This window comes from Embiotoca jacksoni, unplaced genomic scaffold, assembly GCF_022577435.1.
Source record: "Embiotoca jacksoni isolate LCO1_2020_lvr unplaced genomic scaffold, fEmbJac1.0.p SCAF_9, whole genome shotgun sequence".
NCBI lineage: Eukaryota > Metazoa > Chordata > Actinopteri > Embiotocidae > Embiotoca > Embiotoca jacksoni.
In genome coordinates this window covers 7,783,166-8,282,674 of record NW_027185447.1, presented here as the reverse complement: position 1 = coordinate 8,282,674, position 499,509 = coordinate 7,783,166, and the positions used below count along the sequence as shown (strand labels likewise).

The 499,509-nt window shown below is 40.1% G+C and overlaps 16 protein-coding genes across 25 annotated transcripts; 6 read left to right on the top strand and 10 right to left on the bottom strand.

Annotated features, from left to right (window-relative positions):
• Positions 1-14,182: 14,182 nt before the first annotated feature.
• Positions 14,183-59,720, bottom strand: pex14 (peroxisomal biogenesis factor 14). The gene is made up of 9 exons (XM_069140073.1): positions 59,639-59,720; positions 58,496-58,546; positions 39,870-39,954; positions 33,492-33,617; positions 31,165-31,250; positions 29,260-29,362; positions 24,854-24,951; positions 18,969-19,060; positions 14,183-17,064 (listed from the first exon to the last, which is right to left on the bottom strand). The coding sequence occupies exons 1-9, from the start codon at positions 59,672-59,674 to the stop codon at positions 16,560-16,562; spliced, it is 1,182 nt and encodes a 393-aa protein (XP_068996174.1). The 5' UTR covers positions 59,675-59,720; the 3' UTR covers positions 14,183-16,559.
• On the top strand, positions 48,463-334,091 carry cntn3a.1 (contactin 3a, tandem duplicate 1). Of its 3 annotated transcripts, XM_069140071.1 has the most exons (24): positions 48,463-48,512; positions 262,661-262,797; positions 270,819-270,962; positions 279,197-279,329; positions 282,199-282,374; positions 290,204-290,299; positions 300,684-300,887; positions 301,404-301,506; positions 301,854-302,038; positions 304,737-304,876; positions 310,387-310,519; positions 312,133-312,283; positions 318,319-318,446; positions 321,575-321,750; positions 324,670-324,787; positions 326,008-326,166; positions 326,355-326,504; positions 327,339-327,409; positions 327,951-328,185; positions 328,988-329,103; positions 329,373-329,559; positions 330,689-330,801; positions 331,780-331,948; positions 332,639-334,091. In XM_069140071.1, the coding sequence occupies exons 3-24, from the start codon at positions 270,908-270,910 to the stop codon at positions 332,728-332,730; spliced, it is 3,090 nt and encodes a 1,029-aa protein (XP_068996172.1). In that variant the 5' UTR covers positions 48,463-48,512; positions 262,661-262,797; positions 270,819-270,907; the 3' UTR covers positions 332,731-334,091. The 3 variants fall into 3 exon arrangements, with proteins under 3 accessions (XP_068996172.1, XP_068996173.1, XP_068996171.1); XM_069140072.1 differs by lacking the exon at positions 48,463-48,512 and having other exon boundaries at positions 262,235-262,797; positions 310,390-310,519; XM_069140070.1 differs by lacking the exon at positions 48,463-48,512 and having other exon boundaries at positions 262,236-262,797.
• On the top strand, positions 60,398-67,970 carry dffa (DNA fragmentation factor, alpha polypeptide). The gene is made up of 6 exons (XM_069141255.1): positions 60,398-60,581; positions 61,724-61,882; positions 61,972-62,126; positions 62,561-62,765; positions 64,076-64,203; positions 65,390-67,970. Exons 1-6 carry the CDS (start codon positions 60,488-60,490, stop codon positions 65,612-65,614), a joined length of 966 nt encoding a protein of 321 aa, XP_068997356.1. The 5' UTR covers positions 60,398-60,487; the 3' UTR covers positions 65,615-67,970.
• On the bottom strand, positions 68,051-72,602 carry masp2 (MBL associated serine protease 2). The gene is made up of 6 exons (XM_069141256.1): positions 72,581-72,602; positions 72,288-72,510; positions 72,026-72,203; positions 71,113-71,244; positions 69,714-69,910; positions 68,051-69,489 (listed from the first exon to the last, which is right to left on the bottom strand). Exons 1-6 carry the CDS (start codon positions 72,586-72,588, stop codon positions 69,316-69,318), a joined length of 912 nt encoding a protein of 303 aa, XP_068997357.1. The 5' UTR covers positions 72,589-72,602; the 3' UTR covers positions 68,051-69,315.
• Positions 89,472-90,720, bottom strand: LOC138193429 (somatostatin-1B-like). The gene is made up of 2 exons (XM_069141459.1): positions 90,429-90,720; positions 89,472-90,054 (listed from the first exon to the last, which is right to left on the bottom strand). Exons 1-2 carry the CDS (start codon positions 90,531-90,533, stop codon positions 89,827-89,829), a joined length of 333 nt encoding a protein of 110 aa, XP_068997560.1. The 5' UTR covers positions 90,534-90,720; the 3' UTR covers positions 89,472-89,826.
• Positions 93,649-96,912, bottom strand: srm (spermidine synthase). The gene is made up of 8 exons (XM_069141289.1): positions 96,672-96,912; positions 96,201-96,321; positions 95,981-96,073; positions 95,729-95,882; positions 95,542-95,625; positions 95,112-95,257; positions 94,808-94,930; positions 93,649-94,707 (listed from the first exon to the last, which is right to left on the bottom strand). Exons 1-8 carry the CDS (start codon positions 96,800-96,802, stop codon positions 94,690-94,692), a joined length of 870 nt encoding a protein of 289 aa, XP_068997390.1. The 5' UTR covers positions 96,803-96,912; the 3' UTR covers positions 93,649-94,689.
• exosc10 (exosome component 10) lies at positions 104,166-114,741 on the bottom strand. Its single transcript, XM_069141154.1, has 25 exons — positions 114,573-114,741; positions 113,337-113,473; positions 112,896-113,019; positions 112,707-112,811; positions 112,345-112,504; positions 112,135-112,243; positions 111,975-112,050; positions 111,776-111,886; positions 111,488-111,631; positions 110,339-110,529; positions 110,002-110,158; positions 109,669-109,817; positions 109,451-109,501; positions 109,210-109,321; positions 109,040-109,087; positions 108,863-108,938; positions 108,659-108,768; positions 108,476-108,568; positions 108,316-108,384; positions 108,124-108,229; positions 107,975-108,048; positions 104,869-105,040; positions 104,681-104,745; positions 104,489-104,565; positions 104,166-104,397 (listed from the first exon to the last, which is right to left on the bottom strand). Exons 1-25 carry the CDS (start codon positions 114,693-114,695, stop codon positions 104,367-104,369), a joined length of 2,670 nt encoding a protein of 889 aa, XP_068997255.1. The 5' UTR covers positions 114,696-114,741; the 3' UTR covers positions 104,166-104,366.
• cntn3a.2 (contactin 3a, tandem duplicate 2) lies at positions 116,049-151,385 on the bottom strand. Of its 4 annotated transcripts, none has more exons than XM_069140387.1 (23): positions 150,929-151,385; positions 148,148-148,285; positions 147,257-147,392; positions 143,925-144,100; positions 142,412-142,507; positions 142,012-142,215; positions 141,050-141,152; positions 140,538-140,722; positions 139,556-139,692; positions 136,793-136,922; positions 136,145-136,295; positions 135,736-135,863; positions 134,254-134,423; positions 132,843-132,963; positions 128,134-128,292; positions 126,469-126,618; positions 126,307-126,377; positions 125,454-125,706; positions 124,870-124,979; positions 123,405-123,591; positions 122,481-122,593; positions 121,592-121,760; positions 116,049-120,455 (listed from the first exon to the last, which is right to left on the bottom strand). In XM_069140387.1, the coding sequence occupies exons 2-23, from the start codon at positions 148,200-148,202 to the stop codon at positions 120,358-120,360; spliced, it is 3,102 nt and encodes a 1,033-aa protein (XP_068996488.1). In that variant the 5' UTR covers positions 148,203-148,285; positions 150,929-151,385; the 3' UTR covers positions 116,049-120,357. The 4 variants fall into 4 exon arrangements, with proteins under 4 accessions (XP_068996488.1, XP_068996490.1, XP_068996489.1 ...); XM_069140389.1 differs by having other exon boundaries at positions 125,454-125,688; XM_069140388.1 differs by having other exon boundaries at positions 132,843-132,960.
• Positions 179,076-211,248, top strand: chl1a (cell adhesion molecule L1-like a). 2 transcript variants are annotated; one of them, XM_069141038.1, is made up of 30 exons: positions 179,076-179,204; positions 181,223-181,392; positions 181,871-181,979; positions 182,077-182,264; positions 183,887-184,009; positions 185,815-185,985; positions 186,305-186,343; positions 186,539-186,650; positions 186,745-186,926; positions 187,054-187,188; positions 187,983-188,123; positions 189,910-190,021; positions 190,736-190,899; positions 191,656-191,821; positions 192,350-192,474; positions 192,684-192,788; positions 193,223-193,420; positions 193,825-193,895; positions 194,027-194,249; positions 194,422-194,457; positions 195,163-195,278; positions 196,595-196,799; positions 197,224-197,346; positions 199,010-199,192; positions 202,849-202,911; positions 203,356-203,469; positions 203,782-203,943; positions 204,325-204,456; positions 205,558-205,627; positions 209,934-211,248. In XM_069141038.1, the coding sequence occupies exons 2-30, from the start codon at positions 181,311-181,313 to the stop codon at positions 210,136-210,138; spliced, it is 3,855 nt and encodes a 1,284-aa protein (XP_068997139.1). In that variant the 5' UTR covers positions 179,076-179,204; positions 181,223-181,310; the 3' UTR covers positions 210,139-211,248. The 2 variants fall into 2 exon arrangements, with proteins under 2 accessions (XP_068997139.1, XP_068997141.1); XM_069141040.1 differs by lacking the exons at positions 194,422-194,457; positions 202,849-202,911; positions 203,356-203,469; positions 203,782-203,943 and having other exon boundaries at positions 204,325-204,504.
• Positions 334,092-336,946: 2,855 nt separating the features above from the next.
• On the bottom strand, positions 336,947-386,518 carry LOC138192585 (band 4.1-like protein 1). Its single transcript, XM_069140069.1, has 24 exons — positions 386,269-386,518; positions 369,961-370,049; positions 369,493-369,642; positions 361,344-361,448; positions 359,303-359,345; positions 359,112-359,187; positions 356,241-356,459; positions 356,025-356,112; positions 355,782-355,934; positions 354,518-354,615; positions 353,118-353,293; positions 352,542-352,786; positions 351,927-351,965; positions 350,837-350,866; positions 350,026-350,181; positions 348,686-349,750; positions 347,524-347,574; positions 346,705-347,103; positions 340,948-341,169; positions 340,777-340,836; positions 340,456-340,545; positions 340,276-340,356; positions 338,842-338,958; positions 336,947-338,729 (listed from the first exon to the last, which is right to left on the bottom strand). Exons 2-24 carry the CDS (start codon positions 370,030-370,032, stop codon positions 338,724-338,726), a joined length of 3,741 nt encoding a protein of 1,246 aa, XP_068996170.1. The 5' UTR covers positions 370,033-370,049; positions 386,269-386,518; the 3' UTR covers positions 336,947-338,723.
• Positions 386,519-411,003: 24,485 nt separating this feature from the next.
• On the bottom strand, positions 411,004-419,768 carry edn3b (endothelin 3b). Its single transcript, XM_069141382.1, has 4 exons — positions 419,468-419,768; positions 419,156-419,369; positions 414,129-414,287; positions 411,004-413,175 (listed from the first exon to the last, which is right to left on the bottom strand). The coding sequence occupies exons 1-4, from the start codon at positions 419,535-419,537 to the stop codon at positions 413,121-413,123; spliced, it is 498 nt and encodes a 165-aa protein (XP_068997483.1). The 5' UTR covers positions 419,538-419,768; the 3' UTR covers positions 411,004-413,120.
• Positions 419,769-427,190: 7,422 nt separating this feature from the next.
• On the top strand, positions 427,191-432,948 carry ttll9 (tubulin tyrosine ligase-like family, member 9). The gene is made up of 13 exons (XM_069140324.1): positions 427,191-427,692; positions 427,783-427,866; positions 428,046-428,157; positions 428,242-428,427; positions 428,564-428,632; positions 428,734-428,824; positions 428,995-429,035; positions 429,121-429,208; positions 429,485-429,543; positions 429,669-429,865; positions 430,307-430,420; positions 430,740-430,864; positions 431,076-432,948. Exons 1-13 carry the CDS (start codon positions 427,640-427,642, stop codon positions 431,135-431,137), a joined length of 1,281 nt encoding a protein of 426 aa, XP_068996425.1. The 5' UTR covers positions 427,191-427,639; the 3' UTR covers positions 431,138-432,948.
• Positions 432,949-433,025: 77 nt separating this feature from the next.
• On the bottom strand, positions 433,026-436,922 carry fam217ba (family with sequence similarity 217 member Ba). Its single transcript, XM_069140323.1, has 4 exons — positions 436,405-436,922; positions 436,207-436,306; positions 435,986-436,050; positions 433,026-435,877 (listed from the first exon to the last, which is right to left on the bottom strand). The coding sequence occupies exons 1-4, from the start codon at positions 436,509-436,511 to the stop codon at positions 434,440-434,442; spliced, it is 1,710 nt and encodes a 569-aa protein (XP_068996424.1). The 5' UTR covers positions 436,512-436,922; the 3' UTR covers positions 433,026-434,439.
• Positions 436,923-436,939: 17 nt separating this feature from the next.
• ppp1r3da (protein phosphatase 1, regulatory subunit 3Da) lies at positions 436,940-439,194 on the top strand. 2 transcript variants are annotated; one of them, XM_069140326.1, is made up of 2 exons: positions 436,940-437,092; positions 437,708-439,194. In XM_069140326.1, exon 2 carries the CDS (start codon positions 437,736-437,738, stop codon positions 438,654-438,656), a length of 921 nt encoding a protein of 306 aa, XP_068996427.1. In that variant the 5' UTR covers positions 436,940-437,092; positions 437,708-437,735; the 3' UTR covers positions 438,657-439,194. The 2 variants fall into 2 exon arrangements, with proteins under 2 accessions (XP_068996427.1, XP_068996426.1); XM_069140325.1 differs by lacking the exon at positions 436,940-437,092 and adding an exon at positions 437,168-437,399 and having other exon boundaries at positions 437,713-439,194.
• A 1,300-nt stretch (positions 439,195-440,494) lies between these two features.
• sycp2 (synaptonemal complex protein 2) lies at positions 440,495-462,362 on the top strand. Its single transcript, XM_069140567.1, has 46 exons — positions 440,495-440,518; positions 440,627-440,776; positions 440,862-440,993; positions 441,076-441,180; positions 441,262-441,286; positions 441,691-441,776; positions 441,881-441,975; positions 442,066-442,100; positions 442,214-442,356; positions 442,483-442,535; positions 442,850-442,895; positions 443,117-443,221; positions 443,354-443,414; positions 443,720-443,868; positions 444,114-444,170; positions 444,428-444,514; positions 445,385-445,490; positions 446,244-446,368; positions 446,561-446,611; positions 447,360-447,420; positions 447,532-447,577; positions 448,866-448,945; positions 449,037-449,470; positions 449,579-449,706; positions 449,813-449,849; positions 449,957-450,027; positions 450,118-450,163; positions 450,264-450,307; positions 450,390-450,450; positions 450,627-450,792; positions 450,897-450,961; positions 451,055-451,231; positions 451,934-452,065; positions 452,542-452,676; positions 453,255-453,408; positions 454,109-454,410; positions 455,655-455,924; positions 456,085-456,136; positions 456,293-456,421; positions 457,322-457,512; positions 457,788-457,882; positions 458,540-458,639; positions 458,828-458,886; positions 460,023-460,101; positions 460,377-460,433; positions 460,654-462,362. The coding sequence occupies exons 1-46, from the start codon at positions 440,495-440,497 to the stop codon at positions 460,708-460,710; spliced, it is 4,863 nt and encodes a 1,620-aa protein (XP_068996668.1). The 3' UTR covers positions 460,711-462,362.
• Positions 461,165-499,194, bottom strand: phactr3a (phosphatase and actin regulator 3a). Of its 3 annotated transcripts, none has more exons than XM_069140430.1 (12): positions 498,903-499,194; positions 476,670-476,834; positions 475,071-475,238; positions 474,100-474,312; positions 472,667-472,895; positions 468,426-468,676; positions 467,769-467,922; positions 463,374-463,429; positions 463,018-463,079; positions 462,712-462,852; positions 462,259-462,335; positions 461,165-461,795 (listed from the first exon to the last, which is right to left on the bottom strand). In XM_069140430.1, exons 1-12 carry the CDS (start codon positions 499,003-499,005, stop codon positions 461,780-461,782), a joined length of 1,635 nt encoding a protein of 544 aa, XP_068996531.1. In that variant the 5' UTR covers positions 499,006-499,194; the 3' UTR covers positions 461,165-461,779. The 3 variants fall into 3 exon arrangements, with proteins under 3 accessions (XP_068996531.1, XP_068996532.1, XP_068996529.1); XM_069140431.1 differs by having other exon boundaries at positions 474,100-474,315; positions 476,670-476,831; XM_069140428.1 differs by having other exon boundaries at positions 474,100-474,315; positions 498,903-499,193.
• Between the last annotated feature and the right edge of the window lie 315 nt (positions 499,195-499,509).

Sequence of the window (499,509 nt, the reverse complement as noted above, 5' to 3'; positions counted from 1 at the left end):
TCCTGGAAAAAATGTAATATGAAAGCTGCCTGCTTACTGCAGAGTAGTGAATAAACAGAGCAGCATTTTAGACTTTGTAAAATATATTGCACTTTTGGACTAAAAGCCATCTCCCGTTAGCGTTCAATTTGGCTAGATTTATGAGACATTTTATATGAAACGTAGACAATGAAGCAATTTTTTAAAAAGTCTCTACTTGAATTTGTTGCCCTCAGCACTGCTATTCATTCTAGTCCTTATTGCTTATTTCCATTTGGATACAGTGCTGTTCATCTTCATTGTGCTATATTTATGTTTTTCTTCTGTTTCTGCATGTCTTATGCAAAGATTGAGCTTTTCACTCAGTGAAATAAAAGCATACTGAATAACTTTAGGCCTGTTTTCAGTGTCAATGTGTTTTTAAATAAATAATAACAATAAAAAAAGAGTGCAACATCATCCACCAGATGCACCTTCTGTCTTTTCACAAAACACCTTCACGTCCTACATATTATGAGCACCAACTGTGCGTGTGGTGGGTATGCGTGTGTGCCGGCCAACTCTGACATGCAGTTGGTTGATGTGCCAGGAACAGGTTGAGTGAGAGAGTGAGCAGTGTGGAGAGGCAACAGTTGAGGCTTGGAACATACACGACAGGTGTGCACTGCATATGTGGTCACATGATGCCTATAAGGCAGATTAGGGCCCAAACAGATGAAGCACTGCTTAATGGCAGCTTTTATTAAGTTCACAAAGCGTGGAGGGAGGGGGTGAATAGAGGAAAAGCAGGTGGCCGGGCCTGTGCACTCTTAGATGAAGACAGATATTGTACAGTGGAGTCTGAAGAGGGTAGCCACTGTGGAAGGATTTATGGAGATTTGCCTGCCCTGGACTCACCGCCTGCCTGTTCCCGAATCCTGCAGTAATGGACAGAGGGAGAGCTGGAGGAGAAAAATGTGTGAGCCATGAAACCAGAGAGGGTGATCACATGAGATGAGATTAAACTATAATAATACCTGTGTGTATGGTCAGTCACTGCAACAACAAAAAGTAAAAGAATGACAGAAGTGAAGACAAACTGAAAACAATTCTGGAACAATTCAGCACGGATTAAAGAATGAAAATGCAAAAATCATGCATTGTGAATTCAGTGAACATTTAAGATCCATGGTGTATGAGCAACATCGTCACATATATATCCTGTAAAAAACATTGAGATATCAACAATTAAAGGTTCAAAGAAACTTTTGACAGATGCAGATGTGCACTATAAAAATAAATGATATACTTAAGGATGGTATGTTACACTACAGATGTCTGAACAAAACTAAAATGTGAAGTTCTAGATAGCTACAATGTTTCATATCCATTTTATAAAGGGCTATTCATTTAGGTGCAACAAGAAACCAACGGAAAATAAAAGGTGTTGATGTGTGTATTTGCGCCCGCTCTCACTGTGAACAATGTGAACCTAAAGGTGTAAAACTGATCTGCATCAGATCAGGGGAGTCATTTGGGGCTCAGGTTGGCTGTCTGAGTGTGTTTGGACTGCGTGTACTCTACAGTGTGATGACATGAAGGAGCACCCACAGCGCCACGCGTTCAGGCCCCAGACACAGATACTGAACGTCAGTGAAATGTGTCTACAGTACTCTTCACTTTAGTCCACATCTCTCTGCAAAAACTGCCTCCAGGCACACACCACTGAGACAAACATACTGTTCCTGGTTTGTTGATCTGTCTATCTCCCCCTCTGTCTCTCTAATTCTTCCCGGCACATATAAGCTCACGCGAGGCCATTGCTGACAGGTTTTTTTTTTTTTTTTAGACCTAACTGGCAATGGGGAAGAAAAATAGAGAAAAAAAAAAATGCCATTATAATTAATAGTTTCATGTTAACATTCTTCCTCATTTATGCTGGCTATTTGAACCTTTTTCAGCTTCCTGTTCCAGGCACATCGTTCAGTTGTAGTTGAATCTCACCGCGTCATTTTTGGGTGACATTTTTTTATTTTAAGTTAAAGAAATATGATAAACTCAACTGAACGCCACCTGCTCAGCGCCAAATGGCAAACAGACACAGCGATGGATTAGCTGACACCATCAGGCATTTACAAAGTGGGTGGAGACCAAAGCAGGGGCTAAAGCAGTGTGAATATTGGATTTAAATTCATCAAGGGGACAGAAAAGCGACTCAGAATGAACGCTAATGTTGCCTCGTGTCAGCTGAAGGTACTGAATAATCAGGCACATTTTCGTCAAACAAAATCTTATGTTTCCCAGCTAGTTAGTACACTCATTTCCAAGGTTGGTATAGCTGGCGCTGCTTTAGTGAGACACTCCTTTTGCGTTTGTAACACAGTAGCTTCCGTGTTGTTGGGGTTTTCTGTGCATAGATCTGGCTAAATGTGTATCTGAAATTATAATTTGACAGTAAAATTAGAAAATTAAAGGTAGGCTACTCTAATATTTTTTGTTAAAAAAAATGAAAACATGAACTAAAATAATTAACAAAATGTGAAGTCACTAACTTCACAATAATAGCAATGATAGTTTTCACATGAAGTCAAAGGAAACTTTGTTTTGTTTTGCCCAGATACATGATGATGGCCTCTCCAGTCTTGTAATACCACTCCACACCTCAAGGGGCCACAGTGAGTCTCTCTAGGAACAGTCAGATCCCAGTCCAGCATCAGAGGAAGAAGAAGTGGCAAAAAGCAAAACGAGAGTTAACTTCGGCGTTGCTTTCCAGTGCTGGAAACAGCTATCGTTCAGTAAAGTCATGAAGTTCGATGCTGAACTCGCAACAGAGACTGATAAGTAAACAGCTAATGCTGGCGATGTAGCAATAGCTTGTGAAGATAACTAACTTTATCACATTGCTGACAGTGTTAATACGTTACATTAGCCTTTTTTTGATATGCGGTTCAGATAAGTTAGACAAGTTAGCGAGCTATGTACCGAACTAAAAACAAATCATGTAGCGAACAAACTGGACGTACCGACCTTGTCTGGACAATTCAAAATGTATTTTTGCTCCAGTTAATAAATAACACAAAATGTACCGAAAACTGTTCCAAAAGAAGTCGAGTTAGGGTCTTGCTTGTCGCTGTGTTCTTGATGCCGCAGTCTGGTGTTAAAATGAGATAAGTAAGCTGTAATGTAAAGCACAGGCTTACCCGATCATTGTTTTTCTTTAGCTGATGAACGACTGGGTCAATACAACACAATCAGTGACTCTACTCTACATCGCAAACAGTCAAAGTTTACTCGTTCAAAAAAAAAACTTTTGCAAGTTAACTCGCGTGCATTTTTAAGTGGCGTCGCGACCGGCTCAACGCTCGTGACGAAGAGGAGGGGAGACGGGAAAGGTTGACGTGCCAGTCGAGAGTTTTGTTTTCAATGAACAAAGTTAAACTGTAAAAGAAACACGAGGTTTGAAGATGAGTTGCAGACAGCGGTGAACGTAAACGCACGGACGGGTGAGAAACGTGGACGCGAAGTGTTGAGGGTGAAAGGTAAAGTCAACCCAACCGAACCGGGAGACGTGGAGCCGAGGAGACGGAGACACGCCGGAAGGAGGCTGGTATTTGCGGCACTGGCGGAGGCCGACACAGGCGCCACCGCGGCGCCTCGACGACCCTCCCTGGCGGCGAGCAGGAAGAGAGGCCATTTGAGCCTCAGCAGGTAGAAAGGGAGGGCTCGTCACGGCAGCATTACTTCCCCCCCACCCCACCCCCCCCCTCCCCAAGTCAGTAACGGCCTACTGAACCCATCGGGTTAGGTGGAACCCTGCTGGCCTATTTGGGAGAGATTTGTGATGACCGCCGACTCTTCAGTAAAGCTGACAACAGTCCAACTTGATGCGGCGACAATTAGCGGTCTACACCTTGGTTACCGTTAGCGAATAGGTACAAGGAACTCCTGAAGCGCAAACACGCGCCCCTGAAACACACAAATGAATGAAACGCTCAGTATACGACAGGCGTCTCGTGAGAGCTTAACAACAGACTGATTTAGACCGAGAACATTGAGTCTCCGCCAGTTGACGTCCAACTCGTCCAGTGAGATGATGTCCGCCTTAAATGTGGAAAGAAGCGTTTTTGTAACCAATCCTTGAATGAGCACTGCAGAATGAGGCGCTGGCTCCGAGTACAGAAATGTTTTGCATAAAATGACTGATCTCGCTTGTGTCATATCTTTGTCATAAGAGTAGTTTGTTGCTGATAGGCCCCACTGGCATACAGTATATCATCTATCATGTATATATGACATGCATGCACCCCTCATTTTACTGCTTCATTGGCCCTTTTATAGTTCACGTTTTTGGATGAGATGCTTCCCTCGTCTCTTTCAGCACTCTGCCCCGGTGAGACCTCTCTTTAAATCCGGTGCCCTTTGCAATAGATGTTCATTTATCTATTTTTGCATGTGTATGAGCTTATTTTGGAAAGACCGCGGTCACACTGCAGAAAAGGGGGCTGTGTGAAAAAAGCTGCTTTGCCATTGGTAGCAGCTGTTGCTGCTGAGACACCTCTGAGGAAATGGAGAATTGGACACACACTCATCCAATTTACCATTAACAAGACCTTATTGGATGCAGGGCCTTAGAAACATGTGGCTTTGCCTTATGTGGCTCTGTTTAGATATTACGTTGTTCCTTTTGAACGTGTGTGACCGGGGTTCGTGATACTCTATATCAAAGTTTGATATTCACAGTAATCGCGAGTCTGTCATTCAGCAGCAAGTAAAAAAATACTACACAAAAAAACAAAAAAAAACAACAAAGCAGCTATTACAATAAGGCGTTTAAGACTTAAAGTACCGAACAGAGTTCAAAATAACAAGAATTTCCAAGTCTATGGGAGAATCAGTGTTAAAGCCGTCCATAGGAAAATGTGAGTTGTAACATGAGATAGTTTCAAACATCAAACACCGAAACTGGTCCACAAAGATCTGCAAAAAATGAGGGATTTCCATCAGTTTTATATTTTCCACATTTATATCCAACCACACCAAGAGAACTAGGTTGGATGTTAAGCTTTTCAACATACCAACCGCTGGTCAGACGAACATTGACTTCATCCGCCTCCACGGCTTAATGCATTAACAAATATATAATTATCTTTTACAGATCCTATCCTGTATAAGGCTCAGATCTACGCCTCTATACCCTCAGCAGATTTGAATAACTGTCCTACTCTTGTGCAACACCTGCTTATGTTTCTGGTATGGTAAAAAAAAAAAAAAAAAAAAAAAAATGTTCTTCTCTCTATTTTTTCCATAAACACATCTCACATTCTTTAGAGGGCAGCGTATCTAGAAATCTCTGTCTTTCAACACGTTTTTTTTTCTGTAAGGTCACACAGCTAACAAAGCATTCTTTTCTCACAGTTTTGTTGGAACATTCAGTTCGTGAAAACAAACAACGGTGGCGTGGTATTAACCTCAAAAACCAGAAATACTGGATTAAACTCGGGCCGGTTCACACGGACTGTTGAGCAAACGGAAACTCTCGATCAAATCATCGTAGCAACGAATCAGATAAAACACGTGGTTTTTTTTAATGTTTTTTAGCTTCATTCCTCTCTGTTTTCTTTATCTGCACCGTGAGGTCAGGGTCTGTTGAAGGGCAGCGGTTCACTCAGAGCGACACAGGAAAGAAAATAAGTAAAACTGTGAATCTATATGACTTTTCTTTAAGACATTTGAGTCATTATGGGTTTGACCTTCAGAAGATGAGAAAGTACATCAGGTCCTTAACAGCGATACATTTTAAACGCTGATGAATGTTGGATTTAAAAAAAAAATAAAAAAAAAATAATAATTTATGAGGGGCGGGTGTGTTCGTGTCATTAAACCACGAGTTAACATGTGGCCGTCGTGCACAAAATGAAACGCGGCTACTGTGCTGAGCTGGGAACAAACACAGTTCCCATATTTCTGTGAGCTGTGTTTGAAGTGGACACATTTTCACGACAGGTGGGGGAGGGTAGGGGGGGGGGGGGCTGTAATGTTACACGGGAGATGTTATTTGGTAAACATGCAGTTGTCATCGTACAAACACAAACAGAATCCAGAGGAAAGATTAGCGTGGAGGCCCTTTTAAACTGCTTGTGAAAAATGAGCCTCCCGTCAGCCCTGTTACATAAATGTTTGCTGAGAAATACCAAACATTGTGTTCTAATTGTTTTACTTTGCCTCAAGTTTGTCCAATGCCACAGATTAGTCATCCCCCGAGATCAACACAACTTTGCCAGCAGAAAAAACAACAACCAGTAGCAGACGGCAACCAGAACCAAGTGCACGAAACGGCTGAATCGTGCTGGCTCGTAGCCACATGGTCATTACCCTTCAAGTACTTTGCTTCAAATTTGGACCAGAGGTCTCCAGAGTTGAGTGGGAGTGTTTCATCACTCTATAAGTCTGATCCAAAAGGAGAGAGCTTGCAGCAAAAAAAAGTCAAATGGGCCGGCGCTCTGTCAGAAGCCAGAGTAATTCTCATTCCACTTCAGTTGCCACAGCGCAGCACCGCTAACTGGCAACCGAGGCCCGCTGCTGCCGCTTTCTTGGCAAACGGAGAAGTTCTTAAGTGCTAAGCTGTAAATTTGCTTAATTTGACGTGAGTCCGAGGGGAAAGGGATCATTTTCTTTCAGGGGAAAAAGCCCGGCATATTGGCTGACAATAAGCTGGAATGGTCCAACATGGTGTTTCTGCTCCGCGATGACGGCTGGAACACAAAACAGACAGCGTTCGACAGAGCTGTAAAACCGCTCGACTCTGGCAGCGGCGCCCTGTGACTCATTTTTATGTTAATAACATGAAAGCCTCTCAACAGCCATTTTCTGTGCAAAAAACGTAATGATGAAGCAGCTTCGCGTGGTTTGTCAGTTTGTACATACAAGACCAGTTTGAATCCGCCTTCATAAATTCCTCTTATTCTGCGCCACAACGGCGCAGTTACATAAAGAAATGGACACATTCATGGTTGCAGGAAGTGTCACTCATTTCTCCCTTCAGTCACCATGTCAAACTAAAACAAAAAGATGAAGTTTTAGTCACTAATGTGGAAGAAAAACTGAAAATGTTTCCTATACATGGGAACAGGTCAATGCTGCAGTAATCTCTGACTCATGAGAGCAGAACAGCTCTGTAATAAAGACGATTTGAGAAGAAAATGCTGTAAAAGTTACAATCATCGCTAAATATCATTATACGTATCTATGGAAGAAATGTCAGTAAATGAATAGAATGTATTGTCATTTTTTTCTATACAATCTAGTTCATTATTAGCTCTGATTTATCTTTTTTAAGATAAGAGAGTGTTTAACTTTCCCACATTCATTGTAAATCGAAAATAGACGGTGAATGATTGCCAAAAGATGTATTAATGTAATTAGCGGTGGTTAATGAATAATGAATACTTCTTTGACACAGAACTGGACGTTGTTTTTTTTCCCCTTTACCTTATAATGCGGTTACAAATAACTTAAGAACGTTTTTTTCTTTCTTTTTTTGAGGTTCTTTTAGGGCTTACTAAGTATATCTACTATGGAGAAATGGGAAATATGCTCTTAATTGTGCCATTAATGTCACTTCTCTCATGTAGTTGACATTGGCTGGTTGGGGATCAGAGATAAACTTAAAATAGACTGGTTGGCCAGAAATGTGACAACTGTGGCATTTAAAGGACAGCATGTGTTGGGGTCTGTCTTTAAGATTTAAAAGAACACTTTTTCTATTTTCCCTGGTTTGACAGACATCGTAGCACAACTGTTGGGACACATTTAAATTTAAAGTGTTACAATCAGCTTTATTTCTGTTGAATGACTCTTGAATCTGAGCAGCCCAACATGAACATCATGAGAGCCTTTAAAAAGACCGGTTTCAGTATCACAGCTGTGACCTTCATAAAACAGAGCTGGGCAACAGGTGGGCATCATGTGTGCTAATCTTCCACATTATGGTTGTTGATAACAGACACTGCACAGCACCGCTCGGTTAAAACTCAGTAATTTAATATGGAATACATCAGCAATGTGATATTTGCAGCATGGAAGAAGCAAAGGTTGGGAAGATTCTGCTGATGCTAATAATAGAAAATGTCCATCATTCATTTCGGGTTTCTGTTACCAGAAGAATTCTGAGTACTGCAGACCCTCCAAAACAAGACATTGGGCGTCCACTGAGGGATTTTGGGGATTATTTTTTTTCACTCGCTCTCCTAACCTCAAAGGGCATGAAAATGTGGATTGTATTTCGTGTTGACAATCCTTGCCAATTTTGGAGGAGAAGGGTGGGTGAATGTACAGCCTTGCCCCTTTTTCACAAGACATTCAACGCCTACAGTTAAAAAACTTCAGGGCCCAACTGCGACAAAGTTGAATATAAAGGAAAAAAGTATTTTAAGCTTTGCCAGAGTTTTCAAAAGTGACAGGAGTCATGTCAACATTGTTATTCAGACCTAACAGGATTTTGTAGTTTTTTGATTGTTGCATTTAAAATGCTTTTGAGATAAAAAAAAAAAAAAGAAAAGAAAAGAAAAAACAGGCACTGAGCAGTAGGAGGATGGAAAATAATCAGAGAAATTTTTTTAGCGACTACAAAATCACAAATCTGCAAGAAAAAAATTCAGAAGGTTAAAGTTACAAATTTACAACAAAAACCCTCCAACTTGTGGAAATATTATGTTTTTTGTTTTTTTTTTTCACAAGGAACACTGCTTCAAGGTTGGATCAGCTTATCAAACCACAAACACCACCACTTGAAATGTATTATTCCTGCAGTAGCTGACCTAGTTTAACAAAAATACAATAGTGATCTAAATATTTGCTCAAGAAATGGCGGTGGGGTTGGGTCAGTTGAATTTTTCCAGGGTGTACTTCCTGTTTCGTGCTAATTAGCAAAAATTTGCTTTCTAAATAGTTAATGCTGCGTTCAAATGGAACCTGTGAGCTTGTGATTACAACATGGGAAGTTGTCCTCACCGTATGCTTGTTGTTCAAATGGTTAAGTTGTAAGAACACCACCGCTAAGCAACAGTAAAATGGAGGGTGTCTAGAAGCCACAGAGGCTAACAATTTTGCAAACTGGCAGGCGGGTAACGGAATGCAGGAAGTGCAAAGACATAGTTATGGCGGGAAAAGAACATTTTCCACGCATGCATTATTGAAGGTAAGAAGCAATATTTAGCTCAACTTTTTAAGAAAATTGAACTTCTATAGGCTCCGCCATTTCTGTAAACGTCAGCAAACACATCACAACTCGTGAACTCGGGGCTTAAAGGCAATTTTTAGTTCCAACATCACAACTTCCACAAGACGGGGGCCTTCAAATGGACTCTTCTCTTTAGGAAACATTCTAACTGCTAAACATCTGCATATTAGCATTGTCAATTGCTGTGTTCAAATGGAACTCGTGAGCTCGTGGTTACAACGTGGGAAGTCGTCTGCTTGGCGTTCAGGTGGTCAAGTCGGAAAAAAAAACACGGATGCGGTCTAGAAGCCACACAGGCTTACAATCGAGCAAGCTAACAGGGGGCTAACGTAATGCAGGAAATGCAAAGGCACAAAGGGAAAAGATGAGGCCGTTGGGAAGATCAACATTTTCCTCAGATGAAGGCTGTAATCTAAGTTACGAAGACAAACTCTACACGGCTAAAATTACAATATATTAGCTTAACATCCAACGAAAAATGAAGGTCCGCGTCCTCTGTCATTCCCGTAAACGCCAGCAAACACGGCAGAACTCATGAACGTGTGACCTACAGAAAATTCTGAGTTCCACGACGTGGTGAATAGCACCTGATGGGCAGTTCACATGGACTCCTTCTCGTATACACGGTAAATACAACCTCATTTGAACGCAGCACCAGTCAACATGCACTCAACTCGACCGCCACCGTGTCGAGCGCCGCCAGTCGTCGCGAGCGCGACTGTAGACGAGTTTAGTTTATTTAGATAGCAAAGACAAATATTGTATGAAGTTGAATGACTGTGCTAACAGAACAGGAACTCCATTGTGAATGTAAAAAAAAAAAGCTGTAAAGGAGACAGGGGACGGACTCAGACCCTTTATTTCCTTCTCTTTTCCTCATCTCCCTTCTCTGCTACCTGCCTGCTACCAGCATGCTTCAGGTGTTCCACAGTCAGGCCCTGTGATTAGTCTAATTTGCACAAACGCTGGCAAGTGGCGCACCTGTTGCCCCTGCGCCGCCTGCAGCCGCGGTCCCTCAGCAGGCTGACAGGCCTTCCCTTGGATAATCCAATCTCTCCACCAGTGCAGGACAAGGGCATTTTTTTTTTTTTTTTCTACGTCTTGCGTCCCTGCGTGTTCTCACGGCCACCACGCTCCCGATGGCTCATTATGGACCATTCATAAATATTGCCAGGCACTTCCCTGTTTGTTTTTTTTTTTTTTTTTACAGCTTGCTGCTCTTTTCCCTCATTGCTCCTTAACAGTGCCTTCTGTTACCTGTCAGTATAAGGTGAGTAAAGCTTTCCTTCAGGTTCCAAGGAGGCCCCCACAGCCTTTCTTTCACATGACAGCCTTCCAGTATCCACGTACTCCATTTGGATTTGAAACAGCGCCAGGAGAAAATCAAGTGACACAGGCCACACAGAGTGGGAGGGCGGGAGGGAGGGAATGTGATCCCACTTGATTGTTGAGAGTTTATATAGCGAGTGATGACAAAGTGCTTTATGACTTTGCAGTGTTCGCTGGGCCCTGCGATTGAAGCCTTATACAGGCAAAGCCCCCTGGTGACCTTGGCTTGTCAAATGTTCTCATTTTCACCAGGAAGGAGCCGGTGTTCAGCGGCTGCTCAGAGCTGGTAAGCTGCTTTTAGAGCGACAGCCGCAGAGAGCTTTTGGAGGTGACCCGTGCTTCCTTACTTTCACTGCTGAAACACTGTTGAGGAAATGCATCAGTCAAAGAAAAACCATTCAATCATAAGCCTGTATAGAATAAGTCCATTAATATTTTAAACAACACTAAGCATCTGCAGCCATGCTAACATGGCACATGATATTAACGAGGTAAAAAAACGTTAGATTTTCTCTAAAAGGGGGTCTTTAAAAACAAGCTGAGGATGACGTCATTTGGTGATTCATTAATCAGAGTTCATTCTGAGTGGAACATGAACGTTTGACACGAATTTAACATCAATCTAACCAACAGTTGTAGCGGTTGTTGAGGCCTTTGCCTAAAAACAGATCATGTCCACTTCATGGTTGCCCAATGAAGAGAAACAGTGAGGGCATCACAAAAGGATACATCCTCTGGAAACCATGAACATCGGTTCAAAATTTTCTTCCCATCCATCAGTAGGTTTGACTGAAAACTTTTGATGGGATAAAATATCAGCGGTCATTGGGATTCATCCTCTTGGGAAAATGAATTTCATGCCAGTCCATCAAATCGTTGGACTTCAGTCTGGATTAAAGCAGTTGAACAACACATTGACCTTTACAGACTGACACTAACCTCTCCTACAGCCACTCTCCTTGTGTGGATAAAAAGTGCAGAGAAACGTTGAAACACACAAAAGAAACTAAACTGAACAACATTGATGAAACCATCTTGAAAGAAGGTTAAGAGATCCTCACTGCAGATGGCGATAACATCAGCAGAAAGTGGAGAAAAGGGATTTTTTCCAGAGGGATAACGCAACCGGTGGCGTTTCCACAGACCTGGTCACACATCAGGTATTACATCAGATGGCTCTAGATACATACTACATGCCTCTTATCTCACAGGGAAGTGGAAGGGTAAGCTTTTCACCCTCAGGCCTCCTCTCTGTGCTTTGTCCGTAACCTTTCCTATGCAAATTCCAGGGCTCTTTCCCCTGGAGGTAGACGTGTGGAAGCTTGATGCTTCAAGAACAGGACCTTCGTTGCTGGGATGTAAATGAACCCAAATCAGTGTGATGGGAAAACAAAAAAAAACTGGACCGGGATCAACACTCAAGGACTTAAGGAGGAGTTTTAAATGAGAAGAGATGATGTGTGCACGGCGGAGACAGAGCCACGGTCGCCCTCTGACTGCTGCTGCTGCTGCTGCTGTGGGCTAACAACTCTTGCATTGATCCAAGAAGACACTCAGCCCTCTAACCTGCTGAGTGCTCAGTTCCAGTGAACAATGGAGTTCAGAGCGCGTCGATACACTATCCTATTGAGTGCTCTCCGTTTAGCAGCAAGATTGATGAGGTTAAGGCTCCCAACTGGGGAGCCAAATGGTGTCAAAACCAAGGTGTTGCTTTGGACAAACAATCCCATGCTGCACTGCCACACACCGAGGGGCACTGGTTACCGGCTAATACGCCACCTCTAACCAGGAAATATATTTAAATAGGCACAAGGTTTCAGACTGCAGAGGATGGTGGGGAGAGTTGGAAAAAAAAATGTAGATGATAATATGAAGGAAGGATGGATTGCGCTTTCTGGAAAGAAATGCACTGCAAATCCCCCAAGACACTAAATGATGTACAAGTGGATTTATTACTGTAGGTGCTTATAAATCTACGGTTGGCCTGAACTCCTGGGAGAGGTTAATGGATTACAAAGGGATGTGGTATCGAACCCGAGAAGTTTATACACCTCATCAATACGTGAAATGCTATTGATCATTTGGACCGTGATAAATGAAATTCATACATTTGATAACGCATGGCAATATTCAGAATGCCTCGTATGAGGAAAAATGGGCAAAACTGGACATTAGGAAAACAAACTGTGGCAATGATTTGATCTGTGATGTCGATGCTGAGAACCTCATCAGCGACCCAACCTGTACATATAAAGTACAGTAAACGTCTCAAGACACAAGGATCCATGAACTTTATTTGGGGACCAAATGTTTCCACATTAATATTTTCTATGAATGCCTTGCTAAATCTGTGGAAAAGTTGTAAAAATTAGACATGCATACACATCACATTAACATGTTATATTTTTGCATGTTCATTTCTTATACGAGTTATTAAAATTGATGCAACTATACTGAACCACATGTAACATTAGTAAAGTGCTTGGTATGCTTAAGATTTATTTTAAAGTAATTGTTTTGCATATTAACGGTACAACAAAGTTTAGCCCAGAAATGACAATGGACTGCTCAAAGTCTGACAATGTAAAGCTGAGCCTCACCAGCTGACTTGGATATACTAAAATAAACCTTGATGTTTTAAGTAACAACACTGCTCTCCTCCGGTGCCACCTCTTGCCAACCAAGACTTTAAGCAGAGCAAAGCCCTCTCTACATTTTCCAACAATTTAGCAATTCTATTGTTTTGGTCCGCGCAGAAAAGCCTCACAAGGCTACTGGTGTGACAACAAACTTTTAAGTCCATAAATGACACATTTTATGTAGGACTCAGAAGATACAACCTTTTCTCTCCGCACTTATTGTTCTACCTTTCTTATATTTGCCTGTCTCACCCCTTAACAGTTTCCATGACGCAAAACGTATTGAAAATGTAATTTAAGTCTATGAAGGCTTTCTTTAACATCTTCACTCTATTGAAAATGTTACGATAAATCCCATTCTAGAAGCCAGTACTCACTACAGAAACCAAAAGACAGGCACTGATAATGCACCCACAGAGATAAACAAAGAAATCACACATTTCATGTTTAACCATGTCACTTACTCATTTGTGGAGAACGCTGAAAAGAAGCGTCTGAAAGTCCCTGCACAGTCATGCTTTCTGACAATTAAGCAGAGGGTGATTCATGACTATACGTACAGTAGACACACACACCACTTTGTTACAGTTAGTCTTACAGATAACATGACAGCTGGTTACCAGAGGAGACACAAAAACTTTAAAAAAAAACTCACAGATCATACAGATTAAAGATTAACCTGAAAATCTCCCCTAAAAATGATTTCCGTATCAACAGGCCTTTAAATTAATTTCATATTCAGACATGCTTTTGTCTTTATAAACTTCAAATTTGCAAATGCATTTCAAAATATTTTTTTAAAATAAGAAAATAAATGTCAACCCGATTAAGGTCTCCTATTTTCTGATTGTATTCTTACAAAACCCTTTTTAGCCAAACAAAAAACAATACTAGATATAACCAACCTAATATAACAGATATAATCCAAATGTTTTAGAAAACCTTCCTGCACCTGAACATGCACAACCGCATTCACACAGTTGACAGATTAAAAATAACAAAAACTCCACAACCCATGTAAAGGAAAAGTTGATGTGGGTTTAATAACAGTTTTATAATATAAGCTTGACAATAGCAGTAATACTCAGATTGTCCTGAAATATTAACACACAATAGAGCAATGACTCTTTACTGGTATGCCGGGGAATTTTGAGGAATCCAATGTATTTTAATACAGGATAATAAAAAAAAATAGTATTTAAAAAAAAACAATAAATGCCAGTGATTTTTTTTTTTTAAATTAAAAATATTTGTTGGTTGTCACTTACTGTATTTACAATAGTTACAATTATTTTTTATCCACTCTAATTGTTGTGAGTTGTCACGGGACCGTTAATGTTTGCTACTATGTCTCATATCACAGTCGCCAACTTTTACATTTTTAACTGACAGAATGGGGAGATTTCTTTCACAGTCACCCCAACCCATGCACTTGAATGCATTATTAATACATTTAAAATACAGTTGCCTATTTAAACATTATTTGACAGTCTGTTAAAGTGCAATACAGGGTCAAATTTTGCTTATGACATCACTGCCTTTCATAATGTATTTGACATTCTTCATAATCGATAAACAACTTTTATTTGGTGTGCCTGGATATTCTGGTTTAACCATGAAAACCTCTGCAGTAGAATGTATTTCTTTTGGCTAGATGTCTGTAAAATAAATATAGCGGTGATTCTTCTTGGGATAATTACAGTTTATTACAGTTGTGGCTGAAAATCGGAGTGTTCAGCAAATTACAGAGGACCAATCACTGAAACTACAGTGGTTACAAAGCATATCGATTCTGTAATCCTTTCATCAAAAGTTATTTATCCTCAAACATTTATTTCTAATACATCAAAAAAATATACTTTACAGCATCGTTGTCTCATCGTTCAGTACTTTAAATCAACACAAATATGTAGGTCAGGACCTTTGTGTCAGAGCTCTGCAGAGTCCCTCGGTACCTTCTCTGTGCTCCTACAAAGGCCATGTGATGGAGGTGAAAATTGGCTTTTATTCCTTCTTCTCACTCATGGACTCGTTAGCTACAGACACAATGAGTAATTCAATGAGTCAGGTATTCATTTATGACTTTCCTTTTCAATCATGGGGTAATTCTGTTTTTGACTTCCCCAATCCACCTCCACACTGAGAAAACAAAAAAAACAACAAAAAAAAAAAACACCGAAGTTCTGCAACTTCCATCTGTGGCAGTGCTCGTTGTCTTACTGCTGCTTAATTACAAAATATTGGCGCCGTTTTCTGTAAAGATTACTCACTGTAGGAGGCCCTACATAATTTGGACCGGAGGGTTTGTCACGGAAAATAATACAATGCAACTGGGCTTTCTGTATTAGATTTCCGCTTTTAGCCTCCTTGACATTTCAAGCTGCATGAACTAATACATCTGTTATTTGTTGATCATTTGATTATTAACATACTTCACAAACCAAATCAGCTGCCCTGCTGGAGACACAGACACAGCTCAGCAGACAGCCTGGGTTTTTCTCGCCTGCCACGCACAAACACACTCGCAAAGATGCACAATTCTGCCCTCAGTCAAAAAGGAAAGCGGGGGGAAAAAACATTTATCTTCCCCTCCTTTGAGCGTACGAGCACTCCGACACCGGCACGGAACAAAGCCCGTCATCACATTCTAATCTCAAATTTCAGGGCTTTTATTTCACCCAAATGCCACCGTGCTGGCCTTGTGAATTATTGACAGACTGACACCAATGCGAAAGGACACATAAAAGAGGCTAAAAGCTCCGGCCCTGGAAGAGCTTGTCCTCTCCTATTGCCATCAACAGCGAGACAAACTCTGCTAATGCTCCACTGGAAGCTCACGGTAACTTTGACACTAAAGCACCAACATATGATTCCTGACCCACAGCTGCACCGTACGGCAGAGATAACCTGGGCAGCGCTGCCTCTTTGGTCTGAATAAGAGCCTCGGCACATTACGAGGACACCAAGGCAGAGCTGTGAATTATCTGATCCAATCATGAAAATTAAAAGCAGCAAGTCACACGCGGTTAGTACTGCATACAGGCTTTTCAAGTCGTTCTGATTTGACTCCTGCTAATCATTTCTCCTTTCAAAGACACGTCACACCGTGGTTCCTGGCTCGACGTGAAGTCATCTAAGTTGCATGATCAAAAGTGAGTCGTGGTAAACCATGTGTCACTAGACGCGCCAATATTTGTCAGTTTTGCATCTTCCGACACCCACACCTATTGCTCATTCTGCTCAGCGTTAACGATGTTAGAGGAACCAGTGGAGACAGACAGTAAAGACAGATTAGAAAAATAAAAGAAACAAACAGAATGTGTGTGAGCAGAGAGAAACAAAGCCATCAGCAGAGATGAGAAGTGGTGTTTTGGAGAGTGTTTTTGTGCTCTTGTCTAATCAACCTCGCTCTCATTGCTGGCACCCTCAGGCCTCCTCAGTTTGTCCACCTGTTCGTTAATCTGTCCATCCCCACCTCGCCGGTCCTCTGTCTGCATGCTTAGACCCTGTTCCTGCTCCTCCTCCTCCTCCTCCTCCTCTTCCTCTTCCTCCTGCACCTCCACATGGCTGACATCATCCTCCTCTTCCTCCTTTTTCTCCTCCTCCCCCTGCACCTCCATGCGGACCTGGTCCAGGGGCAGCGTTGCACCCAGCCCAGCGGCGCAGGTATCTCCATTGATATCGTGGGCTCCATCGGGCCCTCCCAGTGCATCCTGGGGGCTGTGGTCTCCGTCTTTGATGGGGGAGGAGTAGGTGGACCCATTACTGACAGGGGAGATGTCACTGCTGCTGCTGCTGTTGGTGTGGTTAACGGATGTCGAGGTGGATGGTGAAGGCGGCTTCAGGGGAATTTGCCACGAGGGGATCTTAGGAATAGCGGGAGTGGAAGGGAATTGTCTCCTGTGGAAGAAAAAAAAAAAAATTAGGCCTGATCACAACCTCATCAAAACCCTCACCGTAATCAAAATGTGTGAAAAGCACTTTCCCACAATGTAATCAACCATAATTGGGCATACTGTGACCACAAAACTACATATAGCTGTCTGAGTCAGGTGTTAACACACAATTTAAACACCGGTTTACATTTTAACACGCAGCCACACATACTATGTAATTCTCATAATCACAGCAAAGAAAATGGGTTTTCTCCCCAAAACAGCCAGATGTTCATCACACCTGGTAAGGATGCTCGAAGATTTTTTTTTAATTACACCCACTGCAGCTTTTAAGATCAAAAAGACCACGTTGAATAGGTTCAGCAATTCTTGGTGCTTTAAAAAAAAAAAAAAAAAAAAAAAAACAGTTTGGAGATGATTTGGATCATTTGAAGAGGATGGGAACAAGTTTGAAGACAGATGGTGATACAGAGCCTTTATTTTGTGATTCAAGGCTTTGCCAGAAAACTCACTGTGAGAGTCAGGATGAAGTCAAGAAAGCAAATGACAAAGGGATTATTACTGATTAGGATGTATGAGGGGAACAAAACATGATCAACTAGACAGTTCTGAGGCAATTTTCATCCTTGCCGGTTTTCTGATGTTCACTTTTACTTCAGGCTTCATTATAGACACTGATACATAATCATGCATGCTAATGGGCCTGACTGAGCCGGGCTGTGCCTGACTAGATTGAGGAACAAAGCTGGAGAGAATGAGGGGACGTCTGGCGGTATATGGTGAGACCTTACCTCAACAATAATGCAATATGCCTTATATCTTGTTATCAACGTTGTCAGAACAATCTGATTTTACACTGAAAGTATCTATAAAGAGTAATTTCTCTCTTTCTTTTTTTTTTACAGCCATCCTTCTTTTTGAACACATACAATTGCAGTGGAGCAATTGTGCACATATGTGATTATCTTATATACCAATGAAATCATTAAAACACCAGCTGATGCTTGCAGTATGCTAATTGGCTGAGCCAAGCCAAGAAGTAAAAAAAATAAATAAATAAAAAAAAATGGCGCAATCAGGAGTGCAATTTGCAAGCGCCGTGTGACATTATGTGTTTTTTTGTTTTATGTATTCATACACAAACTTTTAGGCCATCGTCAGCAGTACAATAGGAAGCGAGTGTGAGCCTTGTCCAAACATACGTTTCTCAGATTTAAACTCACCTCCAGGGACAGTATACGCATTCAGAGCTAAGGTCAGCATACTTGCTTTTTTTTTTTTTAAGGCTTTCATCCTGTGCATGTGCTTTCAACCACATATCATCGGCTTCCTCTGCAGATGGAAGTGTACTCAGTTTTGTCAATTTGTCAAAGTCATTAACTCGGTATCAGTTCGGATTATTCCCTTCACATACACACAGGACTACATCCCAGTCATGTGTTTACAACGGAGCACTGAAAGATCCAGAATAGTAAGTGTTCCCTTGAATCAAGATTGGTCAAACTAGCTCCAAAAGTTAAAAAATAAACTTTCATATTGAATACAGTGTATGTGCGTCCTCTTCAAGGGTGAGCTGCAGACAACTGCTGCTTGGCTTCTTCTTGGCTTTTCCAACACATGTATTATAATTACATGAACCTTTGTTTGTATTTTAATTTGTCCATATTTTGTTTTTTGTTTTTATATTTGGTGTAGATGAAATGTGGCCATCTCCTCTGGATAAGAAGTCACCAAGTAGTGAATTACATATCAAGCTGGTGGTGCTGTGCTCCTGTTTAATACCATCAAATAGTTCAAATAAATGGCATCAAGGAACTCCAAAGTGCACAAAAACAGTGAGTCCCAGGGCTTTCAACGCACGCACACCCGGACTGTTTCATGTGACTGGGGTCAAGATAACTTTGTTACCTGCTGAGCAGTAAGCCCTTCAAAGAGGCGATCTCAGCCTTTAGCTCTCCAACTGTTTGGTTGTCCACGATGCGGTTGGTCGAGGACGAGGCCTGTGGGAAAAACAAGAGTGAGAGACACACAAAACAACCTTCACACACACACACACACACACACACACACTCACACACGCACGCACGCGCAGTGGTCGGGTCACATGCAGCGTCGCAGCACAGAGTCAGTGGAGTGTCGGCCCTTTAACAGTCCCTCCATGCTCTGTCTCAACAATATGAAATAAAAAAATAAAAAAAAATGTTTTAAACGAAAAGGACCGGCTGGGTAAACAAATATGGCAAATGCAAATGCTAAAAGCCACACTTTTTTGTTTAGCCAGGTCATCCGTCTCCATAACAACCTCAAAACAACCTGCTGCTGGTAATGACAGACAGAAGGACAAACAATCTCACTACAGCCGTCCTTCATGGCGTCAGAAAGTCCAGTGAGTGTGAATCATGCTGTTTTTACATAATTTTCCATACTATCTAGAAAAGATTAGGCCAGTGTGCAGTGGTTTGGATAATGACTATCTTGAACAATGGCCACATTCATGAAGGCAGACCAAAGCTTTGCAGTTTGTTTTGTTCTTTTTGTCTTTTATCAAAGGCGTGTGTTATCACACACACTGCTGCAGCATGAAATGCTACAGGGTATAATGGAAGTATTTGAATGGCAAATTGCTGCCGAAAATCTGCCTCTGCAGCACTTTTTTAGGGATAGGCTGGACTTTGGCAGAGGGAAGTATAAAATGACAAGTTTTGATAAAGTCCAAGAGAAAATATAAGCATCACAAGTCAAAAGATGCAATGATAACACCGATGCAAAATTTGCAGAATTCATGACAATCATTGCAACTCGAACGAGGAAGAACTGTAAGACCTGGCCCGCAAACACCTGAAACGGATGCTCTATGTCAGAAAAGCTGAGGTCAGAGGACTTGAAGGGTTGCATAAAGACTAATCACACAGATTTACGCTTATTGACAGTTTTTAAGACATGACTCGATAAATTATTTTCTCATAGCTTTGCCTTTGACGAGGCACAATGAGTAGGTATTGTCTGTTGAAGCCCAAGTGTTTGGGAACCAGTGAGGTAGAAAACTGCCTCCCATTCTTTTCCCGAATAAAACGCACAAACATGTGCGAGAGCAGGAGGATAGACTGACGAGACCAAAGGGAGTAGAAGGAGCAGACAAGGGAAAAAGTGGGATAAAAGAAAAGTAAAAACTGTAATTAAGACTCTCCTGACTCACCAGAGGAAGCTTGTTAGGAAGCGTGGACCCCCTATCGAGGGGAGAGGGATAACTTGGAGTCTTTCGCTTGTAATTAAATCTAAGAGAAATTAATTGAATCACATCTGAAAGGGATCAGACTCATTTACAGTGGATGGAGGGAGGCAGAGGAGGAGAAATGAAGGGAGACAGAGAAGGAGGCGAGGGGGAAGGAGTTTTTTTTTTTGGGCTCTTATCGGCTCCTAAACCTTGCTGATAAGGAGCCGTGTTTTAGAGGTGGTGCATCGGAGGCCTGCTGAAGACACTCTTATTACAGCCGTCACCTCATTAGAACCATCTTAATCCCTCGCCTCCCCAAGGCACCCGTATAATAAGGCTGGATTCTGCTTCTCTCTCATTTTGCGTTGAAAAAAAAAATTAATTGCTGTAGAGGCTGAGCTAAAAGATTTCCAAGGCACAGAATCATCTTAAGAAAAAAGCAGATCTCTCCAAGTAACTGAAATGTGATGATTTCTATATACTTATGCCACAGCTTGAGAATAGAAGGGTTTAGAGCCGACTTGTTAACCACCAGCTACATACATAACATGCATTATCTACAGAGCAGCACCATATAATATCTCACATCAAGCCTTGTCACACAACACTAACTCTGACATATGTCTTATTAAGTCTGAAGAAACCTAATTAAATGTTGGGCCAGGACTGAATTTCAGCTCTGAGATACATTATGTCAGTGTATGTACACACACACAGTGTAAGAATGGTGTGTTAAGTGCAGGCGGTGTTTGGATGGAGGCTGAGTGGTGGGGGTATCAGTGACTGCAGAGAATTAAAGTACGCCGACTTTAAAAGCCCCACCTGAAGTACTGACACATATCCAATAGACCGCACCAGTGTGTAAGTCGTGATGTTTTAACAAACTGCTGATCAAAATATTTCACCTCTGCAATTATTTAGCAGATTTCATAACAGAAGCACCTTTTAAAAAACCCTGCCAGCTCTGTGGCTGATACAACACTGAATCCGACCTCCACACATTATTCTTACTATTATTTTACCAGTAATAGTGGACGATACCAGTTGGCTTTTTTTTGCCATTGTAATTAACTTGAAATGTTTTTTCTTAATGTATGCCATTTGCATTGGTACGTGTCAGTGTGTTTTCTTACACGTTCACTTTTCCTATATAAATATGCTCATTAATGTTGGGGGCTTTATATGTATTTATTTCCATTCATCTTCTATACTCGCTTAATCCTGGACATAATCACAGGTGGGCTAAAGCCTGTCCTAGCTGACTTTGGGAAAAGGCGGGGTACGTTCCTGGCAGGTCACCAGTTATATATAACATTTCATGTTTTGAGACCTAAATAGTGCACTTTGCTTTCTCTGGCAGACTTTAAATGAAACCAAGCATGTTTCAATCTGTAAGTCTCTGTTTTGTATTTTGGTCACCGGGATGTGGGTGTATAGAGTCAGATGCAAAACTTCGGGCAACCCCAAGCAAAAAAAAAAATGTTTTCCAGGTGTTGCATTTACTTCTTGTCACTTGAACTCAACAAAATATGCAGCTTGCAAAACTTCTGTGTCTTCAAGAGTATGATAACCGCATTTGTTGAATCACTGCAAAAATATGTTTGCATATACTCTATATACAGTTTATATATATATATATGAAAAACATCGGTTGATGTATCGATATTAATATCAGCATCCCAAGAATCCAGTATTGTTCCGGCTCTTAATGATCGCATCTGTTTGGCGGCCTTATCTGACCTCTAAACTCCTGCCTGTTCCTGTTTCCTGAAATAAATCATTTTAAAAACAAACATTCAGAGTTAGGACTGTTGTTTCACTCTTCTCCGTTTCACTTATAGTACACTTCCTGGTGTACAGGTGGAGGGCTCTAAGGGCTCTACGTGGCCTAAAGAGTAAAGAACTTGGCGCTGCACATTGCAAAAAGCATTAGACATGAACAAACAACCAACAAACAGATAAACCAACCAACACAAACCAAAATAACACAAACTCAGCCTATCAGAGGAGACCCTCCTATTGAATCATCAACCACCACTGAGCTGGCTCAGTGTGTTTTTTTTTTTACTCTGTAAATACTGTTCGCAGTAAAGATTTCCTCTAACTGGTTTAAAAGCCTTGTAACTAATATGTCTCGGGTGGGTGCCTGGGTGCGATAGGGGTCGGCCTATTTCTGCTGGTTAACTGAGTGCTTGAGAGAAAAAAAGGAAAAAAAAAAGACAAATATATATTACAAGGAAAGAAAAAAAAAAAGACCATCAACTCCAGCAGCACCCAAGGACGGCAGCGCATCTGGCTAAATGAAGATAAATGCCTGTGGACCATTAGCAACAAGATAAGATCTTTAACAAGCCTTGTTTAAGAGTGTCTGAAGGCAAATTAATTCACAGTTATTCCGCCAGCAGACTGTGTGTTTTCTTGTAACACATGTATATTTATGATGGAATTAGTTTCAAAAGGAAGTCCCCAGAGGAGTGTTTTTGAGTGGAAACACTGGTTCAGTGCAATTGATTTCACTCTATTTATGCACTTTCCCACTGGCAGCTCGTCTCACGCAAGCTAGGAGGCGGTTTCTAATCTTCTATGTAGTATCCACTAATAAAGAGAACGATCAGCGAGTTGAGACAGCGGGGCAAACACAGTTAACAGGCAGATTTGTAATGATAATGGTGCAGAAATAGACTTGGCTGTTTAACATCGAGGATGAATCATCCTGAGGCAAATCTATCCTCCACACCAGTGGGAAAATACAGTAGCATGTCTTTACAGAGTCATGATAACAAGACCATGGAGAAAAAGAGAGGAACTGTCCCATGCTCTGAAGTCTGGAAATGTGCGGCATCAGCCTGTGTGCGCGTGTGGACATGAGTCAGTCTGTCTAAACTCACTTCCATAATGAGGTCCCCAGTTTAGGGACAGCACACGCACTCCGCAATTGAGCGGTTTCAAACTACGAGAAATGTTTACTTAGCCGCTGAGGAAACAGAAGTCTCCATGTGTTTTGGGTTAAAGGCACATTTCCGCGTTGAGAGGTATAATTGCGAAGCGTGGCGCGCTTCGAGCAGCGTGGTGAAGCAAACCCTGAAAGCCGCAAACGGTGAATGATAAGTAGCTCCCCAGCTCCAACATGTGTTTCTCATCAAACATCCCGGACCTGAAAACAATTTCCCAATTTCCCCTCATGGCCTGAGACAACAGAGGGCCCGGTGCCGACTCACTGGGAAAATTTAAGATCAACACATAACTATAAAGCAGAGTTTATGATTTGTTTAATGGGTGTTTTGATGGGAAATATACTTTTTATACACTACTGCTATCCAACAATGCACTCACGGCAAATGAAGTCGACACTTTTTAATCCAATCTGTGATTTAGAGATGATGTATGAAACCAAATAACATCCCTTGTCCCTTTATGCTGGAGGGAGCTCATTGTTAAAATTGTACCACCTGTCTGGCTGACAGAAAACCTTAGATAGTTACAGACCTGCATGAGGTCAAATCAGATCATCGCTCCCATGTAACCACTGTTTTCTACAGTGCACAGAGGCAATCTGTGGCTCAGAACCTGTAGCAGCACAAAATGAGCTATTACGATTACATTTATGATGAACCTTGTCCAGGGAAGAGATCCATATTTTTCTTCCTCGTTTGTGCTGAAGCAGATGTGTCCGCATATGTTTTCCTGCGGTATCCAGATGCCACAGTTACACACCCATGTGCTTAACAAGCTGTGGACATAAAACATTGTCTAAGATCGTCTCTTCCAAGGCAATTCTTGAAGCCTGGAGATCATAAAGTGATTTATGAGCAGTTATAAAAAGCAAGCAACAATTCATCGCTGCACATAAGTTTTTAGAACAATGCATTTCACCTAAACACTTACAATTCTGAGTAGATTATGGACACTGTCTATAAAAATCAAGGCGAAGAGGAATGATATGGTTAAAGATTATGGTCCCATGATGAGATGCACCATACTTTTTTGTAGCTTGTGTTCTGATGATATACAGGATAATAAGGCTGTCTGTCTTAAGTAGTTATGACTCGGGCTTTGCAAAATATTTTAGTGCACGGAGGCCTCGAGAAACCTTGTCTCTCTGCTCATCAATCTGGAGATTTCAACCTGCAACTTTACAGAGCTCTTTTGTAATTTCGAAGTTACTGCCTGTCCAGGTCTCCTCAAAAACATCAATCACAAAATAACTGACCTTAAAAGGTGCAATCCGTAACTTTCATGTCCAGACTACAGCAAAGCTTCACTGATTGCCGGCTTTTTAAAGTTGTTTCAATTTGAGGTGAAGATAAAAAAAACAAAAATAGGTAATTTAGTGAAATTATAAAATGTAGATGGTCAAATTAGAATTTCCAACCATAACAAACGTGCCACTGTCTGCTTTAACTAAATTGTTAAAGTTTACCAGTAAAGCCAGTGAAGGGAGAAGGTCATGTTAAAAAAAAAAAAAAAAAAAAAAAAAGTAATTAGGTCATATCTCATTTTAAATTCAGTATAGATGATCTTCTAACAAATCACTGGTGATGCTAAACAAAGGATGCTGGGTTTCTGAGGTGGCAGCTACCTCTGCTGTAGCCAGCTCCTGAGAGAGCTCCTGGATTTTCTGCTGCTGCTGGATAAGGAGGTCCTGGACAGCAACCAGGGTCTGTTGCAGCTGGCTGACTGTAAAAATTAAGCAGAATAACAGACAGTAAGTTCATTAATAAAAAAAAAAAAAAATAAAAAAAAAATAAAAAAAAAGGAGGCAAGACTTTATGATACGGTTATTTTGATTAAACAAAAACTGAACATTTTCTTTCCGGAGACAATGACAGAACTGATGAGACTCAAATTGTGTCGCTGATCAAAAGCTGTTGTCTTAAGAATTGTAATCAAAGCTAATACCCGGTAACTTTAGTCGCAGATTTTTGGTCCGAGGCATTGGGGGTAGATGGTGGGAAGGAGGGGGCACATAGGATGGAGGTATTAATCTCTAGTGTCTGAACTTAAATCAAATAACAGTCTCTAACCTTCCATTATCCACCCAGACACTGCCTTCTAATGCATCTTAAATCCTCAAACGATCAACAAAGGAAAAAACAAGGCTCTCATTTGGGAGGAGGCTGCCAGACAAAATGTCCCCCCTAATCCTAATAAATATTGTTCTTTTTCCATTGACTTTGAAGATTGAATTAGTTCAAGTGTTGGTGTTGGACGAAGGTGTATGATTTCAAATAACACCGGGCACAGTTTGTTGCCCCCTGCTTCCAGTCACGCGTGTATTACCAAACAATGCATTAAGTTTCCCTGAGCTGATTATATTACAGAAAACCAATAAACATTCATATAAATCATGGGCGTGTAAAGTGTTAAATCAAGCCTAATAGGATTAACATCAACAAATATTGTGGCGGTCCACTGCTGAGGTTGTCAGGCCAGTGGTTAAAAGCCTGAGCTGCAGCCGGCTGGACGGGATGTAAAGAACCTTCCTCTCACATTAGCTCCAGCCAGGACAAAAGACAGAGCCCTGCTTGGGCGCTGCGTTTCTTTTGGAAAAACAAACAGACAAAATATTTGATCTTTCAAAGACGATAATATCTTTTAGTGACACCTGTGTTTAAATGGGTGGAGTTGTATCAATATAGGTGGGGTGCTGAAGCGTTTGATCTTTTAATGCGCGCAGGAATCATGCGTTCGAACAGAATCGCTGGTTGGGGCCAAAGACCATTGCGCAAACAATTTGAGTTTGTTACTCAGTTTGTGATCCAGAGTGCGACCAACCTTTCTGAAGACGGTAATAAAACTAAAATACGGTGGCTATCCCTGCTTAAAAAGGTGTTACTATGACAGGGTGTGCACTCTAAACTGAGAGCTGCCCTATTAGTGTTTGATTCCACCTCACCACAGAACAACTTATCCAGATGTGTGGGTCACTCTGCCAGCCTGTAATGCTATGCCTCCTGAATTACCGTTGGCACCACTTTTTCAGCCACTTCAGCCAAACAGCCCACAGCCCAACTCTTTTCATGTCTCTCCACAAAGTTGACTCCTTTGTACTGCTCAGACATTTGACAAAAAATGCATAACTTCTTATTCCCAGTTATCACAGATATGAAGCCAAGAATAATAATAAAGTCAATGACTTTGGCCGGGCATGAATCAGAAGGAGGCTGTAGCGGCGATGTGTGTGTGTGTGTGTGTGTGAGAGAGAGAGAGAGAGAGAGAGAGAGAGAGAGAGAGAGAGAGAGAGAGAGAGAGAGAGAGAGAGAGAGAGAGAGAGTGTGTAAAAGAGAGAATCAGAGACAAGATGATGTGTGAGGCTTGCAGCTGCTGTGAGGAGGGTGCACATTGTGTATTCAGTAAATTATTCAGTAAATACCTCGATATAATGTACACTACATATGTCCGGGCCTGTCTCTGTCTTTAATGGCCAGCTGGTCACCAATATGGCTCCCACCAACAAAGAGTGCCCAAACAGCCGCACAATTCCATTACAGCCTGGGCGCGCTGAAGTAGTTCCAAGATCCATTCATTAATTGTCTGTGTGAAGTTGTAGGCAAATCATAATGGGAGTCAAGGCCCTTACTCTTGAGCTGGGGCTGGCGAGAGAGACTAATGTAGTCCCCATTCAAAAGGATACATCACCTCATTGCGCCTGGCACTAGAGAAATACATGAACTTTAACAAAAGGGGGTTCAAGCAATTGGCAGCAGCGAGGCAGTCGGTCGCTATTACTCAGTGCAGCGAGGAGAGAAGGAGCGAGAGGGAGAGGGAGACAAAGGAAAAGCAGTGGGAGAAAACTCTCAGTGTAATTGCAACCCCTCTCCCCAACTGTTAACTACAACAGTCATTAACTACAATAGCAGCTTGGCTACTGCAGTCATAGCAAATTAGTTCCCCACATTGGCTGAAGAAAAGACCTGTGTTTTTTTTTTTTTTTTATCCACTGGAGTCTCACCTACTCACTGAAAAAAAACTTACTGAGGACTCTTACTGTGGAATTCTGTCTTTGCTGACAAACAAAACAGGTTGTGCAAGCTGGCAAATCTCCAAAAACTGATAGGTGGAGACAGAATGGGCAGTGAAATAGCCACAGGAAATGTGTTTGCATAGTTGGGAGAAAATGACCATAAAAGAGCATATATTTGTTAATCAGATTTAGGGTGGCACACCTAGCACGCCATCTCGCAAAATTGCTGCATACAACCTGCCAGAGCCAGCCAGAAAACAATGGCATGGGTGTAACTGGATAAAATGATAACAGACATATTTTTATCTACACAGTTTGAGTCCGTGACAGGAGCTGTAAACTCAACTTCTTAATTTGTTTCAGTTTGGAGATGAAGGAAAAATTAAACAAAGGACGCTTGTACGGACAAGATCGTATTTATGATTTGAGTTTGGATCCTCTTTGTCTCTGTTGCTAAAAGTCCACCTGAAAACTATTACTACCGCAGGGACAGCGGAGCCCTTTCTCAACAGGCTCATTCAGCTCTGCTGTCACAAGGACCGATACAGGAGATCATTCCTGCCCACTGCAATAAGACTTTACAATAGCTCATCTCTGGCCAAATCTGTTTTACATCACTGACAATAGATTCAATAGACTCTACTAGAATCACCATTACATCACCGTGTTCAGTTAATTTGCACTTAACTGCTGACCATTGCACTGTTGTTGTTTAAGTGTATTCTATTATATTTGTATGCACTGTTAATTTTTCCTAGATTTTTATTCTGTCATTTGTATTGCTTACCCTGTATCTTTGCATGCTGCTGTAGCAGAAACATTTCCCCTTGTGGGAATTATACTATATAGAAGCAAAGTAATGAAAAGCAAGTCACTGTGAAGATATATATATATATGTATATATAATATCTGTTCTGTCTGTCTAAAACAGGTCTCGTGCTAGTTTAGACAGTTTGTCTTCAGAACCTGAAAATGCAGAGAATAATTTGGGAAATAGGTAAGTGCTTTACTAATTTTAGGAATAAAAAAAAAAAACCTGAAATCTCAGAGACGGAGGCAAACAGCAAATGAGTGTGGCCTCATGACATTTTTAAAGGAATTGATTTGATAAAAAATAAACACTTTGATTCAACAAACCTAAATTAAGTGTGTATAATCTTATGAGAGTATCTCTGATTATCTTAAAAAGCACTCTTTAAATAAAACCTATTATCACTATTACTAAAATACTAAACCACCTCAGTTTGCCTGAGCCTGTTTTTCCATGTCAAACTGAGATTAGTACTTTTCAGGTGAAAACACACTCCAGTTCAACACTACCGCTAACAAGACCAAAGTTTCTCGGAGTGCCTCTCTCATTTACGCCTCCCTGGATTTTTAATTATACTGACGAAGAGCTAGGAACGCATCTCTCTCCCCGCTTCTCTCTCTCCACGTCTGACAGCCAGGTTGAGATTCCTCACCTGTCCAACATGGGAGCCGCACCTGTCACCGTGCACTTAATCACACTAGGGCCAGTGCTGAGCCCAGACGCCACACAGCGCCATGCCGCGCGCGCACGCGCACACACACACACACACACACACACACACACACACACACACACACACACACACACACACACACACACACACAAAATTAAAATGAACTTTCTGCCCACCTACGGGGAAGAGGGTGGATGATGATGATGGCGATGGAGGGTTTGGATGGGGGTGAGGTTGGTGCAGGAGGGGAGACGGATGAAAGGGGGGAGCGAGAGGGGATGAATGTGTGTGTGTGGGGGGGAGGGGGGGAGAAAAGTTGTCATTTCCCAACTCCTCATTAATATTCCGAGGTTAAGAGCTTTTCAGCGAAACGTAATTAATTGAGCCCGAGCCTGACAGTAAACAAGCAATTTCAAATTAAAGCGAAATGACAGCGGCGTCATTTGTTAAAAACGTGCGGGGCCCCCCGATTTTGGCGACAGATAAATGAGGGAAAATGTTAAGGAGGGAGAAAGTGATGAAGATATTAATCTTCACCTGTCTGTGTCAGCGTGCCACTCATTGCCGCAATGTTGCTTTCCATCCTCTGCAGATGCTTCTTGTCCTCTCGGCTTCTCATAATGAGGGGAAGGATGTATTTCTGCAATTAAAAGCATGGAACAATATTACACTTCTCTCTGGTGGAAAGGGGCAGAAGGACAAGGAAAAGACAGGACCACCTAGACCTGGCAGTTTAGGGTCAAAGGCATTGTTTTATTACACTTGTGCTTCACTGTCTAAACTGCCTGATTAGGTACATGCAGGTACATCTAGTGTCAAAATCCTTATTAGGTTAGAAAAGTAATCTACGATTTTGATAACTGATTAGTAATTTCAGTTAATCATCAAGCAGAAGTGTCAAATATTTTCTGCTTTTCAAAATGCTGTCACTGTAAATTAATTTAATATCATAGACTAGGTAATTGTTTCGACAAATGTAAAGGGAAGTAACTGTCAGCAGCAGACCTGAACACATATTTCCAGCAGTATAAATGAATGAAACCTATAAAAAGGACAGTGAAAGCAAGAGACAGGCCTTCAGGGAAAAACATGGTGGTGAACACTGAAAATAGTCTTCCAAAACGAAAAACAATGTCATATCGTGAATCATCTCCCTGCCACTGGATAAACAGAACTCCACCAAATGATATGCAGATCTGACAGCCAAATGAGGATGTTTGTTATCCTGTGTGAGTGTTAGCCAGATGAGCATCTCACTCAGTCCTTTGCATGTGTGCGTTGGAGCACAGTTTGCCAAATCAAATAAATGTCCGAGTATCCTTGAAGACACCCACTGAACTGGTTTCAAATATTTATTTTTTCCGTTTTGGGTTTTAAGGCTGAACAACTTAATCCCTTGCTGCCAGTTTCCAGCTCTCTGCCGGGTTTTCTCTCCAGCTCAGGTGGCAAACAGCCACACCAGCGCAAGTAATAAACACTTTTTAGTGAAAAAGATTAAATGGGTGTCAACACGTGGTAATTAATAAGTGGGTTGCTGGGAGTGTGGTGTTTACAAGGTGCACCATAACATAAATAAAGTATGGGCAGAAGCCTGGACATATGGTGCGACTGGCGCTACGCTCTAGTGACATGACAGCAACCTGTGCCGTCCCACCAGGGAATCCCACCTCCCAGGTGACTGGTGGCTGGCAAACAGTGGACGGGTACAGCGTGTATTTTTGTCTTTAGAGACAGAGGAAGGAGAGTCTGAATGTGCATGTGCAGCCTGAAAGACTGTAAAGAAGAACGAAATAATACGACATAACAGGATCTAAAGAGAAGCGAGTAAGTCTGACAGGGTCAGGAAGGCATATGTAGGTACACGATATGTGCTCCCTTTCTCTCTCTTACACACACAAAAGGAAAACGGCCTGTCATCTAGGCCAAGAGCTACTGCTGGAGCTCCTGTCCTCCTCTAAAATGAGAGTAATGGCTTCCACATGCCACTCAGACTACTACTAACAACCACTATGGGATTAATGTCACCGGGGACAAGGGGCCTCATGAGCTCATGTTCAAGGGCTGCTAAGCCCGATAAAAAGCGGGGTGATTATTTTTAGGTTGTAGGACGTGAAAAAAAATGGTTGTGTGCTGTGTTAGCAAATTTAGTTTTTTAAAGGAAAAAAAGACCTATTCGAAAGGAGGAAAGAATGAGAAGTTAAAAAGACGGTGCTCAAATGAGATCATGCTCTGACGTAAAGCAGGGTAGCTTTAATAACAAGAGCAGGGTGATGTTACATACTGCAAAGGCGCCTTCTATTCCAGCGCTAGAATTCATCATGAACTGATGCCAAGTGATGAGGCAGTACTGACAGATAAGACGCAGTGTACAATATGTATAACAAACATTTACTGTGCAAACAAAGTCAGTACGGAAACAGAAAAGAGCACGGAGTAACTTACCTTGTAAAGCTGATGAAAGCCAAACGCGATGCCCACCATGATGATGGTGAGAGCGCCATAGTCTCTCCATCTGTAGCCTGCTGGACCTGGAAGAAGCACAGGAGTAAAATACTGATCTCTGGAAACTACAAATCTACATTACATTATCTCACGTGGCTATTGCAAAATGTAGCTGAACTAATTATGTGGATGTGTTTTTGTGATGGACTAAAACCACCACGAGAAAGTTTCACAAGCCAATGTCAGCTGTTTTATTTTTACACTGTACGGAACTGAAATCAATGGATGCCAACAGATGCCAAAAATTATATGAAAAAATACAATTAAAATCCCCAGCACAGTGTGTGTGATGTTAGGTGTACACAATTTATAATAAATGAATTTTTTTTTTTTTTAAATTGCTGGCATAGTCCTTTAAATATATCCTATATCCTATAAATTACACAATATTCCCACAATGTACTCAGTGAACAAAATGCAGTGCAATTTACATCTGTGGGACGTAATAATCATCTATGTTTATGCAGAACATTTAAACTCTTTTTAAGGGTTAAGCCAGAGCAAACAGAAATTCTATCCTACTCTTTCATAAAGGACGCCATTGTCTTCCACTCATTTTTTTTGGAAGGCTTTACATACAGTGTTTGTCTATAAACCTTCTAAAATGAACAGAAAGGTAAGAGAGTGTGCATTTGTGCGTTCAGAAGTTGACTGTCTTGCTGAGTGACAGATAATGCGAAAGTGTGTCATTGTGCAAGCTGTCATCCGGGTAGGCCAACTGTCTGTCAAGGTGGAAATTCCCCACTTAGGAGAGGCATTCAACTGAAAATGTCACTAAACAACAAACAGGTCTGGAGGAAAATATGAGTTTTTCTTTTTCTTTTATTTACTCTGGTCGGGTTAAAATGAATAGGAAATTATTAGAGGCTAGGCCACTAAAGTACACCATTGATATTCTATTACAGGTCTGATTTCACCTAATGGGTTATGTGGTACATGTTTACTGGCCTGAAGTAAGTAAACCAGATTGATCTTGTGCCTTAGCACTTGTGTGATTTTACATGCAAATAAAATGAGAGCCCCACTGTCATAGTGGAGTAGATGGTACATTTTCAAGGTGAATGCTATTTTATTCTCCATACTCAAGGGCATGTTTCATTGCTGCTGCAGCATTCTGCGATGAACCTGTAACCTTTCCTATCGAAAAATTTGAATCATTTTCCAACATCCATATGGTAACCACATAAATTTGGGGCTTCATCAACATTATAGCTGCGATAGACTGTCACCTATCCCAGAATACCATGCATCTGAAAGGCCTGGGAGTCCTTGGGATAGGTGGTTGACCCTGAACAAGCCTCACTGCATCACTAGGGGTCTTCACTTGCTCTTTCCCCCTCCTATAGGACCTTTCATTCTTTCCCTGTCTCTCCCTTTTTCTATACCACTTCCACTCTGCCATCTTCCTTTTTTTATTTGGTCACTTAAGCTGTGGAACTGTGGTCTCCATCCCCCGTTTTTCCAATCTCCTCTCAAATTTATTGGGTTCAGTGGAGGCCTTCCTGTCCTTCTACCGTGTGGAAATAGAGATCAGAGTATCCATTACTTCGACAGAGATGGATGCGGGTCCCTGTGCACCGTCCCCATAAGAAGGACATCAAAGGGAGGTAGCCCCCTCTTTTCGGCATGACCCCCCATACAAGACTCCCCGCTCTCACCTCATTATGCAGCTCCCTTATAGCCGTTTTGATATAAAACCCCCCACTATGGACAGAGAGCTGCGAGTCTCCCTAACTACATGGCCATCCCATCAACATCACTTTCATTACAAAACATGAGATGCCGGGGGAGTCAAGGACAGTGTGGTAATAAATGAGGGTGGAATACATCTGGAATCATTGTCATATGGGTTAAGCATTACGCGGACTTCATTCTGCATTGGTAAATCAGTGGACAGCACTCGTAACCTCCTGAGGTAATAAAGATACAGGTTGCGGTGTGGGGTCTTGCCAGGGTGGAACCCCTTGAAACAGAATGGCAAGAGACTTCATAAGCTTGTGCTCTGCAATGTCATAAGCTCTGTGTCTGAATTCACAATCAAGGCAACTGCTGTGTGGTTTACATGACAGTAATACTTGTAAAGATTCAGGTATGTGTTGACCTATGAATAATCCCGTTAAGTGTGATTAAATCAACAGCAAACCTGCAATGGACCAGGAGTTTAGGTTTTGAATTAGACTCAACTACAAACTGTTTTTGAGGCGAGTAAACACACATAAACATAAAATGTTATGCATATGCACAGGTGCAAAAAAGAAACTACTCACTGAGTGGAGCAGGAGCTAGTTGAGTTGCATGCAGCGCATACGGGGGCCCCACAGGGCTCAGAGGCAGGACTTCTTCTGTGCTGGCGGAGCGCTGGATGGCCAACTCTACCTCTTCATCTGTCAGTCCTGCAATCAAGACACACACACACACCTATAAGACATTCGAAGGATGTGCAGTGACTGCGCGTTAATGGAAAAAAACTAAATGGGTCCTTGGCTCTCATAATGTATACTTAAATACTTCCCAAGCTCCCCACAAATCTTTTAAGTACAATTTAGAGAAAGTATGTCAAATCTCATTCAATTTCACCAACACCTCTTCTCAAAAATTTATTTTCATTTCATAATTTAGAAATTCCATTGAGGGTTTCTGTTTCAGGGACATCCATCAAAGGAAGATAGTGCAGAAAGGTCCGCACAGTGAAATTTGAAACTCTGCTAGCCTATTAACTGCCACCAAAGGCAAAGAAAATAAGAGTCTGTCCACTTCTCCAGTTATATTTCCCATGTGGAGATTTCATACACCCCAGACAGCGAAAATGCATTATTTTAATTTCTTCATTGTAATGTAAATGTATTACATAATTTTGCAAATGCCAATATAATTTAATCTTCAGATCTTTTTAATGATTTTAGTGATGATTAAATTGCAAAGAGCTCCCTGATGGAGAATCAGAGGGGAGGAGGAAAAAAAATCTAATATGAACATCTCCTTTTGTGGCAAGAAAGGATTTTATTTCAGGCGCCATATGCTGCGATTGCTGTGGTTCTGATCTTTTAATAAGCGATTTAGTCTAAACAAAGGAAAATAATTACAACTTCTGATGAACTACATTAAAAAGCAACATTAACCCATGTATAGCAAAACAATTAAAAGAAAGCCAAAAGCCCAAAAAACTGAACTGGAAGATACTGTAGTTCTCAGATATTGAGGAACATGGTTTACCACAGTATTACAAAAATCATCACATTTCACATTATAATGTTGTTCTCACTGTAGCTGAACAGGGTGTCTCTCATAACATTTCACCATTACCTCCTTTAGGTCAATTCCCTGCTTAATGACAGAAAATCCCTTTTAGAGTCTTTTACTTGAAGTATTCCTCCCATGAGAAAATGTACACATGCCCTGGGTAAACCTTCCTCCATCCTCTGACAGATATTGAGGAATTGACTGCAGTTAGATCATAATATTTCTGGCAATAACCTCTAGAGTGGCCCTTAAAAGACAGGAATACAGCAACACCCCACATGGATCGATACCAATATGCACTGTGTGAATGCAGAAATCTTCATTTATTAAATATTGTAACAAAAGTATTTTAATCAAATGATTCCTCCCATTTGAATGTATGTTTAAGTGGCTTCATTGTAAGTCATATCTCACTCGCAAGTTTAACCTTCATCAGAAATCACACTTTAACCTATCCTGTATCAGCAGCCCAAAAGCAGAAACAAAATCTCTGATGATCTACCACACAGCTTTACGCCAAGAGGAGGTGGTCCCTGCAGTCACCTATTTAAATGCTCCGAGGACTGGCCATGAAAATTGTTGAATAATTGAAGGAAAATATTGGCCAGCCTGAAGTCAACAGCAGGTACTGAGTGCCAGGAAGTGGTGAGCGCCATGTGCTGAGTTGGTGCAGTCAGACTGCACCGTCAAATAAGCAATAATGTGTCCCTGGACTCCTGATTCATCTGACCACGGCAGACTGCATGGTGACAGACTATTGAGTGAGACACGCAACGATCTCAGTTTCACCAAATCAGACAAGAAATAATAACATTTCACCTTGAAATCCAGTCCTTTAAAAAAAAAAAAAAAAAAAAAAAAAAAAATCTGCATTAAGGCCGTTATTGACATTAATATGTACATCTTAATAGCGGTGCACATCTTTGATGTTGTTTATGTTGCAAATAAAAGGTTTTCTTTTACCTGGTGTCAAAATAAATACATGGAAATTCCTAAAGCTGTTTTCTAGTCAAATTACAGCTTGCTAAGTTGTGTTGCAGGCTCTGATCTGTTATTGTTGAGGGGAAGACAACAGCAAATGAAAGGGCCCTTAGATCCAAAAGAAAAAGGAACAAGGTGAAAATGAGTTTTACATATAAAAGGAAAAGACAAAAAAGGGATTGTGAAATTTATTATGGGTTCCAAAACCTGTGGAATGACCCCTGGACCCCCATTTCAGATCGACCTGTGGGGAGATGAATTTTTTAAGACATAAATTACACCTAATGACGACACCATAAAAAAGAACAATAATGGAAAGCTATTCTGTATTTCATTATACTGTATTATTTGGTGCACCTGATACACGCAGTGCCTGTTTATGAGTCACCGTATTAGCAGATGCTCTGCCAAAGCATTTGCTTTGACCTTGCCATTCTCATTGGGGCATGAAATTACGGTGCTGGCACCTCGATATTACAGCTATAAATACTGTAAACTGCATATCCGGGCTACGTTTTCTATTGTCTTTCAACATAAACCTGATCGGTATTTATTTAAAGGAAAACCCATTGCTCGTCAGGTTATTTACAGCTCTATTTTCACCGGCTCATATTCTCTGGGTATTTTTTAAGGGCAGAGGGGCAGCAAGGCTCTTGCATGAAATCCACTTCTCCAATTCTGGCACTTCTGGACTTTATGGGTCAGGACCTTGCCCAGACAGCCAATTATAAAAATTGCTTACTAAAATATTTTGGGTGGTAAAAGGTGAATGCCTTTTTCGTTGTCCTCCAAGGTCTGAATTATGAAGTTGCCCTTGAGTGAAAATTACTTACATTTTGAATATCATATTTAGAAAAAGGAATGTATGGCAGGGGTCATAAATAGATGGAGGTCAATGGGTTATCAAGAAGAAGTTCAACCTGATTCTCCAGCTGTACACGCGAGGGAGATTCTACATGTCATTTGGTTCAACTGCTTGAAAATGGCATGCCCTAAATAATGACCACTCTCATAGAGTATTCATTTATGTATTAAAAAAGGGGACTCTGTTCTCATTTCCCTGCTTTATCGCCTTGTACTGATGACAAAGTAGGCAAGGCCTCGGCTAGGTGGCGCCGTGGAGTAATTTATAACCACATCAATCCCTTTACCTTCTACGCAGGCCTTGGTCATTGTCATTTTTGTCCGAGAGGTGAGTCACATAACCCCACTTACAAACAGCATCCTATTAATATCTGGGATGATGAACCTTAGCCTTACCTTCATACCAGGTATGGTAATAGACCAAAAGCCTACCTGTGTTCCCCGTGACCCTCGATCACCGGGCCTCCACTCAGGGTGAAATCTATTAGCATTATTTATTCAACTCAATAACAACTGGGACGGTATAAAAAATAAATAAGTCACGCCATCATTTATGTCTCCCTGACAGAGAATGTACTGTGCCTGTTTCACATGCTGAATTTACCTGTATTGCATTAATGTGTGTGTACTCTCTGCGCTTTATTTCCCATACAAACTGCAGTCAGTTTGGTAATCTAGGACCGGCTGAGTGATGTCAGCTCAGAGGCCACGGTCAAAGTGACATGTTGAAAGCTGGAAAATGTTGTTGACTCGACCCTGAGAATTAGATTTTTTTTTTGGTAATTATGTGTGCAACTGCTAATTGTCTGGGCTAAATGGTGGTGCCAAAATGGGCCCCGATGCTCTTTTGTTGTTACATCTGTTAATTGTAGAAGACATAGATGGCCCAATTCACTAGATGAGACTCTAGCACATTATATTTCACTCAAACACAATAAAATTTACTTGATCTTGGCAAGGAACAAGTGAAGCAAAATTGCTTCAAGATTGCCGTATGACGGTTTAAAATGCAATTCATTTCCTCACTCCTCAGTAAAAGAAAGAAAAAGCATCTCTGGGTTTAAATCTTGATTTATATTACATCAAAGTGACAAAGTTTCAATATTACAGCCAGTTTATTCAACTTCAAGGACTCAAGAAGGGCAGCTAGAAATATTGGACTGCATAATTTCCAATTCATAGCCTGAAATTGACAGTTGAAGGAAAACAGAAAATTATTTTTTTTTCAATGAATATTGAAATAAACCACACTTTTAGGATCTCTTTGGAAAAAAAGGAGATGTCCTTCAGTGCAGATTAGGGCACAAATGCGCAAGGAAATAATATGCACGACTGAGATTATTGTGTAAAGATTCTGCAACATGCAATCAAAGTGGGCCCTATTTTCCCCTTCATCAGCTGTCCAGCGTAAGTACTGGCAGCAAGAGGAATCCAATTTAAATTCCACTCTACTGGGAGATGGTATTGTTTCATTTTATGTGTGCTTTGACATTTCTGGCTGTTAATATAGAGTAAAATCAAAAAGTATTTACATAAATATGACATTAAACTGTATTAGAAATTAAGACGGACACATTTGCTGTGGTGACTGTGGGAAGAGGAGGATGATTGAGTTTCTCTGTCAAAAGGTTGAGAGGACAATACACGCTGGGCACAGAAACATGGAAAGTATGAGTCTTGGCCTGTTGCTGGCAGCACAAAAGCCCACTGAAACTCAAGGGAGGCATAAAACGAAGCCAGCAGTCCAAACTAATCATATTCTACATATTACTGATTCAACATATGAGCATTTTTATAGAGGGAAAGTGGTCAATTCAAAAGGGAACTCCTGTCAACATACAAACTTAGACTAGACATACTTTTGATACCATAAACTAGCAATGTCATGCATCTTGTACTGATGTTTCGACATATATTTGACTCGGAAAGTAACCAAGAAGTAAAACTCATGATGCAACACCACAAATAAAGGCAGAGGAAACTTATTTCAATCTTTTCATCATGACAGAGAAAGGTTTTAATTGTATAAGTGACTGTATAATGACATCAATTTGTCCAATGATTTATCTTTAAGATATTGATTTTTACCCTTAACTTTCAACTTATATGACTTTTTTTTTTACTAAATTACTAAATCAGCAACTTAATTGAAGTGTTCAAGGAATTTCAAGGAAGGATGACTGTAAAATATTTCCAGGTTCAGTGCTGTATGACTGTACACTTACAAGTCAAGAGTTATCCTGAGAATACTGCAGAGTGCTACTCAAACATACTTTGTGCTTAGTGTTTCATTGCTCATATCTACCGTCTCTTTCTCTCCCTGAGATCAATGCCCTCATGTAAATCAAGAGTTCTTGTTTAGATCCACAGAGGAACCGATTTTCCAAAATAAATCTGCATTAAAGCGTCATACATATTTCATGGACTTAAAGTGCAGTGAGAGCAAACCATTTTGGATAGTGGAGCTCCATGGAGTTTGCAGCAAAGCTGAAAGTAAGAGGAAAAGGAGGTGCAGCATGACATCATGTAGTGAGGATGAGGCCTTATTATATTTGAAATAACCAGCGGCAGATTCTGCCTTAGTTGTCAATAATGACACAAAAAGACCGAAATTTCAAGAGATATCAAGAATCACTAGAGCCATATGAGATGTGTGTAGTAGCAGCCGGCTACCATGGATTTGGTTTCAGGTTTCCTTTCCCAGTCACAGAGCTTTTAGGCTCACTTTTCACTGTTTGGCTAGTCTAATGCTGGAAGCAAAGTCAATCAGCACTGCAGAGGTACAGTCCCCCAAGTACTGAACTGCCTTGCAACAAAATAAAAATACTCACCATGAAGAGTTTATTTGAGGTAAAGCTGAAACAGTCTCTGCTCAGCCATGAGCCGACTGTAAGAAACACATGGCATCACACTGCACAATTGCACCGCCGCATCATATTGAACCAACTTAAATGAGTTCAGAGTAATAAAGCTTTTTGCAAGTTTTATTGCACAAACAATATTCTACCATGTGTTGGAAATATCCCGATGAATTGCAAAGAAAGTGAATCGCCAGCAAACATTTCCGCCCACCCTGCTTAGAAAAGCTCCCTGTGTCATGCCTCAAATTTACAATAACAGTTAAATTAAGTAAAAGGGTTAAAATGCTGGAGGCAATATTGATAATTCCATTGAAAATGCAGAGGGAGTTTGTCAATATTAATTTTCCTGAACCCAAAGGAGCATCCCAACTGGTGTGTCATTTATTCACTGGGCCTGAATCATGTTCTCTGAAGCTAAATCGACCCCTATTTGATCCCCCAGGGCAAAGCGCTATGGCCACGACCTTTGACCCCGACAGATCTATCTTGCAAAAAAAAAAGGACACTATCTGTATCTCAGGCCAACCACAGTTTGTAATTAAACACATAATAATTGTAATCTTAATATAATACCTCAACAAATATCGCTCTCTGTGTGTGTGTGTGTGTGTGTGTGTGTGTGTGTGTGTGTGTGTGTGTGTGTGTGTGTGTGTGTGTGTTTATATCAAAATATAATCAAGTAAATCAAAAGTCTCTCACCTTTTCTCTTCAAGAAGGCTTTTCTGGTGGCCAAGGGGCTCTGACGTACTTTTGGATTCTGTAGAAATTTTACAGCAGTGGTAATCTGGGAAGAGACAAATGCAATTTAATTCCTCATAATGAGATAATGTGAGAGGAAGGCGGCAAGCTCTGCAGGAAACTGAGGCTTTTAACACTACAAACAACAGTCTAGACCTTCCTTCCTTCCTTAAAGAAAGAAAAAGGTTCATTATAAATCCAACCACAAAAAAAAAAGTCCTTAAATGGATTCCATTTGATAGTTGCTTTTACGCCCCCCACACTCAGCAGTGAGGAAAAAGACCACCTGACCACTTTCCAGCTAAATGTGGGGAATGACCAAATCAGCAGTTATAAAATTAGCCCATCAAGAGTGCTGGACAAATGGAGTATGGAGCTTAATTTGCTATTACGCTCTTAAAGACAAACTTCCATTCTTAAGTGCGCAGTGGAAGAAAATCTATACTTAATGCAGAGGTGATCATTTGTATCTAATAACTTGAGAATCCTAGGCTGAAAACTTCTGTAATTCTTCCAGTTAAAAACCTGCCATGATCAAATCACCCAGCCTGAATGTTGTAATGACTTGAAACGTTAATGCACTAGAACGTTAAATAGCATCAGAACATCAGTAGTTTTAAGTGCACTGCGTTCATCGATTCTATTATGTTTTCCTTCGAGATGCACCTTAATTTTCCACCCCAGTATGCATTTCCAAGAATTGGAGGAAGAAAAAAAAATCCTCCTCAAATGGCATTAAAACATAAATTTGAAGTGGGCGCCATGAAGTGGCGCCTCCTAAAATAGATAAATATGTAAGAACACAGAGAAAGGGGAAACACACTGGAGGGGAGGTTTCGATGACTTATTATCGCACCTGTGGTCCCCGTGATTCAATTGTAAAAGTCATCCCTCTAATAGGTTGAAAGGTTTTGATTACTCTTCTTTTCTCTTAGTGTTGAAAGATACAAAGTGATTGAGCGCCCTGCCAGTGGTAATTCATTTTGGGTAATGCATTGCATATACTATGAACCTGTTTCAATCCAAAAGCAGTTTAAACTTGTCCAAGGGGTAGGAGTGGCAGGGAGGCTGCTTAAAAAGCTGGGTTTCTGTGACAAACACGGTACAGTTGAGAACCATTGCACAGGCATCTTTATGAAACTTATGAAAATGTATTAAGCTTTTCTTTAGTCTGCTATGAAGAAGCCTTGAAGCAAGTGAAGAAGTACACTTCATTGTAAATCTTCTGGAATATTCATGCAGTAATAAAATTTCAACAGTGAATTTTATCAAAACGTACCAGATTCATCCCATGAGATGTTGCCACAATTTATTTAGACACTAATCTACCGTTTCACTGGGACACAACCGTGACCTTGATGTACACAAAGGTTGCGCAAGAGGTATGGAATTTCCTGGATCTCTATATGCTGAGGGCATATTAAAGTCAGTCACCCGGAACCTTCATTGTGACAACCAGATTACACCATTTGCATGGTGAACTTGCAACGGATGTTCTGGGCCAAAAGATGCAGTCAAAACACAGAGAAAATATCCTTTTGATAACAAGACAAAATCATTCTGCTCTTGGGGAAGCTCTCACTTTTCAAGTCCGAGAGCCAAAAGCCCAACTTGCGGTAAAGGCAGAAACCAGAGATAATAAACACCCTAAAATCTAATATTCAATATTTATGCCAGTAAATAACAGAGTGCTGTTGGCCCTGGGAGAGGTAATGACCTAATAGAGAAAGAATATGCTGAACGAGCAGTCCTTGTTTAAGTTCGCTCCAAATTTCAGTAGCACAATATTGACAAGAAAATTGTATCAATGTTAACACGCATAAGTATGACATCTTAGCTCAGCGGCATACTAATGAGGCAAATGTCCATTTGGTTAAAACTGTAGTGGTAGATCTTCAGGGAGAGGAAAAGTGCACTTCTTAGCAGATGACATAGATGCTTTGCACAAGTTCCATCCAGACATCTCAATCAATTATAACCACATTGCACAGATTTCAGTCTTGTTATTGACTTATGGATCACCCAGTTATAGTGTTGGGTAGCACACAACTGGGCTTTTAGGGGGGTAAGATGGATAACGGTACAAGGCACATTTGGATTGGCAGCATAAATTACTAAAACAGAAAGTAGGTAAATTTCTCTGCTGCAGAAAACTGGCAAATCATTTTTTGGGTTTAAAAATTAATTAGGCTCTTTTGTAGAGCGTTTTGTAAAGCTAATGCACCAAAGTGCTCCATGTTAGGAGCAATATTCTTTGCAAACCAGATAACCAATAAAGTGTCAGGTAAAGCTGAAAAAGAGGTGAAAACTCAATCATAGGAAGAGAAGACATTAACCAACACACTTAAAGAGAGTGAACTTGATGAACGGACAAGATTACAGAAATGTTATTGAGTTTGAATTGGACAAGACTTTGCACTGCACTTGTCTGAAAATTACAATTGTGATACCTCAAATTGTGAGAAATGAGGACCAAATTCAATTATGTTCGAACCACATGAATGGACGTCTGAGAGAATCCATGTAACCAGCTGTATATTTGTGCTCAAACTAGTATTAATACTTAACTACAATATATCATAAGACCTATGGATGTTTTGCAGGTGACCATGATTGAGATTCAGGATCAGGAGGTGCGAGCAGCTAGGAAACCCAGAAGATCTAAACTAAAAGGATGAATTCTCTATCTTACATTTGTTTGTTTTGGCTGGTTTCTGTATTCAAAGTTAGTTAAACCTTTTGAAATAAACTCAACTTGAGCCAAAACAAATTAAACAGATGCCTCAGAAGAGAAAGTCTAAAGAGTCGTGTTTTCAGTCTGAATTACTCAGGACAAATTAAACTAGTAGTGAGCAACTTGAAGGTAAAAATCATAGACTGCACATAAAAGTGAACGCAGTTTTCCAGTTCTTAACAGAGGCTCATGCAGAAGTGCCTTAAACTGCAATGCCTCCGAGGGCCACTAGGTGTTGGCTCCAAAATGGCTCTGGCTCCACAGACTCCCATTCAAATGTTCTAAAATAATGGTGCTGAACTCGAGGCTTCAGAATAGTAGCACAAAACTAGCTGGTGACCTCTAAGCTAGTTGTGCTTGGTAAAAAAAAAATACAATACTTACAACTGTTACTATTCTTTTGTTAAACTGCAATTTCAAAGATGTTTATTTTGCTCTCTCTGGCGGCACCTGTGGCGATAAGCAGTAACTGCAGCTGTGGCAATAGCGGCTTTTGGAGGTCACTTTTCAGAGATCAAACAGCACCGACTGTGTGACGTCAGTCAACTTATGGTGGTTAAAGAGAGGTCTGTTACATTGGCTCCACCTATCCTCTCTGGGGGAACAACCACTGCTAAGGGATGGAAAACAAGTCACTGAACTGTTCGCCACTTATGATTTTACCCGGGAATGTAGCCACAGAGATTCAGCTCGTCCAGTTAATAATACCGCAAATAAAACGGCTTTAATCGGCAGTCCACGCACTCAGTCACAACTGTTTTACCTCATTTGGTTAGAGACAGCGATTTAGCAGACTTTTGTTCAAACAAAAAAAAAAAATCTTTTAAAGATTATTACTTTAAAAGTTAACAACATGTTTATAATCTCCTCACCTCTTAAATAAATCAACAAATATTTTGAAAAAGTCAGCCTACAGTATGTCATATCAGACCAAGTTTCTCAAAACTTTAATTTTTCATCTTAACTATCCCAGCATCACAGACTAAAAACATAATTCAAGTGTCACATGTACTTTTGAAAAAAATTTCTGACACCCTTAGCAACAATTTTCTCAATGTCATCTACTTTATGGACACATTTTGTCTGCTACAATGAAGATATTCGGAGGGCATGATGGTAGAAGTTGGGTGGGGGATGCAATGAAGGGGCTAAAAGGAAATCATTAGCAAGTATAGGATTCTGTCTCAGTGTGAATCAATTCATTCCAAATTGCCCCGGCCTGTACATATGTGGAGAAGTGCCCCTGATATGATAACACACTGATAGACATGAACAAAAATTGTGTTAGGCTAGTCTCAAATTTCTCCCCCCAAACACATGTTTGGAGGACCAAAAGCGAGAGAAAGTGAGAGGCGGTGAAAAATGAAGCTCTATATTAATTTGGTGCTTTCATGGATGATTTGCTATCAGGGGCAGCTGTCTTAAATGACTTAACCCAATACCTTTCTGATATCAGAGCCCTGCCAGAAAGGAATTAAGTTTTAATGCAATTATTGTATTTCCTTTAGTCGCCTGACAGCTTGATGTGGCCAACAGTGCTTTTTAATCTTTTTAAAAGAGCAGCTTTAAATGCCCTTCTAATTGTGACATCTTTCCCGCCTTAATGTGACCTTTAGTGGAGGAAGCAAGGCCTCATGGGAGCAGCTACAGGGAATTATTGACCCTGAGAGACATCAGGAAGTGAGGTGCAGACCCGACCATTTAGCTCACATCCACACTTGTTCAGGCACTGCAGGAGCTCGAGGGCCCTGCTGGAGATGAACCACTATGACAATGACTGTAAAAAAAAAAACAACCTTTTGTTTCTGATCTCATTGTTTCCTGTCTTTCTTTTTGTGCACTTTTTTTTCAGCGAAGCTTCAATGTGAGAAAATCAAAAGAACGGCTATTACTGCAAAAATCTAATTCAGCATCAGAAAAAAAAATTATAAATAAAAAGAGGAAAGTTCTTATTTATTTTTCTGGCAAAGTACAATCTAGTCGAGGCCTACTTTTACAGTATATCTGGTAAAACAGTACAGTAAGTACAAGCGTAAAAACACTGGTGTTGTTTGCATACTCGTCAAGTGGTCAATCTTTATTGCAACTCTTGAAATTCAAAGGTCAGAGTCAAAATTTCAGCAGATGAAAAAGGGTCATGGAAAACTTCATTGACATTTGCTATGCAAAGGTTTAAAAATAACATACAGCCTGTGTATCAGTGTCAGTGCCACAGCCATGGGCAAGGCTACAATCATGACATCAAAAGCTCATTATGCAATTTTTGTAAAGGGGGGGGTGGTGGACGGAAATCAGGTTTTTTTTTTTTTAAGACCACCACACGTACACAGCAAAACTTTCCATTCAGCAGCATTTACCTATCAGAGTGCTGTCAACACAAACATGGAAAAATTGAGTCAGTTCGGCAACACTGAGGGCTGAACGACATTTGATCCAGCGAGGACATTTTTTTAAGTGTAAAAACAGTGCAGAGTAAAGATAAATGCACATACTACAGCTTTCGATATTATTCGAAGGCTGTCCAAAAAAAAATAAAAGAAGTTGCTTCATTCGTATGGAGATATAAGCAAGTTTAACGATGGTGTAAAATTCTATTTCAAAACCGTAACCTCATATTTTATGGTCCAATTTGCCACATATGTGTGATGACGTCATGTGATTGCTTCACTTCCTTTATATTGTAAATTCAAATTATGATATGTCTTAACAAGGAACAACCAAAAAATAGATGTGGTGTGTTTTTTTTTTTTACTGGTTCTACATTAGAAAAAAAAAATAATACAACTTCTTTCCAAAGTGGATATACAAGATAAAAAATTTAAATACTTTAGTGCAGCATGAGGAAACAGCAGTTTATGCTTACAAGCGTTTTAAGAATAATGTGATGTTAACAACAAAGAGATGCATCTCTTTTATTCCTGTAAGATCTAAACCGGAAGACAATCATGTGGCATTCAGCCAGTTCAAAACTAGCTTGAGAGATTTGGTATAAAGCCGAGTCTGACATTTCTTAATGTGCATCTGTCAGTGGTGCTGCCTGGGGTTGCCCTTGCTAAACTAGCGAGACAGATGACTGTTTAGATAAGGACATCCCCAGCGGGGCCCTGAGAACCCCGAGAGCCCTGGTGACTAAAGAGGAGCGACTCCGTCAGTGACACCTCACTTTCACCCACTTTGGACAAAAAAAATACTTCTATAGCCCACACATTCCTTTTAATTCAGGTAAAAGGCCCAAACCATGAGTCGGGAGCTGCTCTGAGAGATGAGGGTCATCAGAGATTAACCCATGGCACTTTAGCAGTGGGGGCGCAAGTGGGGAGTCGCAGTGAAGCACAACAAACTACTTAGCTACCACAAAACATTCCAGCCCTTTCTCAGCTGCAATCCAGTAATGGATACTTCCTCAGCTCCTCGATTGGTCAAAATGTTTTCATACAATAATTTAATTCAGAAACACATTTACAAAGCAGGAGTAATCAATTTTAATTAGTTGATTTTTTTTTTTCCATTCGCATAAAATTTAATGTACTGCCATCGATCTCCTTTGTTCTTTAATGCAGTGCCTCTTTCCTGTAATTCGAAGCTTTTCTTTTTTTTCTTCTTCTTCTTTTGCAGTCAGTGATGACATTCTGTGACATGCAGCTTTTCAGTGTGGAAAAGGAGCCTTTCCACACAGGAGAGTGCTCAACTTGATATCAGTCGAATGTACTAGAGTGTAGTGACAATGTGGTAAGTGTGAAAAGTTTTGTTCAAAAATGAGACGTCAAATATATAAGAATTGGTTTAAAAACACAAAAAATATAGAACAATACATAAACTTTTATCTGCAGGGAGGTGATGACCTTTACAAACAGTGGGGAGCTCAATGCAAATTTAGATGAATGGGAAGTGCTACAAATGTGGTTATAAAGTGATCTATACTCTTGCCATGAAAAGTTTTGTAAAAAAAAAAAACACAATACAAATATACTTTCTCATTGAATTTCAAAAAAGATAAGCTGTATTTATTAAATTCTAAAATAGATAAATAAAACTGCACTGAGATCAACATAAATTGTCATGCAAATACATTTTTGAAATATACGTTTTTAGCCTCAATGAACAGATCTGCATAAATTAGTTGAAAGTTATTTTGTGAACAGAAATAATAGAGAAAACTGTCTACTGTCACACAAAGAAACACAAAATCTTTTCTTAAAACTGCCTCTGCTCTGTGTGTTGTCCTTCATATCATCAAGGCCCGCCGGCCTTTCACATTCAATTAGTTGATTGAGGCAAAATGCAAGCGGCACCGGCAGCAAACAACGAGAAGCTTGTGTCCAAGCGACACACCACAGAAGTTGTGTTGTGGTGTCAGGAGAAGAGCTGCCTCCGTCACGAGCAACTTACAGTGACAAGCCTATCCTCCTCTGTTGATCCAAACTGCTCCTCTCACTGAGGAAGCACCCACACGCACACAGACACGTACACTCGCTGCAACACACACAAGAGCAAGTCGAATTGAACCACTACAATAGGCAAATAAAGCAGCGAGCTGGGCTGAAGATGTAGTGAGTTGGCACCAGTTTTGTGTGTGGCTTTGCCAGCCTGCCAAATTGACTAATAAAACTAGAATAGAGAGGCCGGTGACAATACAGAGAGAGGTGTCTTTTTATTGATCAAATTATTCCTTCTTGAGTACACCGTGCCGCCGAATGAGAGTATGCACACAAAGACAGCTAGACGGATTGTGACATTCTAGTGACATTGTAATTGTGTGTCAACTCTTCTCCAGTCAATAGGCTGAATGCACTAATCATGTGTCTTGGATCAGCAATTTCATGGTGTTCAAAAGGGGCCAGGAATTGGTGGCATGACCCTCCACACAGGGTGAGACCCCTCTTTCCTCAGCGAGTGCCACAGAGAGAGGAGAGGGGACGGATGGTGTAAAGGGAGACGCATCGAGGCCAGAGCAGAGCCAGAGAAGATGAACATCGCCATCTACTGGCCAGGGGTGGTATGGGTGGCGTCTAGCGGAAGGGTGGGGGTGTGGGGGGTGGTCTGGCAGTTTACCCTTGCGGCCTGTCTTTCACTGAGACCTGTCAGAAACATTTAGACACACTTGCCAAGACAATGGGCCACACATCTACAGTGGCAGACAAGTCAGACTGAAATCACCATCAAACGAGGGAGGAAACTTAAGGCAGCATGCCTTCGTTTGGTTTTGGAGGAAGAGAGCAAGCAGAGTCTGTTCCTGATCACACTAAGTGACAAGGAAAAATGTTGGCTAATTCTCTTTTTCTGGAGGCGTCCAACTTCCACTAAGAGTTTAACCTCGAGAGTCGGATAAGCGAAAAAAAGAGAGTGGTGCTGACGGCATCAAAAACCAACAATCATCAGAGTCTGAGAAGCAGCTCGTGTCTTTCTTCTCATTCAACCCAGTGTCAGAGAATGCAAACAAGACAGCTCATCAGATCAAATAATATTTCTTCAGTTCAACTTTTGTAAAGCAGTTAGGCTACACACTGGAGATTTCATCGGTTATAAAATGGCATAAGGTGACTAAAGCATGTGCCACATTTGGTTGATACAAGCCCCAGCTAAACGTATTTCCCCTTTTCTGAGGCGTTTACACAGAAGTTTCAGGTTTTCCAAGATGGTTTCCTAATGTAGATTGTTGGTAACTGTACATGACAGTGATGCAAAGTCAACACAACTCCACCCAGCTGCCTCAAGTCACACATAACATTCATGTTCTGTCTTTAGATCTCAAATTGTTGATTTTTTTTTTAAAGACTGTACTTGAACTTGCTCCTACAGTGTTTTCTAAAAAAAAAAAAAAAAAAAAAAAAAAAAAAAAAAAAAAAAAAAAAAAAAAAAAAAAAAAAAAGGCATTTATTGTACTGCATGTTTCCCAAAAGTCTCATGACTAATAATTTAAAGAAAAGGGCATCCCCTTTCAAGAAGATCATTTCTTCAAAAATGGCGAGATTTAATAAATAGAAGGAGTAATCAGAGAGGAATGTTGCACGTCTCTGCTGCGCAGCACCAACACTTTTTGTGACTACGTGACAATCAGAGGCAGTGGTCAAAGTTTAGGCGTCGACACCCATCTCAGAGCACGTCATGTGGGGAAAGGGGAAAATGCATGTTTTGCCAGCCTCCTCCAAAAGAATGAGGAGACGAGACAACCCACAGTGAACCACTATAATGTCACACAGGGTGGCGTGTTACAGCAAAGGGGCTGAGTTGGCAAGCAGCTCAGCAGCAGACGCACACCTGTTCTGACATTTTCTGTCGACCTTGACACAGAAAACACATGACAATGCCACTCTCTGCATTTCAAAAGTGCAGGCTGTTTGACGAAGCCCCTTCACTTCTCCTTTTCTCATCCCCATGATACCTAAAACCACTTTCCACACACTTTTGGAACCATGACGTAGCGCCGTCGACATAAGAGGGTCAGACGGGAGGCAAGTCTCGTAGTAGCAGTAAATACAAAGAAAATAAATAAATAGAGGAGACATACAAAAATCTGATAGCAAGTCATCTTTGGGGACAACCAAAGACCGTTGGCAACTGTCAGTGCCGGCTGGCTGACTCTTCCCACAGGATTGCATGCCACCAATACCTCCTTTAAAATCCCAAAGTCCACAGTAAACACAATCTGGGGAGGACAGAGCGGCCTCAGCCTCTCCTCTATTCATTCTGTCTCGCCCCTTCTTTTGAAGGTCATGACGGAGGTACAATGCTTCCATCCATCCACTATTTTAATCAAAGAGAAAGCAGAGTACTGCTGCCAGGAGAGCTGCACAGGAAAACAAATGCAATCTTCCTGTTAATCACTGCATTAACAAGAAGTCGACAGTCTTCATGCACACGCTCGGGAGGGGAGCCAGTCCAGGTGTTGGATAATTGTCAGTTGTGCCAGTGGTTATAGTTACCTTTTTAACTCTGCCAACCTCTGTTTCACTGCTGGTCCACACTTGTACTCTACCTTAATGATAGCTTCAAAAAGGCCCTCTTTTTATTGAAGACTGCATGCAGACACAAAGAAGTCTTGGTGAAGATTTCTGCATGCTGACTAGTGGACTTTGGATGAAGGCATGGACATCCAGCTTATCATCAGTGCCAAGTGACGTGTCGCTCAATTTGAAAGATGTTTGGGCACGGTCTAATTTAAATGAAAGGCAAACAAAACCTGAAAAAGACATCAGAGGTATGTAACAAGTCTGAAAAACAAGTCCATACAATGACTTTCTGGCAATCAACTATATAGAAGAAACGCATAACAGTATCCGGAAAAACAACCTGCCAAGACAGCACCTTGACAGAAATGATTCACGTGTTCCTTTCATTCAGAAAAAAGAACAAAAAACGACCTCAACTGCAGATGAGGATGATATAATTTTGAGATGAGGAATTGAATAGCAAGCAAGGCTCAAGTTTTTATTGGAATACACTACAAAAAAAACTTTATCGTTTACTGGCAATGCCCTTCTGGATCCTTCTTCTAAACTTAGGCTAATTAGAGTGCGATATTTTCACTCAAGTGCTCTATTTTGGCTGGTTTTGAGATAATTTATCTCCGTTTTTATATTCTGTCACTTTCATTTTAGCCTAGAGAGTAGCACATTATCTCCCTTTTTTCAGATTCTCCTGATAAAGCCACAATCTCAGGGCCCCACACACAGAGAAAAGCCGAAAATCCCATTAGCATTTTACTTTCATTATTTTTAATCAAACCCAGAAAACTGACACATATTAATTAATATCCATTAGCAGTTTTTTTTTTGCCCCTCTCCCAGAGAAGACGTTCGGGAGGAAAAGAAGCAATTAACTTAACAAAATAATCAAAAAAATTGTTACAGAAATCTCTGATAAATGTCATGTGAGGTCCCGTCTAAATGTAAGAAGTGTAATACATTCTTGCTGTCATATTCCATTAAACTGCTATTACAGTCTTGATAGAACTATTAGTCACTACATTATTAATAACATTAATGTATTTACATTTTTGGTGTACAAGCCTGCTTTCATGCAATAATTTATGAAGGCGACTTCAGATATGTTATAACGCTCCCCATCTAGGCTCTTTTGTGTTTATTATTGATTGTGAAAACAGTCAAAATTCCAAATCTAATACCCTTCTGCCCTCCCCCCCTACCCCTTAATGTATTGGAGTGGGCTGTTTACATTAAAGGACTGGAATAAAGTGCATTTACATCTGAAGCATAAGTTCATAATTTACATTCCAACATTTATTAGAGGTGACAAACGAGCGTTTGGTCCACTCGTGCTTTTCCACAATGCAGCACTCATTCAATCCATATAAATTACAGCTGGGCTTGGGAGTGCAAAAGCAAATTATTTTATTATATGTATGCATGTATGACTCTATAGGGGGTTACTAAGACAAACAGGGAATTACTTGATTAGGCCAACTGTGGTTAACAAAGAACGAAATATGAGATTGAGGGTTAGACCAATAAAATTTCCGCATAAATGTTTGGCCCTTATTTAAATATCTAAAATACACAGATCTTAGTGTAAAAGCTTCAAACTGTTGTATTACTGTAGTTCACTGTACTTCTGTGTATTTTAGGTAGTGTATATATATATATATATCTCTCTCTTTTAGGTGGAGCTGCTCCAATAGTTTACTCTTAGCTAGCGCTAATGTTATTCAATGAAAAGAAACTTGCCTAAAAGGCAGTATTATATTACATAATTAGACAGGGCAGCATTTTCAGAAGGGGATTTACAAATGCGCTGAGGGGATCCCAGCATTTGAACAAATATCTAGCGCTGTAGGGGAGCTTGCCGACAAATTAACCGCTTATAATTTACCAAGCCAGATAAAAGGAGAAAAAAAATGTTCCCCAAAGTGTCAATTACAAATAATTTTTCCTCTGATTTCTACAGTTGTGAAAGAATGATACCCTAAAAGGCTTTTGGGTGCCAAAATTGCATGTTGTTCATCTATATCTTTTCTCTTCTTTTTTTTTTACACAATGGATTCACTCAGAGAAAAATAATTTAGCATCAGCAGCAGGACTGTTTAGGATAGCTCTGAAAGCATAAGTGTATGGCTCCCCTGTGAGAACACTGGCTGGTCGGAGAGGAGAGCGACCGACAGACAGACAGGTGCAGGGACCGGGGGAAATGAAGGGGGATTCAATCAGATTCATGTTCATTAAAATCAGAGGACATCACAAAAATTAGAAAGATGCTGACAAATCAAAGGGTCTCAGTACCTGAATTACCATAGTCATTTACTTATTAAAGCCAGGATGCTTCCTGTCAATCAAGAGCCATCACATTCTCCATTTGCAGCGGAAAGCCACCGTAATTGCTTCTCATACTAATCAACACAACTTGTGTAATTATGCCTTGAAAGTGACATTGGAGGCTGAGAGCGATGTGAGCAGTCTTGACAGCAGAGACATCTCAGATTCATCGGGAGATTTCCAGTCTCGCTGCAAGGAGACAAGCCACTCTCAGACCAAGTTACTCACTCGAGCAGTTTACAACCATAAACACAAAGAAAAGACAATAAATCAAGCTGAAGTAATTACAAAGCAGAATAGAGAGTATAAAGGAAGCTCAGCTCAATAAGGCCACTTTCCCAAGTATATTGAGGCAAAATGACTACGCTGTAATTAAACTGGTGTCGTATTTCTATCATTTCTTAAGTAAACACATTGTGACAGTTCACTAAATTGTGGGAGAATAGGAAATTACAGCTCTGTTACCATGCTGTTTACATTAATATACTTGCTGAGACAAAAACCCTACAAATAAAGCCCTAAGTATTCATTAAAGTTTATTGAATTCAGCTTAATCACAGACTTTACACATGTCTCCGAAATGAACTTTGCGTAAAACTAGCTTCAACATTCCTCAGAGCATCGGAACACTTTCCAAACCATATTCCCAGGCTGCATCTGTCACCAGTCACACTGCGGCCCAGCCAGGAAGGTCACAGTGAGGTCAAAATACTGCAACAAATCAAGAGCCAGGGGTTATGGCATGAAACTCTACATACATAAACTACGTGTATTATTGACACTCTGTGACAACAGCTTCTTCTTCATTTACTGTGAACTTTACAGGGAACTAAAAAATGGTCCTTGGATGCTCTCGTAAAAAACTAAAACAAAAGATCAAATAAAAATAAAAATGCTATTGTCTGAGCTGGCAATGCAGATCCAGTCCGGCTCAGCACACGAGGCAGAAACCACTAAAAAATAATTCATAAAAATGGGTTGGACTCATCTGTGCTCATCCTTTTCAAAGAGGTGGGTGGATCCATTGGGGGGGGGAAAAAAAAAGTCACCAACATCAAAAAGAAGTCAACTGATAATTCTGGCATACTATGAGGGGAATGAGCGCAATGATTTAATCTGTGAACAGAAACGAAGATGAGAGATTTATGGCTCATAAAAAGTTCAAACGACAGAAAAACCCAAATCCTTCTGTGTCATTCCTTGCTCATAACCTCCAAACTTTAGCACATGTTGAAGACAAAGTAAGAAAATGTTTTTTTTTGTGGCTAAATATGAGAAAAACACGCACAGTTACTGACATAGAAAACACAGGCTTTTACAGGAAAAGCCTGTGTGATTCACCCCCTGCGTTCGACTCTAATGAGTCAAAAAGTGTGACCTGCACTTAAACAAGAAGTCACAGCCAGAAGCTGTAAACTCATTTCCCCGTCCAAGCCAGCAACGTCGGCAGGACCTGGAAGATGTGCTCCGAGCATGCACGATAAATCTGACGTGAAATCATAATCATAAAAGCAATTAGCTGACCCTGCGCCACTCGTCCTTGGACATGACAGTGAGAATTCATACAGAGTCCTCTAAGGAGGCTGGCTGCCGGGTTGGGCGAGGAGGAGAAAAAGTGCAACACAGCAACAATAAAATGGAGGGCCCTTCCTGTGTCATTAACCACGGAAACAAACAGCGCATGATGCACAAAGAGAGCTGCGAAACAGAGAATTGAGCTTTTATGTTTTTTAAAGAGAAAACTTCACCACGACCACCGAAACAAACTTTGCTGCGCAGATGTTTCTTCAGTAAAACTGTGGCTAAAGGTAACATAATGGCATCATATCCTCCCCATATATCACAACACTCGGCGTTATCTCACACTGTAATACAGTTTTCAGACTGCATTCAAAATGTATTTACTCTGAATCATTTGAATTAAGCCACAAAAATGTAAAGATGGAGGATTTCAACACGTCTTTAATCTGTGCTGCTGCAGAGGCTGAAGCAGGTTTACAGTCAACATGACAGTTTACAGAAATTATTGACGAGGAGACGGCAGGTGATCAGATTCATCCCACGTTTCTCTTTCAAGAAGTGCACAAGAATTTGAGAAACCTCTCTTCTACCCTTGTGCACACACGCATGCCCACGCACGCACGCACACGCGCCCACGCGCGCACACACACACACACACACACACACACACAGTCAGAGTTTCTTGCTTTCACTTCCCACTCAGTAATTACAGCGAGGCCGAACTAGTGGCTGCCACCTAGTGACCGTCTTCCCCAATAATCATGAAATATCTCTATGGCTCGCGCCCCCACTCGGACCATAACTCTCCTTTACTGCAGACAGCTCCAATAAAGGATTACAATTACAATTAAAGTAATGAGCAAAGAGGAAAAAAGGAAAATCTCAGAGAAGGTTCCCTTGACTAACTAAATGGTAGCCTAGTTTCTTGACAGAATGGAGTTACCATACCAGACTCATTACCGGCTCCCATTTCTTATTCTGCCCCAATAATTAATTTGGAACGTGTTGAAACCTGGAGGTCTCAAAACTTAAAGTAATGGTTTTAAAAGTGATGAATGTGAAATGAATTGAAATATGAATTATCAAATAAGAGATTAACTTCTTGTTATTTTTGGTTTATGGGAGCTGTATTGTAAAAAAGTGTGATCACTTAAAATGTATTGTATCTTCAGGGAGGTGGAGAGGGGGCGGAGGGGGTGGAGGGGCGGCATGTGTGGGGAGGTGATTGTGTAAATTGTACAGTCCTGTGAGGAAAAAATATCCACACATGCACAGAGAATAGACTGGTGTTAAAAAGGATATATCTTCCCATGTTCCATGTGGAAAGTCATTAAGGAAAAAAAATAAAAAAAATAACTCAAGTCAAGACCTGAGAGTAACCCCTGACTTCCTGCCATCACCACTGTTACATTTGTGTTACACCCACGCGCAAGTGAAGGAAAAAAAAATGAAATCTCTTTTCAGAGCTAACATATGAGCAACATCTGTCTGCCTGTGACTTGCGGGGCTCGGCAAAAGAGCCGTCGGGGAGGAAGAGGTGAAATTGAGGAGGAAAAAGAGCCAGAGACTGACAAAAGGGAGACAGTAGCAGTGCCTCCGTGTCTTTGGCTGGACCAATTACTGTTGGCATGTCCTCTGCCAACCAGCCAGGTCGCCCACACCTCCTGCACCTAACACACTGCTCCTTTATTCCCCCTCTATAGTAAGATGGCTATTGCAAAGGGGCTACGGAAATTTGGAGACTGCTGAGCCAAAACAGATCACTTCAAAGCGGCTTATTTAACGCTTGCTAAATTTTTCATCACAGTCGCTTAATATCCTGGGGAAGGAGAGCTTTTGAAGTTGCTGTGAGACCGGGGATGTTCTTCTTACAATTCTTTTTTTCCCCCTCCCTCTGCTGTATTAAAATCCCCAAACCTAAACACATAACACACAACCGGTTTACAATGCCTACATGCACGCGAAGCGTTGGTACAGATGCACCGTTTGCACACATAAACCGCACGCTTGCATTCCCCACAAACTCACACACATTGTTATTCATTTGGGGCCTGTGAATTACTTTTCAGGAGTATAGAGAGTAACAGGATTAATACTGCCCTGGATAACCAAAAGTATTAGAATTATTTTCAGTGAGGGGTCAACTCGCCCGAAGATCATCTGCACATCCACATGACCCCACAACAAAAAGTTTCTCATCAGAGGCAGAATTTATCCACTTTCATCCGGTGACTCTAGACACTTAGCGATAGGTTTGTCTGATGTCAGCACCTTTACACTTATCGTGTGCTTGATGAGAAATACAAAAAAAATCTGATTATTACAACAGTTTGACTCCGCATTTCCACGATGCAAAAATAATTGAAAATAAATCTGCAACAATTTTGAAAATAAATTAATCATTTTAGATTTTTTTATTATTTTTTTTTTTCCAAAAAACCCAACCGTTCTGTGGGTTTAGCTTCTTAATTGTGATGTCTTGTTGATGCTTCATGTTCGTATACAGAAATATAAAGATTTTGTTTTTTGGAAAAGGTAAGGACTCTGAAGACATCACTTGGACTCTGGTAAAATTTTGAAGCGGGTTTTTCCAATAGTCTTTTGAAATTTTATCGACAAAATAATTAACTGATAAATCCGGGAGCAATAAACAGAATAATTGATAATTAAAATAATTGTTTGTTGCAGCCCTAAAATTCATAACATTGTAAAAAGGTAATAAGATTCCGTTGGTCATAATTGTTGTTTCATTTCTTCTTATTATTTTAACTACAGTTCTGAGAGAAAAAAAAATTAAAAAAAAATCACTCTGTTAAATAAGTTAAATAAAAAAATAAAATTACAAGAAAATGAAGCACTTAAACTATTAAGCATCTTTTACGATGATAAAATTGCAATATTTCAAATTAATCCCAATACATCTAGTCCCACATCACAATATACTCCTATGCTACTGGATAATAAGTAGACATATTTCCCGTTTTCTCCTGTTATCAAAAGTATTTTTCCTCATGCAGATATCGTTGACATTTGTTTGGGTGAATTCAAAGGCAGTGAGAACACAGTGATGAAAGGAGATGCGGGTGAGCGCAGGGTGTCACAGTAGAAAGAGGGCACAATGACTAAGGAAGCACCAGCAAAGGACTGGCAGGGGTAATGGCCATGGCAGGGATGAGCTGAAGGTGGGAGGGGGTGGGGGATGTAGATGCAAAGAGCCGGGGTGAGAGCGAGCAAACAGCAGCGCCGGAGGCAACAGCAGCGGCTGGCAGCGACTGGCATACCAGTCAACCACGGAGCACACACACTCACATATAGGCTCTCCCACCCTTTCTTCTCTCTCTCTCTCTCTCTCTCTCTCTCTCTCTCTCTCTCTCTCTCTCTGACTGCAGGTCCAGATCTGCCCCTCTGGCCTGTGTGGTGGCAGAGGCTGTGAGACCGGCCCCTGAGCTGGGCCCTCTTGCCACTGAGGAGGAGAGCCCATGCAGTGCAGTGTGCCAGGGCCTGCTGATCTGGGCGAGGTGAGTCAGAACCTGTTAACATGACTGGTGTCCCCAGCCTGACACACTGGCTTGTCTGACATGCACATGTGCACATAAATGTTATACAAACGTGTGTGTGTGTGTGTGTGTGTGTGTGTGTGTGTGTGTTCTCTCTCTCTCTCTGTCTGTCCTCCCAACCCTGCCAGCACTCCCTTTCCTCTCATCCAGATAAAATCCTTTCAGACACAAATTTCAATTATTCACCTCATCCAAATAATGCCATGTGACAAGAATTATCCCTACTGTAATAATCCACTTAACTGGGAAAGAGCAGCTCATCAAAAAGAGAAAGGAGGAAAGGGGTTGGAAGTGAGGGTGGCGGTGGTGGGACTTGTCAACCAGTCTCGAATCAGGACCCTCATAACAAGAATTTCTTCCCTTTTTGAGGAGGCAGTCTTGAAGCGCAGTGGGATGATGAAATTGAAGTAAATTGAAAGAAAGCCTGGGAGAATGCTCCCACAATCAATAACCCCAGGATTAAATTAGCCTTGGCATGAAAGGATGATGGGGGGAAGATGAAGAGTGAATGGTGGTGAATGACATTGAGACATGTAGGCTGAACAATACAGCACTCCTCTAACCTGGATGCCGTGCCCATACAAGGACAGTGAAAGTACCTGGGACGTATTCCATCCCACTTAGCAATAACACAACATTCCTGGTTATAATCAGCACTTGGACCAGGCATGTCTTATAAACATGTCCCTTTACACGTTATTGAAAAAAACCTGATGTTTATTCTTGTTAAATGTTGCCTTTTGATGGTATTAATGACTTGAACTACTTATTTAGTAACATGAGTAGCCACCTAAGTAAGAAACCACTGCGTTTAACAGGCATTTTTCTTTAAAAACAAAAAAAGATATTATTCAGACTAATTATTAACAAACCAATTGAAAAATCTACCTGGCCATAAATGCAAGTACCGACACAGACTGAAAAACAGTGGGCTAAAAAAAAAAAGACAACAAAAATATGTAGTCTTAGTTTTAAGCAACACATGATTAAAGCTGCTGTTAAAATAAACCTTTCTCAATCCTTTTTCCTATCCAAAGACAAGGAACACAAAGTCCACTCTCATTGCGGCTTAGGGACACCAGTGTGATGCTAAAGTGACTGTCTGCTAATTAGAAGCCTTTAACACTGCATCTCCCTGGGGAATGTGTAATATCATCCGATTAGCCTATAAAAGTATTTAAGGAAATATTAAAAGAAACAATCTTAGTGTTCCTAAACTACAAATCATCAGTCGCCAAGACTTTTTTGCAAGGTTTCATACTTTTCAAAATGCTGCAGCTGCTTATTTCCCTGGTAAACACACAATCAGATCAGCATCAGCTGCCTTAGTGTTTAAAAACTGACCAAAAAAAACAAACATTTAAACCACTTATGAGGACTTAATCTGACCTGCCATCTCTGTCTAATTTGCAGTTACATTAAACAGACCCTCATAAATGATTTTCTGATTACGGTCCATATTGACTCATCAATCAAGTAATCTGTATTAAAGAAGGAGTCCTTTACCAGCGTTTCTCTGGGACCAGCCGCTCCAACATCTCCAGGTGGAAGTCCAGGCTAAAAAAAAAAAAAAAAAAGACAAGCAAACACTTGTATTAGAGCGCCATCTAGTGGAGGACAGTGGCAAACAAAAAAAACAAAAAAAACAAAAACAAAAAAGGTACAAACAAGAACTTTTTAACGTCACATATTTGAAGGTAACAACGAACCCAGCCTGGCAGCAGAGTAAACAATGATACCATCCCTCACATTTTTATTGTCGCTGTCAACAATTTCTTAACCACACGGAATGCACTCAAAATGTAGTTCTTTAAATGGGAGAAAACATTTGAAACCAGTCTGTTGAATCACATTTGCTCAGCTTTCTTCCAAACCATGCGATACCGAGTAAATCTGCCAGAACCTAAACGTACGTTTAAGCATATATCTTTGCAACAACAAACTTCCCGAGAAATTGTTTGCAAATGTTGTTTACATGACAACATTCTTTATTTTATTTTTTTCTCTCCCCAGGATGATTGTGTTTTTTTTTTTTTCTGGATTAAGTCAACACACGCCACATTTCGGCGCTTCAGCTCTCGACTATGCACGTTTAATTCTGGGAGACGTTTCCTCTCTGTTAACCAACAGTATTGTAATTGCACCTGCAAAGTTTAACAGTCTAAAGCAGTCACTGGTGAGATACCACTTTCAGTCATATTCCTGGAATGATTAGTGCTTGTTAATAATTCAAGCAAACACTAATGAACGGAGTACAAACCACTGCTGACTGTGACCTTTCCTCAAGTCATGAACTGATCAGAATAAGACACACACACACGCAAAGCTACATCTGGTCAGGGTGAGTGGTTAGCCAACGAGTTGAGAAAGCCACATTATTTTTTTGTTTTTGGTAACACACGGTAAGCCTCGAGAAGCATCGGTGCCCACATGTCAACACAAGCATGTGAAACTTTTGAAACGTAACCTAGCACGCATGCTAACTAGCACGCATGCTAACCCTCGTTCGCTGAGCAGTTTAAAAAGTAACAAAGAAGAATGACGACACGTAAAAGCCACCAAATGTGAACGCATTAAAGAAGGGTTCACGGTTAAATGTGGGAACCACGGGGTAAATGTTTCAGCTTGCAGAGAGAGAGAGAGAGAGACCTGTGCTGGAGGATCGAGTTGGTCGGTGGATGCCATCTTCCTGCGGGCTTCGGAAGGCTGCTCGAGTTATCTGCGCTCGATTGCTTTTCCTGAAACGTGTTCATTCAGCTCATTAAAAACACAGCCAGGTTCACACGAAAACGGACTGTGGTTTTTACCTGGAGACCATTCAGAAGCAAAACACAACAGCAACTGAAACGATAAAAGCCGGAACAATAAAAAAAAAAAAAAAACTTCTTTTTTTTTTTTCTTTTTTTTTTTTTTTAATACAGCAAAAAAATGAATACATCATTAAGACTTTTTTGTTTGGCGTTCATTTTGTCATGAATCTTAATAATGTGCTTCGAAAAGGTGCATTTTCCTACATCACTTTGTCCATTTAATACCAACAGTATCCATCTGCGGGCAGTCTGACTGCTTTCAGTCAATCAAGGCTGATGTGACTGATTTATCCCAGAGTATGATGTCATAACTTGCAAAGAGAACATCACTTTTCATAATCGCCACCAAGCTACACATCAAAAGAAGATACATTTGCTGGCGAGACATCCTAATGTCTTCTGGGATCCAAACATTGCCTTGTTTCTCGAGATAAGGGGACACACACTCTATGGCCACATTCATTTTTTATTTTTTTTTATTTTTTAAATCGCCCTCCAGCAGCCACTGGCGGATATTGTATACGCGGTTTAATATGTTGTACGTAAAACTACATATCCCAGAGTCCTTAGCGCCACCACGGCGGTTCCGTGTTCGAACAGATTGTTGTCGGACAGCTGTTGTTGGCGTTTGTCAGAGTTAAAAGATAAAAGGAAGGAGAAGAAAAGCGGTTTCCTCGCAGATCTTAGGATGACGGATAGCAGACCGTGTAAGGTGTGCAATTTCACACGTCAAAAGTCATATGGGTTGGTAGTTCCCACCCTGAATGAGATGAAGATAAAAGGTGAGTTGTCGTGGCTTTTAAAACGTGTTTTTAGAGAACTGTATAACTGCCAGGCTCCATTTGCTGATAAAACTATGCATTATATAGTACACAGTTCTGTAAACATAACATAACATTAAAGTGAAACTAAATCTCGTACTATATTGTTGTTACTGCATTCACCACTCATTTTAGTTTGCATTGGTACTAAAGGGACTGTATTATATGGACGTGAAAGAAATGTTATGATGGACAATGATCAGCCACTCAACACTACAATAATGGGGATTATTGCTGCACAGCATACTTTATCCGTCATGATCACGACCGAGCTGTGTGTAGCAACGCTTCCATTTCCGTCGTGTTCAAACATGCAGGAGCAAAACATGAAAAGTCCGTCGTCTTCTGCTCCTCATTCCTAGAATACTAGTCACCAGGCGTTGCCTTATCACTGCACTCTGTCCATTAGAGGTGCTTATACAGGCTATTTTATAGAAATATCAATGGGATGAACGCCATCACTGTGTCACTGTTTTTTGAACCCACCGACATGTCCAAAATTTAGATGTACTTTTAATCTTGATAAACTTAACTTTTCATGACACTATGTCTTGAATGTTGTCTTTTGAGAATCTTTCATTATTTTTTTTGACCTTTTTGTAAAGTTATAGATTGCGGCCTCATGTCATTATACATACTCCTATTTATGCAGATTCAGTCAATATCCAAATAACATAACTACATTAAACTACAAAGGAAATTACCCAAAAGATTCAGTGGGCAGCACAAGCAAACCAGAGGGATGGGTTTATCATTGACATAAAATATGAAAAATACATATAATATGTTTAGGATGGCAGAGGGAGTGAGCAGTGCAAACACTCAACAGTATGGAGAATAGGAGCAGCTTTGATGAAAGAGCAGCTGACAGCTTTAATAAATTGACTTGTTGAAAGTGCATACGTATTTGCTTAAATCGGCTGGTGGTCACATGGTGTGTGAGCTATTAGTGCTTAGAATATGTAGCTTTTATCTCGGTGCAACTGATTGTTTTACTATGACTATATGGCTGAAGGCGTTATGAGTAAAAGTTCCCCCAGGAACTCAAGAAAAAGTATATTAACATGAGATCTGTAAAGTAATTTCTCTGTTTTCTCCAACAGGGTGTGAGTTTCTTGGGTTCAGCCCCAGTCACCCGGTCACAGTGGTCCTCGAGAATGATGGGACGATAGTAGAGGATCAAGCCTACTTTTTGTGTCTGCCAGCAAACACAAAGTTCATGCTGCTGCATGAAAAAGAGACGTGGTCTCCAGTTCGCAGGGGTAAGAAGGTTCACTCCGAATGGAGATTTGTTTACAGGACCAAATCCTGTCGTTGAAATGAAAATGAACCTCCTTGTGTTGTTTACTAGTTGACGGAGGCACAGCTTGGATGGCAAGAGACTCTGTGATACTGGAGAGTGATACTGTGGACACCTCTAGTACTGCAGCACCCTGGTGGGACCTGGCTCAGCAGCTGAAGCAGGACCTGACCAGCATTATTTTCATGTCCGAGGCAGACCTACAGGTACCAACATCAGTCCTCTGTGTCACTAAAATGTTCTGTTGTCCATATTGCAGCATAGTCTGATAAGAAAACTATACAGAAGTAGCACTGCTTGGAAAACACACTTTCCACAGTTGTCACCATTGACGTCTTAACTTATGTCATGTTAAATGATGACGGTGGTAATAATATGCAATTTTAAAATCTCATGGAAAGACAAAATATAGCAATAGATTCATCCAACTAACAGGAATTGTTTGTGTAGTGAAAGCCTGATGTGGCCGATTCCTTTTTGCAATCAACCTCCACTGTTGTCCAGGAATGATTAAAAACATAAGTGAGCCACAGTCACACAGGATGACCCTTCATTATGTGGGACTTGAACTGTGTTAACCTAGAGCTAAAATAGTCTCCTAAAATAGTATATTACTGCTTTATGTCACCTGCTGCTGCAGACCCTGGTGGATGCCCCGTGCCCTGAACTAGCCTCTGCTCTGGGCTTCCAAGAGAAGAAGGCTGAGGTCCTCCAGGAGACGCTGCAGAGGGTTTTGGATCGGAGGGAGGAGGAGAGGCAGTCCAAGGAGTTGCTCCAGCTCTACCTCAAAGCTGTGGAGAAAGAGGACAGACAACAGGAGGAACCAAGCCAGCCTAGTGTGGGAGGTACGGCTGCGTCATTATGTGGTTTTCAGTATTACATTTTATTTTTGCCCTACCCTCTGCATAGGTTTTATTATTTATTTAGTGTGGCCTTCTGACACTATCACCTCTGTGATAACTTACTTGGTTAGAAAGTCGTTTTTGTTTTCAGATTTCAGTTGTGATAAAGACCCTCGACAGACAGAGAGACATGACAGCAATACTAGTTCTTAAGGAAAATGAAATGAAATTTTTTGCGATACCTCCGCCTCTGGATTCATTGTCTCTGCAAATATATTACAGCATCTTTTGAAGAGCCATTAATGTGCTAAATAGAAATTTCCAAGTATCCCTAATGGCTGATGCTGTTAATAACATCAAAATGTTACATTATCAGGCAGTGCTTATACTTTTTTGTACGTAATAACCTCTGTTCTTTAATTTGTTTTTAATTTTCGTCGCAGTGTTTATTTTCTCGCCCAAAATTATATCATAATGTAAAATATTTTTGTCCAGATGTTTGCTGTGAGTCTATGACTCTTAAGGCCTTTAAACACCGGCGGCGTGACGAATAAACGACACAAAAAAGTGATATACTCAGACAAATAGTTTGCATCTAAATTAATCGGCTGTTCAAAAGATTATGTTGTGAATGTGAAAAACAGCCCCGATGGGTGAAAACCTTTAAAATGTCAGAGGTGCTCGTACAGTGTATCTACTACTCATAAATACAAAATATCCAATCAATAAGCATAAGTACAACACCCAGCATAATAATGAATACTATCCTATGTTTGTGTAGCCCAGGAGGAAGGTAATGACCCCAAAAAATGGTTCGCTGGTCGCTGATGTATTAACCAGCATGTAGGAGTGATAAAATCAGAAAATTCGAGGAAACATTAATTTTAAAAATAATGATTGATCTATTTGTGCTTAAGAAGTATTTTATTGACTAGATCTATATTTTAAGACAGGCTCATGTTGTTTAGTTCATGTCCGTGCAGAATATCAAAACAAATATTAACAACAAAATGATTCAATCATAAGAATGGAAACAGTAACTTTTTAGGTTGCAAAATTAATAAGGTGGGAAAAAAACTGATGATATTATTGATTCTGACACATTTCAATGCTTAGAGATATATCAGTTTTCAGTCTATTCTGCCTCTTACATTGTGTATTATCATCAATAGAAGAAGAGCTGTATTTGTACCTTTTGGTCACTAGGTGGAGCCAGTGTTGCTCCTTAATAATCCCACCTCTTCCAGTGATTCTCACAAAATTGAAGCTTTTTTACACAACAATTATTGAGAAAACCTGTTTGAATGTGTCAGGTGCTGGAGACATGGATATGACCGATGGGATGGAGGTGGACGCTGCGTCTGGATTCATTTCCAGGACATTGATGGTACTGAAAGGCAAAACATCCCCAGAGACCAGGCTCTCCACTGAGGATCTGCAGGTAGTCAACTCACACCACTGATCCTGTCAGCCTCAAAACCTCCGCAAATAGAAATTTGACTCTTACACTTTTACTGTGTGCAGCCGCTTCAGAGGATTCAGTCTTTCTTCAAACCTCCAAAAAGATTCTACAAAAGATTTAGAGATATCTGAGGAGCCACTCTTATGTCCTTTTCTTCATCATATTACATCCTTTCTTCTGACCCAAGGCCCTTGCTGTAACAATAGATAGATAGATAGATAGATAGATAGATAGATAGATAGATAGATAGACGTAGCAAGTGATGACGTCATCCACCGATTTACACTGATCCAAATCGACGCCTAGAGAATGGCTCGACGGGGGATGCCATCTTTTCCGGTGGGAGTCAGGACCTTCCAAATATGGGGTGCATGGTGAAGCTAGCATCATCATGTATTGCCTACTCCACTGGTGAATGGAAATGAAATGACAACCGAATAACAGTCATTGTTTCACAACTAACTCCGATGACATTCGAGTTCACCAGTGATTGACCCTTCTGGTCTGCCTTGTTCAGGCGGCTTGTCAATTGCTCCAGAACAGCCATGTTAATCAAGCCAGTCACACCTTCAAACATACTTGTCTTTGAGATCGATTACCAAAACATGACCAGCAGCACACTGATTATAAAAAGTTGACGCTTTCTGGGAGCTCATGGGAGATTTATTTGGAACCAGCACTCAGTGAGGTTCAGTGGTATTACACTTACAGGTACTTCTGCACTGATTTCAATTTCAAGGCGGGGTTGTTGCTGCTTTGTTGTACCATGGCCCATCATCTCATCTTGAAGCAGCTGTAAAAATGAAAAAGCAAGTGTGTAAAGCTGAAATTCCTCACGCACTTAAAACACATCCGTACTGTCACGGTTCTGATGTACAATGGGAATTTACTTTAGGTAAAATGCAAGCAAAAGTTTCTGTCCACTCTCGTGTGCATAAATAAGGAAAGTCAAATATTAGAGAACCTTTCAATATATTTCAGGTCACTATACCAACAACACAAACTACAGCCCCAAATCAACATTTTTCTTGCGCAGTATCAACAATTTTGAGCATCAACTGAATTATTGTACACGCATAGATTTAAAACGATAAACGCCAGAATAAAGTCTTGCATGTTCGCCTTTACAGTATCTGAGATGGAGCTCTTTTCCATGTGTCTTCAGATGGTGGTGACCAGAGGGGTGGAAGGTATGGAGCAGGTGCTGGGCTTCAACAGAACGAAGACATCGGCGCTGCTTGAGGCCTGCGAAGTTGAACTGACCGCACGTCTCCAGCAGATTCAGGCCCTGCAATCCATCAGGAGCAGCACACAGCCGTACGGCAGCCAGCAGTCCAGTGAGAGGAGCCCGGAGGAGGGCGCAGAAACACCAGCCCAAGACAGCAACTAGGCCGAGGCTTTACCTGAGCAGAGACTGATAAGAATTCCCGCTGCCTGCCTCGGGTCAGTAGAATGGGATTTGCGATTTGTCACTGATGATATCTACTGTGCTGGAATACATGAATGTTAAGAATTTGTATATTTGCATCATGTTGGTAAACATGCAAACCACTTGAATGCTTTTGCCCCAAGAGGAAGCAGGGTGATTTGCACAAGTCATGTTTATCAAAGACATGATGACATTAACCACTTGCATATACTTTCAATGGGCTTCTTCTTTCGATGAGTGCCATGCTGTGAAAATAACTACAGACAAACAAATCCCTGAGAAACTTAAAGCCATCATTCAATATTTTGGGAAATGCCCTTATTCACATACTTGCTAATATGAAAAAAAGGATAACACTCACATGTCTGTCCTTTGAATATGAAGCTAAAATCAGCAGCTAGTTACTTTCGCTTAGCATTTAGACTGGAAATGGAAAAACTGTCCAAAGGTAACAAAATCTGCATCTTGGCACCTCTTAAGCTCACAAATTTCATCATTTGGAGGTCGGAGGTTTACTGGTTACCCATCTAAATTACTAGATCACAAGACAAGTCACTGCACCTGCCCAGGAAACAGTCCAGCAATGTTGTTCCCTAGTAGCCTATTAGTTAGAGCACATACCTCAATACAGTCCAAGGTTAAAAAAAAAAAACAGGCAAAAATACACCCCAAAAAAGCGAATCTTAAAGAAATGAAACCATACAAAAGAACAACTTGTCAATTTTGTACTTCTTCACCTTTGTATATTTACTTAAATGAGATATATTAACTTTTCTTTACCTTCGGACAGAACCAGGCTCGGCGTTTCTGCTAGTTATTTTGGCTTTACTTTAAGCCAAGCTTGCTGTCTCAAGCGTTATATTTACCAACCAGATATGAGAATGATATCAATATTCTCATCTAACCTTCAGCGATAAAGCCAATAAGCATTTTTCCAAAGATATGTAGGTCGTGCTTCAAGGATTAACAATAAACTGTCACTTTTAAATCAGCTTTCCAATGTTGTTGTTTTGCCTTCTGCTGCCTATTAAACACTGCTAGTTCGGTCAGAAGGTGTGCACTACCGTTTATTTTACATCCTTGGTTTAAATATACACTTTGAAGTAGCCAGCGAAACACTATGGATGTTCAGCAAAGAAAGTCATTTTGTTTCTGTTGGAAATGATTTACCTGTGCTATCGCTGAAATGATATTTGTATCTTGAGTTCAGGGGAACTTTTGGAAAGTTTCGAGTGGTAATCAATTTGTAACCAATCCTGTGCCTCCTAACTTTCTTGTTACTTCCCCATCTTTATACCTTTTTCAGTTAACTCGTAGTTTAACGACAGTAAACTTCTTCAAATATCAAGCAGTTTTCTAACTTGAGAAAATGTTTGGAAAACAAGTTTTCATATACTGAAAATCAACCCCAAAAAAACGTTTGGATTTTTTTATTTTGGATTTTTGTTTTGTAAAGGTACACTGCAGTGTCAAATGTCATTATCAACTGATGTGTGACAACTTAGGGAATCTTAACATGGAAAAGTAAATGGTAGAGATACTTCTAAACAATGCAGAGTACCTGTACAATACTGACAGAAATGGCAGACAGGATCATGAGGCAAGCAGTTTTTTTTAGTTTCTTTTTTTTAGATATGCATAAGTGCTATCATTGAGCGAATATATTTGTGTAAAATCTTATGTTACATAACAAGCAAGTGTATTTGATTGGGGCTCACAGGCTAATTCATCATTCTAATAATAAAGAGATAGACAAGATATGATGCATGTCACTTCGTACATGCAAGCCTCACTGAACACGCTATGGCTGACATTATGGGTGAGAAGGACATACAGTATGATGTAAGATGGTGTGAACAATGTGTGCAGGTCTCTGTGACTCATCTATAAGAAGGCGTGTCATCTCATCTGTCTCTTGAACAATGAACACAAGTGATGGATTTAAATGTGCGGAAATATCTCCTCTTTGTGTTGTGGTGAGATTGAAATGTCACTCCCGGCTTGAACTTTATTATTACTCACAGGGAGAAGTGCACCATTCATAATGTTCTCCTGATTACTCACTATTGTGTCTATTTATGCTAAAAAAAGAAAGAAAAAGTTGAGTCTCAGCATGTCACGTGTATACCAACAGTAACTGTGAAACACGTAGTAACCCGACACATTCCATGTTATGTATTTATTTTAAACACGCATGGCAAATGTTGCAAAGGGCAGTTGTAAATGACTGTACAATATGTGATATATGGTACCTTTTATATTCACTGAACGGTGGAGAAGGGATTCCTTTTTTCAATAAATTAGCCTTCAGTCTCTATGAGCGTGCCGTTGTCCCACATTTTTGTGACTAATAAAAGTATTTAGAATTATGCACAATCTAATTGAAAGGTGTTGTATTGTTGAGATTTCAACAACAAAAAAATCTTGGGGAAAATACAATGAATACTGATTAGGGAAGGCTCCTCCATGGTTAACAATAAACATTTTTTTAAAAAAGAGTCTCCTTTATATTATTTTCTGCACTGAGTTCATGCATGAATGAGGTAGTGATGGGTATATTAGCAACAAGCCTATTGGTAGCGTGCTGCTGCTACATATTTTCCATCAGCTGGTTAATAGGTTGCATGGGGTGTGTAATTCCTGTGGAATTGGCTCCAACTAGGCTGAACAGTTCGGAGCGAGTTTGATACATGTTACACAATGTGCATCAGATTGTGACTCAACAGTGCTCAGGTAAGAACTGCAGGTTTGCTCTGTAAGCACCCAGGTGCCCTGAGGACTGTTTGGGCATTTCATGCTGGAAACAAACCTTTTTTTAACATGTAGTTAGATGACTTTCAGAGAAACTATGCCCACCTAAGACCTTATGAGTCTGCAGGGTTGTAAATGCCAAGGTGATATATGGGTCAGTACGTACCTTGCCTTGCTAAGTTGTGGTGGCCTTCAAACTGTAGTGGTATGTGGTACAACAGTTCAGTCAAAGTTAAAATACAATGGTTAGACAAAAACAAAAAGTCATAACGTCACATGTGGTTTACCTCAATCTAAGAGACAAGAAATAAAAGAAACAAAATCAAACACGGGAGCAACCGAAACGGTAAAAGTAAATCAGCACAAGTGGTTTTCCTTCATACATTAACACACTCAGGCGTGCTCTTGTGCACCAATTGTGGGGCACACAGATGGAGGAAATGTTCCTAAGTGAATGCAAAAGTGTCAGATGAGGGGCAATTGGGTCTGAAGAACCTTATAATGAATGTTTTGATAGAGGAGAGGAGCCGCGATTGCTAAGAACAAGCTGCATAATGTATGAAGGTTAAACAACTGGCATTTATTGTTTCTCAGACCAGACAAACTGACTTTCTCATGAATTAATTTATTATTTCTGTGTTCAAAAGAGTCGGTCTTCAACTAGAATAGAGCAGAATAAATGCTCGCATTTTGAGGAATACCTATTTATCAAAATGCTTGATTACACACAGCCTTAGATTATTTTCATGGTCACAATGTACAGATTTGAATGGAGAAATAATACTTCTCTAAATTGGGAAAAGTGTCCTTAAAATCTTATATTAGTTGCACAAGTAACAAATAATAAAGTACCATATAAAAGACAATTGAAACACAATTCAGTCAATTCTCTTGCCAAAAAGCCATCAGTCTTAAGTTAAAGGGAGAGATTCAGCCTTGGCTCTGGTGTACTTGATCTTCCATCCCTTATTGTTCCCGCTGCTGTCGGATCTGAATGTAACATGCACTTGGTAACTTCCTGTGTCGATGGGGCCTGGTGGCTTCGAGCCACAGAAGGGCCCATACTCTTGTCCAGCTGTGGAAATCTTTTAAAGGGAAACATCAACAAAGAAAAAATAGGATGGTGTTTTATTACTTCCCTGACTGATTAATGTGTAGCCAAACTTAAATATGCAGGAAACCGCATGGCCATACAGTATATCACCCAATAAAGACAAGTCAGTGACAGACTACCTCCACGGGCATGAGGAGGAATACATTGCTTATTCATCATCTTGTGTGTGTTAGATTCTAAAGTCACATTACTGACCTTCAATATGTCGTACGGACAGGGGGCATCTGGGTGTCCCTCTATGTCAAAGGGCTCCAGGAATTCTAGGATTATTCTGGAGCCCTCAGGCAGCTGAATGGTGTGGTCGCACTGACTCATGGGTGGGTAGGGGCTCGGGTAACCTGGGCTAGTCAGAACCCCCGACAGCGACGTCAACATCTGGCTACGGCACGGTACTGTAGAGACACATTAAATAAAGTCTTAAACTGTGGTCACTTTGGGATGTGTTTCAGTCATGACTTCACAAAATGGAACTTCTATCTGCACCTTAAACTGCTGGGTCACGAAGTAATGGCTTTAAAAAGTTTCTTGATTACAAGAAAATGTTTTTTTCTAATGAAACATTTCCTGGCATCATAAATGATGGGATTCATTTAGGTTTGCGTTATGCCCGGGCAAATGTGCAGATGTTGTCGCAGACAAAAACAAATGAGAATTGCAAAGAGGCAGAGTTGCTGTAATTCATATAATTAGTGCAATCTGTAGGCAGATAATAATTTTTGCCTATTCATTGCATGATTTGTTTTGTCACCCTTTTTCCTCTGGCAAAGACTAATAATTCAAGGCAGATCAGCTGGTAATTGTGATTAATTACCAAGTGTCAGTGCACTATTAGCGCTCCACACAGGTATCAATTTTTAATGCCATTTTGAAGTTGCTTTTCCCTTAGGAGTTGACAGTAATTAACCTCGCCCTACACCAGCTGGCAGAGATCAACTACTTTCTGCATCAGTATGCCTTTTCAGTCTGAAATTAGTAAGCACAGGCCAGCTATGACAGAACAAAATCAAATATGTAACACGACTAACTGTGTGGAATGTCACAGAATTTTTTTTGGAGGACTTTTCTCTGTAGTACTTTGAAATATGTGAAAGATAAATGGCTTTTTTGCGCAATAATTAGGTGGAGTTAGGAGTTTACAACACAGCAATATTATAACATTTTCCTGTCCCTTCTCAAAAAATCTGAAATCAGAAACATTTTGTGTTTTACCGTAATTATCTTATAAACACTTCAATATCACCTCAGTAAATAGTGCCAACGGAAAGATTTGGCAATCATCATATCCTTAACAATCACTGGAATTAAATGTGTTGTCGTCAAATGTGTCAAACAGAGGTCAATGCACACTAATGAAAATTGCTTTGCTTTATTGCCGTCAATATCTGCGGTGTCTGGTAGTGAGCAGCAGTGTATTTAGCTCGAGAAACACTACATACCCTATTTACAAAGATCAATACACAGTAAAACGCTGTATGCCAAGCTCTTAACACTGCACCTCAGTACACAGCCTCCGACTCACTTTGATTGAGCTCAGATGGACCTCAGTAAATAGTGCCAACGGAAAGATTTGAGCTTTAGTCAGTATTGCTCTTACCTGTGCAGGATCTGTTGTTGTCATGGAGAAGGTATCCTTGTCTGCAGGTGCAGTAATAGCCACCGATGTAATTGTGGCAAAAATGATCGCACACTCTTTCCCCATCTACCTTGGACAGGCACTCATTGATGTCTATGAGAGACAGACACAGGAGAGAGTGAAACACAACATGGTAAAAATGCACTTTTCAATCTGTGAATCAGAATGTGGGATTGTCTTTTTGTGGATACTTTGTAAATTGTAAGTGTGTCTGAACCCACGTCAGAAAATCTGAGATTATTTATTTGGGTTGCATTGTCCTGCAGTGTAGAAGTCACCATTGCCTTTGTAAGTAAAGCAGAAACTTCATGAGACTAGTTTGTCTTAACTCTGACTCATACAAAAACGTGGTGTCAACTGGTTGAACATAAACAAACTGTTTATGCAACGGAGCTGCAGCAGGCTGCGAGGTGTGATTGTTACTGGAAAATATAATAGGTTTAGATTAGAAACTTAAAAATGTAGTAATTCTATATAAAAACTGAAATTGCAGGGAGACTTTTTAAAAAAAATTATTACAAAAGAAAAAAAAAATGGGCCCTGTACTGGCACATTTTGTTTGTATGTATTGTTGCTAGCACCTTAAAATAGGAACTCATAGTTTGTCAAATTTAAAATATATGTAAAATTGGAATCTCCTTGAATTGTGTCTAACCTGTTTCCTGTTGCGTTTTGCCTCTATTATATTGTATAGTCTTTCTTTTTTTCTAAATCTGGAATATTATTTAAAAACTTGACTGTTTATACCTGTGATGATAATCCAGCTATTATTTCTGTCAACTTCACTGCACTCTGCTAAGCTTTGCTCAGTGTAATTACAGGAGGCCAACAATGTATCTGCCCTCTGGCATCACTTGTCACTATCCTGTTTCACCTTCAGAGGTGTAAAATGCTTGGAAGCCAGTGAATCGGCCCTCGTTAGAGTAGTCACTCCTAAAGACCACTGACATGAGGTTCCCGGCTGACAGGATGATGGTGTTCCTGGGGGTGCTTTCATAGTTCTTCTCTTCCTCACCACAGAACCGCAAGGTTTCGTTCCCCTGTGCCAAAACCTGGTTTGACAAGGTCAGAGGCCTTTTAGTGAGCAATAAACCACTGACTCCAGTTCAGACGGAGGGAGCTGGGATCTCTCCTACCTGGATGTAGTCGTATTCACATCGGTTGGACGGCTCCATGCTGAAGTGGGTGAAGTAGAGTTTGACCCTGTGGCCGTCTGGTACAGTAATGTTCCACACTATGTGTTGGTTGTCTGGGTACGGCTGGGGGAAGTCGGGGGAGGTGAAGCTGCCGTGTAATCCTGTCATTTCCACACTCAGGGAGACATGGAGGAAGGAAAACAAGACAAATACACAGAAGCCACTGGGAAGAATTAGGTGTGATGGCAGCAGTTTCAAGGATTATTTCACAGAAATGAGTAACTGAAACTCACCTGCTCATGGTGGCTTTGCAGATACTGCGTGTTTTGGAGTGCTTCACTCTTCCTGATCCGAGGGTGAATGAACTCTGTCCTGCCTGGAGGACATTAAGGTAAACAAAGTGAAACAGGCACATGATCAGTTTGTCATCACACCCGACCTTCTTCAGTCAGAGAAACCTATCAAACTAATGTACGTTAGAACAACTTTGATTCATTGTTGTTCTGTTAAACTCTTTCTCATTGTTTCATCACCTCATGTTTCTAAGAGGAAATGACAGTTTGGATGACTGTGACTTTTCCCTTAACATTGATTGCTTTATATTGTTGAATTTGAATGTTAAAACTGAACAAATGTGAATGTAAAAAGGCAAATATACTTATAGAATTGAAAATCACCAATCACCTGTGTCACACCTCAGTGCCCTGTGACTGTTGTTTAGACAGTGAAGCTGATCAGAACAGACCTTGAGCTGCTAATTATTTCAGGCCCTGCTCTGATAATGGCCGAGCTGAGAGGCTGTCAAATAAAAGCCTCAGAAAAATAAATACACTATAGCCACAACATTTACCAGCACGGCCCTTTTGTTTGCACCTAATCTCTTTATCATGGATGAAAACAGTCAACATTACATCAACACAGTGAATGAAACCAGATTGAATTTTTGTTCTTTTTTAGACGGCTGCATTTGCACTCTGCCAAATGCTTTAGTTTCAACCTTCATTGTAAAAGCTTTAATAACAGAGGAATCACAATGTATTCATGCTGTCGGCTTTGATGGAATACGGATATTGATGTTATTCAAAAGTGACCGGGGTCTTTCAGCCAGCAACAGATGCATGATAAGTAGCTTATAATAACCAAACCCCTGTTTTCCCCAACGCTAAAGCACTAATAGCTAGTATCTGAGGTGAATTACAATGATTATCCATATAAACATTGATGTTAATTGCCCTCTGTAAATTACCTTTTTGATTGCATTCTTTGTCGGCCTCGACCTTTTCGTTTTCCTCCTTCCTGATGTTGAGCTGGTGGGATGTTGAACCCCGATGGAGTCTGTACTGATGGCAGATGCTGTCCTCTTGGATATCATCCATGACACCCTCGGACTCTAAACATAGCATTCCTGGAACAATAACTATTGTGCCATTCAGGCTTTATGCATCATCCCAACCAGGGGTCTCCTTTTCATTGCCTCTGGGAGTGTAAATTGGTTTCAAGACACAGAGCCTTTGTTTCCAGAGAACTCAGAGGGATCTTAAAGGTGAAAATAGAGAAAGATCCTGGACTATTTCCACTTACACATAACCCTCCACAGAGCTGCATCACTGTCATAAAACTGTAAACATCCTGACAACTTTCTTATATTTGGCATTTTGCAGTCTTGGTTTAAAGATATTCCCCCCAATTTGAATTAACACTGCAGCCTCCAGGGGCTGCTAGTGGTTCTTTAGACACTCATACCTTTTTTTTCCCTTTTGCCTTAAGGGTGATTTGTTTTACTAATTTTGAAATCTCTTCTGCTCTGCTCATGTTTGCATGTTGTTTTGTATTCTTTCATTGTTATTTTCTAGATATCATATTTGTATGTATGTATCTATTATATTTTTTTTTAAACTAAACTACTAAAACACTTTAAATTCAACAGGAAACATCACTCTTATTGGATCTGTACAATTTTCTTTATATTTTAGGTGGTTGGTATTCATTTACATAATCACATATTGAAGTATGTGGTAAATACAGTTAACATAAGTGAACTAAATCATATTAGAACTCCAAAACAAAAGAAACAAAGATGTCTTTGAGACCACTTCTATCCATTTTAATATACATTACATGATGTACATTCATTTTAACGTAACACAAACACATTCTGCAACTTTGTTCATAGTTAATCATTTTAAAGCCCTACACATTGAGTTGAAGTAGGTTTTATTTATTGTGAATTTAAATATGTGCCAAATTTGAAATGTTTAGTAGAATAATTGAAAGTATTTGTTGTTATGAAGTGGATTTTGAAATATTTTGAAGACTTAGTTATAATCTATAAAATATAGCTTGACAGAAAAAAGAAAAATTAACTGAACACTCGCTGTAAATGTTGTCAAGTTTAAATTTATATCCCTATTTCATTCAGACAACTCACATTTGAAATGTTTGTTTCAACAGCAGAACATAGTTTCAGTTTGGCGTCTAGGCTCAGGACTCATCACTCCCCGTAGATGGCATTACACAGATATATCTGGGGTGTGATAAGCAAATATCATAACCCCCCCGGAGCCTGCAGGTGGATGCTGGGGTGGTGGTGGGGCTGAGCAAACAGGCAGCAGAACTGACGCAGACAGCAGTGTTGTTCACGGGTAGAAAGGGGGAGATGGGAAATTTCCCAGCTTAAATAGATCGCCAAATTTGGAGGGTCTGTATAGCAGATGATTATGGAGTATGTGGCATGTCACATGATGCAGAGCGGAGCAGCTCGAGTTGACGGGCTGAACTACCTCGCAGGCGTCACTCCATTTATTTTTTGCTGAAAGCCATTTTTACGTTTTGCCTTTGCTACGAATAAGTGTACATTGTAAATGTCATTGCAGTTATTGGTACTGAAATGCCACAGCTGTAGTAATTAGAAGTTACATGACACCCAATCCTTCATAATGTACCCCTGTCTGTCTTATTGATTGAACACGAAAGATTTTTTTTTTTCTTGGTAGGTCCAGTCAATCAGCCTGTTCTGAAATACAAAAAGGGACATCATCCCTCGAAAATGCCCACAGCTACTCAGACCCACACTTATTTTTGTTTTTATCTTTCCCCTCCAATGCCCATCTAGGTTCTCAGCTTTATCGCCGTTTCACACCCTGAGGTCGAATCTTTCACATCTTTAGGTCATACCTTAAGTTGTGAAAAACCTTTCCTTTTATTGTGGGTGGATGTAGCTTGGTAGTATTCAGTAGAAGAGAACATCCAGTACAGATGGTACCAAAGAGGAATAGCACAATTAAAGCCTAAGACTGAATTCTGAATCTTTGGCAACAGAAAAAATGCTCGAGGTATGCCAAAGTTAAATATATATATATATATATATATATATATATATGTATATCCTGAAAAAACAAAAACATAAAATCAAACACTATAATAAAAAAAATTATGTAGAGAACAACAATATTTTTGCAATAGTGTATTTAAGTTGGAATTTTTAAAGTAGTCTCTCTCTAAGTCAGGTAGATATGAGACAGTCAGTGAACTGACTGAAGTGATGATGTCATCTGAAGACAAAAACGGAATCAACCAGGGCAGTGTACAATGGAAGAGCTCACGCCATGACAGCAGCCTTTGTGGTTGATACGGGGACATTTTCTGATTCGCGACTTGAATCCTCACATTTCTATCAATTTCACTGGGATGGGTATAATAACTTCAAATAATAAATGGCACTAATTCTTTGGAAAGGGACTGATTCCTTCAGGCAAAGATCCCATTAATTCATGATATTTACAATTTCGTGAACTACAAAAATGAAAAAACAAAACAAAAATTATTCAACATGGAGGCCTCCTGAGTCACCCGAAGAGCTGACATAAATCAAGCGACTTTGAATCCCATCCTCAAAGCACAAATATTTATCATAAAGGCTTCGAGGACACATATGAATATTAGGGCAAGTAATTGTACATGTGCGTCACGAAAAAAGGCCATTTGCCAAACACTGACTAGATTCAGTGTTGCGGTTGTGCAGGTACCATAGATAATGGGCTTACACACAGAGATGAGCATGCACTGAAAATGTGCAGGGACACAAAGCTCCGGCTGTTTTGATTTCAGCATGATCAAATCCTGAATGTTCATGTGTGCACCGCAGACAGCGTGCCCACAGCACTGTTCCATCAGCTTGTTGTGCCATGCAGTAATGAAGTGCTTCTTTATAGGAAGTCAGCCAGTCATTAAATAAAGAATAGGCCACTTCAGATCAATTGAAATGACAAAAGGACAGTGACTGTTTGTATCTGGCGACTCAACAGAAGGCAGTGAACAAGATGTATGGAGACAATTTTAGATAGGTTCCATATCAGATGCCGGGAGAAGGAAGAGAGGGAAAAGTGAATTTATTATTTCAGATTTTGCATCATTTACACATCTCTCTGCTGCTCCTCCATTGACCTGAACAAGCTGCTTCCACAGTTTTTACGAGCTACAGTATCTCTTTGAACATCTTGTGCGAACAAATTATACTATCAGACATGCTAGTGTGAGTGTATCTCCCCTCACAATGACATCCCTCTGCCATCTTCATCCTCACTCTCATCCTTGTTCTCCTTTCCACCGACTGCAATCACTGCAGTTCCAGACACCCACAGGCTGTAAACTGTAATTAAGGACTTGAATGTGTCAGTTGAGTTAAACACCAAGGAACAATGTAGAGTTAATCCACTGTAATTTGCTTGTCCACTGTAGTTATACAGAAGTTTTGGCTTTCACAGCACAGTACCTGCTGCAAATGACGGACAGGCCAACATGTCTCTATTGTGTCACACACTGAATACTAGACAGGTTAACAACTTTTTAATGCAGAGATGTACAATGTTTCTGTTAAGATCATGCGCATTTATTCAGAGAATAGAGAGAAAAAAAAGCTTTTAAATGCCATCGCCTCGAGCAATTCCTGAGTCTCACTCAGTTTCCACACCACAAACAGGTGCCTCGACTGGAGCCCCGGCACCAGATGTTCACTGGCTAAAGCAGAAGAATTGATTGTGTGTCGTTAATATATATTAACATTTCTCTTTGTTCTGAAGAGAGCAGCAGGTTCAGTTTAATGTTTCCATTAACGCTGCCATTGTACTTGTACATTGTGCGTGGGCGCAGAGATTACAGTAAATGGCATGAAATAAAAATACACGTGGAACTGTTTCACTTTGATTTCTTGTTTAAGTGTTACTTAAATTTTTTCTCCTCCACGAGCTTTTGTTAGGGATGGTTTCAGATGGAAATACATTAAGTAAGAATGGAGGAACATGTAAATGACTGCAAGGAATAAATGGGAATAATCAGGGATATAAGAGGAAAAATAAGGCCAAAGGATCTCACATAATGATAATAAAAGATTTTAGGAATCTAAAGATTGTCTTTCTTTTAAGAAACAAATCTTAAAATCTTGACCAGAGCTTGCTTTGTTTGTATCAGTTGAGAGCAGTAGCCAAAGCTTATTCTGCGATACATTTTGTGGATGTGGAAAGTTTCCAAGTGGTTCTCAGATTTTTAATAATCTGATATTTAAGTTAACAATTGAACAATTTGAACACATTGTTGTAAAATAGTTCCCCTTGGTTTTGGCTTGTTTTATTATTTAAACTGTCTTGTTCCAATAAGGAATTTGTTCATCACCTTCATTTATTGACAAACTACACTTGGATTTCCTGCTTATTTTTGTGGATCTAAGAGATGTACCAAGACAAAATTAGCATTCTGATCTGTCTAATGGTGGTGATTCATGCTGGGGAACGATGCATATTTCAGGTTTTTGAAAAGATAAGTGTATGTTCTGTGTCCTTAATTATGCTGGAGTTTTTGTTCAAATTAAGTGTCTTTGCTCAAAAAAACCCTGAAGCTCAGTGTTACTATGAATAGGCAACATCTGAGTTAACAAATATTGAGGTGAAATATTCTTACGGCTGAGAGATTACAGGTTTTGAAGTAATAATTAGTCTTCTTTCATGATAAAATACACAAAATGTGTTAACAAGGGATGCGTTTGCCTTGGTGCATTTACTGCTAAGTTTCCCAAATGCCAAACCCACATGTTCAGGGCGTAATTTATTGTTCACCGTAGGTTCCCAGCATCCCCAGATGCTAATCACCAAGAATGCATCCTGATGAATTGATGCTGAGCCTTTTGTGCTGGATTTCATTCCTGGCGTCAGGCCCATTACTCTTTCAATTTGGCCTGGCATGGCTCTTTTTCACAGATAACAAATATGGTCATTTCCTTGCTAATTCAAACAGGCTCTAGCTTGAGCAATTCAGTGGACTGCCATGAGGCAGTAAAGCAGTCAGTGACGTCGGTGTGAGAAAGCAATGATGAGAAATGGCACACAGGTGCTGCTCTCGCCCCCGAATGCTTTCCTTCATTATGGCGCCTCACTGCCACCCTGAGTTTTCCTTCATTATGTTTCAAACAGATCTTGCTTTTTACAAACCTACTGAATTACAATTTAAGGGCAACTGAGGATTTTCAACTTAAAAGAAGAAACACGACTGTCACAATTCAGAAAATGCTTCAAAATCAAGAAACTACAAACCTCAACTAACTTTTTGGTAAGCCTGCAAGTGATCAGTGGTAAATATTTCATTTCTTGAAACATACCCTTATCACTGATATGAAGTTATATAACAGTGCCGACAGGCCATGACTTAAAAACTCGGATAGTGATATTAATGGGGGGTTATTTCTTGTATAATTGATTAAACATTTTCAGGTCTGTTAGGCTTGAGAAAAATGATGGTTGGCCTGTACAGTAAACATGGATTTCCAATAAGAGTAATGGCACGACCTCTCAGACTTCACATGCCATTAATACCTGAAAACTATCACTGTCACCCGTAATGCATGGTGACATTTAGGTTCTCAATGGCTTACACCACCCTTTTTTTTTCTCTGCATTGTGGCCTGACCATTTGACATGAGGGGATTTCATGTTGTTAGAGCAACTGCAATCAGGTGTATTGCCATCCCACAAGGGCCCAATTGTCCTGAAAATAGTCAAAAGCAGCACTACATACTGGGAGAAAATAACATTACTTGAGCTTCTCATCTGCTGCTGTGGCAACAAATCTATTACAGGTGCAAAGGCTGAGCTAAACAAGGACAGTTTTGGTAGCTAATCACAGGAGTGTCATCCTTGTGATTAAATCCCTTTATTGTACACATAGCAGTGCTTGAAGAAGACAGTCAATATCATCTTGTGATGCTTTTCCCTTCTCTGCGGTCCTATTCTTCTGATGATACAATCAACATGATTGGCCCCTGGTCATGACACTCAGTATGAAAAATAAACTAATGAACTATGATAGTAACTCGGACCATTTTTGTCTTTCTTGAAACACAGTTTGTACTTTACATCCAATTACCTTCCTCATCATGTGATCTACGTTGTATAATTGCTGAAAATAACTCGTGTGATGTTCTAACTTTGACAGTTTTTCATCTCCTTTGACCCCAGTGGAAATTAGTCTTGAGCCTCACAGCAGGTGAAGGGTTTAAAATTTGTTTTTCAAAAGACACATTTTTACAGACAAAGTCTAGACAAATAATGATGAGATTAGTTGTTAGTGTAGGGAATCAGTCAGTTGATCAATGAAGCACAATTGAAGCAATTAATCTTTACATGTTTTGCATTGTCACCCAGTTTCCACTCCACCTCCGCACCGCAATGCCTCTGATTCACTGAATATAAAGTACTCAACTGCCTTGCTGCCTAACTTAACTAAAATGTAACAGTTTGTGTGGAAATACTTAATGGAAAAGCTTTTTAAAAATTAAGAAATGATTTATTTACTCAATAGTTGCTTCAGAAAATACTCAGGCTTCTTCACATTTTGCATACATCAAATCTACCCACTAACCCACAATAACAAGTGAAAACACATTTTTAGAAATATTTGCAAAAATCAAAAGCTGAAATCTCTCTAGCAAGGTTGGTGCTACCGGGGTCTCTCCTGGACACAGATAACACGCTCAGTCGTACTTTCAGGTATAAAATGCCTTTATTTGCCCGGTCCATACACCAATGTCTATATGCAACCCCTTCTCCCTTCCTCCTTCTCCCTGCTCCCCTTTATAGGGGAGAGCTCATCAGTTCACATCCAGCTCAGCTGTGCTCATCAGTTCATATTCGGCTCAGCTGTGCTCATTACACCTTCCCTCTCTACCCCCTGCAGCTGAGCTAACCACACCCCGCCACCACACTCTCATTTACAAGTTTTAAGACCTCAAGTTCAATACAGTTCTGAGTTTTCTTCGAGTCTCTACAGCAGGGGTGTCAAACTTATTTTAGTTAAGGGGCCACATACAGCCCACTTTGATCTCAAGTGGGCCAGACCAGTAAAATCATAGCATAATAACTGATGGAGAAAAAAAAAAAAAGATTTGTCCCTTCCTCTCGTTTGCATTGTGGCTCCGGAAAGTCTCTTCTGTTTTCTCTCTTATTTGCAAGTGATTCCTTTTTGTTTTACTTTCCGCATCTAATTGACTCCCCTGTGTCCTTATCTTGTGAATTACCATACGAAAGCAGATACAAAGGGAATAAGGGGGTGACTGTCAACTGTTTTGTCACACTGTATGAAAGCTGCCCTACGGAGGAGATCTGGGAGCGTTGCTGCACACCTCTCTTTGAGGGTGCATGTAGTTGCTCCTTCTTGCAAGAATAAAATGTCCGATGTGTTTTGATTTTGAACCAAGCCTCATGAGTAATTTCTCTTCACAATAACGCATACATAACGACAATATTTCTCTATGTTTAAATCATTGGTGAAGGTTTTTGGATGATAAACCCTATTTTAAGGTACTTTCTACAATAAACTAGAAACCTAAAGAGCAAAAGACATCAGCCCACTGTTTATCTGCCTGGGATCTCTTTGTGACGCGTTTGACGTGAAACGCGTCACAAAGCGAGCAGCGAGCGCTGCTGCCTCTGGAGCAGACGTCGCATTTACGCTGTTTTTGAAGCAATTACTGGATCGATTTTTAAAAAAAAAAAAAAAAAAAAAAAATTACAAAACGTTTGTACTCATAAACCTCCATATTCTCATAGAAATGCAATTTCATGTCTTTCTGTAATTTTCACACTTAGCAAAGTCATTCGGCGGGCCGAGCTTGTCCCCCTGGGAGGCCGCAACCGGCCCGCGGGCCGCATGTTTGACACCCCTGCTCTACAGGCTTTGCAAACCTGGATTCATCAGTTTATCCTGTCCCTCCAGAAGATCCAGTTAAGCTTCGTCACATTGGTTCAAAACTGCTATCTTTAGATCTGTTGTGGACTTTGGCTGTGTCACTGACGGGCAGTTAGAGACTTGTACAGAAGCTACTTCAGTGTTGTCTTGTCTGTATGCATTGGGTCATTATTGTGCTGGAAGTTGACCCGCCACCCCAGTGTCAGGACACTTGCCCTCTGCACAGATTTTCTTTAAGGACAATCTGTATTTGGCTGCATTGGCTCTTGTGTTGTTTCAACATAGTCAGTAGTGTTGGACTTGGGCTCCTGCTAGTAACCAAAATGTGTCAGCCCCCAGTCCTGCGTGTTCTTTAATGAGGCAATAGGAGAATATGTCAGGCTCCAAGATATTTATTTAACAGCAGCAGAATAACCAGTTTACAGAGCCCTGGGTCCAGACTATGTTTCCCTGACCGCAACAGAGTATGTGTCAGTTCACAAAGTCTGAGCTCCTGACTTTCCCTCACCCAGTCTTCTTATAGTACAGACACCAAAAAGTCATGTGTATTGATGTATCCTTTGTTGGTTGGAGGAGGTGGTGGTTGTCTTCCTTCACATCCTGGAGTCCTCCAGACAGCCGTCTGTTCCTGTTTATGCCTCAAAGAACAACAGTATGTGACCCCACAGGTTGCAGACCCCCTCCTGTGACCTTTTGGTTTGGCACAGTACTCTCACTCTCATTTACAAACACAGCCTTTTGTCTACACCTTCATTCACAACCACACCCTGTTGTCTACACCTTCATTCACAACCTTTCGTCTACACCTTCATTCACAACCACACCCTGTTGTCTACACCTTCATTCACAAACACAGCCTTTCGTCTACCCCTTAGGATTAATAGTTGATAATACGACCTATATATAATTAATATGATATGGCATATATATATGTTGTATTATTGTAAACATAACCTAGCACAGAATCGCACAGTAGTGAACTTTTTTTGTGTATATTTGTATGCCATTGCAACAGTGATAGCCATAACCGGATGCAGAATGTTTTTTGGTAGTCTCGTGAATGTGATATATCGAGAACACATTGAGGGAATTCCTTCAAAGTTGGCACAAACGTTCACTTGGTCCCAAGGATGAATTGATTCATTTTTGGGGGTTAAAGTTCAAAGTTCACTCTAAACCTCACATCGGCCAATTCTGGTGAACATGATATCTTAGGAAAGCCTTGAGGGAATTTCTTATATTTCGGCACAAAAATGTTCTTGGCATCACACATAAATTGACTTGATTTTTGTGGTAAAACGCACAGGTGATTGGGACCTCACTTCCCCCACATCCATCCATACCATTCTTGTGGATGCATTATCTCATGAACCCTTTGAGGGAATATCTTTAAAGTTGGCACTCACTTGGTATCAAGGATGAACTGATTAGATGTTGAAGGGGTCAAGGTTCTAAGGTCAGGGCCTCTGTTACCCCACATCTGTCCCATTCTTGTGAAGTCGATATCTCAGAAATGCCTTGAACGTCTTTAAATTTGGCACGAACGTTCATTTAAACTCAAGCATGAACTAAAAAAGATAGGCAAAACACTTTCCATTTTTCGAAGCCATAACTCAAGAAATGAGGGGAATACTGTGACCATCTTTTAGATTTTGTCATATTGAATTGCTGACACCAATCTTGTCCCTCTGCAAACTGTGGTCATTGTATAGCTCTTCTATGCTGATGGGTTGAAGAGGTGTGTGAAGCATCCACGTTTTAGAATTGGTAACTTCTTTGCAGGACCATCCATATTTGTAGCATTGTCCATTGTCAATCAGATTTTACATATGAGTCTGGACAAACATGGATGTAAACTACAATTTGATTGGTTACCGTAGGAAGACAACCACAATAATTCCAGTTATTCTAGTCATTCATATTGCTATATTACAGTAATTCTAGTTATGTATTTTAGACTGGTAAGCTTTCTCATGCTAAACTGATGAGATTGCTACTTTTCGCAAAACAAAAAAACAAAAGTAACCTGCAGTTTACTTGCATTGTCACCTAAAAGCCTCGTGACCCTGTGTCTTTACTTTCATGCCACAGACCTGACCAGCTACACATAGTAGTGGCATCCGAAGTGAACAGGGTCACTGTTGTGACCAGCTTGCTGTATCTCCTCCTCAAGCTGGTGACAGCTCATTTTCTGAGCCACAGCTTTAGCACTCAAAGAGCAGAGGGCCCTATAATGATCAGCTTTTAGTGCTGGCACTGGGCGGCTGAATAAGCCATCAGGCATCATTACGCCTTGCTGGGGAAAACAATCTCTTCATTCCCACTGGTGCTCCCAAACAGGGGAACTCTTTAGGAGAAATGAGACACTTCAGTGTGTGTTGTATGTGAGCTAGAATGCTTTGCTCAGTTGCAACTAGTATCATTCAGCAGTCAAAGAGCCCATATTCCCGAATATGCATATATATATATATATATATATTATTATCTGTTTACACATAAAAATCTTTACGATACGGAAATCTTCATTCAAAACAGAAAGCAGTGACTGATCAACAACAGGATCACGGAACGTTCCCCTGAAAAGAAAGCAGTCCCTTCTAAAAAGGCACTAATGATCTCACAACACTGAGATGCAAAGCTGCGCATACTACACAGACAGACAGGTCCATTATTTCTTCTGGGCATATTCTGTCCCCCAGGACGGCATTTTTAAAATGGTTATTTATATATTTATTTGACTTTATAATGCCTCAGCTCGTCAACCATACTGCATTTGTTCAGTGCTCTAGATATGACCTAAACCTCAAATGTCACAACTAAACAAATTGAGTCTGGCTGACAAGGATGAATAAGGCTGCTGCAGGCACTGACTTCAGAGTAGCCGGGTTAATAAAGTACAAGTACGCCTCTATGGACGGTACAGAACTTCCATTCTTGCTTTCAAACAAAACACGTATACAATTTGATGTAAAATGAATGCATAATGCTGTTTTATATTTCCAATTTACTCTGATACACACTGAATCAGCTCATATTTTGGATATATAACAGTATGTTCACACAAATCAGTAAAACAAATCTGTGAAATATTTCATTTCAAAAGAACAATCCCCTTCTTTCTATGTAAATCATTTATTTCAGCATATCTCTTGGTGAACATTGTTTGTTGTACGCAGGAGAGGACACAGCTTTCCTTTTCAGCTGGAAATTGCCACACAACTTGCCTGCTCACACCTTTCCTCAGAAGCATTCAGCCGAGCGCTGGATGTTAATTTGGCCCGTCTTGTCAAATGGGGGCAGGTTAGGGAGCCGTTTGATGTTAACAGTTTCAAAATTTTCACTAGTGCAGGATAGAAATTCATACTGACACATTTGTGAAATGCTGAGACAAACACTGCGATCACGTAGCTAGCTGTAAGGCTGACACAGCCTACAATGAAAGTAAAATTTTATAAAAGTATAAATATGTTTTTGTGGGTCACGTGTATCTGAACACATTTACAGAATACAGTAAATTATTTCAAGATAAAGCGTAGTATTAATTATTCACATTTGTTCTCAAAATAATCAACTTGGTGGACCCAAAACAGTTAAAACATCAAAATGCTTAAACTTCATGACATCGTGACTCCTGCACAATGACATGCCTTTTTTTTTTTTAAACACATCTTTGGTTTTGTTTATACTTGAAAATGATATGGCGAAATGATTCTGCACATCTAGGTTAAATAATTGGTTTAAGAGTATCGGTGAATTAGTTTGCTATGCTAGTGCTATGACAAGTAGCTCCTGAAACTTTTTTCTATTTGCTCTTCACTATTCAGTACAATCAGTCCTTTGTTCACCACTACATACGAGTTATTTAGCAGGAAAATCTCTTCAGTTTAGGTCGATTGCTAATAGGACAATAAGCTCAGAGGTTTATTGAAAACATGTAGCCCACTATCGCTATAAACTATGACTTTTTTTTGTGGAGCAGTTCATACTCTTGCTGCATTCAAATGGGACTCGTGAGCTCCTAAAAACACTGTTGCTATTCAACAGCAATGTGGATGGTGTCTAGAAGCTACACAGGTAAACAATTTAGCTAACGGGCGGGTGATGTATTGCAGGAAATGCAAAGTTACGGAGCAAAACAATGAGGACTTTGGGAAGACAAACATTTTCCTGTGACATAGGCTATTATTTAAAATTATGAAGAAAAATTCTGCACAACTAAAATGACAAAATATTAGCTTAGCATCTAACGAAATATGAATTTCCATGGCTTCTGCCTTTTCCGTAAATGCCGGCAAACACGTCACATTTCGTGAACTCTGGGCTTATAGAAAGATTTGAGTTACAACATTGTGAAAACCACATGATAGGGCTGGGACTCTTTTCTTGTAAATACGACCCCTTTGACACAATATATCTGATACTGGACTCTGCAACATAGGTCTTCCTAGTAAATAAAAGCTTCATCCATTTTGGACTTTTATTTTTGTTGACCGTTGTCAGATAAAATTCAGATAATAAAGTCATTTAACAAGGTTTGTGACGCTCAGAAACTGTGTGCGGGAAAAATGTAGTTTATATCGTGCAGACCATGAAAGTTTCCAGCACACGCTCCTGGAAAACTTTGGCATGCATCTGTTTTGGCAACATCTGGGAATGACTTGATGATGGTCTCAAAGTCTGTGGGATCCTCATGGAGGTTAATCCAGCCATGACTGAACGGAAGGCAACCTGAATCAGTGCTGAACATTGGGCCATGTGACACATTTACTTACTGTTTGACGTATTAAAGAGCCTTTTAACAGTCAAATTACTTTTGTACCTATACTGATGTGTTTTATGACCCTGGGTCAGAAACATGTTTACTACCCCCTCACACAATTGACTTTCAGCATTAAAAACTGCAGGACACAAGGCGGATGAACTGTTGGGAACAAACCACACAGAAAATTCATACACCATAAAACCAAAACAATGAGCTAAAATATGCTAAAAAGCGCCTTATAACTGCTCATTTTAATGGTAATTGTTCTACAACGGAATTACACATAATAATTAGATCAGTTATTGCTATGAAAATATGAATTAATGGAGCTCAACACAAACATCCATCTGGAGAGCTTTTGTGTAATGATGAGAATATTATTCTTTGCTAAATGTCCCAGTTGTTTTAATACATTATGTGCATATGCATTTTGGGTTGTGTATAGTTATCTATGGTCACTGCAGTAAGATATAGATATCCTCTAACAATGAAACAGCCATAACCAGATACCATTTACCAATCATACAACATATAGTCACATACCATAAAGTTGACAACTGCATATGTAACCATGGTGGGTTCACTTTGAAGTTGTTTTTCCTCCTATAAAGTGCATCAACAATACCTAAGTCTTTGTTATTTTTAAACACCGGCTCATATGAAGTCACATTTAAATTTGAATTACACAGTTAAGTCTGAGCTCTCCTTTTCCTTTTCCTTAAGATCAAAAGGAAAGCCAATAAAATGCTTCGCTTGCAGGCATCAGCTTTGATGTTGCTCCTCTGCATGCTCATTTGAGCCCAGGGGCAGAAAGTCAGGAGTGGACAGCACCTCTACTGACATCAAATTGTATTGTGTTTATAATCTCAAGCCCAGGAAATACTGATTGGTGTCAGATGATGCTTTTTTTTTTTTTTAGGAGAATCAGATATTTGTGTCTTCCCCCTTTTTTCTTTATTCTAAAAAAAAAAAAAAAAAAAAAAAAAAAAGTTTCATACTAGCATCAGGCAGTGTAGTTATTCTCATGTACACAAATGTGTAATTTTGATGATTTTTTTTTTCTCTGATTAAATCACGTAAGAATGACAAATGCTGTGGGATGAACTGTAATCAAGGAGCCCACAGGAGGCTTTGTCTGTTCAGCATCGTTCAAGGGAGCGACAGAACAGAGTTCCTGGCAGTTGTGAGTACCATGTAATTACACAGCTTTGAAATTCAAGAGCTTGGACAATTGAAGAGCTTTTCTTTTCAACTGCCTCAAAGACTTACACAACAACAATAGAAGGGGGTGGGGGGGACGGGGGGGGGGGGGAATGTCATCACCATAGCTTTTAATGTTCTACCTGAAATTCAATCAAAACTGAAAATATTCATTCGTGTCTTTGCACCTGTGAAACATGTAAGAGTCATTAACACAGTTGAGAGCAGTTCATGTAAACTACTCCAAAGCTTTGTTTTGCCTCTGGTTGTTTAGTCTTCCTATAGACTCTAGAAGTACATTAATGAAGGTTATTTAAGAATTCATACATTTCAATGTGAGTCTTTCATTGATTGGCCATTTCCAAGCTTCAGCAAAGCATTGGGCATTAAGTGCAGCTGGAAGAAAACTTTAAATACTTGTGGTTAATTGTATGTATTTAGTTTGAACTTTTCTACACTACACTATTTTCTACTCGCAGACATTAACAAGAACACAAAAAAAGTACAAAAATTATATTAATCTTCCTCATATTTAGACAGAGCTTTGCTACATATGAATGAACGTTTTTTGTTCTCCATCTAACTTAAGCTTTTTATTGACAGTTTAGTCATTCACACAAAAAACGGCTTCGACGTGATCAACCAGCCCATAGCAAGAAGACAAAATGAAAAAGAGACGTCACAATAAAGTCAGTAAAGGAGTTATTGTACAAGAAAGTTGTTCCAAAAAGTTTTGCGACATTAATTCACTGCAGAGACTGTAAATAATGTTCTGAAATTACCCTCATGAGTATTAGACATTAGCTTCCATTATTCAACAGTCCTCCGCTAAATGCAAAACATTTGTTATTTTTTTGCTCAGTTGTATGATTGGTCATTTACTCACAACTACAAAAAAAACAACCACTATTTATTCTGGAACAGCAGGACATTTCACCTGCATGTAATTTACCACAGGAAATTCATCAGTTCAGTAATAGAGGCTGTGGGCCCAGGTTGAACTCAATATTTGATGGTGGCCGGCACCCGCTCCACTTTCTCTCTCACAAGTGGTTAACAGACACACACATAACACAGCAGTCATACATGCCAGAAGGGCTCTGAGAGTGTGGAGTAATTGTAATGAGACTGAATGAGGAGCGAGAAGCCAGTAGCCAAACTCAGGCTCTTGTTGTCTGCAAGAATTATAAGTCGTGTTGATTTTGGCACACAGGGAACACTTTGTTATCTCAACTTGCAATAGAAGCCCAGTCTGTGCTTTCTTTATCAAACAGTGAGGTCAGATTAATATCAACAAAAGAAATCCCCCCCCTCCCCTGATCTTTATGTTAAAATCTTCTCACTGTTTTATTCTACAGCAGTTTTCCACTTTCCAGGCTGCTTGTACTGAAACTGCTACCGACTTCAAATAACAGCACTGAGTGGATATGGGGGGAAAGCTTCTGATTTATTTACTTTCCTATTTTACTGACATGTTTAACGACCTGCAGTAAGTCACTGAAGCTACTCCCTAACCAGGAATTAGTAAGGATCACTGACTGGCAACTAATACAAAATACATGTACAATTCATTTTCATTACAGACCTATATTTTTATATGTATTTATATTTGTAAAGCATAAAGGCACAACATTATTATTTTTGACTTAGTTCCGTTACTGTGTAGTTTTTAAATTCAGCTGATAATTTAAGAATCAAATTGTGGCACTTTTATTCTACTTTTTTGTTTCTTTTTTAGAATGTAGGAGCAGATTTTTTTTCTTCTTACTTGCGTATTATTATATTTTAGCCCATAAACTAGAAGGACTAGAAAGAGCCTGTGATTTTAACATTAAAAAAAAAACCTGATTGTTTTGGCTCTTAATGAAGAAGGTAAAGAATTGCGTGTCCACTGTTTGCTGTTTACGAGGATAAAAATATATTCTCAAACCCTCAAACATTTTTCACAATTTTAGTCAGCATTGTAAGTCACAATAAAAAAAATACAGCCATGGATTTTGCAAGAAATCTGACTTTGCATTTATATTGTAGAAGCAGGTGAAAAATATGACCTTTTTTTTTTTTTTAACAATTTGCAAAAGCAATTGACTGTTACCATGTCAAACATTATATCCATGCTTTATTGTCAAACCTAAAAGAAACTGTTACATACATAAATACATACATTGTATACATAAATAATTAATAGTTAAACAGACTCTCTGGAAGTCTCTGTGAAGTCCATCGATGCTGCATGTCTGACAGGTGTGGATGACAGTACAGCTGAAGAGTACTACAGTTCATGTAGAGCTGGGAGGGAAGGAGTGCAGGAGGCAGGCAGAGCCAGGTGGTGTGTTTGGGGCACTGTTAGCAGGAGGTGAAAGTTTTCCAGAAGAAGTTTTTACAGGGGGCTTTGCGGTCACGCTGAGGCAGTGATAGCCTGTTATAGACAGCCCTCTCCTCCAGGCGAGACTCCAGCGGCTCCTCGAGATCCACAGGTGCCGCTTCCCCCGGCAGCATGTTGGTGTCCAGAGCTCCGTCCAACAAGCCCGACACCAGCTTTAGAATCAGCTCCTTGCGCTCTTTGTTCAGCTCCTGACCAAGAAACAAAGAGAAGAGAAAATATTATTCAAGGGACAGCAGATCATGGAAAATGTGAATTTTTAACATCTTACTGAGAAGTCCTCTGGAATTATCATGTGTTAGTGTTTTGATTAAGATTGTAGGTACTGACAAGACTAATTAAAAACTAAATCAACTTCCTTTAAGATATTTTCAAATGCGTATTAGAAATATCACACTACATAATTGTGTAACCAAAAGCAATTTATATTGTAAGTTCAATCATTCTTTTAAAAAAAAAAAAAAAAAAAAAACCAACACATTATTCAAACTGTTTTCCTACAATAAAATTGCAGAAATGTAGCAATAATAACAGTTGAAATCCAGAAAACATATTATCTACTCACCCTGTTCAAATGGATGGGGCTCCTATCCTCCATAGGAATCACGGCAGCTGCTCTAACACTGAGCACGACCCCCATCAGAGCTGCTAACACCACCAGGAGCTGCATGCTGTGACAGGAGTGCAGGTGACAGACCAGGGCTGCAGTCACAGGAGCAGAAGGTTCACAGATAGCAGTGTGTGACTGAGTGAGTGTGAGAGACTCTGAGCAGCTCAGACTACAGCCAGAGATCCAGAAGGAGAGTGGTGGAGAAAGTGGTGGCAGCTGCTCACAAGATTTGGAGACCACAGATGTTTCTTCTGCTCTACCTCCAAAGTCCCTCACTGTTTTATACACCTCTCTCCCACCCCCCACCCCCACCCCTTCGTCTCCCACTGACGTAGAGGGTGGTGGGTGTGTGACGGAGGGTGAGGGGTGTACGTGTGAATGTTGTTGGGGGTGTGTGTGCGTGAGCAAGAAAGAGGAGGGGGAGATGAAGGGGTCAGGATTCAACAAATGGAGCCATTTCAAAGTTAACCTCTTTGACAAATTGTGAGGTGTTTGCATTCATGTGATTCACGAGGAGCGAACATGTGCAACGCACGGTGACGTCAGAGAGCCACAACCGGGTTTTGACATCAACTAAAGTGGCGGTAGTTATGATAGACAGTCTCAAATAACACCTTTTAGACAGGTGGATGGAAAATTGAGCAATTAATCAACTGTGTGATATCAGCAGATGTACTCTAACCGTACTTAAACGTTCAAAATAAAATGGTCACATTTCCCTTTAGCAGCAATCAAAAAAGTCGAAAAGAAATTCAAATTGAACACCAGCTGGCTCATCTTATACTACCAACACAGGTCAGTGTTTGACACGCCACTCCATGCAACATCTGACTCCTGTCACAGTGCTTTAGTGTGCCTCTTTGACACCTGCAGATTACAATTGAACGGTCTGACACTCCTGTAGACTCAAGGAAGTGTCTCCAGGAAATGCACATCACCAATCTAAAGGAGTAAATACAGTTGTTAAAAAAAACATAAAGGGAGTTAGAGCTTTGATGTGAAATGGAGCGGAGGGTTAACTTTGATTGACATTTAAAATGTTTTTTTTTTTGGTAGATTTTAAAAAAGTTACCTACTTTTATCATTTAAAAACTAAATTATGTCCTTACGTTCAGAATAATAGATACTAAAGGCAGGTTTGGAGAAAAAAAAACTGATAAATGAGTTTACTAGCACTGCTCGTCAAATAAAGATGTTTGTAAAAGCGGTTTAATTGTATTTTGACTTGATTTATTCATAGAAAAATTTTATTAATGTCTTGAATCTCATCTTGTAAGTAACAATGACAGAGTATGATTTACCCTAAGATATATTGTAGGCTGTAGCTGCCTTACAATATCGACTATAGTTTATATAGTTTAGTCAATAGTTTGGATTCAGCCTGTGAGAAAATGTTTCCAGCTGTGCATTCAAAATGAGAAAAAAAAGGGAATTACACCCTTTTTTTTTCTCAGCCAAAACTTTCCTATAGAGTTGTTTGGATATTGCTCTGGAGAGTGTTATATGTTAAGAGATAAACTGTCAAGATAAACTACAAATTATTACAGTTTGGTCAACACGTGTCAACTTACATTGAGACCCTTCTTTAAATTTGACACATTAACATCATATAAATAGCATCACTAACTATAGTTTATGTGTTATAAAGTTCTCACCAAAACTGACTATGGAGAGCTGATTACAGCATAAAATATATGTTCTTGTCTGAGAATAAATTGTTTAAAGTGTTTCAGGAGCTGCAGCTAAACATCAGAGACACATCGCTGAAATAGCACAATTAACAGTTTACTGGTTTCACTGTTGTGCAACTGGCAGGGAACATACAGTACTTATGTTCCAATGTGCCTCGTTTGATATGTGCAAATGGATTCGTCATGCTTTCAGAACAGTTTTTGGGGTATTTTCTTCTGATCTGAAGAAGGCCCAAAGCCAATCCAAAGATTAGCTGAGCGTTGAAGCGGTTATATTGGCAATTCAGTGTGTTTGAAGAATCTACGACAACTGGCCGCCTTAAAGGTATCTGCAGTCAATACTGCAAGAGACTTCAAACAGTAAAAAACGTCAGCATGACGACTGATATTTGTGCTCCCAGATTGTACTAATGTGCGTGGAAGTCTCCATTTTCACTACACTCACTGTAGTATGGTCCAGCTCCACCTCATTGACCATCTGAGAGGGATCAATGAGGAACACTGACTCACAGATCATCTGAAGACTGGATTACTGTTATCTAATCAACAGATGAGTCTGAACATCTGGGCATATCTGTCTATTTCACGACACAGGAAACATTTTAAACGTTGTGCACCAAGTTCTCTTTCTGCAGTACTCCTTTTATCATTAAAATACACAAACATCTTATTAAATATGAATGGATAATTGTTTAATGTGACAGTTATGCTTCATTTCCTATAATACAGAATGAACTCCAGCAACCTTCTAGTGCAGCTAAAAGTCCAGCCACCATAACGCACTGTGAAGCAAGTATGACAATAAGGCACGGCCCTGTTGTATGCACGTCAGTTCAGTAGAAAACCAGTGAGGACAGAGGTCTTGCGCAACAATAATTTGGGTTGATGCAACTGAACAGCAACAGTGCTGCACACACTTGAAACCGCAAAAAAAAACGAAACAATTTATTGCCACCAAGGGGCTTTTAGTTCAAATAATCCGAACTGTATAATTTAAATGGAGTAATTCTTTTTGCATTAAAAGGGCCGAGACTGACCTAAATATAACACATTCAAGACTGCCACCTTGTGCCTGAATATTGAAACTACGCTCAGATCAGACCACACCATTGCTCACACCAGCCCCTACAAGACTGTATTTAATCATTTGCAGTGAGCAGGAGCTGAAAAACAACATTAAAAGGTGCATTTGGTTGGAAAGTGATACTAAAACAAGGTGACGATTAGCTCCAAATTTTCAGACAGGTTTTGGACTGTTGAATAGAGACCTTGGAAAAGCTGCCACTTTTTTCATTATCCAGCAGCAAGAGAGAAACAAGCACAGAATAATTTTTCATGCTATCAAATAACCACTCCCTCAGAAAAAAAAAAAAAAAAAAAAAAAAAAACCAACTGCAAAAAGACATAAAGCAAAGTCTTGTGTCTTGGTTTCATTGCGTGTCTTTGTGTAAAGTAAAGAAACGTATGCACACAGATTACAAATATCCATTTTGTGTTACCAATTTATTACAGCTCATAATTCTTATAAAAACACAAATTCATTGCTCGGGTATGATCCTACGTCTCAACAAAGATTCAATGTGGATTGAACTAACAAATAAGTCAAACTTCCGATATTTGACTTTAGATCGACAAAAAAAATAAACCACACTGAAACATCAGATCTTCATTGGGAGAAAAATCAACAGCATCCTGTAGTTCAAACTTACTACCAGTGGTCAGTACCCAATACTAAGAGTTATGATTGCATAATGAATTCACATCTTAAAAAGACATTTCTTGCGTTGCAAAGCTCGATTACAACTTCATTTGTACTTATTCTAAGACCCTAACATGTCTTTCATATCAAATTGGCAGTGAAACATCAGTTAGATTTATTTAATTGTAAGTTGGTGATATTTTAAAGGGATAATTTGCCTGGTTCATTATGATAGATGCAGAACAACTTTTCTTTTTTCAACAACACACAACCAATTTCAGGCACTATAGGGTTCATGTCGCAGAAACATCTGCATTATGAATACACAGTCATGACTGATGGCAGCTGCGTATTTTCCTATGATCACAAACTGATATTGAACATTATGAATAAATGTGCAGCAATACATTACATATATACAGTATACACTCTATATGGTATGTAATATATTGCAAATTGTGAGGATACAGTGAATCAAATAAACAGTATACTGTTTGAGAATGAGGTCAGGTTTGATGACAATGCTCTTCCCGCTCAGCCCGGCCCATCAAACTGCTCTTCACAAAACGCTGATAAGACAATTACAGAGTAGAAATGCAGTACTGTGTACGTCAGACAAATAAATAAAACACCAAGAGCGTGTAAGACTGAAGGAAGGAAACACTGAATTGAACGAACATTTTCTCTGAATAACTCAGCAAGTTCCTACCGCTTGGTTACTCTCTTGGGTGATGCTGAACTAAGTCGAGGAGGTGGAGAACAAGATGGTGTATCTGTGGTCTGAGGGCCAGGTACAGGGATGAACATGGCGGTCTGTTGTTGCAGGTCATGCTTCACTGAGAACCTGTCAATAGTCCAGCAGAAAGAGCGAAACGTTTTAAAATGCTCTCACCTGTGTGATGTATGCGAATCAAATATCAAAAATGAATTACACACAACTTTACCTTTCTTGCAAACTCGGGGAGGACAAACGATGCTTTGTGAATTTCAGGGTTGTAATATTTAAGGTTCATACTTTCCATTTCCTCTTTTGACAGTGCTTTCACTGGTTCCTTGAAATTTGTTTCCTAATCAGAAAGTGAAGAGGAACTTGAGTAACTTGACATACATTACTGATCACAGAGGAAAAGTGGACAAGTTATTTTGCTGTGAGGAACGGTTTTACAACAAGCTGGTGCAGTTTATAGGCAATCGAACAACAATCAAGTGTTCGGTGGATGACAAATGGAGAATGACAAGTGCGCTTACAGGGTTTTTACTGCAGAGCATGAATCCAATTTGGCCGCTGGGATAAGTGGGGATGGTGCTGTAGGCATAGTCCACCACAGGGAATAGGGTCTTGCAGAAGGTTCGCATCTCCTTTATCAACTCCAAATGGAGCCACTGACACTCTCCTGTCAAATTGACACAAGAGCATGTTCATCTCCTGACTACTTTTTGTTGCAACTGTTCCATCCTAAAGAAGCTGGAGGACTGAGTATATAAATGGGAACATAACATTTCCAAAAGGAGTACATAAATGACGCAAAAATAACAATCAGTGTTTGAAATTCATGTGGAAATTATCATTTAGTAGCACAGTTATGACTTTGACTTAAATCTGCATTTTATTCATTTTACTCATCAGCATTTTTTTTTTTTTTTTTTTTTTACTTTTATTGCAAAACCATAGGCTCACCCTGGGAACAAAGAATTCCACCGCTTGTCAACGCTGCCTTCATCAGCTGGTAGTAAGACTCCTTGAACAAACTCTCAGCAGGTCCTGCAACAAAAGCAGATTTCAGAATGGGATTGCCTCCAAACAAATGGAGCCAAGGCAACTGTAACAATTAAAAAAAAAAAAAAAAAAAAAAGAAGAAACCTACCAACTGGGTCTGAGGAATCTGTTATGATGATGTCAAAGGCATCCTGGTTCTGCTTCATGAATTCAAAGCCGTCTCCAATATGGAGGGTGAGCTTGGGACTGAAAAAGCCTTGGGCCATCCCCGGGAGGTACTTCTTCGATACGTTAATGACGTCCTACAAAGCAGACAACATCGACACCGACGTGAGCTGGCGTTACTTGGAAAAACATTGATACGAGAAGCTAAAAGCATAATCGGCATCGCTGTTCCGACCTCATCTATCTCACACAGAATCACAGACTCCACCAGCTGATTCTTCGCCACCTCCCTGAGCACACCGCCGTCTCCACCTCCAATAATCAGGACCTGTAAAACAAAAAGAAGAAAAAAAAAAAAAGAAACCCAATGCTGACTGTCAAGACAGGAAACACGACTCATCCTGGATGTGTTCATACTGCAGCTTCCCAGAAACTTCCCAGGATGTCAGTGATACCTTCTTAGGGCAGGGATGGCTGCACAGGGGCAGGTTGGCGATCATCTCCTGATAGGCAAACTCATCTCTCTCCGTGCACTGGATCACTCCATCCAGCACCAGGACGTTCCCGTAGGTTTTACTGAAAGGGGGTGTCACAGCAAAATATGAGGCACAATTGAAAGCGAATACACCCTGAAGCTACTGTTTACATAACCCGAAAAAGAGGCAGATGTGTGGCACATGTTTGCTACCATTCATAAAAAAATAAATAAATAATAATAATAAAAAAAAAAAATAAAAAACAAACAAACAGCCATTCATGTTTATGTTATTCTTACTTACGTCGCCTACTGATCTGAGGCAAAATGGGAAAACTCACGTGTTCCTCTGCAGCTGAAGAAACGAGCCTCGAGTTGCTCATTCAGTGCTAATACACTGGAGCTAATAGCGAAGCAACATTAGCCAAGTTATGGAACTGAAAGTACTCACCTCTTGAAAACCATAACATCCTGAAATTGGGACTTCTTGTGGTACAGGACCTCTTCCACCTGGAGGCTCATGGCTTGCCCCGGCCATAGCGTGCACGACTCCGTAAACCATCCATCCTTAATGTGGTCCATCGCAGCTGCCTTTCAGCCACAAGTAACAAACTAACGTGTTTGTAAGTGTGGCAATGTGAGTAAGTTACGACAAAGCCGTAGCGCCGACAGCTCAACGTGCTGCCTCGTGTTATAGCGAATGGGACGCTGCTGACGTAGCCGAGTCGCCGCTCCGCGGACCAATGAGCGCGGCGGGACGCGCTGGCTCGTACGTAAGTTTGTTTGACTTCGCACTGGCGTCGCCGCCCTGAAAGCGAGAGCGGAGGAGCCCACGTGAAACTACACTACGGTCGCTGCGCTTGTGCGGGCTAGAAAACATGGGAGAGGTGATGACAACGTGTTGTAAAGTTATTCTTTAAACTGAATCGTAGTTTCCTGGGTACCACCCCCCTCCCCACACACACACACACACACACACACACACACACACACACACACACACACACACTCCCCCTAAATTGGAAACAAATGTTTATTATCATTATATTAATCCCACTGTGGGGAAATTTTAAGTCGTCCCAGCAGCATAAAAACAAAGTTGGGGGAAAAAAAGGTGCACACAATGAGAAAAAAAAATATTTTACAAACACGTATACAATAAAAAATTAGATAGATAAAAAAAATAATTTCAAGTTCTGTGTCCCCTATTTTAAGTGCAGTTACTAACAGATTTGATTTTTCTTACGTGGCTGCTGTTTGCTATATTTAAAAAGTGCAGCAGATGCAACGAGTGAAAAAGTAAGTGAATCCCACGGGAATTGTCGGCTGTTTTAACATTTTAATAAGAAAAGATATGATCCTTTTAAAAAAAAAAAAAAAAAAAAAAAGGTTCTGGGTTCGAATCCGGGCCTTTCTGTGCGGGGTTTTGCATGTTCTCCATGTGCCTGCCTGGGTTCTCTCCGGGTGCTCCGGCTTCCCCCCACCACCCAAAGACATGTTAATCAGTGCTTCTACAAATTGCCCTTAGGTGTGAATGAGAGCGTGAATGGTCTTTGTTTCTGTCTGTCTCTCTGTGTGATGGATGGGTGGGTGGATGGTGGAAAAAAGCTAAAACAACTCATGTTTGTGATTAGACAGAACCTGAGTCAATCTGCCTTTTAGGTTGTAAAGTACATATATCAATTCAACACATACGTATAACATACACATATTTAGTGGATCATGGAAAATCCATTGAGAATAAGTGCCTCAACACTCTCTTACTTTCCCATTCCAAGTGCCACAAGGCTGCACACTCAAACTGCTGAAGAAGACCACGTGATTTGATTGAACACTTCTGCAACACGCCCTGGTCACCTAAATCAACTGTTCAGCTCATTATGGCGCTCTATATGACAAGCCAACACAGCATTAACAGAGCTTCACATGGGCAGTTCTGAAGAGCGTTTCCCCTGGGGACAGATCCTATCTAGACCACTCCGTAAGGTGAAAGTGTGCTTATGTCCGTTTACAGAAGGCTGCCTCCATACTTTATATAACAGAGCGTTATATCCAGAGGATAAAGTAAGCCAAAAGGTAAGAAAACTAATCAAACTTGTCGGGTAAGTGTGCTATTCTGTGCTAGGCTATGTTCACAATAATACAACATGTAGGTATGCCATATCATATTACTTATATATAAAGTCGTATTATCAACTATTAATCCTAAGGTGTAGACAAAAGGCTGTGTTTGTGAATGAGAATGACACTGCTGGGCCAAACCAAAAGGTCACAGGGGGAGGTCTGTGACTTTTGGGGTCACATACTGTTGTTCTTTGAGTCATAAACAGGAACAAACTGCTGTCGCAAGAACTCCAGGGTGTGAAGGAAGACAACCACCACCTCGACCAAACAACAAAGGACACGTCACCACACGTTACTTTTTGGTTCCTGTACTATAAGAAGACTGGGTCAGGGAGAGTCAGGAGGTCAGACTTCGTGAACTGACACATACTCTGTTGCGGTCAGGGAAACATAGTCTGGACCCAGAGCTCTGCAACACTGATTATTCTGCGGCTGTTAAATAAACATCTTGAAGACTGACATCTTCTGCTATTGCCTCATTAAAAGAACACGCAGGACTGGGGGCTTACACATATTGGCTTTGTACTAGCAGGAGCCCGAGTCCAACATAAGTCAAGCAGAGTTTCATCAAAGATCACAAACTGGGTGCAGTTTAGTGTAACAGTATTTAAATGCCACCTAAATGGGCAGTGCTCGACTAATCAGTCTATCACAGAATAGTGGAAGTTTGGTCCAAAAGATGATCAGTATTGTTGCGGATGTGGGACTAGATTAGGTTCCAATTGTTGCAGTGATGCTGTTTAAAGACAGGTACCTGACCAAGCCATCAACCATCCAGGAGGCCTAATCAAACTGTTACAGTCCAAAAATTTAAAAGGGTAAATCGAAACTCATCAACAGCAGTTAATTCGTTTCGAAGAGTTGATTTTCACAGGGATTTTTCTGTCCACTTAAATTTAACAGAGAACTTTGAGTCTTTCTACATCTACAATCACATTTCAGAAATGGGACATAAACAAGCTTTATACACAATAACAGCAATGTGACCATATAGTTATCAAAGTGGTTTAATACTTTTGATTATTTGATTAAAAATTAAACAAACTCAAAACTTCTATTCTCTGACCAAATAAAATAGGGTGTACGCTGAGGTCTGAGCTCACTGCCAATCTTCAATACAACACCTTGACAAAGCAACTCAACCACAACCAAACCAAAAATACACATGGGCTGAATGTTGTATTGAATTGAATTCTGAATGTTGTTTTACTGAGGTCAGATCCTATTTAGATTGTTAATTTCGGTAACATACGTGATTATACAGGTTTTGTGCAGAGGTGTTTACTTAGTTTCCTTCTGTTTGTGTGTTTACACCTGATGCTTACATTGGAGAGAGCGTTATATCCATGGGGATAAAGCAGGCCAAGAGGTAAACAAACAAGTCGAACTCGTGAGTGTCGGCAAAGAAGAATTTTTACCAAAGATCACAAAACCTTGTTGGCGTGACGGTAAAGAAATGTGATCTTGGGAGGTAATCACCAGACTGATCAATATTTCACAGATTTGTAGATGTAAAAGGAATAGTGTTTGCTTTCGAGCCCGAAACACGATCAGTGTGCACAAGACCTGGTGCTAGTGACTGTAGCCCAAGTCAAACTAATACGCTCTTCAGGTTTACTGTGCTGAAAAAGCTCGGCAGGACAGATCCTATTTTGGCTGATATCACAATGTACATACAGTTTTAGACCTCTACCTTCCGCGTGTGCTCAACATAGTTTCCTGTAAATATTTGCTTTTGTTTGTCGGTTTACACGAGGCTGGCCCAGAAACTTAAATAACACAAACGTTATTTCCTGGGGATAACGCGAGTCCTCGGTTGCGCAAGCACCCACAGTGCATAAGTACAGAAATTGAGAACACATTTACAGGTCAAGGAAGTTACTTGCAAATTTATACATTACTGATGTAAATGAAGTAACAATGCCACAGAACATGAATCTAAGCAACTGTTAACAGCTGTATTAAAAAAAAAAAAAACCTGTCAATGATAACAGCAAAGCCTTAAGTATGGCCGCCTGCTGTGGAGCTGTTGAGCTGCATGCGTGCCTGTGGCTGGTTTTCTATCCAACAATAATCTGAGGAATCCTGCGTAATACTCAGAAACTCTGTTGCTGATTGAAGTAAGAAGAGTCTCACCAACTATTTGCAGCTAAATTGTGGACATTATTGGGATAATGTGGAGGTTTCTGGCCCTATACTACTAAACTTTGGGCCTAAAAGGCCTTGAAGATCAAACCACGCCACCCAAAGCTTCTAACAACACCACTGAGGAATCTGTCACAATGGCTCAAAGTGTGTGAATTGTTGGACCAGAAAAAGGATTTCTACAAAACTTTGCTTGAACAACAGGAAAAAAGCTTCAAGACTTGTGTACAGATCATAGTTGATTCCTCAAACAGGAGGATTGATGATCTGTCAAAGCAAGTCTATGATCTCAAAGTGAGTCTAGAAATGACTCAAAAGGATTTTGATGATTTTAAATTCTCATGTAAAACTTGGTCCAAGAACTGCAGTGGGAACTAAGGCAGATTTGGACACAATTTGCAAAAGCTTGACCTCAATCTCAGACAAGTCAGAATGTCTGGAGGACCAGTCAAGACGTCATAATATTGTTGTGGAGGGCATTATGGATTCTGGAAAAGAAAAGGTGTCTGAATCTGAAGAAAAAAATGAGGCAACTATTCAGTGAAAAACTACAACTGGATCACTTGAAAATAGAACTGGACTGGAAAGTCAACAACAGCATCAGAAAAGCCCCGAGCCATTGTAGTCAGATTTCTGCGGTTGAAGGACAAACTTTATGTTCTTATATAAAGCTAAAAACCTGAGGGGGGGGGTCTGACAAAAGCAGAAGGAACTGCTCCCAGCGATGAAGGCCGCTCGTGAGAGAGGTGACATCGCATATTTGAGATACAACAAAACTTATTGTTCATCCACCCACCCAAAACCCACCACGACAAAAGGAAGACCAATGCTCAATTTGACCAAATAACCTCCAGCATTAGCAATTTAGACAGTTCAGACAGTTCACTCATCAGTTTTACATTTTTTTACACACACTATGGATCACACACAAAAAAAAAAAATCCGATTTTATGGACCAGACCTTTAACCCCTTTGATCCTTCCATAATTTTCTTTCATCATTTGATGCATCTAATCTCTGTGGTTATTAGAATGAATCTCAGTTTAATGACCTTTGTGTTTTTATACCTCCTAATATATCTTCCACCTTCGTCTGAATACAAGAAGTCTTCCTAGCAACTACAATAGATTTATCCATTATTTATCTTCACTGAAACACACATTTTCTTTTACTGCTTTATCAGAAACATGGCTAACAGAGGTCTCTAAAGAAATCTTTGAATTACCTAAATACAATTCGGTAACACTGTGGAAGACAGAATAGATCTGGAGGCGGAGTATCTCGGTTTATATATGATGACTATGAATTTAAAATAAGGGATGATCTCTCTGAAACCATTTTGATTGATCTTGATTTGATAAGCGATGAGGGTATTTTAGGATCAATTTCAATATAAACCTCTTTAATAATAAATTAGATTCCCTCACTGGGGATTTTCTCAATACTCTTTACTGTAGTTACTTTTTTACACATATATAAATCTACATATAACATAATTGATGAACTAAAACTATCTTTGGCTGGTCATGACAATATTTCTCCATTCCTTGTTAAACAGGTTAAACAGTCAATACTGAAACCACTTCTCTATATCTTTTCTCTGTCTTTGTCTCAGGCATTGTACCAGAGGATTTAAAAGTTGCCAAAGTTATTACTCTGTTTAAAGCAGATGATCCATGTTGTTTTAATAACTATAGACCCATATCTATCTTGCTATGTTTTTCAAAAATATTAGAAAAATTATATACAAAAGGATTCTTTTTCATCTAAATTCCAATTCAATTCTTTATAAATACCAGTATGGTTTCTGGAAAAATCACTCTACTTACATGGTCTTAGTTCACCTGATTGACAAAGTTACCTGTGCACTCTAAAAAATTAATTTGCCTGCAGTATTTTCATTAACTTCTCAAAAAGGCTTTTGATACCGCTAACCATCATATATGACTGGAAAAACTGCACAAATATGATTTTCATGATACTTCATACAAATGGTTAAAAAATGATCACAGATGGAAGAGTTTGTTTGCATAAATGGTTGCTATTCCAACAAAGCTAGACTACTGTGTGGGGTTCCACAGGCGTCTATTCTTGGACCATTATTATTATTCCTCATCTATATTAATGACCTGTCAAATGTCTCAAATATCCTTTCTCCCAATAATGTTTGCCGATGACAAAACCCTGGTTCTCTCTCATTCAAATTTCAGTTCACTGATTAAGGATGCTAATGTTGGTTTAACTGCTAAGTTGCATGGTTTAGATTAAATAAACTATCTTTAAGTATTAAAAAAAAAAAAAAAAAAAAAAAAAAAAAAAAAATCTAATTTTGTCATCTTCAGTATATTCTAAGGATTCATCTAAAATTATAATAGAGTCTGTGGAGATGACTTGAGTGCCGTCTGCAAGATTTTTGGGAATCCTTGTTGATGAGAATTTGAATTGGAGATCATACGGACTGGGTTATTAGCAAAAAAAATAAAAATAAATAAATCTATTGGTATAATAAAGAAGGCTAATGATCTAGTCAGCACAAACCGTCTTCAAACTCTATATTATAATCTAATTTGTCCTTATCTTATCCTTTCTCACCCGCAGAGGTCAATTTTCAATTCGATACGGTGGTACCAAATTATGGAACAGCCTCTCCCATCTGACAAAAAAACTGTTCCTCTATTAAATGCTTGAAAAGGTGGTTAAAAAAATATTTAACTTTTGTTTCATAACTGCAATATATGCATATACACTCTCATCCATCACCATACTCATATCCTTTTGCTTTTATATTGACTTTAATGTTTTTGCTGTGATTGTTGTAACCTGTTATTTGTTTCCATTATTTTTATGTAGCGATATTATTTTGTAAACTTTGTATTTCCTATAACTACATTTTTAGCATTATCGGGTGGAGGCTTCAAATAAGCCCACTTGTTTTTTTTGCCTCTCCCTTCACTGTACTGATTTTTTTTTTAAATTCGTTTTTAATTTATGCAAACTAAATCAAATCAAAATCAAATCAAAGACACACAAAAAGCCAAACAGAATGCAAAAAGTGTTCAGTGTATACTTAAAAAAAAAAGAAAAAAAAGCACAAAACACCAACACATGAACATGAGTCTGAATGTGCCTAAGAGATAAAGTTATGGAGTTTTAATACACTTCTGAGATGAATGGGAGGAACTCCCTGCAGCCACGTTTCCAAACCTCGTTGATTCTCCCCTGAAGAGTGGAGGCTGTTAAATCAACAAAATGATGCACATGGTTTTGGATGTGATACTCTACAATCACAAGGTTTGCACACACTTTAGGCAATATAGTGCAATTTTCTTTGGTTTGGTAACTTTTGTAATTATATCGGTGCCATGGACTGAGCTTATATTCTGTCATACTCTTCAAACAGGCGTTTAACTCTACTTGTGCTGTCTCACTTTGGAAAATTATTTTCACTTTACAGCAAACATCCATCTCAGTGAGATGCATTTACAGAAACACCTTATAGAGCCAGGTTATGAATCCAAATATGCTTTGTTTGAGTTTTTATGTTTTAAGTTAATGGTATTACCCGACATCTTAATACGAGTGGTGATAGTCATAGTACTGCATGACACCGTTTCACCTGTTTGATACCGTTTTCTGGTTTGATTAAAAAAAAAAGAAAAAAAAAAGATACAAGGTCTTCCTCTAAAATTATCTTTAATAAAGAGGTCTGTGCTTCCACATATTTACAGGATAAACTGTTCCACAGATGGAAAAAAATACACTTTGAAATTCATTAAATTCTGAATAGTGAAGTTCACTTGCAAAAAGGGAAAAAAGGGAAACATTGTTTCTGCTAGATGACAAAGATTTAAAACAAGAGAGAATAGCGCGAAAGAGTCTATCTTTTGGGCCAGTTGTGTCTGAATCCTCTGTAAGAAACAAAACGACAAAATAGTTCAACGATAGGGACGTCTGATTTGCAGAGGGAAAGAAACATCTGTATAATAAATATATATTTACCTTTCTGACTTTCCAGCCAGGTACGACATACTTCTGTTTCCTGCTGCGAAGCTGTTATTTTGTCCCTTTGGAAATTTCTGTTGGATAAAAATGTTAATTCATCAAGCATTAATAATACACGTTGCTAACAATATATGTCACACAGTATTTATAAACACTATTCAATAAACAAATTACTCAACAAACATATACCTTTTTTTTATTATCATGGCCTTGTCTGTTTGGATCAAACTGCGTGTTGTCTTTTGATTTGGTACCTGTAAAAGAAAAGGAGGTTCACAGCGTAATCTTTATTAAGCACAACAACTGCAGCTCAATGAAAAGTAAGAAGTGGTTTGTCGTGTGATTAAAAAAAAAAAAAAAAAGTCAAATATGCATACCAGCAAAGACTTTGAGGTCTGACTGACTGTAGTCAAAGGGCTTGAAACTGTCTTGAGGAGGCGTCTCTGTCTTCTCGGCAGACTTCATCAGCTTCTTGCTTGGTTTGGGAGTCAACTCTCCAACCTCACTGGCAACCCTCTCTCTTTTCTTTCCTCCACCTTTTGCAGATTCCTAATAAAATTGGTCATTAATATATAATGTGTCATCATTCAAGAACTAATATTTTAATGAATATATTTGTAAATGTAGCCATTTTGTTGAACTAACAAGATAGTCCACAGTGTTGGATGACAGTTCCCAGCAACAGGACGAGTCACATGCATTATCAGACAGCTTTCCTTCTGTGATTGTTTTTATAGTTTAATATTCTGTTAAAACAGTTTTTTTTACGGTGCTTCATTAAATGGCATGATGGAAAAAGAAATCAAGGAAGTCTTTACATTAAAAAAAAAAAAAAAAAATTAAAAAAATGATAAAGACACTGACTAGACACCTTTGATTTGAAACAATATGTTGCATTTTAAAACAAGTATCTAAAAATGTTGTACAGTGCTTGAATAAATTTACTAAGTAATGTTGCACCACTGCTCAAGTCAACATTACATTGACGGAGTGGCAATGAAACGGTCAGATGCTGAAAACAAAGACTTTGCTGCCACCTATAGTTGAACTTTTAATTTTGCTCCACTTTCTGCAACATGACTGAATCCAACAGGCCACACACTGTTTGGTGTCATGGGACAAAAGGAAACGATATCATTTGTTAACCTGGATGCAACAGTGCAACAATACCAAAGTGTATTCATTTCACAAAAGAAAAAACAATGTGTGTTGTAGTTATAACTAAAGTACGAGAAAAGAACTTAAAATTATGAGATAATTACAAGATATAAATCTCATGATCAGAATTTCACAATTTATATCTGAAAATGACAAGAATTACTGCCTGCTGTCTGCCTCCATCAACCAGGCGAGTTACAGTTTACATCCATGCCCGTCTAGACTCGTATATGCAGAAAGGATTTTGAAAAAAAATTGTCCAATAAAGTTGTTACCATGACAACAGCCGATGTTTCAAATGCAGATATTGCTGAAAAGAAGCAACAAATTCTAAAACACGGATGCTTCACACACCTTCAACCTGACGGCACAGGAGATCTCTACAATCAGCACAGTTTCAAGGTGGCCACATGAGATTAGTGTCACTAATTCAGCATCCGACCATATGTGAAATATGATGACAATCCTATGCGACCATATGAGTTATGGTGTTGAATAAAGTTATAAACACCTAGAAAAGTGTTTTTTCAGAATATTTTGATGTTACAGTGAAGTTGACCTTTTGGATATAAGGCACCGTCACTCCATCCTTTTGTCCTATTAGACACGCGTGTAAAATTCTGTCATACTCGGTGTATGGATTCTTGACTTATAAAGTTATAAACATGGTTTGTGAGGTGACAGTGACCTCTGACCTCCCTAATCTAATCACTTCATTCCAGAGTCCGAGTGAATTTTTGACATATCACATTCACGCTCATTGGATGAACGTACAAACATAATGCCTCCCGCACTTAGATGTCAGCACTTAGTCATAAGGACATCAATAAAAGATCTCCACTCAGGTAAAAAGGTTAAAGTGGTTATGAGTCATCACTATATTGGAAAGGACAAGCCTGGTGGCCAAACCAAATATTGGCTTCAATATGAGTTTTTTTTCCAACAAAGTATTTTGGAATTATTTTTATATTAAAAGTCTTCACTTATGTAAACAGATGTAAACGTTTACAGTAACAGGACGGCTACCAATGTCGTGGCTAAAGTGAGTTGGACTGTGGGCTGCCGTACGAGATTCATTTTCAGCCCACAACACATACATTTACATTGTAACTCAAAATATTTGAATTTCATTTTTTTTTTTTCACATTTCAAATGTTTTTTTATGTGCCAAGTTAAAATGTGGAGTCCTACATTTCTATCCTCAGCCAACACATTCGCTTTATTTGACTCGATGACAAATAATCCGTTTTTTCAGGCAACTGTTGGTGAACAAGACACAGAGAAAAGAGAAAACCAGAGCTGGTGGAGCCCAGTCAGAGCACACCACTCATAATATCAGTGCAGTGGGAGCTTTGGAAGACCACAAAGCTTTCTTTTAATCTGTAATTAGACAAGAAGCCCTCGCTGCCAAAGCGCCGGCTGAAACTGACAGTTAGCCGGAACAGCCATTCTGTTGGCAGGTTGACGACCGTTACCTTCAAGTGCTGCTGCCAACATTTCTGACTGTGATGCATGTGACCAGACGGTGCCAGCGTGATTATTTGAAGGCGCCATTTCAGCAGGGGAACCAAGTTCTCGCTGAAGCAATCATCACACAATGGATTACTGTGGTGCACGCCATTACTGTGTACTCTAGCGAATGATGGCTCGAGCCTCAGACAGAGAAAGGCAGAGGGGAAGTGGTCCTACTGGCAGAGACGGCAGCGAGAGTCAAAGAGTGGTGGACCAGTGTTTCTATTGTCCCGCCTCGTGGACAAGACTAAACGCTGAGACTTTTGTCAGAGTATTTAAAACACCATGCGGTGGATAGAGTTTGTACGAGAAAACTAATCGGGTCCCCAGTGAAGCCCACCCCCGGAGACGGATACAACAGGAAGTGAGTTTTTGGGCAGAAAGTAGCTGTCGTTGCTCCCCAGGAGGAAAGAAAAGCGTTTGATGAGTACAGGACATGTCTCCAATGCTCCAGTCCCACGCTGTGCCCCCTGCTTCCCCAGGCGCATCATGTGACAGATATAAATATGAAAAGGCCACTATCGGGCCGGCGCAGGGGACTGACACAACAGTTCACTCGCTTGTGAGTCACCGTATTTATGTGCAGTGAAACCAACTTGCATCTTCAGAAAATGGGGGGCACTGCAGAGGTTTAAACTGGCTATTAATGTGCTATCTTTAGTATGCTGTGCCAGGCTCTTAGGTGAATATATTCCCGCTTTTCATGAAATCTGTACTTCCCGACAGGGACATCAACAGTGAAGTTGACAAGAGTTCAAAGCCTACCTGAGGTGGAAAAGAGGAAATTAAGGAACGCGAGAGCAAATGACTCACCGCTGCTTGTTGGCGAACAGTGGCGACGTTCTGGAGAGACTCTTGGTAGCTCTGTTTAGCCTTGTTTCTTTCCTCTGTGGAAATCAACATCAAAAGTGAGGAACGTTACTTAAAAGAGTGTTAATGTAGAGCAAATGAAACCGCACTACCTGACACTTTTTTCGCCTGTTCCTTAGCTTCGTGCTTGGCTTTCTTCTTGGCCTCCAACTCCTTCTGTTGCTGTTCAATACTCTGCAGTTTCCATCTTTTACTAATCTGTCACAGGGAGGAAGATATAAACGGAGAGGTCACATCAAATAAGTCTGAATACAGATCAGTGAATCAGTGAGCTCTATAATTACCTCAAATATTTTTGAAAACGGGTCAAACTTGGCATTCTTGTTGACGTGAACATCGCTGGAGGGTAAGTACTGAAATACCAAAGGAAGATGAATGTATAAAGTCTATCAAGGTTAGGAAATCGCAAACAGTGCTGAGGGTTAATTGCTGGTCACCTCTTACCATTCTGAAAGGATTTTCAAAAGATTCATTGATACGTCTGGCTTTCATCAGAGCCACGGAGACGGACTCTTGGTCAATCTTTGTTTCCACCTCCTTCAAAAAGTTAAGCAGAGCTCACATTGTGAATCACACTTGCACACAAATTGTCTGGTGGAATCGAGGCAACTGAATGTCAATATCTACCTGAAACACGGTGATTTTAGCTGGCGCTGTGAGGCCGCTTGTTTTCTGTACATCAATGTCCATCTCGTGCTCATCCTCGGTGAAGAGCACCCCTTGTTTCACCGGTACTTCTGGGAATGATTAAATACATCAACATGAGGCCTGATTGGCAAAATCTTTTGTCACCTGTTAAGATGCACCACGTAAATGAGTATCAAAGCTTACCATCGGGGGATAAGAGGGGGAGGTCGCTCTCGGAGACTCTGGATGTATCATGAGGACCAAACAATGCAACATCTGGCTGAAAAAATGATACAAGATCACATTAGTTTGACATCTGTCGTGGTTTCTTCCGCTCTTAAAATAAAAAACTGTTCCATATTACATTTGGTTTAAACAAACCTTTTTAATGGGCGTGAGTCCTTTCTTCTTCTGAGCTGCAATCTCAGCCTACATGAAGAGGAGAAAACATTGTAGTATTTGACTAACTTGGATAACAACTGAAAAACACAAACACAGTGAATAAACTGTAGACACCCCCCCCCCCCCCGCTGCAGTCCATCTCTCCTCACCTTCAGGAGAGGCATTTCCCTGGCCTGCTGCACTAACAAGTGGAGCTCATTGACCTGCTGCCTCACCAGTGGGGGCACAGGGTTACAGCAGGCAATGATGCCCTGAGGCTCTCTGAGAAGGTAAAGGCAAAAACATGGTACTGAAGGTCATGAATAAAAACACCACATTCATGTGCACCAAGTGAGAAAGAACACACACCGAAAATGCATTAAAATTCAGCGGGAAATCTAAGCAACTTACTTGGGCAGCTCCTCAGATATTTTGCTCATCATATGGGTGGGGAGGACAAATCTAAAAGCACACGAGTAAAACTATATTAAATAGTGTATAGGAACATGTCAAATGACCTTGAAAAATCACGTCAGTTGCAAAAATTAGGCTGGACAGGAACTATAAATATGAACACGGCGGTAGCAGATTTAACAAGTAGCAAGTCCATCCATTTCCAAGCAGCCTACCCAGTGCTTTCATCTTCCTGCCTGGCCAGCTTGTCCCTCCAGGCAAACAGCAGTCTGAAGGCAGTGAGCTGCTGGGTGTTAAAAGACTTTTTCTGCTTCCTCTGCAGCTCCAAATACGACTCCTCTGTGAATATAGGCTTCGCGTATTTCTGTTTGGAAAGGGTGGGAGGCACATGGCGAGTCGTGACAAATGTCAGAAAATGGTGTGGAAATGTACAAAGTTCAGTGAAGTAAAGAACCTATGGTACTATTTGAATTGAGGGGGACCATTAAGGCTGATTTTTAAGTGTCACTTTAATCTTCACGATGTGTGAAAGTGAGACTCGGGCACACCTTTAGGGAAATGTCCTTGCTCTTGTTCCAGACGGTCTGCAGCAGGCCCGTCTGCCCATGGTTGAAGTCCATCAGCTGCGCCCTCACACAGTCGTAGATGTAAAGGAGGTAGTGGGTGTCTGTACGGGCATACTGCACCATCTCGTCCGGTAAGGGGCTACAACGCACGGGAAGGAGGAATAGTGTTTATTTCAGCTCCGTTTTTTAAAAGCAATGTAACAAAACAAAACAAAAAACTGAAAACCATGTCTGATTCTCCAGTTAAAGAGATTAAAAGAAACCACCACCCAACTAACACGATCAAATTAAGCATCCAAAGAGCCTGTTATCAACATACCGAATCCTCCAGTCAGCCAGCTGGTAACGTTTGTCTGAGTCCACGTTGCAGAAGTGTTTGAGCAAGTGGTCGAGGGAATGTCTGGCCAGGTTGAGAGCTCTGCTTGCCTGATGCGTGTCAAACAGGTTGACAACATACAAGCCCAAGTCCCTCTGGAGCCACTCAATGTCAGAATCAGCACCGTGAAATACCTGAGAACAAGGAATAAAGCACATTCAGCTGAAAACCTCTCGGCAGAGGGACCAGCTTATTTCATAAAAAAACAAAAACAAACTGTAATTTGACTCATTTGGACCACAAATATGAAAAACTGGGGGAGGAGGAGGGTGGGGGGGCACCATGTGACATTTTACCATTTGGATCATTTATGCATGCCCACGCACCACACTTTTTCACAGGGTGTGAGTCATGGCGGCTCCCACACACACCACAGGACGCCCGCCAACTTTATCAAACATGTTTGAAAATTAAAGGACTTTGAGAAACCTCGAAGAAATTCAGGCTCAGAGGTTTTTATCTTAAACTTAAATTGCTACGTTAGTGGGGACTTTCTTCTTTATGCTGCAGTCTAATTTCAATAGGAGAACATCATATGAAGAATTAACCACATCCCTTCACTTGAGATTAATTTAAGTCTTGATTCATTACTGAGATTTGGGAATGTGACACAGCTTTACAACACAGACAAGTGGTTTGACAGCTTCTCTTTAAATATTCTCAGTTTAATTATCTAAGCCACTAATTTGGAAGTAAAACCCAAAGCAAATGAACTGTGCACACAACTACTTTATGTCAAGTGGGTAAAATTTGAAACGGGAAGCAAGATTTTTTTAGAACTGACAGTCGTAACTAACATTCATTTTAATGTCTTGTTTTGCACAGGTAACTTAGTATGATGTATGCTTATGCAAAATATGTGGTGTGGTTGCTGTTTGCATTCAGTTACAAAGCTGCATCTTGACATCATCATGAAGGTTTTGATGAAAAACATGGCTACACGATGTTAAAAAAAAAAAAATTCTGACTGTGCGGTTACCCGGCACCCAAGAAACAAAATCAGATCAGACGTGTAATCTTCTCGTTCCTTTTGACAACCGGAGTCATAGAAGATGACACAGCTAGAAATGATGTGTGGAGCAGGTCCATTACCTTGACAATAGCCGGGTCAGTGAATGCCTCGTTCAGGATGTACATCTCGTTGCGGAGCTCCAAGGTGTCCATGATGAAGTCCTCGTCTCTGGTGGAGATCTGCATCAGGCAGGTGAGGCCGAGGAAACTCCTGTAGGAATGGTGCTGCGGTGGAGAACAAAGAGTTAACAAACCAGCTAAACAACAGCCTCAAAAATGATCAAAGCATCACATTAATACATTTCTGATAGAGGCCTCTTGTATTTGCACTGTTTTTATTGGATCAAATTACATATTTGATCTTTGTACCTCAAGGTCCACTGCAAACTCAGACAGTTTGCACAGCTTCTCATTGAGAGCCACCAGATCCTCCAGTGTGTCGATGAAGGTGAACTTTGTCTCATCCATTGGTTTGTACAGCTGAAATTAATTAAGACTAACAGATCAGACAGGAGCCTAACAAACAATGACAGGATGATATCATAGTATCATTATATCACTATATTACCTGAGGCTCACACTTAGACAGGAGGTTTTCTGCTATTGAGAGATGGTCCAGTTCATATTGGTATGGATGTGCGAACCTACATGGATCAAAATCCTTTAAGTTTTGATGGAAAATGAATATTACAAAAATATGTCAATATTATACAAGAGACAAGTCTTACATGTCTTCCACATGTTCCTGAGTTCTTTGCTGGTGAATGAAGTCAGCGAGGGCGGCTGGGACATCGAGATCCTCAGGCCTCTCTTTACGTATTTGTTTGTTGGTGAAATCTGGAGAGCGAGAGAGCAAATGAGTTAAACATGTTACAGAGTTCAGACAGAATTAATGTAATAATTTTCTTTTTTAAAAAACAGAGAAAAATCTGTCTTACAAGATGGAAGTGGTTTTGTTGCATTGGGCTTGATGAAGATCTTGGGAATAAAAGGTGTGTTGCTGTTGTCAACTTTTTCCCTGAATTTCAGCTGAGGCCTCGCAACATTCTTGGCGTGGAGCAGTCGGAATGTCTCGGAGCGACTGCCAGAACCAGAACCCTGATCAATTAAAAGAAAAAAAAAACATTTTTAACCCAAAAGTGTGAAGCACTGATATGAATATTTATCAGGTGCTTCAAAAACTTTTTTAGTGCTTTAAGAAATTGAATTCCAAGATTGGCAGATCATGTTTCAGCTTGAATGCGGTCCATAACAGATGCTGGCATCTGCAGTGTAAGAGCTGCGAGGTTAATTAACCGACCTTGCGATTCCAGCTAGAAACGACAATTTTTGGAGGCTGAAACCCTGCAGGCATGACAGGCTGCTGGCTCCTGTTCACCCCATCAGCTTCATCAAGAAGAATCCCCTGTAAATCAGAAAGGAGGGCTTGGTTGGTTTGCAAAGACTTGTCGTGAAGGAACTTGTTTGACACCAAAGCTGCAGGTCATACCGCTCTTTCGAGGATAACATCATTGGAGTCAACGACCAAGTCGAACCTCTCCTCGAGCCCTGTCAGCTTGTTCCGGTCTCTCATGTGAGATCTGCAGCCGTGGTGCTGCATTATCTGACTCATGCTGACACAGAGACGCAAAGAAAATAATTGATTTCTTTTATTGATACACAGCAAGGAACCAGGTACTCAGCGAACCAACATCTGTTTGCGTGGCAAAGGCTCAGACAAACTTGACTTTATTCCTGCAAAATTGCAATGCACTCACTGAGTATCAAACAGATTATAGGAGCAATGTTGCAGTGTACATTCGGCTGGTGTCTTGTCTACATTCAACAAACGTGAACTTTACAGGGTGGTGGAAATATTTGCAAAGATGATAAAAGCCTGGCTGAGCCTTAACCCAAGAGAAACAAAAAACATACATACTACAGGACTCACCAGAGCAACAGCTTATCTCCTTGACTTTCGCAGAACTCCTGGAAGCCCGGGAAGCTCCGATAGAAGTCATAATCATCTCCAGTTTGAGGTAAGCCAGCGGATGCTTTGGTGGCTGATAATACAGCACCCAGTCCATACTGCAGGGGAGAGACAGGCCGAGTCGTTAGTCAAACCTTTTACAATCAGATCAAATGGGAGTACAATTAAAAGTTTAGGGCAGGGAAACACTGATATACTTATCTTAGTTTATGTCATATTTGAGTTTTGTCTTGTTGATTTCACATACATGTAATGCTTAAATGATTAGCTTATATTTTTCAAAAGAATAACTGAATATGTGCAAATAACATGTTTGATAATGACTTAATCATACAAAACAGCATCCCATTATGCTGAAGACAAATTCTAATATATACACATGTATATATAAATAAATGTAAATATATATATATTATATACACACACACATATATATAGATATGTGTGTATATGCACACACACATACACACATATACACATATACACATATACACACATATATATATATATGTGGACATTGGCTAACTTTGTCACATTCCCACATCCTTACATCTCAGCCCGCTCCCTCCACTCGGCTTGTTTCTCCTCACTGATCTAAACGCTCAACAAAATCACGACTGTTTGCTGTCCTGACTCCTAAATGGTGTAATGAGTTCCCCACCGACATCAGAAACTCTGTACATTTTCCGCCGCAAACTAAAAACACACCTCTTCAGACTTTACCTTGAACAGGAGAACTTAAAACGCATCTTACTGATAACACCTTGTAGTTTGGCTTTCTTGAAGAAATTGTATTTTCTTGATTCCTGTTGTTCTGGGTTTTGTACCCTCGTGGTTGAAATGCACTGATTGTAAGTCGCTTTGGATAAAAGCGTCAGCTAAATGAAATGAAATGTAATTTGATGGCTCACTTATGGAGCTAAGTTAAGTAGCTTCGCGCTAGGTCAGCTATTCAAATCAGCCCAACAAGAAATAAACATCCAGCTGCAGACTGCCACATCCTTAAGCTAGCTACCTTTACACTTTAAAAAAAAAAATACACGTTAAATAAAATCTTGTCTCAACAGTTAAGAGTAATTTCTACCAACAACAAAAAAAAAACCGATCTCAGGGTGGCGAAGTTACAGCTAGTGGCCAACAGGCTAATCCACGTTGCCCACCTGAGTGCTCGCGTCAACTGTGTCGAGCTTCACTTACTTTGACGAAGGCGTCCACGTCTTTAAAACCGGGACACAGCTCGTTTTGTTCCTCGTCGTTGGTTTCTGAACTGCTGTCTTGACGGCCACTGTTGGTGGAGTCGCTTCTCTTCGCAGACTTCATCTTCTAGCTCGGTGATATGTACATGTGTGCGACAGGAAATAGCTCAATGTTTTCTTCGCAGCCGCTGAGAAGGAAGCGCAGGCGCAGACAGCGCCATCTAACGCCGCGGAGTGGAAAGGCCGCAGAAGGGCGGCAGATATTTACGGAGTTTGTTTTGGATATATTTCTTATTGACCATTGGTGAGATATTATAATTTATACCTTTAGCTTGCTACAGTTTGTTCCTGAAATGCATCACTTTTGTTTGAAATACCTGCAGTATTTTCGGTTGCCTTTATATTAACGTTGACTAATATCAGATATATATCAATATCATTATATCTGAATCAACACTGGCTATGAATTCTGTCATCTTAATACTGCATTACCAAGCTATGGTCGTCTGTGTACCCACTCAATGCACTGACACTGCAGACACAGTCCTATGTTCTGCCTCACCCCATCCAGCCTGACCACAGTGATGCACCAGCATGTTGGTACCATCAGGGGGCAGTGTTGACATTTGCAATCTGCAGCAGCAACCGTACAGCATCTGCTGCGTTGGGAGAAGTAATGTACACCAATCATGTCTTAGCCAACAAGAGATGTCTATATCCTATCTGAATCCAAAGCAATATGCAGTATTGAGGTAAAGATGCATCAGCTGTGGGTATACTGATCATAATACATTTCCTTTGGTGTCTGGTGCAGAAAGACTTTACAAAGGCCCAGTTTTGTGATTCGGTGGTCAATAGCATGTGAAGTGCAATGGTCAAAGTATTGACACACCAGCTCATTATGGATGATCTGTGGTGTGTCGGAAGAAACCTCTCTTTTCTTCACTTCCCTTTCCTATTGATCTCTTCACAGGGTCCTCTCCCTCTTATTATCTTAAAAGCATCTCTGCAACACTGGTTCAATCAATATTTCACAGTAGCTTTCCGTGTCATTCGCTTGTTTTAGAGGAAGGCATCCGAACTTCAGCAGATACACGCTCTAAAAATCCAAACAAGATGAATCCGTATTCTTTGGAAAAGCTACAGAACAAAGCTTGTGTATCTCATGTGATGTTAGTATTCAAAACATTTTAACATCAATGATGATAAGGCTTATTATATTATATAATACAATTAGTATATGCTGCAAAACCCTTTTTGGATGTGTTCTTTATCCACTGAACAGGACATTACTGCTGCCATTTACTCCCATTTATATGCTTTTTCATAATATTATGCATTTTATAGCTTTGATGGTGCCCCAAGGCACCACTCAAATTCTTCCTGCAGTAAAAGACACTAAAACTGCTGATGCTGAAAATGACACCATCCCACACATAATTCAAAAAAAAGAGGAAAAAAACTCCAAGACAAAATCCTCAGTGAATTGTTTTTATTAACTCCCTCATTTAGAAAACACAGATGCACCAAACGATATCATACATGCACGGCTTCAGCATATCAAGATCAGCTGATGACTTTTCAATGTGAAAACATTACTGCCACGATCTCACGGAGATCACCTGGACATTAAAATACTGAGGAGTCACAACAGAAAGGCCAAGCGTTGTCACCCAGAGCTCCAATTGTCAACCTTTACGGAATTACAAATTGAAGGAAACCTATTTATTTTCTGATCAATTTTGCCTTTTCTGAAAATTGTGAAGCTGTATTGGTATAAAAAAAAAAGAAGACAAAAAGTAGTGATAGATGGCACTTTTTGTATTATCCACTGTGCACTGGCCAACTACCTTGTAACAGGTAGTGTTTGTGTCACTGCACCAAAAAGGCTGTGTGTGATAGCAGCTGCTTGGAAATGTTTCTCTCTGCTCATGTATTTTTCAGACTCTGGGCTTGACTGAGAATCACAATTGGAAGTAGGACACCACAGTTTGGTCTCCCAACAGGGGGTTGTTGCTTCAAGTCACAACAAAATACATACAGTATGTAGTTATACTGTATGAAATAGATACGAGATTTCAGTGAACTGGCTTTACAATTACAATGGCTCTTCATTGTTATTTCAAAACAACACTTGACCTTTGTGCAGAATTTTTGGAAGAAAAAAAACCCAGGAACCATATCAACATTAAAAAAGAGAAAATCAAAGTCAAAACATCTCCACAGTACTGATACATTACAAAACAAAGAGGCTGGCAATGCTTTCTGTGTAGCCAAAAACACAAGTTCATGAACTGTGTAATCCTGTCTTTTCTTTTTTTCTTAGTTCATGTAATCAATAAATCAGCCAGAAAGATGCATTTCCTGTGTAAACATCTGATAACCATGACGATCTGTGATGAAAGAATGAATACAGATTAACCACACAAAAAGCCACAAAAACAAGAAAACAGGATTCAAAGACAGCTCTCAGTTAGTTATCAACACTTGTCGGGGGAAGAAGAAAACCCTTTTTGTCTTCGTGTTTATTACGAGCTTTTCTCCAGCAAGATGCACCTGTCGTGGCTTTGGATTCAGGAGCTTATTTTTTCTCCAAACTGTTCCTTTGCTCAAGTAATCCACGGTACAAAAAAAAAACCCCAGACATTTGTACTCCTCCCTTGGTCAAACTCATTTTTTTCTACCTCCCATATTGACCTTGTACTAATATATTTTAATGTCCGCAATGCTTCAGCTGGCTGGAGTCTTGGACCACAGTTAAGTACAAAAAATGACTTTAAAGTATTTCTTCTCCAAATAGCAGAATGGTCTTCTTGAGAACACTTGTCCATGACACCGTAGGCTAAGGTAATAACCATCCCGTGCACACACACCCTTCCTAGTGTCATCTTGATGGGATTGTCCTAATTTAGACTTCCCTAAATCCTGATATATTAGTCTTGTGTGGGTGTCATTAGTGCCATTACTCCTATGCCCTTTTCCCACAGAAACCCCTCAGGCCTGCTCTAATTTATTAAGATGTTTTAATGTCTGCTAAATCATGGCACATATCAGGTTTTCCATTCATCAAGTCAGACGGTTAAATAGACCCTTGTGTTCTGTGCTGACACATTTCTGATCTATCCTCTCCTGCCATTTCAGAGCAGTTGAAAGATAGAGTGAAGCAGGTCTGAATACCTGAGCAGCGGGGGTTTGCAGAAATACATAAATAAACAATGACAACACATAGCACATAAAAAAAAGCCAATACAACTGACAACAAAGGACAGATTCACAATGTATTAAAACCCAGCTGACCATACAATTAGCCAAATAATGTCTAAGCTGGTGGGTAGATTTCAATTATTATCAGACTGGCACAATTGGCAGCGCTTTAAACCTCCTGTCCCAACTGTAATGGCTGATGATGCACATTGACTGGCACTGGCTGTGCGTTGCACAGATGGATGTACACTGGGGATGCAAGTACTGATTAGTTTCACTACTGATGAATCAGTCAGTTGTATTTCCTATTTGTCGCATAGAAAGCAGTGAAAAATGCACATGACTATTTCCCCGAGCTCGAGGTGACATTTTCAGATTGTTATTTTGTCTGATTTACAGTTGCAACACCCAAACATTTTGAGGTTTTTTTAATTGTAGATTCTGATTAGTTAGCAGGTATCCCTTTGTTTGTTATTTGTGTTTGTTTAAACTGGTTTGACAAAATAAGCTTAACTCAAGCGGTATTCTGGAGCTTCTAACCACAACACTTAATTAAAGAGCAGTTGGGAAATCCCCTTTTTAATTTTGTTATTGATAGATCAAAGAATCTATACCACCCTCCTCTGTACATTAACTATGGAGCCACTGCCAGGTTACACGGTAAAAAAAACACATTTTGTACGACATGTGCACCCTGGTTGAAAGGCAAAAATGTTTAAAGCCGTCAAGAGTGTGGGGTGAAATATTGTTTAAATATGGCACATATTGTCAGTCTTTCACTGAAGACATTGTTTCACTCGGTTGTAAACAAAGAAAAGAGTTTGAGGAAAAAATTCAAACCAGGTTTACTTTCTCACCTCCACATGCCCGGCAAGTCACAGTGCGAAGTGGGTGTGAAGTGTGTGTTGAATTGTCAGCTTCGGATAATTTAGAGAAAGTGGTGGGAACAGCACCCCTAATACTGATGCTGGAAAGGTCTTACAACCACTTCTAGTACACAACCAAGTTAGAAGCTGCTGGAAGTTGTATTTGTGAATTTTGGACAAAGTCAAGCGAGCTGTTTCTCCCCACGTTTAATGTTAATGCTAAGCTAAGCTAATTGACTCCCCGCTCCGGCCCCATTAACATGCAGACATTAGAGTTGCATCAATCTTCTCTTTGAACTCGGCAAGAGAGTGCGTTACTCCCAAAAACGTGGACTCATCCTTTAAAATGGGATTTTAGAACTGGGAAGGATCTGAACTCTCCTGTAGCCTGATAATCAGACTGAATAGCGTTTTGTTTTCACTTCATGCACTGGAAGGTCAGTAACAAGCCTAAAACATTCAGCCCAGCCTTGTGAAAGGCACCCATCCCTCAGATCAGCTGTTTGGTGCCACGTTGCCTAGCAACGCAAGCAGCAGGGATTTCAAGATACAGAAAGTTTGTCATGATATTACTCTAAAAACTGGAAAGTGAGATAAAAACGATATATCCGACCTTATTTTGATTTCCTATATTCGATTGTTGGCAAAGCGGGATAAGAGTTGGATTTAATGAAGGTTAACAGATTGTAATGCAGCGTACACCTTGTTATGTATTACACTTTAAAATTTAAAACGGAGAGAAGCAACAAATTGTCCCATTGAGATGCTGGAACCAGTGAATATTTGGCATTTTTTTTCCTTGATACGTGACTTAAATGATTTCTGTTAATAATAAATCATTTTTTAGTTGATTATTTCGGCGCTAGAGTTGGGAAAATGAAATACAGTGGCAGCTGTACACCTCTGCCACTACTACCGTATGCAGGCAAATGTAATCTCGGTGAATGCAGTGGAAATCCAATCCACCAATCAGCGGGCTATTACAATAACTAGTCTGAGGCATTAAAACCTTTAGGAGCCTTCATGGTACATTCAGCTCTACACAATCAAATGATAAAAAGTAAATGGCTATGAGGTGTTTTATGAGTTTCATCTGGGACACAACCACCTTTTAATGGCGCACGTAAAGACGGAAATGGCTGCAGTATGTTCCGAAACACAAAGTATCTCTGACCAGTGTCTATAAGCGACGCCGTTACAAGAATCTCCAAAGGCACGGGCGAGGGTGAATGAACGCGTTCCTACTCTATAATTTTGTTGTGAAGAGGAAAACTGAAAATTCAGAAATAATAATAATAATAATTTCATCAGGGCCCTACCCAAGGTACACTGAGACCTTAAAAATAAGAAACAGTGAGGAAAGCATTAGGCTATCTTAGCAACAACAACAAGAAGGCTGAAACCACTTTGGCACATGAATGGAAGTAAGGCATCAGTATCATTCTAGAGTCAAAAAAAGAGTTGAAATGGTGCATTGTTCACAACCGGCAAAAATGCCAAAATAGACCCATGTTTACAAAATAAAATAATGCAAGCGTTTACTGATAACAACTGTCTGACAGCACGCTCCACTCTTGCGCTGCATAATAAAATAACACAAAACAATATGTGGTAATTTCTTTAAAAAAAGAGAGAGACAAAACTCGGCCACTTTCACAAATTAAAGGAAATAAAATACCAATACTGAATGTTGAAAAACAGAAGTTTGTCATTTTGTCACAACGTTGACCTGAATGTAGATATTGCGATGGTGAGGAGCAGGGAGAGAGGAGGGATGTCAACACTCTGGGCCCTGGAGCCGCGGGCACTCATACCTGCAACACACACACACACACACACACACACACACACACACACACACACACACACACACACACACACACACAAAACACATTAAAGCACCAACACTTCAGCTGACATCCTTCGAAAATACAGAGTTGTAATTTTAACTTAAAGCTCTTTGCGGTATAAACTGTGTACTCAACCAAAAACAGATAAGTAAATAATGTTTTGGCTGAAAATAAGATACTTTTTAAAACATTAAATATGCATATTGATATTTCACAGGGGAACTGAAACTGTAGTAAAAACTAATTTACGTCTTGACTTTTCACTGCGCTTGGAAGTAATAAATGTATTCAGGGAATTGGGTGGTAAGAAACCAGGACCGTGATGCTGCTTGCGCTCACTGCTGGTTTCTCATGACATGATATACGTGAGCCAATAAGCTCTTACAGACTGTTTCCCTCTAATATACACATAAAACCTTGTACTGGATGAAAATATACTTATTACTGATGAAAAAGAAATTATGTGAACCACTTTTGATATTTCAGAGATACTAGTTTCTATAAACACCATGTTCTGTTTTGCCCACATAGTTTGAGCTATTGACAGACTTTCAGGGAAAATGTAACTCATTTTTCAAGTGAAATTTAAAAGAAAAGCCAGCATGGAGTTCTATCTCTCTCAGCTGCTGTTTTCAGAGATTCAAAACAGAGCTTCCACAATGCAAAGTAGCTTTTAGAGCTGAAGACGAGCCCCCCTGAAGTCCCACAGCACAGTAATAGAATCTAGTAAAAGAGCGAGACAGCGACAGAGATGGATTGCGCTGCATATTTCAGCAAAATATAAACCCAGAAGAGCCCAATGGAGGTGGCTGGGGACGTGAGTAATGGTGAGTCAATGGAGGACAAAATGTCCCTGTCAGATTTAAGAATTGTTAAGTGACTTTATTTACAAAAGTAGGTAAATATAACCAAAAAAGGGCTGAGATATTGAGTTCTCAGTGAATGTATATGTCAAATGTCATTCTTCTGTGTTTCTCTGGCGCATGAAGGCATCAGCACATTTCAAAAGCACAAGAGCAAGCCAAACTCACGTTATTCCTCTAACTTTCTATTTTTAACCATATAACCAAAACTTGATAAAACTTCAACACCGAGCTTACTTAGTTGGTGGATTCGTACGGGGTCCGATGCCGGGCCCAGTCCTCCTTCGCTCACTGTCTGAATGCGGATGATGTAGTCGTCGTCCTCCTCAATGAGGGTCAGCTCTGCTGTTGAATTGGCTGTTGTGAGTGTGTTTACCTCTTTGTGTCTCTGTCTCCTGTATGACAGCTGAATGGAGGAGAGAAACAAGGTGGGTGAGACATTGTAAATATGTATTCTAACAGCCTGACAGCTTGGAGGTAAGGTCCACGCTTTCACCCAGTCTGATACATAATAAGGAGAGCGCAGACCTCCCCCAAGGCCAATAGTCCACTCTACTATGAAATACAAATCTGCAACTGCTATATATATATCTGAATATATTTCCAAAACTATTAGAATGATGTCAAAATGAGTTTCTGCTGACACCTCAGCTGTTGTACCTTCTTCTCCGGTTCTCCCTTATGAAACCAGTGTCCCTGAGTGCTCCATAACGACTGCATGCTGTATTCAGTTTGAGAATGTATATGTGTATCCCAGAGGATTACTGGTACCCGTGAATGTGGATTATGATATGGAGTCATGGTATTTCTAGAATAGCCTTTGTTTTGTCACCATTTAACTTCACTACAATCTACTGGGTTTAAAGATGTATGGCTTTTAGTAGGCCAAATGCAAGCAATATTAAGAAAAGTGACAAAAAAATGTGTGGATCCGCCCTGTGATTCAGATCCAAACTATGAGTTATAGGTTTACATAAATATGTTAACCAAGTTTCAGGAAAATTAGGACAGTACTTTTTAATCCTGCTGACAAAAAAACAAATAAAAGAAAAAAATGAACTCATATCCTCCATGGCGGAGGTAATAAACATGATACTGTGAAGCATATTGAAAGAGTAAAACTCACTTGATAGCCTGTAACTTCGGACTCTGAATCCATCGCCACCACAGGTTCCCAGTAAAGAGACAGTTGAGGGCCAATTAGGGTCCATTCAACATTCAACGGTGGCTGGGCTGGCGCTGCATGATATAAAAATAATTAATTTCTATATGTCAGTGCAGAAACATATTACTGTCACATCAATATATTACAGTTATATTATTTCTCCTTTGGGATAAGGTTACTTCCAAGAATGAGATTAGAAGATATTGTTATTGTCATTTGATTTGTGTGATATGATAATGCAAATATGCCTCAACACATATTATTTATTTTAATTTTGTATTAATTGCAACACAAAAAGACAATCCACTAAGGGAATAACACAAAAACAACAAGAGCAGTCGATACAGGGCAGTTACAAGTTGTGTTAGGTGTTGTGTGAGTTGATGTTAATATGCTGTTGGTGTTAGTGTAGGCTTTGTCTGTGTGTGTGTGTGTGTGTGTGTGTGTGTGTGTGTGTGTGTGTGTGTGTGTGTGTGTGTGTGTGTGTGTGTGTGTGTGTGTTTACTACGCACGTCCGTCTTAATTCCAATTTACTGTGTAGCTCTGAATACTGGTATGAGTGTGCTTAAATTATGATTGCGGCTAGGCAAAGAAAACAAAAGTAAGATAACAGGTTAGATGGGATCAAGTTTGTGAGAAATGAACGAGATGACCAAACGGAGTGAGGTTCTGTTGCATAATTTTTGATGGAGGAGGATATATTTTTCAGAGAGAAGTAATCTATTAGAAGGTTTTTCCAGTGTGTAATGTGCATGTCTCAACACATATTAACCTTCTCCTGCATTGCAGAGAAACCCAAGAAGTCTTTATCAAAACCCCAACAGGCATTAGTGTGGTTACAAAACCCAAAAATCCGGAAGAGCGGTCTGGTGTGCTGCAACTTACGTGGCTTCTTGGTGGTGACATTGATGGCAGGAAGGAATGGGCCGGTGCCTGCTGTGTTAAAGGCGCTGACTGTTAGGAAATACTGCGTGTTTCCCGCCAAGCCGCTCACTGTGACTGAGGTTTGGTTCCAAGGCACGCGAACCTTCCCCATGGTCTCTGGTTTAGTGTCGTCTTCCCAGTATACCACCTGTGTGACACGGAGAGCAAGTCATTTGGAATATAACGGTGATGTATAGCATTTAGATTAGAGCCACATCAGTACTTTGTATCACATGAAGCACAAAATAAGTCTTTGAGAGAAATGATGAACACCTCTAACTGTAACCTCTGAAGAGAGATCATAGTTTTCTTCCACCTTTTCATTTAATAGTACTGGTCATTTTTGTGTATTATTCAGATACCAGTTACAGAATGGTACAACAATTTAGGGCAATTAATTATAATTTCCTTTATTCCAGATTAATCTACTGATATGTTTTATGAATTTGTTAATGATTTAATTCATAAAAATTAAACAATAATAAAAAATGTCAAGCCCAAGGTGACACCATCAAAATTCTTATTTTCTCTAAACACTTTAAAGTGGAAAAGTAGTAAATACTTACTGGCTAGAAGCAAAGACCAGTAAAACACATTTGATTGATCAATTATTGAAATTAACAATCAAGTTTTTTTCTTTAGTTGCTTGACAATTTTTTTTTTATTATTGTCTGATTGTTGTAACAATACGATACATCAGTGTTGGGTAATATGGTATGAAATATTTATTTCTCCACTAATGAAAATCTGTCTGAATCTGATGTTGACTTCACAGATATGAAATAGCACAAAAGCTCAATTTCCTGCACGGAAAATATTGAAACTACTTTGGCTTCATTGAGGAGAAGAATAACAACAACATCTTACATTAAAGCCCTTTGATCATTTTGATTATTCCGTCAGAGGCATGCAGACGAGGCAATCAGGCTGCCCCAGTTTTTGAAGGTAACATAGAATTGCAATCAACTAATTTTGGTTTAAAATGTAACGTTTTAATATTCCTATTTTATTTAGAAAACAATACCACGAACACAGATCGATCCCCTGCTTTGTTCTACCGTACATTTTTACCGTTTTCAGCATTTTCTGTGTGGTGTGATTGCATTTGTTGGAATTCTGACATGAGCCCTGGTGTAGCTATCATGAAGCTTTGTATCATGATATCCCACAAATGTAAGCAACATGAAAAGGCACACGGACAGGCAATTTTCTTTTGTTCTCTTGAAAACGCTCTGACATGTTTTCCTGTCGTGTTGGTACAAATAACTGTATAATTTTGGCCTGAACATTCGCCCAACTGAAACACCCATTTCCATGGCGACACCGAGTTTGGAAGTGATGTCTTTGAGGTACAACAGGGGTGATGACAAGCATTTGGATCGTGCTACGTGTGATTTCTATTTCCATTTAAAAGAGTAAAATGTACCTCATAGCCCAGAACCCTTTCAGGGGTGAAGGAGAGAGCCTGCCAATTCACCTCAATCTCAGAGGCTGAGACACTTCTGGCCCAAACTCCCGCTGGCATCCCACTTGGCTCTGAAAACAGACAACAGGAGACTGAGCAGTGCCGCTGTCTCCCAACAGCACAGAGACAAGCAGAACAAATCTCTTCAATTTTTACATTTATAACTGTGCGGCATTCTCGTTGATCTCTGCTCAGATTAATCATCGCACACAGGTGCTACACTACACACTGGCCCCCTCTCAGCACGCTGAGAGTTAGCATAGATCTAAATGCCAAGCGTTTTTTACTTTGGCACAGCCATTCAAACGAGTGGTGATATTTGGAGGCAGGCTGCCTATTCTTACATAAATGTGTTGCAATCGTCTGCCGTTTTTTTTTTTTCCAACTTGTAAAACGATTTTAACAGATGTATTTTCCTGCACGTCTCATCAATCTCAGCCCCATTCAGTAGATGAAATAAAACCACTTTCATGATCCTTGTCCCTTTTAAAAGCAGAAAAAGCTGGGCAGCTTTGCAGAGATCCCGCTCGCGTCCATTCCTTTACCTGTCTCTGCAGAGTAGATGGTGATCACGGCGCTGAAGGGACCTTGTCCTTTGCTGTTGTAAGTGCCAACCTTGACATGAAATGGAGAGAAGGGAGCGATGCTGTCGTTGCGGTACACGTAGCGTGAGGCTCCGGGGGCAGAGGTGGCCACGTGAGTCCAGGTAACTTCTCCGAAGGCGCGGAAAGCAATGATGTAACCAAAGCTCTCACCATTCTGTAGTTCTTCGGGAACAGGCTGAGAGTGAACACAAAACTATAGTGATATTAAAACATATACAAACCACTCACGTTCACACCACCGCTGGGCTCACACAATCACCACCGATTCTCACGGTGCCAAACGAAGTGCATGACCCACAAATTGGTTTTGTGACCCACCTGATAATATGAAATAAGCAGCAAAATGCCATTTAAAAAAAAATCTATGCTCATTACAGAAATCCGTGGACCTTTTAAAAGGTAACGTTATTCTTCATTTAATGAAATGAGAAAACTCAAACAAAGATAGCTTCGCACCTTTTGACTTCTGAAAGATCAACATTATTTTTCATCTACCTAACTGGTTTACTTCCTTTAATTCATCACACACACCAAACCTCATAAATGACAACTGTCAAATTCCATGTTATGTATACTTTGCGGGTGCCTTATATGCAGACTCTTTAACTGAGAAATTACAAGAACGGCAGCGCCAGACATCAATTGACCCCAAATTTATGACACCCACCCACGAGCCAAACAGAGCAAGGGCTTTGATTTAGCGAGAAATATTACACACCTCACTCAAGGATAAAAAAAAGTCTGACTACAGTTAGTGTGAATAACAGACTAGAACATAAGACTGATGACTTACCTCCCACGTGATGACCAGTTCAGATCTGCTCCCACCTCCTCCACCCACATCCCCTGGTGCTGCATCTGGAACTACAAAACAGAGACATCTCGCTATAAAAACAAGTAATAAGACTGTATGAAAAGAAATTCTAGTGTAAAAAGTTAAACGCATTAACTGTACCTGCATCCTCTGTCCTGGTCTTGACAGACACGGGGCTGGGTTCTCCAATCCCAACACTGTTTTTGGCCAATACCCGAAACTCATACTCGACCCAGGCATTGAGGTCGACCACAGTGGCTGTCAGTGTGTTCCCGTCGATTACCTCGGGGACTGGAAAAAAAAAATTATACACACAAGTTATACACAGTTATTTGATTTTGTGTCTTCACCGCCAAAGGTGTTGCTCCTAAATGCTAAGGAAAGGTGAAATGCAAAGTACAATGTGAAGGTGAGGTAAGACCGTAAAGGAGTTACCTGTCTTCAACACACAGGGTCATAAAGAAATGTTCACGGTAGGGATGTCCTGACCCGATCTCAAAGATCACAATCAGGGCCAATCAAAGCCTTTTGTAAGTGATCAGCACGGGCTGTACTGAGATACATTTAGTCACGATCCTTTGCTTTACTGTCGCATGGTGTCATAAACGGAGAGCACATTTGTGTTAGGATGCACATGTGCACTCTGACATGTGGCATACGTGAGGCTGTAATGTGTGCAGTGTGTTAAAAAACGAAAGCAACACAGCGGCCACTTGTAATGTCTGTGACACCAAAGTAACAGAGTGGTGTTAAATACTACTAATTTGATAAGGCACCTAAAATAATAATAAACACTCAACGAAAACAGCAAGTTTACTCGGGTAACTGTGGATGTTAAAATTAAGCTATAATAACGTTTCCAAAAAAGTTGGGACACTGTGAAAAATGTAAACAAAATCTTAAATAAAAAATAGACAACATATCAGATGATGAAACTGAGAATTTTGTTTGTTTTATGAAAAATAAATGCTCATTTTGAGTTTCCAAAAATGGGGTTGCATTACACTAATCTAAAGTGGTATTGTGATTATGACACCCAACACCCATTTATAATGACATCTTTTAGTTTGTTTACTTGGTTATTTTGTTTTTAGATAACATTAAAACCAGTGCTTCTGAAAATATTTTTGTTTGTTAAGATCGTTATTTTATAAAAAAAAAAAAAATCAAAGAACAGCTTGGGTGCAGGCAATTTTTTTCATAATGCACTGAAGTGCTACTTCACTGTCAAGCATATACATTGGATTAATTTTGATCATTTTAAGTGCGCCCTGTGCAGCTGTATTATCCAGGAAAATACAAGTACCAGATTGAGACTTGTTATCAGCAGATATTCAGCAAAAAAACAACAACCAAAGTCATAGGGACATCATTCAAACCCTACCCACATCATCTTGAAACTTGTATCAACATTTTTGTTTGCTACGTCGGGGCAACATTGACTGTTAGTGATATCCCCTATCACCTTTTCAGTTTGTATGGGTAAATTGTTAGCAAACAGTTACCATGAATACATGCATTCAACCTTTGCAGAACCAGATGTCAGCAGAACAGACCTGACTTTAACAGATCAAAAGGGTAGCGGTTTTGACTGTGGTATGTGTAAAAATGACCTCTAGATCTCTTGAGTAAGACCCCGAATTCCTCCCATCTCCAGAGCCCTGGCTCTGAAGCTGACCCTACGCTCTGACCTCCCTGCCAAAGGGGCTGGAGAAATAACACAACTTCCCTGTGGGGGATCTGTGAATTATCTCGATATCTTCGCATGTGCTATAAGATGAAAGTTCATCTTCAAGTGCTGTGTACCTGTGTTAACCCTCTGCCAGCCCACAGTGAAGGGAGTTCTGGTCTGGATGAGGTAATTGCTGATGGGGCTGCCGTTGTCCCTGCCGGGGCTCCACGCCAGCTGGGCTGTGCTGTCTGTCACCTCCTCCACCGTCACCGAGTCTGGGGGGCTGGGGGGGCCTGGATCAATCACAGGAACAGACACTGTGAGGTATTCGCACATGCAGAGGCGGAGAAGACGCGACAGCACATTCTGCAAGGCAAACATGAGCACCACATATATTTGCATAAAAGAAGACAGCGGCCTAAATGATACTGCTGTAAAGCCTATATATCTTGAAATCACCATTAGCAAGAGAACATTTTGAAAGAGCTTTCAGTTGAGAAAAAGTAATGTCCTTCACAAGGAATTAAAAAAAAGTTAATTTAAGATTTATCCTCCAATATTCACCCAACTTGTAATCCTTCCCTATCATGGTCCTACTGGTAATTGATCGATGAAACAGCAGACGTTAGTAGATGCAGAGAGTAAAATTAAAAGGTAAAAGATGAAAAAGGGCCTCACAGCCCAGAAGAACCAGTTTTATCATTTATTTTCATTATCCCACCAATTAAGCGGTGTGATGTTTTACTTTAGCCTCATCCACTGTTTCCTGTTCTAATGAACGTGTCGGCTCATCAGAAATAATAGACCACTAGAGAGCTGTGAGACAGGCCGCAGGATAATAATGCCCCTAGCTCGGCTCACACTCCTCACCAGCTCTGAAGTGGCTTCTGATCTGAAGCCAAATACTCTAATTATCTAAGTGTTAAATGATTACTTTTATATACAATCAATGTTCTGCGAACACAAACAGATGATTTTGTGCTTATAATTGTGCTTTGTTCAATATGTATAAAGATTTATCAAACTACAATCATGGTGCATTCCCAACAAAGTGCTGAGGTACTTTTTGTTTTGTTTACAAAAGCCTTGAATGTACTGCCCTTATATATTTGGCCTTAAAGCCATGGCTTTAAAGATATTGATCTTTGTAAAACTCATTAGCAGCTCTTGATAACCCAAAAAACAACAACTTTAATACACTGGCCTCATTAATACATATTAACGGTGCACACGATCAAGGATCAATTCCTTATCCTCTTAATTATATTTCATTGGCTGAGGCAAGAGGGTGCCGTCAGTGTCTCGAGGGTGTTCAAGTAATCTGTTATTAATATGGACAGACTATCTGGGCTTTTATTTTGAACTTGGCAGAAGGTAAAATTAATATCTGGCTGTATTTACAGACACAGCAATATTAATTTGATCAGAGTTTAATATTGTAAAAATTGTTTGAAATTATTGTAAAATGTGCAGTCACTCATGTCACGTTTATTATTATATCATAAAAGAGATTAAATAACACTGATAAAACACCTAGTAGTGCAGTGTTGTATTGACTGTTGTGAGGTGTATCTCTCTTTATACCGGATTGACACTGATGCTGCAACTGTCAAATGATGACAAGTGCTCACCAAGTGGTCCGAATGCTAATAACCATGATGTTATCCTTACACGCTGACCTTCTCTATAACCACCATCACCACCCGGTGGAGTGTTTGTGACGCATCATGGAGGGGCATCTAAAACATTTTCCACTGCCATTGTAGAAAACAAGAACCCAAATTATCACTCAAGAGTCTTTGTGGCAGGAGTGATTATCATTGACCTTCAGTGCTGCGAGAGGAGAGAAGCGAAACAGCATTGGAAATAACACCTTGCAAAATTATTGAGCAAGCTAATATACATGATTAAAATATGTCTATTGCCAGTAACAGCAATAATCATATTGACTGTGTGTGTGATCGTAAATTTCCGTATGTGCAGCTGCAGTCGTAGTGACATAATCACCGTATAGAGAGACCTGCATTATTCCCATTGTTGTTTTAGCATTAAAGTGGCATTTCTGAGTATATGTAACTGCAGCCGGAGAGGGAAGGGACATTCTGCCTTCATGTTTTCTCACCAGTCTCTCACAGCACACAGCCATGCAGATAGTTTGGATTTAATTTGTCAAGGTTTTGAGATATTCTCAAAGATTTCTGCCTCCTCAATAGAAAAAGAGGTAAATGGGATTAAAAAAATAAAAATAATTACATCTTGAGAAATGAAAAAAAAACAAAAAAAACAAAGAAAACCATCTCTTTCTGGATTCAGTATTCTCATTGCTTTGAATAACCCACACAACCTGAGACAATTTCTTGAGAAAAAGTAGTTTCAATGAAAACAGCGTGTTCCACCGAGTTTGCAGACAAGGATGTACAGTATTTCTGAATTTTTTTTTTTGATTTTTTTTTTTTTTTGATTTTATACACTTTATTAATACCCGAGGGGAAATTTCTTCGCTACAGCAGGGGGACTCTCAGGGGGGAGATGCTGCAGCAGGCTGCCACTAGCGCGGCGCCAGGTAACCTGACCTGAGGTGCATGTTTTTGGATGATGGGAGGAAGCCGGAGAACCCGGAGAGAACCCACGCAAGCACAGGGAGAACATGCAAACTCCGCACAGAAAGGCCCAGGACCGGATTCGAACCCGGAACCTTTTTTGCTGTGAGGTGACAGTGCTAACCACTGCACCACCGTGCCGCCCATAAATGAGATGAGAGTTGGTGGAGAGGAACTAAATGCATTTACACAAGCACTGTATTTACATTTTGAGGTTACTTGTACTATACTTGACTATTTCCATTTTATTCTAGTTTTCGTTGACTTCAACTTTACCACATTTCAGAGGGAAATAGTGTAATTTTTAGTCCACCACGTGTACGTCAAGTACAGCTACTTCTAACTTTACTGTTTAGAGAACAAAGCTAAAGAGATAAAAGATATTTTCATCATGTTCTTTCATCGTGTGTTTAAAGTGTGAATTATCCAATATGCCACAAATTTGAGAAAAATAATTTTAAGAAAAAAATAATTTCTGTAGGATGAATCATTTCACGATGACTCCCACAAATGATTTCACAACCAAATGGTTCCCAGTCATGAGTTTGCGAACTCATCTACCTACAATAATAAAATGCTGCTTACACACTGATGCATCAGTGTAAAAATTCTCATCATGTCTCCCATAATAATATACAAGTCAGAACGCCATTTTTCTGACATTACACGAGTAGGATTACATATACAGGGATTTTCCTGTCATGAAGTATCTTTTACTTCAGTAAAGGATAGCTTCAGTAACTGGATATTGTTCATCGTGTCAGGGTGGCGGCTCAGAAAAAGATCATAACCAGAACTATGTACATGGCTTGGTCCCACGAAAGGAAAGTATGAAAACATGTTTTCTAGTAATTTGGGTGACCACAGTTTGTTTGCTGGGTTGTCCACATTTTGTACACTTAATGTGGCGCTACACACTGTTTCAATGTGCTAACTGTGTCCTTCATGGGTCACAGGTAATAAAGACAGTGTGGGTTTCTAAATAGGAAAATGACTGCCCTACTGCTCACATTGAATGTTTTAATCGATATACGGCCAGTATTTGTTAAAGGTCTGCAGTAATCAAATAATGGCTTTTTTTTTTGCCCTCCAAACACCGGTTTCCTATACAGCTTCATGCTTTGCCGGCCAACATCTGAAGCCTTTCGATCCAAACAATGAGACATCCATGACAGCTGCCGTGAGCAGGAAGTGTAAATAATGTACCATCTGAGTCAGTCAAGTTTGTCTCCAGTCAGTATGAGGCCAATCCATTTCCCTGGCCTTGATATTGTTCCGACATGAAAAACAGCATTATTTCTACTTAATCCTCAGCCGTTTAGAAACAGGTATAACAATGCCATTTGCCTTGAAGATCTTCAACATGCCAAGCTGAATCAGTGGTGGGTATCCTTACAAGATAAATATATGGATTCAACCATTTCAAAACTTGACACCAAAATCATCCCTCACCTCATCTGACATTTAACATATTTGCGTAGTGTCAATTTGCTGGACTATTTGGCGCATTGATTTAAGCGAGAAACATCCCTCCCCTCACTCTACATGCAATACACTCCCTGAAAAACACAACAAAAGTTATTTTGCTCTGCCCAGTGTTGCTCTCAACAATCATATCTCTCTGGAGCTATACATACTGCATGAGTGAGCACAGACAGGCATCTAAACATGCCACTGTCAAGTACATTGCAGCAATATTGAAAATTGGTTATTAAGAAGAGAGCGAGAGGGGAAGAAAAACACATCCAAAAAACAGAAAAAAAAAAATCCTAGCTGGTGTTTTTTGAAGTTTTTTACTTCATACTTCCTACAAACATCCTTGAATGCAATATAAAGGAAAAGAAGCTTTCTCAGTTTAATGCAATCAAGCCACTGTTAAAGAAATAAACAGGACATAAAAACTGTGGATATGATTTTCACGAGGATATGGGTATTTTGGTCGCACTGCAATCACCGCCTGCAACAAATCCATTTGAGTTTAAAGCCCTAAGTGAACATTACACGCCCTCAGCATTCTTTGTATTCTCAGTAAAGCACATCCACAGACAGTAATGCCTTCAAAATATCTCAAACACAGCTTACAGACTACAGATATTTTTTGATTGCAGCTGCATCCATCAACTACCTTATAGTTAAGTCTAGATTTTTTAATTTCTCCCTTTTAAAAGAAGAGCCCATTAAACAACCCTGGCTGTAAGCCCTGTTTAATTAGTGACTGCAGTGCAGAGAGGAGGTTTTCTTACCTTTCACGATCAATACCGCCACGGCTGACAGGCTCTCCACGTCCGTGTCTACCACACAAATATATTTGCCAGCATGGTAAAGCTGAATGTTCCTGATCATCAGATCTCCTGCTGTTCTCTGCTGAGGAGGAAAGAAAGCTTTATGTAGCATGAAAGATAACGGACCTTGTGACAGCTTATTAAAGAATGTAGTGAAGCATAGCTAAAGTGCAGTAAATAGCGGTTCCAAAAGCGACTGCAGATACTGTAGTTATTTTGTGAAGACTTTGCAGGTGAAAAATCAACAAAAAGTTCAGTGGAATTTTTTTAATATACCAGGTCACAAACAGCTGTTCAACATGACCACAAATGAAAAGGATCACGGCCAGAATTCACAAAAATTGAATTCAGCAAATGGAGTTTTTGTGTCGGGCAAGGTCTCGGCTATTTCACTGTGACCTTCAAGACATGTTGCACAAAACTATACAAATAAGCTATTACTACCGAGTTCAGCAGGCAGTTTTTGCTCAATTGAAGAGGGGGAAAAAAAGCCCGTTTGAGTTCTCATCTGAGAGGACACCCGTAAGCAGCGAATGGTAAATTAGTAGTGAAATCGTTCTCTTGGCATTGGCAGGGAAACGTGGCAGCAGAGCCAATGTGGTTTAATTATGGAAATTAAATTCCCTGAAGCAGCAAAGTTAAGTTGATAATCTCTTTGGACTGGGGACATTCTAGCATTTCTGGGGAAGAAGTCTCTTTTCAGATAAGAACATTGTCAGTCAAACACACACAAGAATAATGGTTAATCTCAAAGGGTGTGAGGATGTTCCGAGAGTGTTTTGTCATTTGGGTCTCTGCCATGCTTTGATTCCTTTAAAAGACACCTCTAATAGTGTGTATCCCCTCCCTTTTACGAGGGGCTGTGCAGAGGGCCACGTCAAAGCAGAATTTGAAGAGAATTCAGACCAGCCAAAGTATTAAAAATTGGATTACTTCAGAAGGTTGAGCTCGAGCAGAAGTGTTCTCAAAAAGCTGACAACCTGTCACAATGGCTGAGCAACTAGCGCATTACCTACATGATGACTTTTATGTAGGAAGTGTATTCTCACATACCGACTGCTATGTTTCCATTCACAAAAATACAATTGGAAGCTTAGAGGGTCTGAATGATCTAATAGGACTTCTTTCCAAGGAGTTTCACATTCCCACAGTTTATTGTGCCTCTGAGGAGACTTTTAGAATTGCAAAAAGGATGGTATCACACCAACTGCAGCAAAACTAACCACAGTAAATCTCTCCAAGAAATACCATGATGTCAAACCACAAGCTGTCCCCTTTTAACTAATGGCAGGACATGGAGTGAAGCAAGATGGGAGGAGGTGCCAACTGCCCATTCGCACGTTCTGAAAAAGTATGACTGCGGGTCACTCACCCCACCCACTAGCTCAAAGTGACCATCTTCCTTGGCGATGAGCTGTCCATTGAATGCCCAGGAGAAAGAAACGTCAAGGACGGGGTCACTGGCGACCTGGCAGGGTAACACAATGCTCTCGCCCACAATGATCTCCATGTCCACGGGCCCCTGGATGATTCGGGTTGGATCTGCCCCAGACAAAAAACACATTGGGGTCATTTCTGAAGAGGAGGGTGACAATCTTGTGCAGAACATGAGGCATTTCATTGCATGTAGACGAGCAGGACTTTGTTGATTTTCTGAAACAAAGTCCCTTGATCGAACACGAAAACATGCTGTGTAATACAGTGACTCACAGGCAGAGCAGTGTTGTGTATATAAAGGACAGGTCTCATGAAAGTCTCCATCAAATAATGTGTGATAACATGCAGCCTGCCACCGCTAAAATGACACAATACTCTAGGATGACACAGCTCGCATAAGCTTCTGAAATCCTGATATTACAATATTAATTACAATTGCAATTATAATACACTGTGGATCAGATAAAACTTCATGTAATAGGCTGCTCTGTGCATCCAGTACAAGAAGCAGGAGCACTGCTTTAAAGTCTACTATAGAAATCATTTGGCTAAGCCTTGTGTGCTTCAAAAGTCAAGATAATGAACCTGCAGGAATCAAATAAAGAAGGTGCAACACAAAAGAAGAGGATTTGCACTCTTACATCTTACCTCAGGGATTAAAAAAAAAAAAAAAATCACACGTGAAAAGTGTCCCCTCAACCCTTAAGCTGGTAATAATCAATGTCTGGGTCACGTCTCTGTGTCCGTGACTGCATTACGGCTTTGAAAAATACACTAATGTAGAAAAATAACTGGCCTCGTCAGTTAGAGCGGCAGACAATATTGTTCAGCACATTCATAAAACCAATAAGAAACTCAGCGAACACTCAACTATTACTCTGCTGGAAACACATGCTTAACAATAACAGCCTTTGTAACAGCACCTCGCTAATGCTTTCATTGCTTCCACTCAGGGCACTATTATTTGTTGCAGTAAATTGTTTGTTTCAGCTGCTTTGAGAAAAAGAATGATCGAGTATTTTGTCAAAGTGCATTATTGCAGCCGATGCAAAAATGCAGCCGGACAAAGCAACTCAATGAAGATTAAACTGAGAGACAAGATTTTCAGGCTGCATGCAATAAGCTTTTCATTGCAATTATTAAGTCTTTTTAAACAAATACAAAATAATTATCTAAAACTCCAATGACTTAATGACTTACTTAATTATGCTTTGTCCCTCCTGAACAGAGACTTACCAAAGTTTTGATACACTTCTCAGAGCAAAACTTTAAGCCTGTTTATGTTTTCTACCCACCAGTTATTGACCCAAGTCCTTGCGGTACAGTAGCTCTCCCCTGCCTTAATCCATACAGAGCAATAATTTCTGCTTACTAAGTGGAGTGCACAAACAGTCTGCTATTTAACAGTGGAGCTTACCGGTAACAAGGAGCCTTCCAGTTGTACTTGACATGCCAAATCTATTCCTAGCGAAGCATGTATAGCTGCCTGCATCAGACTTGCTCACGTTGACGAGTCTCAGTGTTCCATCTGGGGAAAGTGTGATCCTATAGCAGTGCACAAACAGAGACAGCAGTTTACATCCAGTAAGAACAAAGACTGATTTTAGGCTCAGAAAACAGTGATTTCTGGATTTTGTTAGTGTTCTACGAAATCATGGACGTCTTGCAGTTAAGCATTGTGTGTGTGTGGACTGAATATTGATAAGACTAAACAAGGCTTAAAAAAAGCCGAGCTTGGATGAATGATTCACCTATCCTGATTGCATTTAAAATATTTTATATTTTTGTACATTAACTCACGCAGCAACTGCGTGATATGTCACTACCTGTCATTGGTGTGGATAGGCAGGTTTCCTTTCTTCCATAAGATGCTAGCGATGGGATAGGCCTGGGGTTTGCACTCTAAAGTCACTGTAGTTCCTGCCTTGGCTTTGAGCAAAGCTCTGAGGACGTTCCCTGTGAAGTCTGGAGGAGAGGCTGATGGGAAAACAGTAAACTGACTTTAGTACAAGACTGAAATCTCACAAAGCATTTGAAGCATGCTTCAGTTTGATCTGTGAAACTCATCAAATCTTAAAGTGATGGAGACAGACACTTTAAACATTTGTAATGTCAATAAAATAAATATAGGATTGAAGCAGTACTGTTGATTTTTAGTCTGTTTTCTATTTATAAAAAGAATGTGAAATGCAAACCTGAGCATATAATTCTGTAACTCTCAATCAGTTTAACTGTAAAATATCAAGTTTATTGTTCAATTCCGTATCTATCACGCCATCTTCATCCTAACATCAAAGTAAAGGATAAAATGAAGGAAGAAATACATTTAAATGTGTTTGACCCCACAAAATCATCCCCACTGACCCCATTATCCGCTAATCCAGACAACCTTTAAGAATGACAGTAAGATAACCTTTAAGATTATGTGGCAACAATGATTTGAGGATTTAAGAGAGATATAAATGCCATCCTACCTAAAACCATTAGTTCAGCAGCAAAATATATGACGCCGTGTTTATTCTCAGCCACACACTGGTACATGCCAGCATCAGATAGTGTCAGCACCGACACTGACAGGACTCCGTCCTCCACATGGATCCTGTCCTGTGAAGAAAAGGATGAAAGAAAGCAATTATTGCTCAAGACTTAAAGGTAGGTTTTGCTTTGGCAGCATGCTCCAGCAAAGCTCAATAAACATTGGATCAGGTTAGAGGCAACTCAATGGGCAAAGATCAAATCAGGATTATGGGGTACATAATTAATCAGTTAGAGCACAAACCATGGTTTTGTTTTCCAAATATGGCCATGCTCATTTTCTTCCCATGAACCTGTTTTAGCTTGCTGGTTGGTCCTGCTTCTACAGCGGTGATTGCATTTTTTTTTATATTTCCGCATAAATATGACGATAAACATCAGCATGGTTTCACACAAGTCCTAAAAGTAGATAAAGATTGAACTGATGAAACAAATCAGCTAAAAATAATTTACATGGTAATTTATTTATTGAAGAAAATAATCCAATATTACACATCTGAGTGTAAAAAGCATGTGAACCTCCCAGATTAGCAATTAGAGTAATATGAAAATGAAATTCAGTCAAATGATTCCAGTTAATGGGGTGATAATCAGGTGTGAATGAGCGTCCTGTTTTATTTAAAGAACAGGGAGATATCAAAGTCTGAGCTTCACAATGTGTTTGTGGAAGCGTATCATGGCAATAACAAAGGAGATTTACGAGGATGTTAGAGAAGGAGTTGTTAATGCTCATGAAACTGGAAGAGGTACAAAACCATCTCTACAGTGTTTAGACTCCCCTGTGAGACAGTCTGTGTTCAAAGGGAGGAAATTCAAGACCATTTTTTACCCTCCCCAGGAGTGATCGACCAACAAAGATCACTCCAGGAACAAGTGGTAAAAAAAAAGTCCACAAGGTCAATGAGATAGCCGGGGTAACTTCGAAGCCACTAAAGGCTTCTCTCACATTGGGTAATGTTAGTGTTCAAGAGGAGAACAGGGGCCACTGCTGCTTGTCTACAGTTTGCTCCAGATCAGGTGGACAAACCGGAAGGCTATCGGAAAAATGTTTTGTAGACGGATGAGACAAATGTACAAAAGAACTTTTTTACTTAAATGAGAAGAATTATGTATTGATAAAAGGGAACACTACATTCCATCATTAGAATCTTATCTCATCTGTGAAAAATGGTGGTGGTAGTATCATGGTTTGGGCCTGTTTTGCTCCATCTGTGCCTGGATGGTTTGCCATCATTAATGAAACAAATTAATTCTGACCTATGGCGGTGAACTTTTAAGGAAAATATCAGAAAATCTGTCTGTGCGTCATGCAGTCAGACAAGGACCCATAAATTATTCTCCCAAAAATAGTTTCAGTAGAATAAAGTCAATGTTTTGGAATCGCCAATTCAAAGTCCTGACCTGAATCTATACAATACAACACAGTTATCATTGTAAGGGAAAAATAGGGCCTCCTATAGTGTCGGCGTGTAAACCAGATGCATACTTGTGATTGAATGGTCACTATATCATCGTATGTGTGAAATTACAATTATATTAATGTCATTTTTTTAACATCACGTTTACATCATTACCGGATTATTGTGACACCTCTTTCACAGATAAGTAAGATCGGATAATTTTCCAATATATATTAATAACTTAGTTTTATATTTTTATCTCATTTGTTTAATTGGGTTCTTTTTGTATCTGTTTCTAAAACTTGTTTAAAATGTGATGATGTTTTAGGTCATATTTATGCAGTAATATAGAACATTGTAAAGGGTTTACAAACTTTCGAGGACCACCGTAGCTGTTTCCAAATCGAAGATCCCTCATTGAAAACTGAAATTGCAAGATTTGTGTCTGTTTAATTTAAGGTGTCCTGTTATATAATATATTTTGTTTCTAATGTTACATGTAAGGTTTTTGCAATATACTTGTACTGTTTCATTTTCAATATCATTTTAATTTAAACCTACACAATACAGTATGCTACAATATTTTTTTTTCATTATCAATGTTGGACATGTCAAAATGAAACTAGATAGTTTGAAAACTTTCATTGTAAATATCAGATATCTTACAACAGTAAAAATGTTCCTAAAATCAAAATAAAGAATGGCATTTAAAAGTGTGTTTTTAATAATAATAATACACTGGTTGTAGTTGGAGTCCAAATAAAAAAATGTACAGGCTGCCTCACCCTGCACATTATTAAGTATTGCCCAGAAAATAAATCTCAGCAGGCCATGTTAATGTCAGCCAAGTTAAGTTAAGTTTAACAAAATAAGACTGTATTTATTTCTCTGGTGGTCTTGAGTAAGATGTGCTGTTATATACAGTATATTTCACAGTAGATTAGGCCCATTGTCCCTAAATCTGAAGGAGTTTAAATATGCACCATGAATAATGAAAAACAACCACTGACTCCATTCAGGTGAAATGGAGCTATTCTCTCAGGAAGTACACTGATCCACTCCCTAAGACTGTGTAATCTGCCAAGGTAAAGCAGAATAAGAGACAGTTACGCCCATGTGTCATCACTGGCACACCTCAGCAAAGCTATTTACACACTCCTCTCATCTCACTCTGAATTACACTTTGAAAAACAGCAATGTGTTTTGCGCCATGCTCTCTCAAATGAAAGGATGAGCCGAAGCTGGAGATTAAGTCTTTAAAATGAAACACTTGTAGGTGGCAGAAGACAGGCAGTAATTCACCTCTGAGAGAAGCTGTTGGCCATTCTTCAGCCACGTGTAGGAGGGTTTGGGCTTGCCATTAGCTCGACACTCCCAGTGCAGTCTCTCCTCTATGGCCAGGGCCGTGTCTTTCATGGTCTGGATCCACTGAGGCTTGGCTGAGGACACAGAAATATCCTCCAGTGAAATAAATCCAACAAGAACCAGAGGACACATTTCAAGGCATTATCTCATTAAATATGATGCATCCAAAATAATTCAAAGGAGAGCATGTGTCGATCGGCAGCCGAAGTCAGCGGAAAACATAAAACGTTGGGAGAATAGTTTTGTCTTTTAAAGGCTAGAGGAGAAAAGATTGAGTGTCAGCAATGAGTTTCATCACTTAAATGTGTCAGCCGCCCGTGGCAACTCAAGATTAACAATAAACACCGAACCACAAAGCAAGAAGCTCTCGTGGCTGGTGAGGAGCAGCCGGCATCACCGCTCACCCCAAGCTGTCACCTTAATTCTGTGTATAATAAACATCACCCGTGTCTATTTCCCATCCAGTACACAGCACCCTGCATCTCCTACATATTTACAGCTTTTCAGGAAATTTTGTGGCTAGAGTGCTGTGCTCATAATAAGCACGGCTCACTTCGCAGCCACTGTACATATACTGTCACTTCCAATTTCACAAGTGTCATTTTCCCCTCTTTCACAAAATTCGCAGGGAAACGCAGCAGCTGAAGCGAGCCAAGAACCCAAAATGTAACAACTCCAGTAAAATTACAACCCACTGTTTATTATCAGGAAAGATGTTACTGTCTAAAATTCTAATGATAATTAAATTAGCAAATTACAGTATTTACATGGTACCACTTAAACAATAAAAATAATGTCAGCATTAAATAAAATAGAAAATACTGCTTGATGAATGGAGTGGAATTCTTTATATCCTAATAATTGTACAGCTAGTAACAGTTTTGTGTTGTCTTAGCAAGAAAAGAAAAAGTCTGATTACCATAAAAAGCCAGGCGACCAGTGGCTGTGTTCCTCCCCATCTTGTTCTCAGCCACACACTCATATCCTCCTGTATCGTCCTGCTGGAAGCTGGGGATCTCCAGCACGGCATTGGAGTACTTCATTTTGACTTTGCTGGGGAAGGGAACACCGTTCGCCCTCCTCCACGTGATTTCTGGGACAGGGCTGGAAGAGACAAAGGACGTCAGCGAGGACTCTTGATTCAAGTTTCTTAACCTTACCTGAGAATCTCTGCTCGTCAGGTTGCAAGTGTCTGTAACAATTCGTAGCCTACTCAGTGCAGTTTTTTGCACATGAATGGTTTAGCCTTAACCCAATCCAACAACAACAAAAACCCCGTCTCACACGGCTTTCAGACCTATCACGGCTTGATGTTACACTCTAAGAAATATAATTGCCACTGTAACTTCACTGTATAGAAATCCTGAGGTTCCTCATATCCAATGAAAGACTGCGGAAGATTGAAAACATGCTTCAAGGAATCCAGCTTACTTCCCAAGGGCGAAACACTCCAGCGTAACTGTTGATCCTTTCGCGGCTGGTACATTGTCTGGGAAATTAACTTCTATTTTCGGCTCGTATTCACCCATCACTCCTATGAAGAGGAAGCACAAGAACTTGTTCAGTCTTCCATTATTCATGACTTACAAGCAATATGGCTGGCATTATGGACCAAACAATAGCACAGTAAAACTAACAGAGGAGAAATAAAAGACACATGAGCAAACATTCTCTCATGGGTAAACTCATAGTAGTAGCCTGCGTCTCTTAAGTGTGCATTCACCAGGGTGTAGTGAAACACCAGCAAGGAATAATTTAAAACTCGTCTTGGTGGAATACGCTGAGTGTTTGTGAAACCTTGTTTTTCTCAGCTCGTGACTTTTTATCTATTATTTCAAAGCTTGAGTGGGTAGTTCCCCTACCCCTGGTGTTTCATTGTTTATATCAGCATTCAGGGAAGACAGTCGAGATCCGGATCAGAAAGTGATGCGGTGGGATTTAAATTTATGCAGCTACATGTACAGTACACTGAGTGGAAACTAACTGGTTGAGCCGCCAGAACACTCAATGTAATGGTCCAGTGACGTATGACTTATGTTTAATTCATTCTGAAGGCAATCTTTATTCACTCGTTCTATGAAAGCATAACAGAGAATAAAACAACAGACCACAGGAAATTCATGTGAAAGCATAGGGGAAGGCTTTTAAAGGGAATGTGAATTATAAGAAAGCAAAGTCAGCAAAGAGGAGATTCAGGGTGCTTTGTTTGCTGGCCTACATTGAGGAGAAACTATTTACTTACAGGCATTAGCACTAAGTGACTCAACTACAGTGGCAAGACAGGACAATGCACTCATGCTAGTACGATGATTAAAGCCACCTTAAAATGGAAGTTCCATAATACAAGGCTGACAGGCACACTTGTCACGTCACGTCCGTGCACTGCGCCTTACCGTCTGTCCTCAGGATCAGAGACGTAGGTGAGCTTTGAACCTTGCCCTTCGTGATGCTGTTCATCACTACACAGGTGTAGTTCCCCACGTCAGAGGACTCCACTTTGGCGATGTAAAGGTTTCCCGTCTGCTGGGAGACGAAACGCCGATTGTCTTGCTGAACAAAGTACGGGTACTCGTTGAAGAGCCATGCATAAGTAAGGTCTAGAAGACAAACAAGCACGCACATGAGCCGTTAATGGATACTGTATGATATTAAATGCGATTAAGGGAATTAAATATGATTATATAAAGGCTAATCAGTGGCAGCCAGATTATGTTTTAATCTTGTCAGAGCCCCTCGCTAGAACTCCAAAAAACTGCAGAGTCTCAGGTTCAGACGAAAGGCCGGACAGTTTACCTCCTGAGGAAGTGGGCGTTCCACACAGTAACACCACTCCTTGCCCCTCTCGGACTGACACAGCGCTTCTTGTGTGAACTTTGAAATGATCTAAGTCTGAGAGGGGAAAAAAGAAAAAGAAAAGACGGATCACTGCAGGATCTCACATATCAAGGGAGTGTAGCAGAGCTGAGTAAAAGCTTTCAGCAAGACACTGACACACAGGCCCATAAGAAAACTGTAATGAGAATTGCACTTCTGCAATGCCTCAGAGCGAGAAAGAAAGCAGAGAAGAGAGTGTGTGCAGAAATGTCAACCCAGAGCCTAAATGAGATATCAGGTATACATTTTATGTCGTTGGAATTAGGCTGTAAAGAACAGGCTATAACTCCAGTCATGTACATGTTTATGAAAGCTGTGTATAATACAGTATGGCATGATGGGATCGGCTGCAAGGGCTCTTAACACTAACAGAAAATATTGAAATGCTCTAATCCAACTTAGGAGGTAAATAAGTAGACAATGCTTTATAATATTCTGTAGCATTACATAAAAATAATGCTGGGGGATAAAAAAACAAAAAACAAAAAAAAAACAACACTTGTTATTATTATAATTAATACATTTGTTTTCAGGGTCATCATCACAAAAAGTATTCGCCATACAGATATCTTCCAGTTAGTTTGTATAATCAACGGACTTTACTGCACACATTGGAAAATATCTTCATTTGAAGGTGAAAATGGCTAAAACTCTCATCAGTGCTGTTTAAAGATGATCCAGTGAAACCAGGACATTAATTCTGACTCATTGTTCCTGAGTTTTTTGTAAATGTGATTATTCAATTTTTTGGAGCACCGCAAATCTCAGCGGTGCATATCTTAAAAGCTTGTCAAATAAATCCAAAAATATCCGCATGGCCAGAGACCAACACTGAGCGAAGGTGTGAAAAGATGTTTTGTTGTGATGTGCATGAAGAGAAGCCTTAGTGACTGATGCATAAATAATACGTATTCATTTGGTTATTCATTTGAAATGTTTATTGGTTTCACCTCCCAATACGTGATGTCAAAGAAATTCTATATACTGTCTAAGTTATTATTTGGCCACGCAGTTGTGTACACAGGTATGTTTGCATTGCAGCTTTTATTTATTTGCATTATTCTTACTTTCTTTTTCTAAACGTATGTTATATTCCAGTTTTCTCTTCAGGCTTCAATCCATTTAAGGATATTTTTCAAACGCTTCTTGCACTATATTTGGCTAACTGCTGTAACCCAAAGTGCATCCAATGAAATAGCAATGACTTTTGATTGAAGTAAACAACACAAACTGAAGTCCTCAGTGTTGGTTTGTTATTCCCATGTTCCCATGTTACTTTAAGATTTAATGAAGCTTCACACCGAAGTTGCAGTACACTGTTAAATACTGCAAGCTGTGGCCGTTCCACTTTTTTGTTGCGTCTGCATTATTTGCAGTTAAGTGCGGTTACACTTCAATGGCTTTTCTTTGGAAAAAAGTGACTACAACTTACAGGCAAACAGCAGACTTGCTCTCCTGCTGAGAATAGCTCCTACAGTGTTGTAGGCCATACACTGGTACATCCCGACATCCTGGTAGCGGTCCAGACTGCTTATAATGAGGTTGCCCCCAGACAGACGCCGCCGCCGATCCAGGCCCAGATTTATGAGAGTCCCATTCAACGACCATCTGCGAGGCCAAAGACACCATCAGTCCCTGGCAAAATGCGCAGTCCATTTCTTTCTACCAACCAAGGTGGTCTGACAGGAGGTGAGTGGAGAACACAACTCACTGTGGTCACTCACTTGGAGTAAGAATAATATACTGTGATTTGGGCTGGTGTCGAGGTATTTGAAGTGTTGCAGGCTGAATTGAACATTTTTGGTTAGGATTTTTGTCTGTAGTTCTTTTCCTGCCTTGCTTCAACTTTCCTGACAAACAAACAAATCTACAAAGAAGAGCATCTTCTGAATTTATACAGGGTATCATATGTGCATGCCAGGCAAAAGTACATTTCCTGTAAAGTATTTGAATGGTCACATTATTTACTGACAGTTTCATGCATCTGCCTATATTTACACATTCATGACGGCTGGATATTATTTTCTCCCTGTACCTTAACAGAAAAAACACATGTGTTTACTGTGTTTTTCACATGGGACATGTGCTCACATGTTTACCACATTTTGCTACATATGGTAACATGGGTAAAATATGTGGACAGGTTTTTTTTTTCTCAAGGGAATCTACTTGGGCTTCACACATCACACCATGAAAACATTAGAAAACCACATTTCCCATACATGCTTCACATGTGTATGTGGTCACCTGTGATCACATGAGTTTTTGCACATGTGAAACTCACTAGGTTTTTCCGTAAGGGCAATCTGTCATAGAAATTCCATAATGCTACAATATTTATACATCAGTTATTTGTGTATTTAACAGATGCTTTTTAGAGTTGTTGATTGTGTGTTTGTATGAACCTTGAAATGCAAATTTCTTACTTGTGTTGTGTTTTTCTGTTTTTATTCTACTTTTCTTTATTTAGCTCTGGCACTACATGCTGCTGCAGTTAACTCATTTCCCCCAATGGGATCATTAAATTTTAATCTTAAGAGTATCATACACAAAGCTGCCCTCTGCTATTGAAGGGGAGCAGAAGCAAAAGGTTTTAGAAGCCATCCTAGATATTATCATCAGTCTAACCATAATCACCTCTTCTCTGTCACATTATATTTACATAATGTGACATTATTCCACCTTTGACTTTTCATTAGGACAAAACATTAGCACTTGGCAAGAGGTAACAATGAATGCCTTTTAAACTCTTTTTCACCCTCTATTACATCCTCGCTACACTTACCAAGCGAGGGAATTTGAAAAATTACACATCGCACAGCAGGTTCAGATTGCGCGATCAAATAAATGAAGCACCTAAAAGAACTCTTAAAAACATGAGGTTAATTCATAAATTTAAACAAGTGCCATTATTCAGTGGGAAAATACTTATTTTTTTTCATTCTTTGCCACTGCAACACTCCATCTCTTTTCAAATGCTATTCAAAAACTGAGCATTGATGGGTTCAAGGACGGAGCACTTTTCAAGAATGTTCCATCATTTTTCTCTCAACACAGAAAATAACTCTTTCTTTCTTTCAGACATATTCTTCTATTCTGCTTTCCTTAAGTGGAAATGAAAGATGTGGAGGTCGTAATGGCTGACTTGTCAAAAGCTTTCAAGTCTAACCTTCAAAATAATTTCTTAAAAAATATATCCAAGCCATTGAAAGTTAATGAGTGTTTGCTGCCACGTTCTAGACACTTGACAGCTGTGTCACAGGATGTATTGAGAATAATGCCTACTACTTCTTGTACCATAAATACCAAAAAGGTTGGATCGACTGGCTATACATCCTTGCTTATGCCTTGATGTCTTTGTCCACTCACTTGCATTCAATGGTCACCATTTTTACCTCTTTTTGACCTCCTGTGAAGTGCCTTTGCTGTTCAGTGGTGCCATGAACATAGAGCAGCTGATTGAATAGCAACTGGGATACTGAATTACTGTGCTTGAAACTCATTCTGTGAACACATGTTGCTTGGCCATCTGACCGCAGAGAAACTTGAGTATTCTGCATGATCCTGCTGTCCAGAGTGTCCAGGATTCAAACGTCAGGTCAAGTAAAGGTTAGTCAAGTAACCTTCTATTTAGGTTTTAAGAAACTCATACAGCTTCACTTTTATGGCCTGCTGTGGAGAAGATGCTTCTCTATGTAAGATATGTTTTGTTCTCTCCCATGAGTTATTATGCTGCTACTGTGTGCATACTATGAAAGTCTCATATTTCTGTGAGTGACAGGAGTGGCAGAAGAAGGGAAAAAAGGGGAAAAAGAATAAGGGGGAAGGAGAAGTGTGAGCCCATTTACACTTCAAGAGAGAAGCCAGAGAGGTGCTGAAGGCATGCAGAGCCTAGCACAGCCCGCTTGACAAGACACCACGTTAAACATGCTCATCTTCGCCTTTAATCAGTACATGGAAATACCTGGTCTTAGGTGGGGAATGTGAAAAGCCTGAAATAATGAGTATACGCACTCCACAATGCTATCATTCAGCTCATCTGCGCTGGCTGTGCTGCCGTAATTCCAACGTTGAAATCCTAAAACACTTATAATCAATGCCTGCTGGAACCCAACTGGTGTCTAGCAACCTGCATTGGTCTCATGGCGTTTTATAAGAGGAGACGATCATTAAGATGCTACACGCATGTCCCTAAGATACTATCTGGTGAGACTAGAGGCAGATTGGTGGTGTGCGAGTCAATATGAATTAGTAGAGCCAAAATGACACCACAGCTTAGAGTGTTTCTATCCATTACGGTCTAATTTGGAGGAAATAAATAGAAGAGTAAGCAGCCTCCTTTTCCTTTGTTTACAGTATTCTGAAGGCAGAACCTGCAAGCATATATACATATATATATATATATATATTGCCAACAATATCCCTATTTTTTAAAAGAAGTACATCACTTAGGTTGCCTCCATTGATCCCACTGATTTACATTAAACAAAGTCTTTTTATGATGGTGACAGCTCTGAAAACACTTTCAGTGATGAAAGTGGAAAGAGAGAAAGTGCAAATGAGTTGCCGAGTCCCTCTATGTTCATTCAAAACATGATAAATGGTGATAATTATACACTTACTAATCTACACTTTTGTGCAGTAAGTTTTTATAACCCACTATTCAGACAGATTATGCGATTATTGATTTGTAATTTTTTTTTTTTTTTATCATTTTAATTATCAAACCTTAATGCTTACACATTAATTTGAACGTGTCCTTACCTGTACTGAGGAGACGGTGTTCCTTTAGCGTCACAGGTCAGAGTAGCTTCTTCTTCTATGGAGTCGACAGGAATGAACAAGTCACCTGGCTCCATCCTCCATCTTGGACCATGGAATGATCCACTGTCCAGACAATCTGTCAGAGAAACAGTCACAGCCTGAGTTTGGAGACAGAAAAAGGGCCATTTTGATAGCAGTAGGCCTCCATTATTCACTGCTTTTCTGGTGGAAATAGTTTACACAGTGTCAAAGGGAGGATTGCTCAAAAAAAGGAGTCTGGACATAACCAAACACAGAAAGGGATTCAATATTTCTCATATGATCTAGAGGTGTTGCAGAGTTCATATTCTGTCAAACAAATAAACTGAATATAATGGACACCTGAGAATGCAGCACTGTATCTGGATACCGATTATATCACGTTAAAATAGAGGAACTGTCGTTCCAGCAGTAAAAGATAATTATATTTTCATATGATTCAACAGAAAAACTGTAATTTTTCAAACATTTACAGGCAATCTGTTGCACATTAGAGAAGCAATTATTGTTGCCTGCTTCTGTGAGTATAAACATTATGAAAAGAATGTTTCTTTAATAGAAGGGAAAGCCTTTTGCTCTGGTTTTGTGTTACATTTTCTACTAAATGTCAAGGAAAACTGTGTAAAAGAAAAGGAGAATGTCTCTCCAGGTTGCAATCACAGTGAAATGAAGAAGAAGATTGAGAGTATTGTGTTTCTGCTGTGAATGGAAGTCAATACTGAGGAGTGTTCCTTTAAACCAGGGCTGTCCTCTCACCTCGGACATGATTTTTGTCTCTTCACACATCATTCCGCAACTGTAAATGTCCAAGCGTGAAAAAAAATCATTACCCCATATAAAAAGATGGTTTACCTGTCAGACAGTCGATGATTGATAACAGTAGAAGCTGTTTCCATGGCAACGTCATCTTTGGCAGCCAAGGGTAAATGAGACTTTCATCCAATACGCTTTGAAATGGCACTTATGTTCTCTGGGAGAGAGGAGCTTGACCTGTTGATAGGGGATTTTGGTGGTAAAATACCAAATAAAATAAAAATATTTTTTATCCTTCTTTTAATATCAAACCTTTTAATCATCTATCACAAGAAGACAGAGGAAGTGTTAGAATGTCTGGAAGAGAAAATATATTTAGAAAAAAAATTTGGAAGCGCAGTTTGCTTCTGGATGTTTTTCCTTTCTTGTGTCCATTCTCACATTTCATATCAGCGAAGATCCAGGCAATGTCACTTTGTGCCCTGTGGTGTGGGCAACTTACACCCAGAGATGTCTGAGGGTGATACCACAGGCATATGGGAGGAAATCCATGCCAATCTATTAGGGGAGCGACCGACGCCTAAGCTCATCCTTTACTTGGACGGATTCACTCTGCTGTCTGAGGAGACTTGGACCTGGGAATTGGGTGCCATCCAATCAATTAGATTCACCCACAGCAGCATGTGTCTTCCCACATGCTGGGGTGAATCAAGACAGCCTGATCAGGAAGCCATTCCACCCAGGTCCATAATCAAGGGCAAGAGTCTGTCTGCTTGTAGCATGTGTTGCAAATTGCGATGCTCCCGCTTCTTGCAGGAGGAGACTGAGCGAGTAATGATGCAATTATGAAATGTCAAACATATACACAACGGAGAACCGACAATAACACAGCAGTAAAGTGAGCAGTCACACACACATACAGAGTATGCAGAGTATATGCAGATTTGTGTACATCAGTCTACACCTGCATGAAGGCATGCCCATGAAGGCATGCCCCACCCCCCCACACACACACAATACAAATTTCTTCAAGAGGTGTTCAAGATATATTAAGGGCAGGGACAGATAATAACATCAATCTGCTAAATGTCACACAACCCACACACACACCTACGCACCAAACTTGCTCTCTCACAATGTAAAACACATATAACAGCCAGCCAGCCTCCACACACACACACACATACACTCACTTTCCATTTAGAAGACATAAGCCATGATGTGCGGCTCATTTATGGCCTAATCCCGAGGCGAGCCTGGTTCAGAGCGCTACTTATGGAGGGTCTAATTGTTTGTCAGCTGCCTGGATGTCAAATCAGACACATGGGGTCTCAGCCAGGATTTTCTTCTCAACCTTTCATGTTTGCTCGGCCCTTTTTCTTCCTCCAAAGTCTGCAAAATTGGATTGGTACGGTACCTCTGGAGAAGAGTCCTGCATGCCATACCTCAGTCATAGGCCCAGAGTGTACAAACTGCTGCCACCTCAGGACTGAGGATTGGTGTGTGTGTGTGTGTGTGTGTGTGTGTGTGTGTGTGTGTGTGTGAAAGGTACAGTGGGTATTACACTACTGTCGACTTTGCATATTATGGTTTGCATTTGTAATTGGGTTTTGTCGGGGATGGCTCCATGTGACAGCTGAGGCCATGTGCTGCTTTTCTTTCCACACAGATCTAATAAATCATTCATATATGCAAACTACTGAGTTACAGCATTATGTCAGTGTAACATATGTTCACATAGTATTGTTCACGCACATGCACATACACACACAGATACAAGCCCAAAGGCGCACACACACGCACTTTCAGCAATGACGGTGATGAAGCGTGGTGACTGTGTGAATCACTCTTAATCAAAGAGGGCATCTTCCAAAGCCAACAAACCACAGAGTTAACTGACACGAACAACAATTAAAAAAAAAAAGTATAAACATGATATCTACCACCTCCATCACACTCCGCCTGCATCCAAGTAACACGCTGCTTGAACAAATTGCCCAGCTGAAAGAGTGGCAGTGTACTTATAGTTTGAAGGCCTGAGCTGCATTCATCACAGATATTCCAGTTGACATTGTATCATACAAGTATGCAATTACTGAATTGCTGAATGTTGCACAGTAGAAATGAAGTGTGTACGTGTGTGTCTGCACCTTTTTCACTCACTGTATGTCAGGGGACGTAAAGCCCATCAGCGCTGAGATACTGCTCAAGGTTCACTGAAGATATTTTTTTGCCTTAAAACACTTTTGGAAAAGAGCGTTCTTGATGACACATGAATACATGTTTGGTTTCTCTTTCATCACCCACTGTAATGTAATGTAAAGCACCACTCGTGCAAGTCCACCCAAGACAGATTAAACCCCTAAAATATATTGGTCTTGGCCTGTGGGTTGGCTATCAGAGGGTGAGGTGCCAGGCTGCAGTGTGGCATCACATCAGGTAGGAACCAAAGGAGCAGGCAGTGACTAAAACACCAGTATGTGTTTGACTGCATCCCTACATCACTTTGACAAAGAAACGCATGGTTGAGACACAAAACAACTCCCTAGAAAAGAAAGTGCCTGTATCTAGCTGCATGCCTCTCCAAAATCAGATATCAGTGTGGAGGAATTGGCTGCAGTTGGTAGGGCACGTCACGTTGCTCCAGTCTAAAACAAACAATCATTATCAAATACATGGCTTTAAGAATTGATGGGCCAGTTCAGACCAGCAAGACAGGCCGACGTGAGCCTGATAGAGTGCACAAATATTTAAGCAAATACATTTCAGTGTGAATATTTTAGCTGATATGAGCACGTTAACAATTGCAAAGCGCCCATGCGCTGTATGTATATAAATATATATATATGCATGTATATATAAATATATATTTAGTCTCACCTCTTATCCTGAAATATCTTGACACCAGTAGGAACCAAATTTAGCCCTCACGGAAAAAACGGCAGGCTGATCCTCCATGGAAACCTCGTTAGGAAAATTTCGGTCACAATTGCAAGGTCGTTCACACAGGTGAAATTGAGCCGGTGGTCAGTCACAGATAACGGGTAACGCAGGAGCCATAAACACACGCGTTTCATATCGCTGCTCTTCCCCTTCTCCTCCACTCCCCCCACAAAAAAATAAAAAATAAAACCATACACGCGCACGCACACAACACCCACGTTGTTTGCTGTGCTGAATCACATTTGCAACATTCCCAGTTACGAGGCTCGACTCTCGCCTGGTGTTTATGCTTTCAAATCCAACACGCGGTGTAGGTCTGAAATTGGGCTTGAAAAGGAATCTTGCAGAGATGATTTATTATGCGCATCAAGTCAGCTCTCCCTGCGAGGAAGGAGTGGGCTGCACGGCGGCGAGGAGGCGACGGAGCGGCCAGAAGCAGCAGCGCTGGGATGGGAAGGTGCGGGAGGGAGGAAGACGCACCTGGCGGAGAACTGCGCCCCCATGCGTCACACCGGGATAGTGCTTCCAAACTAGGAGCCAACCACGGTTATCACCGCCTACTATAGTGAGCACGATACAATTCTATTTTCTTTTTAGTTGTTTGTCTGCCAAAAGTTCATTTCTATAAACATGAAGATATCTTTGGTCAGTTCTTCCTGGCCCACATGTAGCCGATGATTACAAAAGAATGGTGCACAGTCAGCCAGGACTGCATGTCTATGACCAAAACAGTCAGAATATTACTTTAATTCAATCCCACATCATGAAGTGTAACAACAATTGACTCATTAGTCTCCAAGTTGTAAACTGGAGCTAATTCAGGTGTGCAGGATTTCTGAAGTTAAAGCACCCACATGCTTGAATGAGCTAAATCATCAGCACAATATCAGAAAAGATCTGGCTCTTTGATTAAAATGTAAAAATGTACAGGCCTGTGTACATCAAATATAAGAGGTACTGCTTTCACAAGAAATGTTCAATGACAGATCTTAAAAGTGCTCTACTAACCCGGTCAGAATGAGATCTATAGAAAGCTGTTTAATTCCCACTCGAAGCAACAGTGACTGTGTATGGAAGTGAAAGAAGAAAATATAATTTCTTAGATGCAAAGTTAGAATAATCTTTAGCATTGTTAAATTCTATAGGAGACTGTTTTCATGTCAATTAACATCAAACATATTATTTCACAGGCTCAAAAAACCCTATTTCTTCTAATAAATCTCTTACTATGAGCGATAAGGTCTTGAACACATGTCACAGTTGAAACAGTATTGGAGAGATTTATGTCGCAGTTCTTCTTACTGATTTGAAAGGGAAGGGGCTCAGAAAACGGTAACGTCACTTTTTTCTATGCACAAATCAGGATCCATAGCAACGTTAGAATAAAAATCTCGTGACATTATTTCAAATGCAAATAATCTGAAACTTTCACTCTAAAATAAATGATTTCAGCTACAGCCAGGAGGTCACAGCACTGTTGTCACCATAAGCCAGGTGGAAACAGCGACTTGTAATTTTTACAGTTTTTCTGCAGGTGATAACAAAGTCCAAATTAGTGAGCTTTAAAGTTGCCAGATCAGTGTTTGTGCCAAACTAAGATAAAAGGCCAGAGGCTCCATTTTCATAGAATTAACACGAGAGCTATCAGTCTTTTTACTTGACTCTCAGCAAGAAAGTTGATGAATAAAAAAAATAAAAAAAGTAGGGTAAACACAATATTACTGTTTAATTAATATCAATGTAAGTACAGTATAATACATCAGAGACTCCCTGAAAAGAGAATATGTGACTTAGTCATCAACAGTGATCGGCTATTTTGCTATTTTGGTCTATGCTGTACGCAATGCTGCATAACATAAGAGGAATAACTTCTCTGTTGGCCTTTTTGAGTTTGCTCCATTTTTTTTTTTTTTCCTGGGTGGAGCTTTTACATTTACAAATCAAGGGTCTACATAGAAGATGCTGAATAAAAGCCCTTTGGGGCAATTTTGGGATTTTGGCTGTGTAAATAAACCGACTTGACTCAAAATATTCAAAGCCCTTAAAAAGATGCCGTTTTATTATGTTAACTATCTATCACTTAACCTTTTTTTTTTTTTTTTAATCTTTCTATGGATCATTTTTGAGGCAGCATCAATAGATGTCTTACCACCCATGTGCACAAAGTCCCCAAACAAACCACTGAGAAAATTGGGTGTGGTTTGCCTTGGTTTGACTTTCTTGCCCAGTTGTTTGTTTAATTCAACAAGCCTTCATTTCACACTGTATAGGCAGCATAAAATTGGCGGGACTTGGACAAGTTTATGGAGGTAGGGGTGGCTGCCAGATAGAATATGGGGGTGGGTGGGTTGGTGAGAGCCATTAGGACTCAAGTATACATGTACCAGAAAACCAATATAATGACCTGTGAGTGGCTGCAAACATCGAGCTCCAGAGTGGGGTGTTAAAATGACTCAAAAATATGTGAATGTGGCTTTTTCTTTGTGTGCAGCCGGGGCATAGAGGCTGAGTGACATCCCTCAAAACTAGTTTCTGACTGGATGAGACTGAAGTGGTGTGGGTATAACGGAACGTGTGTGCTACTCACAGTGCAGAAATAGCACCTGGTTGTCATGGAAATGTAACGGAGCAGGTAACCTGCAGTTGAATCTATTAAAAGGTGTTTGATGTGTCACCTGAGCTCATGTCAAGTCACAGTACGGACAATGAGGATAACATATGTAAACTTACAGTGTAAGACGAACATGGATGCCAGAGAACGTTGGGGAACTTCCAGGCACTGCTAGACACATAAGACCTGAGCCACACAACGTCCTCTCCACCCAAAAGACCTGGAGGGAGGACAGACTCCACAAACACACTCAAGCACACCATTCATAACTGAGGGAGAAAGGACAAACACACAAAATAAAGGGAAAAACAAAAACAACATGCACACAGGGGAGAGAAGGACACAAAAGGAGAGGCTGAGCCCTATTGATTGATCCACAGTATACCAAATACTTTCACTTTTTGCCTGACTCTTAAACATGTATATTTACTTTTTATTCTATATTTTTACTTCATATTGTCATTGGTTCTATTAGTTTCAAGTTCACTGCCATTGTCATATTAAGTATAAGAGCAGTGAATTCTAGTAAAAAGAAAACCTAATTTCCTGAAATTCTCACACGCACACACACACACACACACACACACACACACACACACACACACACACACACACACACACACACATTCATGTCACAATCTCATTTGCATATATTCATTAAATATAATAAAATACAATAAAACAGAGATCACCCCTGGTACAAAATACAATATTCAAAAGCTGAAGCACTTATTGCATTGAATCTTCAATCTAGTTCAATGGCGCTAAAGAACAAGTTAATTCCCAGCTGCCTTTGCTACTAACTCTAAAACTGCTTTTTCTCTGCACTCTATGTAAACATCAGCTATCACAAGTCTGATGCTTCCAGGTCTGAGGATGAAAAGTGGGTGTTGTACATTGTAAAGGTTATAAAGCCCTCTGAGAGAAATGTGTGATTTTGGGTTGTACGAAGAAAACTTACTTGACGTGACCATAATTCAAGGCTGCATTCACCAACTGAAAGAAATTGGGTTGCTCTGGTCCTGAGCTGCAGAGGGCTGACGTTTCACTGTTTTTGATAAGCATCCGCTGACAGCTTTGGTTCATTGTGAAAAGATGTATTTCCCATGACAAGACTCAAGAGAAACTGCTTTCTCTTCCAATTCTCTGCTCCTCCTTCTAGTCAGACTCTTCCACTCTCTCAGGTAAACAACTTCCCTTCATTACTCTGACTGTCTCTCTCTCTCTCAGACACAAGCACCAACCGCTCATCTTTACCACCATAATCACGTTACCGTTTTGAACATTAACAAACACACAGGTCAATGCTGGGCCTCACTGTGTAAGTATCGTAGGCCCTGTAGTCCCCCAGTCTAACAGGTACCCCATTAAACCTGCATTGATCGTCCTCATTTTGGGCCCAGGTTTCTTTAACATGGCAAGAACATTGTTAATAATGCTCCATACAGCAGCCATTTGACATTTCCTTTAATTATGTCTGTAATTTATTCATGCACTTGATCCTCAGAGCTTGTTGTGAAAAGCTTCCTCGAGGAATATTTTATCCTGCTTCTCTCGAGGCCCACGGATTAACCATCTTAATAGCAAGCCCCTAAAGGTATTACTGCTTTCTGTGTGTGTGAGTGCATCTGTGTGAGTGTGTGTGTGTGTGTGTACTTGTGGTATGTGTGTGTACGGTGGCAATGAGCATTGTGTCTTGGATGCACATGTTAAGCTGCAAAAGTCATTAGGTCTTATTTCTCAACCATTCAGAGGACTTACAGTAAATGCTCCTGTATTACTTCTGTCTTGTCTAATTTTGGGAGAGCATAAAGAAAAGAGCAAACGGTTGCAAGATGTGCGCTTATCGCACAATGCAGCGACCCCCATGTTTAACCCAGTTTTGCAGGCGAAAACATCACCGCTTAATTTGCTCACTCTGCAGGTTGGTTAACAGACAGCGAAACACAGCAATTTCCCTCAAAGTAGGTGAGGAAATCTCTAGCGCACACACTTCAAATGGGATTTAAGATGTTAATTATGATGTTTCTTGATCACAGAACATTGCTCAAATCCTGACTGCACACCTGACAGAAATTCTTCAGGCTGTGTGGGGAAAAACGCATGATTTTGAAGACTGGGAAGTGGAGGTTCTTCTATGGAAGACACACACACACACACACACACACACACACACACACACACACACACACACACACACACACACACACACAGAGGTAGAAATGGAAGGCAATTTGTTACTTGTAAATGGATTATAATTTGACAATTTTTCAGTTTGTCAGGACTGGAAGAAACACTACATAACTTACTTTATTACTTCATGAAAATTTTAACTACTATTGTTGCAAATAATAGTAAACCTGTGAGCCTTCAGATTTGTTGAAATTATTTTAGCAAAATCATACAGTAAATCCTGCTTTTTTCATACCCCTGCTAAATAATACATTTGAATATAAAAACATTTCTCACCTACACAGTTGTCAATCTAAATTGTGTGGTGTTTTGTGCACTTCACATTAAAAGCATAATGCACAATAAGAGATTCTCTCTTTTTCTCTCAAATCAACTAACTGAGGAAGTTTTCCCTGTTTCTTTTTTTAACCTCTTGCTCATTAACTAAACTCCTTTCAACAGCCTTGCAAAGAAGACTAATGGGCCAGCATACCTTTTATTGCATACTGCGGTTCCATGGCTGTGGGAGGATGAAGAATTCACTCTCTATTGCTGCTGATTAGGAGGCCTTGCTGGGGGCTACTAAAAGGAGAGATCCACTCCGAGATAAATCCTCCTTTTGGTCAATGAGAAATTTACTTGGCTGCAGAGGAGACCTGCAATTAGAAACCAACTTGTGAGGTCCGACCTGAGGTGAATCCAGTAAGTTCAGCAGGGAAATGCAATGCATCAATACGTCTGTGTACCTGTGGAAATGCATATTGAAGGAAATACATTCATAAACATAAAAAAAATAAAATCTGAAAAGCAGCAACACAAAGCAAAACAGTTTATTGAAAATAATATTGATCCTAATTGACCAGCTCTGACAATATCTCTACTATTTAACATCAGCTCCATCAGGGTAACACACATCACTTACTGTAATAACTATTTATACTGAATTGTATTTAAAAATGTCACGGTCCAGTATCAGCTCCAAATAAAACATCTTTTTTCTGTTAACACACAACAGGCAACAAACAAAAGACAAATTTGGTGAAGCTCATAATGGTCAGTGGTGGTGTTTCAGCTCGATGGTCATTCAGAGACTATAGTTTGTAGTGCTATCAAGCAACTGTCCTGTTGAGTGTTTTTCAGTCTGTGTTGGTAAGGGTCTACTTGTGACCACTGGTGCTCTTTGCTGAAGCCTGTGTGAAATAAGTTTATTGAGACGCTCCCTTTACTGCATTTATACAGTTTTACAGTGGGACTGATGCACCACAAATTTTAGCAGTGACACCTGCTAAAAAGGCAACTTCACACAAGTGAGTCATTTCTACATTGAATACCAACCAGCAGAATGTGCCAGCTGTACTGTAGCAGCAATCTGAAAATTTGAATTTTCAAATCAACATAAGGGAATTTAAAGAGGCACAAAGAGGCCAGAAAGTCTCTTAAGCGGTACATTACCCTTGCAGTAATTTGGAGTTTATAGCCTTATTCAAGGGTCCTTTAACAGTGTTTGTGGTCTGTAACAACAGACACCTTGCAGTTGATAGTGTGTGGTTTTAATAGCCTACACTTCTCACCTAATGCCAGGAATCAACCCAGCAGAGTATCTTCCATTAGTTTGTTGGTGGTCAGTATCTCTGCCTAGGCCAGCCTTGAAGTTTTGAAAAGATTAAATTGCACTGACATCATCATCTCTAGGTGCCTTTACGGCTCTGGTAAAAGGTCCCTAAATCCTAAACTCGCAGTGCAGACAGAATTAGACTTACCGCCTGAAGCCCTGCACTGCTGAGCAGAAAACATTGTGAGAAGAGCAGGTGGCAGCAGACATTACTGCCCACGTCCTCATGCCAGTCTGAACAGACATTTCCAGTGCAGCTGATTTTGGATATAAATTTTGCCAATGGCGACACATAAAGTGATAACCGAATCAAAATTGTTTTAATGCTTTCGTTTCAGTCAGGAGAAGGGGGGGAGGGGAGGTGTTAAGTGCGGTAAAGGGTGGGAAGAGGAGACTGTTAAAAGAAACAACTTGCTCTGTGTTGTGAATTTTCAGACAGGGAGTCTGTGTTGCTCTCATAGTCACGTACTTTATTTGACATCATGATTGAGACGTACAGATTTACATCAAGCTTTTAGCCAACTCTTTGTATCCATAAAGACTGGCAAGCGTTATGTATTGGGTGTTAATATTTATGTATACATACCCAATGTTTAGGTTGTATCGCAGTTCCCTTTATTTAAGCAGCTATAAATATTGAAATCTGTAAAACTGTTGTGGGGGAATGACATAAAAGTGCTGTCAGCTGAATATTCATTACCTATAAATATTTTAGCTCTCATTTCACCAGCTTTCCATTCACTCATCTTATGTGTGTGTGTGCATACATGTGATATGCTGTTTTCAGCATGAAAATTTGCCGTGCAACATTAGGGTTGTCTGGCATCCGCAATCAATGAAGCTACTGAACGCACACAGTCAGCCTATAATTCACGTGTGATTGTCAATTTATAAAAAGCTGCAAAATCCACACAATCGCACATGATTTTAGGCTCTTCTTGTGTTTCTGGAGACTAGATATATACAGGAAATGTACCAAGCAAACTAACTTATCAATATTTATTGTTTAATATCAACGTACATGCATCTATGGAAATATTTTTGAAAACCATGACAAGGGTCACTGCTTATTTAAATGAAGTAAAGGATATTAAAAACCTTTCTGCATCATTAGTAGAACAATTTTACAGCTTCGCCCAACTTGCTTAACCCAACAAGTGCTGCCTGGCCCTGTAGGATACCTCCTTAAATGAATTGTTTGCCTGCTTCACGAGAAAACGACGCAGTTGGGAGTTGTGTTTGCTTTCATTTTGAGAGCATTAGAGGCTCATATGTATGGGAACCATGCAGTATAATGAAACCCAAGTGGGATATATCCCATAACTTTCTTCCCTTGAGAAATCTCCTACATATAAACACACATCATGGATGTTCCGCTAACATACACCCAAATGTTACTGGCATTTGTTTTTATGCATTGCTTTTAAGTGTTTGATGAGAAGATCTATGCTAGGGGGTCGGGATTCAGATATGTATTGGTCTAAGGTCCAGACTGTTTTATGGATTTTCAATAGTCTCTTCCTAATGAATGTTTTCATTCTCTGCTTGTCAATGACACAACGATCTATTGCATTTAGTATACATTAAAAGCAGCAAGCATATTAACTCGAAATAAATACAAAAATGACCTTAGCTGAACTTAAAAGATAGTTGCAATTAGACACTAACATCGACACACAACCTGCAGCACACAAAACAGTCTCTTCAGCCCGCTCAAGAAAATGCACAAACACAATTAACCTCAAACAGCTGGTAACAAGTGACTACTCTGCAGTTCTCAACTGTTTACTTGCACATTTTTTGGTGACAAATGATGCAGAAATAGAGCGAAAAAGGCAAAGTTTTATCATTAAGGCCCCCGTGAACAGCAGCGGATCTGCTTGGCTCTCTGATTTGTATGGAGGATCATTAGCTGGTTTGGCGTGAACACATCTGTTTTCCGATGCCTTTGCCTAGCTTAGCATCAGGATGTCAAACTCATGAATTATTCAAACTGAATGATTAACATAAATGATCCCTTAATGGTCAACATGCTGACCTAAGAGTGTACAAAAAACAGAAAATCTATATAACAACTGTATGAAGATAAAACTTTGCTGCACTGTAAAACTACTCGTGGCTTGGATTGTGTCATTATCATGTACTGCTTTCATTTACAATAGTACCACATACAGAATATCCTGTAGAGGTTTTTCCTCACTATTACCCTCTAAATATATACTAAAGCAAACCAAACTAAACTGGAATAATTTGGCATTTTCAATAATATTTCTCAGATATGAAATGTTGATTTAAATGTACAAGTAATCCCAGTGCTCTACATTTGTTGGATATTTACACATTTCTGTCTCGATAACTAATATTTAATTCTGTAACACTCAGGGCAGTTCTTGTAAATGGTTTTAGATCTAAAGCAGTTCACACGGTTCTGTTTCCATCACTCCAGACGGCATTAAATTGCCTTACAGTGACCTAACCATAACCACTACGAGCCTAACTCAAACCTTCACCCGAGCTTAAACCTAACCTCATCCTCACCACAAACCATGTCATTAAACTAAAATTGTAATGATTTAAATCATGAAGACTGGCTTTTTGTCCCCTAAATATATAAAACACACACTCGCACAAACACACGCAAATCCAGAACAGAACGACGTAACAAAGCATAAATGCAACCCTTAGTTTCATATTCCCAATGTGCACTTGTATTAAAGTCATTTAACATTTAAATTTAATTTTTTTCCCCTGGGCACCAATAGTCTAGCGAGCTGCCTGTAATACTGTTAAGTGGTGATGATGTAACTCTTCATATTCTACTGCAATATTACACACATTCTTGCATAGATTCCCACCACTGGGTCTTGAGTCAATAAATGAACGCAGCTAGCTTTGATTGCACTTATCAGTCAACAGCTATTCCCAGTCCATCTCCATTTAACACCCATCGCAAGGCTGTTATCTTGTTGGGCAGTTAATATGAGATAATCCATTGCCAATACAACAGCATTTTTGAACGGGGCTTGATGTTTTTGGTGTAGTCTACACAATAAAAGCGCTCATTATAATCACATACAGTATGATTTTTCTCACATACGAGACGAGTCGTGTATTCTTTGAAACGTTCTTCTTCAGAAAAAAGTATTGCTCTGCACAGTGCCATCGTCTTTTCTTTCCACATCCTTGTCCTCCGTTGCAGCTCTCTTTTATCAATCTGACTCCTAAAGAGTTTAGTTGAATCAGATGCTGCACCCGAGAACACCTGAGTTCTATATCGCAAAGGCACAGCCCTTTCAGAGCTGTCGCTATTAGGTAGAAGCGACAGCTCTTAAAGGGCTATACCTATACTCATAGGCAGGCAGGTAATGAAAACCACACTGAAAGGAATGGACACACAGAAAGATCCCCGACATCCTTTGGTCAGTGTAATAAATACAACCCGAAGAAGTTCACAATAGGATGATTTAACACAATGTGCAAGAGTTCAGCTTGTGCTGCTGACATACCATGAAGCTCTGCTGTATTCATAGTTTGAATGATAGCCTTGCAGGGGCAGGAGGACAATCAGAAGCAGATGGCAGCATTGAAGACGACTGAAATTTTGGTTAGTTATGTGAGCTATTATTTAAACTTCATCTGCACAAAACGTAAAGGGTACTTTGTTGCGTTTAGTATATAATTCAGCCACAATTATGTAACATCATTACAGCACACAAACGATGCCAATAGTAAGTGTCCAACTATTTTCAAACACTATCAAAAATGTTTTAAAACGACACAACCCCCCAAAGCATCCCTCTAACCATTAAAACTCCGTATATTCCTCACCTACAGACTCATTTACCCTACTAAAAAAATTATCCTAAGGGTGGAGTCAAATTAAAATGCATTTTGGACAAGAAAGTTTGCTAAAGATTTCAACCAAGAAGTTATTTACTTACTATATTTCTAGTTCATTTTAGTGATGTTTACTATTTATAACTTTATAACGATGTACTCACCAGTAGGCTCTTCTCCGTCCTCTCCATATAAGTTTAGCTTGGCAATTCTTGATGAGCGAACATACACTACATCACCCAGGCAGCCCTTCGCGTGGCGCTTATCCATTTCCGGTTTTGCCCAACGTGTTGCGCTCCATCGGCAGCTAGTCCCATTACATGACCTTTACACAAATGTTGTCCTGGCTCCAAAATGCCACAACGAGAACAGGATCAGAGCTTCGAAAATCAAATCTGACGGAAACAGTAGTAAATGCCTGGCGGGATAAGCGAGCCAAGTATGCACCATCAAAAACACCTGTAGTCCATTTTTTTTAATTTTTTTTTTTTAATTTTTTTTTTTTATCCCTGAACATACTGGTGCCATTTCTGTGAGTACATATTATTCATAATGGATAACAGTGTGTTTGTCCTCCCAGAAGTTTTTTTTGTGTGCTGAATTTATGCTGCTATCAAGTATTCAGTTAACAAATATAACTTTATTGTCCAGAGTTAATTTGAGTAAACAACTGAAGTTACGGCCAGACGCTGCGACTTCCTGCATTCATTCCAAAATAAAATCCCTTTTATGTTTCGTACACAGTCCAGACACGAAAATAATTGTTTAGTTTTGTACAATATGTACATGAATTGACCCTGGACGACTATGTAACTATCTCTGAACTTTATTTACAAACCGGTGACATACAGCAAGCTGTGTTGGCAGGAAGGCGAAATTCACACACTGCATCTGTATATACACTCTGGACCAACCACAGTTAAGCATAGGTCCTCAACCAATAGGAATAGTTGTAGCCATGTCATTACTGTAACTGTTATCAACACATCTCATCAGTATATTCTATGCGAATATTACAATGACTACACGGACAATTGCAATGAAAAGGGAAGAGGACGTAGACACTCTGGTGCGCAACTCTAATATATATATCCATGACAGACCAATGAAGCAGAAGTACAATAGAATACTTCTTGCTTAACCCATCTAAACTCGCATTCATGTTTATCAAAGGATAACCACAGGGAGAAGCAGTTGTTTTTCTGCAGCAGGTAGAAGTTAGGTTTGATGCTCAAATTAAGTCCACTCACTGCATGTGACTTACACTGTAATAGAGCACAAGCCATCTTCCTTAAAATCTAAATTTATCCCTAGTTGCTCCTAAAATTATAATTCAACTTAAATTATTTCAAAGCTTTCTGAATTGACCAAACAAAGGCTGTGAAAATACTATTTCCAGATTGTGTTCCTGCTTCCCTGGTGTGCACAGCCATCTAAGATATCACTAGGGGGCATTGTTACACCACAGGAGGAAAGGCTGCCAATAAACTATACATCCATTACCATGGCAACTACATCTTGCACCATGTCCTCTGTGGAATTTATTCAGCCTTTTTTTTTTTTTGCTCTGTGGCTTAAAAACATAAGACAAAGGTCAGTGAACTACCATTGGGCCTGTATTGATACGAATAAATTGCTGTGAGGTGTCAGATTCAACACTTGAATAAAGAATTTTCAATTTAGGTAGACATTGTATTTCCATACCTCTGCTAATACATACCGAGACTCAAACATGAGCAGGAATCGACAGATCTCACTTATCAGCAGTGAAGTGCTTCGAGTCAGAGAGAGAAACACAACTCAAGGTCAAGATTACAGGTCAGTGCAGCACAATGGCCTCTTAATGGGTGGACATGTGTGAGCTCCTGGTAGTGCTCTGGTCTCTCCCTCAACGGGGGATGATGTCAAAGTTCACGACTCAGTGATGGTTCGAGTGGTAATTGGAACGTAAGCTTCTACTCTATAGCTCAAACAATTATGTTTGGCCCTTGTGGGAACAGAGCATGGCACGGACAACTTGGCAGTGAAGAGCTTTATTTTATGGTATGCCATCTTGTTAATGGAAATGTATGCGTTTTAGTGTATTTTCAATTCATAAAAAGCATCAAAGTTTTTTAGGATTATTAAACAGAAGGAAATATTTGTCCTCCAGTCAAAACTGTATGTGCAGTTGTATTGCAGGTCCTTGACACAAGAACACAAGCCGAACCTTAATTGCCAAGTCAGCCCTCTAAATTCAAATCTCAACTATATCGCACAACTAAGAGTGTTTGTCAACAGAAAGCTATTTTTACACAAGTGTTTATAGGTGAGAGATGAGCCTTTACTATATGATTTGATCCTTTGATTACACAGTGTGGATCCACTTATCCATACACTACACAGTATAATTAACAAAGCTTTGTGAGACTAATGTGTTTTTAACATGTGCATGGAAAAATAAGTTACTTTTAAATACAAAAGGTTATGTTTGATTTGTCTAATCTTGAAGAAAGTTTAATTGACATGCCATGCACTTTGATCTCATGTGATTGAAATCAAAGGCGTGTAACAAGATGTTTTGGTATTCCTTTAAAGTGATTGATAGATGGTCTGAATTGTTGCTGATTCATTTTCAGTTAACTGACTGATCAATTTAGGGTTGATATTTCAGCTCTCTTGAAAGCCCTTCTACATGTGGTGTTATGTCTTAGTCTAGTCTACAGATAATTAAAGCTGTCACTATGTTCAAATGCTCTGAATTTGAATAATGACATATAAATCGTCTGGACATTTTTTTACAATTGTGTTGAGAAAAACACCTGAACAAAGTGTGACATGTTGTTTGTTTGTACTCATCTCCAAGAATGCTCCACCTATCCACACTTCACATTCCTATAAAAAAGTGCTTCAGATGACTGGATGTTTCAACTCTCACGCAGTAAGATACACAACACATTTTTCAACCATTGTATGTGCTAATAGTATTTATTTACTCCTCGAGCTGAAATGGCTCTTTGCAACTGAAGTACTGCGTGAACTCCAATGGGTGCGGACTAATAGGTACTGTGCAAACAATGGCAGTTGTGTTTTTCACCTTCAATGGTCTGCACAACCTGAGAGCAGAATATAAGCAGCACTTGTCCATTGCAATTATAACTACATTATTCTCCAGGAACTTTAAATTCCAGCAGCTAAATGATAGATATATATCAGCATGGGAAAAAGAAAGTCCACTCAGTAGCCATTCATCTTCTTCAGATATGTGGAAAGGGCAATTACGTGCATGAATGAACAGTGATTGTACTTTAAAATCACCAATAACAGATGTAACTGGAGGCTCCGATGCATATTAGAAGTAGCCTGTGCGCAGGTACAGTACGCACAGGCGTGAAATAGGTGATGACGCCCCTCGCGCGCGTCTTTGTCCCAATTGATTGACGTTCCGTAGACGCGCGCGCACGCGGACTGAAATATTTCCCCACGTTTTGTGTACGCACATATTTAACTCAAAGACACGCCGGTTATAGTACATGACAGCAGTCATTCCACACACACACACAGAGTTGGTGCCTGTCCTTTGACCTCTTGTTGCTTCTAAAATAGAGAGACGACCTTGTGGAGACTTGAGTCATAGTTGCGGTTGGTGACTCCGTAGTTTTAGCCGTCACTCAAAGAGTTTCACACGATGGGCGGCTGAGGTAGAAAAAAAAAGTGCGCGACTAACTTGTGAGAGAGAGAGAGAGATTCACGTTTGCCTCATAACGTCAGCACCTAAATTATGCGGACTAAAAGTTCTGATCCCGGTTAAATTGTGAACAAGAGGAGCCTCTCCTGCAGGGGACTGAAGGCGAATCCTCGAAAGACTCTGCTCATCCCCTCCAGTTGCTTTTCTCTGTGGGTGAGTTGTTAACAAAATATAAACTGCCTAATGCCCGGCATTTTGTTGTTGTTGCAAAAAGAGACTTTCAGCAATGTCATTAAGGCGTTTTATGAGCATGACGTCGGCATACAGTTGCAATCTATATCAAACCACTACAAGCTCCTGAACGTGTTATTTATCTGCTGAAATCCGAGGCTGCTCACAGGTAAAAAAAGACTTTTCAGCTGTATGATCTTCATGGAGCTCAGACACAAAACAGTCTTGAACTATTCTGTTGTCTAGCCACGCAGGTTATTGGAGTCAAAGTGCAAACTCCTACTGTGAGTGATATCAGAAAGCCAGAAAAGTCTTGATGAAGTTTTGATAATAGTATTTATCTTGGTTGTTTGACAATAAACATTGTCATGTTCTGGTGATTTATATGTGCTTTATTCTTATCCCACATGGGAGGGGACTTTATTGATATACATTTCCTTATCAGTAGAGTTAGCGTTCTCTTTGATAGTTATGTAGATTTGTGTGGGTGGTGTGGCTTCTCTCACAGCTGATGTGATGAATGTAAAGATGGGTGATTCTGCTTGGCGTTCATGTTAAACGCACTTGCTCACTTTCTTTATACATCTTTCGAAAGTTGGAAGTCTTTGCATGTGTAAATTGCTTGTAGTAAGATTACATCGCTCTGTCTCTGTTGCTCCGTCTGGCCACTCAGAGAGTGAAGAGGAGTACCGGTGTGAGTTGCCCAGAGAATTGGCCACGCTCAGTCCTGTGAAACCGGCCTATTCAGAACTCTGCAGCTATAGCGAAATGGGTCGAGTCGCTCTCTTTGTATGACCCAACTTGACTGAAATGTGGTAATTGGGGAATCCTCACTCCCTGTGGTGATGTGTGGGCCAAGCTTTTTATAAATTAATTTACAGTAGAGCAAGTTGCTAGATGAGAACAGGGTCAGCTTTTAATTTCATCCTTGAAAAACACCCTGTGCTGTCTTTGATGTAAGCTCCCTCTCTCTTTGATATTCTCTTTGGTCCAGAATAAATTATTAGTGTTGACCAACGTGAATTTATGACTGTAACACCGACTAAATGGTACTAAAGCTTTCGATGACAACATTTTCCAAAGAATACATTTTGATTTTGGTGCCTCATAAGACAAACTTTTCTGAAGTCTAAAACTTCATGACTGGATACCTTGAAGACTAAGAACAGAATTCCAATCAGCCTCAGGTGTTCAGTTAAACGCTTGCTAACTTCACACAGCGTTATATTCTGCAGACTCAGGCGAGGATGCAGATTTTCATCTTGAAATCAAATTTGCATGCAAATTGACAAAACTTTGGTGGTCAACCTGCCCAAATTTGTAAATTTGATTGTTTTATCCTTTTAAAATAATATTTGTCAATCAAACAAAACAAGACTTCAAGGTTTCACCCTTGAAATCAGAAATCAGTGATGGGCAGTCGCTGTGCCCACCACAGTTTTCGCTGAATGCAAACGGATGCGTTCAAGTGTTATGTTCGTCCAGCTAATTGTCCAAAACTCAAAGCCTGTCAGTTCACTGTCTTTTATGTCAAAGAGAAACCTGCGTATGCAACTCCTCACATGTGAGATGCTGGAAGTGAAAAAAATTGACGACAAACAACTTGTTGATTTAAAATTGTTTTCAATTCATCCTCTGTTGGTCGTCAGTCATTGCCATACTACAGGATGAAACACTCAGCAATTTCTGGCTGTGCCTTATTCACTGTAAAATGTAAATCCTTTTTTCTAGGAAACTTTAAGGCAGGTTGTTGTGACTAAAGGGTTCCCTACATATGTGAATTCCACGTCCATGGCTCACCAGCATTTTCCAGTTTATTAGACACAGAAAGGATGATAAATTCTAACTGTCATATGGCGAGTGGTTTGTCTGAGTGCACTTCTTATGAAGCCAGCGATTGAATACAAACTGACACACGGGAAATGTCATCATGGTTGACACTGTGAGATGGAAAACAGAACTTTCAAAGCAAATAGCTCCCCAAATGCAACAATGAGAGAACAAAACTGCAACGGGGGCCCCAATAAATCATCCTCCTCCGGCCTTTTCAGAGGTTGTACGCACAATCAACCAGGGACATGTATATCCAGCATATGTTGTGACATGCTAGGCATGCTGTCTCCACCTATCTAATCTGCCTTTCAGAGAAAAACAAAAGATCATTGCTTCTCAGCAACCCTTGTAATTGTATAATTGGAGCTCGTTGCAGTAGTAGGTCAAACCCTGGCTTTCCAGAACTAGAAAACTGACAAAGACACCTCCATAACTCCATAATATAGACATTAAATGGACTCACTATTATATGATAATGCATTATTTTGGAATATTGGCAGGAGTGTATATTTATCAAACAATCTGTTGTTGTTTAATGCTTTGGGAGGATTTAAAATGCTGCCAAATGTGTTGTGACAGAACTTAATATATTTAGCTGCTGTCAGCATCTGAGCGGCTCATTGTTATCCATTAGGGGCAGCTAGTGCAAAGTAAGAGCCTTACGAGGCAGGGGGTGAATTTCTCAGCCACTTAATCAGCGGCGCGCTGGGAAGAGTAAAACTCTGTGCCACTCACTTATATCCAACTAAATTATGCTATCAACACGAAGCCACTGCATGAAAGAATATAACATAACCTAATAATCTAATTTAGTGGCTGAGTAAACCTGATTGCAAATAGCTTTGCTCTTCTGTCGCTTCCAGACGCCTTTCAGGGGGTTTAATGTGTGCGTTTGTTGTTTTCACTCGGAATTGATTTCTGTGTTGAGACTTTGTTGATGAGGCCGACACAGTTGGAGATTCCTTTAGTTAGAAAGTGTGAGAGTCAAGACTAAAATCGACTCATGAAATAAGACCAGCAGTAAGCTGCTTAGCATTGTGAAATTAAAGGTTTTTCATCACTGCGTAGAATTTATGTTGGAAACAGGCATGAAATGCTAAATTATGGAATGCGCAAAGCTCTCTAGGAACAACAACAAAATGTAAACTAATATATTCTGAATTACACACTACAATTTAACAGACATATCATTCACAAAACACTACAAACAATCAGTGGGCTGAGGGAAACAAAATGCAGGGAGTGCTTTAATGTTAATGGAAAGAGCTGTAAAATAAGTCCCACTCCTGCAGAAAAGAAGGGATCTGAGAAAGAAATTCTGTTTACATTTCCAGAGAAGCACAGTATTCACATATTTTACATATCATTTGTCTCAAAGAAAGCAGCCATGTGGATTAACAGTTTATACCGTTTAAGGTGATAATCTGAGAATACCGCACACATTAATAAATTAAGAAGTCTGCGTGCTGCTGAATGTGCTCTTGAGAATGAAGATACCAGCTGTCAGAAAACATAGGGTCATAATTGATATTTACATGCTCAAATGTTTTTCTGCGCAAACTGGATTTGGTCCAGTATCCATTACCACAGTGCCCAGCCACGATCCGCACACAGCCCATTGTAGAAAACAAATGAATGAACAGAATCTAAAGGAGAATTTTTACTTTTGATAAAGAATGGCAGGTGGTTCTGATGTGTCGTTCCCATGGTCTTTACTGCTGTGAGTGTTAGTTTGTGTTGTGACTCCCCTGCTTTTGGGCCGTAAAAGGACATACCCTCCAAACTCTCTCGCTCAATAATTTAATGATGCTTGGTTGGCTTTGATCACAAGATGACCATGAAAAGAGAAGCTGAAGCATCACCGTGTGTATTTGGTGGAGGGAATTTATTGCTCTGCTCCGAGGACAGCCAGTCCACTTTTGGAATGCTCGTGAAATATTTACAGGAGTCACTGACACAGGAACTCGCCCCCGCTAAACACTGTGGTTTAAAATAGAGGGACTTACGCCAGAAAACAATTGCGTCTTCAGCCGGTACATCCTTGGGTGCCTTTTTACACATTTGTTGAAAGCTTCGTTAAGCATCAAACTTTCACAAGTGAAGGGAATAGGATTTTACTCAGTGGAGATGTCTTAAACATTCTCAGTACATTTTTCCAGGATAGATACCAGCATTCTTGTTTCCATGGTGTCTGGCTTTCTGCCCCTTAGCTCCGTCGGTCCCTAACTACCAAGAGCAAAGGTCGTGACCGCTCCCGCCGACAAATGTTCGGTGAAATCAACGCCTCACACAGGGGGCACAAATAACTTTGCCCCGTCTGAGCACATGAAGAGCGGGATGATCTGGCTTTGAGGGCGGTCACGTATGCTGCCCTCAGCCTGCATCCACCCCCTGCGCTGCACTTTCAGGAGCTTTTTGGGCAAATCCAATTGACGATACGTTGCATTCCGCCTCGTGAGTGAGGAACATGGTTTGTTGGCACTTGTAATGCTCTTCACAGCATTCATCTGGGCTCTTGCCTTTGAACAGTGCTCTCACTGTTAAGCTCCCTCTTTCAGGACAAACACTCACATTGAGACAGAAGTACAGAAATAACTTCTGACATCTACAGCGCATCGCCTTGTTGCCTGTGACAGCATGTCCCAGTTGCCAGACTATGAGGTAAACATCCTCTCTATGTGTGGTCACCTCCTGCAGCTTTGTCACTGGATCACTGCAAACTCTGTTTTGTGTTGGTCCTGGAACCTGCAGAGAGGTGTGCGAATTCAGATAGACTTCACCAAAATCAGGGCATGTCCCATAATCACAGCTGAATCTGACTGTGCAGCAGGCACGTGTTTGTCGAAACATAAAGGTGAGATATTTTCTGTCGGACAGGAGTGAAGAATTTGACTATGACGCATTACTTCCATGCTCATACATGTTCCCCGTTTCAAAGCAGTACAGGTTCCCACCACTAATGAAAGACTAAAGCAGGCTCCAAACATGTCTCTGTGTAGAGTTTGTTTTTCTCTGCTTTCTAAATTTTCTAAAATTTATAAAGTGGACATTTGTGGAAGAACTCTTTAGATTGTTTACTTAAGTGGAACTTGCAATGCAATTTTGAGGAAAATACTGAATTACAAACTAAATATCTTGAACTCATGTTTTTATTTAAATAAAAGTTGATGAGTTTCATCATCAAAGTGTACTCAAAGTGTATACCAGTGGATTACATACATAATTTGATTACCATTTACATTATTTAGCATATGTAAGCAGCATTGTACTATTGTAGTGGAAACTTAAGGTTTTTTTTTTTTCCCATTGCTGATTAATATGTTTTTTGTTTTGGGATACATATATATTTTTTATTAAATGCAATAAATTAAGTGAAAATGCCTGTTATTAGAGCATCATCTTCAAATATCTTGTCTAAACTAATAATATAAGCTGGATCCATCAAAGGTTTAAATTCTTGCTTGAAAATGACTAAAACAATTATTCAACTATCTGAGCAGGTGCCAATACATTTTCTTTTCAGTTAACTAATTGAGGAATTTGCTATGCATTGCAATTAAATGATCAAACTGATGAGCACAAAGAGAAGTCATGCAAAGATGGGATTCAATTAGCTCACCTGTTGGAAATATAACCTTAAAGCAGATTTTATTTTAAAGCATCATTTAACCATGAGAAGCTGAAGCCTCTCTAATGATCAGAGTTTCACTCCCATGATGGACTCATTATAAAAGGGCTCAAGCTTGTTTGATTTCCACAGTGCGTCCTGGTAAAATATGTTGATTTATTATATTTTCCCCGGGTCTCTGAAATCCTCAGCTCTACATTTGTGGTACACCATGCGAGGATTAACTTTGACCGTAACGCTCACTGCAATAATTTTACTCATCTACTGCTGGTATTCCTAACAACAGGCTCTGAACTCGGTGTCTGTCTTTTCCCGCTGATGGAATTTTATTCATATGCTAATGAGCCAAATTCCCATGGAATTCTCTCTCCTGTGCCATAGATATCACCCACAAAACTCTCTCCTCGCCTAGCCCCCCCACACCCCCCACAACCCCCCACGCCACCCGTGCTTTTTGTCTGTTTTTGTCTCTCGCTCTCACTAACTTCATTCTTTGTCAGGGTCACAACCTTGCTCACAGTAATCTTCCACAAAACTTTGTATGTGGTAGTATCCAAGGCTACCTTTTCAGCAGGTGTTGATATGCATCTTTGTATTACCATCAGACCATGAGGAGGTTTTGGAAAATCAGCTGGTATCTCACTGCTTGTCTGAAATGCTTACTTCCAGTGAGTAGATAAATACAAGACAGGCAGATAAATATTGTTTTTAGGTGACTGAATTTATTACTTTATTGTGGAGAAATTTCTTCCAACAAACTTTTAAAAAAAATTTAGGAACCCCCTGGTCACAGAAAATACCTTCATCTTTTAGGCCCGCGGTTCTGTTTAAACTGTATGGGGACATGGCTAACATGTAAATAGGGTTGTCAAACTTGGTAACCATAGCAACAATTCTTCCGCTCTATTTGAGGTCTCCGGTCAAATTAACTGAATGATGTATGAATAAAATGAACTTCAAACTTTTTCTGTGGCGCATGACCGTGGCATAATGGTGACAGTGCACTCATAGATACATTTAAAAAAATATTGGACGGAGGAGAAGCCTCGTGGCATTCTTTTGCAGTTTTGTGTTTTTTGGACACCTCATTTTCGTCTTAATACTCTAACTACAACTCTGTCTTTAGCTCAGTGGCAACGAGTTATTTACTGTTTTCCTAAATTTAACAGGTTTTTTTTCTACCTGAAGTGAACACATCTTGAAAAAAAACCATGTAACATGTGCAGTAGTAACATCATTTTCAAAGCTTGTTTGTTGCTGGTGTGGTTAGTGGAAATAGAGAAGATTCATTCTGTAGAACTTTTAAAAACAAAACGTTTTAGTATTATTACATTTCTCTCTTTCTTTACAGTAACAGACGTGTTCTGTTATTTTGAAAGTCTTAAGAAAGTGTTGCAATACTTAAATATCGTTCTTATGCCCGGTCACACCATTGTGTGAGAAATTTTTGTTTTTGAGAATTGTGAGTCAGAAGAGTTGCCAGGAGGCATGTTGCAATAGATAGATACTTGGTAGATACTTGGCTCTGAATCTAAGACCAGACACTCTGAGTTTAATCACAGCCTGCCAATATGCTTTGCGTCTGTCTTGAAACATTTATTAACCTGTTTGAAGTTGTCACTTCTTATGTGACGCACCTGTCCACATTCTCAAAATTATTAAGCAGTCTATCATCGGCATATGGATTGATCCGGGCCACTGTGTTGCTCAGAACATTTTTCTTTCTTTCCTCCAAACACCAGCTCCAAAACTTCCGACCTAACACAGAGGAGCCCATAAAACATTCTTTAATGGACCCTTCCAATTGGGCGCACAGACCAGAACAAACACTTTAATTCATGGTGTTCCAAAAATGCTAATGAAGCAAGGGCCTGACACTTTCACAGGGGTACCGCTGTCATGGGCCTGTGTTAGACAGCAGTGACGCTAATGGTCACACAGGGTGATGCAAGGTACATCTCCTATGGTACTTGTCCTAAGAGTAATTTAGACCTACCAGGGCGATGAATCTCCTTAAGTGCCACTGGCTCTGAACCAGAGCATTTATGTAACAGATTAAGTGCAAACCAGGTGAAAACAACGAAGAAATAGTCACTTTTCTGAAACAGTCCATCAAATTATTCAGCTGCCTCTAATGCTGTCAACGTAGCGCAGTTTATCCGCCATCACTCTTTGGCTGAACTTGATAATTAAATATAAAGTAGGAGATGAGGATGATAACACGACTTGAAGTGTCCTTGGTCTCTTTTATTCATTACACACTGCAGTTTTAAAAGTCAGGGCTCCATTCATATCTGTTTTTCAATGTAACACAAAAAGTTGCATTCATCTGACTCATGTTGTGAGCCCTTGTCAAAGCATGCTGCAAATATAATCGTTTGAGGAAAAGTTTCATGGGAGCACTCTGATGTGAGTCACGAGCCTTCTTCTCTTGACATGTTGCGGCGGATGCTTCAAAACCAATTTACCAGCTCATCAAGAGGAGGCGGACCAGTAAATGATGTCCACATGCCACAGACATTATTTTTGTAGATTTATTTGCTGGTGGTGGGGGTGTTAATGTACAGCGAGGAAATCTAAAAGATTATGCATGATTCCTTTCAGTAACTGAAGTCCTCTCAGACTCTTTTCATCCGGACAAACTGATGTTATAGAGGAAAGATTACTCTTCCTCCTTTTCATGCATTGACTAAGAAGGCTGGAGGTGAAAGCCATTTTAAGAGAGACTCAAATTAGTTTTTTTACATGCGACAGGGTAATCGCTCTTTTTGACAACCGCCAACTATGTTTTTGGTGTTTAAAAGGCAGGGTGGGTGACCACAGTGTTTACAATAGTGGGTGCACACTACAAGACCAGGCAGATTTAGCTTTGAGGTGATGCGTCAGTACTTTTTCTGTTGGAGCTCTTCCAAGCTGCTGTTGATTAGATTAATGAATCCTTAAGTATTTCTGTGTGTACTCCATCAGTAGACCAATCACAACCCACTTTATCAACTAAACAAAACAATCTAAAGAATAAGCGATGACAATACGTGTATTGCAAATTGTGGACACACAAACCCCAAAACGCTCCAAGAAGAATGCATTTTGATTAAAAACGTGATTGTCACGAGTGTCGTCTTACTGGAGCTAATCCTGCACAGAAATAGACACACACACAGTGCCGGTGATGTATTTATAGGTCCTCTGCCCTGAGCAGCTACATAACGAACACGCAGAAATCATAGTTTTAAATGAAATGGCAAAACATAGTTTGGGATGCGAGTGTAAACAATGCGGTCTTTCCATCACCAAAATTTTAAAGAAAATGTGTGGAACTCCCGGACACCCAAAATTAGTTCACATTTCTTAATACAGTACATGGATTAAGAGAAGTTGACAAAAACATACTGATGTTAGTATTATTATAACTTTTATTAATTACAGTAGTACTTGTAAACCGAGCTGTTATCCGACAGATATTAAAAGCTGTTATCCTACAAAATGTTGAAGCTTCAATTTAGGAGTTGTGCAAATTAAGTGAAAAAACTGAAGGACTGCATCTTTAAAAACACCTTTGAAACCAAAATTCTTCCATTCGTTGGCGTCTTAAAAAAAGACTTTACCAACCCAACTAAATGGCACTTAAGGCCTTCAAGATTATCCCGTAAACTAATTACCAGCTTAGTTCAGACCAGAGAGCACAGCATTGCTCCCTTATCTGCCACTCTGCAACAGTGATGAACAATGTGTCAGGGTGAAGGAAGGTGTGAAGAGGTCCTCTCGTGCCCTCGGTGTTTGTAGGGAGGAAGCTGAGTGTGACTGCTTGTCTCCAAACTCTCTTTCTCTGTGCTGCTGACTGTGGAAAACCGATTAAGCTCCTGAATGCCACTCTTTGTTACTCCACAACAGAGAGGGACATATTTCAATAGTGATTCATGTTGTTTTGTAGCCTCTGTGAGTAAGAGGACTTTGACTTTTTTACTCATTGAAATTTAGGTTGTGTAATAATTTATTATCTTAACCCCACATTCCTATTATGGATGAAATATTTTTAAAATAGCCTGAAGGACTGGTGTAGGATAGAAACTGCACAGGAAATCCCCAATCCCCAATCTGTGTCATGTGTATTTGGAATTTGTGGTTGACATAGCGTGCCACGCATTTGCGTGCCAGGCTAGCTCCTGTAAGTGAGGCATCTCTTCGCATGTCAATCACTGTGTTCCAATGAAAGAAGCGTTTAACCCTAACCAAACAAGCTTCACGGCGCTTTGATGAATGACACGTCCACAAACTGCCACACAGAACATGTGGTCTTAAGTTAAATTAACATTCGATGATGGAGGAATGAAACTGCATGTGTTAATCACCTAAAAACCCATGTGGAGCTTAAATTTAAAACCAAATCAGTTGTAAATATCGATGACAGGCAAAATAAACTGTCTGTGTGAATAAAAAAAAACTGGAACAGGACATGTATTGAAACACTGATATTAGTTACCTCTCACTAACCACGTGCCTGTGTATGCTTTACAGGTTTCTTAAGGCTTTGTAATGTCAGCTGCTACACACTTTTGATTTAAACCTGTTATGCCTGTACACATTGTAGAAGCGTAAAGACCCTGCCTCTTTACATAATACTGGAAGCGCAGGTTAGATGTAGCTGCGACTGGTGTGTGTCACAGAGCTGTTTGGGTGAATTCCAGGCACACATGATGAGTAGCTTGTCAAAGCGCTCGAGGGCATGTAACAGAAACAACGCACACGTTAAGGCACCGACAAGTCATGACGGAAAAGATATGCAGGCCGTAGAGGTAAGGGCAGGAGTAGAGGGTTGTTTGAAGGGAAAACATGCAGTTGGTGTTTTAACCCATGTTAGACATCACTCATGTTTACATTGTGTCATAGCCTGGTGCAAATGATGTCGTCTTGTGTTTTTCCACGATAGTTGTTTTTTGAATTCCTTAATCTGAACATTACTGAAAATATCTCTCATTGGTATAGATTATAAAGATGGGTTGTGTTTTTGTAGTTTGTTTTTACGAACGGATACAAATTCAATACTGTCCTGAATGAGTTGGCTACTGACACTTATCTCTGTATTTGGTTTAATCAGTAAGATATAGATAGGAGTCCAGCAAACAATAAAAGTAAAAGTAATCAGCGGGCATTTACAGAGTAAAAATGATGAGCTAAATTTGTGCACAATAACAGCATCAGTAAGTTCAAACACAAATTGCAGTTGTCTCAGGCACACATTCAAACACATTACCATTATTGTTTATTATTGTGTGACGTTTTTGCTTCTCTCTCCCCATTTCTGTAGACCAGTATGAAATTAATGACACCTGGATTATGTAGCAGTTGTAATACATTTTACTGCATACTCATCAGCCTGAACACACGGATGGGAGGTTTTCTGGAGCAGCCAATAAAACTGACTTAATTATACATTTGTGTACGGAATTTTAGGAATGAGACTTGTAGTACTAGCCCAACTCATTGCGTTTCAATTGGTTTGTGTACTTTGTTTATACGAAGTCATCATGTGAAAAGTTATATTTGCAAAAATGCTGTATTATTTGTTCATGAGTAGAGTTTGTCTGGGGTTAGTTTACTTCCTCTCAGATGATTGTGGACAATCAGAGAGACCTCTGTCATAGCTGTCATTGTCTCTGTTGACAGCAAAGCTTGTCATTCTTTTATATGTGCACTTGTATGTCTACTTCTGTTAATAGACTATTGATAGTCTTGCTTATTATAACACTCACTGAAATCTGTTCCATTGCGATTTTGATTGTCCAATAGAGTCGTGAGGTTACCACTTCAGATGTTGTTGTGATTTTTACATTTATTTCAACCTAGTCTTCTCATGTTTCAGTATGTCAAGCTTTATGCAAGTTTGTTTGGAAAATATTTTTTAATTACTATATATTTTTTAGCCCAACATAATGTCGGAAGCAAAGGACTTGTAATTATCAGACTGGAGGCAAGGACTATTGTGTAGAAAGTGCATCATTACAAAATGATAGGGTGGGGCAAGCCATTGAGAATACCCACAGGGGATTGAGATTCTAGTGAAGACACAAAGTTGGAATTCACAAACACAATGAAACTGGTCATGAGATCCTAAAACCATTTCCTGTCCATTCTCTTGGAATATTGTTTGATTTCATTTCAATGTGAGCTAAGGTGTCCTCAGCCATCTGAATCATTTGTAGTGGGTCAATTTAGATTGCTGAAAGTTTGAAGCTGAAATATGCCCATTTTTTATATTTCTATTTGTTATGTTTTCTTAGTTTACAACATTAAATGGTACATTTTTGGTCCTGTCCAGTCTAGTATGAGTTTTAGTGGAAGCAGCAAGCTACTGTGACATGACCCATTGGTTTGTGAACTGCATGAGTCTGGCCTTTTGGTTGTTGCCAACATGTTTTTTTTGCGCCAGAAGTGATCATATGTGCGCAAGCTGGGAAGGAGCGAGCGGTGCATCTGACTGGAAACCCAAGGACATGCCCTTCTATAGCAGAAATCTAACTGCACCCTAGACATGTTACTCAAAGCAGACACACCCCAAATGAATCTCTTGTTAATGCCTAATATTACATTTGTTATGTGATTTTTTTTTTTTTTTCAAATAGGCCGCCAGACAAGTAATCAGGTGGAGCAACTTTAGAAAATGACACTAAAACTAAAAAAAAAAATTATTGACTTTGTGTTTCATGATGAAGTGGTATTGCACTTTATGGCACTTCCATTGGCTTCACTTTTCAGACCCAAAATGCTTCATCTATTTTTATATACAGTCTATGGTTTGGGCTTTTTCAATGGCAAAAGCTGAAATACTTAGCATACAGTATATCTAAGGCAAAGAGAAAATTCGAAATTCCACACAAAAGTCTGACGAATAGAACTGTCATATTCTGTATTTCCCAAACACACGCACAGAACAATGAAATATGTAATCTGTGGTTGGATATTTCAGGTCAGAAGCATATTAAGTAGCATATGCTATTATAAAATGTGCGTTAGATTAATTTAGTGTGTTATGTTGCATTTCTAGACAAATTTTTCTTATTTTCTTTGGGCTCTGTCCCAGTTCCTACCTAGCATAGCGAGGTAACTCTTGATATATTTACTTGACTGGACAATGTATGTTTGGCCATGCTGCTTTTGTATTTCTCTTAATCGTTTCTGCACATGTTTGCATTGCATGTGAAGGTTTGAGTGAACGTGCAAGTCTGTTGGAGGTTTTGCCTCTAAGGCTTTACAGGATGTTTACAGGAACCGTGCTCTCTTAAACATGGAACAGGTCCAATTGAGGTGATTACAAGTGTTTTAAATGAAGTGCATAATTATGTGCCATTCTGCACCAACAGTGACTGAATTGTAGACACGTCTGAAACGTTCACTGATTTAAAAGTAAAAAGTAGAATAGTACAAAGTAGTTCTGGTCTATGTCACTGTTTATCTACAAATAACCACAAAAATAAGATCAAATTTGAGCAGACTTAAGCTTAAGCTTGTTTTCTCTCTTGAACATTTCACTCGATCTGACATTATAAATGTCCTAGATATGACTAAGGAGCTTTTGCTAGCTAATTTCAGACTGTAATATACTACAGTGAACATCAGTTCTTCTTCTTCAACCTATTGGTGGGATCATTATTTCTCCATTAGCCTCAAGGAATTATGTTGTAGGTAGAGTCTCCATTACTCCTAATGCAGTGCAGATCTGGAAACAAACTCAGGACAGTCTGTTATTCTATCCACATTGCAAATCCCTGCTTTGCTCCTTTGAATATAAACAAGGCCTATTGAGAGCAATGGAGATAGATAACATCTGAGACCTCCACATAAAAGGGATATTTAAGTTGTTTGAGTAGCTGAACAAGAAATGCAGACTGAACTGAATCATTCTTTATTTTGCTCCAGATAAGACACTATGCTTGCTTAATAAGGATAAAAAAACAAAAACAAAAAAAGATGGAAAGGGAAAGCCAAATCATTTCTTTTATCAACACCATCATGTCTATTTCAAGCCTTCATGAATCAATACCCTGGAGAAGTGCATGGAAATGAAAGTACACTTCCACAAAAGATCTGACCTCCTGACAGAAGATGACTCCGTTCCCTTTTCAATGGGGCAAAGACGCATTGCATTAAAATCATTGAGACGGAGCTGGGTGTAAATGGGCGTGCATAGTTTGTGCAAGGCAAGGATGGAAGGATCAAGGAAAAAGGGCGAGGGAGAGAGTGAGACAGAGAGAAGGAGAGACATGCCTGTACTTCCTCTGCACCCATTCTTTAATGCTCGCTGAGAAGCTCCCGCAGTGCGGCCTTTGTCCCAGTCATTGTCACAAGCTTAGAGAGCCTCTTTGCCAAGTGAGAGGCTTTGGCGACATATGTCACTTCAGTGAGTCTGCTGTCGCTCCTTTGGCCGCTTGAGTGGAGGGGCGGGCAGGGAGGCGTGTCTGTGCAGCAGGAGGGGAGCAACGTGAGGTGGAGGAGCAAGGACGTGTCAGAGATGTTGATTCAGAGAGAGTTGTTGGAATGATCCCCTGACCGTCCTGTACTTTTATACGGATTTTTAGTGCAGCTGACTTGGGCCTCTGCTAGCGATGTAAAATGACTCAAAAAACTGTGAGTATTGGTAACTTCGTGAAAAGTTTGTTTTATTAGTCCCTGAGACATCGTTTCTTTCTGTTCTTAGTCTGAATGTATTTAAGATGAATGACGTGTATACGAGATCATTCCTGCCTTTCTTTGCAGTCTATTCTTTGCAGCTACACACACAGGTGGTTAATTTGTGTAAGGGGGGGGGGGTACTAAGTTTGATACTAAAGAAGGGAGAAGGGGTGGAGTGAGTGTATGGGGTCATTGTATACAGTGTGTGTTGGCAAGGATTAGTCGCGTAGTAGTCACACTCTTCGAACCCTGGCCAACTATTGGCTTAGCACAATCCCTGCAGATTTGTGGCTATGATCTGCCATGTGTTCAGGTAATATATCCCTTGGCTCCAAAAAGACATGCTTTGTTATCTGTTTACATCGGGACTCCACCCCTTCTTACGCTCTGAGGATTTTGCCTTCAAAACGGACAGAGTCAGCTTTGTTTGAGTTATCATTAAAGTGGCAGGTTTGCAGATCCCCACGTGCACATAAAGCTCAGTAATTTGCCTAACCCACTAAGTTCCTTGGGTGTACAGCAGGGCGGTTGATTCGCTGCACATGAATGAAAGTTGCTTGTTTGATCATGTCTGTGTTGTCAGGATCAGCACAAGTCTTGATAAAAGGTCCCATTTATCATGTCACTGGAGGACTGTGGACCTCCTGCCTGACAAGGACTTTGCAGGCTCTGCTGGGCTGATGTTGGGTTTTCTTCCTGTGATGTAAATCTCAACACTGTCACTAAAGTTTTTACTTATGCTATACAAGAGTACTACAGGTGGTCACTAATTCAAAGCTTTATCTGTGTGCGCAGGCATGTGTGTTCCTCTGTGTGAGACACAGCAGAAAAACTAGCACCAGCCTAGATTGAGAGTGGCTTACAGCTTTAACATGAAAGCATATGCTTACTCCACTGGAACAAGCATCAAAACAGCTTTGTTTACAATTCAAACCCGCCGAAGATAATCACAAAGTCCCTATTGTAAATAATACTCTGCCATAATCTCCCAATTTGTTTAATTGATTCTAAATTCAAGCGGCTTAATCCTGAATGTAGTCCATAACAATTACCACATTAACCTTTCTTACGAAGAAGGGAGAACACATGCAGACTTGTGTCCTGAGAAGACCTCGGAGGAGCACTCAGCCATTGTTAAGCAGCGTACTGTATGACGGCTGGAGCTCCCCGCCTTCATTCTCCTGATAGCATGATTAGCTGGAGGGTGAACCCGTTTGGCATTGCCAGTGCTGCCACCGCAGTCTCAGCAATGTGAGAACTAAGCTGTGAAACACTGACGGGCTTAGACCAATTTATAGTCTGCCATCTTGGATCTAGCGATCGTAGCAGACAGCAGCTTAGCCTTTGTGCCAGTCGGGTTTACTGTAAGCATCCCATGCGATGCCACCAGCCAGGCTTTACAGTTCAAAGGGTAATCTCCAGACAAGTGCTCTGCTGTGTTGTGCTACAACATCAGAACAATGAGGGACAACTGATGTTAAATGGCTGGAGTCTTCAAAAGGATATCCTGCATGAATTAGGCACAAGTTCTTTAAATGGGCCTCAATACAGAACTTTAAAAGTGTTTTTCTTTTTCGCAATTGAGAAAATAAATATATTTCATGGTTGCAATTTTAAAGAGATAAACATCTTGATCAAAACAGAACAGAAAGGAAATTTAACTGGGATTGTTGTAGAGAAACACTGTGAAGTATTTGCAGTATTTAACAGGTTCTTATGTTGTCAGATCTTGATTTTCACTTAGCTGTCAGCCATGTTGTATAAAGTGTGTGTTTTCAACATTATGTGTTATCATTTACGACCCATTTAGCGCAAAGCAACTGCCTGTGAGATGTTCATTCAGTGCTGTTTTTCTGTCATTAGAACAGATGCATGTAAGACCCTTATCGGACCACTGTTGGAAGTCACTGTTTTTTGTTTCAGAGTTAAATTGTTAAATGTATTACATGTTCCCAATGTTGTTCTCACTCCAGGTCCTCTGTGCCTTACAAATTCCCCGTGACAGCAGTTGAGCCACACAACCTCCTGATCTCAAGTGGCTCCATTAACTAGTGGAGGGTGATGAGGTTGGCGGGGAGCCTGCAGCTCGTTCTGCTTTTGGCTTTGACCTCCAGGGCCACAGGCCTCAATATCCCTCTGGAAGGTAGGAGTGATGTGAAACTGCTTAAGATAGTGCTCACTTGTGCTTAGCTAAACATAAAAAGTCAGTGTACCAGGTTTAATTGACATGGAAGGCAGTGTAATGTGTAATTTCCTCTCACTTTGTTTTAAGTAACATAAGATTTGTTAAATTGTGTGCTCGTATTTTTAGCTGTTCACTCTGCCTAAGCATGAACGTTAGCAGCTTTTAAAACAACTTAAAGTAAATTGTTTAAGTGACAAGCCTTACAGCAAAGGTTTTATTTGTTTAGGCCTAAGAATGCTGTTCAAGTCCTGGTATGCTATTTTAGGTCAACGCCTTTCCAGGGCACCATACTTGTTCATATTCTGTCACACAACTTTACCATTTAGCTTCATATAGAGTATAAAGAAAGAATTGGAAACGGTAAAGGAAAAACACAAAACAAAATGTGTTAAAATTTTACATTTCCGTGCTGATTTTGTGTGTCTTCATATTATAGTGGAGCAGCTTCCAACCATAATAACTCACACACCAAGTCCCATTATTGCACTTCCTTTTGACAACACCATTACCGTCAGGTGTGACGCCGAGGGCAACCCACCACCAGAGTAAGTGACATCAAGTGACATGAATCTGACCAAATGTCAAAGCTTTGCACAAAAATGATTCAGTGATGGAAACCTGCCACCTATTTTACTCCAACAGATACAGATGGACAAAGGATGGCCAAGACTTTTTCCCCTCAAACTTCACAACAATTAAAACAGACTACACAAATGGCACTTTTGTGCTTCACAACAAGAACCTCAGGCAGTTCGAGGGTAAATATCGATGCTACGCGTCGAACAAGCTGGGGACTGCCATGACAGAGGACATTAAGATCATAGTTCCCAGTAAGTAAACTTTCCATAATAACATTAAATTAAAACTGTTGTTAAAATGTGTGCTCGTATTTTTAGCTGTTCACTCTGCCTAAGCATGAACGTTAGCAGCTTTTAAAACAACTTAAAGTAAATTGTTTGATATGCGGACCCTCGCACGCTGCACGTCGTGGATCCAGCGGGTCGGGGCCACCGACGTGCAGCACGTGATGGTTCGTATATTCCCCTTGCAGTTATAATATTTTTCTTGATCTCGTTCCTTATTCTTCTTTAAAAATAAATGCCTTTTTTTGGCAGCTTTAACATCTTCAAAACTCATGAAAGTTGGTGCCTGATGCAAGTTTTATGAGGTTTGGAGCGTCATTTGAGCTTAAACATCAACTTCCTGTGTCACGGTGAATTATCAAATTTAGCCGTATCACCCTGGCTATGCTACCTTTTTCTGAACTGACATGCATGCCTCAAGTTGGCTTAGCCTTACAGTGATTCGCTCTCCACGAACCGTGTGGCTTATTAAGGGGACTCACCCTCCGTAAATCATGAAACGTGTGATACCTGAGCGGGGCTCAAACCCGTGTCTTCATGAGGTTGTTTCCAGCTCAGAGTCGGCGTTGTAGACCGCTGGACTATCTTTGGTGCCGGAGAAAGAGTCATGGCAGAAGAAAGTGTTTCACGGAGTTCACTCAGAGCTTTAGGGTTAGGGTTAACTGACAGTCTGGTTAACTCAACAGGTAAAAGATTCTACTTCACCAAGGTTGCTATTAATGGTTCAGATCTCACCTTGGCCTGTTGATGGTGATTCAACTTTTAGTGAAGTTGAAACGTTTGGAGAAATTAGGAGTTTGGAGTTATAGGTTGCAGTGAGCCAAAGATTTGTCACAATGCTGTCTAACTCCTGGGAACATTGGTGGCACAGTGGTTAGCACTGCTGCCTCTCAACTAGAAGGTTTGGTTTTCAATTCACCCCTTTTCTTATGACTTAAAAAAGTCATTTTTGACTTTGAAAATCTGGTCATTTTTTTGAACAACATGCAATAACATTACTTTTGGGTCATTTTATGGCCGCCATGCTACGGGCACACCGATCGACGAAAAACTAATTATTTTCATAACTTTTAATTCCAAACATGTTCAGAGTGCACAGACAAAATTTCAAGTCAGTTCGGCAAAATCTGAAGGAGTTTGTTAAAGTACAACATGTGCGAATCGCCAAAAATGGCAACTAAATTCAAAATGGCGGACTTCCTGTTGAGTTGACGTAATGGTGCGTTGGAACTTTTGTGTACGTCGAGGTGTGATAGACATGTCGACTGAATTTCGTGCATGTAGGTAAATGGTGCCGCCGGGGCATCTGTTTAGGGGGCGCTAGCGAGCCATTTGGCCACGACCACTCACGACTCCACTAAAATACAAAATTTTTCGCCGGGAGAGACGCGTTTACCAACTTTCAGGAGTTTTTCAATATGATAAAGCCACCAAAAATGCAGTTGTTTACAGAGAATCATAATAATCGCTTGGATAACAATAGGCCTTTCGCACTAGCGGTGCTTGTGCCCTAATTACTGACTTATGCTTTTGAAAGTCATCGCATCCTGATAATGTTTAATTTTGTTCAATGTCTGTCTGTTGATTAGGTGCCCCTAAATTTCCAAAGGAAATACTAAATCCTATTGTTGTGAAGGAGGGAGAGCCCATCATCCTGCAGTGTAACCCTCCAGAAGGTGTAGCCCCTCGTCAGCTCTACTGGATGTCTCTCAGTAAGCCATAAAATTGTTAAATTTTTGTAATTTATATGTTGGGTATGCCTGTCTGTTGGCTGGTCAAAAAAAAAAAGAAATCCTTATATTAGTTAATGTTTTGCAACTTTAAAGACATAAGCCCAACATCACTTTTTTGTTTCACTTTTGTCTTGATGCATGGATGGAAGGGCAAAAAACTCGCTGACCAATGCAGTCTTGCCTGTCCAATCCCTGATTTGTGTTGCACTTGGTCATGTGTTCCCATGAACACTATTGCAATGGCTTCAGCCAGCTTTGAATTTATGAAGGCATACAACGTGTTGCCTGGCCATGTCTACACACAGAAGTGCTCATATTTCAAATAGACACTCTTGGAGATGGGGCGAAAAGCCTGCAGTCATAGTGAGAGTTTGGACACATACATCATATCATTTTTTAAAGTCTCTGCTCAAACACATTCATGGTATTACACTTGAGTGCATGAGATGAAAAAAAGGAATAGTTGCTTCTTTTACCTCTCTTTACACCTGGCCAATTGTAGCACAAGATTGGTCTGATCAACTGTTCCAGCAAATTACAAAACATCCCTGACAACAACATAGAGTATTTCAGGTGTTATTTCACTTTGTTTAAAACATAATGGTGCATTCACTGCTCATAAGTGAGACATCTATAAGGGATTCATTTATTTGTCACTGGACTGTGCAGCGTATTAGCATGGGACGGTGTAGATAGTGTGAAGTTGTGTCTGCACCACAACTTCCAGAAGATCCTCACAGATTATATTGAAGTACAGTGGCTGATGACACCTTGGATTTTGAGGAGGCACATGGCAGTGACAGTAAGAACAGTTTCAGAAATATATACACACGAGGCCCACGTGTTACCTCACATCAGGGCCCGTTTTTCCACTGCTGCCAGAGAAAGTGATTCACTGTGGTTACCTCAGTTCTGTCTGAAGTGCTTTGTCAATGGGGGATGAGTTTTCTGTACAACCCCTTGAAGGTCCTTAACCGCCTCCAACAAACATGACTGATGTCAGAAAGAAAACATTAGAGCCTATAGGTGTTTAGGAGGATGGGCCCACGGGAACAGGGCAGAATGAATGAAAACACACTTGTGCACAGCTCTTGGTTTAAATTCTATTGAAGTCTATTTTGAGTCTTAGTTTTGCACCTTTATCTTTCCAGGATTTGTCACAACAATAAATACATCCAACATGAAACAAGATACTATCTTGACTAAATGACATGGCATGTGTCTTCACTCTCAGCAGAACATTGAGCTCTCTGCATCCACTCCACAACAAAAAATATAGCCCTCTTTGTAGTAGTGACCCATCTTTTGTCATGTGACATAAATCAGAATCAAATATGTTTTTTGTTTGTTTTATATAACTTTGCCTTCAACATTGACAGATGTCTTAAGGCTGGTTCTTAAATAAACCTGTTCAATACAATGCATGCTCTGTTCACCGAGTGACACAGAGCGTCACTGACCCGTTACTGAAATAATGGCTCTATATAAACCAACTATGCTGGCATAGTGCACTTATGAGTTCACCAAGTCTATACAACGAAACCCTTGAGGGCATTCCTATTAACATCTATCAGATATTAGGCTACTCATCATGTAACCTGAGTTTTGTTGATGTCAGCTGAAAGGACCTTTACTGTTGTTCTACTGATGCACTCTATATATTGAAGAAGTTCTGTTCAATTTGTGCTTTCTGACCAGCTAAAATATATTTTGGAAACTTGTGTTATAATTAGACATGTTTGACTCTGATAACACCTTGTTGATACCAATATGTTGTTTTCCAGGTCTCCAGCACATTGAGCAGGATGAGAGGGTTTCCATGGGAACTGATGGCAACCTGTACTTCTCTAATGCCTTACAGAAAGACAATCGTCAGGATTACTGTTGCTTTGCTGCCTTCCCCAGAATTCGCACCATTGTCCAGAAAACTGCCATGGCTGTCGTGGTCAAGAGCTGTAGGTTTCTTACATAATCTGTGTGGCTTTAACCTAAATACCAAAAACTGAAGCTAACTTGTTCAGCATGTCATAAATAAGAAAACCACCTGAGAAGCTGATGCAGACAGAAACGGCTCACTTCACTTTTGCAAATTACATTTGGATGTTTTTCCAGGTAAATTCAGGATATTCCCTGACTACATACCAAGAAGCAGGGCTTGCCTTGTCATGTTTGTGCGCTAGAAAATGACAGTATAATGAGAAATACATGTTGGTGAAAACAAACGATCACTATCACTACCCATATTATGTTTGCTGTACTTTGCTTTTGTTCCAGTAAAACCCGACAATGACTCATCTGACAGTGGCGAAATCCGTGAGTGTTCTTCAAAGCCTTCACAGTATAAATCAAAACATGCTTCATTTTATGTGAACAAGCAATGCAGTTGATTTGCACGTTGATAAAACCTGCTGATAACCGACTGACTAAAAAGTTTGTGTGTAGTTTAAATGGTCATTCATTAAAATAATGCATATCAATGAGAAAGACTATTCTCTATGTTCAATGCAGCTGAAGCCCCCCTGGTGAGAAAACCCAGCCTGCTGCTGCCCTCTGGTGTCCAGACGGTGAAGGTGTTGTTGAAGGGAGAGGCTCTGAAACTCGAATGTATACCAGAAGGATCGTATGTGCACACTCTGTATTCTCACTACTCCAACCGTATTACCACTGTGTATTATTTATTACAGGTATTAATATGTTATTGTCTGATGTCGTAGTCCGACTCCAAACGTAACATGGATAAAAATGGGAGATGACTGGACTGATCGGATCAAACTGAAGAACTTTCAGAAGCTGTTGACCATACCCGCTGTGGAAGAGAGGGATCAGGGGAAATACATGTGTACGGCGGAAAACGCTGGCGGAAAGGCTGTCCACTACTTTGATGTAATTGTGGAAGGTTAGTAAACACAAGGAGTCAATTATGCATGTATTTGTGGGTGGATTTGCATCACAAGCAAAGCTGTTGACACAGGGATGGCATTTGTTCTGACTGCGACCAACAAGCTCTTCTTAACATCTCCCAGAGCCACCAAAGTGGCTGACAGGGCCTCCTCAGAGCCAGCTGACTGTGACTGGGTCTGATGTTCACATCAAGTGCTTGGTTAGTGGAAACCCACCGCCAGACATAACATGGAGGAGGAATGGAGACATTTTCAGCGGTGAGTGAGAATAAACTGGAGCTGTAGTTTAATTCAGCTTTTGTCATTGGGCAGCAGGACAGCACAATGAGCAGCAATACCAAACTTCAACCACAGAAGCTGGAGTTCAGTGTTACAAGCAAGTGTCTGCAAGGTGTTGTTCAGAGCTCATGAGGCCAACTTCATTTCACAATTTAAAACACAATGTGTGCTGTATCAAAGTATATACCGATCCCTTTAAAAACCCTAATCTTCTTTTCTTATCCATGTATGAAAACAAGTTTTATGATGTCAGGGTAAGAATGATTTATTTCTAATATTATTAAATTTCTCAGCAGGAAAAGCAACATCATAGTGTAAATTTGGTGTAGTCAAAAGGTTGACTGACATATCAGAGGGTTTATTATACGAGCTGATGTTTCCTGATTATGTATATACTGGATTAAAGTATATAGTAGTGTATTAATATTGATATTGGACCATATTTATGGATTTTTTTTTTTTTACAATTATTTTAATTAGTAACTCATCTGCAGGCCATTTTTCTCCGTGTTATTAATTTGTTTGGTTTATAAAATGTCAGAAAATGTCCATCATAACTTACCTGAAGTGACTGTTTCAAATGTGTGGATTTCTCTGAGCAACATTTCAAAACCAAAAGACATTCAGCAAACAGTTCTCTAAAACATACAACAGTGGCAACTCTTAACATTACAGAAGCTGGAACCAGACAATTTTTGTCATTCTCCAAAACTTACTTTAAAAACATATTTGTTGTGCTGTTCTGATGATTTTAATGTCTTTGTTGCTGTCAGATGAACCACTGAATAACAGGCGAGTGATTGATGACGTTGTGGTGCTCCATAAGGCCAGACCAGAGGACAGTGCCGTCTACCAGTGTGAAGCCTCCAACAGTCATGGCAGTATTCTGACCAACGTTAACATCATGATCTTGAGTAAGTACTACGACAAAACATTCTCCCTACACAGCCAGCCAGGACACGTTTTACAACAGACACACTGTGGACACTCTTCACTTATGCCTGCGTCTGTTAAGTGTTTGTTGAGACGTAGACATCTTGCAGTGGCTTCAGATGCTGAGGTTCATCCATCTTTGTCATCCAGCTACAATTTGCCTAAATTAGCTTTAACCCTGTCAAGACAATGCCTGTAAACAACCGTATCTAAGTAATGGATGACAAATTTCACTCAGGTCCTTTTTCTTATTGACTGATAGTGATAGAGACTTTTCTTCTGGCACTATAAATAAGAAGAAAACGCTTACACGAGCAGCTGAATAGCCTTAGGATTTCATGCTGTTCCTACTGTTTTCCATCATTTTTGCAACTTAGATACACTTAGACGTTAACTGCCTACTCATAATTTGCCTGTTAGCATGAATGAGGAGTTTTCTCCTTCAGCTGAAGTCTGACTTGATCTTCTACTTGTTGTAATATTCTTTAGAAAGTATACTGGAGCTTATCGTCAAAGCAGTTAAATTCTTTATAGCTTCTCATTCACACAATGATGGCAGAGAGCTGCAATACAAGACAAAGCCTGACCATGAGGAGCAATTTCAGGGTTCAGTATCTTCGCTAACTAACTTGACGTGGACATGGGATCACACAGCTAAGACTGTGATTGGTGAACGACTTGGTCTACCTCCAGAGCCACGAGAGCCGCTTTTATCATAATACCTTGAACAAAAATCCCTCTCTGAGATTATGTCGCTCAAGTATCTCCTACCAGCATTCAAATAATATTCAAGATTGATTGCATCCCCTATTTCCATTAGACCACTTAATATTACATGTTGATATATTACCTACAGCATGTGAGTCACTACCTGAATGGAGTCATAGGTAATTGTAAGTGGATTATTACCAAATAAAGACACCCACGCAGAGATGCTGTCACCTGGCGGCCTGCTTTTGTTCCAATTGCTTTTGTAACTCATCATGTCTTTTCATCTGCACAGCTAAAAAAATTAGGGGGTTCATTATCCATATTATTTATAGTCATAGATAAATGTGTATCTATTACATTAATTAATTAACGTTAATTGTATGACAAGCTGAAACCTTGTGATCTTAACAATGTTGAATAACTATTAATTTTGTGACATGCAAAACAACACAGCAGTGCACATAATCATGATGCTGTCTGAACATACCATACTGTGTTCAGCCCTCTGTGGCCATCTGTCATTATAGCTAAGCATTATTATAATTGTCATGATCAATTTATGTATTATTTGACTGTTTTCATTGATTTTATTTTTTATTGTTTATTAATCATTAATTAATGCCAGAGAAAGTCACATAAACCTGCTTGGCATTTTAATTTCACTTTTGTTTTTCTGTAATTTGTTCAAACTAATTTAATACTAAAAGAAAAAGGAAAAGTTAGTTTTCTGTCAATTATCTAAATGATTAAATGAGGAATTGTTTCAGCTCTACAGCCTCGTTGGACTGAGCTGCAGCCACTTTACATAACTCGGTTAACTCGTATTTTTCTGTGAACCACTCAATTTAATGGTGACAAAATGTATCTGCCGGGTTTTTAATAAGTTTTACATTTGTAACAATCATTGCAAATGTTATTATGATTTTGTAGTGTTACAAGAGGCTGTGCTGCTCATGTCTGTGTCTGAATTATAGCTGTATTTTCACTGATCTGTTCTGCTTGACATACCTTGACATTTGAGCTAGTGTAATCTCTGCTTTATCCCCTTGCCTTCAGATATGGCTCCTCTTATACTGACAAGGGACTACCATGAGTACGTTGTGGTATTAGGACAGGATATCATCTTGAACTGCAGTGTTTTCAGCTCCCCACCATCCAACATATATTGGTGAGTAGAAACTATATGTAAACAAACAAAAAATATCAGTAGTTAATTTATACATGGTGCTAATTCTGATCTTGCTTTCTTATTTTAAACACAAGAAAATAATGATTTTACAATATCCATTTTAAACAGCCTAAACTGAACATTTTACGGAATGAACCAGAGCACATACAGATTTCACAGCAGTGAGTCCAGTGAGTCATGCTAAATCCCCACTGCTTCAGGTGTCTGTATGACTCTGACTGATGTTGACACTTACTGTATGTCTGTTTAATGTGATAATCCTCTTCTGCTCCTTGAAATTGGGCTAATTAAATCCTATTAACTACCACTGCTGCTCCGTTACAGTTCCACAAAAGCGAAATAGGATTTCCAACAGTCCATGATAAAATACTCTGAATGCTACAAAAACACTGAATATTAAGATTACACTTCTGATTCTATTAAATGATATATCACTTCAATCTAATCAACAACGCTTACCATGTTTGGCTTTGACTTAGTTACTCCAACTCACCACATTCAGAAGATGATATACTGCACACAAGAGAGATCTTCACCTGAAATGACGGTGAAAATGAACTCGGCTCAAATCTTATACTCACCATATACTTTAAAAAAAAGTTCAGGTTGAAATTGTAGCAAAGGACACCTTTTGATTTGCACTTATGATGTTGGATCAGTTCTCTTAAAGATTATGAAAACTTTATCTTCCAGGACCAAAGAGGAGACAGTCATCAAGGGGGAACGATTTTTTGCTCTTGAGAACGGACAATCATTGAAAATCATGAGCACAGAGAAAGGTGACAGTGGGGAATATGTGTGCGTTGCCAGTAACATGGAAGGCATGTCATCTCTCAACGCTGTGCTGGTTGTAAAAGGTAACTCGGCAACATAATGTCTCCTTTATTTAAGCAACAGTAGTTGTACTCATTGCACACAAAGGCCACTTCACTGACATGAACACTTCCACTGTTTTATCAGTTTAGCTAGACTAGGGTTAGAGAAAATTATCTTTTTTATTCAGGTGAACTCACTCTTTACATTTAAAGTAGTCAATACAAGTGAGGTTACTTTACAACCACTCGGCCAAGTACCTTTAAAACTGAGGGGTAGGTTTGAGTTTTGCAGGTCATTTGTCAAGCAGAAGGCTCCAGCTTGTAAAACAACTCACCAAAAACAGCATTTAATGGTCTCCATAAAACGTTAAAGCTATAATTTAGTTCTTTTCAACACACTCTGCTGTCATTAATTAAGTCGCTAAAACTAGTTGGTCTTTCTTTGTGAGGTCCTTTGAGACACACTTATGCTGAAAAGAAAATTAATCTTTCATTGATGTTATAATAAAATGCTTCATAAATAATAATGTGATGGAACATATTTAGAAATATATTTTTGTGGTCATTTCATGAATGCAGATCGGCATTAAAATTTCAGTTACTCATTTCCCTTCAGAGGCAGTTACAGCAGAAAAAACTAATTTATGAAGTAAAGAAGTTGCCTCAACTCAAGAGATTCACATCTTATATAAGGCATGAAGGAATTATGAATGTTGGCTTCAGCCTGACAAAACATTATCATCATCCTTTCTGTTTAATGTATGTGGTTTTATCCCTGGCTTTGTGTTTTATCTCCAGACCCTACGAAAATAGTGGGTCCACCTCAGGACGTGCAGATCATCAGTGGGACCTCAGCTCAGTTGATGTGCCAGGCAGAGTATGATAAAAGTCTGCAGGGCAGCTTTGAGGTGGTGTGGAGGAAGGATGGGGAGGAGATTGCGCTCTCCTTTGAGGAAGATTCCAGGTAACTGGCTGCGCTTTGATAGTGTTTCCGTTAGTTTACAGGGGTGTTTGTGTTTAAAGCGGCTTTGTTCACTGTCTCAATCTGTATGCTAATGCTGTGCTAGATAAACAGGATGAAAAGTCCCAAAAGCTTTGTTCTGTATCCTGATCAGAGGAGGGTCAAAGACAAGTGATTTTGTTGGTCTTTTGTCCACTTGATAAATTGATTGATTACTTCTGCCAAGGAGCCTATAAAGCATTTTGTTTGATTGGTTATAGGTTATTTTGAGATGAATAAATGCTAATTAATAGTTAGGTATTAATAGCACTTGTTTGGATAGTTCGGCCTTGGCATGAACTACTGCACTTACTGAATAAAAAAAAGTCTGGGCTGTTTAAACTACAATTGTTTAAAACTTTTCTGTTATTAAGATCATTAAACTTGTCGAGGAGTTTTGTCTCTCTGGTGAAGGTATTTTATATACTCACTGAATACTTTGTACTTTATTAAAGTGACTTTCCAACTGACAACTGTTCTCGTACGATTCAGATACTTTGAGCAGAGTGGCACGCTGCAGATCATGAACGTGAACCTGAGTGATCAGGGAACATATACATGCACTGCTAAAACAATCTTGGATGAGGACGCTGCCTCTGCACTGCTCACAGTACTGGGTAAGATTGTTTTATGAATAATGTATTTTCTAGTATTGATGACACTTTGTTGGAAATGATTTAGAATGTAGACAGATATAAATAATGAAAAACAGAACATTACACTGTGGTTCAGATGTTGTGTAAGGCCTGTAATTTATTCATTATCGTATCTAAATTCTCTAGATGTTCTGAGTATCTCATGTTGTTGTATATATTTTGTGTTGCAGATGTTCCTGATGCTCCAAAGAATTTAGAAATATCTGAACTTCAGAATCCGAGGAATGTCCAGCTGTCTTGGATGCCCGGGAGTGATCACAACAGCTCTGTAATAGGTATACGTTCATGTAGAAGAAGTAGTAGAGCTGAAGATTAAAAGGGGGGTGAGGGGTGATATTGGAACTAAATAATATATAAAGAAACAACATTTATCCAGAGACTTGTACATTCAGATGTTACGCTTTACACTAGATAATGCTGCAATTTCTGGTTAATTGTAGTACAATTACAAAACAACTGTAAACTGTATTACAGTGTAGTTACATCAGGTTCAGACTCACAGACATGAGAGTGTTAAAAATAGTCTCATTTAACACTGAAAAAACAATAACACATTTTCAACTGAATGTTGAAACATTTAATTTATCAGTCCTGGAAGTGTAATCTTTCAATCAACACTTACAACAAAACACAGGAGTCTAATTTATGTTTTATCAGCAGTTGTGATTATCAAGTGTGTGATAACTAAATGTGCCACCTCCCCACACAGAATTTGTAGTGGAGTATGAAGAGAGCCGATGGGAGCCTGGGAAGTGGAAGGAGCTACAGAAAGTCGTCGGTAACCAGGCAACAGCAGAGCTGGCATTACACGGACACCTTAACTACCAGTTCAGAGTGTATGCAGTAAATGCTGTTGGACCTGGACCCCCCAGTATGCCCACCGGGAGACACGAAACACCCCCTGCTGGTGAGACTTACTCCCCCTTTTATTAGCATTGTCTGCTGCAGTTATCTGTCCATTGTGAAAGTATGCAAGTTTTAACAATTCTTTTGAAATGTGCAGAGGGGTGCCATGACATAAAGACAGACCTTTGCAATATGACTTTGTAGCAGCAGGCGGTGCGGATATTTTGGATTCTCAAAAGCCCATAAAGTCCCCAAGTATTATCTCAGGATGCTGCCTAATATTCTAAGAATATGCACCTTGTGAGATCAGGATACTTTTTCTACAATTACAGAAGTGTCTGTTTTAGCTAAGCAGCAGGGAAACATATTTTCTGTTTAGCAGTAAATTATTGTAGGCAAAAAAAAAAACAACGTTTTTTTCATTTGTTATTGTATGTTCATACAACTACATACATCCCTCCAAAGCGCCAGAAAGGAACCCAGAAAACATCCAAATTCAAGGACATCTTCCTCATCAAATGGACATTAGCTGGGAGGTAGGAGTTGTTTTTTTGTTTTTGTTTTAAAAAAAAACCATCTCCATCTATCACATTGTAAACCAGAAAACATGATAGCATAGAAACTTTTTCACCAGTTTCTAAGTAATCAGCACACTTTCATGTTGTAGCCGCTGTTGCCTATTGAACACAATGGCCCAGGCCTTGAGTACAAGGTGAGCTACCGGAAGCTGGGGGTGGAAGATGTCTGGACGGAGCACCTGGTCAAAAGACACTCTTTTGTCTTAAGGAACACACCCACTTTTGTTCCCTACGAGATCAAAATTCAGAGCAGGAACAGCGACGGCTGGGGACCGGAGCCTAAAGTTGTGACGGGTTACTCCGGAGAAGATGGTGAGTTGTGTTATTTATGTCATTTCCACATATAATATGTTTATGTGCAACTCACTTGGGTTATGCTGTTTCATTGCGACATAGCTCAAAGCTAAACTAGCACATTTGGCTGTTGTTTTGCTTGTGACTCACTCTGAACTTCTTGTGTTATCGTTTCCCACCGTGTCTTCAGTTGTCTTTTGGCATTGTCTGCGGGAAAATGTGTCAGGTTAAGTTCTTTTCTCTTTTCCTTTTACCCAAGGTTTTAACCCCGTGCAGGTGTGCAGTAGTGACTTTTCCTCCCCTCTGAAAACGAAGAAAATCACTATTGCTGAATCTAGCAGGTGGCAGATAACCTTTGTAGAAGAGAGGGATGTCAAATTTCCACCTGCGTCTCAGAAGCTGTTGGAGATTTGACAGATCACAACACACTCTGCGCTATAGGCCTACTGAGGCACAGTGGCTGCTTCTCTCTCTATCATCTGCTGTGTTTCTATTTTCTACTGCTACCAATATAGTAACATAATAGTGCTGAAAACATTTACTGCAATTTCATTTCATGTTTGCTGTTGTATGTTCCCCTGCTTTGCCTCATTTTGTGTCTAGCTGAGTATATTTTTTGTGCACTTTCATGCTGCTTCTCTCGTGTTTGTGTTATCTTTTACCACCTTAACCAGCAACAGATCAATACTGCATCACATAAACCCCAAAAAACGACCTCTTCCGCCTTTAAAAGATCTTCTAATTGGGCAATATTTATCTAACAGGGCTTTTTTTCTTTTTTTTTTTTTTTAGTTACTGTATGTCCAAAGATTTTTTTTCACTTTATATTGTGTCTGTATGTATGTCTTGTGCTAGTGTTAAAAAGTCTTGACAGAGGTGGTCTGTTGTTCACAGTATGTCTGTATTCCTGACCTTTGTCCTCCCTCTATAGTTCCTACTGCAGCTCCACAGGACATTGCAGTGGAGGTGATCAACACCACTGTTCTGAGAGTTAGCTGGACCCCGGTTCCACCTGCTACAGTGAGAGGTCATCTAGGGGGCTATGATGTAAGTTTTCATGGTCGTGATGCATGAAGTGTTTTCAGGCAGCCTTGTAACTTTGGATAGTAACAAAAGAACTCTAAACAGTCACACTTAATAGTGTGAACACTTGCTATAACTTGTGCAGTATCTGGCCTACACACAAGTTACGGGTACAAAGGTATCAGTTAGCAAAATATAGGCTAAGAAAAAAAACCTCATACTAAGTAATATACCAAGTAGTTATTGAATATAGTTGTTAGTGCCATCTAAAATGAATAGTATTTTTTTTTTTTTTTTAATAATGGTCATTAATTTCATAATTTTGCAAGAACATGAGGCAAGAAGAATAGCTTTGATAAGGAGGGTCTACTTTGAAAGTGAAAATCCTACACTTGAATTACCTGGAACAATTCGATCTTTAGACTAGCACAGTTTCTGAGGCTCTTTATGTTCGCTACTTCATTTTTAAACCCTCATTCACTCACCTGTATTCACTGTCTTAAGCAATGGCAACTCCCAAAGAAATGGACAGTCTTCTACTTCAGTCTTTTGTCTTTTTTTCCCTTTTTCAACCAATCTTTTAAAGGGACAGGATACAGCTGAGATACAGAAATGTTCATTATGTGACTGTACATCTTCTTTTTTAGGTGCTACATCCAAATATTCTCAGGCTCCAGGCCATCTGATCTCAGCCCTAAATATTTTAACAGCAATCCTTCCAATGTAATCTGAGTGTATAATGCTGATTATAATTATAGTACAGTTGAACAGAACAGAATCGGCAATTTAAAGCATAAAACCTACAGTATTTTTTTTTTAAAGAATAAAATTATACGTCGCTTGAATTTGACAAACACCTGCCTTTGATTTAGTGAAATAGTAGTGCGCTCACAGAGAAAGATTATTCCTTGAAATGATAATGGTCCACTTTCTCGGGTGGACTTATTTTGTCCAGAAACAGCAATGTAAAAACTCAAAAATGTGATTTCTGCAGGTGTTCTCATTGAGGTGTCTCTATTTTGAGAGAAGTAGTAGTTATTATCTCATGAATCAGGCAAAAAATAAGTTCACAATTACATTTTTACAGACATGCAAAATGTGTCTAGTTATCTTTCAGGTATTTATTTCCTTGATATATAATTTTATCAAATACTTTGTATATCTATAATTCAATTATAAAGTATGTGTTCTCGCTGTCATCTGTACAGGTGTTATCATTAAAAGTAGGCACAATGCTGTAGTAAAAGGGTGACAGTAACAAAGAAATGTGTGTAAAATAACTATTTTATTGTTTCCGTCCTTGTTTTTCTTTACCATTTTCTATTACTTTCCTCCCACAGGTTCACTGGGTGAGGAAGATAAGTCTGCTGAATCCTAACAAGATTTTAGACGATCACCACTCGATGGCTTTCCCTGGAAAGCGGAGGCACGTCATCGTGCCTGGCCTTGAACCTTTCTCCAAGTACAAACTCACCGTCCATGTTTTCAACAAGAAGGGCAACGGGCCCAAGAGTGATCCGGTCACCTTCAATACTTCAGAGGGAGGTGAGGTGACACACATACACTGATCAACTGCTCTTTATGCACTTTTACGCAAATGTTGGCAAAGTACACAAGGACTAAAATCACACCACTCAAGCTTTAAACAGAATAAGGCAACAGAACCAAGACTTTTAACCTTGTGAAATGACAAAGCTGTTTAAACGTGTTTCTTTTGTTTGTTGTATGTTTACATCAGTGTATTTTTCATCAGTTTAATAAATAAGAAAAGGTTAAAAAAAAAAGATTTGAAACATGTGTTGGGTGAAACATAATTAATTAATACAAGCATCCTAAAAATAATTCAACACTAAAACAGACTGGGACTCTGATGTAACCACCTCTAAATACACAGCAAGCTACCAGAGAATCATGCACAGGCTACAGTATACTGTACAGGAGAGCATTAACATTACTGTCTTATGTGTAGTTCCAGAGCAAGTGCCCATCCTGACCATCTCCAACATCCAGAGAGACTCCGTTCTGCTGGTATGGGGACCACCGCCAAAGGCAAATGGCATCCTCTCTGGTTATTTCCTGCAGTACCACCTCAGTATGTACACACGACATGTTGAACGCTTTGTTAATAATTGACTTACACAGTGCAGACCTTTGGCCCTATGCAAAGTTTTTCAATAATAGATTTCTCTTTGCTGCAACTCAGTGCTTTATAGTGTGAGGCGTTGTGGGCGACGTGCTAGCAGGAGTGTATCTGCAGCGTTAGTGGAGGGAAAGTGAGGAGAGAAAAGATCAGGTCAGAGGGGAGGAAGTGTGGCAGGGGTGGATATGTGATACTATACTTTATGTTTATTGCATAGAGGACTATAAAAACCTGAAAACATGCTGCACACACTATCATCTAACCCTTCTTCTTCTCCTATCTGTTCTCATAGCAGACAGTAGGTGGCACTGTTTAACACTGAACACCTCACCCTGGTCTGCAACAGCCTGACTGTGTAGGCTACTTTAGGTTGTGGTTGGACAATTGCTTCAGTGTTTCTTATCTCATTTCCACCTGAGCTCCAGGTTTTCTTCCAAGGGGATCATTTAAGCCAGCGCTGTTTGTACCCTTTTGGCCAGTTTCTTCTCTTCATCTCTGAGAAACATTTCTCCCTGCAATAAAGCACCTTTATGCCTGAGTGCAGTCAGGGCGAGCATGCGAGTGAGGGGCTTTCACTACGCTCTCTCTGTTTTCAAAGCCTGCACTCTCGCTGGCTTACATTTCTCAAGTTTGTTGTGTAAAATGTGAAGGCAGATCCACCCGCACCCACGGAGTTTGGCCAGCTCTTCAATACACTCTGCCCCTCCCTCCTTTCTGCTTTTTCTTCCTCCCGTATCAGATGTCAGACTTTACTCAATCATTCCCATACAGTAACATCCGTGGGTGTTGCAGGTTTTTCAGTGGCATCGATTCACCATGTAACTGAAGAGTATTTCAAATTTTGTTTACCATCAAGTCTATGAATAAAATATTATATGTTGCACTTACATGTGCAGTCTGAATATCCAGCTGGTTTCATGACAGCGCTGCAGTCTGTTGTCACCAAAAAAGTAAAATATCCACCAATAGTTTACCGAAATTGACACAACAGGCGCACATGAGCTCTCACCTGCAGTTGAACATTGGTACAGTAAGGACATCACTGAGGGAGGTTTCAGAATAAGCGTGTCGCTTTTGACAGTCTGCACACATACTGTACTTTGATCTATAATGCATGTTTGGTGATATGTTATGCTACTTGTGATTGGTCCTCTTCTGATTTCCTCCTACTGCTTTCTCATGTTTTCTTTTTCCTCTGTGTCTTCCCTCATATCACCTGCTCCTGCATCCCTTTCCCTTTCTTCTTAATGGCTCCTCACTTCTTCCTGCTTTTCTTTTTCCTCATCTCCTCCTCCGCCTCTTTTTATCCATTGCCTCTTGTTTACACCCCCGGACCTCTTGAGCTCTCTTATTTCCCCCTTTCATCTTCTCTCAGCTTTCTTCATAATGTATTCCTCCTCAGCTCACCTGTCATGACATGTATCTGCTGTATTCACTTTCTGCATGAGCTAGCATGACATCTCTTCATCTTCCACCTGCCTCCATCATTGACCCTCATTATAGTTGTGTTCCATTAACGTGCAACACGACCCAACTGTGAGGACGGATTCTTCGGTTGTAGGCTCACTCACGACACATGAACTGACCTGACATCTTTCCTCTTCTTGTTCTATAGTTAATGACACTTCACTGGAGGTGATTAGTTCCCAGGAGCAGAACATCACCAGGGCTGACACCACCCAGTGGAAAGTTTTGGGATTAGAGGAGGTCAGCCTCTACTGTTTCCACCTGAGCGCCTGCACTCGAGCAGGTTGTGGACCTCCACTGGCCCGGGAGAGCTGGACTGTGGCTCTAACAAGTGAGTAGAAAAAAAAAATCAATGTACCTGCATTATATGAAGCGCACGCTTCATCCTGTCCGCTGTGGCCTCTCTGCTCCACGTGGATGAGCCATTCTCGTGAACGGCTCCCAGAAAGGAACAGAGCCAGAAGAACCCTTCAAAGAGCCGTTATTCCCATCCCTATATTAGATCCGAAGCGAATGCAAATAGAAGTATCTTCCGTCTCCGACTGTAAATTATACATAATACATGAAAGAACTAACTGGAACAGGTATATTATGTTTCCAGCTGCTGCTTTATTATGCTCAATGGAAATGTCTCCCTGATATCCTTGTGCGACAGTTTGCATATAAAAAGGTGCATCTCCAGTTTTTGTGACAGTGGTTGTGAATATTTAGCAAACCTGCCGGGAGGAATGTAAGTGAACCTGAAGACACATAAAACACAGGGAGCCTGCAGTTTAGTCCAAATCCTGAGCTATTTAGAGTTTTATTATAAAGAAAAATACTTTTTGAAATTTTCTAAAGGACGCAGGGAGCGGATTGAGCTCATCTAAAACTGGAGTGCTGTGCTTCCTCTTTTTAATTTTGTTTTGAAGTGTAGCAGCAGAATTGTCAATTATTTAATTATTTAAATGCTCTTTCAAATGAAGCCAAAGAGAAATACAATAGTGTGATGAAATAGTCTGCAGATGAAAGCATAGATTAGCTTTCTGGCGTCTTGCCAGCTACCTGTACCCGAGCAATATTTCTCACATTGTCTGACATATTGGCCTTCACATAAACTTAATTAGATGAAAGAATGCTATTCTGGGCACTCCGCTGATGTTCAAATCCAAAAACTAGTTTGGATTCAGAGACACAGGTATAACTTCTGACTAGATCTGGGGAACCACAGATCCAAGACTTTTGGATACTTCATCGTCTTGATCTGGAGGTCAGAAGCACAATTTAACAATCCTCATCCAAAATGGGGCTATCTATCTCTTGTTTTTCAACCTAAACACTCAACCAAACTGAATTTTTTTTTTTTTTTATTCCGATTAAAAAAAAAAAAAAAGCAAAAAAAAAAAGATTAATTTTGGTAATTGAATTTAATTACCATCTGCATAGTGGCTTAAATTTGTATCATCAAACCCCTCTCGCTATTACTTTGCAGGCCAAAAAAGAGGAATGGATGAGAAAATAGATGCTTGCTCTCTCTGAATGTTTAATTAAAAGTTAGTCTTTCTTCCCGAGCTTTTATGTTTCTTTTGAGAGGTTCTGCATCTTGGAGGTGGATGTCCAGCCTGAGAGCTATTTGAAGCATTGTTTGTAAATATGGCTGAGTAGAGGCTGGACGGGGAGATGCCCTCGGGGTATGTTAGTCACAATGCAGTGGAGTAGATTCATGGATGCCAATAGCACAGAGCAGGGGCAACGTGAATTTAATAGGGAGTGACAGAGAAAAAGAAAGAACGCATGTGTGTTAGTGAGCTTCGGCTGTTAAGTGTTCTTTTTAGATTTCACCTTTGTGTCCGAATGAGCTTTTAATGCTCTTCATCGTTTAGCTCGGATGAACAGTTGTCGAGCTTAAAAATGGTCTGGACGAATTACAGACTGACATGCTGAATTAATACAACCACACAGATATCAAGCAGATATGTGTGCGTGTGTGTGTATGTATGTGTGTGTGTCCACATGTCTTTGTTTGAGAGGCTTGTGAGTGGCTGCAGTGCGAAACCGAAAAAAACACACACACAGAAAGATGGGTTGAAAAACCAAAACCAAGAGAGAGAACAGCGAACAGCCATAGCAGAAGAGGGTGGCAGACAGGAAAAATATATATTTTTCTCCATCAAGTCTCATGAGATAACAAAGCAGCAAAGAAAAAGCAGACTGCAACCTAGACAAAAAGCACAGAGGAGCATATACCTCTAAAGTCACACAAAAAGAACCACTCCTCCGGAGATTAAATTATTTGCTCCCTGGCACAGCGTTTGAACACCCAAGTTGTTTGCTATCTGCTCGAACTTAATGTTTTAAGCCAGTTTAGTCAGAAAGATAATAATTACAGTCTGACTTCATCTTCACTGTCATCAGCCCAGGATTCAAGTCAGAACCGAACAAGCTGTACTGTAGACAGCATTAATGTTGTTGTTTTTTATGTTTATTCAGATTAAGGCACACAATATTCACACCAGACAATGTGAGAAATATTACAGGCCACATCACGTGGAAGTTCAATGATATGAAAATAAATAATGACACATCACTGTTTTTCAGACCTCTACCAACATATTTAAAACAAAACAAATCAATCTATGTGACAACTTTTCTATAACTTAACACAAAAAACAATAATACAGTGATCTAACATTCACATATTAAATTTAGTTTAATCAGATCCTGATCAGTTTCACTTGTCTTCATATGTTAAAGTACCAATCCTCATCGCTGTTAAATAATACAAAATAATACATAGTGACCACGTAAGCTACTAGCTACAATGATATGGCTTATTATCACATTAATTACATATTTTTCATCCCGCATTGAATCTCCCTGCAAGGGCAAGGAGCACCATGATGAAAAACTTAAGCTGTGTTTAGGTTCAAACCACATCTGAGCACTATAAACAATATAAATAAGACTATTACTGCTCTGTCTAGCAGTTATTAGGCTAAATATTAATTGAAGAAATAATGCACGCTGCATGTTGACGAATTTGAGTTATAGTGAAGTTGGAACTGCCAGTTTTCAATATGGAAACTTGACACAGAAAAAGGAAAGGAGTCTGTGGTCAAATTTGGCTTTACTTACTGGAAAGAATATGTTTTTGATTTCAGCTATTATTATCTATTAAATCCCCAGCATGTGTACTTTTGCTACATACTGAGTTCCTGGTTAGTGTAAGTGTACGATCTTTTTGCTGCACAGTGCACTCTAGTGGTGCCCCTCTCCACCCTGCTCCTAATCCAAAGCATCACTTACAAACATGCACTTCTCTACGTGCACATGTTGGTGCTTGCGAGAACGCGCCACCCGTCCTCCACCATCCCTACAAGTGTGTGTGTGTGTGTGTGTGTGTGTGTGTGTGTGTGTGTGTGTGTGTGTGTTTGTGTGCCTGTTCTATAAACCTTAAAGCTGGCTTTCCATATATCTGCAATCTTCTGCTGTATTTCATTTTCTTTTTATCCTTCTGAAGATTTGTCTCAGACTCCAGCTGTGGCCCCTGTTCAGAGCAGTCTGTATTGCCGCCCGCAGCTGCTAGTGAACATAGAGGAGGTGGTAGTGGCAGACGAGGTTGCGGGCATGTTGGTGTAGTGAGTAGCTGGCCATAGCCTTGGCAAAAAGTTTGTCCTTTGTAGTTGTACAAATATAATTCGGGTGATTACTCAACACCAGTTCAGGCGAGGCACAGAGTTTCTGTGTGAAAATACCTTGTCATGTAGTTGCGGTTTAAATTTGCAATTCAGATTTATTGAGCAATCCCTGCTACTGTTACAGTTTGTCGACGGCAGCATAAGTTGCAATGCAGTTGAACAGTTACTGCCATTAATACAGATTCCCCACTTGCCCTAACAATCCTGTCTTTATGCAGTCTATAGAGCTCGCTTGTTGCACAATATAGAGTATTAAACCTGACAGCATTGCAGCAGAAATCTAACATCTGAGGCTTCTCTTTCATTCCAGGCCACAACTGCTCTCTCTCTGTTCCCAGCTCTATCCCAGGCAATTCTACTCATCTTCCTTTAGGTATATAGCTCTCACTCACACATGCACAGTCAATGGTATCCCTGTGATCCCATCTTGATGTACCTGAACTTTCAAGTCACAATAGGAATCAAGACATTGCGTTGTTTCAATCTATTCTGATATCCGCTCATGGTGGGGGGGCGTCAGGAAATGCCAGCTTTGCTTAACATAGAGTGAAGACTAGATGTCACTCCCGCCCACAATCTCTATCTACCCTTTATGAGCCAAAATCCAGCTCCTCTCAATTAAGTCTGGGGCCCGGGATTGCCTTTTGAACTGTCGTCTTGAAGGGTTTCTGCTCGATGCACTGTTCTCAAGCTGCAGGGGATCCTATTTGCCTCTACTAATCCTCTTTCCCTGGCTTCTTTCTCCTTTTCTCTGTGCCTGTCTGTGTTTTCCTTTTCCTCCTTATTTTCCTCCTCCTATTTCTTCTCTCTTTATCAGTTCCAGCCCTGTTCAACATAAGCTTGCATGTGAGTGACACCTTTGCCAAAATCAGCTGGACTGCCAGAGAAGAGCAGCGGGACTTGCAGCTTTATGTGGCTTATAAAAATAACCGTAAGCTACTTTTCCTCTCTCCGCCTCGCTAAACACCGATAGGACATTTTAGGTGGCATCATGTTTAGGTACACCTAGGAATGTCTAATATTAACATCTAAAAATACATCATAAGCCCACATGCCTGCTTCTATCATTTCCATGATTACCTTGAAATGCATTAAGATGTATTTAAAGTCACATATAGTACAACAAATATGTTTAACTGAAGAACCATTTATTACTTGGCAACAGCACATCCTCATCTTCTTTGATAGCATAAGTTGTAATACAGACTTGCTGCTTGTGCACTTCTTGTGCTTGGCTGTGTAGGTGATGGTAGCTGGTGGATTTCAGAGGCTGTAAACTCTTCTCAAAGTTTCTACGTAATTGATGGGCTCAAACCCGGGACGGTGTACACTGTGCGCCTCATGGCCAGGCGGCTGCTCGATAATGCTAGTATTTTCGAAGAGGTTATCCAGACGCGAGTCACAGGTGAGAGGAGAGAAAGGAGTCAGTAAAGTAGAGTAATTTGAGTTCCCACATGCCCTAACAATAGCCGCGTATCATTGACAAACTGAATGAATGACTGTGGTGAATGTATCAATAAATTTTTCAGTTTTTCTTGATTCTCTGTGCGTTTGTTTTGCTTTACCCTCCATCTAATATTCTTTCAGACGAGATGCAGTGTTGTAGCTGAAGGGAGTGTGAGTCAAATGCAATATGCGAACATCCTCTCCAACCGTAATCCATCGTGGATTTTTTTTTTCCCTGTTTTCATCCAGAGATAAAGTTGTATTTAGAATGCTTGAGGGGATTGTCATGCTCAAATAGACGGTGTGTGTAAACACGAGTCTTTTCTGTTTTTGTTCTCAGGTGCGGAAAGTCGGGGGAGCAACTTTCCAACTCAGGGCTGGTTCATTGGAACCATGTGTGCCGTGGCACTGCTCACCCTTGTCGCGCTTATGGCCTGCTTTGTGCGGAAAAACAAAGGTGGCAAGTATGCAGGTACGGCGCCGCCGCCCCAGCAACAAGACATGTTCTCCATGGAAAAAGGTCAGTTAGTCCGGGTCACCCTGTCATTTTGCTTGGGGAAGTGAACCAAAATTCAACTCATAACATGGCTGATGATTTTTATTTGAAGCCTAACCCCAGCTCGCTTAATGAATGTGCAATGCATGGGGAGCACCTATGCATGCCGACCCCTCCCAAGCCCAAGTTCATCCATGAGACGCTTGCAGCTACTGTACTTTTATTGCATATGGCATCATTTGTCTGTTAGCTCTGCTTGGTGCCTCTGATTACATATCTTGTAAGCCAGACGAGTGGGAATCAGCTGGCTTTGTTCCGCTCCTCATCACCTCTCGCCTCTGCAGACATTGCTGGCTCTTCCTTTGCACCTTTGTGCTGCTCTTTATCAGAGCCAAATTCAGTCTCACATTGTCCGTGCCTGCAAAGTGTCTCTTCAGTCTGGTTCTTTCCTCTCACCCTGCTCTCCCGTCTTCTCCCCACCATACTCCACTTCTTCGCCTGCAGTAGCTTTTGACATGAAGCCCTGAATATTTCATCAGCTCTTTTGGATTCCCCTGTTTGCCCATCCAGCTCTTTTCATGAAACCCCTCTTTTGTCTCTCTCAAAAGCAACTGTTGTTTTTTTTTTTAAAGCATATTTACACGGAGAGCTAACATCCAGCTCTTTGCGCAGGCACACGGAGGAAAGGCTTTCCATGTAAAAATGTTATGTAATGTTTACACAGTCCTATTTAGTTTTTGACTATACCTTTTGAATTTCAAGTCTCATTTACACTCAGGAGAAGTAAAAGTTAAGACCTTTTATTGCTTTACTCTTCCTTATCTTGAATTTTCAGTTTTGGCTTTGCTCTGGTTTCCTGGAATTACAGAATTGCTGAAATTGATTAAAACTAACAAAAGGCAGATGCCAGTGTTTGAGTTATTTCCCTTTGTAAAACATTAAAGACAGAAACTATTACCATTATCTGAATTTGAAGCATTTACAGGTGCATACAGAAGTAATATGTAAATGCTTCTATGTATGAAATTTATGCCCTGAAACAGTGGTGCTGAACTATGTGTCCTGCCTTATCTGCAGTGAAAGAGAAGGAGGATCTCCACCCTAACATCGAGTCACAAGGAATGAATGATGACACCTATGAATACAGGTGAGCTGCCAGCGCGTGAAAAGGAACTGACATTTTTTTTTTTTTATCCTTGAAATGTATTATGCTGTAGCAAAACTAATACAATAATCTTTATGTTTAACATTTTCTGTCATGTATCACTAATGTTTTTCCCTCCCATCTCAAAAAGCAAACCGCACATTCATGAGCTTTACCAGGATCCACCTAGAAGCCTATGTTCTCGTCATTTAATGGGCTAGGTAATCACACAGTGTAGTTAAGAGTTGTGAGTAACTCTCAGCTTAAGCTTTGTTCCCTTTTAGTTGGTATTATGTGCTTTTACTTTGTTGTCAGATGCTGATGTTGTATGCGTAGCAGAGTTTGTCACCTTGTTCCTGCAGGCATCAGTAGGCCATTTTGCATGTTAGTGTGTTTGTATGTGCATATTTGTGCACTGCCCACCTTCTGTTATGAGTGTTTTATTGAGCGTACATCGTTTTTCCACTACTATCCAAAATTACAATTTTTTTATACTGCACTTATTGTTTGCACATTTTTACATTTCTGAGACCTCACCTGTGGGACACTACTGACTAGAGCATGTCATAGTCATGTAGATCCTATCAAAAACCTTTTACCCCTTTTAAATAAGCCCCACGTAGCGTAACACATCTGCCCTTTTATAGCATTTCTTTCATTTTGAAAGTGGAACTCCTTAATTTAGCTCCCTAATGTGATCAAACTGTTACTGATTCCCGCATTTCGTTGCTTTTTATTTGTTATTTCAACATTTGTTGACTGATGGGCTTCGGCAAACTCGGTTGTATGTCTGTGACCAGAAAAACAAATTGAAGGATACATACATAAATTTTGTCACAAAAGTGAATTTTGATTTGACTTGAAGCTCTTAGATCAGCTGCCTGCTGAACCTGTCCTACTTACAGTTTAGGCTCCTCTAATGCAGAAATATATTTTACTATAACATTAAAGATCATATATAGTGTAAATTCATATCTCTATTTATGAAGCAGGTCTAGATACTGTATAAATACAGTGAAAATGCTTACCGGTCAGATAAATGGGCACAGTCCGTGTTTAGCAACTGTGCCGTTTGGACCTCAGTAAGTTTGTGATGTCACAAACACATGCTTATGTGACCCATGTCCACCCTCAGCACGGCCCACTGTCCAATCTTTTATGTGGAAGAAAGCATCGTCAATCTGCCTCGAAGCCAGAAAAGTACAAGACTGAAGAAAACCTGTGATCAGCTTGAGCAGGCAACACTCAGTTAAGAGTCAGCCAATCAGAAGAGAGGCTCATTAATACCAATATACCTTAAAGACACAGCCTCAAAATAGTTTGTTCTTGGTAGAGCTCCAGAAAAAAACTGAAGACGGGAGATATAAAACTGTATTGAGATGTTTTTGGTTCTTAAAACCTCAAAAATATCTTCTTATAGACACCAAGACTGAAAATAAAACACTAGAAAAGTGTCAGTGTTGCTGGCTGCAGTGCCTCCGCTTACCTGGGAACATGACAGATGCAGATTTACGTTTAAGCAGTTATTCACATTGTGAATAGCAAAGGCCACACTTTTACAATCTGGAACTTCCTACTGCAGATTTTCAGGGTACAGTAATTGCTGATGGAAAATATATTACATTCAATGAAGCAGGCATAAACTAAGCATGGCAAATGGGTGAAAAACTGGGCCTTTGAGCCTGAAGCAGACAGCTGTTGTACTTTATAATAGCTGTTGAAATTCCATTGTTTGCATTGTTTCGCTGCCCTGGTGACAGTTTAGGGAAATCAACTGAATCCTATTTTGCTTGACAGCGCTGCAGCAACTGTGTGACAATGGCGAGTTTGTTTGTGCAGAAATCACCTAAAATAGCCTCTTCTGTCTGCTTTGATTCTGCTCATCATCATATTATTCAGAACATGATTACTCATGATTGTGTGGTCGCTGCCAGTTGCAGTCCTGGGGTTCTTGCCAAGACTGTAATTCTGTTTAACAGGAAGGAAGGAATTGTCTACAGTGTCTATGACCATATTCATAGAGTGTGCGGCTCATAGATGTATTAAGAAAGTTTGTACCGTCCCGCAGCTCAAAATGACTATTTGTGGGTTGTTGATAAACATCAATGATTCAGTAATATGATGTAATGACCTTCCAACACTATGTGTGCAGCATATAACACTGATAAAACTCGGAAAAACAAAGAGTGTCGAAGTTTTGGATTCACGTGGGAAGAAAGAACAAGACGAGGCGAGGCGACAAAGAAAACATTAATATTGAGACACTCAATTTAGCTCTGACACCAAGTTCACTCTGCTTTGTTTTGTGTTTGTGAGTCAGCACAGATGTTGGGCTGCTGCTATCTGTTTAAAATGCCTCTCATGGCCGGTTTCACGAGGCTGCTCTGAGTACTGTCCCCCCAGAGTGCCGTTAGCCTTACTATGATGTTGTTTTCCTGGCTTTTTAAAGTTGGATTCAGGACTCTCTTGTGCCCTTTGAATCTCTCAAGGCAATAGACCACCCACTAGTATGCTACGTTTCTGGGGAGCTGACAAGTGGTAATTATGCTTCAGATGATTTCTCTTTGGAGACAGTCCTCTTCTACTTTTGCCCCTGCTAGAACAGCAGGTGTCATAGCAGTAGCAGGCTGTTAGCCAACAGTATGATAAAAAAAATTTCCTCGGCTAGATTATGTTGTTGGTTTTTTACCCTTGTTTCTTTTTTTTTTTTTTCTTTTTTTTTTTTAACTATCTTAGCCCTCGTCTTCTCATATTTTTTTATGTGCAATTAGGGAGACAGCAGCAGATGTGGGGAAGTTTTCCTCCAGACGCCTTAAAACTCAAATAAATATAACTTCAGGTGCAAAGTGGAAAAAATTCCAACATCCACCTGAAATTTCGGTGCTGCCCCAGAACCAAGTCAGCATGGGTCAATGGCAAAACAAATGTAATTACTTTCAGCCCGGTGATGTGCCTCCATCTCTCACCTGTTTACGAGGCTGAAGGAAAGTATTTTCTCGGGGACAGCTGAGACTGAGCTGGATCTCGACCAAGGTCTGGAGTGAGCTGGGGCTCAAAAGCACTCAGCCCCATTTTATCAATGCATTCAAAGTCACTGTGGGCGGGCTGCAGCGGCTGTGGCATTCCGCTGCTCTTAGATAACAGCCACTTATCTTCAGCGCTTTGGAGTTGTCAGAGAAAGAAGGTTTGATAACAGCTGAAATGCGGACCTTATGTGGCTTGCATCGTAAACGGTCCCACGAAATAGGATAGATAAGATTGGTTATTAAAAATCCCAGTGAAGGAGACCCAATTTGTAATCTTAGCTCGAACCGCGTCTCTGCATAGAAATCCTGCTCAAAATGTGGAGCTTGTATTTGACACAGGTGTCAACTACAATACGCCTCAAATGGCGCTATCATACATGAGCCACCTGAGCGCTTGTGAACGCAGACGCTCTGTGTTATGAATACAAAACCAAAGGAGAGGGAGGCGCTACAAAACATGGGATAGTTCAGGGAATTAGAAAAAGAGGACAGGGAGGAAAAATCTCCTCAGTGCTTCGAGGTGACCCCGCGTCTTGTACCGAGACACCTGCAAGTTGGCCACTTGCCCGGCCTCAAATTGGCATCTAATCTCCTCGGCCCGCGTGTGGGCCCCCGGGAATACCGGGAATGACAGGCTGTTTGTCTGGGATTGCATATGCCCCACCTCTTCCTCCCTCTCCTTTCTCCCTTTTCTCAATCTCAGCCTTCAACCTCCAACACCCCCCCCCCCCCCCCTCCCCTCCCCGACACACACAAACGCACGCGCACACGCACACGCCTCCCACACGGCTTCTTTCTCACTGCACTCTGGCAATTTCCATCGCTGGCTCTAAAGAGATTTGAAATTGCCTTTGGTCCTGAAGCCTTAGCAATTAGCAATTAGTGAAGTGATTGTAGCAAGCCCCCCCCCACCCCCCCGCCTCCCTTGTGCTCCCTTTTCCTGCTGTGCAGCCGCTGCATCCACCCCAGCCTACCGCCTGTAAGTGATGTATTGAAACCATAACAACTTTCCTAGTGAGTGGAAGCCTGTGTGTGTTAATGTAGCCAAGCATTTAACAGTCTATATGTACTGAACATTGTCTGTTTGCTGGTGTGTCTGTGTGTAGGTTTTGATTATATGGGAAATAATGTATATATGTGTGCGTGTGTGTGTGTGTGCTTGTGCGTCAAAGATGGGCCGTATATGCTGCCTCCAAACATCTGCTTGATGTGCTATACAATGTGTTTGCTTATGCACTGCACCACTGACCTCGGCCCTCCTTCTCTGTTGTTGTTGATGGCAGTGACAGCGATGAAAAGCCACTGAAGGGCAGTAGCTTGTGTTCCCTGAACGCAGCCGGGGACAGTGTCAGCAGAGACAGCTCGGTTGACTACGCAGACGGCGGAGGGGAATTCGACGAGGACGGTTCATTTATCGGAGAATATTCCATACGCAAGCACAGAGGCTCTGCGAGCGAGCCCAGCGGACCCAGCCCTGTCACTGCATAAAGCCGGGCTCCAATTGAAATGGTCTACTCCCAATCCTTTCAAGATGCATTTTAAATTCAGCTTCCCCGGCATTAAATATAGCTTGAATGGCCAAAATATGGAGCTATAAAAAATGACTCAGATATGAAGAAAGTTTTACAGCAGGCAGAAGTTAAAGAAGGAACACACCTGTCATACCCATCAGTGTGAAAAACGTGAGTCTGTGGACATACTGTAAGAAAATGAACGACGTCGTTTTAGTGATTGATGATTTTTTTTGTGTGTTTTTGTACCCATCAGCCACAATAGTACATTGATTTTAGACAAAGTAAAAAACACACAAAACATCATGTATGTATTTTGTTTTACACAGGAAATAAAAATAACACAGAGTAGACATTCATGTGTCCACTGATGATATACAGAGCCAGATGTCCTATTTATTGACGACAGAATCACTCTCATGATTGCCAATATCTAGTTATAAATGCTTCCATGTCTTTTACTGTAATTTTTCATTTTTTTGTGTTAATATGCAAGTGTGTGGAAGATCGTTTGTAATGTTTTTATAATCAAATTGCTGATGTCCTTTTATATCAATATATCAAACATGCTTTTCTTTTTTACTCTTTTTATTTTTATTTTTATTTTTTCAGGAGACAGAAATGTAAAGGCAACATGAACTGAAAAACAAATTCAAGTGTCTAGTTTTCCTCAAACATACATCTGGTTGGTCTGAGAAATTACAGCAGGAGTATATCAGTTTTATATTGCTGGAGTGTAATCATGAATATATTTATTTAAGGAACTTGTCAAAACTGTAACTGGTGAATAAAACTTTCACCTAAGGGCCTCGGCAGCACTGAAGTGAAAGTTTTTAAAGTACAGCAATTTGTCATACTCCTATTTATAAGGTTTTGGACTTTAATCATGTGCCTTTATTCTGCCAGATATCACAGGATGAATCACTCTCAGGCAACCAGGCGTTCTATTATCTTGAAATTCTTAATGTCGGGTACTTTCCTCACAGTTTTTTTTTTCTTTTTTCTTTACTTGGTGCAGTGATTCATCAGTTTCTATTTGCTGCTCATTTTCTGTCAAATAAAAGCACCCACTTCTATGGTAAGATCACTTTCGAGTTGAGGAGTCCTTCCACAGAATGTGGATACATTGAGGAAAAACGTCTTCTTTTTTTTTTTTTTTGGTGCTTGGCTCTTTCAAAAAAAATTGTGAAGCAGATTTGGTTCACAAACTAAGCAGAAAGCAATACTGAAATGATACAAATACAGATGAATTAAGCGCGACTTTCACAAAGGTCAAACAGAAATATTTTCCTGTTATATGTGCAATACATGCAGTGAGTCTTTGCATGCATAATGCATGTTGCTAAAATATTCATCAAGCATATAACTCAAATAAAGTTGCGATTTGACCTATTCAATAATCTTACTTAAACAGATGTAATAAGACAGGATGTAGCAGTGGGGCTGGCTTCAAAGTGCTAAATGTTTCATTAGCAAGAAACTTGATTTTTTTTTTAATGTTTACCATTCAACAGTGAGCTTTTTTAAGATACAAGGAACACTTTAAAACTGAAGAAGATTCTTGTAAAACTCATAACATACTGTATTTTATTCTGAAGTAAAAGAGGATTTGGTCCATAGAAATGCAAACCAGAGAAACTTTAGTAAGCAAACAACATGTTGAAGTGTTTTTTCTGAAGATGATAAAGACAAGAATCCTCAGTATACAACATGAGAAAACAATAAACAGAGACGTCACTTCAAAACGAAAAAACAACAGAACTGGTCATATGGAAGAAAGTTTAGCTATGAAATATAGTCAACTTTGTAGTCAATCTTTCCCATTACTGTACCAGTTCCCGTGGCTCCAATTATCTGAACCAAACCAGCGCTTGCTCTCCCCTTCAAGTTCTGAGGGGAAAATGTAGCACCTTTGATGAGGCAGAAATCCCGACTAACGAAGATGGGAGATGATCGGCTCATCCGTCATTTGGCGGGAGCCTCTTTAAATCCCTCTTAAAACAGCCAGACGATCCCGCTGACTCGCTCCATTATGTTTTGAGCCTTTCAATAAAACGGCTCAGAGCTTTTCTTCTTCATTTACGATATTTGTTAGTTTCAAATAAATACAAAAACAAAATGAAGAGATGAGAAGCTAGAATTCAAAATGTAAACTTATCGCGCATTCAAAGACAGAAAGACGCACAGAGTTGCAAACTATCAGGGGTCACAATCTGGGCATTTATTAAAGGGCAAACAACTTATTTTTTTGGCTTTAGTTCAGCTTTCCACCGAACCTCTTGCGTATCTCTATAATGCCTTGGAGGCCCTTATCTTTTATTTTGAAAGTTTCCACGCTGCTGTTTAGCCTGTCTGTAGCCGGGTGATTATAAATAGGCATTCGTTGTAATCAAACCAGACTTGGGACGGTGAAGTTGAAAAGCACTCCATGCCTCATGGCAAGATAAAGGTCATTTAGAGAGATAATCCCTGTATTGTCAGGGATTACACCCTCATCCGTTTTAAAATTGCTTTCTCCGTGGAACATTAATACCTCTAAACAACAACAAAAGATTACCCCGGTCAAAACGTCCCCTGAGTGTCACACAAGCAGCTTTTTTTTTTTGCCCTACTTAATTTATTTTGAGGTCATGCAGGTGACCTTTAGAAAAGTCATAATAGCGCTGTTTTAGAACGATTACACGTCAGGATATTAACATTACCTGAATCCGTGCCGAATTGAATGACCCTGCTTGTTGCATAGCACTTCGCTCATGTTATCAGTGATGGAAGACGAACACTCGCACACAAACTCATAGATCCGAGCTCAAAGCAGTTCACTCCCTTTCAGTCGATGTGATCGGAGCTGATATTTAGGCCGAGCACCCTGGAAATTGCCTGGTGGGAGGAAATCGATAGCACGCTCACGCTCGCTGTGAGTTGGAGTCGACGTTGTATCAACTTTAAACCAAGTGAAGCTGCAAGGAGAGGACACTACACAAAAACAGGTGCTACATAGTGCATTTACGCTACAACTGCCCTCGCCCCCTCCGCCCCCGCCCCCGCCTCCGCCACCTAGCATGAAGGCCACGAAAGATCTCATCAATATTAAACACCGTCGAGTTCACAGAGAGGGGAACTGTGACAGGTATTTCTGGCGATGCTCTTAAGGAAGACCTTCTTTTCTTTGGCGGCTTTTGAAGGAATGCAGTTAAACCATTTGCAGGGGGAATCAATGTCGGGAGTCAAACCAGCTCCGGATTTTTAAAAGGGACCAACAGCCAGTCAAGGCCATTTAGAGCAACACACAGATGCTCTCATGTTCAATCTGCGAGCTGCCTTACCAGAGAAAGAGGTTACAGGGTGGGCTGAGTATTGAAGGTTATTTGACAGCACCGCTGTTCAGTGAAACATGTTTCAGCAACATCACAGATGGAGAAAAGCGAATAAGAAAGACAGCTCATGACCTTGATACCCAATCGGAGTGACTGTTTCACGATAGTCTTCCGGTGGCCTTCCCTCTCGGCATGTTTTAAGTGGATGTGGGACCAATGCTGCCTTTGTATTGAAATGCAAAGCAAACTAACATGAAAATAGTCACAGCCAGAGCATTCAAAAGACTGTGATGGGAACAGGCTAAAAAAAACAAAAAAACATTCTGTCTGTTTCATTAAAACTTTCTAATATATTGATTCCACTTTTGAGAAAATCCCCCCCAAAAAATCTGCATCAATACTTCAAATTAAATAAAAGCTGTTTCAGTCACAATAACAGCCGGAAGAGCTCCCATTTAATTCAGGTGTTCCTCCCCTGTTTCTGTTGATCCCTTTGTCATCCCAATGAGATGCTACACTCACCTCCTGCTAAAATTTAATTTGTCTCGCTAGAATTCAAATGGAAAGGAATAATTCTGCATTCAGAGAATCCTTTTAGAGGGCTATTATTTCCCCAGTAAACTGCTTTAGATGCAAGCCCAGACACTCTCAAATGCCAGCCAGCAATTGAGTGGATGTTTGTGCATGTGTGTGTGTGTGTGTGTGTGTGTGTGTGTGTGTGTGTGTGTGTGTGTGTGTGTGTGTGTGTGTGTGAGAGCGAGGGGACGAGAGCGGGAGGAAGCAGGGACACTCAGCCGTGGCAGAAACTAATGAGACATGCATTGGTAATATGATTACAAAGTCCGCCTGGATGTATCATGGAGCAGAGGGGCGCTTTAGACATCTGGATAAAGTGGACACTGGGATGTTCAACTGCTACTGTGTCTGCATTACTTGAAAGTGATTGGCAGCAGGCGGAGATGGTTGAAAGCGATGCTCTCGCCGGCTGTCATTTAGAAAATGACAACACTTACGTCAACAAAATGGCGCTTGATCAATGATGATTTGAAACTACTCAGGTGTTCGCATCATTAAAGAATGCAGTCTGGGCTCGTTCGGGTCAACAGTTTGATCCAACAAAGGGTTTCATCTCGACGACTGCCGCAGGATTAGATAAGAGACTTGTAAGTGCTGTGTGGGTGGAGAATAATTCTCACCTTCCTTGCTTAGCTCAGGGCTGTCAAAAGCAAGAACTTGGCACAAACCACAATCCGTGCACAATGGTCTCCTCAAACTCGGCGACAGAGCCGTGTGAAAAATGGCAGCCGTAATTCGCACAGTGGAATCGAAAATGACTTTTTTATTTGTTCACGTTCGAACACTGCACCTGCTCACCCGCAGTGATGTTTTTAATGATATTTTTAGTGCATCAAAATGCTTGTTTATAATGATTCATTTGGCCTGGAGTGTGTTCCTTTTAACTTTGCTTTGTAGGCAGTAATCAGATTCTAGTATTGTACACAACCTCTTAAAAAAGACAAATTGAGTTTGAAATCTCTGCGTGATACTCAGTTTTATTGAAGTTCAAAAGGTTGGCAGCAGCATGAGGAGTCGAGTGGACGCAGAGAGCGCATCTCCTGTACTCCACTGTACTAATTAATTGGGTTATTTCAGTTTGCTGATGTTTGTTAATGATCAAGTGATGAGCAGTTTCTGGATATCAAACAGAAGGCAGAGACACATCAACATCACTTTTTATTTTACCAGAGCAATTCTTTTCCTCTGAATTTTGCTCCTGCGGTGTGTTTGCTGTGGAACACCACTCCTGAATTATTCATGACTCCCTTCATTAAAACACCTACATTTGCATAACACACAGGGGCCGCACAAGATGCATTAGGGCTTTTGATCCTGGTGTACATGTCAAATAATTTAACACAGAACCGGACCACCAAAGGGCTCAGCAACATGGAAGGCTCGTCTCAAAGAAAACTAAAAACCTAATAATAAACCTTACTTGGCTTAAAGTTTGAAATGAGGAATCACCATGCGGAGATGGAAGTGGGTCAGTGAGGATCCCTTTGGTGTAATAACCCATGTGAAGATGTAAATAAAGTATGATAAAGGAGTCGTGATATGTGTGGAAATTAGTGTTTCTGTGAAGAAGTAGCTATTTATCATGATTATTATTTTTGATGGAGGCGATGACAGCTGTTTATCAAATGTACTTTTCCAGATGTATCAATAATAATAGAGCAAATTTGGTGACATTTCTATTTCAATTACACCACTTTGCAGTCATACACCTATCTAACCTCACTCGCACTGCGCACTCCATCTGCACATCCATCATATTTTAAATGCTTTGCTGGCTGTTCCTGTTCCTGGTTGCAGCAGTCAGGCCAATGAGCACCAATTGGTAAAAAGCTACAGGAAAGGCAGATGTAACCACCGGTGTTTGTGTGCAAAGCCTAGTTAGAGCTGAACTTCATCCATACTTTTAGCTCCAGCTGGAGAAATGACCAACATGAATTCAGTTGCCACCTGTTGCACACACACATGTGACGGGTAATATTCTGAGGCCAGGCCTTGTTTTATCAAAGTGTGTCTGTATAAAGTCGTGTGTGATACAGATTCTTTTTGCCATGTGTCCATTAGTGCAGGCTGTGGTTGATGGGCACCATCTCTGTGTTGGCAAATGCTGCTGGTCACTGTGTAACAAGTGGATGTATTTCATTTTACAGGCTAATTTGGTCATTTAGAGAGATATGAAATAGTTTTCCTGTAAAACTAAAAAAAATAGCTATAGCCATCAGGCTGAACTGACACGTTGACGGTGTGCTGTATCTCAGCTGAGCATGACTTGACTGACGAGTACTCTGTTCCCATTGTTCAGATCTGATTTGTTTGTGTGCAAAATAATACAAACAACACTAAATAGATAGTCTGAAACATTGCTGTCCTCCATCAAGAATCACCACAGAGGCATGAAAGTCTTAAAATCTGCACAAATTCTAACATAAATGACGTTCCATTATTAAAAATTCTGCATTTCATGACTGAAAATTAAAGTTGCCCAAATCTCAAGGGAAAATTTCAGCTCTGATTCGATCCACTTTCACCTGCAGGGATAACCTCTGTATGCACAGATGTCCTTATTTGAATCCAGATTCAGTACCAAAAGCGTTCTGGTTTTGGTTTGTAGTCTGTTTATAGTATGAGTAAGTTTGAATAATCATTTCTCAATGAGCTTTGATTGCAAGATGGAGGTAAAGAGTTCCTGTGGAGGTGGAAAACATTGGCTCTCACCTAATCATCTCCTGATTAGATTTCTTTAGCTTTGTTGTAGTGGTTTCAAACTGTTTAGTGAGTGTAAACTGGCGAGTGGGGGGACAAGAGTAACATGGGATTAAAGTAACACTGTGATTTTCTCAGAGCCCTCACAAGTCACATATACATGCAGCAGTGGCCAGAACCATGAAACATTTTGTACATATTTCTTACTTGCTCTGAGCTCTACCTGAAAAATCTGATTTCAAACAGGGTAAGTAAATATAATAATTGGAAAATGTTTCTGAATGACAATGTTTTTCTTGTGTGTGTGTGTCAAAGTAATTATCATTTAACATAATATTTAGTACTTTAACACATGCTAACGTTTGCACAGAGAAGGCCAGTAAAGAGATCCCTGATATTTTGATGGTCCACCGTCTCACCAGTGCAGTGGCACACAGGATTTTTCCCAATATGCCCTTTACACCAGTTTGGAGAAGTCGGGGACAGTGGTTTCATGGGGCAGTACTGGAACCCTTTAAATTGGGGACACAACTAAAAATATCTTCAGACATATATCGAAGTTGCGGTTGCAGATTTGCACGCTATAGACGAGTGGATGATTGGTCTTGACTGAGATCTGCTCTATGAGTGCTTATCTAGTTATGATTCTTCCTCAAGCTGTCGAGTTCTGACTTTTGCAAAGCAGAATTGTGACATTTCATGGATGATACCCAGTATGCTTAAATACGGTTTCAATGTTATTCCCCCAGTTTTGTTGATTTTACATCTCAATTTGTTGTAAAAAGGCGAGAGAGCGTAATGAACCAAAAACTGTCAAATAAAACTGGTGCAAACGGCATCATTTGGTCAAACATAATCACACAATCGACTCTGACATCCTGGTGGAACACCAATATCAAAATATATTCGGTTCTTTCTATTCTGCTCCACACACATTGATTACTTTATTGGCTTTGTCCTAATGTGCTGCACCATGAAAACACTTGATCCTTTTCTATGCTGTGTACCATTACTGCTGAACATTTAGACACACACAACAACAACAAACACACACACATACACAACATGCACATGCTGGAGAAATGAGAACAGATGGGTAATATGTGTTTAGTGGGATTTTCTATCCCTCACAGTCTTTCTTTATTACGATGTTTATTCAAATGATATGATGTCCCTTCAAGGCACAGTTCAAACTTTTCTATCTGATAAAAGCTCAGGCTGATGGTACCAGCAGCAAACAGTGGTGCATTGTGTTATAGTACTAAAGCGTGGGTATTATTGCTCAGACAAACTTTGTGTCTTCTTCTGTTCCTCCTGCTGCTGCTACTTGTGGATAATTTGTAATGTTTTGGAACTAACTGAACTAACAAAGATCTAACTAAATGGCAGCAACATGCAGGCAATAGTTGACTGGTGGTTAGAACAAAGACACCATCTGATGTCTCCAATGATTCAGAGAGGATTTATTGTTCAGCGAAACACTTTGGGATCCGGGGGACACAAGTGAGGCGTCAACATGCTCTGTTACAATCATGGATCATGCATTCACTTTGAGTCAGCCTGCAATTAGCAGAGAGTAGTTAGCAAAACCCATTTTATATTACACTGTAGATGAAAGAACCTCTGTAGATAACAGAGGCAGGAACATAAATAACTAGAATTACTGCCTCATGGTTGAATGCCTCCGCTAACCATTACAGCTGCAGTTTACATCTGTTCAATATATGTAGTGAAGACTTTAAAGGTATTTCATTGAAATAATTAAGTGTATTTAAGGGATATTCAAATAGGATTGATTTGACTTGACTGTGACTTGACTTGGCTTACTTGCTCTGCTGTATGTCCACTGTATTAGTGTTTAAATTCATTTATGAAGAGAAACAAAAAATTGGGTCAATCTCCTTGCGCGTGTTCACATGTTTGGCCAATAAAACTGACTCTGATAGAACACAAAGTTGGTGCAATGACAGCAGACAATGCTTAAAATATGGGTGTTGCTGCAAAGGAGCTACAACAAATTCTAAAAGGTGGATGCTTCACACTCATCTTCAACCTGACAGCTTAGAAGATCTTTACAATCTGCACAGTTGGAAGGTGGACACACAAGATTACTGTCACCAATTCAGTCTTTGAACAAATGTGAAATACATTCACACATTTTCCTTCTGTTCCTCAGTTACGGTGTTGAATAATGGCCCGAAAAGTGTTTGTGCAGAAGTGTTTGTGAAGCTGACCTTTGACCTCCTACTCATCCTTGAATCCAATTGAATTTCGACTGTCATTCTTTTGATTACACCATCTTGTTACATGCTCTCCTTTTGCAAGGATTTCACACTGTGTCAGAGTTGCAACTTTTACAAGTTCAAACATCAGTGAACAGAACACTTTTTTATTCAGATGATCAGAAGAGTCTGGTAGAGATGATTTTTAGGTTGAGGATTGTGGGGATACTTCAAAAAAGGTGCTTTTTTTTAAGAGCCTTCTGGGTTTTTCAAACATTGCCAGTTAATTTACTTCTGGAGAAACTAGTGGTAAGCTCTGTGACCTGAATGTATGCTAATACACGGGGGGCACAAACTGGGGCTGGCTGCTCACTTCTCAACATATTCTAGAGACCACAGGACTGTTTTTATTTTTATAGCAGTTTTAAAGAGCACAGACAAAAAAAAGCCACATTTTGCTGTTTAATTTGGAGGACTGTTCGCCATGACACATTCTCCAGGCAGTCCCCAAACCTGTCAACTACACTGCCTGCTCCTTTAGATGAGAAGGGTTCAAGGTGAGGTCTGTCTTTGAATTTCATTCCCCAACATTTCTTTCTCTGTGCGTGAGAGAGCTTTTTCTATTGTGGGTCACAATCTATTTATTTTTCCTTTTTGTGAAGCCCAGTGAGACATTTTTTCAGGAGGCAAAAGAAATAAAACTGACTTAACATACACTGTACACCCATGCAAACACACACACATACATTTGATGACATATTCATGGCTCAGCCTCTTGTATTCACATTGCGCGAACTGGGTGAAACCGGCCTCCATGTAAAACTGTACCTGCAATGTTGGATTTGACATCTCTACTGTCCATGATAAGAAGTTAGCGACACAGAGTTTGACTTATCTGGGCTCATAATACCTAAGTTCTTATAACTTTTCACACTCCAGTGGCTGCAAGCTCCCCTAAGGACCTGTGTCCTCTGCATCTTTCAGTCTAAATCACCTCATTTCATTTGGCTCCATTATACTCCATCACACCTTATATCCCCTGTATGACTTCGAGAAACCTAATTTGCCCTCCATTGTCTCGGCGACATGCGGAGAGACACAACAGGGGCGCCTCTTCCTCAATTAGTGGTCAGTCATCCTCCTCTGGAATCCATCAAGCCCTGCCTACCTCATTTATCCGCACTTCACTCTTCTTCTTAACTCCACATTTTCTGCCTGAGAGAAATCTTCCCTGACATGCACGATTACTAGAAAGCCTCTCACTGTCCTTTCCCATCATACTTATTCAGCTCTGATGGAGCCTAATTCTGCTCTATAGAAAGCAGAGTGTGAAATTCGGTCTTTTCTATATGTCATTTGCAGTATGTGGATGGATATGTGCTTGTTGAGACAGCAATTTTCAGTCAGTCAGTCAGTTAGTCAGTCAGTCAGTCTCTTTTTTTCCTCTCTATTCATTGTTGCATATAAAAAAAGAGCTCTGATGTGACATATGAATAGAAATTTAATGCATATGCTTTTTTTGGTGGCTCTGCATTGATTGCAGCATACAAAGCAATTATGCCGAGCCCACAGAGCTCAACAAGACAGTGCAGCATGAAAAAAATAAGAGGCATCATCAGGATCATTTTAACCTCACTGCTGTCTGAGCTCCTCCGGCTCCAGTAAAGAGCCCTACTCACACTTAGGGTGGTGTAATCATTCATTTCTGATGATTCTTGGATAGAGGCTATATGTTCAGACATCAAAGCCTCAGGAGAAGGCAATCGCTTGACATTAATGTGACTACTAACACCTCAACAACGTCATGTCTCCAAGAAAGTGACTTCACTGTACTCTACGCCTTTTTTTAATTCATAGTGCCTTAATGCTGCTTTTGTCCTCAGAGACCAATTTCCTCCTGTCTGCTGCTGAGTTCTGTAGGAGAGAAGATGGCCTGCTGTGGCAATGCTGCTCTCTGGCACCCCTCACAGAAATAGAAAAATAAGTTCTGTTTGCAGAATATATGTATGTGTTTTTATTTTATTGTGTAAGCAGTATATTGGATTTATTGTACATCTGGTACATTTTTCATAGAACAGTTCTTTTTTCATGTGGGTCCTTCGGAGATTTTGCTGCCTAATTTTTACACAAAGGAACTCATAAGTAGTAGATTTTATAACTCTTTTCAAAGACTGAATAAGTAGTAGCCCTGAAGCACAACTGCAGTGTAGCATCCTATTAAATGTAATGAATTACCAGCTGCCTTGAAAATAAGCAGTATTCCAGAAGACCTGGTGGGCTTTGAGGCTTGCGGGTTGGCTTATTCCCAGGATCTTGAAGACAGTAATGAAGAAGATGAATGAAGATGGTAAATCTTATTGTCATTTCTATTATCTTTTATTGAAGGACCATGTGTTTCCCTCTCCCCAGACAGTAGGTAGCTCAGTGGTATATACAGTTTTTTGGAAAGCATACCTGCCACCGAGTGGGGTATAATCAGAGAACAACACAGCAGATCATAAAGCCACATTCCTATCAGAGAGAAATGTGTTGTCGGTACTGTTGTGCTGTCTTCTGTTCTGTACAGTGGAGGGAAAACCTTTCTGAGCCTGCAACACAATTATAAACACACTACTGCACGACAGCTGAGTTTGAAATAGTTTGGCTTGGTCACAGTAAACGCAAAGCAAAATGTTTTAAAATTATACACAGGGAATTTTTATCGTTTTAATGGCTGAAATCAAAAACCTTTCCTATTTGCTTTTAATTATAACCACGAACATGTCTAAGAGGAATGACAATTAGGATGTTTTTTTTTATATATGTAAAGTCTTAGATTTCAAATCCAAAAGCTGTCAGTATTGATTGGTTTGGCAACACGTGGTTGCTCAGGGTTACTGTAAAAGCAATTTAATACTTCAGGTTCAAGTAATTCTTAAGCAAATACTTGTAGAGCAGCTACTTTGCCAGAAATACAACAGAAGAACAACAGGTGTATCTGTTCACAGGGCAGCCAAACAAACTCCCATAGTAGTGGTAAAAAAGACGATCAATAATTGGCATGCAGTGCAAACAGATTTTCACACAACAGCAGAACACAGTGAAAGGAGCTGCTTACCTTGTGTAGAAGTTGAAAGTCTTTCCATTCATCACCTTGTGCAATTATTTAAAAATGATTTCCTGTACAAAAAAATGTCCTTTGTCTTTCTTTGTTGAAGCCCTCTGATGAATGACTGCAGTCGATGCTAAACTTTGTGAAATATACATTCTATTTCCAGTATTTCACAATAAAAGTCACTCAGTGCTTACCCACTTCCTTTTACTGTGAGGGAGCAGCAGTAGCAAACATCAGGTTCCAAAATTCCTTGTGTGGAGGTACATATTTTAACAGGTGGGAATCGCGCACTTACTCACCAACTCACAATTAAAACTAAAGAGAGCAACCTACAGGATGTAAAGTCACTAAATAGCTATTGATGAAAAAATGCAACCACAAGTACTATCAAAACAGGACTGGACTTCATGAAAATCTAAAGTATTTCTCCTTTATCTTTAACTGTATCTGTAAACCAATGGGCTCTCCAAAATGTCGGGATTCTACTGCTAATATAAAGCTGCTTCCTAAAACTGAAGTAGAAGACAGTGCTGTTATTGTCTTGTCTGATAATATCAAAGGGAAGGAGTTCTCATTATTGGTTGTTTGGAAAGCAGTAAATATAATAGTAGGAGACATCTTTTTGTAGCTAAAATATTCTGTTTCACTTTTGAAGTGTTGATAAAAAAATTGAAGTGAGTAAGAAATAAAAGTGACTTTATTTATTTCATTTCATGACGTGTGTCAGAAGAATCGACACCACTTTACAGTTTTGGTTAGTTTCAAGAGACAGTATAACGTCATCTTTTTATTCTTCTTACAGTAAATTATGATGCACAACTAAAGCTGGCCTTTAGCCTCCAGTTCATTTCAAATGGTGATGAGCTGCTACAGTCATAAATGATAGGTTTGCTTCTGGACTGTATCCTTCAGGAAGTTGTGTGAGTTGCCTGGAAAAGTCTTTGATTATGAAGCAGGGCAAAAGTGGTTGAATAGAAATGAAATTGCCTGCTGTAACAATGTGTATGTATGCTGAGTGGTTGTTTCAGGCGTTTACAAAGGCATTATTACTAAAGCTGGTGCTCTTGGATTGGTGGAGTGTGCAATTTTCTCTCGCAGTGCAACTTCAGACTGAAGGACCTTTTTTTTTTTTCCAAGGATGACAAAGCAGAATATACTGTTAGGGCCCAAGGCTGTGGGAAGTATGGTTGTGCAGGGTGCTGCAGCACCCACTGACAGATGGTAGTGGACCTGCACGTCCACAACAATACGGAAAATAAAATAATTAACAAACAAAAAAGTTGAATAAAATAAAACAAATTAAAATAAATCAGTTTATTTATTTATTTGGTTATGTTCATATTCTAATGATATTTTGATTTCAGCAGGCTAAGTGGTAAATCTTGGATCGCAGGTTCCCGAAAGGTCGGTCCAACCGGAAATGACGTTTAAGGCCAAACCGTCGGGTCAAAGGTAATACTCGTGATGTAACCACAAACAAGCATGACAGCAGAACAAAATTGCGGCGCAAGAGCGAATTATGGATTTCATGATGAAACAATGAAAAAGAGCGAAAACTGGCGGACCGGAACTGGCTGTCGTGAACAGTTTTAAAATTAAAATGAATACATCCACTAATACTAACCAGGTCCTGCTAGCGTGTTATGCAAAAACGCGGCTAAATAACTTGATGTCTTTGCTTTGCCTGTGTATACTAACTGTATCAGCGGTCGATGCTCGTATCATCAAGATAGTGTGCAGATCTGTCTTTCAGAACAGCCAGTGCTGAGCTGCTTTTATTATGGGTGTGCCTTATTTTATTATTAACAACATAATTTTGAATATGATAAAAAAAAAAGTCATTCATGGCGGGATAATGGCAATATTCCAACCTGGTGACACAATGGCATCATAGCAGAGACTGCACAACAGTATGACATATGTTGCGTGTGTAACTAATGCATAGCAACAAGCATGGCTGAAACCGTTGTGTTTATGTTGATATATAATCCATAATACTTTGAATTGAATATTGTTCAGTATTTTGTCATATTCTCCAGAATATCGTCAATGCAGAAATGCCTGGAGTATCATAATATTATTTAACGGCCATATTACCTAGCAGCCCTACTAGCTATCAGATTATCGCCTGCTGTGCAAGTAAATAACATAGTTGCTGGGCACTGTTTTGCCATCAGTGTTTATTGTGTAAATCTGTCTCTGCTACGAGCCAGCGCCAGCCACGGTCTCTCTGTGACTACCCGATATTAACATGTATTCTTACATTATTTTCTTTCCTTTCATAGACAAATATTGTATGTTCATGAAAGTGTAAAACCTTCCTCAAAGGGCCATAATCATGTATGAACAAAACATTTAACAGCAGTACACCCAGGCCTAAATCATTTTTTACAGATATTTTTCACAAGAGCGTTTAACGTGCTACCACCACCCTTCCCTCCTCCCCCGGGCCCAAAACACACATATTGCATCATCCCCACAGCCCAGCCCAGCCCAGCGCCCCACCCACCCACCCCAACCCCCTTACTTACACACACACACACACACACACACACACACACACACACACACACACACACACACACACACACACACACACACACACACACTTGAAACACGTTCCCACGGCTCTGTGACATCCCACTTTTTAGTCGGACAGAATTATGTGCTGTGATCAATAGGAGAGAGATGGAGGATGCGCTGATACAACAGAGGCGCTGCTATCACAGCAACTGTAATTTAGAGCATGCATTATTCAACAGTGCTGTAAAATCTGTGAAGCTTCAGGATTATTTACACTTTGAAAAGGCATCGGCAGGGCAATTGCAGACATGTCCTATAGAGCACAAAGGTAATATCTCAGCATCTGAGAAGAAATACAAGTTTTGTAAATTTGAGCCAACACAATATATATGATGCTGTAAACCTCTTCCATCATCATTAGTTATGACTGCTGACCATGAATAATGTACAGAATGCCAATAAGATGACAGAATCAGTGTGAAGGAATCTTCTTTTGCCACACATCAAAACCTGACTCATCTAATGGAGATTTTCAAGAAGACAGCAGTCCGTGGTGTTGTGTTGCATTTTCTTGTGAGCTGTTTTTTTTTTGTTGTTTTTTTTGCAGTAGTGTCTGTATGTCTGAGTCTTTACAATCATTATGGTAATTATCCATGGCAGCCAGCGATGACTCCTGCACGCTGTTTGTCCACTGAGCTGGCGTCACGGGAGGGGCACGGCCCACGCACTGTGGCCTGCATTAACACGCACTGAGCTCTCTGCACATGCGTGTGCACTATTCGTGTCTGCGTGTCCCTGCAAATATAACGCGAGCTCTCTGTAACTTCTATTCCTAAGCCTTCCTCTCGCTCTCTTTATCCGGCCTGCCTCTGAATGTGTTGGGGCGATGCTCGGACTCTGTGGCTGCAAGCGTAAACGTCTCTGCATCTCCACGTGAAGACAAACAGGGGGGCATTGTCAGGAGGGATAGACCCTGCATTCAATCTTTGACTATAAATAACCTCCGACCACCTCCTCATTGACATTCATGGGGTGAAATAGCTCCATGGAAAAGAACGACCGCTTTGTTTGCAGTTTTATTCGTCTCATTTGTTTAATCAAACATCGCTGCTTTGAATTGATCACATGCTGGTCATTTTCCTCGTCCTGCTTCACATGAGCTTTTTCACACTGGACAGTAAAGGTGCGCCTGTGGATGTCTTTACATGTTTGTTTTTTTTCCATTGATGCGATTCCACAAAATAACAAAATATAAAAAGAATTTTGTCCACAAACTGAAATAGATGGATGTTATAGTACTTTTTTTTTTTTTTTTTTTTTTGCTGAATTTAAATCTTCACCTTCATTTTTTACCTATATTTGTTAGGGATGGGTCATTATTTTCCATTTTTCAAATAGTCCTTAAAAAGTGAATTTCGAATAGTTTAGGGAATTATCGTCTTTTTCCCTTGTTTTTACCGCCGCCTGGTAGTAATGCCAGAAGGTTGCATTAATGTGCCTAAATCTTTGAGTCATTTCAGGCTCTTTGAATACTCTAATAGTTTCCAGCAAACAACAATCACATTTCTTTTTGTTGTTGCTTAAAATGGCCATCCCTAATATTTAGCTTTAGGAAGCTTCCTCTTTAGAGTACAGTTATAGTCTGTCTTCATGGAGGGGCTTCACTTACCATGGTACTTCTTTTCCATGTTCATTTGAATATAATGCTTCAAAAATCCATGGGCGATAGAGAAATTCTGAAAATAATTCGGATTTAGCATGAAAACATGCAAAAGAAACATTTAATTTTGTGCATGGGAAAACATATTTGTTAATTACTGTTATTTGTGGTATTTTTGAGATTTAGAAGAGAAGATAGAAATCACTCTCGTGTGTGTACGTTTAATGGGAAGCTATTGACAGCAGCCAGTTAGCTTAGCATAGCACAAAGTCAAGAAATGGAGGAACAGCCAGTCTATCCAAAGGTGACAAAATTCACCTAAAAGCACCTTTAAATCTCTTTAAACATCTCATAACTTCGTCACTCTTTATACTCTGTCACCTCCCTGCTCCCGTCATAATCTATGCAGGCACAGGAGGGCACATCAGTGGCTTCAGAAGAGCACTACGAGTTCATATCTAAGGGACGGATGTGTGATGATAACCACCTACTCAACAAAACCAATCATAGCGCCATGAAACCAGTGTGAGTTTCTCCTTTGAATATTTGATACGATCTGTCTACATCTATATACATTTTTTTTTTTTTTTTTTTTTTTTTTTTTTTACAAATATAAGCAATGTAAAGAAAGCTGAAGTGGAAGGGTCAACCATTGAGCTAATTGAGGAGATAATACTGTTTCAGTGTAATGCAGTTGACGTTGACAGTTGCTGTCAGCCTTCACTCAAATATGTATTTGTGCAGTGCATAAAGAGCAGTGCAGTAGCCGCTGAGGAGGAACATATGCAGAGCCAGAGCTTGTGTGTGTGTTTATGTTAGAGCTCCCATAAACCAGGTGGCGTGGTAGAAGCCACACTGTGGATATAGGCTTTCTCTCTTTTGTTCCAGCTGAACTGTGGTCTCACAACGTCTTTGGTGGTGTTCTCTTTTATTACTACACCAGCTACACATCTCAATCATGATCTCCAGTCATGTACACTAATGGGTTCAGTTCACCTCCTGTTAAATATCAACTGTTAGAGTCCTCACAAGTGGAAAATGTATTTATTAAACCCAGGAGTACAGGAGAAAATATTATCAATTCATATGTAGAAAGAAGCTGCCTAGATGTGTACATGTATGTACATGCTGCATAACGGAATCTCGTTCATATCTGTAGTGTGATGTGATGTGATGCAGGTTTAGTCATTCTGCACCACATGCACCAAAAAAACAACAACACACACACACACACACACACACGCACACACACACACACACACACAACCACCAAGTAATACATCTGGGAAATACATCTGAAGTTAGGCACTTTGTCAAATGCAAGAAAAGATTTAAAAAAAGGAAGTTAGTGCAATCTCTCCTCTTTAACATTCACACAGTTAAAATTTTAACCATCCTTCCCATTGACTGAAGCTTTACGTTTTTCATTTTATCTGCCAAGAAAAATAACAAAATTCTACCACAAAAAAAAAAAAAAAAAAAAAAATCAAAGATGTGTCGCTATGGAAACTGTGAATTATCAGTGTGTGAGTGAAAGTCTGTCTTGCAGGCGCGGTGGCTCAAACATCATTCCGGAGTCACATCTTATCACGCTCCTCGCTTGTTAAAAGTTTGTGGTACTTTTGTGCCTGATCTCCATTCTTCTTCTTCTCACTTCCAATCAGTGGGTTTTGACATTTTTTTGGTAGTCAGAGTGAAATTTCTGTAGACACATGCACATTTTACAATGCAGGACAAAATGTGCCAATTAACACCTTCTTCATGCCGTCGATTATTGTTTTTACTTAACACTACGTGTTTTACTGTTGCACATATTGGACTGCTAACAGCCTAAACTCGAAATCGATGATCAGTATTCTGGAGATTTTAGCTTATTCCTGTAATGCAGACTAGTTGTAAATCAGATGCACAAGTGCTTCCACTACTCAGGTTAAGCTGCTGTACATGCTCTCATTATGTTGAGACTATTAATGGCATCTAACGCTGCAGGAGTAATGTTGATATTTCAGAGATAACAGCGTCTTATATTAATATGTTGTGGAGTTTTCTGCTCACTGCAAACCGCACCAAAGCGTCCTTGACTGTCAAAGCTTGAGGATTTGTTTGACATTGAATCAAGCCAGCTGCATCAGAGTGAAAAATCATCAAGAGCTCTTACATATTGCCCATTTGCTCCCAGGATGTTGTCATCTGTCTGCAAATCAAGCTTTTTGTGTAGCAGCATACGATCCCCGGCCACAGGAGACTTATTGGCTATATGCCCGCATAAATCACTCAATATTCATCTGGCTCCCTGAATCTGTTTAGCGGAACCACACCGATGTGAGAACACAAAGTCTGACCCCAAGACCCAAAAAAGCCACTGCGTGTTATCATTATTAACCTCGGTTTACCCCAGAGGAGATCACATCTCCTCAGAGCTATTGTGTTTCCAGCTAACTCCTGCTTGAAACTCAATCTTTGCAATGATGAGCTGTGAAATTTGCTACCTGTGAATCATTGGTCATGAAAAATTAATAGGTGAGTCGAGTATAGACTTCTGTAGACGCTGACTTTGTAACAGGAAGAAATTATACTGCGTGTATATCTGTCCGCTAACAGGCCACTTTATTAGGTACACCTTGCTTGTACCTTGTTGGACCCTCTTTTACCTTCAGAACTGATTCTATTCTTCGCGGCACAGATTCAATAAAGTGCTGGAAACATTCCCCAGAGATTTGATTCATATTGACTTGATTGCATCGCACAGTTGCTGCAGATTTGTTGGCAGCACCTTAATAATGAGAATCTCCTGTTGCACCACATCCCAAAGGTGCTCTATTGGATTGAGATCTGGTGACTTTGGAGGCCTTTTTAGTCCAGTGAACTCATAGTCATGTACCAGAACCTATTCTGAGATTGTATGAGGTTTGTGCCATGACATGCTATCCTGCTGAAAGAAGACGCTAAAAGATGGGTACCTTGTCGCCATTAGGGAATGGACATTGCCAGCAACAGTAGCCAGTGGTGTTTAAATGATGCTCTGTTGCTACAAGATGCACAAAGTGTGCGAAGAAAATGTCTCTCACATTATTACACCGTAGATCCATGCTTTCATGGTTTTTTTTAATGTCAAATTCTGATGTCGCAGCAGAAATTGAGACTCATCAGACCAGACGATGTTTTTCCCAATCTTCAATTGTCCAATTTTGGAGAGCTCGTGTCCTCTGTGGCCTCGGTTTCCTGTTCTTAGCTGCCAGGAGTGGCACCTGGTGTGGTTTTCTGCTGCTACAGCCCATCTGCTTCAAGGTTTCACGTGTTGTGCGTTCAGAGATACTCCTCTGGATAGCTCGGTTTTAACATGTGGTTATTAGAGCTGCAGTTGTTTCTCATCAGCTCGAAGCAGTCCGGCTATTCTACTCCGACCTGTGCTTTCAAAAAGGTATTTTTTCCCAGAGAAACACTGCTCACTGGATGTTTATTCTATTTCATATCAGTCTGTGTAAAACCTGCGTGAAAATCAGCAGTTTCTGAACTACTCAAATGTTAAAAGTCTGTTAAATTAGAAGATTCTGCTTATTGATTGGCTGATTACCTAATGCAGGGGTGTCAAACATACGGCCCGCGGGCCAGATCTGGTCCGCCAGGGGGTCCAGCTCAGCCCGCCGGATGACTTTGCTAAGTGTGAAAATTACAGAAAGACATAAATTGCATTTCTATGAGAATATGGAGGTTTATGAGTACAAACGTTTTGTTATTTTTTTTTTTAATCGATCCAGTAATTGCTTCAAAAACAGCGTAAATGCGACGTCTGCTCCGGAGGCAGCAGCGCTCGCTGCTCGCTTTGTGAAGCGTTTGACGTCAAACGCATCACAAAGCAAGGGAATCTGCAGAGGAGAGCCGGGGCAGATAAACAGTGGGCTGATGTCTGAGTTTTTGGTCTTTATGTTTCTCGTTTATTGTAGAAAGACCTTAAAACAGGGTTTATCATCCAAAAACCTTCACCAATGATTTAAACAAAGAGAAATATTGTCGTTATGTATGCGTTATTATGCTATGATTTTACTGGTCTGGCCCACTTGAGATCAAAGTGGGCAGTATGTGGCCCCTTAACTAAAATGAGTTTGACACCCCTGACCTAATGCAATGTCCGGTGTGTGTGTGTGTGTGTGTGTGTGTAAGTGAGTGAGTGTGTGTGTGTGTGTGTGTGTGTGTGTGTGTGTGTGTGTGTGTAGTGTTATTCTGTAGTAGTTTTCAATGTTTAACATTTGTAGGGCAAGATTACTTTTTGCTGTTTTTCTTTCATAGAAATAGAATTCGCTCATTAATATGACAAACTTTTTTTTTATTGACTACACACTGCACTGTAGTCATTACGAGTGCCCCATTTTTTTCTCTGCAGTTTTGAAATAATTGAACAAAAATATTTTCTTGAGGTCTGAAAGACAAAACTAGTGTGAGGGTTTGAGCAAAAACGACTTTGCTCTGTCTGCTTTTGAATCTAAGTCACTTTGTTTGTTTGATTTTTCTGAGAAGCAAGGTCAGAACTGCTGCCAGAGATTTCAGTCTCCTCTATTTATGCGTTTGTATTTGTGTCAGGTCTTTGAGAGTGAATGACTAACGACATAGAAGGATCGACAAGCTGCAGCCTCGAGCTGTGAGAAAGATATGATTTATCCCTGTTATTAACCTGTGCCATTTCCCTCCACACTTATTCAAATTCATGACTAAATCTATCTATTTCCCCACGCCATTTTTTCATCATGCTTTTTGCGTTTTTGATCCATATTCCAGGATAAAGATTTGCTGTTTATACAAAGGAGCCATTTAGATTGCACCCGGTAGTGAGGGACGGGAATGGGTATAAATCTTATACGACAATGTATTCGATTAAAAGCAGCATGAGGCGTGCGCTAGAGAAATGGCTGTGCACAAAAATGCACCTACACATCTAAAGAGGCAAGTCGAGACAAGTTGGGCAACCCACGCAACACAAATAATGAATTTCCATGAACAAAAACCTACAGTTTGGTTTAAATTTAATTTCCCATCATTTATAGCCATGATGTCAGTGGAAAGAAAAGACAGCAGGCCAGGATTTATTGTGTCTGATGCTGGAAGGTATGTCAATACCTCTAACTGTCTTGTCACTCCCCACCACTGTTTTCCTCATATTTCCTGTTACTCTAAATGATAAACTATCTGTACAGCGAGGCCAGTTTATTTGTAGAGCACCTTTCAAACAGAGGAGCAAATTTAAGTGTTTTACATGGGTAAAGTAAAACGTCAAACTAAATACAATAAGTATGTAGATTAATGGTCAAGAAATATAACCCTATAGAAGAATATATAAGATAAATGAATCACTTAAAGGCATTTTAGTATTAAAAATGTAGCTTTGCATTTCTCAAAAACTACAATTTGGATTAAATATACATAAATGTTAAATCATATTCATGTTATAGTGACTTGTCAAGCCCATATAAAAAGGACAAAGCATTACAATTTATTGTGGGAAAGAATGATGTTATCGCGATGCAGTTGATGAATTATTAGTGACATTAAAATGTACTGATGAGCATATTTTTGGTGAATATAAAACTGATAATGAGCCCATTGAAGTTACACTATCAATAGTCTCCTTAGTAATATACAGAATAATGGTAGACTGATAAGGATTGTTGAAGAATATATAGTCTTTTATCTGTGTCCATCTCCGACTATGGAGAATCTGACAGTGCATTGTGTTTTTACAATGTCTGAGCTTCAGACAGCGCTGCGTTTTGGAGAGACAGGTTAAAAGAATCATAAATCCAGCCATGAAACTGGTGGTGATATAAATAGTTGTTTTATGCTGTTGTAGGTCTAACAGCTCCATTTCTCATCCACCTCTTGGCAGCTAAGGCATGTTCTTAGTGACTGTAACCGCCAGAAAAATCCATTGCAAGCATGACCTGAAACCCAAAGCAGCCATTCGTGGCCCTTAAAAGATGTGCGAAGGAACTTTACTTGCTTTTGGAGTTTATTATTTGACTTTCACCTCTGTGGTTGGGTTTGTTTTTTACACCTTTCCCCCCCTCCCCCTGCTGCCTGTTTTTTTTCTCCCCATCACCGCAGGCTTCTTACACAAGCTGTTCGGATTGTTTTTCATCTGACCACTAATTACATAGAAGTCCTTTGAGTCCAATGGGTACAAGTCATCTCATGATTCTGACCTCGTCGGAGCCAGTGAATACTCCCATAAATGAAATAAAAAGTCACCCACAAAGGAAACATGCCCTTGTCATATAATAAATATAAATGATGCCATCTTTCGCTGGAAACCTTTTCAAAGAGAGTTTTTGAAGTCACTGTATACATGCAGCATGAATCGTATTCGGCAGAAAAACAAAAATCCCCCAAAAGAGCTCTCTGTTTTTCTTTTTTTTTTTTAGTAGCAGCAGAGAAATTGGGTATTGCTGTGCTCCTTCTTTAATATGAGCGCCTAAGGACAGAGTCGGACACCGGAGATGGAGTCCCCCCTGAGTGAAAGTTCAATGTAGGAGAAGCTGCACGATGAAATGCAGTTCACAGCAGTCGTTTTCTCCACACCCGTGCATGCATATCAAAATATGAGGCTCCATCTTACATGCATCACCATGCGGACCACCACCACAACTGTGAGTAATAAAGCACTCGTTCTCATGCTCTGTTTGGCATGTTGTTATAGTGGGGCGAGGGGAGAATTTTAAGGGGATTGTGCACCAAAATATCGCCTGCAGAATAACTGCAAGCACAACGGTCTCACCCTGACCCATTAAAATTCTATTCAAAGGCATTAAACAGTATTTGATTTGGTGTCGATTCATTAAGGTCTAGCAACGAGTAAATGCTTTAATTTGTATTTATTGTGTGCTGAATTAACAGCTTCAAACAAATCTAAGTTTTAAAAGTAATTATTTGAAACTCTTTGCAGTTTCGAGGTTTGACGGGTGTTTTTAACATTGCCGAGGAGGCTAATTGACTCGCTGCAACTAATTAATTCAAAGGTTGCAAGTTCGTGATAACAGTGTAATGAGAGAAGGGAATGTCAACACCAGTTGATATTAGCCCTGCTAAATATAGACGAGATAATATTCGACAGCTTTTCTGTGGGGAACGGATGTAACAGATGTAAAAACAGATGGTGATGACACAATATGGAGACAACAGAGACCTACAACCAGAGCGTGAGGTGGAAAAATAAATAAGCGCTAGTTATTCACATGTTGCGTTTGTGTCAACCGGCATCAGCAGATCATGAAGTTTTACATTCTGAATTTTTACACGAGTAAAAGATACAAGGAGATATTGCTAAGATATTGCCGATGTTTTCTCATATCAACTCCAGAGTTTATAAGAAACAATTAACAGGTTGTATCATGTGACTAAAAATTTGATTGTAGCATTAATTCAGCACTAGAGATTTTGAGGAGGGCAAAAAAAACATGGTTACTGATTATGGATAAGATGTTCACACTTATAGAAATGACACCAGTATGATCTGAGGTTAACCTGAATTGTGGCATTAACGTTAACTTGTTGCTCCCAGCCTGCATTTAGTGCTGCTTGGGAAGGATTTGACTTTTGCAGCCCGGACAATATTATTTGATGGTACTGAGACTAGCCGCCGACAAAGAAGAGCAGGTACGTGAGAACTGGAGCAGGTAAACAGCACCTCGTGCCCCCTGGGTAATTTAGTTTATTTAGGGTCGTTATGAATCGCCTAGATAACCTGATATGGACGAGCAAAAGAGAGTACCGGCCGCTTGTGAGAAGAGTCAGTAAAAGATACTGTGTACTGGTGAGTGTCGGCCCACTCTGAGCACAGGTGGATGTTGACATGTTGGAACAGACCCACAAAATCCAGCTTCATGAGACCATAGTTTAACAACTTAGGAACAGTTCATTTTTGAATTTATAGGCACAAGAATTGTGGAATATCGATATTAACTGTTGTTTGTTGCCTGTTCAGATAATAACAATAAACCTTCATTAGTTCAGCACTTTTTAAAACATTTCCACAAAGTGCTGTGCAACAATAAAAACAAACAGTTGCATTATTCTATTCTATTCATGGAATCAAAGTTGTCTCATTATCGACAATAAAAACATTTAGAAAACTCTTGTTTACTATTTGAAGATTTGTAAATTTAAGTGACTAAAGCTGAAAGTAGTGAGGCTTCTTTGCCTCAACAAACTTTATCTGTGCTCTAAATGAAAAAGCAGACGCCTGCCATCTGGACTGATGCTATTGTCAGCATGACTTGACATGCAGTGGGTGGATGTGGCTCCAATTTTGCTTGTAATAACACCTCTGTACGTGGACTACACCTACCTGTTGAATTCCCAACTGTCAAATGTCCCGCTGCCGGAGTGTCCGTGTCAAGAACAGCATTTCTACCTGAAAGGCAGCGAACCTTTTAATAAGCTCTTCTGCTCAAACCTGCCTGTTCAAGCATTCAACTTCTGTGAGAAAAGTTAGCAGGTCGAGAAAAATTCACCAAGTTAGACAATGACAAAACAAAACTGTGACACAAGTTGCCGCATTATTAACTGTTGCATATCTAATATAACAGCTGTCATTTTTCTCCCTATTTGAACATGTTAAAAAGATAGAAATACACATCTATAGCTGCTTTCCACAATATTGTCAGAATCTGTAAAAAAAAAAAAAAAAGAAAAGAAAAAGAAAGCAGATTGAACATCCAAACATCAGCTGACAGCCGCATTAGGCTTTTTAAATACAGTTTGACTCAAAAATTGGTTTTGACAAGTGGTTGATATCTTACAGGGATCACTGCTTTTGGAGTCTGAAAACAACACCAACAAACTGTTAAAGCTCATTTGGTCTATCTACTCATCCAAACCAGGAATCAATCTGGTTTAATAGTGACATTTAGGGTTCATTTGGTTGACCACGCAGTGAGGCTGGCCTTATTTGCATGTCGATGTCTCTTATCAGGAAAACCACTGTTTGTCTCCCATTACACAGACTCAAAACTACGAAATGTTGGCATGTTTTTGTTTTTCAACAGAAAAGCTTGAAATAAACCTGATGATGTACCAGTGCATGCTCTGAAAATTAAAACACAATGTTCGTCACGTGTCTCGGAAAACAAGCGATGCTGAAAACCTCAAGAGGCATCTTAGCTCAGTCATGTTTTCCTGGGCTTGAACATGTTTTCTAATTATGCACTGTCCCCTTTGGCTGACAGAAATGTTCTGTGAGCAATAAAGTTGTGACATTTTCAAATGAGGGAGGCCAGACAATTAAGGCTTACAGTGGGATTACCTCCTCATATATGACCCAAACTTGGATGTTGGGATGGAATCCAAGTAATATGCTTTTTATTCACGTCTCATTTCCCTTTTTTTTTTTTTTTTTTTTTTGCTTGTCCAAATGTCACATAAAATGGGGGAATATTAATATTATCCCTATGTTTTCTTTTTTGGTCACAGAGTGCTGGCGTGAAAGCAGCATTGAGTAAGACACTAAGGCTGCTGACATCAGTTTAACTCCAGGGTCTGCCGACAAAATGTCAAGTTTCTTAGCGATTTGAAGATTAACCCTTAAAACTGTGTGATAGAATGACATTAGCCAAAGATTTGCACATTTCACAGTAGTTCCACTATTGCACACCACAGCCTGTATTTCAATGTGAAGAGTAAGTACAATCTTATCTTTCCTGATGTCAAAATCTCTTACAAGAACCATTTCTAAGTGAAGAGGATCTGTAGACAAAAAGAGAGACAATCTACCATGCCATCTTAGCCGTCCACCGCCTCCTCCTCAGCGGCTGCATAAATAGCTGCTGAGATCGCTGATTGATAATTATCCTTATCTCCAAATGTCTCCTGTTACGAGGAAACAAATAAGGGGAGAGGGAAGCGGGAGCTGGCAGGCAGAGGTCAACGCGAGGACTTCTACATTTCATCCGGCACACAGTGAGAGATGGAGGTGCCACCGTGTGACAGTCTCCGACCCCTAGGTGAGATCTGAAAGGGATGATAAAGGCAACTGACGGGGAGAAAATTGGCAGATAATTACAAAGGCTAGCGGGGCACATTTTGTCTACCCTTGTCTCTTTCTCTCTGTCATATAACAACACACACACGCACACACACACACCAACACACACATAATGCAACAGTGACATGTCAGTGGGATCCACAGGTAGGGACTTAAATTACCTGTAACTCCAGTTCCACCATTAGACCTGCTTGTTGTCATTTGCTTTAGCTTGCTTTCAGGAGGCTTTAGTAAAAATATGCAATTTCATGGTACTTAGAAGAAATATCCTTCATAAAAGCTCATCTATTGTGTCTGTGCTGCAGATGCAGATGAATGGGCTCTATTTCTTTGCAAGGTGAAACCCAGCTGTTTGAAATCACATGAAAGATCATTTAATGTCATTTTTGTGAAGTTGTTTCACCTCCTCAAAATGTCATCTACTGATACCTTATATTTACTGGAGCAATGGAGTCAGGTGGCAGCAGCACTGTGAAACAGACAGGTGCAACCCAAAAATGCATCCAATTTTTTTTTCAATAGCAGAGAACATCCCAAAACCAGTCCTGTAGCACGTGGACACTCGGCAGACACTCAGTGCCAGCACAGCAGGTAGTGTTCCCTGTACACTGTACAAAAGTGGGAAGTAATGGGGAAGTGGTCAGGCTGGTGTGTGAGAGTGTAGCATGTAGTTATGGGCATTTCAAGCGAAAATACTATTTGAATTTCACTTTGAACTGTTGGATTATTATTTGAAAAGAGGGACTCGCTCAGGCTGAAACAAATGCCATCAAACTTGGAAAACTCTCGACTTTGATAAAGCTGATGAGAAGCATGTCTTCTCGCTTTCATCTTTGTGATGAGGGCTGGGCTTTGCTCTGCACGTCTTCACATAAAACGTACTTCTTCCGGTGACAAAGCTAGATTGTTGATTTGTGGACGGGCCATTTGCTCTGTGTTTTGCTCTCCAATGACTGTGCATATCTGTGGCAGACTCATGATATAGCTTTACCTGGCAGAGTTTGTACTGACCCTCGTTTTGATTTACTTTTTTGAAAGAGTTCTACACAAAATCTTTTTGACGGTTATCGTCGTATTTGCATGTTTCTCCCGTTTGTACCGCAGCATCTAATCTCACAGAGCTGCACATGTTTTACCGGAGCCTGATATGAACCTGTTCTTTTCCTCGTTTTGTTGTTAAATCGCAGTTTGCAAACAGCTTCGAGGTGCATTACTGCCACCCTCTGACAGTAGTGAAACAACCAAGTACTGGTAAAAATAAGCAAAATAAGACAATAGTCGCATTAAACTATTTTATTTTTCAGAAGACTCTTGAAATTGATTTTAAACATGACCCATCCCTTGTAGCATGTCGGATTTTTCTTTTCCCTACCTCAATCTCAATTGTTTCTGCTGTCCAGCCCTAATCATACCTTGAAAGAGCTTTCTACTTTACAGACAAACAATAGACACACAAACAAAAGTTAAAAAAAAAAATCCATGCAGTAGAACCAGAGATTGTCACATCTCGTCCTGTCCGGTAAGTTTTTTTCTCTCTTGTTTTTGGAATTTTCTGGTTTTATTTCCTACTTCCCTCTTGTGTCATTTCAGGTCACTTCACTTCTGGTCCCTCGTGTTTTCCCACCCGCCCTGATTGTTTCCACCTGTGTCCTATTGTCTCGCTGGCCTCTTTGTCAGTTTGTTGCAGTTCGTAGCTCTCCGTTCCAGCGGTCTTATCCGTGAGTTTCTTAGTGTATGAGTTTTGGTCTTTTTGGATCTGTCATCGCCGGCCCCTTGCTGGTATTTCTCCCTGAGTGAATTGATTACTGGTTATGACTTGTGGATCGTTTTCTTGACACTGCCTTCTGGATTATGCCCTGGACACTGTTGTCTGTCATTTTTTTCTGAACTGTTCTCAGTCAAATCTGTCAACCAAAACTGTGTTTCTAAGTCCTGTTGAGTCCTATACTTCCTGCCCTGTTAGAGATTATTATTTTTTATTCTTAATACCTGCCTCCCACAATGCCGACAATACAACTCCAATGCAGACGGGTCAGTTGGAGGTTTGAGCATGTTACGCTGGTAGAGGTAAATGTAGCCTTAAACTGTAACTGTTTTCAAGTAATCATACCAAATGCAATGAGAGATTCTCTTCACCTGTACTGACTGCTCATTTACTTCACACACTCATTTACCATTTTTTGCTAATGCTTGTGGACCCCCCTCCCTTTTTTCCCATCAGCCACCTCTGTTGCCCATTAATCATGTCATTCGTCCCTCAGTGGACAAACCCCAGGGAGTGCTGAGGGGATCAGAGGACTGAACTGCACTTGAACCAGGAAAAAAAGCCACTAAAGCAGCTCGGGCAGCTGAACCAAATCATGTCTTAAGAAAATTGTGCATACGCGTTTTTGTTTTTGTTTTGTTTTTTTGCATACAGTATGTGAAAAAAAAAAGAAGAGGGAGAGCTTAGACTAAAGTGCTGTGGTGCTGCCTCACCTGGAAATACTGTCCAAAAGGATATGCTTTCCTTTTAGTAATATTATTCCCTCTGAAGTGTATTCCTAATCCCAAACATTGTTTTCTTTATTATTTCCTTCTCGGCAGCCACCCTCACTGATTCCACTTGACAGAGGCAAGGTGGGCGCAGATATATCCCATTCGGTTTGCTGGTCTTCCACAGAAAAGTGAGAAAAATCACACAAGACATTGTTCTTTTTTTTTTTTTTTTTTTTAGCTGAGTGACATGTCGCAGAATGAGTCGGCGGCATGTGATCTGTCGGTGCCCGAGCTGTAAATCTAACATGACTCAAGAGCTGAGTCCTCTTGGATTGCTGAGAGGGAGCTTGTGCAGTTGATTTGTTTCATTTTAGCTTTTTTTGGAGGGAAGCAAATTCCCTCCAAAAATAATAACTTGGTTACTTCATCAATTTAAGAAATACAATTTTGAGGTCCATCTCCCAGTCAGATTCATAACTTAGACTTGAACAGACTACTTTAATATTTTGGAAAATACACATCGGTCTGTTAAACATAAAGCATACAGCTTAGATGTGAACATTTAGATGTGATTATGAATTTGTGGTTTTAGAGGAATTTTGTTTCCTTTCAGAAAGAGCCAAAGCTACCTGTTTGACTTTGAAGATAAGAGGCTGCTGCCTGTAACTTTGTATTTAGCAGATAGACAGATCAGAGTCGGTTAACTTTGTTCAGTTCAAAGATCTGTGGTCTTTGATATGTAGTTCATTCACGTTCTGCTAAGCTAAGGGATGGCATCACCTGTGTAATGCACTTTTATATGTTTAATGGTATCACTCTCAGACAGCAGACACAGGTTTGACCATCCATTGCAATCTCTGTGTAGTTCACTACGTGCATTTCACTGGTAAACCTGAGAATTATTGAATTACAGAAAACAATTTACTCGGTTAAAATGAGTCTTTGGTTTCACCTCTCTCTCTATGCTTCTACACTCCAGTGATGTGTTGTTTGTGTGTTTGTTAAAACAACAGCCCCTCCGGATCCAGAAGCAGAGGATTGGTTAGCAAGTGTTTTAGTTCAATTGGGGGACAATGTGCTCCGGTCAAGCACTGAACATTTCGAGGCGATTCCTTTAAACCAATCATTTTATTGAACTGAGTCGAGACGCTGAGAACATCTTTGCACACCAGTTGCCCACTTGTGCTTTTTATAGCTCTAGCTCTGTCTTTTTTTCAGTGAGCCAGTTACGTTAAATTCAAACGTCAATGTAATTTTATTTATTTACATTTCTAGTTGCTATTCTAGTTTGCCAAAGCAGGGGAGTATGAACTCCATGTCCTGCCCTGGTTGAGAGAAGGGCCATGAAGGAGGGCACTGGTTAAACCACAAGTTGTCATTTAACTTCAATCACCAGTGAGGGTGGCTCCACTGCTTAAAACAGTCAGTGACAATGATTCAGTTTAGTCAGTCCATTATGGAGATTAATTTCTACATGTACTGAACACCTCTTACAGTTTGAGAATGTGAGGTTCTGGTAAAAAGCAGTAAACTACTGTAATCCACACTTTTCTGTCATACATCACTGTTGATGAAACATGAAAGAATAAAGAGCGTCTTGGTTTGTTGATAAGAAGCTTAAGTTTGATTGCTCAATTTCACCGGCAATACATTTTCAGATTTTAGAAAATCCAATTTAGTACATTTTCCATCATTCTCCCAACGATTTTACCTAGACTACGGGATGTGAAATACCGGAGTTATAATTCAGTGCAACAAGACAATGATTTGACGTGGATCCAATGCCAGATCAATAGTTCTGTTGACAGAGAATCCAGATGAGCCAGCATTGCTTAGGCAATAGAGGGCGTGCTCCTTTATGCAGAACCCAAGATGAGGGCAGCCAAATTATCTAAACAACACGCATTCCTCAGTTGATGCAGCAATGACATCGAACATATTGGATTCCATGCTGGAGCAATCAGGCCAGGACTGCAGTGTTGGGGCATTCTGAGACGCGACCAGGAGCCAGGATAATTAACATTTATTGATACATGACTGCTGTAAGCCTGTTTGCCCAGTGAATTAAACCAGCTCATTACAGGCTTAATGGTGGGTAGGGGAGATAAATAATAGATGCCAGTCCACTCACCGCCACTTTAGCATGCATCAGGAGACTGCACCACCTCCCCGCTGCTCCTGACATCAATTTGCCCTACACAAAGTCAGGACATCCTCCCTTGAAACCAAAACTGACATCACCACTTCAGTCCAATCCAAGTGGTCTCATGTGGGCTTGGTTGGAGGTCTTAATGACTGTAGTTGTGGATAAAGGTTGTTTTGAGCTGGATACTAAATCACAATTATGCACGTGCTGACATATTTTCAATACAGTGAGGATGTGATTATCAGCAGCATAAATAATGTTTATGTTGAAGCCCGCAGAGATTTCTTTGCACTCCTGGGAAAGTTTAATGATGAAAACACAGATGTCAAGACCGAGGGAAAAAGTTATTTTTCGGTGTCAACATCACAAAAGTGTTTTCTCTCGCTCTGTTCTGCCCTCGCTCCCTCCACCCTCACCTCTGCTCGCAGAAATGAAAAACCAATACATTTTAGTGGAGTGCTACAACAAGGCATCCTGACAAACAGATGATGGTCTTTGTTGTGCTTCTTATCTCCTGTGCCTTCCCTGTCCTTTCCAATTGTTCTCCTCTCTGACAACATAAGTTTCACACCGCTGCTCCCCCCAACTCCCTCCTGTAACCCCTCATGAAATGCTGCTTTACTGAGCTTTAACCCGCTCCGTCTTGTACAATGCACTCAGTTCAAAAGCTCATGAACATGCTGCGAGCAGTGCTATAAGTTTGAAAGGAACTAGTCATAGTTTGGATGAGTGTTTTATTTTTCTATTGACACACACCACTGCTATATTTAGCCTCGTATATTTTTTTGTTTTTTGCTATTGTCCAGATTTATTTCTGAACATTTATTGGCCCTACAGTACATCATTAAGAACATTTCAGGTTACGTTTTTGATGAGGCAACACAAATAAATTGGATATAAGCTCTTTTATCCTCAAACAATAAAACCTTTGCTTTTTTTATTTTTAGTATATTTTTATTACAGTATATGCAGTAAATTGAGCAGGATTTTCTCATTAGCCACTTTGCATGTGAGTATATTCTGTTGCTGTGAGTAGATAGTAAACAGACTTCCTGTTTCAATCTAGGAATATTTTTTAAATGATCTGAAAATGTTATTTCTTGGAATTTATGTTTTTTGTTGGTAGTGAGCATATTTACATTAAACCAAACAGAAGAAAAGATAAGAAGAAAAAAACTATGCAATATGTAATATATTGTTATTAATGGCATTTCCAATAAGAGTGGGCAGATGAGAGGAGTTTGGAGTTGGATTTGTTTTACATAAATTTTTAACAGAAATGGTCCTCTTTCAGATTGGAGTCACGTATTGCATTTTTTGTTCGTTTTTCTTCCTTTATGTTGTCAGGCCATATTGCCTTGAATGAATAATAACTGATCTGCCATTTCAATCTTTAATAACTCACCTTTAAGAATAACTTAACAAAAGGCTCAGAGGCACTGCTTTACTGCCTTTATATGGTCAAAGGTTTGAACTAGGGCTGGACTAGATATCAAGATATCATCTTCGATTTTGTGTCATATAATATCAAGACATGGCATAATTGTTGTCTTTTGCTGGATTCAAAGGCTGTATTATAGTAAATTTATGTAATATTCAGACCTTACCAGACTCTTGTAGGTGTTCTATTATTTGTCTTTACTCACGTCACCATTATATCCATGTCATTGATGATTATTTATGAGAAGTATCATTGTGTAAATATACTGTGGACGCACCGATTCTCATCCTTACTGTTGCATTATAAATATCAAGATGTTTGGTCAAAAAACTTTGTCCATGTCTCCAAGGCCTAGTTGTGTTCTGATTGTGATTGAGACATGTATGGAGCACATTTCTGCTTTGGCAAACACTGGAGGTCAACAAAAAGATGGTATTAAGTTGCACTTCTGTTTAATACAACTTGAAACTAATATATTTTTGGTTCTAACAGTTAAGATAGTGTTGAACTCAGCACAGTTGTTTCTGAAACATTGGAAAGCAACAGTATTGCTAAAAAATAAAAAGCAAGACTCATGAGCTGCCAAACAATCATACTGATACAAAATCACAGTTTACCCAAACTCTGTTGGGAGATAAAGGCAGATGGTTTCAGAGTTTATGATTCAGCAGAAAACCTGGCTAAAGTGTATGGTAATTTAACTACATTGTTTTCAATATATCTTCATTATAACTATATAAAGGCTGAAATGTGGATAATTTGTTTAATTTCCATTTCAACAAAGGAGCAACCTCAGGTCAGCTGATTTTGAATTTCAACACTTCATCTATGTTTCATGGCTGCTGACAGCATTCAGTGGTTCAGTTGTAAGAGAAGTGCTCTCATTGTCCTCATTATGTCACTTCTGACATTTGTGATGCATTTGCCGGTTTGTTTGTTTTGGTTTGTAGAAGGACTCCTCCGGTGCCACCGATGAGGGTCTATCGGTATCAAAGCAGCACGTCAGAAACCCGACACACATCACGAGTCTTTCTCCGAAACTGCCAAGGCTGTGCTAGGAACTACACTGAAGTCTATGTGAGGCAATCCCTCGTGAATCAATCAGAGAGATCTGAGAAACTTCTGTAACTTACACAGTAATACCGTACATGTGATCCAATACACGCGAATATATGGTATCAGTTTAATGCATGTTTTCAGTAAAGGATTAAACATAAAGAGGCTGGAAATGAGTATTTTAACTTTTCTATCCGGAGTTAAAACATTACTCAGATATTGTGGCTGGACCTTTTACTGATACATCCTTCCTGTCAACACAGAACAAACAATGATTTCACCACCTTACTTGAAATTTTGTACACTACAATTGATTGCAGTTACAATTGAAATTTTTTTGAAAGCAGGATTGCCATGCTTTCCAGTTTCTACACAGAGTTCTGCTAAAACTTTAGCTTTACAGATATAGACTAAAAAATGTTAGTAACAGTTCTTTATGCTCCTGAACAAAAGATTGCTGCATGGACGAAAAGGTAGAACAAACTTATACCATCCATTTTAAAGGCAGGCCATGTTCTTAACCAAGGTTGGCCAGGCTAACATTAGCTTGGCTCTGCACTGGTGGAGCTAAAAGGTATCAGCTTAACGTTAGGTAAAAGTTATTTTCTGTAGCTACAAATCACAGATGTCCACTAAATGTCTCACGAGCAAGATGTTAGTCAATGCTATTTAATGTGAAAGCCGGTGTTTCCCCAAACATTGAGATCACCGCAAAAAAAAGAAAAGAAAGAAAAGATTAGGTCAAAACCCAGTGTATGGATTGCTGGACTGTGGATGAAACACGAGAGGGCTTTTAAATTGAAATGAGGGCTTTGAAAGGGACGGCACAGCATTCGGACGACCAATGTAACTTTGATCCCTCAGCCTCTCAGTGACAGTAATTTGCATTATAGAGCTGGCCTGGCTGTTGCTGTTAATGTACCTGAGCTGCCCGCCCAAGTAAAGTCTGTGTCTGGGAAACGGTGAGATATGAAATTATTTACTTTCTGATTCATGTTACCGAGTCAGCAAGGTGGTCACAAAATGCTCTGTTATCTTTGTTGACCTCTTAACATTGTGGAAAATAATAATGTTGCTCCGCATGTAAGTCTCGACCAAAATGATCATTGTATAGCATCATAAAATTGTACTGGGTTCAGACACTTGGTTTCCATGAGGAGGTTTTTCAAGGTCTTCTATGAGGCTTTTCAGACCCATCGCTATTATGGCTAGGGTTAGAAGCAGTCTTGACTGCTAACTGAATATTTCTCACACAGCTACTGGGAGAATTACAGAACAGGTGTCTCTCCAGTTGTTTTGACTTTGACGATTCTTAACACTGACAGGCCAAAATGACTTTTAGCGAAGTGGTATTACGGCTGCATTTTGAACAATTTAGCCATTCCAAGCTCTGCTGGAATCATCACTGCTGAGTATATGTAATATTGCCTGTGGGTGCATCCCTGACTAATGCTTCGTTCCTTTTTATATTTCTGTCAGAGCCTCTTTTTTTTTTGTGACCCGAAACAGATTTTTTTTTTTCCCCTATCATTTTTCCATACCATCTGCCCCAGTAATCTATGAGGCAAAATAAGCTGCTGCACTATTTCCACATTAGCTTTTTCAAAGGAATAGAGGGAGTTATTTTCATGTGCAAGGCCCCCATCCACATGCAAGATCCCCCACTCCCTCCAAATAGATTTGAAATTGACAGCAGCAATAAACTAAGATTATTTCCTTGCAGAAATATCACTTATTTAGAGGAAATATTTGCCTTTCAACAATGGATTTTGTCTTATTGTTTGCTTGTCAATTTATTTGCTCGAAAGAGTCCCCCCCCCCCCTTCCAATACTGTAAATAAAACAAAAACAAAAAAATGACAAGCAACGTTTACTTCGGAAAGAAAGCACTTGCACACACTACAAATATGCAGCTTTTCTCCGTTAGTGATTCATGTTTGGCGGCAACTGTCAAATCCAATGTAAGAAGTACGGTGACATTTGTAGTGCAAGTAAGGGTGTGAAGGACAGTGTGATGGAGAGCCTATGAGCATTTGCTGTCAGGATAGGCAGCCCACTTCTATGTTTCATCTCACAATTGCTGTCAGTGTTTACATTTTTGTACTTAACCTTGACCACTATCTCCCCTTAACCTTAACTAATTAGTTGTAGGTGCTTCACATTACACGTTATCTCCACATATTGTATGCATTAAAAAATGCTCAGAGGGAACATTTTGCATTTAGAAATACATATGTAGAAGGAAAAGCACAATCCAGTCAAACTCTTGTTTCCCCCAAAGACCTGTAGATTCTACCGTGTAGAATATAACCCACTTTCAAAAGCTTTCACCTTGTAGAGTAACAAAATGTCCTGTCGTTCCCACAATCCCACACAGCAGGCAGCTTGACTTCAGATTGACTAGGAACCATTTATTCAGGTGACTGAAAACAGAGCTGGAAGTTTGAGTTTGGATAACTTCAGAGACTGTCACACTGTCTTGAAAATTGATATTATTTTCCATGGAGAGCTTTTAGTTTTCTGTGACCTAAAACATTGTAGGAGAAGCTGCACCAATCTATCCTTCAGTCATGAAATAAGAGTTATATAGTGGTTTGTTAAGTCTTACAGTAATTTTTGTGCCTGTGCCTACTGTTTAAGATTTATCTGAGAATTGTGAATCCTTTGTTTAATCACATAATTATAGTGTGTTGCTCTGTTTTCCACTTAGCTTTATTGGTGTTTTTCTCTTGAATTAGGAAGCAATTAACACTTCAATGTTAATTTACAAAACCACATGTGCAGCAAATCAAGACAGCCTCATAAAAACTGGGTGAAGATTATGCATTCATTTAGTACTAGCCATTATCAGTACATAATGCTACAATATGTTGTAATCCTGCTATTTGATTGTATTGTAATTGCATTGAATTACAAACGAAAGCCATAAAAAAAAAAATCCTAGAGACCATCTCCAGTGCCACCGTTTGGTTTGCGCGTACTTGGCAACTATAGAAACATGGCAGTCTCCGAGCAAAAGGACCCACTCCCCATGTAGTTACAACCCGGTATCATGCCAAAGCATGTATTCCTCTGTCAGTGTCACGTTTCACCTCACCTCGCCTAGATGTGAAAGGTAAGGTGCCTTAGGTTTAGCCACCAAAAACCACGTGGATAGGTTTAGGAAAAAATTGTGGTCTGGGTTAAATGTGACATGGTCACAATTTGGTTAAGTTTAGATTGCAAAACTACTTTGGGTAAGAATTAGGATTTTCACACATCAAAGGTGAAAAGTTTCCATCTTCCATCCTTAATTTTTTTTTTATAGTTTGGAGTAAACCATCCCGGTACTCAAATTGTACAGCATGTTGCCATGCTTGACAGAGTGAGCGCACATATACACTCAAACGTAAGTGTAAATACTTAATGATGCGGTTGTCACTTCGTCACATGAACTTGATCTTTGTCACATCACCGCCCTCTTCGACCCTGGCCATATATGCATGTACTTTTCATGGCTAGGTGACGTTAAATGTACGAAAACACAGAGATTCTTAGTTTCAGGTGATTATACAGTAATAAAAACTCAATTACAAAGATTATATTCCATTTCTGCCAGTAAATTTCCCTAAGTCCTACACACTTGTCTCTTAACAAGTGAGCTTCACCTCATTTAGTCAATGTTAACACTCGTAATTATTGCAGGGAGGAAAACAAATTACAGATTATATATCAGCCACGCCTCACTGATTTTGACTGCACAAAAGAACAGACGGAAACTGGTGGCCACACTGAATTGCACTGCTGCAACTGCTGCAAAGTAATTTTCAAGAGGAATGCTGGTCAATCTTCACTGAACAGCAAAACAACATGTGTCCAACAGCTTTCCATTTGGACACTAATAGAGCTGACGGGTTGAGACATTTGAGACAAGTAAACCTAAATGACACCGCAACAGCTGGTGACGTGTGATGGTGACTAACTTCTGCACCGTGGGTTATATAAAACAAGGACAACACGACATACGTACGAGTGCACACACAGAGACGTAGCACACTTTGACGTGCACACACACACACACACATATAATCCCCCCATCCCCTCAAAGGAACACCTCCACCACCTTCTCTCGTGCTTTTATCATTCAGTGTTTGATCCCACTTTCTTTCTCTGTGTGTCTACCCTAAAGCCTGGCCTATTCGAGAAGCCAGGTGCAGCCTCTTCAGAGCAGTTAACACAACAAACCTCCACTTGCTGTGTTCGCACCAACACCACAATCATATGCAACAAATCATTCTGCTTTTTCACACTCTGGGACAGAAAACATCAAATCAGCTGGCCGATTTTTCTTCACTAAAATGTTGTGACTGACTACAGCCAGTTACATCCAAGAGACTTTTACTCTTCCTCCTCTCTCAGAATCTTTATCAATAAGCTGTTGTCCATATAAATGGAGAAGACGGGGGAATATGGAGCAGCGAGAGGCAGCTGTATCCTTTAGGAAGCGGTAGAGACCAAAACCAGACCTAAAAAAGTGAAAATGAGACTTAAATTCATCGCATGGCCAATATCACAACTCAAGTTCATACAGGTAGGGTGCGTTTAAAAAATGCTGATATTTTGGTCTGATTTTCAGCTGTTTAGGGTCAATGTTTTTCTATTGATAGTTTAACTCTGGGCTTTTATTGCACCTTGTTTTGCCCTTTCTGAAACACAGATAGCGCACTGCAGAGCAGAGAAACAGGACAGAAATTAGCCCGACCTTCTGTGACAGGAAAATGCATGAGCGACTCCCACACTGAGCTTAAATGAAACGGGTGTACAAGAACTAAATATATAGTAGTTACTGGACGTAACTCCAGTTCTATGAGTACATGCATATTTTGTTTCTTTCAAAAGGGCCGGGAGGTCCGCCCACTCACAGCAATGGTAGAGGAAACACTGACATTGATATGTCACTGTTGGGTTTACAACTTGTCTCATCTACCATCAAATGGCCAAAAAAACAAGTTATTGGAGGTTCAAGTTTTAAGTCCAATCCCTGGTCAGAAGATTTTCAGTGGTTCAGAAAAAGTATTGTTCACTGTGATGTTCTTGCGAGGTCAAACCACTGATCTCACAAGAGTGCCTTGGGGTTATCCCACCCCAAGTCTGGTTTATCCAGCAGTTGATTGGACTGAATGGGGTCAAATAGTAAGGTTATTGAGATAAACACCAAATCTATGTCTTTTGCTTGCACTGTAGCGTGACCCCTGGATGCAGCTGAGCAGGAAAGCGAACAGGATGCATCTGGTATTTCCTACAGCTAGACAGTGATACTATGAATCTGTGCCAGTAACAACCAGTTACCACCACAGTTTAATCTGCTAATGCATTGCTGGCCAATGCATTTCATAGTCGCAGACAACATCTGTTTAATTACGTCCCATTAAATCATTAGCTGATGTTGACATAATGAGGTCATCAGCAGGGATGCTACCGCCCAACACACACCTTTTCCCACTACACACTGACTCCACAGTACAGTCAGTGATGACTGGCTCAGCATAGCAACCCATCTCTTCAAGTCTGTCTCTCGCACCCCCCGTCTCCCCCGTCCCCCACCACCACCATCTCTGTCAGCCATTCTTCTGCTCTATTGAGTACGAAGCCACTCGTGCCCTTCTTGTTCTCAACTCAAGCAGAATCATTGGCAGCGACAAACATCATTATGAGGCTCCTCAACGAGCGCTCCACCTTTAGCTGAATGTTGTAGCCCGCAGGGGGCTCTTCTCCTGAGTGGGATCTTTGTGCTGACCCGTGTTTGCGTGCTTGCAGTTTGACTGTCCACTCCAGTGAATCAAGTGAAGTCACTTCCATTATATTTGGTCTGAGAACACAAATGAAAAAACATGTTAATAAAACACTCCCATTATTGTTTATTTATTTCCTTTCACATTTCTGGAAAGGCGCTGTAGGTTTTTTTTAAACGGTAAACATAGTTCTATCTATTAAATAGTTGACATTTTATGACCAACAGAACCTTTTTTTAGTGACGCAGTGAGGCCAGAATGAGAGGATTTCTTTCTGTAAATTATAACCATTGAGGCAAACATATAGTTGAAAATCCTGAGGTAAAGTTGAAAACAATGTAACAATTATGCTAAACATTTTAATGAAAACAAATATTTTTCTATTAAGTATTATTATTTGTCTATAGAGAATGTATGATCTCAGGTTTCAATGTTTGACTTTGGCATTTTTTGCTAACTTAACTGGTAAAAGACATAAATAAATAAAGACGTGTCTTGATGAACTACAACTTGTCATTAAGCTGCTGCAAATTTGGTCTCAGCAGTTTTGTGACACAGTAAACTATGAATGAACACCGTCCTTTTTATTTTTAAAATCAAATGAAAAATGTTAAACATGTTTCTAATACTTTAATACAGAGGCGAGATACATACTTTAGTCTGGAGTGTGTGACTATGTGTGCCGCTATAATGACAGTGAACCCATCAACAAAAAAGTCCTGAAAGTTTTACTTGTACTGGTGTTCTGCTGAATGTAAATTAGTTACTTTAAAATTTAGGCAGTTAATATGTGTGAAATATTAATCCGCGGACTATTAAAGACACTCTGTCACAGAGTCTGTTGGGGGCTTAAGTGTTCATGCTGCAGTGCTCCGAGAAAGTCTCCTGCAGACTTCAAGTATTAACACTTTGGGTCTTCTGTGAATCTGTCATAATACTGATTTTCCCAGAATAGTCAGGCATGTCCCTGGGCTGCCTTTTTTTTTTTGTATATCTAAAAATTATTTCACCCATGATTTACAACGTGACTTTACACATGCAGTTCTCCTGTGACCATTTTGACAGCACCATTAATGTGAAATCCAGGACACGAATTTCATTTTGGGTCACAACAACAAACAACACACACTGTCCTGCTTCTTTTTGTTTTTGCATAATGTGGTATTTTTGGAGGCACATCAGTGATATGGCTCTGGTTAGGAAGCATGTGGTGACTTTGACCTTTTCTAACCTTGGCAAGAGGATGCTACGGCCAACTGTGAGGCCGGCTGTCTTGTCTCTCACTGGGTGCTTTTCTTTAAGTGACAGTGCTGGAAATGTTGCCAACACATTCCTTTATTCCAATAAAGTATATCTAAAAGTATTTAACAATGCAGGCTGCAAATTTGTCAAGACAACATCTTTGCTGCCAAATTAAACCAACTGTTTTAATAAATAGGAAAATTAGGACCACACTGCGACTGCATGGTAACATAATCTTGTTTATGCTGACGTTGCTCCCTGTAAATACCTTACACGTTGTTTGTGCCATTGAATAAGCTTCTGTTGGTCTTTTTGTGGAACAAATCATGAGGAGCAGATGTACTTGTTAGAAATGGAAGCCCCTGCAGGGAGTCGGTAGCTCAGGGCTCTGGGATCATGTGTTCACTCTGTTGCCGAGTCCAAGAGGTGTGTGACACAATTGTGACAGGTGGATTGCCAGGTGTCCCGGTCCGGTGGCCAGACTTTCATGTGCTCAGGCCGAAATGTCACATATTTTTTGCTGCCTGTGTAGATCTGAATGGGCCAAACAGAGATGTGGTAACCAGTAAAGCTCCATTTGTGCAACATGTTTAATAATAATGTTTATACATGCAGTTTGTTAATTTTTTTTTTTTTTTTTTTTTTAATTTTTTTTAATCAAATTTTGCTTATTCATTTAACAAAACATGTATTAGTACACTAAAGTATTTAAAATTTGACTTCTAGAAGCCAAGTAAAAGTGTAAACAAAATGGTTTTTATTGCCATAGCTCCTGAAAAGTATCTGTATTTCAAAATAAAGTTCTCTTTTTGATGTGGAAACAACTTCACGTTAGAGGCAGGGACAACGTGCCATGCAAATTAGAAAGGTGAGATGACTCCTGCAATCTAATGTGACTCTGTGTGTGTGTGTGTGTGTGTGTGTGTGTGTGTGTGTGTGTGTGTGTGTGTGTGTGTGTGTGTGTTGTCCATCCATCTGTCTGTGTGGGCCCGTGTGTGTATATAGGAGGCAATACACCTGTAAGCCCTGCACTCACTGGAGCAAAGCCTATTAGAACAAGCATAAGACATATCCCACAGACTGTGAACTGTGAACAAACACACAAACACACTCACACACAAATACACACAAACCCATCACAGGCAGACAAGGCATTGTACAGTGCAGGCATGAATTACCATCTTGATAGTACCCACAGCAGCCACAATGTCATGCAAACGTATTGTTCTGTCTGATGCTGAGGTCACCTTCAGTGAGACAAGTCAGGGGTGTGGTGCTGGGCTTTGTTCTGGCTGCAGAACGTATTTCATATCACGAACACATTCTTCATCATCCAATGACAGGAAAGAGTCTGGTGACTTTCAATGGCGGACCTACTGTTCTGCCCACTGCAGAGGTTGCTGGGCTCAGGAGATCTGAGTTACTGTAAACACAAATTGTGGTGTTCCAAAATCCACTTAATGCAGCAGTGATGCTTTTCTAGGCACAAAGTTTATTTCTAATCCTTTCTAAAAGCTTAGCCATTCCACTGACAGCAAACCACTGCAACTGTCGAGCATTTAGTATCTCAGGCTCTTTTGTGCATTGTCCAATATTTGGTGCAGATTAAATATTGATTTCTATACATTTTGGAACACAGTGAAAAATGTTCCCTGCAGCTGCTCTATATGGGGCGTTACTGGAGGCCACTCATCATTTCTTCGGATTCCCACAATTTGACTCAAGGTGTGAAATTATACCATAGGCTCTGTTCCTCTGGCCTTCCGATATTTAAGTTATTTGAGTATTCAGAAAGCCTTTCTCAAGTGGATTGTCCCTTGCAGTAATCAAATTCCACTAAACTCAACTTTCCAAAGTGCTAAGTCCTTAAAGCAATCAAGGATGAGGAGAAAATAGACAATCTCAGAGAGAGTATCTCTTGCTGATTTGCTCGGCACGCTTATCCAAATAGTCTGGCTCCTTATCAAATTGGACCGGTTTATTTGAATGGGACTGAAGTCCCTTTTGGTCAGCAGAAGATTAATATTGATTTAATCTGAAATTGTTAAATATGGGACAGATGGTGACGGTGGAAAGACAGAATTCTGAACGCGTTGTCTACAATACACTGGTGTCTGTCTTTCTTTTCTGCATAGAGACCAATCATGTGCATACTATTAAAGTGTGTGCAACGTTGGGAGAAGCAGCAGCAGCAGTAGCGGGCAAAAGGCATAATTGTGCACTTCTGTGTCCTCGTTACAATGTCAGACCAATAATTTCTCACACAATATTGACATTTATGAAAACATTTAGCATCCTACTGCAAAATATTTTGGGAATGAAAATGTTGGCACTCAGCGAACACAGTAAAAGGTGATCTTAAACCAAATGTCAACCTTTTTGTTGCTCTATTATCTTGCAAATAAGTGCTCTCATTCTCACTCATATGGTGCTCTGATGACAATAGATGTTTCATATAATCCTTGCTCTTTGGTGAGCGTTGTTACTGATTGTGAAAAATGAGAGTCGGTTTTCAACTTGAGGCTGTCTCAGCATCATTGTCCAAAGCTCATTAAAATCTCTCTTCATGTGCCAGTAGATCGTTAAAAAAGGAGTTACAGCGAACCTTCACCTTAAAATATGGTGAGCCTCATCGGGGCCAAGTGTCAGCTCCCTGTTTTTAAGATGATCGCAGCAAAATTGACACGCAGGCACCATAGATCAGTCCAGCTGAATTTCTAATTATACATATCACGAGCATTGTAATGACGTGGCCTCAGCTTTCATCTGAGCAGCAGGTAATAAACTCCAGAGTATCTATGAGTGCACTACAAGCTCAATGCTCACCTTGTTGTTGTTCTTTTATTCCCCTATCCCACACACAGAGGCAGCCTTTGAGCCTCTGCAGATGCTGGTGAGAGCTAGGAAATCAATGCACTCAAACAGGGATAAGAGGGACTTGGTTTTGGATAACTCAGGGTGTTTTAGTGTGCATTATTCATTAGACAGGAGAGACACAGACACAATCGCTGCCACTGCAGAGGTTTACTGGAGACAAAGAATATGAAAGCTTAACTATATCGTTACCCAAATCAGCATGCCAGAGCAGTTCCTGATGTTCAGTTTTCTGTTGCTCACTCAGTGGCAGAACATGTGCCACACAGCTTCTGAGGAGGTTGTAAACTTATTTTAAGAATAAGTGGAAACAAAGTCAAGGAATTCTGTGTAGCACCTCTGCATATTTTTGGCGTGATGGGGTAAAGATAATTCAAACAGACACACAAAATTCACAATTAATATTTCTGGGAAGAATACCTGAAAGAACCAACTACTTCTAAAGATCTTAACTGAGGTGTTACTTGATGGACTTTCATTACAACATGACATAACGAGAAAGTGGGCAGGCAATCATTTGCATTCAGCCTCGCCAAAGCCACCAGATGATAACGTGCCAGTGTCACGTTTTGCCTCGTTTACCTATATTTTATGAAAAATAGGGTGCCATAAGTTAGCCACCAAAACTACGTGATTAGGTTTTAAAGCGGCCATGGTTTTGGTTCAAATAAGTATTTTTACGTAACAATATGCACGTCATCTAAGTTACTTAACATACGTCAAATAAGTTAAATACTCTAAATGTTAGAAATTTTCTTCAGTTACTTCACATCGATTTTTGCATTCTCACGAATTTGAACACCAGTTGTCCTGATGAAAGTCCTGTGTACTTTGTCTCAAGACCTTCATCACATGATCTTCCTCCACCCTGGTCATACATGCGTATACCTTTCACACCTGAGCAAGGCAAAACATGACACTGACATGATATCCTCCAGTGGCTGACGGGTGTATTACACACTCTTTTGTGATTTTGAGAAGTAAAAAAGCTACTCTCATTAGAGTATAAATCTCATGAAATTGAATATTGAATGTCCCAATGTCATAGCTGACACAATTTCTTATTGAGTATTGGTGTATATTTATGTAGATGTAAATCACTCATGGAATAACTTCCTTAAATTTGAGAGATGAGAGTAAGGAATCCTACCAAAAGTATTGTGTAAATAACAAATTCATCACAACAGTACAGGCATTTATTTTTTATTTATTTATATTCACCTCAGCTCATTAAGTTCAGCCTCAACATGTGAACATATTAATCATGTCTCTCCTACACAAATGTTCCAACAAGTGGGTGGTCTTTGCTCCAGGAGCTTGGCAGAGCCACACAAATATACAGAGTAGCACACATGTGAATACACTTTTACGCACGCATTTGCACAACTCTACCGCACACAAGCTTTTTGTTGTTGTCACTTTGTCACTGTCAGTTTGTTCTTTGAAGTGATATCTGTCACAAATCTGGAATATTTATTTTCTTAACTACCATAGTGATGAAATACTCAAGGGCATTGAATAATTTCATGTAACTCTTTCAGATTTTCTTTGAGAAGTTCGACATGTTCAAGCAAATATTACAAACACTCATACATATCAAAATTCAGAGAAAATTTCTGCACTCAGGTTTTGCTTTGATTGTGTGACATTTAGTGATTATTACATTGCTCCCTGTTTGCGTTGAGACAGCAAGGAACTTTTATGAATAAACTTTGCAGAACTGGAAACACAAACTCTTTGGCTCAGGTTGAGTTTATAAATGAATTTTGCTCATGTGTCATTGCAGGACAGTCAGGTGTTTTTTTTTTTTTTTAAATAAGGAAACAATTGTGAAAGTAACCATTAACGAAAGAAAAAACACAATGAAAATGCAAAGTTGTGATTCCAGCCAACGATTTTATGACATATGTAATGGCAAGAATTGGTTAATCCTGAAGTGGTCTGGGTTGTTAACCTCTTTTCATGGTTCAAGAACTCAGCTTCTCAAATTGAGAAGACATATTGACTCAAGGTTAAATGCTTTGGCAAGACAGTCATTAGTGTGCAGCAAGAGAAGGTTGGCGATAAGAGAGAAAGACTTTTGATTTTCTGTGAGATATCTCCCACACAGACAATTTAGCCCATGGAACCAGAAGTCACAAGTCAATAGTAAAGCCCTTAAATCATTTCAAACTAAGAGGACTGATTAGAAAAGAAGAGTTGAGTTGAAGGTACATTAAGATTCTCACCAACCGAGAAATTCTGCAGTAGCAGCCGATCCATATTTATAAGCCTGTCTCCTGAAAATAATTTTCATAACCAGTACAACAAACTTGCAAACGTGACTTATAGGAAATGAACTACTGCCCCAGTTAGGCTGAATGAAGGAGCATTTGCAGTATATTGAATATGCACTGCAATCCTGTTTCATGTTCATAATGAATGTATCTGCAAATGGTCACTATCAGCATATTTAATTATAGTCACTTTAAGACACTTCTATAACATTAATGGACTGACAATTTGACAGTTTGAAAAAAGGGGTCAAAAATCAGTGCAGCCTAAAGAATTATTCTTTCTTCCTCAAAACCTGTAAACAGACTTTGATGTGTTTGTTTTTATAGTTTTTGTTGTTGCTTAAAGGGCAATTCCATTCCCCTTTAAGCAACTCTAAGCATACTGAAAAAAAAAGTATTGTGTAACATCAAAGTGAAAATCCTGTGACCCCACTCATCCTCATTATGACTTCCGCTTTGAAAAAAAAAACTGGAAGCCAGACAGAAATTGGGTTTCTTCCAGAATATATTTAATGGTGGCAGAATCTATGTTTTTATTTTTAATTGGAGCCTTATGCTCTTAGATTATTAATTTGAAATTAAATGTGTTTATTTCTATGGCTTTGCACAGGTGAAGGAGACTCTTTCTAAACCTCTGTGATTTGCAGACAGCCGGCATTCACCTTTGTCAGAATGAAACTTACATCTGTGCTTTCAAACTCTCCCACGCCTGCTGTGCCTTGTGGAATATATACAGTCAACACATGACTGCAGTCGTTGCTCCTTGTTTCTCTGCCAGAATCCTATTTGGGGACTTCACCTGAGCTTTCAACAGTATAACCATGGACGTGCTTCACAGGAACTTGTTGCAGCGATACATTGCTCCCCCGATGAGTGGGAGGTTATTGGATTTACTGACAGACTGAAGGCAGCTACCTGTCAAATTGCAGGCTATGAGCACAGATGTACAGGCATGTATGTTTTTTCCTCTCCAACATTCATTGTACATCAGTGATTGTATTTCTCATCTTGTCCATCCAGCTTCTTCACTATATGAGCAATAGTTGTCTTATGAGCTTCAGAATAAAAGCCATGAAAAATAAGTTTGAAAAGCCTTGATGTGTACATCATACTGTTTCACTTTGATATTAACTAACTGTAGAGATGAGCATTCTTCTTCTGCAACAAACGACTACTGAATATTCATTGTTGATAAATTTTCTTTTGGTGGACCTATCATCAGCTTTTAGAGCTCAAGAACATGCCTGTAATTTGTTTATGTTGTTCAATCATCCGCAGCATGGGTTCAGTCAAAAGTCTAGAACCAATTTAGCTCAATTTACAGGTCTCCAAAACAATGAAAAGTAGACAATCTTCTCATCTAAGAGGTAATTTCTTGGCTTTAGAAATTATAAGATAGCGACAGCTTTTCCCTCACCGAAATGAAACATCGTGACCTAGACCTTAATTTTAAACCCTTCAGACACACCTGCCTCACTTTTATAATAAACGTTGCAATGTAAACATATCACTCCTACACTCATCCGTAGGGACAAGTTTTATTTTGCCATAAAACATGACAGAAAATGTGTTTTAGTGCAATTAGTTTTGGAATTATTACTTATTTCTCTTTTATTATTCTCTTGGGAGAACAGCAATCGATCAATATCTATTCAGTTTACTGGTGGGCAACAGGGAATCTCAATCACACAGAATAGAACAGCTTAAATCAAGTGAAGCCTAAACCAAGGATGTGGACTATCATTGTGTTACTCCATGCATGACAATATAGCAGGTTGTGTAGCTTATTAGGCTCTTAAAGGCTCTGCTGTCATCAGCTGCAATAAATGAGCATGACAACATATACAGATCAAGTCGGATGTTCACACAACCATTGCTGGACCAGTTTTGTCAGTAAAAGAGTATCTCCACAACAGACATACTGTATGTCTCAGGTTTAGCTTCATATCCTTCTGTCCTAAGAATAAACTCCAGTGTGTTGTCTGCATTATTGAGCAGCTGACTGAGATGCTGACTCTCCTTCATTTGATTCAGACTGAATGACATCATGCAGAGACAAGGGCAAGAATGAATGCCCTAAGTCAGTCAATGCACACCAAGGCTACCATCTGTCCCTGAAGCTTTGTTCTAACAGACAGCACAGGTCAATCTGCTTTCACCTCAATCACTTCCCACCAAAGAAAGTCTCACAAAAACAGACTGTAGAGATAATGGAAACATCAAGAAAGCTACAATTATTTTATTATAATATTTTGTTATCATATTATATTATACGATTATTTTCTCAAAACTGATGTATGCTGTTATTGTTGTTCTTTTTTGCTAATTTTATTGAAAAGCAGTAGCATTTCACAAAATGGGCATTCAGAACCTTGTTTTTTAGCCTAATGCTGAGTTTCTGCCTCCAAATTAGTCTCCACAAGACACTACCTATTGACAAATAAGCAATAAATAAGTAGACTGTTTGTTCATTTCATCAAACTGAACATTGAGAGAGGGGTTGAAAAGATAAGAAATGATACAAGTTTACCTGAAAGGTTGGTCAAATTACAGATTTCGTTGATTTTTAAAGTGGAAAAAAAGTAAATACTGCAGCAAACCGGTGAGTTATAGAGCCTTTCCTCAAACATTATTCAAATGATGAATGCACTGTTACTTTTCATATCCTTTCAGCCTAAAAATGTGGCATGTGCAAAATAACATAGGTGCCAAAAACTTTTGCATTCAACAATCGTACCTATACCCGTACCTATAACAGTATGTTACACACAAGTCAGTGAAAGTGTTTGTGATTAACGACATATGTGCTTTAAGATCCTTATTTTGTATGTACCTAGAAAAGTGTGTGGTGATGTGAAACTTCTGCAGAGAATAATCTGCCTTTTCTTGCTCTCAGCGAGATGGCCGTGAAAAGGCTTGTCTTTCTGGCTCCTGGCAGTGTTGACAAGTTGCTCATTTCAGCATCCCATTTAACGGCCTCGGGGCAGACGTAATTCATGTATTTAAATGACATCTTCCGAACAGCAACAGAAAGTTCATTGTCACATGGGGATGGTTGCATGCAGTATCTCGCCCGTTCGAGAGCAGAGGGAAATGAGTAAAACTGCATGAGGTAAAATTCAGTTAGCTTTTCTTTGGAAGAAATTATCGCAGTAAAACGATAAGGAAATTTCCCTCCAGTCTGGGGCATTAAAGAATTCATGAAATATTCAAGTCTAGTTGCAGATATTTGTGTTTAAGGTGGCTATAATATTAAGGATTCCTTGGAGCTTTGATGTGCCATTATTAGCTGTGTGCATGGGTGACTAAGGAATACTAAATGTTCATTCAGCAGCTTAATCCAAATATTCTTTTTTCCTTTTTTCCTTTCCAAGGCTTAGTTGGGAATTCATTAATTTCTTCTGTAATTATCACTCTACCATTGGCTCTAACAGAGCTAGATTCTCTTAAATCCCACTCAACATTATGAGTGGATTATGAGCCATGGGACTCGTGCATAAAACAACGTCTGACTGTTTAAACTTTATGAGCTGGCAATCTGTGTTGTATACTACAAGTAATGATGAAAATCACTGTGCATGATTAACTGACAAAGATTTGTTAGCCTTGACACAACTCCGTTTCTTGTTTGGTTTTCCACCCATCGATTATCTATACCTGTTTTAGCCTATACAGGGTCACGGGGGGAGAAGGGGGGGGAGAGAGACAGAGAGAGAGAGAGAGAGAGAGAGCTGGAGCCTGTCCCAGCTGACTTTGGGTGAAGGCAGGGGTACGACCTTGGCAGATTGCCAGTCCATCACAGGGATTTCGTTTGTTTTTGTTTTCCTTAAATGAGTGGGGAAGTATGAGCATCCAAATCAGGGATGATTAATTGATCTGGGAAGGAAAATTAGGTCATGTTACTGCTGCTAGCACAGAAATTTACCAAGCATAGAGGCAGTATAGGATACATGTCAAATTAAAACTGCAAGCAGTGATAATGCGAGCCTTCGCACGCTGCACGTCGGGGATCCAGCGGGTCGGGGCTGCCGGCTCCCCGAGGGTCCGCATATTCCCGCTTGCAGTTTTAATTTTTTTTTCAACTTCCTGTGTTACGGCGAAACATTAAACTTAGCTGCATCGCCCTGGCTATACTGTATACAAAAATTCATTTTGGGTCACTTTTTGTACAACATGCTATAGTATGTCTTGTTTGGAATATTTTGGACGACTGAAAGTATAAATTTTTTATCACCTTTGGAGTATGACCTTTTTCTGAACTGACAAGTGGGAATCGAACGCAGTTAATTCTCACTGTGAAGCAACTGCTCTAACCACTGCACCACTGTGTCATACTACAGCATGTCTTCTGGAAATATGAAAAAAATAGTCTTGTCAAATATGAAAAGAAAAGTCATACTATGTTGTCCATATTATAAAAGCAAATTAAATATAGCATTAAAATGTATTAATGGGGTTTTGGGGGATAAAGTTTATGGTAGTTTGGACACAAATCTAAGAAGACACACCCTTTTTTATTATTGACTTTTATATTAGGATTTTGTTTTGTATTTTTGTTGACCTTTGGTTTGGCATTAGTATGACTGCATTTACAACACAAACCCGAAACCATGTGGCTTACCCTTACAGGGACTTGCCTTCCGTGAACTGTGTGGATTACCTTGAGCGGGGCTCAAACCCGTGTCTTCATGAGGTTGTTTCCAGCTCTGAAGCCGCCACACCATGGGCACACCGATCGACAAAAACAAATCCTTTTGATAACTTTTAATTCCAAACATGTTAAGAGTGCACAGAATACATTTCAAGTCAGTCTGAAAAAAATTGTAGGAGTTCGTTAAAGTACATGTGTGAATTGCCAAAAATGGCTACTAAATTCAAAATGATGGACTTCCTGTTGAGTTGACGTAATGGTGTATTGTAACTTTTTTGTACGTCTAGGTGCGATACACATGTCCACCAAATTTCGTGCATGTAGGTAAATATATCCGTATTTCATGAGTTTTTGAGTATGATAATGCTGCCAAAAATGCAGTTGTTTACAGAGAATAATAATAATCGCTTGAATAACAATAGGGCTTTCGCACCGTCGGTGCTCGGGCCCTAAATACATGCATGATTGTGAAATAAATAGCAACAATATATACAAAAAAAGAAGAAAATATGTGTATCAATAACAGCATGCAAAAATATAGTCATGAAGAAGAACGGTCTTTTCTATGAGGTTTACTGTCATTTATCTATTATATGACTAAGCGTAAAATTAGAAATGCAATCATAGTAGTGAATGAACCTCAAAACTGTTTGAGTGCTTGACTGAATGTACTTTCCACCACTGTTGTGAACAGTCAGTATGCAGCCAGTGCAATGGGCTGATATTAGCCCACTGAAAAGGCTACCGGCTGCTACTTTTTTTTTTTTTTTTATCAGTGACTGGGTACATCACAGTTTTAGCTCTCTTCCATCAAGTGTTTGTTTTACATTATTTAACTAGTCCATGTGGGGTTACATTAGTGTCCAAAGACTGTAAGGCAAGATTGAATCAAGTATGGCACTTATGCTGTGTTCAAATGGGGTTGTATTTACCGAATACCCGAGAAGAGTATTCACAACGTCGGAGCTGATCATTTTCTACAACTTCATGGAATGTGTCCACATTGCCGTTGCCCAGAAACACTTGAATGCCAAGCTGCACACGACCTCCCATGTTGTAACCACGAGCTCGAGAGTTCCATTTGAACGCAGCAATAATCGGCAGTGCACTTTCTACACCTCCGTCTTCATATTGTACTCTGAACTCCATTTAGTGGGTTGCTACAGTTACCGGTACTAATTGCAAATCACGCGCAGGTGTTTTCCCTTAGTCTGGCTGATAAAGACCTCTGTCATACCAGCACAAGCACAGGTGCAATTAATAACATTAACGATGGCTGCATTACAATTAGCAGGTGTCAAGGTCCTGGTGGCCTATTCTTCATGCTGGCTGTGCACTGTCACGCTTCAAGCATAGAACACAGCCTTAGACCATTTGGCACAACGGAAATGTTGGCTTGCGATAGCAAGGGAAACACATGTAATTCATAAAATTTAAAATGACTGTATTTCATTTAGATGAGCGAGAGCTACTTCAAAAGTCCTGGTGGATGCTGGCTCACTGTCATAGCTGTCATTGATGGAATTGAGCCATTATTAATGAAATTTGCTTAATCTGTGTTTATGCAACACGAGTGAACATATTTGTGGATTATGGCCTTGGAGGCCTTTTGAGATTTTACATCCAAAATATGTGATAATTATACAAAATATGATAGGCCTACATTTTCGGATTAAGAATTTGCTGAAACTTGACCAACGACATCAAAATGCTGCTTATTCTTTAATGCATCATCTGTCATGTATCAAATTATGCAGTCTACTTTGCATAATTAAGAATTTTGATACTTTTAAGTACATTTTTGTGACATTACTTCCGTCTTATTCAAACAAAGAAAAGTGGGACATTTATGTTTCTAATTCAATATCAACCAAAGAAAGACATAGGCTCCATAAATGAAGAAACGGGGGGAAATTCATATCATTTTTAAATTAAGAGGAGCTCTCGTGTCATTTTGGGGATAATACCGGGAACGAAACACACCCTCCTGTATCCTGTATGCGCGATGTCCCATGTGCCACTGCTGCCGCGCGCGCAGGCAGTTCCAGACCTCATCCCGTGGACGAGCTTCGCTCTCGGATCGAAGACCGACTCCATCCAGACCGCCAACACTTTCTTCCCCTGCTAATGAATGAGATTCATTCACACAGTGAAACGAGAAGACGTGCTCTGCGCCGCGGAAGTCCCCGTTAGAAGCCACCGCTTTTCGGGCTCGGCTTGTGTATATACGCGCCTGTCTCCGGGCCGGTGCGAGCAGGGCTGCCGGGGTAACCCATGCGAATGGGTCGCGGACTTGCGCGCGGAGAGCGGAGGGAGGACCCGGCAAGTGCGATGGAAAGAGTGAACGCCAGCGTTTAAGGGCAGCCCGCCTCAAGGCGAGAGGAGAGTTCCCGGGCCATTTCTACGAGAGCGACGTCCGCACTTTGAAAAAAAAAAAAAAAAAAGACCAACTTCACTGTCGTCGCCGCCGACTCGATGCTGCTGGGAGCTGCCGGGCTTGAAGGAGTGAGGAGACGCGAGGTTGTAACATGGATACACGAGAAGGAATAGACATCAGCGAACACCGCAGGAGATGTACTCAGGTAAACTCTTACATGCTCTACTCTGCATTCTGTGTAAACTTTAATATTGGATATTGATCAACCGTTATTGCTTATTTTCCGTGTGTGTTTCATAGGGCTGTTATCCTTAGTCAACTTCCACTTCTGAAATTGAATTAGCCCGTAAAGTAGAGTAAAACCTTGCAGTGATACACTGAAGATATCGACAGACCACCTGTCGTGATCTGTTTCTTTCTTTCTTTAAACAGTATGCATATTTTTGGATTAGGGCTGCAACTAAATATTAATTTATTAATTTGTGAAATATGTTGTGTGATTAATCCTATTTTTTTCTGTCTTTGATATGTCATAAAATGGTGAAAAATGTCAACTAGTGTTTCTCAAAGCCTAAGTAACAGCCTAAAATGTCTTGTTTTGTCTGAGCCAACAGCCCACATTTAAAAGATACTCAGTTTATTATGAGGACGAAAGGAACCAGAAATATTTACATTCATCAAGCTGGAATAAGAGGATTTTACCCCTTTTTTTTTTACTTAAAAAAAAAAAAAAAAAAAAGATTAAATAATTATCAAAATGGGGGATTAAATCTGTTGTCTATCAACTAATCGATTAGCTGACAAAACATTGCAGCTCTATTTGTAATTGCAGCACCCACACGTTACATGTGTAGCGTGTAATTGCACACGTCAAGGCGTATATTTGTGCCCATGCCTTCACGGCCATGTGTCGGTTAGAAAAACTAAAAGGGTTTTCCAGTTCACAGCTGAGTTGCACGATTTCGTATTAGAGATCATAACATTCTCTAATTGCCGTGACCATCCCTTGTACCACGCAGCTATTCTGCGAGAGGAGCACAAATCCACCTATCAATTCTCGCTCGTTTAAAATCCCTGGCAGGACTCATTGTAGTCAGTGATCAACAGGGGATTGGATTCAGTCCAGTCTCATCATTGCTCCCCTTCTTTGATTGCTCCGAGCTCCATTGGTTCGGACGGTCTAAGTGAGACTCTGCTGGAAATAGTTATTTTCGTAAGATCAAGTGTCCATATGCTTGACAGGGAGCTACCCTGCACAGTGTGATGCTGCTATCAAGTTAATACAAAGTGGCTTTCCTATGACTCTACTTCTGACCTAATATTTATATGTTGTGCCATTTCCTCCCCTCTATTTACATGGGTCTCTCAGTGTTGTCTTTTGTTTCATGTTGACATTGAGCCAGCTGCATGTTCCCTGGGCACATGACTGTTATTGCCCAGATCTAACGTTTAACTCCCTCAGCTGAACTCTGCACTGGAGTGCAGTTACTCTCCTTACCTTTTTGCATTCAAGTGGTTGGAATAGTGGAGCTACTACACAACTCCTTGGGGAAGTGTGCTTATGGCTGGACACGTTTCTGATGATGTCACTGGCATAGAAAGAGGAGGAGGAGGATGAACATGAAGTTCATAGTACCCCACTGAGTGGAGCGAGAGGAGAGGAGAATGTGCGCATAGACTGAGGAAGGTTGACGCAGGGAAAATGAATGTGTATTCTGATAGATACAATTAGATCAATCAATCAATCTTCTTTTTTTTTTTTGCCATTTTGACACGCGAGCGTTGGGAGGAGGATGATCCACATGGTTTCAGTCTTGTCTCTGCCGTTCATCCTTCTTTTTACGTTCACATACAAAGAAATACTGCAGGCTATTAACATTTTACCTGCAGCGCTATAATCCTAATCTTTTATGCAAGTACAGTTGCCTGTACAATAAAAACGAATTCATATGGACAACATGCTCACCTATTGCTTTAAAATGTTTCAAGCTGACAATGTTGATCATTCCCACTGCACTGAAACACCACAGTAGTACTACCACTGCGTGTTGTTTTTCTATTTCCTACTAGCACCAGGCGCCGCTCAGTAAGATAGCACGGAATAGTTAAATATGCAATAATTGAAGTGGACTACGTGTGAGTGACCTGAGAAATGGACGCTCACTCGTCTCGCTACATGTTGAGCCCTGACGAAGGCACGTTCAGCAAACACTTTCCTGTGTGTTTGTTGTACAGCTGATGGCCCTGTCTGCAGCTGTGCTGAAGTTGCACATCATATAATGATTCGAAACATGTATTGAGTGTGTCGACGTGCGGAAAATGTGAGTAAAAGGTGTTGTTGTTGTTTACAAGCTCTCTCCGTTTTAGAAAGTGGTGGTGACAGACGCTGGTAGGATGTCTGCAGGGTCAGCTTAGGAAAGGGGGAAAAAAAGTGAATAAACACATAGGATATACGATTTCTTTCACTTTTTTTAAAACTGAATTTAGCCTTATCAAGTTGTAGTTCAATAGATATACATCCCTGCTCATCTTTACAAGGAAATACATTAACATCTTATGTAGCATCTGCCAAAACAACACAGCGTCAATAGTGGACCCTCTATATACTGTGTAGTTTAGAATAGTGTCACAGTTGCTCTGTTTTTACCACACTGTGCCGTCCTTTTTTTATGCTTCCAGTTTGTATAGATGCTTAAAGCCGCGGCGCTTACAGACACTTAAGGTTGTCTGTCCAAGAGGATCTTTCATGCCTTACAGTAATAACAGCTTGTCTTTTTCTCTGTCATGGGCTTAAAATGACCTCCCATGATAACGGCAGAGTTCAAGCAAAGTGTTTCACCAAGACCTAAATCCGCTTATTTAAGTAACTATTAATTGGAAGGCTCTTAAATCCTAATGGGATGCCTAATTAGCACTTGAGTAAAGGCAGGTGCAGTAGAATTGTCAACTTGTGCCTGAAAACCGTTAGCTGGAGCTAGCATCAGCTGTAAGACAAGACAAGGCAGCTTTGTTTGTCGAGCTCCTTTCACCAACAAGGCAATGCGAAGTGCTTAACAGAAGACATTAAGGTATTAAAACAAGATGGTATAAAAGATACACTGACACTATTGTTTATTGCCGGGGCCTAATCAGAGAGATGAATATCTTGGCCACTCGACACCCGGGTGGTTTCCAATAAAATAAGTCATAACCACTTGCCAATTCACTTCCAGACGAGACTTTCTTTTAGTGTATTTACAGTGAGTGCATTGCTTGAGGTTCAACCATATATTCCACGAGGCTCATGTATAAAAGCTTTCCAGGAACTTCCTGACTGAATTTTGATGCATAGCTCTGTAATGGTGTTTAAATAATTTCTATATCTTGCCTCATTATGTTAAAAGTTGTGCGAGGAGCATGCATGCAAGCAGGAACACCCTTTCAACAGACTCGGTGGCTCTTGTCACAGGGGAGATTGGATTGAGCGCTTTGGTGGAGCGCCCCTGGTGCGGTCTGGAGAAATGAGGAAGCTGGCATGTGTTATGTCATGCCTGCGGCTTGTGTGCTTAGATCAAAACACTATTAGTCTCTTTGTCTTGTGCCACTATTTGAGGTAGGAGCTTGGCTGGGGAATCCGTTGGCACTTCCTTCACTCCCGCGGTGTGCCATTTGTGAGGAAAGGGGGTGGGGTGGGGGCAAGGAGGGGAGGGGAGGGGTTGGCACGCATAAAATCTTCAGCTCAAGAAAAGTTTTCAGCCCATTGATTTTAGGCACATAAATTCTTGAAGAGTTGCCACAGTCAAGTTAAGATTTGGTTGATACTTTCAACGTTGCTGCAACTTGGAAATTGCTCTCGGGTTCAGTGTTTACAGCCAGAACAAGGAGTGAGCACCTTGAAAATAGCTTTGAAAGTACAGTCAGACTTTAAAACTTTACAGGAGGCTAGCCTGGCTCCGCCTGGCCATTACTCAGTGCCTCAGTCTTTTCTGTGTACTATGTACACTCTAATTACATGAAAGTTTGCTCAGCCTCTCTGAAAGGCTGTGCAATGCCGTTGAAGTTTAAAAAAAATGGCAGTGATGGAGCTTGATGAAGCGATACGAACAGTTATAGCAAAACTAGCAAATATCAAAAAGCATGGCCAAAACCATATGTTCATGAAATGAACTTGAGTGATATCAGTCTTAACAGAAGCCTACAAAAACTGATACGGCACTTACTCAACATAACAACTACGTCAGTTTAATGATGGACAGGAAAAATATTTGCAAACCTTCAAAAACGGCAGTGTAGTTTTGGTCATTGTATAAATATCCCTCACAAAAATGAATAAAAGAAGACAAAAATAACTGCTATCTTTATCTTACAGCTTTATACAGTAGGTATGGCTTAACGATTGAATATTTAATGTTGAAGAAACTGTAACTGTAAAATACATATCACATGATGACGGCGTCATTATCGCTGCCACACATCCGCGGAGTTGCTTGGTAAATCTCTGATTCGTGTGTGCGGCGTCTCAAAGTGTGCAGGGATGGGGAGGAATTTCACGTTTCCTAGTACTACTAGTCTCAACTGGAGCATCGCGAGAAAATGAATTTTAAATGACTGGAGGCACTCAGAGCTGTGCGATGAGCCACACGTGCAGGAAAACACTGATCGAGCTGGTGTCTGCAGATCAAGAGAAGTCACAGCTCCGGAGATTAAAGATTCAGCATTGTATGCCATTTTTTTTTTTCCTGGTCTCGCTCCTGCAGAGTGAGAGTCTGGCCTCATTCATGATTCAGAGCTCAGGGGGTGGGTGGGCGTGGGGTGGGGTGGGGTAGGGTTGGTGTGTGTGTGTGTGTGAGGGGGTGGGGGTACTCCTGTGTTTTAGTGTGGATTTTTATCTTCATCTGGACTCTTCAACCAAAAGCACCGGAGTACCCTTCTATTAATACATGTTTGAGCCCTGAAACATTGATGGCGGTTGAAAGATGGGCTGTAGCGGAGAGGGTCGAATAAGCTGCCATCACTGTCGGCTTCTGTGGCTCACTGAACTACAATCTGTGGTTTATCAACTCCAGCTGCTGCTGTCACAGAACAAGAGGACAAGAGGTGTCACTTTGACAACACCGAAATTTGGAGGGATGTTTGGTCTCCGTAAATATGAAAACTCCCTGAACGCAGCTGCGTTTCCTCAAAAGTCAAACAAAATGAAACGTTCAGTTTTACATCCAGACTCTCCGTTGGCCCAAACCACGGCAATGATTCCCTGCGACCAGCTGAAGTCTGAGAAGCTTTTGATTTTGATATATTTGATAAGTTGGTTGACAAATTAATTGAATGTAATATTTTGAAGGTTTTGACTGTTGGTTGGGGAAAACCAGACATTGCATGACATCGCCTTTAGTCACGAGAAATTGTAATTGACATTTCTCACTTTTTTTCTGATGTTTTATAGAAAAAGCAATGAATCAAGTTACTGAAAAAACATCCACAGATTATTGAAAATGAAATCAAAGCTGCAGCCGGGGAATGATGCATCTCTGACATACAGTGCACGGTACAATACACATCACAGTTTCCCAAGGTGCAGGTTACCTAAGGTGATGCCTTAAGACAGAATCAAATGTCTGGCATTTGCGCTTTTTGATAAATAACTAATTCATTATCACAACGATTTTGATATTCTCACTGAAGACGACATCTCGGAGCTGGACCTGACATTCTGCAGCGCTGCTCTTATCGCCGTGACTTCCTTCTAATTAAATATTTTTAACTCTCAACATCGGTCATCAGATGGTTGGCATACTTGTAGTGAACAATGTCAAAATATTTGAATTTGGTAGATACTATTTATGATTCCTCCAGAAACCAACAAGTTTGTGCCGGTGTTTGAGCTGAAATGTTAGTATCAGACACGGGAAGACGAGGCTCTCGACATGGATAACGCAGCTTCTCCATCAAAAATGTCAGCACAGGTTAAGTCATCGCCCAAGAAGAAAGAAAACATATTCATATATGAATTCAGTCTTTTTATTCTCCATTTATGCCATCTGCATTTGTGAAACGAGCGGCTAAATCCGTTGTGGTTGTGTTACCTTCGAATGCGGTTGGGTTCGTGCAAATTGGGTCAGGAAATGTTTAGGCCACGACTGTCATTGCGGCCTTGATCATATTCCAATTTTCAGACACTGGCTTTTTTCAAACACATGAAAGAGGCTGAAACTTGAAAGGCAAAGTTTGAAAGCCTTGCCTATCATTAACTTTCATCTCATACAGCAAACAAATGAGAGAATCAATTTGTGATGAAAGTAAGTCGTTGGCTTGGTCACTACCACTTTAGGTCATTTGTATTGAATAGGGAGTCAAATATTGGTGTGGACACTCCCCGACTCCCCCAGACATCATCTTAGTGCTGAGTTTCTTTGGATCAAAAGGCTCTCTTTTATCCCCCCACTAACCCTGTTGTCGGATGTCTCGCGTCTCAGGGCTCGCAGAGTAATGGAGATCAAGAGATTGCCGTTCGAGGCCAATAGATACCGGCTTTTATGAACGGGGTGTGTCAGTAGTTCACACATCCTCGTAGTAATTCAACTTGTGTTGCTGTCAAAGCAGGACTAATTCATTCTAGATGACCAGACCGTAAAACATTTACATGGCTGACAAAACAATTAGTTGAACAGATTTTGAAAATACGAAGCATTTGTCACAAGTGTGAGCATCAAATTGCAACGACGGTTCCGTCTGCAGCCTGAGGTGATGCGACTATTTACTTTACAACGTTAGAATTTGTCAAATTTAGTATACAATGCTCAGATGTCATCCAAACCTTGACATAACATGGCAAAAGTGTGCAATCGTAAATATAGTTTTTGCGGAAATTTGAGGCTCTTATTTTGTTTCCCCTCTTAAAGACATTGTGTGGAGTAATTTATTCGGCGCATCCGTCAGAATTATTCCCTCAAAGGAGGAGCATTCCAAAAATATCCAGGAGCACAAGAAGGGATTTGAAGTCTCTCTGTTTTATTATTAAAAGACAACATTTAATCATGACATTTGCATCCTAATAACTGCAAGATAAATTGGAACTAAAATGACACTCTAAACCCAATCTCCATAATGAGATTTATGGGGGGAAAGTGTTGTCTTTAATGGTTTAGTACACGCAGAAGGAAGAGTAGTGTAGGCAAACGTGTCAGGGACGCAGCTGATTTATTCACATAAGCATCAGTATGCTCCGTCGTGCCTTTCACTGGTGCAAAGATAGGAGGCGTGCAGATTACTGAGAAAGTATGAATATGTAATCTTTCAGTTGTCTCTGCATTATTTGTGGCCTCTTGATAGACTATACTGTATATTCCTATTCATTTTTTCCTCCAGTTTATTTCAGTGTGTGTAGTGAGAGCGGGCTGCACCATCAGTCAGTTAAATGTACCAGGCAGAGCCAGTTTGAACAAAGACAATTGCTAATTTCCTCCCTTCATCCTTTCTCGCTCCATAACCAGCCTCCCTATGTGCAAACATTTATCCGCTGCTTTATCAGAAAGGATCATAGCTATCAACGTGTCGTGGGCGTCAGTACGTATTTAGACAAATAATTGCGTCACTGTTTATTAGTGACAGGAGGAGTAAGTCTCATTATCATCTCGCAACTTTTTTTTTTATTTTGGGGGGATTTCATTGGAGTCGAAGTCGAGATAAATTACCGTTTAGACCTTGAGAAAATCAATCGTGAGACTCTCGAGGGGGGGGACCGAAAATGGTTTTGCGCCGTGTACAGCCAGCTCTTTATGTCAGAAATACATAATCCCTGCAGCTCAGACGAATTCAAGGAGCCAGGACAGTGCTTTATTACATGCTAGGGATGTGTCTGACAACCAGCTTGCTTTTTGTTTTGTCTCAGCAGGTTTGAGTACAAGCAAGCAATCCCTTTATGTTTCTCTTGCAGACATGATCCCTATTATGTAATGTTAAGCACACTTAAGCAAACTCCTACAGCGGTGGAAGGGCTCACGGAGTAGATCTGCTATTAAATGTCACTGCGGACCTGTTTATAAAGATTAAATGCTGTTAGCAAAGATTTTTAGGTTTTCAGGATGTTATTGACATTTCTTTTACCGTCCTCTGGTGTTTTAATATGTCGTCGCCTCGCAACCATTGGACAGTCACTGCCCTTGTGAAATATGTCCAGCTGATGAGACCAGTGGCCAGCGGTTCTGAATGTTTAATGGCGTTCTCCCTGCTTTTCTTTTCATTTCACAGAAGAACAGTGAAAGTGCTGGAAAGGACAAAGCCAGGATTCTACACACCTGTGATTGGATGTGAGCTTGTATTGACCTTAGACCATTAAAATGGAGTTGCTATGGAAACTTATACTGCTGCTGTCATTGGTGGAGCATCTGTCAGGTAAGCCTCCTAAATGTGCACCTTTTGAATGTTGTTGCATGATGTCTATGGCTTATTATTTATATATATATATATATATATATATATATATATATATATTTTTTTTTTTTTTTTTTTTGTGATGGCACCTTGGTGAGCAGAGCAGATGGCACTTAAAAGTCGAGTGGGGGAAAAAAAAAAAAAGGTTTTAAGGCAAAGAGCAACCAAAGCTTGCAACCAAATTTACAAATGGTAGGAGAGGTTTGCGTAATTGTCTTTTCATTGGCAGCTTAAGGCAGCAAATCAACATCCCTTCAGTTGTTCACAAACATTTATATTCCAGGCAGTGGATCCTGTTGGAAAGGCATGAGCCATCTTTGAAAGACAGCCCCCATCGAAGCAGCTGAACGCGCAGTCATTCATTTTAAAGAGCACCTTAATTGTTGCCCTAATTGAGACGGGACCAGTAGTAGTGCAGAAATCTTGTCATTGATCTTTCCCTTAATGAGAGACCCAAATTTCCTCCCTCACAAAATGCTCAGGGTCAGATGCTAGCTCTCTTCAGAACGTCACAGTCTAATGCTGAGAACAAAATGAACAAGGGCTTCGTTGCATGAGTACAGTATCTTGAGGAATGAGTAATCTTTTATGTTGTCTCGCTCAAAATTAGCAGCACCTCCTCACAGCTGGGACCTAAAATAATTAGTGTTTGAGTGTGTGCTTGTGACTGTCAGTGTATTATTTTGTATTTTTTTGCATGCGCGACTGTTTTTTATTTATTCATTTTTTTTCAAAAGCACAAGAAGTCGACACCTAAATTTGCATACATGGCAATTAGCACCACTTATCACTAAATCCAATACACATCGGTGGATGTCTAATGAGGCTTTCCGCAGGGAACTGTGACTCATTGTGGGATTAGGATCTACACCACAATTCTGGATCACATATTATGTCCTACTTAAGTGTTCTCCTAAATACACAGATGAGTGAGTGTCTTCGCCATTGATGGGAATCCATCCACAAACCTGACAGTTCTGATCACAGACAAAACGCCATAAGGAGACAATTCAAGTCCAAGGCAGTCTGTGCCAGCCACAGAATTTACTCCTGCAATCGTGAGCAGCAGAAACCACATTCAGTTATCTATTCAACGCAATTTAGTGCTTAACAAAGGAGCAGAGGGCAAATCGTTTCTGAAAAGCATTGTGTTGCACTGCCCTTGCCTCACTCCTCGGGCTCACGCTCACAGTTGGAAACACCGAGTAACTGAGCATTAATATTCAGTATGGGGTTACATTATGCTTCGCTTACGAGACAAGTATGGCGCAATATAGCTGTAGACCTCTAAAGGCTCTGTGTTCTACGAAAGACATCAGCATTTTAGTATGCAGACCTGCATTACAGGATTGAGAAAGCACAGCGTGAGGGTGTGAGATGGTTGCAGGTTATTTATCCAGACTCTGAAATGTTTTTTTGTTGTTTTTTTTAAATAGTAGGGATCGGCTGTGTGGGAGAGCACATAGGGAAGTCAGTCCCCGAGCGAGTTCATCCGGAGTTAACCACCTCTTTCCCCTTTCCTCTCTGAGGTCCACTTTTGTTATGAAGTAGCTCATTATATGTGAAGGCTGCAGAGAGAAGATTGAATTTCTATTTAATTAGCACACACTACGGTATTCTAAAACTTTCAAATATATCAGAGGTAATACACAGCGATCTGGTCAGTCAGGGAAAAGAAAAGGATCAAGTAGGAAGAGATGTGAACTGTTGTGGCATTTATGGTACATATTCCCACTTATTATAGAACCACTCACCAAAAATCAAAATCATTTGATGCAAAATATTGATTTCAAAACACTTTACTCCGAGCTCAAAGAAATTACAAGCATTTGCCTGAAAATAATTGGCAGCGTTGGAATCATGGAAACATCTGTAGTTGGCTTTGAAGGGCTACAATTTAGCAGCTCTGGAAACAGGAACGTAAACACATTCATTAAGATTGCTGTTAAAGGCTCGAACCAGCAATCCCGTATTTTGTTCTCTCAGAATGACTCTCAGTTAACATTGGGACAATCTTTCGGGCTGACTTAAGTGGGTGTCGACAGTTTCAGAGACGTAATGCCTTTTTGGCACAAGGTATTGATGTTTGTTTGAGGAAAAATCAGCAAAATACCCAAGATTTGTTGAGAGTGATATGATTAGATGTTTTGGCTTAAGAAATCACTCTCCTCGGTCTGTGTTTACTGGCCAATCAGAAGTAAGTACTCATGCAAAGATGTAATGAGTTTTCATCGTGCTCAGCTGAAGTGGCCTGGCAGCCTAACTCGCAGTGAAAGAAAGTAAAAATAACACTTGTGTGACTGTTTTGTAGAGTTTCTGGTTGAACTCCTGGAAGCCTGTCAGACTTAAAGGAACAATTCACCACTTTTTATTTGGATGTTCATGCAGTGCTGATGGTAAATGTGGTCAGATGAAGTAAAACTTTGGCATGCATTGTCACAGCACAGTGACACATTTTGTACATTTTGTCTCCACCCACTTACTCTGAAATAGCATTCAGAGTCAGCCAGTATGAACAGGAGGAATGATTACAGCAGCTACTAACTGTTTTAATGTCCATTAGGGTCTGTAGTTTCAACCTATCCTTTAATATGACACAGCCTCTGGTCGCCCTAAGAAGAATTGATTTGATATATCAATATTTAATTGTATCATGATATGTAATATGAGATACATATAGTCTTAGATTTTGGGTATCATAATATTGTGATATGGAATAATTGTTGTCTTTTCCTGGTTATGAAGTGCTGCTTTATCCACTTAGTCACTATATCCACATTACTAATGATTATTTATCAAAAATATCACTATGTTTTGTGAAAGCACCAATAGCCATCCCTACAATATCATTGCAGTATCGATATCCAGCTATTTGGTCAACCATATTGTGACATTTGATGTTGTCCATCACCCCGCCCTATTCTTAAAAAGGTCATGCTACCTGCACCTCTGTTCGTTTAAAGCAGGTTTGTTTCCAAGGGATGTTCAGGAAAATGAGGAGCTGCTTACTTGACCAGCATCATAATCTCAAAGTGAAAGAAGTGCTTTGGCTTTGCTCTGCATGTATGCATCCCAGAGATGAGTGGAGTTTCAAATATTGACTCATCTCATTGATTCATCAAAACATGGTGAAGCCTTTTAGGAATCCTTAAGCAAGGGTTTTATTGCATCTTTGAAGTGTTGTATATGTGAAGATGTGGACTGCTCCCCCGGGATTCATCCACTCATAGCATGGCTGTATTTTATTTCTTCATTCAGGAATGGAAAATATCCCATTTGCATTATTTTTCACAGCACAGTGCTAATTATAGATTCGTTATAATTCATTTAAACAGATATATTAGTGACAGGAAGCGTACAACCGCCTGGAGACCTGCTGTGATTGCATTGCAGTCATATTTCAGTTTGCGTGCCTCTTGATGCTGAAGCTACCAGTCTGTCAACATTACTCCATATTAATGAAACATTATTTATCTTTATTATCTCACTTGGTCACAAAGACACGACAGTAATGATGCTCTTAACGCTTACCGCCAGATATATAATTATCAGAAAGGAAGAACAAATATTTTCTGTCATTTACTGTATTTCCGGCCATATTTTTCCATTCCTTATTAAATCACATACAGTAATTTAATTAGAGGTTGTGCAGTCCCGGTAAACAAAATAAATACAATATTTTGGCTTCGTTTCACATTTTATAAGAAGTGTAGAAAAAGAAAAGGAATCCACACCATGTTGTACACAACAAATAAACCTACTAATGGTCAAATCAGGCATCTATGGTTCCAAACATAATGGTACAGTTTAAAACTGATAAATGTCATCATTACTGTGTACACCATGGCATCTGCTGAGTGACAAATAACCTTCTCACCAATGTTGAGGAGGGAAAGGTAGGGATATTACTACAATTAAATTCTCAGAAGCAATATGTTCTGGGCTTTATGTAGACATTCAATATAGAGAACAAAAACAACAAAAACTAGCTTTAATTTGCTATTCCCACACATGGAGTTGGACCTAATCAATTTCGTGTTTCCCCAGTGAACATAGCATTGATGTAAAGGGGTGTTATTGCATTTCAGATGCACTGGCTTGTTCTAGCTAGAGAATGGTGTGACATGGTTGGAAATTGGTTGGGAATGTATCACATTCCTCTGCTTACAGTCGGTGTAACCGAGAATGTAATGAACTTAATTAATGGATCCGTAGCACAGTGCGGTACAGCAAGGTACAGCTCAGCCTCGGCAATGAAGTATGGTACATTTTTTTCACGTTTGACTCTTGGGCCTTTTCTTTTTATGTGTTTCTTTCTACATCTGCACCACTGGAATCACCAGAATGTGGCAATCTTCCTTGACTTTTCATTTTTCTGGCGAAATGCTTAAATAATTAATGGTTTTAAAATTTACAATTCCCTGTTTCAGTTTTTCAAGGGCCTTGAAAAACACAGATATTTCAGACATTTAGACGAGATGTGATGAAGCCGTGCTCGAAACATCCTAAACCTTCCACCTGCTCTGGGGTAACATTTGTTGCCCCTGAATGAGAGACCTTAAAGGTGCACCTTATCGGCCTGGACACAGGGGGAAGATGCTTTAAAAAGCAAGATTGGCTTTTTTTATTTGATGCATAAAACCCTGAGCTGAAACGAATGGATTTGGGGCCTCACAAACGACCGATACCTCCCCCACAGCCGACTCCCCATGTGCCTGTTTATTCATGCTGAGGTAAGCTGGAGGAATTCATTTGCTGTCAGCTAGTATTGAATTTGAGATTAGTTTTTATTTCAGCCTCTAAAACAGCTCCCTCTGCCTTCCAATTGCACTTCGATGCTGAATCCTGTGTTGTCTGAGGATCCTTAGAAAACATGCACACATCACCGTCTGGCAGCGGGTGACAGATATGAGTACATGCAGGCATTTTTTAAATTTAAAAAAAAAAAAAAAAAAAATTTAAACACCCTTTCATAATGACCTCCATCTGTGTCCCACGGCATTGTGCAGTCAACTTCCTGTTAGGATTCTGGATCAGTGCACTTCTCTGACAGAACTTTCATCACTTATCTTTCTGCTTTTTGTGTTGCTCAGAGTTGGACCCGCCATCAGATTCTGACACTCTGGTTCAAGCATGATGTCTTGACTCCTTCTCATATCTTAAAATTGGTATCAATCTGTCAGTTAGAGTACCAGAGTTGATTTACATTTTTAAACTATGGTCTGCATATATTTCCAGTATGCATCCGTTTTCTTTCTGAGGCACCAAGTTTGCCACCGGGATAAAATATTCCTGGGAAAGAATGAAAATTGTCAATGTGTCGGGCCTGTGGATTTCGCACTAAGGGGCAGCGGTGTAATGTGTTGCACCTCAATGTTTGATTACCAGAAAGCGAGCCTGAACATTATTCTTCATTCCCTACCGCATGTTACTTTCATTCCCTTTAGGGCAATGAAAGAGTTTCAGAGAGTTTGCATCAGTATGAACTGAGCCCCCAGGCTCAGCCCTCGCAGCTCAATCCCTTCTCATTATTCAGACTCTTATTCACCCTTATAATAACAGTTGCCATGGTGCTGGCAAAGATCAGGTTAGCTCTGTCATAACCGAGAGTATGTGCTGCAACCAAATATCGACGTGGATTAATTTCCCATTAGTTGAATATTGAGTTGGGTTTATGCACTGCAGTCCACTTGGGGATTGATTAAGAGCGTAGTACATGGCGGTTTGGCAGAAACATTCTGACAGACGTGGTTCGCTGTGTTTGCTTGCAGTTGTTGAGCAGTTGTTTCTGATTTAAACTTGAGACTGTCCTCCTCCAAAAACTGTCGATGTTTTGTGCAAGCAGCTTATTACGACCTACAGTCATGTTACTCAACCTCTCATGGATGTACAAATAACGTCAGTTTGGCGTCCTGGAGAGGTGAGTCAGTGCAGCTGACGTCTTAATATTGTGTTTTTCCTTGTTAGGAGGAGGCAGGTTGGGTGGATGGTTCATCTTATTTGACTGCAGGAAACCCTCGTTTGCTTCCTGTTTCCAGCCACGAGTCTTGACAGTTTTTTAAAAATCCGCATTTGCTGTTGATGTGACAACAAGGATTGCATAACTTTAAGGAAACAGTACACTTTAGTGCACATATTGGTTAAAGGTAATATTTTAACCCAAACCATTATTTTTCCTTAACCAAGTTGGGTTTTTTGCCTAAACCTAACCAGGAAAAACTCCTGTGGGTCGAATTTGAGGACTTGCTAGTGTGAGAACAAGGCACCACAAGTGAGTAAACTTAGCACCATTAATCACTCACAATTAATCACTCAGAAGTTGCCACCTTTTTAATCGGGATATTACACAAATAAATTAAAAACATTTACTCCATTTTCTCCACACTTATTATAAGTTATTAATATAAGAGCCTGTTATATTTCACAACCTGAAAGAGTAAAGAAGTTCAATATTAGATTACTGATAAAATTATGTATTTATTCACAATTGTATTCATTAAAATTATGTTAAACATAAGCTGTTAATTCAATGAGTGTTTCACTTAAATGGTGCATTGCACACGCAGTGTGTATAGTAGTAGGATGCAAACCTTAGGCATGTATATATGAATGGATTTATTTTAAAGTTTTGGTTTTTAGTTAGGTGGGAGGAATGATAAGAACTATGTATGTGTATAAATGTTGACTTCACTAAAATCCCACATTTATCAATTTAATAAGGCACACTAATTCATGTCATGTTTGCCACGGGTTTTCATCATGCTTCCAGGTTTGTGTACAAGTATGAGGATTTGTTTGAATACGTACTGTACACGAGGTGTCTTCTGGTAATCAATCATCTTACTGCTGCTTCAACGGACACGCTTCATGCAACAAAGATTATAATTAGGCGGCCTTTTATTCTGTGTAACTTTCTTTGAGGTTTATCCTTGTGGAGAGCAACAATCAGTGTACAAGGTCCCTTGTCAAACATCTCCACCCTTTCAGAGAGTTATTTTGAGTCTTGAGGATAAATCTGTTCGCTGCGGACTCCAGAGACTTGAAAATGATACCTGCCTCTCATACAAATTAGTTACCCAACCTGCGGAATAGTCTTACTTCTGTATATAACAGAAATGCAAATGAAATTCGAACAAATCCAAATGAATTCCCCTCCGATCTCCGAGTGAAATGTTTATTCTAATGAAGTGTTGATACCCCATGGGTCACTCAGGCCGTGCCTGCACAACATGCATTCACCGTTGTACCTTTGTGATTACCCAGGAAACAAATGTCACATTAGACATGCTGCTCTCCTTGTTGTTTGTCTTTTCTGGCTTTTGTTCTGTTTTTTTGTTTAAAGACAATTAATCAACAACACTATAATATAACTCCTATCATACAATTTATGTGCTGTGCTTTATATACTTATTTCTTCCATGCCAAACAATACATGATGAATAATTATAATAGTCAGCCTACACACAGTCCATGAATGCAAGAAGGAAGTGTGATTCAAAGTGATTTGCAAGCAGCACTTGTGATGTGTCATGCCACGATTGCATTACAAGGTATTATTTAATTGATTTAATTTTATAACTGAAAGCAATTTGCCATCCACCTCCTCAGACCTAAACACAGAAAAACCATCCCTCTCAAGTATTCCCCCTCTCCGGACTGTGGGAATTCAGCTTTTTTCTTTGTTCGAATCATAAAAGGCAACAATTTGATGGTTCAAGTGAGAGGCAGATTTAAATTGACACCATATTACTCTCAGAATTTGTTGTGACATTTTATTTCAGATTTGTTTTATTTGTTGACATCCCCCGGGAAGCCTGTGATAAGTTTGAAGGGTTTTAATGAAATCTAGCTGAAATGTGGTGGCAGCGTGGTGTGCCTTAGACAAGCCTGTCCATTCAGATACTTGCATTAAAGTTTTATGAAGGTTATCAGCTGATTATGCAGAACCACGGGGATCTAGAAAGTTTATGACTAATATGAAAAATGCTCATGGGCTCTTCTCACGTGGCCGACGGATCCATGCCAAACCGGAATATATAGTCATTCACGCTTCTCCTGTGCGGCACCTTTTTGTACCTCTCTTTCTTCCTCTGTAAGCCTTGAATATCTGCTTGCCAGCAGAACATGTTTTAAATGTTGTGTTCAGGCTCACCAGGACATCAAAGCTGATGTAGTTTTGTTGCTTCTGCACTCAGGAAGCGGAGTCCTGCTGAGGCCCCTGTTCACCAAACAACCCGGCAGTGTGGTGTTTCCCATTCAGCCTGGAGAGAATCGCAGAGAGGTGGTGTTCAGCTGTGAGGCCCAGGGACACCCGCCACCCTTCTACAGGTAACACCTGCGGACATGCCTTTATGCATACACTTCCGTTTTGTTGCACCAAACCTTCAGGTTACACCCCAGCGCTTTCAAGAGCAACATTTGTACTAACAACCAAGTGAGAGTGGATTTATTGCCCGGGGAAAACTGGGGATTTGCTGACCTTATGGCTCGCTGCTGCTTACTGCCCGCGGCGCTTAGATTTACTGTCAGTCATGGTTAATTTGAGAATTATGAATTAATTGGCCTCTGTTGGTGGTGTATTGTATATTTGCATTGTCGGCTGGACATTGATCCATCGAATTCACTTTGAGAGCTTCCTGTCATCAATATCCCTGACCAGAGAAAAGATCAAGTGACCCACGAGACTCGCACACTGAAACTACGGTATCTGTTACCATGACTGAGACTGAGTGATGAAGAAAAACACCAGTGGAGTGTATTTCACATACCAGAAGTTGTCTTTCCATATCTCTGCTTTAGGCTCCTCTGCTACAGATGTTGCCCCGGGGCATCAGATTGGGATGTTATCACCATGATAAACATGATACAGGACTGAGGGGCAGAGGAACAGTTGCTGCTGTTCAGTATGTCGGACCTGTGTGGTTGAGTCGTCCGCCAGCAACTGTGTTCGAGTGATACCAGGTTCCTCCGCCACCTAAATGTTGACAAATTAGAATAAATGGCAAACAATGATTTGCTTTAAAGTGTGGCGAGCGTATAAGCGATTAATTTATAATCTATCAAATAGGACTACGTAGCAGTTGTATTCACTGTCAGTGTAATTGAATACAAATTGCAAAACCAAGCATTTAATGTGTAATAGTTCGAAACGATCCCTCATAACATCAGCATACGGGGCTGTTAATGTAGCCTGAAGATCCGTGATGTTATGCCTAATGGACTCAAATTGAAATGAATGTACAAGATCTTATCTCTCGGATCGACTGGGATATTTAATGAGCCATCGGTCACTTTTTCAACGTCTGGATAGTTTTTAAATGAAAACCGGTTCATGAGTTCAAATCTGCAAATTGTTCTGCCCTTCTGAGAGCGCGCCCGGCTCCATATGAAATCAAATTTTGTTTTAATTAGCTCTTTAATTACAGTAAGTGCCACCAACTGTGGCAGTTGATATACCACATTAGGAAGTGATTTTCAGATTGATGACAAGCTGTTGCAATATCATACTTTTATCTCTTTTAATGAAGGGCCAGATATATAGAAGGACATGTTGCTGTGTTTCGAGTTTAGTCATCATACATCATAGTGCTGCTATTACAATTGCTTTTTTTTTTTTTTTAAAAAAGGTTATTTGTGCCACCTATGGATTTATAAAGGCTATTGGGTCCTTGTGAGGTTCACCAGCAGAGCACCATGCCGGGTTGCTTGTGACTGCTGAAAATCTAGCCAGGTCTATTTCAGGGGCACCAAGGACAAATTAATTTGTCTCGGACTACCCGACGATGCCACATGGAGCCCCTACTCCAAGTTGTCACTGAGGCCCCTTGATTTGTCTCATCTGGAGCTCTTGGACCAGTTCCAGCTGCAACATTAAATCACTAAATCAATCTAATCAGCCGATCTGCTGTTGAGTACCGCTCTGCTGCCAGTGCTCCCCCATCCCCTCCTTTCTTCAACCCTGCCTCCCACTCTCTTTGTCTAAATCCTTCTTGCTGAAAAAGGAGAAAAGAAAGTCAGGAATAGAAACCTCAAGCTTCGCTTTTGTCAAGGACTGTGAGAATCTAATCAAGACTGAGGAGAAAATATTCAACCTAATTCTGCCTTATTTCATCGATGAACAGCTATTTCTCAACAGTCACGTTTTGCAGTGTCTCTTTTCTTCATACACGGTGTTTACTCTTACTTTTTCTCAATTTCCATCCCTCGAGAGAATGACAGTGCCGTCTGTATGCCAACTTTGCCCGAGTATAATGCAAATAACTTCAAGAACCTATTGAAATGATTAAATGTCTCTGAAAACATTTAGGAAACTTCCTGCAAAACAAAGCGGAGGAGTTTAATCCTGTGTGTCTGTTGTCGTAAAAGTTTTACCGTACACAGTTAATAGAAACTGAACCTTGTAGTCTTCAAAATCATTTAGGAGGTCATGGTCATGTGCTGCATCATCAACCCAGCAGCTTTTTTGGGGTTCATAAACCTTAATTATGCAAAGTGAACAAGAAAATCAAGTCGTAGCGACCTAGTAGTTAGAAGTTGATTGCTGGCAGTTCACACACACACACACACACACACACACACACACACACACACACACACACACACACACACACACTCCCATATTACTCAAAACAAGAGGTTTAATCAAAAAGCACCATTATCTTGTGCTTTGTGCCATTTTGTCTGAGCAGTCCCGGACCCTCCTGTGTGATAAACACAATGATTGGAGGGGAAGGTTTAGGTTTTTGTTAGTGAAAGGGCCTCTCGTATGGAGTTGTGGTTAATGGACAAACACACTGCAAAGAAAAAAGCAAATGTCAGATGAATGCGGAGCATTTAATTTGTGAGTGGGACTTGAATAGAAATGAGCAGTTGTTTGAAATAACTGTTGCTGCTGATTGTCTCTCATTTCAGTTGTATTCATCACTCAGCTTTTGCTGCAGCACACATCCGTTAGTGGGATTTCTCTTGATGTCTGTATTATCCAGAATAAGAGCTGTTTGCCAATCGCTCAGAGTACTCTGTAGTTTCTGAATGTGACTGCATGCCATGTGACTGTGGATTGCATCAACATCAGTCTGTTTAATACAGTTTATCATCAGACAATCTGCACATAGGAAAGACAAAATATAAGACATTGAAACTATTCTTAAAAACTAGAAGAGCTTATATGTTGTGTGTCGTGTTCTTGCATTCACAGGTGGAGACTAAATGACTCTTTCATCCAGCCCAGACCAGGGTCACGTTACTCTCTCATGGGAGGAAACTTACACATCAGCCATCTGAATAAAGAGGAAGATGTTGGCATCTATCAGTGCCTGGCATCAAACTCTTTTGGCACCATCGTCAGCAGAGAGGCCAGTCTCCACATCGCATGTAAGTTCATTCTATATTTAAAGTGGACACATCAACGTCTGTATACAGGTCATGGAGACACAAATGGATCCAGAGGGAGTTCGGGCAAGTCTGTCGTGAAATTGATGTCACAAGAGCAGGGTACAGATTTTCGATGCCGTTATAACATAGACCAAATTGTTTCAAAAGATATAAACTGTAGTATTAAAACATACAATGTTATTTGGGATCAGATTTTGATACCTAGGCTACATCTATTCTAATTCAGTTTTAGTTGAAAATCATAACTTTTATTACGGTTACGCAGAAGTACATTGCTTTAGTGTCAGTGAGCCAATACAGTGTCCAATACATAGGTTCTACTTTAATGGCTTGCCCAGGTAGAGGTCATTCAATTTTCACTTTGGATCATACATTAGAACATTTCATTTTACTCTTTTCAAACAAATCTTTGGCCACATACCTGTCTGAGCTCCATGCGCTACAGTAACTTCTGGGACTAGAGACTTCTCCGTGTGCTGACACCAAGCCAGTATCTACCTATAGCCTGCTTGTGAAGCATTTAGGGTAGGAGTCTCCAAACATTTTTCCCCTGAAAGCTCTGAGATCTACCGGGTACATCATGATCTACTGGTTGGAGACCCCTGGTCTATAGCATGCATGTGAGACGTTTATGGGATATGTATAAACTATAGCTACAGAAAGTAGCCTGGGTTACGCTGTCCCCCTCTAAACTGCATGAAAACTAAAAAATGTTGTACGGTAGTGTGTAATGTAATTTTTCATTCTTTAAATGCATTTTATAAACTTGATATCAAAGAAAGTAGAGTTCAGGGACCTCTATGCTCAGCGGTGGATGTCACTGAGCCGCCAATTGTTGGATCTGGAGATTACAAGTTGGACAATAGAAAACCTCTGTGGGAGTTGAGTTCGACCTCTGTGGTCCGCCTCTTATCTGTACTTGAGACGAACGGCTCAAGGCTTTGCCGGCCACCACCAGAATAACAGAGCTGCATCCTTGATCAGACGGTCGGCTGTCAAGTCTCACTGTGGATAATGTAGGTGCCATGTTCTCACAATGAACAAGAACATATGGAATGAAGAAGATCTTATCGCTGATTCTGCTGCATCACAGCAGAATCAGCAACATAATTATGTAACATAATTGTGAGAATAAAAGTGTTATAGGAATGCACATAAAACTCAGTGGAGTACTCTCCTAAGAAAGCTGTGTTGTTTCAGTATGATTCCATTTTTATTTGTCAGAAGCCACTTAAATTGAACAATTTGTTATTTTCACATTTATTATACCCCTTCGATTAAGTGAAGTTCACCTCGATTCAACATCATTTGTTTTGAGGTCAGTTGCGTCTTTGTTTGCCTTAGAAAGTAAAAGTTTCATTGAATCTCAGACATTGTGGTTCACTGCATGTATAATGACCCAGTAGGATTCTCTGGAAATTGTTTGTTGTCTGACCTGATCTTCTTTAACAAACAACAGCCAGCGACAAGAGACTCTTGCAGTGGGCTGATACTGTGAAAGTTATTAATGAGAAAACACAAATTAACTGGCCATGTTTCTGTCGTGTTGTGTTTTTATCCTTTAGCCCTGATTAAAGCTCCAGCACTGGTGTTTACTGTGCTCGGCGGTTCTGAACTTCTCACAGCCCTATGATGAAGACTGCGTGATTGCGTGGTGGTCCTTGGCAGATCCCATATAGTTGATGCTTTACAGCCTTCATCCATCACGTTTTATAAGACCAGAGTCTAAGGCATCTCTGATGGCAAGGTGAACTTGAGGCCTCCACTCTTGATGGGCAGCCCATATCAAATGACAGCCCTGATATCTGCGAACAGATGGTGCAGCTAGATTGAAGTCTGATGTCTGTTTTTCTGCCATAGCAGCTGCAGCGATGATCCTTGGCGGGAGAGTGCCACAGATATCCATCTCACCAGTATTTGGTGCTCTTTTGTCACAAAGCAGCATTCAATCTTCAGCATATAGAGCAAATCTGTGTCCTGAGTTGCCAGTGGGCTGTTGATCATATTCACATTTCCTATCAATTTGTGAGTCCTGACCTGAACTGCATGTCATTGTGATTGGTCTCATCTGTCGGCCGGGCCTGACCGGAGACCTGCTGCTTTTGTCAAGGGATGAGAACAAGCATCAGTGCTGATGTGTCATACATCTTATTTATTGCTCTTGGTTTAACTTAATTAAGTGTGCTGTGTGATTGAGCGGGTCCCAGGTCAAGGGAATAATTCATGGAAGAGCAGTCTGTTATGAAAGTCAGGATCATGTCATTTGTAACAGACCCTGACTCGGAGTAGCTCAATATGCTTTTTCAAACACCAAGGGGCTCGCATGCTCTTGGTTCCGTAATAACTCTGTGAGACAAAGACCAAGGTAAAAGCCATTCATGAAGAGAACACAAGGATCTACAATAACGTCCAGCCGGTAATCTTATCAACTCTGGTAGCCTAAAACCAATGCTTTTAGGCTCTACTGCTCGAAACAAAGAGATTACAGCGTCCTCAATATTAAAAACATGATTGTATCTTCTTTAACGATGTGATCTATAATTGCTCATCTGTTCATGGAAGTCCTTGCTGGTGGTGACCAAGATCAGAGTCTTGAATTTGCACCATCTAATGATGTCCCATATCATCAAATTTGTATTGCACGGATGTGGACTGCATGTATAAGAGTTAAAACGGCCTGCATTTTTAATCCACCATAAAATGGATGATATAACCGTCTCCGCTACCATCTGCTATGTGCTTAAACCTCTAAAAGTATAAAGGTTCGTGCTCTTGTTGACAATACAGTTACATGTTTAAAAGGTTCAACTCGCCTGCTGGGAGTGCTGAAAGGAATAATCTAGTTGGTTATCGAGCCGGATTGAGTTTCCTAATCCCTAAGGAGTTTTTTTTTGTGTGTGTAAATGAAAGGATTTTCACTGATGCAAGATGCCACATTATATAACAGATTGCAAGGCCTGCAATAGAGCCATTGAATGCTTGTCCCGAAGAAGCCGCAGCCCAGATCCTGTGCTGCTTATGGAGCCACTATTGTACCACAGTGTTTAATGAAGGGTGAAATAGCTGTAATCATGATAGCAATGCAGGATGTGACTCCTCTGTATCTTGGTGCCCATGATTTCTGATCACATTCATTCCTGTAATTGCACATAACAAGATTTGTATTGCCTAACCTTTCTGCCTTATCTGTGTATTTACTTTGTAAGATGTCTATATGTTTTTTTTTTTTTTTTTTTTTTGCTTGCTTCTATCAGTTCTTTATTCATTGCTTTTGACTCGGGTGAAAATCAAACCTGTTTTGAGGAAGGGAGAAAAGCGTCTTTCATCGGCACTCTGATGCTTGGCGCTCAATCTGGGTCACGGTTCATCTTTCGGGGAGAAAGTCAATGGGCATTTTCTGAATGCAGCACCTCATAATAGTGTAGTAATTGTCAAGAGACACCAGCCGTAGCGCTCGGTAAGAATTAGGTGTTTGATGTTTATCATTCCTCGAATGTCATGTGTCACTCACTGTTAGGGCTTCAGTGCACGATGCTTCTCTGAGATGGGAGGGAAGAGAAGGCGAGATGCAGACGAAGATGAGAAGAGGATAAAGGATTTTCACAGTAATGCTCACTGCAGCTATTTGTTTATATGTTTACCTTCATCGTTACAACATATGGCAACTTGTTGATTGTAGCTTTTTGGTGACTTTCACTTTATTATCAGCAGCATCTTTAGGTTTTTAGTATTTAGAAAGTACTTTGGTTTACACAGCTCTAAAGAATAATTATTTACCACTCTATAAGTTAATAATTATTGCATAAAATATGACAAGCTGAAAATGACAGCTCTGGAAAGTAGATAAGGGCTTTCAGAAATAGCAACACAAGATACAAATTCTCATCTTGATGTCATCTTAATTCATCAGGCTTCACTTTAGAAAAATCAACTTTTCACATCCACATTAAACACATACATGTTGGGTATTACACGTTCTCTCTCCAGTTATACTAATATAGCTATAATAATAATACTTTTCTTTTAATATTTGTTATTATTGGTAGCAGCATTATATTTATATAGTACTTTTCAAGTACATATGACGCAGCGCTCCAAAATCATTTTCACAAAACACTTAGTAACCTCATGCTCTTATATTACACTCAATCATTTTGTTATTTAATAGGATTTGATAAACCCTGCCTGGCATTTCATCCTGATCAATCAGCGTGTTAATGTCTCTGCTTCATCGTAAAATGATTACGATTTTGTTATTACATTAGCCTCGTTCACATCAGGTGAGATGGAAGGTATTGATGGAGAAACCATCCGACATTTATCCGACAATATTTACTATTTTCTGTCAAATTTAATATTAAACAAGTTCTCTGATTTGGAGGATGAAACCTGAGGGTTCATACTTTTTTTTAATAACATTCAATCCAAACCCACCTCAAGGGGTCAGTTTACATCAGACCTACAAAACATAGCCTTTTTTTCTTTTTTTTTTTTAAAAGATGGATTATTGAAGGGAAATGACACCACAGTCAGAGAACTTCATACAAAGCACTTCTGGAAAGTTTTGAAAAACCCTTTATGCCTTTTCTTTTTTTTCATTGGTTAGCTGTTAGGTGGCAAATGTAACCATATCACAAATTTGTCCTCAAGCCCACAGTCGAACGGAATAGCTTCAATTTTTTTCTATACAATCGCCTTTCGTTCATTACAATGGGTCACATTGGAGGAGCTAGCCCAAAAATGCAAATTCACCATCCAATTTCATGGATCTGGAAGCACTCAAAATAACCTGAACCCTGCCATGAAGCCCATGGAGGTGCAGAACTGTGATAGGCTTGATAAGATGATCCACGCCATGCCGAACAGCTTGGGTTGTCAGGCATTGTTGGCTTTTAGTGTGTCTAGCTCATTTACGCCCCACTATACACTAAAGGAATATTGATCAGGAGAGCTCCACTCTCGGAATGAGTTGAGCAACTCTGATATGTTCTCGTGTGAACCTAGAAATGAGTTCAATCTGATCCTGTATGTTGTTCCTGGTCTCTAACGACAGCGAGGATATGGTAAGATATTTTACTCTGTATACCTTTTTTCAAACACTTACAGCATCCGCACACACACACTTGTTTTGGAGTGATGTCTCACGTAGTGGGAAAGAGTGGATAGGAAGTTAGTTACATGTGTCGAATGTGCTGTTTATTCAGAGTGTGAAAGTAGTCAGGAGTTGTTCTTTTGTCAGAGTTGAGAAAATCTTCACCTGCAGCTTTGTAAACTGATATAAATTAATTAAATTAAAATATAGAAATGTAAGAGTTTTACAAAGAAGTTATTTTCATTTTATATCGATTAATGCGATATACCTTATTGAATATACCGTATATTAAGTCACTTAAATGGTATGATTAGTATAATTCTTACAATATAAAAACTGGAAATCCCATCAAATCATTTGCCTTGATTGAGAACAAAGATACATTTCAAAAGAAATTTCAGATATTCATTATTCTTCTCATTTAGTATAATTTTATTTTATTTTATTTTTTTATCAAAACCTTACGTATGCAGTATTGAGGAAATGTCTAGAGGGGGTTTGCCTGCTCATTTCTAATTCTACGAGGTAGACAAAAGCTTTCCAAATATACTGTCACCAGAAAAAATACTGTCCTGTGTACAAGAAAACTATATTTAAAAGATCCGTCCTCGTCAATACACTCATCCAACTGATGTAAAACCATAAATGAGGAGCACACTCCTAAAGCCATGCTAATGATGAGCTTTGAATATATTAAAACTACAGGGAGGTACTCACCAGACTTCTTTTCTGCTGAAGGAAAACACACTCAAGATGGTTGGCTGTCTTAAAGTGGGCCAAATGTTTTCTGCAGCAAGCATAAAACCACGCACACCCTGGTGTAGATAGGATATTATTTCTTATCTTTAACAGTGTGCAGAATATTAACTCAAACCAAACAATTTGTAACATCAAACCATTTAAAATCTGAAATGCAGCTGCTGGGATGCACTGCCAACTCAGCAGGTAGTGGCCCTGCCAGAGCAGCTTTAGTTTAATGTCTTTAGATTGCTGCTCTCCTGCTCACTAACAGAATACAGTATGTTGAGGCGGACGAAAAAGTGGTGAAACTTGTGGCTCTAAGGATGAAAATGTCGCTCGTTCTGTTGGTTCATCACATTGGTTCATAGGCAACTGAAATATTTCTGCAAGCATCCCAGTGGTAACAGCACATTGTAAGTTATCAAATTAATTCCATTTAGCTGCTTCAGTGTCAGGGTCCTGGTACTACTCCTAGGGACTCACTGTCATCCTGTTGTGGGTTACTGGAACACTTAAAATGGAGCCGTTGTTAATGTCATTAATAACACAGGCTTTTCCCATTTTGACAAGTCAATATGTCTGCTGGGAAAAAAAGGCCTATTGGATTTTCCTCTGGAACAGACAGTGGGTTCATGTCCTCTTCAGGATTACTTGTAATAATGTAGGCAAACCATTTACTTTTCATCTGGTGACATGATCAGAATTGCAATTTGTCCAACACCGGTTTATGACCAGATATTTATAAAACTGGCATTCAGCCTGAGAGATACATTGCGTAATGTGCCAATTAGCAAATGTTTGCTTGCTAACATGCTAAACCAAGATGATGAACAAGGTAAATATTGTACCTGCTAAACATCACTATTGTCATGGTGAGTGTGTGAGCATGCTGATGTTAGTCTTGAGAGCATTACAGCCTCATAGAGCCGCTATCATGGCTCTACTTGTATTTAATCTGCCAGTAAGTTTCAATATATTCAAATAAAGCTGATAAAATAAGATGAAACAGGACTTCTAATGTAGTCTAAAGATGTCTCGCTGGTCCAGAAGGCACTTCAATGTGTTGATGCACAGAGAGGCTTAATGTGATTCTTAACCATGGCTCAGACATAGATTTAGACTTGGCCACTGAAGCATCCACACAATCTGTCTGTCTGCACCAAATATGAAAAGAACTTAATCATTCACTAATTAAATTGTGAAGTCAAACAGAGGCTTTTCAATAACCATTTATGGAACAAAATGGAATACTGTTCTGCTGGATGCAATTTTCTATTGCTCACAACATCTGTAAAGATCACACACTGTATTTATTATGCAGGGGCTCATCCTGCTGTGCTCGCACACAGGAGGTGTCAGTTTCTTTCTCCCTGTTTTTGAATTCAGTCTTGATTATGTCGTTATATGGCAGCTGCATATTTGGCTGCGCCGCCTGCGATATCTCCAAGAGCCACAGCAGGCAAGAAACGGCAAAGTGTTCAAGGATTGTTGTCTCTATTTGCTTTCTCTCAGCAGGTTGTCAACAATTAATCGGTCTCCATACAAATGATGTTTCAGTCTTAGTCATTTAATTGTTGCTGGTCTGTGTGCAGTGGATGAAACACGGAAAGTGATAACAATACACTGTTCCAATTAAATTCACTCATGCGTGACTTATACTTGAGGAATTGCTTTCTGCTCCAGTCAGAAGTGTTTAGGACTTTACAGCACCATGTCTGCATTTATGCAACCATGCCATGAGTGTTTCATTACAAATATGCAAAAGTTATGCGTGGTATTGTATTGTGTGAAAACTCTGGTCAGTGGCTGTGCTCTAACTAGATATGAAATTACTGAGCAACCACAGATATGACTTGCATTTGTTTTGATCTCTGTAAACAACTAAGCTTGTTGTGTTTGCGTCCTGTGTGCTTATGGCTTTTGTGAAGAATGAAATGATTATTTTGCTTTATTGCTTTTGTGTTTTGGTAAACAGACTTGGAGAATTTCAAGACACAGAGAAGAAGTCCAGTGAGGGTTCGTGAAGGTCAAGGAGTGGTCTTACTGTGCGGCCCACCCCCCCACTCAGGAGGTAAGAAGTTTTTATTATCATGTGAGGGTATATCTTTTAATCTCTACTTTATCTCTACTGTGTATCCGTGAAGAGTCACTTCTGGTTTTACACACATATGTCGACACAGTGTGTTATCACCTCGCTGATTCCTCATCAACCCCTTTTTCTGGACCAAGCGAAAGTCTTGTTTGTGTTCTCCTCAATTCTCCTGGCTGTTTGACTGTGTTGTTGAAGTCAGTAGAGTGAGTCATTTTCACTTTGGGACACTCTGGCCTGTCAGCTTGATTTTCAATGGGGGCGAGAAAAAACTTTGGCATGCAGACTGGAGAGGTTGTCTGTGGCTGGGGCTCTGCCAGGCTGAGTAATAGAGCTTCTCTCTGAAGGTGCTCTGTTTGCTTCACATCATCCCTTTGCATCCATGATATTATCAATGGGAGTTTCCATATTAACTCGCACACAGGGGTCTTAAGATGGGCTTTTTGCCAGCAAGGCTGAATGTATTTTTCCACTGTTGGAGAATGTGGATGTAGTGTAACAATCTGCACACAGCAGGGGGCTTTTAGCTATTATATTTAAAGATCAATTATAAAGTGCATAGTTTCGTGTTTTTACTGCAAATACTTCCTGTCTTGGACCAATTTAACCTAATTTTTATGTAAAAAGTATTGACTCTATTATATGCTTTATTAAATATCTTGAATGTGTTAAAGCTGGGTAGTTATTCACTTTATTAATGTATAATGAGTGAAATTGTATGATTCTGTTGCCCAAAATTAATGATTGTAAGCAAACTGGCAGAGCTATTTTTAAGTATTTTGAACCAAGACCAAGTCACGTCTCAAGTCTTTGAAATGCGACTTGCTAGTTTGGGTCAAATGGCCAAAGTTGCACCACATACTCTTTTTTTTTTTTTAGGGAAACAGAGCAACTGTGAATCAAAATATCTGTATGTGTCAAATAATTAATTGAGAGCCTTCAAAATACAATTCCAGCCAGTCTGTAAATGACTGGTCCCGGTTTGATTTCAACTCATTTCTGGTTGGTCACCTTAAGACCAGCATCAACGATCCTAAATACAACGTAGTGATTTTTATAGTAAAAATAAATTGCATAACAGGAGTCCAGTTTCACTAGCAGCTCTTCGCTATAACATTTGTTGACTGAACTTGATTTGAAGTTCTTTTTTGTACACTATCCTCACAATGTGTAACTTTATAACTCTACACAAATTTGACAGATTATACAACAGTGGTGTTGTTAAAACTTGAAGGTAGTGGTTGTTGAAACAACCTTAGAATTTTTACAGTAACATATTTACAGTGTAAGGTGAAGCGCTATGATGACAGCAGCACTGAATGTGTACAATTAAAATAATGACCCCAAAGGCTTGTTTTTAATTTTACATTTCAGAAGGATGCAAATTTATTGAATGCTTGAAAGTAACAGGAGGCTTAAACTTGGGTGATGTAATTACAATTAAAAAGATCAACCGAGGGGCCTGCAGCCTTGTGTCACCACGATGGACCAAACAACTTAAATTCAAAGCCCTGAAAGGCCAATCGTAATTATACAAAACTCTGCCATATTCAGCTTAATTCTGCCGTCACATTGCTACGTCGCCTGTATTTCACCAAATCACACCACTTTCCACTGCAATGCATCCTACAGAACTCAACCAGGCATGTGTACTATTTATTATTCACCAGGAATGTCTGAAATGAGGTTGTAGATACTCAAGACATAACTGGCAATTTGAGCTTCAAAAGGCAAAATTGCAACTAGTTTTTCCTAAATCCTCCGCTTCTTTCCCTGAGTTGGAGTTAAGTTGAGTCTTCAGGCATTCAAGTTTTACGTTGAGTGAAGTTTTACGTCCAAGTCAAGTCACATGTCCTCATTGTTAAGCAAATTGTTTTCTAAGGCATTTGAATATCTGCGCAACGGTAAATGAATTATAGTGATATTAAGTTTGGCCACATCGCCCAGTGGAACAAAATGTACATCTTAAACTAACCAAAACATGTCAATGAGTCAGTCTAATTTCATAACTGCAGGAAAACATAAATAGTAGGTTATATGACATTTGGTAGCAGCTAACAAACACAAAGAATGTCCACTTAAAGCTGTGGCTGCTGGATCCTATATGCACACTGAGCACAAACTATTGTCAGGTGTTATTTTGGGTAAACTTTAGTTTACTAATTCATGTGCTGCTACTGTGTGAAACCACGCTGTTCTGCTGCTGCAGATAAGATGAGGTGCCTCTGTCACACAGTTACTTGCAAACCTAATGGTAGGCCAACATTGATAGTGCTTTGTTGTGTGTATGCTATAATGAGACATCTCACCTTGTGTTGTCTGGAAAGGCAAGAACAATGAGCCGTATGCTTACATTTGGCAACCTTGTAGTGTAATTGCTATCCCCTGGTGCAAGGAGTCTACAGTCCAAAACACTCTAAACAATAAAACAGCAGCATTTTTGGGAGTGTTGCGCTGTAGCAGCAGTGTCACCACAGTGTCCAAACATATTTTTTTTTGAATGTGGGCACACTTTATTCATGTTTTTATAAGAAAACAGCACTGATTTAGTCTGGATGATCTCACATATGGAGTTTCAGTTGAGTTCTTTTTCTAGCAGTTTAACGTACGGTCTGTCATGAAGGCAATCATGCATGCACCTGGCTAATGTTTACGATTTGGAAGAGGAAATTGCATTGTTTCTGTGAATATTTTGACAAAGGATTGCAGCGCTCTCTGAACAACATTTTGGTTCAGGCATCTTTTTGGTTAAGGGGAGAGAAATGAGTCAAAATTGACTGACTTTACCTTCAATAGATTGTATACAGTCAGAAATGTGAAGAGATGTACAGTAACCGACTGTTCATTTATTTACTTGGGAAGGTATTGATGTACTTTACCAGAAGTAATTCTGTTTGTTTGTATATTAAATTAATGTAGGTTGTTCAATTTGTTCAAGTTATTCACCTTATTATCACTGTAGCTATGCACTGTACATGTTTATACTATAAACCATTGAAAATGTTGCACAGTTGCTTGATAATGACAATATTCACTATTTTCACGACTCGTGTGAAGTGAGATTTGTCTTCTGTAATGCAGCTGTATAAAACATACATTTTCAGTATCTGCTGCAGCTAATTGGATCTATTCAGAGCAAATGATTAATTTGGTAATTTCATATTCCCATCGCCTCAGAACAATCCTTGTGTTTTGGGGGGGAAGCTGAAGCCAGAAATTGCACATCAAAAATATGATTTATTCTTAATTTAAACTTTTATTTCCCAATTTGTGCCAGCACGGGTAGCCCTAAAAACAGTTTTGAATGCCAAATGTTACACTTACTGTATGTAAGAAGACAATTACCTTTACATTTTTTTTTTTAGCATAAATGCATAAACTCATGTATGGCTAAAGTACAGCAGAGTGTTTCATATCAGGTACAAAGGAGAGACCACTCTTGGTGTAAGATATTTTATATTACATACAAGAACAAGGCCAAAGGATCTTTTGACTTTACACTTACTTATACTCACATTTGCAAACATCCAGAATTATTTAGGAGAGCTGCTGCTGAACTCTGGCAAGGACTAAAAGTGGTGATGACTTTAGGTCATAATGTGAACTTCTCACCTGCATTTTAAATCATACAATCATGTCTGAAGATGAATCCTTTTTTTATTTATGTTAACAGCAGCTTAGAGCTTCACCCCTGTGGGAAACCTTACAGTGTGTGTGACCTCACAAAAATCTTGGAAACTGACCTCCTCTTATCAAATCAATCATCTTTGCTAGTATTTCTTCCCTCGAGTGGTGTGTTACTCTTTCAGCTTCACAGTTGATTTTTCTTATTATTATCCCAGCTTATTTTACTATGGGTAATGAAATGTGTGTTGTTGTTGTTGTTTTAACCAACAAATGGTTAAATCAGCAGTGTTTTCTATATTCTCTTTCATCTGTTGTTGCTCTCTTGCAATAAGGGGATTTCAGGACATGGTTTCATATAAATTAGTATTAAAAATGCAACATCTCTCTTTATAAACTCATTTTCATAACATTCAGGAGATTCCCTTGGCCTCTGATGTTGCACTTTGTTCAAGAACTTCAGCGGCTTTGTTGGGACTGCGATCTTGCATATTTGACAACATCACACTCACAGATGTTTACAGAGATGTGCGCTGCAGTGTGTTTGGCTAAGAATGTGACTAAATCGTTGGAGAAACGCTATCTGGGTCTTGATGTTTTTGTCCTCAGGGAAATGTAGATAGATTTATTCAATAACTCTCTTCAATAATTCATGTTCATCTTGTCTGTCAATTGTTCCCAAAACTTACTCATTTTTATACTAACGCTGAACTCCCTTTGGACTTCACCCTCCTGCGTGACGCTGATCATTTGGGACTGGAGTCCTGGAGGGGCTGTTGTCAGTGGAACTGTGTGGGTTACACAGTTCCATTGCACCTAGCCCATATCTGTCACCTCCAGTCTCACGCGAAGTCTCTACCTGCTCTTAAGCAGGAATGATCACTATGTACACAATAATGTCACATCTATAGACCTGTTAAATGATTTGTCAACGTTATTTTATGTGGTAAAATGCAGGAAAACGCAAATATAACATTTTATACAACTGAGACGCATTGACTTTAATTTTTAATTGCTTCCTCATTACACAAATATATTATGTTATAATTTTAGCACTGGAAAGCATCTATGTTTCCTGTTGTAATTTGAATCAATTATCAGAAGGTAATGCACATACAGAAAATATATGTACAATGTCCAGTTAAGTGCATCGTCAGCATTCTTTGTCAAAGGGTCCTTGAAGGTGTTTGGATGCCGACTTAAGGAACTTCCATGAATAAAATACAGTTTCACTCACATAGTGGAATTAAAGTAGGCTACGTGTGTCACTAGAGTGTAAAGGAAACATAACAAGTAAACTGCAGTGGCTTGACTGAGGACAAGTCAGTTCCACATCATACACACACACACACACACACACACACAGCTGCAGAGACATCCTTCCCCCTCCAGTCTTTAGTATTTGCTGACAATAGTTTCCCCCTCTTGGTTGAAACCGTGACCTCACTGATGACATCAGCAAGGGCATGAAAGCAGGAACTCAAACAGTACTTGTCTGCATTGTGATTAAACTAGACGGTTTGGATGTAACTGTAACAAACATAATGGTAAACATAAACAAACATGGAATAACATTTGTAATGCTACAGATTGAAGGTGGAGCTCGAACACAGTTAGAAATATATAACCAGAAGTGAAGCCTTAACCGCTTTGTCACAGACATTAAGTTGTGCTTATTTTAACAATCTTCAAATGAATCACTGCAAGGAAAATATAATGGATTATGAACATGATTAAACTATTAGTATTACATGACACTTTGCTAATATTTATTTTACATGAGCATATTAGGTGTGGCTGTATTTTTTTCACTGGGAAGAATCTGTCACAATATACCAGGTGTCTTGGTTAAAAGATGGCCTATTTTATTTTCACAGTACTTTTAATATTTTTACAATACTTTAATGGGATTTTGAGAATAACAATATTTCAGTAAACTAAACTTCTAAACTGGTGCCACAGATTGTGTCAGGTCAAGGAGCAGAACACTATTTTAAGTAGACAGAAATGCGTGTTTTTCGAATAAATGTTCAGAATTGGCCATGAATGAAATGAACACAATCAAATGTAATGCAGGACATCTGGTTGGATAATGTGAAATACAACAATCTCCAAAATCCAATATTCATTCTCAGTGCTCTCAGGCTAAGTGTCAACAAAAATTTGATTTGGATGAATGGTGAGTAATTCCCATCCTTGTTCAAAGTCACTCAAAGTGGGTCAGGTCGCTTCCCTGTTGTTTTCCATGAATTAAATAAATGCAGCCGGAGTCTGCTTTTGTCCGGTAATGTACAGGCTGCTTTTATTTTCTTTTTGTTGAGGGGGATCATAGCGCTTCTCTGGAGACCCGGCCCAGCGCCTGGAATGATCCATTTTCTGACAATATTTTGTCCTAGTAGATAATGCCTATTGATGGAGATGTTGAGATTTTAAAATACAGTGTAGGATGAGTCATTTCCAGTTGTTTTTTTTAAAAAAACATATTTGCTTAAAGGTTAGTCTGGCCATATCTACTATAGTCATAGTTCATCCTGTCTAGTTTTCCTTACATGCTCACATTCACACATATCCACACACACACACTCACATGTTACAGACCCATTATCTTGTCCTCATTCAGCCTCATTATTGTGACTATAAATATGAATGATTAAATTGTGCCTGATCCTGCTGTGAATATGTTTCCATAAATATAATTTTGTTTTTAAGTTTGATCAGAGAAATATGTATCAATATTTTCCCATATGGACAAAGAGGCTATAAAGAATAAAAAATAAAGATTAAAAGCAATTGAAAAGATCTGGGCACATTAAGAAGGCTTGAAAAATACACAAACATGTAAAGACAAATAATAACTTGTTCTGCTGTTACAATGACAGCACAATGAGTGTATTGTTAAACATCTGAAACACAGAAAAGCCTGACTGGCATTTGAATAGACTCCCAGTGTTGGAAATGTGAGAAGCATGTTCTCATAAAGGGTGACAGGACATAATTCACGATCAGCACAATACAGTCGTGGAGAAGGATCTGCCTCATCTCCCCTTTAAAGGACTTCAATATCTCATGCATGATTCAGGAAGCCATTATTTCATTTTAACGATGCCTCAAAACCCTCAAGACCGCTGCAGGAAGTAGTTTGGTGCAGCCAGGATGCTCTAAAAGTGTAAGTCAGTTTGAAGTTGTACTTTAAGTATGAGCAAAATATTGTCATGTGTCCAAGAGCTGTGATATAACCCTTTCAAGGCGCGGTGCTGGATTTACATTTGATGTTTGTGTGTGTCATCTCTCACTTTGAGATGGTCTGAATGGCTGCGGTTTGTTCGGGACCTAATGCATCTGACCTCCTTTCACTAATGGAAACGGGCCTTTCAGACTTACTCAAGGCTGAAATCACTTGTTTTCTCTATCCAGTGCATCTACCCCAAAACAGAGGCTGGCTAGCAACAGCACACATAGCTCACAGGGATTTTTCCCATGTGCATGACCTAAGCCATTTCATAGAGTGAACTTGTGTGTTATGAATACAGATAGGAAGGCCTGGTTAATGGCTGTTACTGTTGAGGGAACAGACTCGCGAATACAAACTTTGACACAAGTTGTGCATATACTTTTCTTTGATACAATACACACTTGTACAAGGACCCACTCAATTCAGCATGCCCTTGGCCTGTCATGTTCCATTTCCCTTCCCTCTTCTGAGATCATTAAGGGGGAATTGATGCTGCCTGTTCATTATACAAGGGCTAAATGAAACCACAATGAAAATCTGCCACTCACTGTCACTCATGATTACATTATTCTATTACTGCCCATTACTGATTTGAGAAGGCTCTCAAATCATCAAATCCAACCCATGGTGCTTTCCACTTCCTATTTCCTGCTTCCTGTTTCTCACCATGAATCTTTAACTAACCAATTAGTAACCTCTTATTTGTTGTTGTTCCCGTTTGTCATGCCCTGTACCTGCACCTATGGATGATATTGTTTCAAAAATAGACATTAAATATACATGAGCATGTCAGGAAGAAAGCTGGGATATATTATTTAGGGGAGAGGAGGATATTACAACTGTTCCCTCAGACATGAACGGTATCATGGTCTGAAAGTATGCCACATGCCCATGAAGGAATTTTAAGTTATGTGAGACAGAATTTTTAAATGTTCCTTTCATGATGGAAAAGGAAAATTGTTTTCTAAAGAATTGGACGATTAGCAGATTAATCGATTGGCTGATTGACAGAAAATGAATTGCCAACTCTTCTGATTAACAATGATTTTTTTAAATATTTTTTTTCAAAGTAAAACGTGTTAAACTTCTCAAATTCCAGCTTCCTCAATGTAAATATTTTCTGATAAACTTAACTTTGCTTGTGGACTGTTGGTTGAGACAAAACAAGTCATTTTAGGCTGCAACGTGGACTTTGGAAAACATTGGTCAACTTGTTTTTAATTTTATTTTTTTGCCATTTTTTTACCATTTAAAGACCAGACAGCAATTTGAATAAAAAAGAAAAGAATCAATTCTGAAAAAAAATATTTGCAACAATGTATTGCCTAAAATATTTCCTTTAATGTAAAACTACAGCTTTACAATAAATACATGTTTTTAGTGGATGTATGAAACCAACAGGAAGGTGTTAACAAAGGATCTTATTCATCGTAGAATGTGACACGCTGGAAATATGGGCATCGCTGGCACAAAATAGAGAGACAGGTGTGATTACACAGTGCGGTCAAAGTTTCAATCTCATGTCGTGTTCTTGGGATGAACACAAGGTCAGGTTGTCCTCTACGAGTCTGACACACATAAAAGCACCTACTCTGTGCTTGGTAGAAAGGAGCATCCTCACCAGCTCGTCACAGTCTGTCACGTTTCAGATTTCAGGATCCAAAAGTACAACACAAAAAGTCAGCCAGTACAATTTTACTTGAATAATAAATCTCTTGCAAAAGGTTGTAGTAACCCGGTCTGCACACAAAGGAGAGGGAGCAGGTGAGAAAAAACAGTCCTGGTTTTGAGGTGTGGTCAAAAAAAACAGGTGAAATACAAAGCAGAAGGATGCTGGAATCTACTGGCATAAAGTCGCGACTGACAATCTGGCAGGGTGTTACTGTTGGAGCGGTCATATATACACTGGAGGACTAATGAGCACAGTGGGAACAGGTGGGCAGAGGCACGGAGACGATCAGGAGCATGTTCAGCACTGACAAAACGTCGCAAAATGTTCATTTTAAACAAAAGCCTGTTGAAAGCTGTCCCACACAACATTTGTTAGAAAAATAGCATTCAACCCAGAAACCAGAGTGAAATGGTGCACACTGTTTTCAGGCTGAATGTACTCCAGATGAGGCAGCAGGGCAGGTGAGAGTACCTAGGAGTTGAAACAGATGATGAGGGCAGAATGAATGAAATAAGCAAAACCGGGACCCAAGTTCTCAGGATTCTGAGTCCCTTCGTGATTTACAAGGTGCACAGTAATATGTCAAAGCCCACGCATCCTCCTGCCCCCAAAAGAGCAGAAGTAAAGAATACTGAGTCAGTAGATGAGTGTCGACCTATCGTCTCAATTATTCCCTGTACTATACTGCCGAGTCATCGCTTAGACAAGTTTTTACCAACGGCCAAGATTGCTTTTGGGACAGGGATGCAATACGGTCCAGAGCAATCTATCCTTGTGTCAATATGTCAAAACACCATCATTCCTTTTTATAATGTTGCTGATTGTTCGCGCAAAGCCTCTCTGACTGCACCCCATTTGGTTGATAGTACTGGGAGTCTTTCCCAGAAGCTTGTTATCATGGATGATGAATAGTAGACTAGGTGGTACCATACAGAATAACATGATGCTGTAATACATTGGTTTTATTGGGCATTATACAGGTTTTTTTTATGCAGGAGCCGCAGCTTAAAGTTTGATTCAAGGTCCTCCACAGCTATTTGACCACCACAAAGGGAGGTGTTAGTTGTTGTTGTTTTTATGTACAGCCACTGTTGCTGTATTTTTAAATTAACTCTTACCAAGTAATAAATCCCAAGAAGAAAAGGTAGATAAAAATAGGGAAAACAAAATGAAAATAAAACGGGGGATAATTAAAATAAAATGATAGTGCAGTCATTACAGGCTTAATTTATAAAGGGAAAGTCCATTTAGTTCAAGTAGCATTATACATTGTTGTACAATGTTTTGACGTCAACTTTCAAATTCGCAAATCTATAACTCAAACTGGATTTAGAATTTCTTGTCTCACTGGTAGCTGGTGTCTGTTGCATTGTTTTAATGCAGGTTTGTTTTCAGCCTGAATGCTGCTTATTCACTTAACAACCGCGCTGCTCCTCATTTTTCCCCAAAAACTTTTAAGTGGAACAAGCCGCCACAGGAAAGATATTGCCGTTCCTGCTGTGGATACAAAATATCTACTTCCCTGAAAAGCCAGTAATTCTTACTCTCAGCATCATCACTTCAACATATTGGACCACTGAAACTTTTACAATATTAAGGGCATTTATCCAACAGTGAGTAAGAGTAATTGCTTTTCAATTATAAATTGTGTTTTTAATCACGGAAAGCTGGCGCTCAGTCCAATCTGCTAATTGCTTTATCCCTGAAGGCATCCACTGACACCGAAGTGATGAAGTGTCTGATGAAGCACAAGTTATCTGCACTTTAGATGATGCCTAAATACAGTATGTTGTTTTTCATGTGTCGCCCACATCCATTCTGCTTGTGTTTGTTCACAGAACTTACCTTTACGTGGATCTTCAATGAGTACCCGTCATTTGTCATCCAGGACACGCGACGATTTGTGTCCCAGAAGACCGGCAACCTCTACATCGCAAAAGTGGAGCCCTCTGATGTCGGCAACTACACTTGTGTAGTCACCAACACGGTCACCAAGAGCAGCGTCCAAGGTCCACCAACACCTCTCGTCCTGCGGGTCGATGGTATGAAAGGATGCTGTTACTGAAGTATACGTACAGTACGAAACAGGGACCCAAGTTTAAGACGGTGCAACTTTCAAATAACAGGTGCAAAGACTTTAATTAGTGATTGCTTGGCAAGATGAGTTTATCGCAGTAAAATCTTTAGCTGGCGATTTTGACAACTGTTGCCAGGAAATCTAATCATTTGCACCTCATTTGTGTCTATGGCTTGGCTCATAACATGAAACATTTTTGAAGGTTGTTTTGTTTGTTAACTGTACTTTTATAGAAAATAATTGAACGTTAACTTTGGTCAGAAAAGTTACAATTAGATATTTAAGACCTCAGACAATCCAGAAATCGCCAAAGAGCTCGAAGAGAGTTATAACTCCTTCGGGCCTGTATATGACGGCATCATACAGTGACCCAAACTATATTTTGGATTTTGTCTCACTGTGACCTTTTCAGGCTTCGAGCTGAGAAAATTCCCCTCTGACACGCGTGGCATCAATTCTGTGTTTCTCTTTGTAACGTCAGGTGTGATGGGCGAATACGAGCCAAAGATCGAAGTGCAGTTTCCTGAAGTTGTCCCTGTCGCTAAGAGCTCAACTGTCAAACTGGAGTGTTTTGCACTTGGAAAGTATGTCCCGTTGTGCATTATTATACCACTCATAACTGTCATGTCATAACTACACCATTAGTTGTTTACTCTACGAGTGCAAGCTGTATGGTAATGGGTAGAGACCCTGTGAAGGGATTTTGTGACTCTTTTTTTGTGCTGTACACACAGAATATACATAGAAGAATCACTCACTAGTTCATATTTCAGATTAATTAAACATTGACATACTTTATCAGTGTTATTCACTGTTCACTAGCTTCATCTATGCTTTCTCGTCTAAGCTAATACCCCCAAGTAAAACAAAATCTTCAGGATTATTTTTCACGTTATGCCCTTGCTGTGTGTTGTTTTTTTAATGCCTTTAGCCCAGTGCCAACCATCAGCTGGAGACGAGTGGATGGAGCCTCTTTTGGCAGGAAGGTGGACATAAATAAAGCCAGCGGCGTTTTAGAGATCCCTTACTTCCAGCAGGAGGATGCAGGCATGTATGAATGTGTGGCTGAAAACACCAGAGGAAGAAACTTGGTCAAAGGAAAGATGTCGTTCTATGGTGAGTAGGAGGATGGTTTCTTTGACTCTGATCTAAAACTTACTTTCGTTCACATCTCTTGTCTTGGGTATATAAAAAAAAAAAAAAAAAACCTTATGCCTCCAACCTGTCAGTTTTCTTCCTAACATATCATGTGCATTTATAGATTCTTACCAAATCTTGTACCTACTGATTCATGACCTTATTTAAACCCCCTCAAAGGTTCACTGCTCTGAGGCGTGATTGAAAATCTTGCGAATAAAAGTGTAACTTTGGTGCGAGTCCAAGAATTATTTTTATTTGTTGCCACGCAATCTGTAGCTTTTATTAGAGTCCATATATAATGGCATCATATAGTGGAATGTGGTAGTAAATTAACCTATTAACAGTAGTTCATTTCTGACAAGCTCTTTATGATGCCAGCGGCAAACACGAGGCCACAGCGCACACAGATTTACACCACCTTTCAGGGAGAGGGGATTTTTTTTTTTCCATCACCAACACCAGACTTATGGCTCATATTCTGAGGTAGCTTTTAATGGCCCTTGATGAAGGATTTTTATGGTTTCTCCCTCCATTATTTTGCAGTTTATGCATTGATAATGTCTTCCCACAAGGCCCTATAGGGATGTGCTTGACTGAAATCAAATAATAAAAAAAAAAAGTTCTTTCCTGTGAAAGAGGATACCTTTGATATGATAATACAGGTTTCTTTGTAGCACCTGTGGGTAAGATGTAATGCTCATGGTACCAGTAGGCAGACTGAGGATTAAACATGCTTAACTGTAAACAGTATAGCATTATAAGACTGGGTGTTGACAATGTAGAGGGCTGAAAACAAGGTTAAACGGTATGATGATGTCATGGTCGTTCTGTAAACAAGGTCATAATTTTCCCGCAACCTGTAGCCCCTTGCTGTTTTGGTACTAAAGTCACATTGCCTCTGCACCTCCTCTCCACTGTAGCTGTGTGCAAGTAGTGTTTCTCCTTGTAAGATTTAAAGTCCTCTCTCATCTGAAAGCCTCACAGACTGACCGGCTGCCAGGTGATAAAAATCTGTAATCTCATTTTAAACTCCCTTAGACAGGATCTTGTGGGACATCCATCAACTCTGTGGAAGAATATGAGAATCAATATGGGGATGTGGTGTTTGCAGCAACAAAACGGAATGAGCACAGTTACAATAAGAGGTGGCCTCTCTCCTTTGATTTCCCACTTAATTGTCCTTCTACTGTTGCAGGGGATTTAAGAAATTAGATCATGATCTCGCAGTTTACTGCATTTGAATGAAGCTCAGACACAATCAGATTGACTTTGTGTAGAAGGCACTTGCGTGACATCTTCCGTTCCATTACGTTATCTCTGACTGGCTCATTTATAACGTTGTTAACAGAGTGTCATGTCGTAATTGTTTCTCTGTAGTGAAGCATTTTCAATACAGAATGAATTTATTATGCTAAATGTATTTCCTCTCATGGAAAGAACATTAAGAGAGCATTTGATAACAAAATGTGTCAAGTCTTTCTGCGAATGCTGAACACTGTTGCTTTATAAGCTTTTCACTTGAGTCCAAATTAGCTCTCACTAAGTAAAATGCACTTCAGGAAATGCATGCAGTGCCGCTAGTGAAGGTGGAACTTACGAGAAAGAGAAATTTAAGAGAGAGCAAAGAACAATTTGATTTGAAAGGAAGAAATGCCAAACACTTCTTCACACGTGTTTTTTCTGCCATCTAATGGTTTCAGGATTTTAACTTTCAAATGGTCAGAAACACTTTTTTTTTAACCTCAAGCTCTTCTGTCAGGATACGGTTGTTAATTCAACCCTAATCAATACTTTGATCCCTTTCTCAGCGCCGTAGATCACAGTGGAACTCAATTAAACAGATTCTTTCATAACATCGCCACATTATTATCTGGAGAGACATTATTTTATATGGGGAATAAAGAAAGTGGCGGTGTTTTAAACGGAAAACCCTCGCTATAGGTTGTTGTGTGTGGGTGGATAGTTGCCCTGCAAAAAAGCCTTTAACACTGAATGTACCATCGAAACAAAAAATGTATCAAATAATTATAATTCAATTTTCTAAGTAATACAGCTGTAGAAAGCAGACAGGCTGACTCAACTTCTTTTCCTACCGTTCCCCCTGACCCTGGTAGGGCTCTGGTATTTGTGCAGGTGTTTCACAAGCTCCATAAATCTTCTTACAGTGTCGCCAGAGATAAGGTGCTCGTCATTTACGTGACAGTAAGACCACTGTCATAAATGTAAAGGAATTTTATCAGTGGATTTCTGGTGTTTCAAATGACAAAAAGCGAATATGACATGTGCATTAACTGCATTGCTAAAAATGAATTATAACCCTCTCATTGTTAGCCTCACAATAAATATAATGTGGTCAGCAAACCTGATTTTCATAAAGATCTAGTTGTAGCAAATCCAGCAGCTTATTGTTTAACTTTACAGTGATGGTCTCAACCATTCACTATTGATTATTCTTTCCCTATGCAGTTGTTTTTATTTATATAGTTTCCAAGTTGAGGTCAACTTCAGGTTAATTGGGAGTGGATTTATGATTTGTGCCTTTGGTTGCTTCGTAAATGAACTAATTGCCCGCTTGGTTGCCTCATTGATTCATTTTATAACTGCTGCTTGCTGATGTAAGCATTTGTGTGGCGTTAAAGTGTTCATTTACAGTATGTGGTTTGTGACCTCACAGCTGCACCCCACTTGACTGAGAAGCCTCAGGATGTTCAGAAGCCCATTGATGACACACTGGTGTGGGAGTGCAAAGCCAGCTCCAAGCCCAAACCCTCGTACCGCTGGCTGAAGAACGGAGAGCCTCTGGACCCCATGGAGGTAAGTGATTTTTCCTGAACTACGTTTTTTTTTTTTTTTTCATTTAATGAAGAAGCAAAATTACATACATAAACACTATACCTCCTGAAGCACAACAACGATGGAAAGAAACAAGCAGAGAAGAGACAATGATGCCAGGTGTTGTCACACAATCAGTCTGCAACAGAGAATAATCAGATAATCAGTCAAGAGTGCTCACCACCTTTTCAATTTGTATTGCTCAGTAATGATCGTTTGGATCGGAATAATCAAATATTGACTGTATTTTGCACCCAGACAATTCGTTTAAATTATGGTTGTGCAAATCTCCTCCTGACAAAACTACCCCTGAAGGCTCCACAGCAATATTTGGTTTCACTTGCAGCCCTTAATTTGGATAATCGCTGACATTTCAAACAGTTTACCAAATTAGTCCCCAAACAGATATTTTGTATGTTATACATCTTAATAAGGGATTTCCAAACTGCTCTTTTTTCCTTTGACAAAATGAAAGTGTCTGAGAGCTACTCATGTTTAGTAACATGTATTCACATAGCTGAGCTCCACCCAATCCGGCTGAATAAGATTCTTTAATGTGAACAATAATAAATTGATCTCAAAACACACACACACACACACACACACACACACACACACACACACACACACACACACACACACACGCACACACACACACACACACACACACACACACACACACACTGGTTGGGCACCCCTGCTCTAGATCCACTGCTGTGATCTAAGAGGCGACATGTGCACTAACACTCACTATTTTGAGTGCATCAGTGCGTTCACACTGTCAAGTACAGAAACATGCAGCGCACTACAAGTACCAGGATGATGCACTCAAAACGGTCCGAAAAAGAAGTATGAAACGCTGGGCACTTTTCATTCTAAATGATCGCCATCTTTGCTACGTAGAGGAAGGGGTGGGACCAACGACGTAAAATGAAGGTGGCTGAGGAAGCTTGCGCTGTTCCTGAACACCAAAAAAAAGTGTTTCTTTTTCACTACCGCTGCTGAAAAGAAGCCATCAGTTTGTTTATTGAGTGTATTAAAAAGAGGGTACGAGAACACGTCGATATTTTGGCGGGTGAGGTGTTCACATGCTGCGGCGATTTCCTGAAAGTGCAGAACAGCAGTATGCAGTTTAAAACAACACTACCCTTTCAAAAACACCTGCATTACACAAGTAAGAGTCCTAAAATTGTAAGAGCACTATACTAAGGGAAGTATGTCATTTGGGACACAGCACATGAAACCTGTACTGGAATTTGTCATCTTCATCTTCAGTGAACACCACGTCTTATGAAGGTGTGTTTTGACAACAATCACATTAAGACTGCCAAAAGGCTCAATTTTACAGGCTTTAACTTAAATGGAATTGTTACTGCTGGCAGAGAGCCAATAATTTTTTTCATGACAACATGCCTTAAGCAGTTCAGTGAGTGGAGATGAGTGTAATTTAATGTGTAAAATGAAAGATAAGATAACAGTAGATTGGGAACCATCTTGCTTAAAGGATGTTAATGCACTGTTTGTTGGATTTATTATGCTCACAAGCATATAATGCCTCCAATTCATTGGCTTGTACTTGGCAACAACGTGTCACTTTGAAATGCCTGTATTTGCTTGGGACTAAATTTGGCATCAAAAGTGTGTGTGTATGTGTTGTGGGAGAGAGTGTTTGTATGTGTTTTGCAAAGAAGCCAGAGCGATGCCATTTTCTGCCTGTCATCAACCAAGGACTTTGTCGACAATTTAACGCTCAATCTCTCCTATCTGCTGCTCTCAATTTTATCATTAAGTCTCTCCTCTCTGGAGGGAGGGTGAAAAATGCCTTATCATCCAAAGTGCATTTCACATTTAAGCAATTTGCCTTGTTTTGTGTTATTGTGCTCCTGGAGTTAGTGTGCTTTGTGCCTGAAAAGAATAACTCCCACGAATCACAGTGGCTGATCGTGTCTGTGTTTGGGCTGGGTAATGAGCGCAAAATCGGACTGTTGCCGTTTTGTTGGACATGGCTCTAAAGGAGCCAGGTGGATTTTGTTTTCTGGAACTTGGATTTAGGGGCTGAAATAATACCCAAAAACTGTGGCACTTTAATTAGAGAGCTGAAAGTCGATGCACCGAAGAAGATTACAGAGTTTTACTCTCTAAATGGTTTTCCATTATGACACGGAAATCTACAAATCCTCTATTTGCAGCAGCTGAAATTTTAATCTGCATAAATACATTTCCTCTTTCGGTCATTTACATCTGTCTTTTATATTCATTTTAAATGACTGAAAAAGGTCACTTCTTCTATTTGCCTCTCCTCTTTAAGCATGGGAAACCGTTATCGCTCCACCTGTGCATCTCGAGTATTGATTTGTAAATAACATTGTAAAAATTCCTTTGGCAGGTGGCCGAGGAAACATATTCTTTGAACACAGGGCTATATTAATGAGGTGGGGTGTTACCATTTTCAAAATGCCACCGTCAACCGCGGCAACAGTAAATCAATTTCCAAACCCAAAGGTCAGCAATGTAGAGAGAGGGAGAAAGAGAGGAAGGCCAAGGGGGCCATTTGTTATTCCTCATTAGAATGTATCAGTCCTCCTCTCTCCCTCTCGCTCTATCTCAGCATCTCTGCTGCTCTCTTTATCTTTCTTACGCTCTCTTTCAAGCCTTTATTTCCTCCCACTTCTTCCTCTCTCTCCACCTCATTTTGGGGCCCCTCCAAAAGGGAATTAAATGGCGCAGGGGAGGGCTGTCACTTCAAAATGTCACCCCGGCGAAACAAGGACCCACTCATGCTTGTATTTTCCCACCAGCTCCCCCTTTTTAGTTACATACAAGAGAGTGTGTTTTTCGTACCTCTGACCTCCAAAGTCCGCTACCTGCCTTCAACAGAGTTACCATTGTCGAAGCATACATCCAGTCCAGCTACTGCAAAATGGGGTCATTACATATTCTGCTTACAAACAGAGCAACAGCAGAGCATCTGTGATTTTCCTTTTCGCAGCTCAACTTGATACAGTACTGGTATCAGAGAGGAGTCAAGCATAATTAAAGATGGTGATAAAGCAGATGAATGCCACCATTTGTCTCCCAGCACTAAAGAGATTGTGATAGAGCCACCACCGAGTCTCTGAGGGTTTTTTAACAGGGCAGCGGGTATAGAGTAGTGTAGTGTGGCACCGACCCGTGCACTTACACAGATCTTGTTCATCCCTTTCATCCCCCTGGGCCCGTGCACTGTGCAGCCTAAAAAGAACCATCTATCATCTATTCAAAGTCGCGATGACTCCTCTCTCTCTTACTCTCGCTCCCTCTTTTCCCTTGAACACACATTCTGTATAAGTGCCCGGTCCTAACCATAAAACCCCGGGACTCGTTGTGTTCCACTTGGAAAATACTGTATCCATCCACACCCAGGACCCCCCTCTGGTGGTTGCTTTAGCAGCAGATGAGCCACGCATCCATCTTGTGACTGGGCCTGAGAAAGAACTCTATTTGAAGATCGTCAGCGGTGTCACTGACTGATGTTGAGGGACAGTACTTGTCTTTTCAAGTGCCAGTGCCGTAATGATTCCAGACGACAGACAGACTGGCGGCAGGACCCTCTGGACTACTTTGTCAGTGACATTAAAAGGTCCAGCTACACTCAGTGGAAAGATCAAGGGCAAGAACAATGAGTGCTGCCACACTTAAACTGACATAACTATAAAAAGGGAGTGGAAAGCACTGCCAAACATTGTAAAGGTCAAAGGAGCACTGGGAAGAGAAGAACTTTGTTCAGGTTTTGGTATGACTATGTTTACTGTAGAGGTGTTTTATTCTGAAAAAGAAAAAAACAGCTTCACACGTGGAGTATTATTTCTCTGTGCCACCTAATGCTCTGTGATACTTGGTGGAGTTCAAAACAGCCTCCGTGCTGCAGCTTATTCCTGACTGATTTCTCTGAGGCTTGATTTTAGCCGTGGTTTTATAATGTCTCAGTGCTATGTTAAGCAGAGGGGGGTTACATCAAGTCGCTGTGGGCCTATTAAGACCACAGAAAATTAACAGTGTTTCAATTATCAACCCCCCCAAGGAGAGAAAAAGTGTGGCTAAAGCTTGAATTAAATCAGGTCATTTATCAGAATGAACACACTTGGCATCGAAGTACTTAAAACGTCCATATTTAGACCTAATTAGCCACTGCAAAGCAAATTTTGTCCCGTGTTCACATATTTCCTTGAAAAAGATCTAAACATTTCTTGTAGTACCCTTGAATGTTAGGTTTGTTTAAATTAAAGTAAAGGCTTTGAATGCTGCTCCAAACAAGACACATTAAAAGCATCATTGGGATTTAAAAAAAACAACAGTTAATACTTGGAAAGTGATAGAATGAATAGTGACCTTTATTCATGGCTTTATCTGATCCATTTATGACCTATTGGAAAACAAGAGTAATCAAATGACAACTAAAAAATATTGAAAACATATCTATTGAAAATTCATCATGCAGCACATTCACAGTCATCAGAATATGGTAAATAAATAGGCTATATTGTGATATGGAGGGTTCATACTGTATTGCAAAGTACATTTATATGCATTTTCAGCAATGGATATATATATATATATTTATTTTATTTTATTCAAGAAGTAGCTCAAAAGCCAAAAAAGCATGGGCACCCCTGGATTAGAATATAGCAGGCTTGTACTTCTTATTATATTTTTATATGGTATTGTTCTATAAACAGGTAACTTTCCCAAAAATCAATGTCACATTTGCTAAAGGATCATCCAATTAGGTCTTTTTTGTTGACCAAAATGGCTCAGGAGAATCTTTAAACTGTTTGCAGGCTGTTTGGCAATTTAGCTCCAACAACTTTACAAACAGAAGCTAATCGACCTAATGTCTTTGCTCCTTTAATTATTATTTTTTAGAATCAAAATCTGAATCGAAGGACTATGTGTAAAGTGAAATGGGTTGTAATAAAACCACAGGGAATCATCCTGCGCTGTACACTACTGCACCTCCCCAGCAGCAGCAGATGGCAGCTGGCTAACTGTTTTCTCAGGAGGTGGCAGACGTCAAATAGATAAAAGAGATGGTGAATATTGGACCGAGGCGGGAAGAATTATGACTTCTAATAATGTTGCTTCATGTTTGTTGCATATATACATTGGAAGTTGTTTGCCAACATGTCAGACATAAAAGGTTTATATGGCACTAATGTGATTTTTTTTTTAACAGAACTTTCGTCACATATTGATTGACTGAGGGCCTGAGTACTTTAAGGAGCATACTGCACAGCACAGAGTGGTTCCTGATAGGATATAAACCTTGGACTGTGCCGGGGCATATTTTTGCACCCGTGGCAACCACTCAAGGACGTTTCCTCTGCTGCCTCCTCAAATTCTCTGAACTTGTCTAGTGTTTGTTGTCAGATTAGTATAGCAGCTTCCATTTCGAGTCATTTGATGTTAAAAGCATGCATGTGTGCGTGTGTGTGTGTATATATATGTGTCTTTAGCAGGACAGAGTTCAGGTGGCTAATGGAGTGCTGACAATCAGCAGCTTGAATCTGGCAGACATCGGCATGTACCAGTGTGTGGCAGAGAACAAGCATGGCCGAATCTTCACCAACGCTGAGCTGCGAGTCATAGGTAAGACCAAACACACAAGGCTTTTCTCTAAATACACTCGGTGGAGTTATACTTGAGGCCATAGATCTTCCACCAACATTCAGAATGACACAACATCTGATACACATGCCTCCAGTTTTGCCAGCTGGATCACCAAGATATTTTTCCATTTATACTCTGTTTTTTTTCTTATGTCTTTGCTGTTTGTTTTTTCATGTATAAACAATATTTTGGAAAAAGTCTGTACAGTCCAGTAGATCTGAGGCTGTTTCCAGTAGTTTGCCCAAAAAGTGCACTCTAGTTCTGCTCACATAATCAGATGCATTTCATGCTTGTCCCTCAGCTGAGAAAGATAAAGTGACTGGTTTACTTGTGGAAGATCAGCTGTGTGCACTGAGCATAGCAGGAGATGAGAGTTATTTGATGGCTCAGTAGTTCTATATCATGTTTTTTTTAAATAAAAAATTTGAATTTCATGGGCTTTCCTACAGTACTGCTGTATTCAATATTAACATATCCCAAATCTTTTGTTCCCATTTACATTTTTGTTTCTTTCAGTAATCATTGAATGAACTTGTCAGTTGTCACTCTTTAACTAGTAACTGTTACTAGTTACTATATTTTATATAATATCTAGTTTTAATCTACACAGAGTGACATTTTGTCATCCTAAAATTGTGCAACAATGCCTGTCACAATATTGCAGAATTTACTTTGCAATTATGTATATAACATGTAAGAGGCTAAAACCAAGAAATAAAATTATCTCAAGAAGAAAACATGATAGACATTTGCTGTTTCCTTCACAGAGTAGAGGTTCTGTTTATATTTTTGCTACACTGTGGTGAAACTATAACTCCAACTCCTGCAATAAGATTTGAGTCCATATTAATTCCACTCATGTTAAGAGAAGACAAATATGACAAAAACCTGTTGTGGTGTCAGATAACACTGACTTTTCACACATAGTGTCAAGAAATAATTGTTAGGTGCAACGTGTGCATGCTCACCTGTGCATCACGCTGTGTATTGTTGTGTGTGTATGCACACGCACTAGCACACGCCAGCAGGTGCTCGGCCATGTCAGTGGCGCCAGGCTGTGTATTCACTTTGAAGAGCTTTCTGCTGAGTCGGTGCGCATACAAAACAGCTCCAGACGACGGCGCCTTGGTAATTAAGGCTTAAAGGAGCAGCAACAAAGCCTCCCTCTCGTTTTACATTGTCTCATTTTTCCGTCAGAGCCTCACGGCTTGATTCTTAATGCATAATGGCCTTCGAAGGAAAATTCATGAAATCGGAAAACCACCTTCTTTTCAAATACAATGTCTTCCTGAAACGTATGTATTGTGACTGTTTTCCTGCATTTATAGGTGCATTAGAGTCTGTCTCTGCATGTGTGCAAACAAGTTTATATGTGTGTAGAAAGAAAAGGATGTGAGAGCTGACCTCGCTAATGGATGGAGTGACCTGCATGTTTTAGGAGGCTCCTCCACTCTCTTCTGCATTAGCTCATTTCACTTTGCTCGTCTGTCTCTTTTTCACTGTCAGTAAATTAAGCCTTTTTTTTTTCTTTTTTTTTTTTTTTTTCTCTCATCTCCCTCACATTCTTCTTCTCCTGCCACTCTCCCCTTCAGCCATCGCTCCGGACTTCTCCCAGAACTTGTTGAAGGCCCAAACTTTGGCCCGACAGGGTGGCGACATCCTAATCGAATGCAAGCCCAGGATGTCTCCTCGGGGTGTGATTTCATGGAGAAAGGGGAAGGAAGCCCTGAGAGAGAGCCACAGGTACCAGCTTTCTTTTTGTCGAGCTGTAAGTGCACTGTGTGCGGGCACCACAGTTGTTTAGTTTGTCTGCTTTACTTGCAGAATAACATTTCATTGGCTTGTTATTTTATTTTTCTCTAGTTGATATTCATGGTGACAAACTGCAAAGAACAGAATCACAGTGTAACTCAATACAATTTGAATTGCATAACACGTTCTGCACTCCACCACTGCTATCTACATTTCTTCCATGAGCTCCATCCTTCTTTGCTCTTCTGACTGTGCTCAGAGCTGGTTTCTGCACTGTTTACTTAAGGTAATTGGGCATTCCTAGACTGCGGCACTTGGATCGATGCACTGATCCATCAGCTCATTAGCGGCATGTAGGGCCTGCAGGGTCATTAGAGCACACGGCAGACAATGATCCAGACCACCATTGAGACACAGACGAAGTGGATGAAATCCCCAAAAGGGACTGATCAATAGATAGCTGCTGAACATACATTCTTTAGTGATAGTGGTGGTGACAACGGTGGAAGCCAGCTGCACACCTTGTTTTATTAGAAATCAGGTTAAGTGCAGATCAATGCAATACCTGTGTGTGCTGGAGAGGAGATGGAGGAAGGAAAAACAAATGTTAATCAGACCAGAAAAAAAACAGTAGTCCCACTGAAGCTGTAATGCTGGTCAAGGTAGCAGTAGGATGTAAAGTCATAGACTGATCTGGGTTTTACTATTTGTTCTCCCACGGCTGCAAACGGGGAAATATGCAGCCGTCATGTCTTATATGAAGACTGTTTTTGGAAGCAAAGTTGGAAGATCTGTTCAAATACAGTCACTTGAACAAACAGGTATTCACAGGAAATGTATAGCTCTTCTGAAATGTCACTGTTTGGTGATATTTGCTCTGTTTTCACAGTTCTGACAAGCTTGAAACTTTCAGCATGATTAAACTAGAAGAGAACGAAACAGCCCGATGTCCAATTGCATTTTAATCACTGCCTTGTCAAGAAATTAACTTTTTTGTGGGAATCTGTTAATTTGCTATCATAATCATTGAATAATATAGAATGTCATCTGCACAAATCCCTCACTTTCTGTTTGACAACATCTTTATTTTGAGCAGAAGTGCACCTGTGGGAGGCAAAGCACACCTGCAGGGACACGCAGTGATGTGGTGGGGGGGTCCTCATTTCTTATCTGATATGAGATTAATTGTTCAACTGGATCAGCAGCTTTTCTACGTCCAACACCTGGGATATCCATCCTCACCACAGTGGGGTTGTCGCAGGTTTAGTCATGTCTCACCTCCCCCTGCCAGACAGCATGTTGTGGAAACTAAAGGTGGGATTTGATTGTTAATGCCTTTGCCAGGCCGAGACATCGGATGGAGGAAAGAGATGTTTTATTTGCAGCCGAGCAACAGAATCAGCTCCAAGATTATGTGTTGTTGCAAACGCCTGCTTAAAGTTGGGCCAAGGTTGCAGATTTATCATCCTCTTAAGTATTGAAAGGAAAATGCATCCATATGGCAATGTGCAATATGAATCGCACCCGTAAAGGCGAGATTTCCCATTTGAGATTTAACGTTACAGCCGTGCTCTGAAGTGGGTGAGCTGCACGCAAGATGTTAGCTTCTGATATTATTGCAATATCTCTGGCAAGCCTATTCCCTTGTTCCTGGCTCATTAGCATTTACTTTCCTCTATATCGAAATGGGGCTGTTACCAATGCTATTACAGCGGTGGCACAACACTAATCCATCCCACTGGCTCAAGTAAAGTACCCATAATTCCTTCTAATCTTCCAAGGATAATGTTTTCAAGGATTCAGAGTAGGAGAAAACAAATCAACTAAGAACAAGGCAGGATCTGATTAGTTAATGAAATCATGCATCGGTGATACCTATATCAGCTCATATCCCAGGCATGTATAACAAGATCGCTTTATAACAGGGTTGCTGTGCACTTACACAGGGAAGTATGAGGTTAACGATAAAGTGCTTACCCTAATTTAATTTCACTGCTGACCACTGCCAGCAATTGCAAAACTGATATAGGAAATAGCTCTCAGGGATATTACCTTCAGATTGAACCACAGTGTTTGAGATTGTTATGCTAAACGATATGTATTGCTTTCGTGTTATGTGAACCAGTTTCTAATCCTGCTGCTAAGAAAGCAAGAGCATCGTTAGTGAATGAAATAAGCAGTACCTGAGAATACTGATAGTTCCCAGTAACATTCAGACTTAATTATGCAGTCCTTCTTAAATGGGTAAAATAATGTTTCTCATTTACAGCCTCTTGTTTTTTGTGACACCATGGCGAGCCAGGGCAGGCTTTTAGATTATAGCCAGTAGCTCACTTTAACAGCGGCCAGTGAGGTTGAGGTAAAGTGCCTGTTTACTATATCACGCTACTCAAGCTTTTATGTACCCCACAAAATTCCCCCCAGCACCTTAATTGCACCAGAGCAACCTTTGAGAGAACAAAGTGAGCACTTTTCAAACAGATAAGGCTCCTTACATCTTTATCTCGCACCGTTTCTCTGTAGCTTCAGTGAGGAGGAAGCCGGACATAGGTTACCGCACGGTTTAATGGCAAGTCTTATCCCTGTGACATCTCATATCCATAACTCTTTGTTACAGGCCATTACAAAGAAAGCCCTCAGTTCAGTTAGGAGAATATACCCCTGGCTCCCTGTGGAATGAGCACTGTAAAAGGGGCTAATGCATTTTAATTCATGCAGCGACACAGGTCATTTTTGATCATTTTAGGAGGTTCACGCTGCCTTGAAGGGATCTTTTAGAGAGTTGTGTTCGAGCTCTTACAAACCAGTTATGTTTGAAACACTGACTACCCCCATTACACTATTATATGCAGTACATAAGATAAGACTGTAGCTTCTAGTGAGGACTGGCACGGCAAGGCATTGATCAGTGGGGTAATTCATTTCTTATAGGAGACAAATATGGTCAGGAAGTTGCTGAAAGGCAGAATCAAAATTTGTTGGAATATAATTTGATCAAACTGTCGTGACCTTTCTGACTGAACTGCAGACAGATTTTTCACTGCAGCTTGTCATTGTTAAAGAGTTGAAGCTGCAGCATTTTCTGCTTTGCATCCATCTGAAATGTCAATAATACAAATCTCCTGGCAGCCCTGTATGTTTATTCAGTGTTGTAGTTTCTTTCTTTGACAAATTACTCTTCAATCCCAACACATGGCAATGACTGAATACTCTCCTTTTGTCAGTTAATCCATGGAGTCAAAATCTAAGTGTAACAACTGCTTCACATCATGAAATATTAATTTGTGCTCATGAGGCTTAATGGTTTTTGCGCGTTTGTAATAACTTTGATAACGACAGGCCAAATTAATTATTAGTTTAACAAGCACTGGCTGTCTTGTTAGCACAGGGGAATTAGTTTTTAAAACAGTGTGATATTTTATTGATCCCTGATGGGAATTTTTCTTCATGTCTGCCCCTCTGGGGAGATCAGAGCTGGTGAAGACGGTTTTGCTTAAGGGCAACGCAGCAGGGAGGATTCTTGACTTCAGCATGAGAACTGAGGGACAGGCTGCGTAACAACTAACCTGTCCTGCCTCTGTTGTTATTTTTACTCTGTGCAAGAAGTACAAAAGATACCCGTTAAGGATCAGTGAAGTTAACTGACCTTTTTTTTTTGTCTAGTTTTCTCTCGTGTTGTCAGGCAATTGCTGCTAGAATATTATTCTACTAACGTTGTGTACATCAGTTAAAATCGAATTGAATGTTAACTGATTTTGAGGTTTTGTATCTCACCCCAAATTATTTAGAAGATCTTCTTTGAGCTGTCACATCATCTCAAAGCAATTAAAATACATAACATTGTGACACTTTGCTTGAGGTTAAATCATCACCACAAAAAGGGACATGACATGTGCAGCAATGGCTAATTGAAACTTGTCTAATTTCTCAGTACTACCCAAAATAATCTTTTTTTTTTTACAAATAAAAAAAAATCCCAGCAGACAACACTGTTTTTACTTCACTTTTACTTCTGTCAATCACAGCTATAATTAGTAAAAACAATGAACAGAAAATGAAGCTCAGTTATGTATAATTAGAGCTTATTGTTGATAAGTGTTTTACTCGGTAAAGGAACACATTTAAACCATATTTATGAAACTATTTGCTGTGGGAAAAAAGATAATCAAATATTCTCCTTTTAAAGTAATTGGAAGCAGTAAATAATTATTTCAATGAGGTGAAGCCGGCGAATGCAGTACATAAGCAGAAACTTCAATCATGCTGTCTTTTAATGGATGTGATAGATTACCTCCAGTAATAAGAGCGATCAAAGCAGTGAGAACAAGGAAAATGTGTTTGCTAAACCAGCTGGAACGCCTTGATAATAGAACAGACAAAACGACCAAATGTGACCCGCAGATATTAAAACTGAATCATTTTGTTTAAACCAGGCTAGTAATAGTGATATACGCTAATGTTTTGATGAATTATGAGTTTCAAATGAATGGTTCTGTGACACTATCTACATGCTGAAAACATGAATAAATCCTTTTAGAGTTTAATCTGAGCGCTCTCTGTGCAGCATGTGGCCAGTTTTTCCACTAAGGCAAAGCAATGCTTTTTTTGTCAACACGGAAAATAGAATTAATCCAACCATTTATTTTATTATTGTGCACCTCAATTACCTGCGACCTTGTCATTCATTTCATTTTGATAAAGTGTTTGGGTGTCTCAGGCATGTGCGGATCTCACCTAACAACTTTTGCACTGAAATGTTTTCTTCTTTTATCCTCTATCCTTGACTATAATACATTTACACCACAAATACAGCAAAGTAAAATGTTATTGTGCCTATTTCCTTACAAGTTTTGGTCCGTTTTCTGTACGCACTGTTCAAAGCCTTGTTGACTTGGGCATGCTTTTCTCCTTTAAATGTTTTTTTTTTTTTAAATTTTAAATGTTTCCAGAATGAGCATCAACATTTCTAAGATTTTGTTATTCATCTTGTGTTACTCCTCCAGTACATAAAATGGCTGACAAAATAGTTCCTGATTGATTGTTACTGGTGGTTGGTTTTAAAAGCACAAGTGATAATGCAGGGTATTTGAGTTTAATATGAGCCGCTGTGTGAAGTGAGAAAAACAACGCTCAAAGATGAATTTAACTGTCGCTGTGCAATGAAACGGCTGTCAGCAGATGAAATCCAAATGGGAAAAGATAACTGCAAGATGAACGAGGAGATCTGTCATATTTGGATTCACATCACTCAAATACTTTATTGAGTGCTGCGCTTGCAGCAGTACTCTCTCTCTGTCAGATGTAATCTGTCCGTCTTGACCGATGTCAGCAGCAAATTAAATGAGAATAGGGGTAATTTGGATTTGCCGGTGCAATATGTCACAGAGGTCGAACTTCCTGTTATTACCAGAGAACCTTATTTGCTTTTCTGCTCGTGATGTTTTACGGACACATGCAAGACTCAAATGGATTAATTCCAAAAGCTAGTCGGGTTTGATCTTAAGTAATGCATTTAACCAGATTACAAATGAATAGCTACAGAGCTCCTGGTAGTCTGTACATATGAACCTAACATTAGGGTTTAAATTGATTTATTTTAGGCTGCAGCTCTGTTAATTGTTATTGTGCTTTCTCTTTATTATGTGTGTATTTAGGATGAGGTTGCCTAACAACCATGCAGTATGATCATGTATAGTGTATTTATGTGTGCTGAATCACTGCTTCTAACACAACACCAGCTCAGACAGTTTGAGTAGATCCCCCTTGATATTCCCATGAACTCAAAATGAGACTTTCCTCCTATAAAGTGTTCTTGCACTGTTCTTACCAACTCAGTTGGTGACATATCAAACTGTAACTCTTCACAATGATCTTTTACTATGTCAAACTGAAGCAGAAAGAGCAAAGTAAAATTCACAAAGATAAACTCCAGGCTGAAGTTAAAATGTTTTAGGAGTCTGAACCTGCTGCTTTTATTCACTTAGAATAAAAAAGTCAGTGAGACATTGTCTTTTTACTCCCTACAGAGTTATGGTGTTGGATACTGGAAGCCTGCGGATTTCCAATGTCACTAAAATGGATGCTGGACTCTACACATGTGTGGCCAGAAACCAGTTCGGAGTAGCGAGCAGTGCTGGCAGCCTCTTGGTTAAAGGTAAGATAATATTTTCCCAGGTTAGCCTCAAACATCAGCCTTTATTGGTTCGCTGTAGTAAATGGCAGCTGGATATTGCTTGTTTATTCTTATTATACCCTCATTAATTGTTACCCTGGCAACAGCTGCTCTTACACCATATTACAGTACATAATAGAGTTGCAACAATAATCCATTTATTTAGACAATACTACTTAAATTACATCAAATCCAAACCTAATATACATCACCAGTGAGTTTGCTTTTTGCCATGTATTTTAGGAATTGTAGAGTTCATTATTTTTTTCAATCAATTTGAACATCAGTCCTTCTTCAGGTTTTGTCACTTGCCTTTGTAATAATGAACACATCATTTATTATTTCGGAGTAATACGCAATAAATAATCGGGCAGTGTACACCAGAGCTGAGACCCGACCGACCAGTGCTGCATTTAAAATGAACAATGACCATTACTGCCTTCTTCATGACCAAACAGCGAAGCAGAGTTCCTATTAAAACTAACCTCTTCTTACCTGACAAATATGCAGTCCAATTAGTTGATTGGCAGCAGCTGGAGGAAGCGAGGCACGAGACTCATTGCATTCATGCGCCTGCAATGTTTAATTCATAGTTTTTTTTTTCGCACGGTGGCTCATAGAACTGCTCAGTTTGTTTAAGATTTCAATCCTTTTAAATCACACACTTCTGCAGTGCAAGGGATTTTCTAGGTCTTTCTAAAGAGCAGAGTCAACAACACTGCTCTATCAAAATGCCTTTTGGTGATTCCTCTTCACAAGTTTTTTGAATTGCAAATTGGTTTGCATAGAAGCCCAATTTTGCTTTCTTTTCTTGCCCCGCAGCCTCTTAACATATACGAATGAGTCTTTTACAGTGTATATGCATAATAGGTGTAATGATAATATTGGTCACAGGTGGAAGGTCCGATATATAACTACATTGTAGAATAAAGTATGACATGCTTCTAGTAAATGTATTTAATATTATGTGTTGTGAGTTTAATCCAGCCAATACTCAGTGTTACCAGCCTCTGCTCACTGAATTAATAATGTAACATCTTAAAAGAAACATTATTCACAGTTTAGGCTGTTGATGAGGGCTGCAATTAATTAACAACACAAAGACACAGTTAGTGACCAGCGGAAGAACTCCCGAGGACTCGGTAAAGACCAAAGCAGAGCTAAAAGAGAGTGAATATGTTCATCATTCATTATTAGGACACAGACACAACTCCAAATGATGTGTATTGTTGGTCGGCAACTGCTTGATGTGGAAACAAGCAAGCAAATAATTTGCCACTTTAACGTAAAAGGTGATCAAAGTCAATGTTCTGTCAGCGTCAGAAATGTGCTGCTGTTGGTGTGCTTTCTCTCTTTCTGTCTATTTAATGGCAGTTAATTGTATTTTTCACTTGGCTTCCTGGCGCTAAATCATTCCTAAGACTTCACCAGCTGATGGCTGATGTTTCACTTCTACCCAGACGAGTTATTTTGACTCAACTGAACCTCAGACATACTATTTTAGTATACTATCAGGCATACTATTTACATTTCAACGTCTCATATGTGGATAGCTCGGCATATTGACACATCTCAGCATTTATCGGACTAATTCAAAAATGCATTCCAAGCTTCCTCTTATCTACACAATAAAAGCAGCTCTGCTTGGATATATACTGCTGCTCCATAGGTTTACAGAAAGGGAATTGCCATTCAGAGAGTATTGTGTGGGGAATGAGAGCCAATTTGTGGATTTCCTTCCAGTCATAACAGGAAATGAGCTTGACAGCTTTGCATTCCAAGGCAGAAAGTTTTGCTCCTCTCATTTTACATCTGTGCCAAACTTTGCGAAGACTCACCTGGAATGCACTACCATGACCAGTCGGCTCTCCTTAGGGGGTGTGAGGTAAACAAGCTGGCTTGTTTTGACAGAGCTGAATATAGACCTTTACTCCCCCTGACATGCTGCATTGGCTTGCCTGTCCATTAGATGCTTATGACATGCATGCATAATTCAAAGTGGACCGGTGTATGGGCCTCTCAGCCTGTGCTGAATTCTTTGCAGCACACTGCTGTTGAATGAGACGCCGAGACGACCAAAGATTATGTTGATTTGCACCACGCGGAGGATGAAATAGGATGGCTTTTTGTCTCCCATAAACAGAGCCAAATTATATACTCAGAACTGAGCTACGATAATGGTGCTGAAGATTTTCTTTTAGTTTGTTTATTTCGCTTCTTCTTTGTTGTTTAGTCATATCTAGGACCGTGCTCCTGTTTCTGAAACTCAAAGCAAGAGATGCAATATAAGGTCACTGACAGAGTCCAATGTAATTTGTCCTTTTTGGTTAACGTCTCGAGGACAGGATTTGTTTTTGAGTGTGGCAGGTTTTTGCAATTCTTTAAAGTCAAAGTTCAGGAAACATAAAGGAATGGGAACAAGCTAACTCGAAGAAGTGTATAACTATACAGCAGAGTGTCTATGCGGTTTGGAAGAGGAAAGGCACCATGTTAATTTAATCAGGAGAGACTCGATTTGAGTGAACAGAAAATGTTATTGTCAAATGCAGGAACAGAGAGAAGCGTGAGGGATGTGAGAGTCTTTGGCTATGAGACCCCATTGTTATGTCATTAGATTTAAAGCGGGGTGAGGCACTGTGCAGTACACGAACCCCACCCCTCATAGGTGATGGTGGTAATGGAATTAATCAAATTGAATTATTGGTTAACCGGTTAGATGAGTGGCGAAAGATAAGACATTGAGATGCAACAATAATTGGCAGGTCGGTAGTGTCCGTGACTGCAGATCTGGATGACATGAGAAGTGGACTCTGATGAACTCTACCTGGGCAGCGGTCATACATACTGGAGGGGAAAAGGGTGGAGGAGGGTCGCAGTGGGCCACCCAGACCTGACAGCTAAAGCAGAAGAGAGGAGAACTGATTTAAAGTTTGACAGCAATGAAATGATTGGCTAATTGAGACCTTGGTATATGGTGTGATCGGTTTACCTGAAACACCCATAGTCAGGTGATTAGAAGAAGCAGGAGAGGCTGATTGAGAAAGAATGAACGTAACGATAGTCTTCCTGATTAAACTTGCGCTGAACTACATAATGCTCTTTGTTCACAGAGGCAACTATAATTACCAGTCCAGCAGGTCATCTGGACGTGACTGTAGGTGAGAGCATTGTGCTGCCCTGTCAGGTATCCCATGACCCAACGCTGGACCTCAAGTTCACCTGGTTCTTCAACGAGCAGCTCATCCACTTCGGAAGCCACGGGGCTTACTTTGAAAAAGTTGGTGGGGTGAGTGCCTCTGTGTGACTTTGCATCAGTGAAAAACATTATGGAAATATGAGATGTTGTGGCCTTAAGGCTGTGCATAAACACCCACTTTAGATCACAATCATAACTGGTGGCTTCAGAAAGCACGCACGCACACACACACACACACACACACACGCACACACACGTTTCTGATTTGAGCTGTTTAAATAACCCTTCAACTCATGGAAGAGCTATAGAATATATTTGAAGCACCAGGTTCTTGCGTAGGGTAACATCAAGTACTTCTTTACCCTCTTGAAAATGTTTCCACTTGAGGTGGTGACTCTGTGCTTTTTATTTCAGCATGTATAAAAGCTTTCAGCATCTGAGAATGAGCTTAAAGCAAAGCCATATATAAATAGTTTTACTCTATAATACTCAAATAATCTTTCAAACACTAACTTTTTATTCCACAAGATTTTACACATATAAATTAGTTCAACCTGACTCATAGGGAAACTGGTTGAGCGCCATTATAATTAACATATTTAATCACATTTACATCTAATTTCTCTAAAGCGTCCTCTCAGCCTCATCTTTAAATATTGTTCATGATGAGTCGTGCTGGTTTGAGGTTTCTTTTTTTTTTTCTTTTTTTTCCTGTTCTGCTTGTTACTAACACCTCCTCCGTTGACTAAAGCAGCAACTAAGGAAGTCATAATGCAGTGCTCAGCCATGCGTTACATTTGATCATCATCTTTTAATTAGGAAAAGCAATTATGGGGTCTTGGCTTCGAGATCACCTCTTGTTTTTTGTTTTTTTTGTAGGCATGATCATGAACAACAACAAAAGGTTTATAATTGCGTGTTGCCCTGCTGTTCATTTAGACGCACCAAACCCTCACACTCCCCAGACTTTTTGTGGTGGAGAAACAAGCGACATGTCATTTGTGTATGACCTCATCACTCAACCCTCCATGACCCATGTGGCAGGAGTACGACCTTTTGATCAAAACCAAAAAAAAAAAATGTATTTGTATTTTTAACATTGCATGCTTTTTACTATTAATGGAGTCAACTGTGCACTCAAGGGCTGCAAATATATGAATGTTAGTGTTCAACACTGTGACATCTCTGTTACAGATAGATATGAAATACGCTTTTTCAGCTGAGCACTGAGTCAACTGAAGAAATTTAAATTGCTGAGTGAGTTATATAAAACATTAGAATATATAATATAAAGAATGTTATTATGTTATTACTGAAATATTTTTCTGTATTCTGTTGCAGAAATATGCTGAAACAACACAACATCAAATTTTGAATAGTATTTTTGCTTTAAATGCCATTCCCTACTTTACCGCCCACAAACAGGGAAAAAACCCAAATTGTTTTGGCTAAATTATAAATCATGTGATGATAATATTTCCTAATTAGGTATCGTAATGCAGCGACATCATATAGGACTACTGGTAGTGAATATCTTAGCTGGGGGCAGTTTGCATGTTCCCCCCATGCCTGTGTGGGTGCGTGCATACCTGTAGGTGTAAATGTGAGCGTGAAGGATTGTCTGTCTTCTGTCTGTCTTTCTGTGTTTGCCCTGTGATGGACTGGGTCAACACTGCCTTCCCCCAAAGTCAGCTGGGATAGACTCCAGCGACCCCTGTGACCCTATTAAGGATAAAGTGGGTATAGATGGTGGATGGATGGTAGTGAATTTACTGGATTATACAGGTGCTGAATAACAGGAAAATTGTACGACAGCAGCAGCAAATTTACACCAGTCTCAGTGTCAACACAGCGCTCATGTTTTGTGAATTTCATAACATTTTGCAGCTCCACATAGAAACATACATTCTTGTTGCAGTCGTAGTGTCTATCCATGAAATCAATCTTTTAACTCAAATTAAAAGACATTTTTAATGAACTGGAATAGAAAAACCTAAATGGGCTTACCAATTGAAAGCTAATAGCCAATACTGAATATTTCATGTCTGATAGAGAGTGTGGTTATACTACTTAAGATGAAAGGGATTTGAAGGATGCATCAGCAAACCTGAGGGAAACACAGTCGGCATTTTCAACTTAATATTGCGAACTATCAAAAAATAAGAGAGAACATGTCTGTACATGTATATCATTTTTTTTTTTATATATATTTGAGTTTGTATTTCGCTTTGTTTTATCCACCATGACAAATTAGCCCAACCATGAAGCAACTGCACTGCCTAGTTAGTAGATGCAGATGCGACTTGCTGTGGGCGGAGGATGACATTTACCTTTTAATTCTTTGTCTAAAAGCCACACAACGGATGTTTACAGTATTTGTAGCGCTTCTTACTGCCTCGCTTGATTTATATATTTAAGCTTGGAGGTTATTTTTTTCTTTCTGTATATAAAATTTGCCAAAGTGAGAGATCCGCTCCATCCCTATATTATTTTAATGATGGCAGGGAGTTTCAAAGAGTGAATGACTTGGAGTAACTGAATTTCTGTCCCCATAAAATGTCCCTGATTATACATCAAAGTAATTATCGAGTCTCATCCTGTTTCACAGTTCCTTACGTTCATAGATAAGACATCCACTTATTACTAGCTCCAACTTTAAAGTTCAAAGCTAATAATGCATTTGGCATTGAATGGTTGTCTGTAGAGTAAATGGAATCAGGCAGAATAAAAGGGATAGAGCTGAAAGAAGCTTTTTAATTAATCACTAAAATCTTTCCTCATAAATGATCATGAAAAGCAGGACTCACTCATTTGGTGTGTCCCTGGACTTGTCTATTGCCTTTCTTCTTCTGCAATGTAACAAACTGAGTGCCAAAAGAAATCCCTGTGACATTTGCACTTGTTTTTACAGTTCTTTCGCTCCATTTTGCAACTTGGAATTGCACCTTTTTCTCTGTTTTTTTAATTTATTCTTTTGTGTTTATTTTCTCCTGACTTCTGCACCCACAGCGGTCAGCTGGTGACATTATGATCAGGAACATTCAGCTGAGGCATGCTGGGAAATACACCTGCGCTGTTCAGACCAAGGTGGACAGTGTGTCGATTGCCACGGATGTGGTCGTCAGAGGTAAGGATGTCCCTCATGTAGAAAAAAGTTAACTCTTACATCACACAATCGTCCAAATTTCTGAACTAATGTATATAAAAAAAAAAAAAAAAAAAAAATGATGGCACACTATGTGACTTGATAGTTGATGGGAAAAGAGCTGAAGTTAAGGACCATTTGCATGGACTTTTGTCAATAGCATAGTCTTTTTTTGCTTCTTTTGGACTCCTCACATTATATACACAACCTCCTGTTGGTAACTAAAATGACACAATATGCAATGCACTTCTAACTCGTAATTTTGTTGTTCTGTTTCCACCATTGATTTTCAGCATCACCTTTAACAATGAGCTTTTATTGAGGAAATGAGGCCGATTAGATCATTTTTATCGTGTTCCTGTATGCGCTCTATTTATTGTCCAAAAAAAGATATAAATACATCTTGTGCTTGTGACATGTTGTACCATAAACAGATACAGATAGTTAGAGGGTATGACTAAGCTGTAACATGTTCCTTCTCCGAAATGTGACAATGTTCCTATTACCACTCTATATCACAAAGTGAATAAAGAAAGGTAAACAGAATTACTTTGGTGTTTATAATTAAAGCGTGGCATAGCTTAATAATGCACAACCTAGTTCCCATGTTAGTGGTATACATTATATTGTGGAACCACCGTTCACAGATGTATAATTCCACTCCACTTCTGACCTCTCAAAGTGAAACAGTGTCTCCGTGATTACAGGTTACATAAGTTTACGAGAGATGAACACTTTAACAAAGGAGAGGTCTGCCTTCATAATATTCTTAGATTACTTAATTTCAGTCATCTTTAAAAGAAGTAAATATAAAAAAAAAAATTTTTTTAAAAATGCCCTTTTTCTTATGAGTATATTATCTTGATATCACACTGATTTATCTTGCATACCCTGGGAGAGACACAGACCCCTTCATTGGGAACCACAAAAAAAAGTGAAATGACATAAGATGCAATGAGATTTGCTCGGCATTCATAGTTTTGATGCATTGCCAGTGATAAAACAAAGAGTGCAATTTGGATTGCTTGTAGTTCAGTATTTCACTCTAGTTTCAGAAAGTGTAAGCGGCTCTCATCATTTTGTTACATAAGCTCTGAGCGCGGCCCACCCACTCTGTCTCCTTTCTGCTGCCCCGTGTCTTCATTCATCTCGGCAGTATTTATCATTCTGTGCGAGTAAACTGTCACTAATTATCCTTGCAGGTCCTCCAGGCCCCCCTGTGGACTGTCAGGTAACCGAGATGACAGAGACCACTGCCGCTCTGTCCTGGGGACCTGGGATGGACAGCCACAGCGCCATCCTCAGCTACACCATCCAGGCCAGAACGCCCTTCTCTCTCGGGTGGCAAGCAGTTACCACCGGTAGGCTGGTTTCATCTGACAGTCTGTCTGTAGGTTGTGTGAATGTGAAGTTTACTGAGCAGATAAAAAGGAGTGCGTGTGTGTGACTGGTACCCTTTTCGAGCACCACACATGAAATGACTTGGCTAACTTTCAGTGGCAGATCTTGCGGGGCTTTGATGAAAGATTATTTCTGTGATGTCTCTCAGTTCCTGAGCTGCTAGGGGGGAAGCAGCTGTCAGCGACTGTCATTGACTTGAGTCCCTGGGTGGAGTACGAGTTCAGAGTCTTGGCAACCAACAGCATAGGAACAGGAGAGCCCAGCAAACCCTCCAAAAAGGCCCGCACCAAAGAAATGCGTAAGTATCAGAAGCTCCTTACGGCTCTTCTGCTGCCAACGGTGACACAAATGGCTTCCAAATTATACACAATACATGTAGAAAGAACCCACTGCAAGACGGCAATTAGATCCCTTCAAACACATGTTCTTACATGTTGGAAAAAAATCTACTCAAATCCAATCCTAAACATAATTGTACCAGTGTATTACAGATAAATCTCTGCTTTCTCAATGTACATAACACATGAATGAACCAACAACATCATTGATGCCAGGCACGTTTGGTCCAATAGTTTCAAGGAAAAACAACGTAATACTATTGTTTAGTTCACAGCCAGCACATATAACATCTGTCAAAGGAGATTGAAATTGATGTGAAAATTTTACAGTTAAATCACCCATATAGCAGCAAATAAGCAGCCATCAAAGGAGTTTTTGTACATAATAACACTTGCAGTACATGCAAGCATACTGTGTGCACCTACATATACCTACACGCATTTATAAATACAAAAACGATATACTAATTACACAGTAAATTTGAAACACAATATAGTGTCTAATGAAAACTGACCCACTGGCCATGTAAAATAGTTGTCTAAAGCCTTTTATGGCTCAAGAGCGAGCTGTAAAAAGTTTTGGTAAGTTGCCCCAAGCGATGTCACTTAAGTCGGCATCCATTATTAAATGGGAAATTGTACGAATTTGAGAAAGTTGTAACTCTTGAAAACTTTGAACATGTACAATATCAACACCTTTTTTCAGTAAAAGAGAGATTGTGGATATTTACAGTTAGAATTGCAGATATATGAATATACAAATTGCACATTTAACACTGCGTCGGATTTGTTAGTTCCCAGGGTGACTCCAGCGAGGGTGAACGGTGGTGGCGGAGGCCGTTCGGAGCTGGTCATCACTTGGGAGGTAAACATGCATTTACATATGTGTAATCATTTTTTTGTCCTTTTTTTGTTGTGTTTTAGCAGATAGATTAAGTGGATGTGAATCTGTTTTTACTTACATGCAAATTTAAATACACAATTGAAAGACATTTTTATAATAAAAACCCAATTTTTATATATTAATGAAATGTAGAAAAACAATTCGGTTCACATTTTGGGTGATTTAAAACACATCTGGAATGAAATTTAAATGTTTATGCCCCTTTAGTTTTTGCAATCGTATGGGCGTCTGACATTAATTTTGAAGTTAAAAGATAGGAGTATATGAATAATAACTCTCCAACTGTCTTTGGCTGGTTCTATTTTATTTCTCCTCATTATTCATTATAAAAACACTTTACCAGACAGAATGATAAGTTCGTGCAGTACAGTAATGCCCTCAGAACTATTCCGCCAAGTGTCCTAATCTGCGCAGAGCTGCATTTCTTTTAGGTATTATCTGTACGATCAGTCATGCTCGTCTCTCTTGAGTCATCCCTCTGAGTCATCTCATACCTCCTTAGCCTGTTCCTGAGGAGCTGCAGAGCGGTCCGGGCTTTGGATACGTGGTGGCTTTCCGCCCACTCGGGGCGCAGGGCTGGATGCAGGCTGCTGTCACGTCTCCAGAGGCTTCTCGATATGTCTTCAAGAACGAGAGCATCCCTCCCTTCTCCCCTTACCAAGTCAAAGTCGGGGTTTACAACAACAAGGGAGAAGGCCCTTTCAGTCCGGTGACCACCATCTACTCAGCAGAGGAAGGTGTGTAAAAATGACACCTATACATCAGAGGATGTGTTAATTTATCTCGGGCAATGTACAACACATCTGGCGATGCAGCTTTTGTCACTTCTGCTCCAAAGCTGTTGAACAAACTAGATATCAGTACATGTCAGGGAAGCTAAAAGAAAGCTTAAAACACAACTCTCTTTATTTTAGCCTTTATCTAGCTACGCCTAAATTGTTGCACATTTAGTCCTGAATATTTAATGCTATAGGGAAATATTTTGCTTTCTGAGATTTGAATGCAAGTCTTCATTGGCTGTAACATCATATTCAGTTGATAGACGACTGTCTCACCTGCAGGCAGTGGTGGCCTTGGTTGGCACATATAAAAACAAGAGAATAATGTCTTTATCAGAAAACACTAGGCACTAAAACTGAAAGGTAATTACGTTTTTATACCCAAGGTTTGTTTGTTTATTAAAAAAAAGGGTCCTTCAGTTATTTTCAGTCTATGTCTGTGATGTATGAGACTGCAAAAGAACATAATGAATATAAACAAGTTCAAATTAAAGTATTATCATCATTATCACATGAATAATAAACATAAAGCTTTTTGTTAAATACAATAGTGCTATAGACACACTGCTGAGTATTGTGAGCTGTATAAAACCACCAAATAAAGTTACCATATCACACTTTTGAGTGACACAAGCTCCAGTGAATGCTTCACCCCACAGACTGGATGGAGCTGCAGAATTCTCAGCAAGTCAAACAGAGGACGTGGGTGTCGTGAATCCATGTTTTCTTCCCTCTCCTGACTACCCTGTGTGCCTTTCAGAGCCCAGCAGAGCTCCAGGGAGGCTGAAGGCGAGGAGTGTATCAGCAGCCGAGGTAGAGGTCACCTGGAAGCCGCTGTCCTGGAGCAACAACCGCAGACGCATCCTAGGCTACGAGGTCAAACCAACACATGCCCACACAAGAGGACTCATACAAACATAGTGGAGCAACAGCTACTGGCATTAAATCCGTTATTATTTCATTAGATAACAGTGTGATGACCTTTTTGTGTTTGTGTCTGTAATATTAATTTATGAAATAAACCACCATTTATGAGAGCTATCCAGGTTTAATTCCCACAATTGTACAATTGTAGATGGGAGTATTTAGTAACAAATTAGATGCAAACTGATGAAGTGTAACCTGTGTATTTTTGTTGTTTCTAGTTGCGGTACTGGGGCGAGAAGGAAAAGCCGGAAGCAGCCAGTGTGATCAGGACAGTGGGGAATAAAACTTCAGCTCTCATCAGGGATCTGGAGGGCAGCAGTACCTATTACATGTCCCTGCAGGCCTATAACAGCGCTGGAGTGGGTCCACAGAGTAGCATAGTCAATGTCACAACCAAGAAACCACGTGAGGACTCCTCTTACAAGACAGTGTTGGCGAATGACTGTGTCCTTTTTGTCTTTTTTTTCATGCTTTTTCTCTGGCTCTAGGTGCATGGTCCATTCAGTACATATTTCATCATACCAATAATGAAAGTAGGGAGCATGAATTACAGAAAGTGTACCACATGGAGCTCTAAAGTGTGTTGGACGTAGTTGAGACATAAAGTATGTTAAATACTTTTTCTCCCTTATAAAATCTTCACAAAGCTATTGTTTAAGAATATTTGACTGTTTACTGTGTTTACATCGATTATATGTTGTCCGTCTTCTTCACGGACACGCTGTTCCATTTGCTGGCATCTCACTAATGTGAACAGCAAGAAGCTAAGGGACGTCATATATAACCTCTCATTTCAAAGGCCTGGCCTATTTTGTGTAAATGCCAGTTAAATTCACCACCACGCTGAGAGATTAGACGTAGAGGTCTAGCTGGCGGAGGACGAGATGTTTCCAGCTGAGGAAGAATCCCGTCTCATCTGTATATCGTTTCCCCGACTTGTCTTTTTCTTTTTTTTAATGGCTTGCATGCACCGCACATATACTTCATTGTCCTCTGCAGTTGTCACCAGTGTGCATCTATGCAACGTGTCATCTGCGTGCAAGCACTCGTGCCAGAGCTTGTGCAAGATGTAAAGAAAGCAGCGGCCGGCTCATCAGAGCTGGCTCGCTGCACACAATAACCATAAAGAGCTTTACCTTTTACACGTGTGCAGCATTTTATATTCACATTAGCTAACATTAGAAATTGTTATAGATATATAGATTCACATTCTTTCTTGTCTCTTTTTGTCTCCCCTATTTACCATCCTCTAATATCAGCCAAACGTACAACTATTCTCACTCCCCCACCCCCACCCCACACACACACACACACACACACACACACACACACACACACACACACACACACACACACACACACACACACACACACACACACACACACCTTAGTGGAGTCAGTGCTCCCGCTTAACAGTGGGATGATAAACTGATAATGAGAAATCTCCTTCATGCTGAGTTGCTTCAGGACTGTTTATTGACTGGACAGTCTGTTGTTTTGTTATCCTCCTCTTCCTCCCCTTGTCCTCCTCCAGCACCGAGTCAAGCGCCAGTTAAAATCATGTGGAACACTTCCAACTCCAAGGTCATCCTGAGGTGGGACCAAGTGCACGCCCTGGAGAATGAGTCAGAAGTCACAGGATATAAGGTAAAAAAGTGGAGAGTTTCACACTTTTCCAATAGAGACTGAACTGCAAACCTGACGGGCGAATGGCTTTTTAGATTGTAACACAGCAGATTGGTAGATTGGTCCATTTACTCCAGATGAGCAATTCTTTTTTTTCTTTATGAACACACTGATTTTGCTGATAAACCTCACAGTATTGTTAATGCATGAAGCCCTAATTCATGCTCATGTTGTGGTGGTGTAAGGTGAAGCTGCATATTAATTTAAACTTGCAAGTCCTACACAATATGCCTTCTTTCCTTGAAATAATGATCCCTAGATAACCCCAACAGCCATAACCTTTTTTTTTTTTTTTAACCACATAGTTTCAGCCACACAAGATTAACAAAAAGCAACTTGTCTGATTGCTGCTCAAGGGGAAGTCATTTCTGATTGCGGCACACTCTGATCTATGGTCATTTTCTTTTGATTGTGACATTTGACTTTCCACAGCAGCATCAAATACATAATGCATATGTTAATGATTCCTTCCGGAATTAAATATCTGTTTATTATTAATCTTTCTGAAGTGTCATTTGGATTATGAATCAGAAAAAGAAAAAAAATTATATTTATTTGCAGCCTCCTACACTGAAAATGAGAAACCGCTGACAAATCGAGGTCTTTGTCAGCTGAGGTCACTGTGCATTGTTCCCACTACATTAAAAGAGTCTCCTGAAAGTGTCCGTAAGGGGGCAGATGCTTTTGCAGCCCAAACTGCAGCTAAAAAGTCAACGTTGACGAATCTCTAAATCCCCTTTATCTCGGCCGCACCCTCTCCCCTGGTGATCCAGCACCGTCATGAGCAGATATCCACAGCCGTCCTTTTTCTGGGACTTAAACTTCGATTTTCTTGTCAGTATATTAGCAAGAAAACCCCTCACACAATGCACTTTTGCTCGGAGTCCCTCTGTGCCGTGACACACACTGTTGTCATCCTCCGCACTCGGTTTCCTGCAGGTGATGTACAGCCAAGACAAACACAGCCGGCCCAGTGTGGTGGAGACCAACAACACCTCCTTGGAGCTGTCGCTGCCAGTCGACGAAGGCTACGTGATCCAGATCAAACCCTTCAGCGAGGGAGGCGAAGGCATCAGCAGCCGCCAGATTACCATCCCCAAGATAGCAGGTGGGACAGACCTGTAGATGCCCACACACTGATGTTTAAGACTTCATTTGTGACCACCTCACCTTTAAATTGTCTCGTCTACACCTCTCTAAGTGGATCTTCTGAGTTCTTAATTTTCCTAGAACTCGTAGAGAAAGACAGTATCGCCTGTCATCACGGCTTGTTAGGGTAAAAATATACTGAATACTCTAGACACAACAAGAACATTATCTCAGGATCTTCTCTGAGGGATTTTTACCCATTAAATGGTGCAAAACAGTGACTCTTCAAATGAGCAATTTATGTTCTCTTTTACAATAAATACAGCATCTTATCCGCAGGCTGGTAAATATATATAATCCAACAACTCTGACATGCGTGGAATATTGGCAGTACCTGGTTGTTTGTGAGCGGATGTTTCCTTTTTATGAAACTACAGTAATTCTCTAGCTGTCGTCTCGCTCTTTGAGAATCAGGTTGCCCCACAAAACTGAGCATGTTGTACTTGTGCCATCTACTGATATATGTGTGTACTCGCAGCACGTCTTTGTACTGGATGCATTCGGATCGGGTTTCTATGTTTCTGTGTGATAATTGATGCGAAACGTTCATGTCAGTCAGTGGAGTTTTTTTGTTTTTTTTCTCAGGCCACAACAGACATTGATGAACACAAGTCCAAACACGTGTTTTGATTTGATTGTTGTATTTCAGGCTCCATGGCTGTGGGAGCAGCCGCGGAGTCGTTGGCATTTCCCCTGGTCAACTTTGCAGCCTTGATCTTCACAGCCACAACGATACTATGACAAACATCTGCAGGAACCCGGCGCCGCAGCTGCTTATTAAGAGGAGAAACCGCAGGACAAAGACAACAGGAAGCTGACAGCCACATGCCCACCTGCTCCCTTCCCAACGCAACTGTCTCTTTCGTCTGTTTTTTCTACACAGATCTCTTCCTGAGGAAGGTTCTCTTCCTCCACCTTTCTAAAAAAGTTACTGAAAGGAACTGGCTCTTTCAGAAGTTCCTTTTATGAAACTGAAAGGACACCGTAACTGCAGTCTCTTTGAAGATGTTTTTTTTTTCTTTTCTCTCTCCTCCTTTCTAACCTACCTATGGATATTCTGTGGTTTTCATCTTGGAGGCCACAATAGGATGTGTATATGTTGTTTCCATGGGGATGCACAGGAGATGTGTGCAGCACAAATGTGTGGATTTAAAATTGGCTATCGGAGGAGACCTAAAGCATTTACATAGCACATATTCTTTACGCTTGTTTTAAGACAGGGAGTGGTCGAAGTCATTTCCCTGCTCTCTCTGGAGTGTCTTTGGGAAACCTGCACTGTCTAAGAAGAAAAACCAACCGTTACCCTGCCCAAAAAAAAGAAGAAGAAAAAAAACAGGGAAGGAGGATTCATTGCTTTATGAAAACCAGATGTCGAGATCTTTATTAACTTTGCCTGGACTTCATTCATGCTTTTCTGTTGCATCAAAACCTCAGAGCTGTCATAAAACTGGAGCCAAAGGTTCGAGGCCAACAAGGTTCAGTTCCATCTGTTGTATCAATGTGCGAAAAATGCAGCGTGTACACCCCCCCTAGTACGGCTTCCATTGTAAACAGCAGACTTGTGTTGATTAATCGATGTCTTACCTTCCTCCTTCATCCATGTCAAGTGTGGAACAAAGGCGCGCTGAGCTGTGTGAGCTGCGTTGTTGTACACTGTATGTATGAAATCCTCAGGTCCCAAATGAGCCTTAAGTCTTTATGATTATAATCCATGTCGTTATTATTCAAAAGCGATTTTATTTATTTTCCTTCTTTGTTTATCCGCATTGTGTTTAGGCTCACTCATGCTATAATTTATGAATAACTGACCTAACAGATTTGGTTGTTTTTTTTTTAAATTTTGTTCATTTTCAGATCATAGTTTGGGGTGTTTTTGGGCTCAGACACAACAGGCCTTTCTCTTATGTCCTTCATGATGAGCATTGTAACACAGTAAGTGGCAGTGATTGCTGACTTTTCTAACGTAGCTTATTACAAAGTAGGGGCGGTATTTTACTGTCAGCTGCTGTGTGGCATGAGATTGGTCAGTGTATGTACCTACGTTGCTTAGGGTGTCTGAATGGATCGACCTGCTTTTAATAAACATAATGCCATTTTCTTCATTTTTGTCTTTGATGTCAGAAGAGGCCGGACATCTTGTAGACTTCAAATCTAAGTGCTGCCTCTTCGTGAGGCCATGCAATATGGAGTAAAGCTTCGCAAACGCGTGGGTGAACTTTTCACATTTCTGACAGAGCCTTTTGAAATTTCCGTTTGGGAAGAAGAAAGGCGATTCACTGGTTCATTTTGGAGTTTTTAACAACATTGGTTTGCACTGGAAAAAGCTAGACAGTGGATCATGAGTTTAATAGGCTATAATTTTCTCAAATGCCTAAGTTCCCCAAGGAACCCACTTGCATACTTAATTTTAAATTGTTACATTTAACTTGTTTATTAAGGTCACACTTGAAGATAAGTGGCCAGAGTTCAGCTGAAAAGACCAAAAAAAAACTCACATTAAATATGAAATCCCTCTGTTTGTTTCATATAAACATGAACAAACTACTAACATGTGGAACCTGTCATCATAATGAATGCAAGTACAATACTGAAAAAAGACAGAGGATGCATTTTGGCTTCGTGGAAGACGTCGTTAAAGCATTCAATGGAAATAATGTAGTAGAAACTCTGAGGCACAAACCAAACATCTCTGTAGCTGTCTCATCTGACCTGCAAAAGCCTCGCAGCGCCGTTTTTCTTCAGAGCAACACTCATTTATTTTTGAAGAGTCGAAAGTAACGTCCAGGGCTGGACTGGGACAAAGAAATCGGTTCTGGCATTTTTGTGCCGGGCTGCTCACCATCCTTCCAATACGTACGTTCATGCATGCCTAAGTGTGTGCATCACATTCGTTCATGCTCCAGTATTCCATTCAATTAAAAATCAGGAATTGATTTGCACATTTAACACATGTAATCTTTTTCTCCCTTTGAACCAATTGTAAATGTAGTTCTGTGCGTCGAGTCATCTTCACAGTGTGAAGAAAGAGAGAAAGAACAGCGTTTGTTTCCGTGTTCCTCTTATACAGATGCTTTTGACGAGCGTTTTAAAAACAACTCATAAGTGCAATTATTATCTGAAAATATACAACTGTAAAAGTGTTTATTACCTCCTTTTGATTTGTTTACTGGTCTTGCAGTGATGTCCTCACAGAGAGGAGAGCATGTATGCTGAATTTCCTCAAATTGTTCCGTACGCTGTACAGTATCTGCATCACTATGATCTGTTAACACTTAGCAAGCTCGCTAAATTCAAACGTATTTTGTAAAGAACAAAAAAGTTGATGGGTCAGGTCTTCAATGACACATTCCAAATCACGCAACGCTAAATTGTATATCTTTCCTCTCAGCAATCACTTTGCAAGACGCTCAAATACTAATTTACAACATTGTTTGTGGTATTTTGAATGCTGTTCGCGTACACTTCTGTCTTTTTATATCCTCCCCAGCAGTAAGATGCATTTTCAGTATCGTAACAAGCTGAGAAACAAACTTCAGCAGTAGGTGCGTGTGGAATAATTACTTCTTCCAATAGTATTAATGAAACCGGAGTCTTTCTGTTGCATTTCTCCAACATTGCTAGAGAGCATTTTGCATACATATTCCTTTTCCTCAACAAACCTTGGGGTGCTTGGTAAAAAAAATTAAAAAAAAAAACACCACCGCAGATATATAAAGAGCTGCTTTTTGTACTGCATTATTTTTTCATGATTGCAAAACACAGGAGCTGAACTTAATTACCGTCTTTGATGAAAACTATAGACACAAACACAGACGTGTTACAGACATCAAACAGAGGGCTTCCCTTCTCATCTGGTTCTTTTTTGTCTTTTTTTTTTCTCTCTCTTCTTTATTCATATTGGAAGGAATGCAAGTACAATGTACAGCAAAGACGCAGCACCAAGCAATGGAGAGCAGCAGAGCAGAAGAGATGAAGCTGCGGAGGAGGACAGCTTTGTACAGAAAGGACAGGGCCAGGTTTGAGGGTCAGCCAGAGGTCGTCCAATCATATTTCGGCACCAGGTTGTCTCAGCCACAGCCAAGTGTATGCGATTAATCACAGTCTGGTTGTTTACTTGTCAGATGTCCATGAGCAGGCCTTTTTCTGAACAGAGTGAGGAAGTTTGACCTTGCAGCTTGATCCAAGGAGAATTTGGATATTTTTTTGTCCCATAGTGAAGGATGGTGAGAAGGATTTCAGCAGGGTAATGTTTGATGTCAGCGCAAAGCTCACTTCGTTTTTGGTAACCGGTTCCCTCTAGTGTACATCAAGCCGGTGGCCATTAACTACTTCACATCTTCACAATCCACCAAACAGCACCAAATATACAGTACACGGTATGCATGGCTGCATTCTTTTTTTTTTTTTTTTTTTTCTTTTCTTTTCTTTTTTTTTTTTTTTATCCAGCTTCCAGTTTGTCACCCACATCCATGACTAACCATCACTTTAAAGGATCTGGAACCAAAATCCGAAACACAACAGGAGTTACACGACACATGTGGACATTGACTGTAAAGTTTAGTGTCTGAAAGCCAAAGTTACACCTCAGTAATACTCTCATAAACCTGACATGACAGTTTTTAACATTGTTTTTATCTGGTGAATGAATTTTCTGCTGCACTTAAATATAAAATATGACTTTTGCAAAGAAACTGAATTTTTTTTTTTTTTTTTTTTTTTTTTTTTTTTTTTTTTTTTAAATTAGTTGCATTAAAGACACTATAATTAAAGGGAAACCATGCCATGCCAAGTTTATGCATTTGACTTTCTGGCACTTTTGTAATTAAAAGTAGCTTGTTCATACAAAGTTATTTCATACAAAACCCGAGTTTGTACAATTTGACTGCTACCTTAGTTGGCACATTACATGTCTATGGCATCTCTATGTAACCAAATCACACACAGCTAAAGGTTAAGAGACGCTTCTCCTACTGTATATTTTATTCATTTATAACACTGTACTTTACATGACAGAGTATTGGAATAGTGCTGATGCATAATACCATTTCAGCAGGCAGGATGTAGACGTTAAGATGAAGAAAACTGCTTGTAAAATGAACAGCAGTGAGAAACCATCAGTCACCACAACAGAATGACGGCTTCACAGACTTTATGTTTCTTCATCGGCAGGTAAAATTAGAAGAAAACTTATGATTATGAAGATATACTGTTCAGCACTGGTGGCTGGAAATGAGATGAACGTGTTGAGGGTTGTATCAAAAGCAACAAACTATAGACAATTTTACATCGTTGGATCTTGTGATTAACAAAACTGAATGCTCGATACTTCCCACTTTTCTGACGAATACTCTTCATTTCCTTTCAGGAAGCTTAATTTCCTTTTTCAGACTTGATATTGCGAATAATTCTGCCTCTGCGTCTGCTATTTTTCAGGATGTTTCTTTCCTGATTCTGGATAATATCATCCATCCTTATGTGTTCAATATCCAACGTACTCAATTACAATCCAAAAAGGCAAGAAATTATCACGCAAACATTATCTCAAACATGACTTTTTACTGATGCAGCAGCCCGTTCTGTGACGTGAACCTACTATATGTACTTAACTACACAAAATGGCCAAAGTGGTATTATATCCAGCTGAAAGCATATCTAAAGGCTGGAAGAGGAGGGGAACTGGGCTCCGTCTGAGACATCGGCATGCTCAGAAACTACATCGCCAATGTTTGAATAAATACAACAGAGACACTGTGTATTAACAGCTCCTACAGTCAAGACATAGATGCATAACCTTGCATACTTGCCACCCACACATCAAGGTGAAATACATTTAACAGAAGTAAAGTATTGAAGGTGAGACAGATAGAGGGAAGTACAGTGATCAGACTATCTAACTTTGGTCCTCGATAAAGTTGTCTGAAGGACCATGATCCTTTCTAATCAATGCATCCTCATCGTTCGGTGTGATGAGATGGACCAAAGCTCACTTCATTTTAACCGTCAATGCAGGAATGAAAACTTAAGAGAGGATCTTCTGCTCTCACTAAAACCCTGCTTCACTGGATGCTTTATAAAAATTCTGGAGCGACATGTTATGGATTACTTTACTCATCAACGGACAAAGTGAAAACACACACACACTTACGTTTTTTTTTCAGCAGACACCGCCAGATGATTTCTTGTTATTCGTTACAGCAAGATAAGACACTCATATTCCTAATTTCCCAAATGCCACTCTCTGTATGGAGTAGTTACCAACATGGCACACAATCCTGGATTATTCCACAGTGAGTGAGGGTACAGACTATCTAAACAAACCCCTTCTACATTAATTCCTTTTGACCTTTGAGGAATACTCCACTGGTTTGAACATAGAGGCCCTGAGAGGTCCACAAGGAATTTAATTGGATTATGTTTTTAAATGTTCCCCATGTTTTGGATTCTGGAGGCATTCTGTCAACCAGTTAAAGACCACAAATGATTTCTTTTTTTTTTTTTTCTTTTTTTTTTGCAGAATGACCAAGTGACCACTCCACTGAAAATGAATGATTTCACTAGTGAAATGCTTGAATCAAAATAAAACATAAGAATTTGGAAGGAGTCCCGTTTCAGATTGTTTTGCTCCATCAGAATGCCACTGGCATTTAAGTCTTATCAGTCGGGATGGTGGGTGGCAATTTCAGGTCGGGTACTGACGCTTCTGATCCAGAGGGGGGCACTCTTGTCTTGGGAAATCAGGACTGTAGAGAAGAAAGAGGAGAGTCAACCACAAATCCCTGATCCTCAAAGGAGGTTAGAGGAGGCTAAATCCTGGCCTGATACTATCATTTGGAGTCAAGATGGCACCTGTACCTCTGATGCACCATGTCGATCCCCAGTAGATGATTCAGTTTCCCTGACAACAACTGCCTTTGTCACCTGCATGTCTGGATGCTGCTGCTTGGCTTCCTGTATTGCAATAGCCAGAGCCTGCAAGAAAAGAGTCAATATTTAAACTTCAGTACTTCATACAACTTTTCTGTGTTTTTCAGCTCCAGACTGAATTCCAAATAAAGTTCCTATTTGATAATAACAGAAGGGAAATTCGACACAATTTCCCTGCAGCAAAGGCAATTTCAGACAATGTTTTATGCCCCCAAATTGAGCTGAAGACATTTGTCTTATTGATTAACCTTTCGGTAGAAAAATAATCAGCAACTACTATAAATGTTACAATAATTCACCATTTCAATTATTTTCAGCAGACTATTTTGCATACTTTATTTATATCCATAATGCATTTGTTAATTGTAAGAGCCCAAAGCTGTAACCCTTACTTTTGTGTGTGTTTATACAAAATGCTGTTTAGAAACAGTTCTCATACTGAAATAATTATTATATAGACAATTAAAAAGCCTCACTGGAAGAAACAAATCCCCAAAATACCCAGCAACTAAAAATGTCCAAAAAACCCCACCCAAAACCAATGAGTAATAGCAGAAAATACTGTCCTTATGAGTCATGGTTCTGCCATTTAATTTGTTGTATTTCCTGTTTTATTTTTCAATGGCTCTGTTCCAAATGTTGTACTCAGTACTAACGCTCACTATTTTGAGTGCATACGTTCGTTCACACTGACAAGAATGAAAACATGCAGTGCACTACAAGTTCCCCGATGATGCACTCAAAACGGTCCAAAAATTAAGTGTCGGATGCGACAGATGTTTTCCACCATTTACAGAAACAACGTTAGAAACAACAACAATAAAATAATTGATAATAAATAATTAAAGCCAGCAGTTATGTTGGCAGGTGATGCATTCAGATGTTAAGGTTAATGTCGGAAAGTGATGAACGGTGCTGTGCGGTTTAAGAGAACACCAACATGTCCAAATTTAAGTACTCAATTAAACATGGAGGAGTACTATATGTGAATGTACTAATGGAAGTACATCATTTGGAACACAGCCCTTATCTACCCCGCCCTGATTAGTTTAATCTTTCCCTCGTTGTTCTCCTCTCCGCTGTGTATTTCGTCTGTGTGTTTCCTTCTTATGTTGTCAGTTTATTTTTTCTGTCCCCATGTTTTTGGCTCTTTGTGTCTGCTCCATGCCTGTTCTCATTTGTGTTTTTGACCCTGCTTTTCAGACTCAGCCCCCAGCTGGCGCTCTGTAGTTTTGTTTGCCTCTTTTTTTTAACCCCTGACCTGAAAAGTTTATGTTTGTTCCTCTCTCCCCCTGTGAGCTACTCAAACTATACTTTTTTGACTAGGGTTTGATCCACAGTTTACGCGCCATGTCGGCTCACCTGCTCCTGGTCGACATCGTCGTCTCCTGTGATTATGATCCTCTTTTCGATCCTGGTCTCTGAATATCCTCCTTTCACCGTCTGCAACACACAATGGCTTTTCTTTTAATATCCTTCAATGTAACCCGCATTTAGCATAATTCAGACAGACCAGTTGACCATGAAATGGTGCTTCTTTACCTTTGTGACGTGAGTGGTTGCTGAGGTAACATTTTCAGCAACGAGGATGGGTGACCCCGACGCCTCTCTTCCAAGACTGCCCTTGTGCACCTGAGAAAGCATCAGAGCAGGTGTCATTTGGCAAATACTATAAACACACACATGAACAAATCATGACAGAGGATAAGAACAACAGCAATTCCTTTTAGATACTTTACAACATCCTGTCAGGCACATATTCATGACTTCATGTCTTTGTAAGTAGGTTTAAACTCTGGAGAGCAGCGAGGAGTGTGCTGCAGGTTGAGTTCAAATTGAAGAGGTCCTCTTGTTTGTACTCACAGGGGACACGCTCTGTCTTGTAGAGTAGGAGACTTCACTCAGTCCAGTGATACCATGATCCTGCAAGAGATCGGTTCAGCTTCAGCAATGGATAGTAGGACATTTTCAGCTCTAGTTTTCTTTAAATATTTGTCTAATCTACAACATTTCTCACTAAAATATGTAATTCACCTGATCTGTGAACTCCACGATGGTCGTTGTGACCTCTGACCCGTTGGGCTGAGTCTCCGTCCTGACGTCCGTCTTCCTCACTGCTGGTGTGGGCATGATATCACTGGCCTCTCTGCTCAGCGGTGCGCCGCCGGAGATTCGACTGGTTTCTCTGTGCGACTGCTCTCTGTCCACTGACGACGACATGGGCACCGACCTCTTTGGTTTTTTGGGAACTACAGGCTTAAGAGAAAATAAAACAAAGAACAAGTTTAAGGTCGGTGAGTTTGATGATTTGTTGCCTTTTTTCCGAAATTCAGTGGGGAAACTGGACTTCAAAAGGCTTGAAGTTGGAGGCAGCTTGCCTACAAAAGGACCACATTTAATCAATATGGTGACTCAGGAATGAACAGAAGAGCACTTCGGATCTGTGAAGAAGAAGATGTTTGTCAGCTCTTTCAAAGACAGAAGATCAGGAAAGCACCAGGGCCAGATGGTGTGTCTCCCTCCTGTCTGAAAGCCTGCGATGACCAGCTGGCCTCCATCTTTACGCAGATCTTCAACACATCGCTGGAGCTGTGTGAAGTTCCCTCCTGCTTCTAACCCTCCACAATCATCCCGGCTCCCAAAAAACCCTCCATCACAGGACTAAATGACTACCGGCCCGTCGCCCTGATGTCTGTTGTCAAGAAGTCCTTTGAAAGACTGGTATTGGCCCACCTGAAGGACACTACAGGTCCCCTGCTGGACCCCCTGCAGTTTGCCTACCGGAAAAACAGGTCGATGGATGACGCAATCACTGCAATGCATCCTGCAACACCTCGACTCCTCAGGGACATATGCACGGATGTGGGAGGACGACTAACAGGCAGAGTCCAGCGCCCTGAGGTTTGTGATGGGACTGGCTGGCCTGCACTACTACACAGGCAGAACTCCTCCTCAACCCCTGCACTCAGCAGGACACATCCAAAGACCGCTGGGAAAAGGAGAACCAGCAAAAAAAAAAACTCCACAACAATCTAGCCTGCAACTTGAAAACAGATTTGCTCCATTGTCGCAGGATCCTAAATCTCTATCTGATGACCCGGATAAGCAGCTATCTTCTCAAAGCAGGGTAAGAACTGAGAGTAAACGTGAACGTAAAAGGCCGCAGGGAAAGCTAATGACTGGGCCTGAACCTCTGATTGTTGGTGACTTTGCTGTAAAAAATTGTAGAACGATGTGCAAGCAAGAATACCAAAATACTCTGCTTTCTGAAAGATATGGTCTCTAACACGAGAGACAAAATCCTGGACATCGTGGCTGACCATCCCATGGTGAAAAACATCATGGTGCATACAGGAAGCTGTGATATTGTGAAACAACAGTCTGAAGTTCTGAAGCGAGACTTTATTGATCTGTTAAACACAGTCAGCTCCGTCAATGCTGAGGTGTTTATCAGTGGCCCTCTTTCACCTGTCAGAGGAGGAGATGAAAGATCCAGCAGGCTGTTTGCACTGAACAAATGGCTGTCAACTGTATGCACTGACCATTCAGTACATTTTATCAATAATTTCTACCTTAACTGGGAGCGCAGACATCTTTTTAAGGCAGATAGAGTTTGCCTGAACAAGTCAGGGGTAAGACTGTTTACCTCTAATCTATTTCACTTCCTGCGTCACCCGTCTGTTCCCACTGCCAAGGACAAGAGACAAGAGGAGTCTAAACGAGAGATAACCCCACAACATCGCCGTAGAGACCTTCGGGGAAGGATGCCCCAAGAGGAGAGCCAAGAGGAGGAGTCTCCAACCTCATCACCAGGGACCGCCTCGTATCACCCACTTTCTCCCCCCCTCCGAGAGGAGGAGTCTTTACCTCCCTCACCAGCCCCTACTTCCACTCCCCAGTCCCCATCGAGGTCTCCCTCCTCTCCACTCACCCCACCCTCCCCCCGCCTGGAGTTCACTGACCACATGAAAGAGCTGGCCACTGCTGGAACCAAACTCCCTCCCCGCCCCACTCCCATTTTCTCTCCTATAAACCCTCTTCGACGTCCAGCTCCAGCTCCACCTCCACGTCCAAGCACAAACTTGACTTTTTGTTTTGAACTGAAACTTGGTTGGACCAAGATAACAGTGCATCTGTTCTTATTGAATCAACACCTCACAACTTCAGTTTCATGAGTGAAACAAGAGCGCACAAGAAAGGAGGTGGAGTTGCTATTTTATTTAACGATTCTCTTCAATGTAAGCAGATGTCCTTTGGTCATTTTACTTCTTTTGAATATGCAGCTCTGAATTCCTCTCGAGCTTTATTCCTAAACATCTACAGACCACCGAAATACTGTGCAACCTTCTTTGATGAGTTTACTGAGCTGCTGTCTATAATCTGTATTGATTTTGACTGTGTTGTTATTGTTGGTGATTTTAATATCCATGTTGATGATCCCCAGGACAGAGGGTCTATTGAACTATGTGGTGTCCTTGATAACTATGATCTCACTCAGCATGTGACAGGACCCACCCACAACAGGAGACACACTCTGGACCTCATCATCACCAAAGGTCTAAACATCTCCAAGGTTGCTGTGACTGATGTTGCACTCTCCGATCATTCCTGTGTTTTCTTTGAGAGTTCAATCTCCTGGCACACAAATGTCCAAACCGAGGTTATGACAAAGCGTTACATCTCTGAAAACACCGGTGAACTATTTACTCAGAGGTTCTCCTCCGCACCATCCCTCTCTGGCATCTCAGTCAACGAGCTTGGAGATGGCTTCAATTCTAAAGTAAAAAAATGTTATTGATTCCATTGCATCCACTAAAGTGAAGGTTGTTGCTGGTAAGCAAAGATCTCCTTGGAGAAATGCCACGCTGGTCGGAATAGAGAAAAGAGAGTGTCGAAAAGTTGAGCGCAGGTGGCGAAAAACAAATCTCCAGGTTCACTGTAACATCTATAAAGAAAGACTTCGCAATTATAATTTGGAACTGAGAAATGTAAGGCAGTCCTTCTCTGACATCATAACCAAAAACAATAACAATACACGCGCCTTACTTGCTACCGTCGACAGGCTAACGAACCCTCCAGTGTCAGTAGCTGCTGAGCTCCAATCCACTTGGGCATGCAATCAATTTGCCTCCTTTTTTACTGACAAAATTCAGAAAATCAGACAAGCAGTAAGTGCCTCCACACCAACCACATGATATGTGTTGTCCCCATCTCTAAATAATATCCATTCAAATATAATGACACAATTTCATTCAATCAACCATGGAAGTCTGGAAGACATTATACAACATCTGAAGTCCTCCTCCTGCAGCTTGGATATTATACCAACACACTTTTTCAAAAATATTTCCAAACTGCATGACCATTGATCTTTTACAAATTGTAAACACATCCCTTCTCTCAGGTGTCTTTCCTCAGGCCCTAAAAACTGCAGTTATTAAACCACTCCTAAAAAAAAAGGCTAATTTAGACTCCGCAACAATGAAAAAGTATAGGCCAATATCAAACCTCCCATTTTTAGGTAAAATAATGGAAAAAGCGGTTTTTCAACAGCTGAATAACTTCTTGGCCGTAAATAACTGTTTTGATGTCTTCCAGTCAGGCTCTCGACAGCACCACAGTACTGAAACTGCTCTTGTTAAGGTTTTCAACGACATCCACTTAAACACAGACAGTGGCAGAATTTCATTCTTAGTATTACTGGATCTCAGTGCTGCATTCGACACGGTTGACCATGACATACTACTAGACAGACTAAAAATCTGGGTGGGACTCTCTGGCACAGCATTAAACTGGTTTGAATCCTACTTGAAGGACAGAGAATACTTTGTGTCTGTAGCTAGTTACACATCAGAGCAGACTAAAATGACATGTGGTGTTCCCCAAGGTTCAATTCTGGGGCCTCTTCTGTTCAACATCTACATGCTTCCACTGGCTCAGATTATGGAAAGAAACAAAGTGTGTTATCATAATTATGCAGACGACACACAAATCTACATAACTATATCGCCAGGGGATTAAAATCCCATACAAGGGTTGGGTAAACACATTAAAGTTCTGAAGTCTTTACACTAGTTTCCTGTCCAACAAAGAATTGACTTTAAAATCCTGCTGTTGGTTTATAAAGCACTGAATGGTTTAGGGCCAAAATACATTTCTGATCTGCTGCTACCTTATGAACCATCCCGACCCCTCAGGTCGTCTGGGACGAGTCTCCTTTCTGTTCCCAGAGTCAGAACTAAACACGGAGAAGCAGCATTCAGTTTTTCTGCTCCACATACAGTATCTGGAACAAACTCCCAGAAAGCTGCAGGTCTGCTGAGACTCTCAGCTGCTTCAAATCAAGATTGAAGACTTTTCTGTTTGCTGCTGCCTTCAATTGAACCAGATTCAAGGATGTTGATCAATTTCCTGCATTTCTGCATTTTATTTTGTTTTCTTAAACTGCACTGCAACTTTTATTCTATTTTTTTTTTAGCTTGTTTAATGTTTTAATGACTGTTTTTTAATGTTTAAATCAATGTTCTTAATTGTTTTTAAATTTGCTTTTCCTTTGCCTGATGTTTTGATGTTTTTAATGTTTTTTTGTGAAGCACTTTGAATTGCCTTGTTGTTGAAATGTGCTATACAAATAAACTTGCCTTGCCTTGCCTTACAACGGACAGTCAGGACTACAGATAAAAATCATCGATGCCGACCTGCCCTCCATTCAGGACTTATCCATCCCACCCTGGACACCCTCTGTTTCAGCTCCTCCCCTCTAGGAGGCGTTACAGAGCACTGTGTGCAAAGACCACCAGAAACAAGAGCAGTTTTTATCCGCAGGCCGTCGTCACTCTGCTCAACACATAACATCTTCAACATCACTGGACGTTTTGCACGACACCCAACCGCATCAGCACCATTTGCACTGGGTGCAATTGCACCATTGTTTAGGTGTATATACTGTATGGATATATTTGTTTCATTGCTGTATTTATGTTTCTTTATGTTTTATATGTCTATTTATGTCTGTCTGTTTTTATTTTTTGCATGCTGCGAGATAAGCTACAACAAGAGTCAAATTCCTTGTATATGTAAACGTACCTGGCCAATAAAGCTGATTCTGATTCTAAAGAACTTCAAACTCATAACATAATCGCTTGTGTGTTTTTACTCAGTCTTTTAGCTGCTCTCTTGTTGATTTAAGTGCATTAAATATATATGTTTAGCTGTGCAGCTTTTTGACAAGTCAAATCTTAACCCTAAACCTGAGTTTAACCGCAAAACACGTGTGACAAACACTTTGGGTGGGATCGCACCATGATTTGTTTCTTTCATTTGAACCACAGTGGAAAAGTTGTCACCGCTCTGTTTTTGCATGTTTCATTCACATTAACCAAAGACTGCACAAGTTGTAAACAAAACGTGCATCAATTCATCAACAGCTCACTTCAGTGGTCTGTCATCACACTTTGATGGAATTTTGGGCAGCACAAACAGGGTAATACAGTGGTGTTTTGAGAGGGGAGGATGGAAATCCAGCCCAATTTCCTGTTGTTCTGGCAAAAAACACTTCTTCTAGTTAAAAACATGCTTAGAGATGTTATAAAACACTTGACTAATGATCTCTTGCTATTTTGTGGTACATTCAGATCCCATTCACACCCATGCTGACCTGCACGGGAGTGTAAATAAAAGAGGTGCATATTTTTATGTGCCTTAAAATAGCATTTTTTTTCTCGTCTGTCTGTAAAGTTTGACCAAAAGGAGCAGAAGTGCTTCAAACACAGCTGATATAAAAACGTCTACCTGCACATCGAGTCGTTTCACCTCTGGTCGGACTTCTTCTGCCGGGATGTGTTTGGCCGGAGGGCTGCTGCTGGCTCCTCTGGACAGAGGGGCTGACACTAAAGGAGGAGGTGGTTCGAAGGGGCCCTGCTGCTGGAAATCGATGCCCAGGCACAGACCCCCATCCGGGGACAGATCCCTATCTCCCAGCTCTGACATGCCCCTGGAGAACTCCTCCATGCCCGTGTGCAGGTCTGTAAGGACGGTGAAGTCTACTTCGGCCTCCAGGCTGGACGTTGAACTGACCGTGATGCTGGAGCACTTGCGCTCGATGCCCAGGTGGGTTTCCTTCAGGTACAGGATCTCATGGTCCAGGTCATCCTCTGATACAGAGCCCAGACGTCTCTCCCATGGTTCCCTCTACAGAGAAAAATATTGATAATGCATTCATATCGTGCGATTAAATCTCAATCAGAATTTCAGATCATGTACGAAACCTACAGGTATATTTACTCGTATAGTCAAAAAAACATTTTTGTCTCTCTGTTGATCAGAATTGTTTACTGACAGCCTGACAAAACATTAGAAATCAGATGTAATTGTTGGATTGTGTCTTGAATTTTGGTGCTGTTTGTTTCCCCTTTGATTAGATATGAATTTACCGACTTGTGCTTTTAATGAAATGCAAATAACGATATAATTTCCACACTTTACATGTAAAAACAAACATGCTAATAAGAACACGTCGAAGAAAATGTGTTAAAAACCTAATTATAGTTTGTTTACTCATTCCCCAAGTTGTGGCTACATAAATAAGAGAGGAGCTGAGTGATGACTCACTGAAGTGTCGTTGAAAGGATCCTCATGAATAGCAGGTGTCGGAGGAGTCTCCTATAAAAAAGAAAATTTAAGAAAAAAGCAAGCAAACATTAATGAAGCAAAAATAAACTTATCTCTATACCATAGCTAATGTCTGTGTAAGCATATCAGAAAAGGAGACAGCAGAAAGTTAGGAGATTTTCTTTGTTATTGCTTCTTCTGTTTGCAGCACATGTCTGATAAACGCTTTAATAGTCACATTTGCATTGTTTTCTTCTCTGTTTTTTTTTTTTTTTTTGCACTTGCTAAGGTTTTTATTGATAAGAGTAACACAACTAATTCATTTATAAACTTAAGGGGTTGTGCTAAACTTGCATGATAAGCGTGAGAATCCTACTGTCAAAGGCATGCACACAGGGTTTACTTCACAGGTTGACATCATTAGAAATGACTGCAAGTGCAATGGTAATGCCATGCACTGAAAGGTTTGATTTTTCACAATCCCTTTCAGGGAAAAGGCATTCATATTCGTAAAGGCAGCGTATGAATGCCTGAGCCCTGAAGAGGTTTGGCAGCTCTGCAGCCTGTGATTACATCTAATCGCCTCTTTACATTTTCTGCTACTGCTACAGAGATGCCAAGGCAGAACATTTGGTTCAAATGCCCTTCTCAGCCATTTACAAAAAGGGTTTAAATTATGTCAAAAAAGAGGTTTCAAAGAAAAATGGTGGAAAAGGGTCTTGCACTCCTTGCAACAGCAGCCACCTTTGCTCTGAGAGGATGTTGGAAGGAGGGACCAGGTGCAACGTGACAAGTTAAAGGTGGGATAAAAGGGACGCCAGAAGCTTAAGCAATGGGATATTTGCTTAAAGGCCCGCAGCGTTCTGAAATGGCCAAGCAAGATGTCAAGCTTTGCAGAGGGGAACAAGGGAAAGCAAATGCTCCCCGGGCCATGGACGTGAACTGAGTCGGTCAATGATGCGATGCGGAGGAACGTGAACTTTTGCTTTCTCATACACAGCCACATGGGTTCTGAAGTATATGTGTGCGTGATTTTTTTTTTTTTGGTGTGTTTTTTGTTTTTAAGATGGTAAAAACAAGATTTGCACGACATTGCCTGAAGCTCATGCAATGTTTGACTTTCCGATGACTGACAGTGAGTTTTAGGGGGCAGGTGGTTTACCGCTTGCTTCCTCTTGGCTGTTTCTTGGCTCGCCGTCCTGTAGTGGATGTGGCTGTTGTCCATGTTGCTCTGTCTGTCTCGGGACCATTGTGTTTTCAGAGGGAGAGTGCGAGGGGGAGCTGTTGGGTATTTGCAGCTAAACTCCGAGATGTTTTGAAAATAATCTTCATGCAGGGCACCTCCTCTTACCCACTGGCTTTGTCCTGTTGTGTCTCTGGAGTCTCGGAGCTCCGGCTGTCCGACCGCCTCGTGCTTCACCTGCTGATGTAGTTGAGCTTGCTGCTGATACAACACTGCAGAGTCACTGTGGTATTTAGGGGCCGCTGTGCTTTCTTTGGCTACATCTGTGGCAGATTGCTGCACAGTATTATCATCCAGCCTCCTTCCTGACTCACAGGATGATTTTGTCATTTGAACATCCCCGGCCGCGCCAGAGACGCCTCTGTCAGACTGGCTTTGAGTTTGAGGGTTTACAACGTCTTTGTTCTCTTTATTCAAAGACTTCTTTGATCTCTGTGGCTTGAGAGGAACTATTTTGGTGCCTTCTGAGTGTGAGTTCCCAGTTTTGTTGGAATCTTTTTCTCCCATGGGGCTCGGGTCTTGTATTTTCCAAGCCTCGCAGTGTCTTGTGCCGCTCTCAGTGGCCCTGTTGGCCTTTGGGAAAGAATCCACAGCCACTGAAATTTCAAAGCCCTGAGGTCTCTCTCGACGCTCATACTGATGGTGCCTCATATCCCTGTTCATTTCACCTGTCTGTTTCTCAGGTGGAGAGTCATATCCATTTTCCTGAATGGCATTCTTGGCTAACACAGAATCATGATGCCCATTTGTTGCTACTGTATCATCCACGAGGTTCGTATCCCTTAGTCCTGTTTCCTGTTTTGGTCTAGTTCTCGAAGCGTCCCAGCAGGTTTGGCAATTGTTCATATTTGCCTCGGTCCAAGATGTCACCGCTAACATGTCTCTACCCATAGAAGAGGATTTACTCTTTTCCGCTTTAGAGTAAGAGTCCAGTGTTCCTTCATAAGCATCCTGCTTGTCAATCAATTTGGCATCACCGGTAGCCTATGTTGACATAGAGTAGACAGTTGCATTAGCCTAGCTAGATCATCTGCTCTTCCATTTGTGATATTATTGCTACCCCACATCAGTACTGTGAATGATTAGTAAAGAATAACAATGACTAACTGGGGGACCTATGACTCTGCAAACTTCCATTTCAAGATGTTTTTTTCAGTGCCTTGTCTAAATGGAATCTTGACAGAGAATAAGAAGAGTAGACATCATGTTTAGAAATGGTAATATACAGGAAAATAAGTATCATAGGATCTAATTCTTACTGATTTGCGCTCAGGGGTTCCTCCTGGAGGAGTAGCTGAGGAGAGGCGCTTCTCTCTCTGGGCCATCTTGCTGTTCGGCTGCCTCAAAGCCCTCTTCAGCTCATTGATGCTGGCCTGGTGCTTTTGTAGAACGTCCTCTGGCTTATCCAAGAACTGCTACTCACACAGTGAAGAGCACATCAGACACACAAATTAACACAAGATAAAATCCCAGATCTACTTCTGGTTACAGTCACTGAACTAGATGTAAGTTGAAAAATGTATGTTCAAATCCTGAATCCAACTCTTTATGAATGAAATGCTCTACCACATGAATGGATAATACAGGTATTAAAGATGACCAGAAACATATATCAACCAACGGCTATGGGTATAATCAACAATGTTATTTTTCCTTGCAGCGTTGTAGAAGAAAGAGATCCAATTAAAGGTCCCACTTACAGGGAAAAACTCTGCTTTACAAAAACACATCTTAAACATTTCAGTGACTAAACATTTTTACTCTGCCTTCATGAACACCCAACAGTCTCTAGAAGATGAAGCACAAAGCCAGAGCTAATTGAGGTCTGTAATTATTTACCAATCAATGTCGAGGCAACAAAAAAGCCTTTACCTTGAAAAACCTTTTTGAAACTGACATTCAAAACTATGATTTTGGATTGTAGTGCTGCACCAAACAATTATGTGCACTGTAGGAAACAAAAGAATATGCTTTTAACGTGAGCTGTTGCACAATTGTGAATAAGAAAAACACAGAACATCTGTTGACGGTCACACACAGCTCATGCCAAAAAGAGGGGGCAAGCAGTACCTCCTGTTTGGGCCGAAGGCTGACCAGATCCTTGTCCGACAGATGAGGTGGGGCAAGTAAGATGAAGTGAAGGGTCGTTTTTTTTTTGTTTTGTTTTTTTGGCGCAAAGCAGGAGGGGAAGGAGAACAGATGCGTGCAGAGACAAAGAGGTAAAATGCTGCAGGTGAGTCAAAAAGGCAGGCGGCCAGACTTGACAAACAGAAACAGTTGACACCATCGGGGCTTTGGACTGAGACTATTAAGCCATTTAATATTCTGCCAAGAAGACAGAGTCAATCAATTTTCAGTGTCGGCCAACTGATAATTAATGCAGCCATGTATTGACTGAGTTTAAGTGTTTGGAATCTTCATCCAAAGATTTGATGGGAAGACATTACCAAACCACAAATGAAGAGTCCATTAATTGACTAATGCAATGTCAATATTTTCCTACTCAAAAACACTACCACACATACCTGCAGGGGAATAATACAAAACAATTAAGAGGTTAAATCTACAAAGCCAGTTTTACATAAAATTAATTTGAAAAAAAATCTAATTAAATAAAGATGTTGATATTTGAGGATCTTAGCTGGAGCACTGGGAGATTTGTCAACTGGGGAGCCATTAATTCACTGAATCATCAGCAGTGCTTAAGGGCCATCTGTTTATCCTGCTAATAACAATCAATCCCTCCCATGTCACACAGGGACACTGTTAAAGATGCATGCTGTTCAATATTTGCTGTCAATTGAAAAAGAAGACTCTTTTTCCACTGGAGTTCTTATGTTCTTATGTTTGCGTCACTCTGGATACAACATCTGTGTTTATTCAAATCTAACATTAATTTATTCTGAAACGATTTCCCAGTGAGCAGAAAGGAAAAAAGAAAATAAAGACCTAAGTAAATGTATGTTAAGGATCTCTCAGCTATTCTTCTGAAGATCAGTTCATGCAGTTTCCATGGATCATACTTAGTGGAATCCTGGAAATCATGACATGACAACAAAGGACAAACAATCCCAAAAAAACAAATGACAGGTCGTGCTTAACAGACACAGAGTGCATGACTAAAGGCACAGACAGACATGAAGGTCAAAGGTCAAAATACCTCTGGCTTTGAGTCTAAAGGCGAGCCTGCCTCCTCACCCTGCAGGAGAGGAGGAGGTAGAGGACAGATATGTGAGAGAGAGACAGCAGAGGTTGGTATTAATGTCACAGCAATGAGAAGACGATCTGTTAGAAGCTGGATGTTGGGTTAGGAAAAATATCAGCTGCAGGGAAGAGGTCAAGTTAGTTTTTGGGAAGCAATTTAGGAAATCGTGAGGAGAGAGGACTCATACTGGGAAGTCTTAAAAGTCTGGAGAGGAGCCGGAAATAGGGGGAAGTAGGCCGAGGGGAGAAAAATAGGGGATTGATTATAGTTCTGAATGAAAGGAATGTGAGTTAGAGAGATGAGGAGTTCACGTTCAGGGATTTTTCCGATTTGGGGTGCAGAAGGTGCTGTATACTCTTTCAAATGTTGCACTGTAGTGTCCTAAAACTGTGACAGAGTTACCACATTGGCAATATATAAGTGAACAGGTGAATGCTGATTTCATTTACACTGTTAAGATGTGCTCAGTAAACACTTCTGCTTCTATTATGTAATTCGTTTGTAGTGTGTCCACAAACTTTTGCCTTTTTTCTCACAACTATAAATGCGTGTATCCTTTCATTATTGTACCTTTAGCTCCAAGGTCTTGGTGGGCGTTGACATGTTGGCGCCCCGTGTCTGCCTCTGGTCTTGACCTTCATACTGCTCGTCCTCCTCATCGGCGTACTGGTCCTGGTCTTGGTCCTGATAGTGATACTGATCTTGGTCCAGGTCGAGGCTGCCCTCTTGGTCCAGGTCTTCTCTGGACATGAACTGTGTGCGTTCACTGGAGCTTCTCTGGGACAGCTGGTCCATGCTGTCACCAAGAGCTGAGGCTGTAAAATATAGGAAGAGAGTAACAATCAAACAGCTGGAGTCCAGTGTTGAAGCTTTTAAATGTCCTGATCTTCTGTAAAGTATCTCAATGAGTTGTGGAATCTCAATTTCATGTCCATTTTTGGTTGTGCAAAGGGACATTGGTCGCTTCCTTCACTTTGAGAGCCAGAACACAAAATAAACAATCCTGTTGTATTTATACATTGCTATCTGTTGCTCAGTCCATTTTTTTAAACCTGGGCTGATGGAGCCAAGTTATTGCTTCTCAACATATAATCTGCAAACATGAGTGACCCTCTGTGTGGGTGGTAGAGTAGTCTGGGTCCTTACCTCCATCAATGCTTCGGGGCAGCAGGTAGCGCTTGCTAACAGACCGTTCAAACTGCGGGGCAGGCCTGTCAATCAGAGCACTGGCCTGTCTGGTTTGGGCTTGGGTCCGACCGCTGTAGCGGAACTTGGAGCCAATCACCAGGAAGCCCTTGGGAGGTGGCTCTGGGGAAACCAACCTGCAGGAAGGTTCAATTTATGTCAATCTACCATACATATTTGTTGGAGCTTTACTTCTTACTATTCTCAAGGGAAATTAAATGGAAATAAGCATGTTCTCTGGACTCAATTATAGTGAAAATAAAGACAGCTGTATTGAGTTTATAAGCAGGTGTTAATTTCCAGAAGTAGTGCAAGCATCTGGTTAGTTTAGCTTACTACAAAGGCGAGAAATAACCTGGCTCGGTCCAACCTGTACCTCAAAAACAGGGCTTTTCAAAATTAATAGTAACAGGACCAGATAGGATAATCACTGGGGTCTCGAGGGCCAAATATAATATTTTGTCAATTAATGGCTAACAATAACTGTTGAATATTAGTAAATGGAATAAACTAATAATGTGCAACCCAAGATGAACGTTGTAAAACAGTTCGGGGCTATTTATGGTACAATCAAAAATAATTCCAAGCTGACAAAAGTGTTTATAAGAGGTCAATATTCATATTTGTTTGAGGTGAAAACAGTGAAACAGTATCCAGACAGGCTTCTTCTTGCGGGTCATAGAAAATTCCAAATGGGCGTTTTTATTGTCCTGCTCTGAAGACTCCTTGAGTTTTGTTGTCACTGTGAGGTTCTCAGGCACCAAGTACAGACTCCAATAAGTTACTCTGCCTCATCAAAAGTAGTCTGGCCCCATAAGACCACAAAGTATAATTTCTATACTTTGATTTTTTTCAGCTGCTTTAGCTGTATCCCTGTATTTTTCATACTGTAACCTAAGCTAACCGTCTCCTGCCTGAATAGCTTCATATGTGCCATACAGACAGCAAAGTTGTATCATTCAGTTCATCTCAATTGACTGAGAAGATGTCTATTCTCATCCAAGAAAATACCTATGAACCTATGATTGTCGAATGAATTCACAACAGCAAGAATGGTAAATGTTGTATGTGTTTGCTGCAGGGGTTGTGTTTAGCCTTCTACTTTTCACCTTAACATAATATGGAATTTGCACAGGGGTGCTCAAACAACAGTATCCATTCTTTTCAGTTAAATCATACAGAAGTATGGATTCTCTACAGAAAATGTTACCATGAATATTCAAGGAATCAACTTATTTGTATTATGAGTGTCACTTGAAGGAGCTCTGCTGTGCAAAGTGCCAACAGTTCATGCAGGGTGCAACAACCACAGTGCAGAGAGAGTGCTATCTGTCAGTGTACCTGGGAGTGTCAAGTCCTACCTGAAGAAGGTGTGGTGCTCAATGCAGACCTTCCACAATCGCTTCGAGGCCCGATGGTTGGGCAGCTTGAAGCCTATGGTGCTCTCAAACTGTTCATACTGAGTGATGCAGGAAAGGAGTGGAGGAGGTGGAGGAGGTGGAGGAGGAGGAGGAGGCGGGGAGGTGAAGAAGAAAAGGAGAGTGAAGGAAGCAAGTGCAGGGAAAGATGGAGGGATGGCGGCAGGGTGAATTGTGTTTACTCCGCAGCAATGGAAAAATCAATGTTTGTCCGTTTACTCGTGGAGATATATTCTCGCGTCTCCAGCTGCCATGTCAGGAAGATTTTCTATCTCTAACCAACCTATAGATTAGTTGTTAGTTGTTCATGCACTCACTCCATCATATGTTCAGCGGCGTGAGCAGAAGAAAATGCTCTCAGATCAATAGGTTATTAGCAATATAACAGGTCTTTAAACATTAGGAGCAGTCCATTCACAGGAGGAAGCCAACTTTTGTTCCACACAAAAAAAGATCTGTGGGGACAGTTTAGTATAAAATAGGATTTAAAACACAATGACGGCCCTCTGGCCAAATTTTAAGTGACAGCTGACTTAAGAGGATAGATCTGCAGAACAAAGTATATGCACAGAATGGCCTTGGAATTCACTATGAAGATGTCAATGTCAGTTTAACAGTGGATATAAAACACACTACAAATATCCTGAAGGCCAAAGAATGAAGGAGAATCATAATAATTTTAGGGAGTTGGAAACCAGAGCGAGCATAATGTGGCTCTCACACACGCACGTAAAATCCCAGATGAAAATGCAAATCCTCATGACTAGCTAATCACACTTTAAAGTCGGCACAGAGGAAGAAAAAAAGGAGGACAGGAACAAAAACATGACCTATCAGCCTAATCTTTAAAAACGGTATCTCTGAGAGCTATAAATAATAGCCGGGAAAAAAAATACTCTCAGCAGTTGTCACATGGTTTGCAACAGATAAATCTCAGAAGTAACACTTTTATCAAATCATAAAAGGACTATTTATGTTGCTTGGGATGAGTCAAGAGAGGCACTGATGTAATTTTAACAACTGTGAAACCATGAAATAGAAATGTGAAGCTGGCTCTTTACCAAATGAGCCTATATTCCACTTGCCTCATCTTGGCCAGAGTGACGATGAGCTGTTCTGGTGGGGTTGTGCATGCAGTAATCGCCCAGTGAACTCCTACTCAGCCAAGCAAAATGCTAAAGAAAAGATAATGATAGTGTGTATTTACCTCTCCGGGGCGGATCTTGATGTAGAAGTTGCTTCTTTTGTAGGAGATCTTGAGGATTTTGGGCCAGGCAAACCGATTGATCCTGAGGCGGTCTCTGTAGATGAGCAGACCGTTGGCACTCACACCGAGCATGATGTCAATTCCTTCTGAATCCTGGAGAGCACAGGAATAAAATATCAAAGAATCTGAAAAAGTGCATTGACAGATGGAACTTCTGACAGTACCTCAGTGTTATCTTTGTACCTTAGCGTGATGTAGGTCCACTCCATACATCGAGAGCTTCTTGGCATTTTCTAGAAAGTTCACCTCTGCTTCTGCTGGACTCATCCCCCTACAGTACAAATGCCACAAAGGATTCTCCATTTCTTATTATCTCATCATATTCACCCCACCTGAAAATAAAAACACCAGCATCCTCCTGGCATTCAAATTAATGAATGAAGTCATATTTTCTCTGACCTGTAGTTGCGATGCAGCTCCATCACTCTCTCCTCCAGCTCACGCGTCTGGTTGGGGGCAAAGCGGAAGTCATTGACATAGTCTGGGCCGTGTTCTTCGGGCTCGTAGTCTCCCAGCTCAGCCTGGACAGTGTAGGAGCCCAGAAGGGCGTGGGTGACAAACGAGCAGGGGAGACGGCCGGACAGCATGTCATCCCTCAGCTGCAGGCACAAGTAGTACCTAAAGAAACACAGGAGGTGGAGATGTTGCCAATATTTTCCTTCAAGAATTAAACATTTCAATGTGATCAGAAAACATGTGGAAGAATCAATTACTGGAATAGTGTCAGGCTGTGAATGGATCGATTGTCAACTATATGGTCCATTATCAGCAATGTTGTAGTGCTGATCAAATTCTCAACTGTAAACTGTATTGGTCATATAGAAGCTGTACCTTACAGCAGCTGCTGTCCCCATCCTTCTTGCATAGATGAATACAGTGAAGCCAAAGTATGCTGTGAATGTTGTGTGTGCATAGATTTGTGTTGTAAAGTTTTATTTCAACACAGTGAAAAGAGATATGGAAATTACTATGGTGTCCTTTGATGACTTGAGCAAGAAGTTTAGCTAACTAACATTAGCTCGCTAAAAGTAACATGAGCCTCACCAAACATTTTCTAACTAAAGTTAGCAAGCTTTCATTTCATTTCCAATGTTTCCTTGGCATATCATTACCAATAGAAAATGTCATATATTATCTAACTGGTGCTCAACTAATAGAGGATTAGCTTTAGAGACATATTGGGACATGTAGAGTTTATTATTTCATTTAAACAGTCCTTTGTATTGCTGCGGTGCTTTTAATATTGGCTTTTTATAATTGGAACCCACTTTGTTTTTGCTAAGGAATTCAAGAGTACTCCCTGATTGGGCAATCAAACAAATTAAAATGCATGTGCTGAAGGCTTAGTAATTGTATTAGTTCAACTGTGTAACTACTTTGGTGAATTCCATTAAGGTTTCATTCACAGAGTCATCATAAGCCAGATATATGCACTTTTTGCATGCTAAAAAAAAAAAAAAAGAGTATTTTCTGTGGTTGTCATAACACACCTGCCTGTCTCCTTGGGATGTTGATAATGTCTTTGGGACCGTGTTGTGTGGGCCTGTATATGAACGGAAATGATGGTCCGTTGTTGTTGTGATGTGCGTTTGCGCGTCTGACTCGCTGGCAGTTTGCTCTGTAACATGCTTCGTTGAGCTGGTTTAATGGATTTGATTTATCATCATCAACAGACTGCAGACATTACGTCAAACATCAAAGATACTGAAAGCATTGTACGACTTCAGTTTACTGAAGCATTGTGCTGCACTGGCTTTCCTGCACAGTCTGGAGAAAAAGTCGCCTCCTCCTTCCCTGTTTTCAGTGCATAATTTGCACTCTTCGTGTTATAGCACAGTGATGTTGGCAGTGGGCAATATGAGGCGGGGATGCCATCCCTACATGTTAGTGTGGATGAATTGATCCTTTATCTGACCGTGGTTTGTCTAAGTTAGATTCTACGGGCCCGACCCCGACCTATGCTCCAATTTTGGCTAACCAGCTCAAAGCAGTGGAGAGGTACTTTTGCCTATTGAAAAATATATATCAAAAAGGCAGTTTACTCAAATTCATTCATCATAAAATTTCCACAGTAGTTTTCTCATTTTCTCTGAAATAACAGAAATGTGACCGAGCAATTTTTCATCTCTCATCTCCTCCTTAAATGCGTTGTCTGTACGTACCATTATTGTTATGCGTGTTTTGTTATTGCTGATTTGGAATTTGTTACAGTAGTTTAGTTTATCTGCACTTAGCATCGATTGGAGCTGATATCAGCAGCAGCCAGGTCAAGTCAAGTATGTTTAGTACTTAACCTAACGCTCTGAGGCAGAGAGCCTACAGCTGCTGTAAGCCAGGGAAAAACATCAGTGTCAGTCTGTCACCACCTGCACTGCTGAAGCAGGCTAAACTCTGTCACACAGTGCTCGGCTCAGCTTGTATACCCCTTCATTTATAGGACTTGTACTAGTAAGGTAAAAAAGCCGAAAAGGTGAAAGAGTTCCAGCATATGGCTGTTTCTTGGTAGCGGTACATAGAAAAGCATACCAGACACGTATTAAACTTGTAGTTTGTACCAGTATCAGTTCAAAGGATTTGTTCATTCATCTTTGGACAGCACTGTTTGCTATGGTTATTAATGTTGATCTATCATTGGTGATACTTTGTATCTTCTGGGTGTGACAATGTTAGTGTAAACACAATACCTCTGTGAATCCAGTTTCCTTGTTAGTGATTCATTCTTACCAGGGGTGGACGATATAAGTGTAAACTCATGAGATTCACATTACGTAGAAAATACAGCTGCTTTCAGCCATGCCAGATGTGCGTTCACGCACATGTCATACCGTTGTGCTGTCTCACGGTATAGCGTCATTTCATCAACAAGTAGAAATGTTGCCATTATCCTGATATTAATTTTTTTTCAATCACTTAACGTTAAACCGATGTCATCGTGAATGATACAATATAATATGGCACACCCCTAATTCTTTCAAGAACTTTGGATAAACCACCGTGTGATACCTCACCTTTTTATGATTTATAATTATTATTGTTGTTCTATTCTGTTTGACAGTTTCTCTGACTGACGGTCATCTCTTTGTCTTCAATCTTTGTTGGAAGAATGTTAAGCTTGCTGCATAAGGTACTAAGAAACACAGGGTCTGTCTTGGTTGCAATGTCCTTTGTGTAACTCCTACCAAAATAAAGATGTCCTTAGGACAAGTCAACTTAAGCACCTCAGACAACCAAAACAAATTTGTTTTTTTTAAATGTTGTAATCACACGTACCTGGTGATGTCTTCAATGAGCACAGATGGGTCTGGAGGGTAGAACTTGACAGAAAACCCCATAACCCAGGAACCAACTGTGGACAAATCACCAGCAGGTTGTTTTGTGAAGGATGTTCATTAACATACTACATGTGTGTGGGTTTGATAGACCGTGTGCGACTACATTCTGTGTGTGTCTACTGCACTTACCCCGAATTTGCTTTTTAATCTCTTTGGAAGGATCCAACCAATTCTGATAAAGAAAGAAAGAGACAATCCCCTTTGAGACATTTGACCTCAGAAAAAGAATTCATATTCCCATTTTTAAGAGCCCTGTTAAGTACTGTATCTCTCTGACTGCTTTCCCTTTTTAAATCTATTCCCTCGTTGAGAGCCTAATATATTCATGCTACAAGAAACTTGATCAAGGCTTCTATAAACACTGAAAGCATCAATATTGAGGCTTTAAATGCCAGCTGAATCCAGCTCTGTCTGCTTAATGTCACAAGAGCTTTCATGGTGTGCTGTAGACCCTGTGCACTGTTTTTAAAAGGCCATGCTGTCTAATCACATTTAAAAAAAATGTTAAAGGCCATGTATGCCACTCTCAGGCTGAAAGTGGTAAAGCACGGTTAAAAGGGCAACCGGGGTTTCACTGCTATATAACACCTGGAGAATCAATAGGCTAAAATAGGCTGGTCAGCTGAAAGGCTACTTGACATTTGTTCCCACGCTTTAATTAATTAGGGCGCACGAGATAAGTTTATATATGGAGATACCACACTACAACAGGCTTTCTACTCTAAGTATGAAGTGCACTCACCTCCTTCAACTGTCAGTTCACAAACTATAAAGTCAATAGCATCCTCAAAGTTAGCATATTACCAACGATATAATCCACAAGCTCTCTATATCATCGTTATTGCCTTTAAATAACAATAATCCTTTGCATCCCTTGTATTACAGCTGTCCTTAGTTAAGAGTTGTTCTAGCCATCGCAGGCTGTCTGACTAATCAATGACATATTTAGTCACCAGAAAGGATAATACAGAAGTACTGCTTCAGTTTTAGTATCTCGTGGCCTCGATTTAGTAATTTGTGCGCACAATTCAATTTTTTTTTCTCTAGGACCAATAGAAGGAAAAACGTTAACAGAAGGAGAGAGCTGTGAGTTCCAGAGCAGAACTGGAGTACATTTAAATGTGCAGCAGGAAATTAGCTGATGTAATGAAGAATAAAGCAACTTTTACTGGGTTGCGAGAGAACAAAGATAAACCAGCAACCGGAATTGCTAAAGTCTGCTTAATGCAGGATGTCAAGTCTGTTGTATTTGTTTAAAACAGCTGAAGGAGCATTCTTGGTGATAGAGCTCTTGTTTTTATATTTTATTTACACGTTTTGTCAAACAAGGAAGGAAAACCTGACTTTGCATTTCATTTTGATCACAATCTGCTTTCATAAAAGTTACATCATGTGGCTTTTACTTACAAATAAACATTTACTATGTTGTATATTGTGCCAATGAAGCTAAAAATACAAAGAAAGGATTTTTTTTTTTTTTTTTTTTTTTTTTTTTTTTTTTTTTTTTTTTTTTTTTTAATCCATATCAGTGTAGTGTGTAAGCTGGAGCAGATTTGGTAAGAAGCATAATATTAATAATATTCATATTCTTAAAATTGCTAAATCCCCGTGTGGATGTCCCAACATCACCCACCCTACAAAGAAACAAATGATCATGTTTGCCATTGAACTCTACAAAGATATTGACAAAAGAACCTAATTTACTCCCACACATTGTTAATGGTTAGTGTTGTATTGAAAAAGGAAATGAAATGTTCCTGACATGTCGTTTAAAGTGCTATTTAATTGCTTGGCAATGAAACCTTGGAGAGGTTAGAACTGCAGTTTGTTCTCAAAGTAAATATTACTTTAAAAAAAACCCACATAAAAATGTTGAGCTTTAATAAACACCCACTGTAATAAACATTGTGCGCACACATTCATTTGTGTGTCTGTGAAGTCTCTCATAGGCCACTCAGGGCAGTTTCCGCCAGGGATCAAATTGGTGTCCAAGGTTTGGTTAAATTGCCTCAGCATTTGGCTACAGTGACAGAGTTTCAGTTACAGATCTCAGAATGAATAAAAGGGCAAAAATAAATGCACACAAGTAAGGTATCCTAATGTTTGTGTGTGTGTGTGTGTGTGTGTGTGTGTGTGTGTGTGTGTGTGTGTTTGAGCCTTTGTGTCTGACCTTGGAGTTGTCGGTGTCCTGGAAAGAGAGGCCAAAGTAGTCCCTCTCCAGCAGGTTCAGATGGCCACACACCATGTCCAGCAGGGTCTGGCCCTTGGCAAATTTCTGTCACACACACACACACACACACACACACACACACACACACACACACACACACACACACACACACACACACACAAACGTATAAGAACACAGCAAGTGGGAAGGAGAAAAGGTGCATGCTCAAGTTGTATGAACCATCACATGCAGCAAAAGGGGGGAAAAGGGGGGACAGTTTGCAGAGGTTTGCGTAATAATTCACTTTAATAAAGATGTGGAGGACTTTGGGGGAATCTACTGGCTCATGCTCGAGTCCTTCACAATACTGCAATGTTCCTGACTTTATTCGGGCAGAGTCCTTTGTTGCATGTCCTACGCTTCTTTCTCTCCTTTATATTTCCTTTCAGCATCTACACTATCATATTGTACGAGCTGGTATAAATGACCGATGTGTGAAAGAGATTTGTAAATCTTTAACGGGATATCAATCATTGCAAAAAGATAAGGTATTAAATAACAAATTGAAAACTAATAGATAGTAATGTATTTTATTTAGTTTTGTTTCATAATACAGAAGTCAAAAAGTATCAGTGACATGAAAATCCACAGTAACAGTGATTTGCGAGATGCTCCCAGTCTGTCCTCTCCCTGCTGAGTAGGAGCAGCAATTATCTTTATGCCTATATATAAGGGGAGGAATAGCACTTCGCATCAGTGGCGCTTCAACAGACCATACCTATTTTCTATCCAGACCTTCAGGGCTGAAATCAAGGCCTCTGTGGGTTGCACAGACGGCCTTGGCAAAATGCTATTTCCACACACACACACACACACACACACACACACACACACACACACACACACACACACACACACACACCAGATCCATCTCCTAGGGAAACCTGGCTCCTTTGGCGACAAAGCATCTAAGCAGCTGTTACCATGGAAACAGAAGTAATAGGTCCCTTTTGTATGTGTGCGCGCCCTCTCACTTGCTCCATCTCCGGTTACGATAAGGCCACCACAAACCTTTGTTCATCTCTTGTGAGGAACGCTGGCAGTACAGTCAGCATAAGTTTTACAAATTTAAGACGGGTAATTAATTAACCATTACAAAGTAATCCTTCTCTCTCTGCGCCTGCTGCACTGAGGCTGTCAGGAGTGACGCAGTAAGAGTCTAATGTTGATTAACAGACTGTGGGTGCAGTCAGATTTTTGTGGGAGTGGCACATATATTTTACAACAAAATGAAATTGCATCACACATCGTAGGTGGTCCCCCAAGCATGGCGACCAATTCAGGAGCTGTTGATGAGATTTTGTTGTCGCTCCAGTTGGATCCAATCACTTTGCTGTAACAAGTTCTGCGGCCTGATTTTGTTAGCAGCCATTTGGTGTAATTCTAGAAATCCATTTTGCTCGTTGCCTCACCCATGCTGAGAAAATGAGGAGAGACAGCATGTGGGTGAATGGCTTAATGGCTGGCCAAGGAGAAGGTAAATATATTGAACTTGGTCACTCTAACTAATGCAATGTGGAATGAAATAGCTGGATTTAGTTTCTAGCCTGGATTTTAACCAGGATAGACCAAATTTTAACAGACGTCTTCAGCGAAAGATCAATAAATCATACCATTCCATTTACTTGCACAAAATTAAATTACAACTTATGCACTGTTTTAACAAATGACCAAAAAAAATGGCCTTTTAACATGTATTGTGGTGCACACCTGGTGCCACCAGAGGTCAGTAATGATATAATCAACTGTCAGAACAGCCAAGCAGACAAAGATAGCTGCCACTCGTGGGATCAAGGATCTACAAGGGAGGCTCATCTAAATACTCTAGATTAGGATTGTTAGAGTCCCATACGTCCCATTTGTAGGGCTGTGTATCATTCAAAAAAAAAAATCTATGCCGGTACAGTGTGACCTGGGTTGTTTTTTGTAGCTACAATTAACAATGTCCCCTCAACACCTTTTGTCCAAGTTATCAATAGATCATACAATTTACTGATGTTCCTTAGATGCCTCACATGCTATCTGTAGATCATATCCTTGCCTGTGGCCAAAAATTAGTTTGAAATGAGTGAAATAAGGTGTCCTGATGTATGACTTACTCAGTAAATTCAAACAGAGGGTTTTATTTTCATGGCAGGACCACCCAATGAGAGTAAACGTATGGTAAATGCTGTGGCTCCCTGACGCTGATTAGATTCACTCTTGCTTAAATGGAGTTAAATTTCGAAGTCCGAGTTCCCAGCCCTAAAAATTACTGAATACGTAAACATCCGATTTAACAGTGCAATAGGTTTCAGTTGTAGCCAAGTAATTTGTACCTCTGAAATCAGTGTTGCCCAAAATTGCTCCTCCCACTTTGCTCTCCTACAGTCCTCTGAGTGTTGCATTATGGGTTTTTGTAGCCTTAATCAGTCCCTCCAGGAAATCGCATTCTTGTGATCACATTAATTCAAATTAAATTTTGCAGAATTCCTGAAGGCTTTACAGCACAAAGTAACCCTTTCCAATTAAAACATACTTTACCAACAAACATGTCTCCTCATTCACAGACAGCAAAGCTTTTCAACCCCTCTTCTTGTCATCAAAATAAATGTTACGGCAGTTTACTCGAACAAATGGAAGTGATGGTTTTATTGGAAAAGTGGTCTTAACATGAGAATTAGAAAATGTATTAAATTAATTTGATACACCCCTACAGTTGTAAGGGATTGCACTTTTTTTTAAAATACAGTAGGCCTATGTTTGAATTATGACTTTTTGTAATTGAGCTAATGGTTCTTTAAGTTCAGAAAATGATTTAATAAAAAAGGTGAAAACTAAAATATTGACAGCCTGTTCTGTGATATGCAGTATGCGTATTACTATAGTAAGTATACATGTGATTATTCCGAGGTAAAAATAACAACATTTTTACACTTTCCTGCAATTTTACCATAAAAAAAAATTTGAATTTTGCAAACTGCATTGCATTTTTTTTCTTGTGAAGTGGCTTCAAAATCAAGTAATTTTGATTGTGACATTCACCAAAAAAAAAAAAAAAAACAGCAAAATCGCAGAGGAGTTTCAGAAGGTTCATGTAAAGTGACCTGTTGCCAAACAGCCAGGATTGTAAACTAAGTAAATCCCTCTGAAAAAGGTAACTGTTCAAGGCCCTGAGAGGAAAGAGACTGCTACCATATAATATAGGTCAAAAGCATTTAATCCCAGTAGAACATGTATGACACTGTAAGGTACTATATGCCATGTGTGACAGACTTCTCTCTGCTCTCCTCTGATGTATTAAAAACAAAAACAAACTGTTTCAAACGGGACTCAGGAATTCAGACATGTAGACAGACTGTAGATAATCACATCCATGCCTTCTGGTTATCCGCTCCCATACGGGATTTCTGGGAAAACCTCACTCGCACACTGTTTGTGCTCGGTTATTGCATTCCACGGTTCCCCTCGACATCTATACCAGGGGTCTTAAAACAGATGAACATTCCTCATAATCTCACCTTAATTATTCTTATCTCTTTAACTACCACCAAAAACTCTTTACCTCTGAACTGGAAAACAAAAGGTTTGTTTACAGCTCAACAATTCTGTTCTTTATTAAACATAAACAAATGTAAAAACTGAATGCACCAAGAAAAATCCAGTCAGACTAATTGGATCAAATGTGGTCTCCAGTCTGGAATATCTTAAAACTACAACCTCTTACACTTAACCATAAATGTCTTCATTATCTTACAACCAACTAACCGCAACCGCCGTAACATAACATAATTGTTCGTTCATAATTGCATTTAATCTCCTCATTCATTATCCTCCACCCTGGTTGGACTGCTTAAAGGCAGTGATGAAAATCCCTCCAGCGTTTTCAGCCAGGTTACAATTTCATGTTGTGCTCCCTTTTTTCTTTTTCAACTTTTCAGCTTAAGTAAACAATTATCAGAGTCTTGTCCTTCCCACTGGGTTCATTAAGCAGCATTACAGCCAGGGCACCATATGGTGAGGATATTAAATAAACTCAAATGAAACTGCTAAAGCCTCTCATTGCAGAGTAATTTTTATTAATAACTTTAAGGACTAGCAGGTTTGCCATCTTTCAGAGTAACTGAAAATATAAGCTTCCGAAAATGTCATTATATATTTATTGAAATTGAACCATTTCCACCTGATTTTGGATTTCAGGCGCATAATCAGATTTCAAATTTCCTTCTATGACCGATGTAAACAAGACCAGATTTCCAAAGTGAACTGATTTATCTATGAATTTTTACCTGTGAAGTCCCTGTGCTAGTTTAAAGGACGAAAGAGACAAGCTGTTTGGATGTCGAGCAGTCCAGAACATGGAGACACTGCCCTCAACTCGAGCTCGAGTTCTGGCAAATACACGTTCTGAAGTTGCCTTGAGCAAATCATCGAACACATTTGAACCTGCAGAGGCTCAAGCTCTGTGCACACCGATATCCCCAGAGTTGTGTAGGGATGCCTTGTAGATGACTGCTGTTATAATGGGAAGATATGATACAGAATATACTGTTGGTAAACAGATTTTTTTTTTTTTTATCATCCTTTCAGCTTTTTCAAAGGAGACCGAGCTTGGTCTCAATGTCAATAATCTTTTATTGGGTTTTAACAAGTAAACCACATGATCCCACGAACTTCACATTTATGGAGCTGGTGGTTTTCCCCAAGGAGGCATTTTGAATGTATGCGGAGCACTTCGGACTGTAGGTTTAAAGCTTTTCTCCTGTGCACATGCACATGCGTATCTCTTTTCCTAGTTTTTCACTGCATGATTGTTGAAAATGCTGCATCCTTCTCTCAAGTAAAACTCTTTGGAGTATTCTTTCTGAATAGTGTGTGGTCTGCGTCAGCCACTTAGCTCTGAAATATCAGTAGCACAGAATGCATTGACTTCAGTCCCGCAGTCCCCAAACAGCTCTGTCTCTCTAATAAAGTGGAAACTCACATGCTCATGTGGTTAACCAGCAAAAATGTATGCACCATGGAAATGAACATTTGCCTTTTATAGTTTGGACCTGCAGAGAATATTCTATTGAGCCAAAGTTTAAGTAGTTAAAAGTAGTGGTAGCATGGTCTTCTCAGGATTTTATTTAAAAACCCAGATGTGTCATAAAAGATGCTTTTGAAAAAGCTTGAAGGCAGTGAAATACTATAATAAGGTGTTGGAGTTCTTGCTTTTAAGTTCCTCTCCTGGCATTGATTAAACCTCTGAAAACTCATCTCTGCTCATCAAAATTACATATTTATAAGTTTCTTCTGCCTTAAAAAAAAAAATCCCCAAATGTCTTGAAGTGGATTAGATATACCTTGACAGTGATAACTTTTTAAGACTGTCACATCAAAACCAAAATGCTCAGCCATGGCATTGACAGCTTATTTCGTTCATAATATGTCTTCTAGTGTCTAAAAACAACAACACGTGTACATGTTAACAAGGTTAAAATCTTGAATTTCACTGGAGGCTGGCCTTTAACAGTACGGCTCTTGGTTAAGGAATGGACATTATAAATGCACCGAGCTCGGTCGTAAGCCAAACATCAATATTCTGCTTCCCCCTGTTTTTTATCATCGGGCCTCTGTGCGTGGTGAACACTGTGACTGCAATTAAAATAATGATTTCACTGCATTCATCATTCTGTCCCTGCTTCCCTTTTATCCATTGCAAACACACTTTCTTGCACACTACCATTCACACTACAGTGTACAAACAAACAAGCACTGCCAGTATCTACCTCCTCTTCGTCTTTCGCTCCACCTCTTACCTCGCTCCTCATATTTTCCTCCTCCTCTTTCCTTCTCCCATTCTATTTTCTCCCCGGTCAGATATAAGAGCACTCATCTGTCAACTCTATGGATTTTCTGTCCAAGCCCACTGCTTCTGGTGTCACTGCGACGACCTAAAAGAAATGTGTGTGTGTGTGTGTGTGTGTGTGTGTGTGTGTGTGTGTGTGTGTGTGTGTGTGTGTGTATGCATGTAACTAAGACAGAGGGAAAGATGGGGGTTGAGATGAAGGAAAATGCGTTTGTGTGTGCGGTGCCTCAGTCAGGACTCCTGACATATTTCCCCACTCACCGGCTCTTGTAAGTAACATATGTGAGGTCAGGTGGGAGGCAGTAAACCGTAAAAAGGAATATAGTTGACATGAATGAGGCTGAGGGGCCAACAAGCTCATTCCCATCCACATCACACTCGAGCAGCAGCAGCGGCAGCCAAGGGGACTCCACTGCTGGTTTTAAACGGTATTGGAAATCTCCCGCTGGTGTGAAACACCACTCACAAGTCATTGCAGTCAAGGCGCAGATTAATTTTCTGCAGCACTTGATCAAGATAAGCGTGTGGGCTACTGTGAAACTCAAATAAACCGATGGCGGTGGGGATTCACTGAACTACACCCGTCTGTTTACAAACACAAAAGGCTACAGAGTCACGATTTATGGAAGCCTGGGATTGCTCATCAGAGGCTTCCATCCCCCACAATGCAGAGCTTGTCTCACCTCCCTCCACCCGTCAACCTCCTTCTCTGTGAGAGCAGCAACAGAGATGTTTTTCCTGACTCAATAGCACATATTACCAAGGGAGTCTAAATCCCTATGAGGTGTACCGTGCTGTATGCTGAGTCATGGGCTCTTTTCAAATGGAGGAGATATACACTAGCCTCTTAAAATGCTTAAAAATAAATAAATAAATAAAAATCAACCTCCACAGCAAAATAGGAATTTAAAGTATGTGTGCATTTTAGCGCAGAGAAACAGCCAAAGTGTGTTTTGCCAGCACAGCAAAACAACCTTTGAAATATTTTTTTTTTAATTACATATCTGTGCATTTCCAGAATTGCTAATGGTTGAAACAATTACTATGGACAACTCTTTGAAAAGGAAGCTGTGTGTTTAGCTGTGAGGCTGAAAGCAGCTTTAAAGGAAGCATTCTAGTTTTGCAGTTTTGGCCATCATTTATATTGCCTATAATTTTTTTGTACCCTCCAAATAATTCCTGAATGCAGAGATACGCCTACAACAAAGTCTGATGGAAGAAAAAAATAGGGAGTCAAACAATCAAACAGGTTGAAAACTAGCCCTGAGCCAGGAGAATAAAAAAACTATGGAGGGTAGACTTTCTTACTGACAATAAGCAAGGAGTAAAAACGGACATATTCCAGTACGGCCAGTTCTATTAAAGTCGTGTCTATGTAAAATCATTTTGCTATTATAGTTCCCTGAGGTTTTCTCCAGCTTGTTTTGTATTTTTAACATTATTTCTGCAAGAGATTTTATTCGTGGATCTGTGACTGAAATGTACGAGGAAATATTACGAGATAAAACGAGAAACTATTTCAAACAGAGCAGTCACGGAGCCAAAATATCTACATATACTGTGTGTGAAGCAGATTTTAACTACAGTGCAAAAATGATAAACCACTGGTGGCACTAAATGTCCAGTCTGGTGTCATTACCACCATTAGTGAAAAAGAAGACGCAACAAGATCACATAATTTAATTACAGTAATATAATTTGCTGCCCACAGAGCTGATGTTTTCTTTCATCTCTTTATCTCATCAGTAAGGGGAAGCTTGAGTGAAGTCAAAGTCAGATGCTTTATGTACAATACAAATACGTTTCCATTATTTAGTTTACATTTTGCTGCCCTTTCTTCCCCCAAAATTTCTGGTTCATTATGCACTGATTAAATATGCACATAAAAACAGGTACATGAAAAAGCATTTGAAGAGGGAACCCAAAATGTCAGAAATAATCTCTGATTGCATAAGAGAACAGTGTTTGTACACAACTAGGGCAGGAATTATAGCTTCATTTTCTCTTTCAAATAATTTGAGCAACCCTGTTGGTTTCTTTTAAGCGTATATGATTATTTGACTGCTCATGCCTTGCCTTGTTGGACCTGTTGATGTTCCAGATCTTAGCACATTATTTGATTGATGTACATATCTATGAAAATAACTCCCACGTTGTGATCATTTTTAGAACACATATTCATAATCAAAGTGTTTTTCTGGGATTGATCAGACATCATCTTCATTTTCTGCCAAGTCTCGCAGATAGTGGGTAGCATACCTCAACTGCTGTGTCATAGTCGGAGCCGTCGAGCAGAGTTACTTTGACTGGGACAGTCTTTGGCCGCTTGCTGCTTTTCTGAGGGGATTTGGAGGCTTTGCTGGGGGTCTTCTCTGAGCTATCGTCCATATCCCCGTGGTCCTCTGGAACCTGAGAGGAAAGAAAATCCTTCCTCTGAGTAAGCGTGCTTGAAACCACTGTACTTTGTCTTTCCTTTGAATATTTGAATTCTCGAGGCATCATGTACTTGTCTTACAAAATTATTTAAATCCCAAATCTTTGATCATAGGAGGTAATCATCAAATGTACAATGTTGTGTGAGCTGCTGCTCTAAGATGTTAAGCTACTGGCACAGGCGGGACGGGCTAGCTGCCTTGCATATCAAGCATAAAGCCGGAAGGCCCCTAAGTGATTGAGAGGCCTGAATAAAATGATGTACAGCTGCTGTGAGTTCCACAGTGCTCCCACCTGATTGGTTCTCCTGGTGTCACCCTCCAGTGCAGTCTTCATTTCCCCAGCCAAAGCCTTCTCTGTTGTCATGGAAATGGATTATAGTCCTGCAACCACACATAAACATATTCAGTCAACATCAAATCGTTTACTGTTTCAAGAAACCAGTGTGAAGTGTTTACCGCTGCCAGAAGTTCAGTCTGCCTATGGTCTCCAGATGGAATTGACTCATGAGATGCAAGCAAAAGAGTTTCCTATCTTCGCACAGTCTACCGAATCTGCACTTAAACTGATATTTGGTGTGATGAATGGACGCCGAACCACTACCTGTGGTGACATCACATCCAATTTCCTTTTCAGCTGGCAGCTATTATGTGCTATCTTTTAATTATGCTGGACCGACATCCATATTGAGTGTCTGTTTCACACTCACGGTCATTGCATTGTGCATCAAGGGTGCCTCAGTCGCACGGCTCACAGCCTCTCGCAGGAGCACTCGGCATAAAGAGCGTTGGCTTCAGGACGCTCTCTTCTCACGCCAGCAAAATAGATAGCACAAATTACATCAGCCAGAGAGCCCTGCAGCACCAGACAAGACACACGGAGATAGTGAATGAGAGGGAGAGGCGACGAGGGGGGAGAGGCCACTGAGAATGTGACAACAGTTTGAGGATGAGACAGGAGGAAGGAAAGGGTAGCACCGAATAACCCCGAGATTACAAAGAGAGAGACGCCAGCGAGAGGAAAGGTGTTAAAAGTGTGAGATGTACAACAATACTGCGACAGTATTCAGGTGAGCGGGCGACAGATGAGGTTTGTCATCTGAAGGTGACCACTGCTATACTCGAGCTGAACTCTTGCATAGTGCTGCTTCTGCGGGTGACATGCAGTCAAATAGCTGATATTCAGATTATGCGTTACAGCTAGGAGAAATGAATTATGCACGTTAAAGCCCCGAGTGAGCGTGTAGCTTTACTATGGAAGGTGAGCAGAGTCAAGGCATTATGTCAGCTTTATGCGTCAGCTGAAATTTTCAGATAAAATGGGAACATTTCTGTCGAAATTACAGGCTGTTGAAATTCCTCACTTCAGCCATTTTGAAGATTAGATTGTGATGGAGGGAATATAAGTGCAGAGTTTTAAATTGCTGCTTGCTTTTCCCTGTCCGGTAAAAATATATGGTGGTAATTGCTGAATTATTAGCTTCCTCCTTTCCTGAAATACATTGTTTATCTTCGAATATCCTCACTTTTCAACCCTCACAGAGAAGTTTGTGAGGAAGAAATGCACCCTTTACTGCATAATGTTACAATATCCACTTAAGCTTCAGGAAATGGGTCTGCCCAAGGTGTTTGTAAAGGACTGGAGAGCTATCTACTTGGTTAATGACTCCAAATAATGTATAAAATGTCTGTAAAGCCATATAAAGACTGTGCTTTTCACTTCAAAGCATTGATAGTACATGAGATTTTTAAAATAGTTTATTTGAAGATGAGAAAAAAGGAACATCAAATCCACAAAATGTTTACTTTAACACACATTTGTGAAGATGTTTATAATATAAAACCTACAGCTTGAATATGAAAAATGTTACAAAAAGGCACAAAATAAGGCGTGAGGTTACTGAGAGCTGGGAATTAGTGAGGATGGGACATGGGAAGCGCTGATAAAAACAATAAAGCTTCCAGGGAAAACTTTCATCAGGGAGGAGCAAAACAGAAATATAATTTGGTCTAATAATGGCCAACAAAGTGTTCATAAACCAGGAAAAAAAATACAGCAGCATTTTTCCTCAAAGAAGAGGCCCTAATTTAAAAAAATGTCTCACTCCAGCTGTCTGAGGACACTTCTGTGTTTACGATTTTAGAGGCTGCACAGCATGTCTCAGCTTTCATGATAGGTCAGTCTCAAGCTGCATAATGAAGTCGGATCAAAGACTAGTGCAGTCTGGCTCTGTGATGGCTGCAGATGTCACACACTCTGCAGTGTTCTTTGCAACTTTGAAGGGGTTGTTTGATTTATTTAATAAATAATTATGGATGGTATAATTGGTTGGAAATATACTCTCGTAATGACTATTTTATATGCACAGTTAACATTGTGTAGAGGTTTATACATTTTCTAAAACTGATTTGTGTCATATGATTCATGTTTATGTAACAAGATAAGTCAGACATGGGAAGCAGCTAGTTTACATGTACATGTATGTATTATGCTGATTGTTGGCATATAAATTAATAAAATAAAGTAATTGCAGTCCAGAAATGTATGAGACAGTTTCGAAACAGCAATTCAGTCACACAGCTTGTCCACCACCAGAGAGCATTGATGCATTATTAACCAGGCTGCTAGCATTTCTCTATAACCGCTCTCTAAATGGGGTGGCTGTGGCTCAGATAGTAGTTGCTCACTAATCAGAAGGTTGCCGGTTCGATCCCCCGCTCCTCCTGTCGACGTGTGTGAATGTATTCCTGATGGCAAACACCTTGCATGGCAGCTCAGCTTCATTAGTGTGTGAATGGTTGAATGGGAAACAGTGTAAGAGTGCTTTGTGACTTCTAAGATGATAAAGTGCTGTACAAATTCAGACCATTTAGATGACTTAAAAAAAAAAAGAAAGACATTGTTCTTGCTCCACCTTCAATTCCTCAATATTTACTTGCATTGCCACAACCGTTTGTATTGCTTCATCCCGTTCTACCCCCACCGCCATTGTTCAAACTACACTTGAAAACAAACGCCTGTTTTCAATGTCATTGCATTGAGACACTCCGACTGGTCGTTTGTTTGTCTGCCCTCCAGAGGGGCTCAGCCAACCTTATTGCAAACAGGGTTTTCAGGACTCTAACCACAGTGAAGACAGAAGCTGTGGGAAATTGGTGGGCAGAGCCAGACTACTAGACTTGTATTGTTGATAAGCTGTAAAGGAGGGGTCACCGATCTTTTTTCCTTTGAGAGCTACTTTGAAAAAGTGATAACGTCCGAGAGCCACACATGTCGAGTTACATTTATTCACATAGCTAAGCTCCGCCCAAACCAGCTGAATACGCTTCTTTTATGTGAACAGCAACGAATTGATACTCTTCACACATATTTTGTATCACAACAGCTTAAACTCAACAGCATGTGCATGCTGTGGTATACTGGAAAATGCTATACACATTGCCTTTTATTGGTCTGGCTACTATCCGCGTTTTTTGTCGAATCGGTTGCGTGCTTGCTCGCCTTTTAACATCCCTGATATGACTGCATGTCTTGCGTAACCTGACAGCAGCTAGGAAATGTTGACAGCTGATTGGCTGAAAGCTGAATTGCTTTGTGTCACAAAGTGCCCGCATGTCTGTAAATTTGATTGGATAGAAATGTAAACAGATTTACGAAGAGACTGAGTTATCAAATGTATATACATAATGTTCGAGCCTTCGGCGATCTACTCAGAACCGGGTCACGATCTACAGGTTGGAGACTCCTGCTCTAAAGTGTCCTACTCAATACATGTACTGATGTCAGTTTGTTTAAGAATATATTGTATGATATAGTATTATCAGAAATCACTCACCATTGGCCTCAAATCTTCACCAAATATGTCAGTGGGAATATTTCATTTGTCATTTAGCACGTGTGTGTGTACGGTCTTGAGGGCGACAGGAAATACAGGAGAAATGTGGTTATATGATAATCGTCTTAAGAAGGCCACAATAATGACCTGAAGCCTTGAATTAGAAATACAATCTTCTCATGCAAATGCAATCAGTGTTATGTGCCGAGAAGCACAGTGAAGATGATTTACATTCCAAGTCCATTGTTTTTAACATGTATCATTAATATGAACTCACTCATGTTAGCCAATCGGGTCTGTCCACTGTAATGCAACCGCTCAGTGTGAAGGCGAGCTCCATGAAGCAGCTGTCAGAACAATGTGTCTGCGAATCACGAGCGAGCTTGAGAAGAATCCTAATGGATCAGTGTCAGACGTTAGGCCGCTCATTTCACACACTTCGTGATTGCGAGGCCAATCAATTCTTTCATTTGAGTCCTCTATGATTCAATCAGTGCGGGTCCACATCAGTTCTGGTCTCCACACACCTAACCATCTGTGTGAGAGAGATGATGGAGGCTGAGACGTGCGAGCTGCGGCGGCTGCTCAGACTCAAAAATCCTACAACAGTCAGCGTCTTCAAACAGACTGCCATTAAAGGTCTTTCTCCACAATGTCATCTGGGGCTCTTTGCTTCTTCAACTTCAAAGCAAGTCTCTGCTTTCAGAGCATCACCTCCCTCGACGCTGTCAAACTTCACAACGTGTGGGACTGAAGGCCTCCAAAAATAGTTACGTTTTATGACTCGACTTTTCTTTACTTAAAGAAGACAGAAATACTTTTTTATTAATACTTCAGAATCTCATGCACTAAATTAAAACAGCGACAGACTACATTTCAGAAAGTGCTTACATCAATATTTAGCTAATTTAATGCATGTCATTACACAGACACCACTGTACTGCAGATTTAACCTCTCTACTTCCACTCCTGTCTATTAATCTCGCGTTGTGTGGGCACTGTGGTATACTGTATGTGTGGATGTGATTGTCAGTGGGTGTGTTGTAAATGTGTCCAAACTGATAGCACATACAACTAACTGAAGGAGCAATGGCCCCAAACTACCACTGATGGTAATTGTGTCACACATCAAGAGACAGAAGCAAACGTAATACTGACAGCAGAGCAAGAGAAGCTTTTCGTTCCAATCTCACTGTTTATCCACCCTGCTGAGTCAATGCTGGTTACTAAAAACTGTTTACGTTTAAGGCCCTGAAAACCATTTTACGTACAGTAAAAACAATTTGGCAGATTTTTGTCTTAGTTTTCTGTCTTTGTTCTTTTCATTTTTTGTTTCTCTCACTGCCTTGTGCACAAATCAGAATTGAGTAAGATAAGAATCAGATTCTGATAACAGTTGAGGATTCTCTAGCCTTGTTCAGACAGACAGCCCAAATCCATTTTTTTGTCATATCCATATTCAGCAAACTGAATCCAAACCATATGTAGAGGTGGTTTGAAACGCGATTCCAATCGAATTCTGCAAATGCGTTTCAGTCCAGATGTTTGGTGGCTCAGATCAGTTACTCGCAATGTCACACTCAATGAGTGAGCAGAATCTATGCCACTTCTGTGCCAGCAGCTTCCGTGTTGGAAAGCCGCGTCACCAGTGTTGCTGCCTGTTTATGGTTACCACAGCAACCAATGCAGATAGGTTGGTGATGTTTGGATAGTCCAAATCCGATTGGCTCACTTGCATATAACAGTGCAAACAGTCTGCCTTAAAGATCTGATTTGAGAAACAGACCAGGTTTGCCTGCAGTCTGAACGAAGCCTTAGCTTGTCCACACTTCCATCTTATCTTTTGAGCCGATTTAACAAACTGGTTTGTAAATAGTTGACCATTTACTCATCCACCCAACAACGCACAATGAGCAATGCATTGGAGTCATGTTTCTGCTTACCTGATAAAAAGTTCAGAATTTGCTTTCCCTTTAGCTCTGCGGTGGTTTCCACTCCCCTGAATAAAATTCAGAAGGTGGTCTTTTAGCAGCTAAATGACTGACTGTCTTAACCAGCTAGTCACTACCCTTATATAGCTGCCGTTTAGTGGTGGCTAGGTAGTGTACAGTGGACTTTTTGTTGTTATTGGTAAAAACAGCTGCCCGGTGAGCCGTAAACAACATCATGAAAGTTGATAATGTGCACGAAGTAAATTTGTCACCCAAAAAAATCAAAACAATAATGCAATATATGCTATGAAGTCCCACAATGCCGAGGGTAACTGCAGAGTTTAATGATGATTCTCAAAGGGTTTGTCATCACAAGTGACCTTTTTACATTACACTCATTTGAGCTTTTGCTACGATAAAGATGAATTGAAGTCACTTCGATATTTAACCTCACTAAATGTCATTCCCATCATCTCTCTCTCCCATCGTTTCCTGTTTCTCTTTAGACTGCACATGAAGGAAAAACTACCCGAAAATATTCTTGAAGACATAAAACCAGATTTCAGGAGGCTTTAATCTCCTCCATGTTAAAGAAGCCCACAGGCGCATTAATGAGCAACTTAATCCTCTTAAAAACAGCAACAATATTATAATAATCGTTTTATTTCCAGTTAGACTTCATTTTTTATTTTAATTTGAACAGTACGGGTGTTGGACTCAACTTGAACACCTGTAAAATATAATGTAAACTGCTGCAACAGTTATATCAGCTATACAATATGGTTATTGTTTTAGTGCCTTTATACTACATTTAACATTCATTTCAAGTTTAATAATATCAGTGACCATATTCACAGATTTGTGTATATAACGAGGGGCGATTAGTTTTGAGATTGCTCCTGTTGCGCGTGAACGGAGCGAAGCACAGTGACGTACACAGAGGAGGGAGAAGCAATAATCTTCATGAGTAAGTTTTACAAGTTACGTCACTCGATCAACATCAGCACCTGAGGTACACCTGTTTTTGTGACCACTGGAACGTGAACATTTGTGATTCTACCATGGACCTGAAACTTGAACAGAGATCTCGCATGAAAGAAATCAGCTACAAAGACTCATGAAATGCTTCAGAAAATCGACGGTAATGAAGCAATGAACTGGGTGAGGTGTTTTCTGTGGCATTTCCACGGGCCGATGCTGATCAAGCACCAAAACTTGGAAAACTGACCAAGATTATTGCCTCTACCTGCTCCGGTCTTGTCTAGTGCTGCGCTGTCAGAGAATTTTTTTGATCGATTCTTGTATTCGATTCATTTAGTTGTAGGATGCCACATCTGGAATGAGACCTGCTTTAGTTAGGTATACCCTACCAGATCAGTTGTTATTACTCATATGATGTCTGACTAGTCTTTGAAATTCAAGAGTGCGAGTTCCACTCAGAAGGCTTTGGCAAACTGCTTATAAGAACAAACTGCCAGAAAAAGTCTATTTCTAACTAATTAGTTGTTTTTTTCACCATTTATTTCCTTAATTAACTGTTTAAATATACTTTTTGGAAATTATAATTCCCTCCAAGACTTGAAATTTGTTCTGAAAACGTTCTTTGGACTGCAATAAGAAATATTTGGTAGGGAGACACTAAATTCCATCTTTTTTTCTCTAATTTTTGTCAGCCTGAAGACACTTACTGCACAAACAGTGGGTCTTGACTTGAAACGTGTAACTGCAGTTGTTGTTATTGTAGAATGTAGCTCCGCCCTCACTGGTCCCTAAACCCTCCAAACATCCACCAAAAATACAGAAGACATCACTTGTAGCTACAACCCTGCTTAAATTGATCTTAAAGATAATAACCATATAGTTCAGAATCATTTTAGCTGCTGGTGGCACAAAACATGTACCAACTGGTCAATTTACTGGTAGATTTAACAAATGTACCTGTATATATCCTGCAGTTCAATCAGGATCGGAGGGAGCCATGACTCACTTCCACTGACATTCACAACGTTAGAGAAGACTGTTGCAAACTTTTTTTTCTTTTTTCTGCTACCCACTTCACTGTTCTTTTTTTTTGTTTTTTTTTTAATCACAGTGGACTTTGTTTCAAACCTTTACATTTTTGTCGGGTGAAGATTAAAGCTGATAAATCGAATAACTGTGATGTACGGTATCTCCGACTGAAAAAAGAACAGATCTTATCTTCAAATCAAATTAATATGCTTTGTCTCCATGACACGTTTTTGACTGTTTGAGTGTGCTACAAAATACGGCACGTACTATATCAATAAGATAAGCTGCGTTTAGCTGATCAGTCACAGTTATTGAAAATCTTTTATGACAAGACACAGACAAGCAAAATTCCTTCAAACATATACTCACTTGTCCTCATAGTCACACATACACATGCACACAGACTTTACTATCGCATTCAGGACTATCAGCACTGCCATGTCAGTTTATCTCTGGAGATGACCTCCTCTGTGCTCTACATTTCAGTCCAGATACACAGGAATCATTAATGAGCATGGCGGATAGCCTGATGTACGTCTGGCTCAACTGCAAGACTCTCAAACCACACTCATTTAACTGAAAAGAAGTCCCAAACGGCAGAAAGTCCTAGCCAAGAAAAAAGAAGCAAAAGCAGACAACGCGACGCCCCAAAAACACTCATTGTCTGCAGCAGGGCGGCTCAGATAAATTGCCAGATACTAAAACACATGATGGCTGATCATCTAGGGCAGGATGATGTTCGCGATGCACCATTCACCGCGGCCTGCCCGATCCCATTTGTCTTCATGCCATTTCTCAAACAAAGAGTCTGTCAATTTAGAGGCTCCAAAAATTGATGTGTCTTCAGGCAGGCGTCAGTAGCCCACAGGCCCCATCCTTCATCGGCAGATGGGCAGAAGAAATTTGTCAAATATAGCATCTCAAAAATATGTCGGAGCAGAGCGGAGCAGGGGAAACACAGGAATGACAGCTTGTGGATTCCTCTCGCTCCTCAAACACAGTATGCTGTCAGGAAACCGTGCATGTGCTAACGGCATCAAGTGTTCGCCTTTCTCCAGAGTATGTTGGGGAGGGAACAAAATGAGTCTAGTACACAGTGTGAGAGCAAAACGGGGACAAAAGCAGCAGTCAGCGACACCTCTTCTGGTTACACTATCACTGCTTTGCTGGAAAAGCGTTTGGACATTTGGAATTATTTTGCAAAAAAGATCAAATCGAGATAGTTTCACAATCCCCCTCGGAGAAAACAATGCTGTGCTGTTTGAAATGGATAGTTATTTTTAACAAAACAATATGTTGTCAGAAAGTCTTATTGCAATTTTAAGTAAAAACCTGCATTATTTACAGAAAATAAGTAAATAAACCAGAGATATTAAAAACGTTTATTTTTGTGTCAGGTTTTAGGGATCTCATGAGAGCCTCTCAGCCAGAGTTGGCGCTGCTAATTGCTCTATTTTACAGCTTTTTTCAAAGTGCATCATTTAATGGTGTAGATTCGACCTGCCTGCTTGAACAAGTAAAGAGGCCCGTTTCATTTTTGACAGACCCTGTGCTGCTACTGTTGGAAGAAATGCATCATCCTCTCAAGCATTTCTTACAACAAACCCAGAGGGCTTTAGCCCCCATACTGCATTTCATTATGACTTGTTTCCACTTGGCCACCTTATTTGCAAAGGCAATATGTGTTTCCATACAAACCAGTGCTTCCAGTAGCATCCCCCTGCGATAAAGTGCTTTTATTGTGATTACAAACCCACATGGGCTTAAAGGGTTGGTTCCCTGAAATCTTCTTTAAACAAAAGCCTTCCCATTCAGAGGCTACACAATGGTGGTGCTTAAGACCATTTAAAAACTGCACTGGACAAAATTTTAAACCATCTGAATGGCTGGGGTAACTGATAAAAATGAAATACCGGGTTAACTGACCCTTTAATGAAGACACTGATTGAATCCAGGTTGTTAGATTTAGGTTATTACCATCCAGCAATGGCCCTCTCCAGGCTGCCCTCTCCTTTTGCCAGAACATCGGTGGTGACCACCTCATTTACACAAATGAATGAAGCATGTCCCACTATGTTCTCCTATTAATCTGGCTATTCATTAATTAGTAGATTTAATAGGACATAACTTTGACTCAGAAACAAAGACCACTCAATACAATATTACCATCTGTCTGTTTTTCAGGATATTTTAAGAAATCTTTCTAATCCACTACCACTACAAATCTAGGGCTCTTCTTTTGTGCCAAGTGTGAAAAAAAAAAAATCTTCAGGGAGTAAACCAGACCATTTGGCTGCCCTTGTGGATTTTTGCAGCTAAAAATTCCACTGAATGCCATATTTCTTAAATCCTTCTCCATGGTGGCTTTGACTACCACAAAGACAATCTCGGTGCTTATCATTAGATGTCACCAGGGCAGAGGGACTGTTAATCCGTGGCTGTGACACTGCTGCATGAGGATTCTTAGAAAATGATAACCATGGCCCGGCATTATTTCTAGTAGTTAATATTGAAAAACAAATACCCATGTGGTGTTTGGGATCTCTTGTTTTAGTCAGCTGATGTCCCTGTTACTAGTGTGGTCTTGAGGTCCAGGCCTTGAGGTCTTTTTTTTTTTATTCATATCTGCAAATCTTTATTCAGCTAGAAGTGCAACACAGTATTCACAACTATAGAGAGTTGCTAACATTCTGTATGCTGTTCTTACTGTTAAAATGAACAGTATTTTGAATGCAACACTCTCCATCTTATGAAGGCAGTGAAGGCTCACTATATTGCTTACTGTGAATACTAGAATGAATAGCTGTGTATTTTCTGTTATTGATGTGTATGCAGACACGTCTGAAGCAGCTACTGCTGCTCAAAGAAAATGGTACGCACTGTCACATAAAAAGCATGTTCTGTACAGTAAATGTTAAATTACTGTATCGACACTGCCATGCACAGAAGCCACCCACTGCACTAGCCAATCCCTGAAGATTCCTCAATGAGCCTTGCCATTTCATCATGTGGCTCACTCCATATCTGGGCTTTATAATCAGTGCCTCCCTCCTAATGGCATACACAGCCAGTCCATCAATCCTCGCTGGGCAGGGGCCGGCTCTGGGAAACCAGGTAAGGGCTGGTGGGGGTCGGGGAAGAGGGAGTGGCGAGATGTCCCTGTTGAGGAGAAACAACATACATACATTCTGCAAAACCTTTGGCACTCAGCAGTCCTGGGAGCAGATTGCGTAGCACAACTTTTAAGTCTGCTGCAAATCATGTCACGCGGCAACCGGGATAAATGATACGACACCCAAGCCAATGAGGCTGCAAGTTCATCCTCCCGAAGAGAAAGCAAGCCCAGAGGGAGTGGTGCTACCTGCGCCTCCCGAGTATGAGCTCTCTCTTGTGGGAAGGGTCTGCACTACTACAGAGGGAATTACAGGGGTTAGTACAGTCTCTGCACAACATCTGAACTACTGAGTTTCTTTTCTTGAGCTGATATGAAAAGACAGATTGTTTGATTACAAACTTATCTATGTCTGCTTCTTTATCACTTGGAGCCAAAGAAGGTGGCAACTGTGCATATCTAAATTATTAGAGCGCGGGGAGGGGCTGGGGCGGGTTCACTGTAAAGTTAATCCCCACTGATTAAAACAAATCAAGCAGTGAAATCTCTCAAAATGAGCTGTCATAGTGCATCATTTGATTTATGAGTATCTTAAATATTTAGCAGTTTACATGAGTAGCTTCCATTCTACACTAGAAAGTAATCTAATAATCACTTAGTGAAGAGGGTCAGGACATGTAACAAGGCGTGGCACTGCTACTTTTAAGGTTAAAAGCATTTTAATGCCGTAGACATGATTTGAATAATTAGTCTCAGAGCAAAACACATTGTTTTAAGAGCCATGAGTTAACAGAAGCTTGTGTGGGTGACATGGATCGTGAGACATGTTGACGTACTACTGATTCGCTCACTGACAAACACAGTCCAAACAGACAAACACACTGCAGCAGTTCACATCCAGAGGGACTGTAGACTCTAAAATATTATTATTATTATGCAACTTCATATGGTGTGTGTGTGTGTGTGTGTGTGTGTGTGTGTGTGTGTGTGTGTGTGTGTGTGTGTGTGTGTGTGTGTGTACAGGCGGAGTGAAAAAGAGCTCAATTTAAACATAACCATCTACTCCCTGAAAACTGACAATCATGTTGAATCAGCACCTTCTGAACACTGAAACTGAACCATATGAGCTTCATAAAGTTACTTTATCTTGCAAAGCTATTTTTCTGGGTGCATAACATCATATAGGTGTTGTTGTTGTTTTGACCTCCTGTAGCTGCAGTGATCATTATGACTGCAACTGTACAAAGAAATTAATTAATAATAAAAGTAATTAAATAATGAATTGAGTGCAATTTATCCATAAACATATAGGCCTATGATTCCCCACAGTAAAAGCATCCTCTGCATGCTCATAGTGTAGACCGTGATGATTCCTCTGATTACCTCAAAGTATTTCAACCCCTTTGACATGCAAAATTAAGTAGAAAAAGAAGAGACAGCTTCACTCTTCACGCAGTGACAAGAAAATGACAGGCACCATGCTGTGCTTGCAGCAGTTGTCTTTCTATTTGACCAAACTGTAGTTAACACAGAGGCATCAGGCGTGCCTGTTTAAAATGCAGTTACTATGGTAACCCGAGCCTAACATTGTCTGTCAAGCATATCAAAATAAGATAAAGAAGATGACAAAAAAAAAAAAGAGAGAACAGCCCGTAGGCATTATTTTGCTAGTTGGGAGATAAACATGCGTGAGAGGGAGGAGGAGGTGAACCGTCACATGGCACAATGCTGAAGAATGTGACAGTTCATGTAGAGGTAGGTGCAGTGAAGTGACACAGTGGAAGCAGTGGTGGTGGGTGGAAGAGGATGACCAACACTTTCAAGTAGGATGTCAGCTTCTAGTCCGCTTTAAAATGTTTTCATTAATGCAAAAGGTCAGTCAAACGAGATGTAGATCTGTGGTAGAGTATGTGTGTCAATGTGGAGGGACAACATGATGTTGGATCAAACACTGCATGAGATTAGGGTTTAAGCATCTTAGACATGTGAATTTAGGGATAATCATTTATTTATAAATCTGGTCACACTACTCGTATCAAATGTGTAACGTGATGTAAAATGTAGGTGCAGATTATCACCATGTAGTCTCAATGCAGGATATGTAATGGAAATGATGCTCATAGTCTTTAAACTTGTCATCTGATCATCAATGAAAATCTTCTTTGGTATTTTGTGAATTAGGATGCTGCATAGTTTTATGGTATCGACATTAAGTGTTGTATAGAGGAGCTGCTGAGTAGTTAATCAACGTTTGTACTTTTTTGCAAGTATTTAGATTTGTATTTTGTATTTATTTATTAGCATATTCCCACACCAAAAATGAAGACCTCGGTTGACTGTTGAATGGCATTAAAATTACCTGTATTTACATTTATTGCGACCTCTAGTGGTTGTAGCAATGACAAAGGAAGCAATGAAGGAAGTCAGGTGACGGAGTATAAAGAGAAACGGTTGAGGTGTCTCAATTTTTGTACTTCCGTTAGTAAGTTTATATGTTGTTACAATTACTTGAGTATTGCCTTAATTTTGGCAGAGTAATGTTGTCTCAAAATATAAACAGCTGGTTATTGCTGCACAAAATAACCATAGCACTTGAATCCATCACCTACCAACATATCTACCGCCTTCTTAGTTATTTTACCTAAACATTTTATTTGTTTTCATTATGCACACAATAAACAAACTGAGGGCTTCTTTTCAACAACAGTATGGTGAGATAAACACTTTAATGTGAACATGTAGAACTTGTATTTTTAGGTTCCTTGGTAGCCACAGTTTTAAAACAGGTCTGTGGTCCCTCACAATAATGAACAACATAAGGTTGAAGTGTCCAGTGCTTTAAGCATTTGTGAACCAGTACGAGCGCACCACCGGCTGCTCAAAGTCCACTGCATGTTTTCATACTTGATAGTGTGAACACACCTACAAACTCAAAATTGCTATTGTAAGTATTTAAGGGTGTGATTTGACACAGCCAAAGTCCAAGTATATAGATGGGTAGAAGGTGATTGGATGGATCAAACTCAGGACTTTAACCCGTGAGACAGCTGTTAGTAGCCCCAGTGAAAACAAAAATGAACACAAATTTACTGTAACTTACAAACGGTATTTTAAATATGTAACGCATATTACGCCAGGGAAGAGCAAGTAACGTAACTTAAGTAAGAAATGTAGTTGTTGTAACCCAAACCTGTTGTTTCAGTATGAGGATTTGTTGTTGTTTATTTTACTTTTAGATTTTTTTTTTTTTACAATCGGTACTCTATGGAAGCAGAGTTCAGACTAGGTTTAAACTTACTCTTCTTTGAGCCCCAACTGCTTCAATGTATACTTTCACTTAAAGAGTTCAATAAAACCAAACATATCACAACATTTTCAACTTTATATCACATACTGAATTTAGTTTTTTTTCATTACATTACTCATTACATTTTACAGCCTCTCAAGTAGGATCGCTAGCTATCAGTAATCGTAATAGTATCCTTCAGGAAATGTATCATCGCAGGTTTTAATCAAAAGATGTTTTAATTATGGTTTTCCACACAATAGAATATACCCATGTCAAAAACTGTGTCATAACCTTAATATGTTGCTGGAGGAGGGAAATGTGACGTCTTGCTGAGTCGGGCATTGTCATTTGTGATGATAATGCCAAAGTGACAGTTTAGTGCATGCTGTTATCTTTAGTATGCCTTTAAAGCTCCTCTCACTTCTTTTCAATGAGTTCACCCTGTAGAGGCCCTGCATCAATGAGCTATTACAAATCGATCATAGGATGACTGAAAATAGGACTCGAGGGAGAATTGTATCAAAGTGTGCTACCTCAAACAAGCATGCATGCTGAATTTACGTGCACAAAAGCACGCACACAAAGGTGCATCCTGCCAATCTACAACATAAGACCCAGCGCCTAGGGTGTTTACACTGATTGGTGATGCACTGCACTGACGTTACACATCCTCCAGGACGTATGGAGTCACCGCCTGTGCATCCGCCATATAACCTTGCGAGTCCCACACTGTTTTAACTGAGGAGATTGCTTGAATGTCTGCTGCATCTTATCTATCACACAAAAGGGAAATTACTCTGTGGTAAATGTAGCATGTATTGTGTATCTCCTAGAACCACCTTCATCCTAGGAAATAGGTGTTCAATCATTTTTCCTGGAGGTATTTTGAACAGAACATGCATCCACACAAAGAGGCTTTGCCCTCTAATCTGAACGAGCATAGGAGTGTTACAGAGGCGCAGCACACTGTCTACAGTGCTGCACAATTGTAATGAACACCAGGGATCCTGAAAGTGGAGCAGGTGAAAGGAAAATGAGATTGGAGGATGCAGAAAGGGACAGAGCCGTGGATGGACAGATGGATGTATTTTAGATGTAATTTGCCCCCTTCTTGACTCTGCCTCCACAAATTCAGAGTCTTGGAGATGCTGTAGCCTGTGGTGTGGCTGCGAAGGAGCCAGAGACTCGAGGACTGACGGTCTGTTTTGAGTGGGAAGGGGGTGAACAGAAGGATAGATTGCTGATAATGATAACTTCTGTCGTCTGACTTGTCTGGAGGTGCAAATAAAACTTGCAGAATGGTGCTGTAGGTTGTTTTTTTTTTCTATTGGAAACGGTTTGTCAGTAAACTTTGTTCCTTCATTCCTTGTCAAACTTTTACTGCAGTGGCTGTGCGATCTGTGAAAGTCAGTTTTCTTTCATATTGCTGTTTCTGCTGTAGGCTGACTGCCAAAATCTAATCTGAAATTTCATTTTTGTTTATAGTTTACACAACATCTGCTATTTTTGGAGTACTTTGTCCACCATGTATGAAAGGGGTTCATTTTGAGAGAAGAATTCAGAAGAGAAATATGTAATATAACTCATTTTGTTGGTGCTTTGGCCCTGATGTACAGCTCACAGTTGCAGCTTGTGAAATTGAGTAACTACCTACCTGTTGCCTGACTAATTATTCTCTAAAAATGACATCCAAGGAAAGCAACCTGATCAGTTGCATTAAGCCAAATCTGCCCCTTTTCTTTACTGGTTGAGATAATTGTGCATTTTCTTTCATTTTATACTCTTCTACCTGTATTTTCAGGGCATTTCTAGTTTAATAGCTCACTTTCAGACACTGCAGTTCACACCTTCAGAAGACCCTCCGGTTGCCGGGGCGCCCACGCCTGCCCCCTCTGCCACACCCGCGACAATACACTCCGTCTTCAATTAGCTCATTATCTTGAGCATCAGCTGTTAGCCTATAGCTTCACACACACAAAAACCACAATTCTCACACACACACTAGGCATGGCCAAGAATAGGTCTGAACAATTGTACGTGGGCTGGATGTGTTCAGTACCGGAGCCGAACGGACGTTATGTGATTCAGTAGGACGATAAAGGTGCACCTGCTGCCTGCTGGGCCCATATGCATGAAATAAAGGATGCCCTCATTTTATGCAGCTTATTCAAGCAGCCTGCCGACCATATTGGTCGTATGAGAGCTGTGTGGCAACACCCTCTCCATCCGCCCATGACACTTGAGGCACAAAGCGGTGTCTTTGCGGAGCATGCAGAACGCGTATTTGTGCAAAAGCTCATCGCCGGTTTGACATGCTTCTCATTCTCTGCCTACAATGTCACTCTGTAACAGCCGGTAAAAGGCAGCGTGCACCTGCTCCGCTGTCATCAGCGCCGTAGCAAGACAAACAAATAAACTGCATTACCTGTCCTGTCAGGTCCCGGTGTCAAGCCTCAGTCCAGGTTCTGATCATTGAGATCGCAGGAAACTGGAAGACGGACGCCGCCACCGCCCCGCAGCGCCTTTTTTTTTTTTTTTTTCCTCTGCCACGGGAGATGTAGCCCTGCAGGCTGGGACGACAGACGGGCACAAGCCGGCAAGGATGGCTAACAGTCGCGAGGGTTTGGAGGACAGTAGAGGGGCGTTTTCACGGTGTAAGCAAGGGAACTCCTAACGTCGTGCGTAATGTGTGAGGACCGCTCCGCTCATGACACGCAGCGTCTCTTAGCACTTTGCTGATTTTCGGGTCACCTTTTGCACCGTACATCTCAGTGTTGCGGCGCTTTTTGCAAAAGATGTTTAAACGCGCAGTCCTATAGCCTAGTTTCACTGTGATCTAAATAAATGTAAACCCACTTGTGTGGCCATTTCTTTACGAGAGAATTTAGTGCATGTACAATATGTTTTCTTTATTAGGCTGGGTGATTTTTCATTGCCAATTATATGTCTAGTTATACAGTATATTCCAATTCAAGCACTTCAGCTCCATAAATGCATTTAGATACATTGGATATTTTGCATTAGATTACCATTAGGCAGAGACAGGCTTAAACCTGGAGTCAGATTCAGCATCATGAAATAGGGATCGGTTAAGGATATGCTCAGGATAAGATGTAGGAAGCATGCAGCCACAGTATATCAATGTGAAGCAGATTAAGTTATCCCAGAATGCACTCCTGAGGTTTGGAAATGAGTGCCAACACTCCTTAAACTGAAGGATGGACCCCTGCTGAGCTGTTGCTCCAGAGCTTTTAGCAAGGAGCAACTCTGTAGTCTATTTGTGTCAGAGCACCTTCAGATGTCGTTTATATACCTGTCATTTACTAAGAGCCCAAATGCAATTTGCATTTGACATCATTAAATTGCAGATTTACTTTACTTTGCACAACACTAATTGAAACTCCTATTGATAGCTGTAACTAGCTCTCTCTCTCTCTCTCTCTCATTGTGTGTCTGTGGTGGGAGGGGGATCTTATTCAATTATAGATGGCCGCTTTATTTTTTTTATTGTGCTCAGAAAGAAATCATTCTCAATATACACGTGCACACACATCCGACCTGCCTTAATTTCTGACGTACTTTGCATTCAGAGCTATGTGAAAGCCCATCATTAACTCGCAACATTAAGTCAAAAAGGCCATACTGTTCTCTGCACAGCAAGCAGTGTGTGTAGAATGGATGAAGGCTCAGTGGGTGATGTATTGCATTGGTGACTCATAGCAACCTTCTGTGCTAAACGCCCTCTTTGGCTTTCATGCACAAGTGTTCTGTTGAAATGCAAATATGCATACAGGAAAATCAATTCTTGTCACGCTTCTGTGGGTATCCTTCACTTGGTTACAGGATATGCAAAAATTAGCATATGGGGAAGATTTGTGAAGCAAAACTAATGCTATGGGATAAGTCTTGGATTATTATCGCTGGGGTAATTGTTTCAATGCGGACTGTAATGCCCACATACCCATGTTACAATTTTTTTGGTATATCAGTGGATTAATAAGAAGCTACAAGTCAGGCCAAATAGTTGTGAGGAGATTCCACCACATGGTGGCAGTCAGATACTATCTTCACACTCATCATCGCAAAGTGTGGAATGAACTGTACAGACTGCATATGCTTCAGCATCTATCACTCTCTTAAAGGGAACTGCATTTGCTGTGCACCTGTAGTTTTACTCTGTAATTACACGCTGGGCTATTTTCTGGTAGTTTCAGCTCAAACCTTCACCAGAATTCCACAATGAAGGATGTGGCACCTATACAAGTCTCACTTATGAAGTATTATCATTTCTGCAGTTATTAAAGACTGGACAGCACCCCGGTTCTATTTACGGCTGAGAAAACTGACCTCATGTCATTTGTTAATTTAAGATGAAGTCATGTCATCAGCATGCACCTTCAAACATGATGTATATGTGCTGGATGTTTAAAGAAAGATTTCAACATCCCTTTAAAAAAATAAATAAATACATTATGGCTTACTGTTTTTTTCTTGTCTAGACAATCTGAAGCAGTGTGCAACTATTGGAGAAATTTTCATTTGCAACATTGTAAAACAGTTTATAGAATTATTGTCACCTTTTAAATCTATTGCTTTCCAAGTTTATTCAACTAAAAAAAAAAACCATTTTTATTTGCAGATAATTTGAACTGATCTCTTCTGGCTTGAAGTCTTTTGGCATTAAATGATGATTTAAATGAATGTACTACCGAGTCTTAATCAAGTCGTTAAATCTTGTTGTTAAAAGGGGAACTTCAGTCTTCCCCTTCTGTCGGTGAGAGTAATTACAAAAACTATGAGAGATTTATCGAGGTTTAACCAGTGTTGTGTGAACTCGTTTGACTTGAGTGTAACACATGTTAATTCTTATGTAAAAATGAAGTATCAAGTGATTATTAGAAAGTTCCAGATCAAAGACCAGTAGAAGAGTGGCCCTAAACCTCACCAGTTGCACAACTGTGAAAATGGTGCAACAGGCACCTCCTTGTAATTAAAATAATTCAGCGAAAACCTTACAAGTATTTCAAAGGATTTTGATGTTTAATGTCAGACTCAACCAATTGTGTGTTTCTTTTCCCATGCTATTATATTTAAGAGGCTCTTAATTCCTCCTATTAGACAAAAGGCACATGAAGTTCCCTGAAAGTTCTTCAATGCTTTTGCTATGTTTTTTTAGTAGCCTTCTCTTATGCTGTTAAATACAGGATAGTTTCATGCAGCTATTTAATTAGGACACAGTGCCTCAATCCCATTTATCCCATTATGATGACAGCCTGTGGACACTCTGAAACTGAAACTCACTCAGTCCTGGATCGCGTACAAATGTGACATGATTTTTCCTTCTGGTCGAGAAGTTTGCCTCTAACTTTTTGGCCTCGGCTGCTCAGTTACTAATGCAGGTTGCATCACTTGATGCACGTTCCCCAAGTGTCATCAGACCTCTTGTCAATGAAAGTTCTTCACTTATCCTGGACCTTGAAGTTGTATAAACAATCATGCACGCACGCTGGACACACACCTGTGTTCACTGTTCCAAGAGTGCTGCTTGACGTGGGCCCTGTCTGACAGCTGTGTATTATGTGGCGGGGTGTTCTCAGTTTAAGACAGGGGTGGGCAATTATTTTTTCCATGGGGCCACATGAGAAACAGAAAATATTGTGGAGGGCCAGGCCAAAAGCCTGAACTCAATTCTGCATAATAAGCACTGCAGCTTTAGTCCATGCAAGAGGTAAAATTAGAAAATATGTTTATTTTGTAATTTCCAATCAACCTCACACGGGCCGGTCGGAATCAACCAAAGGGCCACATGTGGCCCACGGGCCACACAATGCCCAGGTCTGGTTTAAGACCTCTCCACTGAGACCTCACTAAATTTAAGCCAAGCCAAAACCACCTCCCATGGCCATACATGCAAATGATTAGAACATCTGGATCTAAGTTATATGTTGTGCTCCTTATAGATCTATAGTATGTGTGCTAAGGTGCATTTTGAGATCTCGGTGTCCTTCCTTGAACACCTGGCTTGTAAAAGGAGAAAAACAAAAGTATTTATATTAATATTCCAGAAGGATTAATTTCTGTCTAAATTATAGTTATTTGATCATTTGGGACTTTAGTTGACATAAATGTCCAGTTAAATCACTAAGCAGCATGAATTCTGTGGGCATACTTAACACAGAGATGCAATGCAACAACTACCACTCAAGGATGTGGTAATGGAGGAGAGGACTGTGCTTAGGGGCTCAGTGCTTACATCATCTGCTGCTCTGACATCATTTTACTATTCAAAGCTTGTACAAATAGAGACTTAATGTTGTTTGCCAAGTTTGACCCAAGTGAGGGGTTTGATAGTTAACTCAACAGATAAAGGGAGAGGAAGAATTTCAAATCCATCATTCATCCACAGGTCAGTCCTCAAACACGGATACAAAGTCTAAGATTAATATATTTCGACAGTGCACTGAAGCAGCGCAAGTAAGTGTGGTACGGGCAGATGTTTGGTGTTTCTTCCAAGTTGGAAACAATGAAAGATGAATTACTTGGTGTGATCAATGAAGAAATGCCAAGTGTGAGCTCGGGAAGTGCGTCAGAGCTATGGTTGACTGAAGCAGTGATGAGCTTTGTGCAGAAATTTACTGCTCTTGTTCTTCTTTGCCTAAAGTGCATTAGATCCTTTAAACACCCGTTGTTTAACAATTCTTAGCATTTGTCTGTACTTTTTACTCTTGTGTGAGAAATTGTGTGAGGAGCCTGACAAAAGGATAGATTAAATCGTGATAAAACCGTTAAACAAAATTAAAAGTAAAGAGTGGGATCTTACAAAATTTACATTCAAAAGCAACACAAAATATATCAAGAACAATGCTCAAGGTTTTAATGAAGGGAATCCAAAATTGTTTCAGTTCCTTTATTGTTAAACCCAGAGTGCTTGATTAATCAGGTAAAATGTATCTAATGGGATTAAATGTTTTTAGAAAGTGAATGCCATGACTGATCTTTTGATACTGTATGCTGTTAATGTATGTACCTGTGTAATGAAACATTAGTGTATATTTAAAAAGTCCCCTGATGAAAAGTTACAACATAGTTTTGTACACTGTAACCATTACGGCAAGTAAAATATGTTTTTATTTAATTTTGTTATCTTCATTTTACATAATTCTTAATAAATTACAGATATTGTAACCAAACAGTTAAAATTTAAGGAAATATGCACGCATATAATCTTAGTTTTACATCTATCATAGGAGGAAATTAATTGAAATGATAAGAATTATATATTGTATATGCTGGCTCTATGGTCTATCTTTAAAACACACAATATTGCTAATATCACTTTTATGTCAATAATTCTGAGATACACCACTGAAACCTGATACTGCCTCTTCTCTAAATTCTTTATCAAGCTGCTTGGCCAATGTTAAAATTTGGCTCTCACAACATTTTCTTCATCTCAATGAAAGTCAAACAGAGATTTTGCTACTTAGTCCTTGCTTGATAATATTTAATCTTGACTGGGCCCTATATGGCATCATCCTGTCAACCTAACAAACCTGAGTATTACTTTTGATTCCTCCTTTAAATGAAACCTGCAGATGAAATATGTTGTCAAAGCCAGCTTCTTCCAGCACAGAGTTTTAGTTAAGGTCAAGCCATTCCTTTGTTTTAAAGACATAGAAAAGGTCACTCATGCTTTTATTACTTATAGCAGACCTGGGCATTGTGTGGCCCGCGGGCCACATGTGGCCCTTTAGTTGATTCTGACTGGCCCGTGTGAGGTTGATTGGAAATTACAAAATAAACACATTTTCTAATTTTACCTCTTGCATGGACTCAAGCTGCAGTGCTTATTAGGCAGAATTGAGTTCAGCCTTTTGGCCTGGCCCTCCACAATATTTTCTGTTTCTCATGTGGCCCCATGGAAAAAATAATTGCCCACCCCTGACTTATAGGTTGGACATTGCAGTTTATTAAATGTTGGGATGGACTAGTATTGTTCAATATGGGGTTCATTTTAAAGTTTTATTTTATATAACTGCTTAAATGGAGCAGGACATCTTATCTGTTTGACCTGTTGCATCACTATAACCCTTGTCGCCCGCTTCAGTCACTGGGCCAGAAGCTCTTTGTTGTTCCCATCAATCCAGACCGGCTCTCGGGGGTCGAACGGGCTGTCTTAGAGGTAGCTCTGAAACTTTGAAACAACCTCCCCCTCCAGATGGTGCTGAACTATACCAGTGTTTGAATCCCATTTGAGAACATTTATTTTTGCTGTTTTTTCCAGATTAGGTCAAATTTGATTACAATTTTATTACAACCGTGTTTCCAAAAAGTTGGGACACTGTGTAAAATGTAAATAAAAACACATTGTGATGATTTGTAAATTATGTAAACCCATATTTAGATTAAAATAGAGCAAAGACAACATATCAAATGTTAAAACTTAGAAATTGTATTGTTTAATGAAAAATATATGCTTATTTTGAGTTTGATGGTAGCAGCACATTTAAAGAAGTTGGGACAGGGAACCAAAAAAATGGAAAATTTGTGTAATATCAAAATAAACCCACCTGGTCCAACATCTCACAACAAGGTTCATTGGCAACAGATCAGTAACATGGTTGGATATAAAAAGAACATCCCAGAGGCCTGTGAAAGACTGCGTGGGAACATAGTGCTAAGCATAGCTTACAGTTCCTCAATGTAAAATTGCCAAGAATTTTGGAATTTCATCATCTACGGCAGACCTGGGCATTGTGTGGCCCGTGGGCCACATGTGGCCCTTTGGTTGATTCCGACCGGCCCGTGTGAGGTTGATTGGAAATGACAAAATAAACACATTTTCTAATTTTACCTCTTGCATGGACTAAAGCTGCAGTGCTTATTAGGCAGAATTGAGTTCAGCCTTTTGGCCTGGCCCTCCACAATATTTTCTGTTTCTCATGTGGCCCCATGGAAAAAATAATTGCCCGCCCCTGATCTACGGTAAATAATATCATAAAAAGATTCCGAAAATACGGAGAAATCTCTGTAACAAATGAAAACCAATATTGGATGTCGGTGATCTTCAGGCCCTCGACTGGCACTAGATTAAAAACACATAATTCTGAAGTGTAAATCACTGTATGGGCTCGGGAACACTTCCAAAAACTATTGTCTGTAAACATTTAATTTTTGCATCCACAAGTAGAGGTTAAAACTCTATCATGCAAAGAAGAAACCATATAAAATGTGAACGTGATCCAGAAGCCCACCACCTTTTGTGGGCCTGACCTCATTTAAGTTGGACCGAGGTGAAGTGGAAAACTGTCCTGTGGACTGACAAATCAAAATTTGTAATTCTTTTTGGAAATCATGGATACGGCGTCCTCCGGGCTAAAGAGGAGAACAACCATCCAGGTTGTTATCAGTGCACAGTTCAAAACCCAGCATCTGTGACAATTTGGGGGTGCATTAGTGCTCATGGCATGGGCAGCTTGCACATCTGGAAAATAACTATTAATGCTGAACGATACAGGTTTTGGAGTGACATATACTGCCATCCAGACAACGTCTTTTTCAGGGAAGACTTTGCTTATTTCAACAAAACAATGCAAAATCACCTTCTGTACCTATTACTAAAGTATGGCTCCATAGTGGAAGGGTCCAGGTGCTAAACTGGCATGCCTGCAATCTAAACCTGTGGCCCATTGAAAATATTTGGCGCATCATGAAACAAAAAATACATCAAAGGAGACCCCGACCTGTTGAGAAACTGAAATCCTACAGCCATAAGCAAGTATGAAACAACATTTGACTTTCAAAATTCTAGCAATTTGTCTTCTCAAAACAATAACATTTCTCAGTTTCAGCATTTGATATGTTGTCTTTGGTCTACTTTCAATTAAATATGGGTTTATAGGATTTGCACATCATCGCACTCTTTTTAATTTACATTTTACAGTGTCCCAACTTTTTTGTAAACAGGGTTGTAAATAAAACTGAGTTGATTTGGCTAGACTTGAATCTATAGAAACAAAAGTTTTAAAGCATTTTTAGTGAACTACAATAATACAGAAAATCGAAGTAATTCCAAATTTTAAGACGCCAAAACATGATAAAGCAATCTGGACCGCCACAGGGCCCCTGACTGCTGTTACATATATGTAATGTCAAGAAAAAAGCAAAGGAAAGCTCTGGCATAGTGTTTCTGGTTCATGGGATAGTATGGAAGTTTTAAGCAGACAGACAGATGTAAGCAATAGAAACAGTAATGTCGAGGGAATGACGGGCAGCCCAGTTTCTTGTCTGGATCTAATTTGCTGTTAAGCATGAGCATCAAAGTCAGTGCACCTTTTACAGTCCTCTGCGAAGCCCATCCTCATACTCAAGCTTTGCCTGCAGATGTCCTCGCTGAAGTCAAGCCAGGCAGCTGTACAGGTAGCAGCCTTGACCAAAATCAAATACGACTTGTAACATCCTTGTTTGTTAAACAGGTTTCCAGACACACCGAGTTTTCTTTTGTTTGATTCCCTGTGACCCTCAATAGAAATAAGTGGGAATAAAGTACTAAACAAATCAGCAACACTCCAGTGCAGGTGCTGAGGGCATTGATGTTCCCAGAATGAGGAATTAGACTTCAGTGTTCCTTTTCTGTGAAGATTCGCAAGTGAATTGCGTTCAACTTTATAATCGTGCTAAATGTGGTTTTCACATGTCCAGTAAAACAGAGGCTACACTCAATCATTCATATAAAGTGGAATTGAAAAATCCCCTCACGAATTGCAGACAAGGAACAATTTACACTTGACACTGAATGGAGTTTCACCTAAAACTCCATGTTCCCACTATTCGGTTCAATGTTTTTTGTAAAGTATGAGGAGAAATTTAGCACAAAAAGGTCACCAATATGTAATAAATCTACAAACACACAAATACCAAGCAATTTGAACACGCGGAAAATAATTTTCTTTTGTTTTCACGGCCTACACACATACATGCTGCATTAAGGGGAAAACTGTGACATCAGGGCTTTCAGTGACTTCTAATGTAGTTTAGAAGTATGTTCCTCCATTAATGTGTTTCCCCCTGTTAGAATTGTGTATAGTGCTTGTACTGTAAAGTATAGCTCTAAATCAGGGCTCTTTACATCGTAACATAGTTAATATTGTACAGAGAAAACCAAAAATTCCCTCTTAAACAAACACGTAGTGACAGTAGGAACTTTCTTTTGACGGGAAGAAACCTCTAATACAGGGGTGTCAAGCATACGGCCCGCGGGCTGGATCCGGCCCGCCAGGGGGTTCAGCTAGGCCCGCCGGATGACTTTGCTAAGTGTGAAAATTACAGAAAGACATAAATTGCATTTCTATGAGAATATGGAGATTTATGAGTACAAACGTTTTGTAATTTTTTTAATCGATCCAGTATTTGCTTCAAAAACAGCGTAAATGCAACGTCTGCTCTGGAGGAAGAAGCACTCGGTGCTCACTTTGTGACGCGTTTGACGTCAAACGCGTCACAAAGCGAGGGAATCTGCAGAGGAGAGCCGGGGCAGATAAACAGTGGGCTGATGTCTGAGTTTTTGGTCTTTATGTTTCTAGTTTATTGTAGAAAGACCTTAAAATAGGGTTTATCAACCAAAAACCTTCACCAATGATATAAACATAGAGAAATATTGTCGTTATGTATGCTATGATTTTACTGGTCTGGCCCACTTGAGATCAAAGTGGGCAGCATGTGGCCCCTTAACTAAAATGAGTTTGACACCCCTGCTCTAATAGAGCCAGACTCAGGCAGGCTGACCATCATCAATATTTTCTTCATATACATACAGTAGTGAAGTGTTGTAATGAAACAGACAGAACTGTCTGAAAATACTATGATTTAAGGTGCTAAAATGTCCTTGAAAGGACAACTTCAAATGACCCACATCCTAAAAGCTGTGGCTTAGTTTAATGTGATTTGAATTCAGTGGATTTTTGACAACGCCAATAGTTTATACGGATTATATATTACTCTGTCCATCAGTTGGTGCACCACTTTGTTAAAACCATTTAGCAGAAACTAACTACATTTCCTTGGGTGCTATACTTCAGTATGATTCTGGGGCATTTTCACTTGATTATTTTCATTCAATGCAACTTCTACTTATGTAGTTTTTACTTTACTATATTAACAGATATAATGGGGAGTTTCTGGATTGAGATTGGGGATAATTGGGGTGGTATTCCCCTGATTTGTCTTCTATTGATTTGTCGAATGCTTTGGTTTATGGCCAAATAGCCACAGACATACCCATCAGCCTAAGCTACTAAGATGCTAACATACTGAATTAAGACAGCGACCATGGTAAACATTACACATGCTTTAACATCAGCATGTTGGTGTGAGAATGTCGCCATGCCGATATCAGTATTTAGAGCAAAGCATCCGGGGTGTAGTCTCACAAAGATGGATGTGTTAATCCATGCCGTGGAGTCTTGAATTGTGCTCAGTGCTGCACATATTTTCTGCCCTGGCAAGAACTGAATCAACCGATTAGTGTTATCGATATTTGGGAGGTGTGCACGTTGTCCCCTCTGCAAGCCTATGCGGCCCACGGTTACCCAAAACACGTTTTTCTGTGTAGGCCTGCAGAAACATTCAGGTGTATCTTTAGACAAGTTTAATTAAACCTGCCAATTAGGCTTTTTCACTTCTTTTTTTTTACATTTACACTACAAAGAAAGAAAAAAATTCTCTCAGGAAAAACAGCAGCCATTTTTTAGTGGAATTAATTTAAGACAAATGACAAAAAGACAGTTCCAAGCTTTTCTTTTTTGCTAAACTACTGTTTCCCAAGTCAGCTGTTACATTCAAGACCCATTCTGCAGTTATTTACAGGGTTAGTTGTGTCTGAGTCGGACCAAAGGTGAAAGCTCTGGCATAAGAGGTTTCAAGGTTTTGTACTTTTTTATTTTCTTCCACAGAGTGCTAGTTTGGAAGGTATGTGACATGCTCACATCTCTCAATAATCTCGATGTCAGGAAGTGTGAATTGATTTACAGTACGATGTTCTGTTACATCCAATTACTTCTCCGTAAACTGTGTCTTTGAGGCTTGTTCAAGGCTGCCAATACAAACTCTGACAAACCGTCCACACAAACGGATCACCCAAGAATACTTTCGTGCATATGTTGTTTGTGATGCAATATACAATTGTATGTGGCCTGTAGCTACCCCAAGGGTGTCAAACTTATTTTAGTGAAGGGGCCACATACTGCCCACTTTGATCTCAAGTGGGCCAGACCAGTAAAATCATAGCATAATAACGCATACATAACGACAATATTTCTCTTTGTTTAAATCATTGGTGAAGTTTTTTGTATGATAAACCCTGTTTTAAGGTCTTTCTACAATAAACTAGAAACATAAAGACCAAAAACTCAGACATCAGCCCACTGTTTATCTGCCTGGGCTCTCCTCTGCAGATTCCCTCGCTTTGTGACGCGTTTGATGTCAAACGCGTCACAAAGTGCTTGTGGCAACGAGCGCTTCTGCCTCCGGAGCAGACATCGCATTTACGCTGTTTTTGAAGCAATTACTGGATCGATTAAAAAAATTACAAAACGTTTGTTCTCATAAACCTCCATATTCTCATAGAAATGCAATTTATGTCTTTCTGTAATTTTCACACTTAGCAAAGTCATCCGGCAGGCCGATCTGGACCCACTGGCGGGCCGGTGTTTGCCATATGTTTGACACCCCTGAGCTACCCAATCATTGGATAGTGTTTTGTATCTGCTGTGTTTACGGTGTGTAGAAACTTAATTTAGTGACTCCCAACAGCTTCCATACATTTTTCTCATAGAAAATGTTAGGTTACTCACACTTGGAGCATTTCTACAGCTTGGATTGGTATGAAACTCTCACAATTGTATCAACAGTCCAAATGTTTAACAACTGTTTTATAAAATATCTGTCTATCGTTTCTGATGACTTTATTCTGGAGTCAGTGTTTTAGTTGTACCTTTTTTTTTATACAGGGAGGGGTTACTTCCCCAGTTAAGAGTCTAATCAGGTCAAGCATCCAGGTTTCTTTTTATATTGTGACAGTAAAAGTTGTTTCATTTGCACATGTTATTGATGCTGTATAATAACAATAATTATTAGTATTATTACATGCAGTTTATTAGAGCTGTTTTTCCACTGTTGCTGTTCTCTCATTTAATCTTTTTGTTCTTTTTAAATTAAAGTTCCATCAAAAACTCTTGGAGTTCGGTCACAGGACAAGACTATGGCTCAGGATACGGCTTCTGCTTTCTTTAAATTGGTACGTCGATTTGAAAAACACTCTTCCACTAAAACTATTATTGTTGCAGTGTTATCTAATGTTTATGCAGTGTTATGTTGTGTGATGTTGTCATAATTGCTATGTTTTAGTTTCTGGGATCTGATTTTGTTGGGCCGTTGGCATTAAAACTGACTGCATGCACAGTGTTGTGTCACTATAGATTATTAGCATACATATCAAGCATTTCGGTTGACTTGGTTCAGAACTGACTGTGTCCTGATGGATTTTTTTTTAGGCAGATTCTTGATTTAATACTGGATATAATTAATTTAGATGTCAATGGTGAGCTGGTGAGAAGCCCCGTCTAGTCAAGGACTGTAGTATCGTGTAGAGGGCCTTTTTACCTACACATTACTTCACAATTGTTTCCTCCCATTCACACATACACCAATGGCAGCAGACTTCAGAGCAACTTAAGGTTTAGTGTCATCCCCATGTGGATGGGGGGAACCTGGGATTGAAAACATCACATGCTATGACAGGATCATTCATGTAGATGCCAACGGGCACCTATTAGGGTTTAGTGCTCTCAAGCTATGTAATCTATAAGAGGTTAGACAATGTTTTATCAGCTCAACAAGCTCATATTTTGTATGTAAAATCATAATCTATAAAGAACACAGTAAATAAAATGTTCATATAAATGAAATGGGGTAAAAAAAAAATTATATTTCCTTCTGAACCATTGGGAAGCATGAAGTTGGTAAAATTTCAAGTACCCGTGATTGACACACCACACATTCGGGTCAGTACTTGAGTAAAATAATTTGATTACATTCCACATGACATTAATCTCAATTACACACATAATTCCTAATTGGGGGGAAGGTTTGGGTTGAAGTCATATTCACACAATGAGACACTCCTACATTGGTGCAAGTACACAAGTTGAAAGATCCTCACCACAAATCTTCAAAGATGCTGAAATCAGAAATAAATACAGTGGTTAAAAGTACAGCCCACATACTTGACACTGTTCCCATGCAAGGTGGATTTGCACATAACCACATAAACAGTTTGTCCCATCGTTGTCACTCACATTAAAAACTCATGGCCTGCAACCAGCACACCACTTTTGGCTTTATTCCAGGGGAGGAAAATGAGCAAAACATGTCTTTCTCTCCCATAATAGCTGCTCACATTCCTCCACAGAATTGTGAAATCCTCTCAGAAAAGTTACCACAATGGAATGAAAATGGGGATCATTGACAGTGTGTCATTCCTTCAAAGCTGTAAAGGGTCCTGTTGAAGTGAAGTGGAAAATATGGGATACAAACTGTTGATGCCGTATGACACGTCAAGTTGAAGAAAATAGAGCTGTTAGAGGGGAACATTAATCAAGCCCAAAGGCCAACATTTCTTAGATTCATGTTATTAAATTCTGCGAGTAATGCTCATACATAATTACATCTACTTGCAGCAGGTGTGTTGCTACAACACGCGGTGATACACTACACTTCTCACTTCACCGTAGGCATCAAACAAGGATCTGACAGACAAGCCTTTTCTGATAAATGAGAATGTAATTATCATCCAACACAACCTGATTTATACAAGTACAAACAATTTCCCTTTTTACTGCAGATGATAAGCATGCTCACACTTTAGCCTTGTATTTAGTGCCGGTAGTGATGCTCTTGTTTTATGTAAAAGTTACTACTTGTGTGTTGTGCAGCCTGTTTTATAGTTGAGCATTTTGATCGTAGCAGTGAAGTTTTGCAGCAAGTGAATTTTCATCATTGTAGTACAATGATATAGATTCTAGTTACGGTACATTACTGATGGACCTCAGAAGACACATGGTGCATAAGCTGAACACACAACTGTCAATGTCATTAGCCCATGTTTTCCTTTCTCGGTGTCTCCTGCCGATAAATACATATCCACTCTTTGTTTGTTTCTCCTTCCTTCCTTCCTTCCTTCAGTGTGGCTGAGTTACTATAATCAAAGCAAAGACTAAGGCTGAATAAGCAGTGGAAGTGTGGCTTCAACTGAAGTTTTAGAATGCATTTATAGCATAAGATATTCATGACTAAACAAGCACTTAACTAAAGTTTTTATTTAAAATTTGTTTTTTTATGTTTAAGAATTATTTATTTACTCTATATTATTGAGTCAGCATTCAGTATTCAAAATTCATAAACACATAATTTGCTTGATGAAGACTGATTGAGTTAGGTTAGGTTAGGTTAGGTTAGGTTAGGTTAGGTTAGGTTAGGTTAGGTTAGGTTAGGTAGTTACTTTATTAATCCCCGAGGGGAAATTTGTTTCGCTACAGCAGCATACAGGAAGCAATAAGATAATAATAGAATAATAGAAAGCAATATAATAGCAGTAAAATAGCAGTAAAAATATAAAATATAAAATGCACAGTATATACAGTACAGTATATATCTGTATATATTATATACAAACAACCAAGAAACACAGACAACAGTGTTATTGTTGTTTGATGGATTTTGCCAGAGGTGAGTTATTGTACAGTCTTATTGCGGTCGGCAGGAATGATCTCCTGTATCTGTCCTTGTGACAGCGGAGCTGGAGGAGTCTTTTGGAGAAAGTGCTCCGCTGTCCCTGCAGCAGGTGGTGGACTGGTGACTATTGACCCACCAACGTGACATGACATTACCTTTTTTTTCTAACTGAGTCACATCCACCTCAAACCATTAATAGACAAAAATAATTTTAAAACGAGAACTTTTGCAGAAGACAATGTGCTCACGTAGAATCCTATCAGTCATATTCATAATTGTTGCTCAAAAGTTTAATATTCAGGAGGCTAATTTGAAGAAATATAGTTTTCTCCCTTTTGTAAAGCCCAAAAAAACATTTGCCCATAAGGTAAATTCACTTATGCATTGGGAGTGGGTAGGCCACAGTTCTAGATATAAAATCTCATCACAATCCTTCATGTGTATATTGGTAATCATGTTGATAAAGCAACATTTGAATGTCGAGGTTACAGCGTGTGAGCAGCAGTTCAAATGGGAACACTCCTCACATTCCACACTAGAATGAACCAGTATTTGCATGTTAGTCTGTCCTTTGAGGTGAGATTTGAGTCTCAGCTGCTTAAGAAGTTAAATGTTATGAAAGACTTTGCCTGGTATGTTTTACCTCTGTGGTGAAGAATTCAATAGGATCACGCTCGAGGACAGCACCACATTTTTCCTGAACCTTCGGAGATGAACTTTCTCATCCTCTGAGGCCATGAATTAGGGGTTTCAGCACATCCCCTTTAATAGTAATAATAATACATTTTATTGAATGGCGCCTTTCATCACACTCAAGGTGCTATGTTGTAAATGGTGTAGTTTCCAATCACAGGCTTTTAATTACCTTTCCTCATTCATGCCTAGATCTGCCCCTTTTCTACTTTAATTTTACATTATTGGGCCAGCTCATGGGTGGGAAGAAATCTGTGTTGTAGGATGAGGGATGACATCTGTGCTGCATCTCTGCCAGACAGTCAGAGCTGAAACAGTCCACAACTATATATCTGTCAAGTTGTGCCTGAGTTCTGCACTCCAGAGGGGTTAACGGTGGGGTCCCACTGTCTTAATGATGCCTTTTTACACTCAGAAATGTGCTGGGTTGTTTCGGTAAACACATAGTTGGGTTGTTTATGCAGGGTCAAAGAGGTTGTTAGATGTTCTTTTGCATCTTAACAACCAATTTGGTTACATTGACCCTGCTGTGGGTTCATTCATTTTTCCAGTTGTCCGTTGTCGATCTTTCTGGGTCCATCTCACACAGATCAGAAGGTTGCCGACCACAAACGGGGAAGGATTTTTGTGGTAGCACAATATGAATAGTTTCCTATAATTTTGAGAAGGTAATGGCAACATCGTGATGTTAAACTCATTACACTATGAGGGATAGGGTGAGGGAGGTTTTTATTAACTAGCCAACCAGCAAGTGTTTTTTGTTTTTTTTTAACTAAATACTAGCTCCTTTAACAGTCCCTCTAAAATTTGCTCACAGGCAGACTATATTAGGAGGCTTGGGGAGGTCTCTTGGTTTTACTGTCCCCCTTGCACATTGTTATTTTTTCTGTCAAATCAGGTCACAAGTAAATGGTCTGTACTTGTATAGCGCTTTATCACCGTTTGGTCTCAAAGCGCTTTAACATAGTTTTTCCCATTCACCCACTAATGAGACAGATCACCATGCAAGGTGCTGCCATCAGGAGCACATTCACACACCAGTGGTACACTATCGGGAGCAACTTAGGGTGCAGTGTCCTGCTCAAGGACACTTAGGCATGTGGACAGGAGGAGCTGGGGATCAAACCGCCAACCTTCCAATTAGTGTGCAACCCACTCTACCGTCTGAGCCACAGCCTCCCTATAAAGTGCAATTGGGTGGGTTTTCTCTGACATTCCTGGAGTTGTGCACTCTGAATTTGTCCCCCAGTGTCAGACTGGTAATGAAGAGTTCAACTGTGATGTCCTAACGTGTCTGAGGAAAACTATTTGCTGCAAACAACTTGAATTGTGGCACGTTGGCACTTGGGTTCTCCAACATGACAGCATGTCTGCTCACAGCGTGTTAGAAACGGGCGAGTTTCTTACACGGAAACACACAATTGCTCCTCTCCACCACCCCTATTCAACTGATTTGACCCCCTGCCACTTCCATCTGTTCCCCAAAAATGTGACACAAAATTTGATGCGAACTCTCTGCTCAAATTTCTCAGTAACTCAGGAGCTAATGTTGATCAAGCAACAAAATTTGTGACACTTACTCAGGAGGGTTATAGTTTTCTCCCGATGTGTGCACGTCATGGTGCTGCACACCCTAAGTGCACAACAGAAGCAGTCTCTGAACTTTCTTTGATTGACTCTGGTACGCTGGATATTGGGAACTTTTACCTGAAAAAAGTTGCTTTCACTATCCCATGGGAGCAAAGCTGTGAACCATATAACAATAAACTCAAACTCACTGTACAGCACTCTGGTTATACTTATTATGTGATGGAACAGCAACTCTTAATTACTTTGTTAGTAGGAACATTTGACAGCAGTTGAGTAATTTTTATGTAGTTACTTGTGTTGCCAGAAACATGACTCCAAATAAATGCTGTTTTCCTCTAATTAGATGTTTTATCTGTAACAATATTTATGTGCGTGTTTAATTGTTTTGGTGTCCCTCTGCTCCCAAACAGCCAAAAATGGACTAGCCGAAAGTATTTTGAGTGGTTAAAAATCCTAACTTTTACTCATTGTGCCGTGATTACGAGAAACTGTCCCAAAGTGTCTAAAGGCTGGACAAAGGAGGGGAGACCACACACGAGTTGTTACGAAAAGAAAGTTTAGTATGTGGAACTGAAAGGAAAATTAACCTGAGAACAAACAGAAAAAACCCAAACCAAACAAGGTGGCAGCCCAACCCCGCCCAGCAGACTCCTGCAAGGATAGGCCTGCCCAGAGGGCCTTCACCCAGGGAGTTACGTAAGATCGCTGTATGCTGCCGTGGAATGTTCCCTATAATTTGAAGTTCAAACATAAATCTTTGTGAAGAAGGCCCTGGCTGACAGGTTCCTAAACAAAGGGCTGGATTGGATTTGGATTCTGCATTATTATTCTCTGATTATGTTTTCCATCCATACTATTTTGTCCTTTCAAACTATGTCTCATATACAGCAATTGCAGGCATTATGTTAAATATGAATTAATGCCAGCTATTTGTCAACTCCGGATGTATTTATGGAGTCATACCGTATGTACAGTTGAATTTCCATGTTTGCATTGAGCTGTACTGTGTGCTCTATATGGAAGTGTGTGTCAGTGTGTATTAGGTGACTGTAAGTATTAAGGATTAGCAAAGAACGGACTCAGTGGCAACTGTGTAAAACTTTCTGCTGAGATCCTGTGGGAGTCTGAACTTCCTGGATTGCGCAGGGCGTACTTCCGCTTTCGTTGTTATGATGTTTGCGTTGGTCTCCAATTATAAATCCTGAGTGATGGTGGAATCCTCACAGAACTTGCAGAAATTTGTTGGATGTTGAAGGGGGGCAGCTGTGGGTGGATTCTCCTGAGGTCCACTGTCATTTTGTGCGGTCTTGAACATGTTGACCTCCATGTTGTTGAGCCTGACAGACGGGTCCTCGGAGGTGCAGTTTTTGGTGAATGGCGATAGAGAGAAGACGCAGCCCCGAGGGGCACCTGTGCTGGTGGAGAAGGCATGAAGATGTGGTGAAGTACCACTAAGGGCTGCAAGGGGCTGACTCCAAAAACCTCCAACTCTCATTCAAAAAGCCTCAACTTCTCTTTCACTAAATTTCCATCTTCTGATCAGTGTTCTGGTGGACTCCATGCACTTCCAAATAGCAGTGGAGTCGTTGTTGGCTTTTCTGTCTCCTTATCCAAATCCTTTACCTGCTCTACTTGACTCGACTCGCTTTTCCATTGCAGGTAAAACCTCTACAGTGTAGCTGATTGTCAATGTGACGCAGGGTTAAACTACTGTGACATCATCTTCAATGCAACATACAAAGAAAAAATTGACAATATTGTTGGCAACTCAGTTGACCAAGGTGTGGTTTCATTTGTTAAAATTACTTGGCTATTAAATAATTTAGGTGTATCTGCAGCATGTACTGTATCGTGCACGCAGCGATGCAGTAATGATTTTTCTAGCTGCTCTGATTGATTCGTCCAGTTTGTATTTTTGTTGTTCTTTTCTTGAAACCTCCTACTTGGCCTTGTGAAATTTCTTAAAGTGGGGGTCAACAATTGCATGTCGTTATAAACACTTATTTTTCCAGTGGAAATGCTAATGCAAATCTGATATATGATGTCACAGTGTCAGTCAGCTAATGAAGGTCAGAGTCTGCAGTCTTAAAGACACTCTGGTTTGTGCAGTTAAAGCAAGCTTTGATCCTCTGCTTCCTCACTGGTCCATCTTCTCACTGTTTTAGTCACAGGTTTGGCAGAGTTTTTTGTCTCTGTTTGTAGACTTTAAATATAAAGATATATAGATAAAATGCTCCAACTGCCATATCACTATCACTTTCAGAAATTACTGTCATGGTTCTCTCCACAAGCAAATCCTAGTGTCTTCTTTTATTTATTTTGCAACGTTTTGTTCTATTTCTGCACTACGTAGTTTCTGAACTTTTTGTGCTTTTGTGCTAGAGTGATTTATTTCAATTTCACGTGAACAGCTTAGAGTAAAAAGATAAAATCACTGACTTTATTTTTTTAAGATAGGCTCAGTCTCAGGTATTAGAAAAACATTATGATACAAATTTTAAACTACGTACATAATAAATCACTGCTGTGAACGGTGCAAGGGAGGTTTTGTGTCTCTTGAGCTTCCTTGTATGTACAGTGGGTACGGAAAGTATTCAGACCCCTTTAAATTTTTTTAATCTTATATAGACAGGTGTGTGCCTTTCCTAATCAAGTCCAATCAGTTTAATTAAACACAGCTGGACTCCAATGAAGGAGTAGAACCATCTCAAGGAGGATCAGAAGAAATGGACAGCATGTGAGTTAAATATGAGTGTCACAGCAAAGGGTCTGAATACTTATGACCATATGATATTTCAGTTTTTCTTTTTTAATAAATTTGCACAAATTTCTACATTTCTGTTTTTTTTCTGTCAAGATGGGGTGCTGAGTGTACATTAATGAGAAATAAAATGAACTTTTTTGATTTTAGCAAATGGCTGCAATGAAACAAAGAGTGAAAAATTTAAAGGGGTCTGAATACTTTCCGTACCCACTGTATGTGCTGTGAGTGTGACACTGTTCTTAACTTTCTGACTCCCTGGTTGCATTCTCCTGCACTCAACCCCTCAACTCCTCAAGGCAAGCTGCAGCATAAATCTCACAGAAATGTGTCAAATAAATGTACACAACCTCTTCACTCTGAGCGACTTCTGTTGTTGTAGCAACAATAAACACAGTTTAAAAAAAGTTGTGTTTGGAAACAGAAAGTGAAAGTTGTCTTCCGCACCAAGGTCCACTGTTGCCTTTACCTTACAAGGAAAATCTCACCCTCATTATATAGACGGCATCTGAACTGCGTCACTTCTTGGGGACCACCAGATTGTTGTTATTTGTACGAGTTCTGAGCGTAGTTTAACTTTTAAATGTAACTGTGATGCATTATAAGCTGCTTGTATAAAAGACCAAAAGAGTCGCTTTTTTTCGAGGAAGAGAGTCTCACCATTACGGTGGGCCTCAGACTCTGCAGTACTGTATATCAATCCCAGGTCTCATCACCAGATTGTTGCCTCTAGCGTTACAGTTGTACATAGCACTTCTTGGTCACTGAGAATTGTGAACGCTAAGCCTTTTGACTCTCTTGTTGTGTTTGACCATTTAATTATACCATATGTCCCTATGCTCAGTATCACTGCCACCTCTACGTCTTGTGTGCTAAAAACCCCGCTTTAACCCTGCTCAGCTGTGCCTTAACAACCAGCAGCTTTCCCGGGGCCTCTCACCTCGTCCGCCTGACCCTCAATTCCATTCATCCCACTTCCCAGAAGGAAAGACAGTAACTCTTTTTCTCACCTTTCTAACTCAGTCTATATTTTGTGTTTTGGTCCCTTTGTAGTTGTAATGGTTGGTCATATCAGGTCACGTTCCAGATAACAGCATTTGTCTGATTCCTGTTCATTTAAACTTGAGGCTGCGTTTTTTTTGTTAAATTTACCAGTGCATTTTGTTTGGCATGTATTCTTCTGATTTTAGGATTTTCAAATTATCTCCCTAAACAGATGGTTTACTAATTTGAAAACAACCTGATTTGAAACCTCAAATATCTACACTTAGATATTTGTGCAGCTGAAAAATACTGCTATATGGTATTCTATATGCTCTGCCTAAACTTTGTAGCGGATAAGTGATTTACGATTTCTTGCTTAAAAGGTTTATGCGTACTCCCTGTTGAGCGATACTTCATGAATATCACATAAAATGCACATTAAAAAGTTTGACTCAGAAAAAACCCAGCTGAGCAGTTTATCGTAAATCGTGGGGTTCATTGCCAGTTTGCAGTTTGGCTGCAAACCTCCAGTGTCTTTGTGTCTGGTTTCACCATTTGGTCCTTTATTGTATTTACAAATATCTGGTTGTAGTTTGAGTGGACAGCTAATTATCACAAAATGAAGAAAATACCACATTAGTGAAGAATTGTGGAGAAGAACATAGTTCTGCGGTTGCTCCGGATAAGTAAATATGCAGGACTCCAACATAGGGTTTCACACTGCATACTTCATTAATGACCACCACATAATTGTTTCTAATGACGTAGCAGTAAGAAAAGATCAGACATTGATTATGTTTTAACCAAAGGATGATAAACTTTAATGCATTTTTACATCCATATTACACAACATTCCATTTTGTTCACAAAAATATTACTGCAAAAATTATCACAAGTATTATGATGGAAGCTGAACCAGGACACACGCTTCAGAAACAGTTATTGCATATTTGAGCCACAAATACAGAAAATATAAAATGTCAATTATATTATTATATATGGAAAGGCTTGTGTGACCCAAGCAGTCCTTATTGTCTACTTGTGTAACTTGCAGCAGTTCACTGTACAGAACAAAGGGCCCATTCATTTAATGAAACAGAAAACAAAACAACAAACTCTAAGCTGCGGTAGGGGCCCTGAACCTGCCGTCGCATGGTCAGGATGTCTGCACAGAAATATTTCCCAGGGTGTACTGTGGGAATAAGACCTTGTTCACTGCAGAAGGTTTACACTGAGGCTCCAGGGTATGCTTATTTAGGATAGACTTAGTGTGGCATTCCAGGATGATAGATGGTATTAGGGCTTGAGAGTCCAGTTGATCTCACAGTCTGTCTATAAGTGGAAAGGTGTTCGCATGACAGAAGTGCAAATTACAACAAAATAACTTAAATTCTATTGTATAGTATATATTCTAGAAAACAACAGTAAAGATTGGCCACATTTGCAATTATAAAAAAAAAAAAAAAAATCTGTTTTCTCAAGTAAATCATCTCAACATCTTAAGATAACAAAAACATATTTGTGTAATATTGGAATATTTTTCCTTCTTATCTTGAGAAAATGAAAGGAAATTTTGTCAGATTAATTAGAAAATTAGCTCATAATCATGAGACAAAGATGTTTTGTTTTGTACAGATAAAAAGAAAATTATCTCATTTTACAGAAAAAAAAACTTTGTTATCGCAAAATAATCGGAAAAATTTGTTTTCAACAAATATATGTAGTGTGCCCTCGTACAGATTTGTCCGAGATTTTTGGTATTTGCTTTGCTTTTCGTAAAAGGACACGAACAACATTTGAAATTTATTAGATACTGTACAATAGATCGACTGGGTTAGAGAGTTAAAATGTGTAATAACACCAGAGGTAGCCTTGAGAAGCTTATGACTGGATACGGTGGCGGTTCATAGCTCATAGTGGGAATGTGGGTTGGTCCTGAGTCTTGACAATCATAATTTCAACTTGGCACATGAGACAGCCATGAACAAGCAATTTCGGGAAGAAGAACGTTAAATCCCTGTGATTGACCTTGGACATGCCTGACAGACAGTATAGCCCCAGGCTACCCAGTTGTGCTGCACTCAGTACCTCCACAAGTCAGACCACATCTTATCTCCAAACAAGAGAAGCTCAAATATCGCCATGTAAAGAATTTTACACCGTGTCTAGGTACTTTTTTTTTTTTAATTTTTTTTAAGCATTATGTAGTTTGGTTTTCTTTAACCAGAGGGCTGTAAATTGCAGGAACGTATATAAAACACAAAAAGTAATTAATAAATAGTTTGTGTCATTTCTGTAAAAAAAAAAAAAAAAAGATACACATAGTGAATATTAACATAAAAACTTTTCTTAATGGTTTTGTTAAAAAAAAGTAATCTTATTAGAGACTCATGCTTGTAACTTTCTTTTGTCATTTCTTTCACACCAAGAAATGGAGGAGTACAACTGAACTGATGATCTATTTACATGTACAACCCCGTTTCCAAAGAAGTTTGGTATGTGTAAAAGTATAAAGTGTAATCTGTGAATGTGATAAACCCATATTTAATTGAAAATAGAACAAAGACAACATGTTGAAACTGTGAAAAAAAAAAAAAAAAAAAAAAAAAATCTATGCCAGCAACACATTCCAAAAACGTTGGGACAGGGGCAGGTATACCACCATGTTACATCACCTCTTTTGTAAATAACACGCGCCACACTGTAAACATCTGGAAACTGATGACACCAGCTACTGGAGTTTTGAAAGTGAAATGTTGCCCTATTCTTGCTTGATATAGGATTTTCGCTTCTCAACAGTTCGGTGTCTCCTTTGTTTTATTTTTCATTTCACGATGCGCCAAATATTTTCAATGGGTGACAGGTCTGGACTGCAGGCTCTTCTACTACAGTGCCATGCTATTTTAATATATGCAAAAAAGAGGTTTGGCATTGTTTTGCTGAAAGAGGCAAGGCCTTCCCTGAGTAATGAGCAGTAATGGGTTGGTCCCAGTTTCGCGAGCTACTCATGTGCAGACCATGTGCACTAATACACCCACATACTGTCACGGATGCCGGCTTTTGAACTGTACACTGAATACAAGCTGGATGGTTCCTCTTTCTCTTTAGCCCATAGGACATGGCGTCCATGATCTTAATTTTTGATTTGTCAGACCACAGGACAGTTTTCCACTTCACCTCAGTCCAACATAAATGAGCTCGGGCCCAGAGAAGGCAGCGACTTTTCTGGATCATGTTTGTACATGGATTCTTCCCTCCGTGGTAATATTTTAACCAGCATTTGTGGATGCAACGATGAACTGTGTTCATAGACAAAGATTTTCATAAGTGTTTCTAAGCGCATGCAATGATTTCCACTACAGAGTCTGTTTTTAATGCAGTGCCGCCTGAGGGCTTGAATATTGTTATAATATTGTTATAATCTTTTAATGATTTTATGTACCGTAGATTATGAAATCCCAAAATTGTTCGCAATTTTATGTTGAGGAACATTATTCTTTGAGTGTCAAACTATTTGCCCACACAGTCTTTTACAGATCCCATCTTCACTGCAAAGACTCTGCTGCTTTAGGATGTTCTTTTTGTGCCCAGTAGTGTTACTGACCTATTACCAATTAACCTAATTAGTTGAGATGTTCCACCATTTTTTTTCTTTTTAACATTACCCAACTTTCTAGTCTTTTGTTGCCTCTGTCCCAACTTTTGTTGCAGGCATTACTCTCAAAATGAGAATATATTTGATATGTATATATGAGAATACACATCATCACAGCATTTGATGTGTGGTCTTTTTTCTATTTTCATTTCAATATGGGTTTACATAATATGCAAATCATTGCACCCTGTTTTTATTTACATCTTACACAACTTCTCAACTTTTTTAGAAAGTGTTGTTTATGAATGAGTTTGATGCTCCTTAACACATCATCTGCAAGACTCAATAAAGTCACAATGTTTTTGATAAAAAGTACAGATGATAAGTGACTAATTATGACAAACTAGGTTTTCGTATGCATTAAGTTACAAGTTAAACAGAAAATAGTAATTTCATATTGGAATCTATTGTAACAATGAAACCAGGATTACTGGCATGTAACTAGCAGGAAAATAGAAAAATATCATTGTATATAAATACAGCGATCAATTCTGAGTAATTAGTTTCTGACAAAGGGTTTTGCCGTACTGTTAAAATGTTGTGTCCTCCACCTCTACTTCCATATGTATTCCCTTTTGTATTACCCTGCTATATTTGTTTAAGCTATAGAAATATAAGATTTATAAATGTACATACAAGTCATACATACATACATACTATACATAGCATACAAAGTGAGGAGGCAACTGTTGAAGGAGTATATGTAATTTGTAACCATACAGTTGTTCTCCATCTATTCAATACATCAGATCATGGTTATGATCATCATCAGATTCTCACTGGATGCTTTGACAAAACTATAAACACTGTGGTTAAGCATAACATCAGAAACTGTCTTGTGCTCCTCAAATTAAAAAAAAATGTTATTTTTAAGTATACAAGATACCTGTGCATTTATTCTAATGTTAAATACATGATCAACATTTTCTGTAAAGATACGCATTCTGTAATGTTCATGCTCTTTCCATCTTACACTTTGTCTATCTTTCCGTCTCGCTCACAAACACATGCCAAAAAAGACACCTGGATGTGTTACATTACCTATCCAACCTATAAATACAGAAGAAATTGTAATCCTTTTCATTGCGTCAGGGTTTGTTAGCTTTTAGTCTTGAAATACCCACTCATATTAAAGTTGACTTTCATAGAAATGTTCTCAGTCTTCTCTAACCACAAATAAATTAACTGTCACTTAAAGATAATTGTTCCTTTGCTGTTTTTATTGTCTCATTTCTTTTTCTAGAGCAGACCACATAATTTGATAAACTGTGGTTTGGTGGAACACAATGGAGCCCAGCAAAAATATTAAGAGAGAAGCAGCATAGTAGCTTGTATACAGTACTGCAACTTTCTTGTGACATGTGAGCCTTGGTGAAACTTCTTCAAGGTGCAAACATTTTGGTTGGATAAATAAGTAAATACTTTTTGCACAGTCAAAGGAAACTAAAAAGATTAAATATTGGTCAGTGGCCCTAAACACAAGGAACACAATCAGTTGATTATGGGAGAGCACATCATTTTATGTTGTTCTGTTAGCATAGACTCGTGAAATTTGACACGTTTTAACCACAGTGTGTTTAGCCCTCGGGCAATATAGCGCTTTCCATTTTTTTTCTCCTGCCCAAAGAAATCTCTCACTTGAAGGAGAAAGCCGGCGTTACTCTGTATTTTTCTTATTGTGAATGAACACTTAAACAGACAACTCTGTCTCAAGATCTCCATCTTTCCTTCCCTGTCTGTGGCGCTCAGTCCAGATTACTATACTTTTGGCACATTTGTAGGATTAGGATAATGGGATTGGTTGAAAATAAAATAGCATGCCCATGTTCAGTGTGATGAAGGAACATGACTTCCAGTGCAATAATGTGTCTTATTAATTTGTTTTAATAGTTTTTGGACAACAATTGAGCTTTGTCAGGGTGTGACCACCAGTTTAAGTTTAAGTTCATTGTCGGTTAGGTGTTTTCAAAGCATTTGTGGACGGTAATAAAAATATATAATGTTGTCTGCCTTACTCATTAACATATGAGCAATCTGCAGCTAAAAACAGTTAATTACAGTTTAAGGATATGATGTTATTTGCTGCACTGGAATATGGCTATATCAGAGCTTTGGCATTGATTTGGGCTGGATTCAACAATGCATGGCTCAATATAGAGTTCACTCCAGCCAGAGCTGTCATACAAATTATATATTGTTACTGAAAAAACTGATATACACAAAATATGCATTTCCAAAATATGCTTTCCAGATTGACCGTAAATAATCTCATAAACCAAAGCCCAATAATATGCCCCAAAATTTGAGAGGCCAAAAGCTTTTTTTTTTGGTTGCACGCTTTAGAATTTTTAATAGGGAAGATATCACAATATCATGCCTTGATCCCACTTTCCATGGCTCCCCTTTGGTACGCTTTGCTTTCTAGTATTTTCATGAAAATGTCTTTGTGGTCCCTTATACCTTGATACCGGCTTATCTCATTGTTTTAAAAGACTGACATAAGCAGGATCACTGGCTATTATACAACAGTAAAAGTAATCCTCACACTGCTCTCAGGAGGGAACAGAAAGGGAATAGCCTCCAGGGATCTCTACCAAATTTGCTGAAGAGTCATTGAAACCAATCGGCTTGATGGAACCTGCCCCAAGACTTGTGATGTTGAGGAATGTCAGCAGCATTAAACTCCAAAGTTCTTCCTTTTACCTGGGGGAGGCGGGAAGCCAAACGGGAGAGTGAAGGGGCTGAAGAGGTGGGAAGGGTCCATTCACTCGAGAGGAAGAGCAGAAGATGAGGAGCTGTGAAACTGTCATCCGAGGCCCGGGATTCTGTGGAGACTCATGATTGGCGGAGCCTGCGGAGGGCTTAGAAGACAACATTTCAGATCAAATCAGTGATTTGGAAGGCCTAATCCTGTGATTTAGTATTGTATCCACAGGAGAATCACAATAGACAGATTTTCAAAAGAATGATGAAAATCAAAGCAGCATTAAATCATGACCTCATGATCCCAGTATGGGACTGTACACTGCTACAAAAAACACATGAATTTACAGAAATGTGTCCAAAAGTACAGTAACAAAAGATACCTGACATTTATTCACCGAAGAGTTGGGCATGATTTTGCCTGCCTGGCTCTTGGCTGGGGAATGTTTATATATTTTTGAATCATCTTTGAATTAGCGTATTCTGCTGAAAAAAAAAAAGGGTGTGCTATCCTTCTGGAATGAACTATGTGTACCAGAAAGAAAAAAAACAACCTATGCAGCCTAAACGGTTACTAAAATACATTTTCTATTTAGTTACAGAATGTTCTGATACTTTTTCATATTTTTTAGCAATCAAGTAGTGTAATTTTAAAGACTTTCCAATATGAGATGTATAAGCATGCAGACAAATGTGACACAACAGACACTCAATTTACCAAACAAGCAATATTGCTGAAAAAAATTCAAAACTCATCATTCATTCATTGAAGTCTGACTTGGTACACAGACAATTTTATCTATTGCATTTTATAATTACATTTGAACTTTTAACACAGTGACTAAACATATTTGATTTTTTGACAGCAGTGCAGCTCGACACAGACTATCAACACAGATTTGATGGAGTGAAGGAATGCAAAACAAAGTGCTCATTACTGACCAAGCTTGGTGTTTTCTAAATACCAAAACCCTATTTTCAGCTCCGTTCAAAACAGTTAGTGGATTCTTTTCCCTCTTCACTCATAGTTAGTTTGGTGTGTCAAACATAACTAATGATAGTCTGAGGAGTGTTATTTCGATATCATGTGTACAGAAAGAATCTGACTGACCTGGGCAGGCAAAAATCATGGCACTCTGGGTCGGCATCAGTCACAGCACAAAAGCAGCGTGGTTTCTTTGTCTCCTCATGTTCAGATGGTTGTCCACCAGCGGCACGTCTGCTTCGCTGAGGTCCTCCGTAGCTCGACATTCCATAGGGCACGGTGCGCCTAAGAAAAACAAGCAGTAATAAAAAAAAAAAATCCAAGTAAGATCACGCATCATAATTTGTGCAACAACTTCATTGGAAGATAATAACTCACCTCTGGCAAAATCCATCACACAACAATAACACTGTTGTCTGTGTTTCTTGGTTGTTTGTATATAATATATATAGATATATACTGTACTGTATATACTGTGCATTTTATATTTTATTTTTTATATTTAAATTTTTTTTTACTGCTATTTTACTGCTATTTTATTGCTTTCTATTATTCTATTATTATCTTATTGCTTCCTGTATGCTGCTGTAGCGAAAGAAATTTCCCCTCGGGGATTAATAAAGTAACTACCTAACCTAACCTAATGACTTTTTAACATTCTTACAATAGAGTTTCTAAAAAGCTCCAAAAGTTTTAATGGTCTCGTAAGATCGTTCGGAAACAGATGAGTTTTGTTAGAAATCAAATGGTGTTGCTTTTTATAGGTTGCAACACCTGCGAACATGTTTTTAGCTGACCATTGGGAGCTGGTAAAGGAAAACCTAAGACAGCCAGAAAGGTCAGTGAAAGTTAATAATAAAGTTGAAATGTGACTTCAGAAGATCAAATTCACAAAGTCGGCAAATTCATCTTGTATTGAGTGTTCTAGCCCGGATCCTCCCATCTGGATACCAACATTTATAGAGAGAGTAGCAGGTTGGCATATCTTCTTTCTCTTTCCACTCATCTGTTTTTAAACATCTGTGATTGATTTTGGGAAAGAAAAAGATGCAAAGGCATTTGTGGCTTTAGGATATATATGGTCAGAGAAGAAGAGGAATCTGTTCTTGAGTATCCCAGTGGGTGTTGTGCTTAGCTGAGTGGAAAGTCTTCCCATGAGGGCAAATAGTCTGCCCTGATCCTTCAAATCCTCAAGACATTTGAAATAAAAGGTCCATTGCCAGTATAGATAAATGGTTACCCCATGCAGATTTGTCAGATTATGTCAGACTGCCTGCTGCCTGTATCCCATCAAATACCTGCAGTGTTGCTAACATCCTGCCTGCTGCTGCTTCCACTGTGTCTTGTTAGCCTGGTGCTTCAGTCTGCCTGTTTATTACTGTACGAGTGTAACTGATTGGCCTCAGGGGGAAAAGCCTTTAACCTTCTACCTGTTCAGTCTGCAGTGGCAGCTGTGAGTCAGTGCTCTGTCTTAATGTATCACCAAAAGCACTGGAAATGCTGATGTTGATGAGGGCAATTTTCTGATGATGAAAGTAGGGCTTTTAGGAAACCTGCCCTTTAACAGTTTGCAACACTAAATTACCTATTTTATTCATTATTGTTGTTTAGGGGAGAGACATATACACCTTAACATTGGAAGTTACCTTTAACTACAGTCTTGTAGTCTTGTAAGGAGAAGGAGTGGCTCCTTTGGAGGATGTGGGGTAAAGATGTTTCACAATGGAAGGGAGGTTACGCTTTCATGTTTACTGAGATTTTGAGACCCTTTAGCTCAAAACAACCAAATCCTTTTTTGGGGTTTATCTTCCATCATGCTGCCCACAATGTGAGAACACATTTAATAGCATTGTTGATGCTTCTATATTAATATTGTGGTTTATGTCAAATTCCCGCTCAGTAGTTAAACTATGTAAATGTGTCCTAACATGCTAAGCAAAATTAAAATGACCTATTTACCTGAAACAGCCAACAGCTATCTTGGCACAAGAAGACAGAAGAAAGATAAAGTGCTTTACTGCTGTTGCCAAAGATTTTATTATGCGATTAGGAGTTATTGTTAATCAAAACAAAAAGGTGTTATAATTTATATTTTCAGGTATTTCTACTAATGTGCGGTATGCACGCAGACACACTGGAAGCTTAAATTTGGAAAAACTGCATCAGTACCTCCTGAAATTATGTCAGCCACTAATGTTTTGCTTCTCTGGGTTCCTCATCCCCAGCAGAGCCAACCTAACCCCTGTGGTTAGCATACCCGTGGCCAGGACAGGCCCCTGGCTTTTGGTGATTGGAATATGACCACAGAGCCAGATTACTTCCACCATCATAAATTATAATACTTTCATTATGTTGCCTCCCTGTACGTTTGTTATTATGCCACAAGCCAAAAAAAAAGTGTATGACTCTTAGTTGTGGCAGATTTTAAAGTTATTTCTATCAAATATTTTGATTTTGTTTTGAAGCAAATGAGGGCTGCAACAAAAAAATCTACGGCAAATTTACACCGCAATAATAATGATGCAAGTTTGGTTAATGGAGCAGTTTAATTTGAAGTACACCACAAGGAAAACAAAAATATCAGCAAGTTTCTCACCCACCACTGTGGACACTTAGCTTTCTGGACCTTTTTCTATTCTCCACCCATTCAGCCTCACGACCTCTTCACTGTAGAACAATGGTATTTCGACAGCTTGAGATCTGTGATTTTTTTTAATTTTTTAATTTTTCTACTTGTGAAAATGGAGGCATACGGTACATCCTGGACAACAGTTGTTGGCCCCTTAGATAGGAACCCCAAACATTCAGCCAGAGTCATGAAGCACAAGAAGAGCAAGGAGTCCTGCAACAGATGGTACGGCTCACACAACCCACACAGACTGAATACACACGAACTGTGGCAAGCACTCCAATAATCTCAGAACAACTGACCTGCCAAGTACCCTGAAAAGCAGTTCACATATGTTACCCAAATATTGGTGTGGTTTAGTTGTTTCTGTTTTCAGCACACTGTATCATGTTTTTCAAACCGCATGTGTTCAATATCTTCTTAAGGAACCCAGTTTAGATGCTACCAACTTAAAAAATGTTCAGTTATTTTCTAAACTAATCTTTGTTTAAAAAATTCTTGAAAATATAGAGCTGGACCAAACTATTGGCTCTTAATTACAAAATCTTTGGGAAGTTTCACTCTGGGTTCCCGAAGCTACAAAGCGCTCTGTTTTTCCTATACGTGTTAGCCTTGGGACAGAAAATCTGACATCATAACAACTTCTTCCGAAGTGACGCGGATGATACAGCTGGACTTGTCTTTTAAACCTTCCAAAACCAGTAAACTACCTGCAATATTTTGCTGCATACATGATTTAAAAAGATAGATTTCCCAAAATGTCTTAAAATTCAACCCTGACAAGACAGAAGTTCTCATGATTGGCCCTCAACACATCTCAAAAGAAACACAGTCACTCCTCTGCCCCTCACTCCCAACATAAAGTCAGCTCCAAAAAAAATCAGTGTTATTTCAGATAGAAACATGAACCTGGTGCAACATGAAAAGAAGGTAGTCCAGTCATGTTTTTGTCAACTGAGGAATATCTAAAAAATAAAGCCGCTTATGTCCTTCAGGAACACAGACAAAAGTATACATGCTCTTATGTCTTTGCACCTCACTTACTTTAATGCCTTGTTTAGTTGCCTAAACAATGATTTTACAGAACAGCTCCAACTTCTTCAAAACTCAGCACTTAGACTATTGGCCAAACAGAGCATTTCTCACATATCACACCAATTTTAGCTTCCAATCCCTTTCGGATTCCATTTTTAAGTGCTTTTTGTCACAAACAAGGCCCAGAACGCTCTGGCAACTGAGCTCCTCATACCGTACTGTCTGAACAGACCCCTCGGGTCTGCTAGTGTGGGTCTTCTAACTACTCTAGAGTCCAGGTTAAAAACAAAGGGATATTGAGCGTTGGCTCCTTGGCTCTAAAACGGTCTTCCCCTGAGCATCAGATCAGCTGACTGTGTTGCTGTTTTTAAATCCCAATTTATAACTTCCTTTAAAAGAATGGCTTTTTCTAACAGCTGACAGACTGCATTTCTGTTGTCATCAGTTATTTTAAATTCTTTCATTGAGAGTTTTTATCTTTTATGTGTATGTATGTATAACTTGCATGCATGTACTCTGTGTATATGTACGTGAATGCATGTATATGCACATGTATATATTGCAAAATGTTCTGACCTTGGAAAGAACGTCATGCCTATTGCTTGAAAAGTACTTTATAAATGTAATTATTAATATCATTAAGTAGAGTGATACATAAAAATGTTCATTGTCTTGTTTTTGAGCATATTACTTTTAGTGTCTAAACTTTGATATAGCGTATCTCACATATTTACAGAACAAGCCCATGTTTAAATAGAATGCTCACTTTTGTACATTTGCCCCAAAGCTGTGAGTTATTTGAAATATTTGATGTATTATTTTTTATTGTTATTATTATTATTATTATTATTATTATTATTATTATTTAGAGCATGTATTCAGTAGCTGTCTATGTGTAACTGATCTTCTGGGATCTTTTATGCACATGGGACAGGTGCAATTCAATCTTATGCAACCTAATAATAACAAGGAACCACTTTAATAAAAACTTCAGTCTGTTACTTACATCATATTAATATTATCATTTTACCCTGAACTTGAAATTCAGCAACATTGTCGTTCACTTCACTAAAATAGTCCTAGATCCTTCACATTTAATAACCCAACAGATTATGACGCACATGTTGGGCCCAGAAAGGAAAATGTGAAAATGGACACAATAAAAGACAGACAGAGCAATAAAAACGCTCTCTGATTCCATTCTCGCATAGGACAAGTTGCTTTCTGTTGTGCTTGCCATCACTTTGAACCATAACTGCGTCTGGCGCTTCAGGGTGTCTTACCTGACGTGACTTGACTGCAGCCAGCATGGCTGAGTTGCACAAACCAGACGATGTGCTTTGTATGTCTTAATTAGCCCGCTAACAATGGAGGAGATATAGTGCAATCCCAGAGGTGCTTGCACAGTAGTGGCTCGTTTGAATGAATAATTGGAGAGTTATAGATAGCTATAGCCTATAGATAGGCAAATTAATAAAGCATGTCTTACTCGGGAGTGTTGATCCAGATGATATCCAAGTGGCAGTAGTAAACGCATTCTTTATCCTTGTAGGAATAACAGGTGCACCGTTTTTGTCTGGACTTTGTCTCTGTTATTTCAGACAGCGGTGAACCCGCGGGTCCCCTGGAGCCAAACGCCTTGGAATCTGTGAGACCTCCAGGGTTGATCTCCGATTTGACCAAAGCATGGGACGTCAAGACACCTTTATCAGAAGTATGACAAAAAGAAGCTGAGTAAGTAAATAAATAAATAACCAAATGAGTAAATGAATAAATAATCTAACGAAAACATCAAACGTACCTTGTAAGAGAATGAATGGCAGTATTTTGAAAAGCATGATTCTCGCAAAAATGGACAGTATATTTTCCATCAGATATTCCCAAAGGGAATCATAGTCTGATGAGAATGCAAATTAATCTCCCACCATCATCGAGTGAAAATCCATTAACTTTGGTAGATGTCCATGTGCAGCTCATTTGGTCCAGACACGAGAAAACGGATCGCAGGGTGTGTGTCGAGCTTTGCCTTTCATATTTATGACTTCATGTCATAAATCCTACCTGTACTACCTTGCGCATTGAGGTGAGAGGAAATCGCGGTTTCCTTCTTTAGACAAGTTGCAAATCGCAGGAGTCTGCAATGGAAATGTGATCTGTGCAGCAAAGAGAGCAACGATGATCCGCAAAGTCACTTCGCCTTCTAAAAGCCCAAATCAACGATGCAGGGCTTTGGGGAGGCTTGGGTGCACGACCACGCCTCCTCCAACACCCCCTCTATCAGATGCAGCAGCACTACAACGTATGTGCGCGCACATGAAACACTCCACTTGCCATTCTTGTTGATGCATGACATGCAAAATCAAAACTGGTCTTGTTTAACTGTATTAAACGACTTCATGCAGAAACATGAAACAGCATGGACTTTTTGCCATTCATTATTGTCCCAAATAGTGCAAATGCATCACAATATAATCCATTATCACTTATTATTTTGAAGTGTTTAACGAGCTGAGCTAAACAAACTGGTCTGAAGGTCATTTTGGTGCTGCTGCCACACAGGAGTTGTTTCCCCTCTAAATCCTTCTGCAGTTTAACTGTTGGGGAGAGCTTAAGTTTCAGACTTTGTCAAGTGTTCGAGTCTACACAAACATGCCAGAAGCCAGTGTTTTCATTTATTCAGGTCAGGTAAATTGTAAGCAGTTGTGGTTAATGACTTAAGCTTGTAGTTCTAGTAATTGTGCTTGATGTTTACATTATGCATGATATGCCTTTAATAAGCTGTATTACAAAAACAAAAACAAAAAAAACAAAAAAGCAGATAGGCAATGACAGACAAGAAAGATTAATGTGGCAGAAATATCTATAGTTTGTTGAACTTCTCATCACATGGTGGGCTTGTTTTTTAGTGGATTTGTTTTACTGTGTGCAGATGCTGTCTCAGCTGGGCTAAAGCTGCATTTAGTTTGTTTAAGATGTGGGGCTGGCAGTAGGAAGGTATTTTGTGTCTTTATTATGCAAGCAAAAAAACAAAAAACAAAAAAACATTTGAGAGAAAAAAATTTGCACCGCAATCAAAAATCAAGCTTGTAAGCAATCAAAATAATTGTATTCTCAGTTCATATATTTTACAAACTTGATTTTTGATTGCAGTGCAAGAAATTTGCTGTCTCTCTCCCCTTACAGAAAAACCCATGAGTTTCTCATGTTCCCACATGGGAAAAGTGATCACATGTATACCACGTTTGCCACATGTTGGCAACATATGAAAACACATATGTGGAAATTAGGAATGTGGAAACATTTCCACATGGAAATTGATATGGGCTTCATATTTTACACCATGAAAATGTTCAAAACCACGTGTTTCCCATGGACATGATACATTTTTCACATGTCATGTGATTAAATCTGATCACGAGTTTTTGCACTTGTGAAATTCATGTGTTTTTTTCTGTAAGGGTTCATACAGGAAAGGCAGAGACTCACAGGGGTGCCCATACTTTTAACTTTTCTTTTTATACAGAGGAAGCTGAAATATACTCATGTAACAGCTAAAGTGCCTACATATTAGACAGGTGTATTTATCATACACAAAGGAGGAAAACAGGCTGAAGTCGGGGTGTTTTTCTTTGCTGCTGTTTTCTGTCAACATAAGGACATGTAACTGCAAGGTGTGTTGAAATCAACCATCTGGTGAAGAAGTAACCTGATAAATCGCAGAAACCAGCATATATGATAGAACTGGGCCACCTACATGTGTACACTGCAGCTCAGAAGGTCACAAGAACCTTCACAAGACTTCTTACAGTCTGTACCTTCAGAGTTTTTGAAACTAAGTGGAGTGGACAGATAGGGTATGGGAAGGGGAAGAATAATCCAAGGCATACCACCTCATCTCTCAGATGTTGACAAGGAGGAGGTCATGTAGCAGGATGATGATTCTGAATACATAGCCAAAGCAGCTGAGGTGTTTCATGAGTCAACACAGGAATGTTGTTGAGCGATAGAGTCAAATTCAGCTCCACAGAAAGAACTGTCTGAATGTGAGACACATGTCAAGCAGGCAGTGATTGATTTGCAGACAGATATAAAACGCCAATCAGATTCATGGCGCTGAAGCCAATATAAGTAACATTTTAAACTGGCATTTACAATGCTGTAAATTTGTGATGAAATTATTAGTCAGTTTAGTTGTTTTTTAAAAATCTTTCATTCTGTCTTTGTGGATGTATATGTACAGTATCTTTTTCAGAAGTCTTAAGTGTGTTCATGAACACAGCACATCTCAGCCACATGAACTAACCATGGAAGTTAAATACAAACACCTTTAGGAATTTGAAGGTGTCACGAACCGGATCACAGTTTAGACAAAGGAGGAAAAGCAAAAGTGTTGAATGTCAAAATATGATGGAATGATTTATTAAATGAAGTTGTTTAAGTAAAATCAATAATGTAGGTGGTGGATGCCGAGGTGAGTGGTCAATAGTGCAGTAAGCTCTTGGATACTGATAAATTGGTAAAACAAAATCGAACAAACCCAGGAAGCCGTGGAGGAGATGACCGCTGGGTGGGTTGGTGGGTGGGTGATGGGCTGGGGAACATTCAGCCATGTTTAGATCACAGTTATGAAAGAAAACTTACCTCACTGAGCCTCCAACTCCAATTTCCTCTCAGTTTGAGTTGTGTCCTGCGGCGATCATTACTATCAAACACCAGACTGCCATAAAAGCCTGGATGACAGGTATGAAGAGGAAACCTGCTAATCTTTTTATATTTTCTTTAATATTTTCGTCTGACTGTACACTGTCTCTGTCACTTGTAAAAATAATTGTCCCAAGATGAACTAATAGATGTAGGATTAAAGTCAGTTTAAATGCAAGGCCCTCCTGCAGAGCATGAAACATTCACACAAAGAGACTGGCTGGGCCAAACATAGAAAATACACACTTACATCGAACAAATCATACCCTCATGGAAATATTTCATTTAGATGTGTTGGCATAATAACCCAAAGTCTCCCAAAGCCTTTGCCTTCTCACTGCTTAAATTACATTTAGTAAGTGTCCTGGATTTGTATCTTTCCCTATAGAGGCATCCAGTACTCTGTCTGACTTGTGACTGCCCTTTGGTTCCTTCCCAAATTCCCCAAGGCTAAGGTTTTGTGCCATACCTCAGTTCTCTGGCACCATCCCCAAGTTGGGAAACAGAAAGAATTCCACATAAATTAAGACCATATTCTGTTTTCTTTCTCCTGACCAGAGTTATGGAGACAGAACGCTATCAGAGTTGACTGTGTGGTTTAGCGGTCACACGATGTGCTCACACTTGCAAGGTATCATTTGTGATCTGTGAAGGACCTCTCGCAACCTGGTCTGGTGAATCTGATGTTACAGCGTGGGTTCATTTAATCACTGCTGGTCATTAGGCATCATCAGGCAGTTGAAATTAGAGTGTATAAACACGGTGCATAATCTCCTTGGATACCTTGGTTTGACTTAGCTGATCAAGGCAATAAAATGGATTAAGGGTGTGGAACCTAATAGTTGGCCTCATTTAATTAAATGTCTCTCACTTCATCACTGGATTAAGCAACACATTTTAGTGCTTCAATTATTTACCTCATGTTCATTAGCAGTGCCATTAAAAAAGTGTCTTCGACCTATAGGTTTTCCCAACAGGAAATATCTGCTGTTTCCCACACTGTTGTTCTACTGACCTTTTCCCTTCTGTTTTCCTTTCCACTTTCACTCAAGCGGTCAGATATATAGTTTCACGTTATAATACATGTATGTTCACATTTTGGCCTTAACTGGGAGACATACGGGAATGTAATACATTTTAGGAAGATTCTGGTTACCGCATATTCTTGGCCTCTTCTTATGTTTTGTCAGAAAAACCTTTTGAAAGTGCATAGCCTGGGGATTTGCACACTCATTACCCCTGGAGTGCTGTGCAGCTACTGAGGCAGGGAGTTGAGAAACAATAAATAGATGGCATCAACATCTCGGAGGCTGCATATATGTGAGCCTGTTGAAATTAATATGACTGATTTTAAATGGTTCTCTGCATCTGATAAGGGGGGAAGAAAATCAGGCACATGAAGGAAGTGGAAGTGTTACATGGAGCACCTGGAATATGAAAAAAAGTTTAGTATCGACAAAAGCTCCACAACTCTCTCTTTCACATTTTACAATATTTACTCTCTGTTACCCTCTGTATCAGATCTAATGGTGTATTGTAATCAATAAGAGGGCACCTTTAAAACAGACAAAACAAGCAGAAGCCTGCCATGGAGGCACTCATTGTTCATGAGTAATATTTACACTTTAAACTCAGATCATGTTGCTACAAATGATCTCTCTTGTTATCGAAAGTACCAAAATACTTCCTGGACACATTGCATCACATGTATTAACTCTCGTCCCCTCTTTCACCCAGTCATGGATCAAAGCTTTACCCCTTTGAGCCTTTGCTTTTTTGACCTGAATCTGTGACACATTGGAGGTGTTTCCTCCGCATGTGAAAAAGGGTTTGAACTGATTTATTGAATCTCTGCAGAAATATATATGGCTGAGCTGAACTTTCCACCAAACAGAACATCCTTCCAAGGGACGGATTATAACACCAAAGTCAGCAAGATACTTCTCACATGAGTCGCAGCTAATGTCCTGGATCCCACAGATTGCCTGCTATGTGGTATTGTTGTTGAGTAGCACATGGTTTGCCAGGACTGATGACTATTACCCGCACTGAAAACGGTATGACCTGGGGGATTCTTCAGTGAGTGGTGGTATTGACATTTATGTAAAAACAACATTGTCAAACTAAGGCAGTTGCAGAGGGCCCGGGAAGGAAAAATTTAGATTTAAAATGACAATTTAAATTGAACAATAATGTTGGAATTTAACTTTATATCCATAGAAAACAAAGGCTTCATGTTTGAAAGAAACCATTGCGGGTTGATCCTCAAAAACAATTTCCATTCCAAGATATTGGTGATAATGGAGCTGATTTTGTATGTTGCATAAGGACAAAACCATGTATTGGGTGGCACGGTGGCGCAGTGGTTAGCATTGTCGCCTCACAGCAAAAAGGTTCCGGCTTCGAATCCGGTCCTGGGCCTTTCTGTGCGGAGATTGCATGTTCTCCCTGTGCTTGCGTGGGTTCTCTCCGGGTTCTCTGGCTTCCTCCCATCATCCAAAAACATGCACGTCAGGTTACCTGGCGCTGCGCTAGTGGCAGCCTGTTGCAGCAGCTCCCCCCCTGAGAGCCCCCCTGAAATAAAAAATTTTTTTTTTTTTAAAAACATAAGTGGTTAGCCAAAATCATAGGCGTGTAGCTACTGCTAGATTGATAAAAAAAAAAAATCTCTGGAGGGACAACTGCCAAACCAAAACTGTTGCTCATGCAGGAAATCTGCTTCAGAATAACATCTTGCTGAGAGATTCACCTCCAATTGGCATTTATGGTTTTAACTGATTCTTAGGGATTAATAAATAAATGTTTGCAGGCGTTGGGCTTTGAAAGGCAAACACAGGCCCCCATAAAATATAAAGTACAAAACCACAAAGTGGCATTTATAATGCTGCTGTTGTGATGTAAATAGAAAATCTTGGCAAAGGGCTGAAATTGATGTGGGAAGATACTGAAATTTATGAAAGGATAAAGTAACAAAGTGAGCATTTAACGTAAAAAAAAAAAAAAATTAAAAAAAAGTTTGTGGTTGGATGAAATGTTCTTCTTATAAAATATTGGAGTAACTGTGAACAGCTGAGAAATTAAAACTTTTAGCTTAGATGCTGATGTTCTGTCTGGTTTGCACTGTTTACATTACTTTTTCACTGAGTTCAAGAAAAACGGAAATTCTCAGAATTCTCCAAAAAAAAAAAAAAAAAAAAAAAAAATATATATATATATATATATATATATATAAAATTATATATTTTTTTTTTCTTCACTAATTTCAATGAAATGACATACAAATAAAGCACTTGATTCTGGAGTTTATCTGCATGGTATGTTTTGAGACTGGGCTGTTAGGAGAGCAGACTTTTTACACAACTGAGAGGCCTGGCTTATGTTCTTTACCACTGTGGACACTCTGGTAGCTGGCTATACATACATACATTGAAACCCGACTTAAAGCCCTCTTAATTCTAGCCTGTTATGATCATTTATGTCAGAGTCTGAGGTATGGATGATTATTTGATTAGTGGCAGGTAGCTGAAAAAGAAAAAGGTCACAGCAGTCTGTGCAAGAGCTGGTGATCCCACCATTTATTTACCTTTTTGGAGGAATCTGAGTTAGGTGTAAGCTCTTTTTACATGATTGACTTCAAGGTGGTAAAAACAATAAATGTCAAAGTTTTTATGTTCTGGGTTACGTTTCAGAAACAGATTGAAATCCCACACTATGTACTCCAACCCTGCATGGTTTTATCCACATAAACAACAACCGAAGAATCAACGAGACACATAGCTGCAATTCTTTTTTTTTTTTTTTAAAGGAAAGTAATGCACACTGAAACAAAACTGGCTTCTGTCAGAAGGAAACATAAACAGATTTGATACAATCCATTAACGTGATGTGTGAGCGGGGGAATGTGCAGCGCAGTGTGTTTTGGTGATGAGCCAAAGAGGGCTGTTATCTGATGAGCAAGGGTTCAAAGTTCAGGCAGGTTATGAGCCAGGTCACTCCACTCCAGCCACAATTTTCTTAAATCTTCAAAAAGTATACTTAAGCAAAACAAAAACAAAAACAGTTGATACTTTAGCTGTCAGAATATTAGATATGATTAGATGGTCGATTACAAATCCCAGAAGTGAACGATTTGATACATTTTATTTCTGAATTTTCTTTGTCAAACAGACATGTTAATTGACTTTAATAACCTTAGAACAATGTTGATAAATCTAACGCCACTTTTTGAAATAAGCATGGGTGGTCGGGGCACCATTCAACTCAATTAAATGAGGATTTGGCGCCACCATGTGGTGATTCGACGGTACAGACAAGGGTTGTGAATACGTGTGATGAATAAAGCCACCCCAGCAAGTAAGAGAAAAATAAATTCACCCAAAATTGACGCATTTATATTTGTGATATGTTTTTAACCCAATTCTACACTGATTCCATATGTTTATAGATTTGAAAGTCATGTTTGTCTCATTCATTTTCCCGCCCTGTTTACATCCCTGCAGGTAGGCTAAAAAAACAACAACAACAACAACAACAGCTGTCCGTGTATACAATGTTCTGCAATACAGTTCAACAGCGCCTCAAACTACATCCTCCAAAGTTCATGTATTAAAAAAAAAAAATATAACCTTAGACAAACTTTGAAAAGATATGACTACTTAAGCAAACTAGTTGTTGAACATAAGATTACGCTTGAGGACTTCTGGACACTACGGAAAGCACACGGAGACAACCTGCTCTCAGTCGGTGGCGACGTTACCGTGACAACGGCTCTTGTTACCGTGACAACGGCTTTTGTCACGCTACAAACATTTGAGACTTCTTGCTTTCTTTCTGAGGCTTGTTGCTCACTACAATTTAGTTAGTGTAGCTTTGAATAGACTATAATTTAACCGTAACCCTCCGCAACTATTTCATGGTGTGCTATGTCAAAGTACAAGGTAAACGTAAAGCGTGTGTAGATTTTGTTGTTTTGTCGGGCTTTCTGTGAACAAATGACGATGTAATCGCTGAGCTTGCGTTAGCAAAGTGTCTACCAAGAGCAGGCCTACCTGACGTTATGAGTTCTTGGTTGTGTGAAATTTAAGCGTCTGTCAAGTTAGAATAATGTGCAAATAATTAGGTGGTAGAGTGAGGGATTGGGACACAGAGTTATGCAGCCTGAGGTAACCTTAGTTTGTAAAAAAAAAAAAAGAAAAAAAAGACAGGAGTTACTGATTGATGTGTGGTTTGCAGCTGTAAGGGTTCAATTTAAAATCAATAGGATTAAATCTTGATGTTTTCCCTGCCTTTACAGACATGTGGGTACAGAGGTTCGTGTGAGGAGAGGTGGGTGTTGTTCTTAAATTGGCAAATTATGAGTTATTGTAGTAAGTACTACTGACACTGACTGTATTACTATGTCATTACCATGGGAAGATGTTTTGTGCGTTACAAATGTGGCCCACTCAACACCATACAAGATGTCCTGCGCAAAAGACCGAACTGGGTTGAAGTCAAAGAGTGAGTAGATGCATATTCCAGACAAGGATGTTCAGTAAGGTGCAGACTTCTCCATCGATGTTTTTTTTGTTTTGTTTAACATTGATCCATGGATGTGTAAGGGCTGCGTGTTAATCATTGCATTAACTTCTGTGTTGTTTTTTTTGCCTTGTGTATGACATGTTTTCTCCGTCTAACAGTGAGGGAGAGTGGGACTTCAACTGGTGTGATGTGGGTTGGCTCAGGGAGAATTTTGACCACACCTACATGGAGGAACATGTCAGGATAAACCACTTTCGCAACCATTATGAGGTGGGGTAGCATCAGTCCAGCGTGGTAAGAGACCATATTCTGGAGATTTTGACAGTGATAATAATTTTCTGTTTTATGTCACAGCTGACTCGCAAAAACCTCATGGTGAAAAACCTCAAAAGATACCAGAAAAACCTTGAAAGGGATATTGACCGCATTGGGGTGTCCAAATGTGATTTTTTCCCCTGCACCTTCGCACTGCCCAGCGAGTATCATCTCTTTGTAGAGGAGTTCAACAGAAGCCCAGGGAGCACCTGGATCATGAAGCCGGTTCGATAAAGTAGAACACAAATGTTCCCAAGTGCATTAAACAGATCTTTAACTCAGTATTTGAATGACCCCAACAATTTAAATTAAGCTATCACTTTGCTATAAGTCATTAAAATGAACTATTATGTTTATTTAGGTAGCAAAATCTCAGGGCAAAGGCATTTTCCTGTTCAGGAAACTGAAAGACATTATGGACTGGAAGAAGGTAGGATATTCATTTTATCAAGGAGTTGGTTTAAATTGCTAAAAATAGACATCCTACATAGACACCCACATAGTCAGATTGATAATACTGTGCTTCCACAGGACGGCACGCGCCCAGAGGAACAGAAAGATGCAGCTCAAGTGGAAAGCTATGTGGCACAACGCTATATCGAGAAACCCTACCTAATTAATGGTAATAAACTGAGAGAAAAATACACTGGGTTTCATTGTAAACCACATTTTGAAAAAGTCACCAAATATTCAAAAAAATAATTTGACCAAATTTGATTTAAAGGGTCAGTGAACAAACAGAAGCTTTGTTTCCTTGCTACATTTCTTTTTTTATGTTCTTTGTCCCCACAGGCCGGAAATTTGATTTGAGAGTCTATGTGCTGGTCACATCAGTACGTACTGAGCCATGTAAGTTGCACTGAATAATACAAAACATAAATTTTGCTCCATGCTGATATCAGTGTGTTTGTATTTCAGTATGTTCCCTTGAAGGCTTGGTTGTATCGAGATGGCTTTGCCCGCTTTTCCAACACCCGCTTTTCCCTCAGCAGTATTGATGACAAGTGTATCCCTTTTTTTTGGTATTATGAAATTTTGTCACAATTTACTTGAATGCTGATACACTCATGTGATCGTCTAGTTCTGAGTTTTTAGCACAACTAATTCCCTGAACAAGTTTAGCCTTTGGTTCATCAAATATTCAAGCAAAGTCAGTTTGAAATAGCCCAGTTTGACCCAGTTTCTGTTGGCTGTTGTTCCTAATTTTGTTGCTTTCATCCACGTCCCCGTGCAAGGTGTGATCAATACAGTTTATCAAGTCTCCTCAGTATTTTTTTTTCAGATATGCACCTCACTAATGTGTCCGTTCAAAAGACGGCACCTGACTATAATCCTGAAAAGGTGCGTAATTCCAGAACCTCACACAATCTGACATGCTTTATTCTTGTTAGTTTTCTGAAATGTCTCCGTTTTAACCAACTGTATCATCTCTGTATTCCCACATTGTTTCATTCATCTCTAAATAGGGATGTAAGTGGCAGATGCAACAGCTTCGACGATACCTGACTGCAAAACACGGCAGAGAGACGGTGGAGACCCTGTTTGAAGAGATGGACAACATCTTTGTCCGCAGTCTGCTGAGTGTACAGAAGATCATCATAAATGACAAACACTGCTTTGAGCTCTATGGTTACGACATACTACTGGATCAGAACCTCAAACCGTAAGTGTTCACTCGCATAGTGCCAACACAGTGCATCATCATCATCACCTGCACTTATTCACTCGCAAACATGCACAACAAAGGCATGCATGCTGACAAATAAACAGAGAAAAGTCCATGCACAGACAAGCAAGCATGGCACCCATTTGACATTCCTTCCTGGATCCTTAAAAACAAAGCAGTAAATCTGCTAGTGTTCGGTTCCAGAAATAACCATGTATGAATTACCTCATAAATCTGTACAGAATATCTTATAAATTGACGGGTATGCCAACATTTTGCTGTAAATGAAAACACACAAACTAATGACAGCACCTCTGCTCAATACAAATGCTAACAATTTCTAATTGAACTGTTTGCTGTTCTTCTTGAACTGACCCAACGCTGGCTCGGGGCTAAGTAAATGTTTGCTGGGTGTCGTCACCCTCCATCTCTTCGCAGGTGGTTAATTGAGGTGAATGCGTCTCCGTCACACATACCGAGTAGTCAAGAGGATTACGAGATGAAGTGCAGACTGCTGGAAGACACTTTGAATGTTGTTGATATGGAGGGAAGGTAAAGGCCTTTTTCTCATCTATTTTTCCTCAGATAACACGGTGTGAAGACTGTCTGTTCGTTACAGGAATCATTTTATTTATTGATATTCATTTGTCTATAATAGTCTGTATGTATGAGTCTCTGTTATGACATATTTGGAAGGTGAGAACATTGGTGTGAAGAAACAACTTGCCGTAGCAACAATAAAAAAAAAAAAACCTGCTGTCATTGTCCTCAGATCACACCATGAATGCTGTACAAGAGATGATGAGATGAGTCTTTTATCTCTTTCTTCTATGCCGGTTCTGCGTGCTAATTGACTGTTTTTTCTCATTAGGCGGACTGGCAAGGAGAAAAGGGTGGATGGCTACGATCTCATGTGGAACGATGGGCCTGTCTATAGAGAGGATATCAACCTACACACATTTGGCACTTTATGTTTCACTGCCAACACACACTTAGGTAACCTAACTGTGCTGTCGATGCAAACTTTTAGAGGCAGCATGAGTTCCAGTTTTGGAGATTAGACAAACTCTGAGCGAGGTATTGTGATAACTGTGCAAGGGTGCGATTACAATGACGGTGTTTGATCATGTGGTCACGTGGAATATCCTGTATCATTTTATTATCACTAATTATTACTATATATATATATGCCTGTTCTTCATTGCAGGGTGTGTGAATGACAGAGAGAAGCAGCTTCTAAAAACGTTTCCATGCCAGAAGAGGATATAATCTCATGCAGGATTTTTATCCTGCTTCCTCAGTATTTAGTGTGCAAGACTTTATCTTCATGGTGGCCTCCTGGTGTCTGTCTGGGAGCCCACAGACTCAAATGAGCGCAAATAACCGCAAATACATTGGCATTGCGTCCTACAAAATTAGGGATGATCTGGTAAGATTTCAACCTTGATTAAATCTGAATATGAAAATAAATCTGAATATATGAATGTAACACATTTTGTTGAAAGTACTAGAGTGGTGTGAAAAAGTGTTTGCCCCTTAAACCTAATAACTGGTTGGGCCACCCTTAGCAGCAACAACTGCAATCAAACGTTTGCAATAACTTGCAATGAGTCTTTTACAGCTGTGGAGGAATTTTGGCCGACTCATCTTTACAGAGTTGTTGTAATTCAGCCACATTGGAGGGTTTTCCAGCACCAACCGCCTTTTTAAGGTCACGCCACAGCATCTCAATAGGATTCAGGTCAGGACTTTGACTCGGCCACTCCAAAGTCTTCATTTTGTTTTTCTTCAGCCATTCAGAGGTGGACTTGTTGGTGTGTTTTGGATCATTGTCCTGCTGCAGAACCCAAGTTGGCTTCAGCTTGAGGTCACGAACAGATGGCCGGACATTCTCCTTCAGGATTTTTTGGTAGACGGTAGAATTCATGGTTCCATTTATGAGAGCAAGTCTTCCAGGTCCTGAAGCAGCAAAACAGCCCCAGACCATCACACTACCACCACCATATTTTACTGTTGGTATGATGTTCTTTTTCTGAAATGCGGTGTTACTTTTACGCCAGATGTAATGGGACACACACTTTCCAAAAAGTTCAACTTTTGTCTCGTCAGTCCACAGAGTATTTTCCCAAAAGTCTTAGGGATCATTAAGATGTTTTCTGGCAAAAATGAGACGAGCCTTAATGTTCTTTTTGCTCAGCGGTGGTTTTCGTCTTGGAACTCTGCCATGCAGGCCATTTCTGCCCAGTCTCTTTCTTATGGTGGAGTCATGAACACTGACCTTAACTGAGGCCAGTGAGGCCTGCAGGTCTTTGGATGTTGTCGTGGGGTCTTTTGTGACCTCTCGGATGAGTCGTCGTTGCGCTCTTGGGGTAATTTTGGTCGGCTGGCCACTCCTGGGAAGGTTCACCACTGTTCCATGTTTTCTCCATTTGTGGATAATGGCTCTCACTGTGGTTCTCTGGAGTCCCAAAGCTTTAGAAATGGCTTTATAACCTTTTCCAGACTGATAGATCGCAATTACTTTCTTTCTCATTTGTTCCTGAATTTCTTTGGATCTCGGCATGATGTCTATCTTTTGAGGATCTTTTGGTCGACTTCACTTTGTCAGGCAGGTCCTATTTAAGTGATTCCTTGATTGAGAACAGGTGTGTCAGTAATCAGGCCTGGGTGTGGCTGGAGAAATTGAACTCAGGTGTGATAAACCACAGTTAAGTTATGTTTTAACAGGAGGGGGCAAACACTTTTTCACACAGGGCTATGTGGGTTTGGATTTTTTTGTCTCCCTTAATAATAAAAACCTTCATTTAAAAACTGCATTTTGTGTTTACTTGTGTTATCTTTGACTAATATTTAAATTTGTTTGATGATCTGAAACATTTAAGTGTGACAGACATGCAAAAAAATTGGAAATCAGGAAGGGGGGCAAACACTTTTTCACACCACTGTATAAACCATGTCATTTTCTGCATGAGGCTATGGAGTTCAAAGAGAAGTACACTGGTATGAAAATGGTTTAATAATGAAAGCAACACTCTGCCTGGGTGTAAGTGTTTATGTTATATTTGTAAATATGGTTTTAAACAGTGTGCCAGAAACAAAAACAGCTGTGTACAATTTCTTTTGGCACTCCAAAGAATGACCAAAGGACCAGTGCCTCTTGTGTGCAAAACATTTATTTCTATGCCTTACAAATACTTGCATTCAACATTGAGAAAATACATACCACAATCTTTCTGCGTGCATTTCAATGTAATGTACACATTTCTGATAACATCGCCACTCCTGGCCCCTTATCTATGGCTTTGATAATTTACATGGATATTAAGTAAAGATGTGCAATCAGAATACATATCACATTTACATTGATGTAGTACTCTCATGAATCAAGTGCACATGATAAATCACAAGAAACAGATAAGACACTCTCAAGTAAACACAGTGTTCTATAGACGTCAAGTATGCAGTGGAATGTGGACGTGATATGTCTGATGTTACCATGTTACAGCCTAACAGCTATGATGTGTTGAAATCCCACTGAATCCTGGGAGTAACAGCACAGTTACAGTTAGTTAGTTACATTCAGCTCTTTCACAGAATATTTTGCTTTTTGTGCGCGACAATGTAAACATAATAATGACCATGAATGAGTACAAGTCAACCACAACACTTCTCATAAATATAACTATGGTATATAAAATTTTGAAAAATATGCATTTACATTCGTAGCAAACATTACACCGTCTTCAATGACAGGAAGAGCTCAGCTCCACGCAAAATACAGTATATCTTCAGAGACTACAATTCAAGCTGTTCAAACATGAAAAGCCCTTGGAACCAAAAATGTTAAAACCATAGCGCAAATATATCTGAATCAAAACTACATTACTGAAGCACCTTGCCACTTTTACTGAGCCTCCGTTCCTTTCAGCTTAGGATGCTTTAACTTAACACATGTTGTGAAACACGAGGCAAAAAAGAAACAATAAAAAGCTACGTCAAGTAAAGGAAGAGAACTGAAAACATACATTCCAACATCAAAAATTGCTCTAGTAACGGCTAGTATGGTTGTATCTGTTGATTAAAATGCAATATGACCGGAGTTAAACTTCACTATGGATTACTGATGCTGAAACTGTCCAGCGGGACAGTAGATGCTTATTTTATGCCTATTTTAACATTAGTAGAATACAGAGATGAATGTGCAGTGCAATAGAGTTTACTTTACATAAAAGCTGTTTTTCTTGCTGTGTTCAGGGTCATAATAAAGAGCCTTCTATCAAAACACAGTCCAGCATTATGACTATAACTGTACATTTTGAATGAAATGCATTGCGTATAATTCAGTTGTATTTATGTGTCACGTTATTCTTTGCTGTTTTGTCTGTATTCTAGCTGCACAATCCGCTGATAGTTTTACCTTTAGAAGGCTGTACACTACTGACTGGTTTAGACTGCTGTACAACAGTTAGAACATGTTAGTATTACACAGATTACACAGAAAGCAAGCGAAGGTTCAAGCTCCTGTACCAAGTGACCACAAAGTAAAGCACTACACTGCAGGATTATAGGGTTTACTTTGCAACAAAGTGCACATTTTTTGTTTTGCCATTCTGCTTACTGCTAAGCGGAGCCTTGGAGAGAGACGACGGGTCTTTCGCAGCTCTTTTCAAGGCAGGTTTAGAGGCATGACCTCCTGCTTCTGCCCTCTGCCAGTCCTTCTCCTCTCTTTTGGATGTGACGATCTCTCGCTTACTTGCAGCAACAACACGTTTCTCTGCACCAGCTGCTTTAATGCCGCCGGGCTCCTTTTTAACATCTGTCTCAGAGTTGGCTCGTACACGACTTTTCCTCACCTGACCTCTGCTGCTTGCATTAGTGCCAGATTCCTGTGGTTGCTTACGGGCATTGCCTGCGGCCTGCATGTGCTTAAGATGGCTCCTTCCAGCTGAGGGGCTAACTGGGGTCTGCGCCCCTCCTCCACCTCCACCTTGTCCTCCTGGGCTCCTGCCTTCTGTGGAGGCCGCTCGGGTCTCACTGCTGCTCCTCTTTGCGGGCGCCCCGGGTCGGGCTCTGCGCTCTAGCAGGGGGCTGAGCCGCGAGTGGCGCTGGTAGGCGTAAGGAGAGCAGCTCCCATTGCACAGCGGGTAGCGACTGTGACAGTGAGGACACACTGGAAAGCGGGAGAGCTGGTGCTGGGCTGCGGCGGGTGATGGGGGGTTGTTGACAGGGGTAAACGGGAAGGCTCGCTGGCTTTGCCGCAGCCCTTTAGGGGAGTTGAGTCGGGATGGTGGAGCTGTGTGAGGCCGAGGAGGGTGGGCAGTGGTGGCAGAGGGGAAGCCCTGTGGCCTTGGACGGCTCCCGGGTGGTCGGCTGCTCTCCGCTTGCACTGTTTGAATCTGGAGCCACTCCAGCTTCAGCAGCCTCTCCAAGTACTTCTCTAAGGACCCTACAGGTTTGGGCCGGGGGGCTCCACGACCCTCTGTATGTATAAACACTGCCAGCTGTCTCAAACTCCAGCTGTTGAAAGGAGGAGGCAGAAAGTCTGGGTAACTGTAGCTGGGTTTTTCACTCTCATCTTCATCACCCCCTGTCCCATGGGGTCCAGGGATTTCCGGGGGAAAGTCATCAATGTTGATGACCTCGGCCCGGAGGTTGAGGTGGGGAGGGGTGCAGGGGGTACATGGAGAGGGCAGCACAGGCAGCCTCTCAGAGTCTGACAGATCACTGGCACTGTCAGTGTCATCATCCTTGTGGTTGTAGTGCTGCTGTAGTGCCTCTGGGGTGGGGGCTGGGGAGTGGGTTAGGGGGTGCACCGGCATATGTCGTAGCCCTGATATCGGTGACAGTGGCAGGGAGAGTGCTCGCCGATTTTTCCCCATCCCCCCACGATTTTGGTGGAGCTCACTGCTGCATTGTGGTGGCATCCGTTGATTTTCTCGCTTCTCCTCTTTCCTGTGCGCAGATGAGTGTTTACGGAGTTGAGGCCTCAAATCTCCTTCTTCTTCAGGGCTGTAAAGAGACAGATGAGTTTTAGAAAAAGCTGTTGGGGATTTAGGGATTTACTGTGCCTGCAGTGAAGCTTTCAAAAAGAATGTAACCCTCTCCCTCCGCTCTTACCTGGAGACTTTGCTTGTATTCCGTGAAGGGCCAGACTTGACCCTGCCACCTTTTGACTGTGCACCCTGTAAAACAATCATTATGTCTATACTTACTTCTGTCTTGAGTACACAGCCAACAACACATACTGCAACACTATCATCCCTTAAATCGATCCAGTCAGAGAACAATAGTGCTGAAAAATTGTCTCTCCCGAATTTATCAGGTCGTCGTTCACATACCCTGGTCATTGTCGTCATCATGTCCTTATCCTGACCTGGTCCTGCTGGGCCATTCTTCATTTGGCTCGCAGCTTTCTTCGTCTTGTTACCTTTCTTTGAACTGAGGAAACATGATAGTGGTTTGTCAGCTTTTCCTCTGACCTAAACATGATAGCTTGAAATTTGCCGTCGACATGCCAGTGTAAAAACGAGGCCTACCTGGTTACAGGAGCGCTGTTTTCAGTATTTTTTACCCGAATCTTCTCTTTGGAAACGACGCGCTTCAGTGTCGTGGATGCTGTGCGTTCCTGCATGATGGGCCCCATGTTGCACCAGAGAGGATGTTGTTTTGAGTCCAGCACAGTAAAATCACACGGTAGCTAAAGAACCCAACCGACATCTCGGATCAGATACTCAAGCCTGAAAATGAGGCTAAAAACACCCATTTTCTCACAAGTGCTGCAATGCATCATGCGCAGATATCAGCCTCTCCTCCACTGCAGGTTAATCACGTCCTTCGGTTTGTCGTCGGCTCGCCTCGCTGTTCAATAACTAATCCGAGATTATTTTAATGATCAGATGACAGAAGACGTATCTCTTTTTCGACTGACATCCTTCTCGCCATTACAAATGCAAAACGGTGAAACAGCGCAGACGCTTTGTTTGGTCCTCCGTCCCAGTCAGATAGGTTTGTTTACCTGCTGCTGACTGGCTCTCCGCTTGTGTCGAAGCGAGCGGCAGAGGTGCATCCTGGGACCAGTAGTCTGAGCATTATCGTCGCTCTTTGAAACAACTACAAACGCATCTCTGACAGTGTACTAACTTTAAAGCATAATAGAGAGCACAAGTGGGGGGAAACGGCCAAGGCTGTGTCTGATAAAAGAAGCGGAAAAGAAGGCACTCACATGTAAGTGTATATCTTGGGTTCCTCAATCACCCAGGCAACGTCAGTGATCGTCTGTCCCGTATGTAGTTTCCTGTTAACTGCGCGCATGTTAGCTGATCTCCACCGACTTCACGCCAGAGACATGTGTGTGGGCCGGAGAGCCGTGAAGGTTGCTGTCACTTACAAATCAGGTTTCATGATGGCAAGCGATAGTGGAGACTTCATGACGCACGGAAATGCGCAGCTTTGATAAATATATGGTGGATCAAGGCTCGGCTACATCCTGCAGCTTATGTACAACCAACGCTTCATATCTCTACGTGGTGAGGTTGATGCCAATGTCTGATTTTATTGAGCCAGATTGCAGGCAACTTCAATAATGCTCCAACTGTTCAGGCAGAGAGGAATAGACTGTGTGCATGCAGGCACGTACTCAGAGTACACGCCCACTCCGTCTTGGGACTGTATTTGTGTGGTCAGATTTACAACATAAATGTATTGTTCTTGTCAAAGTTGCAGGGCAACATCATTGTTTTTTTTGGGGGGGTAAAAAGAGAACACTAATGTTACAGCTTTGATTAGAGTTATTTTTGAGAAGGACTGTGACATACGAGCATGTCAAAACTTTCTTCACAGGTGAGCAGAGCACAATTTGTCACCGAACATGGACAGAAGATGGTTTATTGGACATGAGAGGATTCCCCCTTCAAAATCAGAGCAGCCGATGTCCAGCTCCAGCAGTGTCTCGAGGCCCTGCTTGACTATCAACCTGAATGAAATGCTTCGAGCTAACAAACCAAAAGCAGAGAAGAAGCCAGTTCCAATCCGGCCCCCAAGCCCCAGAGTCTCTCAGCCAAAGGAAAAAGAGTTCCACCGCAGGGTCTCGTGTGAACCCATGCCGAAACCCATCATCTGGCAACGATCACACTCTCTGCCTCTTGCCACAGGAAAGAGGAAGCAATGCAGCCATGTTGGTGTACGTTTTGTGGACTCGTTGGGACTGGACCTGGAAGACATCAAGATTTTTAAATCGGGAGAGGATCCATTTGTGCCACATCATGTTACTTTTAGATTGCTGATGGGTGCAGAGATGGCAGATGGAAGACATCTGGAGATTTCCTTGCCGTACCTAAAGCCAGTTTTTGCCCATCAACCTGGTGACCAGCCAGGGTTCCTGCAGCGTCTCTATGAGCAGAAAGTGTGTCTGGAGAGAGTCTTGTGTTTTGAACTGGGGATCATCGGAATCACCCAGGTCCTCAATCTGGACTTCAAGAAAGATGTCACAGCCCATTATTCATTTACTGAGTGGAAGAGCTGTACAGAAGCTAAGGCCTCTTGGGTGTCCACCACCACCAAGACCGGGGAAGGAGGAGGGGGGCAATTCAGCTGTGATACATTTCGTTTCCATCTGCCTGTCCCTCCGTTCCTGCAGCCAGGAGCAGTGTTAGAGTTTGCCATTCAATACAAAGTCTGTGGGGCTGAATACTGGGACAACAATGATCGACAGAATTACAAGTTAGTTTGCCAAAACTACAAACTCACTGTGCCAAAAGAGTGTGAGGACAGCATGGTGCACTTCCTTTAGGATGCACACTAAAGATGGAAGAAATCTATTTAGAACACTTTAGGACTGCTGGCAACTAAACCTGTAAAAGAGTATAACTGCATCAAAAATGTTAATTTTGTTAGTGCTAATAGGGTCAATTTGAATCAAGTTAGATTTGAGATACACTGTTAACTATGGGCACATTTAACCAGAGAGAAATTAACAAACACCAGGGCACTTATGCCTGCCACTGTTTTACACTTTTACACTGCTTTTGTTTTTAAAAAATTGCACTGAATTATTAAATCATCCTAGCTAATGAAAACATGCACTTCAGTGTGGGCACATCCAAATGTAATTGACACCCACAGACTATTACATCATTATTCTTTAAAACTGAAATAAATGCACTTTGGTCCACTGCTTTTTTCCAGCTGGATATTTGACATAAATAATTTTATACAATACAGGAATTTGGTCTGCTGAACCATTTTGCTCCGTATTCAGAATTTATTTTGGAGTCAAATGTTGTCAAACCAAATGGCCAAAGCATACGATATATATATATATATATATATATATATATATATATATATATATATATATATATATATATATATATATATATATATATAAATAATCTGAATAACTTAAAAAAAAAATCTAATATGAATGCTTATTTTGTTTAAAAATAAAATGTGTTCAACAACATTTTCAACATTTTGTTTGGTATCATTTATGTTCTTACAGAAAGCTGAAGACCCACATCCTCTAGCTATTTTCTATTAGTGTCTGTAACAAGGGTTTTCTCCCATTGACTGCATATGACTCCTAACTGGGAATAAATTACGGTACAGCTCAAGGGAAATGTAGTTGTTCCTAACCAAAATAACTGTCTTATATTTGTGAAAGCCATGCCTTGTTTTAACTGTATTATAGGGACAGAAAGTCACGATACGTGACGCATCGTATTTGGTGACCCATCAGACTCTGTGACCTGTCGTGTTGGTTAGGTTGTTTTGGGAAGAAGTCAGGTTAAAATTCGTATAAAGATATTTATTAGACCCGTATAAAGAGATCCATCTCTTTGTGCAGGTCTGGTGGTTAGGTTAAGAGCATCTTGTAGGTCAGTCACAAGAGTCCGACGGGGCACCGAAACCCGCTGAGCCAGCGGACCAGGGAGGAGGAGCCTGGTTGGCTCGAGACCAATCACGTGCTTGCGTGTGATTGACGTGAAGAATTCGCGCGTTTTGGAAGCGGACGGAATGAAAACTGTTCCCCCCAAAAAACATGTATCGTGTCATGTTTTTTAACGACATTTGAAACCACAGTAAGTAAAACCATGAGAATAATCCAATCTGATCAAGTTTCCTCGACGATTTTTTATTTTTTATAGTTATTGAGTGCTCGCTTACAGCTATTGTCGGAAATTGTTGTTCGCTAAGAGGTTAAGCTACAATTAGCGGGCAGGTACGTTCTTGTTACGACGTAAGTTTGAACGTCAGTTAAGTTAGAAAGTGTTGAGTTTTAAGTTTGACTTTATGTACAACGTTAATGACGTGGATCATCTAAAACAGGATTTATTTATTTATTTTTGTTAATAGTGTTCACAGATACACGTTAATCTCGTCAACAGAAAGTTAACGGACATCATCTCACTAACGTTTCACGTATCACGTGTCCACCCGACATCGGTTTTTGACTTAAGATCGCCTCATTAAAGTTCACAAATAACTGAGCTTTGCCTGTACTAGAGGTTACTGACTGTTCAAGTCGCTTTATAACTGGTGGGTTTATGTTTGCAGTTGTCCTTCGCAGTTATTTTTTTTGAAGAGAGCACAAGTTAAGTGGTCGTAAACATTTCCTCGGAGGTAAAGATGGCATCGGGTCAGAGCGCACAGGTGGGAATGAATGGCTTTTTACACCTCAGCTTACATCAATACTTACATGTTTTTTTTTTTGTTTGTTTGTTGAAATACTGGCAAGAAATAAACTAGTAAACCCTTTTTCATGGGCAGTTGGAGAATGTCATCGATGAGGTGTTGAAGAGTCGGGATGTCCGAGCACTGGATGTATTCTTGCAGAGGGACATACGTGAGGAGACCCCAATGAAATGTTCCCAACAGTTTCTCACCAAACTGGATAAAGTCATCGGCCGGGTAAGATGAAGCCGAGCACACTCGCCGACACACCGTGAATGTCAGTTTTTTGTGGATTCAATGAAAGTGTGTTCATATCGTTTAGAGTTTGGATAAAAAAGATCCCAAATCTGCCAGTCTGGGTCTTGTCAGCCTCTACAAGTGTGGGAAATGCCTAAAACTACCCGGTGGTGGTCAAGGACTCGCAGGGTTAATGGCTCAAGGCCTGATCAAAAAGATGAGTATACACAGTGTACGTACTGTAATATGTGTGCTGAATGTAATTAAATACTTAGTTGATTCAACCTGTTTTTGTTCACATGGTGCAGTGGTTTGAGAAGTGCAGGCAGCTGTGGATCCAGTGCGGCCTGCAGTGGGATGAGACTTTGTTCACCCTAGCAGAGGACTTCTTAAATGCCTTAATGGTGAGCTAGAGTTTGACGGTAAACACACCTTGCATAATACAACATGTTAAGTGTCCCTAATTTCTTTTCTTTCTTTTACAGGCAATTCATGAAGCCTGCAAAGAGGGTATGGTTTGTAGCCTGCATGTCTTTATTTGAATCACATCCTCAGTATGTGTTTGGTCTTCAGTTGTTACTTTTTAGCACCCAGATGGAAATTTAAACGAACATGTGTTTGAAAAGAATGTAAGCTTAAAGGTAGAGTATTTCTTGAATTTCCTTGTTTGTTTCACGGCCGGAGCAATCGTTAGATTCTTCTCATGGTATTGCAAAATAAAAAGTCATTTTTATTGTGTTGGGCGACTATCAATTCAGGTGATCTTATTTTTTTTGACGTATTTCTGTTTGAAGGAACAAATTTAGGTGCAAGCTAATTTATCAAGATGTTTGAACAATTTCATGATGACCCTCAGTATATAAGAAAAAAAACATAGTCTCTTAAACGGTTTTGCTGCCACATGTTTTTTGCAGGAACATACAAAATCACTGAGTCCTTCCTGTATCCTGTCGGTCAATTGGCGGTAGACCCCAGAATCTACACCCTGATCCAAAAAGAGGTTTGAAATATTTTTAAATCCTATGTTGTTGTTTTTTAGTAGAATTGAGTCTGAGAGACGGAGGTGTTTGCTTCTTAATTAATGTCCTCATAATGTTATAACAGGCAATTCGTAAATTTAACTTAATTCTCGACAAAGTCCCTGTGGAGCTTAAGAAAGACAAGAAGCTCCTAACATCCCAGGATGCCTCAGATATCATGTAAGTTATAATTTCTTCATGGTACGCATCGTTAGGACTCATGTTTACCCTATCCCATACACTCTTGAACATTTGCTTCTTTTTCTATAGGATCAAACTGGCTGGTCAAATAATGGAGGGTGGTGGTAAGTTTTTTTTTATTTTTATATATATATATTTTTTATTATGAGCAGTGCAGTCTCTCATCACACGGAACCAGGAATAGATACAAAAATGTACAACATGTTTTCTTCGTCAGATTATGACTTGCAGTCATCCCTGATGGAGGCGTTGTGCAGAATGGCCACCCCTGACCAGAGGAAGAAGCAGGCAGATCGGTGGTTCAGCATGGGGCATGTGGCCACTGCCTTTGCCAAGATCCGTGATTCTGAGTTTGAGACGGTAAAAGGAGACAACTTCAGTTCATTTTGTCATTTGCATTTACATTTTCATCTACCACTGTGACAATTTATTTAAATCGTACGAAACTGATTTCATACACATGAATGTGCATTTTTGTGATTTCAGGCTTGTCGCAGTTTTCTCAATATGGTGAACGGGATGCAGGGAGACAGGAGAAGGTAGACACATAGCTCAGTGCTTTCTAAGACACGGCCTGGAGGACTCGATGGGTCTTTAGGGTTATCATTCAAAAGAAGAAGATTTGCATTAAACTGTTATTCACTCTGGAGAATGTATAAGAATAACAGTGTTGGTCATAGGTCACTTACAGGATAAATATTTTTGTAACTCTGGGCCAATTCATCTGGAATATAATGTTACTTTAAACTCTCTTAATATAAACAGGATTTGGCCGTTTGCAACCAAAGAAGGGTTCACAGACGTTGTCGATGACTCTTAACAACTGAATAATAGTGTCTTCTCTGTACTGCAGAGTGTATTCTTACCCTTGTTTGGAAGTATATCTGGACAAATATGAGGTCAGTATTAACTGGATTTCAATGCTTCTAATAGATTTTCGACAAAACCTCAATTTCAAACTACTGCATGATTGAATATCCAAATTTGCATAGGAGCAAAAACAACAGATTGTTACCAAAAAGCCTTTACCTTGTTAGTGCAATTAAGAGCTCTAAATTTTGATCATGTCACACTTCATCATTTACTGTTAGTGTTGAAAGGTTTGTGGTTATGTTGCCAGCTGCTGATGCCCACGGATGAAAAGCTTGAGGAATTCTGGATCGATTTCAACCTCAGCAGCCGCAGCATCTCCTTTTACTTCTCCTTGGTTGACGAGGAGGCGCAGGTACTTCAAGATCATTAAAGTGCAAATCAAACGGCAACATTTACATTCAGCTGATACCAACAAAGTCTTGTGGAAGGTCAACAGTCAACATCTGTTAGAGCTCTTACAAAGCGTGATTTCCCCTTAATGTAGGAGGGCCACTGGGAAACGATATCTATCAATGAGAATGAAGTCCAAAGCTATACGGTTACAGGTAATCAAAGCACAATGACTCCTGCATTTCTGTTTAATTTCCATAAGTTAACCCATTTATACAGTATGTCGTGTATTATGTTTATCCATCCATACAAGGATAGATGGAAAAACACAACAAAATTGTTTGTTAAATGCATTTGCATACATTAGTGTCTTTTTTGTCCTTTCTTTAGTCAGGAAAAGAGCACAACAGATTGATGAAGAGCACTTTGTGAAGAGGTCACCTTTTTATGTGCATGTGACTGGTTTGTCTTTTAAGTATGTGGTCCAATACAAACAGTTTTTTTTTTTTTTTATCTGCAGAGGAGGGCAAGAGGAAAATCTTGCAGATAAAGATGTCAGAGGTGGTGGTTGTTGGTGCAGTGGAGGGCTCCTGTCTTACCATTCGTTTCAGCTCCTCCCTGGACATCCTGCAGGCTGCTCGTAACATCTATGGACACAACAAAAGCAAAGTAAAGACGCTACGGCTTATTCACTTTATCTTTACTGACTGCAACTAATAGGAATATTTATTAGGTTTTCTTGTTTCACCACAATACATGCAGGACCAGTAAATATATTAAGATGTACAATAATGACATTGAAAAGCAGCATAAAAAGTCATTTGTTTTGAAGCAACCACATTCATGTTTTGGCTTGAAGCAGTATAGACTGTGAGCATGGCACATTTGCATTAACAGGTGTCTCCTTCTCTCAGGGCACATCTGTCGTGAAAACTACAGCTAAAACTGTTGTGGCAGAGAACTGCACCCAGGTAATCATTGGTTTGTTAACGTGATACTTGCAAAATGCAGCTATAATGTGATCAATGTGTCATCACAGTATATTAAATTGGCAACAGTTGGGACGCCAGAGATCAAATTGATAAGGTGCAAGTTGAAATTACAGTGGGTGTTGAGCCTTTGTAATGAGGTTTACATGTTTATATTGTATCAGACATACTTTGAACATTTAAAAAAAAGTACTGTGTGTGTGTGTGTACGTGTACGTGTACGTGTACACACCATCCAGGTTGTTCCAGAGAGCCAGGTGTCACCAGGTGAAGGTGAGAGAAGTACTGCCCCCTACCATTTGCCTGCTCCAGCTGCACCTGTACAGGTAAAAGAGTTTTGTATTGTACATTAAATTAAAATGTTTAAAGGTAGTACACTTTACTCCACATAGGTTTGTCAGGGACAGTGGTATTTTACTGTTCATTTTGCTCATAAACATACATATAAAGACTTATGTTTAGACATAACTGTAGGTCTGTTGAGGTATTACACTATTATGTATAATACTATTATGTGTAATAGTGTACTATTATGTATAATTTGATGCATAACTATTGCATAATTGTTCATTGAGTATGTTAATGTAGTGACTAACACCATTATGTTTTATGCTTACAAAATATGAGTCAACAGTGGGTTGTTAAAAAGAAAACAAACAATTGTTAAAAGGCATTAAAGTTTCAAACCAACATTTGAAGTAAAGGAAGTTTGAGAAAACAAACTTATTTATCTCAAACTGAAGTCAGTTAAGATAACCAGTTGTGGTCAGTTGATGAATATAGTTTGTAACTATTACACTGAACTGTTCTGTGTTGTGGCGGCCTCAATTAAATAATGCACTAAGTCCAAACTGTTTGTTGCCATTTTTCTGTAAAATTGTACACCTGACGCCTGCAGTACTTACGATCAGTCAGTAGGGGGCGTAGAGACTTCAGAGGGAACCTGACATTTTATGTTCAATCCCTGACCAGCAATTGCCTGACTAAGAAGTTAGTGACATCGCAGACATTTAATCCATCATGACAGTAGAATGTCTTCATTTCTATTCTGTACATGATGCTATGCTTTTAGCTTCATGTGGAAGGTATTAGATGTAACATACTAGTTAATGGAATTTTTTTAGCACCACATTTAAATTGACCATTTATTGAGGCCACCCTAAAGACTCCCATGTGCATTCTGCTTTTCCATCCAGATGGTGACCCCAGCCAAGAAGAGGATTTCAGAGTCCACAACCTTCATTAGCAGCAGTTCAGGAGGAGTTGTGCATAGAAGCAGGTCCCTCGCTGTTATGCAGTCAAGTAGGTGATGCCACAAAGTATCAAAAATTCATACCAGTTCCAGTATAATTGTATGAATTTTATTATATTACATTTCCTTAGAAGTCTTAAAAACTCTAAAAGTTTCAAGTAAATAGGGTTTTAAATTCTTAAAGGATATAAAACGGACTAAAACAGTTTAGCTTACTTGCTATGGGATCACAGATTTTGTTTCTGTCGCACTCCTATTCTTTGATGAATACTACTTTCATCATGTATTACAATCTGCAAACAATTATCATACATTAAACCTATAAGATAATAAGAAGCTGTTCATGAGGAACCACTATATACTTTAATAAGTATTATATAGAGAGCGAGCTAAACTAGTTTTATCTCTAAAAACCAAACAAACAAAAAAAAAAAGTTTTTTTTTTTCTTGACAGTTTTGTCTGATGCCTTTGTGTTGACACATAAACTTCAGGAAAGTGTTTAGTTGAGAGAGAAAACTGTATAAAGGAACAACGGCTGAATTCCGAGTGTTTGTTTGCTTTCTTTTGGGTTTAGTTGAGATCGTTTGTGACTGTATTTGAGTTCATATCTCTCTAACTGATTAAGTCCTGTCTATTCCTTTTCACATCCACAAATTTGTAGCCCAAACCATTCCAGGCAGGTCGTCCTCCCTTCGTAAAAGCTTCTTTATTCTCTCTTTCTTTTGGGGGGGATTGTGACTGAAGATAAATTAAAACAAGGCATGTAAATGCAACTACGACATTGTTTTTTTCTCCCTTCCAGGAACTCCAGCCACGGCCAAAGATAAGGCTTCTCTGGAGATGGTTCGTTCATGTGACGCAACTGTTAAGGCCTGCAGTGACAGTACAACCCTTGGCAGCACAAAAGCAGCTGGCATGAAAGAGCAGGTATGACACAACACGGAATATACTGCATTCCACCATGGTACAGGTGCTCAAAATACTGTGCACTATTTAAATCCTGACTGGTCACTCAGCAGCAAAATCAAAATGTGACATCATTGTATGCAAAATGCAAAAGTTGATGCTGTTTTTTTACTTTGATTTTATGGTATCTGTCTCTGTGATAAATCTCTACAGAGTGCAGCCGCCAAACAGGTCATCAAGAAAAAGGTTGACAAACACAAAAAGGTAAAATCATCTGTAAATAACATTCCTCTACTACTGTTAATAGAAATGCTTTTGCTTTCTGAACTGTTTTCATTAAATGTGAGTATGATACAACTGAACTGTGGACACAGTAATATTGATTTGGACTCTTCTTAGTAATTTAATGGGTTAACTATTCAGAGTAAATCCGATAACCCTAGACCCTAATAATGATTAAAAAAAAAAAAAATAATAATAAAAAAAAAATGTGTATCTTTGCTTCTGGCTCACGTTCACTGATGTGAAAACACCTGATTTCTACCTAGTAAGAGAAGGTGTGTGTCCCTGTGATGTCTCCTGTTGGGCTGCTGAAAGTGCAGTTAGTTCAAGAGTCAGTTACAGTGGGCAGCAATAGAGGATTTTGTTCAAAAGTAGTTTCGCTGACTTCACTGACATTAACAGCTGAGAATGAGAGAGCAGCCAACATATGAGTCAAATATACCGTGCCTCATGCTGTCTGGTGCTGGGCTGTTCTCCGTTATCCTTCTGTTTCCATCGCATTCATTTATTGGTTGGATTATTTTCAGACAAGACAGAATCTGTATAGTTTACAGCCTGTCATGCTGTTGCTCCTCCTTAACTCTACATACAACATACGGATACTAATTCAACTGACAAAATGTAATGACTTTAGTCCGCGACTCGAGGGGGTTGCTGTAGAGAAAAGTTGTATGTTCTTAAAAGGTTAAGTATCACTCAGTTACATTTGGTTTTTCTGCACATCTTGCAGGACATCCCAGTGGCAGAAGCAGTTCATATGGTTCTTTCTGGGGAAGAAAAGAAGTCTCAGGGTATTGTATAGCTATTCTGAATTATAGTTAAGTGTAGACCTCAGAAATACAGCTGCACTGTTATTCTTCTCAGATTGAATTTGAATTCATCACTGATCTTTTTACTTCCAGACCATAATTTTGTGCCTGACACCCAACCCAGTAGTGGGGGAAACACGTAAGTACTGTTAATAACCTCCACTCTGTTTTCAGACCTACTGCCATCAGAGTGTTGTATGTTTGTGTGTATACGTTATGGGCCTGATTTATTAAGATCTCAAATAAAGGGTACTAAATTGCGTGTTCCTTCCAAAAGTTTGCATTTTTTTTGCACCCGTTTGGCGGGTGATTTACTAAGAGTAATTGCGTCATTGAAATCAGGTGCAAATCGCTGTATTTAAATGAGGGGTTTGTGTGTGTTAAAGTGATTCCAGCAATGGAAAACAGAGCGACCGCAAAAGGAAAAAGGAAATCTGATCCCATTGAAATTAAGAAATATAAATATAACAAGAACAAAACGCCAGAACGGAGATTATCAGCAAGAAAGTCAAACTGTGGGAAAACAGAAAGGTGAAAAAAAAGGCTTAATAATAAAACGTCGGCCATAAAGCAGGAGGGACGGTGGATGAGATCCTCTAACAAACACCGACCAGCAGGGCCAGCTCTTTCTGTGATGAGCAGGTGACTTTTCATTCAGTGCCTCGCGAGTGCTCGGTAGCCTTATGAAGCTACCTGTGAATTCTGCGGGACACATTCAGGACCTGTGACAGCACACCTGAATAACGGGACTGGGTGGGACATCCGAGCAGCGTTATGCTGGAATGATCCAGACGCAGGACAATGCTGAGTCGTAAGAAGTTTTTTAATTGCTGGTATTTAATGGCTCCTACTTGTTGTTGGCTGTCAATCATCATTCAGTTCATTCAATAACTCAGAAGTGTCATCACTGGACAAACGATATATCTGAATAATCTTTCCCTCTGACGTCTCAAAAATGTTTCCCCGGGTGTAAAACCACGTTCTCTACGTATCTTTAGTTTCCCTGCGTCTCCTTCTCACCACAATAATAAGAGCAGCCGTCTCTCCAGATTTGCGCATCTGATTAACACGTTCCTTTCAGTCGTACTAAAATACACAAGTAATCACTTCTCCTGTTTCTACTTTCAGGTTCAGTAAATATCTTTACGGGTGCTAAATTGTTCTATTTGCATGTTCCCTCCCAGTATGTTGCACCTTCAAGCAGAAACGTCCAATATTACATATCCATGAAGGCAAACACGCAAAATGGACAACGTGTGTTAAATTTCACATTTGAAAGACGCAATCCTCACTGCACGTCGTTAGTAAATCTACTAGGACATTTGTTTGCGGGTGGTGTGGAGTTTGCGCATGATTTTACACGCAAACCTTTAGTAAATCAGGCCCTAAGTGTATATAGAGTATATCTAAATATATTAACCTTACAGATCCTCTTGCTGGAGCAAGTTCTCAGTTTCTGAAATGGTGGTGATGCCCACACAGAAAATCAGCTCTCTGCCAAGACCTGGTAATTAAAGAAGACATTCAATATGTTAAATAATTTCTATAAAGTATTTCAACTTTAATTTTGTTTTGAATTTTTTTTTTTTTTACTGTAGCGCCTCATTCAAGTATAGCAGGACAGCAGGAGTCCCGCCAGTCCTCAGCAAAGAAATGGTCAGTTTCAGACTCGAGCATTTGCCAAAAGCAGCTCCATATTGAACTGACCGAGCGCCTGCAGCAGGTCCTCAGTGAGAGGAACCAAGACCCTGCACCCCAGGAGCCGGCTGCATCCCAGAGAGAAATGTCTGATATCAGAAGAGGCTCTAAAGACCGGAGCACTGGAGACCAGTCAGTTTTGTCGTTGTGTACTCCCAATGTGCAGCAGGCCCTGAGGCATGCTAAAGGGAAGAGGAAAGGCCAGACATTAATGGAGGAAAATGCTGTTCCAGTCAAAGCTTCAGGCAAGATCTCAACAACCAAATCTCATCAGGAGATGAAACCACCAAACGTAAAGGTTGAAACTAAGAGGACCCTTTCACACAAAGAAAAGGTTTGAATTCTGTAAAATGTATGCAGCTTAAGTTGATGTCTATTCCCACTTTTGTTTTTATAATGATTGTTTCATGTCATTCTTACTACTTCTACTGTCTCCACTCAGAGAGATGCAGAAGTTACAGGCAGCATGGTGAAGCTCATCTCCAGCCATTATGAGATGAGCACCTGTTCTACCGAAAAACGCAATGCAGAAAATACCCCTCGGAACTGGATTCCTCCTCTTGTCAACAGGTAAAAATGTAGGGCTTGCAAATTTTTTTTTTTTCCTCTAGTAAATGAAAAAAATCTCATGCTCTGCTTGCGTAAAAGTGCAATTTTTGTTGTGTTTCTGCACTAGGCCAGTCTTCAATATGAGCTGGCAATCAACTGGTAAAGTAAGTAATCAGACCTTGATTTGCGTCTTATCTTGGCTTGAGTCATATTAAACCTTACTTACTTTGGCCCTGATTGTTTTACTTAAGATGATCTTTATTCGCTATAGAGACAAATATCTGGAGCTGTATGCCAAATAGAAGCTCACATCAAAACCACAACAAAGTCTGTCAGGAAGAGGTAATATACGTCAGTTATAAGACATTTGGAGAAGTCAATTCTTTCGGTGTATTTTTAAACGTATTTAATACCTTGTTTTCTGTTGTACAGAGGAGACATTTTTTCATTCAATATTGATGCACCGATGAGTATTGGGGTAAATATTACTAATGTTGGTTATTTCATATATTTGGATGTATTATACCTGACTCTTTAGAATGCCACTAGTGTTTAAAGTCTCTTTTATTGCACTTTAGGGGTCTAACAAAACCTTCACAAACACGTCTGCCATATTGAGCAGGTAGGGTCAGCCAGTAGAATACAGCCATCGAAATTCTTTATCACGACATTGTATAAAATCAAACTCACATATTGTTTGACAGTGGTATCGACAGCTCCTCAGTACTCATCAGCACAACCAAGACAGATCAACCTGCAGCAAAAGTATGCTTTCATTCTACTAAAGTGTTTTATTAGAGACGTTAAAAGAACATTTGCATGTCTCTCTTTGTCTGTAGAAACATGTATGTTTACTTGCTGCATGATGTGCTTCTGTAGAAAAGCACAGATCTGTTGCTCTGTCAGACTTATCTTTCCTCTGCTACCTTTGTGTGTTGCAGAACAAGCGATATGTGAAAAAGCATCTGTTCAGTGACACAGACACTGACAATGCCATGACAGAAGTCAGCTGGCTGAGAGAATCAAACAGGAAGGCCAAACCTAAAATTTACGAATACTCCAGGCAGGCACCCGTCCAACCTAAAGCTGTGCCACCTCATACTTCAGGTAAGCCGTTAAAACCACACATAAAGGCTAAAGACTTCATGTAAATACAGTTATTTAAAGATGTTAGCAATCCAATGCATACAATGTGTTGTCTTTCATTGCAGACGAATCCCCGGATTTCTTCCCTCTCTCTGCAAAAGCTGTAATGGCCAATGATAAGCCCAGTAAGGTAAAGACGTTTTATTGTTTGTTTATAAATAATATGCTTATATGCCAGTGATGCACTATCCCAGTTAGCCACAGTGTGTCATTGTTGTATCAGAAGAAGCCCTATTTGAAGAAGGCAGTGGGTCAGCCAAAGAAAGCAGCAGCAGCACCCAGCAGACCACATGCAGCTGGCAAGAGGCCCAAGAGAGCTGCAGCCATCTCTGCCAAAAGCTACAGGGTGCCAGATACTGATGACAGCCAGTCAGAACCAGAGAAGCTGCCTACTCCTAAGGCAAAACACTCCTTTATTTTCTTGTTATTTTTTTAAAACATACATTTGTCCTTTTTTTTTTTTAAACACTGCTGAATAAATACACACCTATACGGCTAGGTTTGTCCGAGCACAAAGCTTTTAGTCCAATATCTATCTCATAAAGTATTGTGCATCTGCCCAGACCAAATTACCATTTTGATATTCAGTTGATTAAAGTTATGATGCACATTATTGTGTACAAAGTCAACATTACAAAGGAGCAGACATCCATTAGAGCCATTACAGTCAGTTACAGGCTTTACAAACATTTCAACAAGTCAAACTGAATCATGGCTCCAAACACTTTATGAAATGTTTGTTTTCACAGTCAGTTCTCGTCTTTTTGACACTCACAAACTTTATTTCTCACTTAAACACACAAAAAAACACCTTGATGAAAACTTGTGTCTGTATTTAAATAAACTACTTGAGTAACAATTCATTAAAATTAATAATACATATATCTTAGATATTACTTGTTTTAAAGCCAAAAATCTGAAATTACAAACACTCGCAGTTGCAATTCAAGGTCTAGTTTTTAATAAAGTATTATACATCAGAATTTAGCTCGGGCAGTTTCCATATCCGTAGGACATGGTACACAAACACTTGTGGGATTGATTTTCTGTAGTACAGCTGCAAATAGAGTAACATAAAGCTGTTTTTGTCCCTTAAAAATAGTACACTGTGACTGATCATTTGGAGAATACTGAGGAAAAAATGAAGCAAAAAAAGACCTTCAGCAAACAAACAACCAAAAGTTCAAAGAAGCTGGAGTCAGAGTCTGTATCGGAGAAGCCACGCACTTCCAAGGTAGAGGCCACTGTGTTCATTTGTTTTTGTTATCCTGATAAAATGATGTGCATCTCATCTCTACATAAGAAGACACACACTTTGCTCACACTTCGTTGGGGACTTGCAGTAATTTGACTAATCTTAGGCTCTGTTTCCATATGTGTTGTGGGACCATAGCAGTGTACAGTGTACCAAACAGGCATTTTTTAAGAACTGGCATTTGATAATTATATTTGTTTTAAAAATTGTCGCTAGTAAACATGCATTAGGTAACATCCATTCAGAACTAACAGAAATGTGAATAAAACTGCTCTAACTAATGTCCAACTAATCACTGTTTTTGAAACAAAATCACGCAATCTGAAAATCATTCCTGCTACTGATCTCTCTAGAATATACAAGACTAATTAGTTGCTGATTGTGTTGTTTGCTGCATGAAATAACACCACAGTTGTTGTAGTAGTAGACAGTTGCAGTATTTTGTTGACCAGCAGGGGAAGAGTGAGAAGCCCTTTTTAGAAGTGCCAAAAGTAAAGAGAAAAAACACCTTCGCTGAGCAATCCACTGACAACTACAGGACACGGGACAGCAACATCCAGTCAGATAAGAAAACGCCATCTGGTCTCAAGGTGGGAGTCCAGCCTTCTATCCAGGAGATTCTAGCTTAAATTTAGAATTCCATCAGACTGTGAATTAAGTTCATCAGCTGAGAATAGTTTATTGTAATGATTGACTTATCATGGTCCCATTTGAAAAATTCTCATTAAATCCTCCACAGAAAAAATATATAAAATGATATGTAGGGCAACTGACAGATTTACATATTAGTAGATTCTGACAGTCTATTGTCAAAGCACAAATGTAAGCCTGCATGTTAACATGTCCATTCAGATAGATTTAAAAAGAATATACTGTTTGTAGCGGATCTAACTGAATGAATTGTGCTGGTCTGTCAAAATTATGACATTTATGAATGACCACTTTATAATTATTGCTCCCAGTTAGAAACATTCTTAAAGCCATTTCGGGAAAGCAATTAGCCATATTTACATACAGCATCCTGTCTCTCATTTTATATCCAAGGACAAAAGATATATTTTATGTTAAGCTGCACATAAGACATGTTTTTGAAGCCTACACTTGTGTGGTGTGTTTCTGAATGAGTTTCATGTGCACAGATCTTCATAACAGAATTGCAATTTTTCAGCAGAAAAGACCTGAGAATGTTCTTCAAGACACTTCGACGTTGAATAAGAAAAGTGTCACGACTGCTCAAGTACAGATGAGTGCTTTGAAGGATTCCTGGGCTGCGTGCCAGACCTCTTTCTGTCCATCCCCTCCTTTCATCGAGACCATGAGATGTAAGATTCTGCAGAGAGCCACTCATCCGCATCAAGAGTTAGATAACAGTCATTTGACTCCTTTGACATCAGTTCATGTCTGTTAAATGTTTCATGTTGATCAAATGGTTCAACTCCATCACTGTGGCCACATGCGTTACTTAATAGCCCCTTTTGGCACTCGGCTGACAAAAATTGTTTCCTGTCAGTGACAGTATTGGCAAGATAATCTGTTATTTTCACAATGTAGGGCAACACTGCAAATTTATTTAACCAGCTCGAGGGGTTAAGTGTGCCTAATTCACAGGCACTTACTTTCTGAGATTTATTCAGGCGGGCGCAGGGCCTGACTTCAGTCAGTGAAGTCCTCATGTGGCACAGGCTGTGGCTGGAGCCGTGTTGAAATATATATTATCTCTCAAAGACGAAAAGAGGATTTGAACTTGTCCCACCTGACACGGTTCAGGTTCAAAAGAATATCCTTTACCCAAAACCAAAAATGTTGAACACATTTTATATAAAGCATTTATTTGTGCAAACTGTGTGGCTGCGCAAGATGCATTTTTACTCAAAAAAGTGTTACATAAAGAACCCTTTTGCTCTCCAACCTCTTAGCTGTAAAGTGATATGTAGAAAAGCATGTACATAATGACCTTCTGCTCTCTGTCCAACTTCTGAAGCCAGCTGTTTGAACATCTGTGCTTATTTTGGACCCTCACAGCTGCCGAGAGGTCAGCCCCGACCTTGAGTTCTACTCTCTCCCCTCTCCTCACCCCGCGGGGATCCCCACTCCCTGCCTCCCCTGACCCTCCCTGTCAGGACACCCCTTTGCCGATCCTGCTGCTACCCAAACCTCGCTCTGCAGTCAGCAGTAAAGGCAACTGCAAGCCCTCCACTTCCTACAGTGCAGAAAAGAAACGCATCTCATCCAAGACTCGGTCCATCCGGTCTGTGCCCTCCCTGCCTTTACTGAGAGGTCAAACCCCCCCGCTCAGTCCCCTCAATGGGCCGAGTGCAGCCGAGGTACATCACCTTTATGTCACGCTCATGGATTCTGTGTCAAGGGTTAGGATGACATTCAGTGTAGGATAATACATGCTCCCCCTTCACCCTGGCGATATACAGTACTGTGCAAAGGCAGGCATTTTAGATGTCGCATAAAAATGTTTTTGTCATTTGATATCTTTTGTATTTGTGTTAAAAGATAGCAGAAGGTCTTAGATTTCCAAAGATTCCATTAGCAGATAGTGAAATATACCTGAGAAATATTTGTAGGTGTTAAATAAACTAAGTAGGTAGTCGATTGCAAGTGTGGTCAGGCCAAATAATGATTTGCTTTATCGTTTTGCCTTAATGTACCTTGTTTTAAATAAGAAATCATTGAATTGTTTTTGAAGGAATCCTCACTTCACAGCACTTTCATAAGTGCTTGAAACTTTTTAACGGTACTGCATATGTGCAGTCTTGTCAAGAATACATTTTAGTTTTCAGATGCAACTGAACTCACTTCATCTTAAAGATGTTTTAACATCTCATGTCAGAGTCTTCATCAGTTTTGATGAGCAGTGGGAAGTTCTGTGGTATTTAGCATCTTTGAGTTATTCGCACACCTTTACTCTACAGAGAAGTCATTGACGTCACCCGACAGGCATGCGAGAATCAACTGGAGTAACATGAACGGTTGTGTGAATTATTAGATGACTGAAGGCCTTCTTACCCGCAACCTAGAATTTAAGAAAGTAGGTCTGTGACCTAAGCATCGCTGGTCGAAAGTCCCAGACCAGCCGAGAACATGTGGGTAGAGAACGTGACGCCGGAACACTTCACTCACTCAACAACCATTTCCTAAGGTTTCAGGATCTCTATTTAGGCAGCTTCAGACAGAAAGACTCTTAAACTGCTGAACCCTCAACTGCTAACAGTTGTTCGGGGTAAAGCGAGATGAATTGGGTTTAACCAAGCCATTTGAAAGATTTTATGATAAGTACATCATGTAATTATATAGAAAATGTTGAAATTGCAGATGATGTTCTGACCAGATGAGTAGCATGATTGAAATGACCTATTTAACTGCAGGCAGAGCATATAATAGCACTGTCGCCCTTCATCTGAGATTCTCAATGCATTGTGGAAAATGTAATTTACTGTCACTAATTCATGGCAGACATGGTGATTAGACAACCACTAAATGAGTTGCCATATTTCTTCTTGTCCCTAATTTTTCTTTACTTTCCTTACCCCTCCAATCTTTTATTTGTCTGGTCCAGCAGCACCTATCATCAGCTAAGTCTGCTTCGTCTCTGTCCACTCGGCCCCTGTTGACATCCACATTCCTTGAACTGGACAAGCCACCCGTGCCCTCTCCTCAGTCACCATTCCCTGAAGACACCATTAACCACAGTCGCCACTCTGTCTCCAGTAAAGTGTCTTCAGTATCCCGGGTTTCACTCAGCCAGTCATCCACTAAGTCATCCGTACTCAGTAGAAGAGTTAAGGACAGCCGCTCTGCTTCCCTGGCTGGGTCTTGTACAATAGAGGTGGGAGCTCTTTACTGCACTTTATTCTTTATGGTTGCATTATTATGACTGTTTGGATAGATGGGAGCACTGAAAAGCACTAACTGGTTCCTGAAATGTGGTTTTTAAATAGACGTAGCCATCAAACAAACAGCTAACACATTACTGTCCATCCTGACAGAAATCACCACTTCCAGACCGAGACCTGACACTTGAACAGCGTCATGTCTCAGGTAAAATATCTGTTGTGTTCATCTTGCTCTTTGGGCCTGGATGTCCTACTTACTGAAATCTTAACCCCCAAGCGAGGTCTGTTTTAGAAGAAATCTTAGAGTGAAGATGAAGTGGCACAACATGTAAAGTATTTTAAAATGAAATTCTTATTGCAGGACCCCGTCGCAAGCGCCACATCTCTTTGTCCAGCAATTCTGAGGAAGATGAGAAGGAGGAGAGGAAGAAAAGCAAGATGAGAAGGCAGCGTTCTCCTCGGATGAAGCCAAGGAAATTGTTTAAGTCCTGTAAGACATATTAATTGTACAAATTTAATAGTATATTAAGTCAAGAAAAAGTACTCTGGATGGAATAACACCGACCCAGAAACCCTATCCAGAGCCTAAAAACACCGGCATCAATCACACAAACGATTATGAATGCCATCATGTCAGATTTTAAAATACATGGTGACTGTGTGCCATCATTTTCATAAACAAACAAAGAAGTTTTGTTGGTTTGAATTTTTAGTGTAATATTCTATAATTAAGGCCAACTGGATCCTATGATCTGATGCCTGAACTGATCATTTATATACTACACAAGTAATCCAATACATAGGTCCTTAAATGTACTTTTACGTACTGAAACATGAGTACTAAATAATGTTTCGCCTCTCCGTAGGGTAATACACACATTTCCTTGTTATTTCAGCAAGCAGATTCATGGTCAGGCCCACTGCTGGGGAAAGAAAAGTAGTTTAAAGGACGAGGACAACAAAGAAAGCAGGCCAAAGGATAGAACTTTTAAAATTACCAAGAAAATATCAGAAGAAAATAAAAATACCAAGAATAAGACTGTAAAAGACACAAGTCATGGCGCAGGTACCCTTTTCCTCTGTTTTTACCCAACATGAGATTCAGAGTGATTTGGCAGGGAACAGATCTTTTGATGTTTTGTGTTTGTTTTTTTTTTAACCATTAAAAATCACAAAAAAGTTCAAAGTCAACTTATACCAGAACAAAAGATATTGTTACAATTCGATGTGCTTTACATTTTTGTGTATTGGATGGTATACAAAGCGAAAATATTTATTGAAGCACAGCCAAAACTGTTTTTTTAATATTTTTTTTTATGATACAACTTGTTAAGATGTGAGTCGAGCCCTTCTGATACTCTCTAATCACTGGACCCTCTGTTACCCACAGTCGCAGAAGCGTCTGCTCTGGAGGAGTTGAGCCAGGTGATGTCTTCCTCTCGCATGAGCTCCAGCCACTGGGAGGCAGAAGTGGTGGACGGAGACATGGACAGGGATGAGGATTTAGAGTTGAGAGAAATGACTGTAAACCCAAATAACCTGGGTCAGCATATGAGCTCTGAGCTACATAAGAAGTTCCAGGTTAGACATTCATACAAAAACACACATTTATAAAGTCAACAGGGCAACACTTTCTTTAATACTTTACATTACGTTGCTGCCTTGTTAATGAAACTCTTTGATTTATTTTAGACATGTTAAACACACATGGTGACATGTGTGTTTAACATGTTTAAGAAAGCACTGAAAATGTTTTAGATGTAGTCTATTCTCATGACTTGTCTTGAACACTAATAATTATGAAATTCTGAGCTTCTGAACTGTTGTTAAATGCCACCACATGTGTTTGTGTTCAGAACCGTTCTAAGATAATAGAGGTTTACAACAAGCAGTCTTTGAAGACCATGCAGCAGCACGTCTCCTCCATTAATGTGCAAGTTACCAAAAACAGGTTAGTATGTACGTGTGTTGGAAACAAACCATGAAGCTAACCTTTCTGTTCAGTGGTCATATGTAGTTCAATTCAATTTTATTGCCTCACTGTGCTTTAAATACGAAGGTCAAGAATTTAAAACATTATAGAGAAGAACCCAGCAATTCTCACACGAGCGACAGTAAGGAAGAAAAACCTTAAACATAACCAGGCTTAGAGGTCGGCAACCATCTGCCTCGACTGGTTGGGGTGAGCGGGGAAAGAAAAGAACAGCATAGAGACAATAAAGAATAAACACTAGGCAGGTTAGTGGGGTCAGTAACTCCAGATCAGAAACATGCAGCTCCAGAGACGAGAGATACCTGCAGAAAGGTTACTCACGGTTACTGATGATTATACAATTAATGTGCAAATTCAGCATTTATTACCACAAAGATATAACTTGATTTGATGGCTTTTTTTTTTTTTTTACTTCTAATGTCAAAAAAACAACTGGGAAGCCGTTCCTTATTTTTCTAAAGCAGTTCACTGTAGTTTACTCAGTTAGTAAAACTTTAACTTTGTATTTTTTATGTTTTCCATCTGTACAGTGTTGTTTTCCAGTAAATACAGTCTATGTTTTGCACGTCATTTTAGATTTATTTTTCACCCAGTAATCTTCTCTGCTGTGTACAGGACTGAGATGATTGAAAAGGTTAAGGAGGTCTTGTTGGAAGAGATCCACAAATTGGAGCAGGGTGACACAGTGCTGAAAAGCATGGAGAAAGACTTCACTGTAGGTCACTCTGACTCTTTCTGTCTCCTGCATTCTCTTCTGTCTCTTTCACACACAGACACACATGCTGTAACATTTTGGGAGAGAAACAACAAGATCTCTCTCTCTATACTTTTCTGTGAGACTAACCGCCACTTAATATGACGCGTTGTTCATTTGACCAGCGTCTGACCATTGTTCTTTCACAGATTCACTGGAAAAAGCAGACCATAGCGTTCCATTCTTACCAGAAGCAGGAAACCAGGAGGTGAAATTTAGGCTTGTGTGTGTGTTTGTGTGAGCAATGAAAGAGCAGCGTTGTTAGTGCCTCACTTTGATCATTGTAGCCCCCACAGGCTGAAACCCAAATGTTGAACAACACACTTGTTTATTCTGTAGAACAAGGATTAAAAAGTAGGACTGGAAAATACGTTTTTTTTCCTCGAGCTTATCATAAACTAAATATGCACCCTACAGCACAAGCTGTTTTTTTGGAGGGATGTAGTCAGTACTTCTTTGTGTTACTAAGCTGGGTTAGTGATGTTTAGGGAGCAAACAGTCCCCTACGGTTATCCCGCCAGCACCCAAATATGTATATAAAGCATCCAAATGCATCAACATGAGTCACCCTCTTCGTGCTCTAATTAGCACACATGATCCAATGAGGGTCCTCTTCTGTGGGACTGGTTATAAAATCAGCATTTCATCATTAGTTCTTCGCTTGACAAGCTCAAGAGTAACTCGTATCAGCCCCTCTATTACGCCTGACTTTGTTTAAAATGTGCTGTTGTTGAGTTGACTCCGTTGGTTGTTCCCTCTCTGTCCTTGTGAGTGCGACTTCCCGCTTCTGAAAAGCATCACATTCTGAGAGGTGATGTGTTGAATGGGCGAGCTGAGGCTTCATTTAGCCACATAATTACAGAGAGGGACTGTTGTCTGTTCTGGCAAACACTTTCACCATATTTTGTCAGTGGTCAGTTCTTTCTCATCTTACTCAGTAGTTTCATCCAGAGCAGTTGAGATGGTGGTCACGTAAATGCTTCGAATTTTTCAGATTCATGTTCACACAGGTTTATAGACTTCAAGCTTTCTGCTTCATCATTTATTGTTAAAAAAAAAAAAATGTTTTGATTCTGAATCCCTGACATCCTTTGAAGTGTTGAGACGTACCATGAAAAACATGTAAAGGAAATCAAATACAACTTCTCGAAAAGTCACTTCTTTAAACCATTTAAATACTGTCACTGTGTCAAGTGAACCACACTAAGTGCTGTTGTAGAAACTATGCATTCAGTATTTATTTCCTCTGTGGGTTTACACAGTATATTTGCATTTTTCCTTTACTTCCAGCTTGTGTGTCTCCCCTTCATGTGGTTGTGTGACTGTCTGTTTCCTTTCCTCCAGAAACGAGACCCTGAAGAGGGCCCTCCAGAGCAACATGTGTCACAGTGTGGAGTTTGAGAAGAGAATATTCACATCCCAGGTCAGACCCTCCGGCCTAAACTTCACAGTTGACATCTAATATGCGCTTCATTGTGTTGCTGAAGTGTGAGAGACCAGTTGGCTGTTTAAATCCAAACCAAAAGTAGGACATGTCACCTCATCCTGTCAAGCAGTCAATCTGTCCGGTAATTTTTTCGCTGAGTGGCCTTTATAACATTTTTCTTATCTCATCTGTCTCACCCCTTGCTTGTCCTGACTGTGTCGTGTACTGTGTTAACACCGCTAATACCACGCTGCTCTACCTGCTGATTTCAGATGGGCCTGATAAGAAAAGACATGAAGTCGGTTCAGGACAGACTCCTCAGTGAGATGGTGAGTAAACACGAGCACAGGTGGCGCTTCAGCATGGAACAAAGCAGAACATTCGGTCTGGCTTTAAGTTGTGTCCTTCACTCCGTCAAGAGAAAAAATTCTCCTCTGAAAGCCTTTACGTGACATCCAGTATTGGAAGAATTTATGACTCAGACTATGTTGTGTAACATTTTAAATTGTCTGTCCTGGTTGTTTCTTTGTGCTTGTGTGCCGTCTGTAGCAAGAAGGGGAGATCCAGAGTGTGAAGAGAGGACTGCATGCTTTGTTTTTCCCCTGATGGAGTCCACTTTAGTCGTGACTGAGGTCTGGACACAATAAACCAGGTTGTGTATTTCATTGTGTAATGCACACTGACCTGTGCTGATTTTAAGTTTGTATGCAGTGTTAATCTTTCCAGGTTCTGCTTTCATTGTCTGCAGATGTGTTCAGTTTATTCTGACCTGGATGTGTTGTTCCTTTATGTTCGATTTTTTTATTAGTAATGTTTTGTTATTCAAATGTTATTTATAAATTCAATCATTTTTGGTGTGACTGTTAGTAAGTAAAGGTAATTCGCTTTTCTGTGTCTTTGTGGCTCTGTGATATTTCAATATAAATTCCTGATTTGTTCATGTAGGTTAGTTAAGCACTGAAAAACTAAACATTGGAGATCCTCGTTGCTTTTTAATAATTCTTTAACCTTATTCTTAAATTGCAAATAAAAGTGTTAAAAAAACAAACGAGATAAGCCATTCTTAAAAAAAGACCTTGTATTTTGAAGACAAGTAGTGCTTACAAAGGTATTTCTCTTTTCAGTGAAGACATTGACGGTCCCATTCCGATTGACATACTGTATGTACAGTTGATATCAAATTCATCCCCAATACTACCTCCCCCAGACTGCACAGTCTTTACACAGTCCAAGTGACACACTATTCATCAGTTAAGAAAATGTGAAGCTGGTCACATGCACAACTTCTTCCCACTACACGGATTCACACCGCCTTGTCAAAGGAGTTCATGAATTAGTACAAAAAAAAACAACAATGACTGAATGACGGGATTGTTTTTTTGTTTTTTTTCCCCCTCCGCTCTTGTCCTGAGAGTCAGAGGCTCCATCAAAGTCTCTTTCACCAGCCAGCTTCCATTTGGCATCCAGTAGTCTCCAGGACACACTGCCACAAACATCACCCTCATCTTCTCTCCCGCGCCTTCATACGGATAATACGAGGGTGCTGGAAGAATGTTAAAGACACGCTGAAGACGAAAAGGCTCCAGGCTCTTTGAACTGTCACCACTGAGCAGCTTCGAGCAGCTCCAGAAAATTTCTCAGCTCGGCATTTCTTCACAGAAGAAACTCCCCACTTTCACGGCCGGTGGAACCTGCGGAGACAAAACATGCGGTGAAACCGTGTGTAAAGGGGGAAAGGTACGAAACGTGAGCGCAGAGGGTGCCTTTGTCATCGCTATTATTGCAGCCATGAATCAGTTCTGGGGAGCTATTTTAAGCCCGGCCAATAAATTTGCTGAGAGGCTTGGACATGTGCTGTCCTTCTTATCTTCCCTCTGGTTCACTGTTACAACTCACAACAAGGTCCCCCTGCTTTCCAAACAAGCTCAGCCAAGGACACCGTAGCATTTCATCATTTCTCCAAGCCCGGCAGCGCCGAGCTCTCCAGAGGACAAACCTCCCCCTCCCCAGTTTAGAAGCACTCCCATCTATCTTTAGCTCCGCAGTGCTCGCTCGATGAGCAAGGAGAGCTAAATTTAGACTGCGGCAGCCCAGAATAGACATGCATGCATTTCCAAACACTACGCACAGACACACACACTTCACAATACTGACCTCGTTAGGTGTTTGCTTGAGGCATGCACTTCCATCTCTGTGCTTTTGAACTCGTTCAGCTCTTTTCGGATTGCGGCCTGTGGGGGGGGGGGGGGGGGGGGGGGGGGGGGGGGGAGTGGAAAAACAACCGTCAGTGCATCCCTAAGTGCATCCTGAGCCACCGGGGTGCTGCAACCTCTGCACAGCAAAGTGGGAACAGGACCAAGAAAAAATATAATCAGGCAAAACATTTTAAAGAGAACGGGGGATTTTGCGAGCTAAGCTGATACCGGCATCATGCAGTGGTGATAGTCTTGAGCACCGGGTCACAGAAATTGGGGATTTTTTTTTTTTTGTAATCAGACTGACCTACATATGGAACTTGTTTTGCTGATAAATCCAAGTGATTCGTGGCATGTCATAAAGGTCAACATGGGGCCGTAATCTTGACTGTGTTCAGGCACAAATACACACCTTGTCTGCCGCTGAGAGACGAGTCCAGGGCTTGTCTGCTCTCCTGTCGTAGTCCTGAGCTTTGGCCACCTCCACATAGTCACTGAAGCGGATTAGGATCTTTCTGTCTCGCAGTTCATCTACTGTGGGCCGCTGGTTGAGCTGGAACACAAGAAAATCTCAAACATTTGCTGTTTACTTTGAAGGGATCAGATTCTCAATGTGCTTTATGACCATAATGTGTATTTGCTTGATATTGGTTCGGTGTTCGTTTTTTTTTTTTTTTTTTTTTTTTTTTTTAAATATATGTGTAATACTCAGTCACACCTTTCTGTTTAGCCGCTGTTTGATCTCCCTTCTCTCTTCTTGTTCTGTCTGGTCATTTCTCTCTGAGAAAAAAGAAAACACAAATTAGAAATCCTATTAAGTCAGCAAGCCAAAAAGCAATATTATATTATATTATATTAGTTTCCCCTTAAACAATATTTAGAGTACAGAAAGGGAATGTGCACTCATGCGTTCTTTGGGTCTTGAATAATGCACACCACCAGACAATCTGTGCCATCTTTAATGCAACATCCCTGTCATACTATAGACGTGTTTTAAATACGCATATTCCATTTTAAACACGAGTACATTCGCGAGAAGAGACGGTAGTTTGGAAACGGGATATCTGAACTCACGTTTCAAGATGTTCCGACTCTCCAGCTCCTCCACATTCGGCCTCTGGCTCAGCCTCCTGCGAAGAAACACCAGAACCACGTTTTGAACCATTTTGACTTCCCAACAGTTTTGTCCTCTTTTTTTTTTTTTAAACCGGCTGTAGTTTCTTCACTGTGCGCGTTCTCGAGAGGAATCCCCTATGTTTCCATCTCGCATCCAAACCGCGGCTGTGATTCTTCGGCAGAGGCGCGCCCCACATCTGGAACAATCAGCGAAGCGCAATTCTCTCGTTTAGAGAACTCGCCACCGAATTATTTCTCGGTGTGAGCGTGCTGCATCCCAGGTTCAGCCGCCGTGTTGATTTTACTCTACACCGCCGCGGCAGCGCGGGCACTCTTCTCTATTATTCGCCACGAGCGCTTTTGAACCGAGTCGTGATGCGCTGCTGGGGCGCGACTCCCCCCAGTCTCCCCGGTTACTGCATGCATAATTTGTAGCAGGCGGAGCTTAACCGGCTCCCACTCACGGCATCCCCAACCTCCTCCCGATGTACTACCGGCACGCTCGTATCACCCACTTTGTTGCACGAGTTTAATTTATTTTTAGTCGAGATGCTTTTTTTTTTTACAGGAGGGCGAGAAATGTATTTCAAACGTGGACTACAATACTTGATTTAAAATACTCTTAACTTGTGATGTAAAACAATCGTATAGTGCAATATAATGATTTTATTGCTGCTATCAGTTTAGTTAAAGCAGCCTCGTGCTGTAACTTAACCATCAAAGCATCCGAAAGGTCTCCAAAGTCCCTTTTTTTTTTTTTTTTTTAACCAGAATCCCTTTGCATGTGTGCTTTGTATAAATAATAAATGTGAGCTGCACAAAGGGCTCAGCTTCAGACAGCATGTGGCACACACCGCAGTGCACCTCCAGAGGTGGAAAGGACAGAGAGGGCAAAATGCCGCCACACAGCAAGACTCTCTTTATCCCCTCAACCAAGATAACTCTGGCCACTTTATAGTTCTGTCCTGTAAAAGATCAAAGTTAGGTCACATCAACTGAGACCTGGACACCCACAAGACTCACATGAAGCAGTCACGGTGGTCGTGTGTGTGTGTGTTTATCACAGGGTAGATAGGGATATAGGAGCTAATTGAATTATTGTATTCTTATCTGTGAATGTGATGTAAGTGGGACTTCCAACTGTTTTACAATCACACTTATGTAACAACAGATTCCACCATTTAAACACAAAAAAAAAAGTCCTCAACTGCCCTGTTTGATAAGCACTTGTCGGGGGTTTCTTTTCTGTACATGCTTTTCACTAAAGCGACACAAAACTGACAGGAAAGAAAGCAAGCGGAACTATCCATCTAGTGATGTGTGTTGTTTTTCAACCCCTCCCAAATACTCCGTTTCCACTCAATACTGTACAGCGTAATGAGAGCAGCCAAGCAATACGTCTTTGTTAATTAACATGTATGACTAGACATCCACAAATAGCATAAGGAATAATTCAATAGCTTGACTCCCAACAGTGAAGTACAATTAGATGTGGAACACCAACACCAAGAAAGTTGTCTTGAGCAATTTCAGCATTTTGCAAAAGTCAGTGTGTAGGAATTACATCAATTTCTCATTTGTATTTTGACGTGGAAAGAAATCCTCTAACAAAACGACAAATCAGTTTCCAGTGTTTTCTTTCTTTCCCCTTGAAGTCCCGTGTAGAGTTCTCCTTCTGATCAAAGCTGTTTCTGATCAAATCAGGCACGTTTTATGCCACTATCTGACAACCTGATCAGGTGGGAAACAGCCCGGCGTGACTTCTCCTTTGCCTCACGACTCCTCGATAAACAAACTGAAAGACAAATTGTTTCTGCAGCTCTGACAATATTTCACTTCAAACAGATGAAATGGAAATTCACTTGCAAAGCCCCAGCGAATACGACCGTATCCACGGTGTTATTGACCTGGTCGGGGAGTTGCTTAGCAACAACACTTGGTATCTTAAAGAGTCTTCCTGCAGAAATTCTCACTTCTCCCTAGTAACACGGGAAGGGGGGATTTCACTACTACCATCAAGCAGTATGTGCTTTACAGAGCATCAGTGGCTATTTTTAGAAACAGACCACCTTCTCTTTTTTTTTTTGTCTTTGTTGGCAAGTTGAATAATTTGGAGAGCATTGCCACTATTAAATTCTGAATTGCTTTTACAGGAGCCAAATGATTCACTAAACCTTATTGCAAAACTGCTCTCAGGTGACACAATATGGTTTATTTAGAAAAATGAGAACACCACTGCTCTGTTTTTTTTTTTTTTTTTTTTTTTTCTCCCACAAAAAGTATGCGTTTTAAAAGACATTCCCGGAATACCAAGATGACGCTTGTGGGCACAAGGATTTCCATTTGACACTTGGGATGTTCTACAATAAAATGAGTTAGAATAGAAAACCTAACTATGTCAGCCGGGGGAGGAATGAAAAATCCAAACAAAAGAACGCAAAATCGACGTGTGGGTGTCAGAGGCTTTTCAGTCTTTTATTTGAGCTGCCAACTGCGCCAAGTACACAAAATTGGCCCCTTCTAGCTTTCTTTGTTGTTTTTTTTGGGTTTTTTTTCCCGTGTACAGTAGCAGGGCCCCACCTCCTCCTACCCTGCTATTATTTCTGCTGATATAACTCCACGACATTTATGGAGCAAGAGAGAGAGAGAGAGAGGGGGGAGTGCATGGGGAGATGCATTATTGAACAGTGTCAGGAGCTAAGATTAGAAACAGCAGAGCGCGGCTGCAGCACAAGTGCCAGGTGGGGAGTCTCTAAAGATAGAAAGGTCATCTATCACTGACACAATGGAGAGACAAGGTGTTATTATCCACCATAAGTCCTGATGGCTTTTTCTGCTTGATCGGCAGCAAATGAAACTGCAGGGTTTTTTAATCGGGAGCTGCAGATGAATATGGAAAGGACAGCGGGTTGAACTTTTAAGATCTGTGATGGATTGTTTTGTCATTCAGTATGAATGCCCGGGGTAGTTTTTTTTCTTCCACTTGTCTGATATGTGCTATATTTAGCTGGGATTATCCTCAAAAAAAAAAAAAAAATTGTGCAGCGCAAAGGCACTCGCAAATAAAGCCGCAGTAACGATCCTTGACCTTCCTTAGATCATTAGAAATTCAAAGAGCTACAAATCAAAGGAGGAAATCAGTTGCACTCAGTGTTGTGTAGAAGTGGGTCTTTATGTAACAAGTAGCTTCTCATTGCTGCGCTACAAGTGGAAGCTCTCCGTCCGAAAACAGCGGCGGCCGTGCTGGTTCTTATGCAAACTGCTCCCTTCCTCGCCTTTATACATGATGTTTGCTCACAAACCTCAGAGTACCTAGATTTCTTCTCTCAAAGAACAATAAAACATTTTCTTCCACTGAATCTAAGATGAGGAGGAGGAGGAGGAGGAGAAGAGGCCAGTATTATTAGCTGTCTCAGACAGACGATAGATGTTGTTCTGTGGAAAGTGTGGGTGGCACTCTGTGCTTGGCTGCGAGATATTGCACAGCAGGTTATGTAACTCTGTGGTGCGCCCGTTTGATACGGCGGTGTTAAAGAGCCCGAGTCTTGTGACACATTCACACTTGAGACCACTGCTGTCAGGCATTTGGACATTAAGTTACTCACTTGTATTAGAGAGAGAAAAAGAAACCGTTCTATTAATGTCCTTGTAGCTTAAAAACATCCGCGGGGCTTCTTTACCAAGATATTTCCTGGAAGCAGTGTCTCTGCACTTGCTGTTCTCCAAAAACTGCGAGAATGATTGGCAATTTGAAGCATGTAGGATTTACTGGACATGTGTGTATTTCTTCTCCCAAAAGAGCATTTCCCTCAGTTCTACTTAAGGTAGTGAAGTACCGGGGTGGAATATAACAGAGAGGCTTCCCAGACAAGGACTGGCCTTGAGTAAACATCATTACACCCAAACAGTATCTTCTGATTGCACAAGTTAAATTAAGCCTGTGGAAAACAATCAGATAATCCAATTAGATCTGATTTTTTTTTTTTTTATTCCTTTTTTTTTAAATTTTTTATCCCACCTCCACCCACGCTTAGGTGTTATGTAACGGAGACAATTATGCATATATAGTGGCCACATTGCCCAGATCTGTCATTGCATTGCGTTGTTGCACCATGGATTACTTGGGAATTGTTTTAAGTGCAGAGTAATATCAGAGGTTTTAACTACAATATCAGCAAGAACAAAGAGACGCTGTGATACTGATGAATTTAACACGTCACAAGACACAATACACTATGCAACCTGGTGTTCAAAAAATGACCAGTGCAAAAGTTTATTACAGTTATTCCAAAAAATTCATCACTAATATTCCAGAGATATAAATAGCAATCTAGAGAAGATGTATTTGCTTACTTGGCAAGTTTCATCTCAATCTGCTGGCGAATTTCCTGGCGCTCTTGATCGCTCCTTACTGGGAAGATATTCCTGTCCTCCAGCTCCTGCTTGCTGGGCCTGTTTCGTAGTTTGACCGCCAGCAACTCCTTCCTTAGCCTGCGAGGAAGTGTGCCTGCAGCCATAAATATATTCATTAAAACAAAGAAGACTTATTTATCAGGAGCCTTTGTGAGAATTTGATCCCTTCTCATATCTCAACAATACGCAAATAGGCCTATCGGCTACACTTTAAACGAATCCCCAAATGCACCAATGCTAGTGACCGCTTCATCCCAACACACGTCCCCACCAACTGACCACTGTTCACGGTGAAGTTTAGACGTGTTTAAACAGGCTCTTTTCTATCGCTCTGCTTCACTGTAGCTAATTGGATTTGTAATGAGGCAATGACTTTCAGGGTAAAGGGGCAAAGTCTTAACTTGAACTTGAGGTGTTTTAAGGATAGGGCGGCATGTTGCTGCAGTCGAGCTTTATTTACCAGTGATCAATGTTAAAATGTAAGATTTCCAAATTCGTTGTCATTGTCTCATTTGAAAACCAATATGTACTGTACTGTGTCCATATCCACATTACAGCCTCCGCTTTAAATCACACTTTTCAAGCTCTTTGACCCACCAGAGATGACAGAATCATTCCAGCCGTCCAGGTCGGTGGGGAGGCCTGAGGCGTTGGAGAAGCACTGGTCCAGCCGCACGTTCTCCTTGTTCTCCTCCGCCTCCTTCTTGGGCCAGTCGGACACTCCACCCCCCACGTAGCTGCCCCCCAGAGACGACGTGTGTTGGTTCTCAGAGCTGCAGGAACGAGACAGCCGTCCGTCAGAGCACCACAGCCGCGGAGGTGAGCCCTGCTCACACCCTTCGTGGACACTGAGGGGACACAGGGAGAGGGACATAATGCTGATGACTGTTGGACGAGAGAAATTTAACATCTTGATTTGGACGATGTTATGGATGTCCGGATGTCATTCCACAAAGCAATACTTTCTTCAAGGGGGACGTTTTAGTTCAGACTTGATAGATGGTTGTACTGGCAGAAATTAGGGGGTTTGTGAGCAACATTTATAGTAATCCGATACTTATCATAATGTACAGTTTATATTATGGTAGTCTTGAAGAAATCTTTCATTAAACCCATCCATTTCTTTAACAACAGTGGGATACGATTGTTTTTCGCAGTGCCAGAATATCGGAGTGAGGATGCTTATGAATTTAACTCTATCGGGACTCTAACTGAGACTGAAGTCCCTTTTCCAAGACACCAGATAACCACAAAAATGAACAAAACAAGTTACAAGAGTCATTGAAACCATCAGGTAATGCAGCTTCTTCTATTGGATCGTGTACTGTCCTCACAAGATTTAAATGTGATAAGAGATGTGAGGCAGTTTAGAGGCTTTAACAGTAGCGATTTATAGATGAATACTGTGAGATTATTATGTATTTTTTTGAGGGCAAGGAAGTCCATCTTGTGATACAGAGAACAATGATGGGTGTGAAATTCATCTTTAACGATAACGTGTAAAATCATTTTTTGTTGTTGTTTACAAAAGACAGACTTTAATTCCATAATATAAATCTAGCTCTATTTTTACTTTTTGAGCTTAATATTGAATATGAATCTTGAAGGAAAGTCGACTGTCTCGTCAGGTTCCCAAGTATTTGTAAGAATAAGGCCACAAACTGAACAAAGGATTCACTGTCACACTGTTAACACGTGATTTTTAGGATGCCATTTAACATAGACTGGAACCACTTTAAGGAAACGACATGTGCCTCTTGTGTAGTTTTGCAAACACCGATTTTTGAGACCATCATCAACCCTCTATAATTTAGTTTACTGCATCTACTCTTCTGGTCTGAACAAAGTCATTGCCGTGTGTTTCATGAGCGGCAGTGCTTCCTGTCCCATGAGAGGACACCAGGAATCAGACGTCTACTGCAGCTCCACATCACCTTCAGAACACAAGCTACTTCAAAAAAGCATGCGGACCGAAGTTAGATCATGTAGCCAACAACACCTACGCAAACCTCCTCCAGTCACATATATGTAGGCTACACTGAAGCAGAATACAGTTGTTGTCCCCCCCCCAAAAAAAAAAAAAAAAAAAAGACTGCAGAAATACTCAACCTCTTCTCTAACACTATAATGTGTTAGCTAAGGGAGTTCTGGCTTTATCTAATTTGCTTGTCAGTGGGTCTAAATCACACTACAGATATACATCTATGTCTAAACACTCATGTGCACAAATTAACTATATATAAAAACAATATATTCATCATAGCATCATCTTATTTCATTTGCAATGTAAATTCATACAGATTCAGATATACGTATGTTTCAGAGTTTATTTTATTCATGCTGTTTAAAATGAGTAGAAAACAGTAAACCTGATTTCAGTGTGAACTGGTCACCTCCAGTGAATTACATACCAGGCATAGATATTCAGTTTGACAAATGGATGAACTGAAAAGATTTTGGCGGTCAAAGGTCAAGGACACTGTGAGTTCACTTTTTTTTTCCCACTTATTTTCTGAATCTCTGATGAATCAGTTATTAGACGTGCATTTTGAGGGCCCGAAGGATCAGTGATCTGGTCCTCAAACAATCCAATGGATTTTTTTAAACGATAAATCTACCTCTATTTCATGATCATGATCACACACCTTATGCCTAAATATGAACTACAGTTTCAGATGACTGACGTCAGTTGTATCCAGTGCTGACATTTTTAAGTATGTAACCCATCGCTTTAAAATAAGTGTTGTTCACTCATGACTGTAAGATGAAATAGTTCCCGTGCAGCCTACAATATCACAAGAGCTCACTTTCTGTAGCCCTGCATGAATTTAACTAATGAGATTAAATTACACAATCTTTTAAAATCTTTAAAAAATATTGAAAAGAAAAAATTAGCAGGACCTTGATACTGGTATTTACCATCTGTGCCCAACTCTACACCTGCACTTTAAAACATGTTCTTTAGAAGTCAACTAGTATGCAGCTATATATGAAGGAATTTATCTTCATCAAATTATTGTACTTTATTTTTTATTTATTTTTGACCAGGTTACAGACTCCTTGTCCGAGTAGGTTCACAGACATTTTCCTCAGAGGTTTTTTTGTTTTTTTTTAAGGTTTTGTTGATTTATTGTGGGATTGTGGGTGGGAGGGAGGAAGGGAGAATAGATGGGTGGGTGTTTGGGTTGCTTGGTTCGTGGGTGGATGGCTGGGTCAGGGAGTCGTCTGCTTATGTGCCTCCATTGGATGAGGACTTCTTTTTCCTCAAAGCCAGGAGATGGCGGGTTCTTTTCCATTTTGAGGGTTGCTTTGTTGTCTCTGGGGGTATCCTCAGATCAGGTGAGCCATTGGGGATGGACGCCTCCTGCTCTTGCGGTTCTTTACGCCTGGCAATTTTCTCCGTGGGGGCCTGCAGTCCTCTGTCTCCTTGAGTTCGGTGGTGAGCTGGAGGTTGGCGGTCATCTGCTCGTTGAGCTGAGATTTCAGCCCCTCGAGTTCTTCTTGAAAACACATCTTCTGAGAGGAAGTGTGTTGCAGCACTGCGATGTCCTGGGCCATCTTCTGACAGATGGCGTTGTGCTCAGCTCTCAGGTCTTTCATGATCTGCAGGTCCTGTGACACTGTGTCTGCGTGACACTGCGTCTTTGTCTTGAGCTCCTGAAGAAGGAAGTCATTTTGCTGCTTTAGTGCGAGGACTTCAGTTTCATACTTCTTGCTCAGCTCCTGGTACCAAACCTTGACCTCCTCCATTTGTTTTTTTAGAGCCTCGCATTTGTTGTTCATCGCCTGTAGTTCACTTGAATGGTGTTCCTGGAGGACTTTATAAGCCACCTGCAGCTCCTCATAGTCTTTCTGCAAGTCTTTTTTCTTTTTGCGCTTGATGGCTTTGTTCACCTGCGTAGCAATCTTGGCGATGCTGAGAGTTTTCTCATGAGAGTACTTCTCCAGCCTCTCCAGCTCCTTCTTTGTTTCTTTGCCTCTGTTGATGTACATCTCCTTCAGCGTTTTTTGTTTCTTGAGCTGGGTCCTTGTTTCATTCAGCTTCTCCAAAAGTTGGGTGACCTTGAACTTTTCAGCCAAGCAGTTGGCTCTTCCCGTTTCCAACAACTCATTGAGCCGTCTGATTTCCTGAAGGAACATATTGCGCTCCATGGAGTTGTCTTGGCTTTCTACTCTCTGCTGCTTGAACCTGTCGTACCTTGGCTTTGGACTGGTCATTTTGTCAGTGAGTGGCATCACAGAAATCTTCCTTGGAATTGTTGCTCGTCGTTGAACGGATGTCTGTATCAGTGGTCTCAGTGGTCGGTGTGTTACTTTTCCTCACAGTGCTGTCACTTGGTGATAGACTAAATTAGAATGACCTGACTGCCTGATCAGCTGATGCTTTATATAGTGCCCTGATGATGTCACAATACACATGGAATGGAATTCTTCCTTTGATGTCTGGCTGCAGAGTTGCAGAGTTCCCCTTCTTCTTCTTCTTTTTTTCCTGTCTGTTTACATTTAAAAACACTAGAGAAGAAGAAAGCAGGCTGATGACATCATATTCTCTGGATGGGATTAGTAGTATGTGTTTTCTGCTTTTAAGAGAAGGATGTGTTTAAGAAGAGACAATTGTTCAAATGCAGAATAAAGATGAGTACAAATCTGTGCTGGAATGGACTTGGATATATAAAACTCAGAAAGAAAAATCATTAAAATACTAGGAGAGTGTAGGAAGAGTAGGAGGAATGCTGTTTATGTACAAAGTAAATAGTAATGGACCAAGAATAGAGCCCAGTAGCAATCCAGTACTGACAGTAAGTAACAGATGTATGGGGACAGCTCAGAAGACTCACCTCTCCTGCCTGTTCTTGGAAGCGAAGGCTCTCTGCAGTTCTTCCATAATGCAGCTAGGGGGCATGGGAGGATGCATCATATTGCCTAGATGTGGGGACCCTGAGGAGTTGGCCAGGGGCCCTCGTAGCGGCAGCGCCATTGAAGCCATACTTTCTGTGGCCCTGGGTGGAGGCTCCTTGGGGAGGTAGGAGTTGGGCAGGTGAGCAGGAAGTGACACAGGGCCTGAATCTGATGTGGGAGGACCAGCAGACAAACACTGGTGGTTAAGTAAGAGTCTCTTCTCGTGTTTTATTATCTTCACATGTGTGAGCAGGGTTTGAATGCTGAGCAAGTTTACATTCTTGCTTATGAGATTTGAGAGTCTACAGTACATCTGGTACATCTGTTGAATATGGAAGGAAAACAACATCTGGAGGAAAAATATGAACGCCGTAAAAAATAAACTCCAGACATTTTCTTGCAAAGAAATAAGATCTGCAATCTGCAGTCTATCCTTGAACTTTGTATGAAATGTCTGAAAATGTGGCTCAGCTCAGTCAGTGTGTCTTTACTTGAGTTTTGCCATTTTTTTTGCCATTTCACTTCTAATCCAATTCTGTACTTTTTACTGCACTACATTTACTGAACATTCTTACTGCTTACTTTTTAGATTAACGCATTATCACATTTAAACATGTGAAAATGAATTCCACAAAAACAATACACTAAAGCAGTGGTTCAAAACTTTTTGACTTGTGATTGTTTAGAATAAAACAGGTCTAGATGTTTATGAGTTGTGAGCAGTTCCACAAAGAGACATTTCTCCTCTAGATGTTTCAAACTGTCTCATTTAAATAACTGTTTAAAACCCAAAGAGGTCAAATTATCCAAAACGTAAAAAAAAGAAAAAGAAAAAAAAAGCTTAGACATAAGTCCAAATAATAAATACATACTTAAGTAGCAAAACTTATTTTTTTCCATCATCTCAAGACCCTTCAGATTTACCGGATCTTGTGACCCTTTGGAGGGGATTGAACCCTAGACACTGTTGAACTAAACTATCCGACTGCATTGAGCAGTTAAAGGTCACTCCACCTCAACCAGGTACAACAGTAAAATCCTGCAGTCATATGTGTACAGAATGAGTATTTTCTACTTTAAACCCATCTTGCTGATAGTGCTTTACTTAATTAAGATTCTGAATGTAGTCCTTTTATCTGAGTAGGTGTATTTTTACATTTTGGCATCAGTACATTCATGAAAACCATTCAAGGAAGATGTAAAGAAACATCTGTGTTTGTTGTAGTTGATCAAACATTTATTCCGTTTTTTTAAATGTTTTACCCATTTATAGTTTAAACTGAGCCAAAGCAAGTTTAATACAGCTGCTATGCGAGTGTACATTTATTCTATAGTCGATAAAATGACTGTTACTTAACCGGGAAACACTCACCATCTCCTATACTCAGCTGGGGCAGAAGTTTTGGAGGTACTTGTGGTGGGGAAGTTACTGGAGGAATCTCCTCCTCTGATCTTTCTTCCATCTGCTCTCCCATGTCCTGCAGCCCCTCAGGTAAATCCCCAGCAGGGTGCACTTCCTCATCTCCGTCCTCCGGCGGTAGTGATACAGTCTCCTGCACCCGGTCACAGTCCTGGAGAGGGGCAGCTACTGAAGGACATTAAAAAGACACATTTAAAATGTAAGTAAACAGAGTTTTACTGCACAAAAAATGAATACAATGTCTCTGTTAAAATGATGGCAGCTGATTGAAACGGCTTGTAGAGGAGTGTTTTTAAAATTAGAGTTATGATTAATACAAAAGGTGAAAACACTTTTAGGTACATCCAAATTAAAAGAAGAATGGAGTATACTATCAGAGACAGAGAAACTTATTAAAATGAACATGTTTTTTCCACTAGTTCAAATGGTGAGAATTTTTACGAGCCATTCTGAAATGTTCTGTATTGTACTGGTTTTTGATACAAATATCCATATTGTAGATCTCCTATAGCATATGAGGGGGAAAGGGGACATTCAATTGTCTTTGCTGCTCTCTGGTGGCACATTTGTACAAATTTGGTTCACATAATTGCGGATTGTACAAACAATAACAAATATGTGCAGGTGATTCAAACATTTGCTTATGATGTACACATAAAGCAACTAATTCAATCATATCATAGCATCAATGTGTTTTTGTCAGTTTATGTTGAAAGGAAACAGAATCCCTCCATTTTTATTTAGACTGGTTTAAAGCACTTTATCAAATTGATTGTAGCAATTTTTTACAATCTCACATCGATCTCTTGAAGCTGAAACACCCTCGCCACTTCACAAATCCATTTTCCCCTCATCTGTTGCTTTTTCAGTTCCATAATGTTCATTGATTGGTTGGCACTGAGTACAGCGCGGGATTGTCCCACCTGAAGGGGGGTGCTCCTCCTCAGGACCAAGGTATTCCACGCTGCTGACTGTGAGGTTGGGATTCAAAGGTCCCCCAAATCCTCCGAGCAAGTGGGAACCATCTGAGCAGCAGCCTTGGGTGGGGGAGCTCAGGTCGTGGCATAGAAGACCACTGGATAATGCTACATCTGTGAATGGAGAAAAGAATGTGTTACTATTTTATTTAGTGTATTGGAAAGGATTCATTTGAACTTTTCACCCAATCGGACTGCATTTTTAAACGGACAAGGTGTCTATAGAGTTAGAGCAGTTAAAATGAGGGTGGACAGACAAACACTGCAGGAGACCTCTGATGTGACCAGCTGGGTTTTCTCTAAATGACATTCCCTCTTTCAGTCACCTTGATTTTCAGGCGAGCACTCTCCATTACAGCAAGAGCATCACATTTAGCCTTGTGTTCAGCAAATATAATGCTCCTTTTAAAAGCAGACACACAAGGTGACTGTGAGACAAATCAATATTACTGTTTATCATATTTGAGTAGAACAATGATCGGATCATATTGTATTATTATTTTAGAAAATTCAATTGTCCACATGTCCAGTTTTTGGACTTTGTCTGATGTAGCCTGAGCTTGTGTCTCTTGTGTGTTACCATTAGGGTTTGAGCCACCAGGTGAACTTTGCTAAACCCAGAAGGCCTTTGACACATACTTTTGTTCTGAAGGAACATTCAGGGCCCTCAAAAAAACTCCTCTAACAATCTGAATGAAAAAATGATGCCATCTGCTACACAATACAAAAAAAAAAAAAAAAAAAAAAAAAAAAAAATCACTTTCACTTTCCCCAGTCTGTTTCCAAATCAAAACAAATATGTTAGCAAACTATGACATCCCTTTGCTCATTGTACAACGTAGAACAAACTTACATCACTTATACTTGCTTGTATTGATGTGAATTTTTTTTCTTTCTTAAACTAAATGCAATGTGAACATTTTTCTTTTGTTGTACAAAAAGAGCGAGAAGTCGTGCTATTTCTGACTTTTTCTTTTTGATAAAGAAAACCAGATGCTTGTGACTCAAATATAATACATGAGGCACACACTGAGATGTCTGATGTAACACATAACATTGAAACACGATTTATTACATCAACTTTAATTAGATTTTTCAAATGTGATTTAATAGAATGTTAAATTTTGTTCAACTTCAAATATTCCAGTTAATATTATGAGACTGATGTCAGTCATATACTCGTGACCTTATAACCACCTATTATAGCAACAGCAAATTAAAAGCTATGTCTCAGTGCTACACAAGCATGCAATTTCTTTCTTTTACGTTTTTAAAATATAAACTATGTTGTTCTGCGCAACTGTGTGGCTTCAGCAAAGTGAGAATGTGTAAAACTCCTCAGAGGCGTCTTTATAAATTGATGAGATCTGACTTAATTCAAATGTTTCAAGCATGACTTGCCACATCTTTTCACCCACAACTTCTCATTAGGTCTTCCTAACCTAATTCATTAGAGGAGATGAGGAAAAATGTGGGCATTTGATGTGAGTGTTTGTAACCTGGAAGGCGACAGCCCCCCCTCCACCCAAACAACCTGCCCTGTACCTGTGGAACTTTGCTTGAGCTTCTCATTTTTCTTTTTCCTCCACTTCCAGGGCTTGAAGATGCGCCCCAGGCTGGCCAGTTTGCTGTTACGTCGGATGGGTGGAGTGTGCACCCCGGTCACCAAGCAGCCAGTCCTCAGCACCCTCTGCTGGTCCAGCACCTCTACTACAGTGACAGTGGAGACAGGTGGAGAAGCCCAGAGAAGGGTCGAGAGGTTTTACAGGAGGATGAGATGGGGTAAGGGAGGAGCGGTTGGGGATTTGTAGATGAACAGGATCAAAAAACAGGAGAAGAAGGCAAAGGGAAGCGAGAGTGTGTTGTAGTGCGGAGGTGGGGAGACGAGGATGAAGAAATAAATCAAACGTGTGCCAAAGTAGGTGAAAGGAGACAGAAAAAGAGGGGGAGAGAGAGAGAAACAGGGGCCCAATTAGTATTCTCACCTTACTGAATAAACCATGATGGAGTCCAAGTGCTGTGAACAGATTAAATTAGAAAGACTAATTTGATCAAGGCACACTCCCTCACGGCTGTTCTGTCCCCGCGAGTCCCCTCCCTCAGAGCCATACGTCACACATCAAAATAAATAACCCTCACAATCAAAATTTTGGGGGGACATGAAAGCACACAGACACAAACAGCCTCATAAGACTACAAAAGATGCATTTCCCTGCAGACCAACAGGTGTGCCAGCCACGCTGCTTTCCCAGAAACGGCATTAGTTTCAGCTGCCTGGTAAAACAAGGCTGATTATTTTGTTGTGTCAGCCAACCTTTTACTGCTCCTTTGCTACATGTAGAGTACAATACACTGATCAGCCATAACACTGAAACCACTGGCTGTTGAAGTATTAAGTGTAATACTAGAGTCTTGCGATAAATACTCCCATCGTGAGGATTATAATGTTCAGTTGTTAACTGATCTGATTGAGAGAAGTGCTGATTTAATTAAATGGTGGTGCTGTTGAAATGCACTGGGTTATAGTCAGTGGTGTTCCTAATATTTTGGCAAACCAACTCATTTAAATGGGAGGGACAAAATATCAGGAACACCTCTCAGTATAACCCAATGCAGTTCAACAGCACCACAAATGACAGTCTCCATAATGGCCATGAAAATAAATCAATATCGCTCTCAATCAGATTGAACGGAACATAATGATTCTCATGAAAGAAGGACTTATTGCTGGGCTGTTATATTATACTTATTGCTTCACCTGTCAGTTGGTTAGCATCAGGCTGATCAGTGTAATTTGTTCTAGTTAATATGGCACACACTATGTGTCTATGTTATCACCACAATGTTTTGATAATTTGAGTGTGCTTTTGTTTGTTTACGTATATCGGAAACTGGTTGGACCACATGCTCTTGTGTTTGTTATGTTCTGCATGTAGAAAAGTATTTTGTTTTTCTATTTGCTGAATCCTATTAGCTTCTACAAAGTGCTTGCTGATTTTCCAGGGAACCACATAAAAAAAAAAAAAATTTAAATGAAATGCACAGCTGCTCACAATCACTCAGAGGCCAGTAACCAAAATATACCATAAACATCAGAGAATAAATGAGCTGGTTGTGCAAGAGAAATGGTAAACAGTGAAAATTATTCATGTTATAACAAATTTTTAAAATACATTTTAACGTCTGTGAAACTCAGCTGATTTTGTTTGCAAATTATTTTTTAATCAACAAATGGAAAATGCAGCAAATTATAAAGGGTACATTCTCTAATATCAATTTATGTATTGTGAGAACTGAGCTGTAGATCTGTGTCTACTTGTCCCTGTATCCTTTTCTGTCTTGAGAGGAAACTTGCATCTGAATGAATGACAATGACTCATATCAGGCAAAGTGTGGGTCTTATGTACGCACATTGCTGCTGGGTTTCCTGCATCTAGTTACAAAGAGAGCCAAGAAAGCGGAAATGTAAAACAAATGGCAAGTATTTAAGAGCTGCATACGTCAATGTGACAAAAAAAAGAAGTGATATCTGCCTCCACAAGGCTGATATCTTTGTTCAAACAATCAGTTGAGGAGGAGGCGAGGAAGTGTGATGGAGGAGGTTGGTGAGGACGAGGGGAGATTTGTAGTGTGGCTCAGGGTGTGATGTGGAGTACAGTGATGGAGGAGGGAGGATACAGCTGACTCTGTTTCATGCTTCTTCTTTTTTTGCAGCCATGGCCTTTTCCCTGAAGCACATGGGTAGGAAGTAGAAAGTAAAGATGATAGTGGCAGTGATTGGGGGAGGAGTGTAGAAAATAAGAGGAGACATCAGGAGAATAGGGGAGAAACATGGAAAGGAGAGGTGAACCAAGAAAGGACAGGAAATTTAAAGAAGGAAATGACAGGAACAGTGACGATAAAAGAAAAAGGGAGTGAGAAACAAGGAAAGGACAAAAGGAATGGAAAGGGGAGAGAAGAGGAGAGAAAGCGTAAGGGAGAAAAAGATGGAGTCAAGAGGATAAAGGGTGGAAAGCAGAAGAAAGGAAAGAAAAAGTAATGGTAGAAAACAGAGGGAGAAGTAAAAGAGAATAGATGAGATGAAAAGAGGTCATTTCTAGTTTATTATTTGACCCTAAAAGTTCCTGGAAGCAGGTCAGTTGACCACGTACACCCATCTCACCATATCATCATCACTACTGTCACACATGCAGTGTGGCAGACGTGGCACCGCACGCAGAATCCAGGTCAAGCTTGAAGGAAACGCACCCAGTCGCGCAGAGAGAAAAAAAGCTTAAGAGAAGGAGAGGGGGAGTAGGAGGGGTAGAGGCGTTGTGTGTGTGTGTGTGTGTGTGTGTGTGTGTGTCTGTCTGTCTGTCTGTGTGTGTGTGTGTGTGTGTGTGTGTGTGTGTGTGTGTGTGTCTGTGTGTCTGTCTGTCTGTCTGTGTGTGTGTGTGTGTGTGTGTGTGTGTGTCTGTGTGTCTCTGTGTGTGTGTGTGTGTGTGTGTGTGTGTGTGTGTGTGTGTGTGTGTGTGTGTGTGTGTGTGTGTGTGTGTGTGTGGAGGGAAATGGGAAGGGGAGAGGAGGTAGGGTCAGGCCCACTGCTGTTGCCATGGCGACCACATCCAGATGCTGCGGCAGCAGTGGGAGCGAGGGGGAGGAGCGTGGCCAGGCTGTAGCTTAGAGGAGAGGAGGGGAGACGAGCCCCCTATACAGACACTGCCTGCTACATCTAAAGCCAGTGGCAGCACCCAGTGCATTGTGGGTAGGTGGAGAAGCCACATGGAGGACGAGATCTGTCTGCATTTTGAAAGAGGGGAAGGAGATGGGAGGGAGGGAGGAAGAAAGGGAGGGAGGGAGGGAGGGAGCAGGAGAGAAGGGGGATTCCAGGGAAAAGAGGCGAGAAGGAGAGATGGGAGGGGGCTGTTGCTATACGGAAGAGCTTGCAGGAGAATCGGGCCTCGGCCAATCATGGAGCAGCTATTTATAATGCATATCAAGTAACTCTTCATTTTTCATAGAAGGGGTGGTTATTCAGAGAAAATGACAGGAGTCTGGATAGAGCACAGGAATTAGGTGAAAACACATGCATGCACATGGAGGTTTATTTTTTTCCGCTGGATGAGGATGTTTCGAAACGTGTGTCAGATAAGCATGAATGAACTACATGCACCATGTGGTGATGATGTGTGATTCTAATTAATATGCTAATGCCAATAGGATTTCTTAAATCCATGTGTCATGCTCATGCAGCGTCCATTTGCCGTATGGCTATATTCCTCTCCAGCACAAGTCTTTGCAAAATGTAATTCCAGTCAGGTGGTGGCATCACAGCTTTACACAAGAGAAAAGATAAAATTACCAATATAACCATGATATAATTCATAAATGACCTCAGGAATGCAGGCAAATACAACCTGTGAATGCTGAACTCTGTGCTGCATTAGTGCAGTTTGATCTCAGAAATGATTTAGGACTGAAATAAAGTGGGCAATATGATAATGTGACTTGGCAAGAAAAGTAAAACAGAGCGCGTTAGTGTGCCACCGGGGACCACACCCCACTTAACCAGCTTGTCAGCACATTCAGGAGCATACGATCTCTCCCCGCATACACACTGAGCACATCCCCCTTCCAAGTGCACAACGTGAGCGCTAACCAACACTTCTTCAGTCTACAAATGAAAGGTAACTTTAAAAGGATGAGCCAACCAGCCAGTAATACTGAGCCTGTGCTGATTTGCTTTGACATTGACAACCACAAAAGTAAAAGTGAGTGAGCAGTGAAAACAACTGTTTGTGACCTATTCAGATTTTGCAATGAAAAGGATCCACGCTGAGTGGTATCAATGGCATAGTTTCTACAGTGAGGTTGTATGAAGAAAAGCCTTACTTTGCTGAATCACCTGATGGTCTTCTTACGAGTGTGCTTGAGTTTTTCAAGCTTCCTCTGTTGTATTAAAAGAAACAAATCAAAAAGAAACTGCACTCCATTATTAAAGCGGTAGTTCATTGGGATACAAATTAGGCCAAAACCGATTTGCATTATTTTACTGAATTAAAAGTATAACATCCAATTTTACAAGCAGGTGTTTAAACCTCCCAAACATAGTCAGTCCTCCGATACCTGGAACAGCAATACTGAAAAGACTTTCCAATGGGTCAGAAAATACTATTTATCCTTCTTGTTACAGTACAACTTATCCAGCTCAAAACAAATACAGTCATGTGCACAATATTGCATCACAAAAGTTGTACTTTAGATCATCTCTTCGCTGACTTACCGAAGTTGTCCTGATAGGCAATTACACTTTCATTTTTATTAGCCTGCAGCATATCGGTCTGACCGTTTTAGTCAAGACTGAAATATCTGAACTATTTCATGGATTGCCAAAAACATTTGCACAAACATTCATGGTCCTCAGAATCCTTTATTAGGATGAATGCTAAATACTTTTATGATGCTCTGACAGGATGACACAGGGAAATGTTCTCTAGAGCTACCAGCAGGTGACATTTTCATCAACGCTCTAAAATATCTCATCACATCTATTATATTAGGTATTGCAACATTTTGTAAAGACATTCATGGTTCTCAGAGGATGAATCCGAAGGAATTTTGATGATCTATTTGTTTTGACAACTACTGGATAAATTGCCATGCGCTATCGTACAAATATTCGTGTCCTTTTCAGGATGAATTACATTGTATTGGTAATCCCTTTACGTTTCCTCTAGTGCCATCACCTTATCAATTTTTTTTTTATCTAATACTGTTTAGAACCAACTACCTGCAAAGCTAGTAAACCTGCCATTAGCTTCAGTACTCTGTGTTTCAAAAAAAAAGCATGCGAGCGTCCTAAACCGAGATTGTGAACACAGGTAACATTACAGTTATTATACATGAGTATGTTAGCACTGTCCTTATGGGTATATTACCTTGGTAGTATTAGCATATTGCTCAAAGCGCTACTGTCTCAAAGTACAGCCTCACAGAGCTGCTAGCCTGTTACTAGCACCTCTAAACCATAGACTGCATATAAAAGTGGATGCAGCTTCCAGGTCTGAAGTGCCAATGCCGAAGTGTCTTTAACTGCAATACCTCCTAGGGCCACTAGTGGTTGGCTCCAACAAGGCTCAGACTCTGTACGCTCCCATTCAACTTCTCTCATGGAATACCAAGTCAATACATTTCTGCCACAAGTCAAATTTGCGTCATTTGCAAAAGTCCCTCCTTCTTATTAGTTTTCTGGCAGTCCACCTGAAAATAATCCCGTCAATAATTTTTTTTTGGGCGTGTCTGTTTGATTGACAGGCCTGGAGTGCAGTCGGGTTTCTGCTATAAGTGGGCGGGGCGTAGTGTCCTCGTGTTTCCGACCAGATTGAGTGAGATCTACCACTCACTCCTCCCAAGCTCATCCAAATATGGTCACTTCAGACCAAACCTGTGCGAACAACAAAAATATCCATCTCTGTGCAGCCTCTCCTATCCTGTGTGTGCTTCACTGGACTCATCACAGCCATAAATAACATCAGACCTGCCCTTGACTCCTATCATCCCAGCAGACCCTACAAAGCCTCGGTTTCTCGCCCCAGCCACCCTGCTCCTTCCACCGAGGCAACTGACAATGTGCCCTTGAATGGAGCACCTCCTTACCCGCTGCCACGCCAGCTAACCTCCTCGCTTTACCCCCCTGGCTTTACAACTGTGCTGCCATCTGTCTGTAGCCCCGCTGCCTCGGGGGCCCGGCCACAGTCAGGGCACACAGCTAACAACTCGCAAGGAGAGAGTGAGGAGCAGAAGGGCTGAAGCAACGTACAATGATAAGAATGTGAAAGAGAGAGAAAAACTGAGATTAAGAATGGTAGTCTTCAGCTATACTGAGTGATTTATTGAAGGAAAAACTGAGAGAATAATGAGCATGTTCACAAAATGACTCTTTTCAGGCTTCTGAAACCTTATCTCATACAGCTTCCTTTATTCTGTGAGATTCATCTTGTCAGTGCAAGAGAAATTTACACTATGTACAGATTTGCATATTCAATCACCAATATCCCTCCCACTGAACTTCAACAATACATAAATAATAAGAATACTAATGAATTCATTAGGCAGAGGACCATAACCACCACTGAGGACACAGAGGTCATGTCCTTGTTATTCTTTTTTCTTCATGTTTGTGCACTTTCATTTTACATACAACAATGCTCTTCATTATAAAGGGGGTAGGGGGGTTGGTCGAAAGCCCATTCCAGAACACAATATTCTCATTTTACAACCTATCCTTAGATAAATCATTAAAATAATATTGTGCACCTTACTGATCAACCCATATTAACCCTGATAAATAAGTTCTGGCCTAAATAAACCAAAAATATATATTAATTGGGTAAATGTGTTAAGATGACTCAATCTAATATGTTGGCTTTGTTTACCAGAACTTGTTTAGAAGTGATATTTCTGGGAAGACAGGATGTCATAGTATACAGCTACTTGAGTCTGCAAAGGTCAAGCCTCTAGATCATCAACGTGATTACAGCCAATGTGTGAAATACCAGCGTGTGGGCTACTGGCATCAAGAGAGTGGAATGATGTCAGGGAGAGCAGCAGCCAATGGGAAATGCCCGAGGCCCTTGTTTATTACCATATGTTAGTGTTGAGAATAAAAACTAGTGGGTGGCTTTGCTTGTAAGCCGCCGCATCAACAAGGAAGACTGAGAACTTAGTTCAGTTGTAGTTTCTGATGAAAGGCTCCTTCACTGTTTAGAGTTTCATGAGCCGTGTTGGGCAGACAGATGTTAGGACGAGGACAAACTCATTATATTTTGGTAGGGATTGCCGGGAGGTGCTGAAATATCAGCTGCAGTTAGCAGTAAGTCTTTCACAGAAAACCTAACAGACAGTGTTTTGAAGTGTCAGTGATAAACTGTTTTAAAGTGTTTTTAAGCTTGACTCAGTCAGGATACCTAACGCTTTGCTCTATGGCAGAGCTTTCAAAATAAAATCACTTGCTTGTCATTCACGGGAATGCCAACTTTAGTGAAATACTACATCACTGCAATACTTCAATAAAACAACAACTACAGCAAAACATCTTTATTTGACTTAGAGTAAATGATGGGTGAACTTTAAGGCTCAAATATAAAAACAATATCTCAAATATTCATCTTACAAGTGAAGTTGATGAAATATCTTCTGTCTTTTTTTTAAATTTCCCTTAACAGCTTAATTTGTAAGTACTTTTCTACACATTTTACACATTACATTGTAATCCACAACTATATTCATGACTAAACAATCAAAGTTTAAGTCTGGAAAAATAGAATTACCGCCTCGCAGATGTACGCCTATGGCAAAAAGTCAAGTTGCAGTTTACAGCCATGTCTGTCCCAACTCATATAATATACACTGCTCAAAAAAATAAAGGGAACACTTAAACAACACATCCTAGATCTCAATGAATGAAATATTCCAGTTGAAAATCTTTGTTCATTACATAGTGGAATGTGTTGAGAACAAAATAACATAAGAATGATCAATGGAAATGGAAATCATTATCCCATGGAGGGCTGGATTCAGAATCATACTCAAAATAAAAGTGGAAAAATCAGATCACAGGCTGATCCAACTACTGTGGAAATTCCTCAAGACAAGTCAAAATGAGGCTCAGTAGTGTGTGTGGCCTCCACGTGCCTGTATGCACTCCCTACAACGCCTGGGCATGCTCCTGATGAGACGACGGATGTTCTCCCGAGGGATCTCCTCCCAGACCCGGATCTCTTGACACTGTGCTGACAGACACAGCAAACCTTCTTGCCACAGCGTGCATTGATGTGCCATCCTGGATGAGCTGCACTACCTGAGCAACGTCTGTGGGTTGTACACACCGCCTCATGCTACCTCTAGTGGTGAGGGCACTGGCAAAATGCAAAAGTGACCAAAAATCAGCCAGAAAGGACGAGGACAGAGAAATGGTCTGTGGTCACCACCTGCAGAACCGTTCCTTTATAGGGGTTGTCTTGATAATTGCCTCATTTCCACCTGTTGTCTGTTCCATTTGCACAACAGTAGGTGAAATTGATTCACAACCAGTGTTGCTTTCTAACTGGACAGGTTGATTTCCCAGAAGTGTGACTGACTTGGAGTTACATTGTGTTGTTTACACAAATTCTACAAATTCTAAATGTTTCACACACATCTTCAGTCCAACAGCACAGAAGATTTTTACAATCACCAGTTTCAACCCAAGATCAGTGTCACTAATTCAGTACCTGACCAACAGTAAATTGTGATCACAATCTCTCCTTCTGTTTCTGAGTTGTGGTGCTTAATAATGTCCAGAAAAGCGTTTTTGCAGAACATTGTGATGTCACAGTGAAATTGGCCTTTGACCTTTTGGATATAAAATGTTACCACTTTGTCATTTTATCCAATTAGACATTTGTGTAAAATTGTATCACAGATGAACAGACAAGCCGAAAACATATTGCCTCCACTAATGGTGATAAAACCTCCATATTTATTTTATTACCAAGAGTTTAATACTCAAAAAGTCACCTAATGTCCTTCATCAAGACACAAGCAAACAACAAACCAACTCTTACGCAAACCAGGTTTAAGAATTGTTGAATACTCGTGAACATTTGCAGTCTTTAAATGTTGACCATGAATGTTAGCAATGAGTAACACTGCTTATACAAAACCACACAAAATGTGAATGATAATACTCAGACACACAAGCACATACACACAATACATTTACACACAGACACGCCTCTGCATTTCAACCAAAAAAAGATGGACTATCTTTGACCAACTATGAAAGCCTCGCTGCAGCCATCACATCCGCCCAGTGGGCTGAGAATGTTCCTGCTAAAAGTGCTTTTCCTGTCACCCACACAATAGGTGGAGCCTCCGAAGACGTCATTCCAACCTGCTGTCCCAACCATCTCCAGAAGAAGAGGGAGACCCTGAGTGTGTCCAAGAAGACTTCCAGTCCAGAGTTAAGTTATGGGCTACGTTCCCAAAACTTCCAAAATCTTCTCCTATTCCATCAGAAAGCTCCCTCCAATCAGGTAATGGAAGTCTTGGTCCACCCTTTGTACCTCGGGCTGTTCCTGCAATCTATCTCATTAATCTAATAAACTGAAAGATTCATATTGACTTATTCAGCTCCTTTTTTTTCTTCAAAAGTGCTGCTTGCAAAAGATTTGCCTCTTCACAGAGATTTAATAATAAAACTACACTTTTAGTGTTGATTAACGGAGCGATTTGTTTTTAAAGATTTTCACAGAAACAAAAAAGTCACAGTTTCAACCCTGAGCGAGTTTAGCTGTGGGTCTGTGAGGACCACGGCTATCAAGGCTGGTTATCAACTCCAGTTGCAGAGTCAGATGGTGTGTAATTTATTCATTTTATTTCCACTGATGTGGGTCAAGGCCTGAAAAATGTACATAAAGCATACTGAGTGTGTTCATGAGGGAGGGAGAGCACGTGAGAGTAAATATTCATTGCATCCACAATGTGTGAATACTTGAGTATCTGTGTAGGATTTTGTGTCTGCAGTTGATACAGAAGCTGATAGCTCATTTCCACCAGGCTCCCATCACTCCGCAGGGAGGACAGCACAACATGCTGTAGTCTCCAAGCAGGAGAGACAATGGGAGGTGCACACAATTCACCACTGTTAGCACAGTAATTTCCAAACAAGTTCTCACAGCGAGGATGACACTCGCATCTGGATTCCCTCAAGTGTGCTGCAATGCAAGAGTGGGATGGTTAGGGCCTCTTAACAACCAGTTGATGTAACAGACCGAGCAGTACCAAGAACAGGGAGCCACAGTGTACTGTATAGTAGTGTGTGCAACGCTGCAGCTCCTCAAAGGAATTGCAAAACTGAGTTAAAAAATAGCACGATATTTATCACCATGTTCTTGTCCGAAAAGCTGCATTCCTCCCACGTTCTAGATCTCCAATAGGTGATGAAGGGTCATGGATGAACAGCGGTCTAACAGTTCCTTTTGTGACGCCAGACTGAACAGACACGAGTCAGTGCGCTAAATGTCCAGTAACCTCATTTGTCATAGACATATGGATATGTTTAAATAGGCCAGAGGCTACATGCATGGTTGTGTTAGTGATTAATCCATGTAATAACCATGTCAATAGCCATATCATGCATATCATGGAAAACATATCGGGGACATGAGGTCAGACAAATACGCTCCCTGTGAGTTTGATAGGCAGATGTAGGTATGAAATATGTTATAATGAAAATGTCTGCTCTTCCGTGGTTCTAGACAAGATTTCATGAAGTAATGTTTTGGTTTTATACATCCAACTCAGTCAAAAGCACCATATGACAACTAGCTTCTGTAGCTCGTCTGAAAATGATATAAAAAGAACAAAATGTTTCTGTTTTGGTCTGGTTGGAGCTGAATGAATTGGTCTTACAGTGAAATCTGTTGTGAGAGCTGTGTGGGGCAGACAGCAGGCAGGCAGACAGGCAAACTGTCTACAAGAGATTTTGTCCAGTTACTGAAACACATTTCACTTGTGTGATCACACAGGCCTCACTGCAGCTGCTCTGTGCCACAGGGACACTGCTGTCATGTAAAAGACATTATCAGGTAGCTGAACAGGTGTGGGCCATATGATGAATCCGTGTTGATTGAGAAAGTGCTAGAAGCCACTCAGCCATCGATAATAAGCAACTCTGTACTGGCCTGGCGACAGTTCTGGTAGTAGTTTTAATGGGATTGGATTTGAGCTTTTGGCTTACATAGATGTATGGGATGATTAAATTAAATGGAATTTGTGCCTGGATCTGCACAATGTACTTTCCTCATTAATGTGTCACTGCTGAAAAAAAAAAAATATATATATATATATCTGGGCCTCTTTCCCAGCAGATCAAGGGCCCAGTTGAGATGAGGCATCTGTGATCCAGGACATACTGATCAGTACTCAGAACACGGCTCTGCTCGGTTCAGCAGCCTGCTGCAATGCAAAGACTGGCTCTGTCCATGGTGCTGAAACTCACTCTGCTATAATACATCTAAGACTCAAGTCCTTAATCGCTCCCGATTTGTAACTTAAAGCACTTTATTTCTCTTCCACCATATTGTTTGACTGTTTGAGTTCTTAGTGTGAAAATTATTCACTGTGTTGCGCTCACAAATCGAAGGCCGTGTCTGCAATTGACACTCTCGATATCAAAATGCGCTGTCCACAAATGTTTGTTTTTTTTCATTATTGATTAATTTGCTGGTTACACTTTTGATTAATCAGTTGATCATGAATTGTTGAAACTATTGATTAACTGTCAATATTTCAAATATAATTTTTGTCAATTAACTAATTCATTAATTATTTGGTCTAAACCAACATTAGTTGTGTGTAAATTCATCAGTTAGTGATTTGAAAAATGTTGATGCTACATAAGCTATAACTTGTAAACCAACACTGCTAATTTTCGTTTTAATTAAATATAAAATGAAAATTTTAGGACTATTGGCCAGATATAATGAGAAAAATAAATGTCATTATGGGCTGAGAAACAGAAATGGGCTTTGCCGCATCTTTAAACCGGACAGTACGGTGACAGTCAGTGATTGTGCAAAGTGCTGATTCTTAAACCCGAAGTTACTGCTCCTTTAGACAGACATAATAAATGGATCAGTGTGTGAAACATCTCATCCACAGAACTTGAAATGGGCCATAAATGTGTGGAGCCCTGATCATGTCCCTTACATTAGGTTTGTTATGGCATTTATATTATATTACTAATTTGTGCCTTACATGTGTCAAGCTATTGTTTCTTTGTATAAAGGTCCATTAATTGATCGGTGACCAAAACTGGCTAAGGATCTAACTGCTGTTGTATTTGGCTTGATATATAAAACAAAAAAAAACTATTTCAAAAAAAAATTGAAAATGGAGTAACCTGTGTACCAGTGCACAGTAAAGTGAATTGAGACTCACTCCCTTTCCTCTTTTAAACTCGCACACAGCCAGTCAGGCAACATAATGAAAAGCTTCGATTCATTTTTTTTTATGACTGTATTCCTTCAAGTACAGTTATTTGATCTGGCAATGTATTTAATTTACCATCTCCTGAGAGACCCTGGCAGAGTTGTTCAATAACACTGTACTGTAAGTGGCTATCAGACAGACTACAAAAGGCCTTACATCACTTTCCTTTGACTCTATAGTGGCTCAAAGTTTGTCACCCTGCCATAACATCGTATCTCACCTAACTTAGCAACATGAGCTTTATCTGCCTGGTGTTCATCTTTTTCACTCTCTCATTCCCTCCTTTATCTTTGCCTCCTTTCTGCCTGTCTCCTATGTTTCTAGGTCCCAGACAGGAGTGTGTATCACTGACAGAGCTTACGACTCGCCTCTTCATCTATATCAGACTAGCAGATTTGTTAGGAAAGGAACACTGAGACTATGAGCAGATGCAACTCGGTACAATACATCAATTTATGGGTGTCTGTGACTGAAAGAGGAAGAGATGGGGATAATGCGTTAGGGGAAACCCAACAGTTGAATAATTCACCTGCACAACGTTAAGGGAGGTGTGAGTGACACATTTAAAAACAAATGGTTGAATTGATGATCAGAGGCCAAGATATGCTCACCTTGATTCATTGTCATGGGCAAAGCTCCAAACTGCACATTCGCCATTATTCCACCTGAAAACATCTTTCATAGTGTCCTGATGTCCCCAGTTTGTAACCAAGGCTTTCTGTATTCTGCAGACCCTCTTCTAATGACATCACTACAAATTCATCATCGTCCAAAGTCTTAATCTGATTTGTTCTCATGACGAGTAAACCGAATGTGAAAAATTGGTGAAATGTTCCTTTAAAAGTTTTACAACTATAGGAGCATTCAAATGGAGAAGGTGAAAACAGATTGTCATCACGGTATAAAGGACAACAATTAATGTTCTTGCATGTATCATATTGATTAGAACTCACATACATGTTATGAATTACGATTCACTATTTTTCAAATCATGAAGAATTTTTCTTTCTTAACCTTCCACACTTTTAGGAAAGAAGTTCAATGCATCAGTGAGTCGATCAGTAGAAGACTAATCTACAAAAATGGTATAACTGCTTAATCATTTATTAAACAAAAGGGTGGTTAAAAAAACAGTAACTAAGTAATACAAAATATGAATTAGCTGTCAAGACAATGCAACATACAGTTGTTTGTGTTTACTCCTTGTTTGCCTTTCATCAGGTTTAAATTTCTGCCATCCTTAAAACAGGATGTAAAACCTATTCAGTCTGAAATTTGATTTTTGATGTCAGAGTTCGACTGAACTCACTGACAAAGAAGAATTTCAAGAGCAGCACCTACTCACAAATAACTAACTGCACTCAATACATTGTATTAAGTGTCCACTGTGAGGATTGAGCTGTCTCGAGCAGGATTCAAGTCTCCGCAAGTTCATTTCTATGGATGTTGGCATGAACGGCTGCCTGAAAGGAAGAGTTCAATACAAGTAATTGGGTAAAACATACCATCCGATAAGCAATGAGAGGAAAAGAAGAAAATGATTGAGGAAAAAATCAGTCAGGTGAAGATCAAGCAAAAAGGGAGATTCAGCGTTCTTGGTTAAACTCAATCACTTTACGTAAGATTGATGGAAAACTGAACCAGTACTGGAGCTCCTTCAGAGGCTTTCCAAATCAGACCAGCCACTTCCTCCTGCTCCTGGTCTCCTACAGACTATCCATCATCTCACGGTGGCCAGTTTGTAATTTGGATAACATCTTGGCTTTCTCTGAATAAAAGCTGCCGCCTCCTCATCTCGTTTTCTCCTCTCTCTGTTCCCCTCTCCTCCATTTCCTCTGTGCCTCACTAATTTGGTCTCCTGTCCTTCCCTCTCCGGCTCCTTTTTCCTGCTCTCCTGCAAAATGTGTCTCCACTGTTTCACAGACTCAATGCCCAGAGGAGCTTCCTCTCTCAGCTCTTTACCCTTCACAACATAGCGCATGCAACTTCCTGAACTCCATTTAACCTCGGTCTTTAGAGACTAAGTAGCTCCATTACATGCAGCCTTTACACTGGGGTCTCTGACAGGTGTGCAAGGCTGCTCGGCTCTGTTCTCCGAGGGCTGTCTGTTCAACTGTCTGACTGTCTCGTTTCTCGCCCGTTCTTGACTGCGAGTTTGCGACTTTAAATCTGAACAAACCTGACAGTCCTTCCGCAGATGAATGCATACATGGATGCACTTGCCAAAAACCAGACAGACACCATGTAAGGCACACAAACAACAGCCGCAGCAACACATGGCTCAAACATTTTCAAAAGCCTAATCTGCTGCCGCATTCGCAAGGGAGCAGGCATGATGTAGGACTTGTGTTGTTGGAATCATTTTCCTGCCCCATTTCCATGGGCGACTGAAAGACAGTGAAGGAATCCACAGAGAACAGAACTCAACAAGGCGTCCAGATGCAGCCTATCCCCATTCACCGCTCAGTAGTTGTGGATCCACAGTGTGACAGTACAGTACTGTACATTCAGTTATGTTACAGGATGAATGAAATTTTGTATTTAAGCACTAACACAGTTTTTTTTTTTTGTGGCCTCATTTTGTTTAGAGGGGAAAAAACAAGTATGTGATGAATTAGTTATATTTATGCTTTGTTCTGTATCCTACTAGTGTAATAATCATTTGATTCGTCGCCATCGATTTTTATACTCACAAGACACAATGACAAACAAACTTCAAGATTCATGAAGGGATAGTGCTGAGTGATATAGTGACAAATACCAGGTGGAGGTAATTGATTCATTAATTGATCAACCAATAGTTAATCAGCAATTAAAGAAAAGATAGGTGCCCCTATTAAACAAAAATACCTTCTGGATTTAACAATTTTCTGCTTTTCTTGATTTTATATAATTTCAAATGAATATTTTTCAGATATAGACTATTTGCTGGTAAAAAAAAAAAAAAGGAATCTGAAGACTGATGTGAATTTTTCACAATTCTTGAACATTTCATGAACACAGATTTAATTAAATCAAATCTATAGATCGGAAACTAACAAAAGTGACATAAAAAAAGTAAAAACTACTTCAATGCTTCTTTCCATAGATTCTTTAAGAACTCTACAGGAATGCTGAACACCATTATTCTTAAATATATTCCCTCAAACTCTCCATGATACTTTAAAGTTAGTGCTCAGCTGTTGAAATCTCACAACTGTGAAGGCCACAGCATATGGTTCGCATCATTTCCATCAAACCATCCAGTAACGCCTTCTGTCCTGAATAGGGGTATCTGCCTCATTGTGTTTTTCACCTCATTTATTCAGAATTTTTCTTCAATGTGTCACCCATCTGTATGAATATATTCCAGTATAAAACAGCTCAGAAAGTGCTGTGACAGAGCCTTTTATTTCATATAATTCACCAGCCACACTACTGAATGACTGAATTAACCTATGCTTGTGGTCATGGACCGACAGATACACTGGCCCACAAAAGTTGTCTGGACACCTAAAAATCTATGAATTCCATTGCATTACATTAAAATAAAAGACATTTAATGTAAAGAAATACAACACAACCACACTTGTCAAGCTAAATATTCCACAGAAATATGTTTGTTGGGTTTTGATAATAAAACCATAGAAAAACTGTTTGAAGTAGTTAGGGACTCAATAGTGGCTTTATTGTAGATCAGAGTGTTTTAATATTTGGTAGAACTGTTTTACAACGTCTAGGAGTGAAATAGTTTTCCTGCCTCCATGTTTCAGCAGCAAAGCTTTCAGTTCATTCCCACCTAGACAAGCTCACATTTTTTTTCTCCATTACATACCATTGGAACGTATGGGATTTAGGCCAGAGCTGTGGGAGGGCGATCCAAGACTTTAAATTTCTCCCGGGCAAAATAGTCTTTCAACAGGTGGATGTTGTGCTTTACCACTGAAACAAAAGTCGTCGAGACTTTGACGTGCCCACTTCCAATCTTTACTGTACCCTCAATGCAGTATGCTTAGACTATTTCCCTTGGCTTTATCCACACAACCTTTTCGCCATCAGATTTATGTAGGTTGAATTAAGATTCATCCGAAAGTAACACGTATTAAAAAGCTGCTGTCTCTCTGTGCATGTTCTTTTAAAAATTTTATTCTGGCTGACTTATTCTTTGAGCTCATGATGGTTTCCTCTATGTTACTCTCCGTCTGTACCCATGATGGCCAACGAGCTGAGATCTGGTAACGCTTTTTGATTTCTAGAGCAATCTCTGTTTCTGTTTCTCTCACATTGTCTTGATTTCCAATCTACTGCAGGTCTTTCTGGGTGTGCTTGTGCAGTGTTTTCCATTGTTAATCACTTTGACAGTAAAACTGTGGAGGATGGAAGTCTTTTTATAGAATGGCCATCTTTAGGCAAACAAATGATGCTTGACCTTTTCTCTGAGCTCACTTCACTCGTCTTTGAGAGCTTGCAGTTGCTTTTAACTAACTTGTTCCAAGGTCATTTACGGTTTATGTAAAAAATCAGTTATGATTATGTTCACACAAGTGCCAGTAGCAGAGCGAGCAGTTCATCTCATTAACGATGGACATGATCCATTAATTTTGATAATCAAGACTTGTCAGAATACTTTATTGTTTAAATTTTGAGGGATATGTTCATGCTTTCTCAGGTAACAACCTGATGTATTTATTTTTGTTGTGCTCAATGTATTTTTCTATGAATATGGCAGATATTTCGTTAGGCAACCAGGAAGCTCCTCTCGAGATGGCTGAGTATTTCTTCTTGGCCTCCGTGTGGACCTGAATGAATAGCTCTCCAGTGGTTACTACTAACAGGTGGCCTTGACTGACTCACAGTCCCTTAAGGCTGATCGTGATGAATGAGTCGTGACTCTAACTTGAATTACAGCTCCACCACTGAAAACAGGAAGTGAGGACTTAATTAGGCTGGGCTTGATGGAGGTGCAGGTGTTTTTTCTGGAGACCAAAACTTCTACAGCATGTTTCTACTGTCTATCCAGATACTGTGAGTTTGTTCTTGTCTGTCATCCATAAGTGTACACGTAGCTTCATGTATTCTCCTCAAAGAACAACTCAAAATCAGAGAACCCAAGTATACAAATGCTCACCTGCAAAGGTTGCATCACATGGGGACTTATAAGGACAAACAGGAAGCCACAAAGTTCAATGTGTGAATTGGGGTTACACTAATCCACTATGTTCATTATTAGTTCATCTGCAGCTTAGTTTCCTGGAAAATAGGTCAATGCCTATCACAATTTTCCAGAGTTGGTGGCGATGTAGGTTTTAATGCATTTTGTTTGATTCAAAATTGTCCCCATAACACTTCCCATGGTAATGAAACAGTTAATGGAAAGTGTAGTAGTTAGTAATAGTAATAACTGGCTAAACAGAGTGGACCTGTAATAGAGGTATTATTTTCTGGTTTCTCACTTATTTCAACTTTTTTAGACTTAAAAAAGTCTCACTTCTCGGTCACTGCTGCTCCTTCGGAGTTGCTGAACACAGCAAACTCATCCTTTCTCTAGCCTGCTGAAGAAGTTAACAGTCATTCAGAGAAAGTGATTGACTGGCAGACAGACAGAATTAAGGTGCCTTAATGGCATCAAACCACAATGAACGCCTGTTTTTTTTTTCATAAAATGTTGTATTTTTAAACATTTTGAAAAACACATTTAATTCCTTTGTTGGTCTCATGTTAGAGGAGAACATTGTTACCATCGTCAAGTCTGCATAAATAAAAAGTTACCTCCAGCAACTGGTTAATTTTGGTCAGCACAAAGACTGGAAACACGAGGAAAACCAAGAAGCTCAGCATATAAACCACTGCAATTTGTCCAATTTACACAATAAATGAGATGCAATGAGTTGATAAATGAGCTTTAGAGATGCTAAGAGGTGGATGTTGATGAATTTTAATTCCTTCAAACTGGCAGGCTGTTCACCCCTGTTTTTAATCTTTAGCTTAGCATAAAGACGGATGGATGGATGAATTGGACGGATGGCTAAGTAATGTGATGCATCTATTTATATCACAACAGCAGTGAACGTCCACAGCAAATACTTCGCTTCCAACTTTTCTTTATCTCCCTCTTCTACACTCTTGAGTATTTGACTGCCTCACTACAAGATGGACAAAAAAGATTCCTTAAATTCGCTACCTGTCATCACCAGGTTGGTATTAAGATTCTTCTTGTGAAAATGTTTCTCACTTGTTCAGCTGCTCTCCTTCAGCTGAGGTCTGCAGTCAAACCTCTAACTACTCTATGTTGTTCACCTTTAACCTTCCTTTTCACCTGAAAAGGTTGACATGGTTTCATAATTCAGATTCTCTGTGTTTTGGTAGGCAGAGCAGAGACTGGGTGTTGACAGAAGCAAGATTTACCAGACAAGAAAGTCTTTTAAAGTTGCGTTGGTTCATTCAGTACGTATGAATGACATTTGTTTTTGTTTTATTCTACAGCAAATCATTTCAAATCCAAAACTGGGCTTTAAATCATTGTTACATAAGAAATTCCTGTGGTAGTAATACCATTTTGTGTACATTATTACGTACAACAAATCCTTGTTGAATGGGGAGCACATTATATAAGAAGAGCTGACTCAGAATTTACCATATTTACCCATCAAGGCCTAAGTATAGAGAGGAATTATGCTCAAGACATTGCTCTGGTTTGGGGTGAGTCATCGTCACATCCCAATATCAGCTTTCACAAGGTTTGATAAACCTCCTTGTTCATTATGGGGGCTCCACTTATACCTGCAGTCCTCAGAGATTCTTCTGATGTCAGATGTGAGAGGATTATCTGGTATCAGTGAGAGCAGGGGAGGAGGATGAGCCCTTAAAAAAAAACAACAGATCAGCGGGCGCCCGTGGTTCAACACTGTCCTGTAACTGGGCAAAGTGAGTCCAACTGTTTGTGGGCTTAAATCGACATGAGAGTAAAGATCCACCATGCCGGAGTAGTTTCAAACAAAATGACAGCTCTTTGACTACAAGAGGGAGGACAAGTCGGGCGGCAGGTGAAATGTGATTTTCTTGATGAATTGTTATCGTATTTTTTTTTGTGTGTCATGCATGAGTTTTCATCAAAGGAGTAGCTGATCAGTTGCATCTAGAGCTTATGAATTAAATTAATGAAATAGTTGGTCAACAGAAAATGTATTTACAACAACTTTAATCATTTATTTCTCTTATCTTTTTATTTACAGAGCCAAACATTTTCTAGTTCTCACATCTCAAGGAGGATGTAGGCTGTTTTTATGTGTTTTATTACTTTTGAAACGGAATATTTTTGGGTTTTCGACTATTGGTCAAATCAAGCAGGAAAGCTAAAGACATCCACTTTGGCTTTTGGGCATTTTCTTTATTTTTTTTTACATTTTTTGACATTCTATTCTAAATTATGAATAATTTAACCAGAAAACAGATGGAAATAGTTTTAAATTACAGCCGTATCTGCACCATATTTGATATATTTATACCATTTATATGTATACTGAAATAGAGTGGATATTCCCTGTGTACTTGTCCTGAAATGTATCTAATCCAATGCTTTCCAAACTTCTAGTGCTCATCACCAGTGCTCTTCTCGCTGTGTGCATCTTTCTGTAGGACAGAGAAATTACTTTATGGAATGAAGCCACAGGCCTGCCTGGACAAGCTCTCTGTCCGCAAAGCATCAAGGTGTCCTCTCCACACCATTACCTTGGCCGACACTCTGCAATGACAAAGTGGAACTTTGAGTGAAAGTGACATTTTATTAGCAGGGGAATCTAAGGGGCCATTGTCTAAATGAACTGACTAAACAAGTTTTTATATTACCGCTCCTGTTACCAAACTTATGTTCCAAACAACTCTGAAATATAGTTGTACATCTGCAAATCAAGGAGGATGCCTCAATTCCAGAATAAGAGTAAATATCATCAGAGTCAAACTGAAACACGTGTTATTCCTCACACTTAATAAAAAGTAGGTTTGGATTACTGGACACTTGGACTGAGACCAACATTGACTTGTCCTTCTCTGAGACTCTGCAGCTCCTGTTGTACGATTATGGCACCCTCATTCAAGAGAAAACATTGCTCTAATTCTCCGAGATGGTCAGCAGTAACTGTTGTCTCTATTGACTCTACTCCCCAGTGTTGAGTAAGAGGCTGAATACACAGTCAGCCTCTGCAGCTGCAAGGGCCACTGTATTGGGAGAAAAAAGGCCATCTTTGCCAAAGTAATCCTTTGGCAAAGACTGGTGCCCCAGACGTTACAGCAGTGATGATCCACACAGAGGAGGAGGGGGGTGGGTGATGTTGTGTACTTTGGGTCACCAGACGCTGACATTGTCCTCGGAGTGACGCTAGTATTTACTCCGTCTTTCATTTGTATAGTATGCTCACGTCTTGTACAGTAATGTATTGTGGGTATTACAGTGTTAGAGGCTGATGTTCGGTGCTCCCTAGCAGCTTTAGCTCTCATCACCAGCATGGCTGATCTGCAAAACTGCTGTGTTGTTTATTCAGGTGTGTCAAAGACCCAGTGTGACAACATCACATCCACCTATGTGCGAATTAAATCATCCTGGGGAGGGCCGAGTTCAGCATGGGTCCATTTAAAATGTGCCATGGCCAGTTGCAGAGTGCAGACAGGTGATATTTCAGAGATGAGAAAAGTCTCATTAGAGAAGAGTTGAAAGGTGAACGACAATTTTCTGAATCATTCACTCGAGCATTCTTCATGTGCGTAAAACTCGCCATGTGTGGGAGTAAGCAATGACTCTTTCCAAGCCCACACAATATGACCATAAATAGCCCCACTTACGTAAAAATCCAAGCACACTTTCACTGAAGTCATAATTCAGGAGTGAGAAGCTCACAGCTAACACAGCAAGACTCACGTTATCTGCAGGAAGCTCATCAGAGAAGTGCAGAAAACGACTGCTCCCTGGTGTTCTGTTATTAATGAAAGATCAATTCATTAGCCCATTTCATATGCACAGAGATGACTGGCAGACCACGGAGCTACAAACGAGGGCTCCATGTTGGAAAGCACACCTGCAGGATCCGTGAGCTGTCTGAATCAAGTCCTTGTGAGTACAAGGAACTGTGCTGAACTGAGGGTATTTCCACCTATAGCCTGCATCACGTGGACGGGTGGTCATTGATCTCAACAGTGATCGGTTCAGTAGGGGGGGGGGGGGGGGGTGTCAGTGCTGTCAATACGGCAGGCACAGAGCTCTATAGGCTTATACGATAAGATGTGCATGTGCCTTTTTTAAAACGCAGCGCATCACAAAACGTCAAGCTAAAAACCCATGTGTCTCCCTAATAACAGCTGCTAACGGTGACAACAAATGCTTTTAACCGGGACCACACATGCATGCGGAATTTGCGATGCTAAATGAATGCGTTGAAGGCAAAAGACACAGTAAAAGTTACACACGGTGATATCATATTAAACGGCCTACACGCGGATTATTGCCTCCACGTCAACCCAAAGGGCTACATGTGTCTTCACGAGGCGCAAATCTGGTGGGGGAATGCAGTTATTCATAGACGCTGATATGGCACATTAATTTTCAATTTGCAACCCCGCGATTCAGTGTTACAGTCAATAGTCTCCATCCAATGTTGGAAGCATATGCGCTAATTATCCCTCGGTGTTCAGACGTCCCACTGGGCAAGCAGGGATCTTTGCATCGCAAAAGAAGCGCCATCATAAACACACACTTATAGCAAATAAAATACAGAGACAATGACACGTCTGTCTTACCTGTGCCGTGAGCCAAATCGATGCCCGGTTCGGTGAGTATGTTCGGGTCACTTTGAGATCTGCCTCGTTGCAGACAGCCGTCTAGTCCATCCGATGTAGCCATGGGGAGACAGCACAGGAATCCTGAATAAAATATTGAAAACCCAACCGGAGGCAGGCAAGGTCAGGAGGAAAGCAGCGAGCGAGTGTAGATTTAATTCGCTCTGACAACAGCCGCTTTGAGCATCTACCAGGGAGCCATGGCTGAGCTGAAATTCCGTGTGTGTGTGTGTGTGTGTGTGTGTGTGTGTGTGTGTGTGTGTGTGTGTGTGTGTGAGTGAGTGTGAGTGTGTGTCTGGGCTCGAGATGATGTGTGGATGTGGGAGGGGTGATATGCCCTCGATGATGCCAACGGGTTGATGATGCCCATCCCTGTCCAACAACACGACCAAATATTCAGCACACCAACTAACATGCTGCACATATGAATAAATACCCTACATATAGGAAACTTCTTGAAATATTTATATGTTTTATGTCTTTGGGAAACGCACCAGTAACACAAATCCTTTCGTTCCCGTCGCACCATTTATTCAGGGTCGATACGCTTGACTATAGTTATTATACT

Coding starts and splice junctions, on each gene's coding strand:
- fam217ba (XM_069140323.1), bottom strand. CDS start 436,511: ATGGGGCCCATCATGCAGGAACGCACAGCATCCACGACACTGAAGCGC. Junction 436,307..436,404: donor AACAGCGCTCCTGTAACCAG/GTAGGCCTCGTT, acceptor ATGTTTCCTCAG/TTCAAAGAAAGGTAACAAGA. Junction 435,878..435,985: donor AATACAAGCAAAGTCTCCAG/GTAAGAGCGGAG, acceptor GTCTCTTTACAG/CCCTGAAGAAGAAGGAGATT.
- exosc10 (XM_069141154.1), bottom strand. CDS start 114,695: ATGAAGTCTGCGAAGAGAAGCGACTCCACCAACAGTGGCCGTCAAGAC. Junction 110,159..110,338: donor CTGGCTGACTGGAGGATTCG/GTATGTTGATAA, acceptor CGTGCGTTGTAG/CCCCTTACCGGACGAGATGG. Junction 108,769..108,862: donor CCCCCTCTTATCCCCCGATG/GTAAGCTTTGAT, acceptor AATCATTCCCAG/AAGTACCGGTGAAACAAGGG.
- sycp2 (XM_069140567.1), top strand. CDS start 440,495: ATGGCATCGGGTCAGAGCGCACAG. Junction 440,994..441,075: donor CTCAAGGCCTGATCAAAAAG/ATGAGTATACAC, acceptor GTTTTTGTTCAC/ATGGTGCAGTGGTTTGAGAA. Junction 447,421..447,531: donor GGAAGAAAAGAAGTCTCAGG/GTATTGTATAGC, acceptor TTTTACTTCCAG/ACCATAATTTTGTGCCTGAC.
- dffa (XM_069141255.1), top strand. CDS start 60,488: ATGACGGATAGCAGACCGTGTAAGGTGTGCAATTTCACACGTCAAAAG. Junction 62,127..62,560: donor TGTCCGAGGCAGACCTACAG/GTACCAACATCA, acceptor CTGCTGCTGCAG/ACCCTGGTGGATGCCCCGTG. Junction 62,766..64,075: donor AAGCCAGCCTAGTGTGGGAG/GTACGGCTGCGT, acceptor TGAATGTGTCAG/GTGCTGGAGACATGGATATG.
- ttll9 (XM_069140324.1), top strand. CDS start 427,640: ATGTTTTCCCTGCCTTTACAGACATGTGGGTACAGAGGTTCGTGTGAG. Junction 429,866..430,306: donor CTGGATCAGAACCTCAAACC/GTAAGTGTTCAC, acceptor ATCTCTTCGCAG/GTGGTTAATTGAGGTGAATG. Junction 430,865..431,075: donor CACTGCCAACACACACTTAG/GTAACCTAACTG, acceptor TCTTCATTGCAG/GGTGTGTGAATGACAGAGAG.
- LOC138192585 (XM_069140069.1), bottom strand. CDS start 370,032: ATGACAACAGAGAAGGCTTTGGCTGGGGAAATGAAGACTGCACTGGAG. Junction 354,616..355,781: donor TCAAGATCCGCCCCGGAGAG/GTAAATACACAC, acceptor TGCATCACTCAG/TATGAACAGTTTGAGAGCAC. Junction 350,182..350,836: donor GCCTTCGGCCCAAACAGGAG/GTACTGCTTGCC, acceptor CTGTGTGAGTAG/CAGTTCTTGGATAAGCCAGA.
- ppp1r3da (XM_069140326.1), top strand. CDS start 437,736: ATGGACAGAAGATGGTTTATTGGACATGAGAGGATTCCCCCTTCAAAA.
- edn3b (XM_069141382.1), bottom strand. CDS start 419,537: ATGGAAAATATACTGTCCATTTTTGCGAGAATCATGCTTTTCAAAATA. Junction 419,370..419,467: donor GCCATTCATTCTCTTACAAG/GTACGTTTGATG, acceptor CTTCTGATAAAG/GTGTCTTGACGTCCCATGCT. Junction 413,176..414,128: donor CATGATTTTTGCCTGCCCAG/GTCAGTCAGATT, acceptor TTGTCTTCTAAG/CCCTCCGCAGGCTCCGCCAA.
- srm (XM_069141289.1), bottom strand. CDS start 96,802: ATGGACCACATTAAGGATGGATGGTTTACGGAGTCGTGCACGCTATGG. Junction 96,074..96,200: donor GCCATCCCTGCCCTAAGAAG/GTATCACTGACA, acceptor TTTGTTTTACAG/GTCCTGATTATTGGAGGTGG. Junction 95,258..95,541: donor TGGAATTCTTTGTTCCCAGG/GTGAGCCTATGG, acceptor TCAATTTGACAG/GAGAGTGTCAGTGGCTCCAT.
- phactr3a (XM_069140428.1), bottom strand. CDS start 499,005: ATGGCTACATCGGATGGACTAGACGGCTGTCTGCAACGAGGCAGATCT. Junction 472,896..474,099: donor CCAGCTGAGTATAGGAGATG/GTGAGTGTTTCC, acceptor CTCCCACATCAG/ATTCAGGCCCTGTGTCACTT. Junction 462,853..463,017: donor AACAGCGGCTAAACAGAAAG/GTGTGACTGAGT, acceptor CTTGTGTTCCAG/CTCAACCAGCGGCCCACAGT.
- chl1a (XM_069141038.1), top strand. CDS start 181,311: ATGAGGTTGGCGGGGAGCCTGCAGCTCGTTCTGCTTTTGGCTTTGACC. Junction 185,986..186,304: donor GGCTGTCGTGGTCAAGAGCT/GTAGGTTTCTTA, acceptor CTTTTGTTCCAG/TAAAACCCGACAATGACTCA. Junction 203,944..204,324: donor TATCCAGACGCGAGTCACAG/GTGAGAGGAGAG, acceptor TTTTGTTCTCAG/GTGCGGAAAGTCGGGGGAGC.
- pex14 (XM_069140073.1), bottom strand. CDS start 59,674: ATGGCATCCACCGACCAACTCGATCCTCCAGCACAG. Junction 31,251..33,491: donor ACTAGCTCCTGCTCCACTCA/GTGAGTAGTTTC, acceptor TGCTTCTTCCAG/GTCCAGCAGGCTACAGATGG. Junction 24,952..29,259: donor TGGCACGCTGACACAGACAG/GTGAAGATTAAT, acceptor TAATTTTTACAG/TCAGCCAGCTGCAACAGACC.
- cntn3a.2 (XM_069140387.1), bottom strand. CDS start 148,202: ATGACGTTGCCATGGAAACAGCTTCTACTGTTATCAATCATCGACTGT. Junction 140,723..141,049: donor GAGTGTTTCGCCCTTGGGAA/GTAAGCTGGATT, acceptor TGTCTCTTCCAG/CCCTGTCCCAGAAATCACGT. Junction 136,923..139,555: donor GCCAACAGCTTCTCTCAGAG/GTGAATTACTGC, acceptor TTTTCTTCACAG/GACAGGATCCATGTGGAGGA.
- cntn3a.1 (XM_069140071.1), top strand. CDS start 270,908: ATGGAGTTGCTATGGAAACTTATACTGCTGCTGTCATTGGTGGAGCAT. Junction 301,507..301,853: donor GAGTGTTTTGCACTTGGAAA/GTATGTCCCGTT, acceptor TAATGCCTTTAG/CCCAGTGCCAACCATCAGCT. Junction 310,520..312,132: donor CGCTGAGCTGCGAGTCATAG/GTAAGACCAAAC, acceptor TCTCCCCTTCAG/CCATCGCTCCGGACTTCTCC.
- masp2 (XM_069141256.1), bottom strand. Junction 71,245..72,025: donor AGCATTTTACACCTCTGAAG/GTGAAACAGGAT, acceptor TGTCTCTCATAG/ACATCAATGAGTGCCTGTCC. Junction 69,911..71,112: donor CAACAACAGATCCTGCACAG/GTAAGAGCAATA, acceptor GTGTCTCTACAG/TACCGTGCCGTAGCCAGATG.
- LOC138193429 (XM_069141459.1), bottom strand. CDS start 90,533: ATGCAGCTCCTGGTGGTGTTAGCAGCTCTGATGGGGGTCGTGCTCAGT. Junction 90,055..90,428: donor GCCCCATCCATTTGAACAGG/GTGAGTAGATAA, acceptor TTTCTTGGTCAG/GAGCTGAACAAAGAGCGCAA.